At 39.9% G+C, this 542,948-nt stretch overlaps 12 protein-coding genes and 8 long non-coding RNA genes across 33 annotated transcripts; 10 read left to right on the forward strand and 10 right to left on the reverse strand.

The window, feature by feature from the left end:
- The first annotated feature begins 11,678 nt into the window (after positions 1-11,678).
- Positions 11,679-14,066, forward strand: LOC137182297 (uncharacterized). Its single transcript, XR_010928303.1, has 2 exons — positions 11,679-12,067; positions 13,791-14,066. It is a non-coding gene; the product is annotated as an uncharacterized lncRNA (long non-coding RNA).
- Positions 14,067-42,651: 28,585 nt separating this feature from the next.
- On the reverse strand, positions 42,652-47,116 carry LOC137182096 (uncharacterized). Its single transcript, XR_010928244.1, has 3 exons — positions 46,005-47,116; positions 45,784-45,878; positions 42,652-45,450 (listed from the first exon to the last, which is right to left on the reverse strand). It is a non-coding gene; the product is annotated as an uncharacterized lncRNA (long non-coding RNA).
- Positions 47,117-47,215: 99 nt separating this feature from the next.
- LOC137182097 (uncharacterized) lies at positions 47,216-48,740 on the reverse strand. The gene is made up of 3 exons (XR_010928245.1): positions 47,953-48,740; positions 47,473-47,865; positions 47,216-47,393 (listed from the first exon to the last, which is right to left on the reverse strand). It is a non-coding gene; the product is annotated as an uncharacterized lncRNA (long non-coding RNA).
- A 16,078-nt stretch (positions 48,741-64,818) lies between these two features.
- On the forward strand, positions 64,819-69,630 carry LOC137182298 (claudin-16-like). Of its 2 annotated transcripts, XM_067588617.1 has the most exons (5): positions 64,819-64,916; positions 65,289-65,424; positions 66,759-66,920; positions 67,146-67,210; positions 68,776-69,630. In XM_067588617.1, the coding sequence occupies exons 1-5, from the start codon at positions 64,824-64,826 to the stop codon at positions 68,989-68,991; spliced, it is 672 nt and encodes a 223-aa protein (XP_067444718.1). In that variant the 5' UTR covers positions 64,819-64,823; the 3' UTR covers positions 68,992-69,630. The 2 variants fall into 2 exon arrangements, 1 of the variants encoding a protein (XP_067444718.1); XR_010928304.1 differs by lacking the exons at positions 64,819-64,916; positions 65,289-65,424; positions 66,759-66,920 and adding an exon at positions 66,921-66,979.
- A 2,026-nt stretch (positions 69,631-71,656) lies between these two features.
- Positions 71,657-86,213, reverse strand: cldn19 (claudin 19). Of its 2 annotated transcripts, none has more exons than XM_067588386.1 (5): positions 85,227-86,213; positions 79,964-80,128; positions 79,523-79,607; positions 77,216-77,362; positions 71,657-73,214 (listed from the first exon to the last, which is right to left on the reverse strand). In XM_067588386.1, the coding sequence occupies exons 1-5, from the start codon at positions 85,447-85,449 to the stop codon at positions 73,178-73,180; spliced, it is 657 nt and encodes a 218-aa protein (XP_067444487.1). In that variant the 5' UTR covers positions 85,450-86,213; the 3' UTR covers positions 71,657-73,177. The 2 variants fall into 2 exon arrangements, with proteins under 2 accessions (XP_067444487.1, XP_067444486.1); XM_067588385.1 differs by having other exon boundaries at positions 71,657-72,669; positions 85,227-86,203.
- Positions 86,214-109,445: 23,232 nt separating this feature from the next.
- On the reverse strand, positions 109,446-122,394 carry p3h1 (prolyl 3-hydroxylase 1). Its single transcript, XM_067588388.1, has 15 exons — positions 121,630-122,394; positions 119,762-119,914; positions 119,162-119,351; positions 118,933-119,064; positions 116,797-116,936; positions 115,325-115,414; positions 115,166-115,218; positions 114,921-115,048; positions 114,546-114,673; positions 114,170-114,265; positions 113,918-114,068; positions 111,160-111,274; positions 110,989-111,064; positions 110,726-110,866; positions 109,446-110,429 (listed from the first exon to the last, which is right to left on the reverse strand). Exons 1-15 carry the CDS (start codon positions 122,335-122,337, stop codon positions 109,905-109,907), a joined length of 2,826 nt encoding a protein of 941 aa, XP_067444489.1. The 5' UTR covers positions 122,338-122,394; the 3' UTR covers positions 109,446-109,904.
- LOC137182103 (uncharacterized) lies at positions 114,272-115,351 on the forward strand. The gene is made up of 3 exons (XR_010928247.1): positions 114,272-114,388; positions 114,537-114,686; positions 115,272-115,351. It is a non-coding gene; the product is annotated as an uncharacterized lncRNA (long non-coding RNA).
- A 1,532-nt stretch (positions 122,395-123,926) lies between the features above and the next one.
- c4h1orf50 (chromosome 4 C1orf50 homolog) lies at positions 123,927-128,107 on the forward strand. Its single transcript, XM_067588389.1, has 5 exons — positions 123,927-124,102; positions 124,736-124,851; positions 124,991-125,077; positions 125,519-125,650; positions 126,544-128,107. The coding sequence occupies exons 1-5, from the start codon at positions 124,054-124,056 to the stop codon at positions 126,727-126,729; spliced, it is 570 nt and encodes a 189-aa protein (XP_067444490.1). The 5' UTR covers positions 123,927-124,053; the 3' UTR covers positions 126,730-128,107.
- Positions 128,108-130,014: 1,907 nt separating this feature from the next.
- On the reverse strand, positions 130,015-135,562 carry ap5b1 (adaptor related protein complex 5 subunit beta 1). The gene is made up of 3 exons (XM_067588387.1): positions 135,086-135,562; positions 133,690-134,490; positions 130,015-132,112 (listed from the first exon to the last, which is right to left on the reverse strand). Exons 1-3 carry the CDS (start codon positions 135,221-135,223, stop codon positions 130,166-130,168), a joined length of 2,886 nt encoding a protein of 961 aa, XP_067444488.1. The 5' UTR covers positions 135,224-135,562; the 3' UTR covers positions 130,015-130,165.
- An 801-nt stretch (positions 135,563-136,363) lies between these two features.
- Positions 136,364-142,692, forward strand: nuf2 (UF2 component of NDC80 kinetochore complex). The gene is made up of 13 exons (XM_067588394.1): positions 136,364-136,596; positions 137,054-137,128; positions 137,245-137,321; positions 137,423-137,484; positions 137,602-137,699; positions 138,107-138,180; positions 139,304-139,397; positions 139,487-139,549; positions 139,646-139,783; positions 139,911-140,051; positions 141,263-141,438; positions 141,829-141,964; positions 142,067-142,692. Exons 1-13 carry the CDS (start codon positions 136,474-136,476, stop codon positions 142,172-142,174), a joined length of 1,365 nt encoding a protein of 454 aa, XP_067444495.1. The 5' UTR covers positions 136,364-136,473; the 3' UTR covers positions 142,175-142,692.
- Positions 142,693-142,855: 163 nt separating this feature from the next.
- On the reverse strand, positions 142,856-157,921 carry cfap57 (cilia and flagella associated protein 57). Its single transcript, XM_067588390.1, has 21 exons — positions 157,443-157,921; positions 156,931-157,244; positions 156,590-156,849; positions 154,783-154,957; positions 154,536-154,688; positions 154,226-154,365; positions 152,843-153,008; positions 152,648-152,761; positions 152,338-152,550; positions 151,033-151,206; positions 149,621-149,782; positions 148,166-148,321; positions 147,340-147,433; positions 147,043-147,233; positions 146,752-146,925; positions 146,475-146,633; positions 146,085-146,228; positions 145,200-145,316; positions 144,871-145,002; positions 144,609-144,752; positions 142,856-144,413 (listed from the first exon to the last, which is right to left on the reverse strand). The coding sequence occupies exons 1-21, from the start codon at positions 157,597-157,599 to the stop codon at positions 144,231-144,233; spliced, it is 3,522 nt and encodes a 1,173-aa protein (XP_067444491.1). The 5' UTR covers positions 157,600-157,921; the 3' UTR covers positions 142,856-144,230.
- A 1,017-nt stretch (positions 157,922-158,938) lies between these two features.
- On the reverse strand, positions 158,939-177,906 carry efcc1 (EF-hand and coiled-coil domain containing 1). The gene is made up of 8 exons (XM_067588392.1): positions 177,069-177,906; positions 174,673-175,112; positions 166,886-167,034; positions 166,451-166,586; positions 164,215-164,371; positions 161,984-162,142; positions 161,303-161,372; positions 158,939-161,144 (listed from the first exon to the last, which is right to left on the reverse strand). The coding sequence occupies exons 1-8, from the start codon at positions 177,735-177,737 to the stop codon at positions 161,011-161,013; spliced, it is 1,914 nt and encodes a 637-aa protein (XP_067444493.1). The 5' UTR covers positions 177,738-177,906; the 3' UTR covers positions 158,939-161,010.
- Positions 177,907-179,287: 1,381 nt separating this feature from the next.
- Positions 179,288-192,829, forward strand: cfap92 (cilia and flagella associated protein 92 (putative)). The gene is made up of 16 exons (XM_067588391.1): positions 179,288-179,300; positions 180,070-180,324; positions 180,529-180,731; positions 180,993-181,212; positions 181,323-181,442; positions 181,594-181,689; positions 182,638-182,822; positions 182,956-183,794; positions 183,917-184,111; positions 186,008-186,281; positions 186,356-186,520; positions 187,876-188,058; positions 188,432-188,582; positions 190,452-190,669; positions 192,343-192,500; positions 192,609-192,829. Exons 2-16 carry the CDS (start codon positions 180,078-180,080, stop codon positions 192,793-192,795), a joined length of 3,441 nt encoding a protein of 1,146 aa, XP_067444492.1. The 5' UTR covers positions 179,288-179,300; positions 180,070-180,077; the 3' UTR covers positions 192,796-192,829.
- acad9 (acyl-CoA dehydrogenase family, member 9) lies at positions 192,502-207,275 on the reverse strand. The gene is made up of 18 exons (XM_067588393.1): positions 207,019-207,275; positions 203,676-203,769; positions 203,189-203,290; positions 201,369-201,475; positions 201,122-201,222; positions 200,273-200,351; positions 199,968-200,139; positions 199,790-199,863; positions 199,616-199,691; positions 199,442-199,512; positions 199,224-199,343; positions 199,006-199,134; positions 198,299-198,378; positions 197,699-197,825; positions 197,523-197,600; positions 195,700-195,828; positions 193,524-193,596; positions 192,502-193,232 (listed from the first exon to the last, which is right to left on the reverse strand). Exons 1-18 carry the CDS (start codon positions 207,199-207,201, stop codon positions 193,132-193,134), a joined length of 1,896 nt encoding a protein of 631 aa, XP_067444494.1. The 5' UTR covers positions 207,202-207,275; the 3' UTR covers positions 192,502-193,131.
- A 1,376-nt stretch (positions 207,276-208,651) lies between these two features.
- LOC137182111 (uncharacterized) lies at positions 208,652-234,185 on the forward strand. 2 transcript variants are annotated; one of them, XR_010928249.1, is made up of 3 exons: positions 208,652-209,210; positions 226,507-226,650; positions 234,096-234,185. It is a non-coding gene; the product is annotated as an uncharacterized lncRNA (long non-coding RNA). The 2 variants fall into 2 exon arrangements; XR_010928250.1 differs by lacking the exons at positions 226,507-226,650; positions 234,096-234,185 and adding exons at positions 225,115-225,159; positions 225,896-226,413.
- iqsec1b (IQ motif and Sec7 domain ArfGEF 1b) lies at positions 212,257-411,619 on the reverse strand. 6 transcript variants are annotated; one of them, XM_067588395.1, is made up of 15 exons: positions 411,145-411,618; positions 349,695-349,802; positions 234,081-234,360; positions 229,031-230,292; positions 228,253-228,414; positions 226,501-226,623; positions 224,806-224,972; positions 224,181-224,320; positions 223,523-223,552; positions 223,227-223,352; positions 223,032-223,131; positions 221,554-221,715; positions 221,233-221,409; positions 219,695-219,744; positions 212,257-217,072 (listed from the first exon to the last, which is right to left on the reverse strand). In XM_067588395.1, exons 1-15 carry the CDS (start codon positions 411,420-411,422, stop codon positions 216,518-216,520), a joined length of 3,720 nt encoding a protein of 1,239 aa, XP_067444496.1. In that variant the 5' UTR covers positions 411,423-411,618; the 3' UTR covers positions 212,257-216,517. The 6 variants fall into 6 exon arrangements, with proteins under 6 accessions (XP_067444496.1, XP_067444497.1, XP_067444500.1 ...); XM_067588396.1 differs by lacking the exon at positions 349,695-349,802; XM_067588399.1 differs by lacking the exons at positions 349,695-349,802; positions 411,145-411,618 and adding an exon at positions 280,662-281,028.
- An 8,808-nt stretch (positions 411,620-420,427) lies between these two features.
- Positions 420,428-424,795, forward strand: LOC137182115 (uncharacterized). Its single transcript, XR_010928252.1, has 2 exons — positions 420,428-421,837; positions 421,882-424,795. It is a non-coding gene; the product is annotated as an uncharacterized lncRNA (long non-coding RNA).
- Positions 424,796-436,244: 11,449 nt separating this feature from the next.
- LOC137182114 (uncharacterized) lies at positions 436,245-442,750 on the reverse strand. The gene is made up of 2 exons (XR_010928251.1): positions 442,151-442,750; positions 436,245-440,360 (listed from the first exon to the last, which is right to left on the reverse strand). It is a non-coding gene; the product is annotated as an uncharacterized lncRNA (long non-coding RNA).
- Positions 442,751-443,502: 752 nt separating this feature from the next.
- On the forward strand, positions 443,503-516,187 carry hdac11 (histone deacetylase 11). Of its 6 annotated transcripts, none has more exons than XM_067588406.1 (11): positions 443,503-443,599; positions 488,281-488,333; positions 488,453-488,601; positions 489,860-489,960; positions 490,897-491,013; positions 498,092-498,134; positions 500,120-500,196; positions 503,253-503,315; positions 508,761-508,857; positions 510,020-510,198; positions 512,241-516,187. In XM_067588406.1, the coding sequence occupies exons 2-11, from the start codon at positions 488,299-488,301 to the stop codon at positions 512,481-512,483; spliced, it is 1,104 nt and encodes a 367-aa protein (XP_067444507.1). In that variant the 5' UTR covers positions 443,503-443,599; positions 488,281-488,298; the 3' UTR covers positions 512,484-516,187. The 6 variants fall into 6 exon arrangements, with proteins under 6 accessions (XP_067444507.1, XP_067444504.1, XP_067444506.1 ...); XM_067588403.1 differs by having other exon boundaries at positions 443,507-443,595; positions 488,274-488,333; XM_067588405.1 differs by lacking the exon at positions 443,503-443,599 and adding an exon at positions 470,748-470,840 and having other exon boundaries at positions 488,274-488,333.
- A 9,343-nt stretch (positions 516,188-525,530) lies between these two features.
- LOC137182299 (uncharacterized) lies at positions 525,531-527,798 on the forward strand. Its single transcript, XR_010928305.1, has 2 exons — positions 525,531-527,055; positions 527,194-527,798. It is a non-coding gene; the product is annotated as an uncharacterized lncRNA (long non-coding RNA).
- Positions 527,799-542,948: the final 15,150 nt, after the last annotated feature.

Here is a 542,948-nt window from a genome sequence, read left to right on the forward strand (position 1 = left end):
AGCAGGAATTTATTTGTGCCAACGCAGCAAAACACGAGCTGTCAAAAACTCCAATACAGTAGGTTAAAGTGGGCTTACTGAACATCTGCTAGCCTAGTAACATTAAGGCTACAAACAACCTATAGACAACACATGATGTAACACTCTCTATTCAAAAAGAATATCTGATGTTGTGAACACATAATTATCTAGTTCTCAAATATAATATGACTTCCAACTTTTCAAATTTAATATTCAAGAAAAATGTTGTTTTACATTTGGGTCAGTACGGTAGCTCATTGTTTTGGTTTCAGGTCTGCAAATTCCACTCTGCTCGACCTTGTTTCTAAGCAGCGGGCAGCTCAAAAAGACCCACAAAATGCCCTGGTAAACCCACTCTACACTACCAGCTCAGCACCAAACAGCGGCGGTTAACTAAAGACAGTCAAACATATAGCAGCTAACAAGCTACATGTTTTTCTCAGGAGTTGCAGACTGAGCTAAAAGGAGAGTGAATTTGTTAGGTGGACAGAAACACCTCCCTGAATGAATGCTAAAACAAATGCTCATGTTGCTCTGTGTCTACTACATGAGTAAGTGGACAATTGTTTGCTAACAGGTTAGCTATTAAAAACTTTCTGTGTGTTATTTAGCTTTTTTCCTCTACTGATGAGGAGCCAAAAAAAGTCTGGTTATTCATGAAATGCAAATTTTAGTTAGAATAATAATTTAGCCTAGAATATCCAGATAGAAAACACGTTTCAGCCTTTCAGACAGGCTAATGGAAACCCCTCAATGAAAAAATATATTGTTTCAATGAGACGATTGGAGCAGAATCTAGCTTAAAAAGATGTTGGGACTTTGGCTCCCTATGGTGAAAAAATAATATCTGTTTACCAAAAAACACAAGGGGTGCCTTAAATAAACTGCACTCACATCCTGATGCACTCAACCTCCCTGCATGGTATTATCTATGGATCCGTCCTGATGAAAATGAAAAACATTCTGAATGTGTCTGTCTGTCAGACCTTGGAGAGAGATTTGATGAGGAGTGGTGCATCATTGGAGCAATCACCTCACATGGTCCAAAGATCATTTGTAATGAATATTTGCCCTGTGCTCAGAGAGGGCAGAGCTCAAGAAAATTCATTTAAGAATCGTCTTTGACAAAGAAAACCATCATTACTCACTCTGGTTGGTCACATACAACAAGCATATTTATATTCACCCTGAGGTGTTAGATCAGGAGTCGATCTGAACTTTGTAGTGCCATAACGCTCACTCTGCGAGACTCAGGTTGAAAACAATTGACTTTGACTTCCTTAATGCTCGTTGTTGAGTTTTTGAGTAAATTGCTTTTTTCTTCTGTGGGAATGAGCCCTGACCCAGCTCTGAAACATCATTTTGAGCTCAGTCTGAATAGGGAATGGGCCTGATGAATCTGTGTCTGAGTAATTGTCCTTTCCTTCACCTTAGGAGGGCTGTTAGGAGATAATCCTCTCCTTGGTGAAACAAGACCTAACACAACATCATTAATCTCATTACTAAGGCCGTGTTGCTTTGTTGCCACCGAGTCCCACGCCCAATTATCAGCCGCAGCCCCGTCCCCATGATGATGCCAACTCCCCCTCATCGCTGACGACCATCTACACTGTCCCCTGATTGACTTCTCTGAGAGAAGCGGTGATAGCGCTTCGTATCTGCAATCAGGAACCCTCCGAGCTTCGGCTGCGTCTGTGTCCTCATGTCCCCCTCGATGTCCCGTGGTTGACTGTGAACGGAGCGCAAAGCCGATCACGACAAGAGTGTTTTTGCTGTTTCTTATCGCCTCACAGCAGGTCCACAACATGAGGCAGCGGCAGACAATGCAGATGGATTTAAACACTCGAGCACTAATTGTCAAGTTTGTTTCTATCGTAAAGAAGCAAGAATAAAAATTCATTAACAAGCTTTCAAATCTGTGTAAATCTCTGCACAGTCATAATGAAGTCTTTGTGAACAACCTTGGAACAATGCATGTGTATAGCTTGTAGTGTTGTAATTCCACCAGTATATTTCATCAAGTAAACAATCGGTGAAGGCTGAACAAGAAGCAGTCACAAGGGATTGCCTTGTCAGTTCACTCTGCTTGGTGCTATATGGGTAGTTTTAGTTTTGTTCTTTATCATTTTTACACTGCTGTATTGGGACTTTTCGCTAAACAAAACAAAAAATATCTTTCAGCTCCATTATTCCTAACCACTTTTGTTTGACAGAATGGGGAAAACGGTGAGCAAATTCATTACCAACTGGATTTTATTGGATTGACCTGCCACTGTTCTACACAAAATGTGATTAATATGCTATAAGAGGAGAGGGAAACTCTCTGTTGAATAAGCCTAAACCCTCAGTTCAGTGTGAGGCCATCCTGCCTTCTCAAAAAGAGCAGTAACACAGAAGCCTTGTATTTTGTGCAGTAAACTAATGACTGGTTGGAAAATAGCCAGAAAATAAATATGACTTTTGCAAATGTGTCAGAGAGCTCCTCCCAGAAACAAAAGCACCTGATCAGGGGTCATGTTTGAATTAAATTACCAGTCAGTGTGTTTACATGCATTTAGCTTACTTTCTGTAGATTTCTTTGGTCTCATGTAAATGAGAAACCCGGTTTCCACAATCAGAGTAGAGTATTAATAAACAGTATTCCCTCAGCTGGATTTCTCCTGGAGAAAGCAGTTTTTTGGCCATGTATAACTGGGATGTCTAATCTGCTCTTTACATGTGAGCAAGTACCTAACAAAGACTTCAGACAGAGAATGTACCGCCGTGACAGCAGAGCAACAGGATGAAAGGAAGGATCATTACATGTAGCAGTACGTAACCTTGCATTCACAATTATTTAATTCAAGCACAGACTGACACAGAAACTAATACCAAGGAGCCTCTAGAAGTCTAAATTAGATGGTTGTAAAATTCAGTCACATTCACGTTGTAAGGAAAAACAGCATGCTCTCACATAAAGCCTGTCCTCTCACTGCACTGTCCGTGTAAATCTATATTTCATGGTTCCAAAATAAAGTCAGGATTAGAGGAGAAATCTCATTACTGACCTGCTCCATATGTGTAAAAGTGGATTTACAGTAACCAGATTACTGCAGTGTTTCTTGCACTAACAAGTGAAAGTGTCAACTCAATCTAAGCGGAAGTCTGATAAGTTGGATGAGGTAGGTATTTATATCTATATATATTGACTCAGCCTGTATGTTCCTTTTTGGCAGGATCCTACACATTCATTCACAGGCAGTTTCATTTACTGTGTATCAAGCGGTTTGTAAAATTTAATTAATTATACCAGTTTTAGTCAACATGAAGACATTTTTGATGGGACAACCTGGTGGCTCTGAGGTACTTACTGGAAAAACTGAACCTTTAGAGGGTCTTTTAGTACAACCAAGCACTGAACTTTTTTAGGCGACCAAAATGTCACAGTTACCTCTCATGAACTGAAAACACTGTGAAATAGCAGCAGCTACGCCTATACTCTGTGTAACTGGGGTTACGCTGTGGTTATGTTACGTTATCAACGTTGTTGCTGTGGTAGTGAGTTGTCAATCACAATGCTGCCACATCCTAAACTCATTAGGATAGTGTTTACTGAGGTAATAAATCAATAAATCAAGTGAGAAGTAAGGTAATTTCCTCATTGAAAATCTGACTTCTTGTATGACCAGTGGAGTCGCCCCCTGCTGGCCATTAAAAAGAATGCAGGTCTTAAGCAGTTCCGCATTGGCTTCACTTTTCAGACCAGGAGCTACCTGCTTGGTCAGGACTTGTAGCGTAGCGACCCAGTGACATCGCAGTCTCTGTCTCCTCTGCTTCACTCTGCTCTCTGTCTCTGTGGAGTATAAAGAGCTGCAGGTCTGTGTGTCTGCTTGACTGAGGGCCAGGCTGAGCTACATACACGCAGAGTAGAGAGGCCACACCGGACAGGATGAAGCTCTGTATTCACACAAAATCCGTCAATGCAGCATCTTCCCGCAGGATTGTGTGGTGGTGTGGGCGTGTTTATTTGTGCTTTAGAATGTAACTGCCATGAAACAATCAGAAAATAACGTTTTATTACTCTGATTCATTGCTTTTCTGTTGCCAGTGCTGCTCACTCTCTTCATTCACTCTATAGCTCACGTGACCACCACCTCTCTGTACTGTACAAAAAGGTGCATCAGTGTCACTATGTTATAAATGTGAGAAATTACAAGAATAGGAATATCAAGTATCAATAGAAAGAAAAATAAAAAAACAGACAAAAGTTTATTTGGTGTAACATCCACCACGTAACAGGAGAAACTGAGTTCACAGTTTCAAAAACTGTCGCAGACTGTGGATCTGAAAATATGTTTTCTATGCACCATTTTACACAAACACTATTATATTGTGCATATATTCATAACTTAATGGTGCTGCTCTGAAAATAAGACATATATTATTCATGAAGTACACAGAGGCTGACAAAATAAATATAAATAAATAAATTTAAATGAAATACATACGTAAACTTAAGAATCAACATAGTGCTGAGTCCTTTGGATTTTGTTACTGTGTTGGGGGTGTAGATGCGGTCAGTTCATGGTGTTATTTCCAAAGAGTAAAAAAAGATAAAAGAATCTGTTAAATCTGTCATTCACAGCCATGACAGCTTTTCCCCACACTGAAAATCAGCTTTGTACACCCTTGTGTCTCTAAGTGTCAGCCTAAGTGTTTACCAAATAATGTATGTATGCAGACGAATGAATAATAATCGCTGTGTAAATGTTTGCCACATGGTAACAGATTTAAAGCTGCAATTATTCATGTGTTTGCTCAGAATGAATCGCATTTAGTCATTATATTGACATAAAGATTTTAGTCAGCTGCTGGACAGTATTTCAAACACCAAGATGCCTGGCAGGCTGAAATACAAGTTCACTTACTGGCCACCTCTAATCATGAAGTCATTAAATTGACATCAAGATTGTCACAAACATGTCAGACTTGTTTGACTCTTGTTGTTATATTGGATAATTCATCTATCTATCCTTCTCTTATTATTTCGTTTATATTATATTCAGTTTTTAACTTGCTTTAACCATATCGGCCTTGAATTGAGCTTTGATGCACACCAGTCAATATGGATAATCAAAACAGAAGAAACAGAGTCTCTAACACAGTCTGAACTCTTGACAGTCCCAGAGATAATAGCCCAATTTCTAAATAAGTTTTTTAAAGACTCCCTCCAATGAAAATCAAGTTTTTAACCTTGTTCATGTGGTGTTTTTCATATGCTACAAGACATACCCTGACTGAGCATTACCGCTTTTAAACTGCAGTGTACAAAATACAATCAAAAACACGGATTCAGTCAGGCAGGATTTCATACCTCACAAATCTAAGGAACCAATCATTTATAATAAAAGATAATTATATGCAAAGTCTACCTCCTTGGGTTTTACCCGGCAGTTGATTCCAATCTGCACAAGTCTGGCATATTGCTATTTATCCAAGTTTACATCAGGAGAAAAATAGCAGTTCCTCATCTCCCGATGAACACTCAGTCTTAGTTGGATCAGATGCATTTGATTATCCATTGAGCGAACGTTGACCAGAAAGAGCGATGGAATGGCTGGTCTGGTCGCATTAGCTTTTAGCTTGGCTAACAGACCAGCCCGCTAAGCCCTCCTCTGCTTCCATGCACACCACTTCCTCTTGCCTCTGAGCCGTTGTAGTCTACTACAGCAGTCCACTGCCGCAGGGCGTTGTGTCCTAAGGAGCTGCAGTCTGCTGAGTGCTGCTCTAAGCCCGGTGCAAGTGAGGCGGGCGAGTTGTCGATAATGTTCAGAAGTTCGGTTGGGCTGTACCTTCTTGGCCTAGTTGCACTGGTCGTACTATCTGTACACTTACTCACATTAAGAGAAGAGTCCCTAACACTCTTTACACCATAACTGGGATCCAGAGAAACCACTGCACTGCTGCATGCCGACATGAATATATTTGCATATTCATAGGTTCTGGACTTTTTAATGAGCGAGAAGGAGTAGATGTCTTTTTAAGGATTTTAAAGTGGTAATTATACTTTTTTGTGGAAAAACCATATCAGACACACATTATTGTTCCAAGCAGAGTATCTTCATAACATCTTCATTCTTAATATATGTCTGGAGAGGATCTTTAAAAGACGCCTGCTGAGTTGTGTTTGGGTTGTGCTCAAGTCATGTAGCCATAAGGAGAAGATGTGAAGATCTGCGCTCATCAAAAGATCTTTGGCATCTCAAGAAGGGCAGTTTCAGAACTTTGATATTCATGAAACAGACGCTATACTGATGGAATGATTAAGAAGTGGTGGATGAAATCATAATTTTCCTCAGAGGTTGCAGAGTAGCTATGTATTAGAAATGTTAGAAAGTAATGGACAATAGGGATGTAATGGTACACAAAATTCATGGTTCGGTATGTTTTCGGTACAGCAGAAAAAAAAGGTAGAAAATAATATTTTGGTCCTTTATTTTGAAAAATGTAAACATCCAACAACGACTCATTGGCCAAAACTATTACTGAAACGGTTCAGTTGTGCTGCGGTTGAAAAGGAAAACAACCTTTCTGTTTTCTGCAAGGAGTCAGGACACGTGCTGACAGCTGTTTTATGATGATTTATGGTCTAACTGTATATAAAGTAGTTGAAACTAGCTCCACCTCCACCAGCTACAACAGTAACACGCTGCTTACACACTTTATTAATAATCTAATGATGGCATATGTAATAATATATCAGTCAGAGGGACCAAACCACTACTCTTACTGCACTATTCTTAAACTACATTTTTCTATCTCAGAACTGGTTCTTACGACATGCTGTCTGACCACGTCAGAAATCAGATGTGTTTATAGCATGGATGTATTATAAGAGCTGGATACTGGACTAAAAATGCCGCCCATTCAGTCCTATAGGAATTGCTCACCTGGTGCATACGCCAAAAAAAGTTTCTAGTTTCCAAGTTAGCTTCTGCTTTGTGCGGCCCACTGAATATATGCAGTAGTGTTTTCCCCGCTGGCCTCGCCCACGAGCTCCCGCTCAGCCCATAGAATTTACATTGTGATGACATCACGGATTTTTAAATTGCTTTTCTTGGCTCGAGGAAAGTTTTACAAACATAAAACCTCCATGGATCAAAAGTTCATGATAGAAAAAGTCATAATTGACGTTGTTTGCAGTTCGAGGGGTCCTGTCAACAGTTTTACAGGCGTCTCTTTTATAATGGTGGTCTATGGGGAATATCCTTTTTGGGCCGCAGGGGGATTTTTCGCTGCAATACCGCGAGTGGCCACTGGGAAAAATTGGCTGCAAGGCTTCACTCAAAGGCGGAGTGAAAAGCTGACCATCACACAGAGAGGAGGGGGATGGGGAGACGTGGTATTGTTTCGCTGTGGAGATAACAGAGCATATTTTAATGATAGTGTTGCACTTGGTCAGTGTTATGGGTCTCTCGTATGTCCTTCTGATGGCAGCGACGCTACAGGGTAACCAGGGTAACCAGGCCACCTTGGCTAAAGCAGCTAGCATAACTACAGCTAAGTGGTGCGCTGCCAAACCGTTCCAGGTGGAACTCCTACTGTCCATACCGTGACAATTTGGGATGAATACACATACCGTTACACCCCTATTGGACAGAGAGTTCATGTTTGAGCAAGAGACAATTTAATTTTGATTATGAAGATTTTAGCTTGTTAGGTTTGTTTCTGTTCATCCATCCATCCATTTTTGCAGGTCGCAGTAGCAGCAGACTAATCAGTGTAGGCTACATGTCTCCCCAGCCACAGCCTCCAGCTCCTCCTGAGGGTTCTCACGGTGTTCTGGAGTCAGCTGGAGTTTACAGTCTGATCCTATGGTCTGATCCCTCCAGCTTGTTCTGTTTGTTCCTCCCAATCAGCCTGTAATACCTTCACAGAGAGATATCTGGATGACATCTTGATCAGATGCTTAAACAACCTCAACTAGAGCGGCCATTCTACTCAAAAAGTTTTCCAAACACACTAGAAAGACTCTATATAGATTCACTGAAAGTCATGTCTTCCTCTGCATCTGGTGTTATTTATTATCCAAAGCTTATAGTTATTAGTTGGGATTTAAACATATGCAGATAAGCAGGGTTTTCAGTTTCAGCTTTTGAATTGAGTCACTTTATCTGTCAACCTGTCAGTTACTTGTGAGCAATTCCACAAGATCCTCTTTTGCTTGCCGATTACAACCAAGTTGGAGTGAGCTGAACAGAGAACCACAACACCAGACCTGTGGGTTCTAAACTCATTTATTTCACACTTGGCCTCAGTTTATGCTGGTCCAACGCTATTGGCGCAAAGAACGTTGATATTATATTTTATTCTGCAAAGCCAAAAATTATATTCAACTACAGTGTTTTTTTCACATTCAGTGCTGACAAGATGTATTTAATATAATCGAATTATACTTTTATCCATCAGTCTGCAACTACGGTGTGGTTAAAGTTAAGGAAAGATGATGGTAATGTTGGTCTGTAAGGGGACACAAACTCCTTGCTCCTGCATTAAGATCAAGCCCATTCACCACCCCGACTTCCATCCCTGTACATTCTACCTTGCTACATAAAGAGCCCACAACTTCCTGTAATGCAACTGACACTAGCATTGAATGTAAATCCTACAGTACAATGAAAAATTGCCCAATATGAATCTAATTAGGATACTGAGCTGGGAGATCACAGCCTGACAAAGGCAACGCATCCTCACAAGAAAAACGACAGTATAGATCTAAATTTCAGCTGGCAAAAACAACCTATAGTTAATGTTTACACCATCTAGCAGCCATAGTAATTATGACCTGGGGAAGTGATGCAGTTCAGATGTTCAATAAGGCAGGTTGAGTGGATTTTGCTGCAGGAGACCACTGTTCATTTCACATTACTGGTGTTTACTGTTGCCATGATGAAGAAGGTTGCATAACATAAAGTATAAAGCACATCTCAACTGATCATTTTAACCCTAACCCTAAGTGTTTTTTGTGCCTAAACATAACCAGACCTTAACCACAGCATTGTCACACCATAAAACATCATTATTTTTTCATAGTGATTTGTAACGGTTTTGGAGAGCAGCATGGCTGTAAACATAACTATAGGTTGTTTTTTGCTGGCTGAATTTTAGACCTATACTGTCATTTAATTATGAGGATGGAAGACTACAGAACTACGGTGAGCAAAGAGCAGAGATGGAAAACAGACTGAACCCTCCAAATGTCTACTGTGCCTAAAAATTCTGCCCTTTAAAATCTCAGACAAAGTCCAACACCTACTTACCAAGCTTTGGCCATCTTCAGGCAGCCTTTATTTAAATTCTTTCTATAAAAAAAATTCTGTAATGATGAGACAGGGTCATTACTCTTAGAAAAATATACATTTAAAAGAAATTAACCTATATCTGTTCACTACATTTGTTCCATGACATCAAAGAGATCTGATGGCCAGGCAGAAATTACAAACATAATTCATTATGAATTATTCAGATGATAATGAGCACTACTCTGTGGCCACTCACCGAGCAAATCAAATTATACAACAAATGGAGAAAAAAAAGCGCCTTCACCAAATATGATTACAGTACTTTGATAGGCCTAATGTGTTTTGTTTGTCACAGCAGAGTGCAGATAAAGGAGCAGCGATTGCTCCAGTCACACATGATAGTACATCAGTTAACCGGTCAAAAGCTTTGCTTGTTCCAAACAAACCCCATTCATCTAGCTTTGGAGTATGATTGTTTGAACGTCTGAAATTTCATGACCCAGTTCCCATGCAGGTTTTTCAGAAGCGGCATCAAATGAAGCCGTTCACAGGGTAATCATGTGGTGTTAGCAGACACATCAATGATTCGCCTCAACGTGCTCCACATCAAACACATCATTCATATCAGCATTAACACTGACAATGGCGGGAAATCAATTGTGTGTGTGTATGTGTGTGTACAGTCTGTGTGTTTTGGAGCAAAATCAATGTCTGAAAAAACAACTTTTAACAGTCTGTGCTGTTTTCTAACCCTGCCTGTCCTCTTCCCTGCAGCCAGGACAGCTCATCACTTCATCACACCACCGGCTGTTTCTGCACAATAACAAGAATGCTATTAACATATATGGAAATGCTGTGTGAAAACAAGAAGCTACCCCTTCCCTCATGCCCGCTGTATGCACCCGTCTGTGCGTGTGTGTATGTGCATGCCTGAGTGTGTGTTTCTGCATGTGTGCCCGCTGTGTGCACTCAGATTCTGTGTTCAGAGGGAATTGCTCGCTTTGATGTTCTCCGATGCAGGCAACTGCTGATACCCCTATTAGCTTGCACAGAGCTGATGCAAGCTACGCTATAGTGCTAGTCCCCAAAAACTGGTTCATTTCAATACTAAGTGGAGCAAGATTGAAATAAGCTACATTCAAATGCAGCCTGGGGATGTCAGCACAAAGAGACAAAACCACACACTTTATTTAGGAAGATAAGGCTCTGGAATTAACATGGTGATAATGATGATAATAAACTCGTCTTCCTGCGACACAGCCAAGGGGACAGTGCTGAATCAGAGAAGGGGGAAGAAGACGTATGTGGTTGGAGGTGAGGAGATAGGAGTCACACAGAAAGAGGAAGGAGAGAAAAAGTTCGGCAGAGATAACAGGAAGTGGAGGAAAAACTGAAGGGGAGATGGGAGCTTGAGTACAGTAGAAGGTCTGGTAGAGTTTGGGTATGTTAGACTCAAACTAGAGCTAGCCAAAAGTGAGCAAACAAAACATTTGTAATGTGTCTTTTTAAATTATTTTTTAAGCAGTGTGTCTACACTGGTATGTACTGCTTCCTTTAATCCAAAACCTTGTCCGACATTAATAAAAGCTCCACTAGCACAACCTGTTAGGGTCCAATGCCCCCTTGTGGCCTAAAAGGTACACAACAGCTAAACCTGGGCAGACAATGTTGAGATTAAGCCAGATTTGAACCCCTACTAATTTTAGAATGGAGCCAGACTTTTGATGTTCAGTTTGAGGAAGGTAGAGACAGTTGATTGATCGAACAACTAGCAATCTGGTTGTTGGACAATTAGATGTCATAGCATGATGTAGCTAACTAAAATTTAACTTCAATGCAAAACTAACAAATCATAATGTTTGCATCTTGTCAGCCATCTGCAGGTCCATTTTCGTCCCTTTTGGTCACTCAGTGATTCTCTGAAATGATAATATTGGTCTGTCTGTCCATCACTCTGACCCAGACTGAAATGTCTTGACAACTATTGGATTGATAGGAGATTTTGTGGATATCCATGGTGCCCAGAGGACATTCATGTTGTGCTCAGGACAAATTGTAATAACTTTGGCCATACTTTTTATCTAGCGCCATCATTGGGTTAAATTTTACTTTTTCCAATACTTTGGTTTGTGACTAAATATTTACAAAACTAATGACATTCCCATCAGCCTCAGTTGTACTTTGTATTTAGTGCTAATTAGCAAACGTTAGCATGCTAACACACTGAACTAAAGTGGTGAACAATACATTATCTGCTAAACATCAGTATATTAACATTATCACTATGAGAACTGCTGTGCCTAGATACAACCTCACAGAGCCGCTAGCATGGTTGTAGACTTTTAAACTGGATTTATACTAGTTACAATTCCTCCCTCAGCCCTGTATATATTTTTTATATTGTCCATTCTGCCTCCATCCCTGCCACACTCTCTCTTCCCTTGGTTTTGCCATTTTCCACCTGTCCACCAGACTTTCTTGCCTGGTTCTCACACCCACCTGCTCACCTGTTGCCACTCCTCAATTATCTTCGCCTGCTACTCATTATCTCAGTCCCAGTTGCTTACACACCGTTTCCTGCCAGATCATCAATTATGTTATGTTGAACACTTTTTTTCCTCTTTCTGTGTTTTCCGCCTGCTTACCTGCCACCTGTGGTTTTGACCTGCCTGCCTTGCCCTCTGGACTTGGTTGCCTGTTTTGGACTCCCTTCCAGTTACTGACCTGAGGGGTGTACTACAAAGCGAAATTAGTGGGTTAGTGAGGTAAGTTGAGCCTAAAGCCAGGGTTTTCAATGTCACGCAGGTGGCTCTCTTTTAACCTGGCTACATCACCATGGTAACTTATGCTGCAAACTTAACCTGTACGGAGCAGGTTATGTTCCTTGTTTCAACTTAAATCAGCAATAAAAAGCACCGCCCTTTAACTAACTACCTGATTTTCTGCCAAGTCTGTTTAACACTGCTGGTACTGCAGCTATTAGAACACCGATTAGAAAATTGATTAGTCTTTTATCATACTTACCATTGATTTGATATGTCATATTCTAAATTTGTAGTGGTGTAATGGTGCAATAGGTTAGGGTTACTAAGGGATGGGATTTTGTTACAATATATCAAACTGTATTTCAAAATTTAAAAAAAAACTAATGAAGAAATACTTTGAACAAAAAAATAAAATAAAATGTATTAGTCAATTGGTATTTATCACAGATAATATCAAATCTATAATATTAATTTCACTTTGATTTGGCCAAAACCTAAAGTGATTTCCACTTATCCTTCATTATGGGACAGAGTCAGACCTGAGTGCACTTCCTGAGTATAATGTTTAAATCTGCTGCATCAAGTTTAAAGTTTAAGAGCTACTCTGGATGTGGGAGGCGCAGAGAGAGCATTGAGTGGTAAAATATAAGTATAATAAGTATTTTAACTAATTATGAATTAGTTTTTTAATTAACAAATTTACACAATCAGCAGTTTTCTGCCAGCATTCCTCTCTCACCTTATTTGCAGCAACAGTGTTGCTTTTTGCTGTGATAATGTATTTATATTCTTCATAGCTCTCCGTTAAAATGACCTGATCCTCCTGACTGAAGCAGGTGGCACGCAATCTGTCAATATTGTGCGGAAAAAGAGTCAAATGACGCGTTAAATGCCCCCTTTCATGGGGACGCGCACAGAGCCTGAAGCATAAAGCTTGGGCTAACAAAGAAAGTTCATAACTACCGTCGTGATACCACTTATCTCTGATCGCGAGTTTAGGGTTAAGCCTGGATATGTTGAACTTGCTTCGTAGTACAGCCCTCTGGGTTGGCTCTGCTAGATGTCAGTTGCTGAAAAGGGGAAGATAACTGAGCCTTTTCTCAACATACTTCATGTTGTATTCACTCTGATCAGTCTCTACCAGCATCAGAGCCAATCACAGTTGTTGTTTCTACATGGTATTTCTGTATCCACCGGAGCTCCGACATGTAGTTACAACTAAAAGGAGAAGCCAGTCAGATACAGTGTAGTCCATGGCATTGCTTCAGAGTCTTTGCACAAAGTTGTTTCAGGCAGAGCATCTCCCCCTAAAGCAGAAGTATAAATCAAGCTTTAGTCTTGTTCATACTTTCAGTTTAAAGGGTAACTTTTATTGCAGTTGGCAACAGATAGAACCAGTCAGGGATTTTATGTTTACGTGAAGCTAATCAAATAGAATGCCAAACTGTCCATGCAGAGAGAGTGATTAAAACATGTAGTATGAGTTCACACAACATACAAGATTAATGAATTGTACAGCGTTTGCCAAGCATATGACCCCAAAACCCCAAAAAGCTCAAAAACTTGAAGCATTTAATTGCATAACTTTCCCAGCACTAACTCAAACAGTGCCATGGGCCCTGCAAATTCACAAGATCTCCTTAATTTTGTTAAACAACTGCTCCCTTGTTGTTGTTGTTTTGAGTTTTTTTTTTCCTGCTTATTCTCTCTTCCCTCCTCATAGAAAAGTCCCCCAGTCAAGGCAAAGGCAGGAGCCGACCTTCCAGTCACCCCACTCTTTCCTTGGCCTTCTTTCTCTGTTGCCTTGCCATTGATGATGCCACACGTGTATCGTTAAGCTGCAGCAGAAAAACTTTAGACTCAGGAGAAATAATCGAGGGGCGAAACGGCCCTGCGGAAAATAAATGGATAAACTTTGAACTTGCAACTCAGCAAGGTTTATTTGTCAGATGTAAGCCTAGAGTGCCTTTCCTGTAATAAAAAAAATACCCACAAGTTTAACTTCATGGACTAATCCAACTTGACAGCACGCTTAGTGTGATGAGAAGTTCAGATGCCCAAAGCCAACGGAAGGAAAATAAGAGAGGAAAAAAAAAGAAAAAAAGACAAGAGGTGACTTTCAAAGTTGTTTTGCTAAAAGAACAGTCAAACTGTCCGGCAAACAGTAGCACTGTATCGAGATGGGAGGTATATTAACGCCCAAAGAGTTGCAATGATGTAACCTTTATTTTGCATTTTGGGGAAAGGTTACAGGGGATTGCTTTGAGGATTGTAGAAAGCACACAAGGAGCAAAGAACACCTCAAAAACATGAAGACTTGGCACAACCTGGCAGAAAGATTAAGCTGCAACAAAAATCGATGCAATAAACCGGGACGTAATATTGCAATGAAAAGCTGGGAGATGGATTGAGAGGACGACTCGCTCTTGTCTGTCATTTCACAATGCATCATCTACTACTGCCAGCGCTTGCAGTCATTTTAACTCGGCAGAGATTTAAAAACCTGGACGTGGAGCAACTGATAACAGCATTTATCGGTTCGAACTGCTAGAGGGTGAAATGTTAAATCTGAACACCCACACCTCCTGTGTGAAGATAAAGAGCTACTTTGCCTGAATTTACCTTCTAAATGATGTCTATTCAGCATTATTACAGCTACAGATAACACATGATGAATATAATATGAAAGGAGTCTGCATTCTAATATTCGAGCGATCACTTTTATGTTCCAGATGATACACTTTTTCAGCCATTTTTGCCAAAAGTGGTCATACAAAGACAAAGACGGCAAAGACGGCATGTTTAGTCTCACATTATACATTGAATTCTACTAGATGTGAGTAGTTCATGTTTGACAGCAGCAGTATGTTACACAGCAGCTCAAAGGCTACTGGCACTAAACTGGTTCTCCCTGCCAAGAACCTCCAGAATACAAAGTCTGCCACCACACACATACACACACACACACACACCCAATCCTGCCCCCAGATTCAACTTTCCAGGGCTTAATGGGAAACCTGATTTTCAAGCGGTGCCAAAGGCATGTCGCCCTGACTAAACTAACTCTTTCGAGTGGGGGGAAAAAACAGGAAGGGTGAGGAGAGGATAGAGGGAGAGTTCAGAGAAGGAGAAATGAATGCATATGCAAAATGCCAGATCTCCGCAACAATGCACGAGGCTAATGAATACCAAGATGAGTTTATGAGGATTTCTAGGTCGGAACTGAACTGACTGGCACGTTTCATATTTAGCACCAGGACAGAGCAAAAACAAGCTGATTTGTAATGTAGTGAAGTCGCAGCACAATCAGGCGCTGGGTTTCCTTCTATTTCCTCAAGACTTGTGTATTTAATTTCCACAATATCATAAAAGTTTTTATGCTCACTTGAAGGTGAAATTGTCCTTATTAAAAATTAAATCAGAAGAGTAGTTCTCTTTAATAGAATAATGTAGTTTCGACTGCTTCTGACTGACCAGTTTGAAAGTGGTTTGGTCAGACTGAGGAGCTGTTTATAAAACGTCTTTCATCTCAACATCCTCGGCTGTAAGGCGTAATGGTTCATTGGACTTTTATCAATTTCTTGTCTTCAGGTTTGAGGTTTGCACAGGCTCACTTCTCTTTTGGATCCATTTTTTGAAAATGTATTTATGCATGTTGAGTTCTGGAGTCTTTTCCGCAGGTTCTTTCTATGGCATCAAAGGAATGCAATGAGGATTTGAATCTTACATGCACTGAATATATAATTTCAACATTTAATCACTACTCAATACTTAATTCTGAAAATTAATGCCACTGACTAGACTGCATCTGAATGTATGTTTTATGTTTTATATTAACTATTATTGTGCCATTTTAAAAATGATTTATTTTTGTTAGGTTTCACAAATTCAAGTCTCCAATATATTCAAGCTGTGTAAAATTAATATAAAATAAATCAAGTCAAGTCAAAATATTAAAACACTAAAATACAGACTTGAACATCCAGTCTATTAGAGACTTAACAAGCTCTTTGTGTTTTATGTTTGTGGAATTTAAGTGGTATTTAAATTTCAGCATTAAATAGTCAGTAGAGGTTAGTCTCAGTTTCTTTTTTTCCTCCTATAGTTCTACTTTAGATTATGACAGATTGAAAAATTGATTTTTTTTTTTTTAATTCACACTAATTTTAAAAATGTTTGATTTTCACAATTGTTTTAATTTTATAGTAATTTTTTTTAAAAAAAAAGAAATGTGAGAGGAGATGTAAGATTAATTTGGGTAGCCGTGTGTGATGTAAACATGTGTCTGACAACACAAGGCGTTCGGCTGAGCGCAGACAGGAGGAGACGGAGGCAGTGAAGAGCTGGAATCCAATAAAAGGCTTAAATAAAGGCAGGACATGTTGCCACTACTGATAAAAGATTTTTCATGCGTGCGAGCACTGAAACCAGGAAACACAAAGCAGTACAGACACACACACACACACAATATAAAAATACACACAATGTATCACAGACACATACATATTAAATATGAATAAAAATAAAAGGATTCACAGACTTTATGACACAGGTAGACAGAATAACTTTATACAATAAATTTAACAGCCAGAAATGATTTGATGCAGAGTGAAGAAGTGTGCCTGTGTCAGCACTTTAAATGTCATGTGTTAAAGCTTGCATGCAAGTTTGCAGGTGTATGAATGTTTGAATGTGTATCTGGATGTCTATGTAGCGTGTGTGTGTGTGTGTGTCGCGTGTTAGTCTAGCGTGGCAGTGTGTGGAATGTCCCAGTTTAACCACAGATCTTGCCAATGGTTTGTGTTCACAGCGTGACAGCACCCCTGCTGCTATCTGAGAGGAGAGTAAAGGAGAGGGAGCACGCCAAGTGGAGCAGTGTATTACACACACACACACACACACACTCACACACACACTCGCATGCAGAGCGTGGGCATGCGATACAGTACATCGATAAACTTGTATATACTTGGGTGATTTAAGGGGAATAAAAGAAAATAGCCTCCTTCCTGTAAATGGTTATTATAGTGTGAAGTGCAGTATTAAAGCATGAAACACTGTTATCCAGCAGTGGTTTGGGTTGGTTGTTGATCCGTTAGATTGAAGTCATCTTCTTTCACTCTCACATTGATTGACATTTTCACACAAGGGCTGAGAGTTTATAGAGCTGGATGTATTATCATTCTGTTCACATTGTTTATATTGTTAAAACATTTTTAAAATGACAGATTTTGAGGATATTTTGGGGGAAAAAATGAAAAAAAGCACTTAACACACAAAAGTAAATCATTAACATGCCAAGTAATCTGTTTTGGGAACATTTATAGTGATAATCAATCAAATATTGCACACGAGATGGTCATTTCTTGTGATAATCATGGGAAACTACAAAAGTAACAGTAAACATGTTTGCTGCTACACAACCCACAAATATTTTTCTAATCAAAATCACCTCAGTACACAGAGCCGCACTAAGCCTAATTGTTGAACACAGGCCCATTTGTAGGTTGGAGAGTAGATTGGTTGGTTTATTATTTTATTTATTCAGAGAACAACCTTTTTCAATTTTGAAAAAGATTTGTTGAATTGGTTATTTGTTTTATAGACCACTAAAACATGCACAGTGTGGTATTGTCTTTGTTGTTGCCTGTTCCTGTGATAAATGTAGAAATAGTGAATGCTAAAGACCATCATCTCTGTGTGGACTGATAATTTTGTCTGTTGAGTATTAAACATTTGCATGAGTGTATTCAAGAGCAAAATCCTCACTCAGACTTTGGGGGGAGCGAGTGAGAGAATAACTGTGTGAGTGTGTGTGTGAGTGTGTGTGTGTGAGGATAATGCATATGGAAGCAAATGATTGCCATAATAATTGGAAATATATCAGCAACTGAATACCACATTTTGACATTTAATCACTACTGAATACTTGATGTTGAAATATAAATACCACAGAATTTATTTCACTGAAATATTTGACTTTGAAAACCATCTTTCTGAATTTTCACTTTTTGAAATTCTCAATAGTCACTTTCAAGATGAACAATTCCAAAAATTATTTTAAGGTTCTTAAATTCAGATTCACATTCACGTGCCATCCATCCCTCAGATCTGAATTTAAACATCTGAATCTCATCAGGTGTATTTCACAGTTTTTGACCTGATTTGAATGGTTCAATCTGATTTGAGCTAATCGAGCAACTTGAATATAACTTTTGAATATTAAGGAGGTGAATTTTCTATCTGAATATGAGAACCCTAAAATATATACTGGAAATAAAGTTGCAAATGAGATTTCACAAAGTGAAATTCAGACCACATAAATTCAGAAAGGTGGCTTTCAAAGTCAAACATTTCAGTGCAATAAATTCAGTGGTATTTAACAACATTAAAGTATTCAGTAGTGATAAAATTTCAAAATGTGATATTCAATTGCTGATATAAATCCAATTATCATTGCAATTATTTGCTTCCATGGTTGTGTATTAGCAGCACTTCAAAAAAAGTCCTGACAGATGCTGTGAAATGATGTTGGGGAATAAGTTAAAAGCCTGTGGTGACATCTGTGGGTGAGATATCAGCTTTTGTACATCTGAATAAAGATTCAAAGTGGAAAACTGTAAAGCTCTCAAAGATCCCACACTGTGTGTGACACTGAAATTACAGACTTTTAGTTGTTAAAGCAAGTCCAAAATCATGCTTTTAACTTGAATATATCAGCATGTGTGATTTCAGTGTCACAGATATTGTAGGAAATTTTGAGGCTCAGATTTCTCTCACAGTTGCTGATTTTGAATCTGAACTCATATGTTCGCTATACAACCTTTTTTCTCAATCTTTAACCTCACCATTCATATATATTGTGCAAAAAATATTGTAAATTATTGACGAGCAGTGTGGAATGAGAGGCAGGAAGCAGCTCTCTACAGTGTCAATCCTTTATTGACGTGCAGGACAGAGAATAAAAACTCAAAAAACACTGAAGTAAAATACAGGTAGGGTCAAGAAAAGTGACTTGGTTCTCTTTCCTCCCTGCTGTGTCCTGTGACTACATGCTGACTCTCCTAAATGAATTACAGCAGCAGATGCATAATAGTGAGATAAAGAAAGTGGACTTTCCTGTACAATGCTGTTCCATTTCAGTTTTGTAATTGGGATGAGTAGGGCAAACACAGAGAATGAAAAGAATCAGTGTAAATTAACCACTAGCATGTAGTTCTTTAATTGCCTTTAACAGCAAAGACATTCTTTCCCTATCTGCCAATGCTATGTGATAATGAAATCATCCCAAACAATGCTGACAGTTTGTGGAACTCACTTGTCTTTTAGGCTGTTTCATAAAGAAATGCTTCATATCTGGCCAATCCTTTTCCCTAGAAACTCCCTCATAGTTGCTCAGTTGTTCTGACTGCAAGTCAAGCACTGATAGAGGAACCATACGCATAAAACTAACATTATCACACCTGCCTGTTAGGGAAATAAACAGTTTGACCCATTACTTGCTAACTAATATATACTGAGCATACATACACATGAACACTGCAACACTAGTAGAAGCAATATTAGTGTGTTTAGACACAGAGACCTCAGGACAACAGCTGGTGATATGAAGGTTGGCAGCTAGCCGAGTTCTACAAACTTTTTTGCCTCATCCCTGACAAACTCTGAAATAATGGACTTCAATACAACACGCAACATGCTGCCAACAATATTTTTATGCAAGTGTTGTTTGAGTGATACACTGTCTTGGTGCTCACCTCAAACCCGCATCTTATCAGTTTGCTTTCTGTCTGCCTCTTTTGTGTATGCTCTTCTTTTGTTTCTTTTGTGGTACACCACTAGATACTAGTACAATCAATGCTGCCTCCACCCAACCAAATGTAATTAAACACAGCAAAGTAACTGACAGTGTAGTTTCATGAGCTTGAACATTGGGGGGGACATGTCCTCTGGTCCCCCGTGGCAATTACACATATGAGTGTATTTGTATTGACTGTTGTACTGAAATGACAACCAGTTGGCTTGCCAACAACTACCAGTAAATTCTGTGTCACAGGAGTAAGAATCGATAATTTACTAGTCTATATCTTAAAGCTTTTGCTAATCAGTATGAGCTTGTGAACAGTGGGCGAATCATGTATTTGCATTTTCTTGTGACGAGTGACAAGTCAGCTAACGTTTCTGATATCCAATTATGATTGTATAGACTATTAACCATGTAATGCATATGTGTTTGTTTCAGTTGCCTGACAAAGGAACTAACAAATCTATCGGAGTTCACTTGTTTTCATTGGCGAAGCTATTTTACGCTAGACTAGCTTGTTGTTAAGCTTAATGGTGGGCTATTGCCTAAGTTGGCTGGCTGTATTGAGCCGCTTTAATAGTGATTTAATTTCACAACAGTGACAAACAGTGCCGGGGCGTAGGCCAAACACTATCATTACCTGGCTGTCACCAATGAATGCAGGTCAGGGAGACGTGGATCATGTTGCTCCACAGGGAACTCGATCTGCGTGCGTTAACTGTGGTGGCTGTGACAGGGAAGTGGAAGAGGAAGGGGCAGGGGCTTGTTCAGTTTTACAGAATTAGAAGTCACATGCAGTTGTTGGGCATTACAACACGCTTTTAATTGAGAATTGATGCCATGGGCTAAATTGAAAAACTAAAGTATGAAATTAGAAAAACAAATAGAAAAAAAGGCAAAAAGGGCACTTATCCAGGGCAGGTGCTTGAGCACCACCAGGGGTCTATTTGTACATGTGCCTGGTGGCATTGATTAGCAAACCTTGCAAACAAATGATGGCTCTGTGCAAAGAGCCACTAAAATATTACGGATTGCTCCTTTAAGGATGACCTCACCTCTCACCCTTTTGTTACATTTACCTTAATCTGAATCATACCGTGTTGTCCGTAGCACAATATTGTCCATTGATTGGTGAAGATTCAATGTTTTGCTGCAAATCTGCTTCTTTAAGGGAAGTGATGCTGCAGGGCATTGTTCTTGTTTTACAGAAACTGTTTAAATTCCCAAAAGATAAGATGCTGTGCATATTCAGCTCTGCTGTATTACATTATGGAAAAGGATCAGGCTGCAGTCACATATCCAGCGTGATAGACACAAGATCAATGGTGGAGCTGGATTAATGTCATCATTAGAAGAGGAAGCAGCTTTAGAGGACAGAAAATAGAAGTTTCTGCAGTGACTCAACAGAATATGAAAAGGTATTTGGATAGACAGCATGAGAAACCCAAAGTGTTTTTGTACAGATACTTTTCAAACTTAGGTCCTACTTTGTCCCATTCATCAGGCAAATGAACTGTACCAGGCTATCAAGTCATCTGTTGATCACATGATCTGTTTGTTCATGTGTGTTTTTTAACCTTTTCTTACCCACTGAACCCCAAGAGATCAATAAGAACCACTTTAAAGCCTTTCTTTTTTTAAAGCACAGACCTTGTTGACCCATTCCTTTCATATCCTAGACTTAATTTGGAATTCAAATCAACTGTAAAAAAAAAAAAAAAAGGCTTCATGCATATAATTCATACATTAAACACAAGCAGCACACCATTCTTGAGGTGTTGTGCTTTTTTTTCTAACAGCCTGAAGCGAGAGAGGGAAAATTATTCCTCTTTAGATGTATTGCATATGGATGAATGAACGAATGCCAGGGAGATCAGGCGCTACCAATATGCAAATGGGGGGACTAATCACTCCCAAAATAAAAATGACCAACATCAGCAGGATTTCTGCCTTCCTCGAACAACACAGCTCAACACTAGAGTTGAACCAACATGAGCTTTTAAAGGCCAGTACTGGTTATTTAGTAATGAAACTGCTGATTGCCAGCGGCCTACTTGTACTCTATGACTTAAACATCTGCTTTGCCTTGTACAAAACCTCATGCAGTGGCCTGAGGTCAAGCAGAAATGGACACAGACAGTTCACTCTAGACTAGCCTACGCTGTCACATGCTGATCTATGCCTACCTGCTGGCTTGGTGCCCCCCCTCCGTTCTGTCTTTTTAATAAAGGTATTGTTTGAACTTTTACACGTTGTCTGAGATTTATATTTGAGTCCAGTGTTTACCTGAGCTGTGACATACACTGACTTACCTGTATGTGCCATGCCTTTCTGTCAACTACAACTGACTTCACTATTAAAGAATCAGCCTTGGGTTATTCTTTTTCTTATTGACAACAAATCCCATGAAAAGACCGAAACCAATAATGCATTAGTCCATCTCTCTTTGTGACTTCCCTACCCTGGCACTCAGCCCTCAGCCCATTAGTTCCTTCTGAAGATGTATCTTTTAATAATAAGCCATAAATATATAGTTTAATTTTACAAAGGGCTAGGGTGATTCCCCTAAACAGCTGGTCCCTGTAGTTTTGAGAAAATGTTACTCAAACGAGGAAATAGTGCATTTGTTGGGGACTATTTTCAGCAGTGGATTAATCTACATTTTGTGTTCTAGTGAGTATTTTAGCAACAGTCAAAATAAATTACAGTGTGTGTCTCCGTGGTAATGAAGAAACAGAGTGTGGCTCATTGATGTGTTTTTAATAGTTTTTGGACAATAATGAAGCTCTATTACACATTGGAATAATTAGGCTTTGGATACACACACACACACAGTACTTGTTAGTAATAATTTCATGTCGGTTTTGGTCATTATTATGTCTAAAATGCGGCTTTCTTACATCATTGTAAATTGCTTATCACTGTGACGATCCTTTCTGGACAGGATTCCCCAAACTCTCCCTGCAGGAGCCTGGCGGGAATCTCAGGTTGAGATTCAGCTCACCTGGACTGACTGATTATAAGCTGTCTTCAATTCTTTTTTCTTTTAGTTACTACAAGCTACATTCACCTATTCATCACACACACATTCATACGCTGATGGAAGAGGCTACCATGCAAGGTGCCAACCTGCTCATCAGGAGGAGTTTCTAATGCTCATTCACACACACACTGATGACACAGCTCTCGGGAGCAATTTGGAGTTCAGTATCTTGCCCAAAGACATTTTGACATGCGGACTGGAGGAGCCGGGGATCAAACCACTGATCTTCCAATTAGTGGACAACCCACTCTACCTCCTGAACCACAGCAGCCAGAGACTAACACGGATATTAAATATTTGGTTTAATATCCAGGTTAGTCTCTGCTTACTCAACGTTCTGGTAATTATTTTATTTGCTGCTCCCCCAGTATAAAAACTAGTCATTTTCAGGAAATGAAAACCATATTTGACTTTTTTTTTTTTTTTTTTTTTAGTTCAGTATCCACTGAGTAGTTTCTCCTGGTGCTTTCTACCACATCTCACAGTCTCCATCATCATTGTCATGGAAATAGTACAGTTTTCATTATATTCATTAAGTCTGGCACTTTGATCATGTGATAACAGGTGGTTGAATGGTGAAACCTGACATGGCAAAGACCCTGGACTTTGCCATGTCATGTCTGGTGTTCATTCAGAGACTGAATGAACACCAGAAACAGAAATCATCAGCTGCCTGTGAACACCAGAACACCACCAAAACTAGTCAGAATGTCAACTGAGAGGGGGTCAAAAGTCAATGACCAGGATTCAGTAGACAGCTGGAAAAAGATCAAGGAGAGCGTCCATCCCATATGCAACCACCTGTTATTATACAATTACAGTTACATGCTACATCCGCTGATGAAGACCATGAGAATTGGTAAAAGCTTTCAAAAAAACTGGTAAGTAGACTTTGTATTAAGATTATTTTGTCAAATTACCAATTCACTGATGATGAATGATACTCCACACTAAAACTACATCATAAATTCAACTTTAAAATAAACAAAAATAAAGAATCAATTTAAATCTCCCTAAAATTCCCCCAAAGACAGAATCAAAACAGAGACTGTGGCAGACAGCTGTGCAGGCTGGTACAACCTCTCACCACACATGTAACAAGGGGCCAATGAGGTGTATGGGCTAAAAGCAGCAAATAGACAGACACCAGTTATCCTCGAGATTGTCTCATTTCTCTACAAACACAGACATATGGCATCAGAATAATTCAAAAGATGCTATCATCTCAGATAAATTCTACAGGTAGCGGCTTTAACAAAAGGTCAGTAGTCTGAACAGCATTCTTCCACAAGATGTTCTCTCATTTAGTTTCTCCAGCTTAAAATTCACTATGTGCAGCAACATTTTTGACTGACTGTGTCAGTGTGAGTGTGTGTGTGAGTGTGTAAGACTGTGTGTAGTGCTTCTGCCTTCAGACACGACATGGAAGCCACTTTAATCTGGGTTGATGTTGGGTTAAAGAGTGCTGCACGCAAGCACAGGCCCAGATATGTGTGTGTGTGTGAGTGTGTCTGTCTGCCCCTAAAACACGACATCATGACATGATGTATGGGCAGGGTTAATGAGTGATTAAAGCATATACATACGCACACACACATGGACCCACCCTGACACATGGAGGATCACATCTTTCTACACTCATCTTCCTCTACTACAACTTTCTCCTCTACTTCCTCTGCTTTTCATTTATTCATCAATTAAAAATACATGCATTCCAATGCTAGTGTGGGGTGTGGTGTGTGTGTAAATGACTCATTCCGTGACTGGGGCATGCTTTTGACCAGCATAGAATGAAGGGGGAATGTTCATGAATGAAATATATTCCCCTATACAGAGAAGGATGAATGGAGGAACTTAACACTTTTCACATAGAGCAGGTCTAGACTGTACTCTTTATTTTAGAGAACCAACATTCCCCCATGAGCAGCACTTGGCAACAGTGGCAGGGAAAAACTCCCCTTTAATGGGAAGAAACCTCAAGCAGAACCGGACTCTAGGTGGGCGGCCATCTGGCTTGACCGGTTGGGTTGAGAGAGAAAGAAGGAGGGGGAGAGGGGAGAGAGAGACACAGAGAAGCACAATAACAACAATAATAACAATAACACTGATAGTAATAATAGAAATATGATTAATAATAATAATAATAGCAGGCATGGGTGTCACGCAGGACCACGGCAGCATGGGATCAAATGCTAAAATATTTGTATGACACAAATATTCATAAAAAAAAACACTTTTTGTGCTTTGCTAAATAACGTCTTTGTATTCAGGCACACCCCTAGTATAAAGAGATTTAAAATCCTCACACATAAACACACACACACTAATGTTAGGGGCATAAGAGCATAGAGAGAGAGAGAGTTACTAGGGAAAAAAATGTTTTTTGAGAAATTTCATACATAGTGGTATCTCTGATCACTGGTTTTCAGATATGTACTTGTTAATCTTTACACCCCTACTTACACGTGTAAGAAGAGATTGACATGTTACTGTCCAGTAATGAAAGAGTGAGTACAATGAAAAGAGAAGAGTTTCCACACAATCTGATCAGTGCAGTGTAAGACACTTTGGGATGGATGAACTAACAAATTAATGGAAAGAGACCCATCCATAGTTTCCTTAATCTTGTGATGAAATAAACAAAAATTTAAACAGCAGCACTTTATTTCTATGAATAAGAGCAGCAACCATTCCATTAGGTGTAGCAGCAGTATAATTAAATGCCTGGTGACAGCCATTTAACAGTGATGACCTGGGGTCCTGATGCCTAAGTGGCAGAGCAGAGCTGTGGCGGCGGCTCATAGCGGTTCATGGCAGGTCGTAACAGGTATTGGTTTGATGCTAATTGGGGCGGCATTGAGGTGGGCAAATAAGGCAGCGCTAATTGGCGGTCAGGGACACATTTCAAGGACATCTCAAACAGAGGCATCTGCTGCACTCCTGAGCAGTTGCAAACAAACACACACATACATGCACAGCCCTTGGACAAACAGTGGCATCTGTGCTTCTCAGCAGCAGTCCAGAGCTGAGCAGAATGCCTTGTTGTTTTCTGCAACACACTATACTATCTTTCTGAAGGGAATCCACATTCACCGCAGCTTTATCTGTTGAGACGGTGAATTCATATGGGTGTCTGGGTTCATACGAGTGTGTTTGCATCACTCCAAACCTGCATGCCACAGATGAGCCACTGTCAGTGAAAGGAAAAGTTCCAGACATGTAAAGGGCAAACTCATCAAGCCCAGAAACCCGACAGGATAGAAAAACACAAAAGCCTCCATCTCTCCTCCAGACTGCTAAGAGCAGGATTAGGCCTTCTCACCACGGAACAATAGGCAAACTGTTGTGCTGATAACGTTGTGTTAATCACTAATGCTTTTTCTCCTCTTTGCCTGTTGGCATGGACTTCATACTCGCTGTTAACTGGTTGATAAACACTGGCAATGTCCATGCCATCATCCCATGTAGTGATATTCTAACAGATGGTAAGGCCAGAAGGCTCCTGAGAGCCATTGATTCCTTTCTTCACTGAAAAGCACAGAAACTGAAGGGTCAGACTGGATTTAGGTTGGCCTTTTAATTTAATAGTTAACTGTGTTTACATTCTTTCATTTACTTTATGATATGGAGTGACAGTAGGAAGGTTTGCCTTGTCTAGCTATCTGCTGAAAACACATCTGTTCACATTTACATTATTTCATTCACTTTTTGATGAAGAGCACTAATTGCTGTGATCAAATTATTGCTGACTGTCTATCTTCAACTTGCTATATGTTGTCTTTGATTTCAACAATTTCCACCAGCATCTGAAAAACACAAGTCATCCAAGCTTAAGATCTTGCAGTCTCTATGTGCCATCTCTGTAGTTCTGGCGTAGAATATGGTGTAGATACAGATATTATATGAGTATGCTCCATTGCTACGCCATAACAATGTATCCATTCTTGATTGTAAGCTAAATTTTGCATGAAGCACAGAAAAAAAGACGCTCACCCTCAACAACATAGCAAAAATGGGTTTGATTCTCAACTTGGCAGGCGCTCTAGTAAACACATCTGGTGGGAAGCTGTTGAGGGACTGGCCTGAAACACGACTTGTGAAAATCTTTACGGAGAGGGGAATAAGAGGTAGCTGGCAACTCCATGGGGGATGAATCTGTCCACACCTTCAAGTGCAATGTACACTCTGGGCCATCACAGAGCTTCAGCTCATTTGACATTTTGTCACTTGACACAACAAAATGCGTTATAGAGACATAAGAACTAGCTTTATGGTACAGTAGGATGTACCTATCTAGGGAGCAAATGTGATTCAGTTGTTATTAAATTACTGCTTGAGTTGACGTACATCAACACTGGGAAATAGTACATTGGCATATTCTGGTGATTTGATTGTGATGACACATGCCAACCCATTATGACACGTGTTAAGATGCTGCTGGTGTGCAGGCTTACATAGAAAACAACTGTTGTGGGTATTTTGATGCGCTTCTCATGCCAGTGTGTACTGCCTATCAGCATGTCAACACAGGAAGTTAGCAATGACAAGGACTATAGTGTCGGAAATTGGTCAAATTGGAAATTGTAATATACAGTGAGGGAAAAAGAGGGGATAAAGATGTAAAAACGAACAAAAAAACAAGACATTTTACAATGTGGAATTCAAGAGATATCAGTGTTAGTACTGGCCCTCAAAACTCTGTTGAGTTGAACTCTTTGCTGAACAGTAGTGCAACTTAATTTCATCCTATTTATGTCTGCAGTGAGTAATATACATTAGTGGTCCATAGACTTTAGTGGTCTGACAGTTGATCCTTGTACTGTGCGTGGTAGTTGCGGGTCAGAAAGGTCTTGCAGTGCTGCATGTCTGAATGGGACCATTGCATGACTGATTTTCCAGTCTGAAAAAGTGTGTGTGTGCTCACCAACTGGTCAAGATACTCCAGTCTCTTCTCTCCTCTCTGACTGCACGCCTCACTGGGCTAACACTGTCTGGAGCTCCTCCTGTGTGTGTGTGTGTGTGTGTGTGTGTGTGTGTGTGTGTGTGTGTGTGTGTGTGTATGTGTGTGTGAGCGAGACAGAGACTGTGTCTTATAGAGAGAGAGAGAGAGAGAGAGACAGAGAGAAAGACAGCCAGCCCCTGGGAAGTAGGATGGTGTGATAACACTCAGAAATGATAGTTTAGCCCTGGAGAGCACTTGACACGCAATATCTCAGATCGACACACACACACACGAACACACACACACACGCACACACACACACACACACAGCTGTCACAGTGAAGGGTAAACAAGCAACGCCAAGGGCTTTGAGAGCAGGCAGGGAAAGGAGACTCGGCCTCATCTGTATGTGTGTGTGCCAGCGACGGTGCGTGGGTGGGAGTGGCGTCTGTGTGTATGTCTGTGTGAAACATAAGTAAAGTGGACCAAATTGAGTATATTGCCATTCAAACAATAGACAGTGTGAGACCAGAGGAAGAAAGTAAACAGTCAACATGCACATGCAGCTTATAGATCTCATCTCACCTCCTGTCTGAGTTCTCTCAATTCCCCTCCCACCTTTCACCAGCAGACAGTGTGATGGAACAATGGAATGTCAGACATATAGGCACATCCGTTTGGAGCCTATATGGCTCACTATATGGGGCAGACATGAAACTTGAGAGTTTTGCACTGAGATGTTCTGAACTACCACCATTGAGCTTGCTAAACTGAAATATTGTGAAATTAGTAGGCTGTGTTTAAATGCAAATAGGAGCTCTGTGCACAAAAATCAATTTTCCCACCATGAAAGCATTACGTGAAGGAAGCATGAGAATTACCTAATTACCCAACTGGCAGAGATTTTTCTCGTTTAAGAAAAATTACTCCTGATCACTGAATCTGGGGGAAATTATTCGCTATGGTAGATATTTGGATGATTTAAAATTACTTTAAAGCAAATCACACTGCTTTCAGCTTTGACTACCCACACTAGAACATTTTCTGATGTGAGTAAAGCAAAAAGAAAGTTTTTTTCTCTGTGCAAATATCACCTGAACATTCTGGATTTGGGTCATTAAATGTAATCTGAGGTTTTATGGAATTGTCCAACACCCATTGTTCTTGTCTGGTGATAGGGATGATTTTTTTTTTTTTTTTTTTTTTTTTTTTTTTGTGAGGTTTTGTTTGTCCAGTGCATCTTAAAATGGAAGTAACACAAACAAATGTAGCTCTCCTGGAAGAGGGTTGACACTCATCAGGCACTTGAGACACATTAGCAGCTAAGCACTTTGTTGATCTTTGAAACCATCTTCACCTGAAAGATGACAGTAGGGTAATTTTTTCAAATGTTTACAATGACCTAACTTTACCTTTTCCTCACAATCAGCCTCTTAGGATCAAGCCTAACCCTAACCCATTCACTGATTAACCCGATTATCCCTATCTAACCGTAATCACGACCACAATCTTTAACCTTCAATAACCTTTACCAAGCAGTTTTTGTTGCCCAAACCTGGCAAACAACAAGTCAGAAAATCTTAATATGATTCATTTTTGTAACAAACATATGGCTCATTTTGACAGGAACTGATAAATGACCTTTTACTGGTAAGATATGAGGACTGTATTTAGATTCACAGTAGTACAGACGTTTTAAGGGTTAGTGCAAGACAGTTACTTTTCAGTAGCAACTTTAGAAAAAAACAGTAAATAAGTTTAGACATAACCCCAGGTCAGACAAAGGATGAAGGTAGCAGAAACTTCTGAATTATTGTTCTGCAGAGGACAGAGAACCACGGGTAGAAATGAAAAATGATAGCCTATAAGCAAGAATTTTTACAAGCATCCCTTTACATTTGTCAAATTACTCTTCACCAAGGACAAATGGTACTTTGCAAACAACAAAGCAGAAAATCATTAAGAAAAGATGCACAGACAGTGAAAGCACAGAGACATATGCCTTCTGTAAAACGTGCCAGAGAACCAATGAACAAAAATGGATGGAAGCAAAAACAAAAAAACCTTTTGAGAGCATTGTCAGCCTCAGGGCATAGTGGAGTCCTCTGTCAGGTACACACATACACCAGATGTTTGAGATTTTATGGAAGCTCATGAAAGAAGTATGAGAGACGCAAACAACCCCATACCTCAATGCAGGCAGCACATAGAACAAATCCTTAATAAGTTTAGGAAATTGTTTCTTGATGACAAATCCGTTCAAAACTAATTGACAGAATATTGAAAAAGCAGGAAACACCAGCCTTCAAATTCAAAATTAAACAGCGGCATGAGATCCGGATTTAATATCTGGACCTGGAAAACACATTTGGCTCAGTTACCACACAATCCAGTGGCCCACAATCGATTTCCTCACAGTAAAAATCTAGTTAAAGTCTATTTCCAAAACATACAGATATGCTTCACAGCTATGTAATTCACCACAGCATGGCAGCACCTGGAAATTGGTATCATGGCAGGGTGCACATCTCTCCTCTAGCATTCACTATTGCAATGGAGGAAATCATTAGGGCACCAAAATGGGTTGTGGGTGGAGAAAGGCAGCAGGGGTGAATTCACCTCCCACCCATCAGGGAACGTTTAAATGACATGACATACAATAGCAGTCTGTATAAAAGGTTTTTTTGCCAAGATGAAGGATAAATCTAAAATGCGGTTGAACTTAGGCAATGAAAATCAATACACTTCAGAAGTTAGTTAAACTTGTACTTTCTTGGTTTAAAATAGCTGAATCACATGTGAACATGAAAAGACCTTTTCATTAGCCCCTCACCCACAGCTAGCGCTATCCTCTAAACCCGCTCAGGCTACAAATGGAGCTTTAATGTAGCCGCCAGCCGAGTCCCTTCAACACCGACCCATAGCCGGAGAGCGCTTCAAACTTCACCACAGGGAGAGAATTTATCTCTTCTCTCCGTCGTAAGGGGTCCAGTGCGAGCGGCTGGTGTATTGTGAACGGTGAACATTATGAACTTTCCATGGGGCATGAGATGACAGAGCAATCTGCTGAGTCTGCAGCACACAGATCACAGTGGGGAGAGAACAACTCCTCTGGTGTTTGACGCACAGCAGCCACTATTGCCCACAGCTAATGTCATACAACTGCTACGAGGGAAGGAGGATTTTTCACTACTGCACTCTCAACATTTTTTTTTAAGAACTGTGTCCCAAGGCTAAAGATGAAATGGTCTTCATAACGTCAGCCAATATCAACAAGAAAACACACACACACACACACACACACATATGCTTGAATGCGCTCAAATGCCGGTTGCCATCATCCTCTCAAACTGGTCTCGCGGGTGATCAGAATGAATTTGCATATATTCTTAAATGTAAGCGCTGAACTCTGTAATTATGTGAAGCCCTGAGTGTGTGCGATAGACTGTGCCCATAATTGTTTGTGTATGGGAAGAGAGGGCATGTTTTCACCAGCAACGAAAGGGGAGGCATCCTTGCTGAATGCAGCCCCTCAAGCAGCTGTCTAACACAGCTGTGGCAATTCATAAAAGATACACTTGCGCACACACATTACCATAAACACACGCACACACACATACGGCGTAAAATCTAGGCCTCCTGGGGACGATACCTTCCTCCTCATGTTTCCGTGACACAGGCGATGATAATTAGACTAATTCAAAGTCTCCTCGGAGTGAGGGACGGAGATGAGGCGAAGGCAGGCAGACACCCCTGAAAGCACTGCAGCAAGGTAGACACACACACACATACACACACAGGGTTGACAGGGAGTTCATCCAGCCAACTGCCATATTGTAGCATAACATTACTGTACCAAGAGATCCATACCTTATTGCAGGCAGGATTGGGGAATAACTAGGGGCTGAATTGGGATTGGGGAGGTACTGCTTGGGGCTGCTTGATCGTGACCAGAGGAAAAGGCTGGGGGGTGAGGGAATATACAACTGACTGAAGAGCTGCAGTGTGGCCACGCTGAACTGCACTGATAGTTTCTGAAACTCCAAAGTGACGCATTTCTTCTTAGCACTGGTGCAATACACTGTATATTATATTCCATCACTACAAAAGTCAAAACTAATTAGTGTCTTTACTTTTGTTGGTGTTGGTGTAAATAAGTGGAGTTATAAAATGTAAAATTTAAGTTTTTTTGAACAGTTAAACAGTTTTAAACCAATTCACCTATGAGATATCTTGTGTGAAGAGTTGATCCTTTTACATAATGCCCGGTTCACACATTCAGTCTCATGCACTTGAGACATGACAGGATTTATTGTGAATGAACCTTTATAAAAAAAATACTGGTATCAGCCATCACTACTCAAAGACTCAGAAGGTGTCACAGGGAAGTTGAGAAGGTTCAATTTTATGAAAATGTTCACTTACACATGGGAGTTACAACCTGGCAACAACCTACTGCACTTGTTTTGAGTGGAGTGTAGAAGCGTGAATGGAATCACAAAATTGTTTTGTTCTCCACTCAACTATGCAAAAGAACTTCAACTTGGTCTTGGTCGGTCTCTACAATATAGCTTTAATGAACTACTGGGGTTTGAACAAGAAACATGGAAACAGACCATTTGGGATGTGAAATGACTTCATTGTGAACCAGTGTAGTGGTAGTGTGAGCTGCAGCCCAGTATTCCTAGAAATTCCATCCATATTGGATGATGTCCAATGCCAACATTCAGAAGGTAGCAAGTAGTGTGCCCTTTATGTATCATGGCAGAAAATAAGGATGTGGTCCTAGTGGATAGGTGTGTAGCACACCTGATTTTCATGCAGAAGACTGGAGTTCATGTGCTGTGACAGACCTGCAAATAATGTATATTTTTAAGTAACCATAATATTTCCCTAGCCTGCAGAAGTGTTTTAGCTAACCCCACCTTAACCATGGTTTATTAGCCATAACCATGATCCTTCCCTAACCTTTACCATACTGAAGTTGCCATGTGCTGACATTGGAGAAAATGAGAATTTTAAAATTAGCAATTCAATTAGCATTCAATGTAAAAAGACACTGTCATTGAGTCTAATTGTCCAATAGAATTGTCCAATTTCAACACTCATCTCGTTCTTGTTGCTTTTGCTGTCTCCTCGTTTGTACAAAGACAACAGTGATGTACAGTAAATAAGGCTTGTAGTGTGTTGTTGCTTCATCTGTTGGAGCATAATGTAACTGAATCCTCTTCTAATGGGACATTAAACTGGTATAAACTGCCCTGCTGAGACTCATAACCCTCTGCTGTACATGTCTGTTACTGTTCTAGTCTGCTGCTGTGTTACTGTTGTTGCATCGGACAAACCTCGGAGGTCATTTTATTGTAAGTATCAAATTAGTTATGGAAGAGTGTTGTAAAATTCTCTCAGTCAATTTTAACCTCTTGAGATTATGGGCTTCCACTGACACTGTTTTTTAAGGCAAATTCCAATATTTTGCCATAAAGCATTGTGACTACCACATCTCATGCTGCAGCTCTTATAGAGTTGCAAACTGGGAAGGGCCTCTGGTTGTATTTCCCCATTCTGTATTCAAATATTTCTATAAACGATCTCCTCAATGTAACAATCAGATTATATTATGACCACCAGTTTCTATTATCAACTACATTTCTGAGAAATCAGGTTTTGTCAGTGATTTCGTCATGGCAGACGGCTAAGAATACTGCAGTACCCATAAGTCTCGGCTGCTGCTGCTATGGGCTGGAATCAGAGCGTATTGAATTCAATACCCTTTGTCACAACAAAACACAGCACCATAGTTGCTGAATTCACTCAAAAGTGATTCGCCTTTGAGTGACGTCATTGGCTGTTTCTTGCTGAATTGCACATAGGGAGTTGTAGTTAACTTTGTAATTAAATCTTTATGTACACCATCTTGTACCTTTGACTTTTTACAAAAGAAACAGATATTTTTCCATCTGTTGTACTGATGATTTAACCAGGAGAGTTTCATGCTGATCCAAGCTGTAGAAGTGCTGTGAGTTATGTGACGTTATAGGAAAAATGAATTGGATTTTTACTTCCAGAACCACAGATGCCTGAAATAGGGCCAGAGACTGAAATACAAAATTCAGAAACACTTTCTCGACCAGTTACAATTGCATTTGACAAAAACATGGATGTAGGTTTTCTTGCTCATGAGAACCAGAAACCTTTAATTCTACATTAATTCTGTCATATGTTTACTTTACTGGCATGCTGAAAATCAAATTTAGGGCTCTTTAATTTTATTTAATCAAATCAGATGTAGGATGTCTCAGGTTGGCAGGGCGAGGTAAATTCCATAGCAGCTCTTACAGACAGCCACACTGGAGTAATTTCTCTGGTCAGACACCTGGTAGAAACATAATTACAAAAACTAAAAAAGGTCATGACTAGCTGTGGTCAGGGAGGAACCTCCATCAGATGGCATCAGGCGACATCTCAGATGTGACTGGATGATACCTGAGTTTCAATAACAGTCCAATATTGTTCCAATATGCTGGCCTGACCCCGTCTTCTTGGTTGTAATGAAACACAGACCAGTGACAGGATCAGCTGCAGGGTCAACTGAATTCAGGGATTCAAATCTAATAAAAGATCAGAATTTCACCTGTAACCCAAAACAGGCAAACTCAAGCTGTTGTACCAAACCATGTTATCAAAGAGAAATGCAAATAGGTTATTCAGAGACAGTCCCTATTTTATAATCATTATTTTTCTGCCAGGTAAGGAGGCTCGCAAGTGCTTTTTATGTAATGTTTTTTGATTAACACTTTACAATTTAAAGAAAAAGTTCAACATGTTGCAAATATACTTATTTTCTTTCTTTCTGAGAGTGAGATAAGAAGACCAACATCAATTTTACAAATGTAAAATAAGTACAGAGCTACAGTCTGGAAGCTTAGCTTAGCTATTATGCTAATTAGCATAATGAGTGAAAGCAAACAGCAAGCCTACCAACAAAAGCTGTCTTTGTTACACAATATGTTTTGATGTTTAACCTGTATATTAACAGAAGTGTAAAAAAAAGTAAAATGTTGTAACTGTTTCTTGAAGATAAAAGCTTGGACAGAGGCCAGCTGTTCTGTTTTATGCTAGGTTATCTGTGTCCTGGATTAAGCTCCAAACTTAACGCACAAACATCAGATTGATATTGATCTTCTCATCTAACTCTTGCCAAGTGAGCAAAAGAAAAAAAATCCTTTGCTTTGATTAAACTATTAAGCAGTCAGTAGTGGTCAATCATTGGGGAATTCAAAATGCCCATGAATGTGGCTAGCTCATTGCTAAACTTGAATATATAGTGAAAACATAACAGCAGTCCAGATAAAAGAATAAGACTTCATGGGAACAACAGAAACTGTACCCTTCCACAACCAAACAAATAGCTGTCTCACCTTAATGCTAGGCCTCTTCACATTCCTCCTTTCTGTCATTGCTGGGGCAATATGGTTGGCACTGTTGGGGGAGAGGTTGTCATTCATGCGAATAGGGGACGAGTGGAGGGCTTGTCAGTCACCTTGGCTGAAGGCAGTGTTTAGGGCTACCGATAGCCATAATCATACGAATCCACACAAAACCCCCTCTGCCCGGGCTTGCTGCAGCCAAGGGCATGGATTACCACAAAAAAACCAATTTGGAGAGGCTGGGGCATGCTGCATCCATTCGAATCAGAGCGGATATGAGAGGCAGGTTCTTTGTTCTCACTGATATTTATCTGTCCAAGGCAGAGCAGAAGAGGAGATGTCACTCCCAAGAGAGGTCTCGAAAGTCGGCGGCCTGGTATTAAACAGCTCTATGCATGTATCCCAGGGAGATAACACCACACATCACAGCTTGGCTCAAAAGAACAATCTGAGGGAAAGTGGCACCCACATGCATAAAGAAGGGGTGGCAGGGTGTTGGATGGGATCACTCCCTAACACATCACTTCTTAATCAGTCATGTAGCCAAGGATAAACCCATCTACACTCTAAGCTTGGTCTGAGTTTAGCTTTCTTTTTGGGCTGACATAAATCTTATTATGAACATTTAAGTAAAATATGAGAGTATTTAAAGGACAAAACAAGCATAAATCAGTATATTTGTGATGTGCTTTCTACAATGATTGAATTACATATCCTGATAATTATTATCTCCCGATAACTAAGTTTACAGTTTGTATCGACCTTTCAACTACATCACTGCTCTTAATGCTATATGATGCACAAACTAACTGCAATTACTATTTTCCTATTGTTCCTGGTCAAGAATGTTAAAATGTATATCCGTTAAGGCTTCCTGTGTGGGTAAAATTGAAGTCCCAGCTGCCTTTTTAGTTTCATCAGAAAGTCGTCCGCATCAATCAAACCTAAAAAAATAATTTTTCAAAGACTAGTGCGATGTGACTGTATGAAAGTGTAGACTAGCCTAGGCTGTGTGTGAAGTAGATTACCCTTGACTAGCCGCCGGTAAATCTGGACAGACTGCAGTCCCAGCCTTGCTGGCGCCAACACAGAGAAGAAGCATGTCAGCAGCAAGGTGAAAATGTAGCAATTACATAAAAGGGAGCAAGCCTGAGCGAGGCTCTCCTTGCTTCGCCCATTCTCTGCCTCCTCTGGGTTAAACCGGCGAGATCAATCCACAGCTGTGAAGTAGGGAGGGCACCTTGAAAATGCTGCTATTTATTTGTTTGAAATGTTCCTTTTCTTTCTAGTCCTCTTAAGGCCACTGGGGATTCCGCCATTGATTTCCACTTCAATAACTTGACCTCTGAACCCCGAAAGGGACGTGACGTCCCTTGGCTGGCTACTCACAGCCAGGTGTGGCGAGGGAAATCTCCAGGCCTCTATTCCTTGTTCTCACTCATTTACATGATTTAGAGTAAAGAGATTTTTTTTTTCACTTAGGTTAATTGCAGTCTCTTTTTGGGTCCACAACAAGAGAGCAATGGGAAGTCGTAGACTTGCAGCTGTTTCATATTTTTCCAAAAGCTCAAAAGGCCAGCCACCTCCATTTCAGCAGTCAACCCTCAACCAGAGAAAGAGAAAACTGGAACATTTACATGCATCTTGTAGACAGAGATAATCTTTCCGCAGCCACATATCTTAACTAACGTGTGTGTGTGTCGGTCTCCAGCCTCATATCGGCATAGACACGCCATTTCTGAGTACATGAGGGGACTTTTGCTGTTTGCAGATGGACTCCCTGTCTGTAATGAAGTCCAGACCACCTGAAGAGATGCTGTCAGCCAACGCAGAGTCAGCCACAGGATTCAGCAAGCTCTGCAATCTTTGAAAACTGTGATGGAGCATATGCAACTCAAGATCACAGCAGATTACAGAGATTGAGCGGTATACCTCATCAATCAATATTGTCCTAATTAATGCATCTCTGCTGCCATGGGATCACCCACCGAACAAAGCGCATACATTTTGTGTTTCCTTAGGGAACTACATAGATTCTAATAATAATAACAGTGATGACTTAATTTGAACAGTATTATTTTAACAAAAAGTTCCTTAGAGTCAAGAACAATAACTATGACAAAGAAACAGTTACACAAAAGATTTATGATTAATTAATTTAATATTGATAATACAGTATTTTTCTGTGACAGTAGTGTATACATAAAAAATACATGAAAAGATCACATGAAAATAGGCAAGCAGGAGTAACAATTCATACATAGATATAATTAATCATTTAAAGGCTGTATTTAATTGCTAAATAGTTTGTTTTTCTATGTTGTGGGATATATGATGAAGCCAGTATTTGCACCATATATACAGTATGTTTGTAATCATGGTAAGAAAACTTTGGGTTTTGTGAATTATGAACAATTTGTTTATGCATCCATGCATATATGACGTTTCATCTTATGATTCAATGCATTACATGTCTCAAAGTGTCTCTCTTTGTTTCCCTCTCTCTCTCATCCATGTGATGAACCAGGCCAGAATGTGGCAGATGGATGCAACCCAGGTATCAAAACAACCAACAGTATCTGGGCTATGCCTCCCTGTTGTCTGTCCTTATACCCAAAGACAGAATAACTGACCCAAGATGTATATAATCTGAATGTTCAGTATATATCTTCCTTTCTCTAGGTTTTTGAAAACTGATTCATTGATCAGATTCGATTAGTGCAGCATGACAATAGCAGAAGAGGCTTGCTTTGGTTTTTTTGGCAACTAAGGCAGATTGGAGACAGATTGTGGTCATGGTCAAAAGAAAACAGTGTTGGCTGTTAGTAAGAGACAGGAAGTGAACAGCCGTCTTCAACAAGGCTGTGGCTACCATTAAGGACACTGAGGTCATTTTCTCAGTATTGCTTCTGGAAGTTTGGGAGTTTTAACCATCTGATGATCTGTGACTACACACAAATTACACTCAGTAATTTGTGTCCTAACTCTGATATTGTCTAGACTGACTATCTTTAAAAATGTCTTCCAGACAAGTTTTAACATAGGTTATATGAATATACTTAGTATATTAATTTGCATCTGATTTGGATTTTACACAAAAAGGTTTTGTTAATTTGTTTTTTTAAAATGGAACTATTAATTTAAAAAAAAATTAAAAAATACATCTACTCCTTCCACCTCATTAAAAAAAACAAGAATCTATGAATATACCAATCATTTTCATTTCAGAACTTTAACTGCTAGACACAAGATGTCTCCTACTTCAATGAAAAGTTCATTCTTCAATTTTCAACATCACACTCCTGTAAGCTGCCTGTTGGACCATGACTGCGTCCAAATTAGTTGTGATATCACAAATCAAGCATATAGGTTCATGCCTTAAACTCAGATTTTTGATGAGTGCAGAGAAACTTTCCCCCTTCAGCAGATGAATGTGACACACATTTTTGAGTAGAGGGGGACTTACAATTTTACTGTTTAAGGCAAAAATTTAACATGAGCAGTTAAATGAATGGATGAAATAACAAATTTAGAATGATCGGGGGAATTCATGCTTTTTGTCATTTGTTTGTTTGGATTTGGATTCATGACCTCAGTATTTCTAAAATCCTGGCTGCAAGCTTTGCACACTCAACCATCCACTCCAAACTGCTGCTAAAGAGGTTTTGCAACAATATAACAACCTCACAGTACTTCCACCTTTACTTCTGAGAGACAAGAGTAACTATTCCTGTGACTATAGCATGTCACTTATCAGGAAAATGACATAGTAAAGTGACAGTGGTCAACCAGTGTTTTCATTTTTCTAATGAGGACAGACTCTTAAGTAATGACTTAAAGTATAGAAAGCTGGCATTTTCTGTTTTTGCACAATAAAGTACATATATTTTGTAGTATAGATACACTGTACTGTATGTATCTACTATTCAGAGACAATTAGCTGCCTTAAACTCTGACAGCCTACGTATACATAGACTGCAGAGGCTGAATATAGCCCTCAATAGAACAATAGCAGATTTGACCAGCATCCAGAAGGTCAGCAGAGACAATGTCATGCTATCAGTGGCAGCAATACATCTGGAAAAGCTTGGCTGTTATAATGCATCCCTCCTCTCTTCATTTTTAATTGTCGGCAAACAAAGCAGCTCACCAAAATAGGGTGTAATTGTGAGCGAGGGGGATGGGAGTCATATAGTAGACACCTGCTTTTTCTCTGCAGAATACACTGGCTCTGTCCCATCTGGCTCCAGGCTGTGGGTGTTTTACTGAGCAGGAAAAACATATTTAAAAGAATTAAAATCCTACATTCATTGGGCCTTGCCTTTCCTCCTCCAGCATCGTAGCCCATCTTCGCCTTCGCACCAGAACGTTCTACCTCGTCTAGATCTAGCCTGACCTAGATCCAGTGTGGAAGCTATGGGTATATTTCATTTCTCATCATCCTGTGTTGTCAGTTAATAACCTGCAACCTGGGAGGAAGGAAGGATTGCTACATGGCAGATAGATAGCACCAAATCACCATCATGTATGCTCAATACGGCGCCGGGGATCATTATTTCTGATCAAGTGTTTCACCAGCCAGGAAAAATGTCCAGGGAGACTTAATTTCCCAGACGAGATCCATGTCTTGAACATGAAACGTTTACCTGGACACAAAATCATTTTTACATCAGCGAGGCACCAGAGTGAGGAATAAATGACACATCTGCGTGTCAGGGCTGATGCAACAGATAGAGTATGATGAGGGGATGATGAGCAGATATTCAAGATGATGGCGGGAGATGATCCACAGGGAGAAAAGTGACATCCATAACCTCCATAATCGTCTGTGGCACAGTAGGGGGTGGAATTCAGCTGGGTCACTCAATAGACAGTTTAATCACCCAAATAAAAATCACTTAACGCGGCCCTCCACGCCTGTCCGAAAAGGACTGGAAAGGAGAAGTGAGGTAACCTGCCACTTCATTGTACCAACCACGCCTTCCACCCGCAGTCTAACCACTTGAATGCCATCTGCTTGTTGGCTCGATGGAGAGGGGTCAGTGCCGGGGCATGTGAGCAGCCAATTTCGGCACTTTAAAATGTCTCCAAGTACCAGCACTCTTTCTCGGTCATATCAGACACACACACACACACACACACACACACACACACACACACACACACACTGGCAGGGTAACTGAAAACTGCTAATCACCGTAGCAGGGTGCTCACTTAAGAGCCAGGCAGAGGGTACTATGTCTGTCAGTCGGAGGGGCAAGCAGGGGCCGGTCTCAGAGTCAAGAGGAAATGAGACAATGAGCCTATCCTTGTGTTTTTTCCCATCAGCCCCTGTTAAGATTGGCCAGGTTTGAAGGGTCAATCAGCCATCATCCAATCTTTTCAGAGCCACTCCACTTACATTCCGGTCCGTTGTGATGGCTGCTGTTTGAAACGTGAACACAGAAAATATTCAGCACATCAAAGGCTGTGCTCTCTCCTTCTTTCTCTCACCGTCTATCTCACATCATCTCTCGCTCTGCCTCTGTGATGTGTCTACGAATGAGTGTGTGTGAATGTGAACCCTGAGAGTGTGTGCTCACACACAGACAACCAGAGGAGGGCCAGCGGTGTGTTGCCCCCGGGGCTCGGACCTGATCAAAGCAGAGTCTGTCAGTTTGCAGGTACACAAACAGCCAGACTGTACACACACTGCACAGAACAGAGAGGGAGAGAGATGCCGACACAGAGTGAGAGAAGGAGGTTTGGGGAGAGCTGTAGAGATCAGAGTAACATTCTGTCTTAAATCAGGGTCATGTGGAGGTCAGAAAGCCTCCGCGAGCACAGTACACTGACTGTAAGGTTGGACTTTGAAAGTGATGACAGCAATCTACTGGGGTTTTTTTATATATGTGTTTATTGATTTTTGATTCGGAAAACATTATAATTGTGTCAAAGTGACACACATCAACAAAAACAATATTAAAAAAAGGGACAAAATCAAAAAACAAAACAGAACATCTCGGCTCACAGACTCACATTCAAACAGGCAAGTGACTCAGGAGCTACATAAAATGAAAATAACAAAGCGCTAAATAGCAGGTATCACATAGGTCTATACTACATAAACCCTCTTGTAGGAATAGCAGCCATATCTAAACTAATATATGACATAAAAGGCTCCCATGTTCTGCAAAATACATAATTTTTGTGATGTAACATGCATGTCAAATAGTCCAGTGATACAAATTCAAGTATGACCTTATGCCAATATGTTTTAAATGGAACTTTGTCTATTATCCAGTCAATAAGAATGCATTTTCCTGCACAGAATGTTATCATTTTGTAGAGTTTCCCTCTCTATTTAGTTGGAGACTTCTTGTCTCAATTTAGCACTTGGGACACTGGGGGGGAGGAGTCAATATTAATCTTATGTCATTGGGAGGGGGATATGTGAGCTATGTAGAAAATCTTTAGTTGAATTGCTTTTACTCTGTTACAGACACTCAAGGTTTTTGCACTCTTCCAAGCACCATTCCATTCATCATCTATAATCTCTACATTTAGTTCCCTTTCTCATGTTTCCTTGAGGTGAAAAGTGCTTGTTCTGTCATACCTTTTGAGCATATAGAAAGAGCTTATGGGGTTGCCTAACTGTAGTAAGAAAAGCTGCCTCTCAGAGTGAGACATTTTGGTTGTCAAGGATTGTAGTGTCCCTCTTAACAAATCCCTTATCTGTAAGTAACGTGAAAAATTCCTGTTTTTGAATATTGTATTTTCCAGTTAATTGACTAAAAGACATTAAAGTAGATCTCTCCAATAAGTCATTCAGATTAGAAAGCCCTTTAGTTGTCTAAACCCAGAAACCATTGTCTGTTATTTCTGGTAAGAAATCAGGGTTATCACATATTGGAGTGAAGACAGAGGTGAATCAAGATCTACCCTCTAATCTTCTAATAGTCCGCCATGCCTCAACGATGCAGACTGTAATCAGGTTATCACAGGCAGGCTTCATAGATTTAAGGTTTTTCAGAAATAATATCTTTGTTAAGGGGAATTTGGACATAGAGCTTCCTATATCAAACCAAAGAGATGCAGGGTTATTTTGCACCCAGTCAGCTATAATGCACAGGTGAGCACTAAGTTGATATTTTCGAATGTCAGCGAGATCAAGACCACCCTCTGAGGATGAGAGACATAATGTAGCTATTTTGAGGCATGGCTTCTTCTTAGCCCATATGAAGGAGCTAAACCAGCAGTTTTTGATAGCTTCATGTGGGAAGATAACTTGAATCATCTGAATTGGATATAGTAACCTAGGGAGAATGTTCATCTTTAAAAGAGCAACACAACCTAACCAAGAAATAGGGAGGGCGTTCCATTAAATTTGGTCAAAAATGGGTTTTATATATATTCCTAAATAGACAAAGCCCACTTAGGATCACTTGAAAGGGGAGGGTGATGGAGTTTAAGTTTCAAACTACCTAAGGTACCTTGCTTCTGACTTGCTGAAATTTATTCTGTAACCTGAAAAAGCACTTAACTTGTTTGTCTCAATAAGAGTGGACATGGATACCTCAGGCCTAGTCACAAAGACCAGGATGTCATCAGCATAGAGCAATATTATGCTATCTATCTGCAATGGTTAGGTCAATGGTTATGGTTATGTCAGTGTTTGTCCTAACTGCCTCAGCAAGCAGCTCTATGGCTAGGGCAAACAGTAGAGGTGAGAGAGGACAGCCTTGCCTTGTACCTCTCCGAATGTGGAAGTTCGGAGATTTGGAAATCGGAGATCACAAACCGTTGGTGAGTACAGCAGAAAGATTATTATAAAGAGGATTATTATAGAAAAGTGGATTATTATAGAGAAACTTTATTCATTTAATACGTTTTTCACCTAGACCAAGTGTATGTAGCGTATGAACGTATGTTTAGTAATCTACCCATGTTATTACATGAATTGCGAACTTTAATAAAACCAGTTGGTCCTCATAAATAAGTAGAGGGAGTAAGCATTCCAATTGTGTTGCAAGTAGAGAAGTTTCAGATCCACATCTAGCAAAGAGATGTGCCTGTAGGAGGCATAGTCCTCAGGCTGTTTGCCTCCCTTAAAGACATAGGCAGGACGCCTTTTTTAAAGAAATCACTTAACATATTCAGCAGAGGGCCAACTAATATATTCTCTTTATAAAACTCACTACTGCGCCTGTCTGACTCAGGTGTTTTGCCAGACTGTAGCCCCTTAATAGCATCAAGCACCTATTTCCTAGGTAGGAGTAGATTTCTGATCGAGCTGGGGAGATAGAGGGAGGACGAAAAAGGTGTCCATTAACTCTGGTGCATCAGCATGTAGCTCTGATTTATATGTGTATTTTCATGGAGGCTCTCAAATGTGTCATTAATGGTTGCAGTGTCAAAAGATTGGTTACCATGTCTGTCTGTATTGAAGAGATAGTTTGGGAGTTTGCTTTTTCTTTGTCAGATATGCTATTTCCCTGCTTTATCACCATGTTTGTATAGTCTTTGTTTGGCAAATCTTATTTCCCCCTCTGCATGCGTTGGTAAAAGAGTCTAAAACAGAGCAGAGTACAGATATTTCTTTAAGTTTCCATGTACAGTAGACAGACTTTGAACATATCTTTTTCAACCAGCTTAAGTCTGGGTTCTAAGATCTCCCTTTGTTCAGCTTGCCTATGCCTCTTACTGGACATATATGATAAGACCTCTTGAAAAGGCTTTGGATGTTTCCTAAAGCAGTGATAGATCTTGTGTAGAGGTTGAATTAATAGATAGAAATGATTTAAATTCCTCTGTGAAATAAGATAAGAACTTTTGAGCCATCAGAATGGAAGGGTTAATCCTCCAGTGTCTCGTCTGAGTAACCGGGTTCCTGAGGTTATATTGAATGAAGACAGTAGCATGGTCTTACACAACTATCTATCATTTGTCACTGTTCCTTATCATTTAAGTTGGTCTCCTGCAGTAATGCTATATGTAGCCCCTCCCTGATAAGTCAAAACCTTTCTCTGGCTAACAGGTGTGTGGGCGCCATTAACATTCCAGGTGCATAAATTCAATGTTGACATAGTCATGAGCTATAAAGTAAGATATTTCCAGAGCACATTCTTTTCCCATAAGTTGACACCTCATTAAAGTAAAAGAAAAGCTGAGTAACAACCAACATTCAACTATCATACATGTAACAAAAAAGCATGCACTTAAGGCATAACTTGCCTAACATTGGCATCAAAGTTAACACTATCCTTCTCTAATCTGAAGACAGCTCAAGTGAAAGGGCTCTCAAAAGGGACATCAAAACTATCTGCTCACCAAGAGGCATTACCCTTATTTTAACCTACATAGATTCATTGTAGAGAAAAAGCTTGATGATGAAACATCTTGGTGGAGCTGCAGTAAGTGAATTTGAGAGAGGCAGGGTAGACTTGCATGTACTCAGCACCGATTGACTTCAGGCGTTTCTTCACCCCATCAAATCATTTACACTTGCAGAGAACAGCAGCTGGGAAATCCTGAAAAATCCTCACTGTGGTGTTCCCACATTTCAGTGCTTGATTCTTTTTCCCCACCCCCCCCGATGCGTTCATCATACGCGGTTTATCCTGATAGTTGTAAAACCCCCGGCTTTGCCAGTCATCTAAAATATGTTGAAAGTGAAAGACGTTTTTTTCATGTTGTTGAAAAGGTGACTATTTTCAAATGTCCATCTAGGTCTGGTTTTAGTTGAAAGGGAATGTTAAAAAGACGTCCATTTTGTACAGTTGTTTCAGTGTCTTGTAAACTACTTCATTTCAACTAAAGTGGTCCTTCAACTAAATTTAAAAACCTTTTAGAAACAATGCAACAGTTGACAAAGCAGTAACCATAAAATAAACATTTGACAGTTAAAAACAAGTGTCACTGTTTTCAGTGTTTTTGTTATGAATGACTACAATCACAAATTGTGTATTAACCGTTCCTCTTTTTCCTTCAATTTACATCAGAACCTCTGCCTACTTAACACTTAATTGTGTGTTTATTTTCAAACTCCTTTATTTTCTCCATTTCTTCCATTTCTCCATCTAGTCAAATGTAAAGGCTTTGGACCACATTTTTGGGTTTCTACCTCCCACTCCCAGATCGACCAGGGTCATGCTTTAAATGGTCAGCAACAGATTGTCTTGTCAGCTGCAAAAACACAAACATGTAGGCTACTTGTTATAATAAACACACTCAAAATGATAGAAATAAAGCTTCTACAGAGGAATATAAATTATAAAATGAATGAAAAATGAATAAATTAATAAAATATATTCAACCGTGAACACACAATGCTGTTCTATTTCATTTTTGGGTGAACTATTCTTTCAAATCAGGTTTACTTGTGATCAAACTGTATCAATTTCTATTTCACAATATAATCATCACTCCTTAACTACAAATGAACAGACAAGCAACTGACAAGAAATATATTCAATAACTTACAAGCATACTAAAGAAAAATACCAGATTAGTATATACCATTCAAAATGGAGTACAAGGCACTGGTTTCAAACGCTCTCTTGGAACGGTGGCCCTTCATGTTGAACTTGGACACAAGACTGTTTGTAAAGACCCTGAAAGACACATAGAGGGTCCTCTTCACTGGTCAATAGAGTACTGCAGTGGAAATAAGCCTTGTGTTTTTAACATCCATATTACAAAACCTTTGCATCACTACTTAGTGTCAAAATATGGCATACCTGTCCAATGATGTTGGCTGCACTGTCTTTATTTTTTTGCCTCCATTTCTGATCAACTGTTCAATCTGACAGTAAAGAGTAAATTACCAAGACTTGAAATTTTACTTCATAAACGGATATAATTTAGCATCCAGTAACAGCACTGTAAAATGGCTTTCAGTACAGGTATGGAAAATATTAATATCAAAAACTACAAATGCCCGAGCATTAATCAATACACAAGATATATCCCTTGTGCCATAATCAAAGGTAAGCATACATGTAGAGGGCCAAATCTAGGTTAATTGGAATGATACATTATCATGCAAAATGACCATAGAAAACATCAGGCTATACCATCATAAACAGCACCAAAAGACAGATAGCAACATTCATCAGCTCTAGTGTCAGGGTGAGTGAGTATAGGCAAATCATTTGGGTTATCAAGTGTGCAGCTTCCTTTAACATTAGATTTCTTTCCTCAGCACTTTTGAGTTGTTCCTCCAGTCAATCAAATTCATCCGTCCTCCCCATTCTGCTGACATGATAATTGGAGTTCCTTGACTCTGCTCTCCCAACACACTTGACCTCCTCCAATATCTCCACCTGTTTCTCTAGAATGCACTTCTGAAATTCCGAAATGTTGTCAACACATAAACAGTAACACTCATGTCTGGAGCTGGAAATGGAACATAACCTTGATGCTGATAATAAGTTGACCTTAGGGGAAACAGACAAATAACTCTAGTATATAACGAAGTATATGATGCTGCTAAAACATACATTATCCATACCTTATTCCATTAGAGAGCAGACTATTTATTGGATCATAATAAGACCAGCATTTCTTTCCGCAACGTGCCCACCAACTGCATCCTGACTTTCGCTATAGACATAGGCTGTAGATGTGTTTTGCTGGTTGACAAGAGATGGAGAGAGGAATCTGCAACGCTCTCTGCTGCTTTCAAATTAAAGTATACTCATGAAAAACGGTTAGTAAGCTAAATGCACTATTGGTTACAAAACAACTTAAACCTGCACTGAACCAATCCTGAAACCAATGTGTGCTATGTGTAGACAATGTGGAGATTGTTTAAGACGTTACAATATAAACCAATATCCACACAGCAGCTGTGTTGCTGTTTTCACCTATTTTCCGAATCTTGTTTTCAAAACTTGTGGAACCTAATAACAAATGCCTCCAGACCTGTACTGTTATCTAGATGTAAAGCAGGAACATAAACATTCCCTAAGCATTCTTTAAAATAATTAATGTTTAACAATCAGAAAATTACGTCTAGACACAGTGGACATTAGAAAAGAAAGATGGTAATTCTATATGAATGTATTCACCTTTGCATCTCTTCCTCTTGACAGCTGTGTCATTGTCTTCTTCTGAGGGAAATGGTCCTGTAATTACATATATTGCTACCTTTTTGTGAGATGAACAATGTGAATATTAAAAATGCAAATATATTTTTATATTTACCTTCTATATAATCCTCATATCTCTTCCTTTTGACAATTCTTTTGCCACTTGCTTCTGGGATAATGGAATCTTCATCTGTTTGTGCAGATGCATAATTGTAGTCTTTGCAAATTTTTTCCTTTTCTATTACAAAGATTATTGACACATTAAACAAGTACACTGAAAAAACAAAACAAAAACCCACAAAAAAGACTGATTAATTCCTGATGTAATCTTAATTTTTACAAGATGGAAAGAGAGCCAGTCCTCTGCTGGATTTTTCCATCATTTACATGCTGTTAGCACTTGGCTTTTTGGCACCACCTTTGTCCTCATATTTATCCAGTTGTACGAAATGACATCTTCATACTGCTTATCTCCTTCTGTCCATACAGCCCTTGCAAAGGCCATTATCTGAAAAAAGCAATAAATATCATGCTAATTTGTAATTTTGTCACATGTTCAAAATAACAAAATGAATTTAAGCATCCACTTTCATACTCAGAGATAATAGCTGAGACTGCTGTTTCTCACGGTCTCCAGTAAGACGTAAAAAATCTGAGCAGTGTTTTGCCTGCTCATCGGAATAGAAAAAAAAAGAGAAAATAATCGATTGATAGAATTCAATTAGCGTCATCATGATTGTCATGGCCATATTGCCGACATAGCGCTGCAGTCAACAATAATACTCACCACAGGTGCATAGGCATCTTGTGAAAATGATACATCATCATTTACCATGGAATTGTATATGGAACTAAACATAGCACAAAGCATCAGCTGCTACAATTGCTAAAATCTTGAAAGTGAAAAATTGCTAGCTAGTAAATATCAGCGGTACCATAAGTTTGTATTTTTCCTGAAACATAAAATCATTTGTCCTCAGGTGCCGAAAAGAAACAGAAGTCGGAAAACACTAATAGGTGTGTCAACCGAAGACCTCTTGAGCGCTGGGGCCAAGTGCTTTGGCAGCGGCAGGTGAGCGCTACAGCAGGGAGTCATGGAGACAGATGACACGGACTATAAGCTAACGTTGGCTAGGCTAACGTTTGCCCGACGTTAGCCAGCTCTTGGTCCCACCCTGCTTCATTCTTATTGGTTGGTACAAGTCTGATGTGATATTGATGAGGCCTTGAGAGGAGGTTAGCTAAAGAAGCTATGGCTAACAAGACCTATGGGAAAAAAACACTGGCACTGTTTTTCATTTTCTCCTATGGAAAAGTTGTGCTTTCAGTTATCAAACAGCTATCAAATATCTCAGAGTAGTTACTAATTAGTGTTACCGTTAAAAGATAGTGTTACCGTCTCCAGCAAATTAGCCTAGCAACGTCATCAAGATGATGCATGCTAACAATGTGACTAATGTGGTTACAGTTAAGGCAAAAGGAGCAGCCCATTTTGGTTGAAAAGTATAGGTGAAAATATTTTCTTTAGTTGCTAAATGCTCCACTGTGTTCACCAGCTATAGTATAACTTCTTTGTGTGTTGTTTGGTGCTGTGCAGGTAGTGTACAGTCAGTTTATCAGGACTTTTTCACGCAGCTGGCTGCTGGAGACACATCAAAGTTGCAGGCTTTAAAACCAAAACAATGAGCTGAAAGAAGCAAAAATTGGACCAGGGAGGAACAGCAGAGTTGAGTGCTAATTCTCTGTGGGTGCATTGGTGCTCTGGTAGTCTTTTTTAATGAAGCAAGTAACACCTTTAATGTTACATGTTTCATGTTACATTTGAGCCATTAATTATTTAAAAAATATTGATTTGTGCAGCTTTATGTTGTATAATTGTAAGTTGTATAATAGCCTCTAGACATCAGAACATTATAAATTCATGATTTTTAAATAAATTATAAATAAGTTTTTTTTTTTTATAAATTATTAATAAATTATATATTTTTTAGATAAATTGCATGATTACATGCAATTTATCTAAAAAATGATTACATGCAATTTATCTGATCCGATAAGACTGAAAATAAATATAAATAAAATCATCACAAATATTAAAATAGTTTAAGAAAGTTGTTCTCTTTATCAGTTAAGGTCTGTTAAAAATAAATCATATTTCAGTGACGCTTTAATTACGCATTTTCCCAATACATTAATTATTTTGCAAATAATATAATGTAATTTTACCAATGTTTCAGTAGACTTGCTTGCATTTCTATAGTAAGATATTATATCACAATTTAAAACTAAATGAGCTACCATCAATTTTAACAATTTAATTCATTTTGAAACTCAGCACTGCATTCTTTCATAGTGTATCCTTTTTTTCACAAAATACATAAATATTGGATAAGTATAGTATATTTTGCTAATGGAGAGTAACAATTATTCATATTATAAGGAATATCTGGGTGTCTTCTCATAGCAGTTGAGTACCATGACAGTCCTGGATCAAAGCAAAGCTGACTTTGAAATAAAAATGATGTTACCTCAGCCATTGCTATAACCAGCGCTTCATTCTGACACACTATATGTGCAGGTAATCTTTCTCCTGCCCTTTTCCTTTTGTCTGCATGCCACTGTCCCATCACAGACTTAGAGAAACAACCACCAACTCCAATGTCATTGCAGACATGTCTTCAGCAGTGAGGCTGGCACGTCAATACCCTCGAAATGATACACGCTCCAGCTTTGCTCAGACTCTCAAACACAGCATTACATTTGGAGCAAGGCTAAAAGGTTGTTTAGATGAATTAAAGCATCAAGCATTCCCGACACGTAGCTGACGGCTGTGTCTCTCGGAAAAAAGAAAAATAGGGGAGAAAAAAAAAATGTTAGGAACCAGAGGGGGGAAAATAGAGCACATCAAATGAGAAAGTTTGTCCCTGACGCCCCTGTCAGAATGAACGATTAAGATATCCAATATGATGTTTAAAGCTGTGGGGCAGGCGAACTGATAACGGCTCGATAAGGCCTCTCTCCTCGCTCATCCTCGTGCGCTAATTAGCTTCTTGCTTCTTTTTTGGGTGGTGGGGGGGGTTTATCTATTTAAAAAGCTTTGAAGGAAGAGAGAGGCACCTGCATCAATCATAATTATTTTACTCATACTAAAATTAGCCAAAGAGAGGAGGAACACAGTCTCCTTCAGAAAGCAGCGCAGGAAGAATGAAGGGAGGCCGGCGTGAAGGAGAGAGATAGCGTGTGTGTGTGTGAGAGAGAGAGAGAGAAAGAGGGATGAGGTGAACCGATAAATATCACTCCGGCTGATTGGACCTAATTAGAGACATAGAGAGGCATTCTGGACGAGACTGGCTGGAATTGAGTTGGCCAAGTTGTCAGAGCCAATTAGGCTGCTGTATTATTGCAGCAGAGAGAAAACACACAGAATAGATTAAGTTTTACGCTTCTGTGTGTGTGTGTGTGTATGGTTGTGTGTGTGTGTGTGCGTGCGTGTGTGTGTGTGTGTGTCAGAATGATGATGCTTCCAGGGAAAACATGGCCAGGTGAGTGTAACAGTTCTCCTGTGGCGTGATAAACTGTGATACAACAACAATGATAATCACTCGCAGCTTATCATGCACACACACTGACAAACAGTCTCTCTCGCCCGTTCTCTATCACACAACACTCCAGCTGTCAGCTGCTGGGCGTGCAGCTGTGGAGAACACACTTTTAACTGTATCTCTGACTTATTGTGGGTTCAACTGTGTTTGTATGTCTGGGTATGTGTGTGAGAATGTTGGGCATGAACACGTGCCAGTGATTGATTCTGGTGATTGCGGTTGGAAAGTTAACACCAGTAAAGTGAAGTAATCACTTGTGTGCGGTTAATATAATGATGGAGTCCTCTGAGTCGGCACTAACGCTCCAGCAAAACCTGAGGGAAGGAATGAAAAAGCAGTCCTGAGTTCAGCCAACTTCACAGTGGAGGCATCACTCAGAGTTTGGCAGCAGTCATGGTAACAGTTGCATGAGAAAATATTGCTTTATCTTTGTCTGTTTTAGGTGGAATAGACAAAGCTCTAGTCTGTGGTCCAGCTTGACAAGTGGCGGCAAATTTAGATAATTACTCCCAAAATCCTCTGGCTGTTTTGGATTGTTTAAATGCAGTGTAGCATCAAAGATACAGTTCTGCTCTCAGCCATCTAGAAAAAAAAAAGAATTAGATCTCAGGAAAGTCTCACAGCAACACAAACAGGAGTGATACAAGGTAATAAATACCATGAATTTTCAGCGCTGTCTTCTCTCAATGGAAAGACTTCAAAGATCAGCAAGACAACAGAACAGATGCAGAGATGGTTTTATTTGTGATGCTGCTCAAGGCAACACTGGCGCAAGCAGCAGTGACACATCACCGTTTGAACTGTGAAAGTCTGAAGGACTTCATTCCTTTATATTCCTCTAATTGTTTGTTTGTTAGTGGCTGATGGAGGGGGAAATGGTGAAACGCTGTTTTTATTTTGGCACTGTTTTACCATCACTGTTGAGTCCAGATTCCTCTAGACTTTGGATGGAACTCCTGATTCCAAGTTGCTTTAATATTGCACTCAAAGTGAAGTATACAGATTAAAGGGGCACTCCACTGACTCTACACGTGACAATCAATTTGCAGTACTATGGTTAGTGCTACTCAGCCTGTGAAAAGAGTTTTATAATGTCTTCTGTGGTTCTGGGGGAGCTTTGTCAAAGTCTGAGAAATTAATCCACCAATGAGGTCATTGTAGTTATCTCATTTTGGGCTTGAAATTTACAACAGAAATCTGGTATTACAAACTGTGGGAGTGGAGCTGGAAACGTGTGTGTTTTTTAACAGGCAGGGGGCTGTAATAAATAGATGCTATTGCATTATATAGAACATAGGATCCATGTCTTTGGAGATTGACTCAGACTACATTTACATTAAGATGGCTAAATTCTAAAATGCAGTTTTTGTGCAAAAACGGCAAATGTCCACAGCAGTTTCATCTCATTTCTGCAAATACCTCCGTCCACATTTAAACACCAAAACAGGTAATTCTCCTCCTACTGAGCATGTGCAAAGGACAGACGAGCAAAGCCAGCCATTGAAGACTACTGTAGAAGAAACTGTACACTATTTCTGTTTCCGTGGCGACTTCTTGACATTTAGTTTATTGCTAGCAGATTACAACAGTTTCACTGAGAGAAAGGTGGTAGATAGCTACGTTTAACTCTAAACAAGCTGTCAAAGCAGACAATAGAGAACAACATTCACATGAAGCTGTCCGCCATTGTTGTTATTGTCGTGTTTTTTCTTCACCCTCCTCCACTGAAATGCCGCCCTACTGCCACCATCTGTTTTGTCACCGATATGATAGCATTTCTACAAAGCTCCATTTACCAAGATTTACACACTCTGGAGGCTGTTTTAGAAAAGCTTCATTTCTGGGGGAGATAAACGCCCTTTTAGTGTGGACGGAGGGCCAAAACGGAGAGAAAAGGATTTGTTTATGAATTTAGCTGGCTTAGTGTGGACATGGTCTCATACTAAGGACTAATACTAAGGTCAGGATAACCTCTGCTGCACTAATTTTGACCCCATCTTTATGGAGGTGGAATAAGAGCAACACACCACCAGAGCAACACGGCTCATTTGTTGCCTGTAAATTGACAGCTGTAACACACACTGGAGGATTCATACAGACAGGAGTCCAGGTGCAGTCACCAGAATGTAGGGATCAGGGGAACAAATGTGATCAAATTGCTGTTTTTCTGGAGAAAAGTGGTGTATCCCCACATGTTGTAAGCCTGTACATTCAGAGTTCCCACAGTCATGGAAAACCTGGAAAAGTCATGGAATATTAAAATATAATTTTCCAGGCCTGGAAAAGTCATGAAAATTAAGTAAAATCATCAACAGTTTTGGTCATGGAATTTAATTTTGTTGACTGTAATGAGATTAATTACAGGGATTAAAGTTCTCCATCGTTATGATGGATTTCTGTCATTTGGGTTGAGAGGGAGAGAGAGAGAGAGAGAGAGAGAGAGAGGGAGTTAACTTCACATTCATTCTCCCTTGTTTGTGAACTTTGATGGTGATTGCTGTTAGTAACTGCTTGTTAGTAACTCATACACGTCTGCCTTTTTGTCTCACAGTAACATTACAGCATTTTTTATGTCCAGCAGTTAACTATCAGTTCACATCCATCAATGTTATACAATCCACCAGATTATTGTAGCTTCTTGAGAAATATGAAGTTCTTAAATGTTGACTGCTATTTGACACTTACTGTTGATAACCGGTATGTATGTTCACCATAACTGAACAATACTTAAGACCCACTCCATTTTAGAATATATTTACTCTATAGTATAGTTACTACCCTGTCTACATGAAATATGTAATATTTAAACTTTGAAACATCTTGTGTTATACTTCTGTCCATCAACAGGCCCACAGCCTGCAGCGAGGGCCAGAGCTGCATCACAGTGAGTGATGCAACATGGGACGCCTGAAGAGAGGGAAGCTTGATGCAGGACTGAAGCATCCAGCAACTGTTCCTTAGATGAATAATATCCTCTCAGTCTGCCCAGCCAGGAGACACAGTGTGATGGTGACCTGTGTTGGTGTGTTGATGGGAGCTTCAGCTTGATCAGTATTTTCAGACAGAGGCATCCAGGGGTTGGGCTGTGGCTGATGGATATTAGTGTAATCCTTCACATGCTCCTTTTGTAAAATAAAGTTTTATTCTATACAATTCCAATGTGGTGTTTTTTCCTTCATATTGTACAGAACCTGTACTTCAGTGTTGAATATGACATGTAGAACTTATGAGTACAGTTTTGTGTAAATATGGTTGCAGAGAACCAGAACATGAATAATTTGCAACAGTTTACTGAAAATTATCCAATGCTGTTTGTGTTAACAAGTGTCCATATCAGCCAAAAATGTAATAATAATCCATGATGACAAGTCTACTGACTTTGTATTATATTGGCTTTAATGTTGTTACTGTACATTACATTCAAACAATTAGATGTGTAATATGGGGTTAACTTTTCAAATCAATACTGAGAGAAAAAGAAAGGAATCACAGTCTGCTCAGGTAACAACTACATTAATAAAATCAAATCAATAAAATATAAATGTTTCAAACTTTTGTCCTGTGACAGAGGGGGCATGGACAGTAGAGGGAGGGTCTGCTGTCCAGGCCGGAGGTGCCTTCATCTCCTGCACTGTACAGAAGCTGTGGCACAGGCTGCTTCTGTAAATACAATCACGTGTAAATTAACTGTATATAGATCAGTTTGAGCTCAATATAAGAATATGTGACCTGAAATACAAAAGATAACCAACTTTCCTCCTTTGTTCAGTATGATTATTATTGTCACAATAAACTTCTGTTCTTCATGCTGAACAGATGCTTCATTGCTCTCTGTCCTTTGACTGTCTAGTAAGTTTTGTATTTTGTTTGGTTTATAATTGAGCCAAAAAGAGGAGTGCCATCTTACCTTTGTGAGTATGACTGCGCTCTTGCAGTTTGCCAGCTTGTGAATTTTTGTAACTTTTAAACTATTTAACAATTTAACCAACTTATTAGCCAAACTAAACAAAAGGTAAGCAGGTAACCACCATAGCACCGTAGCAGGCATAGGTAGGTAACAGAGCGCATTCCTCCAAAGACAGCACCCCTGTCCCAACATGCAACGCAGTGTGACGTATCTTCACATTCCCTATAGTTCCAAGTGACAGATTAAACATCGGAATTCCACATGACAGAATAACAACAGTAAGATTAATATTATTGTTGTTGAATGTTCAATCAGTGAAAACGAGTTAACATAAACAATGGATAGACAGATTGCGGGTTTACTACTGGTGGTGGCTGGTCAGCTAATGTTAGCCTTGTGCTTGGCAACTCTGTTCACTAATTAGCCCTGTATTTTTTTGTTAAACGACCAAGAGCCATGAAATCAAATTGGCTATACTTTGAGATGGAAGGTTTGACTCTTTTTACTGACTTAAGTCTCTTTCTCACAAAAGAGAGTCAGGTTTTTGAGTCAAGAGTCACCAGAGCCTGCAGAATCCCCCACTGGTGAAAGAACACTCGTCTACTGATTACAGCCTACAACTCTGGCCCTGAATAGTACAAATAAATAAATCTCATGAAATATTTTTTGTTTGATGGTTCAATACATGAATTAATAGGCTTATCTGATGCTCTAGCGTTCGCCTTAAATAATGTAATTGCTTCAACTGCACCATTGAAGAAATAAATTATTTAATACAAATTATGAATTTAAAATGATTGTATTGTTTCCACTAAAAAACTGCTGTTAGATTAATGTTACCAAACATCACGCTGTACTTAATCCCACTAAATACATGGCTCATTATAATATAAATACATTATTTTATACAAAATGTTGGTAAAAAAAATATATAAATAAATAAATAACTGAAACAATTTTATTGTTTTAAAATGATTTTATTGTTTCTGTTTTGTTTTTTTTCTTTTAAAAGTCTGTCATTCTGCTTAAAACGTAGCTAATATTCTCGAATACCTAATCTTTCTATCAGGCTATAACTAGAATGCAAATAGGTTTTGCTCTCTATGTCCATTTCAGATATGGTTGGCTTAAGGCTATAATGGCATAATCTTTTATTTAGGCTAAATTAGCTCACATTTGTGCCATAGCCTACGATTGTCTACTATCAGTTCTTTATGTTTTATTAGAGACCAATTTCAATTTGATAGCCTAATGGGCTATCCTACTATTGCTATAAGACTGGCCCTTCTCTTAGGTTAATAATTAACGCCACAAACTGAAAATCATAGATGTAATTTCTTGACAATATAACAACATGTACAATAATGAAACAATGGAAGACAATAATTTAGCCCCACTATGTAGGATAATAAAGATGAATGAAGATCAATTAAGCAAATTCCTGGCTGCCACCTTGCTTTCCTTAGAACTTAGGCTTGAGACAATCCACCTGAAATCAACGCAATGCTCTGTAATATCTTCCCTAGACTCCTAATCTGGGGTAACAACAAGACATTTTATCCCATTGCGTGTAAATCCTACACCAAAGACGTTGGATTTGTAACTACTGGATCAGTCGAATACCATGGCTGAATCCCGGCCTTTGATTTCTAAGGACTACTTCCTCTCATAGCAAGAGTGAAATTATGCCACCAAAGGCTGTGAAAAGAGTTGAGGACTTAATCACCACTGCACAGGTACATGACCTCCTGGAACAACTGAAGTTGTTTTACAAGGATTTACTTGTACAAGAGGAGAGTACCTACAAAGGCTTTGTCTTCAACAAAAGACTAGATGGAGTCTTAAAGGAGTTATGTGACCTCACATCAAGTGTACAATACACCCTGAAGGATGTGGATGAATTGAAATCAGTTTCTGACACCTCGTCAATTCAGTGTAAAGAGTAGAACAATGACATCAAAACAGTCAACTCAAGCCTTAACAACATGAATGGTAAAGTTGATTACTTGGAAAATCAGTCTCACCGTAACAATATGATCTTTGAAGGAATTCTGGAGACTGACCATGAGAGGTGGTCTGACTCTGAGGAAAAGGTCAAAAAAATCATAGCAGAAAATCTGAAACTTGACCACAAGCATATAGAACTAGAGTGTGTCCACTGTTCTGGGAAACGACCTGACCAAGGAGAAAAAACAAGACCAATAGTGGTTAAGTTTCTCAAATATAAGGATAGGCTTGCTGTACTGGAGAAAGTGAAGTATCTCAAAGGTACAAACATCTTTGTTAATGAAGACTTCTCAACCTGTTCAACAGAGACGCAAGGAATTGATCCCAGCAATGAACAAGGCCAGAAAAAGAGGGGACATTGCTCATCTGAGATATGATAAGCTGGCTCACCGTCCCTCTAAAACATCTAAGGAATAGGGAAGTGATTCCCTTATAGAACAACTTAGAAACTATCTTACATGCTTTTTGTTTAAAACAGTTACCTATGAATATTTACGAGTCAGAAAAAAAATGTTCAAAAGTCCAGAAGACCATGGGTTCAGGTATTCACTGTTCTCTTTGTAAAAATGGGTTGGATTTCAGGGATCTGTGATATTTGTGCCTCAGTGTTTCCTTTCTATGTACTTAATGATGAAGAATTTCATGTATTTTTGTCTGACAGTCACTATCACTAAACATAGGTTTACAGTCGATGACAGTATGTTATTTATTCCATTTAAACTTAACAGAGATGAAAATGAAAATGTTTGTCATAATACAGATTTTGACCCTGATATTACCTTCTTTTCAGCCACTAACAATCTCTATTCTTGTGAATACTACAATGAATTCTAATTCAATTGCTTCATGGATTCTTTTCCAGTTGAATGTAAACTATTTTCAGTTTTGCATTTAAATATTCACATCCTCCCTAAAAATTAAGATCAGCTGCTACATTATTTATACTTCTTAAATCATGAGTTTTCTGTAATTGCTCTTACTGAAACATGGCGTACTGAAGAAGGACTAGGTCATGAAATGCCATCATATAACTCTACTCACTTCATTAGACAGTCCAGGTCTGTAGAAGGAGTTTCAGTCTTTGTCCATCAAAATTTTGAATTTATTAATCGACATGACCTTTTTCTTAATTCTGATGAAGTGGAAGTTGAATTGTTTTTCATTGAAATTTTGTCTTACAAATATAACCAAACTGTGGTCATCATTTAATGACCACCAGACACTGACATTACTTGTTTTAATAATAGTCTCATTAATACTTTAGAGCTTATAAATACGGAAAATAAAACATGCCATGTTATCAGGGACTTCAATATTAACCTTTTTGTAAGTGAAACTCATTTTCCAACAGATTTTCTGAACCATATGCAAGTTATTTTTATCCCACTTGTAGCAAACCTACTGAGGTAACAGACAAATCTGCTACAGCAATCAATAATGTATTATTTAATACTCTTAACTATGAAACAAAGCCAGGAATTTTTATACACAGATATATCAGATCATTTCCCAATCTTTCAAATTGTCTCACTAGATGGACATAAGCTAAAAAATAATAACCCGGTAGTCACATAGAAATTTCAATCCAAGCAATAAATCAAATTTTAAAGAAATGTTGGAGAAAGTTTCCTTTGAAAACGTTTATAGGGAGAGCAATGCAAACTCAGTTTATCAATCATTAGTGCAACTATTTAATTCAACTTTCACAAAATGTTTTCCACTGGTTACTCGTTCTGTTGATACTAGGAGAAATTATCCTTACAATCCTTGGTTTTCTGCTGGATTGAAAAAGTCCTCTATAATCAAAAACAAACTCTACAGAAAATATATTTCATCAACAACTCCCAAAAAGATAGTTGATACAAAAGTTAATCTGTTAGATTATATAAAAGGTTATTTTCCACCTTTCAGTAATTTTGATCTGCCTGACTTTAAGGAGGTGAATGATATTATATTAGAATAAAAAATCAGCTCCTGGTCTTGAATTTGCACCTCCCTAATCAAAGAAGTCATGACTCCTATCACTGAGCCTTTAACATTCATCTTTGCATTATCCATGGAAACTGGCAACATACCCTCTGACCTAAAAATGGCTAAAGTTATCCGATATTTAAAACAGGTGATCCAGGATCCTTTACAAATGATTGTCCAATTTCAATATTGCCATGTTTTTCTTGACTTGAAATCATACAATATTCTGTATGATCATCAGTTTGGATTCTATAAAAATCATTCAACTTATATTTAGAACTTACTGATAGAATTTATTCAGCTTTAGATAATAATGAGTATGTAACAGGTATGTTTTTAGGCCTTTTGAAAGTATTTGACACTGTTGACAATGCTATTTTGCTTTCAAAAATGTATAGATATGGCTTTCATAGTAATGTTTATAAGTGGCTCAGTAACTATGTTCTTAATAGAAAACAATGCATTTTTATTAATGGTCAAAATATGGTGTACCACAAGGGTCCATATTAGGACCTTTATTTCTTATTTGTATAAATGATATTGCTGCAATATCTAACACCACATTCCCTTTGCTCTTTGCAGATGACACCAACCTCTTTGTCTCAATTAGAGATTTAACAACTCTCATTAGAGCACTAAATCATGATCTTCTTAATTACTTAATATAGTTTCAAACAAATGGTTTCAAACAAATGTCAAAAAGTCTAATTGCATGTTATTTGCAGGAAATAAGAAATATGACAGTGAGCAAATTAAACTACATATTGATCAAGAAGAAATAATCAAAGTTTCATTAAAATCGTGTTTTGGGTATTCTGATTGTTGGTTTTGCCTGCAGTAAGATCACCAAATCTCTTGGGATTCTGAGAAAAATAAGAGGTTTTGTACATAATACATGTTTCTTAACATCATATTATAGTTTAATTTATCCATATTTAACATTCTGTAATATTCTATGGGCAAGTACTTTCCCAACTTATCTGTACAAAATATTGCTGCTGCAATAACAGTTTATTAGATTAGCAACTTTTTCCAAAGCTGTTGTACCAAGTGCACCTTTTTTTAAAACTGCAGTTGTTGACTATTTTTTACCTTAATATTCGTCAGATCTGTACATTTGTCTTTAAAGTGAGATGTAGATAAATAGATAGATAGATTTAAAGTGAGCTTTAGATATTATTTTGCTAATAATTCACAATATCATAATTATCCAGCTAGACAGGCTAAGAATCTTCATCTTCCTTTGTATAAAACATCACGTGGTCAGTTTTCTATCAGATATCGTGGAGTTATCTTGTGGTATGAAAATGTGCATTTAATGTATTCCTTTGTGTCATTGTCTATGTACAAAAAGAGACTCTTTAACTATAATTTTACACTTATTTTAAAGTGCAATTTTCTAAACACATATATTTAAAATGTATTGATGACTTTGTATGTTTGTATTTTACCTGTTGTATGTCTTTTGGGTGTGGTTTTCATATAAGCCATTATAGGTTTCTACCTCACCCTCACACATACTTTTTATATTTCATTCATGTGTTTTATCTTTATACGTGTGAAATAAAATAGAATAAAAAAATAAATCTTGGTGGACACATGCACATTCATGTTAGCTGCCTACACAAGCTGACAGTAGATTAACACCAAAATATTGATTTACAAACATGACAAAATACCCCAAGCCCTCCAAATTACGAGTCTTGATGTCCAGCAATCAATAGCAATTTTGATAGCAATAGTATAAAGTTAATCAATATTGTATAATCAAAATCAAAGTTAACAAGGAAGTCACGTGCCAAGACACCACTAGTGTGTGGGTTTACATAGAAAACAATGGGTGTGGGTGTGTGTTTTGACGTGTGTCATATGTTGCAAGTGTGTGTTGATCTTAAGTCTTTTAGTTTGATAGATTGGTGCACATGGGAGGAAGGAAGCGGTCAGCGCAGACGTCACACATGGGGGGACGGGTGTGACTCGTAATCTGCCACTGATGCAACACACCTGAGGATGTCAGGAGAGCAATAGTGCAGATGGTGAGCTGTGCCACACAGAGAAAATAGACTTTTTACACAGTAGACATTTTGACATATCAAAGCAGAAAAAGCACAGGTGCAATTAATAACATTATTGACATTTAGTTTTTCCAAATTCATTACCCTGGTGTAGTGCATGATGGTTCACCAGTGTGGCTTCCTTGGACACTTGAATGGAACTCAGCCACTGAGCATTTGACATGTTTTGGATTGTGTAACAATTTTGGAACTGTGTCATTTTACATAAAATATCGCGGGTATGTTACATGCAGATTCAGAACACAGGATAACTGTAAACACAGTGTAGCAGTTGCACAAGTAGAGAAGACTCATAAAGTCAGTGATGTGAACTCAGTCATGTCAGTTACACAGCAATATCTATCTACAGTTTGCTAACATTAGCCATTATAAGCTGCTGGTCATATAATAATAATAATAACAATACCAGACCAAGCAGCTGTAGCACCAAAACTCCTGAGTGTGTTGAACTGGGCAAGGGTTTGTTTTATTGCTTATGAATTCAACCTTACATTTGTAAAAAGAAGAATCTGTTACTTCTTGTTTTAAAAATGACATATTCTTGCTTTAAAGTTACAGGAGAAGGGTTTATGGGAACTGGAGGCAGAAACTACTCAGCAGGTATTAAACATGCTTGAATCACAAATGCAAACTAAAACCGAAGAGCTTCATGAAAAGACAATCTGATTCATTTTCATGTGTGGCCTTGCAACAAGAGGCAGAGTTTACACAGACATTTGTAGTGAGGAGCAGCTCCAGACTGTGTGCTCTGCTGGCAGCGCCTGTGGAAATTGTTGTTTCTCTGAGCAAGTCTCCGATCAAAGGGGATCGATTCCGCTGACCTTGTTTGAATCAAAGGCAGAGTGTGATGGTCCCGTGCAGCTCCGCCTCACCCTCCCGTTCAGATGAGGCTTCATACACAACACTAACTGTGGTAATAATGATGAGGAATCAATAGGTGATTATGCTTTAAGCCATACTGTTTGGAGGATGGAGTGGAGTAATGCAGAGAGAAGATTGGGATAGAGCGAGACCTGAAAATCCATGCAGGACACACAGTGAATACACACACACACACACACAAACAGCCATGCATAAAAACAATTAGCACTTGAAATCATGCACAAATGGAAGAACATGCAAATGCCTGCTAGTATTCACGAGAACACACAATATAACTGATAAACACACACATACAAAAACAAGAACTGGCAATATTCAAACATACACACACACACATGGATGGCTAACTTGTCACTGCCAGTCTCAGTGTTCAACTCTGTTACTAACGATCGGCCCAGCAGAAACTCTTGCAACCAAATCTTTCAATTTTTTATTAAAGCACACTTATTTATAAGACCTTAACTAATCTTTGTAAATTCTAAATTATTTTTTTTCACTTTTAATTATTGTAAAACCTATTAATGCTCCATATAAATATGCAGAGAGCTTTCTGGAGTCAGTATACATCACTGAAAGTAATTATGGATAAGAGCTTTTTTTTTCTTTTTTTTTTTCTTCTTCTTTTTTTTTTTTAAAATTGCTTAACAACTCAAATCTTGCCGGTGAGGTGTGCTGCAGTAGGAAGACAAACACTGCCCTCTTCAGCCTGTCAGCAGCAGCTCGGAGGCAGCTGGCAACGAGCCTGCTGGCATTTTCATCCCACAATAATCCATCTGAACGTCTCAATACGGCTCGCCTCTCTCTCTCTCTCTCTCTCTCCATCTCTCTATCTGCCTGTCCGTCTGTCTTCTTTGTCTCTCACGCTCCCTCCTTTCTCACTCTGATGCATTTAAATGTTTCCTTTTTATCTTGTCATCTCCACACAAATATCTCCCTCCCACATCTGAGCAGTTTTAAATGGCAGAAAATGTCTTTAAACGAGGCACATTTTCCTCTGTTTGAAGGGAGAAGGATTGCTTTTTTTTAATTTAAGTCAAAGTTGAAACAGAGGGGGAAACTTCTCAGAGGATAAACAGAGAGGAGAGCAAAATGCAAACGCTCAGAAAGTCATAGTTGAGTTTATGAAGGTCATGCATGGTTAATGTGTTTAGATTCTTAATTTCAGCCCTTTGCCAAACCCTGCTGACACAGGCCTACACCACTTAATTTGGGAATGAACAAGGGCAGAGGAACACACTCGTATACACTCTGAAGCTTTGCTTTTGCACATTTCTCCCACGTTTCTCTCTCTCTTTGGGAAACGAACAGAGCCACTTTGAGAGTCAGTGCTTGAAATAAAACATTTTCTAAGAGGTAAGTGTTTTTTTTTTTTTTCAGTAGTTCCACAGCACTGTTCATTACCCTCATGACAGCTGCAAGATTACCGCTATGATTTCTGTTCAGGCTTGTTTCAAGATATTTAAAGAAAAGGCAGTTTCACCACATGAGGAGATAATTTTAACAGTTGAGGAAATTTTGCTCATTAAAAGATAGTGTAACGTCATTGAAAACAGTGCCTGAAATGTTAAAAGCAGATTTCTTATAAGTACAGTAATCATCTTAAAGTTGTAGAAGTTGTCTAAGGACTATCTTTTTGTATATGCTAAATTGGAGTTGAATATCAGACTTCCTCTTGAGGTGTGAATTAAATTTTTTTTCTTCAGTGTCTCTTCTCTTCTCTTGTCTAAAACATGTGTCCATCCACATTCAGGTTATACTAACTTATACTTTGACAAAACGAAAAAAAAAAATTCTCAATCTTGCCATCAGTTTGGTTATTTTTTGTGTTAGACAATATGCAAATTACTTATATCTCAATAACTATTTTAAGATATTTGTACTTGAGTATTTTCATTTTATGCTATTTTACACTACATTTCAGAGGGAATCATTGTACTTTTTACTAAATTTATCTGACAGCTTGTAGTGCCGCCGCCATGTTTTAGAAGATGTTGCCTGGCACTGGAAAACTTTAAAGGGGGTGTTGAAGCAGAAGAATGTGCAAAAAAGGCAGAATTTATTAACAAAATTATTAATGAAATAGGCAAAAATGAACTCTGCGAACAATAATAAGTTACAACTGAAGAAAAGAGAAAACGACAGCCAAAGGTTGCAGCACAGAAAGCTCCTCCTGTACACCAGCGACTGTCATTTTACCTCCTAAGCCTCAACTAGAACCAACCATCTGCTCAGGTTACCATAGGGTGAGCTTTCAAAGCATACAGAACATTGTTATGGGATTTCTCTGCTGCTGCTGCTGCTGACAATCACAATTTTCTATAGTCTCACACACACACATGCACACACACACAGTTATGAGTGCACCAAGTTTAACAGAGTATAATTTAATGATGCACACCTGTTTTAAATATCACTGATAAAGCATCACAAACACCATCACAAACAGGCATCATTGTTACAGCAGGGACTGAAGCCCTTCAACAAAACATAACCTTGTGAAATACAAATTACTCAACTGAAACTTGTGTTCAGTTATTTGTGTGACATGACTGATAAATGAACAGATTAACTCACACTCACCCAAAAAATACTGCTTATGTTGGGAACGATGGTCTAGTGAAAAAGGAGAGGAGCTACCTCTTCACACATCTACAGTTAGACCTACTAGTTACTTTTTGGATTTTTGCCAATAATCATGCAATTTTAGTTCAGTGGGATTTTGAATGAAGGGCTTTCACTTGTAATGGAGTATTTCTTCACTTAAGTAAAGGATCTGAATACTTCTTCCTACGCTGGTGCTGACTGGGTGTCATGACTGTATGGGTCATTAACTCCATTTAAAACTCATTATTTCAGAAATGCTTTGGCAAGTCCATCTGAGAATACTGAGCTGCTTCTCTGTGTCACTTGAAGTCTGGCCTTTCTGTAAATCAGCTGCACTTGTTCAGCATTTGGAAAATGACTTGTAATATTTTTATGAAGGAAGTTGTTAATTTTCTCCAGCAGCTGACTAGAGGACAGGATGAGCAGAGGACAGACTGAGGTCCTGGGGCTGCTGATGGCAGTGACAAGCCTGCTGCTGCTAATCGCTGCTGCTGGAAAGGACTGTTGGAGGGTAGGAACATGGGTCTGCATCCACACACACACACACGCACACATACACACACACACACACACACACACACACACACACACACATCTGCAATCTTACCCCAGTATGTAAAGAGAGTAGAGAGTAACCACTAGGCTGCACTACTGTGTCGTCTATCTGACTGCAGTGATGAACTGCTGGCTAAACCCTGAACTTTAGTGTGTGGCCACTGATGTGAAGTGTGTATTAATCATGTTATTCTATGCCAAATAACATAACCAATACATTACACTTACAGTTTAGATAGATTTACCGCACAGTCTTCCCTGACTTTAATCATTAAGTCCATGTTAGCGATCAGGCTGTTCACAACCTGTAATGTGTCTCCTGGTCCAGCAAGGAGCTAAAGACCAGCTGACCTCGGTGGGTCTGAGCTCCCGTTGTCGAGGCCTTTGGGGTGAGTGTGTTCATGACAGTCTGGTCGGGGTGAGGACATGTGATGTATCGGTGTCCTACATGGAGTATCTGCCAGGTAACCAGCACTATAATCATGGTACTATTGTGATCCAAATGCGACACCTCTAAATTGACACACACTATAACAACAAGATCTAAACCAACGTTATTGTTTTCTGATGAAGTTTGTTGCCATCAGTGTTTCATTACATAGCAGTAAAACAGACATGTTTCCCCTCCAGACATGTTTTGTTTACATATAAAAACACTCTACTTTGAATAATAATCTGTGACTAATATGGTTTATCCACAAAAAAGTTCCATAACCTTGTAAAAAATACTTAACATCTATTCCTTCACCCTCATTAAAAATCTAGAATTTATGAATAAACAACTGTAGTTCATTTCAAACATTTAACTGCTGGACAGGATGCCTCCTACTTCACTTGATCTTTCAAGTTACCACATCACACTTGTGTAAGTTGCATACTGGAAATACAAATCATGCTACTGTACTCGCCTTTAACTCAGATTTGAGGAGAGCACAGAGAAGCTTTTCATCTTAAGCAGATTAACGTGAAAAGAGATTTCAAGTTTTACACTCTGCACATCATTTTTGCACAATGAAGCTCAGACATCCAAGTAACAATAAGCAACACATTTTACTGTCATCTGCATCAGAATCAACTGGCATCTATACAATAAAATTTTGCACCATGGCACACTCAGTTTAAAACTGTACAAATCCAAAATATAATATAACATCAAATTAACAAAAACTAACAAACATACAAAGTACAATAGGTGCAGTATGGTATATGAAACAGATTATGTAAAAATATGTCATTGATAGATTGATAGATTATAGAGTTATGATCAATTGATAAACACAGAAATGCAGATTTTTAATGAAGTTCAATCTTCCAATACTGTTTGCATAAATATATCTGTAATTTAAATTACATGCCAAAAAATGATAATTTGATTTTAAATTTTACTCAACTTTAACATTTTAATTTTTATCCAGAAACTTTTAAAAAAATCAGAATGAAAGAACTGTGAGGTTTTTATATTACCTTTTTTATTTATAAAAATGTACAATATCCAAACAATTTAAAACATAATAACCAAATGCACTTGTTTTTCTTTTCTACCGTGAAAAGAAATATTCAAGTTCATGTAAGAATGTAGAAAATACTTTCATTACATTTTACTCACACTGTTAAACATTTTCACAAATTATGGAAATTAAGTAAGTAAGTATACTGATGAACCATAAGGAGTTTATTTTACTATGAAATGTGCTTAAAAAGTAATCTGGTGTATCTGTTTGTACGTGTACGTAATGTAATGAACTCTGTCACCGAGCAGGAAGACATTTGGAGCTTCCTTGTCTCTTTCATACCACAGCTGATTTGTTGGCGATGAGAGCAGGGTTGGTGGGGATGTGTTTGCTGTCTGTGGTTTCCATCTTAATCATGATACCCAGCCTGAGGTGCACAACATTAATCCCCAGCACATTGGATCAAGGCAAGCTGATGCAGATCTCTGGCGCCCTCTGTGTGTGTGGAGGTCGGTACTGCAGCTCACTCAACAGCCTTAATCAAATCCAGCCAGAAGCAGTTTGTTTGGTTTGTGGTTTTTGTAAAGCGGATGACTGCTGTAGATTCATATCATTCTCTGGTTCAAAAACATTTCCACACAATTCAGTGTGTTGTTGTTTACACTTCATGGAGTCATAATGTTGAACTTTTGACTCATATCTGTGTATTGGTTTAAAGTGTGTTTCTCTCTCAGGTGTGTGTGGTGCAGTGGGCCTGCTTTGGTACGGTGTGGACACTTACACCAGATACAGACAGGAAGTAGGTGTCAGCACACAACACCAACAACAATGTAAATATTTTCACTGCATTGCTAATCAATTTAATCTCATCCCTTTTCCTTCAAGATGCTTGTTACTTCCATAAGTTACCACATAAACTAAGTGTGGAACTGACAACAGGTGGTGGTATTGGGGGAGGATTGTTACAGCTGTGTCTGTTAAAGGACGTTTTGAATTTACGTGATCAAAACAAAAAATTAAAAAAGTTATTAAATGCTTTATCATTAGCCCTGCACGTTATGATCCCTAATAATCACTGTAAAAGTTATCAGCATTATAGATACAAAAATGTGATTTAATTTAATTGCAGTTTTCAGAGAATAGACTTCTCAAACATAAACAAGAAAAGACACGTCTCCATTAAGTCACTTTATTCAAACAGCACATCCTGGGAAGTATGCTAACAAGCTAACAATATTTAATTAACGTGATAAGTTTAAAGCTCCTGTAATCAATATGTTTATATTAGCAATGTATAATAAATGAAATGACTCTATGTAATGTGAAAGGTGTTGCTCATAGTAACAAACCCAAAGAGAATTATCACCAGACTCTTCAGTCCCTCTTGGCTCTACGGAGCATTTTAGCATCTTTTAGCCTGTTGTTTTGGTTTTACGGCCACAGGTTCAATATTTTGTATCAGTCTCACCTCTCTCATCAGCAGCCCTTTCCAGACATAGGAAGCAGCTGTTTTCAGTGAATAAAAGTTCTGATAAACACACTGTACACCTGCCTAGCACCACAGATAACAGCAGACGGGTAATGTTAGCAGCTAGCTGGTGATACTGTGTAGCATTTAGCAGCTAAAGAGCCTTAAGGAGATGGTGGACAAAAAAACAGAGCTAAAAGAAGAGTGATTATTAGATTTACGAGAGAGACACGACTCCAAATGAATGCTAATATTTCTCCATCTCTGCTGGATGTGTAAACAGGCATGTGTTTGCTAACATGTTAGCTATAGAAACTTTATAAGGTCATGTCAATGTTGACAATGTTTGCAGCCTCTTCCGCTGCCCCTAAGTGGGGGGGGGGAAAAAGTGGTGCATGTCTTTGGTACGAGCTTAAATTCATGATGACAAGTTTTGAAGGTTCATTTATTTGAAAATTGACAAATGTTTCTCTTTGCATAGAACTCATGATAGGACCATTATGAGTTATTATTCCATATAGTCCAGTCCTCAGCTCCTGAATCTGCTGTGTATCAGTCACAGTGTGTTTTGCTGCCAGACAGAAAATGAAGCTTGATGCCCTGCTCAGAGACAAACCTGCCAAGTCAAGCTCAAATAACTCGAAAGAGCTGCGATCCAGTTAGACACTCCACTAACTAGTGTAGCAGGTCAGCAGAGGAATTCACAAAAAGGTGTCAAAGAGAGAGAGGATAAGTCCACAGCAAAGGTTTAGTGGTGTTCACAAATTTTTTTTTTTAGAAAATCCAGAAATTAAAATTGCAGTATCCATTTTTCTTCTTACTGAACAGACACAGGCACAGTCAAAGTAAGAAATAATGTGCTTACCTTGTTATTTCTGCATTTTCTCCTCTGACAGGTGAATCTGGAGATGCCAGGAATCACATATGAGTTTGGCCTCTCTTACTGGTTGATGGTGGGAAGTGTGTTCTGCTCTCTGACCTCAGCTGTATTGACAATCAGGAGTGTGACTCATATGAGTGATGCCATAAGGATGCAACCACGACTTTCTCATAGTCAGTCGGCCCAAACCAACAATGTCACGTCAATCTCAAACTACAAGACTTACGTTTAAAGCTTTATTGGAACTTTCTAGTTCTATCCAATTTACAATATTAAATCTTCTGGTATTTTTTGGTATAAGATATCACTGAGACTGTTGGAGTCAATGCTACTTTTCAATAAAGCGTTGATGTCTGCCTTCATCTTCCTCTTCAGCATACAGTGCCAGTCAAAAGTTTGATGATTCCATGATTCCATATGTGTTATTTTATAGTTTTGATTTGATTTGATTTGATAAATGATGAGGTTCACTATGCAGCATGTTATGTAGTTGTAATGATGTTTACAGTTTAGCAGTTAAGCAGATAATTTCCAGTCTCACATTCCTAAATTACCACATTGTCCAAGTCCCAATCAAACGCATTCGTAACAAATCATCCATCATTCGGAGTGCAGAAAGTGGGGAAACCAATTACTGTGTTTACTATTATGATTTGGTCTCTGCTGCAAGCTTCAGTTCATCAAGTTCATTATGTAAGTAGCTGCTGCTCTCTGCGCCAACGAATTCATGTACAGTAGATATGAATTTATAGATGTGTGCGAAGCTGAATGTCTCATTTTAGAAAAGATTAATCACTGATAAGAGGTACATAAATATCTCTCCACATAACTTGAGCTTAGCTGCAAAATGCAAGAGACAGATGCTGATACATCTGCTGTATGTGGATGTGAAGCCAATACATTAAATACCATAAATCACAGTTGTTGTGAAATGCTTCTGTATAGTGTAAATACAGTTGGAGCAAATGTCCACGTAGGGTTTTTTTTTGCATGACAGTCTAAATGGTTTGAATGACACATATCAACACTGTGGAGCAGCCTGTATAGTCATAGATGCATCCGTATATGTCAGGTGTATGTGAGATTTCACATCCATGCTCTGTTCCCACCACTGGTGTGCATTTTCTCAAACTGCCTTCTTTTACATCTTTATACAAACCTGTGGATGGTCTGCCTCTTTGGTAAAAAGATCATTTATGAGCGCAGCTTTGAAACTGAAAGAATGTTTCACCTACAAGAACCTGCATCAATTTAAAGACATTTGAAAGGTCCACATATTCTTTGAATGTTATTCTACGCTTGTGTGATTTTCTGAAGAAGAGTTTCACATGCTTTCATGTCTATCTTAATACAATACACCCATGTGTCCAGTAATTCTGCTTTTACTTAAGTAATTTTTATTTCAAGTATTGTATGTTGCTGCACTTTAAGTCACATCATTTCCAGTTTAGGAGCAAAAGTCTCATGAAAAAGTCAAAGTCAGAAATGTGCCAAATCAGCAGCTGCACCAGAGAAACCACCACTACCACTTTAAAAAAAATGCAACACAGTAGCATTTATTCAGAGTACATTTTAAACAACCTATATTTTTCTTTCATCTAACTCAATTTTTCACAACTAAACTTACTTTTACTTAAGTAAGAAATATTCGGCTACCTTTTATATCCCTGCCCCCTGTATGCACATTGAAAGTTAGTGGTCACTCATCCCTTCCTAACACGACTAAAATGTGACAAACTGCCTGTTGGATACTCAAAGTGACAGACTATTGTTTCTCACCAGCCTGAAACTTACAGGCGCGTTTATTGTTCAGCACATAATTGATATATTCAGCTCTGATTGGGCAGTTATTTGCTCCCACTGCCATTATACAGACTTGTAAAAACGTTTCCTGTTTCCTGATGTGTTTCCATGATTTGTTTCCTTATTCAAGTCCTGGTACACTGTGATAAACATGTATCATTCAGAATCAGGGCACCGCTGACCGCCAAAATCAGCTTTTAACATATGTGAGGAAATCAAAATGAACGTGATTGGCTGACATTTTCAAGTTGAACCTTTTTCAGCTTCTCCAGGTCCACACAGTTTCTTAATTCTTGAGTTGCTGTCAACGGCGCCAGGATGTTATTATGTGGTTCATTTCACAATGAGTGGCATCCTGTCTCCAGTGTTTGAGGGTTAAATGGGCAGGACAAAATCCAAAATCCTTGTTCCAAGCAAAAATACACACTAAAGTTTAGCTGAGGGCATCAGTAGTACAATTTAGCTGAATCAACTAACTGGGTGGGTATTGTTTTGTTTATTATATTCTAACTCAGACTGCTGAAGCCTCATATTAGTTTCAGCTGAATTTTAGAGTGCATTTAGACTTTGGATTCCCTCCACCTTTGTAACTGTTGTAACATCTGGAGGGATGACTTCATGGACAAGTGAATGAATGTATTTATGGCCGTGTGAGTATTGTATTCAAACTGACTTGAACAAATCTGAACCCATTCTTTAAGAATCTTTTTGAGTTTTGCACCACTTTCACCTGCTGGAATAAAAAATATTTGATACCTGCAAAAATAACCTGCAACCACTCAGATAGACACTAAACTTTAGTTTCAAACTTTAACAAATATTTTATATATATTGAATCTCAACAAAACAAGAACATTCGAGCCTTGGTATCAGTTGTAGCAGTGGCTGAGCAAGTTAACTTTGTGAGTCCACCTTTGAGAATGTGCCACAGTCCAGTGGAGCAGAAGTGGAATTCCACGTCTGCAATTATTGAACAACAGGGTGCAAAAGAAGTATTTGAGCCAGAGAAGAGGAATGAGTGGGGGGAGTGGGTGAAAGTCAGGCAAGGGTGAAAAGTTAGGAAACAACTAATAAAGCACTGACTCATAACCAGATCCATTTTTATGTCTCTGTTTACTTTATTCTAAAAGAAACAGACAGGGGTATACTGTAAATGAGATGATACACAACATCGAGGAGGTAAATATTAGAGAAAGGAATGGCATGGTAAATAAATGCAGGCATCAGAAGGGCTTTTGAACTGTTTACACTCAGAAAACTGGCGTTCCTTAGTACAAGAGACAGCACACAGTACAGTACATCCTTCAGAGTCGACAATACAACGACTCTGTCATTCACACCAAATCATATGAATGCACTGGGTATATCCTCAATCCAGGCTACTTGGAAACAGGCACGCAGTTTCTTACAAAGAGTGGCATAAGACATTATGCTGAAGACCTATCACATGTATGTCTGTTGTTTCATAAGTGGTACTGTAGAGTAGCTTCACATTCATTTTCAGAAATCCAACAAAATGCCAACAATAGAAAAAGGCATACTGAACTGCTGGCAGAGGAACTATGGACACACATCCCTCAGATAGGATGTGATACTACAAAGAATCCATGTAGTCAAAAACATACATGTGCACAAACGTGTTATAAGGCACTGTAGTAAAACATTATATATGTAGTAAAAAAAAAAGAAAAATAAAAGAATAGGAATAGAGTAGGTGGTATATACACCCGGGCATTTTAACATGTTATAGAAAACATAACCTGAATAACTGTCTCTCCCAAAGTCAACAAAACAGACAAGACAAAGATAACATCTTTCTTAATCCCCCTGAAACAACTATTTCTAAACACATATTATCAAACCCTCCCCACCCCCCAAACAATTTCTTACTCTTCAACAAAGACTCTAATTTATGTTGCTGCAATATGCTTGAAAGGCTGTTGTTCATAAACTCTCGACTTCACTTTAATGATGTCTGTCTGTTTTGAATTCCTCAGTGAGAGGGTTTTGTCTGTTGACAGAATCTAAACCATGGTAAGGCCAGAAGACTCTCCCAAACTACAAGTACTGCTCCCTTTTCTCTGGTGGGGTACTTTTAACATTTGGTCTGCAATTCAAAAGGGAAAAAAAGACATGTTTCAGTCAAAGTACAGTCACAGCGAAACAAAACAAACCCAAAAGACACATTTACAAAAAAGAAAACAATAAACCCAGAAGTCATAGGATATAAGTGAAATAATAAATCAGCGCAACAAACCACATGTTTCAACTCAGTGTTAGCTTTCAGCTAAGAATGGGACAGAGAGGGGTGTGGGAGGTGTAGTAGAGGGTTGACAGGTTGAAATGGATGAGGCCACCTCATTTCTGAAAGAGAAGGTCTGATCACATGTCCTTTAAGAGTCCATATTTACAGAAAAGGCTCAGAGGGTGGCAAAAATGGGAGAAGAAAATGCATCTTGGTTCCCATTAAAACTGATAAGGTGCAGATGTAGTACTGTGGAAAGGGAAATATTCTACTACAAGAGGTCCAAATTTGGGGTCTAAGAGGTAACAGGAAAAAAGGGAAGACAGTGGTTGGACAGTCGGACAGTCCTCGATAAAAAGGCGGGGGCTGATCAGTCAGGGAAACTAGTTTCACTCAACAACTCTGCCCTGAATTAGAGGAGAGAAGAAGACAGTCGGAGAAGAACAGGATTAGAGGACAGGAGGGGAAATAAGAGACACAACAAGACCTCTCAGATTCTCACAACAGCGATGAAGTGTTAGAAAGCCAGCAGGATGTTCAACAACTGTAAATTGTTAGTGAAAAGGGCGGAAAGTCAGTGAGTGGGAACATGGAAGATGATGCTACATGTCAGCTGGCCAGTTATCTACAAGTTAAAGAGATTACATGTTTCAAATAAATATTAACAATGATGGTAAAGGTTAAACACAGCACATGACGTCAGATTTTTCAGTCTGTATTGTAGTTAGCTGTAATTTCATCGGCACTTTAAAGGAATATTTTGATATTTTGGAAATACAAATATTCTCTTTGTTGCAGAGAGTTAGATGAGAAGACTGATACCACTATCATGTCTGTACACTAAATATGAAAGTAGAGACAACAGTCAGTTAGCTTAGCATAAAGACTGGAAGCCGGGGCAACAGCCAAATCTACAAAGAATGGATTGCACCCATCAACTGCACAGCATTTGCACCCACAATCTGCCCCGTTTGAAGGTCCTTTTCACAAAAGATTTTGCAATAATAAACCCATAAACCGCACTTGATCACCCCCCCCCCCCCCCCCCCCCCCCCTCCCCCCCATGTCTGACTGTAGATTTCGCCAATAATATCATTCAATATCATTCAAACCTCACAAGCTTGAAGATTTGAAGAGAGAGACAGAGAGACAGAGAGACAGAGTGAGTGTGAGTGCAGTTAACACCAACAATCTTAATAACTTCACCCTAATTGCGCGTGGCAATTAGTGGTGGTCTTGGTGAATTAGACTGTTTTTGCAACAATGCTTATGTGCATAGAAAGGGACTAATTTTGCACTGAATGTATGGATATTACCTTATTTACATACATGCAAATGGAAGAGGCGCAACATGACTATATTTGCTTGGCAGAGCAGTTTGTGGTGCATTTCACCCTTTGCGGGTGCTCTGTTAATTACACGCCATCTTTTTGTCTCATTTGCACAGGTTTAGCAGCTGCAAAAGCCACGCAATCCTTTTGTGGATTTGGCCCAAAGAGTCTACAGCCACTAGCAGCTCTGTGAGGCTTAGGCTCAGCTAAAGGCTAATGTTAATATGCTAACATGCTCACAATGATAATGCTAACTGACTAGCTGATGTTTAGCAGGTATAACTTTTACCAAGATCACCATCTTGGCATGCTAACATTAGCTTATTGGCACTTAACACAAAGTCCAGTTGAGGATGATGAGAATGCCATTACTTTTCCAAGTATTTGATCATAAACCAAAGTATTGGACCTGATGATGTTAGATGAAAACATGCGTCAGTCTCATGGTGGCACTAGAGGAAAAGTCAGGAGATTACCAAAATTTGGCAATCCATCCAATGGTTGCCAAGATATTTCAATCTGGACAAAATTCGTTAACTGGCCATGTGACTGACATTGTGCTATCCCTAGAGTGGCTCAAAAACAGCCTACCAGTGCCTATAAAGTTCACTAATTAGATAGATCCTGCATCAGAGTGGTATCGATCCTCTCATCAAACTATCAGCAAGAAAGCGAATAGGTGTATTTCCCAAAATGTTTAAGTATTCCTTTAAATGTATATTTTATTTTCTTTGGACAAAGCTTTACAGGTAGTTTTTTATCAGACTTGTTGTTGAGCAATCCCTATTGAAAGCACAGCTGCTACTGACAGACTAGTGACGCCTGACATCCCCCTTTATTTAAAGGGACCAAGGAATTTCCTATAGACCTACTCCCCCCAATCTGAGAATAAAAGAGCACTCCACAAACAAGTGTCTACCAAGAAGAGAGGCCGTATGACTGGGAAATGGGGGGACCAGAAGCAATTCTAAGAAAGGTTAATGGCTTTATTATCTGGAACAGTGATGGACCAGCTCTTTGAGAAACACAAATGAAGGCAAAGTGATGTGGGAGCATCAAGGGGGACCTCGAGAGCCAATTGAGACCCGCTGTTGAGTTTTACAGGCTTTAATGTGGAATGCTGCATATATGTAATGGAGACCATCCTACTGGAGTAGTCAGTGGTTTTCAAAATGTCTGTAATCACTATATGTAATAAATCAAATAGTGTCTTCTAGAGTGAAGTTAAATATGACATGGTTTATTTACAACTGTGATAAGCATGGTGTTATCATATGATCCACTGTTAAATGATGTGTAATATTGTACCACTGTCTTATAGCTTATGATTATATGATACTTATATGAGAAGTATTTGAAATAGTGTAGATCTTAGATATTGGTTCGGTTATACAAGAGATCATGAGATGAAGGAGTGAATCTGAATCTGGATTGATGGTGTTAGTAAATGGAGCGTGATGATGTGTCAATGAGAACCTCTACTTTCTCTAAGTAAAATGGTGAAATGATAATCAATGGCATTCACACTCATTACAATCTAAGCAGACACCTATTGCTAACAATTCATCTCCACTCCTGCAGGTAAGATTGTGGTTCTCATCGAGTGATTGTTGTGTAAAATGGCTGCCTCAGGCCTTGATTACATAGGACGACTGAACACACCTGCTTCTTTATTGTCATTTTGGTTGATTTAATCACACGAACAGTACTATTCAAAAGTTTGGACACTCCTGAATGAGAGAGTGTGTCCAAACTTTTGACTGGTACTGAGGATCTTATTAAATTTACTACTTAACAAAAAATATTTAAAAGCAGATTCAGCAGTCCCCCAACTTTGCTTAATATAGAGATAATATAACTGAACAGGTAATTGTGTATGTAAAATATGAATAAGTGTTGAAATAGTGTTATGTGGGGGGTCAGGGAGGCTGAGTTGGACTCATGACTTCAATATTTCTAGCATTCTGACTATGGTCCTGTCCTACATGTGAATAAAGTGAACTAAACTTTATCTACATTCTTGATTTTAAAATGGGCGTCTTCCCTTTTCACCAACAAAAAACAGGCAGTTAACTTTATCTTGCCCTTTTTTTAAAAACATCATTCATCTTTGTCCCTGCGGTAGCTAACTGGATAGTTGCACAGCAGTAAAACTAACTGTAAGAGCTCTTGTGCCTCACTTTCTGTTTACCAGCAGCTGTGCTTTGAGCTTGAGCAGGAAAAACCAGTGTCCTCTGTGATCACGACCTAACTGACTTGTCCTGGGTGAAACTGTATAAACCAACCTCTGGTTCTTGCACAGCAGCAGAGCAGCTACTCATTGACTTCTCCTAGTTTTTGTACAGTGGTTTGGACTCCCCCTTTACACAACTTAACTGCACAAGTGGAGTGTGAATACACAAAGCAATATGGAGGCAAAACACAGATGCAGCTCCAACCAGGAAGCATAGGACTTGCTAATATAAGTTTGGCGAGTTGTGCAGTACCACTATGTCTAGCTCCATGTCCATTCTCTCTGGGTATCTGCTGTGATACACCTTTTCTTTTGCCTTTCAATTCACCTTAACTGTAATTTTGTCTGTACCAAGAATCCAATCGATTTGTTTCAATCTCTCAGAAAATAGGTCCCACAGAGTGATTGTAATTGTAATTTTTGGAGTCAAATTTAAGCAGCTGCACTTTCAAGTAGATTAAATAATGACATTAAGGAACATGAGAGGTTTCCATTCACAACACAAGCTTATATTTGTAGCTAGATGATTGACATGTAATATGAACTGTATGTTCTGCTCACAGATAAGTTATGAAAGATTATTCATTATCAAAAGAGCATTTTTTTTGCCACAGTATGACATCCTAGTGGTGCATATTATGTTTGCATATAATAGTGTATATATAAGTACCTGTGTCTGTATATGCCCGTGTGAGTGCTACATAATTGTGTTCATATGTGTGCGCATGATCGTGTTTTTGTTTTTGTTTTAGCAGGCATAATCTGAATAAAGGGGGCTGGTGCCAAGCGTGTCCTCTGCTCTCTGTTTGGGTGACTGCTGGAGGGGGGTGGGGTTTACACGTACTCCCTGGCTGTGGAAGGCTGTGATTGGCGATAATATTGCTGCACTCTCATGTCGTCTTTGGAGCAGGAGCAGCACAGCAAGGAGCCGCCCAGTACTGTCAGACTGGCCGCCGCCCAGCCCACAAATAGGGCCGAGCCAAACTCATACCTGTACAGGAGAGGAGAGAGGAAGGAAAAGTATGTAAGGAGGACAGGTAAGTATGGCTTTGTGTACCAGAGTTTGCTGGTTTCACTTCCCTTAAGATTTTTTTTATGGTTAGCTCTGACTTGCTGAAAGTTAAAAACAAGACAAGAATATTCAAGCATTTTTATCAATGAAATAGCCAAGAATATCCAAGAAAGGACCTTGTGACTTAAGTAGTTGTTACTTAAACGTCACTTAACCTATTTGCAACCTCAAACTGTGATGATGATGTCTCAAGAGTATGCCACCACATATGTTTAGTAAGCCCACCTCCACATCAGACAAATCCTTCCGTCTTTTTGTATCACGACATGCTAAAGGTAAGACAATAGCTGATAGTGATATAAATGAACAGAATTCACTTAACTTTTAAAATGTGATATTGAAGACTAAGTTGCTTGATCAGTGAAAATTGGCTTCTACTTTGTTGATTTAAAGTGCCTCTAAAACAATATTAGCTCTGCTACCTAGCAACATAAAACAGCTAATGTATATCTACATTTGTATCAGCCATAATTAGGAACTGTTAGCTGTTAAAGCTAGCCATATTCATTTGCCATAATTTGTAACTGTTAGAAGCTAATGTTTATCATGTTTATCATTTACTCATGTCTATCAGCCATAAAACAGTTAGCAGCTAAAGCTAACCATGTGTATCATCAATAATCAGGAAATGCTAACAATTAAAGCTAGCCCTGTTTGTTGCCTACAATACAAAGCAATACTTTTTAATCTTCCTGGAACTATAGGAAGATGTCTGCAGTGCTGAACATCAGACTGATCAAAGAGCCTCGCAAATGCTATGACTAGTTTACAGCATTTAAATAGACTGCAAGCAATCAGTGTTTGTCGATAGAATCAATATTAGGAATAAGGATGGGAATTCCCTCTAATTAAAAAAAATAATAAAATAGCCAGCTTCAGACTGGTCTAAAAACATGAGATAAGGCTAGAGTTGTCAAATATGTCAACAAACAAGATTAAAGGAGCCTGAGAGGGAGACCAATTAATGATAGAGTGAGAGAAAGGAGAGAAAACTTCAAACTTTCAAATTGTTTCAATGTTGTCATGTAGGCTGCACACTTAGCTCGTTGTGATTTTAGAGACTTGCATCTTTCTGTCAGTTTCTTTCTTTCTCTCTTTGTTTTCAGCTTCAATTCAGACAAACATCACAGTTTTTTCTCACTATATGCAAAATGAAGTCTCAGATGAGGCCATCACTTTGTTATTTGCTTTATCTATTTAATGCTTGTCATTTTTTAGATACAGTGGAAACACAACTGCACCAAAGATTTGCTTTTGTTCCTGAGTTCTGGGACTATTTTGTGAAACAGCTCAAAAAGCAGCTTTTGTTCATTGCTGTGTACTGAACACACACTATTGTGTTTGCTTGTTCCTGTCTGACACAGCAGAAATGTTAGCCCAATAAAATATTATCTTGGCTGTTGTGCGAACTTAGTGGCAAGTAGATGCTAGCTTTATAGCGGTGGTCTCATGTTGTTTTGGGATATATATGAGATATTCTCACAGTTACACTGGTTATATTGTGACTGTTGCAACTCTTTTGAGAGTTAATTTGAGTTTTGAGTATCTTAACAACACAACAGATGAGATTAAAAATGTCTGGTGTCCCCATAGGCACCCACATCCTGTGTACGACAGTGTCCAGTGTTTCATGTGTGCACACTGTACAGTTAGCAGTTGGCAAAGAGAGGTAAACCAATTAGATTGTATGATACTAGGTCTATGACAAAACTTCCAATTAGTTTTTTATGTGAGGCAGCTGGGAGTATTTATCTCTATTGCCTAAAAACAAGCATTATCTCAGCCAATATTAATAATAATGACAGTGAAAGGGGTCTTCAAGAAGACCTAAATATGCTAAAATATGTCATATTTACCATCAATCATTGTTGACCTCAAAACTTGAAAACAATATCCAATATTTCTGACAGAAAGTCAAAAGTATTTAAAGCAAAGAACTACAAAGGAAAGGTTACACGTATAATCTCCCATCTAAGTTAGTATGTTTTACCATAATAATTCAGTGTTAAATGCCTTTCTTGAAGGCACCTACAAAACAATTGTTAGAGTAAAGAGCTTGGCAACAGGTGTTCTACATACCTGGCGTTGGGCGGTGTATTTGGGTTGAAGAACTGATAGGACACCTGAGTGGCATACCAGGACACAGACACCAGTGTACATAGACCTGCAGATGTATTGAACTGTATTAGTTCTCTGTATCAATTAAGACAGTAAACATTCACTGTATGAACTGGGGAATCCTTGTTTAGTTGATTTTCATCCCTGGGCTTGTGGTTTATGCCTGAGGTCAGCTGCTAATGCCTCTAAAATGACCACTTCCTGTTTACAGCAGGGACTCTAATTACCCAGAAAACCCCCGGTGAGAGATTCAGGCCAGAAAAATGCCGGACCACTTTCGTTAAATGCACTGATTGAAGGAGATAGAAACAACTGCAGTATAATTCTGTTTGCAAACTGAACACAACATTAATAGAACACAGCTTAGGTCTCTTGTTTTAAAAAAACAACCAGAAATGACACCTGCAAGAAGGAAGAGAGCTCCTCCAGTCACAGCGATGCGGGTCTTGGTGGCCGGGTTGTTATCTCCCACCTTTGTACACTTCATGCCCACCACGCTGACGATCATACCGATAAAGCCCAGCAGTACTGACACCACCATCAGGGCCCGACATGTCTGGATGTGGACTAGATGGCGGACGGGAAAAGGAGGAGGGAGGGACAGCAGAATGGAGCACAGAGCAGTGAATGATAGTGATGCAACAGCAGATATGAGAGAAAGTGAGGGAGAAAACCAGAGGAAGTAAAGAAGAGGGAGAAAAGTGGTGAGGAAATGAGAAAACAAATAAAGAAGAGGCTTTAAGTTCATCACATCAATAAAACATTTCTGGACATAAAAGTGATCATTATAAGGGAATGACGCTACACACACATTGCAGGATTGATGGGAGACCACATGTATTTATGATATGTATTTATCATTAGGGAGAGTCCACCACTGTCCTATTTATTATTCCAACTTTCTCTTTATTTCCAGAGGTGAATTTCTTGGCCAAGCTCTGGGACCTTAAATTATCCTCCAAAACTTCACCAAATCATTCCACAGTGGTTTTGCCTTCTGAAAAATCTAATGTGCTGCCCACACAGGCCTCAGCGCTCACATAACTTAGTGGGAGGAACATATTTAACCATATTTACACACACACACACAGACACACACACACACATACAACACACATATGTACAAATACACAATATGTGCACAGACACAGAGTTACTGTAGTAGGTGGAATAGACACAGATGAAACACACAACTCCCTCTCACACGGAGCAGCTGTAGGAGGGCCTGCTTTACATGTTTCACACAGTGGGATTAGTGTGGCTTTGTCACAAAGCAAGATTGTTTTCGCGGAGCTGTCGCCACAGCGATCAGACATAACTGCCTCAAACACAGCCGATCACAAATGTGTTAATGCAAACGCAATGTTAAGCGCTTAATGACACTGTCAAAATACTGATGGAGTGCATCTGATTTACAACAAGCGAGGGGATTGTTGAAATCCCAGCAGCGGTAGAAAACATGCAAATTCCAATATCCTGGGTCTGATATGTGACAGAGCTGACATATATGGTAATTACAGTAAACATAACTGAGCTTATCCATACAGGTTTAACAGTGAAGGTCACAGGCATTGCCTTCAAAGAACAATGACTTGAAGTGCAGGCAAGTGTTCATACATCAGAGGAGACAAACTCAAATTACATCAGAACCACAATCACTGAAAAGACTAGAGCAGAAAAACAAACTGAATAGAATAAAATGCAATAGGAAAGCTTGACAAAAAAGAATCATGCCTCAAGGTCCACTTATGAGTTTTATTTCTGGAGCTTTCAACCATATTTCATGGTCTTTAAAGCTCCAGAGAAAAGCTGATAGATGGACCTTAATTTAAGACTCAAACTGTCACACTCTACTAGAATAGAATAAAATAGAATAGAATAGAATAGTTTTACCTGAGCTTTTAACCACATCTCACAGTCTTCAATAACAGCTAGTTTGACTTTTTTTGTCAAACTAGCTGTTTCCTCAGTCAACAATGACTCAACTAGATGAGAATAGAATAGAAAAATTTAACAAGAAAAATCTTAAATAGTCTTTACTCAAGGTCCATTTACTAGATTTTTTTTGGCGCTTTCAACAGCATCTCATGTTTTACAGAGCTCCAGAGAAAAAGCTAGTGGGCTAGTGATCCAAGGTCAAGAATCAGATTTTATGCTCACCTAGAATTGAACAGAGTAGGACACAGTGTGATAGTACTTAAGCTTTTTTACAAAGCTTTCAACCACATCTCATGGTCTTCAGAGTGCTAACTACTGCTTCCAAAGTCAAGAATGACCTTTCACACTCAACTACAATAACTACATAAATTAGAAACTGGATAACTAGAAAAACCTAAATCTTTCTGCTGGATTTCAACCACATATCATGGTTTGCAAACCTGGAAAAAAGCAAGTAAGTGAATCTTGACTGAAGGCTTTTTGTCAAATTACTGTTTTGAAGGTTGAAAACAAATTGTCCCGTGTAACTATATTAAAATAGAAAGGAATGTGACTATATGTACAAGAAAAAGAAAGTCACTTCAAAAAGAGCTGTTGAGCAACAGCCTGAGCAAGAACCTAAAGTCATCATTTGTCATTGTGACAGAAATACACACACCATCATTCATGGTACAGCAGTAAAGTAGCATTTCAGAAGCTGATCTGAAGGGACTTATGATGGGAGGAAGAGGATGGAACCATCTTTGAAGTCTGATTTATGGCTCCACAGCTCCTTTTGAAGGAGCATCTGAATGGTCTTCAACAGAGAGAGGTTTGATTTTCTTTTCTTTCATCCACTCTGGACATTCCTGTTTTCTTCTGAGAGTGTGCGGGGGTTTAGGCTGAAGCTAAATGACACTATTTTGACCAGTTCAGTCAGTGACAAACCAGAAGGGAGTTCGAGGGCCTTTGGGGTGAAGGAGAGGTTAGGGGGAAAAGGGGAGGTGGGTGGGGGGAGGCTGGCTCACCCACTAGGCCCTCTCTTTCCAGTGCCAAGGTTGGCGGTGCCAGCCACAAGCTTTCAATGAGTGTGTGTGCTTGCTGGTGTGTGTGTAGGCACTGTAAGATCCCATTGTGAGGTCACTTGTGACTCTTTCGTACGTAATATGTGTTCACCCACTCACTACCCAACCATAAAACAAAACTTATGTGTGATTCCAGCCAAATCCAGATCCAGTTTTTCACCAAATTCAAAGCACAAATAGACTAATATGATATTCTTTATCATATTACCACACTTCATTTGCCAAAAATTAAGTCTTCATTAACCAATTTCCTTTTCTTGAGTTCATGTTTAAGCATACAAAGTGGTATCACAATTATCCAAACTCTTCAAGCCAACAAATGAGACAGAAAGAAACATTTGTTCCAGTAGAGCACTGGAGTAGCTGCTACTACTGGATGCTGTGTGGGCTGATGCACATCACACCACCTCACTTGCTATTCTGAATACAAAACCATAACCTCCCATTGTATATTTGCCATTGTGATATTATAATTAACTGCCACGATTGATCCTGAGCACCAGCCCATCAGAGATACTTTTCCAGTAATAATAAGAAAGTTGAAAATTTAATATAGACAAGAAGCCCTTAAAGTGCTCATAACGAATGGAAATTTGAACCTTTACAATTTCGTGACAACTGGGCAAACACCATCTGCTGATGAAGACCATATAATTATTATCAAAAGCTCCAGAACAGTTACTAAATGGACCTTATCGTGAGATTGTTTTCTCAGCAAAATTGGCAGGGTCAATGTGTTTTTAATATCATGTTCATACATCTGTGGCTCTTAAGAACTGTCCTTTCAGCACCACCATCCCCACTCTTCTAACAATAACAGCTAATACCTTCCCAACCGTGTCTTATCCTGATCATCATCTCCTACTTGAGCAAAATGCTCAGTAAACAAGCAGCAGATCCAACAGCTTCCACTTCTGCTGCTTGGCCGCATCAGGAGAGTGCAGCACAGTCTGGTGAACAATTACACCCACCGTCACATGCTGCTCCTGCTGTGAATGTAGCCACGTTCCTACAGAACTCTCACTGCTGCATCAAACCAACACCAGAGGAGTGTTTAATCAAGATTCAGACCTGCAGTGACTTCTCTGACCCACGGGCACATGATTAGATGCTGATCTGCTCCATTTCTTAGCAATATGATCTGTCTGGGAAACACCTGAGTAAACCTGTGATTGATCAAGAACGCTTTGCTCAACCTCTCAGTTCTGTGTTTGTACAGACGGATATATATAGTCAACTCTTTCGAAAGGTTTTCAGTGTTGGTCTTTACTCTGAATCTGTACTCGCTGGGTGTGTTAACGAACAACTGGAACAATGTGAGCGTGTGGGGAAGACAGAGCGCATTCTGGGAATATCTCTGGTGTTTGGCTCAACACTGCCCTTTTCTTCTCCTAACAGCCCCTATTCATCTGCAAGGACAATACGCTGTTCTTATTGCTGCAATGAACCAAAGGAGATGGGAGATCAGCTCCAGCACCCGTCACACAAAACACCACAGAAAATGTTTTGATATAATGACTCACCAAGACACCAAAATGTTTGCAAAGTGCCTCATTTGTTTCTCCAAGGCAAGCGTGCCACATCAGGAAGCATAAGCAACACCACTCACCACAGAGAAAAACAGACAAATTCAAAGTGTTCAATTGTTTTTTTGAAAATCACTCCTGACCGAGCCCACCCCCCTGTAGTCTTTCATTAGAATCTCTAATAGGATGATTTAAGCAGCCAGTAGATGGATGGATTCATATAATCTGTGTTCTATTAATTATGAGTCACTAGGTCCCACTTACAGATTGGAGATGACAGGAGGCTCATATTCTGAGCTAATTTATGTCTGAACCCCACATTCCTGAACCCCTCCCCACTGCTGACACATTACGTTTTATGATGTTTTGGAGTTTCAAAGGCTGATTTGAACTTCATTAAACGTGCTAACAGCAGCATTTTAATTGTGATTTACAGCTTCTAAGTTTAATGTGTCACAGATAGAGAGGGCTCAGGGAGTTGTTTTCCTTCAGTGTTTGCTGCTGATTAATACATGCGGCCAAATTAATGGGTCAGCTTCAATAACTGTAGTGGTTTGTCATACAGCACAACAGATATTTCTTGGGAAGACTGAGTGAAGGCAGAAGTTTCCAGTGGGTCTCACTTTTGTCATCCTGGCTGATCAAAACTCACTGCTTTATCAGTAAGACTATTGTTTTTTTATGAAATAAAATTCAATGAGGGCAGCCAAGAAAGAAAGCAATTTGAGAATGTGAGAATAAAGTATTAAGAATAGAGTGTGATTAAAATAATTGGATAAACCTTTCTTGGTGATGCATTAGAAGATTATTGTCTCGCTTGAATTTTAATTGTGCTTTTCCATCATCTGACAAATTACACAATAAACATCATTTCATCAGCTACAAAGATAACCCCCCCACCCCACCCCACTAAGATTTTTCCATATTTTGTTCGTTTTGTCATGCCTCAAATATAATAATGATCATCAACTCAAAATATGCTTATGATGACATACAATCCCATGAGAAGAAGTTTTATCAAATAGTTGGTAGAATGTCTAGGAGGGGGGTCAGTAACACTAACAGCTAGAGAAAGTAGAAGCCACTACAAGTTAGACAGTCAGGTTTTGTCGAGCCAATTTGAAACATCGTACTCACTGTCCAGCGAGAGCATGGAGTCAAAGATCTTGCACTGCACCTGTCCTGTGCTCTGCGAGGCGCAGCTCATCCACAGCCCCTCATACAGACCCACAGCTGTGATGATGGCATCACCGGCGTACGATGACTGCTTCCACTGGGGCAAAGCGGTGGTGGAGATGATGCCGATCCAGCCACCCAATGCCAGGAAATAACCCAACAACTGGAGACCTGAGTTGGCCATCCTTCTCTAGCTCTAGTCTCTTTACTTCTGCCTGGGCTCACTTTTTCTTTTCCCTGTTTTACTTGCAGCAGCTTTTGTTCGGGTGACCCTGGTGTGTCACCCTTTCTTTGAGCAGTCTTTGAAGACAACAACACCTGCAGCAATCCTGTGAATTGTCTCACTTTTCTCTTCACTATCTGGTCCCTCTGAGCATCTCCTTCTGCCTCTCTGCTTTAACTCTCATCTGTAGAACTCCCCTCTTTCTCCTTATCTCTAGCTCTTTCTTTCTTTCTTTCTTTTTCTCCCCACGTCCTGGGCTCCTTGTTGCCCGTCAGCTGGGACGATGAGTCAGTGTCTCTCCTCAGGGTTTTCCTGTCTGATTCTTTGGTCTCTCTGGTGTTAAATCAAAGTGGAAGAAAGTCTTTCTGGTGGTCAGTGGCTCAGTTCATCAAGCATCGTCGCTGGGCTGCCTCAATCTCTGCATGGCTTCTTCCAATTCTCTCTCTTTCTCTGTTGCTCGCTTACTTTCCCCCCACTACAATCTTTCCATCTGCTCCAGGCTCAAGTGGCTCAATGAGGGGTAGAAGAAAAAAAAAAGTAAAAAGAGAAGGAAAAAAACATGTGAACACAAAAAAGTCCTTAACAGGCTGACCACGGAGGGATGGGGTAAAGGGCTTGGCTGTGATTGGACTCTTCTGTGTTGTAGGAACGCCTACTGGGAGGGAAGAGGGATGGGCTGGTTGGGAAAATAAGGACTGCTCCAAACAGGCAAAGAAGCAGCATAGGTAAAGTCATAACGACAAGTTCATTTATGAAAAAGATTCAAACATTTCTAGCAAAATTGTTCTAATCCAATTTAAGATTTTCTAATTGTATCCAAATCATTTAATCAAACCTGTCAACCAAACAACACGTCAGCATGCTGCTTTATGTACTGGATGTATTGATCCTTTGAAAGTTTGCCGCCCACCTGGAGGTGTGGAGGAGGTGGTGGTAAAGTGCAACAAACACACGTAAATCAGCATCTAAACAATGCCCAGCTGAAAAGGACGTGTCACATCCAGACAGGCTCTCTGGAAATTATGGGCCGCCGAGACAAGCCTCCCACATCACCATGGCAACCCCAACAAATGAAGAGAGAGAAAGAGAGAGAGTACGAGTGAGAGTTCACCCGACTGTACATCCTTGCGAGCTGTAAACGCAGACACACTCCAGTCTTTTGTGTCTGTGGAGAGAGTAGAAACCTGTTTTCCCACAGTTGCGCGCCCTGTCAGCTCTCCTTTAACTCTACTCATTAAATTACCTTCAATTCACTTCAGACTAACTCAATAATTCTATTCTGCCAATTAGACCGTCAACACACTCGGTCTCAGAGACATGGCCGTTTTCTCACATCTGTAAGAGACATGTCTCACCCCCACCCTGTGCTTACACACACACACACACACACAGTCTGTCTACACAACAAGCATGTTCTTGCTGATACTCTCACAGCTGTTTTTAAAAGACTTTGGGTAAATTCACCTAAGAATGAATTGTAGAAATACAGAGAACAAGACAGAGTCATTGGAAAAGCATAAGGGAAGAAGGCTGTTTACGGGATTGTTGTGTTTTAATGAGCAACCATTTCTCTGCACCTTTGATTTTTTTCTAACTTGGTTGCTTCTTTTTTTCTGTCTACCCTTTTGTTTCTTTTCTTACCTCTCCTACCAATTCAACCTTGAACTTCAACTTCAACTTGATCTACTACAACATCACAAAAAACACCAGAACATGTGAACATGCATGTGACCCCACTTATCCAGCAGCAAGCATGTCTTTGAAAACCCTTCACTACACACACACATACACACACACACACACACATATATATATGGATAGAAAAAGCCATACATGGAGGTCCACCTGTGGTTCGAACCAACACTGGTTTATTATCCTCTGAACCTCTCTCTTTCACACTATTCCTATTGGTTTAAATATTCAGGGTGTGTGTATGTGCGATTGTAACCATAGTGAATTGAGGTTTACGGTGTCTAATGAAGGGCTTGACATATGGTCAGAGCACAGAGGTCAGCTGAGACCTAGAGACAAGAAGAGATGAAAGAGCAAAAAGAGTGCTCAGGTCCAGTAGAGTGGTGGTGGGAGGCGGACTTCTAGAGGTATTTCTGATTTTGAATCATAACAACACACTGCCATTGGTGGGGATGTGGCCAAATCCAAGTAAAAAACTCAACTTTAAGGAATTCTCCCTTGAAAACTTGTGTTTGAAGTCAGAAATAATGACATAAGAGCAATAATTCCCCACACACAAACGCCAAAATAAACAGTTTTCACTGTCTTCCAACACAAGTGAATGTACTGCTTTATTTTACAGATCCTTTAATTTTATAACAAATTCCTAGAAATGCTCAATGTAATTTGCAGGTATTTAACAGTTAATTTCTAGGATGGTGCAAAATGGTACAAATTATAAGAAAAAATGGGGGAAATTATATAGTCATCATATTTTCATTATATTTTGGTATAATGAAAATATATACTCATTATATTTGGGTTCCTACTTGTTAATTTGCAAACATTTCACTAAATTAGACTCTTAACAATTCTTTAACTGACAGAAAATACTTAGTTTGTGTTTGTGTTCGCATATTAGATTCTTTATGAAAAACTCTTTAATGAGTGCATTTCCGATATACTACCAAATTACATAATTCTTTCAAAGAAATGTCTTAAGAATGAACACTTACACAGCAACTACATTTAGGAAATTGTTGAAAACATGTTGAAAATACTACATATGAAACTACAACTCAACCAATTTAACTTTTATTTCTGTTTTTTCTTATAATTACCAAATTGCACCATCCTTTCTGTAAAATGAACCACTGGATACCTGCAAATTACTCTGACAATTTCCAGGAAATTAGCATAAAATAAAGGGACCTGTAAAATAAACCATTACCGAAGTGAGTTTGTGAGGATTTTTGAACCATAGAATCCTAAGAGGTTTTAAAGCACCATATCAAAGTACTTCTGCCTCTGCTTTTCTGAGACGGTCATAATTTGCATGGCCGCACGAGCGTGTCGGGGACAGTCTCCTTGAAAAGGTTTCTGTGAAAGGCTTGTTTGGATAGGACATCTATAGTCAGCATTGATTCAACAACTAGCTATTTACTTTTGCCACATGCGACTCCGTTAGCTTACTTGTTGGTTGCAAACGACAAACAGCTAACAATACTAGTGATAAATGCCATCTGGGTATTTAGCTAAATTTTTCCAGATATTGGTGAAAATATGACTGGAATATAGTGATTACAATGATGGACAAAAGAGAAGTGGATTTTGCTTGAAGTTTGAGAGGTTTTTATGGACATTTTACATGACCAAGATTCACTGTGGGAATCCATGCTGTGAATCTTAGCTGACTAGAAATACATTCCTTCATCAGGAGCAAACTAAAAACTTTCAGAGGCACATTTTCTGACTAGAGATGGGTATCGTTAGGATTTTATCGGTACTAATACTCTTATCAATACTCCTTCAGTCTGGTTCTTTATTGATACTGTTATTTTTCATCACTAAAGAATTGGCTTTTTTTAAATTATCATTTTAAAAAGGAATAAATTCAGAATAGGATTAGAATAGATTTATATTTTAAATGCAACTAAATATTGTTGCAACAGTAATGTCTCCTCAGAGAGTCACCATATAACCTCAATTATATCTCACTGGAAACAAATCTTACAAACATGTCAATAAAATAGATAATATTTCTGATTTGAAAATATTGAGTGAAGTTTTGAAAGAATGAACACAGACATCAGTTATTATCAGTCTTTCCTCCAGTCCTCCATCCTCCTCCCTCTGCTGCTGATGTGATCCACTGCTGGAGGTACCGCTGGTAGAGAGAAGGGGCTGGTTAGTCTCAGCCAGTGGCTAAGTTCACCGTAATTTGCCAGATTTTAATATATGTTACAAACTAATCTAAATAGGTAGGCTACATACAGACAGTTTTCGTTTTAGCTTGTTTGTAACACTTCGCTCTAGGCCTAACCAGTGCGCAGTGGTTGTGTAAAACATACCAGCAGTGGATGGGAGACTGCAGGCAAAGTAGATGAAAATATCAGTTTTCTACATGTTTATGCTTGTTGAACAGGTATTTTGATAAGTTACTCTTTTTGGCTTTTTACCCACAAAGGTTTTATTGCACTTACAGTAACGAACAAGGTTGTCATCAACTCGAGTAAAATGTTATCTTTAACTTCACCTGGTTCACTGTCTCCACCTCTTTGCCCTGCTGTTCGCTTTGTGTGTGTGTGTGTGTGTGTGTGTGTGTGTGTGTGTGTGTGTGTGTGTGTGTGTGGAGGAGGAATTGAGCCCTGCCCTCAATTTCTGACACAGTGCAATGGAGGTGAATTAATTTTTGTCTATGGTGCTCACAGCATTGAAAAGTAATGTTTAAAAAGTTACTTTTTTCTCTCTCTTTTCAGAAACAGTGTTCCTGTTAACCCACAGGAACATGCCGTCAATCATTTTCATAGGGACTATAAAACAGTTTCTCATAGTATGATCAAACACCAAAGGTACTGTAAGTGGGAGAAGGATCTTGTTTTGTAATATAGGTGAACCATTACTTTAAATTACTTTATTTTGTTTGTTTTAACCAAAAACTACCTACTTTCCCTACTACGTTAAACCATCTTCACTTTCCCTTCACTGGTTCAAAACAGCTGTATGTTACATTTGGCAAAAGAAGGTGTAATTATAGATAAATCCAACAGAGAGAATGTTTTAAATTCACATCATTGTTTTGAAATGGACAGAAGTGATATGACATTGATATCCTTCATGTTACAGTTCAGATGAAGTCATCATTTCTACTGACTTTACCCCAATGTCCCTTTATTGTCAGTCAAGGCTCCACCACTATAACAAGTTTGGATACATCCCTTCACTACTTTCAGTTCTTATCTCTTTGATATGACTCTCCCCAAACAGGAAACCAGCAAATGTGGTTAGCACAGTCTCATACCCACTCACACAATTAAGACATCAGGGGCCTATCAGATTAGCCGGTGTTGTCAGGGTTACCGGGAGGCACATGTGGACATGTAAACAGTATTGGAGGAGAATTATGTAACACAACAGGCAGGTTGTGGATTAGTCTATTTGAAGTAACACATAGAGATTATTCAGTGAAGCAGCCTCACTTTGATGTCACATGAAAGAAATTTGTATGCAGTCATACATCTGGAAGATACTATATAATTGAAATCACTTGGGATGCGGATTTGAGTTTGAGCAGAATCCTTGTAGAGACCGTGTCGAGCTCTTCAGTAAACTTGAATTACAGTACGTCAAGCCTCTCCTGTTAATGTTTTGCACCCAGGGAGCCCACATGAGAAGGTTGCGTCTGAATGAATGCTAACTAAGCGCAGAAATGAATAATGTATGTCTGGGCCCTGAGGACAGCTCCTCCGGTCGAGCTCAAGTGCCCCTGAAGAGACTGTTGGCTCTGCTCATTATAGAGTTGAACAGGGCGTCTTTTCCCCAAAGTCGATAGCAACATCGAGTGCCACACAAAAAGCAACATTGAGAATGTGCATGAAAGAAAGCTGGATCCTCATTTTGAGAGTTGAATGATTGACGACCATTATTGTTGTTGGCTGATGTCCTAATTGCCTTCATTATGTAATTTTGGATGCTTAAATCTTAAAACTACTGTGAGAGGTTTGTTGGAGCACTGTCCATGAAAGTCTCAAACATCTAATGACACACAGAGGAACTCTTTTCATCCCACTGTTTCCTAAACTCACTATGGTCGACCTTGCTTTCATGCTTGGCTTCAGTTCAGCTATTGGGTCAGCTCCTTCTAGTGACTATGGTCATGAAGCGTGCAATTGCCTGAACATTACGGGGAAAATGGAAAGTCACCTTTCCTTTCTCCATCCTCTCCACCCATTGACCCTCCAGCTCCTTATCCCCCACCAAATAACACCCATCTCCTGTTTCCCCATCTTTTCTCATCCTTTCCTCAAACCACTCACCAGAGGACACATGGTTCAATGGGTGCCATCAGTTACTCCCTCTCTCCATCATCTCTCCCCACCTCTCACCTCTCTCCCTCTCCCCAGATTTTCCAGACCCCTGCCGCACTAAGCTGAGCTTAAGAGTCAGCTGAGCTGATCAAAGACCGTAGCCATGTAGTGGCTAACAAGAGGAGAGAGTTCCCAACGACACAGGACCTCCCAGGGGTTTCCACCGCCATAGACCTACTGTAAGTAGAATCGACATGTAGGGATGGAAGCTTATGATACACACACTGCCCGCGTGACTGCATGAGTAGCCGTGTGGCAGATGTACACAAATGGCTGTTTTCCTATGAATACATATTTATTCTTGCAGAGGTTGATCTCAGGTCCATGGGATATTTTGTTGGACCGCTCTAGTGATTTTACTTCTGTAGAGAAGCCACCCTCCATTACCCAGCATCCCCTTGGTATGGGGAAGGCCCAGGTCCTTTTTCCCACCACTACTCTCCTCCCTCTCACCCCCATCATCCCCTCCTCCTTCTCCATCTTCCACTCTTCTTGTCACGTCGACCCCTTCCAGTTGCCTCTGCATGCTCTGGCCCCCTATTATCGCTCTAATAAGCCCTAGCAGGCTTCCCTCCTCTTCCTCCTCTCTTTGTGCCCCATTTTTTTCTTTTCTCTTTTATGACCTTTTCCCTCTGTTTTCTCCATACTGCTTTTACAGTGTATACTGTTGTCCTGCTGTAGGCCATCGGTTGACTTCGGTGAGAAGGAAACCACAATCCTTTGCAGTGATGCCTGTTTGTACATGTTTGTACACATTGCTCTAAGGGGGTCACTTTGTGTTTGAATTTTAAACTATGGTCTAAAGTAGGAAAAAATTAAACATTTGATCGGTGTCAGTGGGCGTTCTTTATTCTTTTGCATGCCTTCTTGCCCTGTTGTCAGTAAACTAGGCTATTGTTTGTTTTTTGTTCACATAAAAATGGAGGAAACTAGTGACCAATGCTATTACACCAAACCATCTGAGAAGTCATGTGTGGAAGCATTTAGGATTCTACACATGGTTAAATCATGGATAAATGTAGGCTGTTTGTCAAATTGTAAAATACTGCCTTACAGTAACCACAACAATAAATCTGAGGTCACATGTTAGGTTGTCACCCAAGTGAGACATTGAAGGAACTGGGAATTAACGGAGCGTCTAATTCTATGACATAGTTAGGATTAGAGCTGATACAATTAATCATCAATCAGCAGAAAATTAATCTGCCACTATTTTGATCACTGATAAATATATATAAGTTATTTTTTCTAGCAAAAAAATCATTGGCTCTAGCTTTTCAGTTGCTAGGATTTTCTGCTTTCTGTGATTTATATCATCGTAAACTGGACTGTTGGTCAGGCAAAAACAAGGTATTTAGAGACATCGGTGTGCGCTTTAGTGGTGTGACAAGCGTTTTCCACTATTTTCTGATGTTTTATAGACCGAACCAATGATCGATTATTCAATTTGAAAATAACTGTTAGTTGCAGTCCCAGTAAGGATTAGGTTACACGAGTTTCATTTATATAAATGGGAATGAATCACACGATTGTTCTTTCGGTTTCTCAATACTACAATATATGTTTATTGAGTTTTTACTTTATGTATCTTCAGGATTTTATATATAGTGTGCATAGAAAAATCCTTTATAACTAATAGAAAACAGGGTGAGTGTGAAAGTTGATTCTTGTCTTTGCAAACAGTATTTTAACAAAAAAGAAAAGTAAAATGAACTCAAGGTCCACTTACTAGCTTTTTTTCAGAACTTTCAACCACTTCTCACAATCATGGATGGGATATGCTCATATTTTGCAAAAAGAACAAAGCCATGTAGCGGCTAATGAGAGGCTAAAACAGGCTGTTTGAAAAACCTCCATCCACTGAGGAAGACCATGATGTTGTTTAAAGCTCCAGAGAAAGCTAGTAAGTGGACCTTGAGTTAAGATTTTTCCTCTGGACTAAGACCAAGATGAAGATTCAAGATTGTAACTATAAACTACTTAATTAAAAGAGCAGACATGGTTAGGAGAAAATGATTTCCCCCGTGGTGTAAACTGTAACAAAGTTGGGGTTACTGACTGACCTGAATTTGACTCTTTCTGATAAATATTTGTTTGTCACTTTACACATGCTCTCTTTTACTCTTCTATCTTTTCCCAGTCTCCTCCCTTTTCCACAATAGAAACATAAATTATGCAGCCTATGCTACCTCACGTCTTTGTCTTCCTTAGTCACCCCCTTCCTGCCCTCTGCCTCTTGGCACCATATTACCCGCCTCCTACTGTACCATACAGTTGCTGGAACCAAATCTCTTGCACCTGTATGTTCAGGCTCTATCCAGTTCCTTGAATTCCTGAAAGCCCTGTGTTGATCTGACCCTTAAAGAAAATCAGAGATGTGAGAGGGGGGAGGGAGGAAGAAAAAAAGAGAGGGAACACAGAGGAGAGCAGGAACTCTTTTAGTGTTGCTGTAGTGCTGGTGGTAGTGTGGAGAGCTCCTCTTATGGGTGTGCATTTATCTGAAGCTTTGTTGTAGCCTACGGTTCAGCCAGGGCTCTGGAAAATGACTGCTAACAGGGTCCCCAGAAAAAGCTGGTCTGGAGTGGGCCCTCTGAGTTCTCTCTGTAACAGTACAGCTTTGTTTCACTCTTGAGTAGGCCCACCTGGTGATAAAAAGGCTGACGGATTGGGGAGCATACTGTGCTTTGAGTTCCAATCTGAGGATATTAATGCTGATTATGATGCATGAAATTAGGAAAACAAAATGGAAACGCCTAATTGTGCTAAGATTATTTCACTGTTTACAAAACGTTATTACGTACCCTTGAGGTGGAAGAGTTATTATTGTTTAATACACGATGTGTAGAAATTGAAATAGATAGGCTAATTAAATTATACCATAGGTTTAGGTCTGTGTATACCCATCTACATTCCAGAAATAGAGTGTGCAACGTTGATCCCATATGTAAGGCAGTTCTTATCAGCTGATGGACATTGCTACAATAAAGTCTAATGGGGAAACAAACACAAGCAGTTAGAAGATCTGGGTCTGTAAACAGTTTAGTCAGATTATCTAAATCACTTAATTTGGAGTTAAACCTAAAAGGAGCACACCTGAAATGTTTTTAATAATCCCTCATTGCACAGGAAAACTGTGTGCGTACACAACTGGAAAGTACAAGAGGTCAAACTTGAACCAGGACGTTGGTCTGTAAACTGTGATGAATTTTTATGACAAACAGTTTGGGTGATAATTTAACCATTCACCTTCATTTTCACATCCAAATAAGTTTTACTTATCTGGGAGCTTGTGTTTGTTTTGAAGCAAAATCTTCTATTATATAACTATTGGACTGTCATGAAATTTGGTACACACATTCATGCCAGCCTTAGGATGACTAGTAATCACCTTGGTGATCTCTTAGCTTTTCATCTAGCGCCTACATCAGACCAAAATTTGAATTTGTGCAATACTGCAGTTTATGACCAAATACCAACAAAACTCATGACATTCCTATCAACCTCAGCAGTACTTAACGTCTAGTGCTAATTAACCAATGTTAGCATGCTAACACACTAAATTAAGATGCTGAACATAGTAAACATTATACTTGCTCAACACCAGCATGTTAGCATTGTCACTGTGACCTTTTTAGCCAGATGACATTAGCATTCAGCTCAAACCACTGTTGGGCAGCCTGACAGAGCCACTAACATGACTGTTGGTTTTAATTATTAGACAGAATGATGAGATTAATGTGTATGACATTAGTTTACACCAAAGAAAAACAACAACTGGTCTGATACTTATCAGTTCTTGATGTTTTTCTGATGATCAGAAAGCCAAATTTATTCACTTCATCCAAACTGAGTGAAAGCTTTAATTATTATTTCATGTTTCATGACTTTGTCACACACTCTGTTGAATTCTTTATGCTTGAGAGAGATGTTAGAAATCTGTAAAAGGAGCGACGGCTTTCCTTGGTAATACTATAATATGATTTTTGTCAATATAAGAAATCAAAAACCTCTCTGTGTATATGTCATAAGTTCTAGAATACCAGCTCACAAACAACACAGGATGGGAGTACAGTGTGGTAAATGTTGCGCTCAGATGACCTTCAGTCACAATCTGTGAGAAATTCACCTGAGTGATGGGGTTATGATGCGTGCATGTGCGTGTGCATGTGTGTGCGTGCGTGCGTGCGTGTGTGTATACGGCCCAACATCAACAGACAGGCAGTGGGAGGTAGAGGAGCAAAGGCCTGAGGGTGAACAGCTGAAGGTGACTATAGAGAGATTAAAAAGGGAATGTGGGACTTAATCCATTGTTATACAGCAGTTCTCTGAGTCTCCACTCACTGAGAGAGAGCAAAGAAAAGACGTGCATTCCTCCCAGCCCTCGCTACACAGCACACAGACCAGGGGCTACAGACGCCATTCTCCTGCCATCTGGCCTTAACCAAACACTGAACAGCCCCTCTGCCCCTCAAACCTCCTCTACATCCACACAGTCATGCCCTCCATCCTCCTCCTCGGCCCTCACTTCACAGCTACGTCACAAGCACAATATCATTATTACTTTAAGTTACAATGAGTAAAGAGCACGACTGTTTTTTTCTTGTTCCGTGCAGGTAAATATCATCATTATTCAAAAACAGTACCCCATCCTAAATCATTCATTCATTTTTATATTTTTTTTTCTTTTGAGAGAGAAATCTTAATACAAGGTCGAGGCTTTTTACCCGTATCTCATGGTCATCCTCTATGGATGGAGTTTGCGACCTTTTCATTGAGCTGGCTCAGCTGTCATCACGTGGCTGAAGTATAGAGTCATGTGATAACAGGTGGCCATACTGTGAATAGGAGGAGCTTGTAACGCCTTTTTCTGTTCGAGGAAGGTGATGCCATCGTATGATTTCCTCCTTGATCTTTCTCGAGCCGTCCACTGGCTCCTGAGGTACCAGCAGAGATCTTATGCCAAGTGCTGACTCATTGCGAGGAGAGAGGGAGTTCCACTTGGCTTTGGTGGTCCCCCACTGATTCATCAGTGTCCATTCTGGTCTTGAGTCAGGCATTTTTCCATGTTTCTGAAAATTTTGCTTCTATATAGAAATGTCAGACAAAATATTCACCATGCAGAGAAACAGAGAGTACAGAAAAAAGTAATTGTGCATGTTCAGATTGTGTTCAACTGCAGCAAGTCAGACAACATTCAATTAAAGTATTTATTATTATTAGCACCAATGGTGAAAGAAGTGTTGAGATCTTTTAATCAAGTGAAAGCCTCAATATAATAATGTGCCATTAACTATTCCATTAAAAGTCTTGCAATCCTAATTTTATTTAAGTAAAATGTATTTTAAGTATCAAAAAGTAAGCATCAGAATGTCCATTGTTAGAGTGTGCCTATGCTTTGTATGTAAAATATTGTTCTTAGTGACGACAGTTCTCAGATAAATTTAGTGGGGAAAAAAGTAATATTTCCCTCTAAAATGTGGTGGAGAAGTTTGGAAAGCACATAATGAAAGACATGAAGTACAAGCATCTCAGAATGTTACTGAAGAACAAAACTTGAGTAATTGTACTAGTTACTTTGTACCACTGATTAGAACCCATGCTTGAATTGCTCCCCTTATCACCCTTTTTCTCTATACTTCCTGTCTTTTCACAACATAAGAGGAGTAGGTTGAATTCCTTACTGCTCATATTCAAATATGTGCCACCTTCATGAAACCAGCACGTTTTCCCGAATCCACCAATCCCTGGTCAGACTCTGTGTTATGTGCATGGTGTAAACACTGAGGTGTTACCACTCTGATGGGATGGCTGTGGTCTGGGTTCAATACAAATGACTATAAGGAAGTAGCAAAGTGAAACATCCAGAATGGACAAATAAAATTTGGTTTCTGATTTGTTAGCTTGCAAATACTGCAGGATAGAGGATGAGTTTATATTTTAAAATCTCATAGTTGGCCATCAGAGGTTGTATTTTTTGAGAGTTTCATGGGAAATCCTATATTTCCAGTTTTACAAATCAGTGGAAAGTGTGTTAACTTTCCCTCACGGTTTGTTTTTATTAGTTTGACTACTGCTAAAACAAAGGCATTGGAGATAATTAAGACTACACGTATAATAACTGGCTACTCCCTCCCATCTTTTTCTTCAATTTATAAAGTTTGTCTTCACAAAACCACTCTGAATATCATTAGGGATGATTCTTCTCATCCAGAAAATGCTCACTAAGTCCTGCTATAGACAACTTCATTTTAAATGTAAGTGACTCTTGAATGATAAATCTCTGGCACCTTAAGTAAGGAGTTGTTTTTAACTTTATAGTCCTCTGTATGTTTTATGGTATTTTGTGTATTTTAATAAGTAATTTGTATAAGGGTTTATTAATAGGCCTATGTTGTGTTGAACATTGTCATGGCTGTCCAGCTCACCAAAGCAAGTTCTTACCAATGTTTGTAGTAATGTTAGTAAGATTAACTCAACTCAAAAAACAGAGACAAGAAAAAAATGAACAACCATTAAAAATCTGCAAAATATTTCTTTAAAAGTTTTATAAAAAAGCATACATTTCCAATTTCCATATCAAATAAAACAGTGAAACTGGTCACTTCAAAGAAAAGTGCATTTAAATTGTGGATAAATGTAAAGCAGCTCCACCCTGCCAGTGACAAGGTGTTAACACTGTCTGGGAGCATTTAGTTCAGTGTTTAGCTACTGGTGTCCACAAAACCTTTCTCACACTCTTTGCTGCCTTTTTATCAGCTGCTATTCCAAAAATGTGTCATGTACCTGCTGTCTCGTGAGGGAGGATCTCCCCCTCTCTGTCTCTTTCACTTCCCCTTTTTGCTGTCTTTTCCCATCAACTTATGCACCTTTTGTCACATATAAAAATACTTTTCCCTCTTATGCTATGTTCTATACCCTGTCCTCATGCTAACATCTTTTCCAACCTGACTTTCATCTCTCCAAATCCTTTTATTCTCCCATCTGTCTCCCTGTAAGTGGGTGGCACTGAGCCAAACATCGCCCAGCCTGCCTTCACCATAACAACTAGCGGCGACGTCTTCATTTGATGGGACAAAAGGGCCTCCAAGAATCACTGCTGTTCCCGCAGGGGCTTATGGGTGCTAGCCAGCTGCCTACAGGCTGAGAGCTGGAGATTTGGAGAGGAAGGTCCAGGTAGAAAGGAATGGGAGGTAGGGATTCCTGGAGGGAGTAGCGCTATATATCAATGTGGCGTTTAACCTAATACCCCCTAGCACTGTGAACTTGTTCCCCAAAGAGCAGATAATGCCTTCTCACGGGCTAACATAGTGCTTAGACCTACTGCTGGACCTCTGCTTTCACTCACAGTGAAATTGCACATTTGTGTGATAATGTGGAGTGCATGGAATTCATAAAGAATCATTATTTCTACACCCAGTTTTATGGTAGCCAATAAAAATGTCATTCGGCTGTTAGTGCTGTAGTTTATTCAGGCCCATTAGCTCCTCCACACTGTGCTGAGCAAACATTCAGGCTAATCTCCTGCCTGAAACACAACTTTAACCAAGTCCTCACCTGTACTGCTGAACAACTCTTTCTCATAAAGGCACAATCTGTAATCCAAATGTAAACCAAAGGATATAACCCCATCATTCCACTTTAAAACACAGAACATTAGAACATTCATCCAGATTTACTGACATGCCATTTAAAACACCTAGTAAGACTATAACTATTACTTGGAATCAGTAATGTCCGTAACCACCAGTAAACCATGCTATGTTTGGAATTATGATCAATTGAAAAACACACAAAATAGTATTTCTTCAACAAACTTATATTTCTCAATGACATAGGCGAAAAATGCCTGTAATTTATATGCTCAAAATGCTACTCTCTGGCTTTTTAAACCTTACTTGACCATACAGGACAAGAAATATAAGAGGCAGTAATCTCTTTCTCAAGTAGTTCATGCTAACAAATGCTACAGTATATGGTGTGATAGTTGCCTTGCTTGAGAAAATTAGAACTTGTGGCAGCCTTAAAGCTAAATGGTACGGTGGAGCTAGCTTCTTTTAGCTCATTGTTTTGGTTTTTGGTTCATTCTCCCCGCTCTCACCAACCTCGTTGCCAGCTGGTTGTCCAGCAGCTGTGTTGCAGTGAAAATAAGCTCTATGTGCCCTGCACCAAACAGAAGAAGTCCCACAAATTAAATGACCACATAGGTCATTTGTACCTGCACACCAGAATGACCCACTCAAGCGTAATATGCCACTTTACAAAACAGGACTGTAATATGCTGCTTTGGAGTGACAAGGAAGCGGTTAAGATCTGTTAGGCTGAGGCACAAAACCACTTGGTTAGGGTTAGGAAAAGATCATGGTTTGGGTTCAAATGATCTTGAAACATGGTTAAACATGGCAACCGTCGTCATCATAGCAACAGTAAACACCACATTACATTTTTTTTAAATTGTCCCAACTTGCAGTTGAAAACATGACATTCATGGTTGGAAACTGGAAGCAAACAGCAGCTTGGGAGAACGGGCTCAACAGAAGAGTTAGCAATTAGCCTCAAATAGCAGCTAAAAGGAGAGTGAGTATTGCACTTACATTCTTTAGGAGGCCCAAATGAATGTTACGGTCGCGCTACATAGGAAACAGTTCACTAATATTTTCGCCATAACAATGTTATAAGTTGATAAGATTTCAATGATGTGTTTAGACCTTCTTTATCATCATCTTCAAACCTTTGCCTGACTGAATGTGCTGAGCTAAAAGAGTTTATTGCCCTCTACAAGAGGGGAGGAGGCAAAATGTATTTGTCTGCACGTATAATCAAGAGCATGAATGAAGTTTTTTGCTCTTGAATTTATTAATCCGAGAGCACAAATTAATAAATCATGCACACAAATAAGTTTTTCTTAAGTTTTTTTTTATTCTACAGTACAGTACTAAAAGGTAGTGTTTTGTTTCCTGCTTTAGACAACAGTGGTATATATCAACACATTTTGCTTAAGTGTTTGCACAAAAATAAATCGGTGATATCTGTTTCTCACTATACTTAAAATGACCTTATATTTGAAAATTGGATTTTTTAATTTATTTATGTCAATGTCATCTTATAGTTGCATAGTAGTGCAGTTGCAAGTAATGGTTGGAGACCTGTTCTTGCAACTTAAGTACTTAAAAAATGCAAAACCACAGGTGTGAGAGTCAGGTAGTCAGTCCAAAAAGCTTAAGCTAAGAGGATCCCCTCACTGTAGGGGTCAAGCATTCAGGCTTCTACCGGTTTTTCCTTTAATTTGTCACCCGTCTATACTTTGGAAAATGGTTGCAGTAATTAATAGTAAAAGGAGTAAAAGGTGTAATTAATAGTAATAATTAAAGGTGTATATAGTGTAAAGTACATGTAACTGAGTGGGCTTAAACATACAAAATTTTTAATGAAAGTGGACTGACAGTCCAGTCTGCCAGAAACTTGTTTTATCCTGTCAACAGTCCCTATCCATAGATCTACTTCCTCCACAGCTATACATGCCTGGCATCTTACTGGACCTCTGGTTCCCTCTCAGCTGTGGTCCCATGCCCAGACCGGCACGGCTGTGATCCCAGTCCTATAGGAGAATAAGGAGACAGTTCATGTTGGAGCTGAAGTCATCGACCAGGCATCCGTCAGAACAGCCACCAAAACAAAGGACGCCTTTGTCCCACTAACACAAGGTTGGTTTTAGACAAGAGGCTGGACAGTGCTGAGATGGACAGGCAGCAGCAATGGAACTGACAGCTACAGTTTGACCTTGTCTTTTACTGTAACACCTCACAGTCATCCAGTGTGAGAGGAAGCCTGTTTGATGGGTATTAGGATATCTCCTTTGGTCAATCACTTAAACATTCCCATTAAAACTTTTATATTCAGAGTCTAAAATGCTCAATTTCTATAAAAAAAAAACACCCTCAGGATTGTGCTATTGCTGTACATGACTTCTCAATAAAGGGACAATACCTCACACACACACTCACGCACACACACACACACACACACACACACACACACACTCCAAGATTGCTGAGCAAGGGTTTACAGAGATAAGTGAGAGGCTGATCTTGAAAGTTGCAGCCAAAACGTTGGACAATGAAAAGTTTCCTTTGGATGTGCCGCCAGTAGCCGGAGGGGCAGAGAGACGGAGGTCATGTCAGTCCTTGATAGCCTGCTGTTTTATTCTCCTCAGTCACAGTTAATCTCAGCTCCGCGCCCTGCTGTGCTCGACCCCAACCTGCCACCACTGTCTCCATGCCCGCCACGTCACCATGGCAACAAGGAACAACCATGTGGCATACACATATATCCACACATACAGGTCTATAGCAATGCACTCACACACTTTGTGGTATTTAACAAGAAAAATCAAAGAAATTGTGATACATATGAAAGTGTACTGAAATGTGGTGTGGCTGTAGAAAGAACAGTCAGAGATGGCTGTGCCAATCACGGACTAGACCTTCGTTGTCTACTGTACTCTCAAACTCGAACCCCCTCCTCCCTTCTTTCTCCTACTCTCTTTTGGAGAAACAATGGTCAAATCCATAGGCCACAAATACACAGAAAAACAAAGTGGCCTGTGTGTCTCCCTCTTTCAATCGAACAAGAGTAAGAAGATACAAAGAAAGCACTGACAGTAAACTACACACACACACACACACACACACACACACACACACACACACACACACACTGTTGCAGAGGGGTCCTGTTCAAGTATTCTATGCTGTAGGAGGTTGGGAGTTGGTTTATGCATGACGGCCGCTTCACATTAATCACACAGTGAGCTCAATCAAACTTACGTTGAGCAATTTCTGCATCGTGTGTGTTTGTCTGTGAGTGTGTGTGTTTACACAGACAGAATATGCATGTGTGTAGGTTGTGTGTTGGAGAACTGGTGGGTGTTGTGTGCAGATTTGCATTGCACACATGTGTTACAGAGGAAAGGTTCTGCATGCATCAGCTCTGAGTGCAGTGTTTGAACTGAGCTGAAGGAATGTTTCACTAAACATTTCACTCACACACACACTGACTTCATATGTAGGGCAGCAGTGGAAAGACACTAGAGATACCACTGTTTCATGCCTATTATTTGGGTTACCTTAATTTCTCTGTGTGTGTGTGTGTGTGTTAGTGGGCTAAGTTGAAGCTAACTCTGGGGTTATACCTGTCAATATACTCAGCTGCTGGTAAACAAAACTTGGCTTGGTTGTTGAAGAGCTGTATCATTCATTTCTGACAAGCTCATACTGAACATTCTGTTACATTCACTGCAGACAGACTGCACCGCCAGACACTACGCTTTCAAGACGAAGTCCAATAGTCCTGGGACCCTACAACTGGACCCGGGACCTGATTTACAAAATTTACAGCGGGACAGAAAAGGTGAACCTGGTCAAACAGGTTAAGGAGTTAAAAACTCAACTCCAAAGTAAAAAGGAACACAGTTACTCTCAGTAAGCTCTCCCGCATCCTGGACTTAAATGTTACGGAAAACAAGAATCTCACGGACCAGGTTGAGTATTTAACCAATGAGATCCACAAGAGAGACTGGAGAGAGCACGAGACCAAACTGTACCAGGCAGAGAGAGACAAAGGTCACCAGGAGTCACCGCGAACATCCGGCTTGCCAAACAACTGGAGGAAACTGAAAAAGGTGGTGTTTAAGAAGAGGGAAGTGGAAGAGCTGTTGGAGATGCTCCATGCTTCCTATGATGAGCTTTGTCATACATACTCTAATGTCTCCAAGAAATACAACGACATCCAGCAGAGGTATGACGCTGACCTCGCGGCGGAAAAAGAGAAAAATGACAACCTTCAGCAGCAATTTGAGGCACAGATTATGTACAATTCTAACAAAGAGTCAGGACACAAGAAGATGCAGAGGTTGAAGATAGAGAAGGAAGCCCTGTTTCAGAAAATGGAGCATGAGGCAAAAGTTGCTGCTGAAAGGGAGAAGAGCCTTCGCATGAAGTTGGAGGACCTTAAAATGAAACTCCACAAACAGACCTCAACAAGAGCGAGGCTGAGGAAAGACCTTCCACAAAAAGATTGTCCAAGTCATGAAAGAGCTGAAAGACAAGTGAAGTGAGCACAGGGATAAGTCCCCTGCCGTTTTACAGGACCCAGAACTTGTGAAAGAGGAGTCCATCACTGTGTTACAGGACTCAGAACTCCAGGAAGAAGCTGACATCAGTGAGGAGAAGGAACCCGTCACTTCCTCGGTTGAAGAAAGAAAAAGAAGAAGAGGCCAGAGGAAGAGTCCACATACGTCTGTGACTTCAACATCTGAGTGGACTTTTCCACTACAAGCGGCAATAACAGAACACATGGTGGCTCAGTGGTTAGCACTGCTGCCTCACAGACAGACCTTAGCCTGCCGGCTGGGTTCTCTCTGTGGGGTCTCTATGGTCTTCCCTGTGTCTCAGAGTACTTTACTCCAAATACATGGAGCTCAGATCAGTGGGACACTCAACTTAAAATTAAAAAAACAATGAAAATATTTCAATGTAAAAGTTCTGTCTTTATCGTTGTATCTTATAGTCGTTACAGGTTAGTTGTTAAGTACAGCTGTCATCATCACAAGTTATTAGTTCTATTGATTGATTGACCACTGTCAGGAAGGTGGCTTGTATGAGCCTAATCCTAAGAAACCACATCATCATTTTTTTGGAAAAACATATTTGCATTAAATTCAATTTATAATATGGCATTTTAACTCTTTTGAGCACAACACAAAACTACAATTTTAGTCCCAGTATTGATGAAACTCAATAAAAAAATTTAAAAAAAAAACTCAAAAAACTCTGCGATGTATAATGAACATTGCTGGGTGTAAGGGCCAAGTTTTAGTCTTTTAGTCTTAGATTAAGTTAAATTACCGTGGTAGCCTGAAATTATTTTTGGTTATGGTCAGAGTAAGATTTGGGATGGTTTAACCTTTGTTTCTCTGAAACACTGCTGTGGTTGAGTCCACATGTTCCATTCCAGGGGTCTGTCTCACCAACGTGATCTGTGAGTGCTGCTTACACATAAATCAAAAATGGTGGCGGCATCCCCAATTTATGAGTGTATAATCACCTGAAAATAAGAATAATTGTGTATTCGTTACCTTAGTAGATGTTGATTTATTTCAAATATCTTAGCCAAAACAGGAGTCAAATGCGCTAACCACCCACAATACAATAGAACCACATGGTGACCAGATTCCTCTGACGTCACACTCAGGGTGGGAACCATACAGCTCCTCTGCTCCAGCTGGACTGCTGCTAATACAGCGCCACTAACACACTGCTAGCTTAGCCTGTTAGCACCTGCTACCACCAGTGTTACTAAGAAAGTTACATAAAACAGCTCGGAAGCGTATTAAATCTAAATCTACAGAACTGTGTTAATCAGGGATCCTTTCAACAAAACCAGCAGATGCATCATCACAGACAGGCTGGAAACAAAGCTGCTAACGTTAACTAGCCCGATTCACTCAACAGTTCATAAAAACTCTGATTTTAATCCTGCTGCTTTGGTTGTTAAACTCTCACATTCAGTCAGCCTGTCAGTCAAGCTGACAGGTTTTATCATATTTTTATGTGAGCAGCCCTCCTTCAGAAAAGGACGGCAATATTAAATGTCAACATTTTTGAATAAAGGTGTCAACAAGTCAGCCAGTCCTCCTGTCTGTCCAACGGACTGACACGGACCATTGACTGTACTGATCAAATTAAAATAAATGGATAAAAAACAAGGATAAAATCTTGTGGTTAAATTTTGAATAATATAGCGATTACAGTTCAAAAATAAATGACAAACAAAAAAAAAAAAAGAAAAATATGGCTACTGTGCTCAGGAGACCAGACTGAAGAAATAAAAACATGGTGCAGGAAAGAAACATACTTCCAATTGAAATACATTAGTTTGAAAGTGGTGCAGAGTGTCACGAAAAAAATGGAAAATTTGTGTCCATGTACATGAATCTATAGATTAAATTTTATGAATATTTCACAAACTGCTGTGACATCTACATGCTAGACTACCAGTCAAAAGTTTTACACAAGCATTGATTCAGAAACAATTGGAGATTAAAAAAAATAAATAAATAAAAAATTTGTGAAATCAGACAGCCGGCGAATAAGGATGTTTGCATGCCATGTCTGTGAAAATAAAAGTAAGCACCATTCTCTCCTCACAATTGCTGAGATCTTTGTCCTTTAGCGTTTTCACCCTCTACTCTCAACTAACCCCGCTTGCATCTACACACGTGTTTCGACGCTCACACACACTATTCTTTAGTCAGACACATGTTGATGGGTAACACAGACACTCAGTTTTGTCCGACCCCATTGTGATTATCAGAAGCAAGTGTTGACTGGAAGTCAGCATTTAATCACAGCCTCTGTTTAAATCTTGCAGTTAAACCGTTGACTGGAACACTTGCGTGATGTATACCCCATGTGGTTCACGTCCACCATCTTGATCCTCCTCCTTCCGGGAGGGACTGGTAACCGCGCTGCTGCTAACGTTTGCTCAGCTTGTTTCTCTGATAACTTAAGATCCAGTTGTCTGATGACTAAAATCCTTCATCCAGTTCTCTGGGAGAGAAGCTGGTTGTAAAACAGTAAAAACACTGAATAAAGCAGTTTCATGTTAAAAAACAGTGTTTCTCTGACACTGTTCAGCGGGCACAGGAAATCCAGTAGGGGCTGCTACCCGAGCTGCTGCTAACGTTTGCTCAGCTTGTTTCTCTGATAACTTAAGATCCAGAGGTTCAGCAGGTTTTAGCCGAATTATCCACAGAAGTGTCACCTCCTCTCCAGAACAAATAGACCCAGTGACGAAAACAGGTGAAAACACTGAATAAAACAGTTTCACGTAAAAAATCAGTGTTTCTCTTACGTCTGGTAGGGTCTGTTAGCTGAGCTGTTGCTAACGTTTGCTCAGCTTGTTTCTCTGATAAATTAAGACCCAGACATTCAGCAGGTTTCTACTGGGAGCAGAATTATCCAGAGGTCTCCTCCTCTCCAAAAATAAACATACACAGGGATTAAAACCATAAAATACTGAATAAAGCTGTTTCATGTAAAAAAAAAATCAATGTTTCTCCAACAATGTTCGGCGAGCATCGGACTTCCGGAAGGGGCTGGTAGCCGAGCTGCTGCTAACATTTGCTCAGCCCGTTTCTCTGACAACTTAAGGTCCAGATGTCTGATGACTAAAATTCTTCATCCGGTTAAAAGAACAACAAAGATCTAAAAGTTTATCATAAAAATGTGGCTTAAAACTGAGTAAAAGTCCATTTATAACAGTTTTGGTCGAACAACCACAACACTGACACATTATCTTGTATGTGTATAGTCTTCAGTAGAGGCCATTGTGGCAAACAGCCACAACGCCAACGTATTATCTTGCAGGTGTATACTCTTTTGTAGACGCAACTGTAGTGGACAAACACAACGCTGACGCATGCATCTTGTACGCGTCCACTCTTCGGTAGAGGGGGTATGACGCCATTGACAGGCGACATTATGAAACAGACTGTTACCTTGATTAGAATTACAGATTTCTCTGGGTTTGAAAATTGTTGGAAACATTTAGGATAATGTAAGTACACAACACAACACATATTATAGCTTTAAGCATCATTGATTTATAATTGATATTGCTAAAGTTAATAAACTCTGTTGTGCATTTAAAGAGAAGTTTCCTGTGATTGTTTGCATACTGTGATAGTAGTCTGCTGACGGGGTCGGTGCTCAAATTCAAATCTTCACTGTTCATCCTATAATCTTAATATTTTTCAGATGTTGACAGTCTTGGATGAACACCACATTTTGAGACTGTTTTCACTGTTCATATTCATAATTTGATTTACTTTTAATAATTAATAATTATCGTTGGTAATTATTAACTATTGCTGATAACCAAACCTGCTCCTGAGTCCCAACAGCTGCCTAGACAGTGTCTCATTACAACAGATAACACAGAAATATTTGAAGGGACCACATTTACTAATGTGAAATAGAAAAAAGAGCATATACTGTGTGCACTGTGCTGTGGTTGAATGATAAATTAAGTTCAGTTGTGATTACACTTTGATTATATCATTTAGACATGGACATCTCATGAAGCTTTGATGGAGATGATAATTCACGGACAAATGTCTTTAAACTGACTCATTAAATTTAGAATCCAGTTCAGGATTCTTGTGATAATTTTTTTACCACTCTGCATGTTTAGACACCTGACTGCATTACTGCACTGCTGCAGCTCTCTGAGGTCTCCTGATCAGGTCTATTGGATTTTCCCATAGACTGTATATAAAGATTATATTATATTTATATACAGTCTATGGTTGTTCCCCACTCCAGGAACCACACTTTGATACTTTCTCATGATCATATCTGTGGAGACTGTTTCAACATGAGTTTTGTTCAGTTTAATTTATGATGTTTCTTCAATCTGTTATGGTATGGGTAATTACTAGGGGTGGGAATCTCACGAATCAAATTGATTCCAATTCTTTGGTGTCTGATTCGATTCATAATCAATTGAATGAATAGAAAAGGGGGCACAATTTTCAGTCTCTTGCTCAAGTATACTGTGTGCCAAACCAGGCTTTGGACTGCCTTTTTATTTAAAAACTGCAATAATTTATTCATTAATTCATTTGAAAGCATCTTAGTCGCCTGCCTGTAGGAGAATAACAAAATGAGGGGGAGGCGGAGTGCTCTGCTGTGTTAGTATTAATGTTATGTCTCCAGCAGTGGAGAGCAGCCTCTCTGCTGCACTGTTAGCTCTGGGGAAAGACATCACTGCACAAGACGCTGAGCGGCTGCAGGGTTTTTGAAGTGAAACAGACTGAGCACAGAGTTATTCTCTTCACTTCAGAGTTGGTTTAAGTTGTTTAATGCTGCAGTGTGTGTTGGTCAGCCGGTCTTGTTTCTTACTGCTGGAGTTTGCTGCTCTTCTCTAACATTAGTCTCTGAGTGACAGTGTAGAAAGTTCACAATATACTTCATGTTTGTCTCGCAAAGGTAATTATTTAGTTATGTAATCAAAAAATGCTTGCAACTGCTGCCTATTTTTAAGATGAACTGCCAAGATAACTAGTGTGTGTGCGCTGTAGACTGTCTGCCTTTTTGTTCCGTGGACATCACGTTATTAACTAACATTTAGAAAATCTATTTTTGACATTTGTGAATCGATGCAGAATCGTCCACGTCTGCATCACGATGCATCTAATAATCCCCCCCCCCAACCACCCCCCCCACCCCTAGTAATTAGCAAGCAGATTTAAATTTAATATAGTCAAATTTGGTTGGTCTAGTCCAAATAGTCTCTGAGTACCTGAGACAAACGAAAAAAGTGTTGCAACTATCCCCAGTCTCCCCTACTTTAGTAAATATACTTGGTTATATGAGTTACTTTCCACCACTGGAGATGTACCATTAAGGATTTGCTTTCTACCAGTTGTGACTCTGTGGCTAAAATGGGGGGGGGGGGTTAGGTAGAGATGGAGAAAAAGGTGACATATCTTTTATGAAAGAGTAGAAATCTGAATGTCAATAGCAGTAGTTAGTTTTCCAAGGCAGACCCTGAGATAAAAAAAAAAGATTAAAAAGAGAGACAGTGTTGAAATCTGCTTAGCTTCAAAGACGTCAAGTAATAATAGAACAATGAACATCTGGGCTTTGAATTATTCAGGTTTCAAACTAATCACAGCAGGACAGCAGCAGGATTTCCTTGAACCTCAGAGTTCACTACCTGAGGATTTGTCATGGATCACTACTACAGTAAGTGTGTGTGACAAATTACTGAATAATGCTTCTATCCTGCCACCCAGTGTCAGCATGGAGAACAGCATGATCTTATTCTTTTTATTAAAAAAAAAAAAAATCACCACAATTTAGAAACGTTACTTTTATTTCACAAGTTTCCACAGTTGGTTTGAGTCCCCTCCCCCCCTCCCCCCCTCCCTTTTAACCCTCCTGTGCCTGGTTTCACAACTGACATCACAAATAAAAGAAATCAGCTGAAGGAAAGTCAGGTTGACATGAGATGAAACTATGTACACACGCACAAAGCTTTGGATGCAGAGTAAAGATGCTTACAGTGATTTGGGAGACATTAGCAGATTGTCAGCAACAGTATGAAAGTAGTCGAGTGAGGATTCGAGTGTTACAGCAGTCCCTTGGTTTTTCCACTAATGGCTGAGTTTTCAAAAAATAATAACCTGGTCCTCCATAACCAATGACTCAAAAGGCAAAGTACCACATCCTTTCATTCAGCACACCCACAGAGAACATCTTGTAGAAAATACTAGAAAACAGACACCACATAGAGAGAGTCACAGTCGCTGTCTGATCACAGCTCGTCCTTGCCGTTCTGAGAGTCTGAGTCGGGAGTTTTAGCTTTTTTGGAATCCTTTTTGACAGCTCCTTTCGCTGTCTTTTTTGCAGCTGATTTTGCATCCTTTTTGTCTACCTGCTTGGCTTGTGTTTTGACCGTCTGCTTTCCATCTGTTTTAGCAGCAGGTTTCACTTTGTCTGTCTTGGCTTTTGCTTGGTCTCCAGCTTTGGCCTTTGCTTTGGGAGCGGCTTTGGCTTTAGTGGCTTTAGTGGCTTTAGTGCCTGTTGTTGTTCCGCTGGCGGTTTTCGCCTCCGCTTTGTCCGTCTTCGTGTCGACTGCTTTGTCATCCTGCGAGTCGGCTGGTACGTCCTGCTTCTGCTCTGTCGGTTTATCGTCTTGTTTATTATCTGCTTTCCCCTGGTCGGCCTGCGGGGGAGGCTCCGGTGTTGCCGACCGGGGGTCTGAGCTATCTGTTTTGCTGAACTCGGCATTCACGGGGGTAGAAAACATCTTCAGCATATCCTCAGCTTGGATTCTCTCCTGCAGAACAAAAGGAAATAGTAGAGAAAAAAAGAGAAAGCAAAATGACCCAATTAGGAATCAAAATACCAGGATCAGAGACGAACAAAAGCTCTAATGACACTAGATCAGTTGTGCAGAATGGAGGTTCTTTCATTTGTATGTATCCCCAGAAAACTAGTTATGCAGCATTAACAGTTTCATTTTCCTCAAATATCTGCTGACAGTCAAAAAGTAAAACACCGTTATCTACACCTGTGTTTATTGAACAATTACCAGGCCTAATACTACTCTTATTCTACATAGATGGTCTGTACCTTTTCCTCGTGAGCAGGATCCAGGGTGAACCACAGCGCTACAGCACACCTCTGACCCTTGGTGACAGCTCTGACGCCGTGAGGGTTTTCTTTTCCCGCTCCAAACCCGACCACGCGGCCGCACTGTGGACGCACCTCAGCCTGGAGGAGTCCGAGAATACAGTATATAATGTGCCATATCAGACAATTTTATAGCTTTAAATGTACAACTGTTCTACTGACACGGGCTGTGAGTGCGGATCAAAGCATGGCTGAATATTTACCGTGACAGTTTTTGCATCCAACTCTGTGAAAATGAAATCTCCTCCTTCAAAGTCGTCGTTTAGATAAAGGATGGCACTGGAGGGGGAGACACATCAGGATATTATGGAGCTGCTTGTCATAAACACACTCTGTAACCACTGTAGTGTGTGTGTGTGTGTGTGTGCGCTCACCTGTAGTCTCTGTGTGTGTATGCAGGAGGCTCTTTTATGCACTCGTTAAGCTCAGACACCAGCAGACAGTTGTCCACATGAACAGGGTGACTCAGGTCCTCACGGTCCTTCTTCTCTGAATAACCAGCAGTACAGAGAGAGGACGAACATTTCAGGCTGTGATCACACTCATCTGATTCATTTTAGTCAAACTAAAGGGATTTATTACAGCTGCACTAATCAATATATTTTATATTTACAGCAGATCTAATAATAATGTGTAATGTGAAAGGTGTCACTTTTATTAACAAACCCACAGAGAATTATCACCCTTTGTGTTTGAAGCTTTTTAGTGTCTTTTAGCTCATTGTTTTTGTTTTCTGAGAGATTATGTACTTTTCATCAGTTTGGTGTGGTGGAGAGCTCTAAATACTACAATATCAATGAGCTTCTGCAGCTTATTTAGAAGAAGCTAGTCAGAGCTGTGTATCAGAGTTATAGTTGTTTTGTTTGTTGTTGCAGTTGCTAAATTCATCCAAAACTAACTGAGAATCTGAGAGTGGATTCATTTAAGCTGCTAATTGCTGATTGTACTATACACAGAATTTTAAGCTCTGATTTTAAACTGTGATTGAATGATTTTTATTGAAATGCACCTTGGGAGTTGTAGTTAACTTCTTTTTATGTACACAGACTTGCACCTTTGACTTTTTATCAAAGAACTGGATATTTTCTTATGGAATTGTTGATCTTTTGTACTTATAATTCAACCAGGAGAAGTTCATGCCGATCCAAGTCATAGAAGAGCTCCAAGTCACGTAAGATTGTCTGTGAGAAAAATAAGTGAGACTTTTACTCCCCAAACCAGCGGTGCCCAAAATAGCTCCTCCCACTCTATTAACATACAGTGTCCTATTTTAACCATGCAAGTGCAACAACAAACGCAAGGTGGTAGGTCTTACTCGCACAGACTATATATGGGCGTCTCCATGTGCACCTGCTATTTTGGTTCATGTATGTGCAGCAGCGCAACTTGTAAAAAAAACTGAGTGAAGGTGAATACAGATCATGAATGTATAAAGACAACTGGATACAGCGTCGAAGGCAGGGCTCCGTTCATTCCTATGAAAGTTGCTCAGTGGTGCATGAAGCAAAAAAAGTTCAACTTCCGGGATCATTGGGCCCATAGAGCGTGCGCACTAGTGACTTTTGCTGGCCAAGCCGGCTACGTCCAGTTTAGCCCTCCGCTAACTGGAATGGGGATAAAACAATTCAATCGTGCAGCTCTTCTAGACTGTCGGAATGTGATCAGACCGAATGGATCAAATTCTGATAGTGAGACGAGTCATTTTGTGGGGGTTGTGATGCTCAAAAAAAATTATCCGCTGATTTACAGACGTGTCTTTCACAATGTAAGTCTATGGGAAAAAGTATTTTTGGGCCCAATAGCATCACAGTTTGGCCACTGTGTCAAATTGGCTTCACAGCCCGGCGCTGTTCCTGGGGGCTTGAAATAAATCAACAGGTGTAGTGATTATTAAATACTAGTCACATCACTGCTCTCATAGCTCTGAAACAGCTGAGCCAATCACAGTTTAATGAGATAACGACAGCTCAATAAAAGGAAAGCTGTTCATCAGGAAAAGACAGTTCAGAGCGCCACGACATGAACACACATCACCACAAATCTGCAGCCGAAGAAGTAGTAGTTTTTTTCATCAGTTAGTTACTATAATAACGATAGAAATAAAAAAAAAAAAAATGTATTTGCTATTTCAGCAATAATTGTGATCTATCTCACCCTGTACACGGTTGCATAGTTTAGTTTGACCAAATTTCAACTAAAGTACAACTTTGTCTTTGTGCTGCTTCATTTGAATGAACCTTCCACCTGTCTGCGCCTCTCCTCCCACCTGTGCACCGTGCACTCTGTGCTGGTCACCAGAATAACTCACAAACACGCAAAGCGAGTTTCAAGGTCAGGAAAATACCAAACAGTTGGAGCGCTGCTTGCGCTGGTCGTTGCACCTCCATGAAAATACAGCCCACCATCTTCCATAAATGATGCACTCCTCTCTGAGCCAATCCCTAACATGTCATGTGCTATATGAAAACCTCTTTCACTGAGTTTTACTCAGTTGTCCTTTCTCAATGTCTCTTCTGTGTGCTCACAAGCCCGGAGACTCACTCAAAGTGTCTTTCTGTCAGCATCTCTGCCTTGTTTGCTCTCAGGTTTGCCTGCATGCTTGCTCAACAGTTTTGTTACAATGTTCCACAAGTCCCAATTGGAAAAGTAGAGTGAGTCATTTCTGATGTTGGTTGTTTTTTTCTTTGTGTGATGATAATTTCTCCACAAAATATAATTCATGTGCTGGCTACAGATCTTTTTCTGTGTTCAAAATGTCCTATTGCACACTCAGGAATGAGGCACAACTACAACTACATAATAGTGAGCTGACTCTGACGTGTCAATAGCAACAGTCACTTAGTCTCATGTCTAATGAAGTATTTAGAGTCATTTGTCATGCCAGACTTACAGAAAACAAACCATCTCTCAGACACAAAGTTGAAATATTTAGAAGCTATAGTGAATTATCCAGGAGACTAGTATGTTGCTGTGTTGTAGAACATTGAGGTTATTATCAGAGACAACTTTCATACCCTGTTGTATGCACTTTGTCTGACTAGACACAGCTGCATCCTTTTTATCCAATCATCTCTTCATTGTATTTATGTATTCATTATTATAATACCAGCATCGTGTCACCGTCTGACTTACCATCGATGGCGGAGCGACAGACCAGGTGGGAGTAGGAGAAGTAGAGCGGAGTTTCCAAACGGAAGTGCGACACCAAAACCTTCCTCACCTTCTCGCTTAGGTTGAAGAACAAACGAGCGCTCTTCAGCGGAACCTTCCCCTCCTGTCCCAGCTGTGGGAGGAGGAAACGTGATTCAACAGCAGGTACAGGATTAAAGAAATGTAGGTAATATGTGTGTGGCTGGCTATTTACTAAGCAGCAGAAATACAGACCTTGACAGCCTTCAGGACAGTGACTCCCTGGAACATCTCACTGGGGGAGTGGGGGGAAGGACGCCCCCTGTAGCCATCACCTTTCAGAGCAGCAGTCTGGGAAATATGCACAACATCAACACTCTGACATGATGGGCTGAGACACACAATGGAAAACCCAACAGAGGCAGGACACAAACAGACATCAGGTGACATGAGAGAGTTCCTTTGTGTAGAGAGGTATTTGTGTATTTTTAATATTTCTATTCATATGATGGTTTAATTACCCGTCCTGTCCGTTCTGCTGCAATACCAAAGTAAGTTCCTAATGTTTGTTGTAAGTGCAGTAAAGTGAAATCACTAAGTTGTGAGCGACTCCATTCTTTAGATAACTCACATTGGAGAGGCGCTGCAGCTCCCTGCAGTCATCGTCAGTGATCACCCCATCCAGCAGCACCCGCTGAGAGCCGTTCAGCTGGGCGGACGTCATGGTCACCTTGATGTCATCATATGTTGGAGCGCCACCTACAGGAGAAAGGTCACAGTCAAGACTTAAACACACAATACCAGCCAAGGATATTAAAAGTTTGGCTACGGAAGACGTAATTTTGACTTTGCTTGGAGGTCGTGTTCTATTTTTTTTTTTTTAAATCAATACTGTAATCTAGTTGGATGGTGAAAAGACGCTTCATTTTCATTTGTTATAAATGGATTTTTAAGTCAATCATGTGGACGTTTGGATTATTTCAAACTTTTAGAGAGAAGTATTCACCTTCCTGTGGTGCAATGATCTTGGTCAAGTCTGAAGAGTCCTTCTTCTTCTCCTCAACCAGGGTTTCAATCTCTTTCATCAGGTTTCCTATTTCCTCCGTGATCCTCGCTGCAGCCTCTTTCTCCGCCCTGAGACGCAATGAGGATAAAATGACGGATTAACATCACTTTAACCACAAATTTATACACACACTGCACAAACGTCTCTGTGTGTGTGTGTGTGTGTGTGTGTGTGTGGAATCTTACTTCTGCTTTTCTCTCAGTTTCTTAGGCATGACATCTTCAGGAGTCCACGTGTCCTGAATACAAAATGATGTGGCGTTAATTCAAATGTCCTCCATTTATTTTTCAGCACGGCATGAAATGAGAAGAAGGTGATGGATAACAAATGGTTTATTCACTCACTGGATCTACAAAGGTGATTCCAAAGGCTTCATATCCAAAGTACAGCAGCTCTTTCTCCAGCATGGACTGCCGAATATAATCTTTCACCACCTGGGAGTTCAAAACAAAGCATTTGTTTTACTTTAATTGTTGAAATTCCTGCAAAAAAAAGTATATTCAGAAGGTACAAAATAAATGTGCCAAGCTTTAAGTTGAGGTTAATGCTAAAAAACACTGAATTAATCTCCTCATCATCTATCTTATTAAAAACTTAAACCAACAATGTGTAGTTTTTCTCTCAATAAGTTCCAACTTTCCCAGTCTGTTTGTGGCTCTCAGCCTCAAGCCCACTGGTTCCTACTGAAATTTTAGGAAATGTTAAAGATTCCCTCCAGACATTTCTTTGTTTATAAAATACTGTCTGATATGTTTTTCCTACAAAAAAAGTTAAATTAGCACAATAAAATCCTTCAAATGACACCCACTCCTTCTCCCTCATTGAAAAATCCAGAATCTTTGAATATGCAAATATTTTTCATCTCAAAAGTTTAAGTGCTGGACACAAAATGACTCTTACTTCACACAGAGAAGCTCAGACATCTGAGAGAAGGAAACAATAAGCTAAACATGTTTTTTTAGGAGGGGTGGAGGGGTGTAAGTAATTTCTAAAACAGCTGGCCAATGTAGTTTTAAGTTAATGCTACCCAGCAGGAGTATACAGTGCATTTGTTGGGGACTATTTTCAGCTGTGGATTAATACACATTTGCTGCTCTAGTGAGTAATTACATGGTAATGAAGGAAGACTTGTTAATGGGATCAATTTAGTTGGTTCTGATTTTTTTCATGAGATTCCTTGACAATAAAAAAACATCGCCAGATTTGTTCTTGAAGTATCAGGTCTCTACCAGTCAAGCTAAATGTGATGTTAAGTTATTTCAGAACATTAATAATAAAGGTAGAATTGAATGAATGTAAAGGAAAATATGAAAATGCAGCATTATGGATTATTAAAGGATATGTCTGGTGCTATTTTATATTTCTCCTACATATCATTACTAATTATTTTGTTAGGTAACCATTAGCATAAAGCATTAACATATTTCTTTGTGATGGACTACTTCTGAAACCAAATCTACCCCTTTGAAGAATATATTCAAAGCTGAACACAAGCTGGAGAGTGAGTTCACTAGTGAAAGCCAGAAATCTAAGCACCCCAGGACAGAATCACTTAGTCATTAGTATTGATCAACAACCCTGTTAAGCTGCAGTAAATGCTGTATAATATGGACATTAAAAGTCTTATTTATTGCACCATTTAAACGCAGCAAATGTTGAAGTGCTTTAGATTACCATCAGTGCTTTTTTAATGCTGTTTTTGTACATTTGAGTGCTTTTTTTCCCCTCTCGCTGCTAATTCACTGCTAATCTTTCTGCACTCACAGTGAGGTTGTTTGGATGGAAGCCTTTACTAAAGAGGTTCGACCTACTGTACCTGTCTGGCTGATATGGTTTCTGCCTTGTCTTCCCCCAACACAGCAGAATAATAAGCCAGGTTCTGCTTCATCACTTGGTCATTAGGGTGGAACAACAGGAAGGTCTTGGCACACTCGATGGCCCGCTCATACTTCTCACCTGGAGTCAGGAGACAGAAGCAGGAGGGTGAAGAGTAGGGATAAAGTCTGAAACAGCTATTCTAAAGAAAGAGTTGCATTATGGAACCAGAGTACCCCTTTAATGAAAGTAAGAGTTTCAAGACTCCCCGCAGGGATCATTTCAAACGCTTTCTCTCTTGTATACTTCAAAGGAGCTGCCATGAAACTCACCCTTTTACTATTTTGGAAACCCCCTCTTTAATAAGCCTCTTTATTCTGATGTCACACTAAAAATTGCAGTCTGCATAATTTCTTTCTTAACTTGGTCACTGAGCGAGTGATTTACTCAAATTTACTTGAAACTAGGTTTAAACAGGCCACAAGAGGAGTGATTATCCATATTACTACTATAGTCATACAACTGTCAGGCTCTGATTATCTTCAAAATAAATATATTGAAATCCACTATGTTTAGATGTGATTTTTAGCTTCTTTCAAATTAAAATTAGAGAAACAGAAAAAATTGGGTAATCCCTGTAGAATCAATCGAATTGATTTGATCTTTTCCTTTGATGGTTTCATGGTTTGGAAACCGATCTTTAAAGAACAGAAACTCTCTGAATCAAATTGTTAAAAGGTCTTGTAGGCTGATCGGCGTCTGTGTACACCAGACAGTTACAGCGGATAACCAGCTCAGTTTTAAATGACGACTCCCATCCTTCACACAGTGAATTCCAGCTTCTTCCCTCAGGACATACAGGCTTATAGTCCCAACAAAACGGCATAAAAATAGCTTTGTTGCAGCAGCCATCACTCAGATGAAGAAGACGTAGCAACATTGCACAGATGCTATAGAAGCAACGCTTATTTATTTATTTTTACCTACATTTTACCTCATCTATTTTAATAGCTATTTATATAAGTGATTTTTATTGTTATTTATCCCTTTTTAAGTCCTAATTATTGGAGCCTTATATCTGTCTACTGTCTGTGCTGTTTGTAAAACGTGTGTCGAGGTGGATTCCTCGTCTACTGCAAACCAAATCTACCTACTGGTACAAATAAAGTAACTTGAACCTGAACCTGGAAAAATTCTTTTTGGTGGTTTATGGCTCCAAAAGAGAAAATGCAGAAATCAAATCTGACTGGAGGTATTACTGGGCGTTTTTCTGTAATACGTTTTTCTGTTCTCATTCCCTTTACTTACAGGCTTACATGTCATTGCCGGACATGCCATATATTATTTTTAGAATAAGTTGGGCTACTCAGAAATGCCAGTTTCAAGTTGCATGTGAGTTGTACTACACATGATTTTAGAGCAGGGTTTTGAGAAAAGTTGTTGTTGTGCCATTTAGTTCATTACAGGGAAAATCTCTGTACAAGGATGTATAAAGGAGAGTGTCAGTGTTCCAGGGACATATATAATATATTAATAATAATATGAAGATGTAGTGGGCTATACCTGGGTCCTGTTTCTTTAGCCTATATTTCTTTACAGTTTGGGAGATTGTCACCATGAAAATTCCTGCTGAATGAACTATTAGAACTTCCTGTTTGCACTGTGACCATGAACGTACAGACAACTCTCACTGGATCACTTTGATACTGCAGAAGACTCAAAACATGATGATTAGAAGGCAACATCTGCAGGTGAGGAGCATCTTTTTAAAAATTGACTTCAAAGCTAATTTATGGGTGTTAATCTGTCACCAGGATGTCAGAGATTCCTGGGATTTTTTATAACCCCAAAAAATGTCTGAATCTGAATCTAACAACATGTATATCATGTCTGTGCGTTCTGGTATCATCGGATGCAAAGGGTTAACTGCGATAAGGGAGGAACCTCCTTCACATCAGAGGAGAAAATTGGTCATTTCTTTTTTTTCATAAGGCCAACATTTTTCAGCAAGCTATATCTGACCCTATGCATAATCAGCGATGCCGTAAATCACTGCAGATTTAGGGATTAACTGCATTATGATCAGGGGCATTAGCTAAAGCCATGTACACCACAGAGTACAGGCTGTGAGACTCACTGTTGTAGTAGGAGAACTGCAGGTAGTTGAACTGCGAGGGGAGGTAGTCCTCAAAGGGCTTGTCTCTTCCAGCAGTTGAAGCCAGCTCCACAGAGCAGTGCTGCTTACAGTTCAGTACCTGCATGTAGTGATCTGACACACACACACATTTACACAAAGGAATAAGATCATCGAATTTCCAATTTTCATACATCTTTTTGGCACAATAACCATGGATGTACTGTGTCACCTGTCATGGTCTGGAACAGGTCGGCACTGTATTCCATGTAGTTGTATCCATCATAGTTGTAGGATCCCTCGCACAGCGCTCTGCACTCCTTATCGGCCTTGAAGTGCTCATCTAAAGCCGCTTCGAAGTGTTCAGCCGCCAGACCGAAAGAATCGTCGCTGTAGTAACTCTTCCCCTTCAGGAACTCAGCCTGAGGAGAGAGCAAGTGGACACCCTGTTAGATAGTTTCAATCCCTTTTATAAAAGCAATGTTGTGTAATGTTACGAGTGTAATGTGATATTCTATTTGACCGTTATTGGCTCTCTAACAGCAGTAACAGAAAAGCTTTGACACTAGATGCTTAAAACAATTTGTCTGGGTTGAGTTTTACTTTTAGAGCATAAAGGTTTATTCTCTACTTTTTTTATATAGTGATTACCCCCACAGGAAACACACAGGAATGTCACAGTCAGAAAATGTTACTGCACTAAACGGATCATGTGATAAAATGCCAATTTCTGAAATAAACGGAACAATAAAATAACTCAAATGTGAGGAAAACAATGTAGACTCGAAGGCTTTCCTAAGAAGACTAAGTGGTCAAAGGAGTTTGCACTCACCATATGTGGCCTGGCCTCCAGATCTTTGAAGTCTTCCTCCTTTACTCCTGCCATCATCCTGTAGTAGTCCAGGTTCTGTTTCATCTCCATGTGATCCGGGTTGGCCTGGAAGAACGTGTTGGCTGCTGCCACCGCCTTGTCCAGCATATTTATCTGAAAACACATAGAAGCTCAACTCATCCTGTCTAGACTAAAGGTGTGTTAATCAGATCAGCTGGGAGGAAAAACTACGGACTAATTCACTATGACAGGATTGTTCACTGCTGCACTGTGATATTTTATAATGTGTTTGCTTCCATGTGCTTCTCAAACTGGGTTTAGTCTATACTAACCTCAAGGTAAAGCAGCGTCCATTGATTGTTTGGCTACTTGTTGTTTTTGGCTAACAAATCATTGACATTTTATCATATTATAAAGATCTTATGATTAACATGTCAGCCAACTTATAATTTATTTACACAGTAGACACAGAGCAACATTAGCACTAATTGTGAAGTAGTGTTTCTGTCCAACTGGCTAATTTTAGTCCAATATTCACTCTCTTTTAGCTCTGTTTTTGCTCTCTACCAACTCCTTTTTTAACTTTATCTGTTTGCTGTTTGCTGCTGGGCAGATAGGTAGTGTACGAACTTTTCAGCTGAAATCAGCTGTGGCTAAAAAGCTACGCTAATGAACCAAAACTGTAACGTTTCATGATATTTCTTTGTGGGTTTGTTTATATGAGTGACATCTTTTTACATTACACATAGTCATTTGAACCATCGCTAAAAATATTGATTAGTGCAGCTTTAATAAACAGGGCTGACAGGAACAAGCTGTCATTCTGAATCTTTCTCTAACTGACCAACCTCTCATCAGTTTGGTTTTAAATCACTCCTTACTTCAAAATAATCAGCTGCGTTGTTGCTAGTAACTAATGTTAAAGAGGAAATGTGTAGCTTGTAGGCTCTTTTCTGGTGACCTGTAGGAGTTGGAGCAACTTATTTCTAACAAACCACGGAAACTCCCACCCATAATGGCCTGTAATTAAAATAACAACATGTCATTTTCACAAAAGAGGCCAATAAAATATTTAAAGCTGCATCATGTGATTCAGTAAGACTGATGATAAAGAGCTTTTGTCCCCCAACACCTGGTGTCAGACTTCTGAAAGTCATAAATTTAAGCTTAATGGCTGAATCATAACTAGTTAACAACTCTGTCATACTGAAAATGTGTCCGTTGTCATTTTGTACTGTGAGGTCTGAATTCTGAATGTTTCAAAATTAATAGGAATTGTTATAGAAATACATAAAAATACATTATCAAGGCTGATTAAACTTCTGCACTATTTTTTTTCATTATTCTGCTGCTTTAAAAAGTCTTAAAAAGTCTTACTTCCTAGTAAACACTTAAAAAACCAAGAAAATTGTGGATATAAAAGTTGTTCAGTTGACAAAAATAGTTGAATGTTTAAGCTGATAAAACATCTACCTATCATAACCAATATTTTACAGATAAAAGCACTCTAAAAACTAGCACTTTGTCTAGCAAGTACGAGTTTATTGTGAGCATTTGAAAGCAGCATTTAGGCCTTTAAACAGCTGTATCCAAAAAAGTCTACGTCCTAACGTCAGACTCCTCAGAGGCTGACTCCACCTTAAGACGTGGCATGGTTGTCTTGGTTTTGGGGGGTTGGGACATTTACAGTAGTCAACTACATCCTAACTCTGATGGAAAGCCTGAATGAATGTAAACTAAAGCTGGTGAAAGCGTTTCGTAATGTATGGCCTGGAAAAAGCTGGAAAAACATTATCTCTGATGCATTTTATTAAAGAACAGCAGTGATTTCAGTCAAGGCTTCATACTTATACTTTGGAGCTTTATACCTTAAAGTAGGCGACTTGTAAGTAATTATAAGGGGTCCTTTTCTTGAATTCCAACTCCACTTCTGCAGTGACTTGATGCATAGTTGGTGTCCCAAGTTTCTCAGTTTCACAGGAGTTGACACAATCCGCCCGTTTCAGGATTTTCTGGAAGAAGCCTAGGTCTTCCACAGACCCGGCCCCCGGTATGGGGACTCCCAAGCCGGCCAGAGGCTCGCCGAAAGCGGTGTGGTTGGCGCAGTTGAGCCGGCATTGAGCCTTAACCTTGCGGACTGTAGCTTTGTTCCTGAGCGCCTTCTCCATATTCAGGATAACAGTGAGCCAGTCGCTTTTATAGTAGGCTTCCACGGCCGTGTCGAAGAGGAAATCAAAGGGCTCCAAAACGACGTGGTTGTTCAAGTTAGTGTCGGACGTGCACAGCGGCAACAAAAGGCTCAGAAAGGGAAGCGCATAACGAAGCTCCATGATGCGGAAAGTCAGCGCTCTGCGGCGGGATACGAGCCTGGACCAGAGACCGAGGGGCCGGACCGGCACAGAGAGGATGTGTAACTTCTGTCCCCGGCAGTAACTTGTCTGGAGGTGGGGTTTGAATAGTTGAGCCCCCGGTAGCACCCCCCTCTCCCCACCGCCCCCTTCCACACACACAGACGCAGAAATCATAACGCTATAGGACGGTCCCATTGTGAACCTACAATGTACAAAACAAATCATTTCTAGTTAACCGAAAACCCCATAAAACCATCTGAGAAAAATCTACAGTATCATCATCATCATCATCATCATCACTGCCTCCAAACCCCATTTGCTTTACACTTCAAAGTGGATTCAACATTAAAAATAAATAAATAAAATAGTTGTCACCTAATTTATGGAAATTTATTAAGACAACATTGAACCAGTGAAAACGAAAAATGTAAGAGTACATTTTGCACTGTATTTTAATGTTATGATGGGCTTTTTATTTTCTTGATATGACAAAATATTAAGTTAGACTCATTTGATATAATAAGAAACGTATCAACGTACATATGTGATAAAGACCAACTAATTTTGTAAGAACAAGAAATGCTTTTGTTCTGTGGAGGAAAATGATTTAACCTGCACATGTTCAAGCTGTTGGTCTGCAACATTAAGTGTCTTCATCAAGTCTCATCATTCATCAGGTCTCTGAACTCTGTTGGAGGGATGAACAGCATTTATTTAAGATATTGCCTCATTTGGTGTTTTTGATGATGGTGGTAGAGAGCGCTGTCTAACAAGTTGCTCCAAAATCTTCCACAGCTGTTTAGTTGGTTTGAAGTCTGGTGACGATGAAGGCCAAAGAACACTATTTACATTTTAATACTCATCACAGTGAGCCCTGGCAGAATCTCATTGTGTTTTACTGAATCATGTAGGTGTCACTGTCAGTTTGTCTGATGTTCTTATGTCTCCTTGTTTACCTTTGAGTGAATATTTTTCCTCCTTAAAACAACATGACAATTTCTTGTCATAATAACATGATTAACTTATTTAGTTTTATCTACCTTGTTAAGTTCCATGTTATGACAAAATAAGTTGGTATGTAGTATTGTTATGACAAATGTGCCGCAATGAAAGCATCTTGTTAATAATAGTAGAACAAATTCTCTCATAATAGAGAAACTGTGCAGATTTATTTTCTCATAATGGCAGCAATTTATAATAGATCTTACTCAGATCACCCAAAAATGAAAAGAAACGTGCAAGAGATACTTGTATAAAGAGAAAATATATACTATTACCATCACTTTTTGAGAAGAAAACTTGTGTAAGTGTGCACCCAGTGAATCATGGGAGAAATAGTATTTAGTAGGAGGAACCAGACAGATCATCAAAAAGCAATAACACTGCAGCAGGTCACGCCGTTACATGTAGTATACCCTAACGTACACCTCGGTGGTTTTATGGTTGGTTTGAAGCTGTTTATGTGAAAGACATATCACAGCTACTGTTTAGTGTGGTCATATCCCGACTTTTGCCTGTCTATAAAAATATATTTCTCACTAGTGACACATCTTCGCTTGTTTAAATGTTCTGTGGTGAGGCTGCTTTGTTGGTGACGTGCCTGAAAATAAAGACTAGTCATAATGAGAATAAAATATAACATATACAGTATAAAACATTTTCTTTAATGTCAACGTGGAAATAAAATTACATTTCAAGAAAACCTGAATTCGTAAACGTAGTAAAACAGCAATGAAGAGATTTGTTTTTAAGTATTTTATGCAGGCACACATAAGAGCTACCATTATAGGCAAAATGGGGCGGAGATTTAAGACCCCTTGACGCCTCCGGTGTTTTTGGTCAACAGCAGTTATAAAATCAGCAGCTGGACTTAGGAGGTGGCCAGGTGCGATTGAAATCATCGGTGAAACAAGTTTATAACGAGAACTGATACTGGAGAACATGGACAGGACCGTCAGCCTCCCCAACCAGCCCGACAAAACCACCACAGGTAACAAACGTGCTGTAAACTTCGTGTCAGACCTTGCTAACATTACCATACTGAACAATATCGAGATTTTTAAAGTTATCCGACAAAGAACACAGTCAGTGTTAATATCGTTAGGTGTATTTGTCTTAAGTCAGCTACATGTAACCCTGCGTACGCTAAACCAGTCTGTGACAGTGGAAACGTGACTGTGCGAGTAGCTGTGATGTAACGACAGTACAATGTAATCCAATATTAAGTTTGAACTTGCACAACATCGCAACTGCACTGTTGTTGATTGCATTTGTCAGAGTAACTGCTGCTGTATATATGTAGATTTAAGCAATTGTTTTGTTCATTGGTTGTTGAACTGTACGAGCTCGAGACGAGAGTGTAACTCAATGTTAGTCTAGTTAAAATTTTTGTCTTTAGAAGTCATTACATTACAGTAATGTTACATTACCACGTGTGTGAAATGTGACTAATTTGATAGAAGCTAAAGCAACAGTGATAGTAACAGTAGTTGATGCAGAAACAACAGCAGTAGTAGTTACATCAGTGGCAGTGGTACAGCAATATTTGCAGTAGTATTCCTGCTGATGGCTGTGTTACATGTGTGAGATCAGTGTGATGTAACTCCACCTGGATGCCTTGCAGTGACTCTGGTTGAGAGCAGCAGCACCCCCGGTGGGCTGGAACTGGTCAGTTCATACCAGACCAACAGAGTAGGAGACCCCTCAGACCTGGTGGCCCTGGCAGCTCAAGTACAGAAGGTTTGGACTAAGATTTTTTATATGTATTTAATTTAAATCATATTTAAACTCTTTGATTGGCAAATTCTACACTTCAGCACTTTTTGATGCAAATGGATACAACAGTCCTGACAGTATCTTAACTGTTTGTTTTTTTTAGGGAGATGATTTCATTAAAGCCAATGCTTGCAACAGGCTGACAGTCATTGCTGACCAGATCAGATACCTACAGGAGCAGGCGAGAAAGGTAAGACTATCAGCAAAAACACCAGTACACTCACTGAACGGACTAGATAATACTGCACTTATACACAAATGCTGCAGCTACTCTTGTTGTTTTAAAATACTACAGCAACTTTTTTTAGCTGGTCATGCCGGGATGCATAAACCGGGCAGATTTAAACCATCTATATTGGATTTTTGTGGAATGTGATCCGTCAAACAAGACCAGATCATGGTCATGGTTATGTAATCATAAGGGGATCAAAATCTGATTTTGGAATGTTCAGCTCTGCCAAGGTTTTGTATTCTGGATTTTTTTAATTACAAAAGGCTATATGAAGAAAAAAATAAACTTTCAGGCAAAGGTAAATTTACATGCTGGTGTAAAAGTATACCAGACATCAAGAAAGGAGAAAAGACATACTTTCAGCCCAGCACATACTTTTGTTTTCTTCTCTCTCTGCAGGTTTTAGAAGAGGCCAAAAGAGATGCTGACCTCCACCATGCTGCCTGTAACATTGTGAAAAAACCAGGCAACATGTATTATCTCTACGAACGGCCATCTGGACAGAAATACTTCTCCATCATTTCTCCTAAGGTTTGCATTATACTGATAGATACTACTGTAAATAGATCTTATGTCACCCAGCATTGAGGAAATGTTGCATCATGCCAGCACAGTGTCTGTTACCTAACATCCGTTCAGGGAGAGTCCCGTGAAGATGACGCACGTGACAGCCTAACCTAACACCTGCAAGTGTGTGTATGTAACTGGAGAGTTGGAGGTGTGTGGTGTTCAAAGTTCATGAAGCTCTGGGGGGAGGTGGTAGTGACCAGACGGTCAAAACACATCTGGTCAAAACACAGGCAGTTTAGGTTGGATTTGGCTGGTTAGTGTTAGCTATGTGCGCTTTGCAAGGCTTCCAGGCAGGATTTTTAACAGTCATGGAATTTCTTGAATTTTTTGTTTTCCCGCACATATTTGCTTCAGTGAAGAGGCCTTAAGACATTTTTCTCTAGAGTTAAACCCAGGTTGCTTTACTCTTTAAGGCCATTTATTAACTGGAAACTGAACAGAATGAGGGTGCTTATTCTCATTTTTGATTGTCCTGCCAATTATTTTTGATTGGTCTATAAAATGGCAAAAAAGGTGTGTTATGTCTCACCATCAGTTCAAAACCTAAAGATATTCAGTTTATGGCCAGTTAAGATTAAGAAAATACTCAGTTAAGAGGCATTTTTAATCAAAATAGCTGCAGATCATATGTTTTGTCAGTAGACTAATTGATTGATCCACAAATCATTTCAGCTCTAGAACAAAAAACTGATAAATGTTTGATCTGAAAGTGTGCCAAGGTTAGAGAAGTCATAGCATTTTAAATTAGGAAGGAATTTCTCTGTAAACTGATTGTAAAATAGAAAATAGTTTTTTCTACTCTGTAATGCAAACATCTCATTATAATATTCTTTCTCTCTTCTCTCCTCTGAAAGGAATGGGGCCCAAGTTGCCCTCACCAGTTTGTCGGTGCGTTCAAACTTCAGCATGACATGTCCTGGACCCCCGTAGACGAGGTGCAGAAGCGGGATGCAGAGATCGCCATCATGGACAAACTTCTCAGCCAGCAGACCGCCTTACCACCTTACACAGAGCCCAACTTCAAGGGCCTCTCTGATTAAAGGACTGAACTGGAACAAAGGACTGGGATTTTACAAAGGACACATGGTGAAAGCTAACTGTAGTTTTAATGGATATCAGCATGAACTGGCAAAAATCCACACATGGGTAGGAGTTGCTGATATCAAAGCATCTGTCACACAGTGTTTTGATGACTTTCATACACTGCCTTAACTGCATAATGCATTACTATTAGTTTTTGTTTGTAGTCATCATCTTTGCAACTTCACCATCATCAAAACAGCAAATGAGGGAAAGTTTCTCCAAAACTAAAAATATCAATTTAGCCTATTCTGGCAAGCATGTGCATAGACACGTTTTGCTTCATAGGCTTTATAAAAAGCGTTTCACTTCAGATTTAGTTGATCACACCAACAACCATCAAGCAAATTAATTTTAAATGTGCAGTTTTCTTGCATTGTAAACAAACAAAAGTTATGTTTACATTCAGTGGTACTCCTCGTGATCTAACAGATGTGATGAATGCTTTTCCGTCCTCATAAAACATCTGGCTGGTATTCCAGAAAGCAGGTTTAGTTAAAACTCTGAGTTTGTTAATCCTCAGATGAGGGAGACTCTGGATTTTTTTAGTTCCAGAAAGAGAGGTAATTTAAACTCGGGTCAGTTACCATGGTAACTTAATCTGTGAAGCTAACCTGCTCGCTGGCTGATTTCTTCAACAAACCCTGGGTTTCTGTCTGTCTCCTGCCTCTTACAGAGCCAGACACACTGTTTCATTTCCTCATTTAGTCAAAGTGCATATTGAAGTAGCAGAGGTTTACTGTCTGTCAGAATCAAAATCCAGGTTGGATATTAGATTGTTTCTCAAGGACTTTCTAAAGTCATAACACAGTGTGAATTCAGCTTCAGCTGAGAATAAAACCTCTGCACGTCCTTTTTACACGTGAAAGTTGTTGTTTTTTTTATAACACTGTGACTGTGTGTACACAAGACAGCTGTCAGTTTGTTAGAGCAGTTTCTGCATTGAAATGCATAGAACGCATTATATTACATATAATGCGTTCTATGTTCTAATATGTGTAACCTCAGTTTAAATTTTATAAAATCAGTATGAAGCTTTAGACAAGTAGGTAGGATCACTGAATGCTGTTAAAGCTTGGCAGCGATGTCTCTCTGTCTTTGATTTATATATATTTTTTAAATCTTTAACTACATTTTTCATCTGAAGTTTCCTCCTGTGTTTGTTCCCTGTCAGGTCAAAGCTGAAGACATATATTTCAAATGTAATGTAGGCTACAGCCTGATACAGTCAGATACCACTGATCATTGTTAAGAAAATGAAAGTCTGGTAAATGATGAATTTATGGACAACACTGAATAAAACTTTGTGTTAACTTATTGACACTTTTCCCACTCTGATTCTGGCTCTTTTTTTTTTTAAGATAAATGTGCAGCGTCCACATACACATGCATTAATATCTCTACATCCACTGGATTAAAATGGAGGCTCTGCCTTTTATTTACCTGTTTTCATGGTGAGTGGTAGTATCAGTGCTCCATCGATGATGGCTTTTTTCAATCACCATGCATGCTTTAGTCAGAGTGAACATACTCAGAGTTGATTGATCTGACTCTGATCAGCTGTTCTGGCAGCCAGAACCCAAGCTTTAATAGAAAGGCAGTTGTAGTTAATTCAGTGGTCACTAACAGCAATCACTGGTTTATACCACTAGGGGCGCTGAGGCCAGTGGTCTGGATATTTTCTACAGTCTATGTGAGTATCGTAGTAGTATAGTAGTGAGTGGTCTGTGGATTGGTCCTAATCCACCTTCTCTGGCAACACTGTTAGCAGAATAAATGTCAGAGATCATAATCCTTTGTCTATTAAATATATTCTTATTGTTGCGTTGTGTATTGCAGTTTGTGTGGTTATACCTAGATAATTAATCACTATCTATATATATTAATGCATAGCATGTGAGTAGCTATTTCATTTAACTGTTTATAAATATGAACCAGTGGTCCATATGGTCCTTGTGGTGTGGACCGGTTGCTCAGTGGTCTGACGAGGTGTTTTTTGGTCCTTCTTGGACCTCTCCCTTCTCTCTCTTGGCCGTGTGGCACTCCCTCATAAGGACTGCCCATCAGTCCGAAGGCCTATTATTCCGAAACCGCAATAGTTTGAAAAATATCCCATTGGAGAGAAAGAAGGGCTGCTTGATTATGGCAAATATCATAATCACGATTATTTTGGTCAATATTGAGATTCCGATTATTTAACACATTATTGTCTCAGGAGAAATGCTTCCATTTTATTAAATGTATCAATTCACACAGACTCTGAGACACATGGAGACCCCCCCCCCAATGCTTTTTAAGCTCCCAGTCTATTTCTGCACAGACAACTGTTTAAATCACACAAATATCCCACTGTATATGTGTTTTGAACCTATTAACAGTATACGTTGATTGATCAAAGCTCCCAGTCTGTCTGTGAGCTGCCTGTTTCACTACAAGCAGACTCCCCTCACTCGCTACAGTGGGCGGAGAATTAAAATCAATGAATCAATAAACACAAACACTGTTGATTTCTTTCCGCAGAGCCGATATGAAAACTATTTGGGTTCAGTAAATTTCTGTTGTGAGTCAGCCTGGTGAAGACAGTTTGTCTGGCTGTTGTCCTCTCAGCTCTCCAGGAGCTGCTGCTGACAGACGGCCGTTTCTGTAGACAGAGACGCTGAACGGATAGACCGAGCTTACACGCCGCTCACATCTCACTTACTATGTGGATTCCCGGTCAGAGTGAGTTTGGGCCTTTAACGAAAGGGGCGCGCTGGATTTATAAGGCAAGATAAAACAAGATCATCGTTGCGAAATAGAATGTGGCACAATAATCATTTTATCTTGATTATCTTGTTTTCATAATCATTGGAAGCGTTGAAATCGTAACTGAAAATAAAATTCAATTAATCGCCCAGTCGGTGTGTATGATGCAAGAAAACATGGACCACTTGTTTAAACATTGCTCTGTAGTACCACTAGTAGCCACTAGTAGTCAAAAACTACACAGTGTACCTTTAATGTGTCCTACAGACCACATACAAGTTTGTTCTTTGATTTTTTTTACCTTTTTTATTTTTTCATGTTGGGAGAATACAACTTCTGAGCCATTTATCAGTGACATCTTGTGCAACTCATCAAATAAATTATGTTGCATTCTATTTGTAGAAAATAACCGATGTCACGTCGATAGTAATGGCTGGTTTTGGTTAATAAATTACAAAATATTTCATGTTACACATTTGCTTAACTTCAGGTCAAGAAAATTAAAGTGCAATCGTTTTATTTTAAATCAACTGTCTTCAGTAATATAATTTTAAGTACATTTGAATTATTAAAGCGCTGACAAACAACGGATGATTTTTGGTAAAAGTCAGCTATTTAATTTTAAAAACAAGCTGGTAAGATGCATCATGGTCATCTGTCTTCCTGCGAGGATGTAACAGTCAGTAGAAAAGAGCTCGTGTGAGGCAGAAGCTGCCAGTTATCTGTGGCGATATTGAAGTGAACAGCATCCTCCTTGGACCTGATCTTCAGCAGCATATGAGAGCGCGGGGGGAGGAAGAAAAGCACTTTGAATTCTTCTTCATGGGACGGATCTGATATAAGGTAGGGGAGGAAGTGTTTTTCCAACAAGGCCCCAAGAGCTGCCTCCTCCAGCTGGCAACAAAACAGACTGGTAGTGCAGTCGGCCTGATCCTTCTCCCCGCTCTCTGAGCAGATTTCATCCCACAGTCCCTCGAACACGTTCAATTTGCTGCCTGTTCCCCAAGTTGTGGGAGCAGGCAAAGGCATGAAGGCCTGCTGGAAAGACACATGGACGTCTGGCAGGAGGGTGTGCCAGGAGAGCCCGTCCTGGGTGGTGAAGATGGCGCTGGCGTGGAGGGTGGTGGGGTAAGGCCGCCTCGGTTTCAGTCTCAGTTTCACCACGGGTGACGGCCTCTCTCTGAACAGACAGGGCACACTGATGTCGCAGAGTTCTTCATAGTGGTCGTCTGTGAGGGTGAAGTGCAGGCGGATGCTGAAGAGCTGATCGAAGCGAGAGTCGTGAGCTTCAGTGTGAGTCAGCTGGTAGTGTAAGGTGATCTCTGAGGGGAAGCCAGGGTGGTGGAACTGGGCTCTGTAGGCTTCCACTGCTGCGCTCGCCTCACCTGGACATTTCTGCGTCTCATTTGTGTTCAAGTCACTTTCATGATCGGTCTGTTTTTCTTCTCGTAGCTCAGAATCATCCAGCTCAACCAGCCTGAATATCGGTTTCTCTGTCTGGTGAACGGTTAGCACGCCTGTCAGCCCCTCGCTCTCAGCCATGATGCAGGACAGAGACCGCTTCTTGACCTGCCGCCCTCCCTCGCTTGCTCCCTGCGCCAACACCCCGGCCAGCTTCTCCCTGGACAGAGTGGTGAGAAGGGTGTAGTAGAGGCGGGCGTGGTCCTGGATGTCTGTGTCTCCGTAGCGACAGGCGAGATGCTGCAGGATGTCGGCAAGAGGTATGAGCAGCGAGTCCAGGGTGGGGTGTACCAGCAGGCGCTGGCAAACCCCCAGAACACTGTTCCCCATACGCCAGTCACCGCTCACGCACAGCGAGGAGGAAGAAGGAGTGATGATGCTGGACAGGAAGTTGAGGGTGCTGCACTGAGGGATTTCTCCTTCCTCTGCCACTCGAGACAGCATCTTGAGGTGCCAGCTGAAGTCTTGCAAGGTAAGCTGGGCGAGCGGGGCCTCTGTGATGACCCCCTGCAGGGCCCGGAGGAGCCCGACAGCCCAGTTAGACTCTGAGAGCCTGTCCTGGGTCTGGTCGGCCAGGTTGATGAGGTGCGGGGCCAGGTGGGTGTGTCGGAGGTAGAGCTCGCACAGCTTCTCGGTCAGGCCTTTGGAGTAGCTCTCCACATGGCAGAAGTAGTAGAGAAAGAGGAAGGCAGCTCTGAAGAAGGTGACGACAATCTCTCTGCTGCCTCCGTTCTCCACGATGCGGAGCAGCGAGGTGAGGTGTTCGTAGAGGTAGGCCAGCCCCTTGCCTTCCTCCCCCTCCCCCTCCCCCTCTCCCTCCTCCAGGTAGACCAGAGACAGCAGGTTGAGGCGGGCCAGCATGGTGGCGCTGTCGTTGAATACAGTAGGCAGCAGAGCGGAGGATAGTTGGGGAGTCAGCAGCACGGGGAGGGACTCATCGCCATCGCCACAGCTGATAGGTCGGTTCTCAGGAAAGTGCAGGATGCAGTCCATGTAGAAAAGCTTCTCGGGTGTACTCAGCAGTGGGTGCTGCGAGAGGACGACCAGCCGTTTGAGGATGAAAGCTTCGTCCTCTGCACTAAACAGGCTGTCAGTGAACGCACACTTCATCAGTAGAGTGCTGTGAAGGAGGCAAACCTGAGAAGAGATAAAAAAACAACAACTCTGAAGTCATAAACTTTCATTATGTCAAGACTGTGGTGGTTAACTTAATGTTTAGCAGGGCTGTGTGATATGATCACAATCTCATATCATTAGATAGCTAGATAGACAGAAAACTTTATTAATCCCCGAAGGGAAATTACATTGTCACAGCAGCCATGACAGATGACAAAAATATATGAAAACACCAGTAAGACATTAAAACACAATAAAAACACAACAGATAAAGACACAGAGGCTATGGTGATTAAAAAAGCAGGTGACTGAGTGAATAAATAGATAAATATTCATCAAGTTAGGAGTCAGGTTAAAGTGAATCCACAGACAGTGTGATGTCAGCGGGCCTGGCAAAGTCAGATGAATTGTAAAGTCTGACAGCACTTGGCAGGAATGATCCCCAGTGCTGCTCCCTGGGGCACGGGGGTTGAGTCAGCCTGGTGCTGATACTCAGGCTGCTTCTTAGCCTGGCTGTCATGTCATAGAGGGGGTGGGAGGTGTTGGCCATGATCACCAGCAGTTTTGCCAGCAGTCTTTCCTCCACCATAGGTCGTTTCTAGGGATGTCAAGGGTTAACTGTTAATCAGTTAACCGCCAAGAATAGTTTTGACCGGTTATGCATATCAGTCTAATTTTCATACACACTCTGCTAATGGCTAGACAATTACGTGTTCACAACGTAAGATCTAAAAGTGTTTGGTTAGTCCTGTTTAACCTGCAGGAGTTTCTGAAGGCTTGTGTAATGTGTTTTTCTGCCACGGAGGAAATGAATTCATGACGAGTGAAAACGAGTCCAAAGTGTCTTCCGACATCTCTACTGTAGAAACAGAATATGTCAAGCTGCCAAATACCGCTCCAAAATACAAACAGGCAGTCATGTAAATGCTAACTGCTAGAGAAAATAATTTTTGACTGCTTCCAAGAGCCTGGTAGGAGAGTGTGTGAGTATGTAACTATACTATGATGTAAGTTACATTCAAAAAGTAACGTTATTTTTCCAAAAGTAGCTGTTGGAAAAGGGCGGATGGTTTTATAATCAGGGTCGCTTTATGTTTGTAATATTATTTATATTCATACCTCGAGCCTGAGTATGTTGTGCCATCTAGAGCTACTGTCACTAAACGCATTGAAAAACACTTTGATGAGAAGAAAGATGAGCTAAAAGTAAAGCTAGCTCTGACCACCTATATTCTATTTATGTAAAACTACACTTTTTTAGCAGCCGATATCTATTGAAATCAAACTGAAAGTGAAAGGGTTCACCCTATTACAAAAAAAAACAATCTGTCTTACTTCTGGTGAAAACATGCAGATACAACATGTCTTTCAAGAAATAAAGTTATGGTTACTCTGGATAATCCACAAACCTCTCTGTGGATAGTTTTTCAAGGGACTACTTTCTACCAAAGAAATAATCCCAGTGAAAACAGCTGATAGTGTGATCTGTGGTTTATCCAGAATAACATGGACACTGTTTGAAAAGAGATGTTGGATTTTTAAAAGATTTAACACAAAAACCGTGCACTCCTTTCTACTTCATTCCATTTGAAACAAACCTCGCTTGTGCCCAGCAGTCGCAGCAGTTGAGCTCTGAAGATGGCAGGTGGGACACCAGGCACCATGGCGACCACCTCTATCAATCTATGTAGCAGTGCAGCTTGACATAGAGGAGTGAGGAGGTAGGACTCCTCCAGGAGGGAGGACAGGACTGAGCGTAACTCCTTGCAGTCAGGCCCAGTCTGGAGAGTGGGGACTGTACTCATTGGGCCCAGGATGAGGGAAGACAGTATGGATGAGTCCTTGTTATTCATCAGGTCTGAGTCCTGCTCTGCTTCCCATGCAACAGATGTATTTCCTCCCAGAAGAGCTTTAAGATGATCAGCACCTGCTCCTGTTTCCTGGGCAAGCTGATACACAGCGTTTCTTATCACCAGAGTGTGAAGTCCTGCATAGGCCTGGTGGAGCTTGGAGGTTTCTTTGTGCCGAAGCCCACCCAAGAGCTCGAGGCGCTGTGAGAGAAGGCCGGGGCAGCAGGCCTCCAGCTCCCGCAGGCAGTCACACGCCGTGGCTCGCAGAGAGCGCAGAGCCCCGTCACCGTGGAGGTCACCGGTGTCCTGGGCTATCTGGAGGAGCAGGTCCAGGAAGTCTTGAGATGCACGGGAGCGGCCATTCACACAGGAAGTGCAGACGAGGACAGAAGTAAGAGCTAGGAGGAGGTGACAATGAAACTGGACGGATTTGGGACACTGGGGACACTGGGTGAACACTGACATGAGCTCCAGCGCCGTCTCCTCTCCCACAGAGTCTGAGGGACACAGCAGGGTCGGGTGCTCGCAGAGCGGGGACAGCAAGAGGACCTGAGGTGGACGAAATATGGAGTCATCACTGATCACAACACTAGAAACCTGATCTCGTCTTAAGATTGCATGAAATGTTTTGTGCAACAAACAGTCCAAAAGACAAAGAGGAGTTTTTTAGGAGCTGGGTTCATTGGGAATTTTTACTGTAAAAAATGCTTCTGTTTATCAAAACTGCTACTTCTATTGACTAATCGATGAATCAACTAATTGTTTCAGCTCTTATCAATACATCTTCCTGGATTTAGACACATTTCGACCCAGTAAATTGTTCGTGATTGTGTTCAGAGTGCAACATACCAAACTCCGTTTAAAATTTTGGCAATTTAGTGTTACGGCTATGACGAGATTTTACAGTTGATGTACGGCACGAAGCATGGTGTTAAACACTAAAACTTGTTATATCTACCACCATGAAGTAAGACGTTTAGACCAGAGTAACGTTACATTTCAGTTCACTATTTTAAACACTAGTTTCTGGATAACTCATACCGGAAATGTGTTTGTTCTTCGACGAGCAGTGCAACAGATTTCTGAAGCATAGCTGAGATGACCAGGTGTTAACTTACTAACGTTATATATCTATGTTGTTTACCTTGACACTGTAGCTGGCTCTGTCATCCCGGAGCTCACGGAGCAGCTCGGCAAGGAAAGCCTCCGCTGTAGTCCCGGAGAGGAAGCGGGACGGACTGCGGGAGAAAGCAGAAGTCCTCTCGGCCCAGCTCACCGCCATTATCGCTCAAATATCAAACTCAATAACTCTTTCCAAAGTCATTGCACGCAGTAAACGTTAAATTTAAAATTAATGTTCTTCTCGCGGACATCCAACATCCAGCTGCACACCAGCGAGTTCCGTGTTGTGTCACATGACATGAAAAGCTCGGGTTGGTTCATTGTCGCCCTCTGCTGCTCCGGAGTGTGAACACAAATCCATATTTATCCATATGAATGGCTTGACTATATGATCAATATACAGTATGTCGTGATTTAGCCCTGAGACTCAACTCCAGGTATTAAATGTAACATGTAGAGTGAAACACTTAAGAGATAAAAGGCAACCCTGGAATAACTACGTTTCATTAGAACGATACAATAATACTTTACATAAGTAATTTATATAATGTATATAATTTAAATGGTTCTCACTTGCTGGAGACTCACCAACAGATAATAATATGCTTCATAAAAAGAACAACCGAGCAATCTGTGCACTCTTACAATGGTAATTTGCGTTGGTTCCTTCAAGTTTGTTTGTTTTTATTCCATTATTTGCAAGGAAAAGATGGGGTTATTACCTTACCAAATATATGAATATATATGTTTCAATTTACTCTAAGGGCTCTAATAAGACCGACACTTTGTTATTGTGGAACTGTCAAGTGTTAGAAGGAAAAAAGAAAAATGTGTTTAGCTTTTTGACAAGAACATTATGGACTACTTTTACCTGATGAATTTTGTCATATTTTGTCTCGTTTTAAATTTCACTTTGGCCAGGACAAATTTAAAACTAGGCCTATATTTCTCTCATTGCTTAATGTGAACAAAAACGCTAATTGTCATTTGGTGTTTAATTAATGTCTGTTTTGGCAATATTTGTGTAGTTTTCCCCTGGCTCTATTTGATCTCAGTTGTTTGTTGGTGTAACAATAGCTGCTGTTTTATGCTCTTAACATAATGCTATATGTTGTTAAACACTTTTGTTCTTTTGTTCTCTATTCATGAATAATTTATCACATATTTATTACACATTTATCCAAGCAGCATGAAGGGGAAATAATGTTTTACACATAGACTATATAGTTGGTGAGGTGGAGGGCGCTGCTGAGTCATGTATCATCTAATACACAACAGAAGAAGAACAAAAAGACCAATCAGATGCTCTGTCTAGAACTCGACAAGGAAGGCGCCAATTTTTGTAATTTGTCCGTCCATGGATATATGGTCCCGTCGAAATAGTTGGTTTGTTTTCAGTTTGTTGCGACAATGGGTGAAAACACATTCCCCGTGTACACTGCGGACGCGATAACGAACTTTTACAGAACAGAAGTTCTCGTCGGCCAAGAATCGAAACACTTCACAAAGGGCGACCTGACTCCCGTTCCCAAGGTAACGTTAACGTTAACGTTAATGCCTTTGTTTCTTGCTGATGTCGTTGTTTGTCTTTCTTTGGCTGTTTGTACGTTCACAAAAAGAAAAGAGAGAACAGTCATTGTAACGTTAACGTTAACAATGACTGTATAACGGACACTGCTGGACATCCTCTGTCTTGATAAGGATTTTTCGTTAACGTTAAGGCCTTTGTCTCTTGCTGATGTCGTTGTTTATAAAATTCGCATACGGGCAGACATGTGAGTAATGTATTAGAGATTTGGAACAAATCTGAACCAATCCTTTTAATAAAGTTCCCAATTTTACATCCTGGGAATCGGGTTGGAAACAGCTGTAGATGACGTCTTGCTGAGCGACTGAGGTGACGGCACGTACTGGACACGGTGGTCGTCGGTCCTCTCTGGTCAGATAAACTAACAGAACATTAACACAACGCTCAATTCTTGTCTTACAGCCGGAGGCGGTTCAGATGCTATACATGAGAGTGTTGCATCTCCTGTATCGCTTCAGACCTGAGTGTCACTCCATGGTAAGTACTGCATTTGATGAAATATGTAACGAGAATACGAATCATCACCTCATACAGCTACTTGTTGTCTTTACATCTAGTTTGAGGGCTTGATTGTCATTTTTATTGTCCAACAGGTTCCACTTCTGGAGAACATTCAGTATCCAGAGTATCATGAGGGGGCGGCTGCTATCATGAGCGTCTACGTGCGCATGTAGGTTTTCATTCTGTCTCTCTTGGATATTATGAAAGATATATATTTTTAATTTACAGGTTATATAATTTATTTAACAATATTGTGCATCATCTTCTTAGGCGGCAGTTTCTGCCAATGTGCTTGGTGTATGACTTTTCACTGAATGACCTTCTGGCACCAAGTAAGTAGTGTTTTGTTTTGAAATTTAATCTTTCCAAATATGTCATAAAACCTCCACATATTCCACTGGCTAATCAAGTGATACTAATGTAATAATGCTCTTGCTCTTCCTTTTCAGAGAAACAGAGAACTCTGACTGTTCTAAGCGCCATCATGAACTTTCTTCACTTCAGGAAGCAGAGGATGGATGTGATCTCAGAGAAACAGGCTAAATTAGTATGTTCTGTTTGTACATGTGGGTATAGTGGTGGGTTAGCTGTAGTTGTGGAGCAGCTGCTGAAATGAATGATGCGGCAGGATTCAGGAAAGTCTAGTAGCATGAATATACTGATTACTTTTCACCTAAAACATGTTAACTAACTGATGGATTTATCATCATGAGTTGTAGAAATCCAAGATGACATCAAATAGCTTCAAAGAACTGCAGTACAAAGCGCAAATAGATTTTTAATAATATCCTCTAGTACTGTGCATATATCTCCAAGTATAACGGACACTGCTGCACATCCTCTGTCTTGAAAAAGATTTTTATAACCACACGCTTGTTTTTCTGACAAGCTAGAAACCACTTTACAGGTTTCTGGAGTTGCAGATGTTGTAAGTGTGACTCTTTGTGTTGTCAGAGGGCAGACATGGACAGGCTGCAGACTTACACCAAAGGCAACCTGGAGGCAGAAAAGAAGATTGAGATGCTGACGTAAGTCTTGACTTAAACATGTGATTATTTTTTATTTGTTTGTTTAGTAAATAGCTTTAAAATGCTCTATGGTTATATCAGCTATCTGAAAAAGTGTCTCATGGTCACAGGAGGATAGAGAGGATGTGTAAAGTGATTTTATTTATTTATTTTTTAATTCTATTTTATTTTTTAATATTTTTCATCTGGACATAAAGCGTTGAAACAGTTTTGTCTTTATTCACAGGAATAATTATTTTGTCAGCTAATTTCAGTTGTGGTGAAACAATTAGTTGATTAATTGATCAGCTGATCCACAATAATCGATTAATCATGTAAGTTATTTGTTAAAGTTTCAGTAAATGACATTCAGCCCCACTCCATGTCATCAAACAACTATTTGCTACGTCAGGATATAGTGAAGTGATGGAGACCTGGAAGACAATGAAGTCACACTCCCTGCGTGTGCGTGCATGCGCATGTTAGTGAATGTGAGTCCCTCTGTGTCAGTTTCCAACATGGTGGCTGCGTCACAAACTTCCTCACATTACAGCTAAACGATACACTAAAATATGTTTCTGAAAAGCTTTGAGGTGAGAAACGGGCAACGCAGCAAGAGAATCTAGATCCATATTTGATCAGCACTGACCAGTTTGACAGTGTGATTGGAGTTTGGTGAGCTGTCGTTCACAGACCACTTTCTCTTTTTTTTTTTTTTTTTTTTCCCAACTTTATTAAGTAAACAACAGGCACATTTGTTTTGGTCTGAGATGCTGGTGCTAGTGCGACATCTAGTGGGGCTGACTGTCACATATTGCAACCTTCAACACTTCAGATGTGAGGATTAGCTGCATTTTTGATATTTTGTGTCATTTTGAACAGAATATTTTGGGGACTTGGCTTGTTGGACAAAACAAGCCAATTTGAAGACACTATCAGACTCTGGGAGCTTTCAGTGGATATTTTTGATTGTTTTCCAGCTTTTTATAGACCAAAAAATTACTTGATTAATCAAAACAAATTGTCAGATCAATCAAGAATGAAAATAATCCTTAGTAGGATAACAAATGTTGTAAAGAAAGATAAAAGTGGTACTTGACTTTGCACAGTCAGATGTACACATGTTTTTCTTGTCCTTGTTCAGGACCATCCCACCCGAGCAGCAGGCTGAGTCTGACGAGCTGGCAGCCGCTCTCTCTGAACTGCAGGCCACCACCGTGCATGAATACCAGGAAGTGGTAGGCGGTGATGAAATACAGTCCAAATAATAAAACCTGTTCTTGTGTGTGCTTTCAGTCAAGTTGAAAATAACCTAATCTTCTTTCAGAACGCAAAAAACGACAGCATCGCAGAGCTGAAAACAAAAATCGCAGAGAAGACTCAGAAACTGGTACGTGTCTGTAAATGATTATGCAGTACTTTGGTCTGACGTCCTAAACTGCTGAAAAAAGGATGAATTAAAAACGTGTGTGTGTGTGTGTTTCAGGCCCAGGTGAAGGTGGACGTCAGCAACCTGAAAGAAGACATCACCAAACTCAAGTCTCAGATCGTGGAGTCTCCAGAGGAGCTGAAGAGCCAGATGGAGAAGATGAGGGAGAACGTCAAGAACATCAAGAACTCCATCGTGAGTAGGAAAAGAAAAAAGGGGGAGACCTTCGGCTCCAAAGCTGCCATCCGCTGATTGAGTCGGAGCGATGTATGGGACCAGTTATTTCCCCTCACATGTGTGATACGTTTTTGATTCATTTCAGGAAGAAACAGATGAGCGAGTGGTGGAGCTGCAGAGCATGGTGCAAAATGTGACCCACACTGAGGCGGAGATCCAGCAGACGTTCACCCTGCTGCAGGAGCTGGAGAGCAGCATGATCAACACCAAGCAGCAACAGGAGGAGGTATGGATCTCTTAAAAAGCAAAACCTCAGCTGATGCGTTTTGTGCCGCTGAACAGTAAAAACAAATGTAAATCCTTTTTAACCATCAAAATAACCGTTGAAGTCTCCTTTTTTAAAAAAATATTTCTAAAGGTTTGCTCAGACTCACATTATTTAACATAACTTAAATAAAGCACAGAGTAAGTGAACTAGATCCACAATCACTGTGTAAGTTTTTACAACTCATAGCAACAAATATCCCATTTCCACTGCTGGAACTTTTCAAGGAGCCCAAGAACCATCTGGGAACAGCAACTGACAATTATTTCCATTGATTAATCTGCCAGTTATTTATTAAGGAATTGGTTAACTTTTTATACTGCAAAATGCCAGAAAATTGTGAAAAATGGTACAATAACAATTTCCCAGAGGCCAAGGTTACATCTTCAAATGTCTTTTGTCTAACTGAAGACATTCAATTTACAATCGTATTGTAAATTGCCTCTCAACTGTCAGCTATTCCTAACAATTGAGAGGTTGGAACTAGGGAACTAGTAGCCGACTTTCTGTTAAATCCACTAATCGTTTCATCCGTCCTAGAAATCTTACCTGTGTTTCCACCAGAGTAGTAGCACTTTCCAATGACCCAGGAAGTATTGGAGTATACAGGGCTGAACATCATTCACTAGTCAATAATAAGATGAGTACATTTCTAATGTTTACTGACATTAAAATAAAAGTTGAAGCTGACTTTTCATCAAGAGAGCAAGTGTACAACAAGTTAGAGCACTAGTAAGACAGAAAGATCAGCAATCAAGAGAACAAGACGAACAAAACTGAATTTAACATCCCATTATGATCCTCCAATAAAGTCTCATTAAAATGTCTTTGTCAGATTTGATCCAAAAAAAGGATTCATTATGACTACTTTAAAGAAAAAACTGCATTTTTATTATATTTAAATACACAACACATGAACCTCCACTAGTCTACATAGTGTTGGAGCATGTAGACTCAACAGTGAGTTGTGACTGACTGTCGATCTGAGCTGAACGTATTGATGAGTGGTTTTATTTCTAGTAGTTTATATTGAATGTCAGTCAGAGAAGGCATGACGGTTCCCCGTAGGGTTTACCCTCTTAGAATGAACTTCCTCCAAATCTGTTTAGTAGAAACACAGCATGTATGTATTGATGTGTGTGTGTGTGTGTGTGTGTGTGTGTTTCATGTAGGTCCAGGAACTGACAGCCCAGTATGAGAAGAGTCAGAAGGAGCTGAAGAACCTGTGCTTTGAGGAAGGCCAGTTGAAGAGAGTTCTGGGCATGAAGCAGGATAAAGAGTCCAAACAGAAACTCCGCAGACAGAAGAAGAGGGAGATGAAGGAGCAACACGTTCAAGACATGTTGGGGTATTTAAAACAACTCACCTCACACACTCATCATGGAATTAGTATGAACATTTTCTAAATGTTTTGGGGTCCTCTAATACGCCTACCAACACGGATAAACTTGTTATGTTTTGACAGCAGGAAGTGAAGCTCTGGTGCCTTCTTAACATGTTTGTGAATGAAACTTGCCCACAAACTGAGCAGAACAGTTTGCCTTTATGGCAATTGTAGGGGTGTTAATGATAAAATATCATAAATATTCATTCATCAGGCTGATTTACAACAAGCTTGTGTAGTTAAGAGAGTCTGTTGAATCCGACTCAGAACATTTGTATGAGCAAACCCCACAGGAGAAGAATAGGAAAATGTTCTTATGAGGCCCATTGTGTTAAATATATAACTATCCTTCAGGCAGTGTAACCAGATCCATCATAAGCGTGAGGAGATGGTCGACAAAATCCAACAGATCTCCGGGGAGACGCAGCAGCTGAAAGCCAAGATCCAGAGTCTGAAGGACGTCTGCAGCAGAGAGACAGAGAAAGCTCAGGTACGACCACGAGAGAGAGAACTGATCTCCAGAATGTCTTTTTCCTCTCTATTTGTTTCATTCATAGTTTGAGACTAACATGGTTTACTTGACTGTGTCCAGGTTCTGTATGACACTCTTTCAACTTCGATGGACGAGCTGCACAGTAGAATTGAGATGCAGACAGTGGACCTGAAACAAGTTGTCACCAAGATGTCTGAAAACTTCTAAATCATTTTCACCTTTTTATATTACTGTGTTGTCAGTACTTTGTTGTTGTTTTGTATGTGTTCTAACCTTTTGTTGCCTTTTGATCTTTACTATTTAAATGTTTGAGTTGTGTATATTATTAAAAGTATATGTTGTAATCTTTGACACAATAAATCTGTTCAGTCCTGTGTATATATAACTGAAAGGATTTGATGATTCAGTAAGTAAGCAGCTCTTTATGGCCTCACGATGTGCAAATTAGCAGTTTTATATTCAGAGACAGCGCAGCAGTAGCCATCATTCTAACACTGTTAACTTTGTCATGCTTTGCCCATTTGTTCCATGACTCAGCTTCTTTTTAAAACAAGGTTCCCATGGATCCTTAGACAGTCTTAAATTAGATTTTCAGAATTTAAGGTCATAAAATGTCTTATTTTAGATTATGGTGGGTCTTAAATTTTGAGGTGATGCCTAGTTGTACTAGAAATATCTCCCCACAGGATTCACTAATTTAAATATAGTTTGGTCTTCAGTCATGACTCAGTCCAGCTCTTTCTTTTCTTTTCCTGGTAATGTTTGAATTGGTTCTCCACAGACCGTCTGCTCTCACCAAGGTAAACAGTACAGATGATGCTCAGCTAAAGACTGTTATATGGAGATACAAAATAATCCAGAAACATATCCCTATTAATATTTGTCAAGTTGATTTCTAGCAAAGCTCATGTGAATTCATTTTGCTGTTGAAATATCTGTCGAGGTTTTAAGCATTAAATTTGATTTCAAAGTGTGCAGCAACCCTGCAAACCTTTACAGCACAATAAAACAACTTCACTAAATTGTAAAGACAGTCATGATTTTATATGTCTGTATAACAGCTGATATAGAGAAGTAAGAGCTGATAAGAAGGAGGGTTGATTTTTGAACTGTTTGTGTGTAAAGTCCTTTTTTTTTTATTCTTTCCACAACACAAGACTAAATTGCCTTTAAAGGAACATATCAGCATTTTACACGTTTTAGCCCATTTACTACAAATCACTGCAACTTAACATCACAGCTGCCCACTTTGTTAACCATAGCTTACATTCATTTGTTCAATATGAAAATCAATTAGAAATTTGTAGTTTTGCAAGTTTTCTAATGCATGAATTTTCATGGTTAATTGTTTGCAATGCAGTTCAGACTCTTCAGTCTGTACTTATCACACAGTTCTAATGTAACATACAAGAAGGAATGCAGATTTTTTGGGAATGTGATGGTTTATGCAGCATAAGCAAGTTTCAAGGGTTTAATTGACTGTCACACAGAACAGATATGAATGGGAACCAATGATTGCCTAATAGAAATACAGCAGAAATACATCCAAACATCTAAAGCTCTGGCATACATTCAAAAATGGTCAGCAAATATATAACATATGCTTAAATTCTAATTAAAAGGTTAATCCCAAAACAGTGATAATCATGTGCCTGATGTGTATTAATAAGTAATAATTTTACATGTTCATGTTGACTTTAAAAACTGAATTACTCTATTTATTTGAAGACCAAATTTAGAAAACCAAACAGAATCCTCTGAACTACTGCTGGAGTTTATTATTATCAATAATCAAACATTGTGAGGGGTTAAACGGGTTTAAAACAATGTTTAAATCAGCTGGTCTTCTTGCTAAATACTGTATGTTTAAAAAAAACAACCTTTAAACTCATTCCAGAGAGTGCTTATTAAGTTTAAGTCAAAATAATATATTTCTAAATATCAAATCTTGCTGTTCATGGTGATGCCTTAAAGGAGAACTCCACTGATTTTGATGATCAAAGTCTGTATAAAGGTGTTAGGGAATACTCCTACATAAGTGAAGAAAAGTAGTATAAAGCCTTTTGTGTCTCCAGACGGAGCTGCATGATAAATTGACTCAAGTGATGTCACTTGAGTCAGCATCAGTTGGGGCTGAAGACTGTTATGTCGTGGAGTAACATTACAGGAGTGAAATGCTAAATCGGTGGAGTACGTCTAAGATTTCTCTCTGCACAGCTGCCACAGACGTGTTCAATGAGGTCAGCTGCTCTCTGATTTGGATTTAGTCTTGCTGGTTGACGTCCTCATGTGTGGGCTCCTTTTTGGGTCCTTCCTCTGAGTTGGGACGTGACTTGTTGGACTTCTTGAAAATGGCCAGCTGAGCTTTGTATTCTTTAACCTGAGTCCTCGCCAGACGCAGCTCCTTACGCAGCTCATTGATCTCAGTTATCAGAGTCACATTCTCCTGCAGAGTAGTCAACGGTCACTGTTAAAATATCATTTACTCAGCAAAACTGTGCTCAGATCTGCACCGCAGGAAGAATGCGGCTTTGGCCTTGACATGCTGGAGAGAGCTTAGAAACTATTTCTGCACTGGAAATATCTAGCAATCAATTAAGAAAAATAAGACTTGTATTATTAACGACTATGAGTGATTTACCTTCATGATCTTGACGTAGACTTTCTCGTGCTCTTCTGCAGATTTGGCCAGCCTTGTCTTAAGACTAGCAACAGTCCTCTCCAGGTGATCGCGCTGGCGATGAAACGCCCTCTGAATTTCATTGTCAGCACTACTATTCTCCACCTTGGGAACACACACATACAGCTAGAATGAAACCCTGCACTCTTACAGTGTCATATTGTTGGTGCCACAACCTCCTCAACATCCAATCAGCTGTAAGGGATCTGTATGAGCCACTCACCCCATCAGTCTGAACATACTGGGCATAGATCATCTGTATGCTGTCCTTCAGTTTCCTTGGCTCCTGGATGAAGCCGGCGCAGTTATGGAGGTCTGACTTGAGCCGCTGAAGATGTGTCTCCAAATCTTTTACCTGACCAGAGAAAAGATGCAAGTGTAAAGCCGGTGAAAGTAGTACAGTGTTGAGTATGTTTTGAATTTAGAAGACTAATGGAATCATCCACATTCTTCAAAGATCATGAAAAATGTTGTGTGTTGTGTAACTGTCAGACGGTAAAATTAATACATAGATTTACAGTGTTATAGTGACTTCATATAGTACACACTCACTTTCTGCATCTCCTTGTACATCTCTTTATCTCTGGTCCTCAGCTTGAGCTTCAGGTCAGAGACGGTGAGCTTCAGCTGAGTGTTGCTCTTGTCCATTTGCACCAGCTCCTCCTCCAGCTGTCAAACAGGACAGACAGCACATCACTGCACACACTGTTTATCCTGACAACTCTGCCAATACGTCCCCAAAACAGTTCACTGAGGTATCATCCTGTCATGTAGTAGTCAAACCTAAGACTCAAATATCAACTATTACCCCAGCAAACATGCCCATGTTGGCCCACTGTGGGTATGTGTGGGTTTACTGTGGGGAGGTGTGGGCAGGGCAAACCCACACTAATCCCACGTGGACCCCATGTAAGTAAGCCTATATGGGGCCCCTCTGTGGGATAGTGAAATGTGGGGCCCCAGTGGGGCCCACACAGCCCACCTGGGGCCCACTGGGGCATGTTGCAGGCCCACAGTGGGCCCCCCCTGCGGGACTCATTTTATTCCCACAGTGGCCCCACATGGGTCCCAAAGTGGTATGTTTGCTGGAACAGTGATACCAGTTGTGTCCAAGAAAAGTCAACTCACTTTACACCTTCATACCACTGAAGTTCCACTTTTTAAGATGCTGTCATTTGTTTTAATAAAATGATCGTTGTTGTTTTTTAAAAACAGTGAAAAATCTGGATTACCATCTTTGAGCTGACTGAAAATAAAATAAAAACATTACCTCTTCAAATGGATATATACTGTACATGAACTGATTTGTTGCAGTATTCACTGTATTAGTGACTTGTAATGAAATTTGACATACTGTATCTACACAACTGTGGAACTTTTAGCTTTAAATAACTTCACCCCCACCCCCCATATACACTCACTCACACAAACACACACCTGATGGATCCTCTCCTTCTTCCCTTTAATGTTATCTTGTTGAGGCTCAGTCTGCTTCTTCAACTCATTCAACTGGAAATCAAGAACAAACCTCAGCTTCTCCAGTTCCTGGTTCTTCCTCTTCAGCCCAGAAATGGTCCTATCCTGTGGAGGGAATTTAGTCAAAGAGGGTATCCAGAGTTATCTTGAGTTTACTTCATTTACTTACTCCCTGCTGTGCTGAACTTGGTGCTGCCTTGTACTGTAGGGAGTGACAGGGACAAGCTGAAGCCTCAAACCAAACCTCCCCACAACAAGCAGATGTATTTGAAACATGAAAAAAATGCAAAGGCAATAAAAAATGTAACAAATGAAGTAATCAAACTATTGGTAAGCCCTGATCTCAGCCACCTTGTCCTGGTTGGTCTTTTCATGTCCAGAGATCTGCCTCTTCAGGTCCCCGATGTCGCTCTCCAGTGAGCGGATCAACCCTAGCAGCCTCTGCCGCTCCTGCTTCAGCTGGTTTATATCTGTGCATCTCTCATCGATCTGTCGCTGCAGACTGTAGAACTGTAATCACAGCACCGTCCACCAACAAGGAAGAAGAAACAGAGGGTGGGAGATTACATGAGAGACAGTCTAGAAGAAAGAAATAGAAAACATGTTGAATAAGAGGAGATTTGGTCACCTTTTGCGTCATGATACCAGTTTCTCCCTTCAGAGTGGCGTTGGTCTCTTTCTCTGTGTGAAGTTTCTTCTCATACTTGAGTTGGATGTCATGGATCTTCCTCTCCTCATCCTCCTCTACTTGCCTTATGATCTCTTTAAACTCACTGATCTGCTGCTGTGCTTCCTCCTGGCACTGCATGAAATAAAAACGCAGCTATGACTAAATTTAATTGGACACAAGAACTTCACTTGAAACCAGTCTGGTCACTAAAGCTCTGCCACCTCCTCGTGCTCCTCTGTCCTGACTGACCTGAGCCAGCAGCTGAGTCTTGTCCTGCAGTCTGGCCTCGTAGTGCTGTGTGAGCTCCTCCACTGCTTGGCTTTTGCTTTCTGCTGCATCCTTCAGCTGCTTCTCATAGTCTTCCTGCATTCTTTGATATTGTTGCTGCAGTTCCTGGTATCTCTCGTGCTCCACAATCAGCTTCTGGCTGTAGGATAACTCTGCATTTGATTGATGGATAGAAGGACAGACAGATCAGATGATCTGTGTAGAAACAAAGACACAAACCGTGTCTAGATTGTACTGATGTTGATTGTGTCCTCTTACCTAAATCCTTCACTTCTTTTGAGTGTGTCATAGTGACCTCTGAAGATTTCTGCTGGTGCTCATGTGCCTGCTTTTCCATCTCTGTCTTCATGACCTATAATCACAGTAAATGTTATAAATAGACAATAAAGGCCTTAATTATTCCAAAGGCAAAAGCATCCACTGTTCTGAAGCATGGAAGCATGCAAACCCTGAAAATAAAGTGTATATTACTTTTTTATTTCTACAAAAACATACCACTGACAGTAAGGCTTGTTCCAGTGCAGTTTAATGCAAGAATGTGAGTCATAGTAATGAAATACAGGCACTGTTTGTTTTGGGTGAGGCTGTACTAGAGCTAAATGCTCACATCAGCATGCTAACAGGCTCATAAAGCTAATGCTAGCATGTTGATGTTTAGCATGTACTGTTGTTAGTTTTGCAGGTATTTTGTCATGAACTAAAATGAAATGAAAAACAAAAAATGAAATGAAATCTTGATCGATGGCGCTAGATGAAAAGTCAGGAGATCAAAGTTATTACAATTCATCATCTGGGGACCATGAATGTATGGACCAAATTTCACTGAAATCCATCTGGTAGTTGTCAAGATATTTCAATAAAGAACTGAGAAATCCACCTCATGGTGGCACTAGAGGAAAAGTCCTGTCAAGCCTGTAGGATTCATCCTCTTGGGACCAAGATTGTATGAAATTTATAGCATAGCAATCTGTCAAGTAGGTGTTGAGATATTCTAGTCTGGACCAAAGTGGTGGACTGTAGTGCTGTGACTCTGGATAGCGAGTACACAGTAAATGGAGTCTGATAGGTGGCTGGGCCAGAGGACCTGTTGTGTTGTTTTCAGAGCTTCTATTTGCTTGGTAAACTTGTCAGAAAGCTCCTTCATCTTCTCATTGTAGTTCATGTCCTTCAGGCTGAGCTGGTACTCGTTCTCCATCTGCAGCTCCTCCAGACGCATCTTCAGCTCCAGCATGTTCTGGGCCTGAATCACACACAAGAGCATATGATGTTAAATGTCACTGTATGTTACTGGCTGATTATTAGAACGTGATTATTGGCTAATTTTATTCCATGTCAGTGGTGTTACTGGTTTTTTTCTCAATGAGATCAGCTGATATGAAATGAACAATTGATTTGAACATTGTTATCTGTATATTATATCATATTTACTGTATATAAATGTATATATGCACAATACACACACACACACATACACACAGGCACCCATGCATTAAGGTTTGACAATTAGATTGTTTATCCTATGTTATGCTTGATGCTTTATTATGCATACAGTAAATACAACATTATCTCAAATAAACTCTACCTACTATGTCAATTTGAACTGGAATATATATATATATATATATATATATATATATATATATACATGTTATATATGCACACGAGGGTAATGCACTGTATACACCACAGCTTTCTAACTTTGATTTATTTGTTATTTGTATGTATTGTATTTTTTCACTTATCTGCACACTGTCTGAGCTGCTGTTTCTGCTGCTGCTGTAATGCTACATTTCTCCTGATGATCAATAAAGTTATATTACTTATATTTACATTAGTGGCCTTAACAGGATATTTGTTTTTTAGTCACAGCATGTGCCAACTCTCCCAAGATGTTTCCCTATACTCTGTGTGTATGAGAAAAATTGCAATAAATAAATATATAATATTATAAAAATAATAAATAAATACAAATAAATGTTTTTTAAACTCATGTTGATATACTCTCTGCAACTTAGGGGTTGGGGTTAGCCTAATGATATCAAGTGGAGTTAAAATTCCAATATTACATATGTAGTTGTTTTTTTAAGGCTGATTCTGGTATTTGTTTGATTCTGTTTAGTATCTTAAACATTAAAAACTGAATAAATTAAAAGGAATTTATTTTTTTTAAATACTCAGAAAATTTTGGTTGATAGCTGGTGTGTTGGGGGTATTTGGACTCTTTGCAGTATTTTTACAATCCTCTGGTTTCTTCCACATAATAACATGATAAGTAATGATTTCTATGTCTATCTACATTTTATTTAGCTGTAGCTAATGGCTGTGATGGTTTGATCCATAATAAGAAGCCTTGTATTGCAATAATGTTCATGCAAAAGGTGTAGGCTTTTATCAATATATAAGTCATGACTCAGCTAGATTTCAGTCATACTGGTGCAACCAATAAAAATTGAAGTGACACTGCAGATTTCAAGCATATGTAGAGTACATAGGTTAAATGTTGGCAGTCTGGAGCCCTGATGCAGAAAAACAGACAGACCTTCTCCTCAAGGTCCGACTTGGTGATGAGGATCTCTTCAGTGTGGGTGATCTGCTTGTGGCTCTTCAGGCCTCGGCCCTCCTTATCGATGATCTTCCACATCGACAGGCAGCCGTCTTCAGACACTGTCAGCAGGAACTGATCGTCGAATGTGATCGCCATCTGAGGACACAAAGTTTGCCGACTGACTTTTGCAGTTTCTTATCATTATCATATAGTGGTTGATGATAGGACAATTCATTTCTTGCTATCAAAAAATCCAATAGAATTAGATAACATATTCAGTATTTTCCACGTGAATGTGAATGTGGACCTGGCATATGGGGATACTCCAAAAGTATAAAAGCATATAGTCCTACTTTTACTGTTAATCTAACTCCTTTTCGCTCATGTGGAGATGATAACAGTACTGTAACTTCTGTGTAAAAATATGGTATACTATAAATGAAATAAAATTACAAGAAAGCCACACAAAGACTGAAATGTTATTACTAGATAGAACACATAGACATTAGTCACTAACATTAGCATTTTAACATTAGCAAGGTGAGGCAAAAAAACATATTCCAACTTAATGCTAACTCTGAACGTTAGTCAGCTAAAGTGCTGTTATAGATTAGCTTGTTGTATATGGTGATTTTGTGTTTGCCAATGAAATACCGTTACTTTTTTGTCATTCGTGGGAAAGGGTTACAAAATATTAGGAAATATGTTATGTTTAAATATTTTGGGGAGCATTTTATACTGTTATAAGCTAGTAATAATAGGGAGATGACAGGAAACGAGGGAAGAGCATTGGGGAATTGGAGCTAAACTACAGACGTTGCAGTTGTGTGACATGCATAGGCTATCAGGATGCCCCATGTTTCTATATTTCATTTATACCTTTTGAAGACAGTATGAGTTTAAGCACACATAATTCACTGAAATCAAACAGTGACATTGACAACAGAGCATATACTGTATATTATATTAGAATCTGTTTCACGTGGTTTTAGAGGGCTAGCATAAGTGTTAGCTTGTCCAACAGGCTACGATCACCTGTATGTCATATTTCTTTCACACTTTACATACTACAAGAAAGAATATTTAGCTAGTTTTTTAGCGACAAAAACATTACACTACTTAAAGTTTCTAACAGGGAAACATAAGCATTTTCAAATCTGGTTAAATAAAAGAAAAAAAGACCACTGATGAGAGTGATCTCATTTTTGGGAACCCTAAAAAAAGCGATACACCTCATGTCTGGGGACCACACACTGTTCTCAGACCCTTCTTTTATTTTCTGCTCTAATATTCAGTATAAAAACGCAGTAATGTCATTAAAATCTGTCTCAGATACCATACGGGTTTCTGCTTCTCTGTCAGTGTAGGACAAGACAGTGAGCTGTGCATCTGACGTCCATACCCACCTTGGAGACGGGGCCACAGTGGGCCTGGTACATGATCCACTCCTTCTGGATGGGTAACGGGTATTTAATGGCCCTGATGGTACCACTGGAGGTCCCGGTGAAGACGACCCTACCAGAGTGAGACACTGCCACAGCTGTGTGAGCTACATCATCAGCAGGGACCTCCCTCAGGATCTGTGGAACCAGATGATCACCTGAACTCTTTAATTAAATTATCTCAAAAAGACATTGACAGATATTTATATTTCATATTTAATGCAGTATGTACCATAAAATGTAACATATACCATATTATTCCAAATCATATATCAGAACGTCTAATATTTAGTCATCTAAATGTAGCCCACAATATTTGTTGACTTAAGGTGTCACATTAACCTACTTGGTTACCACTTTAGGAGACATTTAATTGGTTTCTTTCTGTTTTGAAATGCATTTATTTTACCTTATATTTAAAACCATTTCATTCCATTTAGATCATACTCACATATGCAACATATCACATATGTTCTTATTTTTGATGCTGTTTACTTCCATGTTTCATTGACATTTTTTGTTTGTATTTGTATACAGGTTTGTGTATACATACTTGTTAGTTGTTAATTAATTCCCTCTCTTGGTAGTTTTGTGCAAATGATTATTTTATTTTGTCTGTATTGTCTGTCATTGTCTATATTTGTGTGCTATTCTAAGATGACATGAGTTTTATTTATGTTAATTGGTACAGGGACAAGTAAATAGTATGAACTTATGCCACATATCACAGCATTCATAGCCTAAGCTAGTCTGCAATGCCCGTCCCTAGATGGGCTTTTTTAAAATACATATAGGCTAATTCATCAGTAAAATACATATGAAACTGCACAAGACTCAACAATACACATACAAACATACAGTTGAACTGAATTAGTCACATACTAAACGCCTTGAACCTTCTCGCTTTATAGCAATAGATACATTTGGCCGGTGTGTATTTTGTGTGATGTTGCAGAATTGTTGGCAACTATTGGTAATTGTTGGTTTTGATTGTTTAATTCAAATACTGAAAAGCTTGAAACAGATTTAAGCAAATAGTAATTCAGCTTCTTGAAACTAAACTTTTTTGCAAAGTAATAGTAGTCTCAACTCTGCCCATTGTAAATTTTTATACATTTTCTGGTTGAAAGTTTACAGAAAGTCTAATGAAAACTCTTTCAGGAAGTGATTGGACAACTGCTTTTAAAAAGTCTTGAACAATTCAATACACTTCTGCACTCAGTGGAAACTCAACAGGACAGATACAGTAGTGTGCTGATGACCAATGACCTGACAGTCTTGGATTTCCTTCAAGGTGAGGTCTGTTCCCACAGCCAGGATGGTCCTGCAGTCTGAAGAGAAGGCAACATCTGTGTAGCTGCAGGACTTGAGGACACTCTCTGATCCTCGCTTGCCGGTCTGTGTGTTCCACTCGTACACCGCACCATCCATCCCACATGACACCAGCCGGCTGTCGTCCAGGCTCCATTCAATGGCACGCACCTAAAACACAGAAACAAAACATCCTGTTCAGCAATGTGAGGGACAAAAACTAGCAGAATTAGGTTTTATTGAGGTGGAGACTTTGTGCCTGACTCACCTTTCCATTGTGCCCCTTCAGATTGAGGATGTTTTCAAAAGAGGTGACGGAGTAGATGTGAATGACGTTTCCATTAACAGCTGCAAACATGTGGCCGCCGTGGCTGAAAGCACACTAGGGGTGTGGAGAGACAGAAAGAGATAATCAGCGCTGTAGTTTCAACGATTTAATCAACACACACTCAGTATACCCCACCTCTCTACAGCCGCGCACAGTGAACTCCTTGAAGGTGCGGATGTCATCGATAAGCAGGTTCATGAGCCTGAGTTTGTCTGAAAAGCCCACCAGCATGAAGAGGCCAGTGGGGTGCAGAGCCACGCTGTACGCCTCCTCCTGGAACTCTTTGTACAGCTCCAAAACTCTGGTGATGCAACGGCAACAAAGACACACAGTAGTAATGGGTCCTAGCATGACTTCAGGGTGCCATACTTTAGCCTTACATTTACTGTCATTTGGGTTCTGTGTTCATACATGACATTGAAACCAGGTCTTGATAAGTCACTTTGCTAAATCAAGTTTTAATACCAGCAGTGTTCAAAGGTTACTGCTCCTCTACAAGCAGAACCAGGCATGTAGGTTTAGTTTCAGAAGTGAATGAGCCAATCATGTTTAGTTTCCTTGATAGAGGCCTGATACTTAAAGGCAGGATGAGTAGGATTTATCGGTTACAGTTTGTAAACACAACGTTCAAAGTTGTCCTCTCCTCCCCAGCTCAATGACACCAGAAGTGCTACACTGCAGTGCAGCGCTATGTTGCTTCATAGAGTCCCGACCTCACACCCTGCATGCTGCCACTGGCTGGGGGTTACACACCCACTGCCAAAAGATTGATGCCTAGAAATCCCGAACACAGCAAAATAAGAAAATACAGGCAGAGGGCAGAGTCTCTGCAGATGCAGACACCACCACACACTTCTAGTGGGTCATAAGTGATGATTGAGAGGGATTATTTTTGTATGAGTCTATGTTTTTTAGGAAAATCCTACTTATTCTGCCTTTAATAACATTATATTTGCATATTTACTAGAAAGAGCAATGTCTGTCTCTGCCTTATCTTTCACTGATTCGATAGTTTAATTTTTGTGTCTAAATAAAAATATTTAAAAGCATTCTGAGAAGGTGTTTTTTTAAGCCCTGAGTGCTGTCTGCAGGCTTCCTCTCTTGCTGCACACAGCCGAAACAATCTCCAGCCACCCATTTGCCTCTAGCAAAAACCTGTATGTAGCCTGAGAGGTGAAACTCAGGGCACATAAAGTTCTCGCTGTACCACCCACACACCCGCCAGATGAACATTGTACATCATCTTGATTATGTCAGTTGGACAGTAAGAAGATAAAGTTCAGAGAGGTTTTACTGAGGAAATTAACCTGAAACCATAAAAGGAAATGACGCCTTTGAGCATAACTATGACACTTCCAGGTTATGACTCCCTCATTCAGCAATATACATAGAAACCTGTTGGATTTGCATCGGTATGACTGCAACAACCATACCTTAGACTGCATAAGGCAATAAAGAGAACACATCACTCGACATGGACATAAGAACAAAGGGCTTGGGTGTGATTTTGTCTCTTACTTTGTTTCATAGTTCCAGATGCGGACAGAGTGGTCCAGAGAGCTGGTGGCTACGAAGGGCTTCCGAATGCAGACAGACAAACCCGTGATGGACTTCGAGTGGAAGGACTGGGACAGGAACTCAAAATGTAGCTGTTCCTTCTGGTAGAAAAGAGTTAGAAATTATAAAATTCAGAGTCAACCTAGGAATCTATCTGAGTGACATGAAGGGGAAGTGAATGATAATTAAAGAAAGAAAGAAAGACAGAAATGGCTTATTGCTGGAGGGAAAACTGCTCTGACTTTATTGTTTGGTTTAGTGTTGACTGTACCTTGTTCATCTCAGTTAAGAACAGGCTGATGCTGTACAGCTGTCCTCTGTCTGTGCTGATGGCCAGCGTCTCCTCTGCTGGACTGATGCACATGGTGTCAATCTCCTGGCATTCTGCCGGGGTCAACTCATTGTTGCATGGGTCTGGAGGGATCTGACACAAATTCATGCAGGCACATACATATGATTACTTTGAAAGATACACTATTCCTACAGTGCCACTGTTCCCTGTATGCATAAACACTTACCTGTATCTCCCTGCTCTTTCTATAACTGTCCTCCTCTGTCTTTTCAAACAGACAGACTGAGCCAGGACCCATAGAGCATGCGAAGCCCTTGGAGTAGGACAGAATGGCTGTGATGCGAGACACAGCGGGGCCCTCATCCATGTCTGTGTCTTTGATCTTCTTCATCTCCACTTGCCTATGCAGTGAAGTAATGAAATATATGACAGGCAGATTCAGCAAAAACATACTGATCAGTCAAGGATGCACCAAAACCATGATGATAACTCACATGATGTTAAGTTGGCTAGGCCCCGCTCCCCAACATTATCATTGTTTTGTGTGTTATATCATCATTATTTTCAGTCAAATGTTTCCATTAATTTGTTAGGTATTTTTTAATAATTGAATACATTGCTTGTTATGTGTGGTTTGTTCTGGTTTACAGGTTTATGATCTGTTAGAAGGATCAGCCACTCTATATGTTGTCAGTTGATCTGTCTGGGTTGTTGGGGGTAGATCAGCTGCTCCATTAGGAAGAATGGAAGCAGGGGCGCATTCAGTCTGAAAACCACGTGCACTGTTTTGCTACAGTTTGCAGGTTGAACAACATGTTTCCTCGAAACGGTGTGAAATGGCGTGCAATGGGCTTTAAGGTATGTTTTCTCTCGTTTGGCGGGTGTGTCACCCACCCAATCAGCAGCGCCGTGTATAAACCCCGCCATATTAAAAAGGCGTAACACAACAGGGTGTTCAACGCACCACTGTTTCCAATTAAATAAATGTTTGGCTATGTTTTGTCAGGGCTGAATGCACCCCTGGTTTGCATCATCAGCTCCTCTTAGCAGTGAGGGACTGGGCATTGTTAGGATGAGGGAAAGTAAAACTGTTCTATAGTAAATGACATTTGTGCACTTATGAATAATTTGTGTGCTTATAGTGGATTGTGACTGTCAACAGTAACATAAAAGTAAAAATAAAGTGTTTATAATTGTGTGATGTTCTGTATGCTTTGAAAGCCTACTATCAGGGTAGCTCACCCCCATACTTACCTAAGCAGGTGGTTTGCTCCAGTTAGGTGAGGAGGAGGAGAAGGTAACATACCATTCAGTGGCCAATTGGGAAGAGAGTAGGTGGCGGCATGCTGTGAGGCTGCAGATTTTATTTGTTTGTTGCTATGGCTTAAGTTATTTTTCCTGGGATTCATTTTACTGTTTCATTAATATTTTTGTTAATAAATATCACTTTTTGTACACATACTCTGCTTTTTTGAATGATTTTTAAAATTGTAGTTATTACTTTCAAATAAAGTCATAATATTTTGAAAGCAAATTGATATTTACTAATATTTTGCATGTTGCAGTTGTTTATGTGTTGACCACAGGAGTTTGTAATGTCTTTACCTCCAAAAGTGAAAATCCAAGTTGACATCTTTTGTCCATGTTTTAGTCTGCGCTGTCAGATTGATTCAAGTCATATTCGCTGAAGTTAAACAGCTGATTTGTTGCACACTTTTTTATGATATGTTTTTCATGTTTGGGCTTGGGGAGGATATACAGTCATTGCAAGTCTAAAGGCTAAAAGCTAAGTGAGGTCACACGTTATTGGTGTTTAAGTCAAAAGAAAGTTGCAAGACTTGTTTGATTTCGTCATGTCTAAAGTCTTCCGATCATCTGATTTGAGTCCAGTCTTGTAAGTAGAAAGCTTGTTAGTAGGATCAATTCATTGGATTTGTTGAGAACAAGAAAAATAAAGAATCACCAGCCTTATTATTTATGTAAACTGAGACATAAATATGTTGATACAGTATCAATGTGGTTCAACTTCTGACCTGTCAGAGTGCCCCTGCTCAGGCTTAGTGGCCGTTTTAATCTCTCTTCGCAGGTCTCCAGACTCAAACACCAGCAGCCTGCCTGAGTCTGTCCCGGCGATCACCCGCTCTGCAGTCATCCAGGTGTGGCACAGGAAGTTGATAGACTCCACCTTTGGGAAGCTGCACTGTTTCAGGGCTCCCTCTGAGTAACGGAACAACTTGAACACACCAGTTCCACTCACACAGAGCTGCATGTTGTTGTAAGGGTTGAAGCTGACCTGATGGGAAATCATTAAAATGATCTAATAAATGCACGTTCAAGTATTGGAGGGTGCACTGACACCACATGAATGACTCACCTGGGTAACAGGATTATACGGGTTACCGGTCTTCACTGTGGCCAGGACTTTCTGTTTTTCCCAAAGCCAGAAGATCAGCATCCACTCTGAACCACCCGTTTGGCCAATCAGGTACTTGGAATCAGGGGAGAAAGCCATGCATACAAACTCTTCAACAAGCATGTCTCCTGCAGTTAGAACTTTTTTCCTTCTGCCCTGTGCATGCTGCAGGTCAAAGACTGTGATGCTGGCTTTCTCTCCACACTCTGACACTGCCAGGTAACGCCTGTTGGCACTGATGGCCAGAGCACGCATGCGCTGGCTTTTTTCTGAACCTGGAGAGACAACACAAACGGCAATAAACAACAGAACATTATAAAAATAAAATGAGATACAACATGACATAAACAGGAACTAACCGATGAAAACAACATTAGCAAGGTACTTTCATTCCTTAAAAGAAGTTTGACTGTTTCAAAACCATTTCATTATTGCAAAGAAGAGGTCAAACACTTAATAGTAAGTCAACCTACCTGGAATGAACCTTTGACATCTTTGGACGGTGTTGTAGCACACACAGTTGTTTCCACAGGGAAAGACCACAGTCTGCTCATCGAAAAAACATAAATTGTTTGTAACACCTGTCCGTAGACCGAAGATGAAGTGGGACTGAGCAACTACTGTGGCCATTTTTGTGGAGTTTTAAGTTGTTTTTAATCTGCGAACAGACTTACAAACCTACAAAGACTTTTCACACATAACGACTACCTCTACTAATATACATTTATTTAGTTCTGAAAGCCAGAAAGGAGCACATGCGACCAAGTAAAGAAGACCCTGGAAAAGGTATGCCACTATGCTATGAGTCACGTCGCTAGGCAACCCCGGAAATCCCGCGAGAACCTGGCAACTCGTTTAAAGTTTCCTCTCTTGCAGACCTTTCTGTCGTCCTTGTAACTCACGTCCCATTTAATTTTAAAAGTTTTTCCTCCGTTTATTTATCATTTCCCTGCCACCTATAGCATAAATTAGCAAGTAAACTGTTTTTGAAGGAAGCGCGTTTCTGTTTTAATGACGCGAATGACCTCGCGGGATTTCGGAGGTTGCTTAGCAACGCAACTCTCCTGGTGGGACTATTAGCTACTAGCAGTGGTGACATTATGAATCTAGAATAAGACTTCATTGTCCCAGAAGGAAATGTGTCTTTGCATTGTGTCCAAGGCAAATTTTCCTCTGGGACAATAAAGTCTTATGTTATCCTAAACAGTCGTACTTGTGTGTGTCCTGGTCAGTGGAAATAGTGATAGAACAAGCATACGGTAACATTCAAAAGTTTGGACACATTTTCTCGTTCAAAGGAATGGGAAGGTGTGTCCAAATTTTTGACTGGCACTGTATATGCCAAGCAAAGACTGGACTTATTGTAGGGAAGCGAGGGGCAGAGACAATGAGCCAATGATCTGATAAATTTATATCACCACCACATTTGAGATTGGAATATATTGGTAATGTTAGGACATGGTCATGAGTATGACTGTGGGCTTGCACAGGATCCATGCATTGAAAGATTAATCAAGTCAATTAGATTTAAAAACTCACTTTGAATGACAGCAAATGGGAATATTGACATAAGAAAATAGCACAGACAGTAAATCAGTAACTCCATTAATAAAGGGTTGTTAAATTTAGGAGGAGGAAATGAGTGCACAATCCACTTGACAGCAGAGCAGAGGTTCAAAGCTTGAATATTCATCAGGAGATAAAATTCTGCAATTAAAATAATTACTGAAACAACACTGCAACCTCCGAACAGAACAGAACAGAAGGGAGTAAAGATATTTGTGGTTTGCAGATCTATTGTCTCTTGATCTCAGCCAGGTTTCAGTAAGAAAAGAAAAGTTGAAGTTTTAAACAATGACTTATTAGAAAATGATGTAACACAAACAGGAACATTCTGTATTTTGTGATTGAAAACGAGCAGTAAAGAGCAAGTGCAAGGATTCATCCATAAACAAATCACAGCAATCCAGACCATGTATGTCAAAGGCTTTAATGGCATAGCTCACCAACACCAGTGAGTGGTTTTGCATCTAAGGCCCTCTTTTCAAGACACCAATGACAATGCAACTCATCCAACTGATATGAACAAGTTTCATGTTTCAGAATGAGCATTTTATTAGAAGTAAATCTGCTTTATTATGTTGAAAAATATGTGTGAGGTGGCAACCAGGTACACTTACAGTAGACACTGCTGTTAATATTGTAATAGAATTAGTGCACTAGTGTGGGCCAGAGCTGCAAGCTTTAACCATTCTGTCACCAGCCATGATTCAACCTGTGTGTTCTACTTTAATGAGAAACACACATAAGACATTTCATCTACTCTATGAAAGCTAAAAACTACCTTCTCTAATAAAACAAATGACAAACTGTTATTTGATTAATTTAATGTGAACCATGAATGTGTGTCCTTGCAGGCCCTGAATACCTGGTTTAAGCCTGCACATCTCCTCCCCACTAGAGACAGTCTAGCTTCACAGAGACTAGTGATGCAGTCAACCCTTGTCAACTCTAATGTTAAAAATTTTCAAGTTTAGAACTGTTAAGTGTCAGTGGTAAACTGGTACAAGTAAGTTAGGTTGAGTTAAAGCAGCATTGACTTCATTTGGCCACCTGGTGGTAGTGAAACAAATTGTAAACTTAACATTGACAAATCATTTCATGTCAGCAAAGAGATGCCTGTTTACACATCCAGCAGACATGGATCAGATTACTGAACACCTGATAAAATATCCAAAATTCACTCTCCTTTTAACTCTGTTCTAGTCTCTACCAACTCCTTAGGGGAAATATCTGGCTCTATAGATAAATGCTTCACTATGTTCACCAGCTAGCTGCTAACTTTGTTTGTCTTTGGTACTGGAAAGGTAATGTAGAGTGGAATTTTTAAGAGCTTTTTTTACTGAAAACAACTGCCTGCTGCTGCTGGAAATTAGGTTGATGAGAACTGAACGAGTAAGGCTGTGAGCTGTAAAACCAAAACAATGAGCTGAAAGACACTAAAATGCTCTGTATGGTGGAGGGGAAATGCGGAATTGGGTGATAATTGTCTGTGGTTCCAGCACTACAAGCAAATCCTTTCACATCACACATAGTCATTGGAATCATTGTTAATATTAATTAGTGCAGTTTTAACTTTCAACTTCAACATATCATGGACAAACAGTGTAGCAGGTTAATGGTGAATATACTGTACTTAGATAACCTGATATTACCTCTAACAGCTTACAGGCTCCCAACAAGAAGAAGTTTACACCTGGCTTTCTGTATTTACAACTTGCAGGGGCTTTTTTATTGGTCTCATTCATGTGGTGCATTTACCAATAACAGATGAGCACCTTAATGCAAATACCTGGGAAATACAACATGGTTCCATGTTACTTCCTAACATTACAAGTTAATGAGGACCACCTGAATGCACCATTAAACAAGATTGAGGCTTACTGAGGGCTGCAAGGTACGCGCCAGTTGTGACCTCCAAATTTGGTCAAAAGTAGGCTGTCATGAGAGACCCTTGTCGACCTGTTATGACATGTGACCTTGAAATGACTTAGACAGATGAAGCCCCTGCAATGGGATGCAGATTCCTTTAAGTTCTATCAGGGATGTTTCAGCTCCAATCGTTGACCAGTGGAGGTCGATCAATTTCACAGATTACTTAAAGACCTTTTGAAGTTTAGCTTATTACAACATTTTCACATTCAGAACTCTGTTGTGACAAAATAAAAACATCCATATTGAATTATAAAAGAGTTGTGTGCAATGAAAGCTCTTGAAAAAACATGTATAAGCAAGTATTTTCTTTATATGTATTTAAAAAAGTCCTTTCCTACAATAATTAACATTCTAGCCTTGAGGAAGAAGGAGGAAGTAATTTCCCTTTGTGGATATTATGAGTACATAAGCTACAGTATAATACACTATATACATCAATCAGCCTGCTTCTTGATCACTGATAAGCTTCCAGTGTCCTCTAAAACAGCTGTTCACTTCCACACAGATGTGCAGAAGGGTCCTGGGCCCAGCAGGAGGCAGTCTTGTTTAGCAGGAGATCATGAGGGCGTTCAAAGACTGCTGGCTTTGTGTTCGCTCCAAAGGTCCACCAGTAGACAGAATCTCGCAGGCAGCCAGTTCATGATAGAGAGCGTTGAGCACCTCCAAGATGTGGGCTTTCCCTGTGCAAAAATGTAACAGATGTGAGCGCTGAGAGAATCGTGTTACAGACGAACTGACGAGAACTTAATTTCATTCCCTTCCCTGATAACTGTAAATTTTGATTATGACATTTCACAAGGCTTGTATTGATTTAACTGGGAGTGTGAGTTCTACTTACCATGTTGCGGGTCGCTGCAAGACTCCAAAGTGCTGAGCAAGATTTTCCCAAGAGACCTCCGGGAGACATTCTAAAACAAGAGAGGGCTATTCTCAGATGGCTATCAGGCAATTAACAGGCACTTTAACGGGCAATCTGACTCTTGTGACCACAAAACCTTTCACACGTGTTCAACAAGTGAAATGAATTAGCTCTGAGCTCTCTAATCACTGTCACACTGTCAGGGCTGGACCACAAAAAAATGTACAAAAACACAAGTAAGACATCTGTATGCTGATTCAACAGGGCAAAGTGGACATTTAATTTCAAAATTTGATATAAGTAAGGTATGTCCGTATGGAGGTTTGTACTTGCACAGTGCTAGTGAATAATTTGATTTTGTTTTTCTTTCAGATGTCTGACCAGAAATATCATTCCAGTGAAGCGTGGGCGGATTTCATTTAACTGCCAACCCAGCAAAATGATTTTCATTATTTTGAGTTTCAGTGGAGTTCTAGTTCACATGATTGTCTAACTGCTGTTTACAAGATGTGTGAAGACTCACAAAAATGTGTTTGAGCCTTAAAACAGTAAAAAGATGTTCAATATTTGCGCAAATCCTCGGCAATCAGTCGCTTTAATCCTAAAATGATTGGTATCAGAACTGACCTGCAGTTGAACTGTACTGTAATTGTGACTAACCAGGTCTCTGAGTTGCTGGAGGAGCTGCAGAATGTCCACAAGTTTCTCTTCTACCAGGGACAGACGAACCCTCTCTGTCTCCAACATCTGCAGCTCCATCTGAAGCAACTCGGTCTCCTCTGCTTTCTGCTGCAGCTCCTGCACCAGAGAGTCCTTCATCTGGAGGACAAGGCACAAACCAGTTAATCTACAGGGCAGCCAGTACAGTACTGTGTAGACTGCTTTGTCTGATAGTTAGTTGGCAGGACATTTTTTTTAAAATTAAATTTATCTGGAAAGTTAGCAGAGATCCGGTCTTGGGTCAAAGTCTGTTTCCCTCTCGAATAGTGTTTCCCGCTCCTTCAAATAGTCTTTCCCGTCCTGTTAACATCTGTGGTTGGGGTTAGTGCTGAGAGTGAACTGGTTGGGGAAAAGTTGGATGAAGGTTATGTATTGCAGACTGTTTGGGGTTGTGGATACATTTGGGTTCAAGTTGAGGTAAGGGGAAACAGAAATTGATTTGAAAACTGACTGTCATCTGAGTGTCATGAGACTCAGTCCACTCAAAAAAAAGGGTTACATCACAAATAGATAGTAAACAGAAAAAATATATTCTAAAAGACAAGGCTAGTGTTATTCTATATTTTTGTTATTTTAAACAAATCCAATGAAAAGTGTGTTAGTGTGTCCCTCAATACTTTCTGACTTCCCTACCCTGTCTGTGTCACACTGCCACAAGCCCAATTAGTTCCTGCTGAAAATGTAAATCTTTAAAAATGTGTCACAAATACATGGCTTTGGTTGTTTTTTTAAATATATTTTGGAGTATTTTATGCATTTATTAGATAGGGACAGTAGAGAGAGATGACAGGAAACAGGGAGAGAGAGATGGGGAATGACATGCAACAAAAGTCTACTGCCAGTATCAACCACAGACGTTATGTGGCATCACCAGTAGTCTACTAGGGTGAGTCATATGGAGCCTCATTTTTAAAAAAGGCTCAATAATTTCCTTAAACAGCTGGGCACTGTAGTTTTTAGCAAGGGTTACTCAAACAGGAGTCAACAGTGCATTTGTTGGGGACTATTTTCAGCCGTGGATGAATACACATTTGAGGCTAGTGAGTATTTCTAGCAGTAGGATGGTGTATGTGAGATTACATCAAAATAAATTGAGTGTGTGTGTTCATGGTAATAAAGGAGCATTTCACCCAGTTCAACAGTGTGACTCGCTGATGTGTTTTTAATAGTTTGTGGACAATTTAGCTCTATAGCATAGATTAATATATTTCAGGTTTTAGATAAATACGCAATACTGTTAGTAGATAAATTCATTGTTGGTCTTTTCATGAGATTTTTTGAAAATAAAGAAAATACAGAATATCATCAGTCTTATCCTTTAAGACCAAACACAGATTAAATAACTTGGAAAGGTGTATTTTTGAGCTGTACGTAATTTGACAAGCTTATAATAGTAGCTTGATATGTCATTTTTGAAAATGTAACATTTTTGCATTGTAGGCCTCCTAAATATCTTAATACAACATAAATATCCCAATATAAATCCATGTCAAATGTTGAAAATGTTGAGGTTAGAGTAGGTTTTCAACCCTCAGTGTACTGTAGGCTCGCCTGCCAAAAACACTGGAAATCCCTGCAGTGCACCTTTACATCATAGCGTACTGAAGGACAAGGGTCTCACCCCACACATCCTGCACATAAACAAAGCCTCACAGTCATGACTTTGTTTAGTTTTAACTTTTCCTCTCTGAGTGCTGAGACGTTCTGGGAACACATTACATCACGGTTCCCCTTCTGCCTGTCTTCCTGTGTTGTGAAAATACTACTCGACTGTAACAAGAGAGCTTTAATTTACGATATTCCTTAGTGTCATGCGGGACAAGGGGGGAGTGTTTCTGTGGTCAGCTCCAGTGAGAAACAGCTGCAAACACACCCACCCACACACACACACACACACACACAGAGGGAGGGTCTGTAGCTGCTGCTAGTGGTTTGGTTAGGTGGAAGCTGCAGGATCACGCCACACTAGCTGTGGTTTTTCCTTTGAAGGCCTCCACTTTCATAACAACCTTCAGCAGTCCTCTCTAATCTAGTTTAACACCATACATACAACGTATGATGTAAAGCGAGGCAGAACACTGTCCAGAAAGAACAGTTGGATGTAAATGGATCCTATTGAGGATAGTGTAGTAGCCCACCCTGGTGTGATGGAGGTCAGTGGTGGTTTGTACCTGGTCCATGTTTATCTCTGCCTGACTCTCCTTCAGCTGCAGCTGCTTATGCAACTTGGTCACCCTCTCCAGGAGCTCCACCACAGCGCTGCAGCTCTCCTCACTCCTTGAGCTCCCGAAATTAGACATCAGCTTCTTGAATGCTTTGTCTTCGCACCTGATCAAGGACACATAGCAGAAGAGCTCTGAGCTACAGTAGCTGTCATATTGGTTCAGAGATTGACATGATGCCACTTTTTTGGCTGTCTGTGTTGGGTTGGCTGAGCAACAATACATTGGCAGTGGTTTTCTGTATATTTAGTCCTTATTTAATTTCTATGACATGTCGCAGACACACTTTTAAACACACTAGCATTGTTAGAATATGTTGCTCTGTTCCACAGTCATTCCTTTTAAATATTTCAGATATTTCTCCAATGTATTTTGCATTAAGTTTTGACATCTGTGTATGTTTTTGGCAAAGTGTATCATATAAATATTTTATGTGACACTTTATTTGCCTGGAGGTGTCAAACCGTATGTAAATGTGTTTGTCTTGCTACAGTATACAGCCTTATGATAGATTAGCAGCCTGTACAGAGTATCCTGCCTCTCATCCAGTGCTGCTGGTATTGGGTCAAACCTCTCATGACTGTGAACAGGATAAGCAGTGGAGAAAATGCAAGTTTAATGCAGTTTAAGGCATGGATAATTTATGTCACTGGTTTTGTCAATGTTGTTATTATTATTTTTAGCAAATGTATTCTGATTTGTGTTAACCCATCTGTACATTGCTGTTTTCCTTTATTAGAGGCCGATTCCACCATACCTGCATAACCTGACTTTGGCATACAGGAACCACACTAAATAAGAAAATCTTTAAGACTGACATGTAATGCTCCAATTAAAGCAGCAATGGTTTTTATATTAACAATGAATTAGATTAATATGTGTAATGTGAAAGTAGTCACTTGGAGTGATAAACTGATGCTCAGTGCTGCAGAGCTTTTTTTAGCTTATTGCTTTGGTTTTACAGTACATTTAATGCATGTATAATTTATTAATTAATAATTTATTTGCTTTTGTTTTTTTTTAAGCAGATGCTTCACTTCTTTCTGTAAATGCACCTCTGTATCACAATTTTCCCTTACTGATGTCAGATTCCACCATACCTGCACAAAATTTAAATACACTTTGGCATAAAGGAGCCACACAAAGTAAGAAAATCATCATAAGCTTACCCTATCATTGTTTTTCACATTAACGATGAATCAAATTTATGTGTGTAATATGAAAGTGGTCACTGGGAGTGACAAACACCCAATGCTGCAGCGCTACGGGGCTATTTAGCCTCTTTTAGCATATTCTTTTGGTTTTAAGGACCATTTACTATGTCGTTCACTCTAATTGCTCTTATTAACCTCATTGTCAGTGGCAAAAGGCACCTGTTGTTGTTGTTGTTGTTGTTTTAAAAAGCTCTGATAAACCCACTGTACATTTCCTGCCCAACATCAAACTGCAGATAGACAAAGCTAACGCTAAGCTAGCTGGAGAAAAAAGTCAAACATGTAGCAGCTAACACACATTTAAATTAGTAATGTGAAATCTGGCTATTTTATAATTCATTGAAATTCAGCAATGGTTTGACCTATCATTGGTATATGTTCACATATCACTTAAATTATTCATTTAATTTCCAGAATATCATACTTTTAAATTATGTTTGGAATAAAAACATTATATAATGTAAAACCATTAAACACTATTACATGTGTGTATTGAACGCTTTATTTATATTGAATTATCCCAAACAGTGTCAGGCCAGCGTTGAAAATGCAAAATGAAATCGGTAAATCAAAGAGAAAACAACACAGGGCAGCTATAGTTCCTTGGAACTGAAGACCGTCAAATGAAAGTTAATGTTGCTTTGTGTTTGTTGTATGTGTAAATAGAGAACTGTGCGCTAACAAATTAGCCATAAAAATGTATTAAGCCGAATATATCAAAGCTGTGTCTCTCAGTTTGTTTTGGAGTCCTTCTTCTGTTTTAAGAATTATTTGTTACATATTGTATCCTGTTCCACATTTCACTTTGCTCAAATAAACAAAACTATATGTAAACAAAATGTACACATGTTGTTTTACACTGTGCTCCGTTGTAGACAGTAAACGAAAGCAAACAACTAAATCTTGTCAATTGTGTCACTAGCTTGCTGTAAGCTGCTTTATGAGACAGTGATGATATGAATGTGCTGTACCTTTCCCCACAGCAGGACAGCCTGGTCAAAATCCTCTTCACCTCGTCCACCTGCCGCTGCTGATCTCCGGTCCACTTGTCCTCTTCCTCGTCTGAGGCTGCCTGGCCCTCCACTGAACGAAACAGCTGCTCCTCCACTAAACGCCACAACACACCATCATCATTAATACAATCATTGTCATGGTAGGTAGAAGTCAGAGCTGTAGGGGAGAAAAGGACTGTGACTATACTACAATTGAATATTGAGACTGGTTCTGGAGACTGGAAATTAGTGAACCCTCATCTGTTGCAGTGAAGTTACTCCCAACAGCCAACAGTACTATTGATGTATTATACAAAAACAATAATGTTTTCTAATAATTATCCTCATCCCTATTTAATCATGGCTTAGACATCCAGCATTGCCTTCTGTGCTTTTAGGAAAAAGGCGTCTTACTTTTGTCCGGGGTTGTCACAGCACGCCCTGTCGGGGAACAGCGATCGTGCTGGGAGCCCGAGCAACATCTCTGGCCTGGCCTGCTGCTGACACTCAGCTGCTGCTCTGCCCTGGAGCTGCTTGGAAGTTGGAGTTTGGACACCTCTGACCTGAAAGAGAGCACAGTCGGGTCTATATGCATGTTCTGTGCAAATACGCGTCCTGTTTGTGCTGCTGTGTATCTCTGTACATAAACTGACACTGAAGAGGCTAAAACCGCTCTTCAAATTTGCACAGATGAGAACAGCTCAGTCCGAACCAATTGCAAACATCAAAGAGAACATATCAAGTAACGCAAGGCAATGCATATTAAGCCACATCTACAACCGCCATGATAATTTTATAAAGGCCTGTGATGTTGTATGCCAAATCTGGGTGGGGTAATTGAAGCCAGACATTGTATCTTTAAGGCATTTTTACAGTAAAGTGGGTCAATGGTAGAATGGAGCTATTAGTGTGCAACATGTGAGGAGAGAGCACACAGGCTGACACTGGATGGAACAAAATTGGAGCATTTTTAAGTACACAAACAGTTTTCTGCACGTCTTTTTCATCTGTAGGAAAGAGACATGTAACATCTATAGTCTACAGCATATGTTTTGTTTTTCCTTGTGTCATGGATACATTCAAACATTTGTAACTGAAAAAAAAGACTGAGACTGCAGTTTGTGCGGATCAATCGTTCTGTAATGGTTTGAATTTTCTAGGTTTCTCCTGCTGTCTGCTCTTTTGTGTTGGGGGAAATCCGATAGGGGGCTTCGTAAATCACAGAATAAGTGTTTCCAGATGATGATGTCTTGCAGAAAGAAAAAAAAAAGAGAAAATCTCGAAAAGGTTTTCAACAGCCTGACTCTCTGAAAAAAGAAAAAAAAAAGTCACGGAGCACTCATGCTTATATCCTGTTGGCACGAGGCAGGCTCTGCTGTAAGACAACATTATACTCTACATCTGTGTACTACTTTAGGTTTCTTTGTGTGGGGAGAAACGACTGACTTCACTGAAAGTCAATAATTGCAGCATGATTTCAGGCAATCAATCAGAGAGTCATGTTTAAGTTACTGGGGGGCCACATTGGAGGAGAGAAGGAGTTGTGTAGTTCACGAGGACCGGCAGCTGCAGCCGGACCAACATGCAACTGGTGCATGGACGTGAACACACACAAAACTTTACTGGTTGCTGTGGAGACACTCTGACTCTGGAATGAACTGGTGGAGGGCTTTTTTCAAATGCAGGCTTTGGTGTGACTAATTGCACTTTAATTGACAGTTGTTGTAGAGAGGCTGCAGCCTGTGTCCAGTGAATACTGTAGCAAGGCTTTTGATATGCATAGAGGTTAAAAAAAAAAACGGCTTTGTGTCTCGAAAGACAAAAAAAGAAAGACTTTCCGATTGTTAGCTCAGTTTTAAACTTGTTTTTGACCGTGCATGAGATTTATACTGTTTAAGGAAGGTTCCTGATCACATGGTTTGACTGTGATGAGGTACCCTGAAGTGTTAGGTGGTGGTGCTGAGCATGGGAATTCCAACAAGATGAGAAGAGAAACCTGAAAGTAGTCCAGACAGACATCTTGGAAAGTGGTCAGACTGTGGGATACAGCAGACAGAGACTAAATCTGATCAGCGTTTCATTAGACAGGCACCATAACTCTCGCCAATGTACCAAACGCAAAAGCAGCATGGGTGGGTTTGACTTGCCAAAATGAAAATATCCATTCATTTAACATATTTTGCTGAGAGAGAGAGAGAGAGAGAGAAAGTATATATTGCAGACTTCAAAGTGTAATGTGTGTAAGCCTGTAGTTTTTTATTTTCTTTTTGCATATTGAGCCAATGAGTGATAATTTGTGAAGATTATGCCACCAATTTTGCATTGCACTTCTGTAAAATTGTCAGACACACAGTGGAAAAAAAGGATCAACATCGATGCAGCAGAACCAGAGATACTGTCTTTTTTATTCCACACATTATTTTTCCTAGTTAAAACCTGACGCCTACATTACCCACATTGCAACTCGACCTGGAGAGTTCATATATGTTGTTTTTACACATACAGCAGTACGATAACAATGGATCAATTGACTATATGTAATGTGAAAGGGGTCAATCGCAGCGACTCTACAGCTCCTCTGCAGAGCTTTTTAGCATCTTTCAGCTCAGTGTTTTTGATTTTCTGGCACACAACTTTACTGTTTTGGTTCAGTCTCACTGCGTTCATTAATTTTGTTTCCAACAGCAGTTAGCAACTGTTTTCAGCTAAAAGCTCTGACAATCCGACTGGATGCTACCTGCTCAGCACCAAAAAGCAGACACTGGTTAACAGATATCTAGAGAGCAGTGACCAAAACAGAGTTATAAGGACAGTGAATATTGGACTTACATCCATCAGGTGGCCAGAAACACGACCCCAAATTAGAGTTAATGTTGCATTGTGTCTGCTGGGCATGTAAATAGGCAACTGTTTGCTAATACTTTTGCCATAACAACATTATAGGGTGAGAATATGTAAATGTGCTTATAGTTTGTTCTGCTGCCCCTAAATTTTGGAGTTTTAATCCTTCAGGTTTCAATCCTGGTTTATTTGGCAAAACCAACTACCAACTGCAAGTGCTAAGGAAAGGAGGACACTACACAAAGAGGCAATTAGAGACAGAGTGCAAATACATGAAATGTCTATTGCTGAAAATATTCTGGCCATAAAATCTTATTATTATCTTATAAATATAACAACATTTTTGCAGTTTGTGCAGTTTGCCTGTGGTCCCATTCAGAAGATAAACACTGAAATAAACACATTTTTCTGATGGTCATGATTTTTAGAGGGTTTAAAAGGTTTTTTAGAAGGAATCAAGGCAGAATTTACCCTTGAAGTTTGAAACAGACCTCATTGTTTAGAAGGAAATACTACTCAAATTGAACAGATAGATGATCAATTTAACATTTCCTGAACTGTCTACAGTATCTGGCTTTTCCCACTGGCTTATCAGACTCCTCAAAGGCACCTCTTGGCTAATCTCTGACAGAATTACTGTCAATTGAGACTTGGAATGCCCTTAAACTTTGAGAATAACATTAAAGTCTCAGCTGTAAACTCACTAGAAATTCGAGTATGTACATTACTTATTGTAATCTTATTACACTACTTTCTCTATACTACATGTGATTATATATTATATTATTCTTAATGGAAAGAGCTGGAAGCACTTTGTAGCCTATATAATGTAGAGTTAATTACTGCTACATCCCTAAAGGCACACACAGAAGAGTGAAATTATACATGAAGAGCTCTGTTGTGCTGTGTCAGGGCATTTCTAATTAATAGTATCCTGTATTCTGCCCTATTAGCAAAAGTCTGAAGCCGTTCTTAAGGCCAGTGGGGGGTAGTCCAGCTGTTTGTTGTTAGAGCCAGGACACTCCGAGTCCTCCCTGTGTTTATCACAGCGCAGCGCTGAAGTGAACTTTCCATCAACACTACCCCCCCTCATCACTGTTTCCCCTCCTCCATTCCCTGAAGAGCAGTTTCCTCTTTCAGGTGTCATCAGTCAATGACAGTCTCCTTTTTTTTGCAGGGGTTACAAATGAGGGCACACTGTAAACCTGAGCTTGAACTTGAAGTTCACCGCTTGTTGGTGTCCTGCAGCATGACGGAGACGGGTGAGGGGTCGTGTTTACATAGCTGATGGTTATCAATCAAGTCTTCTTGGGTTGTGCTCGTACATATGAGGTGGTTTCTGGGATACAAATAAAGCAGCTTCAGAGATGTGATTATTGTTTAGCACCAGCTGAGGACTTAATCCAAAAACCGATGTCTGTAACATTTACAGAGGGTGTTTAAGCTTTCCTTAGCAAGAAAAGTGCAAAGAAACCCCCAAAGTCAAACAAACTAGGGTATTAAAAGCGGAGGGAAATATACGGGGAGAGAAGTCCAGCAAGGGTGGGTGGCATAAGTTTATAGATATTTTGTGTGTGATGTATTTCTGCTGATGTCAGCATACCTCCAAACCAGAGAGAGGGAGAGTGGGGCAGCGGTTCAATGTGAAAACGAGCCCACTTGGCAGTGCAGGTTTTTGAAGGCTGTTCAAGAACAACAAGTAAGGCAGCAGCAGAATGCCATGGGTCCTAGACATCCCTCGAGTGTGTCCTTTGGACATTATTTAAAGGGTAAGAATGCCGTGGCAGCACCTGCTCCACACAATGCTGCTCTTGCGCAGAGGCAGATAAATGGTCTGCTAGACCCTCCTCTCCCCTCCGCTCTCAGGCGCCATGCAGAGAGCATGAAAAGGCTGGGAGATTATGCCTCCCCTGGGGCCTGCCTTCAGAGGGCCAGGGGTTAGAGGCATACAGAGAAGAAGCCTGCAGGCGTGCCGTTAAAACGAAAAGTGAGTTTTAAACTTGCAGCACTTAGGATATATGTGCTTGGGTATGCTCTCTAGAAATCCCTGGACTATATAAACAGAGACATTTGGAATCAAGAGGATGATACAACTAAAAAGTTGTAGACGAAAGACGACTAGAGTTCTTTGAATGAGTGATTTTGTTTCCCCACTCTGTTTTCTCCGAAGCACAAAAAGAAGATGGAAAGCTGAAGGGAGCTGTTCCTCTCCTGTGGGCCTTGCAAAACATGTCCGTCATTTCATGAACAAACAGTTGAGTGTTTGCCTCTTCCTCCAGATGGTAGGCTTTTCCTCCCCCTCATGTCTTTTTGTTCCTCTCGATGTGCTTCCTATTGTCTAATCCCTCTGGCCCACACAAAGCTTTATAGGCCAGAGTGACTGATTTAGACTCCTTTTACCTTCTGCTGCTCAAGAAACAGAGCTAAAAGTGCCACTTTTAGACAATCACGGCCATACAATGACTTTTCTGTACTCATTAACTCCTGTTGAGGTCTCGGCCTCTGCTCCGTTCTAGCATAGAATCCAAACAAATCACAGACATGTTATGCAACAACACCCACACATCTTAGGTTTCATACTGATGACCACATTTTTTTAAACAGACTTGTGCTGCGATTCTGATAGAAAGTTTAACAGGGATTTACTAGATGAGAAAATGGTACTTCATCAAATGTTAAAAAACACAAAAAAAAGGGAATCAAGATGAAACACATGTTCACTTCAAAGAACAGTTCCACATTTTTGGAAAAAATGCTTATTCGCTTTCTTTCTTTTGAGGTTAGATGAGATGATTGATACCACTCTCACATGCGGGTAGTATATTGATCCTCTCATCTAACTCAGCAGCAACTAACTGTATTTTGTTGCTTTAAACATTCTGGATGCAAAAAAAATTCTCAGTGGTCCACTAGGCCAGGTAAAATGGGCTGCTATCCTGATGGGATAGGGCTCACACTAGGGGCTTTCAACATCATAAGGACCCATTAAGCATTGTCTATCCTCATCTTTATTATCACAGCGCTTAAGTGGAATCCACCGCGGAGAAGCAGTGCCAGCACTCGCCCCCCCACCCCCCAGCCCTGTAACTCTGTATCGCTGAGATCCAGCAGCATCTGAGTTAATCTCATTATTTGTCACAGCAGTTTAGAAATAAGCCGCAGGGATAAAGTTACGGTCGATCATTTCAACAGACCCCTTGACACACTACTGCATCTCTAAACCTCGCTACATATGATCCCAGACATTTGATACTGGAACAGCATGTTGACAGAGTAATGACTTCATCTTAAGTTTGTGCCATATAGTTTAAGGGACAAAAAAGACACCTCAAAACACCTCAACTGGCACCTTTCTCTCTTAACTGTGTCCTTAAAAGACGTGACCGAGCGAGGACTGAGGTTTTCAGTGGGAATACTCGTGGAGCCTGGTTGCTAAGATCCATAGGACGGGGGTGCCTATGTGGTATTGTTCATTTGGGAGTGCAGTGAAAGAAGTGAACGGAGATTGATGAGAATGGTTAGTCTGCTGAGGCTCTCACTCAATGGAGCTCCCTCTTGGCAAGTCAGAGCCTTTGTGGTGTTGAATTATTCGCTATTAGGGTATCAATGGAAGGGCAGTGAAAAGACTTTGGGACACAGCCTGCATAGATTAGTGGAGTTTAGTGTTAAAGGAAAGGAATTGTGTTGGCTAAATTTGTTATTTTGAATCACCTAAAGGCAGGTAGCAGTGAAGACTTTAATCATATGAGTCGGTTGTGCTTTAGAGCCCATAATAACAGCATTATATAGATATTACAACCATTTAGAGACATCTGCTATCTAAGAAAGCCAGACCTGCAGACACTGATTACATGGTTGGAGCAGGGACAACATACACAGAGATAAACATTAAACCAACGGCTTTGTACTTTAAAAGTCCAATTACACCCTTACTTCCACCAAAATGAGTAGTTCCTAACAGTAGTGGAGCTCAGGCAGGACCAACCTGCCACACACGATGCCTGTTAAATAAAGTAAAACACAACAAGGCTGAAAAGTGGAATAGTAAACCACATCAAACCTTCATAAATAGCATGGCAGCGTTTTCCAGGCATGCAGCCAGAAGTAAACAGAGTCATTTTATTCTAGGAGAACTTACAATTCATGACGGTTCATTCAATCCAAAAAGGCCTTGATAACGCGATAACTTGCCCAAACAAACCCCTTCTTTTTCATGACATGATGAACAGCCAGACACTTGTTCTGCACTGGATTTGACAGCTGATTAGATCTAATGGAGAGGTAAAAAAGATACTCCAAACTCCCTTCTCTATGACCTCAGGGGAGTATTTGTTTATTTTTTTACTGCATCTACCCGCTTTTAAAGTCAAATCAAGGGAAAAATTGAAGAAACATCTTTATTTCTTGGGTAAAAAGAATGAAATTGTCATATCAGAATTTACAGTATATTGCAAAGAGTGTGTTGCAATTGCATCACTCTTGGAATTCTGCACTCTGCACTCAGTTTTAACTGTTGAGTTACTGTATATCGTCTGTAAATTTTATTTCACATAATTACTGGAAAAATACAGAAAGCATGACCTCACTGTCCTCAATGGCCCTACCTTCCAGTTAATGCCTCAGCATGCTGCAAATGAGTAGGTCCCCAGATGTGTTGTTGATCCACATCTTAAGGTAATTGTGTCTATACACACACACACACACACACACACACACACACACACACACATATATATATACAACTGCACATGTTCCAAAAGGCCACACTCGAAAGCAGAGGTGTAAAGCCTGCCACCAAACTGTCTCACCAATCTCTCTCGAAGAACGAAGTCTTTTGCCTATTTTTATAATCTCATCACTATCATATCACTATTTATAATCATACTGCTGTGAATTTGATTACATCATCTTGGCTTTAGGGAACTGTTACAGACATTTTTCACTGTTTTCTGGCCCAAACAATTCATTGAGAAAATAATCAGCAGATTAATCGATAATGAAAATAATTGTTAGCTGCAGTCCTATTTGGATGAGATGAAGTTGTTATATGTCCACGTATAGAAATAACAACTCTAAAATTGATATATTTTTCATAGTTTGGGGGCTGTCATGGAGAAAACAATAAATAATTTGACATGCCAATCCAAATAAATGTAAATGTTTGTGCCCTCACAGAGTAACAACTTCCTGTTTTGTCAAGATAGTCCAGTGATTGTATAGGATGCAGTCTTATCCTGAGTCATTTATTGATTAATTCCTGAGCTGTGGTAATATCTTATTATACTTCTGGCTTAACATTGATGTAGTAGAGTTTTGTTGTTCTAAAATGCTAGATGTGACACAGTTCCCAGTGTTATTACCTGTAGTAGAGGAGCTCTGATTCCAGCTGGAGGATGTGTCTCTGCAGCGCCGGCACATGACTGGCTTTAGCTTCCAGTTCCTTCACCTTCCCCAGGCCGCTAAGCAGCGCCTGCCTGGCCTCCTCCACCTTCCTCCTCATGCCCACCTGCTCCTTCTTCAGGACTCGGTTGCAGTCCTCCAGTGCCGCCACAGTTTCTTTAGAGCTCCACAGTTCCTGCTCCAGTCTCTGATTACACAGCATGGCTTCCTCTACCTGTTGGTCTCTGGAGTTCTGCAGCAGCTCTATCTCATGGATAATGTTCTGCAGGCTCTTCAGGTTGCTGTAGGTGCTGTTTTTCAGGTTGGAATTGCTCATACTTTTCTGGGCTGCTTGTTTCTGGTGGGCAACAAAGCAACCTTCTTCTGATTTATGCTTGGAGTGGCTTTTCCATAGTCCTACCTGGAGAGAGCAACAGTAGGTAACAGATGAACAACACGGGACCAGAAGATCTTGGAAGATATTCCCTAAAATACCTGGAATGTACCAGCAGGTGCAATTTTGTTAGCACCTATCTACAAACCTTTTAAGAGTTTATATGTTGTAACTAAAGGTTTTAATAATGGGTAGCATTACTCTAAAGCATTTACTAATGCTTTATAGATCACTAATAAGCCATTAAAGCTGCAACTAGCATTTTCATATCAACAACTGATCAAATGAGTGTAATGTAATATGAAATTTGTCAGTGATAATAACAAACCTACAGAAATTTATCATCCCACTCTACATTTTCTCTCCGCTCCACAGACTGTTTTAGTGTCTTTCAGCTCTTTGTTTTGATTTTATGGCCCATAACTTTTTAAGAGTTTTGGTTCAGTCTCGCTACTCACATCAGCCTGGTTTCCAGACACAGCAGATAGACAGTTTTAGTGAAAAATCTCTTCTAAATCCACAGAAACATGACCCAAAATTTGTGCAAATGTCTGCTGGATGTGTAAATAATAGGCATGTTTGCTAGAATGTTCACCACAACAATTTTGACAAAGGTGACAATACATTAGTATTGTGCATGTACAGCTTGTTCCGCTACCTTAAAGTGGCCAAAAACATATATAAAAAACTGATTATTGCTGCTTTAATGAGAACTTTTGGGTTGCTATGTTGTGGAAAAACCTCTCTTGCTGATGAGTCATAAACAATTAATGGAGGTAAGTTTTCTAGATGTCCAATAATGTATGTGCAGAGTTTGACACTAGGAGGCTGTTTTCATATTCATCTGCTGAAAGTGGAAAATTTCTCTGAGTTCATTGAAAATCCGATTTTAAGGGGCGGACCTATGAGCATGATATGTGACGTCACAACTAGTTTGGAGTCAATCCTGGTCCAGTATTCAGTTTACATAAGTGTGATGTGGAAACTTGAACAGTGCACAAACACTGAGAATAAACTTTACAGTGAAGGAGACATCTTGTATCTAGTAGTTAAACGTTTTAAATGAAATATATTTACATACTCAGAGATTCAGGAATTTTAAATGAGAAAGAAGGAGTAGATGTAATTTTAAGGGTTTTAACAAGATAATTGAACTTTTTTTGTGGAAAAGCCATTTCAGACAATTTATTCTTCAAGAGTAGAGTATTTAAATACATCTTAAAACATGTCTGGAAGGGATCTTTAAGTTTGCAGTTAGAAAGTTTAGTAAGACATAAATAAGGGGTAATGGGTTTCTCACTTTCTAATTTTACTGCAGATCAATTCTGTTATTCTGCATTTTAATAGTCATTAAGGGTCAACATTTTCTTACTGTCTCATAAGCCAACAGCAAAAGTTAAGTCATCTGCAAATAAATATTTACAGCTGGAGTTGGAAATGTTAATAAGTTCTAAATGGATTTATTAAACTGACTTTGGTCCAGATGTTCTGCAGTTGTGTCCCATAACATAAACATGAAAGTGAACACTGTGCTTGAATGTTCATTATTGCATTGCAAATTGTATTTTGACAACAAACCTTAGCACAAGGTCAGTACACTGGAACTTTTCCAGCTCAGTGTCTACTGTAGATTTTAGCTGCATCATATGGACTATCAGGGACTCCATTTGGAGGACTTTATTTTGTGTCATTAAACAAAAGGTTGTCTTGTAAGAAAATGGTACCACAGTTTTGAGAGGTGGGGGCAGCATTTGTCTGGGGCCCAAAGCAAATAGAGGCAAGTTTGGTGAGCAGTACCCCTGTTCCCTAAAATTGTTCCCTAAGACTGCTGCTTGTATCCACCCTAATGAAATCATGACTAGGCTACTTTCTAAAAAAAATATGGACATCATCATCCAACTCAAACCCTTGGCATGATTTTATTAGTTTAGCCCCTCTGAATATTCTCGTATCATTACATACCAGCATATCACACGCACTCACCTGCAGAGCCAAACAGCGGGCATCACTGCTCTGAAGTGCGGCTCGCATGTCTTCAATCAGCTCCCTCAGACTTGCATTCTCATCTTCCAGTTTTGATATTCGGTCCTCTGCTTCCTCCAGTGCCACTATCTCCTCATAACACTCCCTGGTGCAGGAGCCGAGCCTGCAGCCGGAGGCGTGCCGTCCCTCCGGGGACGGCGAGGACCCGCCGCTCACTCCCACACACAGCAGCTTCTCTCGCCGCTTCAGTGGGCTTCTCAGGCGGATCTGAGTCTCTATATGCTCGCTGTCCTTCCCGACCAGCAGCCGGCCGTTCTCATACTGACACCCCGCCTTTGTGCTGAAGTACCCGCACAGTTTGGCGTGAAAGTGTCTGAAAGAGAGCTCGCTGGGTAAAACACCGGCGCATTCTGAATCCTCCAAGTCTTTGTTCAGTCCCAGAATGTCACACAAGATGTTAAAGTCCTCCACGGGGATTTTGCCTCCACCTTGGTAGTCCATATGATGGAAAATCTCCTGTAGGTATTGATCTAGCCCGGTGGCTAGAACTATAATTTCGTTCTCCACTCCCCGGTCCAGTCCGTAATGGTAAGCCAGAGTGCTGACTATCCATTGTGTCCTGCGCGCTGGTCGGCTGTATGGATCAATGGAGTCTATCGCATCCATCATTTCTACTGAGCAACATCATATTTCCACAAACTTAACAGAGTTACTTTGTTTCTTCCAAAATCCGCCAGCGCACGCAGCACATTCATCCTCTCAGCAGACTGTGGGCAGACTGGCGGAGCTAGAATGAGGCGTGTGTTAAAACGGAGCAGATTTGAATTTAGCACTGCCCCCCAAACCCAAAACCAGGGGTCCCAACCAGGAGTCAGTAACATGGCCCTACTATGCATAACGGTCTCAAACTGCTTTTTTGTTTGAGTATAATTGCCACCAGGTGTGTAAACTTTTGTCATTCACTTGGGTTAGACTTTGCTAAGATGTAAGATGCCCAAGAGACTAACAGGCTGTGCAGCAGAGGTAGACAGTCTTTATTCAACTGAAGAATTTTTACAGCATGCTGTATGCAGGGTTAAAACGCACGCCTATTTATTTATTTATTTGCACAGATTGCACCTTGCTTTGTGCCCTGCTGTCATACATGATCTTGTTTGTATGCAGAAAAGGTTTTTTCATCACTTATTGTAGATATCCTATTCTGATACACAGTATATAATGTATATCAATGTGTGTCTAGATTTTTATTTATGTCTTTATTAGTCTAGTAGATCTTTCTTTGAGTTTTCATAGCCTATGTGTAATCTAGCCTATATATATAGTCCAGTGGTTCCCAACCTAGGGGTCGGGCCCCTCCAAAGGGTCACCAGATAAATCTGAGGGGTCGTGAGATGATTAATGGGAGAGAAAAGAAGAAAAAATAAAGTTCTGATACACAAATCTGTTTTCAGTTTTTGGACTTTTTTTTCTAATCTTTGATTTTTGGTGAAATATTGGATCATTTGAACTTTTATTGAAATGAAACCATGTGAGAAGTTTAGAGAGAAAAATCAGGTGGTGGTCAATTTGGTGGAGCTGTTAACAACTCACATCTGAAATGTGAGCCCGACTACACACTGCTTTTTGTAAGACGTCAAAAGCCAAAAAGGCTGGAAACCACTGGTTCCATCTTTAACAATGTGTTGTATTTTAAAAGCTTGTAATATTATCCATCGTGTCAAATCTTCATCTGAAAAGTAACTAAAGCTGTTAAATAAATGTAGTGGAGTAGAAGTATAAAGTAGCATCAGATGGAAATACTCAAGTACAGTAGTACCTCAAAATTGTACTTAAGTACAGTACTTGAGTAAACGTATTAAGTTACTTTCCACCACTGTTCTAATGACGTTCATGCAAATAAAGCTTGTTAAATTGAACTGAATTAAAACAAATTCCGATAGTCTCACAGCACATGAGGGCAGCGACACACCTCACTTCCTTCACTACACTGGTTGCCATGGCGACGCGTTACACTCAGTAAATTAGGTTGTGGTTAGGTTGAAGGTTATGTGACAACTTCACTACTGCACTTAACATTTGATACGTGTAAGTAAAGCGAGTTAACAGCTTGGGAACTACTAGTCCAGGTGAAGTGACGAGAAGTAGAGAGGTGTGTTTGATTAAATGACACGACTTGCTTCAAACTGAATTCTTCCAGAAGAGTCTTCACATCCGGACCGAACAGGAGCTGAGGTGGGCACAACAGAAAGAGGGAAAAAAGCAAAGTATTAGCCTATTATTTAATTATTAATATTTGCACTAAAACAAGAAAGCTACTTGTGAGGGGAATTGTAGTGTTTTCTCTTATTTTATTGCACTTCCAGAATGAGCTCACTTAGCCTATTTTGTTAATGACAAAGCACAGCACCAGGTAGAGCTAACGTTAGCTTATTTATAGCTGGCAAGATTTAACATAAAACTGACTGTCAAAGCCTCATTTTGAACTATGAAACTAAGTCCTTTTTATGAGATTTTTTCCCCATAAAATTCCTTCAATCAATCAATTAGTAATGATGTAACTGAGATATTTTAATAGAATTTAAGGGCACTATTAATAAATAAATTCATGCATTGTTGTATATTGGGGTATCTATACAAATTAAGGGGTACCTGTAATGTTATTTTGTAAATTTTAAGGGTGTTTGACTCCTTTAACACTCCTTACTCCATACAGACGACCCATTAAAAACACTTAATATACTGCATTACAGTCAATTCATCCATTATTTTACCCCAAATCTAAACCCATAAGACCCGAATACTGAATAAAAACCCCTTTAAATGATCATTAATTTGCACCTGAAAATATTTAAGACCTGTAAATATCAATCATTAATAACACCTTCAATTGACAATTATTGTCAAATATCTCAAATTAAGTTGTAAATTAATGAAATTGACACATGTTGAAAATTTACATGTTTTGGAAGGTTAAATTGTGACTAACTGTCTTTTCTTACAGTGATTTTCATGGAAAGTATTACAGTGGAGTCAGACCTCATGGCCAACATGTCAGAGACGGGTCAGTGTGATGATGGAGTGGATACAGGACAGGATAAAGGACAGGAAGATGTCCTTGTCCTTCAGAGTGATTTGTCATCCACGGAGCATGGGTTGGAAAACAGGTCAGGTTCAACTGAGGATATTACAACAAACACAGATGACAGCTCCTATGACGTCACATGGACAGTTCACGTTGTTCTAGCTGTTCCAAGAGGTAGGTTTGTCACACAGAATATATAAAATATCAATATAAGCTCCACATGGTTATTGAATAGTACTCTGACAGTCAGTAGGATGAGTTGGTGTATGAATCTTTGCGCAGTGAAATGTAATACAAATCAAAACTATGACGTAAGAAACAGAGATTACAGATTTCTTTCATCCTTGATCTCATTCACAAACACATGTCGCTTTTTAGGAGAAGAGGCGGACGTCCAGGAAGCTGCTGAAAAGGCCAAGAAAATGAAGAAGGACTCATCTACTCTCTTGGTCAAAGCTCATAAAGCTCAGGGCTGCTATCATATTGAGTACAAGTTGTTGCCAGGTGATACAGAGACGGTCAAAGTGGACCTGGTTATGTTTGGGCCAGTAGCAAAACTGTACAAAGAAGATGAGATCAAGGTAACCCTCATCTGATGCCTGTGTGTGTGTTTCCCCTTCATCAACAATTCATGAACATCCTGAATGAACGAAAATAAAGTAGCAACATAGTCTAGAGTTACAGTAAAATAACCCGTCACTGTACATGGATTATTATTGTCATCATAGCAATTATAATTTCTGGCAACAAGCACACTTAAAAACCTCCTGCTGCTGTTGAATAAAATGTAAAATAGTAAATGCAAAATATGTCAAAAGATTAATGTGTAAAGTTTGGAACAGATTCTGAGAACATGGCATGAGGGAGACCAGACATGGGTTGGTTGGAACCAGAGTTTCAACGTCAAAGTCAACAGGGACATGGTGATCAGTCTACTTTCTCATAAGATCAGGCTTCAGATATGGAACAGTAAAGACAAACTGTCCAGCCAGGCTCGCTATGAACGACTCAAAGTGTTCAGGCCACCACAGGAACATGCTGAAGATGCAACAGACATGTGTGGTGAGCATCAATTTCAACTTGCCCCCAAATGACTGAAAAAATTTTACATATGGTTTAAACTGTCTTTTCATGGAAAAACTGTATAATTAAAATGATATCTTCACTCTAAGGTGGTGTCAAGTCTACGGTAAACAGACTGAGAATCTTATGTGAGAAGAGGTCACACACATCTAAAAAGCACAAAAAGGATATAATGTTTAATTCCAATCCAGAGATGCACCCAGACACAGGTGAGAAAAAGTAAAAAATATTGCCACTTTTGTACAGAACTTGAAGTTCTTTCACTGCAATGATTAATTGCGGAAATTGATTAATTAGTTATGGAAATTAATATTTTCCATAACCCTTGTTATAAATAATGTCTTACCTATACCGAAACAGGTTTTCAAAAACCCACAACTGATGCTTTCAACCTCGAGGATATACAAAAGATTGACACTGCTTCAGTTGAAATCAGTCCCATTCGTTTGTTGGCAGGTGAGTCAAACTTTTATTTACACAAATAGCCACTAAAAGTGGCTCCCACCATTTTTGGCTTGTGGCCACTTTAAAGAGCACCCCACTGATTTAGCATTAAAGCTATGATGCAGAGATGAGGAGCTACAGAGGTCTGGTAACCTCACTTCTTTCTAACTTCACACCTCCAGATTTTTTTCATTTTCAAACTTGTAGTCTTCAGACCCAACCAACACTGACTCAAGTGACATCACTTGAGGCAATTTATCAGATTTCACACAGCTCCCTCTGGAGACACAAAAGGCTTTACACTACTTTTCTCACATATGCAGTATTACTCCCCAACGCCTGTGAATAAATGTTGATGTGTAAAATTGGTGGATTTCCCCTTTAAAACAAAGCAGAACCTATCTGCAACCCCCTCAAAGATGAAAAAATTAACAGCATTATATATGGGGCAGAAATAGCCTGTGTTTTTTCTGGCTCCTGCCTGTCAGTCATCTGGCTAAATATAAAGGAATTCTGGTCATATGACGGCAAAAATGTGGACTAATGCACTTACTGTTCAAGTGAAATTATTAGGTATGACTTGTTTTATCATGAGGTTATAGCTATGCCAGGCTGTACTTAGGCACAGTGGTGCTTTGAGCTTAAATGTTAACATCAGCATGCTAACATGCTCACATGCAATGATTACCATTTTCACCATCTTATTTTAGGGTGTTAGCATATGTACATTTTCTACATTTGCTGTGGCTGATTGGCATATCATTAGTTTGCAAGTATTTGGTCAAAAAGTATTAGACAAATTGAAATTTTGAGGATTTTGCTAAATCAAAATTTAGGGGGTAACCAAAGTTATTAGAATTCATCTTCTGGGCATGATGAATGTCATGTCAATAAATTTTAAATTTCAGACACTGATGAAATTAAACTATGTAGTCTCTTATTTTTGTGTCTATCCACCAGGTGAGGCCTCACTGGATGACTGCTTCCGAGTCCATTCAGCTGGTGTATTTGAGGTGATGTGTAACATCTCTCTGGACAGGCTGTTAATATCTGACCAACTGAAGGCTGTACTCAATCCACTGGTCATCACCATTTTGTCAGCCACTTCAATGCCTTCAACCCCGACCCCTTTCCATGTCCTAGAGGTGTGACATCCATCTCATTTGATACTTATTCACAAAGATGAATACATTTCAGTACAATAGCTTTGATTTACAAGCTTTACATTCAGCGGTGACCTTTGAGATAAGGCTAAAATTGAAAATTTCTCTTTCCCAGGAAAAATGTGTGCCTGTTTATTGCCAGTATAAGTTCCATAACTTGAATATGCACAGAACCAGCTTTCAAAAGCACGGTACTGACATCTACTTCAGAGATGTGAATGTGATCCTGACTGGCTTGATGACTCCTGGAGAACTCCAAGAATTCTTCTCTGGTCCACCTCTGGAGATAGAGGTTCATGATCGTGACAGAAAGTTGGAAGAAACACCAAAAATTCAAGCAATGTTTGGGTCAGATGATGACACGCAGAGTAATGCAGCACCATTCAAAGAGAAGATGATGGTTTTTAACTCTCATGGTATTGTGTGCCTCAATCTCTCTGAGCTATTACTTGGGAAGAGAAGTCTGAAGCTGCGCCTGCCAATCAAATGCTGCCCTCCACCTCCACTGTCGGACAGGGAGAGAAGTGCTTGGGGCAGGAAGATGACAGAAACAGGAACTAGCAGAGCGCCCATGCCACAGGGCCATTACTTTGATGCCAATTCTCAACTCAAAGTCGATGTTGAAATAGCTTGCCCACTCAATGAAACAGGCACCTGTGATGGTCTGTTTGGACGGATCATCTACCTCTTTGGATGCAACAACCTCCCTGTGATGACCAAGCTGAGGACAGAGATCCTCCGAATCAATGCGGCAGCTTTTGACCTGGGCTCGCGCTCACTGGAAACCATAGAGAGAGCCCTAACAAATTACATAATTAATTTCAAGCATGATGAGAGCAAGGATCTGGATTTTGTTACAGGATTTCACGTTCTAGATATGAGGACACACATCTTTGTTCTTGAAGGGCTGAAACATAAAGCAGTAAAGAGACTTTGGGAGGCTGTTCCTATGAAGTAAGTCCATGAACACTATCTTGCCCTTACAGCTAATGTTAACAGTTTTCAGCTGTGCTGTCTATTTGGATAGAGTGTTTAAATTCCACTGACAATCCTACAGTTTGTGTGATGTTTTGCAGACTAAGTGGGAGTGAGGAAGAGCAGGTGATAGTCCTCTACAACTCAAACCTGGGTTTCTTCAAACGCATCTATGACTCACTGGATGTGGGTCTGAGTCCTATCTGTCTTTCTGAGCCACTAGAGACCATCATGAGAATGCCTCTGGTCTACATAAGAGGAATGATCCCCCATTCCTGCTTCCAGGCTTTGTCAAGGTACAAATATAATAATACTACAGTGGCCTTTAAGGACTCTACCTGTGATTTTGCATATTTTACCCTATTTACTACAAATCATGTATACTGTACATCACAACAAACCATGCTATTGTGTTTAAAGTAGCATTAACTGAATTTTTGGGCCACTTGGTGGCAGCGGGACAAGCTGTAAAAACAACATGGACGTATCACAGTATGAAGGCCACAAATTCCTGCAGACATGGAGCAACATTTGCATTCATTTTGTGTAGTGTTTCTGGCAAATGTGATATTATCTAGTGGATGTAAGTCTGATATTTACTCTCCTTTTAGCTCAATTTTAGTGTCCACCAACTCACAAAGGAGATATCTGGCTCTTTAGCTGCTAAATGCTTCTCTATGTTCACCAGCTGGTCATTAACTTTGTCTTTCTGCCATTTAGTGCTGGCTAGTAGCATACAGTGAATTTATAAGAGCTTCTTCACTGAAAACAGCTGCTGACTGGAAACAAAGCTGATGACAGCAATGAACCAAACATTTAAGTTGCAAACCATGAGCTGAAAGATGCTAAAATGCACTGTAGAGCTGAGGGGAGCTGCAGATTTGTTTTATTTATTTACATGTGAAGTGAAATGATTATATGGTTAGCAGAAGGGATAAAAGTCAATTAGCGATGGCAGCTGACTATACATAGAAATGTCCCAAAAGTTGGGTGAGCATGTTGAATGGTGTTGACCTACCATTAGGCCCTGCTGTGGGTATCAGGCTGTGCTGTCATAAATCTACTTAGCCCTCTTGACAGGTGACACCATTCTCTAGCTCTGGCCTAATGTACCTTAAAACTGCCTTTGAACCTTACTCTTATCCAAGAAAAGAGCAGATACTCGGTGGCTTTACTGGGCCTTACATCTACATTGTACCTGCTTAGGCTGGACCCACTGGCTTGATAGGCAGTATCATCCAAAAAAAACTATTTTTCTTCTTACAAATGAAAAGTAAGCAGTGAACTATGGAGCCACTAAGGGGACATAGGCAAAAAAGGAGATATGAGCAAACAAGAAAAATCTTAAAATTTCTGGTGTGCATGGATTACTATCTGGTGCAGATACTATAGCTGTAATGTCCTTATAATGAAGTCCAAGGTTAAAATATAGCTCAACTAATTCCTGTACTGTTATTTCCACACAGAAACATAGCAGGCCGAAATGCTCTGGTTGGTCTCCTTGTGTCCTGTCCTCCAACAGATATCCCATGCACACTACATACTTCCTCGTGAGCACGGAAACCAGATAGTAATCTGTTTGCACCAGAAACTTTGAGATTTTTTTTTTGCCCATGTCCTGGCCCATGTTCCATGTTCAATGTAGTGGATTATTCAACCCAAGTAAGTTCCAAAAATTTGCTAACTGATTCTCATACTGTGTGGAAACTAATGTAAACCAATTGCTACTAAAATCTAAAACAATACAGCAGATGTGTGACAAAATAATCTCAACTCAAATCTTTGATTGAGATTATTTTGTCACACAGACTGTTGCCAAGGTCAACCATACGGTTGATGATCTTCATCAACAATGAACATCCATTCTAATGTGCAGCACACATTTCAAAATAGTCAGCACAAATGATAAGTAAACATTTAGTGCAAAAGTTCGTTGTTGAAAAAAAATGGGTTTCTTTTTTTCTCTGTAGCTTTCAACTGCATCTCACAGTCTTTATCAGTAGAGGGAATTTTCCCAGCTGTCCAGTTTGTTCAAAAGTTACAATGAAGATTGTGAGATACGATCAAAAGTGTAAATGATGTGTAGTTAAGCTAGAGCTACCTGTTGACATGAAGTGTGCAATGAATGACATAATAGACTTCACCATTGTAACTACCTATTATATTCTTAAAAGGATGTTTTGTATTTGCAGGTTAAGCCAGCTTTGTCAAGTAAGGCAACTCAAAGATGTGGTGCAGTACAACCTCTTCCCCTCAGCTGACATGATTCTCAGCATGAGCAAGGAATATGGCACATATTCTGAGCAGTGGGAACAAAATACTAAAGCAAAAACTGAGATGGATGCCTCCTCTTTGCCTGTTCGCATGAAAAGACACGCACCCCTCGACACATACAACAACAAGTACATTAAATGGAAACACAACATCCAGCAGAGGCCGCTCAAACTGCGCAAGGATTTCATCCAGGTCTGTAGGATCTAAATTGCTCTGTGGAATCTGATTTATTAACAGAGCCAGTCATGCATTTCATTATATTTCAGGAAAATATTAAAAAGGTGCAAGAAGACAGTGAGCAGTTGCAGAAGCCAGAGGCTGCTGTATTAAGGATGGACCAGGCTGCAGGCAGTTCAGCACACATCTACAGCATCCAGACCTTCAACTCAAATGAGCAAGCCAAGGAACTGTTCTGCAAAGTGATGGCCAAGGTTTGACGAGCGTGGGATATAACGTACAGTGCTATGTTTTATATATATATATATATATATATATATATATATATATATATATATATAGATATATGGTGCATTTTAATGTATCAGCATAGCTTGGTGGCTCATGGTGGCACCTCAGACATAAAAAGACGTACCTGTTTGTGTGTGAAGTCGGTTTCCTTTGGTATCCCAAATACATACAAATCTGGTAAATTGTCTGCAATTGTCTTTAAAAAACCATACCAATGCTTGGCATATTTTATCACAAATACTACTATTTACTTGTAGTTTACAGTACATTACAGCTAACTATTTTGCTGTTATTTAAATATTATGGTACTGGGTTTTAGAAATTCAAATTAAATTTTCCACCTTCCATTGGTTTCGTTTCATTTCCTTACGATATGAAACTCATCAAGTAGCATAATTTTTGTCATTTTTGAGTTACATAATCTTTTTGAGGTAACACAGTTAAGGCTGTTCAAATCTGCACTGAAACTGCACTACCACATAATGATAATGTAACTTACAAAATGATTGCATTTTTATTGTGATGGATAAAACAACTCAAATTCAAGAGTGTACTAATAGATGTTTGGACCATACAGAAATGAATGTAAACCAATGGCTGTCTGGAAGATAAGGACAAATGCATCTAAAAATCTAAACCTGCATTCAGGTTTGATCAGCACAAATATAAAGTTGAAGAGTAAGACTAGTGTTTTAAAAATATTTTTCTTATTGTCAAATCCCATGAAAAGTCCAACAATGTGTCAGTGTCTCCAATACTTTCTGATCTCCTTCAGTCTTTCTGTGACACTCAGCACCAAGCCCATTCTTACTACAATATATAAATCTAAAAAAAAAACCACTCACAAATACATAGCTTCATCTTTAAAAAAGTCTCAGTAATTTCCTTAAACATCTGGGTATTGTAGTTTTCAGTAAACATTACTCAATCAGGAAGAAATAGCACATTTGTTTTCAGCCATGGATTAATACATATTTGGTGCTTTAGTGAGTATTTACAGCAGCAGGGTGGTGTATGTGGGATTAACTCAAAATAAACTCCATTGACTGTGTTCATGGTAATGAAGCAACATGTCACCCAGTTCAACAGTGTGGCTCCTTGACGTGCTTTAATAGTTTTTGGACAATAATTAGGAAAAAGATAAATTTAGGCTTTGGCTACACAGGCAAGATTTGTTAGTAGCATCACTTCATTGTTGGTTTTGGTCTTTTCATAGGATTTGTTGATGATAAAAAAAATATATAATATCACCAGCCTAATCCTTTAAGCTAATAGAGAAGATAAGTGAACATAAATGCTGCTCTGTCCATCTCCTCAGTTTCCAGGGCGGAGGTTCACCTACAGTCAGCAGTATCTCAGTGCTACACTGGAACCGAGATATGTGACTTCTAAAAATGACTCCAACACTCCCTCTACTATTTGGTTCACAAGCATGAGCAATGACAAGTCCAAAGTGCACCCCAGACACCCAGATGAGGCCCGGGTGGAAGAGCTTAGGAAGGTGATGTCATTCTTCATCCTCCTGCAGTGTGGGGTTTCATCAAAGTTCCCAAACAGGAATGTTCTGTTTATTGGCATTCCTGTGAATCTTAGCACAGGGATAAAGTTTTTATGGCTGTTTTCTTACTCGGTCTCCTTTTCTATAACCTACTATGTTTAGATAACATATAGAGTAGCATATAATGTGACATGACTAATAACATTAACCTTGCTGTTGGTTTCAGTTGTCTTGGCCATATAATAATTTATTGTCTCCACGACAGCAAAAGCAACATTGGGAGCATCTGGTTATTCTCCAGAGGTATCCAATGATAGCATGTGTTTGTAACAGTAGAGGGTTAAGCTGATAATACTACTGTTTGCTATGCTTCCAGCCATGGAGAGAGAACATCCTACATGCCAACACGTTGAAACCCACACTTTCACGGGACATACTGGCCTGGAGCCAACGCTATGAGGACTTTCAGCTCTACAGTAAACCTCCCCCTTTCTTCAACACACCTCCTGTCACCATTCACCTGGCTGGTATGGACTTTATTATGTTGCATTAATATACAACACTTTTAACTTCTTGCAGTGTTACACATTTAATGTACAGTATAGGTTCACTTTTCCCATGAGTAACTGGACGAATGTTAACAACCAGATGTCACATTGAGATATTTTCTTTGTAGCATTCTAAGAAATCAGCTGTATGCCAGGATTTGGTGTCAGTCCATCAGAATCAAAGAGTGAAGCCTTCCTTGTAGACTCACCATTTTTTACTGTTATTCAGTTCAGCAGGCAAACAAGGACAAATCAATCATAGGGGAGATAGAAATTTCTCCACCAACAGCTGCCTCAATTTACTAGAATGTCATGCAACCACAAGGTGTCACTTACTGCAAGCCACATAACAAGCTGTGGTTCATGGCTTCAATATGGTTTTTCCATATTTGTTTTATCCCACAGTGGTGGAAAAACCAAAATTATCTAAGAATAAGTGGTAAGTGACCCATTTCTACTTAGGTTGAAGTCTTAAAGCTCTTCTTTTTTGACCTTAGACATAAGAGTTACTTGTAGTGATTCAGATACAATGGATACATCCCAGCAGGTTGTCGAACAGAAATAAACAGCAGCAAATGGAGCCTGTTAGTCTAACAAAAACCACAACACAGCACTCAAAACTTGTTTTAAACATTCACAACAGAGTGCAACATCTTTATTATATTTTCAATGTTTGATTTTCTTTTCAGACCTCAGTTTCATAGAACTCTTTTGCTATTGTACAAATGTTCTCAATAGGTTTGTGATCTGTCCAGCTAACAAAATCCAGTGCGTTTCTGTTAAGCACCATGATCTTGCAAATAAAAGTCCAGTAAAATTGGGAACTAGTTTGAAACCCCTAAAACTAAATTGCTAATGCATCAGTTAGAATTTGAAAGGGAGAAGATGAGCAAGAGAGACAATGTGTAGGAGAAGATGAGGGGTTAAGCCAAGGAGTTTGACTAGGGACACACGTCTGGTTACACGAAACTTGTTGAATTTTATGAGTTAAGTTTTACATGTTTTCTTCAGTGAAGATATTTAAAATCAGGCAGTTTGCTGACCACCACCCCTCTTAAAAAAAAAGTCTATTGGGGAAAAAGTTTGAAGTTGATATCATCACTCCCCAATTCCTGCTGTACAGAGCTTGTCAAGGCCACACCCTAGATGGCAAATATCAACTCTTTACATAGTCTGCATCCACATAATTCTCTCCAAATGAGGTGACTTGCTGCTATGTAAATATCAGGTAGGTCAATATATTAAACTGCTGCCTATTTGGCTAAGTAAAACCATTTAAGTTTAAAATTTGTAAGTTTGGATTCAGCCATACCAAGTCATGTTAAACATTTGTCTGCCTCTGTTGGTTTCTTGCTACACAAGCTGTGTGGGCATTTCATTTTCAGTATGGAAATAACTTGATAAAAATGAACATCAACATGGGAAGAAACAGTGTGTGATGAATAGGAAAGATTAGGCTGTAACTAGCATGAGCAATGCACTCTATCCAAAAGTGGATTTTTTCCTATAACTGTCTGGACTGTAAGTGTTTTTTTCAGTATGGAGGGCCAATATTGATATGTTTTGATTGAAGCTCCAGATGGCGGATATTTGGGCCAGTATCAATCTTGGCTGCTGAGTAACACACTCCCACACCACACTGGAGAATAAATTTGGTGTGGGAGGAACCTCAATGGTATTAGCATTGAATAAAAAAATTGTTAATATCTGTTATTGTAAATGTCCAACCCTCCTGTGAAGTATAAACATCTCTTGTGCGCTCAGTTTATCCGTTATATGAACAGTAAAACAGTGACTGTACTGAGCACTTAATCCACAGTCTTAAGTGGGTGTGATCTCCATCCTCAGGGGACCCTCTGCAGCAGGAGCAGCTCCATGCTGCCAGAGCTCAGTACAGTCGCTGGCTGAAGAAGATGCTTCCTGGCAGCAGCAACACCAAGCCACAAGGCAACGGTTCAGTCCCCGAGTTCAAGTGTCACATGAGAGGAAACTCAGGAAAGATTCAGAATATACTGAAAGATGAGCCCCAGAAGTATTCACTGAGGAAACCAGGCATGATGCTGAGGGTATGTTCAGTTGACATGATTAACTTTTGGACAAAAATTTGAGGAATATTTGGACAGTGGCTCATTTTCTGATGAAGTTTTTGTCCTAATGTTGAATGATTTCTAGAAATCTGCAGATTATCCTATATTGCTGTCATTATACTGTAATTGTTTAATATTAATAGTTCAGACCAAATAATACTGGCTGGATTACCAACTCCTGAACTCCAGGGACCTCCAGCCGCTTCAGGATTATTGAGTGTCAACTAGTTTGTGGTACTTTGATTGAAAATGAGTTTGGTAATATGTGCTTAAGTAATAATTCTCAAAGTGGGGTCGGGGGACTCCCAGGGGTCCTTCAGGGGGTTCCAGGAGGTCCCCAGCAAAAAGGGGAATCATTCGTTTTCACCATAATTCCATCCATAAGTAACACAGTGACAGAATGTGTGACTATTCTGGTCATGGGTTTCATACATGTTCTGTAATAAAGCATCTAAAAGCAAAAATCTTATCAGATGAGGGATCCTGAGACAAAGTCTTATCAAATGGGGGTCTGTGGTCTAATTTGTGTCAGTTTAGAGGTCCTGGACATGAAAAAGTCCAATCAACTGACGGGAAAGCTTTAAAGTGGTTCTTGCTTTATTAACTGATCTTGAGGCTCTGTCTTGAAGGTCTGTGTGTCTGAATTAAGTTTCAAAAAATTTTTTACCTACATGGTGCATATTCCTAAATTAAAGCCCCTAAAAACACGATTTCAAAACTTGAGCTATTGGGTGTGGGTGTAGTTTGAGATTTGGTTCAGATTTGATTTGATTTGACCCAACAAACTGTCATCAGGTTCTGAGTCAAGTGTTGCTAAATCTTGACTGGCGTGTGGAAGTGTGTGACGTCAACTTTTTTCAAATGAGCCGCACCCATTTCAAATCAGAAAAAAAAGGAAAAAAACTACAGAAATCTCTAATGTGACAGTGGTGTGTTCATAATACTTGAACACACTTCTTACTTATAGCAAGAAGCTGAGAAGAAATATTTTTTTAAGGACTTAAATTTGTGTTTTATCAATATTTTGGCACAGACAAATGGTAGACTATGCAGAGAAGGGGATGGATGGGGGGGGTAATAGGGGCCCAGTGGCTCATTTTTGCTTCAGGACCCCCAAGAAAGTCAATCTGACCATCACTGTTGTTCATAAACAAGAATTTGTGAAGATCTCAAAGCTGCACTGACCAATACAAATGCAATGGATCAAATGACTACATGTAATGTAAAAGGAGTCGCACATAGTGAATCTTCCCCCAACTATGTAGTTATGGAGCCTTGAAGCATCTTTAAGTTCATTATTTTGGTTTTACAGCCTGCAACTTCAGTTCACACTTATTTACCTTGTTTCCAGCCATAACAGGCAGCACTTTTAAGTGAAAAAGCTCTAATAAACCACCTGTACACCACCTGCTCAGCACCAAACAGCATAAAAAGTGGACTAGCTGACAAAGATGACTCTCTGGTGAACATCGTAAAAACATTTTTCTCAGGAGTTTGGTGGAGACCAAAATAGAGCTAAAAGGAGAGTGAAGGAGGAGAGTTTTTTTACTGTGCTTGCTGTACATCAGTGCTTGTTTTTTGAGTTTGTCATGTTTCTGGTAGCATTTTACTGAAAAATCTGGGTGAGACAACAGCAGTGTTTTGTGTTGCAGCCTTTGCCTCAGCTGTCTGTGATGAACCTGGGTAAGGACAAAGCAGAAGAAAAGGAGAGCGTGGCTCTGGCTCCAGGCCCCTGTATGGACTGCAGCCTCAGCAGCAAAGACAATGCCATCCCCAGACACACGTCTCTGTACAACAAGCACCACTACATGTTGGTTCAAATAAAACCTTTATTTAAAAGAAATACCTCAGGAGAAATTAGAGAAAAACTAAAACTGAATGTTTGTGTTAACGTGATGTGTTCCATTGCTTCTTACAGGGGATTCTGCAAGCAGCGTTCATTCCTGTACAAGCGGACGGCCTTGCCTCTGACAGATGAGGAAAAGAGTATCTTCACTTTTCAGGGGTGTGCACCCGATATGAAAACACCGTCATCAGCTGTCCAGCCATTCAGGAATATTGTAGAAGCCAAACCCCACAAAGACTGCCCCTTGTATACCAAATAGCCTCACAAGCAATAAAACTAGCATCTTTAACACATGAGTAGTTGTGCAATATTTCATTACAGCCCTGAAGATAAGGAGCACTTTGGATAGAACTTCATATAATGCTTCACCATCCAATAATCTCTATCTTTGAAGCCATGTCTGATAAAATAAACTAACTAATGTAAATTAATCAAATTATTATTATCATTATTATCAACCAAATGTACAAATAATGTTAAAGATGTACTGCTTTCAAACAAAATTGATACTGATACAAATCACTGTGAATTGGACCCACCCATATTGTCCAATCAGAATATAGGAGTCATAATATTATGGTCGGATGGGAGTAGCTCAGTATGTTCTTTCTAGAGGGTGAGAGCAGATGTAAGCTCTGTTCTCCAAGACCTCCCTGGCGATTTTCTTGATGTTGGCATCGTTGTTCTCAGGAGAGTCTGGAACGGATTGAAATTTGAATTACAAACGAGCCGCTTTCATTCATTAAATGCAAAACGCAACATTCTCATCTGTCTGGATCATGTCACAGGGTAATGCTGGATTACATGTAGGTAATTTAAAAAATGCGCACAGTGTGAAAATCAAAAGCAGCGGGGGGTTTGAGTGTTGGTATGTGGGGTTCAGCGGGGAAATTCCGCAACACATGCAAGTCTTTTGTACTGAGATGCAGTTAAAAAAAAAAAAAAGGCATGGGGCTGTTCTCAATTACCGTTTTGTGTTGTACTTACGCTTTTGCAACTGAGTCATCAAGTAATTGTTCTTGAAGTAAGCTTCGCTGCAGAAGGTGTTTGCGAGCAGCACCTAGAAAAATGAACATTCATCAAAACCTTTCTAACGAGAATCCGACTGTAAATCACAGCCGAAAGAAATGAAAACTAAAAAAACGATACAGGCAGCAGCTGAAAGTACAAAACATCACGACGTAATCAAATGTGAAGTGTGACAATTACATCCATTTGTTGGCTCTACTTTCATCTGCAAACAACACAACTGGAAACATCATAGACACTGTTAGAACTTACCCATATGTATTGTTTTACAATAATATGTCAGATTAGCACTTTCTCTCATCATGGAAATAATTCAGATGGTAGACAAGCAAACATGGAGAAACAAGTCGAAAAGATCACAGTGGAACTAAACTGGATGAAAGCTTGATGATTGAAGACACATTTGCTTTGAAATAATTAGAACTCAGTCTGAACCTCAGGCGCAGTTTGAAATCATCTTCGCAGGACTGTTAGCAGGATTTCTACAGTCTGTGTGTGTGTGCTTCAAATAAAATGCAAAGGTGGCCACTGCATGTTTTCTGACATTTTAGGCCTGAAGCTACAGCGGAGAGAACCGGGAGGAGCACAGGGCTTCCCATGTGAAACACAGCGGAGTGTTGCAAAAGAGGATAATACAAAGCATTCACTGCCTTCTTTAATGTCTCTCTGTGGAGTATTTGTTTTGCTCTACATCACTGTTTCTGATTACACACAGGACCATCCAATAGTTAGTGTTTACCGCTCCGCCAATCCTGTGTCCTTGTCCACCTAAATCTGCTCCGATAAGAACTGTTTAGCGAATACGGAGGAGTGAGGGTTATGAACACTGAAAACACATCTGCAAATGTACCACAGTGATTAAAAGTGGAGAACAAATGGCATACAATAACTGGAAAATATTAGATCATTTAAGTAGCTGCTTATTATGTTGGTAACAGGTCAAAGCACACGCAGATAAGAAACATGGCTGCCGCAAAAAACAAAAAAAGCAAACATAATTAGAGGTGACAACATGTTGTGACATGCTGCTGCTTTAATTGCTTGCAGGAGACTTCCTGCACTGAAAGAAAGCAGCCAAATCTAATTAGATAAGAATGTGTGTTCTATTTAGCCTGATAAATATACACTCATCTTAATCAAGATCTGACCTCTCTTCTGGATAATTACACTGTAATTAAATTGAGCTGCTGTGTATGGCTATACTATTAACACCAAAGTGTGACTGTAATACATCTCCAGAGCATATATACAGTAAGATATTCACGTACTTTTATAGATCCGACCACAAAACACACATCAAGCAGGTGGGAGGAGCTTCAGATTATAATATGGACTGACAGTGTATTGGTGTGTGGTGGGGGGGATGGTAAATAGTGGCAAATGGGCAAAATGTGGCCTGACTTTTATTGAGTGAAATGGATCGGTGTAAACATGTATGATGGTGTTTTGTAAGTTGCATACCCACACAGATTGCTAAGTTCTGTTCCTTATGATATATGGCCCAAATAAAGTATTCATTCATTTAAATTAAATATAACCACATCCATCCTCACACTGCACACTTGGTGGTTTGGCCACTAGAGTTGAAATATTAGTTTTGGTGTGAGCTGGGCTACTGCACATAAGCTGTACTAACAATTCAAACATTAACCAAACAGCTTTTCATTTCTAAGTGAGCTTGAAAAATTCCAATGACTGAATTCAAAATGTGTCTTTACTATACTTTAACACATTGGAGCACCAATAAATGATGCTCAAAAAAGACTAAATGAGCCTAAATGCCGACCTTGATTTGTCATATAACTATAGGAATGATGTGTGTAAGACTGTAAAACTGATTTAATTATGAAAAACTGAGACCTAGATTCAAGATGCAAGTTAATCCCAGGAGTAAACGAGGCTTATTGCCTTTAAACATACGAGTAAGGACACACTCCTCTACTCTCCTTCTTTGGAACTACTTTGGAATAATGTTCACTTTACATGTTATTCAATAAACAGGTCCATAATGGTTAAAAGATTACAATCAGATCATGCTTTCTTCTCGATTCTGCTTGGCCCAATTTGTAGGTCTCGGTCAAAGCTTTGGTGTGTGTGTGTGTGTGTCTGTGGTACAGGATGTATATACACATACCTCGTGGTCGTGATTCCTGAGGCCGATGCTGATGGAGCGGCTGGCTCTGGACAGGACAGCTGTCATGGCGTAGAGGTTGATCAGCACATCTGCTACTCTCTTCAAGACGAGTTGTTCATCCACTATTGTCTGACAACATCAACAGATACAAATCAGGACGCTTCAATCATCGATCATTTCCAACCTCAGAAATGTCTTGAGTAATCTTTGCTGCTAAAAAAAATAATTGTGAATCATTTTGTAATTTATCAAATCCTTTTCCTCTAAACCCAGACATCATCATCATCAAAGAAGCTCATCTGTTCCTGGCTGATCTTCCTGTGTAGATGATGTTGGTGGTTGATGTCTAAAAGACCGTAACAGGAAATTTGGACTTTGATTACATAAATTCACATAATGTGAAATCATTGTATGTGGATGGACGTCATCACTGCTGAGTCCACTTTTCTGAGGATGGAACACCTACTCACTGCTGCTTAGGAGACAGTTTGGATTTTACTCTTAAGTTGTGATTAATGACTTCCTGTGTTTGGAGATGTCCTGACAGTGCCCATATCAACACCAGAACTTCATTTGGGCCAGCATAAAGACTATAATGTTTAAGTTAGTGGGAAACAGATGATCTTCTCTGGCAGGTTTAAATCTTTAAGTCTCTTAAGATCAAAACGGACCTCTCAGTGGGAGGAGTTTAGTGTTAGTATCTAGTCTAAATAAAATACTGTGGCCAAAACTATGAAAATACGACCCATGCTGTAATAAACCAGAACTATTCTTTAAGGCTGGGATGACTTATCAATGACTACCTATAATGCAGTGAAACCATTCAGTTCAAATAAACTGTTCTTTTTAAAGATTTTTATTGGCATTTTGCCTTTATTTGGCAGTTGAAAGTGTAAGAGTATACAGGAAGAGAGATATGGATGTGACACGTGACAAAGGCCCCCAGCTGGAACTGAACCTGGGGTGCTGCAGCCACCAAAACACCCTACATTATTGCTCCCTTACAATTATGCATTAAACAGATTGTTACAGTGACATTCAGGAGCAAATGTAACTCTGGAACTATTGCTTGCTGGAACTATTGCTTGGTCCAGTACATTTTTGGCATTTTATGCCTTTATTAGAGAGTTGATAGTAGGGAGATGACAGGAAACGAGAGGAGGGAACCTGAGCCAGTAATGAGCCACAGAGACACTGAGCTGTAGCAGCATTGCTAGCAGTTGGCATCAGGTGAACCTAGATGTAGACCTATTTGAATATTAAGGTGTTACAGCAGCAATCTTTACTGACAATCGTGTCCCAGTTTCCTTAAAAAAACGTTGTACTGTCTCAGCCCGTTTTGTTAATGCAACAGTTTGCATGCACTGTTTACCATTAATCTTCTTATCATTATTAGTGAACTGATAACGGTCTTGCTCTCCGGATGAAATATGCAGTGTGATTAAAGCCCTCTTGGGACACTTCTCATGAATTGGATCAAAAAGGAGTCAACTGATAACATGAAGTGGGGATTGTGAAAACTGACTCGCCTCCCAAGAGGTTTATAGCGTCTTTGGAAAAGCTGTGGTTACAAAAGCTCAGTCAAGTAGAATGATAGAAATAGAGCACACTTTGGAGCAACTGTCTAACCCATAAACACCACTTAGGAAACACTGAATGGAAGATATGAAATGATCCCTGCCACCAGTGAGGAACATCTTGTACATTCAGCCATTTGTGACAAATGGGAATTTTGTTCAAAAGAATGGGAAACACTTGACCAGGAAAATCCTACAGCTGTTTTTTTTTTCTTTTTCCAGAATGTAAAATCAATCAAATGTTACCTTTCCATATCTGTACAGAAGGCTCTCCACAGTCGATCCAAAAAAGTTAACGTTCTGTTCAAAATTCTTTGCACTCTCCTGTAAACAGAAAACAGTTGAGCTGCTAGAAAAAAAGCTAATGTGTTATATGTATGTGCTCAAAATATATCTTATAAGAGTTAAGAGAAAGTTCTTACTGCCAAGCTGGGATGCACCACTCCGTCTTTTCCGGTCAAGCCAAGGTCCACTGAACCTCCGACTGAGCTCCTCAGTTTTTTACCTAACATGCCCATAGCCAGACCGATATTTCCCTTCTTCATCTCCCTGGAGGCAGAGCAGAGACAACACTGAGACACTAAAGAGTGACCAAAGACCATCCTGGAAGTTTTTAATAAATTACACAACCTTGTGATGGAATTCTAGGGAAAACTATTCACACACAAGAAAATCAATAATGTCGATATCATGGCCAGACAGATTCACAGGTACTTTTGGATGAAAGTGATGAAGCTTTAAAAAACATTAAAACAACATTAAAGCTACAGTATGTACTTTCCTTTCTCAGGTTTTTAAGTAAGCCTCACCCTTCCAACCAATCAGAGAAGGCCAAAAATCAGGGGTGGTAGCTCATGGTCGTCAATCAGTACAAGAACTTCTGATCTAATACTCTTCTTGTATTGAGGCTCCAAGCTAACATCTAAGTTATCTTACTGCTATGCAAATTAGGGAAAAAGATCAATGAATTATTATTCACAAAAAAAAGAAATCCCAGCTCTACATGATTTGAATATTCTTACTTTATTTTCCCTGTGAGGACTTTGCCAGCATATTGCATTCCAGTGAGAGCGATGTACATCCTCAGAATTTCATTGGTCCCCTGAAAACAGATGAGAAGCTATAAATATCATGTTTACGATTTCACATTTATTATACTACGTGTGGCAATGCAGCCTATGAAGAACACTCTGCGCTGTGTGTTATAATAGGACACTACATTTTGATGTTAGATATTTACAAGAGTTCAAAAATTCCAAATCAATAAAGGCATCAGAGGGAGGATATGAATTTAAATAAATAATAAATGATTTAGATTATGATTGATTCACACTTTATGACACGCATAAAAACTGTTTAAATGGCTGATAAACTGCAAGTCTGCTCAGTTCTTTAATTCCAAATACAGACAGAAACCAAAATCCTCACCAAGTTGATCCAGGGAAGACATTTCATTCCAAAGTCAATTGTGCCCCCTGGTGGCCAGTTATGGTCTAAATTTTTACAGAGCTCTCCCTAAACCTCTTTTATTATAATCTATTCATTTTTTGTTTAATTTTGAGATCTACAAAATCTCAGAATCAGTTTTAAAAAACCCAACACGGGTAATATGAGCGTAACTAAACAATATAAACTCATTTTCATTGATAAAAACTCTCAGAAATATGACTGAGGATCTGACCTTGGTGTTCTCAGTGGTGCTTTAATGATTGAATAATTATTAGAGTACCTCAAAGATAGGCAGGATGCGACAGTCCCTGACGTAGCGCTCGAAAGGGTAGTTCTTTGTATAACCCAGACCTCCGAAGACCTGAAGAGCTTCACTGACACAAATCCAGCCTCCTTCTGAGCTGAACACCTGCACAGACGATACAGAATACACATCATTAAACATTTTGTTTTATACTGGTTTGACATGAACAAGGTTTGATGACAACCGTGTCTAACCTTGACCATGGCGGCCTCTACAGAACAGTCTGGAAGCCCCGGTTTGTCCATCATTCCTGCCGTCAGGTACGCCATGCTCTCCATCACGAAGGCATTAAGGGCCATCACTGCAAACTTCTCCTACAGCACAGAGGCAAACACACACCTTATTCACTTCTGAACAGACTGAGTGGTGGTGATTATTCACTAGACTCTAATGAGGGGAACGTGGAACGTACCTGAATCATACCGAATTCACTCAGGCTTTTGTTAAACTGCTTCCTGGTTGCAGCGTACTCAGCCGTCAATCCTACAGCGAGCCAGAAAGAGAAGATGTCAAACTGAAGAAATTCCAAAAAACTCACCCACACAACTCTTAATCTGTTATCTCAGCTGCTCTATGGGGTTTTTACCTATCAGTTTTTTTATCATTCCAGCTGAAGAACTGCCCATACTGAACCTCCCTGAGTTGAGGATGTTCATGGCGATCTGTCCGACACAAAGCAAAAGCTTGGTGTAAAAACCAACATAACCTTATAGATACAGTCATGTACAATAGTTTGTGTTGAGGACAGGATAAAACTTACCTTAAACCCACCACCTACTTCTCCGATTACATTCTCCAGTGGCACTGGGACGTTGTCAAAGGACACTTCACAAGCTGAAAAAAGTCAAAGTTTAATTACAAATGACATGAAAGGACACAAACTCTACCAAGACCACTCCGTATGTTCATCCTGTCATCCAAACCCATGAAAGACTTACTATTGGAGCCCCGGATGCCCAGTTTGTCCTCAGGCTTGCCGCTAGTGATTCCCCCGAAAGCCCTCTCCACGATAAACGCCGAAATCTTATCCTTCTTCACGCCATCTACGACAACCTCTGTCCTTGCAAACACCGTCATAACATCTGCCATCCCTCCATTTGAAATCCAAATCTGATGACACAAATAGAAAGACATGGGATTTTTTTTTTTTTTTAGAGTTTAAGGCAAATCAAATAATGTGAGAGGATTTATTGATGTACATTTGAAGCCTAGATCAAACATTTGCAAACTTGATTCTTCTCACCTTAGAGCCGTTGATGAGGTAATGTGTGCCGTCATCTGACAGGGTTGCTCGGGTCTGAATAGAGGCTGCATCGCTTCCACTGAAATGATCACACTGAATGTAAGTGAAGCTAATCCAACCCTATACTGAGACATAAAGTATAGATGCTGTCACAATTTCAACCTGGCAATGGAGGGTGCTAATTTCTGACTGGCTGGCGGGCGTCCTTTAAGATCTTATAACTGGACTACTCAAAATTTAACCTCTGTTAGGATGTTAGGATACAGTACCTATAAGAAGTTCCTTTCATTTCTTAGTGATTGTACTTTTCAATCACTTTTTTGCTGAGCTGCTTGGGGTGTTTCTTTCTGTTGGAGGTTTTGCCACAATACTGACTCAAAGGTTAGACTTTACACATACAGGTGTGTCATAATTACACACAGGTGATCTCCATTAAAAAAAAACAAACAAATAGTTGGCTACAACAGTGATGTTTTACATGTCCTATGAAAGGGAGTAAATGCTTGTAATTTGTACTCTATATCTGTAATTAATTTACACCATTTCAGGCTGGCAATCACAGATGTAGACGATGCAGAGTCTCAGATATGAAAAAAAAAGCTTGAAAATGTTTTGAGTAAAGAGAATGTATTCAATATGTTTAAAGGCCTCAGGGAGATGCATAATGTGTGTCATGTGTCTGAAAGTCAATATTTATTCACTTTATTTCTTGTTGACGTACTTGTGAACAACCTTTGTTCAAACTAAACCATAGGTAAACTGACCTACGGCTTGCAGTGCTGTCCACATGTCTCTGGCATCAAAGGGGACACTGTAATGAAGATGTGAATGAGGTTTTAGCGTCTTTACCTTCCAGGCTCTGTCAGACAGAAAGCTGCTACATGTTCTCCTGAGGCCAGTTTGGGCAAATACTTCTCCTTCTGTGCGTCATTCCCTGCTATCAGAATCCCCTGAAACACCAAACAGCTGTTAGCAAATCACACAAGACCTCCCTGCATGTCATCATACCAATCATGTTACCATAGATTTAAACTTGTTCTCAGAGTGATATTCCTCATCAGCCATGTACATCTGTGTTACACTATTTTATTTTTACCTTCAGTCCAATGGCCTGATGTGCAGCCAGTGTTACAGCAATAGAACCGTCTAATGAGATGATCTCTGCCAGTCGTGCATACATGGTGTTGGACAATCCCAGACCCCCTGAGATGAAAAAAACAAAGATCTTCTCACTGACTGCCTTTACACTGAGACACACGACTAATAGTGGTGTTGGCAGGGATGTACAGAGAAACCGCAATATGATCCATGCATAGCTCATGTTGCATGAGTTAAAATGTATATATCATCCTAAGAATTATCCTGTTATTTGAGACAGGCTGTCTCAGTCACATGACCTGCAGTCACCCTGTGCACATGAGGAGGCCATACATAGTCCTGCCAATGGTTTCACACTGTTCCACTCATCTACAGGAGGCACTGATGCACTAGCCAAGATAGCGAAGAGGACTACAAGCTAGTAGGGCAGGAGTTGATCAATGACATATAATAATGAGAGGAAGACAAACAATGGCAATGGCATTTAAACGGGCCAGAAGTCATTTTGCATTTCACAGCAGCTCTTTATCTCTCTGACTGTCTGTTCCTGCAGTTATCAGCTGGTAAAATCTTGTTTTAAAACCTTAAATCACGGTGTAACTGGACCCGTTACTGAACCTGTCCGACTGCAGCTCTGCTCCCCAGCGAACAGGTTCAGCTGACAGACAGGACGGACAGTTTCGGCAGAGCACTGGTTACTAGGGGTGCATGATTCAGGAAATCTCACGATTCAATTCAAAATCGATTCGATTCTTGATTCATAATCAGTTCTCAATTCAATACATTCATAGATTTGATTCTAGATTGATGTGCTGAGTATCTCTTTCCATTCAACTGCAGTAGACACTTTTATAGGTCTCAAAGAAAAAAAAATTACACTGAATCAAATGTAAACATTTGCTACTCAATGTCAACCTGAGTCAGATTTATTTTCTTTTAGTCCACTCAGTCAACAGGAAACCAAGGCAGCCCTGAGACAAAGGCTCAAATGAATACTTAATACAAAAATAAAAATGATTGCAAAGATAAACTGCAAAGTGCAAAACTTCAAATAATAATTTAAATTCATACTTCAAATAACAAAATCATACAAACAATAGTTGCCTGCTACATTTAGCTGCAAAGGTATTCAGCTGGCAGGCTGGTGTGTTGTGTGTTAAGCTGCGGGGGAGGAGGCCGCAGGGGCCGCAGAAAGAAAGTTGAACCACAATCAAATTTTGGAGAAACGCAACCTGTAACGCTGTACAACCCTGCCATGAGGGAGGACAAAAACATTACTAGGAAGAGGGGAGAACATTTGTCTTTGTTTGATAATGTTTAAAGTAAAGTTAGGCTTTACTGACGGCTTCCCGACTCATTTTAAAAAAGACAGAAAAGAGAGAGAGAGAAGCAGTGGTCGAGCGAGCTAGAGAGTGGATGAGGAGAGCGAGCAGTGGTGGCGAGAAAACCGGTGTTACAAATCAACTGGTTTTCCTGTTAACTATATGCCATATGCCATCTAACATAAACCCCAAACATTTGACTGTTTGTTAAATTCAGACACATTCATGCTGTGAGGAAGAGCTCTGCTTTGTCTCTCTCTATTTGGACTTTAAAAAAAATGTCAGTAGTGATGTTATGAATAGTTATCATTCATCATCATTATAGTAAATGTGCTAAACATGAAATAGCATCGTTACAGTTCTTAATTACAGTTGTTTGCAGTTTATTTAACTGTATGCTTACATCTACTGTAATATCTACAATCTACAGATGACATGTAAAGTGTTTTTGATAACAACTAAACTGTGTGTATGTTGGAGATCTTTAACATCTTACCATACTCCTCGGGAATCTGGATTCCAAACAGCCCGAGCTCTTTCAACCCATTCAGGGTCTCTGGAGGGATTTTAGCTTCTTGGTCAATCTTCGCTGAGTCAACTGAAATCACAAACACCAGCCTTTCCTCATCAGTTCATCCAATCACTGAGCGGCAACAGACTGCAATTCACCCAAATTAACCCTTGTGTTTTGTTGACATTGGTTTTACTTCTCTATGTATGCATTTGTATACGAAGTATCTTCAAATACTTTTCTTCTGACCTTTAAAGTCAATATATGAAGAGTATTGAAGTGGTAACCCTCCCCTTTACTCCAAACTGAACCAAATACAAAAATGAGCATAAGACATTGTTATTACACCACATAAATTAATAGTTGATATGCTATGTGGTCAAATGCAAACAAATATTGTTTAACATTGTTAGTTATGTATGTAGCAGGTTGACAAGTGCTGTACTCTTTAAACCTTCAGCATTTCTCTCACCCTCCTCATTGAAGAATTTTTCCACCGGTGCAACGAGCTGATTGATCTCCTCCACCTCTTCATTTCCAATTTCTGGATAAGGGAAGACCTCAGCCTGGAGAGAAAAACATAAATAACCAACTCTTTACAGCCAATACAGACGCTCTACTTGTGCGTTCAGATCCAACAATCCAGTCTAATCAATGCAAAGAAATATCAAAGTACACAGGACACTGGAACAAGAACATGGGTTTTCAGGGGCTGATGTTTTGTTGATGTAACCAAGCAGCCTGAAGCCACTCATTGCTGCAGCATCAAACTAGATAAACATCTTGATTTTTCACTTAGTTTAACAGACAAAAATGACTTTCACCAGCAGCTGTTTGGGTTTTTAATGCTCTCCAGTGAATCATCCATCTATCTTAGACACTGGGCTTCAATTTCCTGATACTATGTATAGTATAGTAATAGTAATAGTAATACTATGTATTAGGGGTGTGCCCAAATACAAATACATTATTCGGCAAAGCACAAATAATGTTTTTTTTTATGAATATTTGTTTCATACAAATATTTTAAAAAAATATTTGTTAGTTAGAGGTCTGTCAGCAATGAGGCGATGAGTAAAGTTTTAGCTCAGTAATCAGCGCAGTCGTCTATGATCTGGGAGATGTGATGTGGGGACCTCCTTCATAAGGTAGTTTATTTATGAACACTTATTGTAACACTTTCATTTTCTAAAATTAAAGGAGTAATAAAAACAAAAACAGGATTTTTAAGCCTCTTTCCACTTTCATTCGAATACAAATACAGATACAAATAATGTTGCTGCCTCAACAAATACAGATACAAATACAAATACAAATACAAATACTGGGATTTCTGCACATCCCTAGTATATATCCATCAACTGCATACATAAATAAATAAATAATCCCTAAAACCATGTTGATACCATATTGAATGTGGAAAATTTCATAACAAATTGCATTCAGAGATCTGTCGCGTAAATGTCACCTTCCGTAACTGATAGAATCTTGATTCTTAAAACATGGAGGTTATTTTTCCATTTCAGTGACCTTTAAAGCAGCCCTTGATAGAATTACAGCTTTCATAATTCCTGCTGTCCACCACCATGTCGCAGCCTGTAGAATATGACTGTAACAAAAGCAGACGAACAATCCACAAAGACTGATACTTGTCTGCAATATGTACTTTGTGTAATACTTTGTGGTGATGAATGGACAGATGAGGTCAAACATTTACACATTGTAACAGCCCTTATCTTGGTTGAGCAGAAACACAGAGTCCCAAACATCTCATGCACCATCGAAAACGGTCTCAATGTACTACAAATAAACAATTGGAGATAAAAAAGGAATCTTTTTGTTTAACAAAATTTAATTTATTCCTTTTTTTTTTTTTACTAGTCAACGTAACCACTGTTTGCATTCTTTCTAAAATGGAAATCAAATATTGTTAAGAAAGTTCAATAAAGTTCTTCCCACAAATGATTGCACTGTCAGGTTGCTTTGCTTTCACCCTTCTGTCCAGTTAATCCCAAACCAGCTTGATAGCTGTGCTGGTCTCATGATTTGAAGCCTATCATCTTGTTCTTTTGACAGTCTGGATGTTTGTTTTGGGTCATTATCTTGCTGTAGAATAAACCTCTGACCAGGTAGGGTTAGACCACAGGGGACTGCATGGCTCTACAGGATGCTGTGGTGGTGTTTTTGGTCCAGAGTGCCAATCACTGTGTGCAAGTCACCAACTCTGGATCCAGCAAAAGAGCCCCAGACCATCACGCTTCCTCCTCCATGCCTTTATACAGACAGATGGTTTGGAAGTAATCAACTGTAGGAATGGTTTTGCATTAACTTTCAAGGCTTAAATTACTTTCTGCAGAGAAGCTGTAAGTTGTTAACTTGTTACTTTATCCAATTTTATAACTCCCAAATGTACTTTATTTTCCAGTTTTTGGTAACCTTATCATTTCTTTTTACGGTTTACCTTTGTTCCACTTAAGGCATCCACTGGACCTGAACTGCTTAAATTTTAATTAAAACTGGAAAAATGGGGGTGTTCCAATGTGGAATGTTCTAGTTCTCACTGGCCTGAACCACATTCATGTTCCGGAATGTGACATGTAGCTGGCAGTGTCTACATCAGTGTTTAATCTCAAAACTCAACAGTTCTTCAAGGTAGAAATTCAAGCTCTTAGTTTAAGAGTTCCCTTGTTTGAAAAAGAAACGGTTAGCCTAAGACAACATGCCTGGAGCTGGTCAACTACACTTTACTGGGCCGGTTTTCATACAAATTAAGCTGACTGTTGATGTCACTCAAGGTAACGAGGGGATGAGGACAACATGGACAAAAGAGATGCTGAAATGTCGCCCTCTACACCTTCTTCCTCTGTGACTGCAGCACAAGAGGAGGAAAGTCTACCTGAGACGTCTCTCTCAGACGGGATGGGTTTCACAGTTTGAACACAAAATGAGCAGGTCTCCAGGTCTAAAGTGTGCAATGTAAGTTTTATAAGTAGAACTGAAATAAATGTTGGATCATAAAACGCAGTCAGGAGGACATCCACATCAAAAGGTGAAAGTCTCATACTGGTAATAACTGCACTTGAATACAGATATGATCTGAGATGTAAAGGCATCACAGACACTCCTGTACAGATGATCCAATTACCTGGATAATGTTACAATCATATCAAATTCCCTCTTTGTGTTTCCTCAGACAGTGTTTCCCTGTTGTACAGTAACAAAAAGAGGGACTTTGGCACTAAAAAGACTGTAATGTTGAAAGATATCTACTTGATTTGACTCATCTGGATGCTGAAGCTTCATATTAGCTTCAGATACACTTTTAAATACATTTTTGCTCCCTATCACTTACAATGTAAGTACATTATGAAGGGATCTTCTGATGAACAGAAGGAATAATTACAGTGATACATTGTATTTGGTGACCCATCAGATTCTGTGACCTGCAGTGTTGGTTAGGCTGTTAGGGTAAGAATATCAGGGCAGGTCACACAATTTGATGGGTCACCAAATACAGTGTAACAACGGTGTTGTTTAAGGACAGACTTGAAAAATTGTGAACCTGTCCTTTAATAACCAGGTTATGTTCGATATCATATCCTGAATATGATTAAAATCAGAAAAATGCATGAGAAGAACTGGTGCGTATGTAAAGGTAATAAAAACAGGAGTGGCAGAGTTACATTTAAAATAATAACTATGTCATAACATCATAAACATCAACAGGAAGTTCCCCAGAGGTGTCATATCTCTGATGTAACGCGGCCGTGGTGCCTACGTTACATCAACACATCTTCAGACTTTAGATACGTTACCTTGTTCACCTGACCGAGGAACAAATCCTTGGCATAAGCGAGGTTCCTGGACTGAGTTTTAAAGCACCTCCGCTGCTGAAGACGTAGCACTTCTTTCACAGCTTGCGTCGTGTTACAGACGTCCAGCCGCTTTCCAAGTTGAACAAATTTCGACAAAGCGGTAAATCTGTTGACGTTCATCATTCTGCCAGCATCAGTGTTTTCTATATAACTACATAACCAAGCAACCTTTCACCGATATATGTCCCACAATGATGACGTACAAACGCTTAGACAACACCTTCAAAGACCATCGTAAACGGCAAATTCCACATTAACAATACAATACAAACAGGCTGGCTTTCACAGTTTCAACACAGTAAACATAGATAAATGGACTTTGACTGACTAAACACTTCCTGGTCCGTCGTATGCTGATGGTATATGAATGTAAAGAATAATCTTGTTTTTATATATTAAAGGCTCCCCAGAAAATATGAGAACTTCGAGAGTCAAAAATGCGCAGGAGACTTATTTGTTAGTTTAGAGAAAGAATATTTGTAACAAAATCATTTTTTCTCAATCTTTCTCTCAATAGAGAGAGAGAGAGAGAGAGAGAGAGAGAGAGAGAGAGAGAGAGAGAGAGAGAGAGAGAGAGAGAGAGAGTGAGAGTCACAGCTGTATGTGATGTAATGCAGCTCAACATCACTGTAGCCCATACACTCCACAGAAGACGAGCAGGTGGATTACGGGGTTTTTATTCACAATCTCCTGCAACACAATATGCCAGTGGAATAACGACGGGAAATTAGTTTTGGTTTCAGGATTAACAGTCACGGTGAAATCCTCATCAGTCTGTGTATATCAGTAAACAAAAATACATAAATCTGGTATTGCAAAATAAAACAGAAATGATCGTAACTTGGTGTGATGTATAGTGTATATTATCTTGTGTATTCTGGTAGCTGACATGAAATGACACAATACATCTCCTTATGCACTGGCATTACACTGATGCAAACTCCAAAATAACCCATTTTAGAATATAATAAAAGATTGTAAACACATCCACCATTTAGCATGAGGCGAGTAAAAAACACAGTTCACATACACATTGTGTATGTGGTTAACGAACAGGCTGCTACACTAAACTACGAGCTAGCCAAACTAACGTGAGCTATTTAAATGCACAGGTAAAAAGGCGGCTCTCAAAGACAGCAAGATTAGGCAATAAAACGTCATGAAACGAACACAAAGAGATGCATAATATATTATGTGCAACACAGTATGCCAGTAAAATGATGAGGGGAAATCAACTTTGGTCTCAAGATTAACAGTCTGAATAACACACACATGAAACAGGTTGCTCCTCCTCTATTTTTTTAGAGGCAAGAGGGAGATCAAAATATAAAAAAGAATATTTGGTTTAAATAAACCGATACCAAATCTCAGGATTATTTATAAAATATTTTTTCTCTCTTCTTTGGAAAAAATCCATTATTGAAATTCTGATTAAAATGCTTCAACAGCGACACCTGCAGGCAGGGGGAGAAAGATCAGTGTGTGTGAAGTGGTGGTGGGGGGCAGTGGAGGGGGAGTGGGGGACAGAGGAGGGCGTGTGCCTGCTGTCCTCCGCAGGGCGGGATCTCTTACATCAATTTAATGTACTTCATTTTTTTTCATGCTGATCTGTGATTGGCCATGACACGTAAAATGACGCTCTAAGGGAGGATGTCCTTCCTCACCAATCAACAACCAGAATGCAATATTGACATTGCGTTGGTCCAATGATAGTTTCCAGATTTCATCTTCAATTCTCTCCACTGTAAGGCAGAGTAGCACAGTGGATAACTAGCAGTAGATAGCGCCTTGCGTTAGCCAACGCAACGGTTACCTTGTTGTAGCAGCCTGAAGGACTCTTTATACATCCATGGAAGGACTGTTAAGGACTGTTGTAAAACTAACGGTGAGAATGGATTGGACAGTGCGGCGCAGCAGCGGCAGGAAGCCACCGGGGAGGCTGGAAAGAGAAGCAACCAGAGAAACAACCAGGAGAGTTAGCTTGTTTGTCATTGTTGCTACTGATATCAGACTGATTAAGCAGCAGCCACAAAGGTCTGTTAACTAACAAATAAGATGACCAACAGCTACAAATGGACGCTATGACATGTATACTTCATCTCCATGAAAGAAAGAAGAAGACGTCAGATAACGTGAGTCAGATACAGCTTCTCTCTCTCTGTCTCCTTGATCGCTAATTTCATCTCTGATGGTTAAATGTCTCTGTGGCTGTTGTGTGAATTTATTTCCTTCACAAGAATGCAGCAGAGATCATGTAATGTGCTGTAGGTAGTTTGCTTGTTGAAGTTCCAGTGAGCTGCCTGGACTCACTCATTCATTTGGAATTGATCCATTTTTTAACTGAGTGGTTGTTCAGTCACCTGTTGATGTTGTGTGATTAGTGAACGAGTGTGCAGGAGGTCTGCTTGTTGTGACAATTTCATCATTGATCGTTTTTATGCTGGGTCTATATTGAGTAATAGCTTAAAGTAACTAGAATAACAAGTGTTAACATGTCAGCTTTGTAGACTATATTTTATATATTGTACATATAGATATATGTAAGTCATGTATTTGATACATGCATTAATACTTTCTGATGTGAACCTACACTTTTAGATCTGTGAATGTTTTTAGTGTTTAATCTTTCTTGTATTCAGCACTGATCTGTACCTGTATCAGATTACAAGCTTTGTGCTACTTTATATATTTCTGTATACTAAGAAAATACATGTGGAAACACGTGTAAATCATGTGATATGTTGTCTGTTTTTGATGAGAACATAAATTTGTTGTCACAGTACAACAATACTATAAATCTGAATTTCACTTTGTTGGTAAAATGACACATCCTGAACCACTCCAGGGCTAAAACGAGCACTTCTTTGTTTAGAAACAATATGTATATGCTAAATGTCTTTAAAGAAGCAGCCTTTTCACCACTCAGGGGTTTTTTGTTTTTGAAAGTAAATTGTTTTATTGGCATATAAAATTGCCCCCCACCCCTCCGATTTCATCGGGTGGGACAATGATGTAGTTTGATGCAGTTTGTTGTAAGATTCCACATTGGTTTTCCTCCTGTCCTCCCCATTTTTTGAGTCACCAGCCACCACTATATATATATTTATATATATACATGACCGCAGTGGTAACCCTGTCTAATTGTTGGGGATCACAGAAAACCCCAGGTGTCCTAGCAGGTCGTTTATGTCATTTATGCTCGCTTTGCTGTTGCGATATTTCCAACAGCACCTGAACATAGCATAGCAACGCCGCGATCCTACCACTTGGAGGCGCAATGTACAAAGAAACTATTAAACTGTGAAGGCAAACTAAATGAAAATTGTATCAAAATGAGGGAGAAGTTAGTTTATTTTGTGTAAAATATGTAGACTAATTTCAGCAACCAATAAAAAACATTAAAAAGCTGTAAATACAAATGAAAACATCAGGCTGTCTACAAACAGAAATAATAGAAAACAGCAGCTCTGTGTAATTATCACTGAATGTTCAGTTCTATAGTGCAAAGCATCCTTTGCTGGCAAAGGAAACAAAGCCCTGCGCTCAGTCCTTCCCAGCCGCATGATGACGTTGTCATGCTGACTCTGAGGATGTGGCCCTCAATGCTGGGATCTATTTTTAGCTCCACAACCTCAAGGGCCGGACAGACAAACAGGGCAAACTGTCACTCAGACCACCTGCCACAGTCAGGCGGGCAGCCAGGCATGTTTGTTGTGCAGGACTAAGAAAATAATTGGTGTACTGCTGTTATGACCTTCATCAGCAGTTAAAACTCCCAGAGCATTTTGTTCAAGTTCATACAAATGCCCCAGTGTCCCTACAGAAGGCCTCTGTGTTGATGAATAGCTAAGGGAGGAGTAAAATACAAATGTGTTTGTATCACTTCTGGACAGGGCTATTAGCTAGTACTGAGGACACAGAGGTCATGTCCTCAGTGTTCCTGAGAATGTGGGGGTTGTAAAGGGGAATTACACCAATTTCACTCATAAATTGTCTATTTACGAGTCATGGTTAGCTGTACTCAGCCTGTGAAAGCAGCTGTATAATGTCTTCTGTGACTCTGGAAGAACTTGGTCAAGCCTGAAGAATTATCCCTGGTGATGTCATGGTGATGTCTGTAGGGTTGTTTCACATTGGGCTTGGAGACTACAAATATACAGAGAGTCTGTCGATGAACTAGAAATATTGAGTTTGAGGGTGTGGGTTTCCACTCAAGGTTTTGAAGGCTGATTTTTTTTGACTGAATCTTTTACATTGACTTTTAAGGCAATAACAAACTAAATGAATCAACTAAGTAAAAGGTAAACTAAATAGATTTTGTGTTTCTCCAACAAAAATACATTCCTGGTTCTGGTCCTATTATTAATAATACTGGGAGATAAAATCGATAGAAAGTACAAGTGATCAATTCAGTGAATTGAAAAAAAAATATATAGAAAGTTTTCTGAATGTTTGTTTGGATTTTCAAGCATTTCTTAGAAGGATGAGATTGCTTTGGGGGACCATGGTCTCATGACCTGGGGATTTCTAAAATGTAGGCTGCAGCCATGCTTTTGGGGACATTGCATCCATTTACATTACTGTAATTCACTGGAGGAATAACCATAACCAAAAAAAATAAATAAAAAAAGACAGAAACTACTTCAGATTGTGCTGAATCCAAAAACTGAAACTGGTTGCATAGTGTGATATACGTAGGTCAGACCTACTCCTAGCAGACCTAAACCTACTGTCCTAGTCTAGTTCTATCCTGGTGGCTGTGGCTCATGTGGTCCAGTAATCACAGAGTCGGTGGTTTGAACCTCGGCTCATCCTGTACTTGAGCATCACTGAAGCCCAAATTGCATGTGACAGCCAAGCAAAGGCACTGCAAAGCATTTCGTCCCACTAAGGAAATAAAGCACTATATAGTGCAGTCCAAGGACTCCAGGACCACTTAAACTTTTTATGTAGTAAAAGTTACATAAGTGTGGTTCTAAGACTCTAGGACCTTGTAGTAAAACCTATATAAATATGGTTCTAGGACTTCAGGACCACTTATGTTTTTAGGGAGTAAAACCCATGTAAGTGTTGCTCTAGAACTCTAGAACCACCTACAGTAGCCCAAGAGTCCCAGTCCACTCAGTCAGTCAATAGCAAAAAGCATTCTCCTACAAAGCAGAGACACTCAGACGCAGCTCAGGTTTTACAGTATATTGTTTTATTTTGCGTTCTCAACATCGTCACAGTACTAGTTTTACATCAATAGGGTTTTTGTCTACTTAGAAACAGAATGCATAATAAAATAAGAGCACTCCTGCCTTCCCTTTGACTTCAAAAGTGGGCTGTGAGTGTGAGAGAACAGGAGCATCTCAGGAAATAAGTCAGAAGCATATTAACTGTGTAACAGTTGGCTGTTCGTCTCTAGATCCTATGATAATTCAGTCCTGTCCGAGGCAGAGAGAAGCAGTTTGATGATTATGTAAAGATCAGAGGGGAGCAGGAATGCACCTTCAATGTAACTGCAGACATTGAGTAGTAGTAGTAATAATAATAATAATAATAATAATAATAATAATAATAATAATAATAATTTACAGACTATTTACATATGTTTCTTATTTCTCCTCTCTTTACTACCCACCAAACCCTTGAAATGTTTCCTCCCTTTCAGACCCTTTTTTACTTCATCAAGTTACATTAGATTTCCCTAGATGGATTTGCTATTTACACTCAGCAGTATACTGCCATGTCTTTATACTGTACAACAGAAATACAGGTGAAATGCATGCTGGAGAAGAATGACACAGCTTTAAATGAAGAGACACACTAGCAGGCCAGAAATCATATAAATGTAAACAAGCATCAATCGGAGAAATCAAAGCTACACTGAAACATTTAGGGTCTATTCAAGCCTGCTGCTCAATAGAATAACACTTAAAAAAAAAAAAAAAGACAGAAAGAAAAGAAAAAAAGAAAACGGTAGGCATCAATGGCATGCAACAAAGCACCTCACACGGAATCTGGACAGGTTTTTTATAATAGATCAGTCTTCTGAAGGAACTGGAGGGTGGTGACTGACAACACTTTATTATATTATGGAGAACCATCAATATTGAATAAAGCTAAGTTTCTTCTTGGCTGGTTTCTTTCACATTGTTCCATAACAAGTAGATCAGAAGTCTGGAGAGAGAAGTTGTGATTAGTCAGATGTGGTGGTAATGGTGGGTCAATTCAAACTGGTCCCCAATGTACCTGGTGTAAAACTGATTTAAAATGTTATGACCATGTTATATTGGCACTTTCCTGACTCTGCAGAATATAAACTATGCTGGATGAAATGCTGTAGGCGCTGTATTTCTTAATATACCAGAGCCAAACATTCTAACATAAATAATATTTTAGAGTAGCCTACAGTACATAGAGCCTGGATCATGAGAAATATTTTAGTACCACTTTATAATAAGGCATGCTTTATAAATGATTTACAGGTTACAACTAATAGCTTCATTAATGGTTATTAAATACTCTACTAATGCTTTATAGATTGCATAAATCATTAATAAGAACAACATTCGGGTTGCCAGGTTGTGAAAAATGTCTTTGGCCGGTCTTCCTCTCCCAGTATCCTCTCATAGCACAGGAAACTGTTTAGCAGAGGTAGTAATCCACCCAGATCCTGACACATCTCTTCTTAGTAAAAAAAAAACGTATTCTGCAGCCTAAACAACAACCACACTCAATAAATAATTGTGCTGTGTCAAATAGTATCTATGCTACGCTCCATTTTTATTGTCTGACCACTTAAAGATCCTGTGTTTCTCATCATAATGTCAAAAGCACTCATCGCATTGTCTCTTTCTCTTTGAACATTTCCAAAGCCAAGCGAGCATAGATGTTCGCCGGCCCTCAGTCTTCTTCTTCACTACCTTTGCGAGCACATTGATAAGCTTCTTTGAACGTCACTGCCACCAGCTTTACAACTGCAGACTTGATGGATGATTGGAAATACAATTTTAATGACTACGTAACATTTATAACTTTGTTGCCTAGAAGATTCTCAGAACTTGGCAACTCAAAAGTTCATATTAGTGGCTTTTTACTAATACATAAACCATTAGTAAATTATTTAATAGCCATCAGTTAAGCTATAAGTTACAATTGATAAACTCTTTATAAAAGGTGTATTATTAAAAAGTGGTACCTTGAAAACTGGAACCTTGGGAAATAAGTATTTAAGAATACTGATCTACTCACTTGTCAACAGTAATGTGTGAGCCATTGACAGAGACATATGATAAATATGGAGATAGAGTTCCATTCGCTGTTCTCATCGCCGTCTGTCCATTATCACACAAAGACATTTTCCTCTCATAGCCGCGATTCCATCCAGCTTCAACTAAGATCTGATAAACTACTGTATGTGGATCAGGAAGCGATACAGATTTGGTTATCCTTTGGATTGACACAAATACATGGGTGACTTCAGTTAGCTGTAATTGAAGAAGTCAAAGCTATTCTACCATTCATTTTCAACAACTGTCGACTGTAACACTGATATAGTTTGGGAATACACAATAGTTAGAAAATAGCCTCATAATACATTGTTACATGCAATTATTTTACTTTGACATTCTTTATAAATGCGAAAGGTCCAGTCCCTCCAAATCCATGTGGATACTTGCACTTCACTGAAATATGGGAAATATAGGAAGAAATGACATAGGACGTTGGGAGGAGAAAAAAAAAAACCTAACAGAACTAACGAAACAGAATAACCACCAGATTGCGATTGCTCTTGGACAAAAAAGTAAATACATATTGCACATACAAGTAAAAAAAAAAAAATCCATCTCATAGTCTTTAAGCAGATACAGACTAACTTCTGCCACTGATATCAACTAAGTAGAACAAGTGCCATATCTATTGCTGCACCCCGCAACAGAAAATATGCTCCAGCACACCAGCCCCCCCCCCCCCCCCCCTGCCTCCACTCTAACACACACCACAGATACTGTGTGCACAGGATGGCTGGGAGGTACAACCAGCCGTCCTATAATATGTCTAGAATGATGATTGATATAAAATTTGCGGTGAGTGAAGCATGAGAGCGCCGACGCCGTCACAGAATGATAATTATTGATTTTTATACTGTGTTCGTCCGTGCGGCTCTGAGGGGAAAAAAAAAAGTCAGATGGAGGGAGTAAACAGCACTGCACCGCGCACACTCTCGCTGCTCAAGAGAGTCGCACGGTGAAACCGAAAGAGAGGACAGGGCACACTCAGCCAGCTGAGAGCTTCCACGTCAGGAGAGACACTTGGACAGTCATGTTGCTGTTTCCCTTCTGCACAGTTTCGACTCCTTCCACTTCCCACAAACAAAAAAAAAAAAATACACTTCCTCCTCCTGCGGATCGGGCTTGTAGAATCCTACCAGGCTGCAGGACAACATACAAAGCATTTGATAATGTTTATTAGACTCTGAAAAAGTAGTTAGAAAAATAAAATGACGAGCGGACGAGCAGCTTAGTACTGAAGGGGGCGGACATTCGGATGAATCTGTTTTGCTCAGCAGCTCGCCGTGGCTACTTTTTCCACGGCGGAGACAGAGACGCGACTGTGAACCGATGACGAGTGTAAGTGGATGAAGGTATACGCAGGCCGTTGTGCAGGTCTTCGCCGGCCTTCAGCGATCTTAACAGAGTTCTAACTCAAAGGCAACCGTCTACAGTAGTATTCCAGTGTACTGCGTTGCCTAATGAAAGCTTTGATTGGTCTCTTAACAGTGAAACTACGGCCCCTATGTGCGAGTATAATACTGAGATTTGTAATTGATGCCATTTGTTCTGTAATAATAATTATAACAGTTGATATTATTTTACAAAATACTATGCACAATATACATAAAGCAATTTTTGTGACTAAATTAGTAAATGCTTCGATAATTGGCACATTTATCACTGCTAACAGAGATATCACAGTGCACTGTGAGCTACCGCTACATTAAATACTCGTACAGCTACTGCTGAGGCTGACCGTCTGTCTGTCTGTCTGTCTGTTCAGCCAAACCATCCTAGTTAAAATCACTTTGTAGACATTAAAGTCGAGATTACTATTTACTTCTTCTGTAAAGTACTAGTAAGCGAGATATTTGATCATGTTCCTTTAATTTACTGAGGAGAAACAGTAGGTGTGGTCTTTGTGCATGCTCTTGCGTTGTCGTCTGTTGCTCCTGAGGCATGAATTATGATCTGAAATGAGCAACCGGAAAAGAACTGTGTTGAATAAACTGCCCTCTAAGAAAAAAAAAAACGCTGAAGGAGGCACACAATCTCGTCTAGCTTCACATCTCCCTGGAGAAGCAGACCAGCGATGCACAGTGCGACCGTATCATCAGCTGAGAGCCTCGGAGTAAAATCAAAGTTCAGTCAGTGAGCCCGGAGAGAGGCTCCCTCGCTCCTCACACCACCGTACTGATGCCGCTGTGCTTGGGCTTGGTGCTGCCGGGGGCCTGGGACGGCGCTGACGGCGGGCCGTGGTGGTGAGGGCCGTGCGTCGGGTGGGAGGAGTGTGCCGGGTGGGTCGGGTGGCTCCCGTGGCTGTGCTGCGTGTGAGAGTGAGGTGGGAACGGGGGCTGCTGGCCGTGAGAAGGGGGCGGGTGGTACTGGTGCGGCGGGTGCTGCAAGTGGGCCGGCGGGTGGTAGTGGTGGTGGTGGTGGTAAGGCGGGGGGTTCTGGGTCATGTGGCAGAACTGGGCGTGGTGCGGGTGCATGGTGACGGGAGCGTCCGTCTCCACCCGGGCTGTGTGGTGCAGGTTGGTGGGATGCGGGGTGTGGGAGATGAGGGTAGGGTGTGGGGTCTGAGGGGTGGGGCTGGGAGACTTCACCCGCCTGGTGCCGAACAGAGAACCCAGAAGTGAGGAGGAGTTGGGCAGAGACTGGCCGCTGTGGCGCGACGGGCAGTCTCGGCTGGAGGGAGTTCTCCGCCGCATGTGAGGACTGCTAATGATGGACCCCTGCAGGAGAGAGGACAGTCAGATCATGCCAGACAAACAGAAGAAAGTGTGCTTCAACCTGCAGATATTATACTGACGCCGTCCGGTGAGGTGCAACAGATAAAGTGAAAGTATACTTGCTACGGGTTCAAATTTTGTAAATTCTACACAGAAAAGAGTGGATGTGGAGACACAGTGGTTTTGGCTTCTGCAGTGTGCACAGGCTTGTTGAATTCCTCACACAGCAGCACCGACTGCATGACCAGCTATAGCTGATCACAAATCTCACACGATTGGCTTTTGTTGCCTCGTGGAAAAAGTGTCTCCATTTCTTTTTCCTGGTTGACTGCCTTTGTTTGTCTATCCATGCTAACATCTCACGGTTGACTCACCCTAAATGGTTTGGAGGCTCAGCTTGCTGAGCTTGTCAGAGCCTGCAGCATCTGCACTGTCATGAACACACAGACAGCTTCTAAGTCTTCAGATTCCCTCTCTTGACTGCAGACACTGTTGAGTTTTCTGTCACTATTATATCTGGTTCCCAAGGTTACAGTATCCTCTTTCATTTTTATATGCCCCAAGTTTGGAGGTTGCAGCCTGTATAGAGTACACACATCTGTATGTATTAGCCTTTTCTACTGACAAATTCATGTTCGCTGTGAGTGCACTGACTTAACTGATGTTTTGATGTTTCTAAATTCCCACTTAGCCGGACAAACAAAACCTTCATAGGAATACTTTATAAGGACTCAAAGCACAGTAACACAGAATAACATCAAAACAAATGTTTGTGTTAGAAGAAATGAAGCAGATCTTTCAGAGCCATGCATGACATGCAAATTAAACTATTCACCAATGACGTAATAAGTCTAAAAGATTCAAAGTCTTGAGTTATGATGTGATTATCTCTTTTTATAAATCTTTTTGCATAATTGATAAAGCAGTCTGACCTCTGCGATGAATTTGGACATAATGTTTTCTGGATTCAGCTGTATGGTATAATATTTGGGTTATTTCTGTGACAGTTTTTCAAGGAACCACAATGACCAAAAGGATTAGAGTATAATTTATCGATACACGAGTTAAATGTTCATATTTATGTAGCTTTTCATAGCAGTCGGTGAAAATTCTACATAGTGTTAGCGTCTTGCGGCCAGAACAGCAGTAATTGGTAAAAAGTTAAATGAGAAAAACCCTTGATAGGTTTTCTGACCAAAACCAATATGGAGCACAAATTGAATATTGATAAATGACCTGACCTGGTCTGAAAAGCTGGATGACACTGGGACCAGAGCCTTGTTCTTCTTCTTACGTGGCTAAACGAGTCTAAGGCTAACATGATGCTAGCCATCTAACAAATAGCTTAATTTTGCTGAGATAATTACACAAATCTTGATGATTTTTCAATAAGCTAGAGGAGACTGTATGTTTCCGGAAATTACTGAGCCTTTTTAAAAAAAATGGATGGATTTGTGACTTTGTAAATTTTCATCTTCAATGGAAACTAATGGGATTTGTAGACAACAAGTAAAATATAGAATAATGCCAGGCTTTTCCTTTAAAGGTGTAGTGTGTAGGATTTAGTGGTATCTAGCGGTGAGGTGGCATCTAGCCCCCCTCTCCCGCTGCCCCCCCCCCCCCCCCCCCCCCCCCCAGCGTGCAGGAAAACCTATGGTGGCTGTGAAACTCGCAAAAAAAATCCAGTGTTTGGTTTGTCCGTTCTGGGCCACTGTAGTAACATGGTGGTGCAACATGGTGGGCTCTCTGGAAGAGGACCCACTCCCTCTGTAGATATAAAGGACTCATTCTAAGGTAACAAAAACACAACGATTCTTATTGTCAGGTGATCATACACTAATTAAAATGATTATGAATTAATTAAAATATAACTATGAATATTAAATTCAATTTCTGCCAAGTCCGTTCTGCTAGATGCCACTAAATTCTACACACTGCACCTTTAAGGTCTTATTGCTCTGACAACAGCTCCAGATAAACGTCAACTGAAAACTTCAGGCTCGTGTCAAATTATTCACAGTCAAATCAAGCTAATTCAGTTAGCCGCAAACAAAAAAATATGTTGAATGAATGTTATGAATTAACAGTTTAAGATCTGTTCATTCATGGTATGGACCTTTTCGCTGCAATACATTGCTAGCTAAGTATAAAGACAAAAATGGAAGGGGGAGAACTTAACGTCAAGGCCAGGGGTCAGTGACAGAGAGTAGTGTTTAGAGTCGATCACTGCAAACTGTGAGAGCATGCAGTAGCAACTGACAGAGCACGGCCAGGTCCACTTCGAGTGAACAAAGGACAAAATTCAGGAAATGGCTAAAAACTAACCCACTACACATGACAGGAGGACTCAAAGGGAAGTTTAACACAGCAGGCCGAATGTGAGTCAGGAGTATTATTAGTCGTGTCATGCTGTGTACATGAAGGGTTAACATGTGTCAGCCACAGCGGGTCATTCCCGTTCAGCCCCATGCATGCACGGCAAACAAGGTGCTCACAACAAAAAACACCACCAAAACAGAAAATAGCTTGTCAAACTACAAAGAAACATAAACACAGAGACTTGCGTGTTCAGAGTGAACAACATAAAGTCAGAGGACAGCTCAGCATCAGTTGCATCCTACTTACTTCCATATTGCTGTCTAGTGATCCTGCACTGCTGCGTCTCCCACGCTTGCCTGCCCAGAACATGTAACATGACAGATTAGACACGCCCGGTTAAGACGTGGAGGTGTATATCCCTTCTGTGTATGGGGGGGGAGCTAGCACCCTACGGTGACGAAGGTGGCACAGGTTTAGCTAGCAGCAGACTCTCAGTATGGCAGGGGGAGGCTATCGGGGACTAAAGGGAAGGGGAGAAGCCAGTCACTGCTCTAACAACTCCACAACAAAATCAGCCACCAGGAGATTTCTTCAGGTGTCTACAGCAACTTAAGGTACAGCTGGCAGGAGACCTTTAGTAAAATACTTGCAATCAAAGTTGGCTGTATTAAAGGGGACTCCAGCAATTTAGTATTGCACTTCCATGAAGTTGAGGGAGTCACAAGATACAGATTAAAGGAAGTATGGTCAGAATTGAAGTAATAGAGACCGCGATATCCAGATTTTTAAAACTTAGTAGTGGTAAAGGTCCAAAACCACTGGATTCTACATTTCCCATAATGCAATCTGCAGCATCTTTGCCTGCCTTATCAATGCCATCTTTCAAACATCTTTCAAGCTCCACACCTTCTGTTTTTAACCCAGGCTTTCTATTAAAAATGTAGTCTCTAAACCTAAGATAAGATTACCCTGATGACATCATCAGAGTTATTTTCAGAGTCCCAGAAGACATTGTACAACCCCATGCCTGGTAAATTGAACTTGTGTAAACTTATGTGTAAAATTGGTAGAGTTCCCTTTTGAGGGTAAAGGAAGTGGTATTAATTTGAGTCATGTGAACCAAAGTGAACTGCAAATGTTGCAAATGTTTTAATTTTAGTGATACGGAGTGATTCACAAACATCTCCTGAGAAAAATATATGTCTCAAAAATATCCAACTTTTGGGCTCCGTAAAACTGCTATTAAAACGGGCTGTCTCTCAAAAATCTTCAAAAGCACTGATTGAAAAAACAAGAACAACAACAAAAAAAAGCGCTCTTCTCTCTGATGTTGCTTAATTAGTCTGAACCTAGTGTTGAGGTCACTGAGTTAGGTTTGTGCAGAGCAGCTCTGTAGTATGGAGGCAACTGTCGAAGCTCCGTCTGAATCAACCACACCACATTAATTCCTCTTACTGCTAAGACGCTCAAATTGATCACAGTGACCTACATAGCTCTGCCTCCTCCCCCACCGGTGATGCAGGATTATTAGTTGATGGCCTCCAGTAAATTACACCTGGGCCCATTAGCAAACACACCCATCTCTTATCTCCTTGCTTCACTGGCTTCACCGCTCAAGGGAAAGTTTTCTCTTAAGAGACTCTGCATTGGTAAGTCAGTTGCAGTGGCTACCACCCAAATCAAAACTGTACAGGAACAGAAAGCTTTTTCAAAGTTTCCAAATCAATTAACATCCAGGAGTGAATAGTATCATGCCAGCATCCAGCTTGGGTACACGCTCTACTTTGTTTAGCAGAGGGATGAGACATGAGAAAGTGGGTTACCAAGGCAACCCTTAATTTTACCTGCATCTGAGAGGTCACGCAGGGAGCTGCTGAGGGCGCTCCTCTTCAAACCTTCACCGATGGCATAGCTGTCGTCGAGGCTTGCTCGACTCAGGTTGCCGTTGCCCGTTTCCTTCTTTAACCCCGAACTCTGGGACATGCTGGGCCTCACCACCCCCTTCTGTTTTTCTAGCTCAGCTGTGTGGGGGACACATATACAAAGTTGACACTGATACAGATCTCTTAATTTTATTATTTTATATTTCAACTGATGTGAGACTACAGTCTGCTTATCCTTGTTGAGAATAGATATCTAGAGAAAAACATATCATTTTTGCTCACATTCTATTCGGTACTTCTCCATCTCTTGGACTTCAGCAATAGATTCACGCAAATCATCAGTAAACTTTTTGCGGTCCTGAGGGTTGGGAGCATTGAAGTTGATGAGGACTTTGATGTCAGCTCCAGGAATGGCTGAGGTCAGCCGGACTCCATTGGGATAATCTAAGGAGTAAAGATATCATCACTTTAATCCGTGTCCACACAAAACAGACAGATCAGTAGGGGAGTTGACAGAAATTAGAGTTGTTTCAATAACAGACAAAACTTCTGCTATCATTAAGATGTCAGTATGTTTCAAACAGGGAGCCTTTAGGATCGTTGTACAGTATCTGAACCCCCCTTCTCACCCAACACACCTTTGCCACATCTGAGTTGAGGGGCAATCTACGTCCAACAATTTTTGTAGTTTTATGAAACCGACAATCTGACAAGCACGGCCACTTCACCAAGCGATTGACGAAGTGTGCAGGATTGATCTTCTCTGTCAAAATCTCTTTTTTCTTTCTTCATACAACTACTGCCCAGCTTCAAATTCCTGGGCACCCACATCTCCAAGGACCTCAATGTGGACAACCAACACCACCTCTGGTGAAAAAGGCACAGAAGTGGCTCTAGTTCCTAAGGACATTGAGGTAGACCAACCTGTCAGAGCAGCTCCTGGTGTCTTTCTATCACTGCTCCACAGAAAGCATACTCACCTACTGCGTCTCAGTGTGGTATGCCAGCTGTTCTGCGGCTGACAAGAAGTCTCTCCAGAGAGTCGTCAAATCAGCCCAGAAAATCACCAACACACACCTGCCTACATTGCAGGACATCTACAGCACCCGGCGAAGACACTGTAGACAGTTTTTACCCCATAGCCATCAGAGCACTGAACTCTGCTCTGCATAGACCCCTCCCCCCCTACCAACCCCCCAACACACACCATCTTTATGTTTTATGTGCAATACTGACCAATCCAATAATAAACCTATCAACCTAGCTACAGTCTGTTAATATCTGTAAGTTTACTAGCAATGCTAGTTTATTTTTACTTGATGTGTATGCATGCAACTAGTACTTAGTATGTACATACACGTGTGCATATGGGTGTAAGTACACAAGAACTGATGTGTGAATGTACAATGTGTAATGGAAGTTGCACCTTCAATTTCACTGTACTGCCGTGCAATGACAATGACAAAGGCATTCTATTCCATTCTTTTCTATTTCTGTTGCTTTTTGTGGTTAACACCACAATTGCCTTCAAAAAGAGACCGTCCAAAAGTGTGCACCACTATACCCATTTCATAATTCATTGTGTAGCGCCCCTCTCTATGATGGCAGGGTTCAAATGGGCTCAAGCCACCTTCAAGTATGGACATTCCCAACAGCCAAAACACTTGTGCCTTTAGACGTGGTCTTTGTACAAACTACTTTGTTTGAATTATACTGACACCTTGAGCAAAAGCCTACATAAATGTCTCAATGGTACTTACACTGATTCTCGAAGAGCAGCACTTGCATGCCATAAAGTGAGAAGGACTGCCGAAAACTGTACGTCACAGAGTTCTTTTTCTTCTGGAAAATTTTAGTAACCTATGAAAACACACAGAATATACTGCATTGTAGACTCTTTCAGTGACATTCCCAGGAGGGCTTTCAATGTGCTGGAAGAATAAAGACTGCCGTACCACTAGCAGGTCATTAAAGAGGAAGATCTCTCTTTGGTGCAGACCCAACTTTTGTGGTTTGTTGGGGTCTGGCACTTCAAAAAGCCTGCAGTAACAGACCAGCCTCCGGTGGGGAAGGGATAGTACCTGCATATACAAAACAACATAATTTCTGAGTCAGTCTCTTGTTGTCTCACAGAAAGCTTTCAATGTACAAAATAGCAAAAATATAACTTTATACATTTCGCAGTGTTTACATCTGTTCCATAGAGCCTCTGGTTATTGTACAAATAGATGACAGAAAGAGTAATACTTACGCAGCCCAGACCATGGTGTAAAGAGCCAATCTGTGGAGCGAGAGATACATACAGGAGACATTTTACAGGGATTAGTGATCAGATCTGTTATCATCACAGAACAGACATTCTATGTAATGTTCAACAAGAAATATGGGCCAAATTTTAATTCAGGAGTGCTACTTTTCTGGGTCACAGGGAAAACACGCATGTGTCCCGCATAGGATTCAATACCCTCCTCCTTCACTACATTGTGTGTCCAGTTTGTGTCAGCCTTTCTGGTCATGATGGATGAGAATCAATAGACTGAAAGGAAAGGTGGGATTTCAAGTAAACACCTTCAAGATCACTGGGTGTGAGGTTGTTTGTCTCAGTTATTATTACAAAGCAGTCAGAAGGCACTTTTCATCGCCAGCACTTGAGGCGAAAGACATATTACGGCCATTCAGCATGAAAGTCTCTGGTCCTGAATTGATGTGTCACAGTGAAGAAAGTATGCTCTAGTAAAGAAAAATCTTGTATGAATGTACAAGAATGTAGGCCATGAATAAGCTAGTGCTCTCTGCAACAGCTCAGAGGGGGTAATTTGGTTCTGCACACTCTTGCTAGATTCAGCTCCTGAGTGTAGAGGAAGATAGAGGAAATACTCCAAGTAACCCAATGGTGAATTCAAACTCACCGGCTTTTTCCCTACAATAAGTTTCTCCACTTTCTGAACCTGGGACACATGATCTTCATTAGTCTTGAGCTCCCGCTTTCGAATCCGCTCATATATCCCTACCAGCATCTCTCGGGGGATGTCCTCCCCATCATCCACTCCTGTCAGAGGATAAGAGAGAAAAGACAGAGAGAAAAAAAGAGAAGGATTAATGATTAATTCAAAGATTTATGAGAGTTGATGAACCTCAGAATTTGCTTACATATTGCTGCGCTGCATATATATCACACAGAACAGACAGAAATGTCCTTCAGAGCTCTCTAAGGACATGCATTTCTCCTCCACTCAATACTGTACTTTAATTACTCGCACTCCAATAGGCAGAGAAATGAATTAGCTATGCCACAAAGCCGTCGCTAATACCCTCAAAATCTGTTGAGGGCAACTTAAAAGTGCTTTGCCTCACCAGCAAAGCTTTCTTGGCCATGACTTACGAAAAAAAAAAAAAACTTATGGACATGGCTATTAATCAAAGCAAAATGCATGGACAAAACTCAATTTGAGGTGAATATTTATCCTTGGAGCTGCACAGTAACGTCTCAAGGACAATAAGCCGGATGCGATGCAGGGAAGAAGAACAAAGTACCTCGAAGGTTCTTAACAAAGTCCTCCAGCTTCATCTTCCTCTCAGGCTTGACGTTGGGGCTGTACATGTCGGTGTTAAGGAGGATGATGGCAAAGGCCAGGATGAAGATGGTGTCTGGGTTCCTGAACTGGCGTACCACACCAGGGTTGCAGATGCAGTAGCGTTGGCTGTGAAGAGGATGTTGAACACAGAAACTTTTAAGTCGAACTGAAATTAAAATTCAGTTTTGCTAAGAAATCAATACAATACATATCTCCTTGATGTTTGTTTTGACTACTTATGGCTAACGCAATCCTTTCCATAATGCAGGTGAACACAGTGCTGAGTGTGCTGGAGCAGTGAATGATTCACATGGTATATGAACAATAAGTAACATCTAGCGGGAGTCAAAACAAATGTTACCAAGCTAGGCTAACTAGCTTCCAATGGTCTTCCCAGATGTTTAATGTTTTAAAGGCAAAGGGAAAAATGGTCTGTATTGTTCATGTTGTTTTCAGTCAGTAGCACACCAAGGAAGTTGACAGTGTGTTTCTTATCAAAGCTGGCTCTCTGTTGTCTGTCAACTGATGTCATGGGAAATGTCTATCCAGAGGCTAAATGCTTAAGATGCTGTTTACACAAATATATCCCCCCAACATTTTAAACTGGCACTAGTATTATACTCTGTACTTTCTTGCACAAAAGTCAGGAAAACTCAAAATTCTGTTTAATTGAGAAGTTAAAAGTTTGAAAAAATCTTGGCATACTGGAGCATGTTGCTAATATTAGATCTGACTACTCATAAAGACTTCCCTTCAAGACAAAATAAATTAGTAAGCTTCCCTGTCAGTGATTAGTTCCACTTATGGACAGGGGTATCCATATTGATATTGATATTGCACACTATGCTGTAATCATACACAGTTAAATAATGCTCCATAGTCTCAATTCAAAATAAATGAGCCAGTATGATTGAAGACTGTCAGTACCGCCTACAGCCATCAGACAAGGCCGTTTAACATCTTTCTGTGTCACCATAAGCAACTTCATGATCATATGTGGACTAGGCTGCAGGCGAGCGCCAGATGATCAGTTATCATTATTTCTCCAGTGTAACAGTGACTGCAGTGTTTACTGAGGCCGAAACGTCCTTGCTCAGTGCTGATCGAAGCAAATTCTCTGTGGCCATTAGAGCACCTTCCCACCAGACGTTTGGAGAAAATAAACGAGGGACAAACAACATCCGTCAGCAGCCCTGAGGGAGGTTTTCTCTACTTTTTGAACTAATTTTTTTGAAATTATTTTCTGCAATGATCTGATAGAACAAAGTCTGGATTTGAAATTGCACTGCTGTAGTTATGTCTGCAAGTGTTAAAGGAAGACACTGGTGTCACCTCCGTTTTAGAGAGGGTAATGGTGTTTTTGAAATGGTGCAAAGCTAGTTTTTTTACATCCATTAATCATACACACTGTGTTGGTGGTAAATACTAGACAAGGCAATGAACCCAGTAATGACCATCTTGTCAAATATTCCTCAGTTGGTCTCAGTTGATAGAAGACCCTATTTGCAAAAATGTCACTTAATTCCTTCAGTCTGGGGACGATGACTCGGGGTGATCAATTCTATGATCTGGCAATCATTAAGTCTAAGCTAGTTTGGGAGAGGAAGCGGTACTGTCATGTACTGTGTCCCTAACTGTCAGAGGAATTTTTTACCTGTAGGCCTCTATCAGCCGCTCAACCTTCTGCGCCTCTCCCTGGACTCTGATGTGTGCCTGGAATTTCCTGAGTGCCTCATCCAGCTCCATACCTGAGAAGTCCATTTCATCCACCACACAGCTGGTGAGAAACACACAGTTAGCAGTGGTAAGTGGGAAGATCAGTTTGGATAGGAAAATACACATGATCCTTTAAAACAGGAATAATATGATTGTTTGAGGTTTGTTCATGCATAAACTACATTAATCTGACAGCTTAAGTTCCTTGCTAATTTTTACGTTCAACATGAGATAAATATGACTGCTGTCAGCTACAAATGACAAAAATCTATATTTTTTAGGACAACAGCCCTGTTTCAGCTTGATAACACAATTCATTTTTAGATATTATCTAAAGAGTTTTAGTAAATTTTCTCAACCTGAAGACTTCTTATTTTCCCTTTTTCTTCCTTCATTCTCAAAAAAAACTTCCTAGAAGTGGAAATCCAAGGCTTTCATCCCCACCAGTGAAACTTTCTGTAGCCTATTTCAACTTTTGATACTTGATTAGTTTGACTTCCAATACATTTACTTAAAGCAGCACTAATCAGTTTTTTTGTCGACTTGGTAGAAGAAAAACCCAATATTCACTCCCCAGAGAAAACTATATCTTTAGCTGCTAAATGCTCCGCTATATTAACTGGCTAGTCGCTAACATTGTCTGTAGTTTGTTGCCGAGCAAGTAGTGTATCAGAGTGATCAGAGCTTTTTAGCTAAAAATAGCTGACTACTGCTGTAAATGAGGTTGATGAGAGCAGTGAGATTGAACAAAGCAACAACAGTAAGTTGCAGGCTGTAAAAGGAAAAACAATTACCTAAGAGATGTTGAAATGTTCAGTAGAGCTGATGGGAACTGCAGAGTTTGGTGTTAGTTCTTTCTAGGTTTGTCACTACAAACAACCCCTTTCCAACAACCCCAATGGTGATTGGCCCACTATAGATAAATGCAGCTTTAAAACAGGACCTATGCTTACAATGGAGTTTTTTTCCATTTAGATGTTGACACTTCTCCTTAGATTAAGGTCCTGACAAAGGTCCTGACACTTCTGTCTCAGCTGAAGTAAGGATTGTGACGCCGTGATACCTTGCATGTCAGGATTTATAGACATCTTCTCCAGAAGCCCTTTCGATATGCCTTTCAAACTGACACTGATGGCCCTTTCCTGGCCTTATCCTCAACTGCATCTCAATGAGCTCTGATAGAGCTGGTGTATTTCAAGCACAAGCTTTTACTTGGTATTTCTAAGTCTGTCTGGTCTAAAGCATAAAGAAGAGGCTCTATTTGACTGATGCAAAAAATCATTACTGGAAAATACGAGATCTTTATGACTTCCTTTCTCTAATAAAAGGATTGTAGAATATAAATGGAGTCCTTATGTTTATCTGAGCATCACAACAATTTCCTGAGTGGATTCTATTTCGGTTTATTTCCTGGATGTAACTCGGGTCATTAGGTGGTACTCAGAAACTCCAAAGACTGTTTGAATAAGTGTAGATTGCAAACTGGCAACCCTATTTGCAAGTAAATGATCTTCCATGCTTATATTCCTGGGAGGCAGATAAAAATAAATTCTGTGCAAAGGCATAGGTGGCAAGTTAAATCAAAAGCATGTTTTGAGAATCTCGAGGTTTTCAGGGTTGAGACAAAATGATCCATCTACATAAACAAATGCGTCAAAGAGTACATAGACACGAATCGCTTAAAACTCACTCAAGGACATCTCGGTTGAACTGTTTCTGCCTGTTACCCAGGAACTCTCCAATCATCTGTCTACTCAAGCCCTTCCTCTGGAGCAGGAAGTGGGCCACACCCACCGGAGTGTCTGGAACAAAGTTTCGCTCTATCAGATACTGGATGCCTTTTTCTGGTTTCCTGGAGACACAGGAGAGACAAAAAGGGAAGGAGTGAGGACACAATCCAAATCTGTGATTATCCCACTGCACTTCTGCCCCTGGCCAGATGTGTGTCAGATGAGGGACAGGATTTAGGGAAGATGGGAGGGAGGGAGGTGGTGGAAAGAGATGAGGGCTGAGAGTAGGGAGGAGGGAAGCCACTTTCCTCTGCGGTGTTGATCACAAATGATTAAAAGGAACTTAATGGCTGGCTCTGAAAGAAACCAAATCCACAATCATCTATGATTAAATGGAATCACACAGGCTCAAATGAACCGCTCTGCATGAAGTGGAGCAGAATCAGTCCTGGGTTTGTTTTCATTCGAAGTGTAACAGGCAGATAGGTGCATTTCAATCATCATCACTGCATATTTATGGTACATAAGAGCTTCATGCTGGGTTCTTCAACAAAAAACATTCTCCAAGTCATAAGTAATGGACTGGATCTAATTTACATTGTCTCTTCTACCCCTCATTGGGTATGTAATATGTGATTGTGTAATTTAGAGGTTAAAAGGTCCAAGGATTGTATAATAATGTGTCTGGCACTGTGTGGGCAGTGTGTTAATGGACATAATGCACCGGGGTGTACATACTTGTTGAAGAGGTTGAGGCCGATGCGGTAGTGCCTTTTGCGGATGATATCATTGCTGAATGCAGGCGAGTCCCAGCTGTTGCGAGTCTCTTTGTGGTACGTCTGCTTGCTGAGTGTCTGCTCCCTCAGACTGTCTCTGGATGAGGACTCGGAGCTGCAGTTGATGGTGTCGTTCGAGTTCGATGTGCTGTTGATGCTGTCGTTGTCACCATCAGAGAAATCAGACTCTGACTTACTCTGGCGGTTTGCAGTGCCATTGATGGCCAGGTGGGCCTCCAGTTGTCGTGGCCGATGGCGAGTGCTGTCGTCTTCTCTGGAAGGCCCTCGGGGTGGCAGGCTGTGGCTGATGTGTTTGGGGCTGCTCTGTTGGTTGCTGATGCTCCGTTCATAGGCGTTTTGTCTCTTCAAAGAGCTTCGGTCAGAGCGATCGCTCAGCTCTACAGAGCTGTCGCTGGGGGGCTCGATGGTCAGTAAGGGTAGGTGGTCTACCCGCAAACGCTGCTCTTGGCACTCCAGGGACGGTGTACTGCGGCAGCTGGTGTCCGTGTCCCCTTTCTCATCCTTATGGGCCAGGGACCAGTAGTCCTGGGAGGAGTTGAGGGAACGCTGACGCAAGTCTGATTCTGTGCTGGAGGGTCGGTCTACAGACTGAGACAGAGGCAGGGGTGGTGACAGCTCCTCTTCATCGATGTAAAGGGTGACATCGCTGTAAGATGCTGTCATTTCGTCTAGTTTTCGGTGTTCTGAGGCGCTGTGGGAGGGTTTCACCGGGCAACTAACCTCCCTGTCCATATCCTGGTGGCCTCTACCTGGCTCAGACTGGCTATCATCACCATGTAGGCTGCGACAGTTTAGAGCGTCATCTATGGACTCAGCTAGAGATTTGACCTGCCTAGAGAAGGCATCTTCTAGTTCTGTGATAGCGTCTGTGAAGTCACTCTGTGTCGTGGGGGTCTTAGCCTGTACCCCCATCTCCTCACCATGCTCTGACTGCACCAGTGTGCCGATTTTGGTGCCATCATCTGTTAGCGAGACCTGCTTTCCCTCGAAGTAGGAGCTGTGGACTTTTTCAGGTCCTTCGAAGGAAAACTGCATTCTCATATTGGATAGGACGATCCGTCTGGACATACGGTTCTCAGACATAGAACTTCTAAGACGCTCAAAGTTCTTGTTCATCTGGTACTGGCGGAAAGCTGTCTGGATGGTGCGGGCTGCATGCCGAGTTATAAAGCGGCCACCATATTTACGCTCTAGCATCTCCACCTGCACAAAGAGAGGGAAAGTTAGTGCTATAAATACTTCTGAGACACAACTGGGAAAACTTTGTCTAAATAGTTCAATGGCTGCAATTCAACCTTGAAAATGTTCGATGTCATGGGACAACTCGTGATAGTGAATCATCAATATCATCACAGTTGAAGGATAGAATTAAATGCTCACTCTCTGTAGGCTTCAGAGTTGGCTGAAAAATTGAACGGGAAAGTTCGTTTCTGACCGTAGGTCCACTTACTAGATTGTTCTAGAACTTTCAACCAAATCTCACAGTTTTCATCAACCTTGTGACCTCGGTATGGAACTTTGCTCAAGTCAAGTCATGTGATGACCTAAGCCATAATTCCCCTTAAAACCTGACTAACAGGCTGTTAACAGGTTTGTAGTTTGTTCCAAAGCTGCTGTGGGCATCTTCATGGATTCCTGAGGCAAGTATTTAACATCCATAGAAATGTCTTGAATCCCTTTTGCAGTGTATTATATGGCTAAATATGCTACCTTGGAGCTTTGAACGGCAACCACTGTCAGAGATCCAAGCTAACCACAGGCATTCCTATGGGAAGTAGCAAACTAAAATCTTTAAAACATTTTTCACAACTGTAAACAGTGAGTGTTTGCAACTCAAAAGATACCTTTTGTTTGGAGTATCACTTAAAATAACTGTCTTTACCTCTGGAACAAAACAAGTTTTCATATGGCAAGAGAAGTAAGGCTATTACCTTGAAACATGGATTAGACGGAATGAAGAACGATACTGCTGCCTTATCTGCTTTTGTCATGGCTTAAAAAGAAGAGGAGTGATGATGGCATTTGAAAATGGCCTGAATTTAGGGTTTATTAGACTCAAATAGACTCCCAGGAAAGATGGATAATGTTGGATTGTTATGGGAATCCAGTTTGACAGATAAACTGGTAATGGCCCAAATAATGATGAGGAATTGCTCTTGGAAGAACTACCAAAAACAAGATTTCGAGGAAAATATGATTATAGTTGGGGACTGCAGTGCGATTGGACATAAAAAATGACATAAAGAGACCACAAATTAAGATGTAGTAAAGACTATAAAATATGTACTGAAATATAAAATAATTAATAGTGGGTGCTGCAGTATCCCTAATTAAAATAAAGATGAAAATGAACATATTTGAAAGGAATCAGTCAGGTGTTTATTACACGTGTACGCTTAACTGAAATGACTGAGAAATAGATCATTAAACTAAAGTGATGTGCTTCTAATTAAGATAATGTCCAGTGCTGTATTACAGTACATTAGCTCCTTCTCTCTGTCCTGTGCCTTTTACACATTGACCCAGTTCTCCATGTATGGAGTCATGGTGTAGAATGACACTAATCATGTTTCCCCACCCCATGTATGGGCCACGGTGGCTCGCCAAAAGGAACATGGACCATGACAATGAGTCTCACTCCAACAGGCTACAACTGTCACTACCTAACAAGAGGGCCAGTGTACTTCAACCACAAATGCAGCTGACACAGCCACAAGTCCTAACCAGACTGTACTTTGTGATTTGTATTTGACTGGCATGAAGAGATTTTACCAGACAGCAGCTTATAGTAACAGCTGATATAATAACCACTGACTGTTTTATGACGTTTTATATTGTTTATTGCTAATAGATCATTCAGAAAGGCATTTTGTTACATTTTGACAAATTATATTCACTCTAAATCATGTCATGTAGGGTCATGTTGTATTGCTGCTGGTCCCAAATAATATCCAGATGGATGAGAGACGACTCTATCAGCTCTGATCATTCGGTGTGACATAATCAACACAGAAATTGCGTTTTTTGAGGCAGATTTGTTTGGATTGTGAGCTGTGAAGTGTTGACTCAGTGCCTTTTGATTATTTGGTGGAGCATCATGCTATTGCCAGTGCTGCTTTTCCTTACTTTGCAGCTACTATAGAAAATAAATATATAACTGGGAAAGAAAGAGGAAGATACCTTTGATCTGAACCCACTCTTGATCTGGTCTAGCTGTGGGTCAGTCCCATTACATGGATATAGCTGAAATTGGGGTCTAATCTGATTCAGTTCAGTTTATCTCACAAAAAAATGTATTCATATCCTTGCCAAGTACACAAATTTAGTAAAGCAACTGATTTTATCATAAACATCGGTCCACTGAATTCAAGAGGGATTTGCAGTCAACAAACGAGAAAAACCTCTTCAAACCAAGCCAAACAAACTCTTAAAAGGACTGTACTTCTTAGGAAATGGGAAACACAATAAATATTTGAAGCACACTTGGACTCACTAAGATTTGAAACCAGACTGACCAAACATGCTTGGTGTTTTTGCCTCTATCTTATTGCCTCTTGTCCACAAGAGCCTCATCTGCAGTTCAGCTGATGTTTGCTCTGATGCTTTTAACACAGCTCTCTGTCCAACAGCAAAGTATTAGCACTTAAACAAAGAATTGTTTGTTTGCTATTATATGTATTTGTCAGGACATGCATGCATGCAAGACACTACATGGCTCACAATAGTGGTCTTGTCCTTGTTGTAATTATTTAATGCAAGGGTTGCATTGGTCAGTAGAGCAGTTTGAAAAGCTTTTGCACCATTTCACCTTAGCACATGCCACTGTTGGTCAGAACAAACACTGTCTATTTGTCTTGTGATATCCTGGTTTGGGTAGCTACCCTTGAATTTAGTTATCACTAGATTTTGTGTGGCCAAATTCCTTTGTTTGTCCATGACTCCTTGCTACTAGATAGATAACAGTTAGCATATGATAAACAGTACAGTACAAAAACCAAAATGATTGGCGGCAAAGTGATCCAGAGAGCAACAAAACCCTGTCTACTGTTCTGTTGAGACACTCAGTTCCTTGAATCTCCAATGTAGCCACTGCAGAGTGTATTAGGTCAGAACAGGCCGATAAATCAATATTGTCCTTTATGGACGTTCAGTGGTGATCATACCGTGTTAATGTTTTACCCAATTCTGTTGTCAAAATTAAAGCTGCATTAATTGATTTATTTGGCAACTTCTCAGCAGAGGAACAAGCTATAAACACAGCATTGATGTATTATTACCATACAAAGATGTTATAGCTAATGTGTTAGCAAAATGTTGTGTATTTACACATCCAGCACACACAGGGCAAAAATAACATTCATTTGCTGCCGTGTATGACTCAGCACACACTGTCTGACTCTCCTTTTGGCTCTGTTTTGGTCTTTAACAACTCTTGAGAAAAACATCTGGCTCTTTAGCTGTTAAATGCTCACTATGTTCACCAGCTAGTTGCTAACTTTGTCTCTCTGCTGTTTGGTGATGGAAAGGTGGTGTACAGAGGCTTTATTGAAGCTTTTTTGCTGAAAACAGCTGCCTGCTGCGACTGGAAACAGGGTTGATAAGAGTGCTGAGACTGAATGAAACCATTAAGTTGTGGGCTGTAAAACCAAAACAATGACCTAAACGCCCCATACACTGTAGAGCTGAGGGGAAAAAACACCGTTGGATGATAATTCTCTACAAGTGTCACCTTTCATGTTACATATGGTTATTTGTTCAAATAAAAATATTGATTAGCACAGCTTTAATGATTCCAAAAAAATTGAAAATTTAAATAAAGTGGTATTGAAGGTTTTACTTTTGTATAATACACTGAACATCAATTTTACATGTGATTTTAAACACTATGTTTTCTTATTAATATTGTGATATTGTTTCAACTATGTTATCCAGCCCTATAGTAGGCATACAAATGAAAGTTGTCCCTGTCTTTGTGTGTCCCTCCCCCTCACCTGCTTGTCCTGTAGGTCTGATGAGAGCTCATAGCTCTCTGACAGTGAGCGGGACCGCTTGATGGCCTCCTCCTCTGCCTGCTTGCGGAGGATAGACTGGGAGTGCTGGAGCTTAGGTCGGCGGGGCCGTGGGTGGCCGGGCAGCAAGATGTGACCGTAGAACTGGTTGTCCAGGTGGCTGGGGCCGAGCCCACCACTGTGGGTCACTGGGACGCAACTGTAGCCGCTGCTGGGGTCCACAGAGGCGCCCACCTCGCTGCCTGGAGCATCACCTTCCACACTGCAACACACACACACAGCACACTGTTAGTTAGTCTGCTGAGTCATTTTCCTGCGGGTATGCACTGCTTTGTGTTTCAGCAAGAAGCACGTGACAAATGGACAGAGTGAACTTTGATACTGCTGGCTGAGTATAAATACGAGTGAGAGAATTTATAGCAGCAGTCAGAGTGCTGACTGTTGCCTTTACACATTGTCTTCACAAGGCAGAAAATACCTCAATGCACCCTAAGCAGCTGTAAGACTGTACCACTAATGTTGAATATGAAAAATTAAATGTTTGTGAATAAATAATAAATATCAAAGAACATAAAGCTCTGAGATCACTACGACATTATCAGGAGCTAAACCTCTCTCTGTAAAAACAAAGCCACACAATGTCAATAGTGATTAAATCATGTGGTGCAACGCCTTGAATATTAAGATCAATAAAGATCTTTGTCTACTCACACCAGCACAAACAACAACCTGGCTTATTAGATAAACCCTGGCGGTGTTGAGCAATGACCGACCATGCCACAGCTGACTGCAGCAGTTAAATGTCAGCCACAGATCTGTTCGCTTACTCCACACCTCTCAGACTGTTGTGATTAGCTAGGCAAGCTTAAGTGCACTGAGCTTTGGTACGTGGGAGACAGCTGTTTTTTACTGGAGGACAAGACAGCAACCTGATCTGACTGCTTTTTGAATTTGTGAATTAAAAAGCTGTCCCTCAGTGACAGATGGCTTGATTTTAAGAATTTAAGCCTATTTCTTTGTACTGAGGCAGAGCTGGATGCCAATATAAGCAGACATTTTAATTAAAAACAACAGCAAATACTAACATTTGAGGAGCTGGGTCCAGAGAATGTTTGACATTTTTCCTTGATAAAACACTTAAAGGTACCTTCGAGAGCTTGTGACCACTAGTAGTGCTATGGAGCGATGTTTTTTAAGATAAGATCCTTGTTTTGTTAGCATTTTGTGCACATGCACAAGAACGCCCAGGTGACACAATACACAGTCCTGCACAGTCCTGGTTTCCCACAATTCAAATGATCAACAGTTGGTGGCAGTAACATGCCGAGAAATGTAGCAATTTGCTGCGAAAAGGGAGACAAGAAGAGGACTGGTAGCATGCTGACATTAATGTTAACAATTTTACAAAAATTGGCTCTGCAAATGTTTTTTTGAGGTAGGAAATGCATTCAAAATATGAATGAGCCTAAAGAATATGCACAATGGGTTTTGGGAGAAACAGTGGATGTAAACACCATTGTTCACAAAAAAAAAAGAAAAAGAAAAATCGACAAGGTACATTTAAACAATTAATTAATTAATTGTAAATTAATCAATTACAACAGTTTCATTCCAGATGATCAACTTATTGATTAAGCTGCTACGAGTTGCACTAAAAAAAGCTGCAAACCCATCCTGACACCACCCTAAAAACGTATTTGGCAGGAGGATTTAGATAAATCAACACCTAACTCCAGAGTAGGACACTAGACATTATCCGGCACATGCTTTCTATAGAGAGTGAGTAAAGCATATTGTACAGCCTTCATCGATTAGTTGCACACAGCAGTGGTTTACAATGCCACCATCAGAGAGCAAAAAAACAGAAGAAAATTCACGTTACAGGGCCTATTGTCGCCTGTGTAGCATCTGACCTTGTATCAACAGCACAGCCAGTCACTCGGAGAGAAAAAAATGTCTTCAATCCATCAAACATAGCCAGGAGTGACGTAGTTACGGACCCAGACTTTAAAAACGACAGATGATTTCCTGAACTTCACCTTGCCAGTAACACTCCATGGCTGAAATGTGAGCTTTTCTGCAACTTTTTAACAAAATATGATCAATATCATTGTGTTTAGTTTGTCATCAATTGATGGATGAAGTGGAAAGACTCAGAACAAGGACATCCATCTAGAGACATCTATCACTGCATAACCTTGTCAAATACCCAAACCTCTGTGGGAGAACGTGTCAAGGTTAGATAACAAAGGCTAAAATAAAACCTTAATAGGAAAGAGATTTCATGTCCAGAAAAGGCTCACAGCAATAAATGCATGCAAGGTGAAATGCAGTACAAACAAGAGGCACTTCAACCAGTTAATGTTTAATCTATATCATTTGGGGAATATGCTTATCCCCTTTCTTTCTAGGAGGCGATTAGCTCAGCTGCACCTGGCTGCTGCTGGCTAAGAAATAGTTCCAGCACTTAACTCCTGCTAAAACCACAAATTGTACTTTTGTGCTTTTTATTTGGTGTTCCAATTAAACATACAAGAAACAACATGTTCATTCGTGAGCATTAGAGGTGAGGGTAAGCAGATTTTTGAAGGCTGGAGAGAGCTAGGCTAGCTGTTTCCAGTCTTTATGCTAAGCTAGGCTAACCACACCCTAACCTCAGCTTCATACTTAATGTATGAAGTGTGTTACTTGTACTCTGGAGACTGCTGTTCATCTCCATTTCCTAACAACAGTCAATGTTGGTTTCTTTTAACCATTAACAAAACAGTTTTTCTACTATTTTCTGGCAAAAAATTGTCAAATGGATCATTTTATATTGGATTTGGAAGGTACTGACAAATGGTGTTATCCTGCCAGTAGACTCATTTGGATTATTTTGCAAGTCCAGGACAAACAACATATTTTTTATTTTATTTTGGATGACTTTATGCCTTTCAGCCAAGTCACATAAAGTGAGGTAGGCTGTGGGTCCTCTGTTATGGGATAACATCTCTCATTAGAGAAAGTGTCCTCTCTCTCAGCAGGACACTTGGTGCTAATTATGCTCTCTGCATTTTCACTCTCCTCTCCATGCATCTTCAACACATTTTAATTCTAAAAGGAACATATCTAATCAAAAAAAGAGAGTCCTTTAATTAGACTGAAGGGTGGGTTGTAATATGTCTGCTCCTGCAGAGGATGTCTAATTGGAAATATCCATTTGTTTAGATGGAAGAGAGGCTTAGCATGCTAGCACTCAGCTCGAAGCAAGAGTCAGCAGACGCCTTTAGGAATTCAGACTGAAGGCACGATAGCACTCCAGGCATGTTTATGTCTTCAGTTAGTTGGTTATGTTGCATTACTCTCTACCTACTTACATAATAAGGTTAAACAACAGACAAACAAGCTTCACTAAAACACTAACAATGGTGGTTGAGGACAACTTTTCACTGAAAAATATAAAAGTCACTTAATTTCAATATGTCTGAATCCACTCTTCTTCCCCTGACACAGAGGATGAGTCATCCCGGCAGTCAAAGCGCTACTGATCCAATTCCCTCAGACTGCATAGAGAAAGGGAGAGAGGTGATTTCGGTCGGACCTGTCAACCAACCGAGAGACTTCTACAGTCTGTGCCAAGCATTCATCCAGCCTCATTAAAATTAATATCCTTCCCTCAAAAATCCCATATTAAAGCAGAGGCAAAATGGATAAAAAGGGCAAAGGAGAAGGAATGAGAGACGGTGGTTCCTTGAATATGTCAAGACAGCGGGAACCTCATTCTGAACCAACAAGGAGTCGTCCTCAGATGGATAGATGTAACGAAATGTCAGCATAATATTAGAAAGCAAGAAAGCTGGTATCTCTTGACACAGTCAGAAACAGAACACCACAAAGGCTTCTACTGAAGATTTCTATGTGAAGACACAGACCATGGACAGACATTTCCCCAAACTGCTTACCAGGAACTCTTTTTAGAGATCTGTCTTCCACACCAGCAAATAGTCCATATTTTTTATTTAAGAAATAAGATGGCAATAACTTCCTCATTTCCTTCTCACTGAAAAAAATGCATCAGGACAAAATGTTTTTGTAAAAAGATTTTATCATTTCAAAATACTCTGTAGTGACTGCTAAATAAGATCCTATAGATTGAGCCTGTTTGCCAAAATTACATTCTGGTGCTGGTCAGTGGAAGGAAATTCTCCCTTTTCAAAATAAAGTGACAAAATTAAAGGTATACTACGCAGGAATTGTCATTGGTGTTTGTAGACACACAGCATTCAAGGCTGGCCTCCCCAGCCCAACGAGCAAACGAGCGAGAGAGAGAGAGAGAGAAAGAGAGGTGGTCGAGTGAGCTAGAGAGTGAATGAAGAGAGCATACAGTGCTGGCGAGAACGAAGCTGTGAATCAGAGTAATAAAATGTTTTTTTCTGATTGTTTCACAGTGGTTATGTTCTAGAACACTCTGCATCTGTTACTATGCTGTGAGTCCTGACCTCACACCCTGCGCGCTGTTATTGGCTGGGAGCTACACACCCACTGCCCAAAGGTTGATGCCCAGAAACATCCCGAACACAGTAAAAAATAATAATAAAAGGAAATAAAATACAGGCAGAGGGCAGGGTCTCTGTAGATAAACACTTCTAATGAGTCATAAGTGATGATTGAGAGGGATTATTTTTGTATGAGTCTATGCAGTCTTTTTAGGAAAATCCTGCATAGTACACCTTTAAAGCACAATTCAAACTGTACAACAGTGACGAGCTCTTCGTTCAGACAAAGCTGTAATCACCAATGTAATCTTGTGCTACTATATTCGAAAATAGGATGATATGCTTGTCATCTGACAGGCTTTCTGACTTTTTTTAAAGGAGCAATCTAGCTACTGAATATTCAAATTCCACAAACTTGGTGGACTTTCACATGGAATTATATTGTGTCTCAATACTAAGTAGGCGGGATAATTGAGCTAAGAAAAGAATTTTTGTAAGCACGTAGGCTATTTACATTTTTTTGAAGATAAATGTAAATCTAAAATAATAGCCTCTCTAATTCCCTGCTATGTGCTTTTAAACCTTTGAACACTTTGGACACTTCCACTCTGTATGCTTTAAAGTTTGCCTGCATGCAGTGTGCCACAAACAGGAAACTTCTGATTAGCTGTTTGGTCTCCAAACCAATGGCTAGTAGGGTTATAAATCACTAAGGAAGTAGGGAAGCACTGGGAGACAGATATCCTTACTTTTATAGTATGGGTCAAACTGCCAAAACCCTAGACGTATACTTCCCACCATGCAACCCAATAGTGTCTTTCATTAGACCCTCCCACTGGTTTGTAACACAGACTTCCTGTTAATAATTTTAGTCTCCAAGCCAAGTGATGCCACTTGAGTGATTTTCTCAGACTTGACAAATCTCGACATTACACAACTGTTTTTTTACCTTGTGACTGGTAAATTAACTTTGATATATAAAATTGGTGGATTGCCCCTTTTTCAAATTTCATATAGTCACCTCTCTCTGTCAGTGTCAGATGTGATTTTAAAATTTCAACACCTGTGTCAGCACATTTTAATAATGATCACTCTCATATAAAAAAGGTGTGCACTTCACTTTCCCTCTTATGTTAGGCTACAATATTCAATTCAAAAACCCACAAGGTACCATGGCATCCCATGACAGTGCATAAATTGCCGGCTGATAGAATTTTAACGATGTGCTTGTGGTGGAAGGTGGCTCGTTGGATCCGGCGGAGGGGGGCAGGTGACGTGAGGACAACTCTGGTGTCAACACATCCCCTTGAGATGCCCTCCCTCCGCTGCTGAGTGGCTTCTTCAAGTGGAGCCTCCTCTCACTGTGTCACTCTACTGATGAATTAATTACTCTGACCTGCCACTCACACACACACAAAACCTGACTCTTCTGGTTTTCTTTGTTTCACAGTGTATTCACACTGTCTCGCATGGTTTTCACGAATGAGTAACTCTATGGATCTAATTAAGTTGATTAAAAATAAGTTAGAGGGCACTGAACGCAGAACAGTAAAATGTTGATTCAGCTGCATTCACTTGCTTGGCACACAGCAGGAAAATCAGCAACTGGCTCATCGATGAAGGAGGATCCTTTACTGAATCACAAATAAAGCACACTTTATTTATACAAAGTGGACTCCTGTGAATTTCATCAGCAGCTCTACTCTGGCACAAAAACCACCGCATTAAAGGAAATTCATCCAATAAGCATTAACAGCAGTTTCGCTGGACATTAATAAATGCTTTCTCAATTAAGTCTGGCAGCAGTCCCTGACTACAGGACAGACCATTACTTAAATGTACAACCTGCATCATGAGACAAATTCAGAGCCAAATCAGAGACTAAGTACATATCAAGCAACTATTAAAAGTGTCAACTTGTACGTATAGCACCAGTATGAACACGCTGAAAATTGGGCTTACCAGCTGTCTGATTCCAGCTCCAGTAAGGACTGAGTCCTGTCAGAGGCACACTGCAGACACCACATGTTGCCCTTTGAGCACCTACACCAGACCCATCACCACCCTGCTCCCTGTTACTCCATCCATGGGCTTAATGTTGTTTTGCAGCCTAACCACACAGCGTTCAGAGAAAGCTTCACTCTCTGACACCTCTCTAGCTCTGGCCTTCCTTCAGAGTCTTGTGAGGAGGGGCGTTTTGCAGGAAGAGGGAGGGAATTCCTCCAGAGGAAACTGGGTCGTGTGGCAGCGGGAGCACTGGTGCCCCACAGATGAGGAGGGTCTTAAACAGGAAGGGACAACGAGTAAGGAGTAAAAATGGGAGAGCTCTGTTGGTAGCGTCAGACCAGCTTTATTAATAGCAAGAGGATCTGGGCGGCAAGGATGAAGCCTGGGGAAACCCCTGGATATACCATTTTAGATGCTGTGACTGTGGAGGTACTGTTGTTCAGCTGTCAACCTTCAGCTTCATATGGCATACTGATCAAAGGCCTAAAAAGGAGTGCTTACCAAGATACTATCACTGTCACAGTCTTCAGGACTCCCAACAGATGATGCAGAACAAGCTGCAGCTGCTTGGCCAGTTGAAGCGCCGGACTATCCTTTAAACAAACATCCAAACTAATAGGGAATGTTTGACTCACATCTCCACCCATGTCTGTGCTGGTGTTTAGGGTGATTTCCTACCACTCCTATTCCCCTGCCTCAACCCAAAAAGTGAAGCAGTGAGGGGCCTATCTATTTCCGTCTAATGACATCATTACCCAAACAACGGGCGTGTATCAAGTTGACCAAAGATGTTATCGAACCAAGGCAACCATGTGGCGTAAAGTTCTGTGATAACACAGTTACATTAATAAGGGTGGTTTGGGTAGAGAGCTGGCATCACTGGAAGGCCCTCAAGATGTCTGATTCTATACTGGAGCCTCTAGTGAAGCACATACATCTTCAATGCCTCAAGAAAAGCAATTTCTAATGATGCTGGATAGTGTGGAAAATAATCCTAATTACAGTATATAATAAGTATGAGTGAGTAGGGAGTTGGTGCTGAATGCCTCTCTTATGGGCTATTACAGAGCTCAATAAAAAGGAGCAAAATGCCTCCCATATGGTGGAGGTTCATGTGAAGTGCAAAAGACAGAACGAGTGAGAATGTAGAGTTCATAATAGCTAATTACAAAGGGGGACAAATGCGAACCAAATTTTCCTGACCCTCCATTCTGGAAGTGCAACTGTGGACAAAACTAACCATAAAGCTCAAAGGACAGCTCGACCAGGGCCAGAAAATTTCATCTTTTCACAACCCCCAAGCTGAAAAAAATGGGTTGCACCAACCGGAATAAGGCCTGAGATTACTACATTTTCTAAGCCTTTCTCAGCAGTCTTGAACCATGGCCCAGTCAAATCAGAGTTTAGGTTAAAGTAGGCATTAATTTACACATTCAACCCACTGCAACAATATCTAAGCAAACTACCTCCCTTTGGTATTAATCATGAACATGAAGCTTAAGGTGAAGCTACAGCAGTTAACACCCACTACATCTGTTTGAATGCAGAGCAGGATAGTTTGAGGCAGCTGCCTTTGATCAGACCTTGGGTTATTTTTGTGCCTCTCATCTCTATCTTGACAGTGGATAGGCAGACTGTACAGTGGTCAGGAGACACGTGATGTATTTTTACCTCGCAGTTAAGTCTGAAACTGTGCCATATGCTTACGGGGAGGCAGGCGTCAACATACCATGGCTCTGTGACAAATATAAAATGATATGTGGACTCACAGCAATTGTCACAGAAATGGGCAGTGTCTCCAAAACAGCAATGGCAGATAACCACTGGAAAACAGTTTGAACTGCAATGACCAGAGATTACATGAGGCCCAGTATTCATACTGAAAAAGGAAGATAAAACCACATTTTGCTTTCATGGTTCACCTAAATTATTGTTCAATTGGTGTACCACTCAGTAAACTTCACATCTGCCAATGGTAGTGGTTGGGCACTTGACACAATAAGTGGCAGCCTGCTAAGGGCTCGCTTCCATACCTCACCATGTGAGTAAATGTTGTCATTTCAGCTTCCGTCATGGTATTTATTTTTGAGTCAGGGACTAGCAGCATCCACTGCTGCCTGCAAAAGTCTATTTTTTGAGACCACCTATGGCAATACTTAATATTTAAATAATAGCTCAGCTGGAGCCAGCAGGTGATTAGCTTAGCTTAGCATAAAGACTGGAAACGGGGAAACAGCTAGCCTAGCTTGCCCAAAGTCCAAAAATACAAACAAAAAGTTCATTAATTAACATGTTAAAATATAATAATCTTTACTTATAGAGCACTTTTCAAAATCCATGTCACAAAGTGCTTCACAAAGAAAGCAAAATAAAAAAGACAAATCATGAAATCATTATGTCAAAAAAAACCCCAACAACAATTTAGTGTATAAAAACCAATTCAGCGTAGCAAAAAAACAAGAAAAAATCTTTTGTAAAGAAATAAAAGACGGTTCAAAGAAAATTTAAAATCAAATAAAATCAGGAAAGCTTGTTTGTTTAATCTGTAGAAAAACCTGCATGTAAAAACAACAATTTGTGGTTTTAGGGGCTGTTATGTGGTGGAACTATTTCTTGATAAACAACAGTTTATGAATCCGCTGAGTAATTCTGTGCAGCTTGCCTGCTGGTTTCCTGGCAACCTTATACGGTGACAAAATGACTCCAGGAAGTCACTGTGCCAGCTGTTGTTCTCCAAGAAATGTATCTCCTGAAAGGTCAAACTACAGCGTACAGTAGAGTATGAAAGGAAAACGGTGGGTCTTTGTTAGTGCTACTTGTTTTTCAGGCTGATAGATATACATGCAGACTTTAAATATAAGCTACATTATTTAGTATGTTAGCTGTAAAGACAAAAAAACAAGTCTTATTATTCCACTGCTAAATATGTTGCTGGGTCTTTGCATGAGGTTCCCATCATGACCTTTGAAGTGTGCGTGCAGAATCACAACACCTGAGGAAGTCAGGCTGGGCTGTGTGCATGACAAGAATATCTAAAAATATTGATTGAGTTATGTAGTTATCAAAATGCAGTGAAACTAGCTAAAGTCAGATGGTTGATGGTCAGATGATGTGTTTTCAGTCAAATATATTTGTGTCCATGTTACTGCACTGATTTTTTGGTGCTCCCTCACAGTTTGTCTGTAATCTATCGATCAAAGTTATAAAGCTACTAAGGAATTCAGAAAACAGCTGTTGCGTCTAGAGTAGCTGAATAATTCCGACTGAGTGCTTTCCAAGTGAGTTTACAGAGAGACAACTCAACTCCAGACAGCTCTTTTAAGGGGCTTGTGTTACAGACACACCTGTCACACTCTGTCTAGACTCCAAAGTGGAAACAGCAGGATCTGTCGCCCTTGTATTAATCCCTACATCCAGCTCCAGCTCCTCAGCAGGCCGGACAGAGGGTGTCACAGCTCTGGTCCAACTATAACCACCAGTAAACTCCCTGCTCTCCTGCTACATGCCCTTCTACCTCCATCTACAATGTCCAAACCCTCACCAACCCCGGCTGCTCATTTGCTGTGACAACATGCCACTCCCACAGCAGTGATAAATTTCACATCTTGCATGAGACTGGTTCTCATCCAGCAGGGACAAAAATAGAGTCATTGACAGACACTGCATTTTCTGCTCCGCTTGGTAAGTAAATTGACCAGTCTGTGCGAGTGGGGTAGCTGGAGACAAATGTGTCTGCGCGTCCACCTCCCCAGATGCTACGGGCTGTGGCTGAAAACAACAGCAGCACTGATTAGAAACACAAGGAGCTCTCTGAGATTCACCAAGCAGAGACATCTTCAATAGACAAATATACACTTACATGGCATCATATCACACAGGAGCAATATAATATAGCTGAGGTCAAAAATGCAAAACGTTCACCAGTTCCAGCTTCACAAATGTGAGATTTTGCTACTGTTCTCTGTTTATATCATTGTAAGTTGAGGATTTTAAGGTCTTACAGTGAAACAGTGAATGGTGATTGCTGGCTATAAATAGTGGTAAAAATATGGCTTGATATCATGTAATGAATAATTGATTGAGGTTTTCAAAATAGACAATCAATATTGGAAATAGGCTAACTCCTGCATCCCCAGTAAACTGACACATTCTTTGCTTTACCAACCCTGCCCCCTAGAAATGATGTGTAATGTCAATGAGTTGGGTAATGTCTCCCAGATTACATTTTTTGTCAACTTTAATGAATGAATATGCAAAGTTACAAAAGCTTCTAACATAAAACGTTAAAAGATTCATTGGTTTTTCTACAATATCCGCTCGTTGCAGCTAAAGCCACGTTTGTTTTTGTTTTTTTTATCATTTTCATGCTAACTCAATTGGTTTAAGTTGGGGAATGATTGTGGTCTTGGTTTAAAATGGAAAAAATCAATGTTGACTTGCATGAGATGAGGTGTGTTTTTCAAAATTCAATCAAAACCACAATATTTTAATGCAGTTAGTTTAGAAACCTAAACCTAAACAAAAGCAAGATGCAAACCCTATGCAAACGCATATTTTAACCAGATTTTTCCAGAAAATTGTCAAAAGAAAATGTGAATTAAGGCGCATTTCCATCTATTACTGTTATGTGAATATTAGGAATTAGGTAAACATTTAGTGGTGCTTATTCTAAACCATGGCAGAGGAAAAGGCCACAATGAGATGAAATGATTAAAAGACTGAAACCATGATGGAAAGCCATGTGGAAAACGTCATGGAAATATTCATGTGTCATTTTTGAGGAATGTCTATCAGTCTCCACACAGATCTGATGTTTTCATCTGCCGCTATTTTGAGCTTAAGTGATGTTAGTCACATGCTTCATGTGCGTCATGATTTATTCACTCAGTCTGTTTTTCATTGCGCTGTGTCACATTTTGTTTTTATCAATACGCCAACTTTTCCACCTCAGCCAGATGTAAGAACTGTTTCTCATTACTTTGACCGTTCTTCACATTTCAGGCGTTCCCAGTCAAATTGTGCACATTGAAAATACGCATAAAAACAGGTGGTTGGAAAACGCACTTTGTGATTTTTGTGTAGTAACACTTCCTGGACTGGAAAGAATATTGTTAGTGAATGTGATCCGAGGCAGCATTTACATTTCCAGGTTTGGTTTTAGACTAATTGTTGTGGCTTGAAAAATGAGATTATATTTGACCTGATTCTTTTTACAATCCGCCTCACCTTAATTATGAGTCAGAACAAAATGTACACAAACAACAGACAAGCTATTTAAACAAGAATTTTAGTGCAGCCATAAACACTGTTTTCCATTATACCACACTGACTCGGAGCAAAGATTGTAGCGTGTTTTCACAAGTGCGTAGGGCACACTGACAACAGGCTGGCACATTTATAATTATCTCCTAAGTAAGCATCATGTCCTGTTTACAGACACTGGGGAATAAGTTCATTCTAACATGAAAACAAAGATCTCTGCAGTGTCTGCCCCAGCTGCATCACCCACACCCCAAACTGAGCGAGGCCTTGGCCCCGGCCAGCAGGCTGAATGTGTCTCTGGCTGTCCACTGTAAAGCTGTTTGGCTTCAGTTCAACCCTGTAATCCCGGAGCTCAGAACCCACCCACGTGTGGCCTTCAGAGGGAGGCGGTGGCCCTGCCCTCTCAGCCTCGAGCCTCTCCGCCACAGAGAGAGAGAGAGAGAGAGAGAGTGGAGGAGAGAGGGAGGATTAATTTATCTTACTCCCATGATGCACATGTATGTTGCTCTGGGTCAGTGAAGAATACATAGAACACGCATCACACATCACTTAATTAAAGATAAATACCGAATGCATGCAAGCATCCATTTGTGCACCCAGTGAATGCACACAAACATACATAAAGCAATCAAGCTGCAGAGTCAGTGAGTGGCAGATGAAATCACAGTTGATGTTATGTTGATGACCATATGGCATCGAATCTGTTCAATGTTTATGCTTTACTGTTCTAGCCTCTATGACCAGGGTGCAGTTATTCAGCTTATCTCTGCTAATCCTCCTGCCGTAACTCTTCCTCCAGGCTGTTCCTGAGCTGCTTCTAAGCTCTGGTGCCAAACCAACACCATTAACCCACAGCATTGTAGTGAGAGGTAAATACTGAGCAGAGGGAGGCTGAGGTATGTTTAAAGGATAATTCCACTTTATCACAACCTGGGTTTTATGTTCCTGGTTTTGGCCATCGTTTTTATCTAGTTATAATAAAATTGTACCCACCAAGTTAACTGCTGAGCTCTGGAAAGAAAACTACGTGGTTAAAAAGACGTGACGCAGGGGAATTAACACAGCAGTCAGATGTTCAGACAGGTTATAAACAAACCAAATAGTTCAGCCAGATTATGTGATCCACTTAATTAAGAGTCAGCACACCTGAAATGTTGCTAATATCCCTCAGTGTACAAGAAAACTGTGTTGCACCACTATGTTAAGTACGGTAGGTCACTACCATGTCAACAAAAAGTGTGTGTTGTCCATATGAGTCCACCAAATTAAGATTTTTAAGACCTTTTTTACAACATAGAATACATTTTAATATGGTCATACTGGCTAAGGTATAAAAAGTATGAGGGAAACCAGTGAGAATGATAAGAGCTATAATTATTTACCAATGAATGTATATCACATTTTCAGTACTTTCCAGTGGTGTGTATCAATAATTCCTACTAATATAATAAAAAAAACTACTACAATAATTAAAAAATAATGAATAACCTAAAGTTCCAGATATGAATATTACATAAGGTTAGAGGTCCGGAACAATGGCAGCATAAACCTGAGATTTCACAATCTCCTGACAGCCCGCACTTGCATAAAAAAAAACATTTTATAACTAACATTGCTGCCAATGTCAAACAAAAAGAAATGTAGGATTTTGAACACTCAGAGTTAACCTTTTTATATTTGCCTTTGTTTTCTCTTCCAAACAGATTTGACAAACCTGCAGATTTGTTTAAACCTGACTTTTTTTTTTAAGCAATGTTGCTGCATCCCCAGATCTCAGCAATTAACTTTGTAAACACAATGTTATTACTACTGATGGAGGCTAAAAATGACTCTAAAAAGACCCAAATTGTAATAAACTGGATTAATCCTTTAAATAATCCAGGCAGATTGAATCTCAGCTGGAGAAAACAAGGTGTAGCTCTGCCTGAGACTCTCAAATCAGTTAATGTCATTCCCAGGCAAACTGCAGAGCAGCGTTTTTCAATCCTGGTCCTGGGGCTCCCTGCCCTGCATGTTTTAGGCTAGTCTTAGTGCTCAATTAGGATTTATTGCTCTGATCCATTTTTTTTTGTTTATCTGTTCACATTATTTTTTAAATGTGGTCAGTATCAGATTCCAGTGTGAACTGGTCACAGTCTGCAACTGACCCGCATGTGCATAAGAAAAATAATAAAGAGGTCACATGCAGCATGCTGTCGTACGGAAGTAAACATGGAGGCCACTGAAGTCAGCGTTTACGGTTTCATTTATAAGTTGATGTGCAGTGGAAGCCAGCAAATTCGTGAACAGATGAGAACAAGGATGAGGATGAGGAGAAAGAGAGTTACATTTTTAATTAATTTTGTCGTGGAGCAATGGATGCTACTTCTGTACGGAGGTTTGTGTGGATGTGGAGTTGGAGCCAGGAGTGGAGGGATTGTGACTTGAATGACTTCACAGGTTTCATCCAAAATTTCACAATGTCAAAGGCAACTTTTAACTACATCTGTCAGCACCTCTCCACAAGACTCTTGTTGCAAAACACTCAGTTCAGGCCATCCATCTCCCTGAGAAGACACGTAGGAGTTGGGTTGTATTGGCTGAAGTAACATTGAGTCACATGAATTCCGATATTCCGACTGTTCAGACTGAGGTCACATTGCAAAAAAAAAAAATCAGATCTGTATCTGATTTAGGACCCAAATCAGAATTGAAAAGATCAGATTCCATGTGACTTGTGCTGTTTAAATATTATGGAAAAAAAAAAAATCTGATTTTTCTCTTTTTCTGTATCCACACACCTGATTCAAACGATCAGTTCGTCATCAAGCTCTGCAGAAGCCTGACATTGACCCATTTCAATCAGATGTGTTGGAGCAGGGAGTCTACAAACATGCAGGGCACGGGTGCCCCAGGACCAGGATTGAAAAACACTGCTGTAGAGTAAATCCTTATATGGTGCTTGATTTTACTTTCTGTATTACTGCTCCACAGCAAGCTTGAGTGTTTATCATCAGTTCCCATCTTCAGTGTTTGTTATTGTCAGGTCTGAACGCCGTGCAGACAATCCCAGCAAACCCTGATGCTATCTGATGATTCAAGACAGGAAGCATTTTTCAGATGTCCTCCATAGATACAGAGTGTGACACTGCATCATCGGCAGGCTCAGGAAGTCCAACTCACTGAGACTTTGTCCATAAAAAAACTCCATAACAATCAGATTTTAGCCTAGCAAGTAATACTAGATAACATTCACTGAAGAAGAAGCTTACATTCTCACACCATTCATCATCAGTCATGTGCACTGAAGTCAGGCCTGTGCCTCTCTCCGTACACACAGCAGATCCTGACATGTTTGGTTTGCACTGAAAACAGACGAGAGCCTCGCAGTGACGTAGACCTGAGGCTCTGGATGAGCTCCTGCTTCATTAGTATTCATAAACATTTTGCTATTCCAGGCCGAGCAGCCCGGCTGAGCGTGCTCAGACTGTGTCTGAGAATGGCGGGACACCGGCTATGTGTGAAGGAGGAGAAAACAAAAAAACAAAAATATAGAGGGGAGTGGAAAAAAAATGAGGCAAGTTAAAGTCAAAGAGGACAGGTTTCTGCATCAGCTAGGAAGAGTCAGTTCATGACATGAACACTAAAAATATCACCAGTCTGATAAAGTTTTGGCTTCCTCTCTGGATCTTTGCTCCGTTCACTGCTGCACAAAAGCAGCAATTTAACATTATCAGGATCAACAACATTGCTTTTATTAATATTAAAGCAGCTATGATCAGTAATGTTTTTACAATAATGTATCAAATGAGAATGTGTAATGTAAGAGGTGTCGCTTGTAGTGATGAACCTACAGAGAATTATCAGTGTCTTTGCAGCTCCTCTCAGCTTTACCGAGCATTATAGTGAGTTCCAGCTCATTGTTTAGTTGTCTGGCTGGAACTTTATGGTTTTGGTTCACTCTCAGTGCTCTTATAGTGTTGTTTTCAGTCGCAGCAGGCTGTTTTCAGAGAAAAACCTCTAAAAAGCCACTGTACACTACCTGCTCAGCACCAAACAGCAAACAGACACAGTTAGCTGTAGACTAGCTGGTGAACATTGTGGAGCATTTAGCAGCTAAAGAGCCAGATATTTCACTCAGGAGTTGATGAAGACCAAAAACAGAGTTAAAAGAGAGTGAATATTGGACTTCTTTCTGCTGTCCTCAACATATCAGATACCACGTTCAGTAACTTTAGCTAAACATATAACAATTTTGTTCTTATTATCCTTATTTACCTTGTCATATTTGAACTTCTAAAATCAAATTTAACATGTGTTCATTCTGGTTATTATTATATGGGAAAGTAGCTGACTGTTGGAGTCCACTTAGTCCTTTCCTGTCCTTTATTGCATTGAACTTTGGGGCACTTCTGTGTATCAAATTTCAACATCTGCCTCCTTAAACCAATAAAACTTTGCAGTTTGTGGTCATTTCCTGAATTCATCTTGATTTAGTTCTCATGCCTAACAACTATGAAGTAGTCTTGGAGGAGGAGGGAAAGTTAAATTTCCACAGCTGGCTCATGGTGGTTTTTTGCTGCCACCTGATTTTTCCCATATGATCCAAATAAAAGGAGCTAACACTCAAACTCAAGTAGTTTGACTCTAAACCAAACAATCTTGGTGTGATTACCCTCAAATTTATGCTAATACCTAAAAATACTGCACTAATAAAACAACATGAAAAACAACAGAAACTAATGGAATAGTCAGTGAGATGCTGATGTGTTGGAGAGCATTGCTGCATCTTTTGTACATTTGCAGAAATTTATAAATGCAATTTGAGGTTTTCATACGGTCATTTCAATTTTTTGTTCTACTTTAGAGTCCACCATTGTGTGGTGTCTGGAACAGTGATTAACATCCACACAAATACCCCGACCCTGACTCAGTACATTGGTAGTGTCTGCCTCTGGTCTGTCATCAGCTCATCATTTCTTCCTGGAATCAGGTACATCAAACCATTTAGATGAAACCTCTGCAGAAACTATGTCCCTGTGTTCCAACTTTTTTCCCCTCTGTTCCAGTCTGCACATTTACACCCTGTAGACATGAAATTAGTTTTACGTTTGCAGAACTTATTTGGTGAAACCACTGAATGGTTATACAAGTCGATACTGAATTAAACATTTTCACAAAGTTAGTTCTTTATGAAGTAGTGGTCCTTAAATTTAACTTATTGTGACAATATTATAGGAACATGTGACCTGACAGTGTCGGTGGCCACAAACTCGCCGCTTCCACCACCACTCTGTACCCTGTATGATGGACTGACCAGGCCAGAGGCGAACAGGGAAAGAAGGGAGAAATGGAGGGAGGCGGCAGCCAGCTGGTCAAATTTTGCTGCATAACCCCCACAGGTCCTGCCTACCTCTTCTTTATTTCTCCATCTCCCCTTTAAGTCCCTGCTCTACCATTCATTGCTCATCACTGGCACCGAGTGGGCAGCTCTGTTGCCAAAGTGACTGATGGGCAGTACCCTCTGCTGTCCGCTTTGAGCAGGACCATCAGGGCAAAATTATGCAGTCTGAGATCCTCACTGAGTGGTCATGACAGGCTATGGATCCGCCTGCTGCCCCTGCTGCTTTCAAGGGCATTTTATCCAAGTGAAGGAATGGGGCTCTCAGGAGCAGCAGCTGTACATCATCTGCTGCGAGGCACAGGACTGAAAAACGAAGGGGTGGTCATCTATTATCTACCACAAGGGGAAGAGCCGAAACCCATTTGGTTCAGGCCTAACAGGATAGTCCCCAAAATGTCACAGACATGACAGGAAAGGGAGTGAAAAAACGCAAGGTGGTAGACTAACAAAGAAAATTAAATGTCATCCTGTGTTACAACAAAACAGTTTCTCAAAGGAGAACAGCATCCCATGTAACCTATTTCTGCTTAAAGGAATACCAGAGGTTTAACAAAAACAAATCAACAGTGAGGATGTAAGACATGATCCTACCTTCATTGTACAGAAGCTCAAGTAAAGTACAGCTGACTCCAGGCCTGTTTCTATAGTATCTCTAGTATAACCTGAGCTCAAAAAGTTTAAATTCCAGAAAGATGTCCAAACAGGCACTAACAGCAGGACTCCTCTCTTTCACTCTGGTGGATTTCCAGAGGAGTGTGGATCTAGTTATGGTTCGTGTGGCTCGTTGGCACCACCCTGCCTGGTTTTTCGCTGCCAGCTCCTGTCCTGTCCCGTCCCTCCTCTGTGGTGCAGAACACACACTGAGGCTACTGAAGGACAGGCAGCACCTCTGTCTACACACTGGCTCTGGGTGCTGTTGATGTTGGCATCTGCAATAAAGGCTGCCTTTCTCCTTCCTACATGTCCCCCTGCCCTCCTGCTGGAGTTTTCACCTCTGCCAAGGAGAGCTGCGAGGCTGAAATGGAAGAAAGGTTGTGTGATGGCGTTGTGCCGGCTGTGTGTGCCTGCCTGTCAGGGGAAGGGAGTGGCAGTCTGGTGTGACACACTTGATTACCCCGGCTGATTATTTTTGGCCTCCAATGGCACCCTCCTAAAACTGAAACTCTATGCTGTGTTTTCTCCTATAATTATCTCTTCTGTGCTGTCACATCAGTTTGACTGTCATTCATCTGACACCAAATAGTTCCCCATTTTATTTACTGCAAAACATGCTATCACATAACCAGTCCTAAAAGTGCTGCATACGACACCCAGAACTCCCTTCTCTTCCTGTCAATTGACACCCTGGCTGAAATTTAAAGAAATAGGGAAGTGGCTCAGTGTGGAACTCGCCCACTGAGTTACAGTTAAATAGTGAAGGAGAAAATATAGCTCAGTGTTCATGGGACAGCTTATGAGTGACTTGAATAGTCTGAGAGGCTGAATTGAGTTTCCATTCTGAAATCAAATTACAAATACTTAAGCATCGATAGAGTGAGCCACTTAAGTACTTCATGGTTCTTCCATCTCAATTGCCCTAAAACTACTGAGACAGAAAAAGACTAAGCTCATTTTGTCAGTTTTTCCTCGGTTGCTCACTAACTTGATCCATGCTACAAAAAAAGCACACTCCCTTCCATTACTTAAAATGCCATGAATAAATATTATATATGAAAACAATGAATCAAATTGGTACGTGTGATGTGAAAGGTCTCACTTTTAGTAACAAACTCACACAGAATTACCACCTGACTCTGTAGTTCCCCTCAGCTCTACCTAGCTTTTTCATCCCTTTTAGCTTTGGTTTTGGTTTAATGGCACATTTACTGAGCGGCTCAATTTCACCGTTCTCACCAACCTTGTTTCCAGTAGCAGCAGGTGCCTGTTTTGTGTGAAAAAGCTCTGATAAACCAACTGTACACTACCTGCCCAACATCAAGCAACTGGGGAAGAAAGTCACATGTCAGCTAAATAGCCAGATATTTTTCTCAGGAATTGGTGGAACTTCATGTTTGCTAGATGCATCAATAAGCAGCTGTTTGCTAGTACATTATCCAAAGAAACTTACTACATAAGTAGTAAGTTGCAATAAGTAGTAAGTCAAGTATTAATATGTCAAATGTGTTTTTAGCTTGTTCTACCACCCTCCAAATGGTCAAAACAAGAAATTTAAAATGTATGAACACTCTTACTGCACGGTCTCTCTCCGCACTCTAAGACCCCTGGCTTCTGCCCTGAGGCATTATCAGTGAGGAGCTTACAAGCCATTACACAATCTGCAGACACATAAAACTAATGCTGTAGCCTAATCATATGACTGCAATTCATATCCTCCATTGAGTGTAATCCCTAATACTCCAGAAGAGTCCTCCGCCATATGTTGCTGTCAATCTGCATAATTTACTTCACATAAAAATGCTGATGCAGGTTTAGATACGGACACCTTAAATCGTGTTCGGCAACATCAAACAGTTGCTAAGACGGTAAGCGCTGCATTTGCATTTCCGACCTATGTTGCCAAGCCGAATCTGTCCTGTAGGTCCGTGCAGCATTTGTAATTAGACTAATTGTGAGTCCCATCTGGCAGAGCTGTCAATATTAGTCTTTATAAGCAACACAAACCGGTCCAAAGTATATCTCATGCATACCAACAAATACACTGCCAGTGGGGTAACTGAGACAGAGGCATGTTAGTTTTTCTCAAGAAATTCAAGACAACACATGCTGAATAAGAAGATTATTTTTCTTCTACATTCAAGAGGAGACAACTGGTCTTCTCTAAGGCTGGGCCGAGCAGGGCCCACAAAAATGCTTACTTTGTGTATTAATACATCCTTAGCACTCATACCTTATGAAGAACAGGCCTCTGGTTGACTCTTTCTACCCCAAGAGATCCATTTCCTTCTCTTGAGCTCTTCCTCTTCACATGTGACCTCTGCTAACCTTTTGAACCTACACTTCCTCTCGTATCTCCAGACAGAAACAGCTTTTTGTGTTCATCAAGGATGTCCTCGTTTAAAAAGATTCCTCCGCTTAACCTCCGAAACATGACAAATCTGAGCAGACAAGTGTGGTGGTGTTCAAACATGCAAGTCATGCTGGTGTGCTACAAAATAAGCATTTCCAAAGAACGCTAGTAAAGGATCACATGTTACAGGGTATGAGGGGATGACTGCTGCTTGTACAAGACAGGGAACCTGGATGCTTCTGCTTCATATGAGTCTCATGATAAACTGATGACAGTATACAAACAGTATGTGCATTATCTGTAAATGCAAAGCAGCTAACCTTCATCCATGTGTCAGAGTGGTAAGTAACCTCTACTGTACAGCCTCAGCACGGTTGGAAGGATCGGTTTCATTTATGTCCAGGAGGAGCACTAAAATCTCAGCAACTTTCCGTTCTAGTGAAATACGATTTGGACAGTCAGCAGAAGTTATTTCCCCAGGCTAGAAAAATATGGATGTCATGAAGAGGAAAGGTTGGTAATTGTTTTTAAGGATGAGAAGGTGAATAGCACAATATGTCAAAAAGAACAGGAAGGAACATTTTTGTACTCTAATCCAGTCATCATTTTCAGAAACTACTTCTGAGGGCCTCCATTTCAACCATTTGTCAGCAGCTTCCTAGAATAGCTGAGCCCCACATCCTACCAGCTATCCATCAACCTGCACTCAGCAATGTTAGGTGGAGAAAGTGGACTGGGAAGCACTGACGATACCTCTGGCTGTTTTTTTGAAGAGGCCAACTGGTGTCTTCGTCAAGTTCCAACAGTGAGATTTCTCCCACGACAATAATGTTTTTTCTACAGAAGAGTTAAAGGAGTTCTTGTGTCCTAAGGGGATAACTGTGGCTTCTGAATATCTGCCAAACAGACATCCTAACAACCTGACAGGGCCTGCCACATTAACGTAATCGCCAGGTAGGAGCACTCCTCCCTACTGTGTCTCCTTTCTCTTCCCTGAGGTTACCTACACCATGATGCCTCTTTTCCATGGAAAGAGATTATCACCAGAATGGGACAGAACTGAACGGGAGCCATTTGACTGTCAGGTGTATACTAAACTGAGGAATTCTTTTTTTGTGCCATTAACTGTTTAAACGATAAGAATCTCCCTTGTCATCTGCAAACTAGATATTCCCCGAGATTTCGGGGAAACAAATTAAATGAAGCTCTAGACCAAACTGAACTTGCAAATATTTCCCATTGCTGATTGGGTGCCAGTTGGGTGGGGATAATCACCAGGGAATCAAAGCCAGAAATTTAAAGCAATCAGCAAAAATATTTCTCATTTCAAGCTCATTCACTCATTGTTCTTATGAACAGTTAAGAACCAAATGACAAGAATGAGCCTCGAAAAGAGCATCAAGACCATGAAATCCAAGCAGCTCTAACCTAGGGATGCATCCTGCAGTGCATCACCTCTCCACTGGAAGTGGAATATCTTCGTCGCTGGAAGTGTTTTTCTTCGCCAGGAACATATGGCAGCCTTCTTCACCGCCCTTTGGCAGCCAAGCCACAACTACCATGGGCTACAAACACAGGGATTTACCAAAAGTGGAAAAACACACAACTCCAACTTGCTTCTAATACCATGTGCTCCATGCCTCTAATATGTTACATACTTTCGGCTATGTTGTTGGAGACCGCTTTAAAAGCATAGAAGATGTTTCACTGTTGAGCAATGAGAAAAAGAGAGACGGGGCATACCGAACTCGAGCCAGAGACATTGAAATTCATGGTCAGAGCCTTAATCCCAGAGGCCACCAGGGCACCCCAACTCAAGCTCTTGTTTATCAAATGGTTGGCTTTTAAACCCATAAAGTTCACGCTGAAACACAGAACATTTTATACGCCACAACAAGCTTCATGTGAGAAGGGTGAGCTTTTCCACAGATGTTGAGTGCAAAGCACAGACTTGAGTCTACATTTTCCTTGGCAAGACTCGAGGAAAAGTGTGCCCACTATGAAAGCTCCATTCAGTTTGTGTGAATAAAACACATAAGCCATGCTGTGTATTTATTTTAATGCATCCCACTGGATGAGGCCAATCACAGTCACAACAACAAGGTTCATCTATGTTTCTGTGCATCTTATTTTTTATATTCTTGCATATTTTGATGTACATGTACATATTTGATACATATCTACATACATATATGCATTTCTTTCAGTGAAGACTTATCATTCAGCTCTGCAGCAGCATAAATTTGCCTGAAATGGTCATGCTACAGTGAGAGCTGCTATTAGCTTAGAGCAGTAGCAGTGAGCCACAAACCTGCTGGTCGCCTCGATCTGAGATTGAAATAATCTCCTTCAGTGGGAGACATGGCACTCAGTCTCCACAGACACAAATTACACATCCAAAATGTGCAAAAGGCAAATTTTAAATGATTTCTCTGTTAACTGTCTCCACAATTATTAACATTAATCCCAAAGGAAACTAGCATCCTAATCTTCTAATATTCTGAAACATCACTAGAGTCACAGCTTGTAATAACATGTCGAATGTTCTCTTGTGTAGTGCCTGGCTGGCTTGTAGGAGCCATAGCTCACTTCTAATGGCGGCATTGTTGTAATAGTGAAACTAAAACACTATGACACACCATCGTTCACAATGTACAGCATCACTAGCTGTTATGTCTGTTGACAGTAATTATGGTAATAATTGGAAGAGACAGAGCAAGCACCAGCAGAATAATCCCCTGCAGCTTTTCCATGCCACATGTTACTGAGCCTTATGGCAACCTGTTGACACCAATCCCAGAGACCCAGTATGCCAGTGCTGGGCATGCATAAACAGCCTGTAATCCGCATCGCACACTGGCTGAACCACACATCTTATCAGCAAGCATCTGAGGCACAGGACTATGTCTGTACGGCGGACGACAGTACTGACACCCACAAAATTATCAGGTTTATGTCAGGTATATGGGAGGATTGAGCATTTTCTCATTTACAGCTGCCTGTTTGGTTACATTCAACACTACAACACCAAGATGCCGGTGAAATGTGAAGCCGTGCAGTTTTTTCACTTGTGCTGTGATATTCCTCAACATCTACAAAATGGATTGTCACAGATTTTGACATGGTTCCGAGGCAATGTATTTTAATGACTTATGATGGCGCTAAGGGAAAAGTCAGAAAAATGTTTAGTTCTACAAATATCTCAACAACTACTGGATGGATTGCTGTGAAATTGTGTTCACACAGTCATGGTCCCCAGAGGATTAACTGATCTCCTGACTTTTTATCTACTGCCATCATCAGGTCAAAATTTCACCTTGTCCAATACTTTGGTTAATGGCCAAATACCTGCAAAACTCCCACTGACATTCCCATCATCCTCAGCTGTACTTTGCACTTAGTGCTACTTAGCAGATGTTAGTATGCTAATGTCCTAAACTAACACGGTGAACATAGTAAGCATTATACCTGCTAAACATCAACATGCTAGCATTACGCTGATGTGAGCAATATTTTTTATGATATTTAGCAAGTATAGCCTCACACATAGGCACCTGAGCAATGGACCAAGTAGAGCAAATGCATCCCCATTATTCAATTGGGGGAGCAAAGTTATGGTTTTTCTACCCCTTTTTTTGTCTTTTTAAAAATAAACTTATCATCATACAGTCCCCACAATCAGGTGATAAATATTTAAGCAGCCTATATCAATGATCATTTTACTATTTTCAACAACTGACAAAAACAAGTAATAAAGAAATCTGATGTTTTCGGTCCATACTTTGAGTTGGTTCAGTCCAACCCGTCACAAGAGAGAGACAAACAGACTGAGCCTCACAGCATCAAAGTGTCTGAATTAACAAATAGTTAAATGTTCGGCGGTGGAAAGTAACTTGTATAGACTTCTGCAGAATACTCTGCTTTAGTTTCAGTTTTAGTCTGACTTTGGATGGAATTACTTTTAAATATGATGACACATCACTCTGTGCTCTGCGCTGTGGTTTCATTATTATGATTATTCTCTCATTTTCTCATACAGGGTAAATGAGAGCTGTAAGTTTACTCTAAGGGGAAGTCAGGTCTAGTCCTTAACTAACATGGCTCTTTTAAGTCTTGAGGAGCAAAAATCACCTTCCGAGTTGTGCATTAAAATAGTCTTTGATTTGAGATAATGTAGGTTAAAATAATCTTCTTTTGAATGTATGATTATTCATTCCTGTATAATATTACAACTACATCAGCTAGTGGTGTTAATAGCTTCCACTAGAACCTGTGTGTGGGATTGGAATTAGACAGTTGTTTGGACATTACATTCATCCAAATTGTTTGTACTTTGTTGCAATTGTTAGACTTGTGAGTATTGAGAACAGCAACTCTCAGGTTTAACATTGTTTAACCAGATTTAATTATACAAATCATATGGTCATGTGTTGTAAGACTATTTCATTTATAGAAATTGTTAGGCCTAGTAGCCTGCAACTTACTAACATTTTAGGCTACATAATGTTTTTAAAAATATAATGTCCGATATGAAATAGCCATTCTTCTAATAATCATTTCCTGTCCTGATCCACCCAATTATATACTGCTCTTGATGCATTCCTGGTTCTCATAGCACCCTCAATCGAACTAATCTAGACTAGTACAGGTGGCTGTTTCTTGACTTAATCCAAGAGGTTAGGTGGTGTAGAAATGCAGGAATTTGTTTTAAATTATTATCATTATTTTTTTCTGAAGGAGGACCCCCAGACCCAGCCACCAATTATGTATCTTTCCAAGTTTGTTAGTTTTAATACATAACCAGGCGCCTATGGCCTCACAGAACTGCTAGAATTGCTGTAGACTCTTAGCCTTCTTTTTCTACAAAACTACAATTGTATTTTTTATTCAAAAATACATTTACATACATTACAAGATACAATTATTATCCTGACGAGACATTCAACGCTTTCTTTCAGTATTAGATTTTTTTTTTGATACTCAGTGCTACAAACACATTTTGGTTAGTAAAAAAAAAAGTATTGAGGTTTGATACACGGCATTAATTAGTTATGTTGCACCATCCAATTTTACATAACCCTGCTTTGAAAAATGAGAGGCGACTATAGGGCTTTCCTCTTCATGTCCATTTAAAAAAAAAAAAAAAAAACTATGTACAACCAATGACAGGCACTACATCACCAAGCTCCTAACACCACCTGTTTTGTGAGAATGCGCAAATACATTTCTCTGTAGCTCTGTAACTATGTTATGCTGTTTCCTCGTTTGCTACTAAGGAAAGACAGTATTTATTTGCACAACTACAAGAAGTTGCCCATGAGGACAATGTAAACATACTGTAGGTATGTAGGTAATCACTCCTGGTAAAGAAAACAAAACACAACACAGAAGGTCTCATGGGTAAAAGTCAATGTTTACACCTGATAGCAGCCTTTCCTCATGCTTTAGCATGACAAAGTGAAGCCTGCATTGACGCTTATATTCAATGTGTTCTCAAAACAAATCTGGTCGCTGGGTTATCCACTAACCGTGAGCATATGTGAAATAAGACATCATTCTAGCTGCCTGATTGTTCATTCTCTGTCTCAAATGAGCCACTTAAAAGTCACTTCTCCAAACACAATGAGGACAATTCAAATATTAGAATGATGAAAACAAATGTCATGTAGCAGCTTTGATGACTAAGTGTGTTAGATTTGGATTCCATTCAACCTCAGCAAACTCCAATGAGATTCATTATCCTGCAGTATAGTCTCCTTGGTGTGATAATGAATGACGGCCAATAGAACGAGCCTCTGTCCGATCGGTTGAGCCCTACCTACTGCCTTTGAAACAGAAGGTGAGATGACTCATTACGCTTGTCACAGCTTCCTGGCTCCCTCGCCTGCTCTTGCTCTGAATACTCCTCCTGAAAACTCCTCTGATGGGCCCATGATTTATTTAACGCATGCTGATGTATTTTGCATTAAAACATGAAAAATGCTTCGGTGCACTTTACTGGTGGAAAGGCTCCTCCGGCTGGGGGTGGTGGTTGGGAGCAGAGATTTGGATGCGTTATCCTCTCTGAACACTTTTTGCATCATCAGTTTTGTTTTGCTGAGATCAAGCTGACGACCAAGCTGCAGATTCAAAGCAGGCGGGAAATGTTTTCATAAATGTTGGACAAGGAAACAAATTTCTTCTTGCCCGACAGCTGTGATATACTGAATCTGAAATCATTGTGTAGAATTTAGTGGCATCTAGAAGAATGGACTTGGCAGAAATGAACTATAATATTCATAAGTATGTTTTAATCAATGTATAATCCCATGAAAATAAGAACCGTTGTGTTCTTGTTACCTTAGAATGAGCCCTTTTTATCTACAGGGGAATGGGTCCCCTTCCACGGAGCCCACCGTGTTTCACTGACATGTTTCTACAATAGTCCAGAACAGACAAACCAAACACCGGCTCTAGAGAGGGCCTTTCACGTTTTTTGCGAGTTTTGCGGCCACCATAGGTTCTCCTGCATGCGTGGAAGCAGAGGGGGAGGGGTTATCAGTTGGTTGCAATCTGCAACCTCACCACAAGATGCCACTAATTCCTACACACTGGTCCTTTAAAAGGTAAACTCACTATACTACACAGAGATTCTCGTGAGCATAAAACAACAGCAGAGCTCAGCCCATTTTGATTCATAACCACAGAGGATTTCATCATTGTAGAATTATCTGATACCAAGCAGCTTAATGCTGCATAATCTACCCAACCTGAAAATCCTGCCCCCAAGGATATAAACCAAGAACTGAAAAAACAGATCTGGCCTCAGAGATGGAATTATATCCACTAAGATCACACAAGTCACACATAATCCTGTGCCGCGGGCCGGAGCCCTAAACTCATTATTGATGAATTAATGTGTGCTTTGCTAAAACCTATTAAACTGTATTAAGTGTGCGATGAAGAGAAATGCTGTGAGGCTGAGGAGTGACTGCTGCCGGTGACCCTCCATCTCATTTGCAGTAATGGGGAGTACGGCGCAGGAGCCCATCCACTTTGTAAGTTGAATGTTGTCTAGGTCAGCAGAGAGCAGCCTGATGTAATGAACTATTCCTGGGTCTGTTTAAATGATCAATAGGGATTCATCACACAGCCGTCCTGTGCTCAGCAGTGTGTTGTAGCCAAGTGCACAATGAAACAGAATGCAGTAGAGTTTAACACAAAAAAACAACAGTGTCCCCCTGCTATCTGCAAATCTGCTTGAAGAACACAGCAGCCTCTGCATGACTGGAGAGGGGGGTGGGGAGGTGGGGGCGGTGGGGGGGGGGGCAGGAGGAGAGACAGAAAGGACAACAACAACAGTCCAGGCACTGTCTGAGAAGTTGAAACGTCCCTTCAGCCCTAGTTTGCAGTGAGCGGTGGGAGTCCTCCAGCGAAAACATCAGCTGCCATGACATCAGAGTACAGGGGAGAGATGGGAAGAGGGAATGGGTGAGGGTGGTGGTGGTGGAAGGGAGGAGAGGGTGGGGTGGGGGGGGGGCATGCCAGTGCAGCTGCTGCAGTGATCTCTGCCAGACACCTGCCTGGGCAGCGGGTATAAACAGAGTGGATATGCAGCCTGCAGCACTCTCTTCTCCTGTTCTATTCTCACCTCACACAGGAGGCACACACACCCACATGCCACAAGCGCTTCCAACAAAACAGAATGACATTACAGAAAAATTGAAATAACAGAAACATGAGAAGTGAAAGCAGCAACCCTACCGGCAGAGAGAGACAGCGAGCAGCCTGGGACAGAGTGGACACTGGCAGCATGAAAGCGAGGGATCATCTTTGCACATTCACCTCCAGCTTCAGAGAGAGACAGCTCGGGCCCTCTCTACCCTCTATCTGCCTCTCTCTCTCTCCCTCCCCTCTGTCACTCTCTACACACGACTCTCTCGGCCCCTCCCACCCCTCTTCGCTCTCTCTCTCTCTCTTTCTCTCTCTCTCTCTCTCCACCCCTTCTCCTCTCTTGTCCAGCAATCCCCCCAACCCCCCCTTGGAGTTGTGTGTGTCCAGCCTGATGCAGCCTGGAGAGTCCTTGCCTCTGCTAGCAGCGCTGCAAGGTCAAGGTTTGTTTCTGCACCTTTACAGCAAGAGACTGACACTGTCTCTGAGAACCCAGAGTGTGCAGCTCTTTAATTCAGTCATTTCAACCAATGGCTTCTTCCTCCCTTGGTGAAAGTGCAGTAATTAACAAGATGAGCTGGTTTGAGTTTGATTGCAGTGAAAATCTACAGATTTCTTTGGCAGCGAAGTAGAAAATAAAAAAATGGAGGATAAATTATGACTGTGAAAAACAAGCACCAGCACAGACAAAAATCAATCATCCTTTGAGAAAAGGTTTACTTTCTGCTTTTCCTTCGTTAAAAGGCCCCACTGTGGAATAACTTACACAAGATGGATTCTCAAACAGCTCAGACTTTTAAGATTTAAGCACAAATAGTGATTGGTGGTGTTACAATTGCTCTAAGGAACAGATTTGACTGATTTAACAGATTATTTTTTAAACAACCTCCCCCCTAAGAAGCTACTCCTCTTCTTACTCCTTCTTCTAAATACAAGTAGCTGTTTAAGAACTGGGTCTAAAACTGGCAAAATTATGATTGACAAATCAGCAATTTTTCAGTAAAAGGCCATTTGGCTAATTCGACCAAAATGACCCATATGACTGTTCCACAAATGAGTTTTTGATCCGCTTTTAACCAAAAATTTCGTCTCTCGTCTGCACTGAGCTGAGCCGCAGCATGTCCTTGTTGCTCTGTAAACACTAACTTTGTGTTTGTACCGTATTATCACTTGCTACAAAAAAAGAATGCCAGGCAACAGTGGGTGATGTGGACAAGGCCAATGCGCTCAACCATTTCCACAGCAGGTTTGACACCATGGCAATGTCTGCCCTGCCTCAGCCTGTACAGCTTCACCTGTTCACTCTCCCACCACTTCAGCTGCAGCTTCCCCTCCTTCTCCTCCACATGTTTGCATCCCCATCATTGCAGCTGCAACTACCCACAAACCTGGGCCCACTACCCTGTTCTTCACAGCAGATGAGGTGAGGATGGAGCTGGGGAGGCTGCAACCTGAGTCTACAAATGAGAATCTCCCAGTTCTGTAGAAAACATCATGTCTTGTACTGGTACACGAAGTAGGGTGCCTGGATGAGCTAAATGTACACAGACCAGTGGCCCTCACATCACACTTCATAAAGACCCTGAAGCAGCTGCTTCTCTGCCTACTGAGATCACATGTCAAACATGCACTAGACCCCCTGCAGTTTGCGTACCAGGAACACACTAGAGTGGACGATGCTGTCCTCTACATGCTCAACTGGGCCTACTTCCATTTAGAGGTGATTGATTTTTCAAGAGCATTTAAAACCATCCAACCCCGCCATACTTAGAGACAAGCTCGAAGGGATGGCGGTGGATCCCTCCTTTGTTTCCTGGATCTCAGATTACCTGACAGGATGACCACAATTCACCACACTGGGGAACCGTGTCTCTGGGATGGCGGTGAGCAGCACTGAGGCTCCGCAGGGGACTGTTTTAAGTCCCTACCTTTTCACATTGTACATAGCAGACTTTAAGTACAACTGAGTCCTGCCATATCCAGAAATACTCTGGTGACACTGCTGTTGTGGTGTGTATCAGGAATGGGGAGGAAGGGGAGTACAGGGGCCTGTCGAAGGCCTTCAGCGACTGGAGTGACAAGAACTGCCTCCTACTGAACACCTCCGAAACCATGGAGATGGTTTTCTGCCAACATTTGACAGGTGGACATTGAGGTGGTGCAGACGAACAAATACTTAGGTGTGCAACTGGACAACAAGCTGGACTGGTCCTTGAACACAGACGCCCTCTACTGAAAGGGGCAGAGCCAACTCTTTTTCCTAAGGAGGCTTAGGTCTTTTGACATCTTAAGTAAAATTCTGCACGTTTTATCAGTCAGTGGTGGCAAGTGTACTCTTTTACACTGCAGTCTGCTGGGAAGGCAGCATGACAGGCAAGGACTAAAGGCGGCTGGACAAGCTGGTGAAAAAGGCTGGCTCAGCGCTTGGCAGGAGGTTGGACTCACTGGGGACTGTGGTGGAAAGATGCACATGGAGTAAGGTGCAGGCCATCCTGGACAGTCTCAGTCATCCCCTCCACAACACCCTGGTGGGCTAGAGAAGCAGCTGTAGCTGAAGGCTCACCTTGCTGTACTGCAGGACTGAACGGTTCAGGAGATCCTTTGTTGTGGTTGCCCCCACAACCATCAAGCTTTACAACACCTCAGCCAATGGCAGGGGCTCATGACCTGCCCCCCCCCCCCCTTCTCTTTCTCTATCTATCTATCTATCTATCTATCTATCTATCTATCTCTTTATCTGCTTTTCTTTCCATTAAAGGCCTATGACTGAATAACAAAATTGATTCTATTGAGTTTCTTATCATCACCATTTAAGCACAAATGGTGATAACTCTGGTGGATCCACTACACCACTTGAAATGTGTTAGTGATGATGTTAAATGTTCTTTAAACACAAGCAGACATAGAAGAACCTAAAGTAGGGTAATAATTTAGAAGTGTGGGATTTAGGGTGTGCATAAACAAGATTACACATCTGACATTCAGTGGCAGCTTTTGGTAGCCTACTTGGTACTTACAATACATGTTGGTTGGCACCACTACAGTCTACATTGCTCATACCGCTGACTGAGATCCACTGAGAACAACACAGGAGCAAAACACTGATACAAAGGCCTAGGCCTCTTCTTTGCTAAAAATGGTAATGTTGTGATCCAACACATTGTTGAAACTGTCAAAACTGGCTAACAAACAAGCTGATGATTAAGCACACACCCCTGCAACTGACAATACAGGGAAGTTTAACAAACGAGTACACAGAGAACAGCATTCTTTCTGAAGAAAAGCAGGACCTAAGAGGATAAGACTTACTGTTGTGACTGTAACCTGCAGCTGGCATGGAGCGGCATTAATATCCTGAGCGAGCCTCTCTATCCACCTGGGTAGGAAGATTGCCAGGGGTCGTGCCCCCTTCTAACCCTGGCACTCACAGGCCTGTCGCCACGACGACTGATGTGGTAGCACGACTGTCGGCGGTGCCAGAAAGGACAAACAGAGAGAGAGGGAGAGTGGAGACTAGTTGCTGCGCTCTTACCACTGGGCCTATAGGATTACTGGTAATGGGATTTCCCACTAATGGCTCCTTCTGACAGGTGGCGTCCCTGTTTAGCTCAAGTTCAGCTTTGGCTATAAAAACATCGTAGAGGTTTAAAGCTTTCCCTGCTGGTCCCCATGCTGTGAAAATATCCAACTTAGGATGCTGCTTATGTCACTATTGAGGCTGAAAATATTTTCTTTACAGCAAGCATAAAAATAACTGATTTGAGAGATGATTTCAGTTCCTGCAAACAAGTTACAATACCTTGAAATGAGGCAGATTTCTTAATTCTTCTTGAGATTTTTTTTGTAAAAGAATTTTTTATTTTATTTTACAATTTTTCATTTAGTTTGAAGATAAAACCAAATTCCTGAAGATACAGCTTTAAAAGGCCTTTCCGGGCTTTCAACCACATCTCATGGCTGTCATTGGTAGATGAACTGAACTGAGCAAACTCCATCCGCTGTCAAACTAATTTGAACAGCTTGAACATATAAAGCTTATAGGTTTGTTAGACTCTTTGTTAGACCCTCACGGTGTGCAAAATGCTCACATCTTTCAAACTTTGAACTGTTTAAACCCACCACAACAAGATGTTACTGCTTGACAGTCTTACATATAAAACAATTGTTGTGGGTAATTTTATGCAAGTCATAAGCTTCTGGTGTGTGTTGCTCAATAGAAATGTGCTGTTTACAAGCCCAAACCCAACATACTGAGTGAGTTTTCACAGGCTGAGTATCATCAGGACTAGTAAAGTGATTTTGACATGAAAAATTGGTGGAGTAACCCCTTTAAAAGTGTTGGGGCAACCCTTTTGAATTTGATCATAAATTGCAACTGACACAAGTGCATGAGGGCTGCAACCCTCCTATATATAATAACCCTATCAGTTTACTATCTAAAACAACTGCCTACATTTTTAAGAGAGACTAATATTCAGATGCATGTCTGCAAATCTCTGATGGTAACTGAGATCAAGGCCATCTATTTCAAAAACAGAAAAGTGTGATTGAGCAGAACAGCTGCCTGCTGATGGCAGCTCTTTGCTGACCATTTTTAACGTGTATTTATCTGGGGACAGCTTTCAGCAACAATCGGTTTGAACCCCACAGCCACTGCTGGCCTCACTGGATTGACTGGAGTTAAGCATCTCGCTCAAAAGCATCTGAATGGCGTTTTTTGTTGTAAAACCGCTTCCAGTGGGACAGAGCTGCATTGAGAGAAAACTCCTCCTGACATTTCCTCAACTGCTTTTGCATCACTTTGTCTCTCCTCACCTGCATCTCTCATGCAAATTCACTAAAACACGATTTTCCTTTGCTTCCATTGGTGTGAAGTCAGGGGCAAGGAAGGGCAGACAAACAAGGGAGACGGAGGCAGGGAGGGGTGGAGACAGACAAAGACAACAATAGCTGGAGACACGTCATAATGTAATGATGCTAATGAGGATAAAGCGGCTTGTTACCTTTTCTCCATAAGCCTCTGAAAGCAGGACAGCCTGTGACATCGCAGGGATCAGCAGCACTGTTTCACACATTGCAACATGAAGCGGTGTGTGAGGTGGTTAATGCCATGCAGACGGACACAAACAAAACCTCACCTGATTGCCAGAGGAAAGTTATGGGAAACTCTACTCCTTTAGTTAAATGAAAATTTTTAAAGGGTGGATAGTAATAAAAGCAAGAATAAAAAGATGCCATTAAGTTCCTCACCAGAAAGACATTTCCAAAACATTTGCCATCCTTTTCTTTATTAAAGAGAGAAAAAAAGTCTTTTTCCAAAGCTTTCAGTAAAACGCTCCTCATTACAGAATATTTCTCTGTTCACTACACTTTCTCAGATGCCATATTCCTCCCTGAACAGTAATCATCATCACTACAGTTTGGCAAACCATTACAGCTGAAAATTCCTCCATGGGGTTGATTCACATCAGCCTCAGATAAACTACACACTGACACAACACTTCACAACACCTAATCAATATATCAAACTGTGGTTAATAACTCACTGTGCGGGAAAATAAGCACCCAGTCATCTCCTTTGTGTTGTAAAAGTTGTAAAGCAACTTTGATTTTAGAGGGAGAAGATTAGAGCCGTGTGCACTCAGCTGAGGAAAGATCCTCCCGACAGAGCTTATAGGTGTTGTGAGAAACAGTGAGTGAATGAAACCTGACGCTCATCTTATAAAGCTTATTTTACAGTTGTAGTTTGATTCACTCACTTAAATCTCTCTGTAGTGTTCAGTCTCTATAATCTAAATGACAGAAGCTCTGCATTTATAGAATTGTTGTGTTGAGGATCTTCAGCAGTGGCGAGAGCTGTGTGGACTTTTTTTTTTTGCCCTGTGTTTCACCTCTCAGGCCACAAACAGAATGGCCTCACTGTGATTGGTGGAGCTTGTTAGGGCTTTACACAGCCTTAGAGGAAGCTCTATAGACACTCCTCGGGGCTGAAAAAAACCCTCACTCTCACAAAACACTAAACTAAGTATATATAAAATATTCTGATTTACAGACGACAGTGTGAAACTGTATTATTCTGATATGAAGACACTATTGAACATCAATCAAAGCAAAGCCTGCAAAAGCAAACAATGTTCCTGAGATTGATTTTTGCTGACTTCAACTATATTTCTTTTTCATTGCATACTTTATTCTATTTTGCAGTTGCAGATGTACATAGAAATAAATAAAAAAATAACATTCTTTCCTAATTCTGAAAGCAAACCTTCACCATTGACATGACTGACATGGATACAGAGAACTCTAAAATCTCAAAAATTTAATAATAACGCATTTTAGAAATTGAAATGATGACTTACAGAAACAGAAATAACTAATCTGACAATCTGAGATCATATAGTAAAAGGTTCATCTAGATGATGAAGGAAAAATACGACAGAGGTACAGCCGTGAGTGGCAGAAGGTGTAACAGACTGAATGACTGAACCAGACAACTGCTCTCGGGGCCCTTAAATCCCCAGCTTTACTGTTTGGCAGCTGGTTTGTGGTTATTTGACCAATTGCACTTTTGTTTGGGATTATGGATATGGGAGTATACTTGTTAAACTACAGCACAATATCCACTGACAACATGAAGGTATAGGTGGATCCCATCTTAAAGAGGAACCCTGTATCAAAAGTAAGGTTTAAGACCTTCATCATTGATCAACAGGATGAACAGACTTATTTTATTAATTAAGTAATCATTTATTTCATTCCATTTACTTATTGTCTCTCTTTTCTTCTTGGTGATAATATAAAATACTTAAAACCTTTAAAACGTATTTCTTCTTATGTCTGTTTTACTTTTACTGTCTTATTGTGAAGCACTTAGTGATATCTGCTCTGGAAAGGTGCTGTGTGAATAAACTTTTTACTTACTTTAGTGCAAAAAATATATGTAATATTGTAAGAATATAAAACTATGCAGTGCAAGCATTTGATAATTGACTTGTTGATTGTGATTGTGTAATTAAGTATATATAAATGTCAACATGAAATAACCAGCTACACTCATGAGATAGTTGCTGTCCAGATGCCTCTCGGGTTGCAGTTTTTCGTTTTCCTGGCAGTGTTGTTAAGTGACCAGTAGAGGGAGTCATTATTCCAGTGTTCAGGCCCTCTCAGGCTCAGGAGCATGAAGAGCACTTTGATATTCATAGCCAACAAATATGATCAAAATTAGGTGAAAAACCAGCAGACATTTGGCACATCTGATTCTTCCATCTTCCAAAAAGAACACCTGACACATCTCACGTCACACATATCCTCCTCAAGCTTAAGACCTACTGGCTGACGTAAACCTCGGGCCTACACTGTGCTAGGAATTATAATTGGGGTGCATTCACATGAGGGGGAAATAGAATTTTTTTTAACTCTCTCTTTCGACCAAAGCATTGTCTCCTGTAATTCTGAAGTCTCTCTTTCTTCTCCCACCAATTAGAGCCGGGCACACTGAGTGAGGGGGAGGAGAAAGGACGGGCCATCTCCATCAGCCTGCTAACCACTCAGGGGAGCTCATTAGAGCGGCCTGCAGCCCAGAGGCTTGGTGTTGTGTTGGCACTACTTCTGACACCACGTCAGTACTGGCTTCAACGCGACTAAAAGAAAGAGCCGGAGTGAGAAAGCAAGAGGAGCTTTCAAAATGCAGCGCCTGACAGCCTGTCACAACACTAAGGTGTCCACATGTAATGTGTAACCACTGTTCTAAAATGCAGGACGTCTCAGGAAACGGTTTCCTTTGAGCTGCCTCTTGGATCAACTAATTGAATCAACGCTTTTTGTGCAAAGAATAAAGCAGCTCGGGCTGATAGTGGCTGCCCAAATTTCAGAAGAGACAACGTTTCAGCATCAGCCATTGTCACACACACACCCGGTTGATATAATCATTCTAGCACTGATAGAAATAAAATTTTGCTTCCTCAGAAGAACACCTCTGTATGCCCTGTACATATTCAAGCAGCAGCTCTACAGCAGCGAGAATCTGACAGTGAAACTTCCAGAAGCCTGTGATGTCAGGCCAGGAAGACTCCGCAGGGAGAAGACGAGAGCCCCGCTTCTGCTGCGTAGGAGCTTTTGTCAAAACATTTAAGCATATGCTCTCTCATATGTGTGCTAACAGCAGGCTCTGTGGTGGATCCAGAGCTCATCTCCCTATCACATAGCAGCTCTCTCTCCTTTCAGGGAGAGGTGACTGCTTATTTTGGTACCCGGCTCGCCAGAGTTGGCTGGCAGGGCGAGCATTGAAGCATGGTATACAAAGAGCTGGCATGCCATGGTGCCTGCTTTGAGAGATGCCCTGGTGGATGACTACAGTAGATGCTGCACATGTTCCACTGACTCACCGTGGCAACAGACGGCAGATGTTTGTGTGCACAGGCAGAGCTGGATTTAATGAGTATTTACCTGTCTTGTGCAGAGAGATGTTGGCCACATCCTGCTGTCAGGCTGCTGAGTGTCACCTCACGGGCCAGCCGTGAAGGATAATTCTGCTTTATTACAATCTGGGTCATATTTTGTAGTTTTTGTTTCTATTCCTACCAGCAGTGAGAAGACTGTACACACGTTGCTGAGACCTGGGATCACGGTGTGATGGACGAACCCATGAATAAAAGAAGTTGAATTCTTTCCGAAACATTATGATATTGTAGTCTAACAGTCTATGTGTGAGCATGTGAGAACATGCACACTGAATGACCTCTGACCTAAAGGCATAAAAATGCCAGAAGAAGACATTGAACAGAACCTAAAAGCCGGCCTTTCCCCTCACCCAACACATGAGCTGATGGACTATCCTCTCTTTCCCTGCTCGCTTCTCTGAAGGCATAACTTTGGGATAAGCCCACATTCCTTAGTGCCTCCCTCACTCTTCCTTTGCTTTTTTTATTCACAATGAGTGCCTAGAAATTGCGAAATTGCCTACCAAATTGTATAAAATTATATATCTTGACTTTTTTAACCAATGTTAAACTTTGTTGTGCTTCATATTCTGTTAATTTACATGGTACCACATGGTCACCCTGTGACCATTTCAGTAACAACTTTCTAGAGTATTGCATTTGAGTTGTTTGATATTAACCAGTGTAAATGTATTACTTATCTATGGTTTGAGTTCTAGTATCATCTAGACCTTTTCTTAATAGTTCTTAGCTGCAGATTAGAAAAATGAAGGTATTGATTTTATTCTGTATTTATTTGGTTAATAAAAAATTGCAATTTCTAAGTTTAAAGGAGTTAATTAGTAATCATGGCGTTTCCTTCAAAAGAGCGCCAAGGATCCTGTTTCTTCCAAAACACGCCTCCTATACTATAAAAACTTTTACAACTCTTTGGCAGGGCTTCTTCTCTTTTTCTCCTGGCCTTGCCAGCAGTGATGGCCCATCCGCTGCATTTCGGGCGTTGTCTTTTTCACTTTGTCGGAGAGCTGAAAACTCCAGAAAGAAACTGACAACTAAGAAAAAGAAAGACTGCAAAGATGCCTAAAGCCACAAGCCGAGTACCAGTTTAGCCATCACACATCATATGCCATTTGAATATCTATTATTTTTGTAATCTCCTATTTTTATCATGTGGTTAAACTTTTTAAAGACTTTTCCATGGACTGTTTTGGTTAGTTAGCATCCAACTCTGGAGCCTGCAACTGAACGCACCAAGACTGGAATACACATCCCTACTATACTGTGTGTACACTACGCTGCCTCAGCTAGTCTGAGACTGGATTCACCCTCCTGGGAAGCACTGAACCAAAGTGCTTCACTTAACCTGCAGCAGTTCTCATCTGGCTGCCACCTTGGCGACCTGAGGATTACAGGTCGTTGCGCTTTTGACTTTTTTATGACAACCCTCGATTACATTCCCCATCCCATGTTATTGTTGTTGCTGTGCCTCTCTGTGTGTCTCTCTCTCCCCTCTCTCCCTCCCTATTTCTTTCTCAACCCAACCAGTCAAGCCAGATGACCGCCCATCTAGAGTCCAGTTCTGCTTGAGGTTCCTTCCTGTTAAAGGGGAGTTTTTCTTTGCCGCTGTCGCCAAGTGCTTGCTCATGGGGGAATGTTGGGTCTCTGTAAACAGTACAGTCTAGAGCTGCTCTATGTGAATAGTGCCCTGAGATAACTTATGTTGTGATTTGGCGCTATATAAATAAAATTGACTTGACAACAGTCAAGACCATGGCAGAAGATGAAAAGCCTGGAAAAATTGTGTCCATGTACATGAATTGGAGATTAAATTTCGTGACTATTTCACAAACGGCTGTAAGACTGGGTTGATACTGTCATTCTTATTATGAGGATGGGCTGGTTTATTTACAACACTTTTCCACATAGATAAAGCTGAGCATCACTGAACAGTATACTCTTGAGTTAGTCTTAAAACATTCTAAATTTGCTACCTGTAAGTCTTGACAAAATGACGAGCTTGTAGTAGTTAGATATTAGACAAGTCCTCTGTCGTGCCATGTCACACAAAACACAACACAAGATAGCTTTTGACCACTTCATGAAACATCAAAATACTTTTAGACTTTGAAGACATTAGTCATTGCAAAACATCTTTCAAATGTGTTGTCTGGTGAGAAATGCCATGAAAGACTCGCTGACATTTGTGATAGCTTTCATGCCAAACTGAAAAACTGTGAGAAACTGCAAAGCTAAGAAATCACTGAAAGAAGTCAAGAATTGTTTGACGCAGAAAGTCTTTCTTCAAAGGGAACTCATATTGATACAGTATGAGAGCTCATTTCTACCGAGCTGTGACTTGATAGGAGGGATCAGATGAAAGCTGCCGGCATAAAGGAGGAACAGAACAATGTGATTGTTAGCAGCTCTTTGAGGAATTGTTGTCTTCAAGCCAGAGGAGGAAGAGAAAATGAGTGGGGTACAGTCATGTTAAAATAAAGCAAGAGATATCACAGTAACTGGTGAAAAATGCCAACGACAGCCATTATGCCCCTGATGTCCATTATCATCTCAGCTGATAATCTCCTATGAATTTCTAATAGGCCTCGTCTCTCCTGTGTCATCAAATACTTTATCTGCAAAATCCATCAAGCGGATGCCTTTGTGGGGTGAAATGGAGACAGGGAAGAAACGCAAGAAACCACAAAATGGCCCATATGAACATGCAAACACACACTTGAAATCTAAGCTACTGGCTGAACATTACACAGCTACCTTGCAATCATCTACACATTGATTGCTCTGCTCTTCTATCAAAAACGAACGTACATCTGCATACTGGCATGTTTTCCCAGTCTCTTATAAACCACACCCCCGCCCACAGAGTGACATTAAAAGCTAATCAGATGTTAAAAGGCTTTTCATTAGGGCCAGAAGAAGACAGATTGGTGTGTGGGGACCACTGACTGTGCAGCAGTACTGCCCAGTAATTACCAGTGGTCCACCACCTGCCCCCCAATCACACTGCCATCTCATCCTACTGCTCATAAAATATGCTTCTACACAGCTGTGTACATTCTACTGACATCTACTAGCTCGGTTCACTGTCGAGAACCCGTCTTTCTCAGTAACTATACATGCTTACAGTAGCCTATATAAATCCACCCTTCTGAAGGAAGTCATTTAATATGGTGCAAGCACCAGTTAAGGCCTGTTTTAGATATACATTATTGTGAATGCGCCCTGTGAGGTCAAATAATGCCCCTTTTATATTTTCATTTTCATAGTCTTTTTACAAACATCTGCATGTTTTTATGGTCAAAAAGCACCTAGTTACAGCTGTATAAGCCATGGATGCAGCCCCCCCTCAGCCTGATACGGGCTGTTTTGTGTCTGCTCAATGCCCCTGTCCTCTAATAGGCTGACTGTTTTCTGAGTGACGCGCACCAAGGCCAACCACAGGCAATGGAGAGAGCAGAGGAGAGGAGAGAAACTAGCATGACCACAAATGACAGCATAACACAGCAGACACTCTCACACTGAGCTGAAACGAGACAAGTGCACATAAATTAGGTAAATAACATAAATAGACATATTTTGTTCCTTACAGGACGGGCAGGGGGTCCCATTGGAGGGGCGGGCCCTCCAAGGCAATGGTAGGGGAAACACTGAGTGTATGGTTGTGACATCACAACCTTATAGAAGTCCAAACTGTCCATTTAAAGGCACAGTTTCTGAATACATGCTGTTTGCATTTCTTTGTGGACTGAGTGTTTTGATACTATTTATATAGCACCTACACCTGCTTTATAATAAAAAAAGAACGCACATACACACACACACTTACTTGCCTCTTCTGCCAACTCTATCCTCCCTCTTCTGAATCTTCACCCTCCTTCCTTCCATCCTCTCAATCTCCTCCGCATTAATTATGACATTGGTAATAAAGGTAAGTGTTTAACGGGGGAGGAATTGCAAATGAGCAGGAATTGATTGGGCTCTCTCTCCTCCTAATTGATTGCAGACTTCAGGCACGAATTATGAAAGAGGAGGAGGCAAGGGAGAGAGGAAGAGAATTAAGGGCGTTGGGTGGGGGGTGGGGGTTAAAGGCTGGTCCACCAGAGGAAGGTTGGACAGTGGGGGGCAAACAGAAAAAATATAAGGTCAAAGGGCATTTGTGTTTTCCGATATATAAAGAACTTGTTTCTCTAATTACTGTGCTGATACCTTATTAAAGTGATTTTTTTACACACCTGCATGTATAATTACAATTAACTGGCGAGATTCAACTGACCATACTAAACCTTAACACTAAATGGCAAAACACAAGCAATGACAGCATATGATACAGCTTGCAAACGACAATTCAACATGTACTCCTCCCTCCTCCCAGCCTCGCCATACTTTGTTTTAAAATCACCAACGACATCAAGCCTTTCCACCAGCAGTGAGAGCAGTAATGTTCATCCACCACTGCTGCTCCTGGCTGATACAATTAAACAGTGAAAACAAAAACCCCAGGCAAACACTGCTAGTGATGGATATTTTCCCAGAGTGCCAGGCCAAAGGGTGTGGGTGAGTAGCAGGAGGTGTTCCAGGGACCATTAGCCCCCTATTGATTAGCTACAGGGCTGTATATTATAAACAGCTTTATTGTGATATTAACAGAGCTGGTCTTGAAGTAAATAGCTGACAAACAAACCTTTCTTATACAAGTCTTTCTAAAGTATTTTCATTTCATTATTTCTTTATATGAACACAATTATAGTAATAAAAAAGTTATTTCCTATAAATGGGTAAATTTTGAACCTTTACACGTTTTCTTTGGATCAGATTCCTGAAAGCTGTTGAAAATAGCTTGTACAACCACACACTCTTAGGGAAAAATCAGTATTAAAAATGCTATTATACATTCTATTTTATAGGCTACAACGCTCTGTTTTGATTTGAAATTAAAGACAGAGCCTTTCGAAATTATTTTAAATGAGAAAAATACCGTCCTGTGTTCAAACTTTCCACTTGACTTGTCTGTGGTTTGGGACTGTGATTGGAGTCAAACAATGATGTTTTTAGGACTTACGTAATGTGACCAGCCAGATGTTGGCAGAGCAGGCTCTGTTCTGTACTGAGATAATGATGAAACCTTCCTTCGCACTGCACTTGAGTGGAAATCCACACATGTTGTGGGTTGTTTTGGATTAGTTATGCATACACACAGCCACAATCTGGCGAGTGCTACCTCCAGCTGTTAGGTAGAACTTAGTAATGCTTTCTGAATTTACAGAGGTGGAAGCGGAACTCTTCCTGAGGAGAAAGTAATGGACTTTCTGAAGCCATACTGGGAAGAGAAAGGTCATGGAGAATATGGCCAATAGCTTAGATTTTAAGTGGTTGCAGGGTCTCTAATCCATCAGAGTGCCATTAGCAGGTGGCACATTACTGTTATGAGAGTCAGGGGGAAGTCAGGCTTCAGTGCGCCTCACAGGGCAGCCAGGGCCGGACCGGTGGTACCCCCCGGACAACTGACAGCCCAGGGTCAGAGCCTCAAGGCCACTATGGCCATTAATGTTGGATGAGCTCGGCCACACTGAAATGCATAAAAGATGGAGGAGGACCCCAGGTGGCGGCTGCGCCCCTGACAACCTCAGCCACTGTCCAGTCATTATTGACCGAGCCATGGGTCACCACTGATGCTAGAAATGGACCAATTATAGCACCTGACAGTGATTAAAAAGGACTCAGTGCAGCAGTTGCCTGAGCTACAATGACATCTAAGTTATTAGGGTGACATTTATTCATCGTTATGGCAGTCAAAATCCATTACTATTCCATCCAAGTCTGTTTTAAAGGCAATAAATGAAGATGATATTGCTGTCTAAACGCAAACATTATGGCTTAATGTGCTGATGCTGCAGACATAAAAGAGGACTCCAAATTCCATACTGATGTTAAGTTGCTGCATTGTGTAAAGATACAAGCAAGTTAGGGCAAAAATGTTTGACCAAGATTCAAATTTACAATAAAAGTGACAATAAACTAAACACAGACAAACACACTTTAATCCTACTGGGAGCCATTGAAAGAGCTTGAATCAAATTACAGGTGGAAATAAGAAACTACATTGTTGAAATATTAATAACAGCTAATAATAAAACTGGTATGCAGTCAAACAACAAGCAATGTTAAAGCACTACCTTCTGCAGAGCTAACGGTTTCCTCTTGGCATTCTTCAAAAGTAAAAGATTCTCACAGAAAGGTAGACGAAGAAAAAGCAGACAGAACTCTTCTTCAGCGTCTGGTCTTCTGACCTGCTGTGTTCATCACTGCCGAGACAGTCAAGGTAAATTAGCTTTTACATAACGAGACCAGATCTGACAAGCCTAATCAGGATGAAAAGAATTCCTTACATACTGAAGACGAAAAGTGTGAAATCGCTAAGGAATGGCAGCTGAAATAAAGTGACCTTGTAATCAATTGATCACAGATGTCAACTCCCCTGACTGACATCCCTGCGCAGAGCATGAGAGAACACAACATGCAGTTTTCTCAGCGAGTATAAAAAGTCTCACATGATTTTGGAGCATGAACCAGTCTAATATCTGTGTTTCCTTGCAGAACCCTTCCACCCCCGTCCACTACTGAATCAGACCCACACTCACCATATGTCTCCTCCGTTCTGCCCTTGCTGCTCACTCTGTTTGTCCCTGGCAAGCACTTACTGTTCTATCTATCTCTCCGCCTCCTGCCTGTGTGCCTCAGGTGTGTTACGGCAGAGGCTCCTGAGATACTGCTGCCGCTTAACAGTATAGAGGGAGGCGCTGTCAGAAAGCTCCCGGCCAACAGCTGACTGACTGCTCTGTTATGTTTACAGAAGGCCCTCTAATTCCACTCTCTGTTATACAGAAATGACTTTACCTTAAAGTGCAGTGTTGTTGGAAGGCCGGGTCGGTCCCACAGGGAGCCCCCAATTCACAACACAGGAGGTATTACTGAGTAGATCTGGCTATGACGCACCAGACATCTGCTCAACCGCCGGCTCTGATCCGCAGCGTTTACTCGCTTGCCAGGAAGCTGTGCGTGGCTGGAATAGTCGTCAAGACACCAGGCAATTTGTTGTCGAGTTCAGCAGAGATACTGTACTTCCTGTCCTCAGGGAGGCCGGGAGCACGGGATGCAGACAAACAGGTCACCTCGAACTGGCAGCTTTAACTCCCGTCTGAGTCCCTGAGTTAAATAAATAATACCCTGTGCTCCTTTGGCTTGCAGTTGAAATGGCCAGATCAGGTTGCCTGGCCTCTACTGTTTCATTGGCAAACATTTTTAAAGGGCCTGCATGCACACAGCCTTTGAAAAGAAAAAAGTCTGCTAAGAGTTCAAACAGAGCTTGAGCCAGGCTCTGCTGTAAAGCCAGGCTCTTTAAAGATAATTTATTACAAAACAAGCTCCAGCAAAGCAGGTTAAAAATTCCTTACAGATAGTGAATAGTGGGGGGAAACCACTCACACACACACACACACACACACACACACAGATGGGGTTGGTATGTAGTCAGGCATTAGCTGGGAGAAAAAAAAGAGTGGCAGAGTCAGAGCGAGACCTGCATGTGAGAAGAGGAGTTACTGAGGTATGACTCTTGTCTTCAGGAATGTTCTGCAGGCAGATGACGCTGCTGTCTTCTGAGGAGTGCTATCAAAGAGTCCATCTGTCAGTCTCAACAATAACACTATGAAAGGCCTTAGGTGTGTAAAGTAGACAGAGAACAGTAGCCCTGCTTCCTGCTGTTGGGAACACTTCAAGGGCCTGAAAATGTATTTTCTCAATGCGCTTCTTAATAGGAGAGCTGGGATTGCACGTGAACACGCAATTGTGCTCTTCTGATGGGTTTTCAGTGGGGGGTGGCTCGGTTGGAAAATGGTGATGTCATAAATTTCAGTGCACCAGTCACAACAAGAATCTGACAGACCCCCCCCCCATTTTTGATGTAAATGAGAACCACTTTGCAAAGTTTTCATGCGCTTTAAATGACAATGTACACTTTAAAGATGCACTTTTTTCATTTTATGTAGGATCCTGTTGGATCCTTGTTGTATAAATAACAAGAAATTGTAGTCCAGGAAAGTCAAAGATATTTGAAACTATTAAGAAGTTTCGATTACAAAGTTTAACATTTTTATTCTCTTTTTAAATTATTTTTATATATAGTACCCTTTAGCTATATGGAGCATTTTAGCCTCTTGGCATATTATTTTGGTTTTCTCGCCGACAAACTCATCAGCCTCATTTCCAGCTGTATCAGGCAGCTGTTGTCAGTGTCTTATAAACCCATGGTGCTCTAACTGCCAAGCACCAAACAGCAAACAGCCACAGTTAGCTACGCGCTAGTGAGCCTATTGGAGCAGCTAGCAGCTAAAGAGCCAGATATTTCCCATGTGAGCTGGTGGAGATAAAAACGGAGCTAAAAGGAGAGTGAATATTGGGGCTAAATTTGTCAGGTGACCAGAAATGCAATTCCAAATAAATACTAATGTTGCTCTGAGTCTGCTGGATGTGTGAATAGGTAAGTGTTTTCTAACAACTTTTGTACAGGTAAGGTGATAATATGTCAGTGTTGTATTTACAGCTTGTTCCTCTTTCCCCAAACGGCCAAAAACAAAAAACTACAAACAATCCATTGGCTCCATTGTATCATTTTCTTCTTCAGCTGCCACTGCTCACTGCCATACATTGACATACAGTAGAGTGTGGGTAGTGTTATGTGCCAGTCAGGAGCTCTGTGTTTTTGTGAACTAAACTGTAAATATCTATAAGGGTCATTTAAGCTAGCTATTTAAAAATACCACACGTTTGACTACAGCCTCTATAGTTCCTGCGTACATGTGTGAGTGACTGTGTGGTCATTTTTAGCAGAGCAGACACAGGGGACTCCAAGCCAAGAGGAAAAACCATGTAACTGTGGCATTCATGAGAAATCAGAACAGACGGAAAATGTCTGATGGCCAAGTTACACAAGACGGTGTGCGTGCGCTGTACCAGACAGGGATAAGAGATTCAATAAAGCGACTCGACTCACTCAAAGGGAGGAACATTTCTGTATTAAAGCATGAACTCCGAGCTGTGGCAGGCCGAGCCACAGAGACTAGAATTACAGACCATAGGAGTTTATGAATGGTGATTGGCTATTGCTGACTAAGGCTGCTCTAGCCACACTGGCCACTAATTTTAGCCTTGCTGTAGTGAAATCACTGTGTGGAACCATTAATGCTTTAACCCGTCCACTACAGCATCTCTCACAGCCTGTTTCTACTGCTAGACTCTTCTCAGTAACACACACAGAAAACTTTGTTATGGAACATCGCATGGAAATAAGTGTTGGGAGTAACAAGTAGAGTAAATCATCTCCTTGTTATCTACTTCAGATTGAATCTCCAATTTGTAAAAGTATTTTTTCATTGAAGTGCTAAACAATTAGTCCATTAGTCCAACAGAAAAGTATACAGAGTGTACAACAATTTAAATTATTATCATTTAAGTCATTGATTCCAAACCTGAGGTCGGGACCCCCAGAAGAGGTTGCAAGATAAATTTGAGATGATTAATAGAAGAAGAAAAAACAATTAAGTTATGTTAATTTTTTCCCTTTTTTTGTCAGAAATTAATGAAACCTTTTCTTCCTGGGGTGTTAAAAAATTAAACAAACAAGAAAAAAATTTGTCTTTGGTGGAGCTGGTCACAAGACATAGACAAGCCAAAAAGGTTGATGACCACTGGTTTAAGTGGTTTATCAAGCAAAAATGCCAAACATTTGCTGGATTCAGCTTCCTGAATGTGACAGCCGTTCTGTTTTATGTGATTGCAAATTAAATACATTTGTGTTTGAACTGTTTTTGCACAAAACAAGCAATCTGAAGATATCAACTTGGGTTCTCAGAAGTTGTGATGGGCATCGTTTTTATTTTATAGACTAAATGATTAAATAAAAACTGTTGGAAATTGCAGCTGCAATCAAAACTCACTGAAACAACTTTCCAGATTTGATTTTGACCCACAAGATGATGATCTACTGCATATGCCAGCTGTCAAACTAACTCTCAGACTGTCAAATAAGTTTCGAAAATGTTCAGTAAGTTAATAACAACACCTCATAACACCTCATGTTTTAACCTAACACATTTATCAAGTATTCCATGTAAAAATGCTGTGTCCCAGCTGCAGATCTAGCACAGCTGTCCAAATATATTAAAAACAGAGCAAGCGTTTGCCCAGCACATGGAGCAGCATAAGGCTGATGGTTTTCCCAGCAGTGCAGCACCATGCTTTAGAACTCTGTAACAGATATCTCCCTACCTTATCGTCCTCACTGAAATGCAGTACTTCCACATTAGATTCCACATGCCCCTGACATCATCGGGCAGGAAACTGGAGATTTGGATTGGTTAAGTTCTCTGATGAGAGGCTGAGAGGTAAAAAGAACCCCAATGTTTTTACTCTGGGCTGACAGCAGTCTGTATGAGAGAGGAGCAGCAGTCTTCCTACCAGCATCCACCTACTATGCCACTCCTTCCTGTTCTCTTCACTTGACCACAAAACATGTGCTGGTCTTTTCTTGCTGCTGAGAAAAAGTGACTAATTCTGCCGCCTGGAGGTTGGGTTACTTCTGTCACTGCTCCTTTTCAGTTCCCCTTCTTTTACTCAGCTTTTTGTAAAAGTACACACAGCAAGCTGCTCTTGTCTGAAGAGAGCAGAGCAGAGACTTATGCAGCATTACCAAGTAAGGCCAGCTGCTAAGTGGACTAGACAGTGAGTAAGATCCCTCCTTGCTCCCCTCTGTAACACTAGCACATGTTCACATTCCACCAGCCGGCTGCAGCCCCTTCCTCAGCAGCCTATCACTCACTCCTGCCACGCAATTACCCCTAAATCATCTCTGTGGATGTGTGTGGGAGCTGTGGATGTCTGACTATTGTGTGTTCTCATTGCTGAAGTGTTGGGCTGTGTAAGGGCTGTGAAACACACTGCTGCTGAATGGGCGCAGTGGTCACTGCTTCACTTACCAGCCATTTCAAAACAAACTTAAGGAGAATCGAATGTTAAAGTAATTTCGCTGAGTCAGCGCAGTTGAATGTAAAGTAAAACTTCAGTTAAGTTTGGGGGAGGTGAATTATGCAGTGTGTGGAAAAGAAAAAAATATGCCGGGCAAATGTTCTATATGAACGGCTGTGCAGCCTATAGATGCTCTGCTAAAACTCAGGATGTCTTATATGAAGCAGCAGAGGCAGTCTGACGGTGTGGACAGTCCACTCTGTAGAGTCGCCTTCATTAGAAGTCTGTTTTATCTCCACATCTCCAACAGGAGCTACAGCAGCATTTGTTGTTCTTTGTTATACTAGCAACTAACTCAGCAGGGATCACCAGTTTGCATAAAGTGGTGGAAGAAGTATGCAGATCCTTCACTTAAGAAAAGGAGCATTGCCAGAAAGTGTAATGTGAAACAGCGTGTCCTTCATTACAAGTATAAAAAAGTAAAACAAGCATAATATATTTATCAAAAAGATATCAAAAGTAAAAGTACTCATTATTAAGAATGGCCCCTTTTTTAGAATGTGATCTTATGGAATATTACTATTGATGTGTCATGTAATCAGTATTTCAGTGTTACAGCTGGTGGGTAATTTAATCTGTAACATCATACAATACATTTTATTGTATATGTCAATCATTGTTCTGTATGTACAATCTGAATCTACATTGTAACTATGAACCATAGCTGTCAAATGTAGTGAATTAAAAAGTACAAGATTTCCCTTTGAAATGTGGTGGAGTTATTAAGTTGCCAAAAATGGATATTCTCCATTAAGGTTCAATCACAATTCAGTAAAAACAAGACAAGTTCCTGAATAATCATACATAGTCAATTTCCACCAGTGGCCTAAATGAGTAAATAATGTATGACATTTTGCTCTGGGATGTTTCCCATTAGTCAGTTCATTAGTTTAGTTGACCCCATACCATCTGCAGTATATTTGTGTTTGTTTTTTGTGATTAGTGAACCTCCCTGAGGGGAATTTAACATTTATTAAAAAATTTGCTAAACAAGTAATACTTAATGCTCCTAGTCTTAAGTAATTGGTAAATGTTGGGCACACCGAACGTTCCACACAAACAAACTTCAGCTGCATGTAAAGGATATGCTGACGCATAGTAACGCAAATCCTTAGTGACCATGTAAGAAGTTCGCCTTTGTTATTTTAGACGTTTAAGAATAGCCGAGTATTTTCACTCCCTGTTGGTGTCTGTGGCCTTCCTCTGAGCAGCTGCCAAACATTTCTCTGTTTCTCTCTCTCTTACCCCTGACTCTCATGGCAGGTTTAGCTATCGGCAGTCAGAAAAAAAATCTTCCGTCATTAATGCAGTGAAAACTTCACAGAGCTCAATCCTCTGCTTTCTAAAGTTTGTCTTTTGGCTCTTTCTGAAAAAAGATTCCCGAAAAAGGTGAGGAAACAAGATCAAAAGCAGATGAAATATGGCAGACATAATTATTAGTTCATGCAAACTAGTCAACACAAGGAGCATCAATATCACTCTGCTCCATGCCACAGGCCACACAGCTCAGATTTACAGTGACTGCAGCTCTGAGTTGCACCGCCACGCTTGTACACATTCACACAGCAGATCGAGTTGACAGGAACTTTAGACTTTGATGTTTCCATTTCATGCCATGAAGAAAATCACACAGAGAGTGGCTGATATCAAACTGACCGCTACAAGGCATATCTACCACCGGGTAGTGGAGAACGGGCTGGCAGACTGAGCACCCTGCAGCACTCGGTGTGAACGAGCTGCTGGCAGAATATGACATAGCTCAGTGTCAGTGTCTGAAAACCAACAGACTCACAGGCCCGCACTCCGTTTGGCCCATAAATTAATGCAATTAGCACGCTATTAAATACGTCACAGTCTTTTTAACACAACATTTCACATGAAACAATTCACTACACTGGGCTACAACTCTACCTTATTTCTCAACTTGTTATACAGTGGCCTTCTCTGAAGATGAAAACCACATTAAGGTCATTACCATTATTTGGGTAAGCTGGTGTGAATCCTGAGAGCTTCTGGAGATTCTGAGATTCATCTGCATTTGTAAAGGCTAGGAGCGAGTTCCACTGGGATCAGTCTGAGAAAGACAAGGGACCTGCTTCATGCCTTTAGAAAGCTGTTTGATGTCCTGAATTTGGTCCTCAGCGGAGACTGCTCCCCCCAGTCCACAATGAGTGTGGAATATTAAAGGGCAGAGCTCTGTCTGTTAACTTCAGATAAAAACACTGTAATCAGCGGAATCCTTGAGGAAAAAAGGGCAAAGCCCCGATCTTTGTGGGTGAATTGAAATGCATTAAGGAGTCACTTTTATGTGCAGTTATTCTGTCAAGAGTTAACGGCGGTACACGGTGGGACTCAGGTCATGTCCGCCTGGGGAAAAGTGGATGAGGAGGAAATGTGAGGCAGAATGGAAGCAGTGGGTGTGAATGATGAAGGGGCGAGGGAGTGGAGGTGTCTTCAGCGCTGATGAACTACTGTTTGGACAGTTTGATGTGGGCCAGTGACCCATAACAGCAGATAGGGTAGAGCTCCACCGAAGAGTTTTTCACCTTGCTGCTCTAACTCCAGCTCTGCACACAGCACAATCATAGGTTTTCCTCACAGTCATCAACACAATAGCCATTATTGTCAACCCCAGCTATTAACACACAGGTAACCCCATTAGCAGACAAACAGTGGGGGTTGACAGATTACCCACTGGGGTCATTGATCTACTGGAGTCAAGAAAGAAACTAAAAATTTTGGTTTTATTTGCCCAGATTTTGAGATATCAGTCTCTAAAAGTCTCTTTTATACTTCTCTTGTGTATATATGAATACATTCAGCTGCTCACAAAACATAGAAAATAACACAATATTCTAAACCATTTGAATCCCACCTTCAAAAAAGACCAGACCTAATTTGAGTCTGAATAAAAGTTGTCTAATTGTTAATGATCAGGGTGGAAATGGATAGTGAATATAGAACAGCAGGTGGGGAAATACAAGTCAGAATTGCACTGGGAATATTGCAAGTTTTTTTTTTTTCAACTAGGGGCAAACAATTGGTGGAGATTAATGTAAAGTTGGTCTGAAGTGTAGGCAATATTGCACAATAAAAAAGTAAGTTGCATATAATGGGAGGAGGAAAAGATAAAGTTTCTTTGATATGTCTATGGAAAAAGAAAAAGAGAAAGCTATTGACAAAAAACTGAAAAGCCAATTTGAATGCACTTTTCAGACGGTCCCCAACTTTGGATTTGCATCAAGTTGTAAAAGGTGCCAGGCTTCAATATCAGACCACAAGGTAATAACAACAGCTGTGCAACATCAGTCAAGCTTTTTCCTGCGGTGCACAACAAATCTGGAGAAAACTGCTGAAAAGTTATTAAAGATGAACTTCGCTGAATGTTTGAATATTGAACCATCAACTCTCTTTTAAGCCTTTAGCCCACAGTGTTTGTTTACATTTTTCTTAATCTGCATCATGGAAAGTCATGCTGTTTTGGCTACTCGCAGCTCCTGTTTGCACTGTGTCACCATGTGACACCATTGATGTACAGACATCACTGGATCACTTATAAACTGAAGAAAAAGTCTGATGATTTGGAGACATGAATATTATGGCAAAAAAATTCAGCTCTGAGCACATTATTTGTTCAGAGTGCATAATGTACTTTTATTTATTTATATCCCTACTAGATACCACTAGAGGCAAGTGAGAAATATTTTTTTCATAATTTGTGTGAACTGTTCCTTTAAAAATATCTGCATAAAAAGCACAAGATACAGTTTACTGACTGTTGTTGATTTTCCAGTTGAGAAGACCAAACACTGTTATGAATGTGTCTGTCCTTTGTTCACAATCTCATACGGACCCAGCACACAACTACAGCTGAATACTGTCTGGCACCCACAGCAACTCAAAACCCCACAGCAAATGAATGCTTTCCAGTTCCACCATGCTCCAAAACAACACAAGAGTTTGGCTCATCCTCAAGCTTAATGAAATGGGTCTACACCATCCAATCACTGACTGGTATTTAAATGGAAAACACATGAGCATTAAGCCGTGTCATGGGGGACGTTTTTGTCTTCACCCCCCAGAGACATGGCTGCATGGAAGTGAAGGTGGGGGGATGGGTGGACTCATGAATAAATATGGCCTGGAGGTGTGTGACAATTCATACTCGGAGATGCTCCATTCCACATCACATATTCACGCTTTTGATTACCTTTCTCTGAACCAGACCAAGAGTTTGCTCACTTCAACTGACCCCACGGGTGTCTTTCTCATTACACTGAGAAAATGAGACGACACAAAGACCAGGAAAAATTACTGAAATTAGCTCTCAAGCTGAGTGTGGCACTTAGTTTGGCCTATACTATAAAACTCATTTGAAAGTTTTAACAGAAAACTCTTGAAAATACATCAGTTTATATAATGGACCATTTTGCAGCCTTATTCAATGCTACTGTTCAATTCACAGCTCTTGAGCATCAATGTTTTTACATTACATTAACAGCTCTCAAAAGATGAGGTTAATGTGTAAGTTATTGAACAGAAAATTAATCATTGCCCATTCCTATATCCAATTAGTTTTGTATTTTATTGGCTTAAACACACAGTCAACTAAAAATCATAATTTTCCAAGTTCTAATCTTATGCCCCTGTGTTAACTGTTCAGTTATTTTTTGATATATGGCATATCATTTTTTTAGTGTTTTATTATCAAAACCCCTCTCCTTCCCCTTCCTGTAAAACATAAAAGTATCCAATAATAGGTGATTTGACGTGACTAGCAAACCCCTACCATCATATAAGTCAATTCTTGACCGTTAGCTTGTAGGTCATCGTAGCCAGCAGAGCAATATCACGAGTCAGAGGTGTGTGTTTGAACGTCTGTTGGCAAAAAGCTTTCATGTTTACATTTCCAAAAACGTGTTTTTGCTCTAATTTCTCCCTCATCCTCCACTGAGGACAGCTGACAAGCTAGTATTGGCTACCTGGTTACAATATCTCATCAACAAACACAAACCAGGGGCACAAATTAGTGTGTGAAGTCTTATGACAGTACATCCATCTTGTAATGCAAGCGGTTGATTCTCAAAAAGATGAGCCAGAGCCAGCTAGTCACCTGGACAGTCCTTAAACTGTGGCGGGTAGAACTATTTATGTCACAAAAATATAAAAGTAGTGATTCGACAGCTAATGTAGCCAACTATCATGTTACATTTTATAACCTCCTTGTGCATGTTGTAATAACTACATTTAAAAGAAATTGAATTAATTGAATTAATTAAAGTTATTTCCCAGCAATAGTTTAAAGTGGGACTCCATCAATTCAATATTTCACTTCCATGCGTGACATCACAAGATACAGATTAAAAAAAGAATGATCAAAATTAAAGCAGCAGATCCTGAGATATCCCAACTTTTGGGCTCTAGTATATGTCAATCTCAAAAAACACTAGACCCTACACTTCCCATGATGCAACTCAGTTGCATCTTTCCATTTGACCCTGATTGCCTGGAAAATGCTAATGTCTTTCAAGCCAAAGCCCCCAAGTTTGTAACACAGGTTTTCTGTTAGGAATTTGTGGTCTCCAAGCACAGGTGTTGATATCTCTGATTTTAAAGCTCCTCCAGAGACACAGACAACATTATACAGCTGTTTTCACAGGCTGAGTAGTACTCCCCATGCCGACTAAACTGACTTTTATGTGTAAAATCTTTGAAGTTCCCGTTAAACTTGCAGGTAATTACCCTTGTATTGTTGTGAACACTTCTGATGTTCGTATTTGCTAAAATATCTGCTAGAAGCTTACATTAGTGTTTGCAGTGGAAAGTTAGTCACAGTCACAAAATCTCAAAAGCAAAAGACAGAGTGTGGCAAACACCGACAGGAACAGTGGACTGCAGAGCACGTGTCGCCTCATATTGCCGAGCCAATAGCTTTGAGTGGGACCACACACACAATAGACTGAATACTGGAGCTTGTCAGGGGCCAAACCATAACAATAGCACTTCCATTCAGACCAGTTGACCTTGCAGACACGTGGGTCCCCGTGCTACATTTCAGCCCCTCTCAACATGGGAAATAAAAGTGGGTGGGTGGTGGTGGTGGTGGTGGTGGTGGTGGTGGTGGGGGGGGGGGGGGGGGGGGGGGGGGGCTTGAACGTGGTTGTTGTCCATCATTCATGTCTGGTTCAAACATGTTACTTTACAAAAGGAGACAGCAAAGAAGTCTGTTCACACTGAGGACCAGAAGCCTGGGCTGGTTACATTCCCACAGAGTTACCATAATGTACTGACTGTGACATGCTGCTATAATACATTACTTCAATCTTAACAGGGTCATAGCTATGTGTATTTTGCCTAGGCTAGGAAAAATAACATGGAGTTTTATATTCAGAGTTTACACACATGGTGTCTTACCTTTTATAGAACCCATGCAGAGGCTGGAGACAGAGGAACTGCCAGTAATCCAAACAAAAAGCTTTGAACTTCAACATTTTGTCAGCCAGTTACAGAAGCTTAGATTAAAAATGTCATTGTGCGTGAGGTCCATAGAAAAAGAAATGTTTGCTTAAAATGAAAGCCTCAAATGTAGAAGAACAAAGCAAATCCTGCACAGTTCAGACTGTAAAGCAACAACACTGACACCCCACATGGTACAGTCCCATCTCAGCATCTGCCTGTGTGTATCTGGGCCGCATGGAGGAGGCTGAACCTGCATCCCTCTCCTCCTTTTGTTACTCCTGAGCTGTCCTGTCCTGTCCTGCACTCCTTGTATGTCCTAGTGCTTAGATAGAGATGTCAGCCTCTGGACATCATGGCTTCTCCTGTTGTTGAGCATAAGGTTTGTCCCAACAAAAGCCTCTATTGTACCAGATCTCCTCCTCGTCCTCCTCTTCCTTCTCTCCACGATCACTCTTTCCCAGTCAGTCAATAGAAGAAGAGGTTCCCGTCTCCATCATCGCTGCTCCTCAGACTTGAGTTACAGCTGCTCCTATTGTCTAAGCGGCCACACTGACAAGGTCTGACTCTACTGCGCCTCGCTGGGCCAACAAAGCACACAAAGGCCTCCCTCGGTGGCCGTATCAATTAGGCTTTATCAGATGCTGCACAGCCTCTGCCAGCAAGGGCTGCTCAGAGACGGGCTAATCAGCACTAGCACATGGTGCGCAGAGGGGCGAAGCCAGCACCCATGAGGGCCAGCCTCACACACACACACACACACACACACACACACACACACACACACACGTACATGTACACATAAAGCCTGGGCTGGTTGCCAGGACAACCCTCAACACAGCAATAAAAGACACTGATGGACCCTTGATGTGACTCTTGCTGATTGGTTGAAGAAGAGAGCTCAGGGTCAGAGTGAGGAGAACCATCTCTATTCAAAAATCCTCTTCATATTTCTACCATTTAATAGATTTTTTATAATGCAGGAGCCTGGCTTCAGTGAAAAACTTATTCTACATCAATGGAAACTCATTCTGAAACTTGTACAATGATCCTGCCTAAAGTGGAACAGACAAGTACAGATGCATGAATGAATTAATGATGAATATAGAAACACAGGTCATCAATAGTTTATGATTACATATGTTCCTCTAAGTACAAATCTGTGCAACAAATCAGCGTGTTCAAATATCACGTATTTTTTACATGAAAAAAAGAGAGAAACTATACTTCAGGGTGAGACTTTTCTTGGATTGTTGTCAATACAGCAAAATATTAGAATGCTTATGACGAGTGGTTCATATTAAAGAAAGAAATGTGACAATCACTTTGAACTTTAACTCTAATGCTGAATCACCAAACCAGCCCTATTATGGTGCCATGGTCACTCTCTAGTTAATACAGATGTCACTGTTGGATGTGAGTCATTGCTGTCTACCATGATGATTCAGCTGTCAGTAACATCCTGGCAGAGATGTTGAAAGTGAGGCTGGATGCGATACCAGTGCTGCTACAGCTTTCAGCTCTGGCTCTGTCAGCTCTGGTGTCACGGAGCAGGCTGTGTGAGGAGCTGCATGCAGCGATACAGCAATTATTCAGCCTGGCACGCTGCTTTGAAGTGAGAACAGACAGCATTTTGTAAAAGGCTGTGAGTCATGAAAACAGCAGAGTAAAGTTTACAGTACTGAACAGTACACTCTGGGAAGATGCTGCCGAACAACACACAACATCCCATCTCATTCTACATGTTATATGGATGAATTAGGTTATTGCAAACCTAGACTAATGAATCTAAAGCAATGTAGCGTTCAAGTGATAACAATTTCCACTCAGAATACTCCCTCATTTAATGAATTTAGGCTATATAGCATGACGAGAATGTTAAAGGGGCTCTCAGGTGATTTTAGTATTTTACTTCCATAAAGTAAATTTACAAGAGATAGTTTAAAAAAGAAAAATCAAAGCAGCAGAGGCTGAGATATCATGACTTTTAGTCTCAAGTATGGGCCAAGCCCAAAAAACTCTGATTCCTACATTTCCTATAATGCAACTCAGCTGCATTTTTTGTTAGAACCTCCCTGCTTGGTAAATGGCCACGTCTCTCAAGTTTGTGATGAAGGTTTTTTTTATAACAAGACCAAGTCTACAGCCATGCTAGCAGCTCTGTGAGGATGTGCGTTAGCATGCTAACATTGCTCACAATGACAATGCCAACATGCTGCTATTTAGCTGGTATAATATTTACCATGACTCAAGTATTGAATCATAAACCAAAGTATTGGAAGAATGTTAAATTTGACCTGATGGTGGTGCTAGATGATTAGTCAAGAGATCAGGAGTGTGTACCAAATTTAACCCATCCTATCCAATTGTTGTCAAGATATTTCACTAAAAGCTAAAAGTGCCAACTAATACAGGTCAAGTCAGGGGCTTACCAAAGTCTACAGGTTTCATCTTCTGGGGACTATGAATGTCACTGCAAAGTTCCATGCCAATCCTTCAAATAATGGAGATATTTCAGTATGGACCAAAGTGGTGGATCAACTGACATTGCCATTGCCAGAGCCATGCCGTTTGTATGGCTCAAAAGCTAAAATAATCATGATGTCATCATCTGGGTTATTTTCAGAGGGCTCTCTCCAGATCCACACTTGTTTATAGGCTGAATAGTACTCTCTGTGATGTGTAAACTTAGCTTGTCCCTTTAAAAGTGTGCAGTTTCTCAGCACAGATTGTTGTAATGTAATGTTGTACATGCATTGTCCAAAATGTTTCCATGAATTTGCACAGCACTTAAATAAGGTGCAGTAAAAGTAATTTCATTTTCATTTATTTAGTTCCACAAGAGGACAGGTTATGGACTGGGCCACACATGTTCCTCTCGCCTTATTAAGGACCAGTGTTAACACTTTCCTTTGTCTCCCCTGTTTAAGGGGGGCATCCCACTCAGGGGGGCAGGCAGCACATTATTGAACAGACGCTGCAGCCAAATGGGAGACCATCCATCATGTGGTTCTCTAGAACACTGGGTCTGCATTCGTATAGGCAGAGTGAGACGTCCTCCACCCAGAGCAGACAAAGGAAATCCCATGTCAAAGTCTTTCATTAACTACTACTGTTTCATTCATATGGTTTGAGTCCCATTATGGGATCTCATCAAAAGAAACCAAAGACAGAAAATTTTTTACCTGACAAATCATGACGTCATGCTGACATCTTATGGCAATTATTAAGCCAATAGAGGATTTTAAGTCGAAGCTGTGCTGTTGGCTGTAGCAGATGCAGCTCTTCCTGTACCCAGCTGTAGGCTGGAACTAAATGACCTAGAGGAAAGCGTTATGGTAATAACTGCAGAATCAATTTGGCACCTGGGGAAGGACAAGGCCTTCACTCCAGCTGAGCTTTGCTTTATTTCAGAGGCTTTTACTGGCTCAGGTCCGGGAATCAACATACCCAAAGGTAAGACTAAAACCTCCAGCAGGTCAGCGTCTAACAACCAGCACTATGAATATACTATTCATTTTGTAATGAAGATAAAGACTCCCAAGGTATATCATAAATTTAGGCGAAACTCACAGTGTTAGTATAGTTTCGCAGGTAGTGCAGGGTTTAAATCCTAGTTTAGGTAAATAATTATTCTAGCGCTCATCAACCTGGGACTTAGTCTTACATATTTTATGTCCATTGTGAAAAACAATCTCAAACCTAATCTTTTAACTGCTTCATCTTGTCTTGGTGTCTCTCAGTGTGAATGGTATCCTTCTTGAATTTTGCCTCCTATGTGTATGTCTAGTGCATCCTCTTTCCAGGTCTCTGTGGTACAGAACAGGGTTAATGGTCAAGATCCTACCTCTGATCTACAGTCTTCACTCCAAATACCTCTCGCCTGAAGCTCTTCCAGAGGTTCCTTCCGTTTCACTTTTTTTTCTCTATCTGAATCAAGGATCAAGGATACAGGGTGTCGTATGTCAACCCTATTGCCAGAAAGAACATTGATATTGGACTATTCACTGACATTATCAGAAAAATGACTTATTTCTATAATATTTTTGCATGGCAACCACGGTTTGGTTAAGATTTGGGAAGCATCAGATATGGCAAATAAACTATGGTTTTAGACACCATGCAGTTACATACAAAGTCAATGGGCAGACATTTACAATTAGACATGAATTCACCTGGGGGTGGCGTGAACTTGGGCAAAAACATGTCTGAGCAAGGTAAAAGTGTTCCAACTTAAGGAAAAAATTTGAGCTTAACTCTGGGCTTTACGAATCTACTTCATAAACTTACAGAGACGAAAGGAAAAGGGAGAAAGACTGGAAGAAAATAAGAGAAAGAAAATGAGTTTTTGATCTTACATTACCACTAAGTTAATGTTAGAGATTATTGGTACATTGGCTGTATGGGGTGAATAAAAGACTGCACAAATGGACCAGCAGTTAATGTTTCTTTCTGAACATACCTTTTGGGTTGTACTGTATATGTGGTACACATTGTAAAGCCCTAGGAGACTAATTTATTTTGGGCTATATACAGTTGAAAATGACTTGACTTGACTCTAGAAAGTAGTCCTCTAGAAGTAGACCTAATTATGTGTCTTAATGGATCTGAGAGGTAGTTAGTAGAGATAAATATCTGCAACAGAGACAGTAAAGTGAATGTTATTATGATCAATAGTCACAACGGACAAAAATATTGGAATTTCCCTTTAAGAGTGACTGCACCTAATTATCCACTAAAGTCCACATACTGCAAACTGAAAATTAGAGCCATAGGATTTTAATACTCACTGCACACTTGAGACACAGTCCTTGTTGAATGTATGTGTGAAGAAAATCAGGATAAGCTGAAAATGGCAAACATGCACAACCACATGGGGCTGAACAAACTAAACAAAAAGAGACAGTCAGACAGGAAACATTTTTTATTCAAAACCCCTGCTGGGCCAATAAAATGGTCGTTAAGTTGTTGCTGATGAGCAGTTTAAAAGATTTCTGCCAGAAACCCCAATTGAAGAGCTGTCAGTATTAGACAGAGGCTTACTTTAGGAAAAAGGCAAAATCCAAAAGTTGCAACTGTTAGAATGGATTTACTTTGATCATAAATTCACTGCTTCTAACTTCTAGCCATTCAAAATCCAATCCAAGGATAAAAAAAGGGAGAGAAAGCGTACATAATACTCCCCTTCCTATACATCGTGCACTTACATGCTAGTCTTGTTTGTAGAACATGTTTTCTTACCACTCCAGCAGGGACTGATTATTGGAAAAATACAGTGGTTTGTATTTCCTCGAGAAAACCAGCTGGGGCAACAAACCTCGGCCAGCAGCCGCAGTGTTCTGCTGATTCAGTTGGCAGAACAGATCCCATTATCTTGTTTATCCTCATGGAAATTTAACAGTTTACCATGTGACCTACATTTTCTCAACAGATCCAGGTCTTGGGAAGAAAAACAGCTTGCTGGAGAGTTTAGAGGGAGTCAGAAATTTGCATGGTGTGATCAAGATAAGAGTTTGATGCCTGGTTCCCTCTGGGTGTGAGGCAAAGCTTTATAGACGTGACGGAGAAAGCGTGAGAGTGAGGAAGACACATTGGTGCCATTATGTGAGGGCGGCACCTCACCCTGACCTATTCTGCTCAGAGTTCATTAAAGGCCTTGCTCTCCTGCATCATACAGTGTTTCCTGTCAGATATGGGGTGTGTTCCCTGCTCACCTGCTGTGCCTGGATGCTGTGTTAATTCCCCACCAAGAACACGGCCTCTCTCCCTGCAGAGATGGCAGCGAGTGATAAACAGGCAGCGCTGGTGTTATCATCACCTCTACAGTCCGAGCTCAGGAAACCAATAAAGATGGCCCGTGGCGTCCCTGCTCAACCTTAACAGCCCCCATGAGCCTGCCGCCACCCAGGGGACCCGCCGCCCGTGTAATTGCAACTATTGTGAGGGCATCAGGAGCCAGCTGAGGTCTGAGCGGGAGTGATGAGTGGAAAGAGGAGGAGGTCTTGTACCTAACGTCCTCACGTGGCTCACATTAGACACTGATTGATGGCTATCTCCGTCAGCCCCGGCTCAGGCTCCTCCACCGTCATCTGACTGCCTAAGCTTACTGCAGCTCACTAGGTGACACACTCTTTAGCCTGACTTGACACTCACGGTCAAGGAGGAGCTGTCACATACTGGCAGATGAAGAAACTGTCACACAGGTTTTCATGTAGTGAAGGAGGCAAAATTCAGCATCAAGGCAAAGTAATGGCTGCATAATGACGCCAAACAAATATCTTATTTAAAATCTTAATATAAAAAACAGTGGTTCTATCCTAATTATGGTTGCAACTAACCATTATTTTTATTATTCATTAATCTACTGATTATTTTTTCCATTAATCAATTAATTATATGACTTATTGAATGTTGGCAAATAGCATAAAATGCCAGAAGAAATCTCAGAGCCCATGGTGATGTGCTTAATGCCTTGTTTTGGCTGACAGATAGACAGATAGACAGATAGATAGATAGACACACAGATAGACAGATAGATAGATAGATAGATAGATAGATAGATAGATAGATAGATAGATAGATAGATAGATAGATGACCAAAAAACGGCCAAAAAAGGAAAATACTCTTATTTGAGAAGCTGGAACCAGTGAATTTTTGCCATTTTTTCTTAAAAAAAACCCCCAAACACTTGATTTGAATTGAATTTTCTGTCAGTTGACAGATCCATTAATTGATCATTTTAGTCCTAATTATTTCAGCTCTCAGCCTAATCATACCTTTCATTGCTTTCATTATCAATTAATCTGATGTTCATTCTTTTCTCCATTAACCAAATAATCCTTGAGTGTATTAACTGTGAGAAAAAAAGTGAAAATTGCCCATCACAGTTTCCCAGAGTTCTCAATTTATGACAATATAAAACAGAGAAAAGCAGAAAGTCCTCACATTTGAGAGTCTGGAACCAGGAACTGCATTTTTGCTTGATGAATGACTTCATCAAGCAAATCAAGGATTAATTTTCTGTCGATCGATTAATTCATTAATTGGATAGTCATTCCCAAACTAGAGCCGATAATTATGCTTCTACATCAATCCAAATGATGTAGAACATATAACATTTTTGGAAGATTTTTGGAAACAGTTTAGAAACTATAGTGGTCACAATCTGCTAAATGACAAAAGTAACAGTTAATGAACTACATGAATGTAATGTCAGTAATTTAAAGCAGCTTTTCAGTGTTATATATTAGTCTATTAAACATCATCATATTTACTATTTATTATTTCATGAACAGGGATTAGGATAAATCAGTTCATTTGATTTTTGCCATAATTGAGATACAGTAGGTACATTTTCTACAGTTTCTCATACAATAATCTCCTGCTGTTATATTTTAAAATGTTTAAGTCTGTTTTTATGTTGCAATGAAAAACAGTAGTCTCCATCCAGGCCACTCTGCCTACTTTACTGTTGTTCTCCATCACAAATTAAAATTATAATAAACATCAAAATATTCAAAAGCCATGAACTAAAGGTAAGAAAGAAAATGAACTTTTTACATGATGGAAAGAAACTATTTAATCCTGGAGACTGTCTTTTAATCATCAGTGGACCAGCCAGCGTCAACACATGATTTTTTAACCATGATAACACTGATAATGTCTGAGGCAGTTCACAGACAGCCAGTCAGTGTAAGGGAGGGATTGCTGCTTATCTCCATCGACCACTACAGCCTCCCGGTCATCTGGACCGAGGATAAATCTGCTCTGAGGAACACATTAGTAAAGCCTTAGAGCTGTGCTCCCTCTAGTGGATTCCTGCCCTAAAGACTAACACTGGCAAATAAACACTTCAGCAGAGGTGAGTGTCACTCTATCAGTGTACTTCACATAAGATGAGACCTTAGTGCAAAACATGGTCAATATAGCTACTTACTCTTCAAATGAATGATGGCATTAACTAATTACAGTTAATACTGCAACTGGCTGCAGCTGATATATCAGCAGGTCAATAACATTTGGTAGTATTAGTAGGCCTATTATTAGGTAATTACAGATATATTGTTATTGGCAGATATACAAAAAGAAATTGGAGCCGTCATATAAACATAAATATCTTTGTATATTTACACATGAATTTGACCTTTGTTGCAAGCTGAATACATTTTTGTTTAATTACTGTAAAAATATCCCCAAACATTTTTATCACACAGCTTTAACATAATCACCACTGAGAGATCCAAGGCAAAACTGTTTGTTGATGTCATGTGTTTATGCAAAGCCAAAAAACAATATTAGCTGTTATCTTGTAAAATATTGGCCTCAAAAGTCTAGTAACAGTTGACCTATAGACTATAGCTTTTTCATGTTGTACTTTTAAAACCAAATTTACCAGAAAAGTCGTGGAGTAATACATGGCAGCAGCATTAAGTTTATTTAAGTACTTGAGTGATTGCAATTAGTTACTTTCCACCAATGTATACTACACTCTATGCCTTCTAGCATATTTCACTGTGTTTTCATTGCCTCAGGCAGGTAGAACGGGAGCCTCGCTGGTCTGATCCTGTCTTTGAAGTACTTTTGAGTGGCAAGTATGTTAGGCGACGTCACAAACGAGATGAAAGGTGAAGCAAAATGTCAGTGGAGCCAAACTGTTCAACCTCTCATCTGCTGAACTGTACCCAGAAAAGCCTTTCAAGAGTTAGTGCTTCAAAAAAAAAAAAAAAAAAAAAGACAAAAAACAAAGACAAAAAACCCCACACCAAACCAAAAAACCCCTCCACCACCACCACCAACAACAGGGAATTTAATAATGTGACTGATTATGCAGAAATAGAAGGTTAACATAATTAGCCTGGGTTTATAACAGTACGGCATATATTTATAATCATGGATTCCTTTGAAATAGTGTAATATCAGATGAGACAAGCAGGCAGCAAAAGGGTGCTATCCAAATCTGTAACACTACTGTTGTATCAATCACATCTCTGAGCACACTCACTCAGCACTCATTGCTAGAAAAGACATGATGTATTTTCACCATGATGCCCAGTCAGCCCAGCCATGTCCTGCAGGAACTAAACGCTCTCTGAAACAATGAAGACCTTTCAAACCATATTGAACAAAATAAAGCTTAGTGAACAGAATGTGGCCTAACTCATACACTACATATATTAGTATATAGTCACCTTAACTGACATAACCGATGATAAATGGGGTATAAAATTTGTAATTCTTGAAAGAGGATACATTTTTCTGATTTTATGCTATTTATATACTGTTATGATGTTGGATATCTATGCTAAACAAGGTCACAATCCCAAAACTGGACATATATAATGTGTAAATGCTCCCTCCAAGTCAAAAGCCAGGGCTTCAACCTGCTCTAAATGCTTCATTTGCAACACTTTTTTTATACCATACCAATGAACTGATGTCAGCTATCATCCCCACAAATGGCCGTCTGTTCCATAGCCTTGGTTGCTCAGGTTGTTGCTAAGGTTTTTCCGTGTGTTGTTTGCGTTGTCCACTCTCATATTTTGGATCTGATTTCAGCTCAAACATGTACAGATGTATTTGAGAAGTTAATATTTTGAGTAAAGAATGAGTAATGAAATCCTACTACTATAGTTTATTTCATGATTTGTTTACGTAGCCTCCTGAGTTGCCTGGAAGTCAGCTGAGATGCAGCTTTCGGAAGCTGACCAATCAGAACAGAGTGGGCTCATCAGGAGGGGGGGCCTTAAAGAGACAGGAGCTAAAATGGCCTGTTACAGACAGAGACTGAACTGAGGGGCTGTGTAAAGGGTCTATATGAGTTAAATAAGGAATTTTTTAACTGTAAATCATGCAGACATATTTCAGTAGAGCCTCAGATTAAAAATATAGACCTGTAAATGTGCAGAATATGTCCACTATAAAAAAATTGTAATAAACTTTTAAGTGCCAGTGCTTAAATAGATGAGCAGTAAACCAAGACTAATAAATTGAGCCTATTTATTGGCCAGTGCATTGGCCAATTATAGCTTATTACAGATATCTCAGTACCGGTGCATGCAAGTGGTAGCAAAATAAACATGCTAGTTTATAGGGGGATTTCAGTATTTACAATTGAAGCAACAAACTGTAGGAGACCAGTAAAATTACTGTTAACAAGCACATCCTCACATTTCCAACCCTTTTTTTAAAACCAAATACAACACAAAGACATCTGGTGGTTTTAGCTAGCTAATATGACATATGGAATTCTAGAAACAGCAGCTAGCAGCAGTGATAACGCTACTAAAAAGTTAGCCCTTCTAGCTAGTGAGAAATGAACTGTGTGTCCCAAACCATCAATGGGCAGCATAGGATAAGAGCACAGAAGTCCCCCAAACACAAGTAACGTCAGCCTTAAAAATATGTAATGTTAGCATATGAAAATCATGTTGTTTGCCTGCTACACAGAAAAAAGCAAAACTTCATATGGATAACCTACAAATACAACCAGTCATTACTTTTCAAGTTGGATAATGATATATTTAATATCAATCATAACATAAAGATCAATTAAATACAAAAACAGTTAACATGATAAGCGCAAATATGACTTTCTTTCCCTAATTTTACCTATTATTCAGTATTCTCAGACCCAAGGGTGTAATTTCCGTTTGGGATTCAAAATCATATTTTTGTCGCTCCCCTCTTTTACATTCTCTGTTTGATTTACTCACTAAAATCTCTTTAACCAGAGACTGTCCAGATGCCATAACCCATGAGTGAAGCTCTGACTTGACAAAAATGTTGATTCGTTCGTCTTTCACCTGTAGGTATTACCGTGGATAGTTACCCAGCAACACAATACAACTTTTTTTCTCTTACTTGGTGTGCTATCTCTTCATATTTTTGCTCTAATTTTGCCAAGGCTATGAGCTGCAGCTCACCATGGTACAGTTCACTCAACCTTTGTGGTAATCAAATGCCAAATGCATTACATTTAAAAACTCAACAGCCGTATGTCCTTCCAACAACAACTCTAATACTCACAATAATCCACAGACCTCACTGAGAACTACTTTCTAACAACACAAACTAAACTAAACTAAACTAAACTAAAACAAACTAACTAACTAATGAGTGGATTTTTGCAGGTAACTGCACCTGTAAGGCAAATGAAAACTGAAGAAACAGAAAATACTGCTTATGTCAGTCTGGGCAGGTCAACTACCCATGCTCTACACTACACACTACACAAATTTTCAGGATTTTCTTTTATGTACATAGTGTTTTATGTGCAGACCAAGTTTTGGGATCAGGTCCACAGGAAACTACCCTAGAGCTACTGAGCAGCAGTAAGGCAGCACTTTTCATCCACATACTTGGGGATTTAATAGGATCTGATCTAGTGCCAAAAGATGTGAGTATACAAGTGTAATTCTATTTTTTTTTTATGCTGACAAAATCAATTTATTTCTGCAAGATTTCTGAGTGTGATACAGGTTTGAATAATTTTTAATCTCCACGACATACAAGTTTCTCAGAAGGTACAGCCATATATCATACACAGTGAACACTGACTTCATCACATCTTGTCACATCCATGTCTTGTCTGTTATTCTTGCCAACCTCCACTGCATATACTATTTGAGAAGTCTTTAATATTTACATCCACCCACTGTATCACTCCTGAAGGAAATGAGAGATAACATGTAGTTATCATGTCCAAAATTTGAGGTTACCATGGCGCTGGACAACGATGCAAAGCAGGATATGCACACAGCAACCTTTTTCACATTCATTTACACTTTGAGATTGCAAATTCGCACAGCTGTAGCTTCAGTGAGCAGCCAACTTCGAACTCCCAAATGTCAGGCTTTCCCCATCAGCACCTGAGAGCAGCTTCACAGTCAGTGATAATCTTCAGATAGGAAAAAAACCAAAGCCAGCTCCAGATTATCTGCAAAATCTAATCGCCAGAGGATTACTTTCCTGCCAAATTTCAGCCAAATCTGTTTGTAACTTTCAGAGATAAGTGACCAACACACGCAAACACCAAGCTCCAATATCCACAGCAGAGGAAAATATTGAGCTAAAATAGAGCCTATATTATTTACACTGGTTTTATAAGATTGACAAATATGAAAAAAATTGTACACTTGTATCAGAATATTTGTGCACAACAAACTAAATTCACATTTGTACATTTCTCTGCACAGTTTCACAAAATAGCAAACTGGTGCTGCAATCTTAATTTGTGCATTTGTCAGTATTATCCTCTAGATACAAATCTGCAACATTATTCCCATTTTTAAGTTATCTGCAATTGAGGATTGTTTTCATTATTTGTTAATTTTGTAAAATGTCCAAAATAGTGAAAATAGTGAAAGATGCCCACTGGAATTTGGCAGAGCCCTACGTAAGTGCAGGCATGGCCCTCCTTTTATGGTACTACTTGCATTAGTCTAAACACATATACAATTATCAAAATCATGTTTTTTTGTTAATTTATGATGAAGTATTTAGCACCTATTACTAATTAAGTCACCACTTAGTTCCCTCAGCCACCATTATCTGCCAAACCTATTCCCGAGGCAATACTATTTCCTACAAATTATGTATTTGTTTTGTTTAATACTGTCTGGTAGAAAGGTAATTGCATATTGGATTGTTCAGCTGCAATGTTTTCTCAAGTGAAGGAGTTTCTAGGTTTATGTAGTCATAAGGAGGTGGCCCAGGTGGATGGTGGGTGTACAATACACAGGACTTTGATGCTGGAGTCTGGGGTTCACATCTTGAGTCCAGTGTTTTCTTAGGTTTAGGTAACAAAAGCACTTTGGTTGAGGTCAGGGAAAGACAGTGGTTTTGGTTTAATGATAATAAAGTAAACATGTTCTCTCTTGTACTTCAAGTCACTGCTGAATATTTCAATATTTAACTAAGACCATGATCTGTTGCTGAACTTCACTAAGTGCTTTGAGTGCCTAAACAGAACCATAATAAATGTTAATCATACTTTAGTTCCTATGAGCAGATATTGTAGAGAAAACAAATTACATGTTACCAGCCAACATTTTATAGATATATTCTGTAGGAACATTTTGTGACATGGCAGATGAGTTCATTAAAAACATAATGATGTTGATAAAATGTAATTCAGGTGGCTGAAACCAGAGAAAGTTGAGCATTTTTTGTTTAATAAATGTCTTAAACCATTAATGGATTACCAAAATCGTTGTCCATTAAATTTCCCTCAATCAACTAATCATTTAATCAGATGAACTTTTCTGTACTAAAAATGATGAAGCATAATGTAAGCATGATATCCAACATAAGGGAGTAGCTGTTTTCTCTCAAAGAGCAGAGTGATGATGCTTCACGATGCCTACTGTCATTTGAACCAGACTGGTGTGTGTATGACAGTGAACTGTAATAAACAACAAAGCCCATCACATTATCTGCTGCATGGAAACCGGACTGCAGAGCCATCAAAGACTGGCTCACTATAATGGTGAGATGTGTTATACAGGTACAGCTAGTGGATTTAGCATGGCTGGGCTAGCTGCCTGAATTTGCCTCCATGCAGATTTATGAGAGCGAGGCTGCTTTGATCTTTGATATTCTCAGCTGTGCTCCACAGTGCTGCCATGAAAGAGACTTTACAATTAGATCAATTCAACACAAACAGTGGTGGCAGGAGAGAGAATAAAAAGCATGATCTATTTATGGTTTCTTCACGCACGATGACAACGCTTATATGAGGTTACTCTTAATTAGCTGGAGTGTCTCGAGTTTTATGTACCATCTGACAATTTCCAGCTGTAATTACTACTGCGTACTAAAAACAGCCGTGGCCCCATGTGCAGCAAAGCTCTTATATCACTGTGGCCAACAACAACAGTAATGCTGCTGCATATTAAATACACACAGATCCGCCTCTGTAACACGCTGAGGCAAAAACACTGGGGCTAATTTGAGTAGTTTTCAGCTCCTCTATGGTTCTTTGCCTTTGTTTATATAGAATTAAAGGACCAGTGTCTAAGATTTAGTGGCATCTAGCGGGACGGACTTGGCAGAAATAGAATATAATATTCATAAGTGTGTTTTAATAAGTGTATAATCCAATGAAAATAAGAATCATTGTGTTTTCATTACCTGATATGAACCCTTTAAATCTACACAGGGAGCAGGTCCCCTTCCACAGAGCCCGCCATGTTGCACCGCCATGTTTCTACAGTAGCCCAGAACGAACAAACCAAACACTGGCTCTAGAGTTTCGTGGCCACTGTGGGTTCTCCCACATGCTTGGAAGGGGAGGGGGAAGAGGAGGGGTATTCAATTTGTTGCAATCTGCACTAAATCCTACACACTGGTCCTTTAAAACAACACTGAGTATGGGACCCGGAGAGCTGCACCACTTATGATTACACTAACACTTAGTTCATAATTTAGTCATTTTTCCTTGACACTTTAAAGCAATGCAGAAAGGCTGTTTGACACTGCTACAGTCATTTTTCAAGATGTAAAGGTACACAGTGAGTAAGGCATTAAACTTTAACCAGGAGGGCTCCCTAAATATTTTAGTTGCCCATTCATTATAGACAAGTGGGCAGGCATCTCTGGATAGATTTACCTTTGTGATAACATTAGATGGGGAACAATGTTGATTCCCAAAGGTTCTGTAGTATGGTCTGTGGAAACATGCTGACAAAGACTTTTTCAATGAAGTCTGATCAATCAGTCTAGAACAGAGTGGTGCAGCTCTAGCTGCTTTATTTGATATAGCTGTCATGAAGAATGATATATGTGGCCTTATTAAGTTACTGTGCGTGCACACACAAAGTGGAGACAGACAGTAAGATAAATGACAGCGCCTATATCAACCACATCCCCACCATTCACTGTCTGACAGCATAGTTTCTCAATAATTAACAGCTATTTGAGTCTAATTGTTAAGCACTTCTCTGAAGAGTCCTTACACTTTAATTACTTCATTGCTTTGTTTGGAAATGTGTTGCCATATTATTACTGTTTGGCTCAGATGTCGTCCAAAGATAAATGTGGTCTGAAATAACCATGGAACTGCACAACAACACAACAAAACATACTTTGTATCGCAAATTAACAACACTTAAGTCTCACATGATTTTGTGTAATTTGAAAGGTGTTGCTTGTAGAGACAAACCCACTGATAATTATCAGCCATCTCTGTAGCTCTACACTCCTCTTTGGAACCTTTTAGCTTATTTTAGTTCATTATATTGGTTTTCCAGTGAACAAACCCTTCTCATCGACCATTGCCAGCAGCTGGCAGTTGTTTTTGGCAAAAAATCTTTCATAAAACCTGTACACTACCTGCCTGTGCCAAATAGCATGCAAACAAAGTTAGTGACTGGCTGGTGAAAAAACTGGAACATCTAGCAGCTAATGAGACAGACATTTTTCTCAGTAGTTGGTGGAGACCAAAACAGAGCGACAAGAAGATTGAATATTGGCAAAAACGGCAACTATAAATGAATGCCAATGTTGATCTGTGTCTGCTAGATTTGTTAATAGCCAAATGTTTGCTAATATGTTAGCCACAATAATTCTGTCAGGTCAATATGTCAATGTTTGTATCTCGTTCCACTGCCCCCAGGTGCTCGAAAAATGAAGTACAGTAATTTAGATTTAAGTATACATTTCTATTTTTCCTACCTTTGTAATATTTGTACTCCATTGCATTAATCTTAAGATTATATTGACTTTGTAGATTCAAATTTTACATTCATTATAAGCTGAGCTTATAACATTTTACCAATTTCTTTACTTCTTGTCTTTTACTTTGTTTCTACTTTTCTTCTGAAAGAATGAAAATCTCCAAAATTGGTGATATAAGATTTTCATACCACAGCTTAACTAAACTTATTTTTACCTTGAATACTTTTACATTGTATACGTGAGTAGATTTTATTGCTAAGACATTGACTTAAAGCTGCTATGTGTAGAATGGAAATTTCCTGATTTGGCGCCCCCCAGTGATAACATCAAATAAGACACTTTGGCAGATTGCAGACAGTAAACCATGCCAAAATGCCAGGGAATCTGACCCAGGGACACTGGGATGAATGACCACTACATAGTGGAATGCCCAAATTTTCACAGAGATTGTCTATTTTTCTGCAAACACTTATTTCATCGGAATAATCTAAAAGATGCTATGATTACATAAATACTCAGTACATAAATAAATATAAGAGGACATGGTGGCTTTAGATCAAATAGAAGGTAATGTAAATATAACAAGGTTTATCACCGCAGGTCCAGTTATTGCCTACATAGCTGGATGACCAATGAAACTCTGATGTGTGGACACTCAACGAGCTTCTCAGGAGAGAAGAGAAACCCCCAATCTGATTTCCACACTTTCTTGTGTCGCTACAGATTGGATTAGTTCTGGATTGCTCTGCCAAGCAAGAGCAAAATGGATGAGAAGCTGATTACAGCCATTCAAAGCTTCCCCAATTCTCCAAAACTTTTATTTGAAAGACTGACAGAACCACTGCCGGCATCTACTATATGAAGAGATATGGAGAGTCAGTTCTTAATGAAGGGTATCTTATTTGCAGTTGATATCTGGTTATGTTGGCTCATTAAAACCATGTAAAAAAACTGAAAGATGTATTGGTTCAAAAAAATTGAAAAAAACAAACAAAAAGCTGGCTGTGCCAACATTAGTCATTAGAGTCTTGTAGCACCTGCGACTGCCAAGTGTATGAAAGGTCATGAATAGGAGCCCTGCCTCTTCTCCAGATTATTATCTGCTTCAAAGCAGGCAGGAGAACACTACAAACAAGCCAAACCAGGACTGATTATGATGTGTGCTGTTTGTGTTGCCCAGCTGACCATGTGAAGGATGTGATTACTCAGGGTACTTTAGGAAACTCAGCATTGTGAAACAGACCCACTAGTGACCTTGAGCTTGGCTGGGTCACATGATCTCTGAACAAGCCCCAGCTTTACGTCTGTGCCGTGACCGAGGGAGGGGGCGAGGAGGGGCTGCTTGGTAATATGACGAAAACCCTGCTTAGCTCAGGCAAGCCCTGGGTGGAACAGATGGAGGATCCGTCTTTCTTATGCAATCCGGCACCAGTGAAGCAGAAAATATGACTTATGTGACTCCTTGCATGTCAGAAAAAAGAAAGAGTATAATGAATATCCTGGGACTAAAAGATGAATTTTGTACACAGACAGGCAGTGGGATTACAAGAGGTCAACACGCCACCCCTCCCACAAAAAAAACCAAAAAAAACCAGCCCGTTACTGCTGAGACTGATACTGCTTCAAAACACTGTAATTTCAAATGTGCAACGTGCGCATATATCCTAACATGGCTGGTTGGCATATATGCCCCTGTTGCATGAAACCACATTATAAATTCTCTAGCATATGTGTAGAGTCTGTCTTGAATGCATGAATTATTCCAGATTTTTTTGCAGATTCTTCATTAATATTTATCGCTTTCATAAATATTAGCATATTCAGTGAAGCAGCAGTCATTAATCTATTTTGTCAGTTTCAGCTAAATGTTTATCACTTGTTATACTGTGGAAAACAGTATATGCATAGAGATTTGGCTCTTTTCTTTACCTCCCAGGACCCTGTAACTACAACGTCCAGAAATGTGATTGTGTTTATGTGTTTAGGGGCAAACAGCAATAAAGTGGCTCTGTGTACGCAACTAGTAGTCCATGTACCATGAGAGGCCACAATTGGTGGCTCCAAATTGACCAAAACAGTAAGATTAAACCGGCTGAGAGAAGAGGATGCACTGGTGAAAGGCTTTGAATAATAATAACTCAAGTAGGGGGGGGGGGACGCCTGCCTTCTTCAGACCCCTTTCTAAAAATAGCTCTGTTGGTGTGACATCATCAGTGCTACGCAAATAATATCCACCTTTACTTCTGTCTGTGCAGCAGAAAAGTCTGTGTGGAGTCTGTTTTAGCCTAAGGTTGCATCTCTGGTGACTGCCGACATGTGCACACAAAAACACAAACATGCACAGAACAGCATGGACCCTGAAAAATACCCTGTGTCCCTACAAATGCTCTACTATTTCTGCAGGAAATACAATCAATAATAAATCAATACTTAATTCCATATATTCCAAGAAAAACTACTCCAATTTTTTTGCACATGTTTCTGCATCCACTGAACATTTTCCACCACTCCAGAAAGTTGTCGCTGGTAAATTCTAACAACCCAAATATCCTCGACTACCACCTAATCCCCCCAAAAGCCCCCAGTGTGCAACATTTACACAAGTACTCACAAGTGATGGTGGTTTCTGTGTGTCATGTCAGAGCTGGGAACCTGTCTGTCTGGTCTGGTGGAGCAGGAGAGCAGAAAGCTGAGGCACACACTGACTAGCATGCAGTTAAAGCTCCCTCCGTCACCCACCTACTCTCACACACACACACACACACACACACCCTGACTTGGCGTGCTGCTCATTCAAGCTTGGTCACAGTAGGGATGATGGCTCACGTACAGTAGCCTCATGATGTAACCTGCCCCGCACATCTCATTAGTGGCAATCAAAGCACACACTCTCTACTGCATTTAACCCACTTAATGTATATTCATGTACACGGACTACACACTGTATATCCCTTGGGTCGACTTAATCCTATCTATATGGTCAATATCTTAATGCTTGGAGGCATTAACAGTGTATTGCACCACAATTTAAAGACTCACAGTGTGCACCATTTATATATATACTGTATATTTTCATTTGTATGTGAATCTGAGTTAACCTGAATGCAAATTTGAATAGATTTTTTACAGTTGCTATCATATGAGGGCTGTGTAACATGTGAGGACTGTGTTTTCTTATTAATCAAACCCTAAAAGTAATTCAGTGTTAATGATACCATGTAGTTATAACTCAGGAGAATTGTATTACGTAACTACTTACACCAAACATCAGTTATTGAAATTTCAAAAGCATCTCTTATGCATCAGTGTCGGGCCGACTGAGTGTTTGTCTATTTGTACTACGAGGGTGTTGACCAAGCAGGGATTATCTCACTGTAAAGGAGGCCTATGTAATATACTGTGCAATGGCTCATTGTACTACTGTACCGAGGAGGGGAGAGGGGATTGGTCGGTTGGTCTCTATGGAAACCACTGGCTGCGTTGAGGGCAGGTCCACAGAGGGAAAGGCGTCAGGGAATCAAATCCTTTCTGCACTTCTCATCCAGAGCTGATGAGCCCTTCACAGCTAATGGACCACTGTAATAATGGCTGGGCAGGTACAGGCCTTAATCACATTTAATACTGCTGCATATGAGCTATTCTAGCAAATACACTAATAGAGTTTTAGTGAACAGAGATTACATTACAGATGTGCTGCAAAAGCTTACACATACTCAAATATATGAGGGTGGGAAGACTTTTTTTACATGTGTATTTTTGCATTTTTGCCTGTTTTCTATCCAATTAAGATGGCTCAGCTCCCTATATGCACTGCAGTCTTTGTTGTCACTGACTACAGTGGTTCACAACCTTTTTGGCCCGTCTATTTTTGACCCCTCATCACAAGTTATGCCAATATTTTGGACATGAGCTCAACCTAAGACTGATTTTGCTGTTTTGGAATTGTTGATGCAAGTACCCAGTGTTTCACGAGAAGCAAAATTTGAAAATCTAAAAAATACATATCATTGTGTGTATTTGATGACCACTCAAATATATCTCAGGACCTCTGAAGGGAGTCCAAACCCCCAGGTTAGGAGCCACTATCCACTTAGATCCCAACCTCCTCTTTGCAGGTGCCCCAGCCAACCATAGGGATCACCAGTTCAGTGAAAAGGGCATAATCCCTCACTGGCTTCTCACAGATTAAACCATGGGTAACTACAGTACACACCTTACAGGGATAGTTTGGATTTTTTGAGTGGGGTTGTATGCTGCAGATCAGCTGTTTGGGTCAGCAGTGCTGCTGTGGCATAATACAGTGCACGGCATGCGTAGGAATACAGAAGTTCTACTGTTGAGAAAATGTAATGTCAAAGGAAAGGGCTGTCTGATGGCAAGATAAAGCAGTGAAAATATTCTAAATATAGTGTACACTTAACTGATATTGATTTTTTTAGATGGGCCTTTATTTAGGTGGCTAAAATACATTTTGCTGCTGGCCCCGTCCACAGCAGTACATTGCTTAGCTTTTGTGCCGCTACTCCTGTCTGCTTCTCCAACCTGGGTGGGTGATGACCCAAATCTACTGCAGGTAATACACTGACTATGGATAACTACCTCATACAACCCCACTTCAAAAATTCCAAAATATCCCTTCAAGATGACATTTCATAAGCAGTTTTACCTGAAAGTGAATGGTCCGGTTAGACGCAGGAGTGGTAATTTGGGCAGCAGTTGACTGAACAAAATTTACAGTGAATGTTTTCTAGACATTCAGCTCAGTTTCTCTTCAGAGACGGTCAATTCTTTCATTCACTGTTGTTTATCTGAAGTCTTTTATGTAGTGAATTCCATCAGCTGCCTACAAAGTGTGGTAACATCAGCTTGAACAGCAAGAGCCAGGCCAACAGCCCCATATTAAGTAGTAAATGTGCCTCAGCATCTGTTAATGGACCTGTCTCAGGGGATAACGGCTGGTGGCACCTTGTCACCAGTAAAACAAAAAGGACTATCAAGGCAGGGCAATTCAGCTGAATGACACTACAGAGCATGTCAGGAAAAAATCATCCAGCATTTTCTTAGTTTCTAGCGAGCTGCCCTTTTCTCTTAAATTAAAACGTGTCAAGCCAGCAGATGAGCAAATACTGGTTCTAGCAAGGATGCACTTTCAGCATACCTTTCAGCCATACCTTCTCTCTAAGTGCAGCACAAGAGTGAAGTTGTATAGCCTTCTGGAAGATGTATGCCCTAATCAGGGAGAGGGAAGGGAGAGTGGCACCAATCATACTATTGTGCAATGCACAAAGGGCTGGAAAATAGGCAGGGGGCGGGAAAATTGCTTAACAAAATAAAAAGCTGCACCATCACTCAGCCGATAACATGACTGCTGAATATGCTTTGCATGTATCACATGCTGTTGTGCTCGGCTGCACATTCCTCACAGGAATACACACTGTGCAGAAATGGTGGAACCTCTGACATGACAAGAGGCGAGGCAGAAAGGAAGCGCCGAAACATCAATCACAGACAAGGCCTTTACGGCGGTTGTCATGACAATAGCAATGGGTGAAAGCAAAGATCCTCTCCTTCCCTTCTCCGGAGACTTACTGACATGCAGCCCCACTCTACTTGGACACAAACTAGAGAAGATCACCTGCACAGCTACAGGTCCACCAGTCCCTCCCACTTTGTGCTCTGTGTAGTTTTAGCAAAGGTGACCAACCCAGATGGGAGATGTTTCCTATCTTGGGGTGAGTTTGTTAGTTTGATGAACAGCGCTGCATCAGTCACTGCATGTACTCATTGCATGGAGTACATTTGATTTGTTAAACCCCTCCCTCGACAGCAGGGGATGAGTGAAACCGCTGGGGGCCATCATCTTGCTTCTACAGTACAAACACCATGCATCTTAAGAGACATCCAGACAGGAGCAACACTGACAGCAACATCTATGGTCTGATTCATCATTAGAAATTGGTCTCGAGGGAACTGGACTGGATTTAGAGACTTTGTCTTGATGTGTGCACTAAACGCCTATGGCTGTCTGCCACTAACAAAAAGGCGCCTGGGGGTCTGTAGTGCTGAGGAGGACATCATCAGTTAGGCTGGGTCTGGATCCCTGCAGAGGCCTTCTGGTGCAAGGTCCTACTGGTCATCAGAGACATGAAGCTTCAGCAACGACAGAAAAAAACAAAACTGTAGAGATGGAAACAAGCTTGATCCAGCAAACCCATGGACATGGCTGTGATCTTGAGCAAATATCTGGACTGTGAAATAAGTTTAACTTTAGAGGTGAAAGTCTAGAGGCAAGAAATACCTCTGTCCCCCTGTCTCTGGCTGAGAGATTTCCTCACCGCTTCTAATCCTAGGGCAGAATGAGTCTAATGGTTGATTATGTAACAGGCTTAGAGAGGAGACGAGTTTATGATGAGCACTGCCGGACATGTCTGCTGGGATAATGTCAATAGGGTTTGCTTCCGGTCAGTTGGTAAAGTAAACAGCAATGGATACATCTGTCATGTGCAACGGAAGGATTTTGTAATCAGTCACAATTTAAAAGCAATAAAGCTGCACAAAAACTTTTAACAAATTGAAATAAGAGCATGATCTCTTATTTTCCTGCACTTTTCTGCAGGAGGAACTTCAGACCAAGTTTACTTCCCATCCTATGGTGTTTTAGAGCTGTGGGACATTGAGGCATGTCTTCAAACGTGAAGGGAGGTGTAGTATGGGAGAGGGTGTATTGTTCTATAGGTAGCAGGAGGTTCTGTGGAGTCTTATTGCTGCAGCATCCGCTGAAAGGAAGAAATGGGGGCTCTACCCAATCAGAGAAAAAAGCCCAGGGCTCACAACAACACCACTACACAAACACATCACTCCAGTTACCGTACTACCCTGCTTGCAGTCGGGGGGAAAACACAAGAAGCAGAATGAGAAAGAGGCTATGAAGTGGCAATTCAATCACGAGATTGTTCAGTGCAGTACATGATATGGCAGCTTACTGAGCATGATTTCTGTGTGACGAAAGCCATTTTGCAGATTGTCTCACTGGTTTGCTAATCGCTTCTATGCTGCAGCAGCAGTAAGGGCAGTGAGTGAGTGAGCAGCAGTCATGGACTATGTGTGTGCTTGTGTGTCTGTGGGTGTGTGAGTGATTAGAAGGAAAGTTGTTTAAAGGACTGGTTGAATTTAAGAATGCACTTTACACAGAAAGATGATGATAGATTTTGTCCCCTATCACTTGCACTAAAATCGCTTTGAGAAGGGATCTCTTTGTAGTCCGTATAGACACAAGGAACACTTACATGTCATGTCAGAACCTATAGATAAACCTATCTTATATCAATACTGGCTTGCCCATATGTACATTAAAATGGATATCAGTGGCTATGATTGTTCTACGTGTCCATACGGGCTGCAAAAAAATCCCTTCGTAATTGAGTTCAATGTAAAAATACTTTGATAATATGAGGCTTCAGCAGTTCAAGTTAGACAAATCAAGTTACTATTTTCAGGGGCTCCTTCATGATGCACTCATACTTTTAACTAAAAGTTAAACTAATTAACTAATAAAGTCACCTCCCTGCCTGTCCTATCAAATCAACCTGCCTTTCTCTTCAAGACAAATAACACATAGATTTACACTTAAGATTGATCCTTCACTATTTCAAAAAGATCACATTATGGAAGTATCCATTTGGCAGACATTTAGTCCTTACCTCACTTCCCTCTAAATTAATTTACTTCTTCCTCTTGCACATGTTTCATTAGCTTCAGACACCCCAGTCACAACAAGATTTCAACATTCAGTCTGATACTGCAGTGTCCATTTCCACACTGCCGTCCACGGAAACAAGTAACAGGACAAGCAGAGTCTTGCCTCTGGTGTTAAGATGATTCGCTTCACCAGGGTGACCCTTGATTGTCACTAGCATCATTTAAGTAAATGACTACATAGTTTTAATAATGGTCGAGATTGTAAAGCATAGGTTGAGGAGTAAGCTGAGACTTGTGTGTCATTGTGAGTGCATAAGTGTGTGTCAGATTCTAAAGCCAGTAAATGTGTTGTGGACCAACAGAGGGCAGTGTGTTTTCACTCAGTGAGGCCTGCCCCTTGTGTCCCACTGGACCTCTGCTTCAGAACAAAAGGACAGTGACGACACATTGTTAATCTAAAATCTACTTTCATCAAGGTTCACATTAGGCCAAAGGCGCACCTGAATAATTCATTTTTAACCTCTATGCATGGAGACAACAGCGTCCACAGTGTAGCACTCCCAAACTGCTACACTCACCTCCAATCTTTCCCTACAGATTTACAACTCGCTTGATATTTCATTGAATTTCTGTGTTTCATCCGCAGCTTGTGGTCTCACAGACTGCTGCCTGCCTGACCTACAGACCAGCTGTTTGACTGGAAGCCACTGACTGTGTGTGTGATGTGTGAGACTATGCGTGGGACTTGTGTTTTTTGGGCAACAGCGGACTCATTCTCAAGCTCAGAAATACCTCATCTCTCCCTTTACAGGCACACTGAGTCATAGACAGTGAAAACCTGAATATTTAACAATGCAATTACATTCATGGGCCACTGTTCTGTGCCAAGCTGTTTGAAATATGCATGAAATTCTGACATAACAGAGCCAGTTATGGGTGGAAATATCGATTATGGTGTAATTTCATTTGTTTTATTAGGGTGTAACGATTAAATAACTGCATGTATAGACCTTCAGCCATATTGGAAACTTCCAGATATGCTGTATCATTATATAATACACCATCATTTCTGAATGAGAATAAGTCTATCCAGGAAAAGTGGTGCAACAGTTTGATTGAGGAACAGACTAACAGGGAAGTTGCCTGTTTCCATATTGAATAAGTTCTCTGTTATAAACGCTGGTATTAGGCTTGTCAGATAAAGATGAAGTCGAAACTGTTGCTGTTAATGACCAAGCGGCTAATTACAAGTGCTAATATAAATCACTGCCTTAGATGCACTTTAAAATGCCTAGTGAGAAATGCCCTTGTCAGTTGATCAAATGATCACAGTAAAGACATAGATCTAATGAAGATGAGCAGTGATGTATGCCAGGGTACCACACCACAAGACGTTCACTCGCTAATTACAGGAAAAACAAATCTACCTGGAATCAAAACCCACAGGACTACATAATCTGTTAAACATCATGATGCACCAACACATTTTTTGTGCCTAGTTCTGTCCACTGTACTGCACAATTTTGAGTATATAAGATGACAGCATTGACTTGAATAAAATATATAAAAATACAAATGTGAGTAAATACATATGTGAGAATGACAATATATGTGTAATTATATATGTAAGAAATCCAGTATATGTACTATATGTGAGAATATACTGCATTAGGGTGTACAAGAAATCCAGTTTGGTATGTACTTCGGTTTTAGAGACACTGTACAGGACATTTTCAGTACAGCAGGGGAAACAATAGGGAACAGAAGATAACATTTTTGTCATTCATTTTAAGGAATGTAAACATTAAATGGTGGCTCATTGGCTCCATCATTACAACAAAAGACTGCATACTTTCAAAGACTTTCAAAGATTTTCCATTAAGACAAGTGCAGCATTTTTAGGATTAAATGAACCATTAGAATCAACAGTGCTGTTCAAAAATGTAAACATGCTCTAACTAAGTTAAGACTCACTCTGTTTTCAAGTTTTACACAGTTTTGCTGCTCTCTGAAGCATTTATCCATCAGTGGAGAGAGAGAGATCAATATATATATTCATGTGATGCTGTCACAAATGGTTTAGCATGTTTGATTCTTTTCAGAGACATGACCAACCTCGGCTAAACAATGTTGCCATACAGTTTTAGTCCATTCTACCCTCTACGGCCAGCATTGCTGCAACCTACCGGGCAACCTACTGGGAAACCTACTGGGAAACCATAGTGCTCCAAAACAACCCAGCTCTTGTTTCTCTTTTACACTGGCCTTACCAACGACACTTGCTATGTGAGTTAGACATCTAGGGGTTAACCTGAGAAGCTTGGTTTAGCTAACAAACAAAAACTGACCCACTACCAAAACTTTCCAGGTGTGTGTAGATCTAATTAGAGTATATTAGACATTAAACAGTAACTACTTGATTTACAGGACATATCAAACCAAATAAATTAAATTGAAGGTCCTGAACTAGATGGTTCAAAATGAATATAAGTACCATTTCACCCCATATAATATATGTTTAAATGAAATAAATAAATAAATATTTATTGGGATGAGCTAGACTCATTGCCTGAGAGAGCAGTGATATCACATGAAGTCACACTGAGTGACTGAGAGCAGGACTGACATTCCTCACTGTGGGCCAAGCTTTACACAGTGCTGTATGTACGGGCCTATCATGTAGTTTATGCATTATTCTCTCTGATGGATCCGACTCATCTAAATATAATTTGTAAATATTTCAATATGACATAACAAACTCCAAAGTTACTGTACACATGCTTTTCTTTATGCCATGAAAAATGTATACTGCATATTCCCTAAATGTGTTGGATCGACTGTGTGTGCTTGTTTCTGCTCTGTTTTTTTGCTGGAATGACTTCCTACTCAACTCCAAGCACCTCAAGGAAAGTGGTCCAAAGTCTGTTGTAACTTCAGTTAAATTTAATCAAAAAATACTCATTGATAGTTGTGAGTGTCAGCGAGGGTGTTCTCAAACTCCCCTCCCCATCTCCAGCAGATAGAGCAGCCTCTCCGGGCCTGTTGAGCAACTGCCATCACCCTCACTATGTACACACTCTCACCACATCCTATTAATGTCATGTCACAGCCAGACAACAATGTAATGATGATTAAAATGATACTAATCGAAATACCAAATGGCAGCCATTATCATTACAGTTAATTATCTCCCATTCCATTGCAAGCTAAGTGTGACAGCAAGCTGTCACAACCAAGTGAACAAAGAGCAGAGTTATAACCTGGGTCAAAAGAATGGAGGCTGTGACTCTGCAGGAGGGGTATCTGAATATTTCCGTCTGATTCTCACAGCGGGAAGTTTTTACAGTGATACACCGTTGATCCGACTCAACTTCAGCATCTCAGGGCTCCTTTAATGTTCGGGAATGTTTTGAAGCTAAGACGCTTATAGCCACAATGAGATTTGATTTATTTAAGATTTTGCAATGTGAAAACAACTTTATCTGACATTCAGATTAGGAGCGGGGTAGGGAAGTAATGCTCACAATGGAAGCCAGTGTAGCAGGGAAGAGATATTCATTACTAGTGTGACAAGAGGAGACAAGTAATGTGTTTGTAGCCATGTTTACTGTGATCAGTCAACAGATTATGGGCTTCAAATTGAATCACAATTGAACAATTCCCAAGGTCAAGAGCAAGAACAACTTCATCTTGAAAGGATCTAATCCAATTTGGCCTTGACTTCTGCCCTCTGGCATTCGTGGAGTCTTGGTGAGAGATGGGAAGCATCATTGCTCCCCCAGTAACTCAGTCAAACTATCAATCTGGCCTTGGGATGGCTTCATGTTCTTCTGGGAAGGACACAGATTCATTGCAGCCATCCACTGATGAATCTGACTTGCAGGTAAACAAGATTAGGTAATATAATAAGCTAAAAATAGGTATCACCACTTGTACCAATTGACCGTTCACTAGACCCCGCCCCGAACAGCGATTGTCTAAACAAAGCTTAGCAACCGTAACTAGGCATGGCAGGTCTGTCAAGCTTAGGATTTCTCTATATGCTGAGGCAATGTGCATGAGGCTGTGGTAAGAGTGATATTTGCTTTCTTAAGAGATTGGAGGGTGGCGTTTCTTTTCTTTTTCTTTTTTTAATCACCTTTCTAAAACCCAAAACAAAATTGTGAAGAATGGATTCAACTGTGTTTATCTAACGCAAGCTGCAAATGTTAGCATGACCAGCTATCTACTAGGGATGTGCAGAGAGTCCAGTATTTGTATTTGTATCTGTATTTGTTGAGGCAGCAAAATTATTTGAATTTGTATTTGTATTCGAATAAAAGTGGAAAGAGGCTTACAAATCCTGTTATTGCTTTTATTACGCTTTTAATTTTAGAAAATTAAAGAGTCACAATAAGTGTTTATGAATAAACTACCTTACGAAGGAGGTCCCCAAACTGAGTCTTGAACTGGAGTCTCCCAGATCATAGATGACTGTGCCGACTACTGAGCTAAAACTTTACTCTTCACCTCTTTGCATACAGACATCTAACTAACAGATATTTTTAAAAATATTTGTATGAAACAAATATTCGTAAAAAACCCACTATTTGTGCTTTGCTGAATAATGTATTTGTATTCAGGCACACCCCTACGATCTGCATACCTGCAGTAGTAACTAACTATATTTTTATGTGGAATTACAGGTTATGATAGAAAAATAAGGCTGGAACATTCACTTGTGGAAGTCAATGGTGCTAGTAGATCAGAGTTAACGATAGCAGTCCTGCTGCTTGTGTTAATGTTTGCCAAACTCATCAGTTCCTCCTCATCCTCAAACTGTAGTATACTGTTTGAAAATATGAACATTAAAGCATAAATCTAACCTCTGAGTTGTCTCTTTGTTACTTGTTCCCAAGCTTTCAAACCTTGCAACAATAATTTTGTTAGAATAAATAAACATTTTAATTACATTTTTATTTAAAATAATGTACTACAACACTAGGGCTAACTATCATGAAGTTGTTATTTTATTTCCATGTATTTGAAATGGATCATCAGATGGTGAGGTTGCTGAAGTTTTGCCTGAGACATGTAGCTTTAGGCTCAGTCTTTTAGCATTATATCATGTATGCCATCATGTGCATATCTAAAAAAAATTTAAACAAATCCAATGGAAACATTAAAAAGTCAGCTTGTGATGGAGTTTTCAACCAAGATGAGAAATTTCATCTTTAGCATTAGCTTATGCTAGGTACAGCTACTAAAAATCATCAGTGCCAGTCATCATTTAAATGGGGAAAAAAACATGTTGTCTGCCAGAAATGAGAAGCCTGCTTTTGTTTACTTCTGTGTGAAATCAACGACCCATTTAAAAAATGAGTGTGAATTTTGAGTGGTAAACATGTCAGCTTAATCACTGTGAACTGCATTATGTATCATGCTAGAACAGAAAGCATCACAGGTGTAGCAACAGCAACAGCAGCTTTGTGAACAATCTACTGTGATCTGCTGCAAGACAATAATTCTCATGCATAAACACTGTACATGATATTCATGCAAATACACAATAAACATATCAAAAGTATATCTATATCCTCGGAACAATCACTCAATAAAGAGTTTAATAAGAGAAGCAGGACAGACAATCCTACAGAAAATGTGAGGTTCTTTCCACGTGGGCTGAAGCTTTAATCAAACAAAAAGAGGTCACACTGTATGCATAACATTTCAGCTGCTGTGGATCAAAACAACTGATTTGAAAGTAGGCTAATGAATGCAGAACATTAGAAGCCGTTTCCTCTATTCCTCCTCTAAGAGAATTACTATAGATGTCAGACTTGTGCTCAAAGTGAACCAAACACAAAATCATTTTGGTTTCTTCCTCTCTGCTTAAACAGAAACACACACATTGATTTATCTGCTCTGACTCATTATTAATTTTATGCACTGCCTAACAAGATAATACACAGTATTATAAATCAATGGGTAATTTCATAATTCCTGCATTTGTTTTGTGCAGGCTTATGCAGCTCTGTGTAATCATGCAATGTAACTCTTGTCTGACAATCTGGTAAGTCTGGTAAGTTATCTGGTAAGTTAACAACCAATATATACAGAGTCTAAAATGTTTACTGTACAACAAATCCTGATACATACACAATCAACAGATCCTTTATCAGTGCTTTCTGGATAAATAACACATTAGACCATTACAAAAGTGATTCAAAAAGTGCTTTCTGATCTCCCACTGCTGGTTAAAGTTTGGTTATATTTAGGCAACAAAAACTACTTGATTAAGGCTACTGAGAGATCATGATGATGGTTAAAAGAAGCCAACGTGTAGATAACTTCTTGACTACGAAATTTAGCACTACTGTCCTTCTGGTTCAGCTTCTGAGAGAGCACAGTAACTCACATAACCAAAGTCATTGTTTTTCTGATCAGGGCAGTCTGGTACTGTGTTATGGATGTTAACAATGTAGAGAAACATATATTTCAGTAAAAACAAAAACTTTAGTCAAAGTAAAATCACAGGTTAAAAAAATATGATTACACTGACAAGGTTCTTAATTACATAATCAGGAAGAACTGTGTCTAGTAAACTAATTATTATGATATTGCCTTAAATACAGTTTTGTGACCTACACAATATGCATATTCACTGTATGAAAATATTCCAAGACCAAATATCATTTACAAGGGTTTTGTCTGTAGGTGGCTGGACAATCATACAATATACAATACCAGTCAAAGGTTTAGACATGCTTTCTCATTCACAGGAAAGTGGGTCCAAACTTTTGACTGGTACCCTGCATATATTACTATGTTTCTTTGCTAAATATGTTTTAGAGGAAAACATAACATCTGCCAGGATTATGTTCACTGGATTTGTTCCAATCCAGGAAATTATTATACCACAGGAAAGTCATACAGAGGAGGTTGCAGTGAAGGGTTGGGTATATAAAGTGGCGGTCTATGACACCAGAGACCTTGTCTTGTTGCATGTGTCCTACATGTGGATATGTTTAGGCTTCAAAATACTTGGCTAAGGTTAGAGGAAGATCCTGGTTTTGGTTACATATTGAAAAAGCCTGTATTACTCGTCACATGCTTTTTTACCCCCAATTTTTTAAACAAGACTATGATCTTTCCCTTACTTTAAACTTGCATTAATTGTTTTTTTTTTTGTTTTTTGTTCTTGGCCACTTGGGAGCAGCGCAACAAGCTGCTGACACATGATCGCCATATAAAGTTGTTATATCTAACTGGTTGGCAGCCCGTTCACACATAAAGCAGACACAGAGCCACATTATCATTCATTTTAACTTGTTTTTCTGTCCACCTGATGAATGTAAATCCAATATTCACTCTATTATAGCTCCAGATATTTCCCCAACTCCTGAGGGAAATATCTGGATCTTTAGCAGCGAGCTAGCTAGCTGTTAATTTAGTCTGTCTGCTGTTTGGTGCTGGGCAGGTAGTGTACAGTGGATTTATTGGAGCTTTTTCTCTGAAAAACCAAACCAGTTTGAGGAGAGCTGTTGGGCTCAACCAAAACAGTAAAATTGCAGGTAGTGCAGCTGAACTGATGAGCTGAAAGACACTTGAATATATTAATTTAATCGACTGTTGATATAAAAATATTAATTAGAGCAGCTTCAACCAAGTGCTTTGAGTTGCCTAAACATGAAAATGTTAATCATACTTTGGTTACCTGGAGTGGATATTGCAAAGACAGTAAATATTTTACAGATTTGTACAGTATCTTTATTATTAAAAGAAAAATAAAAGACATATTCTGGATGACAAAATGCATTTGCTGATATATTTTTAGGAGACAGGGTTGAGCTTGAACAGAAGAGGAAAATTGTCACAGGACTCAAAGTTATTTTTTCCATCACCCTCCTTTAGGTCCAATACTGGCAAAGACTTAATCTGAATAATGAAAACAGATTTTGTACATTTTGCACTTAATTGCCTTGCAAATACAGTACTTGTTTGCAGAGCAGCTTGTGGGTGAGACACCTACTGACTGTGTAGCTATAGCTGTCTAGAAGTCAGAGATGTACAAGCCTCTTATGACAGGGTGGTAATATGATGTTAATATTGCCCTTACATACTGGACACACACACAGCACTCCTCTGCCTGCTGGGCACTTCACACTTTATGCTGCTGAACCAAGTCTGCCACTTACAGCCTGTCAGGAGATGGTTAAAGGAACTTCAAATGTTCTTTGAAAAATAACGAGATGATCCAAACCTTGCATGTTTCAAGCCTGCTTTTCTATTGACTATTGCATGCCTGACAGCATCTTAATGCTGACATTTCCCCCCTCTTTCATTTGGAAATCCAAGACAGGATTACACATGTTGTTATTGAATTAGAGTGACATGGCAATCCAATTTTTGGTCGTAGCAATGGAACTGCTTTATGCTCGTGCAGTGCATAGGACTCAGTGTGCGTCACAAATCTATCACTACATCCCCTGCATTCAAAAGAGCAAATGAGAGCTTAGATGTTAGGGAAATAAGAAGGAGGCAGATACAGAGAGTATGTGGCACTTTCAGCAGTGGCAGCAGAGCTGAGCTGATCACTTTTCTTCTCGGTTTTAATTTGTAGGGAAGGTGAAAACCAGCTGTCAAAACTGTCAGCAGGTTGATTTCGTCTGAGCTTGACAGTAAGCAGTGACACCTATAATTTTTACATCAGGTGCTGTTAAAAATTTGCACTTCATACTCACTTCATATTCACTTGTCAATGGCACATCCATGAACTTCCTAAAATAACATCTTATTGACTCGATAGATAGTCATAATGTGTATGAGAGCTTTCAAGGGCACAGGTTTGGTTTTAACAGGGTTTACTTTTAACAGTAGGGATACTTTGTCACATACACTCATAGATCTTGATTCTGCTGAGATTATCAAATACCTCCACTTGTATTTATTTTTCAATCAACACATGACTGGACATTTCATTTTGTCAGAGCTCACCCGAGAGCCTGCATATTCTCTCAAGCTGCTGCTACCAGCATTGTCCTGTTAATTAACTGTTATAACTGATGCATGGCATTCAGTACATATCAGTTGGCATGCTGTGGCAAATTCTGCATTTAAATAATGCCCATATTATAATGACCCGTTTAACAGTAACTCACCTCATTATTTGAGGCTGTTAGTATGACCATCGTTGATGGAAAAGAAAAAATCTAGATGAATAAAGTTCTATCTTATCCTAAACATTAAACTAATTGATTTTTAGCCCACTTGGGGGCAGAAGAAACAAGTTGTAAACATAAAGTTAAAGTAAAGTTGACATATCATCATCTTATTAAGTTGATATGGTGAACATGTTAGCAAACAGTTGTCTAGTTACACTTCGAGTACATATGGAAAAACCATTAGCATTCATTTGGAGTTCTGTTTCTTGCCATCTGGCTCATGCAAATCCAATATTCTCTCTCCTTTTAGTAGTGTTTTCATCTCAACTCTATCTGGCTTTTTAGCTGCTAAATGCTCTACTATGTTCCCCCAGCTTGTTGCTAATTTGACTGTCTGCTGTTTGGAGCTGAGCAGGTGGTGTACACTTAGTTTTTTTTTTTTGCTTTCTGCTTCTGCTGGAGGTTGATGAGAGTGCTAATAGCTGTAGGCTGTAAAACCAAAACAATGAGCTGAAAGATGCTAAAACAGTTTGGTTCCTCTGAAAAAAGGACTTATTCTCCTCAGTCTTTTGCATTTGGCATTCTTGTCTACAATAATTAAGTGAACTTAGAATCAATTAACAGATTTATATCGAGCAAAAACATTGCTTTTTCACTCTTCATCAAAAGAACCCACTTTTGCAAGAAAACACACAAACTTGGCAACTCCGAATAGACATTACTGGTAAACCCTATGTGTAATTAAAGTGGCAAGATTGTTTGAAATTATTAAAAATATTGGTAGGGACACTCCAGCAGCAATGTTGCAGTAATGTTCCAACCATCCATACCCAAATCTATGCCTATGACAGGGTTACATACGTAAGTTCCTGGAAGATAGCAGAGATTAAAGCAAAAAGAAAGTAAAGCATATGTATAGAAAGAGGAACAAGCCACAAAGAATTACAGCTGCAGGCGTGACACCAGACTTAATGTGACTATTATGTGGGTCTGGAGAAAAATGTGAAATAGAGATGAACATCCATTTCTTCAGCGCGGATGGTAAACTGAAAATTAAAGAGCAGCCGCGGCTCCTCAGGCTCAGCCAGCCTGCCTGGTCTGAGCTGACCTCTGGCTGCTTGTGGGAATGAATCACAGCAATAAAACTGTTAGTTCATAAATAACTAATTTACTTGAAAAGTATAGTCTTGCTCGCGCCTTTTCACTTTCACTCAACCATAGGTTTTTTTCTTTTCATTTTCTACTGCTTTATGAAGGACTTTCATCATTATCTTGCTGTTTTTACTTGGTTTTCTTTTCCATCTCTACATCCTTGAGCTCTCAAACTGCCTTAAACACTCCTCTTCTGTAACCATGGCTACAACTGATCAAATATCCCAAAAGGGCGTTGATGGGGGTTTAAATCACCCTCAGCAATAGTGCTTCAGGCGTTCAATGCAGTTTTTGCATGAATTTGGAAGATAGAGAAGATGTTCCTATTACATGCTATAGCACAAACTAAGGCTACACTTACATTGGAAGTCTTATTGTCTGAATCAGATGTCTATACAAATGTCACATCACATCATGTTTGCATGACACAACTTGGTTGCGGTAGCTTATATGACACACATATACTGCCAACATAGAAATCAAAGCTGACATTTCAACAGACATCAACATTGAGCCCAGTCAAAGAGTGTTTTGCTGTTATCCTACACGCCAAAAGGTACTGGGCTTGAATATGACAGTTAACAGTCAGACAGCATCAGCAAAATGCGGAATTTATGTTTTATAAACATAAAACATTTATTTACAGTAAAGAAATATGAGTGAAAACATGTGTTATTGTTCCTTTTCTGCTTATAACAGCCTGCACTGCCACTCACTGCTGAAATACAGTGCTTCAGTCTACATACGGTAAGGTCAATCCATGAAGGATTTAAACACTGACAAACATAGGAACACTATATGACAGTATGGGAACTATTTCTAGTAGGTATTGCAAACTAAGGCTAGAGTGTGTAAGAGTAACCTAGGCCCACAAATTTCCTAAACCAGGAAATTTGTGGGCCAGGAAACCAAAACAATGAGCTGAAAGATGCTAAAATGTTGCTTAGAGCTGAAGGGAACTGCAGATGTGGGTGATAATTCTGTGGGTTCGTCTGTGCAACACCTTTGTAATTACAAATCAACTCAAGTCAACTTTTTCAAGTCTTAATACAATACTGACTGATTGGTTGCTGTAATCACCTCCCTCTCCATGCTGGCTGTAAAGCTATAGCTTTGTGGAGTAATGGAAGAAATGGGGGACAAAAACCACACTGCAAAATGCATTCTAACCTTCCGCTGAAGCTAATAGGCTTCATCAGTTTGAGTTACATAAAACAAGAGGGTTATTTTCCAAAGTTATGGTCCTTTTAGAACAAAGTTTCCTCTTTGTGTTTCCCCAAACACTGTTTCCTTGCAGAGCCATGGCAGGGGGATACATTACATTACATTGTTTGTTATTGATTTGACTAACTCAGACTGCTGAAGCCTCATATTAATTTCATATTAGCTCTACAGTGTTATCGCTTCACGTCTAGTTTGGAAAAGAGGGGTGAGTACAGCACCCCATAACTCCCTCAACTAGGAATGGTGTTCAATAGCATTTGCAAGTCACAACTTAAAGATGTCTAATCATCTTTTGTAGGCAGAAACACAACGGTTTTTAGTGGCAACCTAATTAATGTTCAAAACCTTTAGCTAAAACCTGAAAATGAGATGAGCTGCATTATATATGAATGTTAATACAATGTATGACACATTAATTAACAGCTGTAGCCTAGTGTGCTTTACCAGCTACATGGTCCTGATTCACAACTATGAAGCTGATCAGATTCAAATATTGACACCATATGAACCAAAGTTTAACAGAGACTCTAACAGTGACGTGAGGTGATCGGCTAATCATTTCTCTAGAGAAGAGTCTCCACTCTGTGAAACTACAAAAGCACACAGTGCACTGACGGTGGTATAGTGTTGTTACAGGGTGATGTGTCTCTTCACTCACAAACAATCTGTGTCTGAATCAAACCCCAAGAACAGCGCTGGGCTTTGAAGCCAATTTGAAATAGTGGCCAAATCATGGAATTACAACTTCCAGGTCCAACATGGGCCCAAAAAGCATTTTTCACACACACAATCATGGGAAAAGAAGGGGCTGTTAAATGGTGGATACATTTTTTTGAACATCACAACCCCCCCGAAATGACTTATTTCACTATCAGAATTTGATCCATTCGGTCTGATCACATTTCAAAAGTCTAGAAGAGCCGCACGATTGAATTATTTTAATCCCATTCAATTCAGCCAGATGGCTAAACCGGAAGTTAGTTGTCTCAGCCGACGGAAGTCTCTAGTGAGCACATTGTATGGACACATGGGGCCCATATAGCATGTGCAGTATGTGTTCATCTGGGTAATTTCTTTACAGTGGGAAATGGCTTTTTTGGCTTCATGCCCCAGTGAGCAATTTTCATAGGAATGAACGGGGGCCAGCCTCCGACACTGTATCCACCTCTCTTTATATATCCATGTTCTGAATACAGATGCCAGCTGAAGAGAGCACATTAACCAGAGAACTATTTATTTTAGGCATTATGGAATTAACGTTAATTAGCTACAGCTCATCTAATCTGCCGAAGGTGATGTCAGTCGGTTAAAAGTGAGAAGCTGATAACTACATGTTTTCTATTGCTCTTTCCTGATGAAAGAGTGAAAAGGGATGAAGGGTTTGATTAGAGAAAAAAACATAAAGTCTTTCAGTTTGTCAGTGAGGAGGGACAGAAAGAAGATACAAGCCTGAGCTAAACTAAACAAGACTAGATCAAAACCTGGTATATGGCTGGAGATAGTTGTAGTGTCCCCAGTAGTAGCCCCAGTAATTGTTGTTTAAGTGTAATGAAGTAGCGTATCACATGACACGGTTAAGCAATGTTTGAGTCAAAAAAAAAGGGTTATAAATGCAGTTGCACGAACAATACTTTCCACTCATATCTTGGGATGTTTGATTTAAAATAGAACTTATTTAAATTTTAATTATAACTATTTTAATGATCTATTAACTCCCGCTGCTCTTTCATCTGTTTCTATCTGTGGATGTCTGTAAACATATGGTCTCATACATATGTTTATGTAGGATTAGAATGCTAGGCTAACAGTCCGTCAGCGGTGTGACTTTATATCAGACATCTTTCAGAGCACACAAAGGTGCAAAGGTGCTCCTGTCAGTGTCAGAGCCTCCGTGTGAGACACTTCGGTCGGTAAATGTGTGTTTTTAAAACTTATTTATTAACTGAAACTGTTCGTGCCAATTCATTTTTAAAGAGCAACAGCCAATGGGGAAACTCCAACACTGGGCCGGCCGACCAATGGTGTAACTTCATCACTCAGTGAGTCAGTCAGTCAGTCAGTGACTGACATTCCAGCCAATGAATTGAAATCAGGCTTCTGTCATTGTCAATTTTGCTTGCAGCAGAAAAAAAACTAAACAAAACAAGAAACCCCATCTTGTACCAGTTCATGCAAAAATAATTTGAGTTTTGGGACGTCCTCAAATGTAGGCAATTATCAAATAATAACATTCATTTCAAAACCATGCATCTCCAAAATCTCATTCTGTGCTTTGCTGGGCCATATCAGTGAGATATGAATTGGCACCATTTTTCGTTTTAATCAAAAGGAACCTGTTTACTCTATAAATGAACAGAAAGAATATCAGTGAAATAGAAGCTGGAGTTTGTTTAGACAGACAGACAGAGGGAACGGGTGAAAAGTTTGAGAGACAAAATGCAAACCACAGATGGTCAGAAAGCGCAAAAAAACATCCATTACACTCTATTCACTGTGGCTTTGTTGTGGCCCGCAGCCTCATTACCGTGCTGGCCTTCTCACCTAAGAAAACCCTACGTAGTGGCAAAGAGGAGAATAAAAGCTGTCTATTGCATATTGTATACTACAGTTATATTTCCCCTGCCAAAGTCTGCCTCTGCCTGGAAGGGAGGAGGAAATATTTATACACCAACTTCCAGAGAGAGAGAAAGAGTTGGATTAGGAAAAACATATTATCTTGACCCTGGACCCGACTGTTCAGCAGCACGTTCGGAGGATGGATGAGCATTACTGCAATCTGATGGAGGCCACAAATCTTCTAATTATCAGCTTCTCACACACAGAAAAATGTCTTCATGAATGCAAATGCAAAACTTGTTTTCAGGAGTTTACTTGGTGCCAACAGTTATGGAACTTTCTGACCACATGGAGTGCACTTTTCAATCAGATAACAGGCAGGAGAAGATTCAAGAAGTGAAAGTATTTAACCATTTCATTTCCATGCATTTATTTGGTATACTTCCCATTGTGCTGCCTCTAAACGTCTCTATCTAGCTTCAGGTATAGTTGTTTTGCACCATTTGTTTCATGGTACCCCAGGCTATTTGAAAATGTATATTCACATCAAAAAACGATGATGATGATGATGTGAATTCCATTCAAGACTTTAGATGGATTACAATATTCATAGAGTTTGGGTTCAGCACCCAATGTCAAAATGGATTTATTAGAATTAATGGAGTGTAATGACTGTGTTTTGCGTTTGCACTACATTTCTCACAGTGCTTTGGAGTTGTAATGTTTTCAGGGGGTTACCGTGTTGCTGTGAAGCTACTGAAGATTATTAAAGCAGAGTAAAAGGCATTCATGTTGACGTGCAGTCATTAAAACACCTTGGAGAAATCGGTTAGGTTTTAAATGTAAGTGACAGCAGCTATGGGTACACAACAGTAACATAACCAATAAATAACAGAAGTGCACCAACAAATATTCACTTAAAAGTAACTATTCTTCAGCTTTCACTTTCATTCCACTCAAACTCTGGCTACTAACTTCTGGCTTCATACGGGTCGAGGGTCAACTCCTGAAATATTATTTACAGCAGCAACACAGGCAATTCATTTTAGTACCAATAGTGATACTACTTCCCCCACTTCAGGAGAGAAGTACCACCAAACTTTTTACACAAATGTTGGCACACGCAAGGAGAGGTTACAACTACTGTAGGAAGGGTGAAGGTCCCCTTACACCCCTTTAAAACAGTGAGATCTTGAGGGAAAAATCAGCTATTGTTAATAAAACACAGTGATCACCTGATTCACTCATAGACGCAAAATAACTCCACATTAATCTTTTGAGTCGACTGAACTTTGACATGCAAGTTGAAGCCATTGACCAATAACAAAACAGTGCTGACCTTTGAGGTTAAGCAGAGCCAGAGAGCCCAAAACAGAGGACGCTATTGTAGCTTCTTAGCTGTGTTGCACCATCCGCTTTCATTTAACCTCTGTCAGAATATAAACTCTACAAAAGAGGCATGGTTTGCTGACAGTATTGACACAGGACTCAATAATACAAATATGTCTTGTGAACTGTGAACTTATTGTTCCATTAGCTACAGCTAGTAGCTTGCTAACTAGGTACAGTAGTTCACTAGCCCTGCAAGTTGTCACATCACCAAGATTTTAACACCACCGTTTTTTGTGAGGATGTGCTTAACTCATAAAGGAAATGGACTATTGATATATAAAGTAGTCACAGGACACACCAACTGGTGCAAAAGAGTGGGTGGGAGACTGATGGGGGTAAACAATCAACATCTGCGTAAAATTAATATCCATGCAAAACTTCTTGCATTTATAGCAGAATCCCAAAGCTTAAGTTAACAGTAATTTATGAATGAGCATGCAGTTCGTGTCTGTGCTTTTTTCAAGAAATATCTGAATATTTTGCTCATTGATTTAAGAATATATAAAACCAACTGTAACTCCTTTTGCTGTTTTAACAATGACATGCAAATTCCTGGAAGGAAAGACTAGTGAGAGGCAGTCTGTGGACAGCAAGTGCAGCTAACATGTGACGCTGCATGTTAGCGGTCAGTGATTAGCTGATTACAACTGCACCAGATAATCTGACTGATGCCATGCTAGGCCACTACCCCCTTTGGCATGAACTAACCTCCAGAGTGGTGGCAGAGGCACGGATCAATATGCACATGCACACACAGTCACAATCACACTGATTACAAGGAAACACTGAAAAGAAATATATAATGTGCATCTGTTCCATGGCACATCACTGGAGTCAATCCAGATCGACCAATCTCAGCATCTTGCTGTGCGTGTGTGTGTGTGGCCGTGTGCTCACTATATGTGGAGGTGGGGGGTGTGTGTTGTTTTCCCTTAGGCACCAGAGGGGTGAACCATCAATCTATCAATTACAGCTCAGCGCAGCCCCTTCTCTCCTCCCCAAGGGCATGGCAAGGCACACTTTAGCGAGCTCAACACCCCTCTCCCAGATATCGGAGGTGGAGACGCAATGCCGAGCTGCTGCCTTAAAACGCCTCCTGTGATCGAGAGGCGGGTGGAGCGCCTACTGCTGCAGCAAAAGCACATCAATATGTAAAGCCCAAGCAACTGCTTAACACCAATTACACAGATATTAGCCCTGTGGCCAAAACATAAAGCACACTTGTTCATTCTCTCCTCCCTCTGAAATACCCACATGTCTTTTATTGGGGAACAAAGTGTTGTTTTAGTAAACTGATACAATGCACGACTCAGTGGCTCCATGAAGAATCTTGCAATCCAAATCATCTCATTAATATGGTGTGTGAAGGCCATCAGAAGCAGCATCTGAATGGTAATTCTTGGCTAGAACCGTTTGCTTCAGTGTGTAGGAAGGTTACTCTGGGTGCCAGGCGGTGGCGTCCTCCGTCCTGAGTGCTAGTTAGGCATGGGGCTCCATGTGACCGATACTGAGGGATGCGCTGGCTGCCTCCCAGTCATTCGCCAGCTGTCTCTCAACCCCCCCCCCCCTCCATCATTCACTAACGCACATGGCCAAAAGAAGACACACTGCTCCCTCACACCCCCTGGCTCTCCTGGGCTTGAGGACTGTCCTTTGTAAGCGTCTTTGCCTTGCGAGGGAGTGAATCCAGCCATCAAGCAGAGCGGGTGCACCGCACATGGTGAGTAAGCAAGACAGAGAGAGAGAGAGGACAAGTGGCATTCTTCCAGGTCCAGAAAGTTACATAACATGCAGAGAAATAGATTTGCTATTGTACAACATCATGGCTAAATCCCTGCTCATGGTAATCGCTTTCATTTTAATGAAGCAGAAAGGACCCGGGGTTTAAAGTTGCAGGAAAATGACTTCTTTCATCATCTTGTGTGAGGTTGTACCTTGCACAAGAAAGCCACTATGGTTGCCATAAAGTGGTAATTAGAACCGCTGAGCCGATGCCAAAATTTATTTTTCTCCTCTGTTTTTTTTTTTTATGCGCAATACAACATAAGGGAAAGCAGAAGGATCCAGGGGGCTGAAAACATCAGTGTCAGCCACAGAGGCCGACAGAAAGGACACAGTGCAGAAGTCTGAGGCTTTGTGAAAAATATAACTGTTCCAATACCCACAAGACAAAAATTATGCCCAAAGACAGAGGTGGATAAAGTCGTTCAGCCTTGTGGAAAAGGTCATTTTGGCAGCAGTCGGGTCTAATGTCAGATTTCATATTCAGAATCTTGTTCAGAGGGAGAAAAAGAATTGGTTGCTTTACTGTAATTCAAAATGTGCTGCAATGTGTTAAATTGTTCCTGTGTAAGAAAATAACAGACCTTCACACTGCAACACACACCCTTGTCATTTGGGGGAGATGCTTGTACTGAACCTCAACGTTTTCCATCAGCAGAAGGGATGAGTGAGTGTGTGTGTGTTTGTGTGTATGTGAGGGGGTGGGGTGGGATTCAAGCTGTTTCAGGAACTATCGCACCCTTCCCTCCCTCTGATAAACAATCCATCACTAATTACTTCGACACAAAGCAGGCGACAGCAACAACACAGATACGATCAAGCTCCATGACGGCAAAACACATATTTAGTAGCAGAGGAACTTCCTGTTCATGTGACTTCAATACAGCCTGCATTCTGCTGCAGCCAGCCAAGCATAACCTGTAAGTGTTAGTAGGTGGAGGGTGACCTTTTGTCACAAAGTGCAGACAGTGGAGCAGCATCAGTAAATCTATTAACTCTGGATTAACTAATGAACATATCCACATTGATTTACCTTCATGCCTGCTGTTTCCTTCGGCTGCTCTGAGGGCACCAATCAAGCTTTTATTTGCACAAATACTAGTCTCCAACACCACCTGCTGCCACCTCAGACATCTGATGTCAGTAGGAATGGAGCACCATGTGCAGGTTTGCTTTCCCTTGAGAGCATCAAGTAGTCTATGTACTTCTCATCCATTTTCAGGTTATTACACAACACTGAAAATATAGTATCAGACCTTTACTGCTTCAGTTATAGCATTTTAACAATATAAATGAATAAACTAATGTATATTTTTTACAATTAACACCTAAGAGTTTGATGTTAATACATGTTAACATGTTTTCTTTAGCCTGTATATTGTATGTTTGTATATATAACTAAATTCTTAAAGTAACTATAGCAACTATATTATTGGCGTAACAGTGGTGAGTTAGATATAATTTAATTGATGAGAATGATTGATGCAGAACTGATCCAAATGATCCAACATTTTTAGTTGTTGATTTGTCAGGGAAATCAAGGGAAGATTCTGGAAATTCTTGTTGGTTCTACCTTTTCAGTTGCCTCTTTTCTCTTTTTAACTTTATTGTAAACTGAATATTTTTGGCTTATCGACTGTTGGTTGGACAAAACAAGCAATCTGAAGACATGGGTTCTGGGAAAATATGATCGATATTGTCATTTTACATTATTTTCTGACATTTTTGTAGACAAAATGATGAATTGATTTATTTAGAAAATAATCAACAGACTTAATAGATGATACAAAAAAGTTGCAACCCTAATCAAAACATTCAGCAAAGCCGTGAGATTCAGGAATCTGCTCTGATATATAAGTATACATAATGAAATATGCAAAAAATGTGAATGATCTGCAACACAGCTTCAAACATGTATAACTTACAACAGTTTCACACCAAACATGCAAGAGCACAGTTTGCATGATATATTGGTGGAATGAAGTTCATCACATAATCTAAATCAAGATGTAAACCATCACAATAGTCATTTTCTAACCTGGTATCACTGTCCTCTGATATTTTTTGTCCATATCAGAGTATGATTGAAGAGTAGAGTTAAAGAACTTGCCGTCTCACCATTGTCACAATCATAACTTGAGCCTCCTTTCAATGCCAGAATCTGATTGGACATGCATTGTGAAGGTCAGCGAATTTAAGGTTAAAATTCAATTGAGAACTTTGGTAGCAAAACTCCTCAAAAGATCAGATGGCTGACACAGCCGTTCTCTCCTCTGGCTCTGCACAATGTTGAAATTTTGTGTTTGGTGTGAAAGCCTAGTTACACTGTGTTCAGACTGAAGGTGAAGCAAATTCTAGAAGCAACTCCATTGCACATAAGACCAAAGCAAAGACATGAATGGACTCAAATTCACAGTGGGCAGTGTGCATTGATCAAGCACACATCAAGCAAAACAAATCGGGCTTATAGCTGTGGTTTGTGATTCGACTTCAGGAACTTACAAAGACCAGAAAACAAAGTGGACGGGTCTGGAGGAAAATCCCAGAAAGAATAGAATAAAAATGGTGGCTACGTACTTTGCTAGCTAGCCACAGTTTTGTGTGTACAGTTGGTGGTTAGGCTGTTTGGGGTGAATAAACACGGTTTTGCCCTGGATATCACCTCTAAGGTTACATACAGGCCCTACCTTATTGGTGAGGGTTGTTGGGGCTGTTGGTATGCAGTCTGAAAGGAAAACCTAGACTCGTAGTTGAAACAAGGTACTGTCAACTTCGTTTGTCAGGTAATATTTTATTTACAGTAAATATTCATTCATTTTGTCTTGTCTAACTACCACTATCATCTCAATAATACCACACATACTACTGTGTACACATTTTAGGCACCACAAGTAAAGTGAGGATGCTTTCAAATATAATGCCATGACTCAATCACTCAACTTCATACAAAGTTCAGTAAACAGAAGAAACCTAAATGAAATCAATATTTGGTGTGAGCACACTTTCCCTCTAAAACAGCAGCAGTTCTCCTCGGTACACCTGCACAGTTTTTCAGGTACTTGGCAGGTCGGTTGTTCCTGCATCTTGGAGAAGTTGCCACAGTTCTTCTGTGGATTCAGGCGTCTCAGCTGCTTGTGTCTCCTCATGTAATCCCAGACTGACTCCATGATGTTGAGATCAGGGCTCATACCATCTGTTGTAGGACTCCTTGTTCTTGTTGCTGAAGATAGTTCTTCATGACTCTGGCTGTATGTTTGAGGTTGTTGTCATGCTGCAGAATGAATTTGAGACCAATCTAACACCATCAGAGAGGCGTCAATCAATAAGAATCATCTGAAGTGCCTAAAACTTTTGCACATCACACTTTTATTTATATAGACTGTATATACAGTACCAGTCAAAAGTTTGGACACACTTTTCTCATTCATGGGAATGAGAAGGTTTATCCAAACTTTTGGCTGGTACTGTATATAGTACCAGTATTTTTGTTTACTTCATTGTGGGCCTGCACTGTGATGCTATGCAGGAACAACACAAAAAAACACTGTAAAATTAATTTATATGTTTAACGGGTCATAACAGAAATTGAGTACTCTAATTTGATACAACTTTTTGATTCTCTCACCGCACCAACGCCTCATCCCAGCGCTGCCCAGCACCCTGACAGCACTTTTCTGCTAGAGAGAAACATTTTATGCACGCAAGCCCTTACCAAGGTTGAGACTTACCAAGTGTTAACACCAGTGCATGGTTTGCACCTGTTTTCTTTTTTTTCTTTTTTTAAAGGAGTCACTTTTGTTAATCAAACATTTACATAAAAGTAAAATATACAGCTGCAGGTAAAGTAGAATTGTTTCAGGTATTATCTATAATTTGAGTCAATTTAGTGTTTAGAGTGAGTTTTCTGGGGAAACATTACATTAGTGAAATGTAAATATTGTGCTGGGATGAAGCACTTGTGCTTATAACTATAATTATACGGTGCTATAAGCAAATTAAAACACATAAGTATGCTTATAATGCATCTAAACATGGGCTTCATAGAAAGTGTTACCCACACTTCTGAAACCAAACCTATATCCTTGTATGCAATAGTAAATTCCTGCACATATGGTGTGAAACCTCACTGCTGCTGCTGCTGCTGCTGAGGAGAGAGGCTGCAGTTTAACTTCGAGTGTCTAATAAACGCAGCCCCACTCTGCTTCAGGCTGAAAGCAATGATTAATGTATGGGGAAATTGCCAATCTCTAAGTCAGCTACTCAGACACTATTTCAAACCTGGGCAAAGACAATTTCCACCATATTCAGCAATGTCCTGAAGCATTTCTACATGATACTGTGGGTATCTTAATGACAAAGTAAAGGCCATGTTAATACCGATATCAAGGAGCTCATAGGCTAAATATGATCATACGTGCTTTCTCCTGTGAGAATCAGATGTGGAAACAGAAAGCTATAAGGATCAGCTGTGTTGTAGTTCCTTCACAGCTCTGTGCTTCCATGGTGTCCGGCCTCATGACTACACAGAAGACAAATACCCAGAACAAATACCAAAACAAATATCTAACAAATATCTATCCCTCATTCGGTCAACAAACACACTCAGAAATCACTTGAAAACACCAATAAGGCAATCAAAAGCTACTCGCTGTGCTTTTGGGCTATCTTCTGTGACAAATGGTCAAGTCCTCAAAACCTAGTAAAGAACATGTGGATTATTTTTAAAGATCAGGCAACATTTCCATTCTTTAAGTACAAAACGGTACATAAAGAGGATGTTACTACCTAGCCTCTCTTCATCTGATTCATATGTTGATGATTAGACACAAGTCTGGATTTTTCAGTTTTTTAAAGATGGTTTAAAACGTATCTGGAGCTGTTGTCATGGCAACAACTCCTTAAACTCTCCTTAAACTTTCCAGATGCTGATGATTCACTTGCTTTTAGGTCAGCTGAAACATGTTGATATAATTATGATTTTACATGAGAACTTGAGTTAAATCATTACTACTGGTTGGTTTAACATCCGAGTTTAATTTTTGCGCCTATAAATGTTAAAGTATACATGTTAAAGAACACAACAAAAAACAAACAAAAATCCATATATAGTTTGGGATAATGACCTCATGTAATGTCGAGTAAAGTTTCGGACTGTTATCAAACCAATGGAATCACAAAACATGACATTTAACAACAGAATTATAATGGGAATTTTTTGTAGACTAAAGTTTATGAAATGTACTTGCATCATCAGGCTACAGAATGTACAATAATATAGGTCAATTATTTAAATCACAGATTGACTACTGAACTCAGACTGACTACTGAAAATCGGCCATCCAATTAAATCTCCTATTCTCAAATTAGCATGAACTAATCAATAGTGCACACAACACAACTTGCACCATAACCACATTCACTTGCAATTACAATTTGTAGAAATAATGAAAATGTGACACAGTGGAAACATGATGGTGCAAAATGCAAGAAGGTAACAGCAGTAACACACATAATATGAGACATACTGTATGTCTATTCCCCTGGTACACACTGGGAGGCTCCCTACACATCATGTAAGCACAATCACATGATCAGCACTCAGCCAATGATATGAGTGTTGATCATGGTTTCAACTCTACTCACCCTGCTTTTATTTCAAAGTAAGAGCGCACTGTAATTAAAGACAACGTTTAACAAAGATTAACAAATCAATCCTCAAACTGCATTCAAAGAAACATGGGAATTAACAGGATTATTTTAGCCTGATAACAGTGTGTTAGCCTGGATTAGCTAAGCATTTGAAGAACAGGAGGTGTCACTGCTGTAAGAACAATGATAAGAGCCATTACAGCTCTGGATAACAACTAATAACAGAAAGAATAGAGTTAAAAGAATTAAATTTACATGCAAAGCAATCCCACAAATGAAACTCCAACCCAGTGGCCAAAAAGCTGCCTTCTTGGCAATAGTCTTGTTTGTTTACAACAATTAAACTAATGAGTCCAAATTAACATGTTAATGATTTGTTAATGCTCATGTGCGACATGTCGTACATTAATGAATGTTTTAAACTGAAGCAGCCACTGCTGAGGGCACCTGTTGTCAGTTACAAGCAGGTGTAGTTTTACACTTGACAGGTTTTATAGCAACTGAGTGTATCACACGCCCTTACTCACAATTATTCATTTCAAAACTCGTAACCCTACACAGATTAGGATCATTTGAACTCCAGCCAATACCTCTCGTGGAAAGAGTTGGCACGGATGCAGCTAATGACCGCTATAAAAGAAAACAGAGCTTCAAATCAGCACAAAGGTATAGCCAGATGCAGAGAGAGTGAAGGAGAGATTAGACGAGACATGTCCCCGCATATCAAGATAGGCATTGGTTTATTGAGGACAGGGGCTCTGTTATCAGTGCTAACCACATTCAACAACAGCAAACGCCACCATCCACCATCTGAGTCTCGTGGACAATCCCTGGCCGTCCCCCAGCATCACAGAAAATAACACACCATGCCTCCAGAAAAATCCAATATGTTGTTCTGTTCCAAAAGCTGTGCTGAAACTGAGTAAGTGAATACGCTGGGATTACATTTCACCTTCTCCCTCCCAGATGGCGTCTAATCTCAAATTACAAAGTGCATCCAGGCAGCTGGAGAAATGAAAAATCCCAGACCTTGAAGTGATGCTGAAAATAGTTCTCTATACCATCCTTCAAGAATAACCAACGCCAAGAAAAACTAAGGAATGCACAAATAAAAAGTGATTATAACATGGACATAAGCCAGTTTGGATGTTGGGGGACAACTGTTCCAAGGACTGAAAAAGAAAGGTTTTAAGATGTGATGGGTCCAGGTAGCCTTGCTAAATTGAGCCTATAGAGGTGAATGACCATCTTTTTGTTTTAACACCATATCAGTATAAGACTAAATAATGTGAGACGCTAAAGAGAGAATTGTCTAATTTACTCCACCAATGTGAACAACTGAAACCAAAAAACAGAGAACTACAGTTCACATGCAAGTGAAAGTAGTTTTTCATTTTAATATAATCAAAAGTGACTTATCCACAACTCATTCCATGTGGGTGGTGAACATATTGTGTCAGTGACACCAGCTGGGCATTTGTTAAAAGTCTAGTAAGCAACACATTGCAGTGTTTGATTTATAGTGCTCTTTTGATGTGGAGCAGCTTCTATGTCATGTGGCTGTGGCTAATGAAGAGAATGCAGGGGATCAATGTCACTGCTGCTCCTGGCCAGCAGTGTAGCTCCCTCTGCAAACAACCTCACATTTCTCAGCAATGCCAAGCCCCGGCCCAAAGAGTCTATTTCAGCGTTGAGAACTCCCAAGAGAAGCGCAGAAAAACTATCTGGCAGAGCCAAATTCACGATCGATTGGCTTCTGCACATCTGAGAGAGGGGGAGAGGAGGGAGAAGGAGCAAGCTGCTAGGTGGGCTTAACTGAAAAAAGATGATCACGATGATGAAGTGGAAAGGACTGATTCCGTACAGCGCAATATCTGTACAGACAGTAGGTTCATTTCAGGGAAAATAACACTCAAACCTAATATCTCTGCTCACTTTCGTCTCCTCTGAGTGTGCTTGTGAAGTTAGAGTGATGTGTATCAACAAATGAGCTATTCATTGGAGCGTGTAAACCTTTGAACTGTGGAAAGAAACCTCAATTTTTGTAGCGATATCATATTGTACAGTAAATTGGACAAATCTGCTGAAGTCAATGTAAAAAAAAAACAAAAAACAGGACAACAGGACAGGGTTTAGGATAAGTGAGACCAAAGAGGACTGACTCTGTTCACATGAGCATTCATTGCACAGACAATGTCCCTTGTTGAAACAGATGTGTTGAGAGGTGACAATGACATGGGTCAGTGCGTAAAAATATCATATCAGACTGAGACTTTGTTTTACAAAGCCCTGCTGAGACAAAAACAATTGCAGGAAAGGTTATGAAGTATCTGCCACTGCACAACATCTGCACAGCAGGAGATGATGACTCAAACTTGTGCTTGCAGGTCTGCTTTTGGTTCAGAAGTCTGCTTTAAAAAAAGGTTGTAAGGGAGCACCCCAGTAGGCGAATGGTTACTGCAGATGCCACATAACTGTGACAAGTGGTTCGATTCTAGCCAGGGACATTTGTTGCTTGTCATATCCATCTCTCTCTCCCCTTGTTTCCTGTCTGCCTCTTCACTGCCCACCATCCAATAAAAGCAAAAATGCCAAAAATAAAAAAAATCTAGCAACAATGCATTATAAATCTCAACATGCTCATGTCTGCAAATGTGATAGATAGCAAATATCCTGAGCTAACGCCATCTAAAGGTGAACACTGGATGTCTCTTGTCTTACCAGAAGATAAACTAAGTTAAGAAGTGACCAAGAGAGTGCACTCTGAAAACACTTTAAAGCATTTTAGCCTGAATTCACAGTTAGTTGTAAAACTCTCAAATAGCCAGTATTAGAATGACGGCACAATCAAAATGAAGGCCTGCGTATTAAGCACTGAGCAATTGGAATACCATTTACTATAATGGGTCACATGTTAAATTTAGCATCATGTAAATTTCCACGGCATTAATTCTCCTTCAATAACAAGGTCATGTAATATTCACTACTTTGCTGCTCAACAGCAAATTTAAACAAGGGCAGATCAGAAAACACACAGACATATCACTGAATATAAGAAATATATTGAACCAGGGAAAAATGAGAAATTGGGATTAAAGGTCTGTCTGAGCCTGTTTCACATAAAAGCCTAGATCTCCAGTTGAGTAAAAATACATAACCCTATTTAAGAATTTATTGTATAAATGATTTATTTCTCTGAAAAAGTCAAATAAACTGAAGAATCAAAGGTTACATGGCCTCAAGATCCACATTCTTCTGCACAAGGACAAACAAAGTCAGTCTATTGGTGTTTACAGCTGAACATACTGAAGTACAACAAAAAGGTGGTGCTGAGAATCTGATACAAAAGTCCTGTGGAGTTTGGGAGTGAAACAACAACAAAAAGCACTCTCATTCTCTGAAAAACTACATATTTTAGAGGAGAGTAGGCACAGAGGGAACTTGAAGGAACCATTATGTAAATAATCTGGGCATTTGTCTGTGTGGATCCAGCTCTTAACTGACAGAGCGGCAATATGTCCTCCAGAAACTCCCAGTGTGGTTCCTGCTGGTGAGCTCAGCCACCCAGCAGGACTGAGGATTGGACATCACATATCCACGCTCCACAGGCTGCATCCAGGGCTGTCGGCGGAGCTGACACATACTCATGCGTCCTCTCACAGCCAATGGAAAGTTAATTAACTGCCTTTTGGAGGCGGCAGGCCTGTGATAGCCCGGCCACTGGCGCGGCCCTATTACCCAGCTTTAACAGTGATGAATTAGCACTCCTTCCCCACTGCCTGCCTCCCATCATCGGCTTTAGCTCAGGGGAAGGGAGTACTGGTGTGCTTGCTCTTGCTCCCTGTACGTCATACATCAACTAGCTCCCATACAGGCAGGAGACTACAGTTTTGGGAGGACAGGGAGGAAATTAACAGACAGACAGCCGATAATTGAATACAAACAAACCCATTAGTGAAAAAAGGAGTGCTTGTTTGTTTACCTTACTTTAAGAGGACAAACAAAGCAGCCTTCTTTTCTTCGGCTGAGGATGCGGGGAGATAATGATGCAGATACAACAGCAATTATCTATTATCCAGCTACAATCCTTTATATTTTATTCTCATGGAAAAGAAGCAGGAGTTCTGGCAATTGGAAAAAAAATCCAAAATGAAATAAATGTGGAACATCCACCCAAGCAGATTGTCCCGATACAGTAACCTTCTGTAATGTGGAGGGTGAAACCTAAGACGTTGCTTCAGTCTGGTGGGTGGTCTTAATCAGGACTCAGCTGAGCTTGCAGTGAGGAGTATTTTGAAGAAAAAGACCTGAATTCTAGGACCCATCTCACACTTATTATCTCTCCTGGCTGAGAGAGAAGAATCTTTCATTAGAGGAAACAGAAATCTATTTAGATTCAAAGACTGGGAATTTGTTTGTGGTTACACAAAATCTCATTTTCTTGCTTTTCAAAAAGTAGCCTCACAGAATAAGGTGCTCCTTATGTGTGGCAAAGCTCCTCTGTAGGGTCATTAGAGTTTTACTAAGCTGCAGTATTCCTTGAGATTGACCGTGTGGTCCACAATTACCAGACAAAGAACTTGAAGGGACACTCTAAAAATGTTGTATTGCACTTGCAAGAGACAGATTTTAAAAAGAACGGCCAACATTTCCTAATATTGGTCCAGCTCAAAAAAACCCTGGATTCTACACTGCCTATAAAGCCACTCAATAGTGTCTTTTTTTTTTTAGCAGAATTAGGCAAGTTACATGAAAAATGTCATCAAAAGTGCCTTTAAACAATTCCAAAGAGTCAATATTCACATGTCACATTCTATAGTTAACACACGTAGGAATAGAACAATAGAAATTGTGGTTTAATAAGCAGCCAGCCTGCTGCCCAGAGGTTACTGACCATCAACGGCCAGCTTAGTCCCAGTGGCTAAACAAAACTTCACCTCACTATGAAGCTTCTCACACCCTCCAACTCTGAACAGATCCAGGTGATTCCTGAATATAGAGTTACCAGTGGCTAACACACAAACACACACACACACACACACACACACGTAAATACAACAACTTTGGAGTTACCGAAAGTTACATTTCTCAAGTGCTGGTAGACTAACTACCACCCCTCACCACCAGCCACTGTAACACATACTGGACCTGTCTCTCAACTGAGACCAAACTCAGACCTCCATAAAACTACAGGTAAAACAGCAAGAAAGACTTTTTACATGAAAAAATTGTAAGGTATAAATATATAGAATACTTAACTTTTCAGTCATAGACCTTCAAAAATTTGTAGTCTCCAAGAACAGGAAGGGATACCCTGGTTTTCTTTTAAGGCAGCACCTCCAGAGCCACAGAAGACATTATATAACTGTATTCAAAGGCTGAGTAGTCCTAACCATTACTAGCAGACTGGCTTTGATATGTAAAGTCAGTGGACTGTCCCTTTAAAGTTGTTTGTCATTTTCACATTGCCTAGATTAGAAAACAGTGTTATAACTCAAAACCCATGAGTACTGTAGGGAGTAACAAGGAAATAACAGTGGGAAACAAAACACACATGGGATAATTAGCATTTAACAGTGCTAAAGATGTACTTAGAAAAGGCCACCCAGTCGGGTGAAAGAGGACGAATTTCTGCCGACGCCTGCTTGTGTTCAAATGAATGCAACTAGGGCAGAGTATTCACAGAAATCTATAAATATTCCCCCAGCTCCAATGACAGGCATTGTGGTTATTTATAAATCCCATCCAGCTAAATGTGCTGAATGCTGCGTCAAAATCCCAAACAATCACACAGATGCAAGGAACAATCCAGAACTTTTTTTTTTTCCCCCCAAGCTTCCGCACCATTCAGAAAACTGAACATGATTTTAATTACAAACAAAACAATAGCTGCTTCCAAGATGCAGAGAAGACAGTGGCTTATAAGCAGGCGCTATGTGGCTGTGGAGACAACTAAATCCCTAGTGAAAAAAAATATATACTTAAGTTTATTTAAAATACATTTAAATCTTTTGAAGTATGTTGTAAAAATACTGATATCTTTATGTAGTTACTTAAAATATAGTGAAGGTATATTTATTTCATGCTTTCATCAAATGCTTGCAAGTAAACTTTGATCACACTTAAAATAAAATTGTAATATAGTATACTTTTAATAAATACACTGATGTTAAATAAATGTTTTGTGTAATTACTGCAAGTACACTTTTAGAAATATATATATATATATATATATATATATATATATATATATATATATATAAAATCTATATTTCTTGTATATTTTAAAGTGTGTAAATAACAAATACCATAAAAATGTACTGATGCACACTTAAACAAAATTCACTTCTGATATGTTCTAAAGTCTCACTTAAGTGCATTTGTCTTAAGTGTATTTCATTAATGCTTTGTTAAAAACATACTTGGAAATACTTCTAAGTAGTACACTTAAACATAATTTAATTATGGCTATCTTCAAATATATATTTTTATTAGTGTGGTTGAGAGTATAAATTGATATTACAAGTGTACTTTTAAAGACTACTCTTTTGAACTACTGTTATTACTGTAATAAATACGTTTTATTTTAGTAATTCAGAACATACTGTAATTACACTTAGAATATACACATACGCATGTCTTAACAGTATCTTGTATCTTATAAAAAGTACACCTTCATTTTAGGCTAGAACAAGTACAAGCACAAGTACACTTCAAACATGTTTTTAATTGGATAAATCGACTCATATTACTGATAAACTTTACCAGACAATTGATTTTAAAGTATTAAACAACAAACAACAGTATTAAAGAACATTTTGCCTTGACACTTCACGTTTATCAAGATTATTTGTATATCAAGATATTTACTTTAGCATTGTGGAAGATTTGAGGTCATGGTTTAGTTTTTTAGATTACTACAGTACTTTTTATTACCTCTCCAAAATGTCCAAATCATAAGACACATTCTCTACTAAATGACTGAGCACAAATGTGTATGATGTAAACAAAAAACTTGCAATTACATCTCATTCAAATTAGTAGTCAAGAGAAAATGGCTTCTTTATAAGAGGCTTAAATGTACATCACAACAGATTCTTACCCCTGCTGATAAAAAAATGTAATGCCATACAGCAAAGACTTGAATATCACTCCATATAGCATGTAATATATATCGTTAGTCCCTTTCAACATTGTTTGGCATTGGAATAACATACATTTGGTATTTTGACCTAACCATTTTCACATTTTCTTCTGAATGAGTGTGCATGCACCACACATACATTACTTGTTGTCAGACAATCACAAATGTAGAGGATATACAATTTGGTATCTCCTCTGCAAAGCTTTCAATGCTTTGCAAGCTCCTTTACTAAAACACAGGGCATATTTGTGTTGGAGGAGGGAGAAGCTCCATCATCAGATTTCACTAGACATCAGAAGTCATTAGACTCATGATTTTGTAGAAGGTTCCATCCTCTAACTGTACAACTGAATTAATTCTCTTTGCAAGAAAAATGCCAACAAATGCACATTGAATTAAACATTAGCAACACCATACAATTTCTCAAAGTCAACCATAAACTTACAAAGTGCCTGTTCTGCCATGTCCACATCACTTGCTTTGATGACATCCTGAAGAAGAATGTTGATAGCAAAAACTAATAAAAAGAGATGATTCCATTACTTCTTCAGCATGCCATTCAAGACAGGAAGTGCATAAAATAGCAAAAATGACCTCCACTCAGATGCTTTCAGGTATTTTCTGTTGTGATTTTGACCTTGGTGCCCTTGTAACCTCTATAGGGGGTTAAATAGCAAGCATCTCCTTATCTATACTATTGGTTTTTGTGCCCAAGTACCAGTCTTTGTCATGGTGCTTGCTGTCTAGCCAGAGAGATGCAAGCTGTCTAGCTGTCCCTAGGCAGACACTGTGTTGGTATTCAGGAACGAAACCAGAGATAATGTTAAAGTTCTCAAGTTCCATCAGAGGGGATGGGCCTTTCACACCCATTACTGGTTCAGCAGGTGCTGATGATCTGTCTTTGTCCTTAAAGGTGGTTCTGGTGTCTCCCTTGAGTAACGGCCACCACCAATGTGAGGATAAAAGCCATATTTCTTATTGAATTGTTTTGTATGTCTCAGGAGGCCAAGTGTACACTAAAAAAATTTCCAAATTTTAACAACGGGGAAAAACCTTACATTTAATGACTTCTTTTATGACTGTTGGTGACAGATGCACTCTCTCTCTGATCTGTGTACGATTCAAGATTTACTTAAGATCTTTTACTTAAGAAATTTTGTCTGAGATTGGAAATTCATAGCTAAAATCCTCAGGTATACACTAGGCATCAAGAGCTTACTCTGTGTCTTATCTCATATTTTTTTACACAAAGGAAGGCTCACTCAGGCAGCAACAGCCAAAGTGATACAGAATCTCAAGACTGCACTTAATCAAAAAAGGGCCCTGACATCCACACTGGTGTGGTGATGACATCAATATTGACATGTTTGAGCCAAGAAGTCCCGAAATGTTTGAAAATGTAGGTTATTCACAATTTCATATTTTTCTAACTGCTAATCCTCATTTAAATTGTTGATTTCTAAATGTAAATTCAACATTATTACTCTTGTTTTCTTTGACATCATCATCTACTTCCCTCTCTCAAGATGGCAATTCTCTTGTTCAGTGCCATTTAGGCTAGGGCAATAGAATAGCACAGAGATAATTAAGTCTGAGTGGTCTGATATTTGCAATATAGACAGAGATTATGTTACTATGATGTTGTTTACATGTTGTTTGTTTGTCGTTTAAGGTAGATGACAGTCCTGAAGAGGCAAATTTCAGCTTGGCCAAGTGATGTGCTTCTTCAACCCAGAGAAGGGCAAGTCATTTATACTGTACTACAATGAACATATTTTTCAAAGATTTGTGATTGCCCTAAGAATATTCTCTGTTTGAAAAACAAATAATTGTTTTTTTATTTTATTGTTTTTTAGGGTAAGCAGTTTCCTTCTAATTTGGAGTCAACTCAGGGACTATTTCTACTGTTTAAAGAGCAGCATTATTTCTTGACACAGTGTTCAGTGAAAATTTTTCATTAGTGATGGCAGTATTCCAGTGTATTTTAACACATAAAATGGACTGTGTAAGTGTATTTGTAATATAACAAATAAGTCTACTTAATATATACTTTCCTGTAAAACATGATTCAGCCTTACCTTAGTGTACTCAAAACACATCTTAAATACCATAAATTATTACCAATTTTCCCTTATAGTGTTCAACTTTGGTAATTTACATAAACTTAAAGTGTGATTGTGAGTATGCTACTAATCTAATATAAATATATTAGTTGTCTGTTACTAGTACATTTCGAGTATGCTCAAAGTGCAATTGCAATACTATTGTTGCACTCATCAAATGTATTTTAATTTCACTACATGTACAGCATGTATGAAAATACATATGCAGTAGTATGTTTGTAGTGTACCTAAGTATACTTAAAATAGTCCCATTTTAGTACAGTCAAGAACACTAAACACATTTAAAGCTAAACTTTTGCACTACTTTTGTACAACTAAAGTATATGTTCAAAAATAGTTGTTCCATTTTAACACTCATTGTGTACATTTAGTATACTTTAGACTACTTTTTTCACTAGGGATCCCAAGTTACACTCAGTTATTGTGGATGACTTCAATAAAATCTCAAAGCAGGCTGATAATGACAAGTTTTTAAAATACGACGGTAGCAACTGTTGGAGCAACAGAGAAGGAGAAAGTACAGAATGAAAACATTAAGTCACTGACAAGTTTAATGATGTAGGGCTAAGGTTTGAGAGGGGACGCACACATCAATAAGCCAGTCGACATCAAAGGGTGCCTAGATGAAATGAAGGCACAGTGGACGAGTGGTGTGAGGCTAACTTTGCTCCTACACAGCCTGCATGCTGATCACACACACACACTCTCTGCCACTCCCATCCCACTTCAGAGGCAAAGCAGCGCAGCTATTTATCAAGGGTACTGTGAGTTGAGTAAATCATCCACTCACCATGCAGCATAAAATAATACCAACGTGAGCCAGGGGCAAATTAATATTTTTCTTGCATCAGTTTTTGCATTCAGACTGTGTACTGAATTAAACAACTTCTGACTGACAGGAGGATTTCTGTCCCAAAACAGACGTATACAAGAGCTCTGAAGGGCGAGGTGAAAGAAACTATTGATTATTTATTTATTTATTTACTGACTTTCAGGACTTTTGCTCGTATGTCTTTCAATTGACTCTCTCCCAAATGAATATGACCTGAAACAGACTCAAATTCACAAAAATCTAAATTTAAGGCTGGCATAATAATTAAAAGTATCCCGCGTCACACTTATCAGTGTGAACAACTATGCATTTTTATAAAATCTTATGAAAGACACCTGAAACCTGCTTGCAAATAGAGTTGTAATGGTAAGGAGGAGGGTCACAACAAAGCAACATGGCATAGTCAAGATATAAAAACAATAAGCAGTTAATCCCCCTTCATACATGCATTTGCTTCTCTGGACTTTTTGCAGAGGGCCGACAAACAATTGCGGAATGTACAGATTAGAAAATTTAATGTCATGACCAATATCTTAATTGTAAATGGCCATTAGAGTGCAGTAGAGGTTGGTGTTACAACTACCTGGAGCAACACTACAGAGGTGGTCAGACTTCATTAACATGCACAGCTTAAGCCACAAGTCAAGAGCAATGAGAGACAAGGGAACAAATTAGCATCTTTGCTTTGCTAAGCCATGAACACTACTGAGACACAGATGTTGGTTGGAGGGCCACGATCAGATACACCTGGTTAACAAGAACACATGGCTGAAGCACCTGTTGGACAGAGAACTTTACAAGCTGCGGAGAGAAGTTCCGGTTCAGGGATTCAGCTTTGCAGGGTGCCTGAACACCTCTTGGTAGTTGATGAAATGCCACATGATCAGACACCCAGAAGAGAAACAAGGCATCACTGTCAAATACCTTAAGGGTTCAGTAAGCTCTGAACAAACTAGATCCTACATATCAACCAATCTGTTCCTGTTGCCAATGGCCACGGAAATGATGGGAGTCATGTGAAGAATGCAAAAAGAGAGCTTTGGAGAAAAGTTAATGTCTACTTTCACACCTGCGCACACCTGGCCATCACTGCGTAACATGAGCGTGATTCTTGGATTGTCTGTTTCAGAAAGTTGTCAGACTCATGGACAGTGCCCCCCCCCCCCCCCCCCCCGTCAACCTGCCTACAATACCCACAATGCAACTTGACCGCCAACAGTTCGGTTGGAGACTCTAGTGTGTTATGCTAGTAGTGGCCTCAAGCTGCTAGCCTCAAGCAAAGATGAGGAAACCAATAAGGTTTGTGCCTAAACCTAACCAAACCATAACCATCACCAAACCAATTTACTTATCTGTAATGGTTTTAGAAGGCACTGAAAAGAGATGCTATCCAGTTGATGGGGGTGTAAAGATTAGAAAACACTTATGTGTTGTTCTGGGGGTCAGTTATGATCAACGTATTTTGTTGTTCAATTTGAAAGACTTGTTGGTGAAGACACTGGAGAGTTTCAACAAGCCAACACAAGTAGTAACAGAATGTCCAAGAGACAAAAATCCAATTGATCATTATTGACAGTGGCACATCGTCTTTATGCCAGACAATCTACTTAGTGTCTCCACAGACTACCCAAAATACACAAAGAATTTGGCTGTAAACTGTAAAACATCTACAAATATTTGGCCATAACATAGCAACTCTACCTGGCAACACTATACATCACTGACAAAAGTTTCTCTGCAACTTTCAATGAATCAAACAGAAAGCCAGTGATAGCGTATGTGTCAGTGATGTAAGCAATGGACACAGTAAGAGATCTCTTGAAACTTAACCCAGACCAGGTGTACTCTTTATTGGATCTGTGCTTGAAGGCTACAGATTTGAAATACAAGGAGAAACATGACATGAAACCCTACAGAGGGAGATGGTAACAGTTTCAATGACAAACTGTCCTTTTTGCAGTGCAGACTGTAGAAGAGAAGGAGATGATATTGAGGTAATGATGAATGAAGTTTACAGAAAAGCCATTTTCACAGATCACTATCTGGTTTCAGATTCACTCCACCCAATCAAGCACAAACTCGAAGTAATCTGGGCCTCACCCAACTAAGCATAGACCATTTTGACAAATAGGCCAAAGACATTCAGAGTGACACCAGGCTGCAGTTACCCTCACTGAGCTTTCATTAAAAAAGTAGAAAGATCCAAAATGAACACAAAATCAAAATTACTGTGTTTTAGAGTGTGGCAATATGCTGAGACAGAGCCCGGTCTATCTGACCATATTGGCAAACATTACTGAAGAAGTACACACCTGTACAGTACTGAGTCTGAACAGCATGTACACAAACATCTTCACACAACTTAAACTATTCAAATTAATGAACACATTTTGTACAGAGTTGGACCGAGAGATGTGACAAAGCAACAACATGATATTTCTCAATATGACCAAACTATATTGATAATTGAGGTTCAAAGTTCATTCTTGACCTTGGAGCAGCAGTTGAAAAAATAATGTCACCACAGGGTCTACTAAGTAGCTGCTGGGGAACTTTCGATCATATCATCACAGATGGGAAAGGCTGTTTTTCGGTTCCTTCAAATCAGCCCGCTGCCTGATTATTTCCTGATTGTAGATGCTCAAATTTCCATTATTGAGCACTTAAAAGATTTCTTGTCCATGTTGGCTTAAAAGCTGAGGCTCAAAGTTCATTCTTGACCTTGGAAAAAGCAGTTGTGTTGTGTGCAGTTGTGAAAACAATCCTACCACAAAGTCAAGTTAAAATATAGTTATTTCATATTTCTGTTTTTTTTTTTTAACCCTTCTCATTGTCAACTACAACATTTTGTTTTCTCACGCTTGCAGCTTATCTTAGCAGTTCTAGTGTGATGAACTCTGCTGTTTGCCCTGCTTTGTCCTAAACACGGCACAGCTCTATTAAATAGCCAGTCCAGTGAACTGTTTTGTGCTTTGTTATTGTTAGGTCATTTAGGTTATATGAACAACCTTGAAAGGAGCCTTGAAAGGAAATGTAAGAAAAAGCGCTGCCAGTCTTTATATTTATCTCCTCTGGATGACTTAGAAAGAAATTTTGATGACTCAGTGTCTCATTTAAAAAAAAACAGCTCAGAAAATATCCACAGTAGATATTTTTGGTCATCATGCCTTTTCAGGGCTTACACAAAGACAAATTTTGCATTTAAAACAAGGTCAACTTTTAAAGCTAAAGTAATCAATATTTTTTAATCAAGGAAAAAAATGACTTTGTGTAATGTGAAAGACGTCATACCCATATATAATAAATAATCTCCCCCTAGTGGCTGGCTGCAGTATAGATCAAAAGTCTCGCTGCCTCCATGTTAGTGGATGGGACATGAGCCAACTAAACTAAAAAAACTAAACTAAAAACTAAACTAAAAAATCAAAGTGCACGTCAAACAAATTTTTCCCAAAGACGTTTCCTGTCATTTTAAGTAGATCTTATCACGCAGATGTATGTTCAAGTGCTCATTTTTCTGATAAGTTTGTTTATAATTAGTTATTTGATGATATGAAAGGGGGTGTGACGTTATGATTGACAGCTGTGATTGACAGCCGCTCTGAAAGCCTCTGTCAGATGCAACAGAGTGGCTGCAGCAGTTTCTGATAATAGACACTAATGTATGTTTTTATTTGTGACCAGCTGTAGCTGCTAGACTGGCTGATTTTGGTGGATTTACCTCTCCATGGCAGCTCCTCTCTGTGGTGGGACAGCTGTCAGTCAAGTTGAGGGGGCATATCCCACGGGCTGTCATCCCGCCACCCCAATTCTACTGCACAGACTCTGGTTGCAAATGATGTCACAGATGGCAGCTCCCGAAAACACGATATTTTAGCTTCACTATTGCATAGCGGTAAGAAGTAGAGATGTGTTGTCCAGCTTTATATACAGTTTATGCTTACTCCAACTAATGCTAATGTTGCTGGATGTGTAAATAGGCAACTGTGTGATCTCTCAGTTTGAATCATCATAAATCCTACAATAAGAATCCTATTCCAAAAATGCACTGAGCAATGTAATAATGTTTAGTAAAGACAAGGATCACCACAAATCTACACAAAGAAAAGTCCAAAAGAAGAGAGTATTCATATCTCTTACTGTTACCTTCTCCTGCCGCTTACACCTTTAATCTTATATCTTCCAAACATAAAAGCCCAATAATCATCTAAACCTGCTTCACTGTGCAGCAGCATATTGCTTCGCAGTGTGATTTCACCTGAAGCAATGTGTCACTTCCTTCATGCCTCTCAGGGGTTTAACATAATTGCATTCATTATCCAATACACACTCCTACAGTACCTCCTATTGTAAATTCCAGCTTGACCCAAACATCATTCAGAACACAACTCCCTTGGCAATTGTAATTGATGTGCACTTGTTCTTCATGTTGTTGGAAAATACTTCCTAATAGACCGGGACAGCTCAAGACCTCACTGTAATCACAAGTGTTTAGCACTCACTCTTTGTGCTCTCTTCATCTCCACAGCTAATTAGAATCAATAAACATAGTGAGCAAACACGACTCATTAGGACTTTCACTATCTCCTTCCTCCACTGGCAAAAGCATATAGGGTGAGGTTTTTGTACCCATTTCCCCCCACAAACCTGCCTTCAGAATTGCTCTCAAGCTCAGCGCTGGATACTTGATAGATACAGCGAGCGTGGCGTCAAGAATAAAAACCCTTTGAAATTGCCATGAAGCTTTTGAAGCCTATGTCCCACTGCTCAACGCTCTCAGGGTTTTCATCTCTCCCCATCTCTCCTCATTTGCCGAGGAGCTCTGAGGCCCTTGCAGAGCAGCTGTAATGAACTCCAATGGAAAAGCATCCACAGAGAGGAGGACTGCATGGACAGCCAGGCAGTGTATGTGCTGCAAGACGCTTTATGCAAGCATGCTTCTTGTAATAATCTACAAAGTTGCAGCAGTACAGCAAAGCTTATCACTCATTTTCTAAGATATCCTTCAACTGTTCCACCACTCGTGAAGTAATCCTGAAAGATAGAGGGATTGGAGGGAATAGATATGTCATCACAGGGGTCTGTTCTACCTGCTTTATCCCAGAAAGTAGTCTATACAACTACTGTGCCTCTACTTTGCGTCTGTTGTAGTAGTGGGTATTGTTCATTTTCTATCTGATTGGATTTGGAGGCTGAGAGGGACACCTACCAGTTTCTGCACAGCAGGCAGTGGAAGTCTTCAGGAACAAAAGGAAAAGGCTGACAAAAAAGAAACACTCAACAGCAGCATGGAGAATGGCATGGTCAAAAATCAGATGTTTTATCAGGCTGATGAACAGAGCGAAACTGTAATCTAGCACCAGGACAGAAACACACTGTTGTTATGAGAAACACTGGGAATTTGTGGGCTGATGAAGAAAAGGTGACTTCAATAAAACCCTTTGATTTACCCAAAAGATGCAGACTTCCATTTGCGACAGGGGTAACTTCTTCTACATGGAGGGTTAATAAGGTTTAGAGGGATCTCTGAGACTTCTATGGGCAATGAGGCGTGTCGCCTGCAACATAAAAAGAGAGAGGCACATTGAAGCGGTTCATTTCATAATGCACATTTCATGAAGTTCAAGAAAAGTCAGTAATATACTTTCATTCAAAATGAGACAGCAAGCAATGCATGGGCGATGACATGTTGGTTGCAGTATGAATTGCGCTGTACTATGTACCAGGGAGGGGGTCCATCGGCTTCCACTGAGCTGAACGTTGCATTTGGAAGAAAGAGAGATTACTTTTGTCCACACCTGCAGCATTTTAAACGCCTTCAAATCAGGGCTGGGAATTCTCATATATTCATTATGACAACGGGCTGAATCAGCACATGGAGCTCAGTGCCAGGCAGGGAGCAGAGAGCAGAAAGGAAGAGGAGAGAGTAGAGAGAGAGGGAAGGAGGCAGGAGATGAGACATGATCAGAATGTACCAGTGCCGAGTGTGAAACAAGAGAGGCTGTGGTGAGCAGATATGAACAGGAAGGAACACAAGACAAGAGGAAGCAGATTCAAATGACTTTCTTTTATCTTATCATAGATCCGATACTTGTTATCATATATGACCTTCCCAGTTCAAAGCTCTGAAGTTCCAGAAATTGCCAACAACATATTTTGTCATGTTTTGTCACAGTTTTGTGAATAACAGACATGACATAGGAAAAAACAGGTAAATGCTGCATGGAAGTGAAGTTGACACAAAGCAAATTTCTGTGAATTTGGTAAAAAGATGATGTGTAGGACCCTGTGTCACGTGGAGAACAGCTCAATTACTCACAACATATACAGTATATGTAATTCGACATTAAAAAAAAATCTCAAATGACAAGTTCACAACTTTGCTAATATGCTAATTCTTCTTTTCTGAGAGTCAGACGAAAAGATTGATATTCATCTCCTGTCTGTGCAGTAAGCACAGACCTGGCGTCAGTTTGAGTATGAGTCATGATGAGCCTAGTTAAGCATGAAAACTAACAACAGGGGGAAAGCTAGCTTGGCTCTGTCCAAAGTACAAACACATACAGAGGAATATATAAAAACTAAAATTTAGGTTTTAGAGGGAGTTCCATGCTACTTGGCAAACTTGGTGACTCTGCAAGGTCTTGTTGTCACAGTGAGTTAGTGCTGTACTCGGTGGACTAATAAACTTTTTTTTGGTCAAAAATTAAAAAAACGTTTTAGTACGTAAATAAAGTCAAAATGCAATGTAGATGTAGATGCAGCAAAACATGATCTTAGACTCCAGAAGGTTAAACTAGCCAGCTCATCTCCCATGATCATAAATGCTAGTCATCAGTGAATCATGTAACATTTTTTTGTTTTGATCAGTCTGTTTGTCATTCAAGTTGCCACAGTTCAGAGAGAATCATCTCATTCAAGAATAATATTTCTTCTAAAACACTTTCTCAAACACTTTTGTAATATTACAGTACTGACGAAAAGCATTTTCAAGTCCTCATACCTATCATGACAAATTAGGTTCCTCATTGCCTTCCAAACCAATCCAAATGAGTGTTTTCTGATCTGGCGCCCCAGTTGACAGGACATAATAATTCATCTGTGCCTTCTAAATTGCATATGACTGTTACAAAATGATCACAAAAACTGCCACCTACAGTATATGGTTAAGGACAGATTGGGTTTAGGCAACTAAAACTCAAGGTAAAATGGTGGTCATGGATAAAAGAAACCAGTGCTGTCAGACATTACATTTTGTACATCCAACCATCCCCTTTGACCCTCCTTCTTCATAAGGTTCTGTAGCCCTATGGTCCAACCTTTCCTTTTGAGAAGAGATGTCATTACTTACAGGGCTGTAAGGGGGCAGTTCCTGTGACAACGACCGATTGCTGACATTTTTTATGGTGAGGACAGTCTCATCTTTGTTGTAAACTTTGTTTTGGACTGATGCTATATAAATAACCTGATAAATAACCTCACAGTATCCCATGGGCAAAGTCCACACAAACCTTTCCTGGACAAAAGGTCACACAGAGCAGAGGGGAGGCAGAGGCATGACATGGCCATCAGGGTGAATGGACAACTGGCCATAAATAAACCACCTATACAACTCCTCTTGGTGCCTAATTGGTGCAGATGGCTGAGTAATGGAAGAAGCAGCTACTTGTCATTGAAGCCTTCCCCAGTGAGGACTGATACTGACTGTTATGCTAGAGATAATGTGCTGCCTCTGGACAACTTTGGCCTGCTGTCTGCTGCTGCCTGGCGCGGTCAGGCCTACTGTACATTCACAACACATCACGTCCTACAACTTCCGCATATATATTGCCAGGCAGCGTTATCTTGCAAAGTGTTTTTCAGAATTTCCTATATTCACAGTGAAATGTACTGTGTTCTTTCCCAGGAAAAAGAAAGTCCTTGCAAAGTCCTTCTCTGTGAATTGATATCTTTTTTTCAAACATGTTCTCTTCTAACAGCAGGAACAACAGCGCCTGTCTCTGATAGACACATAAGCATCAAAACGATCACACAGAAACACAACATTTTCTTCTACTATCAGAGAAGCTCTGGTGGAAAAGTGACGCCCAGATGCTCACATCTGCCAAGACTTTACTGCTTGTCGCCTGGGAATTAAGAGCATTTAAGTCGGTGTTGATGAACTCATAAACTTTCAAGGTGGACAGCTGAGGGAGCATTAACTTCAAGATGGTTGGTAAAGGCTGATATAAAAACAAGCATTAAAGAGATCACTCTGATTAGCCTGAGATAAAAACAAGACAGGACCATATGCGAGGAATAACAACAATGGTTTAGCCTTGAAGGGATGATGATTTTGGAAGGGAATACTGTGGGTTTAGTGTGATCAGATGCTCTGACCAACAGGCATTGGCACTTTAGTTATGTTTTTTTCCCCATATATACCATATTTTTAAGATTATAAAGAGTAAATATTGTGCTAATTTCCCCTATTTGAATGTGACATGAAACTACTGTATTAATGTAAGTAATAATCTTCACCATTTTACATAACATAAAATGTACCCGCCATTGCTGTGTGATAATACACATCCCGCATAATGTAGTTGTCGCGCATACTTCAATTCTGATGTCACCATACCTGACGAATGATCTTTCTGCCTGCATTCCTCTAGCCAATCAGACCCTTAGTGCTGTTAAATATCATTACAATTCTCTCACTCTGTCTCTCAGACCTACTATTGCGCAACCCTCCTCTTCCCCATTACCACCATGACCTCCATGATGTCCAGAGAGACCCAACTGAAAGTTTCATTAACCATCTGCAGGCTCCGTTCCATTACCACCAGTGTCTAGACTCAGGGGGGTCCTGTCCAATCTATCTTAATAAGGGCCTAAGCTTATGAAGAGGCTTCACATTGATCATTATTCACTTTCAATTGATCTCTCATTGAACTCACATGAGTTGTAAAAAACATATTTAGCTGCAATATCCTTCCCTACCCTGTCTGGGCCCCAACCCCATTCATTTCTACAGAAATCCTAAACAGCTCACAACTACATAGTTTTCAAAAGCTAGCTCAAAAAGCTCATTTCATGGTAGATTTGGGTCTTATCACCAGCCTTATGATTTAAACCCACACTGATTGTCTTTTTGGCCACTAGGGGGCAGCAAGAATAAATTGTGAACACAACATTGACATATCATCACCTTTTAAGTTGATGGATGAGGGAGTGACATTATCATTCATTTGGAGTCATGTTTCTGTCCTCCTGGTGAATGTAAGTCCGATATTCACTCTCTTTTAATTTTGCTTTTGCTCTCTACTAACTCTTGAGAAAAATACCCGACTGTTTAGCTGCTAAATGCTCAGTTATGTTCACCAGCTAGTCGTAACTGTGTCTTTTTGCCGTTTGGTGCTGAGCAGGTAGTTTACAGTGGGTTTTTAGAGCTTTTTCTCTCAAAACAGCTGCCTGCTGCGGCTGAAACCGATGATATGAGAGTGCTGAGAGTGAACCAAAACATAAAGTTGCAGCCTGACAGCTAAACAATGAGCTGAAATTTGCTATAAAGCTCCGTTATTGCTGATAATTCTCATACATTGTCATTTAATACATTGTTATCATAAAAATATTGTTTAAAGCCACTTTAAATACATCACAACTAATTCTGCGTTTGTTATACATCACAACTAATTTTGTTTCACTTCATTCTACCTCGTATACTGTTTTGTTTTTAGCTATTCAGGAAAACATTTCAACTTTTGCAAAAGAGTACACAGCTATCCTTTAAAATGAATAGGGCTGCTGCTGCAGTGTGTTTAGGTTAATGATAAGTCTCAGAATGAATTAGAAATGAATCATTTTTTTCACTTTTACTTTTAAGGGTGTTTACAGGAAAGGGCGTTTCAGAGCAGTGTGAAGGGAAACAACATGGATCTTCTGAAATAAACTTGCAGTGGTTTTAACCACAACAGCTGAGCCTTAATCATCTGCTCATCCAAATTACAGCACATTCAAATTACAGCCACTTTTAAATTGCTGCAGTAATCAGAGACCACCAAGAGACACACCAAGTGGCAAATCCTGGAACACACCAAGACAGAAAGAGACACTTTATGAGTTTTTGGCATGTTCATCTCCAACAATGAGGAATATATACAAAGCCTTATCAAATTTGTTAAGATATTTTTGTTGGTAGCATCATGGTATCACTTTCAATATATAAGATGTTTATATAAAAATGTTTGCTAGTTAATAACACATATGTTTGATTTTTTTACTAATAGATAACAAATCTAAGAACCAAAACATTTCAAGTTGTTGCCCTGTAAAACTGAAATGGTAAATCCTTGAACTTAGTGCAATGTGATAGCTTGTGATGGGAAGACCCTGGGTAAAATGTAAATCTAACAGCAGCATGCCATATGGGTAAACATACCCCAAGGGCAAATGGGTTGTGCTCTTTTGCGACCCAGAGCTGCCAGTAATAATCTCTCATCCATGGATGTTAAGTCCTGGATGGAGATTTCCCACTGCCTGCCATATAAGCTTCCTGTTATCACTCGAGTGCAGGTTCTCTGCTTACATAATGGCAATCTCTAAACACACTGGCTCCCAAAACTTATAAACTGTCAGAAAGCTGGCAAAGTGGTTTCAAGGACTAATTGAGCTTAATAATGGTGCATATGATGGAAAACACACCACGGAGTCACTGTCGATACAGACACACTGTTTCTGCTTAGGAAATTCCCACTGCTATAGTCAAGGGGGACAAAATAGCAAAGTGCCCATGAGCTTACATTTAGATTTGTGAAGTACAGTAGAAGTATGGTTACTTGACTTAACTTGAACTACGATTACTTGAATTACGATTACAAAACTAAAAAAGTAGCTCTTTGTAACAGCAATTTACTTTCATATGATCATCAGAGTGCCAATATGGTGTCCTGGTTGTAACCATATCTGTAATCTTTACAAAAGATCTTTCTCATTCAGTGAAGCTCTCCAAGGTGGTGACCACATTTTCTTATCAAGACAGACTGATTTATGACTGTTCAAAGCTAATTGAAGTTTAATATCCTCCTACACAAGCTATAACTGTATGGTACTCTGTTAATTCCTACCTGGATGAGCACAGTTTTGATTTTTGAAAAAAATGGAGTGGCTGATTTCAGCATGCCCTGTAAATAAAAGTACATAAAAAGCTATTCAATAACAGTATTGAAAGTGGTTGTAATTTGTAGTTATTTTGACCACTTTAGCAGAAGGACACCACAACAAGCTAGGCAGAAGAAACTAACAGCCCGGACATATTACTGTCAGATAAAGTTTTGCTAGCATGTTAGCAAACAGTTATCAGTTATTTGAATTGAGGTGAAAACCAGGACAATTTGGTAGTGAATGTTGAAAACAGGGACATTTTAGTGTTTTACAGATATTCGACGTGAGTCAGGACACCCAGCTAGAAACCAGGACAATCCCCGACAAACTGTCTGGTCACTGTAGGTAAGACGGCAAACAAAATGATCCCCAAATTGTTTTACTGGGATAAGTAACTGGTATGTAATTACTGAATTTCAAATTGCAATTTCGTACACTACTCATTACTGAAAAAATAATCACATTGTTGTTTACACATTAGAAAGTAATGCATTATTGACCCAAAATTGGTCATTTGATACATTGTTAATATAAATTAAACAGATGAGCTTAGTCAAGATGGAGTAAATCAAATTCATTGTAGCATAATTTGGAGATTTTCAGTGCAGTAATTCAAGATTCTTGTAACATGAAATAGATTTCTTATGTATCTTGTTCTAAGGACACATTGTTCTGCTGTTTCAGCAGCACTCTTCCCAGACATCACCGGTCAATCAAACATTGACAGCTCTTTTTCGAGATTTTGTCAGTTTGAATGTGTATAAGTGGCACTCTTCTCTTTGAAGGGAGCAGAATCACTGTCACATCAGTCGCTGACAGGAAATAGCACTATGGACATATCTTTGAAAGTTTCACAGATCAATACTTGGCATTGTTATACAATGTGATGCCTCTGGAATATGATTACTGGAGACAGTGAACAAATATGTTGCTGTGTCTACACATGTTGGTGTAACATGTTATACTACGGTAGATTGTGTGCTGTCTCACCCTGCATGCTGTGGTATGTTCCTGACTGAGAAGCAGTGGACATACGTAGGTTGTCAGTAAGTTATTCACTTTCAGGGTCATGTATCGGTGCAGCCACACTGACTGTGCACAAACACAACTTCCTCATTTGGTTTCCTGAGGGAGGGGGGTCAGGTTTCAGGGGTGATGGTATTGGTGACGAGTCAATACTGTACACTCTCTCTCTTAATCAGCACAGTATAACAGTTCATCTGGAAACACAGTCCTGCACTGGTGATCCGCAGCCACTCGGGAACCGTCCATCAGGGCTCAGTGCAAACCAAGTGCAGCTTTCAGACGAGGAAGAGATAAGACATAAACATATTGAGTGTGTGAACCTTGCTATAACACACAGCGCTACTCTAGAACTGTTTTTCCTGTTGACACAAAACACCCCCACCTCTTTACTTCCTACTGATGGATGGGTAGTGTGTACTTCCGTTAGTTATGTAACAGAGTCTGCTGTGTACTGTACATCTCAAAAAACAGGTTTAAGCGATTTTGCTTTATATAACGCAGAAATCCAAATCTCTCTCTTTTCGCTAGATAGGCTGCATTGTGTCACAGACTGTGTTAGTATGCTTGCTCATGGTATGACTCACGTTTTTCAACAAAGAAAGAGCCACAATTGTCTAATGTAAGCTGTTTTTTTTTGCCATATCATCTATGAATTGTGTTATTTTCTTCTGTTATTCCAGGAAAAATCAAGGAATGACAACCTCTTGCAGCATCAGTGAGCATAATCAGGGTATAATCAGGTCCTGATAGGTTCATAAAGTTATCTCGCCCTGATTATGACAAGACCAAACCATTATTTTCTCCAAAGAAGAGAATTAAACAATAGAGTACAAGTGTTGATCTGAGAGAATTAAACATTGCCGACAATATCGCGTTGACAGAATCCAATTAACCTTTGCTGCTTTAGTGCGAGGCCTTTAGAAATCGGCTTTGCTGTAGCGCTCCTCCCTCTATCATTCTCTCCATCTCATTTCTCTCATCAGCATCACATCAGTAGAGTCTAGAGGGAGAGATACTGTATTTATAAGCTTCAGTACAAAGATTTAATCATTGATGGTGCCCACTGCCCGGCTCATACTATGTAATGAGGCCTGCCTAAAAAAAAAAGGAGGCTACCTCACGATTAATTATTGCAGTTTATCATGCCTTTGAGTGCTGAATGCTGGGATCCGCGTTACAGGGGAGGCTTTGTGTTCAACTGGAACACATTGTAGGGCTATGCATTGCCGCCGCCACCACCACCACTACAGGCTTTGTTCTGATAGGCTAAACAAACCACTTCACAGTGCATTCATGGCCTATATCTCCTTATCCCCCAGGAGCAGATCAAGGAATGGAAAAAACAAACACAAGCCTTGTAACACATAAGCATAATCAGGAATGTGGGCCCGTCTGGCTCTGCAATTCCTGAAGGATAGACTAACATACAGGAGGGGAACGCCGAACAAAACCATATGCAGCAAAGCCTCCGCCATTAATGCTTCCTTTCTCTGTCAGGCATGTTTACAGAGCTGAACCTTTTTGTTTCTGGACTGTTGCAAAATCATGATAGGTAGCCTACTCTCTCTGAGGAGACAAAAACTCTTACTCAGGCTGCCATAAAGGCTGATATAAGGCTACTTTTCCCTTACAAAATACGTAACTGTATTCTTCCAATTTGTTTATACTGCACATTTGCACCATTCACCAACTGAAAACCTTCTTGACAGTCAGCATCAGCACCGATAGACCTTATTAAGAGGATCAGGTATGGGCCATGATGTGACCAATCCACATTAAATATAGTTTTCTTTCTACTATCGGTTACCTATTCAGCAACCCCTGGCTTCATGTTATCTTGCATTAAAGTGATCCCCAGTGAGGTCCACACAGTAAAGTATGCAGTTTTTAAATTTGGGACAAAGAGGGAACCCGTATCAAATAAACACCAAAAGTTGAGGTATTGGAATCAGTATTGAGAGAGAAAAAGTTGGATCAGTGCATGCATACTTGACAGTGTAGGGTTAAGGTGTGGGTTACATCATATTAGCTATGTTATATCACCCAAGGTTTTCAATTAGTTGTGACAGACGTCACAGGAAGGAGGTCAAGGTGGACAGGTACAAAGACAAGGGTCCATGTCCTGCATCCACTACATATATCCATAAAAATATGACATATGTTGCCAGGTTACTGTAGAGGAAAAAAAAAATCTACAGATTCACCCAATACAAATGTTTCCTCGTTGGGTTAATAAATGCATTTGCTAAAATAGATTAGTAGTGTATGACGTAATTTTAAGGAGACATGGATGAATACAGCTAACAAATATTCTGCCATATTAAACATAGACAGCAGTTATAATGATGTCCTTCATTATGCTAATTATTGAACTGAACTGCAAACATTTCTGTTTACATAGTGTGTTTCTCTTCACATATCACATGAACGTTATTAACATTACCCTTCTATCTTACAAGCATCCAGTAGTTATGGTAGCTTCATAAAAATCAATTTTTTCTCATTACTATGCAAATGCATGCAGCTCAGGAATCTAATAAGATCTCTGCCTCTGTACTGAGATCATTTGGTATAAGGAAGAACTTCCTATCAAATATTGTTCTTGTCTGTATCACCCTGATTAGCACTGAAACAGAGCAGCGCTAAACGCACCTTATTTTCTGTTAGCCCAGGGAAATTTCCTTACACAGGTGTGTTGGTGCATACCACGTGAAGGCACATAGCCACTGGCCACAACAACCCAGTTAACCTTGGCATGCTCCTTCTCTCAGAATGCAGTGTCAGCATACAAAACACTGCAATTCTCCCAGTGGAGCAACATTACAGCTGGAGTGATTTAAAACTGGACACAACACATCATTCTGGAGTGGGCTGATGGGTTAAATCAGCCAATGGACCCGGTTTAGCTCTCACCCCAGGGACGAGGAGACAGCGGGAGGCCATGGGAGGAATGGGAGGTTAAGGGTAAAGCTGCTGACAGCCCTGCTCACCTGCTAAATGACACACCTGGAACACCAGAGGGACCCATGGGACACTGGCTGAAGAACACAACGATGTGGATTCAGGGGAGGATATTCAAACACACACAAAGGATACTGTACAGCAGGCCTATGTGTGCACAAATATGTATATGCATAAGCACACAGAAAGTATGCCCATGTCCAAGGTTAGACTAGTGTTGGCCGTAACACTTTTATCATATCAGCCAATCAGTGTTCTCTGATGATAGAGGTTAAAATCTGTTAACTCTAAAAACTCTTAATTGTTTTGACATATCCATCATATTTAATCATCTTATTTAATAGAATCCCATTATTCTGAATGTCTGTGTAGGGTAGGGAGACAGAATATACTGTATGCAATGTATTAGCTTGAAAACGGTTTTCATTTGATGATATTGACAGCTAACACAAAGTATCAGTAGCCTTTAAGTAGCCTTTAAATCTAAAAACATTGATGCTAACCCTAAAGCTGCATTCTTTTGCATTCTTTTTTTTTTTTGGTCACTTGGAGACAGATAAACAAGCTGAAACCACAACATCAGCCTTATTATCACATAAAGGTTGTGATGGCTAACATGTTAGCAACCAATCACTGATTTACTTATTCAGCAGGCATGGCACAACATTAATATGGAATTGTGTTTCCGGAACCTTGAAGAATGTAAATCCAAAATTTGTTCACTTTTTTGGTTCTGTTTTGGTTTTCACTCCATTCAGAAATAGCTGGTTGTTCTATGGTTACCAGCTAGTGGCTGACTTTGTCTGTCTAGCACTTGGTGCTGGACAGCGTACAGTGGGTTTTTCAGAAATCATTCAACTATCTGACAAGCAGTTCTGATGAAACATATTGGCAGCTTAAGAGTCACTATGAGCGACCTTTCACAATACACATAGATATTTCATCCATGCTCAATACAAGAAAATGTAGATGAGTGTATCTTTAAACATTTACACATATTGATTGAACCATAATCTTGAGCAGTGGATATATAAGGTTTTAAACAGAGGCCATACACCTCCTATATTAGCATATACAAGTCAGAGATTGAGGAAAAAACAGTTAAAAGGCACAGCCACAAAAAAATGAGCTCCATCTCACAATCTGGGTAGCTCGGATGATAATGTATTGCAAACAAAAGACGAAAATGCTTCTTTTGCAATGTGGTAAAACAATGAGAACAGCAAGTCGAGGCTGAAAACCGGGAGTATTGTAAATTATTGTTGTTATAGAAAACTCTGAGATAACTTTGAATATAAATCCTAAACTTCAGCATGTAGAAGCATTCAGAATACTAAACCATTTGACTGCAGGTCATATCCACATGCATTATTAGTGAGTGTTGCTATTTTACCTTCTCAACAAAAGGCAACAAACAAAATTAGACTTTGTTACTTGGGGCTGTCATTAAATTGCCATGAAGAGGCAGCAGGAGTTTTGGTGAGCCTTACATGAAAGCAATGACAAAGGGAGCTTGGTGTAAATAGCAGAATGAAGGAATAAGGAGCATGCTCATTCCATACAGTGCATTACAGAAATGATGTGAAACTATTTGTCTTGTTGAGTAATGTCACAGCAAAAACCTGCTATACAGACCAGAGATTTAGTTTGTATGGAAAGGGAAATCCTTGCAGCGCAGTGAAAATACATCTAGACCTGCATTGTTGGAAAGAGAACTGAAATACTGGTACTGTAGCAGGTGATAAGGCCAAATATATCAATACTAAAAAAAATGCTAGAGGCTATGTTGGTGCAGCGGTGTTGCTACAGGTACCACTGGGTTATTAAAAATCTACGAAGTCCAGTTAAAGTAATCAATTCATGAGTTTTGAGGCTTATCAGACAGCAAAAGATTTTGCATCTCTGGAAAGGTAACACAGCAAAAATAATTTTATCCTCCATTTTAATGATTGTGAGGCAATGAAGTACACTCTTCATGTCACAAAGTAATCCAATAAGAATGTGCACTTGCACATATTTGATTGCTAAAAACAGTGTCCCACCAGATGATGTTGCATTGAATCACAGCAAATATTGTTCCAGGTACAGGTTTTTTTTATGGACAACGCTGCATATTTTTGCCAGACTGCCTTGCAGTGGTGCCATCGAAATAAATGTGGAGTGTTAATGTTTATCTGAACACTGCCCTACTCAGGTAAAAACGGTTACTATTACTTTCTGTGACTTTCATAAACCTTAAAAATGTCAACCTTAAAAGTTGGACTGTCATGAGCTAAATAGACATTGGTCAATAATTGTTAACTGACCTCCGTACTTTGTTGGAACATAGCATTAGTTCAGGCAAAGCACTGATTAGTTGATTGGTTTCAGCTAAGCTGGTTCCAGACCCCAGAATCACCACCAATGTGCACCCAGCTGTTTTCCCTGAGTAGTTGAGTAGTCAGAGCTTGTAGTCAAGATTAAGAATGCCATGTCACCTTCCTATATAGCTTGCTAGCTTGCCTAGCTACATCCATGAAAAGCAATGAAAGAAAAATGGCAGCAAAAATGGTGACAAGGCTGAATGTTGGAGGGGAAACTAAATTACATTTGAGTCTGATCATAAGGGTAGAGATCAGCTGCTTCATTATGAAAGACTCATTAATGAACTGCTCAGCTACAAGCTGATGAGTAACTTCCAGTTATATTCATGGAGGTGTACAGCATGGCTATTACAACCTAACACTTTTACTCTGCTGATACACTCATAACACTATTTGATACCACAGCTCCATCCACCAACCCAACCTCCATCCACCATCCCAACCTCAATCCACCAACCCAACCTCCATCCAGCAACCCAACCTCCATCCACCACCCCAACCTCCATCCACCAACCCAACCTCCATCCACCACCCCAACCTCCTAATGTCTTGAAGCCTTTGGTATTGTTGACTTTACTAAGATCTAATGCTGCTGTTTTTGTTTAGTACAGGGCGGAGTAAATAAAGAAGTCTTCTTCCAGCAGACTCCTTATAGCTGCTTGGATTCCTTGACATCTCCACAACAGAGCAGAACATTTTTATGAAAAATCTAGCAAAAAGTTTGCTATAAGTAGTAATTACCTGACTCAAATTGTCAAAAACATAGTCCCTCCTCAAAAGACAACAACGTAAGTGAATGACTGCAGGTATGGTAGTAAATTATTTCCCAGCAGGTAGAGAGAGAGAGAGAGAGAGAAAAAACAACAACTTTGTTTTCTTGGGCATTTTCATTGCTTCTCACTGTACAGGGTGGAAAATTACCTCCATCCACATACTGGTAAATATTTGAACACGACTTGTACATTTGTCCACCCTTTGGTAAGACACCTGCAGTACCAGTCTATATTAAAGACCTACTGTAGAGAATGTGGCAGGTGAATTTTGTAATTTTGCCAACCTCTGCAACCTATAGACAAAAAAGTTATTTTTCTGTCAGCAGAGTGACTTGCCCGACAGTGAAACTCCACTCTAGAGTCATCAGTATGCTGTCCTACAGTCTCATCAAAACACCAAGCTGCTTTTTTTGTACTACAGTAGAAATGGTCTTATCCAAGAGCTCTTAGTAAGACATTATGGACCCAATTGAGTCTGGGTGTCCAACAAAGGGGTCAGTGGTAGAACAGTACAGCTAGCAATCATCTATCTGGAGCTGGGAGTGATTACCATTAGCCACCACACACTGAGCCCCCCGCACTCCTCAGAATCCCACACTGTCCTCTGGTAAAGTGGGGCTACTGTTTAGAGCTGAGGTAATTCCATTTCTTCAGCACTATGAAGTTCTGTCTGTTATTGCACTGAATGCTGTTACACAGCCTCAAAATCCCTCCAAAGCATAAGCTCATGAGAGTTTATCCTTGACCCGATAAAGAGAGAAAGGCTTTACTCTGTCAACAATTCAATCCTGTAATTCTTCCCCATTTCATAGGATGATGAAATCTTCTTTTCACTATGGTTTCACAGTTATGCCTCTTGCACAGTGTCTCTGCTGGGTAGATGTAATATCACAAACACTTCTGGATGACCACTAATACACCTCACCGAACAAATATCTTTTATAGATCAATACACTGGCTTTTTAAAAACCTTCCTGGGCCAGCGAATTATATCAATCCTTTCAGCAAGAACCAGGATACTGGAATATGTATGCTGTCAGACAAAAAGTATAAAATAAAAAACGAATAATATTTCATTCATTCTCCCTCACAAAATAACATATTAAACTGCAGCCCTGTAATAGCCTTAGGGATTAAGCCTCTGTTGCAGAGAAATGCTTAACTATATAAAGTTTATTTTCTTCTTTTTTACATCTATATATGTGTTCACTGTCATTGAAACATGATATAATCATTACCAATAAACTGTTATTAACTGTTGGTTAGATTTGATGTCATCACCTTGGGCTCAGGAAACTGATTCACTATCGCTACAATTTTCACTATCTAAATGATTAATCAATAAATTGAAAAACATACTTGACTGAAGTATGAAAACAATAGCTTCAGTCATAAATATCAAAACTCTACTGAACCTATGAGAATATTTAAAGATCTCATGCAAAAATACTGTGCTTGGAATAATAAATTGTGTCTGACAGGTTTTTCCCACAAAAAATGTTCAGTTACCTCATTAAAATTCCTAAAAAAATAACATCTACTCCTTCCTCACTGAAAAATACATAATCTATGAATGTGCAAATATTTTTTTCATTCCAAAAGTTTAACTGCTGGATACAAGATGTCTCCTACTTCACTGAAAAGTCCATTCTCAATGTATGTGCACTGGAGTTGTTTATGGCCCTTGATTGGCTTCAAACTATTTGTGATGTCAGAAATCCTGCTCGTAGGTACACATATTAAACTCAGATTTTTGGTGAGCACAGAGAAAGTACATTATTCTGCACAGAGAAGCTCAAACATGGAAGTGAAGTAACAATAAGCAAAAATTATTTTTGAGGGCAGGTTTTAAAAAAACAAATAAAAATACCTTGAATTAAAAAACAGTAAAATACTAATACTACTAACTAACTGGTGTAACCCCAGCTTTTCATTTATCACGCTGGTAAGTCCACTTCTATCTTCCACATACTGCCACAGTCCCAACCTGCTGGAGCATCTATCACTGTGATGAAAGTCTTGTGCTGCCCACTGATTGACTTGGAAAGAACAAGGTGTCCACAGTGTTGAACTTCAGTGTCTCTGAGGAACAGGCTGTCCATTTATCTCCTCTCTGACATCTCACTTTGCCTCAGGACAACTGGCAGTGTCCCTGCCACAGGAGGTGGTCAAAAGCACTAAGAGCCAGCAACACCAGTCTGACAACTAATATGCCATACAGGGTCTGTCTGACACTTCTAACCCTCATTCATGGTTTTGCACATTGAAATGGATTTGGAGAATCAGACCTCAGTGTCTATATTCATTATGAACCCTGTCTACTTGGCATTAGGGGTGGATCTACTTGGGTGGCATGGCGTGGCAGCTGCCACCCCTAAAAAAATGCCTTGCCACCCCAGTTTTGATCTAATTCAAAAATATATACATGAAAAGTTGTGGCTGGTCACTTTTCTTCCAGCCCTGGCAGCCTTCTGTGCAGCATGCCCTGGTCCCGGTCGCACACAAGAACTGCTGATGGCTTTTTTTTCCTGCTAAATGTGTGTGTAAGGTTGCCAACTTCTACTAGTAGAAATACAGAACAGCTGCAGATGGATAGTGGCGGGGTTGTTTTGTTTAGTAATAGTAACTTGTGTTTGATTGTGTTAGGGATGGATTAAACCTGAAAAACCCAAAATATTCACTGGTGCTTATGAGTTACGAGTTGGCTGCAGCTACCAACATCTCTGAAACTGCTCATTCTGCAGAAAAACATGTCCAAATTTCAGATCAGTCATGCAAGTGCAACATATAAAAGCACCCAGTGTAAAAAGCACTAAAATCACTCGCTCCAAACTCCAAACAAAAGGCCACAATAACAATCAAAATCCAGGAAGTCTTGCTGGATATTTGTCCTTAAGTGGTGCAGACAACCATGGAAAAAAACTAAGACACTCTGTCTTCAGGTGAAATAATATAGTGAATTTATTCTTTATTTATTCTAAAGAATGGTGTTCCTCAGCCTTGGCATTGATTCTACAGTCTCTGGAAATCTTCTGGAGGGATGAACACCATTCTTCAAAAAGATATTCCTTCATTGGGTGTTTTGATGATGGTGGTGGAGAGCGCTGTCTAGCATGTCAGTTCAAAATCTTCCATCGGTGTTCAACTAGGTTGAGATCTGGTGACTGTGAAGGCCATAGCATATGATTCACATCATTTTCATCAAACCATTCATTGACTCCTCAAGCCCTGTGAATTGGGCCATTGTCATCCTGGAAGAGACCACTCCCATCAGGATAGGAATGTTTCATCATAGGATAAAGGTGATCACTCAGAACAACTTTGTATTAATTTGCAGTGACCCTTCCCTCTAAGAGGACAAGTGGACCCAAACCATGCCAGCAAAATGCCCCTCAAAGCATAACAGAGCCACCAGATTCTCTCACTGTAGGGGTCAAGCATTCAGACCTGTACCAGTTTTTTCTTTAATTTGTCACCCATCTGTATATTTCTGCTATCCCTTAAAGTCTCCATGCTACACTCTTGCCACCCCATGAATATTTCTCTAGATCCACCCCTGCCTGGCATTAACACCTGAGTGATTGGACTGTAATCATACAAAACAAAAACACATCAAATCCAGGTGTAAATGTATCAAGATGCATTAAGGAGTTTATCTAGATCTAATGCATTTCCAGTTTAAATAACAAGAAATACATACCTGCATGCAGATCCAAGAAGCACAATAAAACTGACAGATAGGTAGTCTGGAACATAATGACTGTTAAGATACTGCTGGATGATGTGCATTTTGGCAAGATAAACAAGGCTAAATATATGTGTATACCAGAGATGCGTTTCATTCCAGGTATAAACATAATTCCACTACATAAGCTATGGACAGAGTTTGAATACAAGGCACAATACATCATGTATACACCTATCAGTGTACTGGTACACTTTGCTGCTTGTCATTCTGTACATTCATGTAAAATGCACCACCATCCACATTCCATTCATTTGGCTTTTGTCCAAAGTAGGAATGAAGATTGTTAGGATTTTATCAATAAAAAAATCTTTCATGAAAAAAACTCTCATTGTTCCTTTTGGTTGCTGTGCAAGCAAAAATAATTTTTACTCAATTTTTTTTCCAATAATAAAATACTTGAGCAGCAACAGAAATGTTGCTTTCACCATCTCCTTAGACTAGTTAATCATTTCAAAACATGTGTGACACAATATACCTTACAGGCTGGTTGATATAACCTGGTTGGTTTCAGCCTCAAAGTCTCCAAGAATCCGCCAAAAATGTTTTCAGGTTTGTGGCTAGTCAGGCTAAACATGTAATTAGCTTTCATTTTTAACCTGTCCATAATACTGTAAGCCTAAAGAGCTCTGTCTATGTAAAACAAATCCACTGTATATGAGAATGGGACCTGGAATTGACTGCTGGCATCAGCTGAAGTTCTAAACAACACGGTTGTCCACATACACATCACCAAACATCAGTGCTCTACTTCTGAATCAGAGCAAATCTCTGAAACCAGGTTCCTTCCTTCCCAGCATATTAATGACCATGGTTTGTTCAATCACATATGGGTGTTAGGGGTGTCCTCATACTGGCCTTGTAGTGTGTCTATACATCAATCCATACCCAATACTATGTTCAGTTACATAGTTGCATGACACACCTGTTATTACATTTAGAGGCAACAAATTTAAGCTATAATGACTCTCTACACAATCTTGTCTCAGTTTATCAAGACCACCTCTCATATTTTAAATCATGTAATGTGAGTGGTAAGGAGATACACACTCATGACAGTGCAAAGTCAGTGCACTGTGACTACAAAACAAGACATGAGTCCCTGACTGACAGCGCTGAAAGAAGCATCTATCAAGCCAAGATCCGAATCAGAGAGGAGACACTGCAGGTAAGATCTTGCCGCTTCCTGGAGGAAAACAAAAATCTTATCTGGGTAGGGTGGTGCTGACAGGTGAGGGTGCACAGTAGCTGAAGTCCTGATAGAGTTCAGAGAAAGCCGATGAGATTTTGTCAGATGAGATGTGACAGAGAGTGTATGTGGAAAACTTTGGGCGGGGCATACCTGATACCTCTCGAACTTTCACTTTCAGATCCATGAATGACAAAGATATTGATCAGGAGAGGTAGGGAAATAAAAGCGTTGTATTGTCCGACTTAAAACAGATGAAATCTTTTTGGTCGTCTGCATATTTGCCCTGATGATAGAAACCTTTGTACATCCCAAAGTTAACACCGTGATTAAGCACTCTTGAGCAGGTCAAAAAGAGACATGAAACTGCAAGCACAGCATGAAATTACATTTGGCTAAATAACTGTCTCATACATAACTGAAGGCAGTTCCATGCAAAGCTAAGCTGCCAATTAAACCAGTGAAACTGCCTTCTTTGCTTTTCCAGACCAGCAGGTCTAGGACAGTTAAATCCCAGCGGCTGGCAGACAGAAAAGGCAACCATCAGAGGCAGACCATCAGAAATCCAGCACACAAGTCCCTACATTCACACACTTATAACTGCGTAACATTCATTTACAAGCATTCGAAATTATGCAAAAGATTTATTTTAGCTGTACCGTGGGACTGTCAGAATATTCTTCTGATACCTTGGAGCTGTTTTAACCTATATCAAACCAAAACATTGCAGGGAACCTGTTTCCCTCAGCTCCACATTTCCCTCTAATCCTAATCTAGTTGAAAGGATTTTTTTCTATGAAATCAACAAAGAGTTGGCAGATGCCTTTTTCTACATTTTTGTCTTCATGCAGCTGAATTAGTGGGAAACTGGCATACAAACCAAAGCTTAAAACACACAGGAAATTACAAGCTGAATGAAGCAAAATGACCTATTTGGTTCTTTAACCTTGGGCAGATGTGCGGCCAGGCGTGTGTGTAATGACAGATGCCAGCATGACTGTGGGTCACCGCAGCTTCCAAAGAATGTCATGTCAGAGCCCAGCAGTCACATAACTGGATGGATCCTTTCAATTCACTGGAAAAACAGAGGTGGAAAATTCCATCCATCATTCGAAGGACACCACTGAAACGCACCCAGAGCAAACTGTCTGAAGTCTGTCAACTTCCTTTGGAAAAGCAAAGGGGACTCTCTTCAATTTAGCCGGCGTTAGACAGGCCAAGAGAGTGTAACCAGCCAACCTTAATGGGTTTGACAGAGTCCTTCATTATTCCCAGGTTGTCTTTCATAACCCATCTCAACCAACTAATAGGGGTCTTGTCTTTCCTCACTCTCCCTTCAGCAGAAAAGTGTCAGCTTTTTGGCTCCCGGTGCTCGATACTCAACTAATGAGAGTGATCTATCAGCTGTATTGAATTCCTCTCCTGTGGGTGAAACAAACGCTGGCAGAGGTAGCGCTTTGACACCTTCATCTACGCTGTGTTTTTCCAGACAAAGCTACCGAGGCGTAGCAAATCCTTTACTAATGGCATAATGGTCCCCTGCCTGTACAAAGCTGCTTTGATGAGACACTTCTGAACTTCACATGTTCTATTTTGTCACTACTGTTTTCAGATGACACAAAGAGCAAGCACAGTCAGGGAAGTGGTGGAGGGGGTAGGAATCAGAAGGAGCAAGGTAAGCAAGAACTGATTGAAAACAAGATGACGTGCCCAAAGGAAATCATAAACTGTCAGTGTGAGACCAACAGAAAGATTAACCTATCCTTTGTCAAAAACAAAATCAATAGCAGATCATAAACAACAGGACTGTGGGGGTAACAGCCCTGACTGGAAGTCTCTGGCCCTGTCAGCACCAGTGTGAGGGAAAGGGGAACATGAGACTCCCTTTTAAACTAACTGACAACTGGCAAAGACAAGATAGTCATAGGCGCAGTTTCAGAGATTGAGATCGCTGGCCTGACAAAGCCAAGTTAATGGTATCATCTAAGGAAGTGAGATATGCAAGCTTTCCCAAGAATTTCCCGCCATTAACCAAACAGGCCACATTAGTACTAAAGTGCTGAGCCAGTGTTATCAGTGGCGGGCACTGATGGCAGCAACGCCAGGTGCATTATGCTGTGAGTGGGTGGAGACCACAGTGCATAAGTTATTTACCGCACATATTGAATTCTGTTGTCTCCAGAGAGTTGCTGTATAATTAGGAATTTATCCACATAAGTAGGGGGTTTGGCTCGCACTTCTCTCTCCAGTGGTGGCTGTGTTGGGGGTATTACAATTATTGTCCAGCTATAATTAAAGATAAAGGTTCTGGGTGCATTGATTGAATTGGAAGGATTATGCATCTTGATTTCCAAAAAGGGGATAAACACTATTTATGGGCAAAAACATGTTTAGTTGTAAAAACTTATTGACATTTGAATTAGTCCTACACTTGTAGAGTTTCAAGAAAAATGGTACAGCAAAATCTGCTCATCCATATAAAATAGGTGGCGATGGGAGTGAAACTGCTTGCAGAGCTAGCTGACATGCTACTATAGTTGCTGAGCTTGCATTTACCAGCCACAATGGCTCACCGAGAAACAAGCTTAGTTGCTAACTGGGCAAAACGTTAATTTTATTCAAGACCTTTGTACCTTCAACTCCTGTTTCCCAACTGACTCTAAACTTTTCCTATTTGGTGAGCAGCTTATGCTCCAGCAGCAGAGGGCTGCTACAACACAGCTAATGTGATATCTTCCATTTCTCTGGTTCCCTGTTCCCCTCAAAAGGCAGCACGATTTGCTGACAATATTGCCCTGAAATTTCATTGTCACAGAGGCTGTCTGACTAGGCCTCTGGACACACTCCACAGACATTACAAATGGTATTCATAGGGACTATTTGTTTGGTGGAAAGTAGTACCAGAGTAAACTGTTTACAGCAATGTCTTTGCATTATTCCCATGGATATAAATAGAGGTTAAGGGAATAGATGTTGCTGTTGCTTATGAATGTGATTTTTAGATGTTGTAATAATCTCCATTGTAATGTGGTTGATGTAAAAATTTTAGATATATTCAAGATATATCTCAAAACCTGGACAAACAAAACCAAAACTACACTGATGCCATTAAAGGTGAGTGAGAAAATATGTTGGGGATTTTTTGTTATTTGGGCCAACCCTGTAAAGTGCAAAGGTTACAGGCCTCAGACAAGATTATTCCTAAAACGAGTCTGTTGTTAAGTTTATGTGATTAAACAGGAAATAAGCCCTGTTGGGCCTGCTTCTCCTGAGCCACAATCTACACTGTGTCACCAACAACAACATTCCTGCTGTATCCTCCTTCCTGATGGATGGGTCCCCATCTCATGACCCTCTTTGTTCACACTGAGAGACGGAGCATAAAAAAGGGCAACTGTAAGAGAGCATGAAATCACAGGATGTGACAGACAACGCCCACAACGCCTGACTAATTGAAGGGAAAATGAGGGATCAAGCCACCATGCCAAAGCAGATGCTTTTTAATGGACACAAATTAAACAGACTAGTGGAGTTGTTTGATATGGTTTATTAACAAGTGAGTATATATTAGCTGCTAATAAATCAGCTGCTAACAACAAGCTATACAGAGGGTGTTGTAATATACTGCTACAGCAGCAACGGAGCATTAATGCTAGAGATAAGCAACTAGGTCAAGGTCAACTGATGTTAAATGCATCAACTGAGGTTTTTTGCCACTTGGGGCAGCATAACAAGCTATAAACACAACAATGAACATTATGGCAAGCTTGTTAGCAATTGCTTATTGACAAATCCAACGGTGTAACATTAGCATTCATTTAGTCATGTTTCTGGTCACCCATTGAGTCCTTTAAGTCTGTTTTGACCTCCAAATATCAGTCTCTAACAAAATTCTCCACTATGTTCACCAGCTAGTTGCTGACTTTGTCTGTCAGCTGTATGCTATGCAGGTAGTGTATGATGGGTTATCTTTACTTTTTTCGCTGAAAACTGCTACTTTTGGCTTTATTTGTAATTTTGTCCATCTGTTACAATTTATGATAAACTCACCAAAGTCATTGCTGAGATCTGGGAAGAGGGCTACACAATCTGTCAGAGAAATGAATTGCATTTAAATAAGCAAACAGCTTACCCAGATTATTAAAACCACATTTGGGGGTACAACTGAAAGTGAATTCACACAAAATGTTCATCAACTTCAGTAAGTACAGTATGTCAAAGATAAACCAGGAACATGGTCTGTAAACTGTAATAATTGTTCACCACTGACATTTTGGATAATAATTTTACCATTCGCCTTCATTTTATCTTCCAAATAAGTTTGGCTCTGATTGTCTAACTGCTTGTGTTTCATTTCCCTTCTTTTTAACAATGTTGACATGTTCTAACATCTCAGTAATTAGCATGGTAAGCACAGTAGCATTAGTACCGATAGAAATGTTGGCCAAAAGTACAAAAAATATGACCAAAGTTGTAAGAAACTGGAATTATCTATAATGGCCTACACATCCAATTTTCTGTGTAATCTCCTCTGATTATTGAATATGTTCCTCATCCCAGTCTTAAAAAACAAAAAACTAGAATGCATAGTGACCACAAGAAGACATTTCTTCCTCCTCTATATGAGAGAATTCCAGCAGATAAAGGCTAAATCACTGAAGAGCTGCTCCCACAATGACAAAAATATCACTGTGTTCTTTGTTGAATTCATTTCTGCCTTCTACTTGAACACACAAATCAATACATCCAGTCCTAATGAGTCGGAAAAAAAACGTGATGAGAAATGAAATGTCCGCTTGTAGAAAAGCTGCAGTACCAGTATATTATGGCAAATGACAATCAACTGGGCTCCAGCAGCTGTCAGTCCAATCATAGCAAGGATTAGTATAATTAACATTTTCTAGACCCACAGAGTTTTTCAATCAAGTATGAAGTTTTAATAATCACAGATGAATGTGGCTGCAGGGAATTATGCGTCGCACTTACTCATGCAGTTCTCTACAGTGCCTTAACCTTCCATCTGGAAACACATTTCATCTGGGTGAAAATTACCTACACTCTATTCTCTGCTGATGTCAGGGTAAAATAAAATAAAATAAAACTAAAACCAAAAGCCAAAAGCCAAACAGAAGCAAGTTCAAAATACAGTATTGTTTTGACTTGATTTAGAGCCAAGTAGGCAGAGTCACAGACCCGGAGCAAATGTGGAGATTTCCCAGTAGTTGGAGAGGGAATGGCAGAAATCTTGGCTAGCAATGTGCACTATCCAGGCACTGGCATACTGTAATGAACTGGCAGGGGGCTGCAGCCAAGCCAATTAAATGATATGAGCCTGACAATAAGTGGTTTTCATTACATGACCTCAAGAAACCCACAGCAACCAAATTTAATCATCTCACAATACACTAGTTGTAAGAAACCTTCATGCCTTGACACTTTGTAAAAAACAGATTACAGTTCCCATTACAAGTTTCAACTTGCAATTTCAAAGATTTTCATAAGGACTAAGGTGTAAGCACTAAAGTGCCTTTCTAAGTTTCTATCGTCATCTTAGTTTCATGTGTGCTTATGTAAAGCTGGGACCAGGAGAATGAGGTTTAGCTTCAAAAAGTGTGAAAAGCCAATAAATGCAATTTCTCTCATATTTCATCTCTGTTAAAGTGCTGCTGCCCTCTCTCATGTAAGTCCCTTTGGGTAGAGAGAAGCTTCCTCTAGTTGCTGTATAGCGGCTGTCTTGAGCCAAGTTTTCATTGTCTTTTCTAATCCTGTGTCAATTACATCTGTAGTTGTTTAACCAAACGGGGTAATGAAATTAACCTTTTCACACACTTGGCAATACATCACAGCCAAAGAAGACCAGCACTATGGGGAGGGTAGCAGGGATGGGCTCTCTGCAGCATCCCTGGAAATCCACAGTGTGTGACAACAATGATGCCTGACTACACACACACACACAGCTGCTTTCCAGAAGCATTAGATCACATGGAATATAGACATTAACTTCTTTCTGCTTGTAAAAAAATACAAACCTGTAAAAGTTAAGTTGGAAAGGGCTTATTAAGCTCAATTGTATCTCTACAATCACTATCGAAGAGAGACTTCAGACTTCCTAAAAACAGTATAAATTTGTATTCATATCGTATGACTTGGTCAAATCTGAAATCAAACACACAAAATAAGATATAAGAATAAGAATGGCAACCAAGATGAAACCTATATGAGCATTAAACATGCAAGGATTAAGGTTGCATAAATGACCACAATTCTTCTTGTTGGAGTTGGAAGGACAGCTGATCAATAGCAATGATTCAAAAGGGTACAGAGAGTTCTAGCTTTTAAAAATCACTTTCCAACATGCACTGTGTTTTGGAACAACAACGTCCTTCTGTTTTAAAAGTATCTTACTGGTGTTTTCACCTGCAGCTACAAATACAATATGTCACTGATGAAGCAGGGTAAGTAGTTGTAGTCCGGTAATGTGGAAGGTGGTGTATTATTTCCTCATAACATGTTTCTGTTGCAGTTGTGCTCCAATTAGTTACTTTACTTTTGGCCAATGTGATTCTACTTCGGTCTTTTAAAGGCCCTGTGAGCTACCTACTTGTTCATGTAATTCCTACTGAACACCAGTAGCGTCAATGAAAGTTCTAGACATTGATAATCCAAATGACAAAAAGACATTTTCATCCTGGACGTGCTAGCATTCACCAAATAGGTGGAATATGCCTTTTTTTAAATCCAAAGTTGTCATATTTGCAGGTGATTCCTACATTCAGGAATCCACTGATTTGTTCAGAGTTGCAAGGTGTGAGTATCCCGCCGCTTTAATGTGAATGATAAGCTAGCTGTTCACCTTTTAAGAGAAAATACAGTTTTGTAACCAGGGTCATCTTACATTTGGGCTAATGTCATAGTTGATTACATTACAAACAGGGATTCTACATTACTTACAGTACAAATCAATGATAAATTCTTCCTTGATTTTATACTTACCTTCACGTACATTAGGTAGATTAGCCCTGCATTTTAAATCATTATCCAAACCTTTGAAAACAATGTCAACCACACCAACCAGTGGGACTATGCCACACGGATTACTGTTGGGTGGGCACACACTCTTCCAAAGCTGAATGGCTTGATGAAGATATGCACGACATTAGTGCTTTGTGAGAAGTCATGAGAACGTCTCATGTTAAAGTTTAGTGAGAAGAAATTAATGGTAGTTTTACTATTGATTTTAAAAAGTGCAATTTATGTCAGTCAGGAAATAAGGTTTACCCAATAGCTTCTTTTCAACTGCCAGTGAGGGGAAAAGTATATTGTTCTACAACCCTACAATCAGCCATTAGTTGGTCGGTATGTTGGTTGCATTTCCTCTACAAGGACATGATCGCTCACTGGCTTCCTACACTTGCTAATTGTACCTGATGGAGCACTTGGCCAAGCTAGAAGAGGCTCCAAATAGGGTTTCAGTGGTGCCATAGGTATTGACATTGTACTCATAGTACACCATGGGGAATTCACTTATGCTGCTTATACAGTCTGTGTATGATGCTTGTAAATATATGGATAACCATTGCAACAAGTCTGAGAGCTTTCACAGACAGCTCGCCTTGAATCGTCTGAGTGTATGCTCATACAAGGCCTGTGCCCATCTTCAAACGTAACATGTATTTTTTATGCGCCATATAGACATTTTATTATATATTGTGAATGCTGTACATGACAGCAAACAAGAAACATATGTTGTGGTTTTCAGCTCTGAAAAAAGATTCATTTTTCCTGCTTGTTGCTGCACATGGGAGACCTGAAATGGTGATTATTCATACAGCACATCAATACATACAGTACTGTACATACACGAACAGAGCAAGAGTCGATTTTCAATGTTTTTTCTTTCGTAAAATATAAACACAAACCATCAAACAAACAACAATCCGAAACCACAAACAAATTGATTAGTTCTTTTGGGTATTTCCAATATGACTCGTGAAATTAACCTGAAATAAATTACTTGTGAAAGACAATGACTGCTGGTGCAAGAAGACTGATATAGAAGCAGAAGTAAATAGCGCATTTGATGTAAGGTAATGTACAATATTAGTCCCACACCGGCCTCAATTTGCTATCTGCATGATGGAATAAAAATGAGCCCTCAGTCTTATTGGAAGATACTATCATCCCCCTTGTGAGTAGAGTACCAAGCAGCAATATGGGCAGGCTGCCAGCAGGTAGTGTGTGTGTGTGTCTGTGTGTGTGTGAGAGAGAGAAGGGGAGGGTTAGGTGCAAGCTAGAGGTGGAGAACATTGTGTGGAGAGGTTGCACTCAAGCTGAACTCAGTGGGTCGGCCAGGGCCAGACAAATATGTTAAGAGAATGGATGACTTATGCACTCTGGTCCTCCAGTATAAAGTGGAGGCCACTTCAGGTGCACTTCTTCAAGTCTGATTGGCTCTCTTTGCCCCATACCTCCCTACGTGTACTGTATGTATAGCTGGAGCTCAAATCATATGCTTCTGACAGCAGCTACGTTGCTAACCAAGTTGCAGGCAGCAGAGGCATAATAGCAGTGGTAAAAGATGAATCAGGATCCTTTACTTAAGTAAAGCAATGGAAATATTAGCAGCAAATTAGCAGAATAGCATTATTCCATTCTATGAATGTGACAATGCATCAATGCATCCCTCACTGAATGTATCCATGATTTCATGGCAGCTGCCTCAGAGAGACACACCAGGACACAGCAGCCTTCATCTAATGTCAAGTGGATTTCTATCGATTTCTTGGTATATAACCTCAGCATGTGACAAACAGCTGAGGAACAAAATTCAATCTGCATTTAATCACAAAGGGCACATTTTTACAAATAATTTCAAATTTTGAAATCAACTTTTTTTTAGCTTTACATTTACATGCTCAGCCTTTTCATTTTTCTGTCCACCCAAATTACAATAACACATTTTCTCACTTACCTCTAGCAGTATCTAGCCGATCATTACAGATAATTTTTTAAAAATGTATTTATTTGTCAGGTTTTGACTAGGGATGTCCCTTCAAGTCCTTTAATACTGGGTATCTGCTAGTACCAAGTCAGATTCAGTGCTTATATTTATATAGCAACATATGATATGCAATGATGTAATTGTGATTTAATATGTTATTTTAATGAAAATATGTCATTGATAATGAATGAATTTTGCCAGAGTCACACACTAATTCTGTCAACGAGAGCACAGCTGCAACACTGGCGGGCTGAGTTGGACACAGTACAAAGTGAAGTAAGGCTCTCTGCTTTATTTTAGCCGATACTTATCCTTGAAAATATGCCTGAGTAGGCCCCAGTAAATATCCTTTGGATCATCTCTAGTTTTGAGGTATTAATCTGTGAGATTTCTGCCACCACATCAATACAAAGGAGGTGAAGGGACTTTTTTGTGCTGCATTGGAAAGCGTCATGAAAATTCAACAGAAACGTCTTATTTGTGCAGAACAGCAACTTCTCTTTCAGGTGCTGTGCCTCTGTTACTCTGTTACAATCTACAGATCATGCTGTCAAGGACAAATTTCATCAAAATTCTATTCACTTGCATTGTAATGAGGTAGTGGAAGAAGTCTCAGAGAGAGATATGACAAAACCTGGACAAATTATCTGCAAACCTTCAACCGAAAAAATCATCTCAAAGTCCACTTATTGGGATGTATATGGAGTTTACTTTATCTGAGCACACTACCATAATCAGCTTTATCTGGTGAGGAAGACCATTAGATGCAATTGAAAGCTGCAGGTGGACAAGTGTCAAACTAACATTTCCAAGGTCAAGAAAGGACTTACCATGCTAAAAACTCATCTGCATACCACAAGAGGTAAGTGACCAAGTCTGTTTTGTGAATTTGGATGAAACAATCCTTTAATTCTCATTAAGTTATACTTTTATGCAATAAGCCATTAAACCACACACTATCTCTCCTATTGACTTTTACATCTGTCCATCATTTTCTAAGCGACTGATTTTGGTGAGAGGCAGGATGTACGCTTGACAAGCCTTTAACACATAAAGACTGACAAACACATTTACACCTACACACAATTTCCATTTCACCTGACCTGCATGCATTGAACTGTGGGAGGAAAACAAAGCACCTGGAGGAAATCGAAGCAGACAAGGTGAGAACATACAGAATCCACACAGAAAGGTTTCTTGTTGTGATTGACAGCCATAACCACTGAGCCTCTGTGTTGCCCAACTTTTCAACATGATTGGCAGAATTTTCATGTTAAGACACTTCTACAGAGAAAGCTGTACAGTGAGTGCAAGGATATAGTCTGAGAGCTATAGCCGAATGGAAAATATACTGCCATCACAGCCATGCTAATATTAATAATAACTGCATTAACACTACATACTGTGTACCCTTTTCTCTGGAGAAATATTAGTATATCTTCTTAGCTTTGCATTGTGGGATGCCAAGGCTAGTAGCAGTCCCCAGCTGCACAGCAGTTCACTGGGGTAAAACATTACACTGGCTGTCATCAGTTATGCTCGCCTATGGCTGAGTGCTGGGAGGACAACCGCTCTCCTTGGTGCTTAAGATGCTCCTTCAACCCAACGATGAAATACTGGAAAGACAGGGCATGTGATTGTATAATTGTGGTTGTGTGTGACCAGACATGTATTGACCTGGATAATAAGGACAGGCCATCACATAGCTAAAATGTGTGCAGTAACAATTGTTTTTTAAAGCCTGACAGTCAAAACAGAGTGGAACTGAGTGGATGTGGATACAGAAAATGGTCCATTGAGGGAAAAGCTTCTTAATTCTATAAAAATATGTTCAGAAACAGAGCAGGTATATTATGCCAGGGAAAAAAACAATATGCCAACCATGTGTAGTCACAAGCGCACAATAGCTTCAAGAGAAACAATGTAACAAAAGGCCAAACGTCATAAACTGTCTGTCAGCCAAGCTTCTTTAAATAAACGGTACAATAATTAAATTGTCAACATTCATTTGTGTTAATGGTGGAGCAAAAGTGAATGAGCCATCAACTGGTTTGTTTATTGAAGTAAAGCCAATGAAATCTGCCATTACGTCCATTACTACACAGAATTGGGCTTGTTATTAATGGACAGGGATTAAACGTGTTTTGCTAAGCCTAGGCATCTTCTCAAATTTAAAGCAGTTTGGAGCTGAAAGATTACTTCGATACAGGTATTAGATTTACATTATAGAAGTGTTTTGTGCAGGGCTGCAACTAACTTATTGCCATTATCGATTAATCAGCCAATTATTTTCTCGATTATTCAATTTATTGTTTGGATTATAAATCAGAGAAGAGTGAATAATGCCCATCACAATATCCAACAGCACAGGGCAATGACAACCAATGTTTTGTTTTGTCCAATCAACAGTTCAAAATATTCACTTCACTGTCATGTGAAACCAAGAAAAGCATTTGTGAACTTGAAACCAGCAAATGTTGATTATCAAAATAGTTGCAGATTTTCTTTCCATTAAGTAATTGCTGGAGCTCTAGTTTTGTGTGTGAATATGAAATCTTCAGTGGCAGCTCAGCAGATTTTGGTGCTTTTTGATTGTGTATAGGCATAAATATTTGAGCTCTTGCCCTTGTAGTTTGTTAGTGAAACTGACAGAAAACGTAAAACACTATAATGTTAGTGATCTTGCAGTCTGTGTCCACTTATACAGATACCTTTCAGTTCAAGTCAGAGCACTGATACACCAAACCAACCATTGGACACTGAGACTGACCATCATCTGTGGTTTTGGTGGGGTGTCTGGCACCGCTGGCAGCTGACTCTTATCAGCAGTTGAATGTGAATCGGCATTGGAGGCTGTGAGACAGAGCTATCTGGCTGGCTGCTCAGCCAAGTAAATCAGTGATTTCTACCTTTCTCTTTATTTTTCACCCCCACATTTTTGTATCTTCTTTCATACCATCAAAGGACCACATGCTGACTATGTCTGTTCAAGGCAAATCCATATTTTACAGTGCCAGTTGCAACTTCTATCAGAAATATTCCCAAGCATATAACAAGACCATTTAACCAACACACAGAAATATGATTATGTTAAAATATCATTTTTTAATTGTTGGTGATTTTTTAATATACATGTTTGCTGTGAAACCAGACCTCTGGTCAAAGACTTTTTGAATCTTATTAACTCTCTTCATCACACTCAGTTGGTGACTAGCCCGACTGAGGGACACACACTGGACCTTGTGCTGTCTTATGGTTTATGTGTATGTATCAGTGAAATACATGTATATCGGATCATCTGCCTGTTTTATTTACTGTCCCTTGTTCTAGGATTACAACTTGGGTGATTAAGCCTTTAACTACGTTGCTTTTAAAGACTCTGTGCTTTATACCCTGGATGGCTATTGTGATCTCAGTGCTGCGGAGCTTACCACCCTTTTTGACACCACTTGCACTGACATCCTGGACTCTGTTGCTTCATTTAGGACTTAACACATGCGCGTGTGTAGATGAGCTGAGAGAATGTGGAAGAAGGATAAGCTCCAAGTCTCCTCAGGAATTTTATGGGACTGCTTATCAAAATACCAGAGAGCTGTTAAAACTGCTAAAATAGAATTTATATCTAACCTTGTCTCCAATAACTAATAATTAATTAATTAATTATAAATCCTTGTGATACAGCTCATATTGTGCCAAGGCCTTACACTCTGTGATAGGGCTGCACAATATGACGATATATATATATATATATATCGTGTGACGACAGAAAAACATCTATCATTTCATTTTATGCTCTATCGTTTGTTTCATTGTGACACAAATCACACTCTTTAAGGCAATTTTTTTTGTCATTTGGACTGTGTCCATCTTTTGCATGGATTACGTTGATAAATTGCTCTTCCTGGCTTTTTAATTTCAAAGCTTTTATTACACTTACAATAACGTAACGAGAGTAATTGTCGTCAACTCTCCAACACTCCACCGCTGTGCTGCACACACACGGAGGGCTCAGCCCCACCTGCACTGAGAAAGAACAGAGAAGAGGAGAGAAGCAGCAAGACGGCAACCATAAATGACAGCAAAACGCAGTAGAGATTGTCTTTATTTGTTATTTACCAAATTTATTTATGTTTTGCTGTTTGCTGTTGATTTATGGTGGCGCTACTCTCCTCTGCTCTCTATGGTTCACTGCGGGCAGGTCTGAGCCCTTCATGTGTGTGCACACAAGAGAGACAGTGAACCAGATGAAGTACTCCAGTTGACGACAACTACACTTGTTACATTACTGTAAGTGCAATAAAAGCTTTGTGAGTAAAAAGCCTGTTCCTCCTGTGTGCCCAGCTGTCTTCGATCAATTTGAGCCTGAATCATTCTCCTTACTATCAGAAGTAGTTCATCATCTGCAGCCTACAAATTGCCCCCTAGACAGTATTCCTTCATCTACTAAAAGCAGTTTTTAATACTGTTGGGTCAAGTTTTCTTGTTTTGATAAATACCTCTCTTATTTCAGGGTATGTTCCAGCTGCTTTTAAACATGCTGTAGTGCAGCCTCTTATCAAAAATCTGGACCCTTCTGTTCTCTCTAATTTCAGGCCAATTTCAAAGCTACCTTTTCTGTCTAATGTTTTGGAGAGAGTAGTTTTTATTCAATTGCAAACATTTTTAGATAACCTTGGCATTTATGAAAAGTTTCCATGGTACTGAAACAGCTCTTTTAAGAGTTTTTTTAATATTCTTCAACTGCAGCCCCACTTTCTTGTGGGGTCCCTCAAGGCTCCATTATGGGCCCCATCCTCTTTTCATTGTATATGCTGCCCTTGGGGTCCATTTTTAAGAAACATAATATTCCTTTCCATTGTTTTGCTGATGATATACAAATCTATCTGCCTATAAACAAAGTAAAGATTCAGTGCAGTCTTTGCTGAACTGCTTAAAAGATATCAAAACTTGGATGGATTTTAACTCTCTCAATCTTAATGGAAATAAGACTGAGATCATTATGTTTGGACAACCTGACCTATGGTACTCCTGGCCCTTAGCTCCCCTACCCAAGCTTCTTACAATCGATCTTGTGTTAAGAACTTTGGTGTGATTTTTGACAACTCCTCAAACTTGATAAATAGTTAAGTTCAGTTGTCAAAACTAACTTTTTTCAGTTAAGACTTTTAGCCAGGATAAAGGCCTATCTCTCTCCCAAGGAATTTGAGAGAGTTATTCATGCTTTTGTTGCCTCTTAGTTAGACTTTTGTAATTCTTTATATGTGGGTGTAGAACAGTCGTCTCTTCATCGTCTGCAGTTAGTACAAAATGCAGCGGCTTGTCTTCTAACCTGAAAAAGAAAGCGTGATCACATTACACCAGTATTGTCCTCTCTCCACTGGGTTCCTGTCCATTTCAGGATTGATTTTAAGATTTTATTGCTTGTTTTTAAGGTTTTAAGTGGGCTGGCACCACCTTATCTAGTAGAACTCTTGCATCATCGTACTTCAGTTAGAGCTCTGAGGCTGACCGACCAGATGCTCTTAGATGTTCCATGATCAAGGACACAAAAATACAAAATACAAGAGCACAAAAATAGAGGCGACTGAGCCTTTGCAGTGGCTGCCACAAATCTCTGGAACAGCTTACATATTCACATAAGAACCTCAGGAACTTTTAAGTCTGCTGAAGACCCACCTCTTCTCATTGCCATCCAATTCAAGTTGAGCTTGACACCTTGACTTCATCTCCTACTGTGCTGCAATTGTTTTATTATCATTATTATTATTATTATCATGTTTAATGTTTTCAATAAAGTGGAAACAACTATTTTTCAGTAAACAAGCTCTGATAAACGTACTCTATGCTACTTGCCTAGCATAAAATGGCAGAAGTTAGTGGCTAGCTAGTGAACATAGTGCAGCATTTGCAGCTAAAGAGACAGATACTATTTCTATCAGGAGTTGGTGACTAGAAGAGAGCCAAAAAGATAGTCAATATTGGACAAAAACACAACTCCAAATGAATACTGATGTTGGTCCGTGTCTGCTGGATGTGTAAAAAGGCAACTATTTGCTAACACCATTGCTAACACCACCATTTTGGTTTGATCCTATGCCACCATGTGGCCAAAAATAAACAAAGCAATTTGACTGGATTTCAAATAAGTCAGGTTAGCACTCATCTTTAAGGGTTGTTTGAAGATGTGTTCCCATGCAGACTAGGAGAGCAATGTAGGACTTTTTCATAGATACTCCCACAATTTTAGAACAATGCAAGAGAACAATAATCCTAAGCATAAAGAAATGGCAACTGAAGAGTTCAATAGCAATTTAAGAAGTTTTCTAATGGCCAAAATGTGGAATATTCTTGACATGCCAAGTCAGTCACCCTAATGTATATGCTAGATATACAGGTGTTGCACCACCATTTCCTCAGTGTGATAAAGGACAAGCTATAGCTATACTACTGTGCAGTGAACACACTGAGGTGATAGGTCACTTAATAGCATGACATTAATGGATATAACATGTTAATTTTCTCTGCTATAATAAGAGCCTGTGGCAGAATTTCAACAGCATATTGTGACCATGATTTGAGGTGTGAACACTAATGCCTTCAAGCCCTCAGGAGAGTGTTTAATATGTGCCAGCATACTGCACAGATATTATTCCTCATTACATCTGTAACCACGGGGAAGTCATAACATGAAAAGGAAAAAAAAAAAGATGTGGGACGCTAACGGCAGCTACATTAAAGAACACGGGATTATAAAAGAGGATGGCTGATCTAAATCTATCATCGCTGAAGCCCACAGATGACAGCATCAAACATATCAACATCACTCTGCCAGTGTAATGGCAGCAGCTTCACAGATAGGAATGCGCACAAGACATCAATTATCTTCTGGCTCTATTTTAAGGCTCTTTGTAAAAAGAGGCCAGTGACGGCGGTGATGTTTGCAACCACTGATTTTGTTGTTGACATTTTTTTGCTGTGCGTCACGTTGCCCATGCTTCCCCTCTCCCTCCCACTGCATGTGTCAGTGGCAATTATTAAAAACAGAAATGTTCATCTGAGAGGAGATGCATCTGAAAGAATTTAGGGGCCATTATACACATGCCAGACTACATTCCTAAGATCACTTTACTGAAGACTAAGACAGCTCTTACACACTGTGCTGTACTTCAAATGAAAGTTTATTATATCTGAGCAATCACCATTCTTTCCAGTAGAGAGCAAAGTCGATACAAAATTCCTATATTAATATTTAATATAACTGGATTACCCAACAGTAGGATATTCCATTTGTCTAATGCCTGGATATTGCATTACCTTGCAAGGCAACTGGATTCGCGAGATCTCGACATCATGAGGTCACACAAGAATCTATCCTCTAAGGCTTCAAGTTATGCGCTTGTGTCCGAACCACCCTAGTTCTCACCAATCAGCATCCTATGAGGGTTCTTGTGTGATCTAACGAATACAGCTGCCTCGCAAGGTAAGACGCTGAGAGATGGACAGATGGTTCATCCAATCACCTGCCAAGTCGTTTTTGAAAGTGCCTGCCCTTTTCCAAACAGTTTCCACTTACAACTTCTCAGATGGTTCTGTGTAACAAACCATCTGGCGTGTCAGGTTAGATATTGCATACCCTGCCACATAGAAAAATCCAATTCAACATATCAGTGAGATGTTCCATTATAGTATGTAATCAATCCAATCTTTTTAAAAAGAAAAGTAGTTCAGACAAACTATTAAAGGGGGCTATGTGCAGCATTTTCACATCAATAAGTAATTTCAAGAAATGAGTATAATTAGTAGAAACAAATGAGACCACCACTGAGAGAGGGCCTGGCAGCCTCTCAGCCGCGCTCTGCATTTTTACTTTTGTATGCCACCACATCAGATTTGGTTGTTGGATTGCTTTACAGCACAAAAAACAGGACGAGGGTCTGCCACTGTGCCAATGCAGATGGAGCTAAAGCCGTCAAAGAGTATCTGCCAGTGGCAGATGGCGGAGGAGTGAAAGGCAAATAGAAAAATGACTTCCAACTTGTTTATCCTCTTCAGTGAAGCCAGAGTGAGAAACCTTTGACTGAAGAGGTAACATCCCCTTTGTGACCAGGAGCAACAGGATTTATAGGGAATGGGCTTTCATTAGGGAACATATCATAGCAAGCAATACTGCTAATGTGATAGAGGCTATCACCAAATTAGACATTTCTAGACTTTTCTCAAGCGATCATATGCAAAGGGGACTATTAGTTCATAAAGAGCCAATACTAGAACCGCCCAGGGTTGCTACCTAAAATGCTAAAAAATGTACTCTGTCATTGCCATTGTCTTCACAAAGGAATGTCTAAAGTCATGAAATGAGTTTGTTTAATCATCACTAGTGTTTTGGTCCTCTTGTTTTATAATAATAACCTTATGAAGGTCTGTGTACCGAAACGTTTTTCCCAATAAATCTCCTCTCATGCAAGCACAGAAAACAGTGTGCGGGAGTTCTTTGTTCTATTATGATCTAAGTATCTTTAAGAGCCCTAATCGCTTTGTATGGCCATCAGTATAAATCAGTCTAAAATTACACAGAAAATGGGTATTAGGAATATTTGCATATTTGCAGGGGTGACTGTGGCTCAGGAAGTAGAGCGGGTCGTCCACTAATCCGAAGACTGGCGGTTCGATTCCCAGCTCCTTCAGTCAGCATGTCGAAGTGTCCTTGGGCAAGATACTGAACCCCAAACTGCTCCCAATGGCTGTGCCATCAGTGTTTGAGCGTGTGTGTGAATGCATTAGATTCCTCTCCTGATGAGCAGGTTGACACCTTGCATGGTAGCCATCAGTGCCATCAGTGTATGAATGTGTGTGTAAATGGGTGAATGTCGGCATACAGTGTAAAGCACTTTGAATGGTCAGAAGACTAGAAAGGTGTTATATAAGTGCAGTCCATTTACCATTTACCATATTTGGGTAGTGTGATATTATTATAAAACTACATTCATCACATAATGAGATAAACCATGTTATTTAAATGACCAAATTACCCCAAAAGGACATTAATGAGCCATAATAATAACAATAAACAACCACCGCACTTATGGGTGATTTAATGTCGCAACAAAATCATCATGACAAAGCCAAGCGCACAATTTCACCTAATCAATTATCAATTTAGGCATTTCAACAATGTGTGAATAAGAGAGCATCACCAAGAAACTTGAGGTAACCATATTGCAAATATATACTGCATTTCTCTTTTGATGTTCCATTCATTAAAACAGAGCAAGGCAACTGGCAGATTAGGCTAAATAGCCTATAAACAATAAAGGATAACACGGCAAAACAGAAATGAATGAATAATCAAATAACTAAAAATAAGTTTTACACACAGTGAATGTTTGTGAGGAGGCTAAATCATCTTCATTTGAACACATCTGATTATACATGTCCCTCAAACCACTTCGAGCAGACATTCAACAATTTTTGCAGGTCATTCTCCTCTGCTCTTTTTATCATTTCATTATGACTTGACGTAGTTATCAGATCACACACTCCCAACAAATGCCATTGCCTAGCAACTTAGAATGTTTAAACATGAACCGCACAGAAATAAATGCATTTCATATACGGGTAAATTTCACCTGGTGGCAGTTATAGGTATAAATGCCCGTGTTTTTAATCTTCACTCTTTTTAACAACATTATTTTAGGAAAAGTCAAAGACTGGGGGATATAAATATCTTATACTTTTATATACAAAACATACTAATGTACAATTGAAAACCTGTGGCGGCTGAAGTCTGATGAAGTCTGCTAGCTGACATTAGTTACAGACTAAGAATGTGTTTTGTTGCTAATTAATTTTTCATTTTGTGGCAATTATGGAACAATGATAAATGCCTAAACATAGCCTAACAGTACCACAAGTAAAACAAAGTCTGTGAACTGAACATCTAAACTTTGCTAACATTAGCTACCATTAGCCACTGGTCATAACAGACCAAGTAAGGTTGTAGCAGCTAAACCTCTGAGTGTACAAAATAAAGCAAGAATGCATTTTATTGCTTTTATCGCTATTCATAAGAGGAACAATGTGTTATTTCTTTCTTTAAAAAAATTGCACATAATCTGTGGCACCAATCTGGTTTAGGGGTTAGAACGCTGGCCACAAACCTTGGTTCAAGACCATTGTTGAATATATATCCTGTCATCTCTCTATTGTCTATAATAACAGCTTATAATGCCCAAAAAGATGTCTTAAAGAAGATCTGAAACTATCTTGTAAATTCTTTTGAGTGACCACAACTTTGCTCGAAGTGAGGACTTCCACACCCAGCCTGACCTAGAGGCAGGGCTTCCATGAGTACAGGTTTTAGTAGGATAAAATTGTCCAAGTTCATATGTAAGGTGAAACATTGACTTAATATGCATTATGATGCACTGGGTAACTCAGATTGATGGGACATTAGAGTCCTGTCATGAACTGGCACCTGGTCCAAGTGATGGGGGATTAGTACCGACCAAGAAGAGATAAAAAACAGTAGATAGAATAGAGAATTACAAGGTTCCATATATCACTACATGGGTATGGAGTTGTGCAGCACCTGAACTGCTTGAGTGGGACTGGCATAAAGAATCAAAGACATGTATTATTATATCCTTAGATGTAGGAGATCAAGGTAAAATTTGAGCATAACTTAACTCAAATACAGGCGTATGTATCCTGTTGATTGATACACACTACACTAACTCCTACATGTTTATGTACAAAGATGTGTAGACTTCTTAATTACTTCCATTGTCAATCATTGGTCTACAAACACAGCCCTTGGCTACAGCAAAGGCAGTGAAAACCCTAGTGAGATGTTTTTGGCAGGCACCACCATCATGGAGGTCTAGCTTCTATTTCCTTTTCTACTGCCCATCAAAAGCAATGCTCAACCGATCCAGCTCTGAGCTTATTTCTTTGGGCATTTGGGAGCTAATATAACAAAGAATCTTTGATATCTGATAGTGCTGGAAAAAAAACAGACATGATCAGCAGCATGCCGTTTATTGCTGTTCAGAGAAATGCAATTATGGACATGAGGAAAGTAGGACTGTGAAACCTTAAACTGATCCAAAGAGGTGTGATACCTCCACCCCTTCAACTTCACTCATTAAGCTCTGGTTTTATCCGTATTTCAATCCAGTTCTCTATTGTAGTTTTGTCCAAATAAAAATGTTTATTAAAAGTCAGAGAATTGCTGTGATATGATGCCAGAAATCTCATAACATGTGAATAAGAGAGCAATGTGTCAGTGCACTGTGGTATTTACCATGTACTTAGGAAGTTATGGTTTCTAGTGAAGCTCATGCAACACATAAACTCGAGGGAAATTCTGATAATTCTCCTGTCACTCCGGTACAATATCCAATAAAACAGAAATGCAAAATTGAAGAAATGAATCATGAAAATCAAAGAAGAACCAGACATAACTGTTCAGCATTTTGAACAGTGAAAAGTTGCAGAAGAAATACACACACTTTCAGAAATCAAAAAAAAAAGAAAAATTTCCTAACCAGATTTTTATTTTGCAGTTGTCTCTACAGTACATTGTGAGCGTGTTTGGTTCTGTGACCTGCAGTCTAGTGCTGTGAGTGTCCTCAAGTAAAAATGGTCTTGTTATTAGAAACTAGAGGACTGTTTAATAATGTATGAAGGGTTTGATTCCTTTGGAGAATGTCACTATCAGACCCTCGTCTCTCCCACTGCCTCCCCATAAAGCGACAAGTCAGAGTTGAGGCAGGATTTTCAAAGCAGGCTCTTCCTGTTGGCTTATCTCCATCTCCTCTCTGTTCCTGTCATTCAGACCCCCTTCCAGAGCCATGCTGCAGCTCTGACCTCACTTCCTCACCCATTTCCTGCCCTCTGCTCAAACCCCGCTGACCCTGTGCTGGTAAAGGTGGGTTTTTTTCCCCTCTCTCTTCTGAAGTCAGTGCCTGTGCATGGCTGGTCTAAAGTTAAGTGTCAGCAAGATCTGAATCCACCAGAGATAATAAAAATGGAGACATGTTAAACTGCCTTTGTCCATCTGTGTAACATGCTATGAGTTTGGTATTATATTGAGGTCACATGTTTTTGTGTCACAGAATCACAAAAAGACTCCAAAAAGGGTCAGAGGCCTCCATTTAATAGGATTTTGTCTAAATTAAGCCCATGTGGGATAATTTCTGTTGTTGAAATTAAAGCTGAAAATTATAACTGTCTTCACATAATGTGGGATTTAGCCTGTAAATATTATGATACTGAATAGATGTTGATGACTGCCTACACCCACACTGAAAGTCTGTAAATATAAACAAGAACATATTTATTGTCTGTAAATTCTCATATTTGGACAGAAAAGCATCTGAACTCAGTTAAAATCTGTTTCCAAAGCTAACACTTCAAAACAGTAATTAGACTAACATTGCCCTTCCAGTTGCCTTATTTATTTATTTTTTTTGGCCATTTAGGTGCAGAGAAACTCAAGAAGCTAATAGACACACCTCTGACATATTATCGTCTTATAAAGATGCCCACATGTTAGCAAACAGCTAGCTATTTACACAGCAGACAGACACTGAGCCGCATTAGAATTCATGAACAGTCCAATATTAAGGACTTTCCTTCAACCTCCATTAAAGAACAAGTACAAACTAAACTACACATTACCACATACAGACAATTGACAGATTAAAGGAAAAACAACCACAGAGTGTCTTAGTAAGGTGGTGGCCCACCATGTGCCACCAGAACAGCTTCAATGCACCTTGGCATTGATTCTACAAGTCTCTAGAACTCTTCTGGAGAGAGAGCTGTCTAATACATCAGTCCAAAATCTCTCATGGACTGCAAAGGTCATAGCATATGATTCACATCATTTTCACACTCATCAAACTATTCAGTGACCCTTTGTGCCCTATGGATGGGGGCACTGTCATCCTGGAAGAGACCATTCCCATCAGGATAGAAATGTTTCATCATAGGGTAAAGGTGATCACTAAGAACAACTTTGTATCGATTTGCAGTGACCCTTCCCTCTAAGGGGACAAGTAGACCCAAACCATGCCAGCAAATGCCCCCCATAGCATAACAGAGCCACCAGATCCCCTTACTGTAGAGGTCAAATATTCAGGTCTGTACCAGTTTTTCCTTTTATTTGTCACCCATCTCTAGATTTATGTTGGCATTCGATGTTTATACAAGTGTTTCTCTCTGAACTCTGAAGTGTTCAGAGCCTGATGCATATACTTATCGCTGTATTGACACCACTGTTAGGTCTATACTGGCTGAGTGTTTACTTGATATACTTGACTCCTGTAGTGCAAATTCTGATTCCCTTAAACTCACAGACAATCTGAATAGTGCCCTGCTCAAAATGCTTGACTATGTTGCTCCTCTTACAACCAGAAAATGCACTCGGATGAAATCAGCACCATGGTTTTCAGATGACACCTGTGCAGTCAAACTGATTTGTAGAAAGCTTGAGTGCAGGTGGCGTATGACATAACAAGAGATTTATCGCCTTGCCTGGGTCGAGAGTTTTAAGAAGTATAAATGTGCATTTTCAGCTGTTAGGACAGCATATTTCTCTCACTTGATTAACATTAATAAAAATAATCCACGGTTTCCTTTTGATACTGTCACCAAACTCACACAGAATACCTTTGTCAATAGCTCTTCATTCAATGCTGATGATTTTCTGGAATTCTTCACAAATAAGACTGACTCAATTAGAGATAAAATCACTGGTCCACACTCCTCTCAGAATGATGGTTATGAACTCTCCAATACAGTGATGGATGCAGGTACTGTGACTCGGACCGATTACACCCTTTCACAGTTTGAAATAATTTCCCCTGAGGCCTTTACCTGCCTGATAACTGCTTCCAAACCTACAACCTGCATATTAGACCCTATACCGTCTAACCTTTTTAAGGAACTTTTTCCTGTTTTAACTAGAATTATTCTTGATATTATAAGTAAGTTGCTTTCCATGGGCTCGGTGCCATCAGCTTTCAAGGCTGCCATTAATAAACCGCTACTTAAAAAAACCTAATATTGATCTGCAAATTCTGAACAATTATAGACCAATTTCCAATCTTCCTTTTATGTCAAAATTACTTGAGAGAGCAGTCAACTTACTGCCTACTAATCTAACAATAATGTTTTTGAAAAAAAACAACAAAAAATAGGATGCATGCTATGGACACTATTTTTTGTTCAATTGTGGGAATTTTTGAGGGCGCTATATAGAGCATAAACTTCACATTGAGAATTTAGACATTCCCATAATGTAATAGTGCTCTGATAAGGAGTGATGTCAGACAGAAATAGTCTGCAATTGAGCAATTGTTAAAACAAAACATTGTTTGGCAGAGCTTTAAATCCTTGCTGGGCAGTAGCAGTGGGACTGAAACGTATAATGGAAATATTAATGCTTACATTTCTCTGATTGGGATAATTCAAAGAAAATTGCAGTGCTTTTGATGGGGCCCCAGTGAATGTGCTTGCTTTTGGATTGGGAGTGATGCCCATGTGTCCAAATAAATGTGTGTGTTTATATACCGCCTCCCAAGCCAAGGTTGTGCTCGCTGGCACTCTGACTGCTGTGTGGCTGCCCAGCACTGGGGGAAGGGGGGGGACTGCACACCGTCATTAGCAGGTATTCCAAGCAGACAGACAGTCCCAGCTTGAAGCTTTCCCTGGAAGCCTCAGATGAAATGGCACAAATAATGAGGCACATTATCAATCACAGGCAGGGGGCAGCTGGTTCAGTGTATATGTGCCACACACACTCTCTCCCTCTCTATCTCTGACTTATATACACACATACACAGTGCTTGCGGCGAAGAGAGTGAAGCAGAGGAAAGGCACAGGAGCCTCAGAGCGAAGCCAAGAGATCATTACCTGAGCAGCTCTTTTATTCAGCTCATGGCTGCCCTGGCAGATTGGAGTATTGCAACCATACTGTGTTCACCCAGGATTAGATAAAAGTAAGAAAAGGTCAGTGTCACAGGAATAAATATGGGTGTCCTTGCCATCATAATTAGGAAACAAAGCAGGGTCAAAATGTAATGAGAGAGAGAGAGCTGAAACTCAACAAGATTTGTGTGGTTGCACTTTTTCAAGATGCAGTATTCTATAGATAAACATTTATTTAGAAGTGAGAAAAGTAAATTCCAGGGTAGCCAAAGATGAGCAGGATTATGTGTCGTATTCCTCTTCTTATTTCAAAATTACAAGTAATCTAACAGACCAAAGGGTCTGAGCTGTCTGTCAGTTGTTCCTACACTGTTAGCCAGAGTGTAGCAGATATAGGAAGAGCAGTGGGGGTGCTTGTTGTGATGGAATGATTTTTTTTTTATAAAGATTTTTATCTTATTCCATACAGCAGCTTTAAGACACATACAGGTCCAAACCAATCTCAAGACAGGACTCATGATATGGCTTTTATCTTTGGTGTACACAACACAGTTGGTCTGTCTGTATTGTTTCAATATTTGAACAGCTGATTGAAGATTTTACTCTACTGAAGTTAACTATATTTTCCTTTCACACATCCGTCAACCAAAGCCAGAATGCCAGTGGGCCGTCATACTGAGTTGCACTGACTTCTGAGTTACACTGGACTGCTGGTTTGTTTCATTTCAGTTTTTTTTTTAATCAAATTTCCAAAAGCAGTATTAGTTGATTTTTTTTGGCCACTTGGGGGCAGCAGAACAATCTCTGACACAACTGACATATTATCACCATATAAAGTTGTTATGGCAAATGTGTTAACAAAATGTTGCTTAATTGTACATCTAGAGGATACAAAGCAACATTAGCATTCATTTAGAGTCATGTTTCAATCCACCTTAGAAATGTAAGTCCAGTAATTACTCTCTGTTTTGGTATTCACCATCTTTTTAGGGGAAATATCTGGTTCCACTATTTTCACCAGTTAGTCAACAGACAGACTCTGTCTGCTGTTTGATGCTAGTCAGGTAGTGCACAGTGGGATTATTAGAAGTTTTTTGCTGCACTGTTGTTGCAAACAATCAAAGTGTCAAGACTGATCAAATACAGGTATTAAAACCAAAACAATGAGCTGAAAGACACTAAAACGATCTGCAGAGCTGAAGGGACATAGCACTAGAGTCAAGTGATATTTTTTTTTCAAGTGTCATTTCAAGCAACACATTTCACAATATGCATGGTAATTTGATCCACTGTTAATAAAAACATCAATTAGCACAGCTTAAGACTTGTCTTATTGCACCCTGTTTTGATTCATTTACTGTTGTTCTTGCCTTGTTATGACTGGATTGACCCTGACTAAACACTGGTGCGCTATTTTATTAAACAATGTTCATTCAGTCAAAAGAAAACTGCAAACAAGTATACAAATGTAAGAGTAATGAAAAGCAAACTGTCATTTCTGAGCTGGCCTTGGCATTATAAAAACAACGATAAAGTATTATGTAACTGTAGCCGTAGGTGCTGCCATAATCCCCTCCCTCGGACAGCTAGTGCCTAAATCTAGAGCAGCGGCCTGGACTTATAAGTTCATTGCAGTTCAGACTGACCGAAGCAGCCTGCCTGTTGTGTGGCGTGGGAACCTGTGGGATTAATGCCACAGAGATCACACCAGCTACAATGGCTGAGCTGCACATCTGTGACTGAACGTCAGAAAGGCCGAGGATTGAATAATACCTCTTCATCCTGACGTCAGAACATGATAAGAGATCATAGGAAGTGCTTAAGTGTTCTTTCATTTCCTTTGCAGTGTTGAGCACACAGATATCCTTCCGCAGTCTAGCTGTGGCAGTAACACAGGAGATGTGTGGGCTCTGCATGGTGACACAAGCGGTGATTTAGCAAAGTAATAAAATAAGATTAAAACACTGATGTCTACATAGTTTGATTAATATTGTTGCATAAACTTACCTGTCACATTTTGAACAAATCATTTATGACCCCTAAAAACTACTGGCATTATAAATCCCATCATTCCATCATTCAGAGCGAATGATGTAATGAATTAAATATCTGGCTGGCTTTTTTAAGCTTTCTTAAATCTTGTCCTCGATATAGCTTCACAAACATTATTTTAAACCAGTCGTCTGTTACACCACTGATTTACAGGGAAAGGCTGAGCATTTTGTGTGGTAATTGTAACTTCAAAAATGTTCTTGATTCAGGAGTTGCACCATACATTAAAGTGTAAACATTTAACCCCAAATGTTTAAACTGGTATAGTGATTTCCCATACGCAATTGAGTTTTAATGGTCAAATTATGACAATTTAGTCATTAAGGAGAATATATCATCTCTCAGGTCAAAGTTGGTTGATGCAATATCCAACACAACAAGACTAACTGCTTTGCGACCCCCACCTGGAGGAGCTGTAGGACATGGCAAGAGAGAGGGACGTCAGGGCTACCTTGCTCAGCCAGCTGCCACTGTGACCCAGAACCAGACATGCTGCAGACAATGAATGGATGGCATTTACAGGTGGCACACAGGTAAGCATATACTTCAATTTTAACAATGGGTCAAATGTCAAATATCATATTGATGAACCCACAAAGGATTATCACCTGACTGTGCAGTTTCTCTCAGCTCTCAGAGTCTTTTAGCTCAGTTTTGGTTTCTGCAACTTAAATGGTTTGTTCACACTCACTATTCTCATCATTTCCAGCTGCAGCAGGCAACTGTTTTTAATGAAAAAGCTCAGATAAACTCATGGTACACAACCTGTCCTGGGCCAAACAGCAAACAGACGAAGTTAGCAACTAGCTGGTGAAGACATTGGAGCATTGAGCAGCTAAAAAGACATATTTTTCTCAGGAGTTGGTGGAGATCACAGCTAAAAGGAGAGTGAATATCTGACTTAAATATGCTGGGTGGCCAGAAATACAGCTCCAAATGAATGCTAATGTTGCTTTCTGCTGGTTGTGTAAAAAGGCAAATGTTTGCCACTTTCACCACAACAATTTTATAATGTGATCAGTATTACTTTAATTTAAAAAGGTAAAGTGAGAGTTCTGTGCTTGATCCTTGGGTGCAGAAAGTCTTTGTAACTATCACTGACAGTTTTAAAAAAAATGCCAGTGCAACCATTCTTCACCTTCCAGTCCAATCTTATAAAAGGAGCTTTTGACCACTGTCATTTTATCTGAAAAGCATTTCTAAAAATTGCATAAAATGGCCTTCAGTGTGCTGTTTTTGTTTGGTGTAGCATTAGCAGAATGGCCATTTTGTAATAAAATATACTGTTATATAATCAGTGCATCAGTGTAATACGCTGTAAGCTGCTTGCTAACATTTCAATCTCTAATGTTAACTAGCAAGCTAGCCTGAGGTTACTGTATTCTCCACTCAAAAGATGGAGGCAGCAACAAGGGGCGAGAGAACTGACCCGACTCATCTGCAAATAATTGATAAAAATTAGGTCTTGATGTCATCACCACAGGACTGAACACAATCTGTACTCTTTTTTTTTTGAAAGAATGAATGATGAACAAGAAATATGGGGCTCATAATGCTGCTGTCCCAGGCCATCAGCTCTCCCTCAATAGCACAATGGCCCAAATTGCCCACAGAGATCTACATCATTCTGACCTGTTATATAAAACTAAATTATACTCATTAATCAAAGGCTAATTACACATTGGCACAAACAGCAGTATGGGAGACGGCCAGGATGTTAGGAGGCTAACTTTTTACTGGTTTCCACTAGTTCTGGGCTCAGATCCATCACTGGACAGCCTCCAGGGACAAGCTTTGACCTCATGGCTCCTTGACCTTTGGCTTTAAGAGACTGTCATCATTTCATCTCTGCAAGATGAAATTAACCCGCTGAGGTTGTAACCGGAGACGAAACGAAACGAAAGAAGGAAAAGAAAAGAAAATTCAGTCCCTAACTGTAGGTGATTATTACACATATTCTTTATGCTCTGGTATTATTATTATTATTATATAACATTTAAAATTGCTAATCATTGGTACAGATTGAGGTTTGTCATTGGGTCCTTTTGTTCTGTCCTTTAGCTTTCTGTGGTTCATCTTTATTCAGGTTGGGTCAAGTTCAAAAGGCATATTTCTTACCTGGTTATACAAAACAAATGAATGCTCCATTAGTGATCTGTGATGCTTAAAAACACTTCTTGTAATGATTCTTCATAAACTGGACTTAAAAACAAAATGGGTCATTGCAGTTTTTGAGCAGGGAAGTTAATTCTTGACCTTTGGAACAGTCTGTGTAACAAACTAATCTAAGGTCAAAGGCCTACTTACTAACTTTTCAAAGCTTTCTTCTATATTTCGTCAGTGAGGAGGAGGATAAAGAGAGGCAGTTGAAGGCCAAAAGTTGCAAGGAGTGGATGATGAGAGTCCAGTCCTGACACTGCTAAATCAATGCACAATACCAGAAGTATCCCAGTGGGACTGAACTGTTGGAACATCTAGCCAGAGTCTTCAAGTCACAAGGAACCAGCACTTAGCAGAAGTCATTCAACATCTTAGGACCTCATCTGGCACACCCTAAAGACAGAACCTGCCTGAGAAGGAAACTTGCATGACATTGGTGAAAACAGGCATCAGCCGTCTGTGAACACCAGACTGAGATCCGTCACTACATAGACTGGGAAGTGGTCAAAGTCATCTGCAAAGAATCAACGAGTGAGAAAAATCAAGAAAGGCTGTCCACATTTGACAACAAAGCCCCTTGGACCAAGAAAGGCATTACAATCTCCCCACCATATGACCACCTGTTATCACATGACCAAAATTTGAAACATAAGGCTGCTGTATACTCTGTCAGAACTGCTTGTATGGCAGTCAAATAGCTTCGGAACCCTACTCCCCCGAAATTCTTCCCAACGGACACACTTTCTCATTCAAGTGAATGGGAAGATGTGTTCAGAACTTTGACTGGTACTGTACATTGCCCAGCTCTCTCTGCCGATACAGAAAAGTAACTTTAATGATAAAATATGGAGTGAACAGTAGCCCATTCATATGGCATTGTACAAATCTGTCCTGTGAGTTTGTATCTTTCCCATGTGTAACTCAATACAGCTCAGATCTGCTGTTGAAGACCTTGCAGAAAGGACGCAAAGCTCCTCCTTGGGATATACATCATTTCATGTTAGTATGGATCATTAGAAAGTAAAGTGCCCCTATTATAGGTACAGGTATTAACCGCAGCTTTTCATCACTCAGATTTAATTGGGAGTGAAACGGTCGAACAGCAAAGAGGAGATGAGTCACAGCGATCTGGCAGCCGGTTAGAAAACCAATAAGGTTCATCTGTCAGGGAAAACTGAGGAGCTTGTCGCCTATACATGGTAATCATTATCCTGAGAACATATTCAAGACCTCTTCACTAACAAAGAAGTTGGAAAAGAAATCTGGGCTCCTGATACTCGGGGAGGTAAGGGTGCAGCTGGCAAAGACAGGCCCCAGGAAGCAAGCAAATAGGTGTAGTTTAAGCTGCAGATGTTTGCTATGATAAAGTCTTAGTGACTGACTGCTTTAGAAGATGCCAATTATAACTCTTTAGAGGATGAAAAGAAAGCATTCTTCCGACAGTTGCTATTTAGCATTCAACTGAAGAATTTTTGGAAGAGGCTATAAATGCTTCCCACGTGGCTCGACTTTGTTTAAAAAAAAAAAAAAGATACCAACTGATCTATTTTGGATAACTCTTAAGGCATGGGTCTTTGTTAAGAGGCAGCTTGGACAGTCTTGAGAGAGGAAAAAGACAATCCAGAGATCTTTAATCAATATCAGAGTCCTTGGACTTTGGGAGAGTGTTTGAAATGTTCAGCTGGCTACCTGCATGTTTCAGTGGTATGGATGGCTATTACCTTCATGTAGGGCAAGAGCAGTTTTCTACCTAATTAGTTTGCAGAGAAGCTTTTCCTATTAGCCTAACTACCACATACTGTATCATGAGGCAGTATGTGGTAATGGATGTAATGCCCAGGGATACAAATCCATCCAGGGAGACAAATATAATGCCTTTGCTGACACACACATTAGGGGTACACGGACACAAAGACATGTAAATTAGATATGGGACAGTAGCAGGGCGTTGATGGCACAAGAAAAAGCATTGCTTATCCCCATAATGAGGATTTGGGGTTAACTAATTTGAATAAACACCTTCAGATCCTCACATAACCACTTTAATGTAGGTTTAGACCAAGTTGTTACTCTCACATCACTCTCACACTCTCAATCATACATAATAACAGAAACATGCAATGACGAATGAAAAAGCGCTGCCTACAATCTTTATTTGTGTACTCTTCTCTGCCTGATGGCGATATGTGTGTAATATGTTCAGGTTTTCCTGGTGCCCTCTGATTGATTGACACTGCACGCCCAAAATAACTGGGTGTGGGGCAGAAAATTTTACGTTCAAGTAATGTTGCCAGATTGGGTGATTTTCTGCCCAATTGCTGCTTCCTTATTATATAATATTTACCCCTTGAAGGCAGGCAAAATGTACACGGCTTGCTGTGGTACTGTGGTGATAATTGTAACGTGAAAGCACTTGCTAAGTGGCCACCGAAAGATATTTTTTTTAAACTTTTAGAAACCGCTAGCCTAGCTGCTAACCACCAGCAGCTGGCTCCGTGTTACATTGTATGGCGCATGTTCACGCCCAAAATACACAGCGCTACATAGGGCCGTAGCCCCACCTTGTGGTGCTACCATGCCACAGATCATTTGGTGACTTGAGTTGAGAAATGGCATGTTTCATTTCTTATGAATTCAAAAATAAGAATGTGTTACTTCTTTCAAAAGTTACACAACCTCGCATTAACATGGTGCAGTTAAGGTGGCAAAAGTTAGGCACTGATAGAGATTGTGCCAAAAACCTTTGAAAATCTGTTCAGGAAATCTATTGTATATTTTTCTTTCTTTCTTCAAAATTTAAAGCAGCCTCTACAAACCTTTCAAGTAAATGTGATATAAGCTGCTACTGTGACCTGCTTACAATCTGACTTTAACTGAGTGCGACATGAGTTGACATGTAGCTTGCTACTGTAGCTGTAAAGTATATTGGCAACATCATAAAATAGCTTCTTGTTTTTCACAAAGGTTAAAATGGGATACTTATAGAAAAATTGAAGGTAAGAAACACATCAGGAAAAAATGACAACTTTGGTATCTGCTGAAGTGACACGGTCATGTAAGCCTGCAGTCATGCATAATCGCATATATTCCTGGACAAAAATATATTCCTGGACAGGTGTATGCACTTTGCTAGGGAAGGAAAAATCTGATTTGGAACTTGCATGAAATTTGGACCAAGAGGACAGTCACCTCATGTATTATCAGGGTATTATATCTGACAGACAATTCAAATTGTATTCAATAAAACAGCCTTTACCCATTGTGTACCCACTTCACAAATGTCCAACTTTCTCTCACAGAGGCTTCTACTATTTGAAAACTGGATTTGTTTCATTTACAGTACTCAACTCAGCTTAGGCACCCAAAAGAAACACTTTTGCTTATAAATATAAAAAGGAAAGTTGTTTTACTTCTGAAATATAGTGTCCAAGAAAAGTTATGAAAAACTGAAAAAAAAAATTTCACATAGCCAAATTTTATTGGTTTACTGTACCACGAAGCACAAATCCTACTGCACCCACAGCACTGACCAGAATATATCTGTGGGGAGTTGATAGGGTTGCTGATCAATAAAACTGACTCAACAATTAACCCTCAACCCTCACAACCCACCAACATTTTCAACTTGTCAATGACAGTCAAGGGGCTGCTGTTCTAAGACATTTCAGCTACAGGGGTGAAAAGACCTTGAAAAAGCAACTGGCAGAGCTCACGTAGTTTACATGATGATATACCTCCCTTCATCATGATAATGTATATTACCGCTATTTATCTAGTGTACACCTCTCAGTAGTTCACCACCACTTTCTGCCAGATATTTGATTGAATGCAGTGTGCTACTTTAAAAAGGTTGTTTCCATTCCTAATCCTCCTGCAAAGGTCAAACATTACTCCTTCAAATAGCCCCATCAGGCGCATCAAGAAGTGCAGAGAATGGAACATACTGGCAGGATGGAGGGTCACGCAAACACCTCGGAGAAGCTTGTCAGAGTGAAAGGCAGTGGAGCTGCGATCTCAGCCCCAATTCACCCTGCAGATCTATCTGCATCTTCTCTGCCGGACCAACAGTCAGAAACACAGAGGGGTTTTGTTGGCCCACTACTTGCTTTTGTTTACTGACCCACTACAATACTCGGGATTGGTCGGCAGTTTGCAGAGCCATTCTGCAGTATCACAGAGCTGTGATCAACTCTACCTGTAAATATCTATGAGCAGCGGATGACCAACAATCTTCAGTCCAGACGATATATACAATAAAACACTGTACATAAGCTGAAGTAAAAAATAGAAAATCTACTGTTTTCTCCCAATTCTTTAAAGTAGCCTATATAACACATGATTACTGTCAAAAGCAAGTGTCTCTACTGGTTTACAGCAAAATTTCAAACTGAACCAAACTCATTTAAGTTCAGGAGCAGGATTCAGTGTTTTGACAGCTTGGACAGTGTTCACGTCAGCACTGGACACTTTGATGGTTTGATTATAATGGAATTACTTCTTGTAATACAACAAGACATTAAGGAGGATTTATTCGTGGTACAGAGACTGTGACATTCAAAAATGTACTATTTATCCCATTTTGTATTTTGTATCTTTTTTTTGCTTGTTTTCTATAGTAATCTGCTACAGACATTATGTCAACACACAGGGGTGCAAGTTGTTATTGAAACCTCCATTATTGGACGGTAGATTCCATTTTCAACATATGTACATGTAAGTATGTACAACAGGAAAGCATCGCATCCTCACATTTGAGAAGCTGGAACCAATAAATAAATGACAAATTACCTAAATGATTGATTCATTTTTTGTCAAGTCAGCTTATATATTACAATTACTTGTGGTTTCAACACTACAATAGACAGAGATCAGACTTCGGGGAATGGTGCACTTCCAACATTACCCCTACTAGCTAAAAGGCTCCATATTTGGTAAACTGAGCATGTCACACAGAATATCCCAGACACCACTGCATTATAATGTAACTTGAGCTAATGAACCACCTTGTTACTGCAGTCTTGAATTGCAACATTTTCACTTGCTGGATTTCACAAAAAAGATAATGCATATCTCCTCTGGTGTTGTCACATTGTCAAAAACACACAGGCAACTGGGTGCCAAACCACACAAGCAGGTTTTAACAGTGGTGCACCCGAGGTCACTGCTATGTGATTATGTGACCGCATGGAATGTAGCTGTGAAGAGAGGGCTCAGAGACCAAACAGAGCTCTTGATTTAGCAGTCAATCTTAGCCCCAGTCGTCACCTGTGGACATGACCTTTGGGTAGGTATCAAGAGAATGAGAGAAAATTATATACAAGCAGTTGAGATGAGGTTACTCAGTGTTAACAGTCTCAATCTGGATGACTACATGAGGAGTGTAGTGAGCTGAGAGAGGACCTCTCTCCTCACTATGCATGTATGTGCACATTCAGTGTACATAAACTGAGAAAGGACTTTATAGTGAAAAAAATCACATCAGATACAAATTATTATTCTATTTTTATATGGCTTAAGACATGTCTGGAGGGGAGCTTTAAAGGGGACCTATTATGCTTTTCCTTATTTTCAGTCATATACGTATATAAAATTACAGTGTCGGATGTTCATATTAAATGTGGCCGAAGTCTGAAATAATGAGGTCAACATATGTAGAAGTAATCCCTGTGAACAAAAAGCACCGGCTTCAGACTGCTCTAAACGTTCGGTTTCCAAAACTTTTTTCTACTTTCAGCCCAAGCTCATGTCAACTCATTTTTCTCTGCTGCTGGTGGTGCTGTGAGATGCTGTGAGTGGAGAGGAAAGTGACAATTGATGATCATAAAATTGCTAAAGCATAACCAAAGTTGCTGTTCAAAGATGGCAGCTGCCCTGACTCCATTTAGTCAACAGTCAAAACACTGGCAAACAAAAAGTGCTAATTCCTCCCCTTGAAAAAGTTAACTTCGACATGCATTTGTCACACAATTGGGGCAATTTCTCATTTATCATATGTGCATATGATGTCCTCTATAAAATATCCCCTGCAGCTGTTATGTGAATAACTACATGAATGATCCAGTGGAGAGTAAATCCCAGCAGGCACATTCAAATTTCATTTATCCCTCTAGCACACTGTAACTGTGTGAACTTTAGCATAACCTACATGCACATTGGCATTGACAAGGCAGTGGATGAAATCATAATTCCAGGATGGTCCACAATGAACCTTCATGTCAACTATGATATAATGGATGGGCGGCAGTCAAGCCAGTCTAAAGGATAGGTCCTGCAGCTGGCAGAGATATGGCTTCAGCTGAATGATAGATGGCCTCCATTTATACACCTGATAAAATCCTAGAGAAAAATGTTATCTACTCTCAAATGAACAGCACCAAGGGTAGCAAAGGTTCATCTGTCCAGGTGAATACCAATACTGTTCTATGCAGCGTACACTATAGGCGAGCAATGGATAAATAGTGGTGCTTTATAAACAAAAAGTAAAAGACAAAGCTATTACATGCAACTATCAGAAATTAAAGTAATAAAATTAAAATTACATAATGAACCATGTAACTGACAACATCAAACAACTGAAGACTAACTAGGCATCCTGGTTATGCCCCAAAGACTTCCTGTTTGTGTCAAAACAAACAAAAAATTAAAGTGAATTCCACTGATTTTACACGAAGTTTGGTTTACTAGTCATGTAAAAACTGTTGTATAAAGTCTTCTGTGGATCTAGAGGAGTCTTTCTCAAGTCTGAGAAAATGACTCAAGTATTCACTTCTCCTGTTTCCAACTGCAAGTGTCATAATTCCAACTGTGAGTTGGGACAGTTTTTAAAAAAATGTAACTATGATCGTCACCTAACTTTAACCCCATGGCTATTACTGTAGCCATGACAGCGAGGGTTGCCCAACTGTAAAGAAGTAGTAACTTAAACCTACACCGCATGTTTCTCTAACTTTAACAAAGTGATCATTTTAACCCAAACCATGATCTTTCCCTAAACCTAACCACATGGTGTTTGTGCCTAGACCTAACCAGATTAGAAAACGCTCCTGTTTGTCCATGGTCAAACAACGTGTTTGGTCATTAAATGTGGAGAATATGTTGAAATGTGGTATACATATTTTCTGTTTGTTGCTAGCATGGTTAGCAGTTTGATTTGTTACAAACCCCATTAGCTGTTGGTTGTACATGACCTATATGAATAAGAATACTCTGAGTAAGAATGAACAGGTAAAGCACTACCTGAATTGACTATTAAAGGTTCAATGTGTAGGATTTAGTGGCATCTAGTGATCAGATTGCAGATTGCAACCAACTGAATAAATCTCCCCTCACCCCCCCTTCTAAGTGTGTAGGAGAACCTCTGGAAAACGCAAAAGGCCCTGAAGAGCTAGTGTTTGGTTTGTCCATTCTGGGCTACTGTAGAAACATGGCAGTGCAACATGGTGGCCTCCATGGAGGAGGACCTGCTCCTTCTGTAGATATTTAAGGTAATGAAAACATGATTCTTATTTTCTTGGGGTTATACACTAATTAAAACATAGTTATGAATATTATATTCCATTTCTGACAAGTCCGTTCCGCTAGGTGCCACTAAATTCTACACACTGCACCTTTGACAACTAACAAACTCACTGTGCTGTCACCCCTTGTTGCTGTTAGTGGCAAACATTCACCATTTTATATACCCATGTTACACTGAAATCTGTGACTCCTTAAGTTCTGTGACACTTGAGGGCCAACAATCGAGAGCCAAAAGCCCCATTTCGACCAAAGGTTCCAGGTACTTTGGAACCAGAGGAACTAATCTCAGGAACTAAACTTGGAACTTTAAGTCCCTGTTGTGCAGTCCTGTTTGCATTTCCATCGCATCTGAAGAACCAGGTAGATCATGCAAATTAGACCCAAGAGGAATTAAAAAACTACAGCTGTACTTGAAACACAGCATTCACACATGAGGAAGAAATGCAGAGAGCCTCTACCTACAACTTAACTGTGCTCAACAGTATGTCGTGTGGTTCAAATGCAGTTCATGTGCTTTAAACTCCCTTTAACAAACACAATTTCCTACAAGCCCAAGACCTTCACAAGTTAAACATCACTATTTCAACAGGATTCGGGTCAGGCAAGTGGTGAACCGTGAGATTGGACAAAGATTTTTTTGAAGGCAGAGATCACAGCAAACAAAGCTTGAAAGACGACATTAGAAGACAGCTTCTGCATACAGTATATTGAACCTTAAACATGCACGTGAAGCATTTTGGTGAGAAATGTTGAATTTAAACAAAACTGTCTGTTCACAAAGAAAACTCAGGGTACCTTTAAACTTGTGCCTCATAGATCAACGGTTTCTTGGCAAGACTTCAAGAAAAAACAATTCTAATTTGTACTGTTCTGCTCCAGTAAACAATATTCTGTGCTCCCACACTGCCCCGAGATTATCGATAAGCACAACTCAGCATGGAAAATATGGGCCTACTTTCAAATGGATCTCATATAATAATAAAAATAGTATCAAGGAAAAAGTTCAAACTCATTTAAATATTAATAAGGATTCTTAAAGAGTAAATCCTTTACTACCTCAATACCATTCCATTTAAACTTTCTTTTGTACTTGCTTTTCTACTTCTATTGTTTTTTTTTTAAAATCTCACATTGTTCCCTACTGAAACAACATCTGTACAACCTCACAGCTGTACTATATACTATCAAATACATATTTTATGTCATGCATGATCAACATACTTGACAAGTCTTCTGCTGATCCATTCCTGCACTTGCGGCAATCTTACTGCATGCCACACTGTGAGCTCATAAAGCTATAGAACATTAAATGTTAAATACTGAATACAGAACCATGACACAAAGCAGCTTGGTTATTGTCATTAAAGAATATGGTACATTTTTAATTGGAAATCATATCAGATTGGCATTAAAACAGACAAGTAATTATGAGTGTAGAAATGATTTCCTGTTGATTTGGAGATTCATTTACTTTTCAATTTGATATCATGATCTCACACCAGGGGGCAAATTCCAAGAAATATCCCAAGAAAAGGTTTGGTACATCTGGTAAAGCAGTCTTCAAGTTAAGAGGTGGATACACTAATTTCATACAGCCACAGAGTTTTTTTTTGTGTTCACCTCATAAGAATGTATTTCTTGTCTTTGGATTTGGCAATACATCAATTTCTCATTAGCATCTGCCTTCTAACGCCTGTCTAGAGTGTGATAAATCACCACATTCTGCATCTTCTGATGTGCAGTTTATATTATCACGCTTGCAAGTTCATTCACCTTTAAATGTTTAAAGTATACAGAAACAACAAGAAGCATACAGTGTATAGTATATAACATATTAAAAATGAACACTAACAGAATTGAATAACTTGGCAGATTTCTTTTACCTCTGACAACATCCATGAATATTTCAGTCCAAAATGTATTCTCTGAAAATTTATTTATTCTTCTCATCTTCTGTATTCAAATGGCAGCCTGTCAAGACCACCCTCGGGGTTCAAAATCTACACTGTTCTCTGTGTAAAATGTATTTCTGCTTGGGCTTTAAACACATCACAAACAGTGCATATTTCACAGCTTGCCCATAGCGACTGTGGCATATGTGCTTACTCATAAAGTCAAAACTTTGTTACATTCCCGACCAATTTTCATATGTCCTCTGGCAGTGTTCACTTTTTTTTGACTTCTGATTTGCTTTGCATTCTGAGCTGCTGACCAGCAAGCTATTATTTCCTGCAGCGCTGCACACACACACACACACACACTGAACAGATGAAGCTTTGCATCCAGGTCTGAAACAAAGATCCTCAGAAGAGCTGCTCTTGGCATGGGTGAAGGACATATGGGGGTTTGTTCATTCTCTGTCTCTATGTGTGAATGTAATGTGATAGAGAGCTGCCAGATCCAGGCCAAAGTTCAGCTTATCCAATATAGCTTTAATGCTCCAAAGTAATCATGCTGTACAACGGTTTCCGTCTATGCTCCGGAGAGCTTCTTAGTACTCAACTAATGAACAAACAGAGTAGCAGAAGAACAATGTCTTTTGAAATACCTCATAAAGCCAGAGGGAGCTCTGTGAAATCTGATAGATTTTCTCTAGTGATGTCACTTGAGACAGTGTCAGTTGGGGCTGAGAAACAAAAAACCTGGCGGTGTGGAGTTAGAAAGAAGCAAGGTTACCAGACCTCTGTAGCTGCTCCTCATCTCTGCTGGGTGCTACATTAGCCGCTACTAGCATAACACACCTGAATCTGTACAGGTGAGTGAACTGAATCGAGTTGCACTGTGGGTAATGGAGGCACCAGGTTTAAATTTTTTTTAATCCTTTTTTCAAGCTGTCCATTGTGAGTCTGTCAATGTTATAGGAACTCTTTTAATTACATTTTAAAATAGGGTTGAAATGCGACATTTTTTAGAACTTCATGTTAAAGACAGTTGAGCAACAATAATAAAAGGTCTGCACAACCTGCAAGGCTGTCATCATATATATATATATATATATATATATATATATATATATATTCAATTAAAAAAAGATCTACACTGCCTATAGACTGACAGAAGCAGATCTGTGCTTTAACTAAGTACAGTGCTGCCACCACTTGAATTACCAGTTTCAGCAAAGACAGAGCAGAAAAGTCCTCAGATTAATTCATCAGCCTGATATTTGCGGGCAGCTGCTAGCTAGCATTTGCAAAGCAGAATCCACACACTGTTCAGTCGACTCCCAGCAGTCCAGCTCTCGCAATCAACAAACACAAACTGAGAGCACAGATCAGTGTCATCTGTCCCTCTAGTAGACTGTTCATTACTGTCTTGTAGTATTAGGGTTATAGCTAATGTAGCAATCGTTCATTTATGTTACTTAGTCATTAAAAGTAACATTTTTTATCCATGTTGTAATAAATCGATTTTCATGATTTAAACATTTTACACATTGTACTCATTTTAACTGAATTAATCTGATAGATCGCCCAGGCTAATTTACAATGGACAGTTTGAGAAATCATTTTATTCTTGCTGTGATGTTCCCAGATTTCAGCAGTTAAATTGTTAAGTACAATGTTATAACCGATAGAAATCGATGACCAAAACTACAAACATTAGGCCCATGTTGTAATAAACTTAAATACTCCTTTAAGTGCCTTGTTTAAAGACATATGAATGGCAAATGAAGACTTTGTGTGTGTCACATTTACTGCTGAATCAGATTTATGTCAGCCAGCCAGTCAGGGAACATAAAACAGCAACTTGTAAATCACAAGTTCTCCCCCATGACTACTAATCTGCTGCCTCAATTACTAAGCTGGCAAAGTGGGCAACTGCCCCCGGCCTGTAGACTCCCAGAGGTCCCAAAAACATCAGATCCACTGTGAAAAAAATGGTTGTTGATCTTTTGATTAATTGTACATTTGTGAGGGACTTTGCACTACCAAAGTGCAATATCAAGTCAGAAAGGACTTGGTTGGATTTAGTTGTGTATTTTAACATTATTGCATAAAAGCAATATGTAGCTATTTCAAATCACCCCAACCTAAATGTAACAGGAAACCTGCTAGTCCCTGTGGGGGGTCAACAGGGACCGAGCAGCAAGTTTCATTTTAGTTTAGTTTAATTTAGTTTTTGCTATTTATGCAAATGTTTGCAAAGGAATAATTTATTCTCCACTGTGCAAGGCCATATACTGTATCTACCAACACACACACAGTCTGACCTTGATAAGGGCTGAATGAGCTGTGAACTAACAGCCAAATAAAGCACAGAATAAACACAGTGGATTAGCTCATAAAGCCAACTGTGGTGGGAACAACATGCTCCCACTCTATCAAAACAGAAACACTACTCAAATCTCTGGGCAGTGTCACTTCACTGATTACCTGGAGTAACAGGGTGACCTGTCCTGCTGCATGGTGATAGACTGACATTATGCTGTGTGTGTGTGTGTGTGTGTGGAACAGGTATTCCTCACGTTGTGGGGACATGAATCTGTTTACACAGTTGTGGGGACTCGCCTCCCTTATTGGGACAAAAAGCAAGTCTGCTTAATGTAAATCATTAATTTTGGGTTGAAGACCTGATTTTAAGTTAAGGTAAGTTTATGGTTATATTAAGGTTAGGGTTAGGCATGTGGTGGTTATGATTAAGGTTAGGATAGGTCTCTAGGAAATGAATGTAAGTCAATATAATGTTCTCTGAAGTGATGGAAACATGATGTGTGTGTGTGTGTGTGTGTTTGTTTTAAAAGACCTGGGAGAAACGCAGCTCCCCCATTGGCCTTCCAGTCAAGGCCAGGACTGTATGCTGACTGTGGTCAGCACAAAAAGAACAGCTGACGTGGCCCAACTGTTGACAGAACACAAGGGACAGGACTCCCTCTCAGCTGTGAATGTGCAGGAGAAGTGTTCTAAACTCAAATATTTTTGCATAAATCTTGATTTTTTAACCACAGACATGAAGCACGTCAGGATAACTCAAAACGCAAACCTTTGTGTTTTGCTACTCAGGTGTTAAAATGACCACAGCAGAATGGAAAATCCTGAGAGACGAGCTCCCGTGCTCTGCTCCGCACCGATAACTATTTATAGCCTCCATACAAACGATGAGCGAGCAAATATGATAATGATGTCACAGGTTAAAAAGGTCTGACTGTATTGCACTCGGCACAAATAAACAGAGGCGGGTTATTGCTGTGGATGCAGCTTTCCGGAGCAAAAATAAATTTCGTGCAGGCAGTATTTTCAGCAGCGTCTGAACTTGTGCTGGGATCATCAAACTGTTAGACTGTGCAGCTAATCATTCACTAGCAGAGATGCTGTTCATAGTCAGGGGCAATAGAGAGACCATTCATGCCAAGGTGTCTGTCCTTTTGTATTACAACACTGCAAGCGTTTGCAAATCACTTAACAAGACTGCTTTATGGCAAATCTGGATTTACGTGAACTTTATATTGATGTGATTAAGCTTGATTTTTTAAGATATTCCATTCAATGTATTAGCCAAAAACAGACATTCCAGCCTGCTTATTTTACTTATGATACATTTTCTAGAAACTCAATTTAGAAACCGTTTATATCACAATAGTTGAATATCTTCATGTTTTAGATGGTTGATCATTATATATATATATATATATATATATATATATATATGTATATATATATATTCTCTGCTCCAGTCCATCTATGTCTTGTTCCAGTTGCCTATTTCTCATCAGGTTGTCCTGGTTCCCCAACACCTGACGCAGACCTTGTTAACCCGGGCGACGTCCGAGCCGGTATGACTCTCGAGTTTAGGGTTTCACTCATCCTGAGGTAGGCTAGCAGCATTACAGACCTTGCCTAAGGGTCCACACTGGATATGTGTTACCCCGCCCTGACCGGGATTCGAACCCCCGACCTCCTGTGTGTGTGGGATTTTTTATATATATATATTTTCTCTTGGACTTTCAGCTAAAATGTCCTGACAGCTCTGATGGAGCTCAGGATTCATAAATACAATAAGAGGCTGCTTTATTACAAACAATTACACCACATAAACCTGGAATCTGTGTGTAACAGCTGACCTGTCGGATATGTAGCCAAACACAGAACATTAAGTTAATGTAGTTACCGCTGCTATGCCGCGTGCGTAAATGCGCACATCACTCTCTCAATTTAAAGACGCACTTGTCGTTTCAGCTGCTGTTTGATGCTGCAGGTGTTTAATAAAGTCAAAGGAAAGAATCTGACACACAGCCGGCTGTGGACAGCAAACAGAGCATCAGTTCTGATGTTTCTGCAACATCCTGGATCACATTCAGTGACACCTGAACGATATTATTGTAAGATTCAGACATTAATCTGACATGTCATAAACTCGACTGAGTCACGTTAACAGCTGTATTTTGATGGACATTTCAATAGGTTGTAGTAGAAGTGAAATACTAGAGAAGTAAATGAAGCAGAATACATGAAAGTTGGTTTGTGTCTTTTAGTCTCTCTGCAGTTTTCATAATGGACCAATCTGTGTGCTGATATATGGAGAAAAGCCTTAAACACTGGAAACCGCTCCACTCACTGTAAAAAGCAACTTTACCGACTGCAGCCACGGTCTGTATGCATCTTGTTATGTGCAGCACAATATTCTCCCCCTCCCTCTGTCGCTCCACGTGAAGTTCCACTATGTTACATTAAAATACCTGTTTTGATGACCAGAAATATGCGAGACTATAAACGGAACATAAACATTCGGAACTAAAGCAGTTGCGACCCACAGGACCTACAGGATGGAGCCAAAGCTTTGGCACCGCGCTCACAGCTGCCTTTCACTGTTCACTGTTGTTGACATGAACACAAACGAGACGCAGCAGGTTTTCTGTGAATGATGCACATCCAGGGCGGTTTTATACTGAATATTGACAGAACAAAATAGGTTTCTGTCGGCGTCTGGGGTAATCTGATGTCGTGTCAGTTACAAATATTAGGAGGGGTGGGGGGCAAATTCCCATGTTTCGTATTTTGGAAGGGACGTGACGCCCCTCGTCCCCCGCTGCGATCACGCGCCTGTGTAAATTTCAACATACCGTGATAAGTTTAACCATATCGCCAAACCCAACATAGCACAGTGGCTGTGAAATGATGTATGTCAAGCTAAAGTTAAAAAAACAAATCAGATGAATTAAATTGATTTAAGCCAGTCTATGTTTGATCAGAAATCATCAAGGAAATGAATGTAGAGTTGCAGGTGGAAAGCTAAGAATGTGTAAAATCCATCATCACAATCACAATGAGAATTCTAACTACTTAAATACTGTAAATAAATGCACTTTTCCTACTTAAAAAGCACAGAACACAATGTCTTATTAAACTATTAAACTTCAGTGTTTTGCAGCCTGGGTGGAACATGTCTGATAGAAGCTCTCCAAAACAACTGCGCCGTTTCAAATTGAAAGCCATCCACTGTTGTCGGGAGATTACGTCAAAGACAACATAAACATTAATATGGCATCATTATTTCTGGATCATTTTTTCAAAGAATATCTAGCAGAGACGATACGTGCATCCTAAGCAAGGCTGAACTCGGAACAAAGATGCGTAAACTTGTTTTGTGACAAACCCCTATTTCCTCTAATGTCATAACAACAGTCACATCACGCGGATCTCGACTTCAATCACGGCTGTCTTATTGTGCTTTCCAGAATACCATTTACATCGTGTAACACACAGTGTACCGTGAGCCTAACGGGTTCCATATTACGCAATACGCGTGGACACCGTGCGTAGCCTGTGTGTGAGCCTGCAATAATCCCTTACAATGTAAAAAAAAAAAAAATGACACGGTTCATTAAAAACCTGATCCATGACAAAGTGGCAGAGAGAAGTAGGCGTTTGATTTGGTGCGTGGTTACACCTGACGGGGATGACACAGATAAACACAGCCGCCCACCATGCAGATCTCTCCAGCCATGGAGCGAACACTTTGGTGACACAAATGAGGAATATGAACTTTGACAGCACCATGTTCATTCAAACCATGTGCAGGGAAATTAACAGCAAACTTACTTTTCCTGCATAACATTCTCTTTGATGGCTCCCAGGCTGGAGTGGCTGCCCTGCTGGAGTCTGCAGGTGGCCAGGTGCCGCTGGTGCTGATCCTTCAGACAGACGTTTTCCTTGCAAAGATCCGTCACTTGGATCTCCAGCTCTTCAATCCGGACCCTCTGCTTCTCCAGCAGCCCCTGCTGAGTCTCGATGATCTTGTTCAGCTCCTTTAGATACTCCGCCGCCTTGCTGGGGTTCTCTGTCGGGTCCATCTCGTAAAAGCCCCGTTGCCCGTCCATGAAGGCGATATCCACACAAGCGAAAAAGCAGCCCTCTCCCTCTCACAAACAAGCTCAGTAGTAGTGAGACTGAGCGCCGTCAAATCCAGAGATCCTCCCTCGCTCCGACATGGCTGGTTTGTCGTGTAGTGGCGGCAGCGTTGCTGAGAAGTTGGCCGGTTGTGGTGCGCTGTTGCTGTACACCGCCGCGTCCACACGCTCTGCACCGCAACAGCCTAACTAACCTCCAGCCAGCCGCTCCTCCGTACATGGGAAAACTGTTTAACTCTTTCAGGGCTGGAGGTTCAGCGCTCCGGATGCGCGTTCAGTCTTCTCGTTCCAGGTTACAGCGCGCTGCAAATAAAGACAAGAGATTGTTCTCCGCATGTGCGTCTACTCAACAGGTAGGTTGAATTTCTGTTGCGCCAAATCCCAGGTGCACTCAGCTCAACAGAGACGTTCATTCGTGTGTAGTGTCAGTGTTTACTCATGCAAGAGGTGGCACTTTGACACCCTCCACCACCATGCCAACAGCAGCTCTGGCTGCCTGGAGTAGAAAAATCCTGCTCTGTGAAATTAAAATAAGCAAACCGCTTGATTCTGCTAATCATAAAATTAAAATTAGAAAGAGTTGGAAAGACAATAATATGCGGATAATTCGATTTGGATCAATTTAAAAAAAAAAAAAAAAAGGTTATTTACGTATGTTAAAATTGCCCTGCGCTATTTGAAAGTGCTGTTGACAAGCATGGCCACATTAAACTGCTTTGGGACCCTTGGACACTATTAAACCACTGGGCCCCCAACATGTGGAGCCCTGGGGCAGCCTTGTCTGTTCTTTTCCCACTACCTTAACCAACAACCCATAATAATCCTCCTCTGAGTGTGCACAGCTGCACCACTGTTTAATGCTACATTAGACCTTATTATATAGGCTCTAAACCTGCACATTGAGCTGGCATCAGCATTAGAATATTCCTTTTTAAATCTCTTCCAGAGGGAGTATCAGTGTCAGACTGAGGGAAGTCATTAAAAGAAAATATAATATAAGAGGAATATGTAAAATGACTTTTTTTCCCTAATAACTGATCATATGCAGCAGCTGTTAACTCTCTATTTTGTCCTAACTGTCTCTGGGTGCTGATAGCACCCAGAGACAGTTAGGACAGTCAGGTGAGACCTGACCTTTAGTTGGTAAATTGCTAGTTCGGATGCTGTAGCAAACTCCTGACCACAGTGGGTCACTCAGTGAGCCTCTTAACAGTGTTACTGTTTAAGAACATTAAAGAGCAGTCATGTGATGTAACCTGCTCAGTTGTATTGGAAGCTGCTGCAACTCACACAATGCCCCATTATTATTTGGACAACATCTTCAATGTGATTTCTAAGCTTGTCAGAATTGTTTGCCCACTTTTTTCATAATATCAACCATGTAACAAAAGAATGTTTGTTCTGAAAGCAATTACAGCAATTAATAGCAATTAATAATTATTAATAAAAAAATCACCATATGAAGATATTTTATGGATTAAGTGATTGGACAAACAATTGAAACAGTAATTGATAAATAATAATTGATAGTTGTGTTTTTTTTTTTTTTTTTTTAAAGGTAATTTATTCTATAAAATGTATAAAATAATGACAGATATGCATCTTAATTTTTAAAGTTGTTTAATTTGACCAACAATCCAAGCATCCAAAGGTCCCAAGTTTATAGTCAGTTGCCCACCAGTGATGTCAGAGCGTACTGACCACACCCAAAGTACACTTCTACATCATTGCAGAAAGGTGTGAACTTTAACTAATGAATGTCACCAAAAATATGATTTTCAGCTGGTGCTCAATTACTTTGATTTATTCCCTGTAAATACAGTTATTTTATTAACAAAAAAAACATCAATAATCAAACCACAAAACATAACTGCATGCATTTCATCTAATAAAGCCTGTCAATTGAAGTGAAATTGAAGTGAAAAGTGAAATGCTTGTGACAGTGTCTGGTTTGACTACTGCAAAAATACCTCTGAGTAATGGACTAACCCTTACTTTTCATACACAGTATATATCATTTATGAGCATTTCTGCTTTTATTTTGACAGTGTAGAGTAGAGATGTGACAGAGTGAGACAGCAGAGGGATTACATGCAACAAAAGCCCCCAGCCACTCGAACTGGAAACATTGCAACTTCACGGTCAGCATCTTAAACCACTGCAGGACGCCCAACATTCCTCACTTCCATAACTCTACCTCCTCCATCCCATCACGGGTGTAATGTAGCAGCTGCAGCGTCTGTCCTCAGTGTGTAAAAGAATTTCTGCAGATATCCTGGGCAAATAAAACACTTCAGGCTCTGCTCTGTCTATGGACTGCAAGAGAAGATTTTCCTCTGAATGCACAAACAATCCGGAGTAACGATGGCATGCCCCTCACACTGTAATCTACATGTCTCTTAGATTAAATGTACCTTACATCGTTGTGCGTGCGTCACAAGCTATCTGCAGCATGTTGAGATAATGACAGTTCATCTTGTTTTTCCTAGACAAGCAGACGAATCCTCTGAGACACATTGAATAAACCTGCTGCCTCTATAGCACCGTAGCATCACTGGGCAGAATTTACACATTGGGTTGCTTTGTTTTGATGTTAATGACACTTGGGTGGACCTGAATTGACTGTTTAATAAATAAAATTGCTACTGGCCAAGATGATACTTTTTCCATTTTATTTAGAGGCCTCTCTGTCTTTTACTGTTCACAGAAACACTCCAGTTGCTGCTAGTGACTGGAACTAAAATCAGGACTCTCTGCTCTCTTTGCACACTGGGATGTGTTCTCAAATAGAAAAAGCAACTGGAGAGGCAGACCACATATGAAGCCTGCCATTATCCCTCACACTCACATGCTGTACTTGCTGGATGGTTCTTTAACACAGTGATTGCCCTCTAGTGGTTTGCAGTGTTCAGAACACATGAAGGGAACAGTGATGGGGTCAGTGATGTTTGACAACTTTGAATCAATTTACTAGCTCAATACCTGACCAGTAAAGGCTTTCGAGCAATGACCGGCTGTGATGTGTGCTGCATTAAATCAAAGAATTAACTGGTAAAGGCAGGACTCTACCAGTTAAAGGGAGGAGGTGGCTTGCTCACACTTGTCCACTGACAGACACAATACAGCAGCTTAAATCCTTACTGCCATCACCTGCCAACCGCTTTGATGCATTGCACCACATATTCGATGAGAAAGTGAGGAAAAGATAATGTGCATAATTCACCAAAAAGATTCTGTGATCCTTCGCTTGGGGGAATCTTCAAAGCATGTAAGAGAGTAGAGGAGGAGTGCATTTGAGAAAGATTTTTCCATCCTTTTTCTGAAGTTATATTAAGACACGCAGGGTATCCTATGCCTTCCGTCTTCCACCGGTGCTGTACGGACACAGCAGAAGGCGCATCTAGTTTTCTGCTGTGTGAATCTCTATGGAAGTCAGTTTCCTGCTGATCTGGACAGTGTTTTCATGAGCTTGCGCTCACGTTGGATCTTCAGCTTTATGTGTGAATGCGAGTTTCATCACAACAGGCCAATGTATGAAAGGTTGCTACAGTAACGGCGACAGCAGCAGCTGTAATGCTAGATCCCATATGTCCCCGAGATGAAAGAAAGACAGACTTGAAGTGGCTGAAGTGTTCACCTCACACTCTACCGCAGATGCCGATAAAGCAGAAACCCAGGCCGAGCGGAGAATTGGAAAACACACATGGGAGTGTCTGTTATTCTCGCCAGCTCGCAGTGTGTGATTCAATTTGACTGCTGTGAGATGCTATCTTTCTTCATGGTTTAAAACGCAGGGACGGCCTTTTTTTTTACAAAACCTCAGCGGACCGTTTCCTTCCCTTACTGAAACAACAGAGTTGCTGCTGGAGAGGATGCTGTTTTATGTCCCTAATGGTTGAGTTCAGACGTTTTTATGGCCTCAGATTAATTTTCCTGACCTCAAGTGGCCGGTTAGAATTTAATATCCATCCAATCAACTGTTTTATCCACTCCACCTGAAAAACAACATTGACGGACCTGAAAATCTCCCAGAAATTTTTTTTTTTCTTTCTGGGGGGGCGAGGGCATGTTATCTTGGAAAATGTCTCCAGCAAAGGTTGAATTAAAAAATGTCCTTTATGCCGATATGATCACCATTATTGCTATATGTGTAGATGCTAACTGATTAATAAGCCATCTTAATCAACTGTCCGCATATAAACACAGGCAGGGCTGCACCACCCACCAGTCTGTTGATGAAAAAGAATCTCAAAGATCTCCAACATCACCAGAACAATCGTCCTTATGCACAACTGTTACACACAGCTGTGGCATTTTCATTCATCATGCATCCACCTGCAAAACATCAGCGGCAGTGATATTTCAATCATCGTCAGTAATGATATGCCATTCACATATAAACAGTCCACAAAGTGCTTTGCTAATAAAAAAGAATATAAACAATTAAAATAATGCAACGAGAGAAAACAGCAAAATAAGACTAATTGAAACTAATCAAGACGAGTACACAAAAGCAATTAGTTTATAAATTTGATCTGCATATATAAAGTTAAGTCTGAGTGTAGACTGCAAAAAATACAAATCAGACACTTGGTGAAATTGTCCTATAATGAGAAACAGTGATATTTTTTCATATTCAGCTTTTTATACGCGGCTCCTTTTGAAAACCTGTACACCAAAATGTGTTTGGTTCATTATTACTTCACCTGGATGTTTAGAACTACGTCTATATTAAGCCGGCTACATTCTAAAACGCTGTTTTCGAGCAAAAACATCATGCGTCCACAGCAGGAGTTTCAGCTTGTTTCTAGAAATACCACCATCCACACTAAAACGATTCCAAACAACAATATGGCAGATAGCTACGTTGAACTCTAAATAAGCTATCAAAGTAGACAGAAGAGCAACAACATTCACATGAAGCCATCTGCCATTGTGGTTATTGTCGTGTTTCTTCTTCCTCTTCCAATAAAATGCCACGCTACCGCTACCATCTGTTTTGCCAACAGTGTGACAGCATTTCTACAAAGCTCTGTTTTCCCCGTACACACGACGACGCCAAGCCAGCATTTTCACATTTACACTCTGGAGGCCGTCCAGGAAAAGCTCTGTTTTCAGGGGAGTAAAACGCAGTTTTAGTCTAGACAGAAGGCCAAAACGGAGAGAAAAAGATGCATTTACAAATTTAACCAGCTCAGTGTGGACATGGTCTATGTCATGTACCCACGAGCAGGATTTTGTGACATCACCTGGAGTTATTATTATAACAAATTTTAAAAATTTTATTTATTGCAGGGCTGTTGGATGAGACTGCATTAGCTTTGGCTTGGTGTAACTAATAAACTGGCAACTGAGTGTATTAATATATTCCTTTCTGACAAGGTCCAAAATGTACATTTTAGTGACAGGGTGACAGGGCCTCAACACTCTACACAGCACATGAAAAATTAGGTTTTACAATGTATCTACAACTTATGAGCTGCATCATCTGCTTCTTCTACAGGCTTCTCCTGGCAGCACTGCATCACACCCATAAAGGTAGCTGAGAGGTAACTAGCACCAGTGACGGTGAGGTATGTTCTGCACTTCACTACACAAGGTTCAGCAAAGGTTCATGGGTAGTTCGCCCATCAAAGAGAAGCCATCGTACAGTTAGCAATTTCAGTCAATCATTTTATATAATTCATCATTTGATCAGTGCATGTATGCAGTGCACTGAGTTATTATTATAACAAAGGTTCAGGAACAATACCATGACCCTCACTAAATTCAGTCACCTATGCCTCACTAATTCAGTCATCCGTGCATACCTATATAATCGTGTCTAACCCCTTTCTCTCCCTTCTCAGTTCTCACGTAACCTACGACACGCTTGCATCGCAAACACTTACCTCCCGCCCGGTTCCGTGATCCATGTTCCTCGGCAACATACCGCCCACGACTAGATCCAGCAGTACCAACGTGATATCTCCTTCACCACCACATCCACATGGAACCCTTCTCCTCCAGACGCTGAACTTCTGATCAGCCGGGATCCAGACTCTCCACACGCATCCATGCAATGGCCCACTTGGACGCGGCTCTTTTCCAAGCTATTAACATCTTCAACCGGATGTTTGCTCACCTCCGGGGAGCTCTCAAGGAGATGGTCGTCCCACTCCTACGAAACGATGATAAAGACAAACTATCCAACTCTATGCGGACTCTATTTCCATCAACTCTCTCGCCGGCAGCTCAAATCCATGTTCATTTCCCGCCGCCGGGCTGATGCACGCCACATACTGATGACGTCACAACACCGCCTACTTCAACAGAGCCCAGGCTTCTTCAGCCCCGGCTGAAGGCCAGGCTGAACTCCAGATACAAATCCAGTTTCGCCGAACCGACAACAAAGCCAGGTGCTCCTCTCTGCCTCCACATTCCACCCAGTCCTCAAACCTCAAACTGTGTGTATGTACAAAGCCAAAAATATTCAAACGCATACTTTTCATCAGATTTATATATACATGCATGGTTCTGTTTTATAAGTCTCAATCATGAGCCTTAAATTCCACCCCCACAACTATCCAGAAATGGATGAAGACACGCCCATAAGCAGCTGTTTTCATATCAACATGCTGCCTGTTCCAGCAGTCTGTAGATCTGTCAATGAAACAAACAGGACAGAAGAAATACAGTCTCACAGCTTGTGTTGCATTGGCAAGGTTCCCCAACATGCCGGAGTATTTATAGCGTCCATATCATTAATTCATCACATAGACCTGTAAACTAACAGTGCCAGTGATATCTCATCATCGTTATTAAACATCAGAAATTATAGTAGTAGTAATCAATAGTGATGATTAGCTTGTAGTGATATTGAAAGAGACTTTACAAGGTGTCACAATTAAAGATAAAATGAAAAGAATATTAACAGCGAAATAAAATTATGCATACTATGTAAATCAATATAATGATAAAATTGATCTCACAAAAGCAATTAATCAATGAGTTTATAGATGCAGCTTTGATTGGCATTTACAGATTACTGTGTAGACTCATAAAAATCACACAATTAGTGCAGTTGGTTATCAACCTAAACAAATAATGTTTGATTATATTTTGATTCTGTCTCTAAGCTTATTTTTCTATCTCCACCTCATCCTATAACCAGCAGCTGGCTCTGGAAAAACATGTATGCCTGATCTGCAGTATGCGTGAGGTACGCACTTTCTCATCACATATTGTTTTTACAAACACCATGGTTTTTGTGCATATACCTCGTTCATACACCTGGCCCCACATATGATTGGCCTTGATCTGTTCCAGCCATCCACTGACTCCCATTAGATGACTTTAAGTCCTTCACAGACGATGCTAAATGAACTCTGGAAAGGTCACATAACATCAGCTGTCTGAACACCAGTCCAAAACCAGTCACGGCATCAAAGCGAGGTGCAGCTCCAAAAAAGCAGAGTAGAGATTATTCTGTCACATATACTCAGTCAAGAATGAAACTCCACACTCAACTGATATTTGCGTTACAGAAGTCTGTCACAAAACTAGAAAAACTAGAAACTAGAGTTGCACTGGGTGACATATTCCATCATTACCATTAACACTGTAAGGTGTGGTACATTTCAGCATAAACATGTAACTGCTTCCAAGCATGAACAGTGAGGTCTGCCCAACAATGGAACGACTCTCCAAGGATAAAAAAATATTCAGATCAGACGTATCTTAAATTTGCATTCCGAACATGTAACAAGACCGTTTGAACAGATTCAGAGTGGCGTGACAATGGTAGCCTGGTTTGTTTATTCTGTACTCCCACGATGTTCTTTGCATCAGAAACACAGGCTACAAACTGGTTATTTCTCCTGCTGGCTGGAACATACATGCAGAACGGCGCTCAGCTGGCTCTCGGCCGTGTTGAAATGCATCTTTTAACAGAAGATGAAGTGAGCTGATGTAAAGTGTTTGATCAGTCAGCCTTTGTCAGCTGTTAGGTTCTTTGATGTCAGCTTGCTGCGTAGGGCCCTTTTGTGTTTTTAATAGTTTTTGGGTGACAATACAGTTCAATTGCACAGAGGTATAAGCTATATGAGGCTGTGGCTGCACAGACAACACCTGATAGCCGGATACATTTATTGTTGGTTTTGGTCTCATCTTGGCATCTTGAAAGAGGAAGTGATAAAAGAACAGCAGCCTGTTCCTTTGTGAGATGACAGGGATCTAAGTATAGCTGGAAGTACAGTATCTCATCCCCGCTGTTGTTGAAGATGTTCTACATAGTGGACGGCTGATAATATACAGCCCATTGATACAATCCATCACATCTCTCCCATCTCACCGTCCTCTATTATTCTGTTGTATCTCAGCTTTAGAATTTGATAGACTGAAGATAGAGTGAGGATGACTGTAGCATCACTACTGTATGTTCTATTGTGAATGATTGGGACCAGTAACTATGTCCCTGAGCAATTTCTAGAGGTAACATTTCTCCTCTGATTACATGAGAGACAGGACATTTAAATGTTCTATTTTTAGCTAAAAACCAGAATTGGGAAAGCTGTTTTTTCTCTGTGCTTTGCTCAGTAATATTTAGGCACTTTCTTAAAAGCAGGATACATGATTTCTTTTTTTGACATTTTGAAACATGTATTGTGAAAAATAATCCATAACAGTTGTGTATGCGAGGTTAGAATATAGATTTTTCAATAACTATTGGTCATCTTTAGATATACAATGGATAACAGGCTTGGAGAATACAATGATATTGAAAATGCATGCATTGTCTGCTTCTTTGTCTGGCTGACAATTGAGCTCTGTATCCTCAGTTGAGTGAATTGAATTTAGACAGCCTGCCTGCCAGCCTGTATGGGTGCTCAATGCTGAGATCCATCAGTGGGCACCAAACAGTGCATTTTTATTTTTCTGTGTCCAGTATTATATCAGCACTCCTCATCATCTGCCTCAGATAGATGGGCAGAGACTTGACGCCAGCAGTGTTAACACTGATGTGCTATCTAGCATCAGACATCTGCGAGGGGTTTGTACACTGAACACAATAAAGACAAGTGCTGTGGCAACACTCTGTTCCTTCATCAAACAAAGAAGAAAAAGCTACTTTCATTGCTGTGTACCAAAACGGTGAGTGTTAACATTTTTTCAGATGATTGTTTTTTTTGGCCCCAAAGTAATGTACATTAAGAAAGACGTGTATATGTCATGTGATGTCATGATTGACAGCTGTGACAGCCGCTCTCAAACCTCCATCAGATGTGACAGACGAGCTTATTGACCACAGCAGTTTCCGCTAATGTATGTTTTCATTTGTGATTCACTACCAGCTGTAGCTGCTAGTTACTGGCTGGTTAACTCTCCATGGCGGCTCCTCTCAGTGGCAGGACAGCTGTCAGTCAAGATGAGGGGGCGTGTCCCATAGGCTGTCATCCCACCACCCCGACTCTACTGCGCAGACTCTGGGTGCAAATGACGTCACACAAAAAAGATGGCAGCTCCCAGAAACAAGATTTTTTGACTTCACTTTTGCATAGCGGTAGGAAGTGGATATGTGTCATCCATCTTTGTATACAGTCTGTGGAACACACACAGATTATCCCTGGAAAGCGCAAACTGAGGTAAAGACAGGTCTGTGCAAGCTGAAAATATTTTACCTTGGGAAAAAAATGCACTTTTCCTGAAGCTTTGCGACTCCAGTTGAATGTATGAAGATGAAAAAAGGAAAATAGGTGCAACTAACACCTATTGAGTTGGTACACTGGCAGAGAATGGCAAATAAACAACCAAAAAAAAAAACAGTAAAATAGACAGCATAGATAGCAGATAATTTGTTCAGTGTTAGCCTGAAAATGAACACATCTTTAGAGATGATCTTTTTATTAAACAAACAAACACCAAAACCTCTCAAGTTTAGGTTTATGTAATTCATGTGACATTTCAGTCTGAAGGAACTTCAACTCTTCTATAACCTTATATTTTTATATTACCAATGGTTCAAATTACTATGTATTCTGTGGAGAGGGTTTGATGTAGTGACAAAACCACAGAATTATTCTCTCTCTCTTTTTCCCTCTCTCGTAGGCTTTATTGGCATGAATGTCAGATGAACAATATTTGCCAAAGCATCAAGGCTGATGCAATTCATTAATTCATTATATAACATAAAATAAACGAATAAATAAAAAGAACAAGAGAATGGCATAAAACATTAAACACATGTTTTGTGTGTGTGTGTTGATCGCATGTGTGTGAGTGGAGGTGTTTTTTGCGTGTGTGTGTGTATGTGTGTGTTTGTGAAAGATTGTTTGATGACTGAAGATTGGCTAGGCCAATCTTACTTTATAATTAGTCCTTAGACCACTGTGTGTGTGTGTGTGTGTGTGTGTGTGTGTGTGTGTGTGTGTGTGTGTGTGTGTGTGTAAAGCTATTATAGTTACATTTACTTTGAATAAACACATTTACAGATGAATAATATTGCCAAAGCTTCGAGGATAATACAATTCAATAAGGAGATGAAAAAAATACAATTCATTAAATAAAATAAATAAATAAATGAATAAATAAATAAATAAAGAGAACAATAAAATGGCAGAGAACATTAAACATATGTTTTGTGTGTGTGTGTCTGTGTGTAACTCTACTATATAGTCACATAGTCCCCATATATAGTCCCTATAAAGCATAGAAACAAAAATTAAATTAAATTAATACATCAATAGCATGACATTAACAACAGTAATCAATGGAATAGAAAATAACCGTAGGTACAATAGACTATGTCATATTCAGTGATGTTGTGTCTCTCAGTTTGCTGCATGTCTCTCTCCTAGTATATATGTTGCTTTTCTCTGTCATCTAGCGTTGTGAAGTTTGGGATTAACATATCAAATTTCTTAATGTATTCCACTCTGATATTATATTTATCACATTTTAAGAGGAAGTGCATCTCTGTCTCTACCTCACCTGTCGTGCAGTGACCACAGACTGTTTTCTATGTCGGCAGCCACGACTTCTGGTGACGTCCTGTCTCTATGGCTGACTATGGTCACTCTGTCTGTATTTGGTCAGGATCTGTCTCTGCTTTGTACCTCTGATAGTAAAGAGATACTCTGCCAATTTATATTCATGGTTTAGTCTCAGATAGCAGTTAGGTTTGTTCTGAGTTTTGGTTTGATTGGTCCAATATTCCAGATAGGCATCTTTTGTTAGTTTAATAATTCCTTAACAGAGTTACGCTACCAATAGTTTCCTAGGTAACGACGCAGAGGTTGACTCACGTTTCAGAGCACCCCCGTTTTCACAGGTAATTTGTTAGTCTGTCCATCCTGCCGCAGGAAATAATGGATTAATCCTGGAAAGCTATTGATGTAACACATTTTTTTCTTATGAAAGTAACACGGCGATTATTCGACCAATGAGAATTTGGTCGGACGAGAGCATATCGACCAACTAATCAACCAGTCGACCAGGAGACTACAGCCCTGGGGGCTCAATTTGAGATGTAACCAAAATTTAAATGTTCTCTTTTTTTAATGTTAATGATCAATGGGTAATGGCACAATTCTGCCCTGAATGCATTGGTTGGTGTTTTTCTTTGTATGTTTAATATGAACCTATAGAATTCTGCATGCAAGGTCTCTATGGGATGTTTTTCCCATCAAGTGTAGTCCTGATGACTGAGTGGACCCCAAACTTCACTACCATAAAGGGCGATTGGTTGGATTACACTGTCAAATATTTTCATCCAAATTCTAATTGGTATGTCTATTTTGTAAAATTTTCTTCTAATTGCATAAAATGCTCTACAAACTTTTTGTTTCAGTGCATTCACTGCAAGACTAAAGTTACCTGAGGCACTGACTTTGAGTCCCAGGTAATCATAGTACAAGGTGTGAGCTAGATGGGTGTTTCCTAGTTTGACTGATATTTGGTTTCCTGAGATTTGGGCTTTTTTTGGAAGATCATGATTTTAGATTAGTTAAAGTTGACTGTCAGGGCCCAGTTCTGACAGTACTGCTCCAGGAGGTCCAGGTGCTGCTGTAGTCCTTGTTATGTGGGTGACAGCTGTAATGGAATTTTCCATCCTTAAGGGTTACAGGTTGGAGTGACAAGACGAAGCAACACCAGGTCATCAGCATAGAGCAGGAATTTAACTTTATTTTTGTTAAGGGTTAGGTCAGGGGTTCCTGACTGCTCCAACAGTACCGCTAAGTCATTAATGCAGATGTTAAATAGAGTTGGAGACAAGCTGTTGTCATGAAAGACACCTCTCCCTTGAGTGAAGAGATCTGTAGTTTTATTGCCAATTTACACTGGAGTGTAAACGTGGTCAGTAGTGTGGTGATTTGGTAAAAAAAACAATTTGCTCTTTACTCAGGATATTGTTTTCAATAAGGAAGGCCAGCATCTGGGCCTTGATAATGCTGCAAAATACCTTCCCCAGTTTACTGCTCAAACAAATGCCTCGGAAGTTATTAGGGTCTAATTTATCTCCACTCTTATGTATCAGGGAAATAAGCCCCGGCTCCAGATCTCAGGAAAGCAACCTGATTGAAAAATGAGATTGAACAACTGCAGCAGGGCCTGTTGATTTATTTTATGTAATTTACAGATTTCAGATTGTTATTTTCTTATGTATGGTTGGTTTTATATATATACATCTTTATCTACTGTATCTGGCAGTAATCTGATAGTGGGGTTTGTGGACTGACAGTGAATGCACTGAGGAGGGAGGGGTCCATGTCAGTGATGGCATTCTGTCTGTCTGTCTGTCTGTCTGTCTGTCTGTCTGTCTGTCTGTCTGTCTGTCTCTCTCTCTCTCTCTCTCTCTCTCTAGACATAACTGCTGCTGGATGGCACAGGTTCAGTATAAACTCTAGGGTTGTTAGCAGGCATTCTGAGAAATCAAGGAAATCAGTAAATAAAGTGGAATGTTAATCAAATCATGTCTAATTTCCTTGTAGTTTCCCTTGCCATATTATTCTTATATTCCCTGTACCCAAATGATGTGTTGCTTTTGTTATTAAATTTGCTGACTTTCATATAATTACACTGTGTTCAAAATTATTATGCACATGCTGTTTTTGTTTTTCCTCAACAGTATGATTAAGGATGTTTTTGGTTTTGTTTTTTGTTTTTTTTACCTCCAACACTTATATTATGATGTGGATGTTATTACAAGAAAACCTACTGATGATGACATCTTAATCTTGTAAATATTTTGAAAAGAACTCAAAACACATTGTTCGGAATTATTATACACACTGCAGTTTCAAACATTCATAACAAATTCAAAACAAATCTGCTGTCTTTGTTGCATGAACGGATCTTTTTTTTTTTTTTTTTTTTTTAAATGCAATTTAAATAAAAAACAACAACATATTTACAGATCAAGTTACATATTAATATATGAGCCCTTCTTTGAGATCACTTTAACAACTCTCTCAGCCATTGAACTTGTAAGTCCATGTACAGTTTCTGCCTGTATTTCATTTGAGGATGCCAGTATTGTCTCCCAGCTGCTGTTTTGAAGAACACTGCCACCCTGATTCATTGATATTCCTTTTAAGGATGCTCCACAGGTGCTCAATAGGGTTGAGGTCAGGGGATGATGGTGGCCATGCCATGATTTTTCTCCCTTTATGCCCGTAGCAGCCAAGGAGTCAATGATGTTATTTGCAGCATGGGATAGTGTTGTCCCACATGAAAGTAATTTTGTTCCAGAGGGCACATTCCTCCTTTAATACCATGGCAGGGAATGGTCAGTAAGGTAAATCTTTTAACAGTTTGATGATCTCTCCTCACTTTTCGTGAAATAGATTGTTTTCATGCCTTTTGCAAGACATTGCACTATTTCACGATTTTCATCTCCTGAAAGATCTTTCTTCCTTCCCTTATTGCATGAGAACTGAGCCTTGCTTAATAATGTGGAACAACCTCTTTAAGTAGGTTTCCCTTTAATTAAGATCTCCTAGCAAACTAATTAACACACCTGAGATTGATACCAGTAATCTAAAAAGTTAGGACCGATGAAACAGGCAAAAACTTTCATTGAAAAACTAAAAAGTAAGTGAACTGAAATCCTACTGACGTGTGTGAAGTTAAGAAAGGAGCCAGGGTTGAATTTCTCACTCTAGCTCCATCTGAAAAAGTTTGGCAATATCCCCAGGATAATTCTCCTTCCCTCTCTCAATCATAGTCTTCTTTTCACTCCACCTTCAAGTGCTGCTATTCAGAATAGTTATAAGCATTGTCATAAGAATTAGTTCTTTTCGAGCATCACCCGACCCTCAGCTGTTAAATACTCCTGTATGTTCACTAGCCAGTCACTAACTGTGTGTCTGCTATTTTATGCTGGCAAGGTAGCGTACAGCGGGTTACAGCTGCTGCTCTAAATCAGGTTGGTGAGGAATTTGTTCAATGTAAAGCCAAAATAAAGAACTAAAAGAGGCTAAAATGCTCGATTTTCTATTCTTTCTCTTCTCATTACACACACACTCATTGAATCCATCGTTTATGTAATATTGAGTAGTGCAGCTTTAATTGCAACTGGGAATACATCACTAAAAATAAGTCTCACAGGTTAAATATTTGTCACGTTAGTCAAGCCTAAAAAAAAACAAAGGCACAGGATGAAATTAGTCATTTGATCCATTGTTTAAGTAAAACATATTGATTACTGCATTTTAGAAGAAAGAATGCTTGAATTGTTTTTGCCCTTCTATAGGAATCAATACATTGACTAGAAAATCCTCCAAAATCTAACTTGAAACAAATCAATGCTTATATTAAGTAGTTTACAGCATTGCCAAAAGACCTTCCATGCAAGTATACCAGTATATTGTATTCTTCTGCTGTCTGCAGTGAGGCCTAGTGTCAGTGCATTTGATTATCTTCTTTCATCTTTTCTAAGGAGATGAATGTATATAATGTTGTTATATGTAAGGGAAATAAAATAGGCACAGATGTGCTCTTGTTATCCAACACTGATGGATGATAATGTTACTTTGGCTGAAATGTTCCCTGTACCAGTGCTCATGCTTTTGCCAGTGATAAAATTGACATGCTTTTGAAAATGCTTCACAGTTGGCTGAGTTAAAAGTTATCTTTTGCTGCTTTTCCAGACCCACATTCTGAGACCCACATAATGAGAGAGAGAGAGAAAATAAATGTAACATTTGAGTCAAACACATTTCAGAAAAATGGCAGTTCTGTAAACATCTCTCAGCGGCAGAATTTTGAAAATGAATCAAAACAAGTTGGTATTTAATTGAAATGACACTGAAATAGTGGATAGCGGAGGGTTGGGGGTTGGAACTGCCAGATGTTTAATGTCCTCTGAATCATAACAATAATTACTACAAAATGGAAGTTTGAAATCTGAGGGATGATACATCTTGTAAATGCTTTGTAATGCATGTCTTGTAATGCAAAAGAGAACCGTAGCCCCCTCAAAGTGGATTCACCATCGATATCTGGATGTTGAGTTCTTTCAGTCCCAGAGGAGATTGATTGTGTGATGCTGAGCCACCAGCTTCAGGTATCTGATTTAAGCAAAGACAATGATTGAGCACTGTTCATCCAGCTCTCATGCATTCTCATTATTAGGAGAACTTTAAAAGCTTAAAAAAAGCACCCATGCCTTGAGACGCCTGCTACACTGAATGAAGAGCTTGCCTTGGTCCATCCTCACTGTCAGTACAGGTATGTTAGCCATCTCTCACGGTGGAGGAAATATGCACTCTGCCCATGTGTGCTATAAATCAGCTCTGTCCCTGAGCTGACAGTCAATGGAAGGGTGATCGGACCAACAGCAGCAGTTCAAAGTGTGCAGAGAGGCAGGGATGAACCCAGCTTGAAGTCAATAACAGGTATATAGGATATATATATAGGACACACTTCTGCTGTGACCAGTTTTATACTGACTCCCAACGTCATACTATAGACCATTTCTGATGGCCTCAGGGGATTATATTTTCCTCAATCATATTTCTCTGCTTTTCGGACTGCTTTAGCTGTGCATCAGGCTTTGTATTGGGCTACTTTTTCTGTTAAGGAAAGGTTACTGTCAGAACTAGAAGCAGAAAATTACATTTACTCTTGTTACTGTAGTTGTAATGGCCAAAGGTCATTAAATTCCTGGCATGCACTAGACACAGTCTTTGATGTGGTTTCCAGTTTTTAAGTGCATATCTGAAAGTACAGAGGTGTGAAATTGTGCCTATTGGAAAAGCAAAATGTGGAATTCCAAATTTGTGCAAATGTGTCCTTAATTCTGCCACTGCTTTTTGTGCCTTTTTTGTGGTCCATTTCATTTTTACCTAAATCGAGTTTCAAAAGAAAATCTGGGGGTGTAAAGTTAAACAGAAGTGGGGTTACCTTCTCTGCTTGAGGCTACATTAACCACCACAAAAATAACAGCCCAATCTTCTATCAGTCAAGTTACACTGTGGGTAATGTGGGCGCCAGGTGTTGACAAGGAAGAAGAATGCCTGAAATAAAAAAAAGATGATATCTATGGTTCTGCTGCATCCATTTTGATCTCTTTTTTCTCTGTCCACCATGAGTCTGACAATGTTACGCTAAATGGGTGAAGCACTCTTGAAAAATGGCATTGATATTCTGAGGGTGTGGTCAGACTTAATGCAAAGCCAATTTCCTCCTTGCATCATTTGTGTGTTTGCGCTGGGGTGTTTTTACAGTCTGTTTTTATTAAAGCCTCTGGAAATTTGGCTTGACCTAGTAAGAATGCATATATGATATCAAAGTTGAGTGTCTCATGAAGCATCCACAAAAATCTGAGTGAACGAAAACGTTCATAACTATTAGAAAAACTAGTTCAAAAACATTTTGCATTTTAGACCATTTCTCAAGACTGTGTAGGTGTGGCAGATCATGTTTTAATTGACACCTGCACCGGCTCCTGGGTGCTGGCTAACTGCAGCAGCAAACGACTGGGTTTCCATGGTGCGGAGCCGCTCTTCTAACTCACTGAGCCTCACCTCCAATGCGATAAATACACTATTACATGTACCATTATCACTAAAGGAGGCAGAGGAACAACTAAACATAAGACACACCGAAGCCATCGCTAACTGCGAAGCTGAAGTAACTCTCAGATCTGAAAAGCATGTGACCAACTGTGATTAGCGAAAAAGTCATTAACAGAAGGAGAGCGCTAAGAGGGTAATTAGCCGCAGTAATGAAGAATATAGCAAAATTAACTGGATTGAGATGCAGACATGCTATCAATAACACAGAAACTCTGGCAACTGGAAATGAGACAATACTCTTACCATACCATGTCACATTGTTTATGATTGGTTTCGCAGAAATTATTGCATAATTTTTGTAATAAATGTCTGAGTATAAACAAGCCCAATTCAAACCCAGTATCAGGAAAGTTCACAAAAACTTAATTTCGAATCTGGATTGACAGTAATTTCTAATACTTTTTAGATGCTCACTATTATGTACATAAGATCCTAAATTACATAGTTAGAAGACTATTGTGGATTTGGGTCTCCAGTGGCTTTAAGTCCAAACAAGCAATGCATCAGCTGTACTAATGTTAGCTGTAGCAAGCCAGCAACTTATTTAAACACCGATCATGCAGTGTGTCTTTAATGCATTAGATAGCTCAGCCCCTTACTGATCTCAAAGCTTACCAGGGACTTCAGTTTTCAGTTATTGCCCTACATGTCCCTCTCATTTTCTTCTTATCTCTGTGTGCAAGTTTCTCATATCAGAGGAGTTGCTAATCAGTGGCTATTGGTAAGACTAAAGGAACCAGCTACACAGTGATGGTGGTTATGGAACTGAGTGGGTCATGGCATTCAGATGTAGTTGCCTATCAAGCTAGTGAGGTCAGCTATAGTATTTTAGTAGATATAACGCTGGGTCAAGCCACTGAGTATCTGCTGTTTGCTTGGGTGAAAGTAGGATTCAAAGGCAGTTGTCGACTGTCATGAGGCCCAGTAGATAGCGTGATACCCACTGCGGGGCCTAATGATAAATCAAAACATCATTTAACATGAATGCTGGGCTTCCATAGGAATGCTGGCACATTTTACTGTGCATTGATAACTGTGCTCATGAATTGAAGCCATAGAGCCTTGAGATAAGCATGAAATTTGTTGCTCAAGTTGAAACATTTACAACTTGCACTGATGCATCCTCACCTCATTTCACGCCACCCAGAGAGAGAACTCATTTACTCACTCACTTCTCTCCATGAACTTTTGTAGGCAACTGCATCACCAGTAAAATTTGTAAGTAAATTTAAAGTAAAAATGTAATGACTACGTTAACTTTGTATTGAGCTGTAAGCGCTGCCAAAAAATATCTGAGCACACAGCAGCAATAATATAGTATAATATTTATAATAATAGTAGTAACACATGCAGCATAGAAACTGACACAGTGCTGAAGCAGCTGCTGATGCACTGCTTTTGCTACACAGAGTAAACAAGGTGTTTTGTGAGCTGGTGGTCAGTGCATGCATGCAAGCATTGATAAGTGGGAAAAGCTTAACACTCCATGTTGTTAAAAATTCATTAGTGTTCCGAGATAGACTTTACATGGCTGGCTATACCTGTTCCTTGAGCAGCAATAATGAGTAAGTTTACATGCACACTAGTATTGTCAGGCTTTTAGAGTATCGTACTTATGTGTTTGTACATATATACATCACATCCTGATTTCAGGAAGCTTATCTTATTATGGTTTTCAGAAATCCAAATAAGCCATCTTAGTTACTTTGAAACCTGGGTAATGTGAAGGCTTATCCAGGTTTCTGATCTTTCTTTCTCATGTGTGCAGATGTGACAGCAACTTGAGTAATGTAGAGTTAAATGAATAAAAGAAAATATGTTAAATGATGTAATGATGCCAAATTGAAAGTGAAAGTCTGCTGACATATCTCAATGGATACAGAAATGACAGAGTGATTGGATATGGAGGAGTCAACCAACACAGACAATCAGGAACCTGTATAATGTTAGTCATGTATACATGGAGATGAGTAACCAGGTTCGTAAACAATATAGCTTAAAAATTGAACTTCTCAACAGCAGTGGTCAGATAATAAAATTATACTATAAGCACAACCCCCTATTTAAAGAGATAGGAGGCATGTCAGTCAAAAATATGCTATTCTTGTTACCAAAGATGATGCTCGAGAGAACAGACTTCTCTGAAACAAACTTTGACCAGACATCTTTGTATGCAAGGAAATCAATAGTTTCAGTTAGCTGTCTTGAAGTGTCTCTAAAACATAAGTGTGTCTTTGTTGCTACTGTTAGTCCTTAAAGAATTCAGGTTTTCATTTTCTCTTACAGCCCAAAAACAATCCACTGACACAAAGGCACAATGGTCACTGCAAGATTAGTTTGTATTGTACGTCTGCCAATCTTAACTCACTGCACTGGTTCCCATGACAATTTAGCTGTATTACCTTGTCATCACCCTCTACATAGTTGGTACTCTCATATTGTAACATTAGTTATACCTAAAAGACATTTCATGGCACTTTATTACATCCTCAGGGGGCGTTTATAGCACTTTTACTCATTGAAATTAGAATCAAATCAAACATCTGGTTATGCACTATAACAGTCCAGCATAGAGCAGAGTAGAAGAGAAAACAGCTCTGTATACGCCAAGAGGCATGAGGGAGAGCAAAGAGTTAAAGCACCCCAAGTAACAATCAGTCTGACAAAACACTCAATACAGAGTGAGAAAAACAAGAGACACCTGAAGATAGAAACAGATGAAAGAGCAGGGCGAGTTAACAGATAATTACAATAGTTTAATTAAAATTAAAAGAAGTTCTCTATCAAATGAAACATCCCAAGATATGAATGGAAAGTATTGTGCTTGCAACTGCATTTATACCCTTTTTTTTGACTCAAATATAGCTTAACCATGTCATGCAATGTGCTACTTCACTACACTTTAACAACAAATATTACTGGGACCACAACAGAAAATTGCAGATGAACATTTAATATCCAGGAATTCACATTATAGGCAAGACCACTGACTATCTCTGTAACATGTTGGCCACAATTTCTCACATTGACCACACACAGTCCAGTCATATACTAGGTTTTGACCTAGTCTTGTTTCACCATCTCCTGAAAGTTATTTTTCATCACAAGTGCTTCAGATAGTAATCTTTTAATGCAGTTTACATTGTGACCTAATTCATATTAAATGGGGTTTTTTGTAAATGTCAAGATATTGTAAATGTAGCAGTCAATCTTTCCGAGGTTTAATGTGAATTATGCATGTGCATAGTAATGCACATGTATGTGTGCTGTATGTATATTGTTTTTGAAGCTGGAACCATTCTATCTGCATCAAACAGTGATACAAAGCAAAGATAAACTTGACGTTACTTACATTTTTTTCTCTTTTGATTTGTTTGATTTCATGATGTCTGCTGTATCTGGATAAAACTATGGTACTTTAACATAGTGAATCATTTTATTGTACATAAGCAGTTGGCAACATTACTTCTACTTGAATGGGAATTTTTTTTTTAGCTTGCCTCTTTATCACTGTTATCACTAAGCATGTAGTGTCTATACAGTTCACAATATATAATATATTTTCCACTTATTGGCTGCAACCTTTTGTTGAGTTTTGTTCTGGAACCAAACATTTCAGATTGCTTGGTTTATGCACTTCACAGAGGCAGTGGGAAAACAGGAAAATCATTTACTTGGACATTAAATGCTTCCTCTTCTGTAATGTTCTGCTTTGTTTACTCCCCAATAAACATCTTTCGATGAATGACTCCTCTGTAATGGGACTAATTCAGGTGAATTGACTAAAGCCTGTAATTCACTTCAGGGTAAAATGTCTGTGCCTGTGCTGAGAGATGGTGGTGTTTAATAACCCTACTACTACAGCCACATGCAGTCACATACACATCTGCTGATCTACTACGCAACGTCTACACAATAAGATAAAAATACCATGGCAGGGGAATACAGGAATATCCAGCCAGTAGTATCATGAGAAACCCCAATCAGTCTTGCAAAAAATAATCGTGGGCATAGATTATGTTGTGTTTGCAGAGGTTCACATATTCAACCTCAAAGGATTATTCTGGTTTACTACAAAATGGATCTTATGGATCTTTCTATTGGTTTTGATAATACATGACATAATTATGATAATACTTGACATAATTGAACTATTGCATAAGAGCATTATCACCACTAACAGACAGAAGAAAAAGGGACATTCTCCATTGTATGTGCAATGTGGTGCATTTTAAATTTTGGCTGGCATATCCCTGGCTTAAGAGGAGTGAGATGGCTGCTCATACAAAAGGCAGTCATCACTTAGTCATTCCTCAAAGAACAGCATGAAAAATCTTCAACTTGATTTTTTTTTTGCAGAGGTCAATGCTATTAAGTTCCTGCACAGACAAAACCTGTATTCAAGCAGCAGGTGAACTGCCAGGGGCGACTATTACTGAGAGCTAAGATGGCCAGCTTGTGTTACAGAGCTGAACATAAGCAGAATGCAAAGTCACGATGAAAACTGAAAACATGTTGAGGCTGGTCCAGAGTTTAGCCTGCATGGTGTCACAGGATGTTGCTCGAATGGCCAGTAGTGTGTGGCGCTGACAGAGCTGGAGCCTCATTACTATCCTCTAGGATGATCCCAGACAAGCTCTGGATCATAGTTTGTCTAGACTGGATGGTGATACAACATCAGAATCTCTGACCAGGAAAAGTTCATGCTGTACATGTATGGTTCATTTAATTTGGTGTAAAGGCCAGGTAAGCAGTTTCATCTGAATGCCATGGTCTGCTCTGTAGTTCAGCCATCAACCCTGCTTATCTTATCCAGCTCCACTTGTCTGACAAATACCTATTAGTTACATCAGAAAACTCCATTCTCTGACTTAATGCAACTATCCTTGAATCCGACCTTTACTCAAGCAAAAATACTCAGTGGTTTGACTCTGCTAAGATACGCTGGTTTGGGCCAACTGACTTGATAGGCAGCTTCATCTGAATGCCGTCCAACCACCATCGCTAGTTCCACTAGTCTTACCAATATCCACTAGTTAACTACCCCTCAAGAACATGGTTTCAGTATGAATTAGTGTGTGAATTTAAGAGTAGAGGCAATTCAACAGGGTCATCAGGTGGGCACCCTCTCAATAACTGACAATGTCCTCCCAAAGAAAAAGAACACAATAGGTCGTAATGTCAGTTGCCCAAAAACGACATATAGTTACATTTGAGTGACAGATGCTATCTAGCGGCCATAGTAATTATGAACTAGAGAAGTGGTGCAGTAGAGATGACGTATTTATAAGTGGACATATTTCTGGAGGAGGTGGGTGGATGGATGATATAACCTAACAGCAGACTTTGTCACAGAGACCACCATTTGTTGTTTGCGTGTCACCATTTCCAACCACAAGTCAGGGTTTTTAAAAAAAAACTTAACTGTGATCATCCCCTTACCTTAACCCTGTGGTTATTACTGAAGCCATGACGATGATGGTCATCTAATTTAAAAGGGGACGTATTATGCATTTCCTTTTTTTTCCAGACATATATAATGTCTCAGTCTCAGATACTGCTGTTAAAAGTGGCTGACTTGTCAAATAATGAGATGTATGTAGAAGTAATTCCTGTTAGCAAAAAGCCCTGGCTTCAGACTGCTCTGAACGCTCAGTTTCCAACGTTTTTTTCTACTTTCAGCCCATGCTGACGTCGGCTGGATGACAGATTTCTTTATATGGTCATCTGCTCCACACACAGCGCGCAAGTTCACTGCTCCACTAAAATTATGGCATTTTTCCATTGTTTTGGGAGTAGTCACATGGAGCCATGACTCCATTATACAGCACAGCAAAGTAAAATAAGTAGTTTACCTGTTGGAGGTGTGCTGGTCGCCTGAAGCTCTTTATCAAACATCATCATCACTGTGGCTGTATCTGCTTTACTATTCCTCCCTGCATCATTTCTAACTGCCGCTAACGAAGCTCTGCTAATTCAGTGGGAAACACGTTTCACTTCCTGTTTGAATCAGAACATAGTGGGCTCATTGGGCAGGGGCCATAAAGAGACAGGAGCTCAAATGGACTGTAAAGATACACAGTGTATACTGAGGGGCTGCAAAAAGGGCTAGTATAAGTATAAAGAATGACTTTTGTCACAAACTGGCTCAGAGTCAGTGACAACGAAGGGATTCACACGTGAATAAAGCTTCTAAAAATTGTATTTATTGTTAACTTAATATAAAATTTAATAATGTTAGTCAGTTAAATCAGTCATAAATGCAATGTATGGATGAGTGAAGTATGTGACGTGTGCAAGCAAAACAAAACCAAACCAAAATCTAACCCATCTGGCTGGTGGAGGCCTGGAAGGAAGAGAAAGAAAGAAGTTAACAAGAAGACACTTAAATAGGCTGGAGGCCTAAATTACTTTCCCTGAGGTCCTCTCCAACCCTGCCCACTGGCTCCTGAGCCAAGAAGCCAAAGCAACCTCTTAAGCAAAAGGCAGAGGTCACATTTTTTAACTCTGAATCATGGAAAGCTACTCTAGTGGAGTCCAAAAATAAAATTTAGGGCTGGAAATGAGCATAACAGGTCCTCTTTAAGACCTTTGCAGTGGCATAGGGCCCAGTGGCCAGCAGAGGGCCTCCTAGAGAGAGAGAGACAGAGAGAGAGGGGGGGGGGGTTAAGTTAAGTTGTTTATTATGGCAAATCAGCTGCCCTGGCGGCTCAGGATTGGCTCTAGGCTCATTAATCCTGCATCGTCAGTCATCACAGGGTCAGTCAGAAACTCTTACGATGTCTGACAAAAATCTGGACATGAAAAAAGAAGAGGCTTGAAAAATTGAAGAGACTCCATTTTAAGGCTCCATTTTTCGATGCCTGTATCTTGAGATAATCTGCATTAAACCACAAGAGAGCATTAGCCTCCTACATTAGCCTTAGCTGCACTATCTCAATTAACTATGCTACAGTTGCTGACATGCTAATGCACTAAAGGCAATTAGCATCACATTTTACAAACTGCATAAAATTGGTATAGTATTAAAAATACACACACATGCATTTATCTACTGTAGATTGCAGTAAGTCCTCATTCAGGTGGTAAAACTCTGCTTTAACCAATATTACAGACATATCTGTTCTCTATCGACATACTAACACAGGCTAGCTTGCTAACTCGATTAGTGCATTAGCAAAAATGGAAAATGAAACGTGGATTTTTTTAACTCAGCATCTGATGACAGCCTTTCAACATTCAGCCTACAGTGAGGTCAAAAGACAGATCACAGTGGTGATTGGCTGTGTGGGTATATTGGACCCATTATGAAAGCAAACATTACTGAAGAGCTCCAACCAAAATGCTGATGCTTAATATATGAGAGCATGAGGGGAGCATGTTGGAAGGATGGTATGATGCATTAGCGGCTACTGTTATCATCACAGTTACACAAAACAATGTCACCATACACTTCATGAATCAAAACAAGTGCCAAGCAGTATAGGAAAACAACTGCAGTAAAAGTCCATTAAATCCCACGGTCCCTGAACTTTGGATATCAGCTGTTTGAAGTGAGGCTTCAGGGACCCTCTCCTCAATCTTCAGCAAGAGAAAAAGTGAGATGAATGATGTCCAACTTGCTGTGCAGTCAGCTCTCACCAACTCTGTTAATTGAGCCACTTATTAGGAAAAATTACGATAATAAATCAGATGATTTTCTCTGACTTCATGTCCCATAGCACCTTAACTCCAATTATTTCAGAGGGGAAAAAGCCCTAGAGATTGTCAAAAAGGTCAAAGACCTTTTCTTAAAGTCCACTTGAAATTAAAATGCATAATTTTTTGCTCTGTAAATAAGATATGCTATGTCCACTTCTGGGCAAAAAAAAATGATGAACAAAAATTTTATGTGTTTTCCTCATGAACATGCCCCATGACACTGATAGCCAGACAGCTGCCAACAACGTACTGAAGAGCTATTAAAGGGCCATCAACAGTGAACTGCAGTAAACATTAGCTAGCTATAAATAATATCTCTTCCTTAACTCACCTCCCCTCTCCCTCATTACTACTGTCTCACATTGCAAAGCAGGTGGACCCAAATGCAGAGACCAAAAGCAGGACTGAAGAAAGCCTTCTTCATTTCTGTGACCAGCAGGCAAAAACACAACAGTTGGCTGAGCTGAGCAGGATGAACAAAACAGACTGCCGGAACGGAACGGAACAGACGTGACATAACAGATGACTCGACAAGGACTGAACAGAAAACTGAACTGAAATACAAACTGAGCTAATCAGGTGGCACAACACAAGGGGAAGCCAGGAGCTGATAGGCCAGGGAAGACACTAGGAGCAGGGTAGGACCGACGAGGCTGATACAGGGCAGATGTGGGGAAAACACAGAGCAAGAGAGGGCTAACAAGGGTAATGCAAGGCAGGTGAGAGGAGGAGCACATGAACACAGGAGTAGTGGAGGAACACATGAGGGAAACACAGAGCAAACCAAAAGCCAGAACACACAACACTCAAACCACAATCCAGCACAAATCAAACCAACTCAGAACACATAAACCTAGGTACACAACATCACGATCCAACCAAAAATGCAATAAAGTCTTACAAAGCCAAATAACATAAACGAGCTAAACCAAATGACTAGGCAACATACGTGTAACACAGAAAACCCAAAGAACACAAAGAGTCCCAACCCATGAGTCCATGACAACTACAACTTACTCCTTGAGCAATGCCCTTAACCGCTTCAGTGGAGACTGTGGTTAGAATGGGCAGCTACCAGGTGAGAGTGTGTGTACTTGTATAATAAATCATGGGCACAAATCTTACATTGTTGAATGAGCTGGTAAGGCAGGGCGATAATTCAATATGAACATTTATGGACTTTAAGTGTAAATGTATCTTGATGATATGATCATGTCATCATCAATCAGTTATTGACTTCTTTTGGGCACATGGGAAGAGTTTTGCATACATTTCCCATATCAGCTTATAACAATCTTGCAAATATATTCTTATTATTAATATGATATTGATTTTAACCATATCACCCAGCACTACATGCAATAAAGCAAACATCCACCAGCGCCAAAAATGTATATTTTGTTGTTTATGATGATAAATATTAAAACTAAATTTCTTAATTATTTTCACATGATTTTTGAGTTTAAAAGTAAAAGTATTCTAACACTGGATGGACTTCATGTCCTCATTGAAAGCAACGCAACTGCCTACAGGACTGTGATGCATCACACAGGGCTGAGGCATCTCCACCATATTTCCAGTGAGATACAAATAAGGATAAACCCACCTAAACTCAGCAAACCAAATATGTGCAGAACAGAACTTGCATTTTAGGCTGACATAAATCATGATTCCATTAATTCATAGCACCATGATACCATTAGCATTTAATGGTTATGAATGTGAACATGGGGAAAATAAACAAATTCATGAGTTCACTCCATATTTTTGGTTGTTACTTTTATAGATAGCCTATTAGAGGTCATTGTTTAACATGCTATTTATTAATATGCCACAAGGCAAGGCAAATTTATTTATGTATGTACATTTCAACAAGGCAAAGCAAGGTGCTTCACATAAAACATTAAAAGCATTGAGACAAAGTGCAAAAGTAACACACAATAAAAGGTCACTTAAATACAATGAAAAACAGTCATTAAAAAGCCAAGAGAATAGAAAACAAAAACAAGCTAAAATAGAATAAGGCAGGTATAAAATACAAGTATAAAAGTTACAGTGCAGTGTAAGAAATTAATAATTATTTGAATTAATCAAAGGCAGCAGCAAACAGAAAAGTATTCAGCCTTGATTTAATAGAACTGAGAGTTGCAATTGCAGACCTGCAGATTTCTGGGAGTTTGTTCCAGATATGTGGAGCATAAAAACTGAACGCTGCTTCTCCATGTTTAGTTTTGACTCTTGGGAGAAAGCAGACTTGTCCCAGACGACCTGAGAGGTCTGGATGGTTCATAACGTAGCAGAATATCAGAAATGTATTTTGGCCCTAAACCATTCGGTGCTTTATAAACCAACAGCAGTGTTTTAAAATCAATTCTTTGACAGACAGGAAGTCAGTGTAAAGATCTGAGAACTGGAGTGATATGATCCTCTTTTCTTGGACTCGAGCAGCAGCGTTCTGAATCAGCTGCAGCTGTCTGATTTCTTAGAGAGACCTGTAAAGACACCATTACAGTAGTCGCCTACTGAAGATAAATGCGTAGACCAGTTTTTCCAAATCCTGCCGAGACATAAGTCCTTTAATCCTTGATATATTATTCAGGTGATAGTAGGCTGACTTTGTAATTGTCTTAATGTGGCTGTTGAAATTCAGGTCTGAGTCCATGACTACAAGATTTCTGGCTTGGTTTGTGGTTGTTAACATTACTGATTGAAGCTGGGTGCTGACTTTTAATCGTTCCTTCTTGGCTCCAAAAACAATTACTTCAATTTTATCTTGTTTAATTGAAGAAAATTCTGGCACATCCAATCGTTGATTTGTTTAATGCACCTACTCAGTGGTTGTATTGGACCATAGTCCCTTGGTGATATAGTTATGTAAATCTGTGTGTTGTCTTCGTTATTATGGTAACATATTTTGTTTTCTATAATCTGAGCTAGTGGGAGCATGTAGATGTTAAACAGAAGAGGCCCCAAAATGGAGCCTTGGGGAACTCCACAAGTCATTTTTGTCTGTTCACATGTGTAATTACCCATAGACAGAAAGTAGTCACTGTCTATTAAGTAGGATTCAAATCAATTTAGTACTGTGCCAGTACTGTGCCAAGTCCCACCCAGTTTTCCAGCTGGTCTAGGAATATGTTGTGGTCGATTGTGTCGAATGCAACACTGACATCCAGTACTAATAAGACTGAAATTCTGCCACTGTCTGTGTTTAAGTGGATGTCATTGAAGACCTTAACAAAAGCAGTCTCAATGCTGTGGTGTGGTCGAAATCCTGACTGGAAGACACCAAAACAGTTGTTTTGTGCCAAGAAGTTGTTCAGCTGTTGAAAAAAAGCTTTTTCAATAATTTTACTTAAAAAATTCTAATTGTTCGTTAGTGATGTGTCTAGATTGTTCCTTTTTAAGAGCGGCTTGATAACAGCAGTTTTCAGGGCCTGTGGGAAGACACCTAAGAGATGTGTTGCGAAACACGAGTCAGCCTCTGTGTCGTTGCCTGGGAAACTCTTGGTAGTGCAGCTCCTTTAAAGAATAGGGTAGTGCGTAGCGAGTGTGTGGTTGAGAGAGAGAAAGAGAGCAGAGAGTGGGAGAATTTCTGCTGAAAACAAACACAGAGACCCAGGGAGACATGAGAGCAGCTGCTCACTAATAGCTATGTGTATTTACAGCAGAGAGCAGGAGGGAGGACAGACGTCTCACTCTACTCTGTGCTGCGACTCTGCTGCTGGTGTGGATGGTCACTGAGCAGACACTTGAGTTTATAATTAGTAGTGTCCATCTGACTAAGTATTGATAACATGCTTATTATTTTACAAATCAAAGTTTTACTTGATGAATGTGATGCTGATATGCGAAAATGAACTAAATGGGTTAAACTTCTGTTTTTAAAAATCGCAAAAATGACATTGGGGCAGTGGGCAAATCATGTATTTGCCTGGGCACTGTGAATCACTGGAAACACCTTTACACATGGGAAAATGTTTTGCTCACCAACAACCCCTCCATCCCCCTCACCAACAAGTGAGAGGGGTGGAGACTCTCCCTCTCGGCTCCAATGTTTCATGTTTAATGTTCTCCTTTGGCAGGGGCTCTCTTTCAAGTTTTATGCCACACTATCTTCCTTCTGTTTTGATTCCTCTTGTCTCTTGTCCTTGGCAGAGGGAACAGATGGGTGACACAGGAAGTTCAATAGGTTAGAGGTGAACAATTTTATTCCTGGCTTATTAAGGCAAAGTCCATCTGCCTCATGCCTATCATACAGTAGAAGACTTTGAAAAGACTTTTAAAAGACTAAATTTTGACACCATCTCTCATCTGAAGACAATGTGTCATACTGGGTTTTTAGTCACAGACTAAGAATTTGCAAAAAACTGGGGATCTTGCAGCATCACTATTTCCAAGACTACAACTAGATTCCTTTTGAGATCATTTCCCATCCCGGTCATGATGGAAATTTACAAGAAGAAAAACTGTTTAACAATTGAGCAGAAACAGAAGCCACTTTTGGCCACAGCTGCTCTTGTGTGTACAGTGGTTTGTTCTGAAAAACCAACCAAAAGAAAATGCAAATTCATTCATACATTCAGTTATAACTGAACAACAACTGTGAAGAGAAACAGACACTTTATGCTAATTGTTTCTATTATTCTAACTAATTTTCATTTAACAACTTTTTTTCTTTTTTAAACAGATAAAAATTTATTTGGGTTAATGTTTCTTAGATTATATCAGCAAAGACAATCACATTTCAAAAGTTTTGTCCTGTAGTTGTATTTTTACAACTTTAAAACAGCTACACAGTGTATACAGCTGCCCACAGAAACTACCTTCAACCAATAACTATCTAGACACAGCACTTTCAGCTGCTGGATGCTTAAGGATTTCTGTTTGGAAACCCCGCACACATAGGGCAACCATTTACTGCATACTGCCGTTAGAAGCTGAGTACAATCAGCCACCGTCAGCAATCAATACAAACATACATTATTAGGCTGTAAGCCATTGATCAAACCAATAACTAACAGCAGTCAACATCAGACAACCTTATACTTTAGCAGTTATTTGGTGTTTCTGCATGTTGGTTAGTGTATCAGATACATGCCGAATTAAACACTGACTCATAACATTGTTAATTCACCGTCTATCGTGTGTGTTACAGTATTTGTGGAGTTTTTTCGACCATTACAGTAACTACCCGGTTTGCTGTTTCCCATTTGGTCCTGGAGAGAGTGCACCTATTGGTTGTTGACAATGTTCATGTCATTGAACTTCACTATTTGCATGAGCCAAGGCTAAAGCCTTATGATAATATTAAACATGTTTGATTTTATCAGAACATCAAGACGAGAAAGAGTTTTTTGACCACCTTACACCAAACGAACGACATGACAGGAGTGCGCCACAATTCCGATATTGGAAATTTGTCTGTGACAGTGAAATTGTTTGAAATCGTGAAAAGTCGTTTGGTGTAAGGCTGGCATTAAAAAGATGTGTGCGGTCCCAGAAAGGTTGAAATTGTCAATAAAGTGCACTGAATGGACGGTACATGCAGTTCAGAGCCATGTGTTCAGTGCCAACAGTTCGCTGAATCTCTCAACTCCTCTGACTGGCAGTAGAGTGCCACTGATAAACACCTCAGTATTCAAGGAGCTGACTGTGTTCAACAGATCAATAAAGTCTTGTTTCAGCACTTCAGACTGTTTCACAACATCATTGGCCCCTATGCACACTATGATGGTTTTCACAGTTGGGTGTGCAGCCACAATATGCAGGATTCTTTCTGTCATGTTAGAGACTGTCATGCAAGAGAGTATTTTGGTGTTCTTACAGCACATGCTTCTTACATCTTTTAAAGCATAGTCACAACACAGCCAGAGTTTGAGGCCCAGTCGTTAGCTTTCCCTGTAGCCTTTTACTTTCAGATTTATTCTCATTTCTTACCTCGCTGTGTGAGGATGAGAGTTAATCCAGGTCATCTGATGGAAATCCAGGGTCCTGCAACAGTGGACTAAATCTGTTCTCCAGTTGCACACACGGTTGTTGGGGAGGTTTTTTGTTAGTTCTCGCTTTCGCAGCTGTCCACAGCTGTGTCCTAAGTACAGGGGTTGAAGAGGCGCTCTGCCTGGATGATTATGCAGGCCAGCCAGTTGCATCTCAAACCTCAGGGCGCTGGGCTCTGCCACTTGTAGACTACCACTTGTAGATTTATTACCTGGTACACAGCCCTCCTATTTATTGGAAGTCTTGTTGGTGCTAATTAGCTGTGTGTTAGCATGATCTTGTCCACTGCTCTGAGTGCATGGTAAAGTGGTGTCATTTTCACATAGTCCATTCACCGCCACATTCACTTCTAACCAATGAATTTTCGTTTCCAGCACTGCAGTCTTCTGTATAAGTTGTGGTAGTCGTCTGTTAATTAGCTTTAGCTTAGTGCCACGTTTCCAGTCACTGTGCGCACGCTCTATGGGCCGCACAATGCGGAAGATCCGGGTACTTTCATACCGGAAAGTCGATTTTTTTTTTGCTTCATGCGCCACTGAGCAACTTTCATAGGAATGAACGGGGCCCCGCCTCCGACGCTGTATCCAGTTCTCTTTATACATCCATGATTCCACCCCCCCAAACAGAGTGGTACATCCTGTCAGCCGAGGTGTTTCCTATCTGTGCAGCCGAACTTGGCAGCTCCTTGACGGACTGTTTCTCCCTGACGGTCCTGGTGTTTCCTCTGCAGGCTCCACTTCACTCAAGCTGCCTGTCCGCTGCTTTGCTTGGATCCACATAGAGAGCCGGGGCTAACGTTAGCAGAGAGGTTAGCGGAGCGTTAGCCACAGCATGGCCGAAGGGAAGCACAGCCAGGTAGCCTCTGCTAGCCTCCCAGCTAACGTTAGCCCCGCTTCTGCATGTGGATCCAACCAGAGCATCGAGCCCCGCATTTGCAATATTGACATTGCGTTGGTCCGATGATAGTTTCCAGGTTTCATCTTCTATTCTCTCCACTGTAAGGCAGAGTAGCAACAGTGGATATGAGCAGTAGATAGCTGCTTGCGTTAGCCAACGCAACAGTTAGCTTCTTGTAGCAGCCTGAAGGACTCTTTATACATCCATGGAGGGACTGTTAAGGACTGTTGTTAAGCTAATAGGTTAATGGATCTGGGCTGTGCGGTGCAGCAGCAGCAAGACGCTGCCGGGGAGGCTGGAGAGAGAAGCAATCGGAGAAACAACCAGGAGAGTTAGCTTGTTTGTCATTGTTGCTAATGATATCAGACTGGTAAACCAGCAGCCACAAAGTTCTGTTAACTAACAAAGAAGATGACCAACAGCCACAAATGGATGTTATGACATGGATACTTCATCTCCACGAAAGAAAGAAGAAGACGTCAGATAACGTGAGTCAGATACAGCTTCTCTCTCTCTGTCTCTTTGGTCGCTAATTTCATCTCTGATGATTAAATGTCTCTGTGGCTGTTGTGTGAATTTATCTCCTTAACAAGAATGAAGCAAAGATCATGTAATGTGCTGTAGGTAGTTTGCTTGTTGAAGTTCCAGTGAGCTGCCTGGACTCACTCATTCATTTGGAATTGATCCATTTTTTAACTGAGTGGTTGTTCAGTCACCTGTTGATGTTGTGTGATTAGTGAATGAGTGTGCAGGAGGTCTGGTTACTTGCTTGTGAGAATTTCTTCATTGTTCGTGTTTAAGCTGAACTGTATATTGAATAATAAGCTTAAAGTAACTAGAATAACAAGTGTTAACATGTCAGCTTTGTAGACTATATTTTATATATTGTACATATAGATATATGTAAGTCATGTATTTGATACATGCATTAATACTTTCTGATGTGAACCTACACTTTTAGATCTGTGAATGTTTTTAGTGTTCAATCTTTCTAGTATTCAGCACTGATCTGTACCTGTATCAGATTACAAGCTTTTTGATACTTTATATATTTCTGTATACTAAGAAAATACATAGGAAACACATGTAAATCATTTGATATGTTGTCAATTTTTGATGAGAAAATAAATCTGTTGTCACAATAGAACAAAACTATAAATCTGAATTTCACTTTGTTGGTAAAATGACACATCGTGAACCACTCCACTGCTAAAATGAGCACTTCTTTGTTTAGAAACAATATGTATATGCTAAATGTCTTTAAAGAAGCACCCTTTTCACCACTCAGGGTTTTTTTGTTTTTGAAAGTAAATTGTTTTATTAGCATATAAAATTGCCCCCCACCCCTCCGATTTCATCTGGTGGGGGACAGTCATATAGTATGATACGATTTGTTGTAATATTCCATGCTGGTTTTCCTCCTGTCCTCCCCAATTTTTTAAGTCACCAGCCACCACTGGTTAAAACACACTCGACCTGTTCAGTCCCAGGCACCAGAGCTTTAGCTTCGGCATCCCCCTTCAAGCACAACTAGCAGTGTTTACCAATGGGAAGCCAGTGTGGGATCATTTCCTTTAAGCTGCTCTAGTGATTCCTTCTGGTTGGATGGGGCACCTGTGCAATTGGGTGTTGGAATATGAGAATGAAAGTTAGTGTTTTTGCATGTGTTCAGCCTCCTATTGAAACTCCCTACTATTGAGTGAAAATCAGCAGCTAGTGACTCCACATGTATTGTCAAGGAGACAAGTGGCTGTCTACACTTTACCCAAGGTCAAAAGTGAGGCCGAGCATAACAAGACCATAGGTGTGAGGGGGACTGGTCATTCCAAAAATAAAACGGGGGAAATTTCAGAAACATACCAAAAAAAGGTGTAGTAATTCTACAACTGATCTACATCTAACCAGTTTAAACTGAACACATTTGAGCAACACCATGCTTGAACTCTGGTGTCACACATCTAATCTTTAAATGGAGGCATGTTGTAGCTAGAAGCTACAATGTCACACTCTTCTATTCATTACAGAGACCCATGAAGCATACACACAGCTCCTAATATCAGCTCAGATTTAGACTGAATGCTTCCCATTTAGCATAGCGGAAGTGCAGCCAATTAGTTTCACACAGTAGTATTTAAGCCTTCTAAGAAAGCTGTAAGTGCTGAAATCGGAGCTAATTAATTCCATTGTCAAGAATCTTTTAACACCTTGTCAGGCTACGCAGGAGGGGTGCGGGATCAGATAAGCTGCTGATAGGAGGAAATATTGCACAGGACTCCTTACTGGGTTCATAGCTACACTGATTCACAGTAAATCAGCCAGCCAAGGAGCGAAAAACAAGAGTTTGAGGAGGGAGGAGCAGATAGAGACGGTATATTTTATGTATGCCTCTTCATTTTTGCTGTCATCTCTGTGGAACGCCACTTAAACTGCTGAACTGGAATAATCTGCTAGATATAGAATTAATCATAATGTTTGTTTACAGTTACTTCCAGGTAGAAAACCCCTGTACATACAATTTTAATGGAGCAGAGCAAAACTAAATGTCAGTTTAAGCAAGTAAGAAGTAAACAAAGAAGCGTATGTAAATAACTATAGGTAGGTATAAGCAGTAGGTAGTAAAAGTAATCAAAGTAAGCATCAGTAGTATAAATGAGTAAAGCACTATGACAAAGGAAGCCACCATTTAGTCTGACCAGTGGTGATGTCACTGATTGGTAGATTTGGTTGATCAAAGACGCTAGCAAAGCAACACAGTACATAAAGTAATCACAGCAGAAACATCAGATATGTCGGACCACTATATATCTTCAAATGTTACAGTTACAGCTGAAAATGACAACAGAAATAAAAGTTTGCTGATTCAAATCATCTGCCAGTTGTTCCCCAAGTCAACCAATGCTATGAGGCTTTGTTTGATTAAAAAAAAATCATTAGGCCTGTGATTTAAGATCTAAAGTAACAGACTACCTAAATATGTTGGAATCACAGCCACGGGGCAGAAACAGCATGGAAGCATTACCATATGGAGCCCATCAGCAGGCACAGCTTGTTGCATGCATAACCAAATCAGTGTTCCTTTCAAAATGCCTCATTGTTGCATATAATATATGTGCTCATACAGCTTGTATATAAACTTAGTTTAAGCCCTAAAATGACAAAAATAATAGCAGACAATGTATATTCATTTCAATTTGAAGTCCCATATCAAAGGCTTACACTGTCAGTAACAATAGATTTGTTACTGGAAACAAAATGAGACAATTCAGCTCTGTTGCACCTGTAACTGAATCCAAAAGTGATGTCACGGTGTACTTACACACCCTGGAATACACTTCTACATCACTGCAACAAGTTTGGAACTTCAGCAAAAATCAAGATTTTCTGCAGGTGTTAAGTTGCTCAAGGGACGTGCAGAGGATGTTAGAGGGGCAGGGGCCCAAATTCATAACAGGCGATTTTTTCAAAGAATTAAATACATGCCTGGAATGACTACTTTTGTCACACTGTTAAAGGGACATAAAAAAGTATGTATTTAAAACAAACCCATGACCGAGGTTGGTTCAAACACTGCTACAATTCACATATCATATCATGATACTGAGGCTTGGAAGGCATCATGCATTTAAACCACAATTCTAAAAAGTAACACATAATCTTTAACAGTAAACATTCCTTCATCCCCTCCTCCCTCCAATAAATACTGAAAAAAAAGTGCTTTACAGTCACTTTACCTCATGTGTTTACCTAGTATATTGTTGTGTCACGCTGGATGTAGCAGGAATAACAGGAATTTATTTATTTATTTAAAATCGGAAAAAGAGCACTTTCTCTCTAGGAGGCTATATGGCAGGTGCTTAAGTCCCCTTTGAAGTCTATCTATGCATGTGTCTAAGTTACTCTGTAAGACTGATGCACCTTTAACTGACCAGCAGTGATGTCACGGGGTCCTAGAGTACAGCTGTACATAGCTGTACATAGCTGTACGTAGAAAGGTTAAGCCTCTGGGGGTCAGCAAAAACAACATTTTTAGGGGGTACAAAGTTATTAATATTAATTATTATTAATAATAAGAGTAACTGCATCTAGTCTGTTGGACTTATGCCTCTCAACCTATAGAAAACAGTGCAGCTATGTTTTCTCTGTGTGGAGTTACTCTCTAAGCTCTCCTTAAAGACAGTGAAAGCAAAATAAAAAAACATTTTCCACCTTTTCCATGCCCAATACATGTTTAAATTACACTTTTTTTTTTTAGCTATTTATATGTCAAAATCCTTTTCTCTTCCTGTAAATTTTTTTTGATGACTCATACTGAACTTCCAATCATATACACTGGGGGCAATCTAAAATGTGACCAGCACAGTGCTGCTTGAGCTAGATGGGCGTAGTTTCCACTTTATTGCACTACATGCCGGCTTGAAAAGATGTCCCCAACTAGCAAGTAAACAAAATGCATGCTTGCCATGGCTGAACCTGAATTAAAAAAGGTAGCCCAGTCCTAGTCTCCAAGATAGAGTTAAAGTTTGCCACAGTATGATTATCAGCTGACAGAGAATCAACATCATACCTGCCACCTCATATACCTCCTAAACTCCATTTAAGCTGGTTTTCCCACCTTTGTTGCTTCACCACAAGCAGTGTGCTGGCACAGCAAAATAGGTCGCAAATCAAATATAATTTGGGGCAACCAGTTAACCTCTCCCATCATATAAATAAGCACTTGACTTCCTTAGCTTCATGGGTTGCAACAGCTAGCAGAGCAATATCATTGTAGGAGGTCCAATTTATTAATTTCTCCTTCTTGCCCTGCAAGACATTAACAATGGGCATTAATGAGGTGTGGGTGGATGCCAACAGTCCTTTACAGCTCTGTATCAGTCCGTAGACCCATAGCCATTCTGGGATTTTGATTCCTCTCGAAATCATACCCAACCCACATATTCCACATACTCTCAAAAACAGCACATAACAGAAAGTAAAAACACTCTAACAGCCATTTCCCTCTGACTTTAAGCCTCTCTTGTACCTTTTGCTGTGCAGCCAAGGAGCATCAAATATAATATCAAATGGCAGTGAAAAAGGAGACAAAATGATATCTGACATGGCAGTACGTGCACTGAGGTCAGAATTCAACTCAGTCTTTTTCTTCTTCCAATGAAAACTTGTCAAATTTACTAGTCTTTGCCCACTGGTGCACACAGTAAGTCAGACAGTTAAACACAGTCATGCCCAGTATAATCACAATCTTCCACTGTGGACCACTGAACAGCTACGATGGAACAACCAGCAAAGAGATTAGGTGCCTTGCCCAACAGCACCTTGATAATGGACACTGAAGGAAAGGGAGGAGGGTGCTTCTTACTCTTGGTGTCCACATAGATTAAGTGAAAAGAAGATATACTATGTTGGTGCGGAGCAATTAGTATTCTAAGAGACACATTAGGGGACGCTATTAGAGTCAGTGTAATCCAATAAAGGTGGCAAGTCAAAAGTGGGTTTCCAAGGGAGAATAGAAATGAGAGTTGTTCTGATTTGCCATTACATCCCCAGCTGATAGCAACACACAAACACACACGGGCTCATTTAATTCATTACTACAGCCTCAACATAGAACACAGTCTCTGCATTTGCAAATTGGGTGGTCTTGTTTAATGGTGTTGAACTGAACCATGGCACATTGTGCAAACAGATAATGGCTAAAGCAGCATGTAGTCCCCTAAAGTTTGATCACATAAGAGATTAAATTTCTACCTCTGTTGCATTCTGATTGCAGAATGCTCATTCCCTGGCAGACACATGTAGGTGATGTCTTTAGACACGAATGTGCAGGACTCAATAAGAAATAGGTGTTATCCACACCTTGGTTCTTTCATAGAGAAAAGTATATCAAGTTTAGCAGTTTAGTGTGCTGTGACAGTTGCAGTGTGGTGTGAAGATGCAGTCAGCTCTCAGCTTGTGTCCCAGTGTGCTCTTTCTGACCTGCTGGTGTCCTGCAGAGGCTGCTCGCTCCAGCCTGACCTCCTGCTGTCTGCCTCTCCCTGCATACGTACATACAGCACATTAGGCCTCTGATGAGCTGTGAGAGACCAGAAGACAAAGCAATACAATCAATTAAGAGTGGGGATGCAAGGCAGGCTGCTCTTACTGGCAGTTTCAGGTTCGAGCTCCCCATTTTTGCCACCTGTTTTGACTCAGGAGAGTAGACATTGCTCCTTGGCTTATCAGAAGGCATGAGGAACAAATGATAGTCTAAGAGTAATGTTCAGATTTGCCAGTGTACTTAACCACTGATTTTGAGTTAGCTAAATCCAGTACACTATTACGTAATGTATACATCAGGTGTATTGGGGAGCAATTTTCCTGTTGCAGAAATACTTGTACAAAAATTCCTCCAAACAAACTCAATACAAGCTGGCAAATAGTGCAGTTTGTAAAATCAAGCATGGGATTCACAAAAAACTATATTTTTCCTTTTACAAAACACAGTTCATGCAATAATCCATCACACTAGGAAGCCTCTAGCAAACACAGCAGTGCAATATTGTCTTGATATTCCTACAAGCACACAGGCAGAGCTCCACTCTCCCAGGCACTGCCTCTGCAAAAACTTATACTCTTTGATATAAATAAAAATACAAGTTCTTAGACCTTAGAAACCCCAAATTATTACCCTGTAAAGTTTGTGCTAACAAATCAAGTAAGCCTCTTACTTGAACAAAAGTGAGTCCTGAAAAAGAATAATGAATACTGAAGACTGGGTTCACAAAATCTCAAGAATGTCTTAAAACAGTAGCCGATAGCCTACTGGTCAACTGCAACTTCTGCGGTTCGAATTCGGATTCCATTCAAGTCCTGTCATCTCTCCACTGTCCCTATACTAAAGGCATAACCCCACCCCACCCCCAAGAAAAAAATAGTAGTCAGGTGCCCATGTGAACATTGAAAAAGGTTTCGCTTGCTGTAATCATTCCTCCTGTTCACAGTGACCATTAGAAGATCCCGTGATAATGGGCTTTCAGTGTAAGTTATGGGGGACAAAATCCAGTTTGTGCAAAAACGTCTTTGAAAGTTTATCTGAATCTAATATACAGCTTAAGCCATCCAAATGAGTCAAATCAAGTAGATATCTTTCAAAGTTACAGTCATTTTAGTCCAAAATTCCTTCTTTTTGTTTCCCTGGTTAGTGTTAACCTGTAGAGCAGCATTGGAGGAATCGTATCAAAAAGAAGTAAATTTGTAAAAAAAAGAAGAAAAAAAGGGTAAACTAAACATGCTTTAACTCTGGAAGATATCCACTTGAAGTTTGAACAGTAAAAATGATTAAAGCAACTAAAACCTGTTTCAGTTTTTTCCTTAACTGCATGCTGATAGGCCAACATCAAACTTTTAATAATATCAAGAGATACCTTGAGTTTGTCTTTTCTTTCCATCTTTGCTCTGCTATCCTACATTGCCTTGTTACATCTCTTGTATGGACGTTAAGCCAGGGGAAGGTGTTATGTTTTACTCGTTTCATCATGATAAGGGCAATGTCCTCAAGGATAGTCTGACATGTTCTATTAAAATTATCTAGTAAATCATTTCCAGAAAGATCCCTCTGATTAAGGGTATTACAGACAGAAGCAGCTAAGAACTTTTTGCAAAAACTGCTAGCTGACTTGGAATTAAAAGACCAAGAGCGGATATAGGTAGATGGCTTATGAGGAGGAAGCAGGAGCAAGTATGGAAAATCACAGCTTTGTGATCGGAGACATTAAAATCTAGCAATTCAATATTATTTAGAGAAAATGAGAAGAAATACAAAATGTAAATATAAGTAATATAAATTAACACAGTTTCCAAGCAGTCTGACAAATGTCCCATGTCCGCAACTTGAGGATTAGACAAAATCCTGACTTTAACTGCCATATTTACCCCCTTGTTTGTTTGTTGGCCCAGACTCCAGATGGCCAGTCAGCCCAAGGTTAACATTCTGTCAGTCAGGATGGAGGAGGTGGCTGTGATGAGCAAAGGCTGGGATACATAACTGACTGCAGTAGAAAGTTAAAATGATAATATTATATTGAAAGACATGCACAAAGTTCTAAATGAAATTATTAATTGCTGTTAAAAATTAATGCAATCCGTTAAAATATAAAAGAATATACTGTGTTTGGTGCTTCCTACAAATTATTTTCATACTGGTTCATGCAGAACTAGAACTTTTGATTTTCTTTCTGACTTCATTTCCACAGGCACAAGATGGCAAGAAAACACAAAAACATTGAGTCAGACTCATGAGACTTGAGGTTTGACAGGAATGTATATATGGGAATACAACTAATATTGATGCTGCACAGAAATGCCCAGCCATAAAACAATCAAGTAGATCAGTTATGTGAGGGAATTATCTGAGACTAAGGATCTACCTATGACATTCAGTCTCTGGCTTTTATTCTAGTTTCCAAGTAGAGTTCTGGTACCTGACCCAAACCCAAAGGGTCCCAGCAAAGATGCCTTTTTTACTACAAGGAACTACAAGAACACAAGCTAAAAGTATCAGGTTTTACTTCTAGTCTAATTTTTAGGCCAGTAGAGAATTTTAAATTTATCCTATAGCGGTCAACAAGCTAGACCCATAGCATTTGCTATGATAGCTTTATTAATGGTTTAACTGCAGTCTGTAGCTAGACTGAAAAAACATTAGCTGGCCAGTTAGCTAAGACAACAGCTTGGGGGCATGTTTGACACCAAGTAAAACATCAAAATACTTATTATTTATTAATATTTATTAATATTATTTACTTAATATTTATTTACTAAAGGAAGAAATCTCTGTCTGTAAGTCTGTGTCTGTATGTCCTTTGCGTATCACTTGAACCATTCGTCCAATCGATTCCACACATAGCCGATGTATGGCTGGTGGACAAAGGGAGTGCAGTGTTGAATTTGTGCCATTTGGACACACGGAATGATAAATATGAATAAATTAAAACTCTAAATAAACAAGCCATCAGCCACTCCGCTCTGCAGCAGTGGGGTGGGGCTTTTAGGCTCTGACTTGCTGAGTGGGACAAAGGCACGCACCCCGCTCAGTTAAACTGCCCGAGAGAGAAGAACGAATGCACACAGGAGAAAAAAACAGACAGTAAAACTAGCCAATAGGAGTACAGTGGCCAAAAGGAGTACAGTACACGTTTGATTGGCAGCAGAATCAACCAATGGAACGCCATAAACTGCTTAGATTACAGTTCAACCTTAGTTTAGTCTCACTGGTGAAGTTTCTGTCTGGTTTAAAATCATTTCATTTATTGAATCCTTATCATTTTAATTGATCCGTTCATCAGTTGATGCATATATATTTGGTTCTCAAGAAATAATAAGCAATCAGTCCGTTCTGAAGGGGCATGTTTTGAACAGGCACTGCACTAGTTACACTTGTGCTCATAAGTTTACATACCCCGGTAGAATTTGTGAAATATTGGCCATTTTTTGTAAAATATGACTGATCATGCTGAAAACTTTTGTTTTATTTAGGGATAGCGGTCAGGTGAAGCCATTTATTTTCACATAATTGCGTTTGCCCTTTTTAAATCATAATGATAACTGAAATCACCAAAATGGCCCTGATCAAAAGTTTACATACCCTTGAATGTTTGGCCTGATAATAAACACACAAGTTGACACACACAGGTTTAAATGGCTATGAAGGGTAGGTTTCCACACCTGTGACTTGTTTGATTGTAATTAGTGTCTGTGTATAAATAGTCAATAAGTTTCTTAGCTCTTGAGAGACCCTGCACATTTCATCCAGGGCTGCTCTGACTTTACTGGATACTGAGCCATGAGGAAAACTGTCAAGGACCTGCGAGAAAAGGGAGTTGAACTTTATAAACCAGGAAACGGATATAAAAAGATATCCAAAGATTTGAAAATGCCAATCAGTAGTGTTCAAGCTCTGATAAAGAAGTGGAAAATTAAGGGTTCTGTTGATACCAAGCCACAGACAGGTAGAACGACAAAGATTTCAGCCACAAGTACCAGGAAAATTGTTCAGATTGCTAAGAAAAACCCACATGCAACTTCAGCTGAGAGTTACACAATAAGGAGGTACTTGAACAAAAATGGGCTGTGCGGTCAAGTTGCCATAAAAAAGCCGTTACTGTGCCAACGCCACAAAACAGCCCGCTTACAATATGCCAAACAGCACCTAGACAAGCCTCAAAACTTCTGGAACAAAATTTGGAGTGATGAGACCAAAATTGACTTTTAAGGTCACAACTATAGACACTATGAATGGTACACATCTTGCAGATTCTGCCAGGGTATGTAAACTTATGAGCACAACTGTATTTTAAAAGTATTTTGTGATATTATAAGTGTAAGCAGGTGGTAAAATAATATTTACGGGAAATAAAATCCACACTGAAGAAGTTCTGATATATTAGCACTGATACGTTAGAGAATTTATATGGCAGTGTGGTGAATGTTTCTGTGTTCTTCTGTTGATAGAGGTGCCACTGTCGTATTTGTACCACATTTGTGCCACATTTATCACCATTTCTGTGATGTGTTATCTGAACTGGAATTGTACTGAATTTTTTAAATTATTTTTTTTATATTTCATTTGTAAATTTGAAAGCCTGGCCTACGGTGGACACCAATATTTTTTCTATAAGCTGCTCTCTATAATTGGACAACAGGAAAGAGAAGAAAACCCCCATGAATTAGCATTTGAAGTTGTGTGCTCAATTTATCCCGGCTTTATAAGTTTAGATACTCATTGGGATTTCCCACTGTTAGCATGGGAAATTTGGATATTGACTGGTGAGATTTAGGATGCATTCCTGAAACTTTGAAATTTGTAGATTTATACAGTCTGCTTCAATTTCTAGGAAATGTATTTTTCCCATGTCAACCCCACACATCAGGGAGCATCCATAGCCCCTCAATTCAAAATAATGAGTTCAGCAGTCATCATATTGGCAATGATAGCATTACAAAGATCTGAATGGGGAACTGCAATATGTATCAAGCAACAAAATCTAACCCCTGATAGAAGCTGTTTCTGCAGGAGCAATTAATGGCATGCACCATTTTAGAACATCCATAGGATCCACCCCAGGGATTCATCAGCCATATGCATGGCTTTACAAGCGAGCTCCGAAGTGTGCAGTAAATACAGTGAGTGTGAGAATACTCAGTAGAGATGCAGGCCTCTTGTGAATAAAGCACGGGCACTCTGAGTCACACAGTATGCCTACGGCATTTAGTGGCATTAAGAAAGGGTCATTGAGTTGTTATTAAACTGGGACAAGAGTCTGTTCACTTCCAGTAAATGGCATCAGATACAACATTTGCTGTGTGATAAGCAAGTGAGATACCAGACAATAAAAATATATGCAGCATGCGTTTGTATGTGAAACAGTGTGAGAGGTCAACATGTTATTAGCATAGTGGACACCAGTCACAGAGGACTATATATAATTCATATCTGATTTTACTGACATTATAAAGTCTATTCAAGTTATTTAAAAAAAAACAAAAAAAAAAGTTGACTAAAGTGCAGTACTATTTCTTTGAAAGGCTTATAAAATGGAAAGAGAAATAACACAATCTGCATAAACATAGTCTACTGGAAGATAAAAGGAAAACCAAATAGCAAAAAAAGATAGAAATGAGCTTAGTCATTTGTCAAAATGTCAGTTTAAATGACGAGAGAAACAAAGCTGATTTTGAATGTTGTCTTCAGCTGGAGGAAACTGGATTTAACTACCAAAATAATGGGCTGTAATCAACATTTATTTTCTTTCTGATTAATCTGCTGATTATTTTCTTGATTAATCTGGAGAAGTTGCCAGAAATTTCTAATCATCCAACTTTTGAAGTCACTAAACCATCTTGTTTCTGCTTTGGCTTCTATGTTTATGATCAAACTGCATCTCTATCAGCAACTATCTACAGCTATAATTGAATGACACTTATTAACCCTATGCTGCATTTAATAGCAATATTAAACAAGAAAATGTTAGTGTTAGCTGGTTAGCTAGCAAGCACCATTGGTTATTTAGCATTAAGTAACAATATCTCACAGACATGTAGCTACTGTTTGTCAAAAAATCTTATGTCCATCCCGTTGTATAGGATGCATTTCGTGCTAGAGACTTGTTTTGACAACAATAATTTAGCTAACATACTAATAATAGTAAAGGACAACAAAATAACACTAATGTTAATTACTTGTTAAAGTAAAATTAAAACTACTGATGCTAAACTCAATTTAAATGATGAAATTCAGAAGCTCTAAGTAATCAAGTCATGTTTATGGCATGAGCTGAGATTGGTTATTCATACAATTCTATACAACTTCCAAAGCCGTTCTACTAGGCCGCTTTTCAAGATTCAAGATTTAGTTTATTGTCATTTTCTTGTGTATTTGCACACACACACAAAAAGAAATGCTGTTCCTCTCAGCCCACAGCAGTGCAACAACAACAGAGAGGATAAAGAAAGTACATGTCTCAGTTGGATGTAGACAGCTCTTGCATGTCAATGAGTGACCAGCACTGATGGGGGTGTCATGTAATCCATTTTGCTGTCCAGAGAACAAACATTAGGCAGCATGACTGTTGGAACTGTCGGTTTGTATGGGTTAACAGTTAGCCTAGCTTGCACTCCTCCATGCTTGCCTAGCTTCCACGTCCTGTTGCACTGCTTTCGATGTTTACTTTCCGGTGTAGCTCTAGGCTAGTCTGTTGTCTCCTTTGGGCTTATTGGGTGTAGAAGACTGAGCATGCTCAGCTGATTCAGCCCCAAGCCAGTATTTCTCATAGAAAAAAGTCTTTGTTACAAATGTCCAAAACAAAGTGACAATCATAGACATATTTCCCTTGCACACCACACGATGACACAGACGTAGACATGGACAAAGACAATGCATAGTTGGAACTAGGAGAGGCCTCTGCAAACATCGGTCGCACCACCATCGCACCAGTTAATGGAGAGAGAGAGAGAATACCACCAACAAGAACCCCTTAATTTCTCTTCTTATCTTCACAAAATAACTTCTGTTATCTTCCTCAGTGCAGTTTCTCCTTTGGAAGGTTGATAACAGTGGCAGTTAGCAGTTAGCAGTTGACAGCTCACTAGTTGTTTTGATTTAAAAAATATATCCAAAGATGATATTCTCTTCTGTTCTTGCTGATTAATGCTGTTACTTCTTCTTTTCTGAAGATTATTTGAAGGTTATTTTGCAAAATGTCCCACTTTTTAGGTCCATGTTTGAGCTGTTCGCAGGAGCCCATCTCTGCAGTTCCATTAATCTGGTATTGCACAAGGTAAAAAAAAAATGCATCAGACAGTTTTCATGACTGTCATCCTTCTTTATCAGTGCTACATGGACCCACAAGGATAATCAAATTCTGGTGACTGACAGGTATATTATTATAATATTATGGGGGAACAGTTACTGTGGTTGCTACTATATGTTTCACTCACTCTCCAATGTGGAACCACTAAAGTACAGTGAATAGAATACAAGCTTATACACCTGTTTAAACCACTTTTAACTTTTTGATGTATCAGGGAAAATTCCACACGTGTGTATGTGATACTATGGTTACAATTGATCTTGCATGATATACGATGTACATGGTTTATACAGATCTCTTCAGAGGTTGCTGTCTGGACAGTTCACAATCAGCAGATGGATTTAATAGTTTATTTTTTCAAATAATGCTAAAAATCACAGATATACTGTCACAAAACCCAGTGGTTGGTCTGCTTTGCTTTTGTACCACAAGCAAACCGTAACAGTTTGCTTGGACAGCTTTCACACCAACACAGGCAAACACACCAGAGTCAGTCTGAACCATATCAAGCAAGTTAGGTGGGAAAACCTTTAAAGATTCAACAAAACTGTAAAAGCTGGGGGACAAAAGTCAGATTGGAAGGAACATGTCCCCTCATCCCCAGTGGAAATGACACCGTTGACTGAGTAGTCTGAGTAGTCTATTACCTGACTTCCTGACTTAATGATACTGAGGTCTCCTCCAAGGAGGCTGACTGGACATTGGAACACTGTCTTAAATGCACACCAACGCCTTTACTGTATCTTGACATGCAGCAATTAAATGCAGACAGGAGAGAGGAAACATTCAATATTCTTACAGAGTAGAGAGCACGATGAATTAATTAAGCTATAGTGTCTGGCTGCTCATTAGCATTCCATTGTACTCCTCTGTCACCATGCATGTAATCTCGAGGCCGCAAACCTCACAGAGACCTTGAGCTGCACTATTTTTCATGCTGGGTTATGTAATATTTGTGGCAGTGTGTGTTCCGTTCAGCTCGAGGACAATCCATCATGAATCGCTTTCTAAAACCCCAGAAGTGGTGTTTAAACCCTCTAATGCTTCTGCTTCTAATGCATGCTTACTCATTTTTTAATGTTGGAACGACTCTAAGGTAGGGAACGATAACATTTATACTGCAGGCTTTGCGTGTGTAAGCCTAATATTAGACAGTTTGACTGCATTTGAAGCAATCAGCAAGACAAAATCACCTTCCATTGCATGGCAAAGTTTTCCAGATTTTTCAGCTCATTTAGATGTGGAAACAGAGAGAATGTTTGGCTGTTCTTTAAAGAGGACCTATTATGCTCAATTCCAGCTCTAAATTTTTATTTTTGGACTCCACTAGAGTAGCTTTGCATGATTCACAGTTCAAAAAACTTCTGATTTATCTTATACTGGCCCATTTATGCAGCCCCTCAGTTAAGCCTCTGTTTCTTAACCGGCTGTTTGAGCTCCTGTCTCTTTAAGGCTCCTCTCCCAATGAGCCCACTCTGTTCTGATTGGCCAGTTTTCCAGAAGCTGCTGAGGGGCAGCACATATCAGAGTCATGTTACCGCCAATGCAAACCCTACATTTCCTGCTGTACTACCTCAAATGAAAAGATTTTAAATAACAGGAGACTTTTATTGTGAAGAATTTACAGGAAATGAGATATGTTCTTCACTCAATTAGCACAGCTTCATTAGTGTAGCTAAACACTGGTCGAAACAACAACATATAGACACATTTGAAGCTCTTTGTTCAGCGGATCAGTTAGAAATAATGCAGGGAGGAATAGTACAAGCAGTAACAGCCACAGTGATGATGATGTTTGATGAAGAGCTGCAGACGATCAGCACACCTCCAACAGGTAAACTCCTTATTCTACTTTGCCCTGCTGTGTAATGGAGTCATGGCTCAGCGTCACTACCCCCAAAACAAGCGGAGCAGATGTCCATATAAAGAAATCCTTCATAAGCTGACGTTAGCTCAGGTTGAAAGTAGAAAAAACCTGATTGTCAGAGCAGTCTGAAGCCATTGCTTTTTGCTCACATGGATTACTTCTACATACATTTACCTCATTATTTAACATGTTTTTAGCTGTCTTAACTACATCTTCTTGGAGAAACACTATTTTTGTCACTGTGTGAGTTTGTGTATGTGTAGACGTATCTAAATGCAATGACAATGAACTTGAACAAAACACTACCCTACATGTTTTAATTAATGGGAGTCACTTACCCATTCATCCATAAGCTTTTGCCATCCTGTCACTTTTTGGCTGCCAATATCTCACCTTCAATTAAGATTATTTACCACATCACATCATGGGAGAGAGCACTAATAGCAGTTGGGCTGGGGAAAGTACATGGTTTGCCGAATAAAAACAATACGTAGCATGAAACACCAACAACACAGAGGTTATATTAGCAAAATTAAGCACACAATTACAAAGAGGGGAACAACTTCTGAAGATGTAAATTCTGAAATTAAAGTCCTGGACTAATGCCAGAACTGAAAACTTAAAATACCATATACTCCAGTTCAAGATAATTGAGGTTATATTGGTGTAGATATGCAGTTGGAAAATCTTGAATATAGTGCATTTTGTGAAAACTGATCACTGATTCTTGGAATTTCTGTGTAGTATTTTAACTCAGTAAATCAGTGCCACATAATTTTTGAGATATAAAATGAATCTATTGGAAATCTACTGTATAGCTTTTCAGAAGAAAACAGTTGAAAACCAACATCAGTCATTACTTCCCCAAGCTTCAGTTAGGATTTACCACTCACAAGCATGATGGTACTAGATACTATATAGCCAGAAAATCTAAGTTTTGTTCAAACAGGAGATAAACAATCTAGTGGCAAGCACCATGAACACCTGTCTGACTGACACAAGCAAGCATGCTCCAAAACATTCAATATCAGCCCCGAGGCAAACAAAGGAGAATATTCTGTAAGTTATAAAACCATATATTCTGGTGGAACAGAAGTGTTCATGGAAAGTGTACGTTCCATGAACACCTTTTGGGGGCCAGCATACATTTCTCACACAGAATTCACAAACTAAAATAACACAGCGGTCAGTAAATATTGTGCGCTAGGTAGTTTATAGAGAGTGATTACGGACACCTCTTTTGCTTAGACATACTAAATGTACCCACCCACCTGTATGGTTGCCAGCTTGAGTGTTATTCTGGCCGATTTAGACCTTTGATGAGGTTGAAGTTGGGAGGAGTTGCCATTACAGGCGCAACAAAACTGAGTGAGAGAGATGTCAATCAAGCACAGTCAGTACATGCAACCAATTTAAATCCCTTACTCTGGCACGGTTGTATGTGTGGCCTTTTATTTTTATTCATTTATTTTATTTATTTGCATGAACACCAAAATAATTAATATCATGCAAAAATAACAAAATAGCAAATCCTTTGATTGGATATTGTGTTAGTACCTGTGGAGTATTAAAATGAGCAACACTTCTTTTCACATATCAGACATCAGTCTTCCAAGAACTCTTATCAAGGACAGATTCCAAACAATTCGTTTCATATAATTGAGTTTCAAACACCTCATTATTTTTTCATGTAGCATTTACAAGCATCAACATAACACCTAATTGCTATCATCATGCTTGGAATAGCAAGTTTGCTCCTTTGTCCTCAAGGAATGCAATGTAAAAAAAAATCATATGATGATAGCTACAATTATTTTTTTCTCCACAGAGCGCATGGCTCAATCATACTGGAGGGGATTCAACCTTTCTCTGGAAGTTTTTTTACTTATTTAGTGAGTGTCTTATTTAACTCCCAGGTCTTTCTGTCACTTTTTGCCTGTGCTTGCCTTCAGAATGACATCAGTGCTTTGACAGGCTTTTGACAAGATTTGTTAAGTTGTCCTGATGCTTAAAAATGCAGGAACAGATTTTTTTTTGGCTACTTAGGGCAGCAAAAACAAGTTGTGAACACAACATTGACATTATAATCAGCTTTTAAATTGATATGACAAACAGTTTCTTATTTACACATCCAGCAGTGACAATCATGGCTCTTTATCTGCTAAATAATGAGTGAGTTCATTTTGAGTGTAAAATCACAGTACAAGTTTACAATTTCAGGAAAAGGATAACAATATATAAAAACAAAAGTAAATGTTCAGACAACAAATACAGGAAATGGTAGCAATTATAATTCAATTATAGGAGCAGGAGAATAAATAGGTTTTCTTTCTCATTTTAAAATCTCAGTGGTGTTTGCCTCACTGATTGTTTGAGGTAAATTATTCCACAGCATTAGTGCACGGTAAGAGAGAGGTGCTTTGTAGGTAGTCTGGCCTGGTTGAAGCAGGGAGTCAGTGGAGTGGAGGACAAGATCTGTGTTGCATTCAAATTGTTTTTGATAAGAATTCTTGTGGCTGTGGTGTTTTGGACTAGTTGGAGTGTTTTTCAATGCTACAGAGTGGAAGATCTGATAGGTAGCATGTTCCAACAGTCCAGTCTAGTTGAGATGAATGCATGGATGAGAATTTCTGCATCACTGTCAGAAATGGGCAAACTCAGGCAATTTGACAGAGGTGGAGGAAAGCCGCTGTGGTATTGACTATGTTCACCAGCTAGTCACTGATTGTGTCTGTGCGCCGTTTGGTGCTTAGCAGCTAGCGTACAGCGGGGTTGTAGACTTTTTGCTGAAAACTGCTGCCTGCCGCATCCAGGAAACAACAATATGAGAGCACTGAGAGTGAACCAAAACAGTAAAGTTGCCACCGGACAGCTAAACGATGAGCTCAAAAGAGCTCTCAAATCACATATTGTTATCTGATACATTGCTATCATAAACATGTTGACTATAGCTGCTTTAAATTCCACTAAGTGAGGTACAGTTGTAACCTACTTTATCAAGCCATGGGCGTCTGGGAAATCCGCCTCACCAGATTGCAGTGGTCTTTTCCACTGAATCAGGAGTAATTCAGTGCGCATGCACTAAAACAGCATGAGTGAATGGAGCAATAGGAAGGCACCTCTGGGCAGGAAGTAACAGCTTCTGGTTTCCTACAGTTCCTAGATGCTCCAGCCATGACTTGACTCCAATTGGCCCTGTTCATCCCCATCCAATCGACCCCCTTTCATCCCTCCCCATCATCCCACCACATACAACCTCTACTAACCTCCAGCTCCTGTTCATCGACCCTCTTCGTCCCTCTCCTCTACCCCAGTCATCCATTCGCAATTGACTCTCATCTAATTCTTCCTGAATTTTCTTGCCAAACCTAATAAACTGTTCTTTTAAATATCACACAAATGGCGTGGTCTTTGTTAGTGAACAGGCTGTTGTCACTGCATTAGTGCACATTATTTTAAAGAGTAACTGCACCCCCAGGTCTGAGCCTAACTCATCCCACTACATCATTTTGAAAAATGCTAAAAAAGTGGGCAAGGGGCTGAGAGGAGAAGAGGGAAGGGGAGGAGAGAGGAGGGAGGGTGGGGGGGTGGGGGGGGTAGGGCTGTGTGAGGCACGAGGGCAGACGTTGCTCAGCAACATATAATAATAATAATGAGAGGAGGACAAACAGTGCAGTGACATTTAAATGGGCCAGAAGTCATTTTGCATTCTGTCCTGTAGCTCTTTAACTTTCCGGCTGTCTGTTCCTGCAGTTATCAGCTGTTAAAATCTTTCTTTAAAACGTTGAATTGCGGTGTGACCGGAGCTGTTACCGAACCTGTCCAACCACAGCTCTGCAGCTCCGCTCCACAGCCGACAGTTCTGGCGGAGCTGCTCCAGCAGCTGAAGCTGTCCACTGCGGAGCACCACAGTGGACAGCTTCAGCAGACAGACAGGACAGACAGTCCGGCGGATTTCCGGTTACATTGTCATTTTACTGTTTTAAAACAAGATTTTACCAGCTGATTACTGCAGGAAGAGACAGCCGGAGATTTAGATAGCTGCAGGGTGAGATGCGAGGAGGATTACTATTGTTTTTGTGGCTGCCAACAGCTTTTCATTTCGCAGACGGAGAGATCCCCTCCAGCAGGCCAGCACCGCTGTAGCTGCTGTTAACTCCTGAATCTAAAACTGTCTCTCTCAATCAGCATATATATGAAAATGAGTTTGGGGCTGGGGGAGGTGGGCTTTATCATTCTACCATTTATATAAATTTCATGACATAGAGAACTCCCAAACGGTCGACTCTACTCAGCATTGGCCCCTCTTCTTCAGGGCTGATTTTAAACAGCAGATGACAGGTTGAGCCATTTCAACCCATCAAATGCTGATTTTTATATATTTGGTGTTAATGTCAATATTAACACCAGCATTGGTGTGTTTCATCACAGGATAGTCATATGATTTAGTTTACAGCACAAAAAAACAGTGTGCAGTAACTCTTTAACATAAAATTTAAAAAACAAAAGGCAATATGTGATTGTATATGTCTTATATGCTTTGAGCTAGTCTAATCACTCGCATTGGGGAGGGAAATAGGCATACAAAACAAACAGAACCAGGGCTCATGCAATAAATCACATGAGCAGTGCCTGGTGCTCTTAATTAAAACAAATGTTTAACAAAAGTCAGAATGATTTGTCGGCCTATTCTCTGTTCAAGTGACTTCCCCTGTGTGTATGTTTTTTTCTCTGCAATTACTTGTACTTGCATCAGTGATGGTGGTGTAGAAGGTCTGTGTAGTGAAACACTGAGCTCAAGATTAAATATGTTTTCATACAGCTCTCGTATTGTATATCTGAGACAGTATTGCATCTTCATATTCTGCTAATAGAGTAACTTGTACTATAAACACCATTCATCTTACCTCAATCCCCTCCTCTTCTCAGTAACCTTCCACTGCACAGTTGGAGTGTAAAACTACTGACTACCTGCTTCAGTCACAAACTCTCTGCATCATGTATTTATCAGTTTGAAGAACTCCACAAGTTGCTGCAGACAGCAACAATACATCTCTCTAACTGTATTCCTACACATGCTGCGCAATGTATTATGCCGCAGATCAGCTGTTTGGTTCAGTATGTGCTGCTGAGGCGTAATACAGTATGCGGCATGCGTAGGAATATGGATGTTGTACGGTCGAGAAAATGTAGTGCCAAAGGAAAGGACTGTCGGTGGGTAATAACAGGTAGTATGTATGAGCTGATAACTACCTCATACAACCCACTTCAAAAACTTCAAACTATTCCTTTAAAATCAGATTTTCAACTTTCCACTTTCAGCAGATGAATGTGAAAACAGCCTTCTTGTGTCAAACTCTGTACATAGAGTGAATTCAGAAAGTATTCAGACCCCTTCACTTTTTTCACATTTGTTATGTTCAGGCTGGCCCAGGCTTGCCTTGGACCACTGCTGCCACTATTAATATTGGTCAAATTTCTATTATTATTATTGTTGTTATTGTTATTATTGTTGTTGCTGTGCCTCTCTGTGTCTCTCTCTCCTTTCTCTCCCTCCCTCTTTCTCTCTCAACCCAACCAGTCAATGGCCGCCCACCTCGAGTCCGGTTCTGCTTGAGGTTTCTTCCCGTTAAAGGGGAGTTTTTCCTTGCTGCTGTCACCAAGTGCTTGCTCATGGGGGAATGTGGAAAGTGCCCTGAGATAACGTCTATTGTGATTTAGCGCTATATAAATAAATAATAAATAAATCAGTGGTGTTGTGGTGATGGTTGTCCTTCTGGAAGTTTCTCCCACCTCCACACAGGATGTCTGGATCTCAGCCAGAGTGACCAATTGGGTTCTTAGTCGCCTCTCTTACCAAGGCCCTTCTCCCCCAATTACTCAGTTTGGCTGGGCAGCCAGCTCTTGGAAGAGTCCTGGTTGTTCCAAACTTCTTCCATTTAAGAATTATGGAGGCCACTGTGCTCTCAGGAACCTTCAATGCAGCAGAAATTTTTGTAGCCATCTGTGCATCGACACAATCCTGTCTCTGAGCTCATGACTCTCCTTCAACCTCATGGCTTGGTTTTTGCTCTGATATGCATTGTCAGCTGTGAGACCTTATATAGACAGGTGTGTTCCTTTCCAAATCATGTTGAATCAATTGAATTTACCACAGGTGGACTCCAATCAAGGTGTAGAAACATCTCTAAGATAACCAAGAGAAAGGAAGTAAGGCACCTGAGCGAACAGAGCCTTTGGGAAACAATGACTTAAGCATGCTAATAGTTGGAGGCTCTGTAGTAGTAAAGTTAAGAGGACATCTTCCTGTCTTTTAATCCTCTCTGAGCACACACTTTTAAATGTCAGCATAGCAAATCAAACACTACAGGTGATATACATACACATTATGCTGTATATTTATAAAAACATGTTCACAAGATCACAGAACAGAGAGGTTTAACCGTAAATCCCACTGCTGACAAAGTTTTGACCAAACCTATCACTTCACAGACTGATATCAACAATTCTGCAAAACTCCAGATGACATTTAATTACCATGTTTTGTTACGTTTAATGCCAACTTTAAAAAAAAAAAAAAGAAAATCTGCAATATCTGAATATGGCAACAATGGTATATGCATATTTTTTGGCCACTGTGGGCAGGAGAACAAGCTGAAAATATAACACATGGTCATATATATAAGTTGTGACTGATGTGTTAGGAAGCAGTTGCTCATTTACACATCCTGCAAACATAGAGCAACATCAGAAATCATTTGAGTCATTTCTTGATTAATTATTTTGTCTATAAAATGTCAGAAAATAGTGAAAAATGCTCACTATAGTCCCAGAGTCAAAGGTGGCGTCTTTAAAAGTGCCTTATTTTGTTCAACCAACAGTCCAGAACCCAAAGATATTCAGTTTACTGTAATAACTGACAGATCATCACTTGAGAAGATGAAACCAAGCTGATCCATTGTTGATATAAAAATATTGTTTAGTGCAGCTATAAGGTTAGGGGAAGATTGTTATACCTAATAAAGAATAGTTAATGTTAGAGAAAGCAAACATTAATTGGAGGTCTATAATGGAACACAATCTCAAAGGCCTGTACTACGAAGCAAGTTCAACATACCCAGGATATCTTTTCATTATCTGGCTTCACTGAACCTAACATTAGCTGTCCAGATAACCAGTACTACAAAGCTGGTCATCAACTAGCTCAGTCAACCCGGGGTCTTCCTATCCAGCTACGAGCACGTTCATGTGAAAGAGGCGGGGTTGTTAATTACGAGTGACATCATCAGAACCATGAATGAAGTTCTTCATGATATGACTTAATTACAGAGAGAGTATTGTTTGCTATTCAGTTGGATGATGAAGAAACCATTCTGAATATGTCACATAAAAAAAACAATTTTAATGTCAGACTGTTTCTGCTACCGAAGCAAAGAGTGAAAAAGTACTTAATGGCTGATGAGGTCTCTCTGACCCAAATGTTGCATTTATAATCATGAGAGCCAATTAAGAGTATGTGGATTATTCTTCTGATAAAAAACAGTATTTCCTTTTTATTTCCACAGTTTGTGTAAAATCGTCCAGACTGTCAGCTGTCACTACGGGGATAAAATACACTCTATACTATTAAAATGCAGCTAAAATCCTCATCATGTGTTTAGTGTTGTAAACGATCTCTCCGTTTTTTAGAAGCTCTGTTTTAAAACCAGAGTAGAAATAGAAAGTCTGGAACAATAAAATGTTTCCACTGACCTATAAAGATATATATCGCTCTGTTTTACTTGTCACTTTATAGTAAACTCAAGACTTTTGTCCATGTCGGGATCTTGTAGGAACAATGACTCTTTTTTTCCCCAGTGATCTGATCCGATCGTCTGAAGGTTAGCTGTCCAGCATAAGTTACCATGGTGATGTACCCCGGTAAGAAGTGAACCAGCGTCGTAGGACTGAAACCCAGAGTTAAACCTGAAGTTACCTCGCTAACCCCAAATCCTGCTTCATAGTACAGGCCTCTGGGTGTGCTTACAAGTCCATCAGCCACCCCATCCTCCACACCTCACTACATAATAGTACACTACCTTCTGCACTGGCACAGAGGCTTAGTAATGGATATAAATCGCCAATTCTGACTGCCAGAATTGTCCAATATAAGTATAGCTCCTAGAATATATGTGAGGACAAAGAGGAGATTTGGCCATTTTCTTAGTCCAGGTTTCTCTGGGTAGAGAACTCACACACTGCCTCTCAAGAGACTGTCTGGATTCTTAAACTGTTACTTCCTGTGTGCTGAGTGGTGACCAGACAACAGAAATTTAATCTGATGAATGAGGTGAATCTATAGCTTTTCAATTAAAGATGCCTTGTTCTGCTTTTGTGTTACGTGGGGATGGAGCAGGTGAACCCCAAATGCAGACACTCACAGTGAGGAGACGGGGATATGATAGAAAATGTTTATTTCTGAAGGCTGGGGAAAGGGGATTCAGACCTGGGGAAGTTTGGGCTGGTAGCTGAGAGACTGGGGCAAGGGCTTAGGCAGATAGCTGGAAACCTGAGGCTTGGGCATCAAGCTGGGCTAAGCAGGGCAGGGGGTGGGGGGGGGTGTTGAGGGGAGCCAGGCAGAGCGGGTTCCAGAGAGCAGGGAGCTGAGCTGAGCCGATGAGGAAGACAGACGAGGCAGCAGATCTGGAAACAGAGGCTAGAGTCAGGCTGTGTTTAACTGCAGGCGCAGGGAAACAGGTATTAGGCAAAAGCAGAATACTGACAGAACAGTAACAAGAATCAAAAAGGGCGACTGCATGGACAGAGTCTATGATTTGGCAGTGTGGAAGTGGCAGAGCTTAGTCTTTGTATAGGCTTGATTACAGAAATGAGGGGCAGCTGGTGTGGCTCTCACACAATCACCCCCCCCCCCCCCCCCCCACACACACACACACACACACACACACACAAACACACACACACACACACACACACACACACACACAGGGATAGAGCCACAAGGAGAGCAGCAGCAGGCTAGGGAGACACTGAAATAGAGGTAGAAGGTGTGGCGGATGATATCCCAGGGGCAGATGTAACATTTTGGTGATAGTGGCTGATTGAGGCTTGAATTTCTTTAAAACTGAGCGCAGCTCCACCGACACAGCCCATCCTGTGTGCATGCAGCATGCATAGAGCGAACATGACATTCATCCACAGAATGGTACACACACATTTCACTTCATCAGTCACACAGCGGGCTCAAAACATAAACACAATCAATCACGGAGCGGTCCCGCGCAAAATGGTCAGTGAGTGATGAATGAAGGGGGGGGGGGGGGGGGGCTGTTAGCAGGGAGCTGAGCCACATTATGGATTATTTTGAACAACATGAACACCTTGCCGCAGTAGAAAGCTTCAGCACTGTTGATTATTGTTTGCTCGATCGATTTTCATTGTGAAACGTCCCTCAGGTGTATGTCATACCGAGGTTATGTAGCTCGGTAAATTCTCAATACATAGACCTCAACACAAATCCTCTCTGATCCTGTTTGGGTCACACACACACACACACACACACACACACACACACAATCAAACACACAATATATCTTTTCATTGCCACTTCCCACTGTGCTAACATCAGGCCTGGCAGCATGACTCACAGACCAACCACTTGCCTTTTAACAGTTTTCATCCTAAATGTGCTTTAAAAGGGATTTGAGAGGATTCAGAAGTATTATATTTAGATTCATGATCAAACTGAATTCATCCAAAGTAATGCTGAAAGAATTAATGACAGAATATAAAGGGCTAAAATACCGTATAAGCATGTAATGTGGTTTTTGATTTGAGATTATCTGCAGGAATGGTGCTTTTGCATGGGCAGACGACTTGGCTTAAAATATTTGAATATTACAGTGCATCTGTGATCGAAGGCATATCTGTTGTACTGTAGATGTACTATACTGTCATCCCACAGGGTTATCTATTGTAGAGGATGAGAAAAAACAGCACAAACATACTGTACACAGCATAGATATGGTCTTTAATGTCCCGCAGGAAATTTGTTTTCACAGCACGTACATATTCCTCACAGAAACGTACACATTGCCACACCGCAAACACACCAATAAACATAAACGCATAACATTCATTCTCCCACCTGAGTCCCAACACGTATTTGCGCACACACCCACAGATGAGTCTGGATCCACTGTGTCAGTGAGGCAGTTTGTTCAGTGCTGCTATGGCAGACGGGACAAAACTTCTGCCAAAACAAGCTCTTCTCCATGTTAGGGTCCTGTATCTACAGCAGTAGTGTGAGGTGTGGATTGAGAGTGTCTATTGTGAGTGCGGGGCATATGATGTCTCTGTCATTCATGTCGGAGAGATTGGATGTAGGGGAGTCGATGATGTGTGATCCTGGTAAGTTTGTTTTTGTTGGAGATGGCTAACATGGTGAAGAAACAGGGGAAACAGTACAACAGGATGGGTTTTTGTAAAGCAACAACAGGGGGTGCGGGGTAACAGAAAGTTTGCGGATGATGTGGAGCATCTGCTGGGATCCTTTATGGATATCAGTGATGTGTTGATCAAAACTGAGTTTATTGTCTAAAGTGAATCCAAGATATTTGAAGTTGATCTGTTCTACTGTCCTGCCATGGATGGAGGTGGGGTTCAGTCCAGTGTGGGGTGTGTTTGATGTGTTAATGAGCAATTCTTTTGCTTTTGTCCATGTTCAGTTGGAGGTGGTTGTCGGTGCACCATTGTGTGAAATGAAAAAACTACTCATCGGAGTATTTGTAGTATGTGGCGATGGGTGAAGGCTTGATACAGTCGTTTTGTGTAGAAGGTGTTAAGGAAGGGACTGAGGACACACCCCTGAGGGGCTCTGGTGTTGATGATGATGGTTGATGATGTTACTGTGCTTATGGTCTGTTGCTGATGAAGTTGTAGACCCAGTGGATGAGGAGTGGAGGGATGTTGTGGTGGTACTCCCCACTTGAGTACATCCTCCCAGTACATATCTCTCTGTGGACATTTCGGTTGTCAAATATAGGTGTATTAACCATAATATTAATATTGGGGCTGAAGAGGCCTTTGTCCACAAAAGACATTTTGACATGTCACAGTAGGAAAAGCACAAAATGAATGATGGCTGAATTCCATTTGGTTGCCTCAGTTTCAGGGACCTGGTATTTTTACATGGTGGATCATTGTCATGGCCTACTGGGAGACTTGAAGAGAAGCTATCATTAATGTTACTTCAGTCAGAGACCAGTTATAGGTTATACAGTTAGATTTGGTGGAAAAGGCTCTACTTGAGGTGAGTTCTCATTGAATCCAAGCAGTAATGAGCCCTTCTCATCTGAGGCAAAGCTCAGGCAACACCCTGGCTAGCCTCAGATGAACATGCGACGGGATACCAACAGTATTCCAGTCCAAGGGAAATATTCTAAACTATATGTACCCAGCCTATGTGAGGCAACCACCATGTTACGATTTCCCTTGAACACTAGCAAATCCCTTCTCATCTGAGTCAAAAGCTGTGAGCTCAATTCAAGGGCTGCATTCTTCAAAGGCTGCATTTGAGGCTCAAATACGTTAAGGTTCAAACAAACGCGACCAAGAAATGCAACCTTCTTTTTCCAAATTTGGAGTATCCAATGGATGGATCAGGCGAGAAAGTAACCATTTCACGATATGTTGTCAGTTTATCCAAATAATGCTTGTATGGAATTCTGCTTTTTGGAGATGTGGTGAGACCAGCTGGTCATCTCAGCTCTATATGTATAGATATCACCACATTTCTATATTAAATTTCGTTATATATTATTAAGTTTTGATATTTATTATAGCTACATTACAGACTGATGAACACCATTCACTGCATCTCTCTGTCAATGAGCTTATTTTTTGTGAGAAAAAAAGTGCTAGTGGTGCTTTGACTTGAGATTATTTTGTCACAGTTCAGTCAGGTAGTTGTGTTTGAAAGTGAGCTGCAAGTACACTGCTGTTCCAATTACAGAATGATCATACTCCGTCTTCCCCTTACTCTGAAGAGAGACAGAGAGGATGAGCCTCTTCAGCTGATGAAGCTGATGAAGGAAGACATGAGGTTGTAGAGAGAGGCAGAGGAGAGGAGAGCAGTGAGAGAATGGACAAGCTCTTCACTCTACTTGAGAGATTAGTTGAAAAATAAAAAAATAATTGTTAAATGCATTGGTGATTTCATTTATAGTAGTCTTTACAACTATTCAAAACATAAAAAAAGCACATAAGTAGTGGAATAACAGTGTGTCTGCAGGTCCTTAAAAGTCTTAAATTCAGTGTTATAAATATTAGGTCTTAGAAAATGTGTTTATGTATAATTTAGTTCAGCTGAGCAGGGAGTCCCTGATGGTGCTGCTGGACCTGGATGGGCTGCCACAATAATAAAACTAAAATTTCTGGCTTTATTTCTACTAGCTGTGTCCCGATTGTCAACTGCAGCTGTCAAGGTTGCTAGGAGACAGGAGCGGCGCTTCTTGACGAAAGGGTAAGGGCGGGAACAGCTGGTGATGCAAATAGAAAATCCTCCGTAGACCAGACCATCTCATGGGTACCCGCAGACCCCAGAGGCATACTTTATGTCATATCTCACAGATGCTTTATTCTATCATTCCAATTTTTTATGACTTTGTCAATTAATTTGTTCCTAATGACTTCATGTCATTGTTTTCTGTTTGTGTTGTACTTAGTGCTTTTTAAAAATACCAGTGTACTGAGGTCCTGGGGGACCTCAGTCAAAAGCACCCACTGCCGCCCATGCAGTTTTAATAGATGAAACTATTGAATTCATGTTTGCCATAGGTCCTGATTTAAAGTATCACATACTATCGGGGGGGTGGGGGCATTCTGTCAGTCATTTTGAAGGCTTTGTGGAAAGATATTACTTGGGATAAAAGCTTCAATTTACATTAAAGAAAAGTATGTATTTTTGTTTTCCACAATATGCAAATTAACTAACTTTCCTAAAATAACAACGACAATGATTGAAAGAGAAATAGGTTAACATTTTGCTATGATGGTCGTTTCTTACAGTAATTTATACTTGGGGTCCCCAGGGACCCCAGTCAGTTGTCCTTGTATGTTAAATATGTTGGTAGGATGAAGGTTAAAGGGGACCTATTATGCTTTTCCTTATTATTATAGATGTTTTTTGAACTGTGAATCATGCAAAGCTACTCTAGTGGAGTCCAAATATAAAAATATAGAGCTGAAAATGAGCATAATGGGTCCCCTTTAACAACGCTCAGTCTATGAAGGACACGCCTTTGTAGTCCGCGTCCTTCAAGGGATGCGGCCCCTGAATTGAGACACAGCCAAAATAAAAATGTCAATGGTGAAAAAAGGCCAATTCCATCCTCATACATTATTATTATTTATTATATTGGCTACAGAAAGAAGTTACATCCTCAAATTCTGTGTGATCGTATAATAGCAGGCTTGTTTAAATTTATTGTAGGCTATCCCTCTTGGTGAAGAGAGACCTCAAAGACCCCATACTTGATTCAAACCAGGATATTACCATTACTTGATACAGTATGCATGTTTATTAACAGTACTTTATTAACAGTACTTAAGGGTTGTCTTCATAGCCAATATTTACAATATCTCCATTCTGCTCATTAGAGAGTTATGTACCATGCTCATGTTGGAATGAAATGCAACTTCCAAAAATCCTCTTCAAAGAAAAGGCTACAGAGTGGTGTCTCTCTTCATTGTACTCCACTTCTATACACTCCTGTCAAGTGTGAATGTTCTGGTGATGCGGGAGCAGCTGTCAGATGTGTGGCTGGATAAGAGGAGCTGGGTGCACGCTGTGACAGCACATTGATGTACATGCTGTGGGTCTACTGCTCCCTCCCATGGCTCTATAGCATATTCTCTGTCAGGAGCATGTGAGTGGCAGTGGTCAAGGCTCCCAAAGGAGGTAACATGCTGGGCACACAATTTAAACCCTAGGATTGTGACAATGTGCCATACTGAACAGCATGTTGTGAGTCTGAAAAAAAGGCATTAAAATTCAAAGTCAGTTGTTTTTACAGCTGCACTTAGCAAATTAGCACATTGGTAAGCCAAGGAACTGTGTGCCTCGTGCCAAAATTCTCATTTATGATGGAACCTCATAAAATTTTATGTTCTTCCTTATCTTTTTGATTTTTCACTTATTATGATTCCCATGTGGAATCATAAATCTCCGTTTCAAGTGCCCCGGGCAAGATTCTCATGTAAGAATACAGCAGTTTTATCAACCAGCATCACAAAATTGCGTTGTAAAAAAAGGTCACACCTCAACCCCACTAGAAAGGCTGTGAGTTCACCCTATTAAATCTCAGGATTTAGTATGGACACAGGTGGAAATTTCTGGGAGTGACAAATCCAAAAATTAGAGTGAAATTTTTCAAGATTCCATATGCCATCTTAGACTTGAGAAGAAAAAGAGAATACTCCTTACAAGAACTCTTATCTTCTGATGATCTGTATTACTGCGTGAGGTTGGGTTTGACACCTAAAAGAACCACAACAGAGGGCTGGCAGGATGGCAAGAGCAAACATAAAGGCAGTGTTTCATGAGATCACTGCCTGACTCTGGAAATCAGATGATGTTTACATCAGCTTGAGCAGACTGGAAACTGAGAGGCATTGTTTGAGTGGAAATAAATTGTAGTCTGTCTCTCTTGAGTCTTCCTGCCAGCAGTCTAAAATCTGAAACCCTACGGCTCAATTGTCAGTCAAAATAGTGCAAGCATGGCGACCGCTAAATCTGCGTTACAATTTGAAATTGTGAGATTGATGCACTGTACTGCTCTCATGCAACAACAGCAGTGGTTTGAATGACAATGTGGTCCTCTAACAGCTCGTTAAGATTCAAGGCTTCTTCTTCACAGTAAGGAAAATAACAACCTATTCCATTCAATTTGCTTAAGAACTGTTCTAGCTATAATAACACACTGAGTTACCTTTAGCATCTCCTCCTGTGTAAACTGAAATGTTGAATACATTAAATTCCAGTTAAATAGGCCATCACATGCAATAGTGTGACTGGGGGATGATGGCTGGGGATGGCAGCTGGGTTGTCATTTGTGTTATAATACTGTAAGTCTCCTTTGGCTTTAAGGTTTCTTCACAAATATTTATGAATGCAGGTCACCCTATTAGCAGAGACAGACTAGACGGGTATAAAAAACAATCTTTGGTCTGAGGAAAAACAAGCTACACTGGCAGTGAGAAACATATTTGCAGGCAGAATCAGCAAACAAATCCAAAAGGATGAAGGCGGCATTTAAAAAGAGTCAAGTCGCGTCTTCATCCGTTGATGGCTAGCTGTGGGAGTGGAAATGAGGGTCGTGCACATGCACCTGGTTCCTCAATGAATGAGATTTATAAAACACCATGCATAGGCATGGCTTTATAAATCTGACGAAAAGAATGCATATTTCTGCCTTTGTGCATACGCTCAGTTTTAGTCATGAATCTACACAGAGTTTCATGCATGTGGCCCCTGGTGTGCAAGTGAGTAGTAGCAGGAGAGGTTCAAACTGCATGGCAGTGACAGTGAGCAGGGGAACTGTGGTCAGATGATGACTCTGATAAAAACATCATAAATATAAATCATAATATATGTCATCAATTCTAAAATCGCAATCACAAACACACACAACAAAAGAAATGATATACTTTTCTGAATATCTTACATTATTTTTATGCAATTTTAAACTGATAATTAGATTAATTAGAGCCTATTGCTGGATTAAGAGTGTTGGGCAAATGTTCCCCATACAGTACAGGCTCAATAGAACTCCTTTTTTTGTTCTGACTTGTATATATCATGGATATAGATGAGCTTAAAACCAAATAATAAATGTTTCCAAGATTCATACTGTATATAAATCCTGTCAAATGTTTTCCTGTCTCTCATCTCTTTATTACTTAAACCAACTCAATAAACAAAACAGATGATGTGATGCTCCTCGGTGATCTGTAGCCCAAAGAACATTTTGCTGTAGAAGTATTTCATTCTAAACACATTTTAAAATCAGTTTAAGCCCAGAAATTAAACACAGTTTCATAATACATGCCCTACATTACTACATCTTATAACCTCCCCATCAGTTTAAGCCTAACTGTTAACAATCAAACATGAACATTATCATATTAAGCATCAATATCTGGATGTCCAAACTTCAATAGTGGATAGCTGAGCTCACTCTAAGCAGGCTTTGAGGTCATTTAAACTATCACATCTACCTAATAATGTAGAATGTGTTGTATAAAGAGGTATTTTTTCCTGTGAACTTGATTGCTTTAAACAGTTGCCTTGAACAATTATCCCATGAATCAGTGAAACATTCAATCCCTGCATGAGATAATTGCTCCTCCTGGCTTTAGCGATGCAGATGGAAAACGGTGTATTTTGATCTCCAAATACCTCCCTGAAGACTTTTGAGGAACTGCTTTCTCATCCGTCTACATGAAAGAGCCCATTGGTTTGACCATTTGGAGTAACCACAGCCTCACCACAAAAGTGCAGTGAATGAGGATTTATGAAATCAGGTTATAGATTAGTTAGTGTTACTGTTGAGATTTCACCGGTGGTCCAACAATCAGCCTCTCTGCTTCAGCAGCAGAACCCTTATTTTATTTGTTCTCGCTCATCTCAATGACAATGGGCGGTTGTCATATCTACTTTGACAGTTGCTATGGTAACAGGTGCTCAGTATTGTTGGTGAGGTATCTATTGCCCCAAGCGGACCATCTAATTCATGTCAGATCTGGACCTCGATGTGTCAATCACATCTACTGGAGAAAAAACAAAATTACAACTGGCAGGTTGATGTTGATGCAGCTGAACAGAAATCAGTCGTGTAAAAACACATTTAATTTAATCTCATAGAGTGTAGAATTTACAGTAAGAGTGAATGATGAACTCTTACTTCAACCACTGAAATTTCAAAAACACATCTCTCTATCTTAATTTAATGTGATTCTCCACTGAGACCCACAAGTTATATCAGAAAAGTGAATCTTTAAAATTTATACCAAACAATAAAATAAGGAAGTGAAAAGAATTGAAAAGAGAAACTCACAAGGGCACCACTGAACCAACTTATATTCTATCATCATAAAAATTTAAACCACTTTTCACTTAGATCCTCAGACACTGCACTAATAACTTCAGTTATTACATGAACTACAATATGTAGAGTATGGACATGGTTGTGTAAGACTGCTGAATCAATACATGCAGCCAAAGCTGAAATAATGAAACAGGATGAATATGCGTCATTAATGGTTGAGCTTCCTTAACCTAGATTTTGATCTAGAATTTGTTTTTATATGCATCAGTACCTCGGTTATGCAAACTTTGCTCAACCAGTATTGTCCTAGATTGTCAGATTTTTTCTGCCAAACCTTCTATTAGATACTTGTTTAGTGTTAATGTTAAAAGCTAAACAGTAATCTGGGTGGAGAGAGCATGGCATTGGGGAAAGTGAAGGTCTGGGAAAGACACTCAGAGCAGGTTGTGTTGAGTTGAATACAGAAAGCAATTTGGCAAAAAAAAAAAAAAAAAGTAATTCCAGCAGCTCAGATGGTAACGTTTCCCTTAGAGGATCAAGTCAAAAAAACTCCACTACTATAACAACAGAGTCCCTGAGTAAAGACCACCCTCTGTGGTTGCCCACCAGAGTAGAACCAGTGTTACCAACATGTGCTTTCAGAGCTCCAGTATTAACACAGGTACCTCTTTAGGTTCTGTGGTGCCAAGAAATGGAGTAAGTTACCTTTTCACATTAATTGAAACTCAAGCCTTTAATAAATTGTTCCTATAGATATTTATAGCTACTGTACATCTTTTTGTCCTCCGATGTTGGTGATTATGGAAGAACGTGCTCATGAAAACAAGTGTCTCTTAAAAATATACACAGCATCACAGCAATAATGTAGTCTCCTTCAGGAATATTGAGGAAATGAGCAAGAGCTAAAAATATACCAAAGGTCATGTGAAAGTCACTATGATTTCACTGTAAAGTATTACAGACAGGAACACAACTGAGTGTTTCTAGTTTTCTCGGACTGCCAGGCCAGCAGAGAGATCACGTCTTTCCTCACTTCAGAGGTAGGCCATCTCTATTACATTACACAGGCATTAACATATCATGCTATTTATAGACATCTGCCTCTTCAGCTGCAGCATTTTAGAGTCATCCAATTCACAGGAATTACAGGTAACATTTTTGCCTGTCAGTGCTGTTATGGATATTCCATAACTGACCAGGACAACAGAATGTCAAGCTGTACTCTTCTGTTCTCTCAAACAGAAGATAACACATGTTGTTTAATAAACCAGGAGCCTCACAGGCGAACCAAGGCCAGAATGCAGGTCATCATCAGACGCAACAAGACAAACCAAAGATACAGATTTAGGTCATAGGTTTATGATTCGGAACTGACGAACTAGTTTCTATGATTGGCTTAAAGGCTGGTTTTGGACTGTGAGGGTCAGACGAGTTTGGGGACACCGTACGAACAGGAGGTGTCCCTTGAGTCGCTCTCCCTTGCAAGGTTCTTCATTAAAGTTTTCCCAGAATCATCATACGAAGTTTGGTTTGGTCTTCTCTTCTTCAAACTGACAACTGCCAGTGCATCAGCTCCGAAAATCCACAACAATTTGGCGTCACGAACAGGATTTCAACACAACAAAGACGTGGTAAGTGCATAATTTTATTTTATTATTGTGCCTTACCATGTCTGCGTTTGACGAAATCACAAAGAAACTGTGCATCACTTTCACTTTAAAGGTGGTCACAAAGTGAACAAAAAAAAAAAAAAAAAGCAAAAAGCTGATGGTTAAAGAATCTAAACACATGAAAATGTGTTGAAACTGTGCAGTGATAAGCAGGTGCAAAGCATGTGGTTGTGAAGAGGTAAAAAAAGGCAGAGTTGAGTGAGTCTTAACTCCTGCAGTGCCACAAAAGTGGCTGGGATTTCTGGGCTAGCTTCGGGCTACGTCCGGCACAGGGGGACCCACCTGAGGTTTAAACTATAGAAAAGACGTTTTCGGGGTAGGATTTGGCCTATTTCGTTTAAGCCAAGATCGGGGATCATCCACTCTGTGTCCTGTGAGAAATGTTTTCAGACTTGGGATTCTAAGTCCTAGAGTCGGGCGCCGGTAAAAAATTTTTCAAACAATAAACAGTGTACACAAGACGAAGAGTTGCTTCGTCGGTTTGGCTTCAGATCACTGCTATTGCACCAGGAAGAGAGGTGTAAAAAAAAGAACTTCGGTGATGCTGGGAAAGTTTTGATGTGTCTGTTTTGTGTTTGATGTGTTTGTTTGTGTGATGTTTTTAATGTAAATGTGTTAAAATGGACAACAACACGTCTAAAGCAGTGAGTAGAACACAATCTACTACAAAATTAATTAATTCACCAAAACACAAGAGAAAGAACAAATCTGTTTCAGTAGGAAACAAACGCACCAATTCAGAAGTAAAAGGTCAATCTGCCATTGATAAGCTTCCCGAAGCAAACCCCCACACACTCACAGATGCACAATATAGAGCGATGTTTTCTCCACAATCTCCGGCGGGAGTTGTTGGTAGATTGAAAGGATGGACTTTTGTGTTTCCATTTTCTTCCCTTATGAATCAGTGGACAGATGGCGAATGGCCATACGAAGGAGCGTTTGATAGAGATAAGCTTCAGATTGCTGAGTACAATGTTAACCCAGATTTTGGAAATCCATCTTGGGATAGTGCGTATATGAAAGATTGTGTAAATGTGTGGTTAACTGTTGCTCGTCAGAGGTGTGGAGTGAGTCTGGATGAAAAAAGAGTTGATCGTTTTTCTGATGAGTTCAGAGCAGCAGTGGAGAACTGTGTTAAATGTGTGACAGCATGTCACTTGCCTATGTTGGAAGCAGAGTTGCAAACCAGAGCTACAGAAATGATGAAAATTAAACAGAGGCATGGTGAGAATGTGAAGGCCATTTCCAAAGCTATCATATACGGTTGGGCAAAACGGCAAACTGATGCTCCCTCTCCACAAACTTTGTTGACCATTGTATCCAAAGCTGGAGTGCCTTTGCAAGAGTCACACACAAACAAAACAATGATTTCAATTTTTCCACAACTTTCACCTTCAAACCCCTTTTCAGCTGCTAACATGACTGATCAAACCATTTCACAACAAGCAAAGACTGACGATGAATTTCTCTTACTAGCCGCAGCTGTTGAGGGACAAAGACTACAGACTGAAGTAGAAAATAGAGAAGAGCAGATAGCAGCTAGAGAAAGGGAAAGAGACAGTCAGGCTGCTAGAGAAAGGGAAAGAGTTAAACAGGAAAAGAAAGATAGAGCCGACGAAGAAAAAGCTAGGAAAGCTGCAGAAAAAGAAAAGAAAGCTAATTTGTCATTCAAACAGGTAAAAAGCCAGAAAAGAAAGGAAAAGAAAAGACATTTAGCTGCCGTTGCTGAAGAAACAGAGATAGACACTCAGGACAGCTCAGGAGAAAGTGAGGTAGAACTTGAGTTACAAGGAGCCAGAGGTAAGGGGGAGGAGTCTGACACAGACCATAGTGACGACACAGAACCTGCAGTCAGGCCAAAGATGACACAGAGACGACCCCACACTGCAAGTAGCAAAACTCAGAGACGAGGTACAACTAGAATGACACATTCACATCTGGAAAGACATACAAGATCGAAAACTAACATTTTAGAGCCCCCTCTAAACATTACATCCACCTCAATAAATGCTCCAAAAATCATGGTTGGCAACACAGCTGTCTGCAAACCATGGACTCCTGCTGAGATAGTTGGAATGACACAAAATGCCCCCAATCCGACCACAAACCCAGATGAATACTGGGGATGGTTAAGATATGTATGCTCTGTGTATAACTGTCTGATACCTGATGTTGAACAATTACTTGCTGGCTCATACAGAACGGAGTGGGATTTGTGCAAAGGTGAATTTCTTTTCCCTGCTCGGACAGAGGATGGCCAGTGGCCTCCTCATAGAACCATGATTGACTGGTTAAATGAAGAAGCAAAAACAGCAATAAGAAAATGTGCACGACAGCGCACTGACTTTAATAAAGTAATTCACTGTGTCCAAGATGCATATGAAACTGTACCTGAGTTTGTTAACAGATTTACACGTACTTGGGATAGCAATGCAGGAATAGGACGAGAAGGAAATGAATATTTTGTTGTTACAACCTTTGTGCAAAATCTAAAACCAAATGTTGCAGCTGCATACAAATTGTCTGTCACCGATTGGCAAACCAAAGACTGGAAAGCAACAGTAAACAAAATGATGGCGCTAGATAGGTGTGAAGTTTTTGCTGAAGACAAATCTGCCTCCTTCCCAAAACAAATGTTACAGCATGCGCGACAGGGGGGTGGACAACAGCATTTCAAAAACAATAACAAGCGAAAACCGGGAAAGTGTCACAAATGTGGGAAAGCGGGACATTGGGCTAATGAGTGTAGAAGTGGTCGTCGTCAGAACAAGCAAAATTACCCATTCCAGGATCACCAAACAAGGAATTTCCAACAAACAGCCCCCCTTGCTTTACCACAACAACAACAACAACCACTACCACCTCCTCCACATGTTGATAATGTGAATCATGGACAATATTACAATCAAGCATAGGGAGGCCATAGAGGGGCAGGATCAGAAAAAACATTTCCCATTCAAGCAGCTGTAATTCGACTTTCAAAAGATCCTTCAGAAGATCCAATAATGCCTGTTGAAGTAAATGGTAGTAGAGTTGACATTATGGTAGATAGTGGGGCCACAATTTCCACTGTTAAAGCTGATGAGCATGTATGTACACCAACACCTAATTTTGTCACCACCGTGGGTGTTTCCGGCGTTCCTGTTGTTGAGCCACTATCACAGAGAGCTAAAATAACTGTTGAAGGTTCAGATGTGCAACATTCTTTCCTGATTTCTGAGAAAAGTCCAATTAATCTCATGGGACGAGATTTACTTTGCAAGCTACATGCCACCATTCAATGCACACCTGATGGATTGTTTTTAAGCCTACCTGATGTGAAGGCTGCTCATGCATTTCAGTTTTTGAAAACTATTGCTGATTGTTTGTATTGTTGGTCATTGACTGATTTTAACATGGCTTCCAGTTTCACAGTATCTAGCATTCAAAAAATTGCTCAAATTTCACCAGCATGTGCAACACAGATGTCTGCCATGAGGCCTGTACTACAGTGTCACTGTACAGCAGCATTTAACCCCCCAGAGGTGTACAAACAATTAGCTGATGTGTTTTTGAATACACAAGAGGGGTTGGAGTGTGAACAATGTTTGTTTGTTGGTCCACAGGGATGTGCAATTCCAATTCGGTTATCTGACGCACAGCGCAAATTGGTTAATGAAAAAGATTCATTTCCATACATCACTGTAGCTGTCTCTCCTGGCTGTGACCCACAACAGCTTGAAAGCATGGTGGCACAGTGCCAGGCATTGAGAGGAGCTGCGCAGACTCCTCAAACTCAAACAATAACACACTTGGGCCTTGAGCTGTACATGTTATCTTTAACTGAGCACATCCAGCTACCTCAGAGTAGGTTTGTTTTGCAACAACCACCCCTCCCCACACAGTATGGGCCTCCATCAGAGCTTTCAGAGGTTCCATCTATTTTATGGGCTAAACATAAAAACCATGTGGGTTTTGTGAATTCGGCTCCACCTCACGAAGTCACACTCAAACCTGGTGCTAAACTACCAATGGTCAGGCAATACAATTTGCCACACAAGTCAATTGCTGGTATTGAAGGTGTAATTCAGTCTTTACTGGATCAAGGTGTGTTGGTTCAAACAACAAGCCCATGTAACACACCCATTTTACCCATTCCAAAAGCAAACCGCCCAGATGAATGGCGTTTTGTACAAGATTTGCAAGCTATTAATAGCATTGTAGTGCCAACAGCTCCAATTGTGCCAGACACAAATTCGATTTTAGCTTCACTACCATCCAACTCAACACACTACACAGTCATTGATTTGAGTTCAGCTTTTTTCTCAATCCCGTTGCATCCAGATAGCCAGTATCTGTTTGCATTCACATTCAAAGGAAAACAGTACACCTGGCAGAGTTTGCCTCAGGGTTTTGTCGAGAGTCCTACAGTTTACGCAGCAGCAGTGAAACGGGACTTGGATGACCTCCACTTTCCAGGGGGCTCCACTCTCCTACAGTATGCAGATGACCTCCTGATAGCTTCACCATCACAGGAAGCTTGTCGAACGGACTCCATCTTGCTCCTACAGAGACTAGCTGAGTGTGGTCATAGAGCATCACTTGCCAAACTGCAATTTTGTCGGTCTGAGGTGACATACTTGGGTCATGTTTTGAAAAATGGACAGCGCCTGTTGTCACCGGAGAGGTTGAAACTGCTGGTTAACATGCCTCCTCCCACAACCAAGAAACAAATGCTCTCGTTCTTGGGGATGGCGAATTATTGCAGACATTGGATCTTTGAGTATGCTGCTATGGACTCTGTTTTGCGAAACGCCACACTGCAATCAGCTCCTCCCAAGGTGCAGTGGACTGAGGACATGAACAAAGCTTTTCAGGACCTGAAACATGCTCTCACCTTGGCTCCGGCATTGGGGCTGCCGGACTATCATCAGCCGTTCCATCTGCATGTACATGAACGAGATGGCTTTGCTACAGGCATTCTCGTGCAAAAACATGGGTCTCATTACCGTCCAGTTGCGTACTACTCCTCTCGACTAACCCCTGTGGTTCTTGGCATGCCAGGTTGCTTAAGAGCGGTGGCCGCCGTTGCCATCATGATTGAGAAATCTTCTCCAATTGTACTGGCTCATGACTGTGTTGTGCACGTTCCACATGCAGTACTTCACATCTTGAACACATCTGCTACCCAACACATGACAGCTGCACGTCGTTCAGGCTATGAAGCAATCATTCTTCATAGTCCACACATCACTTTAAAACGCTCACCTCCATTGAATCCAGCTACTCTCCTTCCATTGATTGACACAGATGATGAGCATGATTGCATCACAACTATTGACCTGTGTACATCCCCAAGGCCAGACTTGTTGCAGACACCAATACCCAATTCTGATTTGATTTTTTACACTGATGGTTCAGCTAGCAGACCATCTGATAGCACACATCTAGCTGGCTATGCAGTAGTTAACGATTGGGGGGTAGTAGAGGCAAAAGCACTGCCTCCAGGTACCTCTGCTCAAGCAGCAGAACTGTATGCTCTAACTAGAGCGTGTATTCTTGCTTCTGGTAAGGTGGCTACTATTTACACTGACTCAAGATATGCATTTGGCGCTGCTCATGATTTTGGCCAGTTATGGAAGATGAGAGGTTTTGTGTCATCTTCTGGAAAACCACTACAGCATCACACTTTGGTTAATGACCTGTTAGATGCTATTTTGCGCCCATCTCAGCTTGCAATCATCAAATGTGCTGCTCACACGAATGGAACTGATCCTGTTTCACGAGGAAATGCAATGGCTGACACTGCAGCCAAACAAGCGGCACTTTCCTCTCCCTCTTTGGTACTTCAATGTGCCTCCACACAACCTACCAATCCAATTCCAGTTCCTTCCGCTAATGATGTCGTGACAATGCAAAATCACGCTGATGACAGGGAGCGAAGTCTTTGGTTGCGTAAAGGTTGTAAAGTTGACGCGGAGTCTGGCTTGTGGCTCCACCCTGATGGTCGACCGGTTTGCCCTCGAGCTCTCCTTCATGTACTGGCACGTGTGACGCATGGTCCAGCGCATGTTGGAAGAGGGGTGATGAATGATGTTATTCGCTCACAGTGGTTTGCTCCAGGCATTACTCAAGTTTCACAAACACTTGTGGATAGTTGTATGATATGTCAACAGACCAGAAAAAAGAATAGCACAGTGAAACATGACCACTTAGAACCCCCATCAGGTCCTTTTGTAAATATGCAAATAGATTTTGTACATATGCCAAGCTCACAAGGCTTCAAATACTTGCTAGTCATAACCGACAGGTTCTCGAAGTGGGTAGAAGCTTTTGCAACGAAAAAAGAAGATGCAAGAACAGTTGTAAAGTGTCTGCTAAGAGAGGTAATCCCTAGGTACGGAGTGCCGCAGGGAATAGATAGCGACAGAGGTCCAGCTTTTGTGTCAAAAATCACTCAGGGACTGTCAGAAATCTTAGGATTTAAGTGGCAGTTACATGTTCCTTATCATCCACAGAGTTCAGGTCAAGTTGAGAGAATGAATGCAACTATCAAAGACAGATTGACCAAAACAGTCCTAGCCACAGGCCTGAAATGGCCTGATGCACTGCCGATTGTGCTGTACTCCATTCGGAGTGCACCAAGTGCAACTACAGGACTGAGTCCTCACGAGGTGCTGATGGGAAGACCAATGTCCACAGGGACAAGTCCCCCACTGACACCACACAAAGCTACTCTGCTTTGGACGGATGAGTTCATGACTGAGTATGTGAAAAGACTAACAGAGATTTTGAGAAAGTATCATTTACAGGTGGCTGACAGACTCCCCAAACCATCGGAAGAACCAATTCATTCCTTTCGAGAAGGTGACCTGGTATTAATCAAATCTCTGGAAAAAGTGTCTTTGTCTCCTAGGTGGAAAGGTCCATACCAGGTGCTGCTGACTACTAGGACGGCCCTGAAGGTCGAAGGCAGAGCAGAATGGATCCACGCCACAAGTAGGTTCGGGCAGGGGACAGGTCAAGTCGGTCCAAATGAGAGAGAGACAGGAGTCTCTCTGATTCCAGGCGAAGGAGAGCGGAAAGGCTTTCCTTCTCATGACACAGTCGGTGCCATGAACCCAGTGCCCCATGGACAGGGGCGCCCTTTGCAGAATGATCCAGAAAATGCAGACCAAGAGCCAGATCTTGGACATACGGACAAATCAATGAGCCCATTGGGACTCTACAACACTTTACTTTTTCTCGAGGTAGATGGCGGTGGTCTACATATGATAAAACACTGTTTGAGACGAAGCAGAGTTCATCCACGTCGATGAAGAGGATCACTCCAGGAGGATGGATTCCACATCACCATGCATCGTATGTGCTAGTAACCTCTCCATGGTGATGGCCCTCTACTGTACGCAAAGTGCATGGGTTGAAGACTTCACTTTGTGATTGATTTGTTTTATTGTTATGATGTAATCAAATGTTTGTATGACTCCCCTTTAAGTTGCTAGGATTTCATCTAGTAAGAGGCAGGAAGTGTCTTGTCTTAGGTTGTTTGCGCATGTGACTGGTGACCTCTGTCAATGACCTCCTTTAACGCTTTGGTGTTCTAGGAGATCTTCTTTGAGGATTTGCCTCACTACTGCCCCTGGTGGTTGGAAGACAGAACTCATGGGTCACATGACAGTTGTTTTAAAGGGGTACATAAGAGGGGTTTTTTATCTAATTTACTGATTGTTTGCTTTTATTGTTAGTGCATTATGTGTTTAAATGATTATGTGTTTTGATGATTTTACTTTTGATTTTGTTCAATGCAATTGTTGATTCTTGTATTACTTTTGTGTGAGAATTGTTATCTGTTGTGCGGATGTTGTTTCTACTCTGTTTGTGCCCTTACAGTCCACCAGTCCAGTCATAAATTGGTAATTTGTATTGATCTTTTGATCAATAAGAGGGGATTGTTATGGATATTCCATAACTGACCAGGACAACAGAATGTCAAGCTGTACTCTTCTGTTCTCTCAAACAGAAGATAACACATGTTGTTTAATAAACCAGGAGCCTCACAGGCGAACCAAGGCCAGAATGCAGGTCATCATCAGACGCAACAAGACAAACCAAAGATACAGATTTAGGTCATAGGTTTATGATTCGGAACTGACGAACTAGTTTCTATGATTGGCTTAAAGGCTGGTTTTGGACTGTGAGGGTCAGACGAGTTTGGGGACACCGTACGAACAGGAGGTGTCCCTTGAGTCGCTCTCCCTTGCAAGGTTCTTCATTAAAGTTTTCCCAGAATCATCATACGAAGTTTGGTTTGGTCTTCTCTTCTTCAAACTGACAACTGCCAGTGCATCAGCTCCGAAAATCCACAACAAGTGCCTTCACTGCAGCGGTGAAAACGGCTACTTGTTAACTCATATTGCACTGTAACAACAGAGACATTTATTATGTGGAACTGCACATTATTGCAGACTGAGATCAGATAAGATGAAATGTTATTGATCCCTATGGGAACATTCTGTGTGCTGCTGAAGTCAAACTAAAAGGATTCAATTTTTCTTTTCCTCTTGCTAAATCCTGCACTTTTGCTGCACATTCTGACATAGGTGACACCTTGCTTATCCAGCTATCCTATATATATACATAAATATATACATACACACACACACACATATATATATAGATAGATAGATATTCACACACACATATTGGAGCACAAAAATGCATGGGTGGGAAAGATGTGTAATTGATTAGGTAACTTACAAGTGTTACATGCTCTATTATCACTGTATGTAAATGTGTGCTGAGCTTTTTGCCTTACTACACTCACTCAAGTGCAACTTAGAGATACCTTACTTGGGTATTTTCATTATATACCACTATATACTTCTAATCCACTACATTTCATAGAGAAATAATATGTTTTTACTCCACTACATTTAATTAACAGCTATAATTACAAGTTACATTATAGGTTAAACTGGTCACCGAATACATAGGATCATCTTATTAAATATGTTACTGCACTCTTATAGATTAAACTATCCAACTATATGGAAAGTAGTTAGAGAGTCTACATACCTACTGTATTGTCCACCTACACAGGTGTTTTCTGGACAGTGGAGGCATGCACAAGATGTGCTTGATTAACATGTCCACCGCTCTTTAGTTACACCTGTTCAGGGTGGGATAACTTTATCATCCTTGTTGCTATGCTCAAATTGGTGATGCTACATAATTCCTAGCATAGCTCCATCCAATTTCACCTGAGAGTCACCCTTCACAAGTCTTACCAGGTTAACTCAAAACACCTGTGTGGGTGTGCAGGTCTTAAAACAGACAGGTGCCCAGAACTGCTGGCTTGGTGGTCTAACAGCTTCGCAACCACCCTTTAAAATTAGTAACAGTAAATTAAATGCAAGACATTCAGTTGAGTATTTTTTCACTGAGTATCTGAATATTTCTTCCAACACTGAATATAATTAAGCTTTCAGAAACACACATGTGTATATCTAGAACATGTGCAGTTCAATTTGGGGAATGCAACTATAATAATAATAGATCACTGCATATGGATGGAGAGTCAAAGACATAGGAAAAGAAATAGACGGAAAACATGAATATAGAGGGATAATTTCACAAGCAGCAAGTATCAGCTGCACAGTTAAAAACAAACACATTTTCACCATTTTCATTTCCTGTGTGCATTAGTCTCAAATTGTTTTACTGTTTACATTTGTACTGACTTATCAGCTTGTCAGTCATCTGTCAGGCGCTTTGTACTGCAATGACCTGTACCAAAGGTGCTATACAAATAAGGTTTGATTGATTGATTGATTGTGTCTCTTCTGCTTTAAATCTCCATATGCGCTATGAGCGTAACTGACGGGGCTCTCGCGCATTCTACGTACGTGTCCTACGCAGCGGCGGAGCAGGAAGAACTACAAGGCTAAACCTAAACGCTGTCCAGAAAAGACGTTTTCTTTCTGTTAGTTACTGCCGAACAAGCCCAGCTAAAGCTCGGCGGGAAGGACACGCACTGACAGTCTCCAGTGACTGTTTATTTGCAGCAGCTGTGCGGTGACCTGCGTTATTCCACATACAGCAGCAGGTGAGTCACATCATCGGCTGCTGCTAGTTTCCTAGTGTCCTCCGAAACGGTTTCATACAACAGCTGTGGTGACGTTTTTCCCTAAAACGGTCAACATTAGCCGGGTTAGACCATTAAAGGACTGCACAGGTGTACTTTGGAGGCTGTTTGTGCCCGCTGAAACATTTCTTCATGTCGTTGCGTCTTTGGAAATGTATACGCGACACTGCGCATGCGCGAGAAATGACACTTGATTCATGTACAGTGTAAGTTCATCGTCCCACATTGTTTCTTGTGCAGAATCCTGAACAGGATGTCGTCACCTTCTTAAAATAATGGCCCAAGTCATTTTTTCAGGTTTCTCAGAAAACACAAAACATCATCATGGTGTGCACAAGCTGCCTCTAGACACTGCACAACAGGCATACTATAATACTGGATTACTAATATTATGTTCAAGTGAGATTTTCATTAAATAAAAACTCAAAAGTAAAGAGGATCCTTTGTCATTTTTTTAGTTATACACATCATTTCTAGCTGTTAGATTACAATACAGTATTCAGATCTTTCTTAATTAGATCATGTAATGTGGAAAAAAATGAGACAAGAACTGTAGATGAAATATTGTTGAAAAGTCAGAGAAGAGTTAACAGAAAGCCTATCACTTGTAACAGCCACAGATTCTGGAGCCTTTCCACTCTTTGCTAAATGCTAGCTTCATGGACTTAGCTATTTTGCTGATTAAAATGCTGACTAAAAAGACTGAATAAAAAGACTAAATAACTATATAATATGACGATTTAGTCACTCTTTTGATGTAGGCCATTATACTACAGGGGTAGAATTGCATGATCTGTTCCTAACTGAGGATGTGGGCGATTTTACCAGAGGTGACCAGCATCATAAGGAGATGATTTAGGTAGAAAAAAACCTTTTTTGGTCAAAAAATGACTTGGACCATTATTTTAGGAAGGTGACAATAGGGAAGTTATAGCATTTAAAAATAAAAGAAATCTAATCTTAATTTATCTGAATTATCTGTTTGGAGAGTTACCATACATATTAACAGCAGTGAATTCCACAGTCAGTTGATTAATTTTCTTTTTATTCCCTAGATGAAAGAAGCAATGCCTGAGAAACATGTCTCACAAAGAAGATAATGAAGGGAAAAAGAGGTGAGGAGCACAAACAAACAAGCATGACAATTCCAATAGTGCTTATTAGGCCACTGGGGAAATCACTCCATGTAAATGTAGGCTAATGCAGCAGTGTTGTATCGAACACCCTCTTTCAGTTCTCACCACACCGAATTGTACGGCAGCATCCCTCCAAGATGTCTGCCGATTGTGTACCACCCAGACTACAACATCACCTTCATGGGCCTTGAAAAGCTCCATCCATTTGATGCGGGGAAGTGGGGGAAAGTCATTCACTTCTTGAAAGGTAAGAGTGTGACAAGCATCTTCCTGAGCTTATGTATATGGAATCACAGAGGTAGAGAACAAAGAGGAGATGGAGAGGGGAGAGGTGAGGTATAGTTGCTGGAAAGGGGAAAGGCAGAGTAATAGAGCACAGATAATTAGAAGAAACTCCCTGTGGGAGCCTGCGCAGGTACAGTAGATGAGGCCCAGTGCGGGTTTCAAGGCCAAGGGAAGACAGTCGCTGGCTAACTGGCACGACTTCACACAAAGTTGTTGTCAAATGCACCATGGATCGTCTTAGAGAAAGCGCTGTACGCAGCTTAATGAATTCACCAAACTTTTAGAAGTTAAGAGTGCAAATAAAAAACTAAGCCTGTGCTGACAGTGGAAAACCTGGATTTTTTTTTTTAAATGTACCCTTGCAATAAGTGGAGGAAAAGTGGATGATATTGCAAATATAACCAGCCTGTTTAGGAAATCATATAACGGTACTTGTTTTGTAATAGATTTTAATGAGCCCTCTATGTCACAGTCAGAGTCAGAGGCTGAATTTTTTAAAACATTATGGTTTAATGGTCCAAGAAAAATAGAACAGTCTCTTAATGGAACAGCTAATGTTAGTAAAAAAAAAAAAAAAAAGTGATGCTAAAATTCACCCTAATCATGTTAAAAATCATGTTGCTATGAAACATGTGCACTGTATGCTTAGTAACCATCGCTGCATCTTGAAAAATTAAATGTTTTTTCAGGTCATTGCAATAAGTTGTCAGATATAAACTGTTGGTTAGGGGGGGGTGATATGGTCCAAATTAATATCATGGTAGTTATCTCAGTATTAGTTTATGACCATATATACTTTGCTCAAAAATAGCATGATAAAAAACTCAAATTCATGCTCATCATATTGATTCTAATGGTTATATTCTCATGTACCAGGTGCCAAGTATTGCACAAGCTTCATTAAAGTCTCCTTTGTCAGAATGACAAAAAGCCGTCACTTAAACTGATAGATCAAGCCAGCAGTGTCGAGTATTCTATGTCTGAAAAGGGCTTAAGTGTGTAGCAGGCCTGGACCTTTTGGTCCTTTCACCTGGTTGGAGGTTATAATTTACAATTGGTGAATGAAAATGAAAATTATGCAGCACAAAGGTAAAACTTGAGCTCAATTGTGAAAGTTTGATTCAGAAAATTGGTATTACGGTCTATGTTTTCCATTGTAACGACACATCTTTTCGGACTCATGCCTATTTGACTCTAATCGCACAATACCTTTGTCTCAGAGGAGCAGTTCATCACTGACGGGAACATTGTTGAAGCCCGTGAAGCTACTGAAGAGGATCTGCTGGTGGTTCACACCAAACGCTACCTCAACAGATTAAAGGTAGCATCGTTATCCCTCAACACCACCAACCTTTAATGTGTCTCTCTCATTATGGCAGCATGGCATGTTCACTACAGTTCTTCATCTTCTCACATCTTCATCTTCTCTGTTCATCACTCAGAGGTACTGAGGAGCTGAGGGATCCGGCAAAGATTGAAATTGATTTCATTGTTATTAAAACGAAACGTTACTGCATGTTCATATTTAATATTTCATTAATGTGATTCACACCAAACTGTTTGTATTCATTTTCCATCTCATATTGTAATGCAGGAGGTGACATAAGAGAGCAGGGAGTGCTCATTAAAATGCAGTGGATTATCTCATTGGGGAAATAGTTCTCAATCACATCAATCATGTCAAGCATATTCAGGGGATAGCACCTCTCCGAGTCCTTCCAATCAAAACAGTTTTTGCGCTTTTAATTTATCAGCCTCAGGAGTTGCTTATGATCCACATTTGTTTTTACTTTCAGACTGGATTTAGAAGGCTATAGTTGAGTTGTTTGACTATTTCATACGGTCATTGTTACAGGAATACTGAGACATGACTGTAAATCTCTCATAAAGGAGTGTCTGCTGTAGGAAAAGAAGAGCTGATAACAGTAGTTCTATCTTGTCAAAGACTTTGCATTTCTTCTCTTTCCCCTTCACTGCATGCAGAGCCAAATCATGGAGGGCTCCAGAGAGGTACCTCAGTACTCTGCCTTGCATTTGCATTATTATGTGCTGTCCTGTTTTCATGTGAGAGTCAAGACTCAAGCACTGGCAGCATTGTGTTGTCTTTAGTCAGCTTTTCTACACCCTCATATCCAAACCCTGGTGGGCACACATAGGAAACATGTTGGGGGGGTTTCTAGGCATTTGAGGTTCATCTGTGTAGCACAGAAAATGGTCTATACTACTGTATATCTAATTGTGCTCTTTTTCACTTTAGTGGTCTCTGGTGGTGGCAACAATTACAGAAATCCCACCTCTCCTGTTTCTGCCTAATTTCCTGGTGCAGCGAAAGGTGTTGAAACCTTTGCGGACACAGACAGGAGGAACAATAATGGTAGGAATCTGACAGCCTCATCGTGCCTTTTGTGTGTCTTCATCATGTTTTCAGTTGGTAATGGTCACATGTTTTGCCAACTATCCCTCCTCATTAGTCAGAGAAAGTAATAGAGATTATGTTCTGTGGTGTAGAAGCTCTGCCAAATAATGATGTGATCCACTACTGTCTCTGTTACCTTTCATCAAATACAACAATCTCTTCAGGTGCTTTACAGATCACCCATGCAGCACCCATTCATGATGGTATTAATGAGAAGATTTACCATCAAATACAGAATTTGAAGGCACTTCCACAAAAACAGTTTTTTATTTCTTGGATATTAGAGATGAACTCAATATCTCATACTCTTTAACTTTCCCTTAAATGTCTATTATCCATAGCAAGACTGTAAAATCTATTTCCAGTTGTAGTGCAAAAAAAAAAAATGTTACATTATAAAATTCTCATTTAGAGTGTGAACAAATGTATTGATTATGACTTTGTAGCTGAGAAATTCAAGTACATTAGCAGATATTTGGCACATTAGTCTTGCTGTCTGACTAGTATTATTATCATACTGTTGTTGCCTAATTTCATCCCACTGGATCTGTGCAGTACAGAGCGGGTGTGCAGCACCACTGCAAGTCTACATCAGTCCAGCACATGGATCACTATGCTGGTAGTGAAGTGTTGAGCTCCACAAAATTTACATTTGCTAGGCTGCTGCCCTCCATACACTACTTTATCTCCCATGAAAAACAGGCTTAGACAGGCAATTTATCATATTACTTGTATCTAGACATGACATTTACAGCTAAATATGTACAAAGACATTCACATTGTTTAGTCAACCTTTTAGAAATTTTACATCACGTCGAAGCTTTGCGTTTGATGATGCAGCATCAACAATAAGGTTTTGTAGGCACGATAGTATAATAGGATTTCATTTTACATTTTATGCAAATGTTGTTGCATTAAGGGAAATAATGTTTTGCACAGAGTACAGTGTAATTGTTTAGTCCTTGCTGATAGAAGAATGCCTGAGGGGGAACAAGTGAAGTGAACACACGTGATGGGAAAGCTCGGCACCTGCTGAGGGGAAATTACATCTATGAAAATGCTGCTTGATAAAAGAGATGGAAATTACTTTTGTTGGCACTCCACAATCCCGCATAGAGACTAGACCTGAACCAGCTGGACCAGGACCTTCTCAGACTCCTATTGAAATTGGGGTTTCTCTGATCTTAAATCAAATTGGAATGATTATGAATGTGAGGCAGTTGGTTTGGTGAGAATCAGTCCATGGTTTTTGACAAATGGGGCAGGTGTTAGTCTGTTTTTTGTAAATAACGATGGAGAAATCTTGTAGTACGGTATTCCCAAGGAAGAAAAACATCCATATTGATCTTGTGATGGTGGGACGACATGCGTTTGGAGAGGTTAACCAGTCATGCGAGGTGTGATGAATGAGTCAACAGCCTTGAAAACTCAGTTCAGCCAAATTCTTTGGCTCCTCATTAATCGTGATGTAATAGGCAATACACCAAGGTCTATGTCATTTTCAACTGCTGCGCCAAGTATGAATAGCAGAACACTGGCTAACTGTAGTCTCAGTTTGTACCTCTCACACAAAGCTGCTATAATGTTACCAAGCCTGATAAGTGATGGAAGACAGACAACGTTTTAAATGAATGAGGGATTTTATTTCTCTTCTGTGATAGTAAACACAACACACGGGCCTGGCGATAACTAATGTGCTATATTCACAGTGTGACTAGATATTAGGAGTTGATGAACTGTAGCATTAACCATGATAAACAGCAGGATAAGCACTGTACTTCTGTGGACAGCATCAGCAGCAAAACATATTTTAGCCACCAAAAAAAAGGCCCACCTAAAAAAAAAAATTTAAAAAAATCAGTATCAGTTTAAACCTGCAGTGCAGAAATCTTATATATAAATGAATGTCCGTTACATTCAAACCCTTGACAAACAATGTTCACACAATGCTGATGAAGTGTTTTCCTTGTTGAGCTGTGGTGGAAGTGTAGTAACACAAAGAGGGACTTCTACATGATTTGACTCATTTGGATGACTGAAACTCCATCACTTACATTGTAAGTGCATTATGAAGGGATCTTCTAATAACCTGTATGAACAGAAGGAGTGATTATGGCAAGAAAAACCTATTTCAATGTTCATTTGGGCACCTGACTGTTGTTTTAAGACAGACTTAAAAAATTGTGAACGTGTTCTTTAAAGTGTCAGTTTTGGAAAGTTACAGAAATTGTCCAATGTCAGAAAGCGGTGGGGGTGGGGGGGGGGTTTCCAAAGCTGTGAGACCATCCAGCCAGCAGTTCTGATGAAGCATACTGGCAGCTTTATTCTCCAGCAGGTTGTTCTGTGATTGACAGTAAGCTGATTAGAAACTGTCAAGTATCTATAGAGGAGCAGAAATGTCCAAACTGCTCTTGTTTGGGATGAAGTGAAATTGCAGCTTCAGTGGATTTTATCACTGTGATTCTGCTTAGTATTAGCAAATGAAAATTGAAAACATATATAAGAGGTAAGACAGAGTAGCTTGAGTTTAAAAAATCGAAAGTGATTGTGTTGTCCAACTTTCCATGATAAAAGCTTCTCGTCCATGTAATGTCTCAAATTATCTGGGTTGAGCGTGTCTTGATGGTTTGTTTGTGAGTTTTCTGTCCTCCCACTAAAAATGAAACGGAATGATGTTGTCCTCTTTGCGCCGCTTACTTTGTTTCCAGTGGAGCATGAGGAGAAACTAGGAACCACCTCTATTAGTCTTGCTATGCAAAAAGGAGGAATAAGAAACAAACAGGAAGCTCATACAATATAAGTATGGCTGCAGACATGAATGTTGATGAGCTGATCAGTGTATGTACTGTATGGTTTTCAGTGTATATAGTTGATATAATTACAAAGGATATCAGGCGCAGCATCATGCGGCTCACTCGAACACATGCATTATGGGCCTGATGGTTGATGAAATCATGCAGATGAAATTAGAGGGCAATATGCCTGGTACTTTCTTTTACCCTGAGTGCTTGTTTTCCCTAGACTGAGTGGAGTATCAGAGCCATGGCCAGGGTGTGTGCATACATGCTAATGTGTGTTATTACCCATCCATCAGAGAGCCATATTGGTATTTACACACAATCTCCTCAGCTCATATCTCCTCCCCTCAGGCGTTCTACACGCTGAGCTCCAGGAATACATGGCAGAGAGGCTCCCTTTTTCATCCAAGAGAGAAATCCTGACCTGCCTTTTCAAAGGAGCAGCTGCCTCTGTGCATGTAACAGCATCAGGGCTCGAAATTAACTTTTTTCCTCAGTGTCCCGCAACTGTCCCAAATTCTACTATCAGCTGTCACTGTCACTTAAAAACCATTGTACCAAAATGAAGTTCTTCTTTTTCATTCTAAAATTGCTGCTCATTAAACCTGTCCTTAAGTACAATAGGTTGTACACAATTGCATACATTTTAACAGTGCAATTATTATTTAGACACACTCTGTCTGTCTGTCTGTTTGTATGTATGTATGTGTGTCCTTTGCATATCTTGAGAACCATTCATCTGATCTACTTCACATTTGGTGGCTGTATTGCTGGGGACCCAGGGACGTGCAGTGTCAAAGTTGGTACAATTTGGACACGCAACATGTTTTAATATTAATAACAACCTTCACTCAGTCGCTCAGCTCTGCAGCAGTGGGGCGGGGCTTCGGGGCTCTGTGACTGCATGTCAAGATCACAGGCGGAGAGCAGAGCTGTTCAGGAAGTCAGTTTTCACATGGCGTACTTGGACACATGACACATTTGATATTACTAAACTTTGAATAAACAAGCGAACAGTGAGCCGCTCAACTCTGTGTTTTAGTGCTGAGTATGCTGTCCAGGAGTGAGGAAAGAGCCGGTATTGAAATGGTGACCGTCCTCCATTACTAGAGTGGAGCATTTCAACAAATCTGAAAATGAATTTGGATTAGTGTAAGTGAATATTCTTACCCAGGATAAATTTGATGATTTGGAAATTACGTAGGGCCTAACTGGAAATAGCTAAATGACAATACTGCAAATTCATTACTTCAGTACTTAACATCTGTTTATAACAGAATGTTGATGTCTATACTCATTCACACCTCACTCCAACAGTATTCATTTTTCTACACACTGAAGCAGCAATACCAGAGTCCAAGCTATCGTCCCGTTCCAAACAGACACATTTTGAACGGGCACCACACTGGTATATTGACAGTGACCAATATGGTGCAGCTCAATTAGCACTTGCAACTTTTCTGGCACTGATATTATGACAAAGCAACCTTGAATAACACTGCATATGAACGTTTTAACAGTGTTCAATTTTTGTGACCATTTATACACAAAGCCAAATGTTATATACCTTGCTCCGCTTATCAAAAGTGCAACATGTGGGGAAAATACAGACTCGGCGGCCCTTACTTACTCTTACACAGATGTTTTGTGGGGCGTGTGAAAATTCAGAATTGGGTCATATTTTTAGCTATACAGGTTCCCGTGAGTTCCATGTGAGTGACTGATCATGAATGATTGATCATGAATGATTGACTGAGCTAGCAATCATTTACATTCGCTGTAGGACTGTTAATATGTCACTTTAGTAGGTTTTTAATATTTTTTCGGGCAAGAAAGTAACCATTTAGGTTTCCAATATGTGGTCAGTTTATCCAAATTTGCTCCGACGTTTCTCTACTGTCCCAGAATTGTCCCAGACACTGCATCTTTCTGTCCCAGTCCTATAGATCAGTCCTAAACCGCACACCACCTATCCAGTCATCCTGCACTGCCAACCAGCGGACATTGCGTGCGACCCAGCTGGAGAGCGCTGATCGGACAGAAATTAAATCGCCTCTCTTAAAACGGAAGTAGAGTGAGAAAGGCCAAAATAAACTTTCGAAATAAGCTAAAATCTAAGGTGGAGGAAATTGATTTTATTGATATCAATATCTGCCCACCAGTGTGGTGGTCAGTTGTACCATCATGGCTAATCTAAGAGCCTGAAGTTGATCTATGCATACTGAATAACAACAACAACAACAAAAAAGATTAGATTTATACAGCTGGATCAAAGGATCCAGAGAGTGAGAAAGTGGCATTTAGAGTAACCATTCCTGAGTTAAGAATTAAAAATGGACATTGAATTTGAGATCAGATGTCAGTATTCACAGCAGAGATGCTGGCAATATTATGGGCGCTGTGTCTGGTAACTGGATAGGTGGTGTGCAGTTTGGATGGGGTTTTGAAAGAGAGGGCTCTCCATACAGTCCCAGGTGCTATTTATATTGTCCCTGGGACAACGGGACATCCTTAATTTCGAGGGTGCATTCCTCTTAGTAAAAAAAAAACAAAAAACATACAGTATGGAACCTTCTTTTGGATTTCCTTGAATGCAACTTGCGTGTCTGAACTGTTTTGGCCATCAGCCCTTGAGAACAATGTAGTGATTTGAATGTTTTGTAACTACATTCCTAAGAATGTCCTTTATCTGTGGAGTGTATTAGATAAGCCTTCAATGGTTTCTTAAGAGGATGAACCAGTGGTGCAACCAGCCCTTCCTCATGTACACATCAGCATTAGGTTGATCAACATGTAAGACAAACACTGCTTTCAGGAGTAGATTTAACATATAGTGTGATTGTAAGAGAGGTCCCCATGGAAAGGTGAAAATGCCTGTTAGCATGTTTTTCTATAGGTATAAATGAATGCTCCAGCATTTCATTCCATTTATATTTAAATGAATAATTCAACATTTTGAGAAACATGCTTATTTTCTTGCTTTCCACAAGTCAGATGAGAGGATTGATCTCCTGTCTGTATGTTAAGTGCAGAACTGGAGTCAGGATGTGGTTAGCCTAGCTTAGCATAAAGACTTGGAGCAGGTGGAAATGGCTAGCTTGGCTCTGTCCAAAGTGAAACAATACACACCTACCATCACCTTTAAAGAAGACTTAACACCTATAATATCTTCTTTGTTTAACCCATACAAAAACAGAAATGTAGGTTTAAATTTTTTTTTTTTTTTTTTTTTTTTTTTTTTTTTTTTTTGTAGGAGTCACTTGCTGGAACTGTTTCTTGATGAGCAACAGTTTGCCCATTTGCTCAGCACTTCTGTGCTGATACGGTCGAAGAGCATATTGTTGTGATCCACATGGATCTCTCAGGCACAATGGTACAAAACTGCAACCTCACTGTGACAACAACACTTTGAAAGCTGTACACACTCACTGCACCTGGCTGCTGTTCATCAAGAAGTAGTTCCAGTATGTAACTCCCACTTAAACCACAACTCGTCATTTTTGATATTTGTGTTTGAGTACAACAAAATGTAAAACTATTCCTTTAAGCATTTATTTAATTCACTATCCACAGTGACCTACAGTACAAGTTGAGCTGGTTTTGCACCAGACAGGACATAGTGGATGGATACATCAGCTGTTACTTGAAAACCTGTAAACATTTAATTGCACACCACTAGTGTCATATCAGCAGGGAACTAAAGGTCAAACCACCAAAGGTCAAGAAGGAAATGAAAGAAGGCCTCCACATTAAAATCTGTGATTACAGTTCCTTTGAACCCAATAGCTTACTCTACCTCCAGGAGGAGTTGTATAATGTCTTGTGTCTGTATGTAAATTTAGAAGCTATGTACTTTATGGCTCCTTCATGTTTGGGGGTCAGATTTATGAATGGAAAAAAATCTAATAGAATAGCTTTTGCAACCATATAACACTATAACACTTGAAGTGTTACACAGATCTGTGCACTGCACAGAAAATCAGCATTTGTATGAACCGCCTGGGGACATATTTTTGATTTCTTAAAGAAATTATTGTTTTTTTTCTGTTCAATATGCATGAATTGCTTTATGGTGACTGCAAAAGTCACTTGATGATTGTTGCTACATTCTCTGATTTATTTGGAAAAGGTCATTCTCTTTCATAAATTGAAATTCTGTATCACTGAAAATGGGGTCATATTCATACATCTTTCTGAATTGATATTAAATGTTGAACTGAAATACGTATCTTCCACAGGCAGGAAAACTGGCTGTTGACCGAGGATGGGCCATAAATGTAGGTAAGTGAGTTTCCAGCACAGACGCTGCTCTGTATACAATCAGCATACAATGCAGTTACATGGTATCTAACTCCAATATGTGAGTGAGTCAACTGTCAGTGGTCAGCTCTATCTCCTACCATATACGTTTTCAAAGAAATGTAATTACTGCCAGGGTTAAATTCACTGTCGACACACATTCAATGCCACTGAATAAAAAGTGTCTTCCAGGCAGCATTATATTTATTACAGAACGTGTTTGCTAATTAGTAAGGTTGTTGTATATGAATCTAATGTTGAGGACACAGGGTTTTATTAAAGATCCCCTCCAGACATGTACTGTATATAAAATACTCTACTTTGAATAATAATTCATGTCTGATGTGGTTTTTCCACAAAAACATTCAGTTAACTTGTTAAAATCCTTAAAATTACATCTACTCTTTCTCCCTCATTATTATTAATTCCAGAATCTATAAATATTCAAAAATATTTCAGAAGTTTAACTGCTGGACACAAGATGTCTGCTGCTTCACTGTAAAGTCCATTCTCAGTGATTGTGCACTTAAGGCTTCATGTTTCCACATCAAGTTGAATACTGGTCCATGATTGGCTTCAAAAGTATTTGTGATATCACAAATAAAGCTGCTAGGCCTGCCCTTTAAAATTGGCCTTTCATTGAGCACAGAGAAACTTTTCTCCTTCAGCAGTTAAATGTGAGAACAGCCGTCTAGTGTCAAACTCTGCACATCATTCTGCGCAGTGAAGCTCAAACATTCAACTGCCGGAACAAGAAGAAAAACACATTTTTGAGTGGAGGGAGACTTTAAATGATGTGCCATTGCATTAATGACAAAACCATTCAACTTGGATTTTAAAGTCTGATGCAAATCTACGTTTTTTCATCCAGATCCCAGTATGACACTTAATTTCACACTTCACTTCCAGAACAATTTTGACAGCAGTCAGTCAGATATTAACAAGAACCATTCCCTCTCAAAGCATAAAAGCAAAGATCTGAGGCTATAATCTGTGCTATCATGCTGACGCAACCTGCATCTCCTTACAACAGACCTGCAGACTTGACACTATTAGTGCTTCGCAATCAAAAAACGTATCTTTATCTTGAGAAAATCACGCTTGCTAATGTCATTATCACCACCTAAATATCTCTCTATGCCTTTCCAGAAGAGTTGATCATCAGTGTGATTTGCCAGCTTTGATAGTGTCAATGTTCACCAATACACAACCGTATCAATTATTTCAGAATTCAATGTTATGATAGAAAGTTGAACACTATTTCCGAGGTCTTCAGCTGAAAAGTCAGGGTCATCCTTTATTCCACCCCTGGTTTATGAAGCCAAGCAGGGAACCAAAAAAGCCACATCAGATCTTTACTTTGTACCTCCTGCTTACTCAGCTACTTCACACATTCTGTTGATGAATCAGGGAAAGGTTGTTCTGCATAAATAAACATGATTTTAATAAAGATATAAAGGCTGTTCAGATGCGTCTGATGTCTGCATATTGTGTCTCAACACTATGAGGATGTAGAGGCTTTATAAAAGAGTTTTTGAAAGCCAGGCAATAAATGATAATCATATTTCAGCCATCACCTTACTCGCCTTTATTAATATTCTACTCTACACGATCGTTTAATGAACATGAGCATAGCAGGGCAGAGGGGACCATAACTCTTAACCTGAATGAATGGTTATCATCCACATTAAAAAAAAGGCTCTCCACAGTCTTCCTCTCCATCCCTGCTCACTGCTGCTCTTCGGGCATTTTAGTGGTGATTGAACAGTCCCACTCCGCTGTCAGTACCTATGGTTGTATCACAGGGAAACAGCAGCCATTCTTATACAAAGCAATAAACTCAATAACAGCCTATTTCAAATAGCCAATTATGGTCATTTTGAATAATAGACTCCTCAGATGTGCAGTGACCTGCTTGGCTAGTCTAATGGGCCTGACATTGAGCCAGTGGATTTTCTGTATCCCAGGAGGAGGCTTCCACCACTGCTCTAGTGACAGGGGAGGGGGCTTTTGTGCCTACGCTGACATCACTCTGGCCATCAAGGTACGTAAGACTGATGTTCACAATTTTAGCTCATTGGAAACATTCATTCAAACATTGGTTATGATCACATACAGAAAGGAGAGTGACTATTAGTCAGATTCAGTTAGGGTTCTTTTTTGATTAAAACAAAACTATGTAACTGAATGATGAAATAAGTCTTCCTCGTAAAAATGAAAAGTTATATCTCTTACTTGGTATGGTATGGCCAGTAGCTTATGGTGGCTAATGTTAGCAAATAGGTTAATAGGATAGGTTCACATTTTTAAGAACGAATTTCACACTACCAACTAAGAATGCTAAGACCTTAGATAGATAAGCTTCAGCTGAATGAGGACAATGGATTCTGACCCCCATCTCTGGTTTTATCACAAAAAGTAAAACAAGATATGAACATATCATAGCTCACCAGGATGGATGTTTGTTGTTTCCTGCTTATGGCGCTGATGTTTTAAGAGAACTGGATACCATGTTCCAAGATGGTGTCATATTCATTCCTATGTAAGTTTCTTTCCTGGTGCATATACCAAAAACATTTTCAGGCTTCCGTTACATGATTTTGAGCCCGTAATGCAGGGGCAGTAGAGTCCTAACTTGCGTGGCTAACTCCCCACACCCATGAATGAAACAAAAATGATTTACTGATACAGTTCTACGAAACTTAATGGATAAGGATGGCGGTTTTCTATATTTTTCTTATACTCAACAAATTGCATGAATAGATCAAAACCAACAATGAATTGATCCTATTAAGTATTGCGTGTGCAGTCAGAACCTAATATATCTTGCTCCTCTAGCTTAGACCAACATTGTTGTCCAAAAACTATTAAAACCATACCAATGAGCCACACCATTACACTGGGTGACATATTCATTATCATTAACATGGGCACATTTGTGTATTTTGAGTCAGTCCCACATACAGTTGTATGAAAAAGTTTGGGCACCCCTTGACAAATAACATTTTGGTGATTTTTTGTTTTTTGATTGGAAAGATGTAAATACAGCCTCTCTAGGATATGGGGAAAAAACACAATATTTTCTGCAAACATTAATGCACTTTTTCTGTCATAAATTGAACAAAAATAAGAAAAAATAAAAACATCATTGTGGCATGTGCAAAAGTTGGGCACCATAAGAGTTCCGAAGTCTAAGATTCCTGCCTGAGGTATGTCAACATTTGTCATTAGGAAATGTCAGCTGGTGCCAATTTCAAAGCTTTACAAATACTGACTCATCAAACCTTGTGTGAACACTCGGCAACCATGGGTTCCTCTAAGCAGCTGTGTAAGACTCTGAAAATGAGAATTTAGATTTAGCAGACTCAGGAGTGGTGGTGCACCGTTCCACTATGCAGCGATGTTCGCACAAACAAGACCTTCATGGAAGAGTCACTAGAAGAAGACCTTACCTGCGTCCTCATCATAAAATCCAACATCAGAACTTAGCAACAGAACATCAACAGAAGCCTGATGTTCTATGGAAACAAGTGCTGTGGACTGATGAAGTTAAAATAGAACTCTTTGGCCACAATCAGCTAAGGGTATGTTTGGAGAAAAAAAGGAGCAGCATTTCATGAAAAGAACACCTTGCCAACTGTTAAGCATGAGGATGTATCTCTCGTGCTTTCGGTTTGTGTTGCTGCCAGTGGCACAGGAAACACTGCACAGGTGGAGGGAAGAATGGATTCCACTAAAAACCAACAAATTCTGGAAGCAAACATCACACCATCTGTAAAAAAAAAAAAATACCTTGAAATCCCCCATGGCCTACCTCAAGAGACACAAACTGAAGGTTTTGGAATGGCCCTCTCAGTCCCCTGACTTAAACATAACTGAAAATCTGTGGGTAGAAAGAGCTTAAAAGAGGTGTGCATGCAAGCCAGCCCAAGAATAGAGCTAGAGGCCTTTTGCAAGGAAGAATGGGAGAAAATCCCAAATACAAGAATTGAAAGACTTTTTGCTGGCTACAAAAAGTTTTTGCAAGCTGTGATATCTGCCAGAGGGGGTGTTACTAAGTATCGACTATGTACGGTGCCCAAACTTTTGTACATGCCACAATGATGTTTTTATTTTTTATTTTTTCAATTTATGACATAAAAAGTAACTATGCATTAATGTTTGCGGAAAATCTAGTGTTTTTCCATATCCTAGAGAGATTGTGTTTATAGCTTTTCAGTTACAAAATCACCAAAATATTTTATTTGTCAAGGGGTGGCCAAAACATGTCCTGCTGCTTACACAATAGAGTACTAAATGTGTATTAATCTGCCACTGAAAGTAATCCCTGGCAAATGCACTATTTACATTGGTTTGAGTAAAGTTTGTTCAAAGCTACAGTGTCCAGTTTTTTTTGGAAATTACAGAGCATTTTTAAGAAATGAAACAATTCTTGTGACCAGTTTTTAAATATCTGGTTCTTTTTTAGAAATGAATGGGATTGAGTCTGTTACAGACAAGATTGAGCGTCATAAAGTATGAAAAATTGGACAAATGCATTGTTGGTTTGGGCTTTTCATGGGATTTTGGTCATTTATACAGAAGCGCATTTGATTCACCAAAGAAAAAAGGGGAGCGCTTATGACTTCCGGATCTCATAATTATGACTTATTATCTCATAATGACAAGAAAAGGCATTGGTTGTGTATTGGAAACATACCAGTGGGAGTCATGTGACGTACAATTCTGTCCATGGTCACTAAGCTAAAATTTCCTCACAGCCCAATGCTGTTCCTGCGGCCATGGCATCACTCATCATTAAAAGTTCCATAGTCTCACTTTAAAGCTTTTAACATTTATGTAATACATACAGTAAAATGTTTACATACAGCTGTAATCTGTTCAATATAAGTAAGAGTGAGAAAGACATCCAGCTAGTTTTCTCAAAAGAGGAGTCTGAGCTTAACCAGGTTATTGTGGACATTTCTGCACATCAGCTCAAATGTACTGTAGTTTCATCTCAGAAGTAAAAGTTTTAATATGGGATCCCTTAGCAGGAATATAAACTGTGAATGTATCATCTTCAGAGAAAAAGAAAATGTTTTCCCATTCATCTCGCAGTTTCTGTTTGAGAGAGTGGAAGGCATCTCCAGGGCTACCATCATCGATCTGGATGCTCATCAGGTGAGCCGATACATTACCTCTGTCTGTGTCAATGTGTATTGCTGCTTAGGAGATGACATTGATGGCAAGATAACCCCCCTTTTACCACTACACCAATCAATGAGGCTCCCTGCAGGCCAAAATTGGCCCTTACTGTCATATTCAGTGTAATGCATCTAAAAACATCTCCACTGGCAGCTGAGTGCAAACTAGCTGTGGGCAGTATTGCAGTAATGTCAGCTATTTGTATGGGTTTGTTGACACTGTAATATGTATGTTTTGAGATACTGTTTTATCTTTTTATGACTTTAAACACATTATAATTCTGTTTTAGTGGAAAACGCCTGCATAATAACTTTGTCAAAAACAGTGCCATAAAGATGCTTCAGTATATTATTGCTATATTATACATATTTAATATGGCCTGTAGATTTATTACTTACTGTAAAAAATTGTTTTATTGAATTTGTATATAAAGACACAAAACTGTTTTATTCTTATAACTTTATATTATAACTGAGCAACCACTATTCATTCAATGTGCATGGATATTTTTTAGTAGCCCACAGTCTTAATAGACAAATTTACAACACAAAGCTGCCAGACTCAACCAAGGACACTTAACATTAACCATGTTGTTTTTCACTGATTATACCAAAAACACATAGATGTTTTGTGTCTTTGTATATCCCTTTCATTACCATCAAGATAACATACCATTTTATTTGGCAGAACCAAACCAAAAGAAACCTCTGAAACTAACTGAAATCTTTTTTTGCAAAAACTGAAAATTTTCATAAAGAGAAATCTGAGCTAGTTTTGATTCTGTCAGAACTGGAAGTACAGAAATTATTAGCCCTGAGAACTGTGTTAACATCGATGTTCCTGAGGTCCAGTGTCGCTATATTCCAGGAATATAGCTTTATTCATTATGAGCTACAGCTCATTGGTAATGATGAGCCTTTACCATCTTTGATTTTTGGAGCCAGAAGTGACTGAGTAGAACGGTGCATTTACAGTCTATGGTTAACTCTGATAGTGTTAATGCTAATTATCGCTAGCAAAAAACAGGCTTAAAACCATTAACACAAAATGTAGCGACCAGCAGATTCCTCATATGGTCTTTTACCACAAACAAATGCTGAACAAGAATTTTTTAGGCAACCAAAATGTCAAAATTAACTTTCATGAACTGAAAAGACACTGTGAAATAGCGAGAGCTACGCCTATACTCTGTGAATTTGGGGTTACGCCATGGTTATGTTACATAATCAACGTTGTTGTCATGGTAGCAACTAGTCAATCACAAGGTAGCAACACTCTAAAGCATACCCTGCTTTATCATCTATTTTACTCTAAATGGGACCATAATTTACAAAATGAACACCATGCTGTATTGAAGAAGACTTGAAACTAGCGGTTGAGACCATAAACTCATTAGGAAAGTGTTTACTGAGGTAATAAATCAAGTGAGAAGTAAGCTCCTTCTATACAATCAGACCTCTTTTTGGAGCCAGTAGAGTCGCCCCCTGCTGGCCATTAGAAAGAATACATCTTTAAGGCACCTCCACATTGGCATCACTTTTCAGACTGGTAGCTACCCACTTGGGATCAATACAGATACTGAGTAAATAATTCATGAAGGCTGTAGAAGAACAAAAGAGTAAATCTGCATGAGGGCATGGAGATGGTCCTGAAGTGCCCCTCTCAGCAGATAATTGGGAAGAGTGAAATATTGGGGATACGCAGTAAAATCCTAATTACAACCCTGAAACATGAGACGTAAAGTGCTCTTGTCCTCCACATAAATTGAGTTTATAGCTTGAAAGCTGTGCTCATTCACCCAGTCAACAACAAAACAGTAATGATAAATTTTAGGTTCAGTTTATAACTAGCTTGACTGGAGCCCTGCTGTGGAAACATGGTCCTATCTGTCTGTGTATGTACTATCTATACAGTGTGGGCTGTTTGTGTGTGGTAAGGTACCCTGAGTATGATTTTATGTGTGAAATACATGTTTATAAACCTTTACTAAATAAAGACAAAGTGATAGTTGATCTCTCTATTGACACTGAATGACCACAACAATGCAAACACCACTACTACTTTGTTTGTGTATCGACTTCTATGGTACACTCTGAGGTGGAGCTAATATATCATTTTTGTTTGTTTTGTTTAAAAAGTGTTTCTAGTATTTTGTCCATTTCATTTACATACAGTTGAGTGACATGTATTATATGATGTGAATCATATGTTACAGTCTTCAAGGTCACCAGATGTCATCCCAGTTAAATACTGACACATTATCACCATTATTATAAAAACACTGAATGAGGGAATTTCTCTTCATCCCTCCAACAGAGTTCACACTTAGAGAGTCTGTGAGAAGGAGCATGATGTTGGTTTTATCTTTGCCCATCTTTATATGGAGAAACAAAATGTTCTAAACACTCATTCTCATTCACTTTCTCATCATTCATTATCTGGTAGTCTGATAATGTCTGTGTCTTTCTTGTCAGTCCCAGCATCTGATTTACAGTATATACATAAGTAAAAAATCTCTCTCTTTAAATCTGTCTCTTTATTCAAGATATCAAATATGTCTATCTAGAAATGTGTTATTATCATTAAGTTATTGACACGGCTAATAAATTACCATAAATACCCTGCACTGTGGGACTAGAAGAAACCGTAGCAGAAGATCATCAATCGCTCCTCACCATTAATATCCTGTTATCTGGTAGAGGACATCTACTACAGAAAAAAACATCCCCTCTGTTCCTTTCAGATGAAAAAGAAAAAACTGTTCTATTTTGCGATGCTGCAGTCCCACTGCCGTTTTGATTATGTGTGTTTTTTTTTTAACTAGTGATAGATGGTTCTAACATTTAATACAGATGTTTAAGCGCAATAAGGGAAGATATCTGTTATAAAGTACTGAAGGAAAGGCCTGTTTGAAGCCAGCAGTGAAGGCTTCTGGCTGACACTTAACAAATGGCAGTGAAACAGCAATCTTTTATAGTACAGTAGGGGGAGAGGATAAGACTAATAAGACTGCAGTCAGTGGGAGCTCGGTAGCATATGAGCTGATTTATAGTCTCAGGCTGTGTTATAGAGGTGGAGCAGAACATTCACTTACATGTTCATTTAGTCATTGCCTGCTGTAAACCCTATATGAGCCCTCAATGCAGTATGAGCTTGTTGATTTATCTATACAGTATAAACTTAAACTCAGCACAAAACTCAGAATTCTATACCCTTTATATAGACTGATATGGTTTCTTTTTCACTGGTGTTTCATGCAGTGAGTCCTTTATGTTTCTTACTCATGAAGTAGTTGTGTTGAGATGGATGGCTGATGGATGATAGGATACTTGGCTGTTAAAGGGAGGGTTTTTACTGCCCGATAGCACAAAAGATTTAGAATCTAGAATATTTCTTCAGGGGGTTGATGGAGTTTATATCAACCCAGCTCCTTGGTTGCTGGTATAGTTTGATAAGTAATAAATGACCCAATGCTCATTTAAATGCTGCTTTTTTTCTCGACTGTCAGCAGGGCAAACCAATAAACTGATACCAATAAACGGGTGACAATCCTGGTCAGTTAATTCATTTCAATTCAATTGATCTGTTTTTTCAGCACTGTGGTACATATCAAGAATTACTCCACAACTACTGACTGTGACCAGTTTCCCAAAAGTTTCTAAAGGCTAACATTATCCTATTGTAAGTTGGCTACATAGTCAGCAGCTTGATAATGCTGCTGAAGGAGAAAGAATTTATTGTTTTTCTTTATTCATTCATTTACAATATATTTCTCCCATTCACCATATCTCTATATGCCCACAGTGAAACCATGTAAAGTTAATTTGTTGAAATGGAAGCCTACATTTCAATTGCATGAAATGGAAAATGATATGGTCATCCAAAACAATCTATAAACATTTTAAATCTTAGATCCTTATACAGCAGGACTATTGACTGAGATCATCTTTGTCCTATTTGGAAAATGAGAATCTGTTAAGTGGATATTATGGTTTACCAGCGATGATTTTTAATGATTTTTGTAACCCTTTGATCCATGATTTAGAGATTAAGTAAAATTTTCCCCTTAACCAAAACTTTGGTTCATGAGCATAAAAGTCTATTAGGTGTAATTTTCATTGCAGACCAGACAATAAACAGTTGGATGACTACTGACAACTTTGCCATTGTTACATGAACTGATGAGGCAAAAAAAAGATGTGGTGGCGTAAGAAACTCAATCAAATGTTTGTCCTCAGACTCAGTTTGTCAGACTTAGCTGTACATTGTCAGTCTTGGTTCAATTTTCAGTCTAAACTGTAATTTGTCAACCTCAGGTAGACTTAAGTTAGATTTTAGCTAAAGGCTAATATTAAGATATCAAAGCCCCTGTGTGTGAGTATGTGATTATAGTATCTTTCATATTATTCTGATTGCATACACATTTGGTTTGTAGAAAATTCAGACAATCCTGGTGAAAATTGCTGTGGTCATGTATTGTTTCCTGTTCTTTCATATTTTCAGTTCCATTAGGGAATGTTTGTAAGAATATTTCTAAGCTTACACACAGAAGCTTTAACATGCCAACATACCGGGGCCATATGCAGAGCTTTAAAATGTTAGTCGTATTAACTACAGTATTAAAAATAGTCAGTGGAGTAGTTTAAGCATTTTGGAAAATATGCTTATGCCCTTTCTTGCCTAAAGTTGGATGATAGAATCAATACCACTCTCATTCTTTTTTATAAAGTGTGTACTGTAGCCAGAGCCAAGAGGCTTAGCTTAGCATAAAGACTCATAATGAAGCTCTTCTCAAAGTTGAAAGATGTACCCACTAACACCTCTTAAGCTCACTAATTAGCATGTTGTATCTTGCCCGTTTAACCCGTACATAAGCAGAAATGTAAAAATGATAACTTTTTATTTACACAGTATTCAACAATGGATTATACAGTCACTTGGGCATGATGTTCAGCTAACACCGAATTGCCCTGCTTGTCCCGTACATCCTCCTTTTCATCCAGTAATGCCAGACTTGGCACAAAGCCTAATCTCCTCTTGACAGCAGCCAGGCAGTTTGGGTGACAAATGGAAGGACAGAAATGAAAAGTGATGGAGTAGCCATGATTTTTTTATAAGTATTTTTAACATTTAATGCCTACAGACGACAAGACTATTTATCCCTCATCTGGCCCTGTCAATCACTGCGGTGTGTCTCAGGTAAACAAATGGGTTTGAGTGACATCTGTGTGGACCTTAACACAATCAAGTGATGTAGAGGACTGTCAAAACACTGAGAGTTATAGATTGCTTTGTATTACACATAAATGAGGCATCATCAAGGGTGAAAAACCAGTTATTATGATGTTTAAAGAGGCAGAGACAGCATCAAGGTTTTTTTTTTAAATTTTAAACAGAAGTTGTGGTTCCATTCTGTTTTAGGGAAATGGACACGAGCGTGACTTCTTGGATGATAGGCGAGTGTTTATCATGGATATGTATAATCGCTACATCTACCCCGGGGATGGATATGCCAAAAGTGAGTGAAAACACCATCAATCTTCATCACCAACTTGCCTTTTTTTGACCTTAAATCTGCCATCTAAAATGTATATACTGTATGATTTTAATTGATAGACATTTTGTAAGTATGAATATCTCATCTCATGTACTTAAATGTAAAGTATTCTGGTGACAAAATAAGCTCTCCATTTCCCCCCCCGATCCCTGGTTGGAGTGGAGAGGCCTGCCTCCTCCAGTCTCAGCCCCTAGATGTCACTCAGTATCACTTTAATTATGCTGTGATTTCCCTCAGCACTACCACTCACTCTATTAGCACCCAGCAGGAAATCTGTCATGCAGGACTCCATGCAACACCATAATCATGGCTTTTTCACAAATTAATCTGTCAATACATTAAAGCTGATCTGACAGCAACCACATGTTGCCATTTAACCTCAATTCAAACAATATTGCAGGAACAAAATGTCATTTTCCTGCCTTAAGAAATTCTCCTACAGCTATCTTCGTCTCAGGAATTAATTGAACGTACATTTTATAATTGTCTCTCCCCTTAAATAAGTGAAATAAATGTACGTTCTGGCTTGTTTAAGATAAAAAAACCACTCGGTCTTATTCTGCTTCATATTTTTCCTTTAAGACACATTTATTTCCTTGTACCTTCAAAGACCATTGCTCACAATTTTTGGACACTTTTTCTTTCAGGTCTAGCAAACTAGCAAGACTAGACTTTAAAAACTAGCAGTGCATACTATACTGCATTGTTCTTTCCTGCCTTTGCAGCTTAATTCTATTTCAACTGAAATATAAAGGTCCCATAATTAACCTTTTACATCATTTGCATTAATTATTGTAAATGTATACGCCTATTAATTAAATCACTGCTGCAGAATTACATATCTGAGTATTGTACAGTTAAAGAAACACAATTACCTACCTGAACATTGTTTAAGAATTCAGTGATTGGAAATTGTAAGCCTCTGCACTTCCTCTGTTGTAAGAAATCCTGTCGCAAGAAATACTACAGCAATTACCAGCCTGTATGTACAGTAAGTCCTGTAGATTTAACTATAAACGCTAGCAGCATATAAAGGATGGTTTATTGATGGCAGCTGTGTGCTGTGGCTTCATGATGCAGGTCTTGGATGCACCATTTCTATTTCTATGTCTCTTATCTCCAGGAGCCATAAAGAAGAAAGTGGAGCTGGACTGGGGCACTGAGGACTCAGAGTACCTTCAGAAAGTAGAGATCCACTCTGAGGGAGCGCTGAATGAGGTCCGACCTGACATCATTGTCTACAACGCAGGGACAGACGTCTTGGACGGGGACCCACTTGGAGGACTCTCCATTTCACCACAGGTACTCTGTCTGCTCTGTCAGACACTCAACATCTAAATCATATGTGTGGTTATGAATCATGCCTCTAGTGCCAAGAGTTACGAAGCAAGAGGGGCTGCTGGTTCTTGAAATATTTTTACCACTGTAAATTCCCATTTGAAGTCCTTTTTAATGTAATTTAAAGGCTTTTAAACAAGGTAATTGAGCATCTTTTGTGGAAAAACCATATTGGACACAAATTATTATTCATAGCAGAGTATTTTCATATATTAGAGGGGATCTTTGACTTTTCTACTTACCTTACTACCTTACTTTTCATGAAAGAACCAGACAGCTTTTGTACTGATTAATCAAATTCGAGCATTTCAGATCCATCCATGCCTTGGAAGTGCTCCAACTGATAGTCACTGAAACGTTTTTTTTGCAAAGAAAATGAATGAGACTGTAATTTCTGAAACCCTGGATGCTTGACATAACTACCCCCAATTCACAACTCTATAACAATATCTTTTCTATCTTCTCTATCAACTATGACAGTGGTTACAATGCATTGCAGCAGAGGAGCACATGACCAGGGGGGAAAAACATGGAATGGAACTAAAGTTGATTCATTTGGGAGCAATAAACAAATGAAGTGTGCTCTGATGCTGGCGAGGCGACTCAAGATTCGTGTCAGTAAGATTTATTGAATCAGCACAAAATCATGAGAAATACAAGAATAAGAGACTTCTCACAGGAAAGAGAAGATAAACTGCTCTCAAACTCATCAGTCAAATCCAAAATATCAAGAAGTCTATCTTTTGAATTCACTATCAATGAATCAGGAGAGTCTTGTGTTTTTGTGTACAACTCTGACAGGTGTAACTTTTTCAGAATCTAATGAGGAAAATACTTGAAAAGAAACATGCTGTTCATGTTCTTGATAATGTTGTCTGAGTATAATTCAACTTTGCGCTCAGTATTGATACCAGATGATAAACATTGAATTTACTTAGAAAAGACGGAGGTGGGGAATGTTTAATTTTTTTGGCTTCCAAAGGGGGGCATGACAGAGGTTTGGGAACATCTCAACTATCATATTAGGCAGATATAAAGCCCCAAAACTTCAACACAATTTCTAAATTTCCTGCTTTTTCTTTATTTTAGTTGGCTGTAAATACAGGATATGAATCTGCATATGCAGCTCCAAATCACTGTACCATGGAAGTGGCAGTAATCTGTACCAATCTGTCTGTTGCAATGCACTGATTAGTTGGGTATTAAGTAAAAGCATCTGCAGATCAGTCTATATCCCCATCTACTCTTAAGAAACCTCCTTAAAGAGTAATGAAGACCATTTCTAAGAGTGAAAATTCTTCATCTGCAGTGTTGTTATCACAGGAAAAATGTCAGACTGTAGAACTGGCAGGCCCAGCTGGGTCAGGTCACGTGAGTACGTCATGTAGCTCATTTGTGAGGAAATTTTAAAGCATACTGAGAGCTGATTCGAGTGAGCCAAATTTGGATTTATTACTTCCTGTGCACAGAGATTTCCTGCCAGTGATCCTACAAATTCCAGAAAATAATTGGAGCAAATAAGGTGAATCTGCAGAATGTGTTAGTGGGGATGGTACGCTGAGGTGTGTTGCGAACTTAATTTGTGATTTTGGCTGATAAATGGCCTGAAAAAAACTTTTAGATAGCGCAGCTCTAATAATTGTTTAAGTTCAGCCTGTGTTTCTGCCATGCCTGATAATGTTTAAAATCAGTCCTTGTGTTACAAATGACTCCATAATAAATGAAATGTTTAACACAAGCTGTTCCCACTCTCAATCCCTAGACAAACAGGGACGTGTGTTTCTTTCCAGTCCCTCCCATATATGTCGCCCTGAGAGGCTTAGAGCTCCACAGTAAAGTAGTGAGATATGGGAACAGTCACGACACTTCCTGGCCTCCCCTCCCTCCTCAGGGGAGGAAGGCAGCATAGATATATAAACGTTAGTCAGCAGTTTGACAGAATTCTTAGACTTTACTATCTGCATCTGTGGATAGATTGACCAGCTTTCTCTGCTCCTCTCTGCCAGGGCATCGTGAAGAGAGATGAGATTGTGTTCAGGGCTGCGAGGCGACGGGGCATCCCCATACTCATGGTGACATCGGGGGGATACCAGAAGAAAACGGCACGCATCATCGCCGACTCCATCCTCAACTTGCAGCAGCAGGGCCTGATAGGAGCAGAGGCGCTGGAGGGGGAGGGATCATCATCGCTGGTGTCCAGCATGATGTACACCTCTGGACCGGCTGGATCGAGATTCACAGCTGTCTGAGGGTTTAACACTCACAGGTGTTGTGACACTTAAAGGCACTAAAGTAACTTTATATCGTGCGGTTACTGTGTGACAGCAGTGATGATGTTGTCAGGTTATTGCTGTCACACAGACATTTATGACGGCAAGGTTACAACCAGGCGTGTTTGCACGTATAAAACAAACAAAAAAATGAGCTCTGGTAAATTTTTTACATTTTTTATGTATAAAGGGGCAGTTATTCAAAGGGAATAATCATTCAAAGAGAAAAATGATACTGAAACAATAGCATTCTCCAGCTGATTTCATAAGGTCTCACTTGCCACAAAAAGAGCTGTTTAAACTTTAATCAGTGAGGGAGTGATGGGTTTTATGTTTAATTTATGTTCGGGGCAACATTTTAGAGAGGTACTCTTTCATCTCAGGAAATGTAATAATGTAATTTGTGAAAGATATGATATATTAATAGTCCATGAAATGATACAGAGGTCTGATATTCTTAAAGATACATGGGAAGTGTATTAATTATCCTCCATCTCAGTTTATGCTTATGGAGGTGAAACACGAAACGCACATGAAAGAATTATTGATGTTTAAACCCCCTACAGAAGATAATGTCATCTTCATTCCTCATTAGAATTTTGTTTTATCATTTCTAGTATTAGATTGGTGTTTTTTCTCCAGATAATATAATAATCATCATAAAGCTAACAGTGTGTCATTAATCAAGTTCAACCATTAATTGTTTTTTTGTACTATATGCACTTGGTGCTTTATATCTGCTCTGATTTTTGCAGTTAATGTTTACAGAGAGCCTAATATGATTTTAATGTACTAAAGTATTTTGTCTTTATCTTTGAACAAATCTGAAACAGTAAAATATGTGGCTCTCAGCACTTTAACTGATGTATGGTGAAAGTAAAGTTCACCGACATTCCCCAGCTCTTGAAAACTGATGTTGCTGCAGTGTGTTCTTGACATGAACAGATCAAAGTCTGAAAACTGTAAAGTGTTCATTGATTAATGAGCAGGCCAGTACTCTGGAGCTTTTCATGGGTTTTTACTTCTGATCGGTTTGCGGAAGTCAAACACACAGAACTCCCATAATGATGTTCACATACGGGAGATGTGTAAAAAGGGACAACACAGAAAAATATTGGATCAATACGATTAATGCAGTAGCTGGAAGAATATCACATTTCCAACAGCCTCTCGTCAAGCACATACAGAAAACTAAGTTCTGTACAGGTGCGTGTTTGTGTGTGATTTTAACTAAACCATTTAAGTTTGAATTTGAGTTCACGTTAAAGTCCAGTCTATTACAACTTGGATCTTATTTTGAGAGTGTTGGTTATCGTTCCCATGAGTAATAACGTACTCATGAAGTTACTTGCTGAGAACATGATGACATCACTAAAAAAGAATGAGGTAGGGAAGGACGAGCAGCCAGACGATCAGACAGGTTGTAAGCAAAACTAACCGAATCCAGGCCTCTGAATCAAAGGCCACATCACAGGTTTGTACAGTGATTCAAATACAATCAGCCGTGTCCCCCAATTAAAGAAACAATCAGCTTAGCAGAGCTTTATAGGCAAGATTAAGAATGGGAGCGTTGTCTTCCTGCATAGCTAACTACCTATTTACATCCATGAAAAATAGCAACACAAAAATGGCAACACAGCTGTACTGGATATTTGCAGGTCAATTTACAGAAATAACAACTGTTAAATGAGCATATTTCTTCGATTGATGTGAAAACCGTAACTGCTCCTAACGACCATTACTCTCTCTTTATCGCTCTCGATTTGTCTGTGTCGATGCATGTTACATGTTGCAAGTAGATACACGGTTCCCACAGGGAACCATGTATCCAAAGCCTTATATTAGCCTGGCTAGCAGTCAGTAATGGAATGAAATAAAGCAAAACTTGCAAAAGGGGAGCTTCTTAAAATCCCCAGTAGTTCGGGGAAAGCCATTGCCTAGCTCTGACAGCAGAGAAAAACCTTCAACTTTCCTCCACAGCTACCTTGAAAGAACATCATTAGTTAGCTGGTCTGACATGCACAATCTGGTTGGCCCACACAGTACTGTTGGGTTAGGGCAAAATAAAACAAAACGAAACAGAAATTGACTAAAATGAACACAATGTCAAACTAAATTATTGAAGTTAAATGAAAAGGCAATTCATTAAGATTATCAGACCAAAACAAACCCCAAGGTTAGCTTAAAATACTCAAAGACAAAATAAAGGTGAACAGTAAAATTATTACCCAAAATATCCGTTGTTAACAACCAGCACAGTTTAGACTTCTCTTACTTAACTTGACTTGAGACTTCCCGGTTCAACTTGGACCTAGCGTACTGCCATAGTTGTGCACACACAGTTTTCCATTGCAATAAGGGATTATTAACAACATTTGGGATGTGTTCACTTTCAGTTTTACCTCCAAATAAAGCAGGTGGCTTTCTGACCTGTCTGATCTACTGACTGCTCATGTTTTTTGCCCATGGTGTTACCATGTTACCGTGTTTCCAGATCTCAGCAATTGCATTATCACAGCTGATGAAAACTACAAAAATAAGAGCCAAGTTGCAATAAACACTCCAGTCATCATGTAAAGTTCAGAAATGTTCATTCTTGATGTTTAGGAGACAGTTTGGGTGTGACATTAGTAAGTTCTGAGTCATTACTTTCTGGGTGGAAACATGTCCATATCAGAATTTGACAAAAATGCTAAATAGTGTTTTTTGTTTTTTCAATATTGAAATCTTATCTAGCACAGCTTTTGCCATGCTAACATGGCATCCCAAATTACAGCAACAACCTGGGGGAGTAGAGTTGTTGCAGAAGGAAGGAAGGTTTCTGTTCACACCTGGGATTTGCATGGTATAAGACATGTACGGTTATCTTCTAAATAGCTGTAGCATAGAGAGATGTAGGCATCAGAGATCTGAAACACTGTGTGTTGGGAGCGATAAGAAAGCTCAGGGAATAGTTCGACAAGATGAAACTGTTGACCAAATTAGAAGAGATGTTAATGTTGCTGTGAATGTTGCGAAGGGGCAGTTTTTACAATAATAAAACCACATCCTCTGTGGACTTTTTGCGGCTGAGTGGATGAGAAGTGGCAGCTGGCAGGTGCTGCTGTAATGATTTTCTAATGTATTTTCACTGCTCACTTATCTTCCACTGCTCTGGCTTTGCTCTGCTGTTTAAAAAAAAAAAAAGTTGCAAAAGTTAGGAGTGGAGTACAGACTTAGATCATTTAAAGGATTAAAAGGCGTATCTTTGAACAGCATGAAAAGAAGTGTTGGGATGCTTATCCAGGAAGCTGTTTGGACACATTCATAATGAAACTGAAAAGAGGGCCATATTAGCGATGTCAGTGCTAATTAGCTAAAGCCTTTGATCTGGCATGCTGCTTTTGAATGCGGCTGAAAGGTTTAGTGCAGTCTACCTTTAATTAGGACTCAGAATATATCATTTATTGTATGCAGGCCTGTCCTTAATACCCTCCCTCCCTGCCATCCCAGATTCCAGCTCATCAGCTCCTTTCTGTGTCAGCCAGCATTTTAGCCGTTTGAGTTGATTGAACGTTGCGTGCCAAAAATAACACTGAAGTCTTCAAAGCTGTACTGTATATTTTTAGGTGTATTTGTGGTTTGTGCTGACATTGAAAACTTCTATGCATTTGACATTTAATAAATGTGAGAACAACCTAAAAGTCTCTTTCAGATATCTTGAGTTGCTTCCACTGCCTATGCAAGTGTTTGGAAAAGTCTAATAATGCAGCTGCTATGTAGTCAAGCATTTCTCTGAATTTTCCGTTGAGTACTGCTTGTCCCATATGGGTGTTCCTAAAGCCCTGCCCCACATGATGTAATGAAGATCCCACACTCGCACGTCAGTGACTCAGTAAGTAAACATCTAAGTAAAGCCCCTTCTGTCATTTAGTTTAACTGATGCATCCTGCTGGTACATTTGCAGGGAATATTCTTACAGAGGTATCTCATTGGATCCAAATCTGAGGTGAAATAGGCCTTTTTCACAGCAGACATTTTAACATGTTAGAGCAGGAAAGCACAGGTACTATTAATAACACTAATGATGACTGGATTCCATTTGGTTTTTCCACATTCATGACCCTGATGTAGTGCATGATTTTCATCAGTGTGGCTTCCTTTAACATTTGAATGGAACAGAGATGTTGTTAATGTTAGTCAAGTGTCAAAATGTCTTCTGTGAAAAAGTGTCCTCATGTATGTTAACGGGGTAGACAAAATATTGAGAACACTCTCTAATATAATTCACTTCAGTACACCACCACTGCCCACTACAACCTCAGTAATAAACATAAAGTTGAATTATCACCTTTCTAACAATGTCTCACAAAAACTGTATTAGCTTAATAAAAGTAGAATTTATGGCAGAGCTGTTGTATTGGATTGCATTAGATTGCACAGGTGTTCCTAATAAATTGCTTGGTGTAAGTACATTTATTCAGGAACTTGCACATCAAATGAGTTTACTGGTTGTGAAGGTACTTGATATGTAAAAACAGCTGTGAAACATTAAATCAAGATGAGGTTTGCGGAATCAAAATCAAACAAAAAGTAAGTGGCATCACTCACACCCATTGAATGTTTTCTAGTTACTTAACTCAAAAATGATACATATGTACTGAGGTGTTTTACTATAGCCAGCTAATGCATTCCCATAATCACTGTGATGGTAAATAGACTCCATTTATATAGCACTTTTCTAGTCACAGACACATTCATACACTGATGGCAGAGGCTGCCATGCAAGGTGCCAACCTGCTCATCAGGAGTGATACAGCACTTTTTATCCAAAGTGCTTTACAGTGTTTCTAATGCTCACTCACCCATTCACACACACTCATACACCGCTGGCGCAGCCATCAGGAGCAATTGGGGGTTCACCATGAATGACACTTTGAAATGCGAACTGGAGGAGCCAGGGATCAAACCACCGACCTTCTGTTTAGTGGACAACCCACTCTACCTCCTGACCCACAGCCGCCCCATGTGTGTGATGAATTATACAAAACCAATTAGCCTAATGGGCTCATTAATAATCTTAGTCAGTGTATTAATTAGTGCATATGAAGTAACATCATACCTGTCTTCACATAACACATGGTTGGTGTTAATATGAAGTCTGGAGGTGATTGGAGGAGAAGCTCTGAAAAATAATTGTGGAGAGTCTGCAGTGAGTGTGAAGTTGTTATCTTGGATTGTTATAGATTGTTATTGTTATTGTATTCCCAAAAATGTGTTTCCCCGCATACAAACGGAACCCATCATGACAACATAATTTCACGCAGACCATGTGCTGTGGTGGTGGGACAAAGAAACCTTGCAGGAAGCTTCATTAAACATGATTCCCTGGCTGTTTGCCTGGCTCCTGCACGGCGTCTTACCTCAAATGAACTGCTCCAGGGTTCAGCTGGACGAAGGCCGAGACTGTCGAGTGCTCGCTGTCTGGCTGGTTCGATTGGGATGTTTTCACCTCTCCACACAAACCATCCCTAGTGAGGTATAAACAGTCCACAATCAGCAGCCCTGAACAAGGTGGGTGTGAAAACAACATTACAAGTTAATGAAGGCTCTGCTCAGTATGTTGTGTTTGCACAGAGGATGGTGAGAGTTTAATGTTCTTTGTCTAGATCAAAGGGGCACTCCACCAATTTTACGTATGAACTTCAGTCACAGGGAGTACTACTAAGTCTAAGTTACTACAATTGTATAATGTTACTACGGTTGTATAATGTCTTCTGTGGCCCTGGAGGGAGTTCTCTAAAGTCTGAAAATCCTCAGCTCGGACAAAGCTTTTAACAAAGAGCCTGCGTTACAAATTGAATGTGTGGTGTTTGAGAAAGGTGGGAATTTAGGAGGTTTGGAGGGTCTGATGGCCCTGTCCAAAACCAATGGCAAGTCATTTCTGAAGATTATGAACATTAACAGCCCTAAGCAGCTCCCTTGTGGTATTCCAGATTGTACCTGTTTAGTATCAGATAGGCCACCATTGAAAAGAACTCTCTATGTTCTATTGGATAAATAGGTCTTTATCCAGGTCACCGCAGACGATGAGAAGCCGTAGGCCATAAGTTTCTCTAGCAGTAATCCATGATCAATAATGTCAAAGAACGCACTTAAGTCCAATAAAACTGACTCCACAAGTTTTTTGTTGTCAATATCCATTAGACAGTCATCCACTACCTGCATCAGTGCTGTACATGTTGAATACCCGTCCCTGTAAGCATGCTGAAAGTCTGCAATCAGTTCATTTTCAGTAAAATAATTGTGTTTGATTAAAGATGATTTTCTCCATGAGTTTTGCCAGAACCGACAGAATGCTTACAGGATGACTGTTTGCACCTGTGAGATTAGCTTTTGCATTTTTAGGTAATGGGATGATCTTGGCCTCCTTCCAAACCTGTGGTCATATCCCCCAGTTTATACTTTGATTAAAAATATGCGTAAGTGGACTGGCCACCTGATGTGCTGAAATTTTCAGTAATCTACCATCCAGGTTATCTAGGCCTGATGACTTCTCCTTGATGATAGATATTAAAAGCTCCTCAACCTTTACAGATTCAAACCTACAGATTTCATCCTTCATGAGGTGGTCCAATATGTAAGAAACACATTGCGCATCATCAAAACACATATCTTTCCTTAATTTCGTTGACTTTACAAGTGAAAAATTATTAAAATACTGAGCTATGTCAGATGGCTTAGAAATAACTACCCATCAACTTCAATAAAAAATAGATGCATTGCAGTACCCGTAGACTGTATATAAAGGACTTGCAAGGTGTGACGTCACCCGTTGATTTGCTATGGAGACAATTTGAAGCCCAGAGTTGGAGCTTTTTTTGGCCTGAAGCTAACGCTAGCTTACTCGGAACTCCGAGTGGTGCGCACTTGGGCTAACATTAGCTACTTAAACTAAATTGTGCTTACAGGGCAGGTATCATAATCAAGTAACATTAAATTTGTCAATGCCCACACGACAGACATCAAAGTCTTCGAATCTTATCAACAGAGCAATCATTTCCAAAATGACCACCAGCACACTCATTGTATATACTTATTCAAATTTAACAAATGAGACCATAATGAAAAAAATGATTGACTTAGTATTTCTAGAAGTTGGTGCTTTTTGAATGTGAGTCAGTTGGAGCCAGCATCTAGTGGCTGCTGGTGGCATCGCACTTTAAATAGGCTACTTCCACATTGGCTTCAGTCACTCTTTGTCTTGTTTTAATCTGTCTCTTATGAGCCCCTAATTGCTGGAGTACACCTTTAAGACTTGGATGTGTAGGATGAATAAATGTTTTGTGTACAATGTTTTTCTTGCTGTTCTTAGACAGATACATAACAAAACAGCTTTTTATGTTCACAATGCAGTCTATAGATCCATCCTTCAGACCCCATACTGATTTTCTGAGGTTATCTGTAGTCTCAGTCCAGTCAATGTCTGTGACCACGGAGAAGTTTCCCTCCAAGACAGCATGATGATTTTTCTCTTTATTTAAAGCTCAGAACTCCTGTGATTATTGATTATGGCTGCAAATATTATATATTATTTATATATGCCGTCCCTGGGAAAATCAATAGACAAAATGCTTCAGAATTCATTGGAATCTCCCATGTGAAGATCCCAGCAACATCATTAAAAAGACCATTACTGAGGAACATGTGACACCATGGGCTCCTGGCTGCGCTGTCAGAGTAAATGGGGCAAACCTGCAGAAAGAGGAGGCGACATAATCTTGATGGAAATTTGATCTGACAGTCGTATTAGAGTTTGCTCAGGTGTTTAAACTAAGTCAGCAATTACTGGCACACTTAGCATAATGTGAGGTCTGAATTTGTTTCCAATCCAAGGCTGTATGGGAAATGTATTCACTGGCAAATTGTTTCAAAGAAGTGTTGTTTATGCGTATCCATAATCCGGAAATTCTCAATACTGTTGTCAGTCCTTATTGTTTTCCAAACCACATGTGCTGACCTTGCCAGTCGCTCAGAAATCCGATCTTTAATGAAAACACTGAGCTGGTGTTGACTCAGTGCCTGATTTGTGGAGTGTTTATTATACTTCAGGCCTCATATAACAAAGTCTTCCTCTACAGAGATAGTTTCTTTAAGTAGTTGTAATGACTGAGATCAAAGAGCTTTCAGGGCCAAGGAATAAGCAAGAACCAATTTTGCATGAAAGTTCCTCATCTTCATGGTGATTGGCCAGACTTTGACTAAACATGGGTCAACCTTAAAGTTGTTGGTCTGTGGTCAAGCTGAATGTGTGAGAGTGATGTTGGAGGAGATTCAGAGTGACTCAGGCTCACTCAGTCACTTAAAGCAGGAATTAAACCAGCCACTTCAGCTCTCTCAACACAGCCCTCCTGCCTCGGATAAGTGTCATTGTGGTGTGTAGGGAATGACTAAACTGCAAGTACAACAGAAGGAGTTGTTGTATTGTAACAGTTGCTGCCAGAGTTTTAGTCAGGGAACACTACAATACGCAGGCTGACTTGCAAAATCTCTCTCCTCTGCAGTTTTGCCAAAGTGGGTAAAGCACAAGAAGCCGATTTGCATTCTCAAATAAAGATCAGGATGCCTCTGCTTCTGGTTAAGATGCAGACTTGTAAGCTGTTCAGCCTAACTTAATGTTCTGGAGTTTATGCAGGAGCAAGTGCACAATCGTTTCACCTGTAGGTAATCCATACTGCCAGCAGATTTCAACCAGGGAGAGGCTTAATAGAGAAGCCATTTTTAGCTCCCCTACCTGTAAAGCAAATTGGTCTCCAGTGCTCCACATCCACTTCTAACAAAGCAGGGAGTTTGGGGGTCATTACAGGCTTGGTTGCAGAACTGTGATTGTTCCCTAAATCACTGATTATTTCAGTGACTTACATTGGTCTGGTGTTGTGCTGATTAACGGCTTTCTCCCAAGTTGAAAAAAACAACTGAGCCAATCAAAGCTTTGAAGGAAAGATGGTCTTCTTGTGTCTAAACCCGACAAATGCTGACAGAAATATTGCCACAAAAATGACAATGATGGTTGAGATTAATGCATCTAGACATGTACTAGGCTAAGTTGTAAATCGATATTCAGGTACTCTTTCCTCAAGCTTGAAAAACTTTAAAGGCATTTTAACAGTTTTCTTTTTGCCCATTTTTGACAACAGAACAAGCAGTAAATACAACACTGACATATCGACAACTTGTAAAATTGTTAGCAAACAGTTGCCTACTTACATATCCACCTGATGAATTTAAGTCCAATATTCACTCTCCTTTTAGATCCTCCAGCACCTGTTGGACAAAAAAAATCTGGATCTTTACCTGCTAAATGCTCTATTTTTGTCACCAGCAAGTTACTGACTTTTTCTATTTTCTGTTTTCAACCCATGCAGGTAGTTTTGGTTGAGACTGTCCTCCCAAGAAAAATGACAGGATCAATCTTTTATGCAAGTGTCCCAAAATACATTATATAGATATATTTATGTTCAACTGACAGAATCCTGTAACCAATAAAATAATAAAAATAAAACCAAAACTATGCATGGCCAAATGGCACAAGAGATATGTAAGTAAAAAACACAACTTCTTATTTTGTAATGTGGGTGAACTAACGTCTGATTGGCAGTATTGGTGATCTGATCTTGCCAACTACCTTGACAGAAATGAAACAACCAGAGGCAAATCCATCTGGCAGTATAGAAACCTGATTCAAACCCTAAACGGGTAGAATTGGATATATAGAGTTAATAGTATTTGTTCCCAGAGTGAAATCACTGTGAGAGGCAGTAGTGACAGGCAAGTTTCATAGTTTTCACAGCTCTTATAACAAGTCTGACAGCAAAGTCCACCAAAAATCTAAACAAATCTTGTTTTTCATCATACCTCTCTCTCCTCCTTGCTGTTAGCGTTTTGTGATTGCGATGTCTGTAAGCGGTGAAGCCGGTGACAGTGAGATATTCGTGGCAGACAGACCTCCTGGGGTGACCAACAGGGAATTTTTCTCATTGTTTCACTCCATTTCCGAGAATCGCTCACAGTGGAAATTGTTTACAACCTAATGTATGATAGATTATGCAATATCTCCCCTGAAATGCAGTGGGAATATTAAGTTGTTTCACTCACCTTGTCAGTTTCGTGTTGCAGGATGGCTTTACTCCCAGAGGGTTTGAATATAATCAGAACTCAGCAGCAACCTTCATAGACATTAAGTGGATAATTTCTTTGTATAAAAACACAGGAAGTCTATCAGTCTCTCAGTGTATCCGTTGGTAGTGAAAACACATATGTTTGTTGTATATGTTGTGCTCTACCAGTGAGGCTGTTCCTCCTATTTCATGATACTTAATGAGCCAATACAGAGAGACACAGCCTGAGTTTAGGAAGCTCTGTTCCAAGAAACCAAACCCTGTCTCAAAAATGTCTTACAGCATTTGACAAAAATCATTGTGATCACATCATTTCCCTGCCTAGCTCTTTTCCCTCCTAAACAACAGACTGCACAATTTGAGTACACTAAATGATATTTGCAGGGGCACAGATACCAAAGAAACACAAGACTCAAGAGGCCTTTATTGTCCATCCCATCCATATACACGTACACAGTAAGGATGACATGTCTCAGGCCAGTGGTGCTACATTTAGCATACAAGCAGAGCACACAAGGCAGGCAATATAAGTCAAACATAATGCAAAGACAAAACAAAAAAAGTGCAAAGACAAGACAAAACCTCTGACTGTATTTATGTATATTTATAAACCTTGACCAGAGGCATAAAGATCAACACAAAGACATTGTGTCTTCAGTATTGTTTCTGGGAATTGGGGGGTCTTAAACTAACTGACAAGTTAATACACTTAACCATTCACAAAACTCCTCCCTGAGCAGTGATTGCCCAATCATAGCTTAGCAAATTAAAGCAGCCCCGTCAAGCTTTGGATTTCTCAACATGCTGTAGCATTGTCCATGGGGGCAATTAAGAGTAATAATCTGTATCTCAGGAGTTTGGCGGGTGTTGTCTTTAGCCGAAATCAAAAACACAGAGGAGCAGGAGATAAGGAATGGATTCACCATGTGTTTGTTTGCTCCAACATAAGCTGCTAATATTAGGATGTCCAGCCAACTAGCTTACTACCTAAAGTAGCATTAATTCCAAAGCCAAGGCACTGTTCAAGACTGAAACATCCACAGTGAGGTCAACAAGATGCTGGTATATCAGAGTTCAGGGTGATGTTATGTTAAGTTTTCCAAACTCATTAGTTAGTTCACATCTGGCTGTATAAAGCAGCCTTCCTGGGTTTGAAAATATGCATTTGGACAACTGCATTGCCATACAATAATAGCAAAGTAACTGCAAGCTACATACACAACACATTAAATGTTAACCATTATTATATACAGCATCTTCAAGTACAATTAAACCCACCTGGGCTGCGGGAGAGCTCGCACCCTCATCATATTTGTGAGCATCACTCTACCAGCTCAAATTCTTATTGACCCTTATTTGATCCCATGGTGAGTATGACAAGACTTATTGGACTGATGGAATATTCTGGAAATTTACATTATACTGACTTTATCAAGACTTGTAAACATGGTTTACAAGAATTTTGAGTTTGTAGCCTATTTATTTGGGAATTGTAGTAACAAATGTATATCTCTAATACAAGCCTGTTCCAAATAAAAGCCCAGTTTTCACTGCTCATGTGGTAAATAAAATATTTTTTGTGATATTCAAATTCAATTAAATTTGATATTGATTTGCCTTAAAACTGTCAAATTTAAAAATATTTAGTATTAAAAATTATGTCAGTGTTACTTAGTGTTCATACCCTCGAGTAACCTAAAATATTTATCATTGAGAAATGTATGAGAGAAAAGTTGCTGAAAATATAATTGAACAAGGAAGGAATAAATAAACTTTGAAAATTAATCAAAATAATCAGAAGACTTCACTGATTTCTTTTAAAGAATTTCTTCAGTAGGTATAAATGGCCTTGCTATCTGCACAAAGTTGCTTCCTCACAGTCAGTGTTGCATTGCATTACTGACAAAACACACAACAAATGTGCTGGGTATTTTGCCAATCTCCTTTCGAGATAATTCACCCTTTATCTTCTCCTATCTTATCTCATTTTGCACATATGGCTCCAGTGGTTAAGATTTGCGTATGCACAGTTGTTGCCAGTATCTGCATTGTGATTCATTACATCGAGCCAAAAGAGTGAAGATGGCAGCTGTGTGTGATTTGTTGATGTTTTGAATGGTATGACTCAGGCTGTCTTGCTGCTTGGCTTGCACTGAAGTTTCCCACCGTACACATGGCCATGAATTATTCATTTCTTTAAGTTGTAATTCTGAACACTAACCAGCAGGTGGCCTCGTGAAGAGGGTAAGTACTGTACATGTATAGATACACACATGCTGGCATGGAACAGACTTTCCCATTATGTCAAATATTTTGGAGGAGGGTCTTTAAAATGAGACTCTAACTTTTTAGGTATGCGAGTGCTCTGACCTACAGAAAGCAACAATAACACAGGCAGGAAGTATCAATAATGAATCACATTTGCACAACACAGCCATTAAGCTTCCTCATTTCTGTTCTGTTAACTGCTGACCCCCACTTGTTTGCAGCGATCATTAAATACACTTTCTCTGAAAAAGATCCCATTATGTCTGTGGTGGAACTATCAAAAGTTTATTCTCAAAACTAGATAATAAAAACATGCACAGGAATGACAAAGTAGAGCTGCAGTAGTTAATGTGAGCAAAGAGGAAAACACTGTTGTCTTTGGCTGTAAGGAGGATGTCAAGCTGCCATGAGCACCCACTCTTGCAGATGAATGTGCCAAATGGCTGAAAATGATTTTAGACCGCTATTGGCTATCTTGCCACTTTACCCGGAACTGGCTTTAAATGAAGCAGAAATAAAGACGTTTATGCACAAGGAGAGTTTGGATGAAAATCTGTAAAATTATATCATGCTCATGCTATGCAGGACAGTAAGATAGTACTCATTAGTGTATTTCCAGGGGTGCCCAGCAGTGTTTTGTAGATCAAATCTTCACTGTACCAAAATGCTATACCAGACAACAAAATGACAATACGCTATGAAAATGAAAAGAAATGTACTTAAAGGTAGAGTCAGCGATTCTAATCCAATACATTTTTTGTCAAATTCGGTGCCTCATGGTCTGCTAGCTCTGTTGTATGTGTGTGCACTGAAAAAAAATCTGGTGTTCATACACAGCACTGGCTCTGTAAATGGGCATGTAAACACAGAGGCTCAGAGCGGGCCTCACAACACTATTCCAGCCAATCAGCAATAGGGGGCATTGGTGTTTGTGCACAGGACAGGGGGAAGTCATTGCAGCTGTCCGTGTGAGGACATGACAGTCTCCTGTCTCCAGCACCATGAATTTGGGGGGCGGAGCTTCTGAATGAGCATGAAAGGAGGGGTGTATTTGTTTGAGTGTTTAGTTCAAATATCAACAATCTTTCTCCAGAATGACTGACTCTACCTTTAAGTAATCGGAATGAACATTTTGGCACAGAGTCACTTCTAAACCTTCCTGCCACAACAGATAACACAGACAAAACACACAAAATATCATAGGAAACAGCATCCTTGATGTTTTGGTGCCCTAAGCGAACTTTGCATTGTATTAAAAACATCTGTTCTTTAGATACTGTCCTCTCAAGAAAAATGACAGGATCAGTTGATAATACAAGTGCCTCAAAATGACATATTTACGCTAAAGTGACAGAGGCCCTATAATTATGATGGGAGAAAAGGAGGAAACCACATGATATTGCTCTATAGTGACAAAGTCTGCGTAGGGATGAGGTGGATAGATGGGTCAACAAAACAATATAATTTATCATGGGAGATCACTGTTTGTTTATTTCCAACTGCAAGTTTTTTTAAAAACCATGATCACAATTCCTAACCCAATTATTTTAACCCAAACCATGATCTCTTCATAAAACTAACCAAGTGTTTTTTGTGCCTAAACTTAACCAGACCTTAGCCATAGCATTGCTGTATCATAAAACATCATTATTTTTTGACAGTGATTTGTAATGGTTTTGGAAAGTACAGACAAATCATGTTGTCCTGCTTATTTCTGCTGATAGGGCTGTCAAATTAGAAAACATTTCTAGGTGTTGTTCTGGACCAATGATGTACTTTGTCTAGTTTCACTGAGAGGACTTGTTGGTTTTTTAAAAGGTATACTTATTAATGAGTTATACTAGTTCCAACGGCCTCAGTTTGAAAGTTACTGTCCACTTGTTTAATGTGTATTCCTGGCCACAATTCCCCAGGTGATGCTAAATGAGGTGTCTGATATCACAACACAACACAGAGAAAGTTAAATGTAGAAACAGACACATTCTTTCTCTACTATTCTTCAGTGGTCTTCCTACAGTATGATTCCCCTTTGGGTACTTGAGCACCCATTGAATTGGCACCTATGCAGCCTGAGACAAACTACACAGGAAGCTGGACATACAAGAAGTTCTTGTGCTGGAGAAGAGGTGCATATACTTTTTTATATACACATTTTTGCTGTACACATACTGTATGATAGTAGGCGTAAAGTATGATGCAAGTAGACTAATGAAAGAAAGTGAAAGAGAGAGCTGCTCATGGGATGTTGTTTCTTTTCCCTCTAGAGTCCGGTTCACAGCTGGAGCATAAGTTTTCCTCAGGGCTCACATGATAATACTGTAAAAATCAGGAGTTATATCCAAACATTCCTTGATCCCCAGCTGTGATTAATGGCGTTGGTGCACAGAAAGTGACCTGCTTTCCAAGGCTGCAAATTAAGGAGAGACAGTGTACAGCAAAATGATTCCTTTCCAAAATCTCCTGTTACTGTTCGTGAAGTTATGCATTCCCACCTCTATTTTCTCATAATAAAAGATGAACTTCAGTAAGATGTATGTAGGTGTGTTCAAGGCAGGAGGAGGCTGCCAGAGCAGAGGCCTCTGGAGCTGCAGGACCACACAGGGCTTTAGACTGAGCTTTCATCCTTCAATCCACCAACAGCCACAGAGACATGGCCCTCTGCCTGGATGCAAACCGAACGCTAATCAATCAAGCTGCTGACTTATCGCACCAAGACACACTGCAGTCTCTCAGGGTCCAAAGAAAGTGATGATTTTGTGTATTTGCTCTTAACAACGGTATCTGTGAATCTGTTTTGTCTGAGAGATTCCCCTTTGTCTTTCTGTGGACATTCAATTGGTATTTTAAGTAAAACATCATTTAAAATTAATTGGAATGGTGATTTTTTCAAAAGGTGCATGAGTGTGTCTGGTAAATGTTGGAAAAAACTGACCTTCACTGCCCAGAAACCATGTCATGTGATGCATATGATGATTTTATAACAAAGCATAAAAGCCACAAGACACTGCTGCTTTCTTTGGCTGGTGCTTTAACTGCTGTAGGAAACAGTTCATATATCCCTCACAGTAAATATTGAAACATTTGGGGAAATTTGTTTCACTGCCGTCTTGCCAAGATGTAGAAAAGATTCTCAATGTTAAATCCATGTATGTGTGTCCAATGAGTTAGCTCCTTGTGTAGCCTAGATAATTATCCTTAGCACAAGGCCTGAAAGCAAGGGAAAATAGCTGGTTTGCATCACAAGACCGTCTTGTTAATCTTCTATCTTGATAGCTAGCAAATTTGCTTCTTACATGCTACACAGAGTCACTTGGCCCAGCTGTTGCAAATACCTCTAGTGCACTGCAAACAGCTGCTTAAACCACACATTTCTATCTCTTCTATTTCTGTGTTTTTTGTTTTTTTTCATTTCTGTGAAATGCACCATTACTAACAACACAACCTCCACTCCCCACCCAGCATCCAATTATTTCTACATGTGATAAATACACACATTCTACATGTAAATATTAAAGATTTGGCAATTGTGACAGTGCTAGGGTAACTGCCTCCCACTGTGCTAAGCTAGGGTAAACACATCCTGAAGCTACAGCAACATAAGTGATATTGATCATGGAAACTCTTGGTAAGAAAGAAAATAAGCACATTTTCCAAACTAATTTTCTCTGTTTTTTTTTTTTTTTTTTGCTTTTTGTGGATACCAAGACTAAAATTTGGGGAAAATATGGCATATTAGTGGCCTAATAATTACACTAAATTGCCATTTTATGTCCATTCATTCATGGTTGTGTTAGCTGTTTTTTGTTTGTTTGGCTTTTTTTTTTGTAAGTTTCAGTTTTTGTTTTGCTCTAACCAATCAGTAATGAGTGACGTATCTGTCACAACATCATCATTATCAATCATTACATAGTATCAGTTGCTGGGAAAATTTACATTTTTCATGAAGACAAAAGAAGTTTAGCTAGAGTTGTTATAACAGTAACTTGACATAAAGCTGTGACAATCTCATCCATGCTTGTCACCATTGTGGTAATTTCTCTGTCCCTATTATAATGGGTGGAGTTAGGTAGCTAGCAAGCTATGCAGAAAATTGATGTCCCCAATGCTGCCTACAAAGCTCTTGTCTTAGTTGGATATCTCAAGTCAGCACAATGGTGATTCAGAAGTCTGGTACCAGGCTACAAATGTTGTGTCTTATTATAAAGAAAACCATGCACTGTATCTCCAAAATGCCAACTTTTCATGGGCTAATAACAACAGTCTGGTGTTCAGCTTTGTGATAATGCATGTTTCAGCAAATCCAATGGTGAATAGTTTATTTAGCTGTAGAGTAAATCATTTTCTCAGCCCATAAAGGGACACTGTTCATCTGAAAATTCAAGATCACCAAATTTGGAGAAACATGGTTTTCTTTGAACAGCAACCATATGTATTTTATATGTTCTCATATATTTGTGTATTATTTGTTATTACCAAGTGTAGTCTAATAATCAGAGAAACTAGTGAAAAGAGACAGAATGTAGGCAATCAAGTGTGGCGTTGTTCATGAAAAGCAGACAAGTGGGGAGGGTGTTTGGAGACTCAGGGGTTGACTACCTGACCCATTAAAAGTGTTCCTCTGGAGAACCGGCTGCTCTTGCTGTGTAGACAGCAAAGAAGTCATGTTCTAGACCTCATTTGAACGGCCTGCTGGTGGGCCTCGGACGGGAGCCAGGCATTTTTATTCATCCGCCCCAGACGAAGCTGTCAGGGAAATCTCTGAAACTGCCATGAACAAGTGGAGAAACTGCTGTCCACATCCAAGCTGCCACAGTCAATTAGGACCGGGGAATTAGGAAAACAATAGGTCTTTCATAACAAGACATAGTTTATTAGATTAAGTCTTCTGAAATTTCTGTATGCTCTGAATGCTACCTTACTGTTTAAGCTGCATGCATCTGTAAAGTAGCTTGCATTACATGGCTGTGCAGTCACAATGTCATTTAGCTAATGGTAATTAATACATGACGATTTTGCATGATCGAGTAGATAAATACTTACCATCACAATTGCTCAATGAAATAGCAAAAACTGTGTGGAAGGAAGTGGATTTTATTTCATATTCATACAATAATCTTCCAGAGTGGATCTTGTGATTTATGGGCATACCTGAAACACTTACTGGTATATCTGCAACAGCCATTGATTGATAATTCAGACAGATTGTGTTCAAAAGACATTCCAGTAAATCCTACTTTCATCTTTGTCTGCATTCAGACTGCGAAGTGTCTGCTCTAACACTTCTAGTACTTTAGTTTGATTGATTCACATACTGGCATGAAAGAAAAAAAAATCCCATTTCAAGTTTGGGATGTTATTCTTACAGTTAGTGTTTCTTGGTTCGGTGATGGCACATCAAGCTATGAGCCAAACACATCCAGATGGTGCCGCCTGGAGTCTCCTCCACTCTCCTGCTGCTGCTGATTCACAACTTCCATCTCAGGAATTCTTGGCAAGACAAAACAGAAAAACCTGAGCAAGAAAACCCTGTGATGAATTCAAGCTACACAATGTTAGGACTTAGCAACAAATGAGCTGGAGCGTGGCTCTGTAGTTTTACGCTCACAGATGAATACATGCTGACTATCGGGATTATTTGAATTTCTCGAGGATTTTAATCAAAGGCGGGTATGCATCCAACTGCCTCAAAATGTTAATATGCTCAGCAAAGTTTGATGATTAGGATCGAGGTTGGCCAGTATTCTAAGTCTGCACATCCATCTGGAGTCAGTGAGGAGAATCATTTTATACTTACCTTGCAGGGGTGTACAGTTGCTATTTTAAAAGTGCTGACATCATTTGTTAGACAGTAAATAGGATGGTCAAGAGGGAAATATAATGGTCAGCTGATTTTTTTTCAAACTCAGAATTAGATTACAGGATATGTTCACAGATTTTTGTATATACTGACCATTCCTCTAATGGTCAAATGGAGGAGTGATTACAGCAAGAACCTGTTTCAATGTTCACTTGGTCGTCTGTTTTAAGACAGACTTAAAAAATTGTGAACCCATCTTTTAAGGTTTTGTTAGATTCGGGCACAAAAGTCAGGGTTAGGGTTAGGTTAACCACAGGTTAATCATGGTTAAGAGAAACCAACATTGGGGCCCCCTGGTGGTCTCGGGGTTAGTGCGGCAAACATGAAGTGAGTGATGAGACAGTCATATAGGTTGAAAACAAATCTCCACACTGTTCATTTACTTTAAAAATGAAATAAAGGTGGACGGTAAAATTATTATCCAAACTGTATGTTATAAACATCCACCACAATTTACAAGCCTGTCCTTTCAAGAAAAACAACATGATCAGTTATAAATGCAAGTGCCCCAAGAAGCCCTCTAACAGCCGGGTGAACAAAACACTGGACTTTGACACAGTAGATCACTGTTCGTCTCCCATTTCCAAATGTGAGTCAACACTGTTTTTTGTTTTTTTTTTAAAAACATGACCATGATCATCCCTTTACCTAAACCACATTGTTAATTTAACCCAAACCATGATATTTTCCTAAATCTAAAGTGTTTCTGCCTTGACTGATTTACAACCTGTTGGATCTTGTTAGTGGCCAGTTTTTGATCCTATTTTTAGCAATATCACCACATTTCGAGACCTGAGCAATTACTTTGGTGAATACAGTGTTATCATAATGTAAATAAAACCCAAGTTGTAATAAACTATATTTAACTTTAAATGTAATTAGTCCATTCTGGATTTTGTCTGAACATATTTATGAAATAAATTTTGTTAATGGTCATCATTGCTACTTTCTGTACTCCCTGTGAGCTGCCCCCCCCCCCCCCCCCCAGTATATCATTATTTTCCTTCTTTGCTCTTTCTGTGTCATAACTCATCCATTTGCTTTTTCTGAGAGATGAGTATGAAAACTAAAATGATACTAAATGGAAGCTGCATGAAGCAGCTGATTGGGCCAATTGTTTATAAAGACGGGAAGGTCAGGAGGTCTTTTATTTTACTGGAATGTGCCAGTTGTGCTTATTTCACAGGGCTATATTGATGAAGAAAAACAGTTTGTAGCATTTTTAAGACATGAAAATGAGTTCCCTGTCATTCTTGTAGTTATGCATATACATAAATCTTCATTTGTATACATCCCATATGAGAATGGCAGAGGGATTAAACAACAGTTGGTGCTCTCCTGAGTCAGCTGCCACCGTCTCCCTGAAGTGAAACCATGAAAGCAGCACATGCACCCTGCTGTTCCTGCCAACTTTGAAAAATCCCTTATATTGGCTGGAATAAAGGGACAGTCAGGGACTTTTACAAGGGTTATCAAAGTCACTGCTGATGGCTGAATATCTTTAAGGAAGAGATCAAATGGGAGAACATATGCTTTTGTTCAGAAAATAAGTGCCCCAAGCATTTTTGTCATTCTGTAGCACATCCCTGAGGGTGTTTGAAATTTCCTTTGAGTCACAGTTCTTCCCTGATGCATCACAACTTCTCCCACAGAGATAGAGGAGAGGTTAAACATCTATAAAGTTTTAGTTCAATAAAGAGTTGCAGATGGCCTGTGTATTGTCATGCTGTAAGTTGAAGCAGATGTCATCAGGAAACAAGGGCATTTCTGTAGGGACAATAGCACCTTCAGAGGAGAAAAGCCTCCACAGACTTCCTGTATGTCTCTGTTTTCAACTAGAAATGAAAACAAAAGAAAGCACTCAGTCTGCGGAGAGTGCAGGAAGTTGTGGGACACTGATTAGCTGCTGAGACAGATGGAGTTAGCTGTGTTTCCAGTGAAATCCTGCAGACTGCCCACAGCCTAAGCTCCCAGGGGCCTCAGCAGGGCTCTGGATCACATAAGATGCACTCTGAGAATATACCACAAGGCGGTCCCCTCAGTTCCACAACCAAAGCCAGTTCTGGGGACCATCAGTGGGTCCCATGCAACATGGAAGACTTTTCTGATCAGAGGCCTCACTCATCCATGTATACCTTCTTCAGCATTCATATTTTTCTAGTTGTACTTACTCAAATCCAGAATGCCCTGTACTATCTCACATGATTAATTCCCTTTACATATGTTTAGCTACTACCAACAACTACTCAGATGTGTGCAAAGATTGTCTAGGAGCCCAAACCATCCTGGAACTAGCATGTAACCCTCCCTACACAGAGGAAGGTATTCACTGGCAGCTGAGCCAATGCAGACCGGGAAAGGCCCCAGGGCCAGTTGGCATCCAGGCACCAATGCTTAAGGTCTGGGCCATGGAGCTCTCTTAGGACTGTCTCAGTACTCCCTCTGTAAAAAATGAAGTTAATTAGTTAACTTAGGTCCGGGAGCAGGAACACGCCTCAAACACACCTCCAATCACATGTCAAGCTTACTTACACCTGGTCAACCCATCCTGCCCTGTTTATCTCAGATTTGACTCATATTTTTCCAGGACAGACAGACCGTGCTTCATGCTCAGTCACATAATTGCATCTATCTCCTCCTCCTTCTCCTCCAGCCATGACATAGATGTCAAACTACAGCCAAATGTCCCAGCAGAGCCACTTGTGCTCAGTGGTTAACATACCATGGCTCCACGTGCACCTGTACTCAAGTTTCCCTAACCAGATCTGTCCTGATAGATCTCAGGCCTCCTTTCTTCCATCAGCAGTTGAAAACTGTAGGCGCTACCGGCATAGCCGCAGTTGCCGGCTTCAACCCTCTCCTCATCAGCTACCTCCCTCACATACAGTACCTAGCTATCCACCACGGCTCTTCTTCAGCCATCTTCACATACACAAATGGAGCCCATCATCATAGACTGGCCTGTGCCCACATCCAGTGATTCCTGATGGGGAAAGGCATCCTCCTTCAACTGCAGCGACAATAAAGCTGGGTTGTTTCAACTCTACTCAGTCTCCATCAATACTCTGGCAACAACAAACACAGAGTGTTCTACACTTCCTCAGCAGAGCCAACCACCAGCAGTGTTGTCATGTGTGACATCACAGAGACTCCACCACCTCCCCGGCAATAGTCTGCATCATCAGCCCCCCTGGTGAGGGCCAGGTTGTATTTCCCCTTGTGCCTGCTCTTTCTGTGTCTGACTTGTCTCAGATTGTCATTCTTTTCATCCCCGTGTTTGCAGGTTTCAGAAAATTCCTGTGCACATACATCCTTTCACACCATCATCCCTTCCTCTACCCTTCCTTCAACTGTTCACAGCAATACAGCCTCCACACCCACCACAGGCTAATCAAGTTGGCACTTCTCAGCCACCTCCTTTATTCCCTACTGGTCTATCCTTTTCTGACACCTCCCACATGTGCCACAACATTAGGTCCACTCTCTCCAACCATCACATCGTTGATGCCCTATTGGCAAAAGTCAAAGAGGGATTCATGACAATCCTCCTTTTCCAGTGTTCTACATCAGCCCAGCAGGTTTTTTCACTGGGGGATACTCTGTCTTCCCCACATGGCTCGTACATCCTGAGCATCACCAATGTCATATCTAATCCAGATTTCTTCACGCAATTTGCAATCATTGACCACACCATCACTCTCATCTGCTTGGCAGGCCATGGAGCTTGGCTTTCTAAAGCAGACATTACCAGCACTTTCAAAGTCTTGCCCATTCATCCAGACTTCTGGCAATTTTCCTGGGTTTGCTGAAAAGGAGTGTATTATTTTTTCCGTATGCCTTACTTTTGGCTGCGGAAGCAGTCCTAAGATCTTCAATTTCAGAAGCCCTATACCGGATCCTGACTAACGACTACAGCCTCCCTCACACCCACATCTTCTCGATGATTTTCTAGTCATCACTCCATCATTCTCATCTCCTTGACTCGGGCTTACTACTCTCCCAAGAGCTTTCTCAGAACTCAGTGTTCCTCTTTCTCTAGAGAAAACCTCAGGGCCTTGCACGTCCATTGAATTCTTGGGCATCACCCTGGACTCAATTTCTTTCCAGGCATCTCTGCCCCCAGAGAAAATACAGTGCATCACTCTGCCTCTGTCAAACTGTCTCCTGGCAGACAGATACACCAAATGCCAGCTACTTGCCCTTCTCAGCCACCTCAATTATTCTATTTGCATAATTCCATAAGCGAAATCCTTCCTGTCCAACCTTTTAACCAAAGCCACAGCCGTCCCCTCTCTCCATGATAGAGTTGTCCTTAATGATCCATGCAAAATGGAAATGTGTCTTTGGCAACATTCACGTCTTCTTAAAATGACATTTCCTTCTTCTACAATGACTACATCATAGAGTTAGATGGTTTGTATCTACTTGGCCCTCAGAGTTCAGATCTCTCAACTTAGATTCCCGCTCTCCTTCATCCGCGTTTCTTGAGCTATACCCCATTACCACAGCTGCTATTCTTTGGGGGCATCTCTCGCATGCTTCACAAGAAATTATCCTAACAGTCTCAACCCACGCACTCTCTAAGCTTACCTAACTGGCTGGAATTATTTCAAGGCATTTCATACCACATACCAGCTGTCCTTTCCCTCTCTAAATGTCATATCTATCTGCAATTTTATCACCCATGCTCATTTCATTAAAAAAAAAATTCTGTTCCTCCACCATCCAGACCTACTTAGCAGGAATCAACTTCTTTATCAAACTAGTCTACCTCCCATTCTCATGATACAATACTAATCAAAGGCTTGCGAAAACAGAAACTGCTCACAGCACGCATGTCACTCACTTCTGACCATCTCAGTCTCTGCATCAATTCTCTACTCTCATCTCAAGCATATTGCTCAAGCATCTGCAACAATCTTAATGATCTCCACCAACCTCACTCTCAACTCAGCTGATTTTAAATCTGATTCTATTGGGGGCCCATAATCAGCCGGGTGGAACTACGCCTGAGAGGGAACCTCCACACTGAATCTCCCTCTACCTGGTCTTCATTACATCCTTCCCAGAGCAACCTAACTTACGATATCCTCCTTCCACCTACACCCCCCCACCCTTTGACATCCATTCATCTATCCATGCTCAACATCCAATACTTAATCATTTCAATAAAACCTTTAATCACATATTGTTATGACATGGTCCTTGCTAGTGAAATGAAGTTAATTAGCAGGGCCATGCCTTAAACACACCTCTAATCACCTGTCAAACCTACTTATACCTGGTCAACCCATCCTGTCCATCTCCATCCATCCCTGTTTATCTCTGATTTCTCTACCCAACCCCCTCCCCCTCCCCCACCTTATATCCAATACGTCCTCATTTCCATCCTGCAGGAAGAGCTAAGGGAGGTGGTGGTCTACCCAGACCTGGCTGAGCAACAGAAGATGGATGGACGAGCTACTGGACAACTGTGTGTGTTAACAAATTTCCTCAAGATGAACAATTGATCAGTAAGGACTCTGTCAGACAATGTCTCAACAAGAAAGGTATGATGTTTTCTTTTAAAGATCATTAAATATGGTTGTTTTAATGTGAAATAAATGCTCAAATAGAAATGATGCAGGGACATTGCTGTTAGTGCCACTAGGGGGCACCAAAGTCATGACTAGTTCTATTGTACATTTGGTTTTATAAAACTTATTAGAATTTGGGAGAATTTTACCTCCAAAGAAAAAGTCTTTTTTTTATCTGTTTTTACTTGTGTTTTATTGGTGTTATTTCATTTTTAAATCATGTTCTTATTTCACTTACATCTTTTTTATTGTCAGCGCTGTATTTCCACAACCCCTGTTTTATTACTCCTGTACTTTTTGGTATGCCCTTTTTGGTTTTGTAACTACTATACAAATAAAGGTAACTTCAGTGGACTAATACACAAATACACAGATGTAGATGTCAGTTAAAACCTGGCTTGTATGTTTAAATAACCTTGGTCACCCCAATGCTGTCATCAGCCCTTCCCCAGCAGAACAAGCAGTTTCATTAAGACATGAGGCCCTGGGAAATGCTTCCACATAATCTGGTGGTGAAACACACATCATAGTCGAGACTGTTGGTTTCCTTTAGGCACACTTTCAGGGATCTTTGCCTTTAACAAGATCAGACCTTGTTACCCTTGAATTTTATTGGGTGTATCTTTGTACAAATGTACACTATGATTTGTAAGGTTTTACAGCCAATCCATAATGTTTTAAATTGTCTCAAATAGTCAGTCTTGCCAAGGCAGTCCTGCCAAACTAGACTGACATATTATGAGCAATGTAACTCTCCTCATAATGTAACACATGGCTGGCACTATGCCTCAGGCGCTATGCCTCAGGCAAAATGGAACAAGGCCAATGGAACAAGGCCAAGATGCAACTTTGGTGTCCCTACACTGTAACATTGTGTGTGTTCCTCTGTCCGCACATGTTAGTGATTCCAAGTCATATTGTTTCCAAATCCCAAATGAGAACTACTTTCTACCTCAGAAATAGTCCCACTGAAATTTGTTGACAGTGAGGCCTGTTCAGAGTAACAGAGACATAGTTTCTGGTAAGACATATCGCTGTTGAGGTTTAACATCATATTCTAAAGGCCCTGACAATCCTTTTTTTTCAATTAATCTATTACTATGACTGATGGTCATACATGAACATAAATATATTCTGCCAAAAATTCTAAATGTTTTGATTATTTCACGAGAGATTTTCTGTATTTGTGTATTCTCTGTGTTCTTGTCAATGATTTGTAGTTGGCCAGTCTCAGTTGGAAAAAGATGATGTCATATATTACTTTGCACCAATCAGGATTCAGCAATATGTGATGAAAATCGACATAATCTGATGACAGTTTGTAGGTGTGGGAATCTCATCTCGATTTCATTTGATTTGATTCTAATTGTTTGTGTCACGATTTCATTCAGAATCAAGTGTCGATTCAATAAATAGAAAAGGGTCACGTTTTAAAACAGTGCTCCGTTGTGATGGTAGTAGCACTGCAGTATGTCCCCAGAAGTTGAGATCACCCTCTGTGCTGCAGGGCTAGCACCAGGTAAACCCACTGTTATCCAAAACGCTGTGTGTTCAGACGTCTTGTTAAATAAAACAGACCGGATCGAGTTATTCTCTTCATCCAGAGTTGGCTGGAAGTTTTGTAAAGTGGTTCAGTGTGTTGGTTGGCCGGCTCATTTGCGAGTGCTGGATTTTGGTTCTCTACTCTAGTAACAGTAGTCTCTGGATGATAGGATAAGAAATAATCACAACATACTTCTCCTTCATCTTGCAAAACAAATTATTTGGTTATTAAATAAAACAGTTGTTGGGTTGTTTCCTGATATAGTCTTGAATGTTGTGAATGTAGTAAATAATATTAAATGTTATTGAGAAATACTTAATATTTAAAACATGTTTTCAGGTACCACAGATTTCAAAAGAATTGGGATGGATGATGTGATAACTGTTGTTAGATGACAATGTTGTTAGCTAACTTGCTAATGTACATAAAATGGTCTAGTGTATCATTAGTAATGATGAGCTCCCAGTAAGAGCAACAACAAAAATCAGTCATGTCTAATCCCACTGAAACAATATTTTAGAGACACAAGCAGATGTTCTGTTTTATTGCCACAGAGCTGAAGACCTTCAGTAGGGCTGCCTGGGGTTGGATTATATCATCTGAAAACCCTTTTTATCGTCAGGTTTGAATGTCTTGGAGCAAGACGTTACATCAACATGTTTTGAATTCACCACTACCACTAAAAGTCCTTAAATGTAATGGAATTAGTACAATCGGACAGATGTTTTTGTGCAGGCATCTCATATCCAGTTTGTCTGCTGCTCCACTTTTATTCATCAGGGATGACATGGGACAGCTATGCAAATTGCAGACATCATTAAGCTGAACACAGACTTAGGTTGGCCAATGTGGCCGGTCATGCAGAACCAATCTGGCCCATTGGGTTTCATTGTAAGACTCTGAACTTTACACCATGCATTCCTAAACAGTTAGAGAAAAGGGAACATGCAGAATTCCAAGGAAATACTTCACACTTCTTTGGGGACTCAGTGTTATGATGCTTGAAAAAAAGTGATGCAACATGATCATTACATGCTGGTGTAATAACATGACTTTCGGCGCTAACAGCAGCAGAGGAGGAGGATAAGAGGATATGTTATTGTTTCTCCCAGTAGTTCCTGCTGGCAGACAGAGGTGTAGCGCTTGAGGCCAGCTCATGTGGATCTGCTGTCCATATGGGAAGAGATTCTTTATACACAATCACTGCTTTTTCAATTGGCCTTAGAGGCAGCGTTAAACAATGGTGCACTGTTGACATTCAGCGTGACTGCTGATTGGGCTGACATTTACAGAGTTCATTTGAATAGCTGTTATAATGAAATGAAAGGAGAAAAAACACACGGGTGCAAAAGCAATGCAGCCTTTGTGCCATAAACATAAAGGCACTGCTTCATGTTTATGGCAGAACAAGATAACTTAAGGGCTTTAACAGCTTTTAGTAAATCAATATCACCACTCAATACTGTTGATGTTATCTGTAAAGTATAGATTAAAATAATTGGATGAGGATTTTGAACTGTGGAGAGAAATTTTCCCAGGCAAACAGGATAATATCTGACATTTACAGAGCTTGTGCAACAGCAATACCTTTTCACTTATCTTTCTTTTAATTCAAAGTAAAGGTCAGAGTATTATGACATTATGAACTGTTCTACATTGTGGCAGTGCTGTTTTTCTGCAGCCAGACTCTTCGCTGAGAGAAGGAACAGCTGAGACTACTATAGGTGTTGGTTTTGTTTTTCACATTTAAAGACAGGCTTTGTCCACAAGCTTAGTGTTTGCTTCCATCACCAAAAAAGGAGATGACAGCAGAGGCCGTGGATGTTCGTTTTACTTGAAGGTCCATTCATCAGCTCACGACAGGAATGCATCTTCCTGTCAACACAGCAGTTTGAATCAGTGCTGCTGTAGCCAATGTTTCTAGCCACAAAGGGGTTAAAAGGGTGAAGGAACATTTGAGGTGATGTGCAGCTCTTGATTTCTGAATTTCACAGTCTGACACTTTTCAGCTATAATGCCATCACTGCATTTTTGCAGCAGTGTGGAAGGTTGAAGACACAGGGAGCCAATTTGGAGCGACGCATAATTTGGATGCCTCCTCCATATCGAGCAACATCCCCTGGAAACCAAAGCTCCCTACCGAGCACCTGCTGGTGGTCCATGCATATTTCATGAAATCAGAAGATGATTAACTGAATGGGTGCGAATGGTTGCATTCAACAAAACAATCACTCAATATAAAGAAACATCCTTTTTTTACTTACAATAAAGGTGAACACAAGTTTTGAATAAGACATGACCACACACTCAATTATCTCTGCTTTTCAGACATTCAGAATACCTTTAACCTTTATAAATAAAGAGATAAATGTTTATTCCGACATGTCACTTTCTTGAATTCAAAATAAAACCCCCTCTATAAATTCCTATTTTGCAATCTAGTGAGAATAATTGACACCTAGGAATAGTTTTTATCATGTGAAATTATGCCAGCTATAGATCTTTTTATACAAATGGTGATGTATGTTTCTAAAAGGTAAGATAATGTAAAAGCTTCAGGCACATAAAGAATATGACTAAACTGCAAGTGTATTTGCTAAGTCAGGTTTTAAAGCTCTTCAATAATTTTTACTTTATTAACAATAGATCAAATGACAGTGTGATGTGAAAGGTGTCACTTGTAATGACAAACCCACTGAGAATTTTCACCAGACTTTGCAATTCCCCTCAGTTCTATGTAGTGTGGGTCTATTTCCTGCTGTGTAGCTGATGGGCGAAACTGAGCAAGGTGCCTGGTTGATAAGTATGTATATGTGAACATGACATCTCCTGAAATATTCAAAGAGTAACTTAACAGGCCCTAGAAATTGTGTCTTTGCTGATCTCCAGTGATTTAACTTCTCACCCTGTTGCAGTGATGTACAAGTGTTCTCAAGGACCTCGTGACATCACTGCTGGGTGTGGTTACAGGTGCAATAGACTACATTTGAAACAGGTTTGAGACTTTTAGCCAGAGTTTAACCAAGTTACTCTTTAAGGTATTAAAAGCACATTTTGACACAAGGTCCCACAACAAGAGAGGCTTACCTGTTGGCTTGCAGCTTTTTGGGGGGGGTTTAGTGGTTATTACAAAAAATACAAATTAGGCCACCACAAGGTAGTTTTCTTGTAATATTAATAGTACACAGACAACTGGCAGTCTGGTGAAGAAAGTCAAACATTTAGCAGCTGAAGAGCCACATATTTTCCTCTGAACATTGATAGTAATGTCGCTTTGTATTTGTCCATGTAAATAAGAAATTTGCTAACTTTTTCACCATTACAACATTTTAAGGTTGGGTCATGTCAGATTGTATTTTCAGATGGTTTGCGAGTTTCTCTGCCCCCAGATGGCCAAAAAGAGATAACTGTTTCTTTTAGCACTTCCAGTGAATGTAGCAATCATTTAGCAGAATTTAAGGCCAATATTCACTCTGATTTTATGTGGCTCTGTTTTGGTCCCTTCAAACTCAAGAGAAAACTCTCAGCTGCTAAATTTTCCACTATGTTCACCAGCAAGACGCTAACTTTGTCAGTCTTTTGTTTGATGCTGGGTAGGCCGTGTACAAGTTTTACTCAATGAAAACAGCTGCCTACTGCAGCTGGAGACGAGAGTGGTAAGACTGAACCAAACAGTACATTTGTGGGTCATAAAATCAAAACAAGCTAAAAGAGGCTAAACAGATCAGTAGAGCTGTGGAGGACTGCAGAGTCAGGTTATAATTCTAAGAGCAATCCCTTTAAAATTAAACATGGTCATTTAATTTACTGTTAAATAAGAATATTGATTAGTGCAGATTTAAGTATTTTGTTCAGCTCCATACTACCACACACCAATCTGCTAGTTTTAATCTTGACCTTAATGCTGATTTCTCTTTTCACTTGTTTATTTCTCAGTAGTCAACAACACGCTGTTAATCTTAATCAGTGCACAGAGGGAAAAGTCTCTAGCATCCTGTTGACTGGCACAGAGAGCAGTCAGAGCACATGTCTGTCAATGTCCCTTCTTTACTCACTTTGCTCCATCCAAACATACTGTGCTGCCAAACAAGACAGGTCTGCCAGTAACACAGATGAAGCATTAGACGCTCATTTGCCCAATTTGGCAAGTTTTATTCAGCCAAATAGGTTCAGATTTGGTTTGGTGAGTCACTGTTTTTAATTAATTGAAGTGGAAAGTTTCATTCCATTGTCCACTCTGTGTACGCAACAACAGCCTGAGGGCAAAAAGGTGATCACGACATTCAGCTTTTGCTTGTTCACATAATGGTTTTGATTTAACTCAGGCTTTAATACTGATGCATGTGCAGCACATTCTTAGATAGAGCTGAAATATGTGCAGATACAGATGGAGCACAGCATGGGTTAGGTCTCTGGAGGGTACACCTGAGTCTTTTAGAGTCTTGATTTCAGCACATATTATTCTCTTAAAGCAGTCCACTTACAGCATGCCTTACAATTTGCTTTTAAAAGGGCCCTTGGTTACCTGACCCAGTGTTAAGAGAATCAGTGATGCAGGGCAGAGCCGCTCTGTCCCCTACAGTGCAGGGCTAATGGAGATTCCAGAGAATGACACCACCCACTTCCCTTCTCTCTTCAGAGTTCACTTTTGTCCTGCAAATCACTGTGCTGTATCCCTCAGATAACCCAGCAGACTGAGGTCCATGTGAAGGTCACTCCTCTTCAAGCCTTTGGAACAGTACACAAAAGAATTTTTTTTTTAGGTAAGTATGTTTCTGTGCTGTTGCAAAAACAATGCACTAAACAAATAAGTGATGTTGCATTGACCAAGTACTCGCATCTCCTGTAAATATGGAGGATATACATTCAGTACTTCACTGTGCTGTATTCTGCAGGAAAAAAAGACTTTGCAACTGAGCTGATGCATGTTGCACATATCATAGTTGTTCACAGTGAGGCAGATATTCCCAAACCTTTTAGTCTCTCAGCCAGTCAGTGATGGGAAAAAATTTTCCAAAAATATTCTATTTTTACTTTCAATAC

This window comes from Thunnus thynnus, chromosome 4, assembly GCF_963924715.1.
Source record: "Thunnus thynnus chromosome 4, fThuThy2.1, whole genome shotgun sequence".
NCBI lineage: Eukaryota > Metazoa > Chordata > Actinopteri > Scombriformes > Scombridae > Thunnus > Thunnus thynnus.

Bases quoted from the DNA above. Each gene is read 5' to 3' on its own strand.
- iqsec1b (XM_067588395.1), bottom strand. From the start codon at position 411,422: ATGGACGGGCAACGGGGCTTTTACGAGATGGACCCGACAGAGAACCCC. The intron at 228,415-229,030 runs GTATGTACACCC...CTGTGTCTCCAG, and splicing joins GGCCTCAACCTCTTCAACAA to GAAACCAGAAAAAGGCATCC. The intron at 217,073-219,694 runs GTAAGTAGGATG...TCTCTCCTGCAG, and splicing joins CACTAGACAGCAATATGGAA to GGGTCCATCATTAGCAGTCC.
- cfap57 (XM_067588390.1), bottom strand. From the start codon at position 157,599: ATGGCCACAGTAGTTGCTCAGTCCCACTTCATCTTCGGTCTACGGACA. The intron at 157,245-157,442 runs GTAGGTTGACTT...TTGTCTCTCCAG, and splicing joins ATGTCAAAGGTTCATTCCAG to GTTCAGAAAAAAGCCAGCGC. The intron at 154,366-154,535 runs GTACAGTCAACA...CTTTTCTACCAG, and splicing joins TCTTAACTGAGATGAACAAG to AAGGAACAGCTACATTTTGA.
- nuf2 (XM_067588394.1), top strand. From the start codon at position 136,474: ATGGGTGAAAACACATTCCCCGTGTACACTGCGGACGCGATAACGAAC. The intron at 137,485-137,601 runs GTAAGTAGTGTT...CTTCCTTTTCAG, and splicing joins GAATGACCTTCTGGCACCAA to AGAAACAGAGAACTCTGACT. The intron at 139,550-139,645 runs GTACGTGTCTGT...TGTGTGTTTCAG, and splicing joins CAGAGAAGACTCAGAAACTG to GCCCAGGTGAAGGTGGACGT.
- cfap92 (XM_067588391.1), top strand. From the start codon at position 180,078: ATGGAAAGTATTACAGTGGAGTCAGACCTCATGGCCAACATGTCAGAG. The intron at 186,521-187,875 runs GTTTGACGAGCG...CCATCTCCTCAG, and splicing joins TCTGCAAAGTGATGGCCAAG to TTTCCAGGGCGGAGGTTCAC. The intron at 190,670-192,342 runs GTATGTTCAGTT...TTTGTGTTGCAG, and splicing joins AACCAGGCATGATGCTGAGG to CCTTTGCCTCAGCTGTCTGT.
- hdac11 (XM_067588406.1), top strand. From the start codon at position 488,299: ATGTCTCACAAAGAAGATAATGAAGGGAAAAAGAG. The intron at 498,135-500,119 runs GTAAGTGAGTTT...TCTGTATCCCAG, and splicing joins AGGATGGGCCATAAATGTAG to GAGGAGGCTTCCACCACTGC. The intron at 500,197-503,252 runs GTACGTAAGACT...TTCATCTCGCAG, and splicing joins ACATCACTCTGGCCATCAAG to TTTCTGTTTGAGAGAGTGGA.
- acad9 (XM_067588393.1), bottom strand. From the start codon at position 207,201: ATGATGAACGTCAACAGATTTACCGCTTTGTCGAAATTTGTTCAACTT. The intron at 199,692-199,789 runs GTAAGTTTTATC...TGTGTCGGACAG, and splicing joins AAGTAGGTGGTGGGTTTAAG to ATCGCCATGAACATCCTCAA. The intron at 199,135-199,223 runs GTTAGACACGGT...TCGTCTGTGCAG, and splicing joins TAGAGGCCGCCATGGTCAAG to GTGTTCAGCTCAGAAGGAGG.
- LOC137182298 (XM_067588617.1), top strand. From the start codon at position 64,824: ATGAGCAGAGGACAGACTGAGGTCCTGGGGCTGCTGATGGCAGTGACA. The intron at 65,425-66,758 runs GTAACCAGCACT...TTCATACCACAG, and splicing joins CTACATGGAGTATCTGCCAG to CTGATTTGTTGGCGATGAGA. The intron at 67,211-68,775 runs GTAGGTGTCAGC...CTCCTCTGACAG, and splicing joins ACACCAGATACAGACAGGAA to GTGAATCTGGAGATGCCAGG.
- p3h1 (XM_067588388.1), bottom strand. From the start codon at position 122,337: ATGATTTGTTTTGTACATTGTAGGTTCACAATGGGACCGTCCTATAGC. The intron at 114,674-114,920 runs GTGAATACTTCT...TTTCTCCTGTAG, and splicing joins GATCATTGCACCACAGGAAG to GTGGCGCTCCAACATATGAT. The intron at 110,430-110,725 runs GTACAGACCATC...TTTGTTCTGCAG, and splicing joins ATCCTGCTCACGAGGAAAAG to GAGAGAATCCAAGCTGAGGA.
- efcc1 (XM_067588392.1), bottom strand. From the start codon at position 177,737: ATGATGGATGCGATAGACTCCATTGATCCATACAGCCGACCAGCGCGC. The intron at 166,587-166,885 runs GTAAGACGCCTT...TGTGGCGTTTAG, and splicing joins TGTGACAACCCCGGACAAAA to TGGAGGAGCAGCTGTTTCGT. The intron at 162,143-164,214 runs GTACAAACCACC...CTTGTCCTCCAG, and splicing joins CAGAGATAAACATGGACCAG to ATGAAGGACTCTCTGGTGCA.
- c4h1orf50 (XM_067588389.1), top strand. From the start codon at position 124,054: ATGGACAGGACCGTCAGCCTCCCCAACCAGCCCGACAAAACCACCACA. The intron at 124,103-124,735 runs GTAACAAACGTG...GATGCCTTGCAG, and splicing joins GCCCGACAAAACCACCACAG to TGACTCTGGTTGAGAGCAGC. The intron at 125,078-125,518 runs GTAAGACTATCA...CTCTCTCTGCAG, and splicing joins TACAGGAGCAGGCGAGAAAG to GTTTTAGAAGAGGCCAAAAG.
- cldn19 (XM_067588385.1), bottom strand. From the start codon at position 85,449: ATGGCCAACTCAGGTCTCCAGTTGTTGGGTTATTTCCTGGCATTGGGT. The intron at 80,129-85,226 runs GTGAGTACGATG...TCCGCCATCTAG, and splicing joins CTCCATGCTCTCGCTGGACA to TCCACATCCAGACATGTCGG. The intron at 79,608-79,963 runs GTGTCATTTCTG...ATACATCTGCAG, and splicing joins AGCTCTCTTCCTTCTTGCAG to GTCTATGTACACTGGTGTCT.
- ap5b1 (XM_067588387.1), bottom strand. From the start codon at position 135,223: ATGGCGGTGAGCTGGGCCGAGAGGACTTCTGCTTTCTCCCGCAGTCCG. The intron at 134,491-135,085 runs GTAAACAACATA...CGTCCACCTCAG, and splicing joins GAGCCAGCTACAGTGTCAAG to GTCCTCTTGCTGTCCCCGCT. The intron at 132,113-133,689 runs GTTTGTTTCAAA...ATCTCTTCTCAG, and splicing joins GACTGCTGGGCACAAGCGAG to GTTTGCCTCCTTCACAGCAC.